The sequence below is a fragment of the Danio rerio genome, chromosome 1 (genome assembly GCF_049306965.1).
Source record: "Danio rerio strain Tuebingen ecotype United States chromosome 1, GRCz12tu, whole genome shotgun sequence".
Taxonomy (NCBI): domain Eukaryota; kingdom Metazoa; phylum Chordata; class Actinopteri; order Cypriniformes; family Danionidae; genus Danio; species Danio rerio.
The window spans coordinates 39,540,136-40,097,500 of NC_133176.1; the positions used below are offsets into that span (position 1 = coordinate 39,540,136).

A 557,365-nucleotide genomic window follows, 5' to 3' on the forward strand; every position below is an offset into this window, starting at 1 on the left:
ACTAACTTTAAAAAGAGCATGTGATATGATTGAACATCCGTAATCAGTAATAATCCAATCAGATTGATCCAAGTTTACAATAGATTGACTGATTTTACCCTATGCCTTATATTCATTTTGGAAGAATCCCCCCTTCCACCCCATCTCCTCCTTTTCCTTCCTTTCCTAAGAGGAGCTCTCAAGACCTACCTGATCTTGGACCCCCTTTATATGCCTGTTGACCAGGCAGGAGCCTTGGGCTCAATTATCTCCAAGCTCAAGGTTAATAGCCAAACCTGCTATTAACGCCAAGCATGTAAATTCTTGATATATAAATTATCAAAATATTCTTAAACTTGCAAACTAGGGTAAAAAAAAAAAATGCAGATTGAAACTTCTGCTTAGAATTAAAAGGTTCTATCCGGCAGATCATTAATTGAAGCATTACTTTTTAAGAAATACAGTCAGTAAAAAAAATTGGTCTTGTAACGTGTATGTTGATGTTTGAGGAAAAAAAATCTTGTTCAAATTATGCATAAAAGGCTGTGCTAAATATTTTCTCATGTGCAGTTGTTAATGCAGTTGTCAATTTTATGTAATTAGTATGGTAAAATGTATTGCTGTAATTAAGAAAAAAAGAAAACAAAACAAACAGGAAAAAATAAGTCACCTGGAATTTAGACTGCTTTAAAGTTTAGACTGCTGTCCTTGACAAGATTATCTATAAAATAGTCAACAAATCAGCAGTAAGCATGCATTTAAATGCACAACAATTATTTGCCTGCAGGAAAATTACCTAAGTGCCTGTGGTTTCTGTATTATCTTGCTAGTAGCTTTCAGATGGTGCATCACAAGACCTACTTTGCTACAGGAAAAAAGAAGAAGAAGAAAAAAACATTAAATGCAACTGTGCCTTTTGAGCACCACAACCTACGTGCATCCTTTTGTTTTTATTTTCTTTCCTCCCTGACAGTCAGAGCTAAGTATTTACCTCAGCAATTACCCACTGACATCCTTCATCTCTTTAGCAGTGCTGTATACAGTCACCCTGAAAAACAGCGAGATCCCATAAACATGCTTGCATTCTCGCAAAATAAAAAAGCTTACAGTGATTCAAACATGAAAAGGGAAGCATATGTTTATCACAAAAAAACGGGAAAATCAATTAAAAAAAGTGAACAAAGCAAAAAAAAAGGACACCAGCAGCATAAATAGAGAATAAAGTGTGTATATACTGTATGTAATGCTTGTGTGTTTGCTTCTGATGAGGGGGAGATGAAAAGACACGCTTTTTAAAAGGAGACAAGGGGATGTCGTCTTCTGTTTGTCTGACATATTTACACAATTACCGCACTATAAGACTGAGCATCCTGGATCTCTTAAAGGTTTCAAGTTTTAAAGATTTCTCTTTATTTATTTTTTTTTCTTTGGTGTCAGCAATATTTTTCTGTGTGGGTATGCTATGTTTTGATTATTATTATTATTATTATTATTATTATTATTAGTATTATTATTAATAATAATAATAATAATAATTATTATTATTATTATTATTATTATTACTATTATTATTATTATTAAGAATTTAGTTTGAAGTCTTAAAGCTAATTAAAGTAAAATTCTGTCATCATTTACTCACACTTTACTTTATTTCTTCTATTGAACAAAAAAAGAAGATATTTTAAAGAATGCTGGAAACCTGCAACTATTGACTTCTATATACTGAAAAAAAAAAACTCTTTAGACTTAATTGATAAAATTCACGCAACAATTAACAAGAGTAAATCGAGCAAAATTTTCTTATCAATATTATGTAAAATGTCTTTATTGCTCATTTTTGACCTAACACCCCTAAATAAATTACAGTAGGCAAAAGTTAACTGAGTATCTTTTTTTTTTTTTTTACGAAAATAATTAAATCTTATTTTTTCTTTAATATTTTCATTTTTTTGTAGAAAAAAAAATTACAACATATAAGAAAGACTCGCATTAAAAAGCCAATGGAACGCATTCATATCTTCGATACACGACAATTAAACCAAAAGACTGATGAAAACACGGGATATTTTCACATTACAGAGTGATGTGCAGGAAAAATGTGTTGTGCTTTACAATGTTAAGCAGGTGTTATAGGATTGGGTGTTAGAAAATGCTGGGTTGCACACAATCAACTTGAAAGCATGAATTAATTAAGTTTACTTATTAGTTTTTGCTAAATTAATAGGACAGAACATAATACAATTAAGTTTACCCCGCCAAAGGGAATTGCGTTGATTTATCTTATTTTATATACGTAGTTTGAACAAACACCAAACATAATTGAGTGTACACACCTGCTTCAATATGTAATTTTTGTCACTATATATATATATATATATATATATATATATATATATATATATATATATATATATAAATATATATATATATATATATATATATATATATATATATATATATATATATATATATATATATATATATATATATATATGTGTGTGTGTAAAATTATAAATTTTTAAGGATATATCAAAAAATAAATAAAAAATGAATGAATAATTAAATAAATAAATAAACAAAGAGCAGCAACCTTACACTACTAAATCAAGCCATTTTTTCCAAAAAAGTTTTTAAAAAAGGTCCTTCTATAAGGTCTTCGTGCAGTATTTCTAATGAATTGCTTTCATCTGCCAACCAAACTAAAACCTTTTTATTACCCTAAGTAAATCTTTTACTTAATGTTACTAGTTTTTTTAAGTGATCAGAAAACACTGTAACTTTTATCAATTCACTTAGGAAATTCTAGCTATCCTTAACATTTAATATTACGATTTAAAATGTATAAAAATACATTTATTAGATTTTTTTAGTGTAGTATTTGTTTATTCTACTATGGTAGTCAATGGTTGCAGGGTTTCGGCAAAACATCTTATAAGTTCAACCAGCCTGATCTCACGAGGCAACGATTTGTCAGTTTAGTGGCCAATTCGTACAAGTTCAGTCGTATGAAAATGTACGATTTTAAAAAGGAGGCGAGGCACCCAACCCCACCCCTAAACCCAACTGTCATTGGGTGATGAGCAAATCGTACTTAATTGTATGAATTAGATCGTACAAATTCATACGAATTAGCGACTAAATTAAAAAGTTACAAATTGCCGTGAGATTGCATTGGTTAAATAGAAAAAAAGAAAGTCATAATGGTGTGCAACCACTTGAGGGTGAATGCACAGTGAGTACATTTTCATTTTTGAACTATCCCTTTAAAACTCAGGACAGACACAAACCAGACACAGACTGCCAGCCATTTCAATGGCATGGGTAATTAAAACCATACCCCTCACCTTACGCCCTAATACATATTCACTTAGCCCAAATCTACAGGAATTACAGAATCTCTCAGAGGTATCGGCACACAATGGCGCTTTTATCATATGCTTATCAGCATGACCTCTTTCTCTCTTTTTAATGCTCGATCTTTTGCCCTTTCAATCAGGAAGCATATTACTCCTCTGTCAGAGCAAAGCACTTCCTAACGACAGCAGAGGCAGCTGGGAAAGAGGGCGAGGGCAGGAGGCCTTCGCATTAACATAATAATCCAGCCATGCTCCCATAGGCCCCGGGGCCAGACAGCATATTAGCTGGGTCCCCTTTGTGAGGGTCCTTGCAAAGGAGAAAGAGCCGTCTTATTACTTGTCTGTCAACCTGTGGAACCTTTATTTTCCACAGTAGTTGTTGGTTGTAAGGACACGCAGGTTTTCTTTCCGGCGTGCATGCTGTATGTACTTCTGACGTGAACAGCAAACTCTGTGTACCAACAGAAAATGCAATAAAACTCATATCTTATAACTCAAAAATCTCAAAACTCATTGTAATTAGTTAATAATGGGTTGTTTATTTCATTCTTTGCATGCTGTAAGGATCCATCTACTAGCTCAATGGCAAAACTAACAGCATAGTCCAAGATTAAATGTGTGTAAGCCTTTTCTAGTGCTTCTTAAAAGAATTCTGTTCTTGATTAGAATTTATTTATTTATTTATTTATTTATTTATTTATTTATTTATTTATTTATTTATTTATTTATTTATTTATTTATTTATTTTTATTTTATTTTATTTTATTTTATTTTATTTTATTTTATTTTATTTTATTTTATTTTATTTTATTTTATTTTTTAGCTCCGAATTGAATCTGACTCCAATTTTAAGTGATCATTAGGGCCAGATGGAATCTGCAGACATTTTTTGCTATTTCTGCGCAGAATTTTGTTGGAAATCTGTGGACTGATGCGGAATGATTTTGGGAGTATCATAACTAAAACCTTAATATATGAACTAAAAAGTAATACCTTTTTAACTTGTATTTAATGTTTACAATGCAAATTTTATTAGATCCACTTTATTTGGTAAACAAACCAAGTCTCTCATAATATATCTACTAAAAGAGACAAAAAATGACTTTACAAACTGTATTGTAAATAAATTACATTAACATTTACATATTAGTCAATAATATTACTGAAATTAATAAAAAATGTATAAATATAAATGTACACACATTTACACCAGTAAATAAACAGAATCAATAATGGGCAAAAAATCTTTGGAAATCTGCGTAATTCTCTGCACGTGTGGGCCTAGATCATTAAATTTAGACTGTATTTCTAACTAGTAATAGATCACATTCATCAAAAGTGATTACATTTGGCTATTTGATTATTTCAGATGCACATGATGGGGTACAGAGGCAATTAAAGAACTTGCTCTTTTGCAGGTCTGCTACTCGGACTACAAAGTTTATTGTTTTATTGCATAGCAATTCTTGTCTGGTCTCATGAAATTCCATAACAGTTCTCAGGGTCTGATATTATGGAAAGATTTAGTCATCCTTACAATGCAATGCCAATACATGATCACAGAACATTTTGATTCAGTTCACAAAAGCAGTTTAAACTAACTTCCAGATGAAAACACAATGATTGCTGTATGAGGTACCATCACAATGAAAAAAAAAAGAATAAAACAATTAAACAAATGAAAAGTTCAAAATGCAAAAACCTTTAAGTGTCGTCTGAATTTTCCATCAAAAAATAGCATTTTTCCCAGCCTCCTTTGTTTATATTGAGATACTTCACTTTAAAGATCGAAAAAAAAATTATTCTTTGCCATAAAATGATACTACTGAACATACACACAGGAGCCTGATAAAAACGCTCATTTCTCATTATTGCATCTGTACTCTTCAAATGTTTATTCACAAGGTTGTAGAATCACTCCATTTGAGATGTAAATTACTTTTTAAACATTGTTAATAAACCCAGTCCTCTAGGGGTCTTTGTGAGGGGCCTCTGTCAGTTTTTTTAATAAAAAAGAAAAGAAAATGTGTTCTTTTAGAGCTGGGGTGTCCAAACTCTGTCCTGGAGGGTCGGTGTCCTGCATAGTTTAGCTCCAGCTTTTTCCAACACACCGGCCTGAACGTCTAGTAACCTAGAAAGAGCTTGATTAACTGGTTCAGGTGTGTTCAATTGGGGTTGGAACTAAAATATGCAGGACACCGGCCCTCTAGGACCGAGTTTGGGCATGCACAGATGATATTTATCATTGTGGAGTGCATCTGATGGACAGTTTATATGTATATATAAACTTTTTAAACTTTGTAATTTGAAGGTTGCATACTGTATGAAGAGTTCAGATGCAAAAGCCTCTAAGTGCCATCTAAAATTTTCATTGAAAATTAGCATTTTTATCAGACTCCTATGTCTATGTTGAGTTATTTCATTTATTTTTACAAACCTTTAAAAGAGTGTTTTCTTTGCCATAAACTTAATGGTACTAAACCTACACACAGAAGCTTGATAAAAATGCAAATGTTTGAAGAAAATTTAGGCGACGGCATCTCAAGTCTTCATATTAAGGGCAATGTCTCATAATATTCTAATTATTTTAGCATAAAACCCACACAATCTATTTTTTGCCAATTTTTTTTTAAAATATACCCATGCAATTTAAAGAGTGAGAAAGTAACCGAAGTAATAATTTTCTTTTCAAAGCAGATTTCTTCCCTAATGCTTACTCCGACTGCAATATGCACAAGACATGTGATCTTATTCACACATATTGTGACCAACCACCCTCTTTCTCAAGAGGCTCTTGAATGTCAAATCAAGTGGCTCTTTACACAAGCTTCTTGAAGTGAGTGCTTGAATGAGGAACAAGCTCTACAAACCCACAAGCACCATGCACAATAATGCAATATAAAACAAAGTACATAAGAACAAACAGTCCCATTGTACTTCCCACTATAAAGACTCCATAATTCAAGATTCATCAGAAGTGCTGAATTTCGATGCGCATCGTGGGCTTTAAGTCCAGCAGTCGATGAAGAATCATCCATGTGCGGCTGCTGGAGGGAGAGCAGCGGGGAGTCTGTCAGGCCATTTAGTTTTAAAGGACCGCAGACAGTGGATGTGATGGTGTGCACTGACAGCTCAAGAGCAGAGGAGGTGGCGTAGAGGTCTCATACTGAAGTCTTCCAACTCTGAGATGTCAGAGGATGAAGATGAGGAGGCAGCAACTCCACAAACAACGGGATCAAGCCAGACCATCGGCCCCCACCAGTCAGTGCCCTCTTGGGGGCAGTGCTCTAATTGGTGGAAAGGGCAGCCCGTCCGCTCTCACACTCAGATCTCTCCGAGGACATCCGAGGCAACGTGCCAATTACTGCCAATTGTTGGCCTCGTCATTGAGATGTGGACAGTTGTCCGCATGGAATATGACTGGGGCCGGAGAATATCCATTTTTTTTTTCTGAGAGAAGGGGGGTGGTGGTTAGAGATTCACGTTCGCTGAAAAATAAACCCTAGCTTATGACCCCTGCTCAGTGTTGGGTGTAATTAGTTTCAAAGTAACTAGTTACTATAATCAGATTACTTTTCCACAAAAAAAGTAAAGGGATTGCTTTTAAGTTTTAGATAGTTGCCTTAAATACTGTAAGTAACAGTTCTGGATTAATCAAGTCAGAGAATCATTCATTCATTCATTTTCATGCAGCTTCGTCGAGGTATTTACAGCGGAATAACACGCCAACTATTGTGGCATATGTTTTATACATATGTGGATGCCCTTCCAGTCAAAACCCAGTACTGGGAAACACCAATACTCACTCATTCACACACTCATACACCAATTTAGTTTATTCAACTCACCTATACCATATGTCTTTGGCCTGAGGGGAAACCGGAGCAGCCGGAGGAAACCACAGACGCAGGGAGAACATGAAACTCCATATAGAAATGCCAGCTGATCCAGCAGGGACTCAAACCTGCAGTCTTCTTGCTGTAAGGTGACAGTGCTTACCACGGAGCCACCATGACGTCCAATTCAAAGATGGGAAGTAACAAAATATAAATACATTATGCAGATAAACTATAAACTTGCAGATATACTTTATAACTGTAATTTTACAGTTTACGGAAAAAAAAAGTAAAATAACGGCTGTTAAATTACAGAAATTTACTGTAAAATAATAACAGAGGTTCAATTAAAGACATTTACATTTAAGAAAATTTCTGTCATAATATCCATTATTTTATGTTAAATTTCTGTAATTTAACAGCCGTTATTTTACAGTACTTTGTTTTCCCCCAGCACTCCAGCTGCTGGAAATTAAAAATTAAATTTACATTTTTTTACAGAATTATGAACACTATTTACCTTGCTTACAATGAACAATGAATTGAGTCAGTAATTACTGACAGTATATGGTGTGGATGAATATGGTGTCATTACATTACATGCATTTTTTTCTTTGTTTTTACACAAACATGGGTTTTAAATAGCATTAGGTAAAGTAATAAAATTACTTATGTAACTGAGTTACTTTCAAACAAGTTTTAACAAATTTTACATTTATTCTGTTGACCAAAATCAAAGTAACAATAACTTGAGTTTTGTTATCAATATCAGTATAGTCAGTGCTATCCCATTTAAACCAGAACTGATTGATTGACTTATTGATTTATTCATTCATTCATTTTCAAAAATCCCAATTCAAATAAAACTTTAATGAAGTAATTTTGTGTAGCATAAGATTTTCATTATTTCTCCCTAATTTACTGTTGGTGGCTGTTTTTGCCCCATTGACTTCCATTATAGCCACATTGTTTGGTTACAAAAACATGACACCATATAATCATGCATTTTTGATTGTTGCTGGTTTTCCCTGTTGGAAAGAGGTAAAAATTTTCATTTTTATTGTTGATCGTTGGTTGGCACCATTAACCCTTTAGATAGGCCTGTGCAAAAAAAGCTTAGTTTCTGGAATTTATACAGAGTACAACAGACAATTACAGTGTGTGTATGTGTGTCTGTGAGTGTGTGAGGGTGACCTTTGTACACTTACCTTGATGTGTCTGAGAAAATCAAAATATGCACCTCAGAACTACATAGAATAAACAAAAACAAAGACAGTGTATTTATGCACCGGCTATAATTACCAATAACAATAACAATTAAAATTATTTGTGTATTTAATTATATAATTTGATGGATATTTTGAAAAATAAAGACAATTAAAAAAATGCATATTGTACTTTTATACACAAACAATTTTATTAGAGCACCTTTTAAAAGCCCTTTAAAGTCTCTAGTAGTACTGAAGTACCAATTCAATACCTCATTCATGTTATATTCTTTCAGCCACACGGTGATAATTTGCAGTAGGATGCAGTAGGATTCTTTCAAAATACTTTTGGCTTCTGTTCTGATGCTTTTTATGCTCCGCTAAAAGGACAGATTCATATAGATGGGATGAGTTAATGTGAAGTGATTCTAACTGACAAACCCTGTACTTTTCAAACCCTCAAGTTCAGGCTATGTTTAAAGAGGGAATAACCCATTATGGGGCTGCTTGGAGGGAGTTCAGCACACATAGTGGTTCATCCATTATCCATAAGCTGTTCATCATGGTTAGGGTCAGGGGAAGACCACAACCCTTCCCAGCAGGCAAAGAGCGCATCGAGTAAGAGGGACTCCACTCTCTGGGGTGTGTACACTGTAGAGAAAAAAGAAAAAAGCTATGAAAAAGGGATAGAAAAAATCAAAAATATATATTTTCACACAGCTGAAATCTGTATAATGCCTTTTAATTGTTGGCAAAAAAATCTTGGCGGAAAAAAGGGACCATGGTAATTTTATACTGATAAATTATTCAGCGCACATTAATAACAGTCCAAGTCCAAGCAGCATAAGAGGAAGCTGTTTTAAGAGTGATGAACGGCTGGTGTTTCCAATGTTTCCGTATGGCAGTAATTCTTTTGGTTTTAAGTGTTAAGAAAATGACATTAGAGTAAAAGCATATATTAAAAAGTTTAAATGATGTTTTCAATACACTAGAATGGTACTAAGGAGCCACAGTAAAGTATGTTAAAACATTTAGTGCGTCAACAAAGCAGTGCTGTATGTGTGTACCTTGTATTCATGACAAAGTAGGGGGAAAAAACGTCCCAAAAAGTATAACAATACCAGTAGATTTTGACCTTGTGGAGATATTTTTGGTTGCCCATAGGGAAAAAGGTTCATAAATCACACAGAATTTTGAAAATGTAAAAATGCAGATTGCAGATTGCTTCCTTTGAGGATTAGGTTAAGGAGTAGGGTTATAGTAGAGGATAGAATAAAATGTCTACAGTATAAAAATCATTACATCCATGGGAAGTTGGCATAAATATACTGTAGATGTACATGTGTGTGAGTGTGTATTAATTGCAACAACCTAAATCTTGCTTCAAAAGCATGATTTGTTGGCCAAATAGACATCACAGAACATTTGGAGAGCATGTGGACTGCAGGTAATATTGTTGTAAATAATATTAAGTTGAAAATGAATGTTTCAATTTATAATGTTCATCAGACGAATTGAGTAATTTTGTTTTGTTTGCGTATTTGTTTTGACAAGGGGATTGTTTCAATTACAGTATGAACAATGACAACTTTTGAATCACCAAGAAAATTTGAATCACCAATATTTGAATCACCAATAATAAATAATATTATTTCTTATTTAACCCTTATGTACTGTTTGGGATGTTTTCATCCACTCTGGGATGATTTGGAGTCTTAATGCGGCCATAACTTTTTCTGTTTCAGCTATCAGTATGATTTTTATTGACAAAGTTTGTTTTGACATTTTTGACACATATTTTGGGAAAAACTCAAAAATACACTCTGGGCAAATTCACTACCCTTTTGTCATGTTAGGGATGAAAACATGCACTGAATTAAACTGCTGTAAAAATGCATGAGATACATTTTTTTTTAATCATAAATCTGTTAATCAACCTCAGTCCTGATCTAAACTACTAAATTGTTTAAAATAGTTACAGGATTTTAACTTTACAATTGCTAAATTCATACATTATGTCACTAATTTGGTGGAAAAAAAAACACACAAAATGATGCATTTTCAATATAAAAAGTATTGTTGAATGATTTTTTTTAACCTTTTATCACAGTCTTAAACATTATAAATTAGTAACAACATTGCCTTTGTGCATTGTTATTTTTTGCGCAGCATAAGATTTTCATTTTTTTTCTCCCCAATTTACTGTTGATGGCTGTTTTTTTCTCCATTGACTTCCATAATAACCAAATTTTTGCAGAAGATTGCAAAACCATGACACCATGTAATCATGCATTTTTGATTGTCACTAGTTTTCCCCGTTGGAAGAGGTAAAACTTGTCATTTGTACTGTTGATCATCAGTTGGCACCATTAACCCTTTAGATAGGTCTGTGCTTAGTTTCTGGATTTTATATAGAGTATATCAGCAAATTACAGTGTGTGTGTGTGTGTGTGTGTGTGTGTGTGTGTGTGTGTGTGTGTGTGTGTGTGTGTGTGTGTGTGTGTGTGTGTGTGTGTGTGTGTGTGTGTGTGTGTGTGTGTGTGTGAGAGTGATCTTTGTACACTTAATTTACCTTGATGCTTTGATGTGTCTGAGAAAATCAAAATATGCACCTCAGTTCTTAGAACTACATGGAGTAGACGAAATCAAAGACAGTGTATTTATGCACCGGCTATAATTAACAAGCACAATAATTATCAAAATTATTTGTGTATTTAATTATATAACTAATATAATTTGATGGATAATTTGACAAATAAGGACATTTTTAAAAATGAATACTGTATTCATTCATTCTTTAATTTTCTTTTTAGCTTAGTCCCTTTATTAATCTGAATGAACTGCCAACCTATCCAGTATATGTTTTATGCAGTGGATGCCCTTCCAGCTGCAACCTATCACTTGGAAAAATGCATACATAAACTATGGGCAATTTAACATACCCAATTCACCTATACCACATGTTGGACTTGTGGAGGAAACTGGAGCACCAGGAGTAAACCCAATCTGACCCACCCAAGGCTCGAACCAGCGACCTTCTTGCTGTGAGGCGAGTGTACCAAATGCAACAACATGCAGCCCACATACTGTAAAGATATTTTTGTTAGAGCACATTTTGAACGTTCTTTAAAGTCTCCAGAAGTAGCTGAGACGTTATTTCAGTATGTTGATGCATTTCCAACTGAAGCTGAGAGGGCGTTCTTTTTGTGCATCATTCCCTAGTAGCAAACTAACGGTAAGAGGAGGATGGTTAAAAATATTGTGGATAATGCAGTCAAACTGGTGTTAACAGAATAAGACCACCAAGCAAATGGTCACACTTTGGCTGAAGATTACAAAACCAACTTCTTCCCACAGTGGATTAACTTGCACAGACTAAGTGAAGTTTATTCATAAACTAATTTCGAGAGGATCACGTGCTTATGATTTATCACGTCCAGTCTCGTATTTGCTAATCACTAATCTTCCAATCATATGAGCCCTAAGGCACCATAAATAGCCTCAGTTTTCAGTTCACTTTATCTTCGTTTGGAAGAAACCCCCCTCCTCCCCTATTCTCCTCCTTTACCTGCGATTGGGCGGCACGGCGGTCCAGTGGTTAGCACTGTGAACCACACAGCAAGAATACTGCCGGTCCTAGTTCTATAGGACCGGTGAGTGTTTCTGTGGGGAGTTTGTATGTCCTTCCCGTGTCCGCGTGGGTTTTCCCCGGGTTCTCCGGTTTCCTCCCACCATCCAAAGACATTCAACATACATAACAATCAAGCTTGTCTAATTCCTTACGTTCCCTTAGCTACAGCAGCAGGGGAGTTCTGAGATCCACCGAGCTCGGGCTCCCTTCTTGCTCTACCAACGGGAGGAAGCCCGGGCTCGAGGAGCCCTTGAGCTCGGGGCTCTCTCCCGGGACAGCATGCCAAATAAGCTTTGTAAATCATCAGCTAAGTGTGAACTCTTGAATTGTTAGCCGAAAGAACAACAACGTGCGCTAGCAAAATAAACATTTGTAGAAACACTGTAGATGTTTTATTTGAATTTTTATTACCTTCTGCACAAATTCAAAAGAGTAAAAATTCAATTTAACATTCGTAGTAAGCATGTCACATAATGTACACACAATAGGAATTGGTCCTAATAAGCAACAACAGATTCCGAGTAAATGTTCTCAGAATTCCTGCTCATGTTTGCTATCAATCACCAGGGGTTTATGTCTTCAGATGGAAGACGACTGTTGGGTTCAAGGCTTAATGCACTCCTTGATATGCATTTCATGTCCAATCAATCAATTCATCAATCTGTTTGCCATCCGAGATCTCCATCGGTTTTGATCTCACCTATAGAAATGAACGGTGTTAATATTTAAAGCCTGCTAACTAGATCTAATCACGAGAGCCAACCCTCACTACATCCTCACTGAGCAAAGACAGCATGTCAAGTGATGCCTTGCTCATCTAGATAGGAACCTGCATGATTCGCACATCAACACAGCCACTTAGTTATTCTTTTTCTTATTCATAACTAGGAGGGAGGAGGGACTCCCTCCCATCAGCCACGGACATGAAGCAATACTTTCGAGGCTTAATAATTAATAAATGACTGAGTGCATGTGGTAGCTCACCTCCAAATGCATACCATCTGTACATTAAACAATGGACTTGAAAGCAGACACAGAAACACAGAAATATGCATGAGTTTCTTGGAGATGAAATAGGCCGCGTACTTCTGTGAGAGAGAGAAAGGAAGCAACAATTGCCTTCCCAAAGCATGATGCGGAGCCGCTCTTGTTTTCTCTTCCTTTAAGGCAGCGCTCTATTCTAAATATTTACAAACCGAATAGTGCACATGAGATGGAATAAGTGGAGGAACTCAATAAAAGTAGTCCAGGGCCTGAAGGAGAAAACAACAACTTCTCAGAGCTGGTTGAAAGAAACACTGGCAATTGAAGAAAAAACACATTTTTTGACTTCAAAATAATTCCGATGCAACTGGAGAACTGAGGATTCCGCATTAGATGCACACACAGCAGCGCAAGAGAAGTGGGTTTATTTGCATAGAGCGTACAGGAGAGAGCAGGGGTCATTTTATACAAACCTTTAAAAAGTTGGATTAAAGTTTTTGGACTAAAAGTTGGATTATATGATATATTAGATTACTGTGGATTACTGATTAGAGCGTATTACTGTAAAGGCCTCCTCTCTGGTCTTCTCAAAGAGACAGTCAGACAGTTGCAGCTCATCCAGAACGCTGCGGCCAGGATTCTGACCAAAACTAGAAAATCAGAGCACATCACACCCGTCCTCGGGTCTTTTCACTGGCTCCCAGTAACATTCAGAATAGATTTTAAAGAAATATTATCTATAAATCACTAAATGGCCGAGGACCTCATTACAGGTCATGTCATACGTTACAGATATGCTCACTGAATACAAACCTAACAGATCACTTAGATCTTTAGGATCAAGTAAATGAAAGTTTAGTCAAAGCAGGGTAAATCCGCATTCAGCTACTACACCCCTCGCTGCTGGAATCAGCTTGCAGAAATGATCAGATGTGCTCCAACATTAGGCACGTTCAAATCAACGCTGAAAACACATCTGTTTAGCTGTGCCTTTACTGAATGAGCGATGTGCTACGTTTGAAAGATCACACGATTATGTCTTTCTTTTCTTTTTCATTCTTTTATAACCTGTTTTAACATATTTCAATCTGTTTTTAACCACTTTAATTATTTGATTTTATTTTCTCATGCTTCTCACTTTTATTCCTATTTATGTAACTTACTTTGAATTACCACTGTGAATGAAACGTGCTATATAAATAAACTTGCCTTACAATCAACTTTTAAACAGTTTTCAATTGCACAAATAACTTAAATTTATATTTTATCTTTTTATTATACACCATTTGAAATTTAGTTAAAATAATGTCTGGTTTGTTGAATTGGAATATAATTTGATTCATACAAAGCAAATCAACAAATATTAATAAGTACAAGTGTTTTACACTGTAAAACATTATATGATCAATTAGTCCTGACAGCATGTTTTAGGTCATTGTAACTTATTAAACTAAGTTAATCATGTTGTAACATAATTTTCTAAGTTATACAAGCTGTTTTAAGTCAGTTTAACATAAGTTCAATAGAAACATAAGGTTAAGTTGATTCAGCTAAAAAATTTAGGGCAACCAGGATTTTTTTAAGTGTACAAATTCTTTTTTATCCCTTTAACTACCCCACCAAGAAAAGAAAATGTTTGGATTGCATTTCTCAACTCCTTTTGTTGCTAGTTAACACACTTAATGCATTTTTTTCAATACATCCCTAAAATTTGATGACAATTTCTAAAATATCAACCTCTACCAAATGGTTGATATGTCAGCAAAGTACTCGAATATGAATATGAAGGTTCAAACCAATTTATTTTTAAAATAATAATAAAAAAATAATAATTTGAATACTAAATCATCTTTATTTTTTTGAAGTATGCCATAAAATATTTTAGGTTCTCATTTAGCATGTTTTCTTGTTTTTTTTTTTTTTTTTTTTTACAATAAAATCTAAATCAAATGTAGTAGTGCAACAGGATTACGCTTGTTTGATTTTTTGTAAACCAACAATGCTGTACAGTGTAAACCATTATTTAAAACAGGAAAAAAATGCTCAACCATTTGGTAGAGCGACAGTCAAAGGGTATGAATAAATAAATGAATCACAGATTTTAACATAAATTGCAGCTTGGTGTACATCAACACAAATCAATATATAAGTATCAATTTCAAACACATTTACACTTTTATAATTGACGTGCATTTTTTTATTTATGCAAAAGATGAAGAAAAAACATGGGCCCTAATAAAAGTACAAAATCTAATATACTACATTAATATAAAGGATTTGTGTGTATTATATTTTTATTTAGATGCACCCCTATGAATTATAAATTAAGTTAAAAGATGTGTCAGTAAATTTAACAGATAAATGCTTATTTGCCAGGACATTAACAGTTATGGATTTAAATTAGTTTGGAGACTATCCAGTACACTTTTCAGTCATTTTAACATTTACTTTGATCATGACAGCTGTCATAAGTTTTATTTATTTGTGTTCGGGCAATTGTTTTTGTGCCTTTATCTTGAATTGGAGCATTTTTTTTTTTTTTTTGTCTGCAGCTACTTTTATTTCCTCCCCTTGAATTTTCCCTTGTAATAACATAGAAACTACAGCCTAAATGTCCATGTAGCTAACGACATTAATATTTTAAGCTGAATACATCAGCACAGCAAATAAAATGAAAAACTGTCAATAGCAACCAAAGTTTGTTTGTTGTTTAAAATAGAGTGGGAAAAAAATACACCAACGGCTAATGTTATTGCTTCTACTGAAAGTTGATCTTGTTACTTCTGGGTCTTCCTGCTTTTTGCTCTCATTGTGGAAAAAAGGAGGCCCTGATAAACCTACAGCACTTCTGCACCCACAAGAAAGAGTTAATTAGAAATACAAATTCGCCCAGATTGTTATTAATGGGAACTGTAGAATAAGCACCACATATTTTGTGCCCATAAGTAATCTCAGGTAGCTTTGATCTCGGGCCCGTGGCGGATGCTGCCGCGTGCCGCTGCCTGGCTTCTGGGACTCTGCCAGCTCCAGACATCTGGCTACTTTGTTATCATTGGCTGATCGGATCTCGTGAGACCGCTCTTGTGACACCAGGCGAGAGAGAAGAGTGGCCTGGCAACGAGAATTATCAGCACATTTGGAGTGGATTAAAGCTCCAAAGTGGTCCTCAAAGCGCGACGGGGGTCTCACGAGCTGCCCTCCGCTGGGGCTTGGCGAAGGGGCGCGCAGAACAGACTTAAACAAGCCCGTTATAGAGACGCGCAATGCCAAATAGACTCGAGGAGCCCCGACAGGAAGAAAAAAAGTCGTGGAGAGGGAAAGCCGCTAATTATCTCATCTCGTCAATTCTGTTGCCAGATTGGGAGACGACCAGATCTGGGACTTGACAGAACCTTTTGCACAGGTTCATTATTACGCGCAGGCGCAGGTACACTTGGAAGCCTCGTTGATTTTTTTTTTTTTTTTTTTTTTTTTTGAGGTTTAAGTTGCGTGAAGTAGAACTGAAGATGATTTATAATGTTTATATGGTGAAAAAAGGTGAATTCTTAAATATTATATACAAAAGAGCAATATTTTTGAATGAGATGCACTTTAATGACAGAGTACACCCAAAAACTTAAATTTCGACATGTGTTTGCTCTCCTGTTATGCTATTTTGAATGTTTTCAAACTTTCTTTTTTTTCTGTGGAATGTAAGTTTTAATTAATTATGTTGAGTGGATGAATCCATAGTCCCTGATTTATCAGAAAAAGAATCGCCTGAATGCAAATATACACTGTCTTTAAATGTGAACGATACCGGAAAGTATAAAAAAGTAAAAGAAAAAGCACAGAAACACTAAAATAAACACAAATTTACAAAAAAATATATATTATTATAAATCTGAAAATATATTCACACTCAGTACATCTAACAAATAAATAAATAAAAAAATCAAACAAAAACAATAAACAAACAAATAAGCAAATAAATAAATAAATAAATAAATAAATAAATAAATGAATAAATACATAAATAAATAAATAAATAAATAAATAAATAAATAAATAAATAAATAAATAAATAAATCCCCCTTCTTAATACACTTCACTTAGGAAAATAGTATATAAATTATTTTTTACCAACAAATTAATTGTCAGAAATCCATTTTAAATGTGCAAGTATAACAGATTGAACCAAACAACAAACAAAATAACACTTTATAAAACATACAATAACAACTTAAAAAACAAACAAATATAACCACTTTTCAAAGTTTTTATCTCATTTTATTTGTTTGTATGCGACTTCAGTTCCTCCCTCAAACCTGATTTTGTTGTATAATCCTTAAAAAAACTATTTTAAAAATAACTATTAAAGCATTTGTTGTGATAATCCTGTGTCAATCCACCTGTGTTGTTTCTCAGTCTGTCTCTTTATCAAGACAGACACACTGTGACCCCTAAATGTTACATAAGCAGCAGCTCATGATATATTCATGTTTATTCAGTATGTGGTAGTGATGGCAGGCCTCCACGGATTGTGTAGCTGATGACAGCCTCGATATGTAAGACAAATTTCTCTCCTCACTGTACACACGCTGTCCATGTGGACCCTTGGCCAGGAAAGGTTACTCTCACTCTCTCTCTCTCTCTCTCTCTCTCTCTCTCTCTCTCTCTCTCTCTCTCTGTCTGTCTTTATTTCCATCTGAAGCGAGGGTGAGGGCACCATCTCCAGGTTTAAAGTGATGTTAGTGATCAGATGCTCGTTATCGTTAATCTCCTGTTCAGCACTACTCTGAATGCAGCCCATGAGATTCAGAGCAGCTGTGGTGAGGCTTTGAAGATGTGCAGCAGACAGTGCTGGTCTTTCCAGCACGTCAACTGTGCCTTGTTAATTTGATAGATTTAATTACTGCACACTTCTTAGAAAATTATTATTATTATTATTATTATTATTATTATTATTATTATTATTATTATTATTGGTTGTAGTAGTTTAACTATTACTATAAATTTAGATTTTTATAACAGCTTATATTTCAGCTTAATAGATATAAGATATAAGATATAAAGATATAAAGATATAAGGCCCTGTCACATATGAAAGTGAAAATGTACATTTCTGGTAGAATGTCTCTTATCAAATACTGTATGCAATAATGACAGTAATTATAAGAATAGCAATATAATAATAATAATACTAATACTAATAATAATAATAATAATAATAATATTATAAGAATAAGAATAATGATAATAACAATAATAATAAGAATAATAAAACAATTCTAAGATCTATGAATATGTAAAAACATACTGTTTATTAACAACAACAATATTAAAGAATATTTTGTTTAATATTTTTAATGACTACTTTTAGTTAATTTTAGACAATTTATTAATATAGAGTTTTAAATCGATGACATTTACTATTTCATCTATATTAAATGCATTAGGAAGCAAAGGGCTTTATGACATACTGGACAATACTGTTATTATTATTGTTATTTATTTTATTTTTTATTGTTATTATTAGTTTTAGTAGTAATGGTAGTAGTAGTATAACTATTAATACAAATTCATATGTTTATATTTTAAATTAATAATAATATCATATTTTGGTTCAACTTTTTAACTACTTTTATGTTAATTTTAGACATTTTATCAATATACATTTTGAAATCCATTACATTTATTATTTCATTTATTTTATTTGTATTTGGAAGCAAAGGCTTTATGACATACTGGAAAAAAAACTATCATTTATTAACATATATATTTTTTTGTAGTAGTAGTATAAATACTACTATAAATTAAGATTTTTAATAATAGTTTATTTTAAGCTTAACAATAATAATAATAATAATAATAATAATAATAATAATAATAATAATAATAATAATAATAATAATAATATAAAATTCGAAGAACTATGAATTAATATGTAAAAAAATACTATGTTTCATGATAATTAAATTATGCATGTTTTGTTTAATATTTTAACACTACTTTTATGTTACTTTTAGACATTTTATCAGTATACATTTTTAAATCCATGATATTTATTATTTCATTTATTTTTATGTGTATTAGGAAGCAAAGTGTTTTATGAAATACTGAACAATACTGTAGCGCGCGCACGCGCGCGCGTGTGTGTGTGTGTGTAAATAATAATAATAATTATTTTTATTATTATTAGTTAGTGCACAACTAAAAGTAAAATTAAAACATTAGAACACCAAAGCAGTATTAAAAGGAAAAAGAACAACACAAAAAAATATATTATTGTCAAGTATGTTTTATTATATATATTAGCAATATTAAATATTGCATATTAATGATAAAAGTCTAACATAACAGTATAGTACTTTTTAAATAATGCCTTTTAGGCGTAATATAGTATCCATTTATCAATTTATTAAAATAATATTGATAATAAAGTCATTTGTATAATTTACATATTTTAATTTTGTGACTTTTTTGTGTCTACACAATTTTTAGCAATTGTTTTTCTTTAATAATTTAGATTCATTTATTCTATTAAAATTTACAAAAATAAAATAACAAAAACAGTATGGAATATTGATGTATCGGTTATCCACCATAACATTAAAAAATTACCATTTTTGTTGTATAAAAAATTGACTACACTTTTTTTGAATATGAATCTGTATTAAACCAAAACAGCACATTAGCACCAGACTTGTGCAGACTGTCATCAGCATGTTCGAACAACATCATGTTGCTACATTATCATGCTAATAATGAGCTTAAGGAGGCCTGCCGTAGACTGGGCCCTCTGTTCAGTGGGATGAGCTGGATGTGGAGGGGCCTCTGACACCTGTCACCCCACAAGCCAAGCACAATTACAGCTTCTCCTGGGGGTGGAGGGGGGGGGACTTGCCTGGAAGTCATGCGGCTCCTGGTGCAATGGGGAAGCGTTTGAAGATCATTAGTGTTACAGACCCTGTCTTCATGGCCCTGACAAACCCACTGAATACTGCGCTTTGATCAGGCCCAGGCATTTTTGTCAATAGCAAGGGTACAGTGCATACATTAGAAAGTTACTCACACAAAGTCAGCAGGTAAAGTGTCACGTTTAATAATAGTCCGTGCGTTGTACTGATTGGACCTAATTAGCATCATTTCTGTTTGGACATTCGGAGCAGTGAACAAACTCACATGTCGTCAGGAATCAATGCATGAACTCATCACTGACGCAAGAAAAGAAAATTCTCAAATTAGTGACTATTATAAGATTATTTTAATAAAAGTGAAGCACTGCGTCTGAGATAAAGCATTATGGTAAATCATTTACTATTAAATGGTTTATTTTGTACTGTTCTCTGATGTTTATTTTTAATGTTAGGTTTATATATCATTCATTCATTTACTTCTCATTTTCTTAGTCCTTTATTAATGAGGTGTCACCACAGCGGAATGAACCGCTAACTTATCCAGCATATGTTCTACGGGGAGGATGCCCTTCCAGCCGCAACCCAACACTGGGAAACACCCTTACACTCTTGTATTCATACACATACATGGCCAATTTAGCATATTCAATTCACCTATAGCACGTCTTTGGTCTGTGGGGAAAACCGGAGCACCCGGAGGAAACCCACGCCAACACAGGGAGAACATGCAAACAGAAACGCCAACTGACCCAGCCGGGGCTCAAACCAGCGACTTTCTTAATGTAAGGCGTTCATGTTACCCACTGCGCCACCTTGCAGGTTTATATATCGAGATATTTATTATTCATAATAAATTTATTTATAATAAAATTTAGAAGTAATCGGCTGTTTTAAAGAAACACTCTCAGAAATAAAGATATGTGAGCTGTCACTGGGGTGGTACCTTTTTAAGATAGACATTTGTACTTAAATTGTCAATATTGGTACCTTAAAAGTATACATTAGATTATTATTAAATCTAAAAGGAACACTTTTGTACTTGTTAGGTACTAATATGTACCCTCCCTTGAGGAATTTAAAATGGACCTTTAAGGTATAAATTTGTACATCTGGAAAAGGTACCACCCCAGGGACAGCTTGCGTGTATTTATTTCTGAGAGTGTACTTTTTTGAAAATAGGCTCATTTTAAACTCCTCTTGAGTTTTGTCACAATTTTCAAACCATTCAGTAGATGTATTACTGGCAGGAACTCTTTTATCTTAGCTTAGCATAAATCATTGAATCAGATTAGACCATTAGCATCTTGCTCAAAAATGACCAAAGAGAAACTGAAAAGTTTTCTAGGCTAATATGGCTAGGATTATTACATAGAGCCTGACAATCAACTAACCCATGTTTAATTCCAGTTCAAATACATACAGTTCAGGATCTGCATCTAACTAAACATGTTCTGAATCTTCTCCCACAAATGTCTTCATGATTGCAATTATGCTTCCTGTGCAACCAGGTGGTATTAATGAAAGTTAGTCGATTTCAGGCGCTGCATAATATCATTGCACTTTCTGCAGCCTTGGCACCATAACATTCAGCCATAGAGGCCTAGAAAAGTACATAATGCTAGGCTTTAAATAGGAAAAGGATCTAAACTCTTTGGTCATTTTTGAATGAGAGCCTAATGGTCTAAATAGATTCAATAATCTATATGGTAAGCTAAGATATGAGCGCTTCTGTCAACACGGAGATCGGCTAAATGGATTCAAAAAATGTAAAACTCAGCTTAACAAACTTGCATGTCATCAGAATCAATGCATGAACTCATCATTGACGCAGGAAATTAGCTTGAAGAAAATTCTCAAATTAGTGACAATTATATGAATTTTTATTTTTTTTTTTATGAAAGTGAAGCACTGCGTCTGAGATAAAGAGTTATGGTAAATAATTTACATTTAAAGGGTTTATTTTGTACTGTTAACTGATTTCTATTTTTAATGTAAGGTTTATACATCAATCTATATATCTATAATAAAATTTAAAAGTAATAGGCTGTTTTAAAGAAACACTCCACTATTTTTTTAAAATAGGCTCATTTTACAACTTCTGTGAGTTGAGCCGAATTTTTAAACCTTTCAGTAGATTTCCGTAGATTTCAGTAGATTTCCGGGTCTGGCAGGAACACTTTTAGTTTAGCTTAGCATAAATCATTAAATCAGATTAGACCATTAGCATCTTGTTAAAAAAAAAAGTTGTTATTTTCTAGGCCGGTATGGTTGGAATTATTACATACAGCCTGAAAATCTCCAGTTCAAATAGATACATGTTCAGGATCTGCAGACTGCACCTAAGTGAATATGTTCTAAATCGTCTCTCAAAAATAACTTCATGGTTGCAATTATGCTTCCTTTGCAACAAGGTGGTATTGATAAAAGTTAGTCAATTTCAGGCACTGCATAATATCATTGCACCCTCTGCAGCCTTGGTATCATGCCATGCAGCCACAGACGCCTAAAAAAAGAGCAACTTTTTATTTTCCCTTAGTCTTCGTACACAATGTAACTACAAAAGAGTCAAGCTTTAAATAGGATAGTGATTGAAACTCTTTGGTCATTTTTCAATGAGATGCTAACAGTGCAATCAGATTCAAAGATCTATAAGCTAGAGCAAAAGTGCTTCTGCGAAACCCAGAGATCGGCTAAATGAATTAACAAATTATGAAGCTCAACTTAAACCTGCATGCTATCAGAATTAATGCATAAACCCGTTAAAGGGACAAGAAGAAAACTCAAATATTCCCAAATTAATGACTATTATATGGCTATTTTATGAATGTGAAGCACTACATTCACAATAAAGAGACGATTAAAGGAGTCATGAACTGCTATTTTGCTTATTTTTTAGTGTTCTGTGAGATAGGATTATTTTGTTCTCAAAGTTTTACATTTTAAAAGTTCATAATTTAGAATAGGATATTTTAAGTAATAGAACTACAAGTGTGGTGAATTGTTGACTCATAATTAAATGCCCACTGGTTTGATTGATTGGTAGTTTTGAATATTTTGTGCAGACAGCTGTGTCTCACAGCAACTGATAACTTTTTGATTTTGTGGCCAACTTGTTTGTATCTGTAAAATTCCAGCAGGCACACAACATCATAAGACGTTAATAATAGGTTAGATTTAGATAAGATTTAGTCTAAAGACAACATTATTTTGACGTCCAATAATGACGTTGATATTTGGTTGATTTTAGGTTGTGTTGGAAAGTGACAAAAATCCAACATCATGATAGATGTCATAGTGGTAACGTCCACACATTGTCAAGGTGTAACATGAATAGACATTGATATTTGATTCATTTTAGGTTGATTTTAGGTTGGAAATTGGACATTGACATCGGCCTGACAATGGGTTCTGACATCAACCCGATTTTCATTTCCAAACAAAATCCAACGTCCACCATGGCGTTGAGGTACTTTGGGGTACAATGCTAATATGACATCATGTTGACGTCCTGTGCCTTCAGGAAAATTATTCATACATTTTAGTAAAATTTGCTCAATAATGTTCAGGTTTAGGGATGGGGTTTGAGGTCACACCTCCTTTTAATGATCATGTAATAATCATGTAATGTAATAAATACATGTAATAAAAACATTTTTGTCAGATTTAGAATAGTCAGCACTATATTGCATTTTACTTTCAATCTTTTAGAAATTTGTCAAATTGTGTCTTGATTGTAAACAATTCCGCAGTAAAACTGATTGAAATAATGACCAAGTTCTTGCTGACAGTTTGCAAATTGTTTTAAAAACAAAGTTAATACATTCCGGATTTCTAATGTTGGGATCAGAAGGAGGGAAATAATACAACTTCCAGTTCAAATACACAAAACTTCTGGTTGTCTCTCAACTTCTTTATAGTTTATTTTGCATAAATCTGCATTTGCTTCTCTTATTCTCTTAGTTGGTCTATACTGTGCAAATTAGTGGGCTGGGCTAAACAGATAGGAATGTAGAAGTGGGCATTTATCTTATTCTGTAGTCAGAGTTTTGACACACTATTATGTAATAAAATGTCTCTCAATCCTGAAGGTGTCATTTTGTGAGAATGACTTCAATATAAGCTGTTTTTAGACTAGAAAGTTCTGAAATATACTGAATGATTTTATTGTAAAGGGAATTTTGACTTCTGATTACGTTTTGACGTGACATCATTAATATGGCCTCACATTTATTGGACTTGACCCTGCCGGCCACTTAATAAACCACACAGGTGAAGTTCTGAGGAGTTTATGTCTTATGCAAGTCTACTACAATGAACAACGTACAATGAAACAAGCTCAGAGCAATTTTGTGTAGATCTGCTCACCAAACTGACATGTTAATAAATGTTTCATTTTCTGAGAAGCAGGATGGGAGGGAAACTGTCAGAATACACACTGATCTGTGATGTTTCAATGACTAAGAAACCTTTGCAACAAAGATGAGATTCATCACAAATATTGAGTGGGAGAAAATTTTAGGGAATCGTATAACTGACTCAAAGATGCTTTAGATTATAAAAAGAGCAATGTTCTGTTTAAACTAATATAGAATTGTTATTAGCTAATTTAAGCTTTCTTGATCTTAAAAATATATTAATGTTTGTATCTTTCTAGCGAAGCTATCACAGTCAATAAAATATTTCTGAAAATCACATACATATATATATATATATATATATATATATATATATATATATATATATGTATGTATCTATTTCTAAAATGTGTAAAACAAAAACTGTGTTGCTAAGAGCTTAATTTGGAAATCTGTAAATTTTCAATATATTTTCTCAATCTAAATTTTCTCAATATTTAGATTTTTTGGAACCCTCTAATATCAGATATTCATAGTCATATTTTTCTACCAAATATTGTCCTTTTCTAACAAATAAATCAAAATCTTATTTATTCATTGATCCTTATAAGTGGTTTTGTGTTCATGGGTTATGAATGAAACATTTTCCCATAGGATTTATCCAGTACTCTTATTCTAAGGATTAACAACTGCAACTAAATGTCATAATTCAAACGTTTTATAAAGACACTGCACCACTCCACCATATAGTCAGTCGAATTTATGATGGTGGACCCTCAAAATAAAGCCTTAGCCGACAGTCTCCCAACAGTCTAATGACTGCTAGTTAAGTATGTCAGAATGGAGACCACCAAAAATAAAACATAACCTAAAAATGTCAGGAGCGTGAACAGTTATGGTTGCATGTTTTCATTTAAACATTCAATGATGTGTAAGCACTTTACCTCACACCTTGTGCTAGAAACAGCCAGCATCTCAGATACCATAATGCAAATACTTCTCCAAATCATGTCACACAAATACAGGCATGTTGCACTTGTGTGTAACTTTAAATCAGGTGTTTGGCAGGCAATGGCATGCAGGGAGAAATGATAATTATGGCTGCATGCGGTGACAGTGTGACAAGCGAGAGCTCTTTAATTTGTTGGATCAGATAGTGACACGCTGCATCAGAGGATGGGGAATACCTTTTCATTTGTGCCAAAGAGCGGCGGAAAGGGGGTCAATTAGCATCAACCATTAGACAACCCATGACATGTTATATATTATCATCTACAGTCAGAGAAATGAGAGAAGATGACGAGGATTTCAATATTGGATTGATAAATGAAGCAGTACAGTCCATAAATATTCAGCAAAGAGGATTTATCTAAACTTAATAAATTAAATAAGAGCCATTTTTGTCTATATGTAATTTTTTTATGTGTAACACTACGAGTTTAATCAGGCAACAATTGTAAAAAAAATAAATAAAAATAAACTATATAACTATATATATATATATATATATATATATATATATATATATATATATATATATATATATATATATATATATATATATATACTGTATATATATATATATATATATATATATATATATATATATATACTGTATATATATATATATATATATATATATATATATATTATAAAGCAATTTTTTGTACTGTCGATTTGTTTAATTGCATTTCTTTTTTATTTGCATTCAAAACAACAAAGACTTAACATTTTCTGTTGTGGGTAATTTCTCATCTTGATTAGATTATTTAATTACCATGTGTTATTAATTAACAGATTTTTTGTGGGCATGACAATTGAGTATTGAGTAATAACTTTAAAAAACTAAAGTAATGGTTGCTGAAAATTATCATTATCCTATATATATATATATATATATATATATATATATATATATATATATATATATATATATATATATATATATATATATATATATATAGGATAATGATAATCTCCATAAAGTATTCATACCGCTTCACTTTTTCCATTTTTTTTGTCAAAGCCTTATTAAAAAAATTATTAAATTCATTTATTTTCTCAAAATTCACACAATACCCTATAATGATAATGTGAAAAAAAGATTTTTTTAAAGTTTTTTTTTAAGTTGTTGCAAATTTCTTAAAAATAAAAAACTGAAAAATCACAAGTACATAAGTTCACAGCTCAATACTTTGTTGATGCACCTTTGACAGCAAAAAACAAAACAAAAAAAAAACAAAAAAACAAACAAATAAAAAAAAGAATACAAAAAAGCAATTAAAAAAAACACGTGATTCTTCCATTTATTTATTTACTATGGTTTATGGTGGCTCGAACTCATCTGTTTTACAATTAAATAATGAATAATGCCAAAAGGGAAGTTGATATTTTTCATATCATCCAGTGAGACCAATACAAAGGTGTGATACTTTAACAGTGCCTTATTTGATGCTATGACAGGTGCAGTGAACCCTCTACAGTATATTGATTTGGAGGACCTAGAGGTATGTGACATCATTATGAGGATTGACCTTCTCCTGCTCTGCCCTGCAGTCGTAGACTAGATGAACATTACTGAGATCGAGACTCTGGCTTTTTGCTACTTGGCTGGTAGTTACTGCTGTCGTGGAAGCATTTTTGGCATGTAATTCATTCATAATCACTCAAATCTAAGCGTCCAGTTGATTTACTAATATTTGAGTAAGTAATGTGTCTTAGAATATTATGCGGTAATAAGAACTGCTGATTCGATTGCAAACATTTAAAGGTTTAGTTTATTTCCAAAGTGAAAATTCTGTCATCATTTACTCACCCTCATCATATCATTCAAAACATGAGTTGTTCATTCATCTCTGGAACACAATCAAAGATATTTGAATCAAATCTCAGCAACTTCAGCTCATGCATACAGTGAAATTAATTATATCCCCAAAACAATGTCACCTCAAAATAATCAAAATAAATAAATACACACAATGAAACTGGGCCGTTTAGCTCAACCCTAAATTTGAATCGAATAACCTTAAGTCGTTTCAACTTACGTTACATTGAACACTGAACTTATAAACAAAGTTAAATCTCATATAACCACATAAAATGAAGTGGATTGATGATTAACATGATCATAAAATACGCTGAGCTTCTTTATAATACGCTCTGTTTTTTTTAAAGGCGCTGTGAATTTAAAGCATCATGGTTACATTTGTTTATACACATACACTCACCATCCACTTTATTAAGTACAACTGTCTAACTGCTTGTTACTACAAATTTCTAATCAGCCAATCACATGAATGAAATTTAATGCATTTGGGCATGAAGACATGGTTAAGACAATCTGCAAACTGAGCATCAGAATGAGGAAGAAAGGTGATTTAAGTGACTTTGAACGTGGCATGGTTGTTTGTGCCAGATGGGCTGGTCTGAGTATTTCAGAAACTGCTGATCTACTGGAATTTTCACACACAACCATCTATAGGATTTACAGAGAATGGTCTGAAAAAGAGAAAATATTCAATGAGTGGCAGTTCTGGCTACAGCAGCAGAAGACCACATCGGGTGCCACTCCTGCCAGCAAAGAACAAAAAACTGAGGCTAAAGTACACACTGGCTCACCAAAATTGGACAATGAAAGATTGGAAAAACGTTGCCTGGTCTGAGAAGTCTTGATTTCTGCAGCAACATTTGAATGGTAGGGTTAGAGTTTGATGTCAACAACATGAAAGAATGGATCTATCCTGACTTGTATATAGTTCAGGTTGGTGGTGTTGTAATGGTGTGCCAGGGAAATATTCTCTTTTTAACACCACAATGCTACCTGAGGATTGTTGCTGACCGTGTCCACCTCTTTATGACAGTGTACCCATCTTCTGATGGCTACTTGCAGCAGGATAACGCAATATTTCATAAAATGCAAATGATCACAGACTGATTTCTTGAACATGACAAGGAGTTCACTGTACTCAAATGGCCTCCACAGCCACCAGATATTAATTCAATAGAGCACCTTTGGAATGTGGTGGAATGGGAAATCTACAGAAACTGTGATGCTATCAGGTCAATATAGACCAAAATCTCTCAGAAATATTTTCAGAACCTTGTGTAAATTTATGGCATAAAGCATTTAGGCAGTCTGAAGGCAAAAAAAAAAGCCCAACCCGGTACTAATACCTAATAAAGTGGCCAGTGAGTGTATATACTGTGTATGCTTGTGTGTTTGTGTGTACATGACACATGAACAAATTACATATGAGCATAACTATTTTATACTTTCATTCACATATTTTAACATTTATAACATTAATCAGTTAAAAGTATTTACAGTATTCAGATTTGGTCACTGAAGCTCAAGTATTAGGCAACCAATCATATTCATTCAGAGTCTGCAAGTACCAATGTTGTTTGTCCTCGAAAGCCAAGCAGTTGAGCTTCTTATTATGTTTGCTTATACACTTCTTGCTGGAAAACTTCTCCTTGAACGATCATTCATATTGACTGATTTATCTATTGATTAATTGATTGAAACATTGTTTAGACGATAATCAAATAACTGGATTTTCATATTGGTGTGAACTAACCCTTTAAAGGTCGAAAAAAGGACTTATGTTGCTTATGTGAGACTAATAGCTAAAGCCATGTACTTTGTTCATCTGCTAGCTGACTCCTATAGTGAGTGTCAACTGCATATTGAGAGAGAGGTTGCTGTGAATTACTGCTACTGAGAAGAAAGCGATGATTTTCTTTCTCTCACACAAAAACACAATATCTGTCTTCTCTCACACACATTCCTGATTCCTCTCTCTCTCTCTCTCTCTCTCTCTCTCTCTAAATATCCTGCACACTCCCACATGCACGTCGCATTCGCAATCTTTCTTTTTACTCTTTATCTCGAGCTTTTCCTCTTTCCCCGTCACATTCTGGTGATGCATCCTTTGTCCCTGTGTTCTTAGAGCAAGCTCGCAGTGACTGTGTTGGTGGCACAAAGGAGCGCTGGGTATTAAAACAGCTGTCTCTGGTGGTCCGGATGTAATTGGGATTGTTAACGTGCTCGGCTCCTGAGGGATGCTCGTGAGAATGTCTTTGTGTAAAGCACACAAGCTCCACAGCAGCATACCTTGATTTTGATGTACGTCAAAAAAAGCAAACAAGTCACCTGAGCTACTGTACATCAAGTCTGGCTGTTATTTCCCCCCTCCTCCTTTTTTATCCTCCTGTTTTGGGTTGTTGCTTCTGGTGCACTGTTATTTATATGTAAAAGAAAATGTCTGTGAAGCTCAATTTTAGTCAGAATTCCTATGAGAGCATCCTTTCTTTCTTATTGCGGAAAATAAAAGTGTGTTTATGAGTGTGCGGACATAGCTTTTGATGGTGGAGAAAAATCTTTGCAAATCTGGCAGCAAAAAAAAAGCACCTTTCTGGTAATACAAATTGAAGCACAATATTATCAAATGAAAGCCAGGTACAGAAAGAAATGAGAAGAGGTTAAAAACAGCAAACGAATTCTTAAAAAATTAATTATTTATTGTTTTGCATGTGTTAAAAAGCTAAACGTCTAAACAAGTGACATTATATTCAAATCGATTAATTAGTTGTACATTGTGCACATAGGGCGCACCGCGCAAATGACGCGTAGTGTTTTAGCTGAGGTCAGATTTATTTTAACCTTGTGTATTACAGCTGAGCTACGATAAATACACTTCATAACGCTACAGTGAGTAGAAAAAAAGAAAGAAAAAATACTCCTCAAACTCAATCGCCTCAGAACGGAGCCCGGTTGATTTATTTGACGTTAGATATACTTTTGTGTGCTTCATTGTGAATGAAAATTTCATTTGCCGATTTAGGGGTGGTGAAATATAAATGATTTCGTTAAAGTTTCATCATAAATCAGTCTTTGGGTATATACAAGGAGACATTGATTGGGCCTTGAAGTCTCCTGAGCAAGCGCGCCAGGGGTGGCCCTCCCTTTGGAGAGGTAGCCTACTGTACCATGCGGCTCCTGGTCCATTGACATGGGACAAATGTTAGGTTGACACGGTGTAAGAGTCTGTGACTGTAAAAACCTGATTATGATAGATTAGATTTAGTTGGTTATTTTTTTTATTATTAATTTATCTATTTTACAGTGCCGGTTCATACTAAACAATTGTTTTAAATTCAGACCATTTAGAGAACGACAGACATCTGTCAGTACATTTTAATGTTATATATAGGCTAGCCGACGTATAAGGGTGATTTTTATCTAACAACTACTGTTTTTAATTTTTCATTTAGTATCAATTTGATGACAGCAATCACTTAAGACACTGATAAACATGCATAGTGACATCAATTATTTAAACGTAATGCATCAACTGATTTTTCAATGCATTCACAATTTGTAAAGTTTTGCACGTGACAGATAATTGACAGTTATCAATTAATTACTGTCATTATACAGTTGAGGACTTGGCGTGTCATTCTATAACGCATCATTGTCGTTTAATAAGAAAATGCATTAAAATATTTTAGCTCAAGTTAAAATGTGTATCTGTGGACTTTTTTTTTACATGCGAGGCTAGTCGGTCGCTATGATGCATCAATTACCCCATCCAATGGACGCGAATAGATTAAACAAATTAGACTGGCCTTGTTAATTAGAACATGATTAAAGGTTTTTAATTAAATCACTGATGAAGTAGTCTAATTAGAGCGAAGATATGATAATAGCCCGCTGCGACGAGTATATAATTGTATTGGGTTTGCAATTAAATTCTAAAGAGTTGTAAAAAAAATCCGCTTTTCTGTGTCATTAATGAAATACTTCACATAGCCTGCTCTGTTAAGACATCAAATTCATAACACACGCTCAACGGTATCTCAATGGCTTTCCTATTTATTATTTCAATAACAGAGAAAACTAATAAATTCAGCACGAGGTATTTGCTTGTAGATAAAATCAAAACAGGTTAATTACCGAGTGATGCTCGAACAAATGTAAATGAAATTTGAATTTAATATTTTTAAATTTCAGAGGACATAATTTGCTTAATGCGTGTCGGTATATCAAATTACTGCGTTATAATGGAATGATCGTCGTGCGTTTCGCTTTGATTTATTTCACCCAACAGGGACAGCGATGATGGAGCTGTCCATCGTGATTTCTTCATATTCGGTTTCTCTGTGACCAGGCTTGCGAATATAAGATTTAAATGGCGGAGTCATTATAATATATATATATTTTTTTTGCAAAGTTATAATTCAGTATTCAGTAAAAATCAAAATGCTAAAATGTACATCAAGTATTTCCAATGTACAAAAGAGCAATAAACTTATTAAATTTGTAAATAACATTTTAGAAAACATTTCTACCGTCATTGCGTAAAATGACACTGACAAGATCTTTAAATGTTAGATTTTAGAATACAATTCATTGTTGTTCTTTTTTTCCTCCTTTTAACCATTGTGGTTTCCTCAATAACTTTATTGAAGTATCATACAATACCAGCTGCAGTCATTGCAACTGCCCATGCGCAGAGTCCCCAGCGGCGCTGTGGCTAATGAAGAATAATAAATCATGAAAGGTTTTTCAGGTACAGCCGAGAGAGTGTATAAGAGGAGAGGGAGTGAGAGAATGGGTGAGCGAGAGAGAGAGAGAGAGAGAGACGCAGCCTGCCCTTCGCCTTAGAGCACAGACAGATCGAGTCCCCGCAGCATTGAATGTGGTCGACTGTCACCTTTATCTCATAATCAAATTCAACAAGAATCGGAATAAAGGTTAACGAACGGTATTGTTTTAGCGGCGTCATTTTTGTGGAGATCTGCGCGAAGAGAAGAGGGGAGAAACTTTTTTGCGAACGTTTTAAAAGCGTGCGCAAAGACAGACTCACCAAAGGCATCCGCTTCCGATGTGACAAATGTCAGATATTTTGTAAGGGCGGAGGAAAATTCTGTGGAGCGTTTTGATAAGAGTTGACGCGATCTTTGAAGGAGTTTACCGACAGGTTGCATGGCTTACTGGCGCTCGCGACACGTCTCAAGCCACGGCACGCAACGGAGCGACCAACAAGAGCGCGTTCTTTCAGACTAGGCAGCAGCATCGCTAGATGAGCTATCTAGAGACTTGGTGCATCATCCTCTTCACGTTTGTTGCAACGCCAGAGACTTGAGACTTCCGAGCAGCGACTGGCTTGAACTCCAGTCGAAGAAGAAGGCGGAGTCTTAACTTATTAAAAGGAACTCGCCGAAGCTCGGTCGCAAATATGATGATGATGTCTCTGAACAGCAAGCAGGCATTCGCCATGCCTCACACCAGTTTGGCCGAACCCAAGTACTCCAGCTTGCATTCCTCGTCCTCCTCCTCTACTCTGACTTCCAACGCGCCCTCGTCCTCCTGCTCCTCGTCCAGACACAGCAGCACGATCAGCAGCAGCGGCGGCGGCAGCTCGGAGGCGATGCGCCGAGCATGTCTCCCAACCCCACCGGTACGTATTCTGCATAATCACCGCTTAAAGGCACATTTTGACAGCCCACTTTTTCTGCTTGATGTTTTTTTCATGTCTGCACAGCAAATCACCCAACACCTCCATTTTTCCCTCCCAACTTATGTATTCAGCCGGGTTTGCCTTTCGTATTAATTTTTATGACCTGGGATGTTGCATGTGTCTTGTTTTGTGTGTTCTTTATTCGGATTTCTTTTTTTTTTACATGCTGGAAATGTTTTAAAAGCACGGAGTGGAGTGCGAATTCCCTGCTGACAGTTATGTGTGCATTCTATTTGCAATTGCAGAGCAATATATTCGGTGGATTGGATGAGAGTTTGTTGGCCCGCGCGGAAGCTCTGGCGGCGGTGGATATAGTCTCGCAGACCAAAAGCCATCATCACCCACCTCATCACAGCCCCTTCAAGCCGGACGCAACCTACCACACCATGAACACGCTTCCGTGCACCTCCTCGTCCTCCTCGTCGTCCGTGCCCATCTCGCACCCGTCAGCTCTGGCGAGCCATCACCACCACCACCACCATCACCATCACCAGCCGCACCAGGCACTGGAGGGCGACCTGCTGGACCACATCACCCCGGGACTGGCCCTCGCCGGAGCCATGGCCGGGCCAGACGGCTCGGTGGTCTCCACGCCTGCGCACCCTGCCCACATGGCAGGCATGAACCACATGCACCAAGCTGCCATCAACATGGCTCACGCCCATGGGCTGCCATCCCACATGGGCTGCATGAGCGACGTGGACGCAGATCCCAGGGACTTGGAGGCATTCGCTGAGCGCTTTAAACAGCGTCGGATCAAACTCGGCGTGACCCAAGCGGATGTAGGGTCAGCGCTGGCCAGCCTGAAGATTCCTGGCGTTGGCTCTTTAAGCCAGAGTACCATCTGCCGGTTTGAGTCGCTCACGTTGTCCCACAACAACATGATCGCCCTGAAGCCCATCCTGCAAGCCTGGCTGGAAGAGGCAGAAAAGTCGCACCGGGAGAAACTCAACAAACCCGAGCTCTTCAACGGGGCCGAGAAGAAGAGGAAGCGGACCTCCATCGCGGCCCCTGAGAAAAGGTCCCTCGAAGCGTACTTTGCTATTCAGCCGCGTCCATCCTCAGAAAAAATCGCAGCAATCGCAGAGAAGCTGGACCTCAAAAAGAACGTAGTGCGGGTCTGGTTTTGCAACCAGAGGCAGAAACAAAAACGCATGAAATACTCGGCCTGCGTCTAGCTCGAGTAGAAGACCAACACAACGTGTCGAGAGACTCCTAAAACTGTTTAAAGACGATTTGTAAAATATTTCTTATCTCACACCTTTTTCAATCATCAATAACTTGTGCATTGAAGCAACATTTCATGACATTCAAAAGAGACATTTGAAAATACCAAATCACTGTCACGTATTACGCAAAGGGGATGTGGAATCATTTACAGGATCGTTTGACTGATCAAGTAAGACCATTCGTTTTTCCTCACTTATTCTAGCACACTTTCCGTATGAGAGGAGCAAGACTTTTTAAGCCTCAACCAGACAGCCTGTCTGAAGCTAAAATAACACATTTTATTAATTTACCAGAAAGTATTGTGTATCAAGCTACACAAAACACCAGTAATTCCAAACTGATCAACCTGAGGGAGAAAAAACAAACAAAAAAAAAAATTCAGGTCAAAACAAGGACAGTTTTTTTTTTTTCATTTGAAATAATTATCTCTCAGCATATCACACTTCAATCTTGTGTTGAATCAGGGTTTACTACTGAAAACAGAGGAAATCACCTGTTAAATCCAGGAACAATTCTGCAACAATATTAGATAACTAAACAGCTCCTTGTAAATGATTGATTTAGCTGTTACATGCATAATTTTGTCTGTCGTCTTCTACACTTCTGTGATTTTATAAATGATAAACCTATAGCCTACAATTAGGCAATGGGCGATGAGAATATCCATATTTTTCTTGTGAAGGCATAGGAATTTAGGACGTAAATTTGCTATAACTGACCTCTTAGTTATTAAAATAAGACATATTGGATCAACTGAACACAAGGAGAGGCTCAATTGTTTTCTTTTTTGGTAAGGGGATTTGTTCAGCCAAATATCTGTTGCAATACGCCTGCGCTCTAACGTGGCTATGTTTCTTATGAACTATTTATCATGTGAGGTAATGTTTACTTCATTACATATTTATTGGGATTCCCTCCACGTTTTTGCTTGAGAAAATCATATTGAGACAACAAGGAAAACGTGGCCCTCTGCAAACAGGGAAACTGCTTGAAACAGGCCAATTTTATTTATTCATGTTTTTCGTTCTCCTGACGGCACAATCAAGAGATATATGAGAACATTTTCTTTTAAATTATTTTCATGTGTGTTATCTGCTTATTTATTTGTAAAAATATACGCGTATAATTATGGAGTCGTTGCTTGTTAAATTCACCATGTTTAGTAATGTTTTCTTAATGAAAAAGATGAATTCCATGGAAGCATTCACGTAAAATGTAAATATCTCATTTGGACATACACATAAAATATCCGTACAGGTATTTGCTGTATTGCTGTTTTAGCTGCGGTAACTGTAATGTCTGTTGCTTTAGGTTTAATTGTCGGGATCGGTTTATTAATTTATTACATCGATGTATATTTAAGTTATTTGATAATTGAATTGAACTATGTGTTTCATTAAAGAACAAAATTTTAACATTTTATTCAACGTTCTCAATGGGGTTATTTATACAAACAGGCCTAAATGAAGGTTTCAAACGATTTCATGCACACATTTCATGTGTAAATAATAATTAAATGTTTGTTTGCTTTTGATCTCATTTTGCTTATTGTGTGGATTACACGTGTTTTCTTTTTACATCAATTTGCAGTGTTTCTCATTTTGGTTGCAAGACACAAATAAGCATTCAGGTTAGTTTAGCATCTTGCTGTTTGCCTAAAAAAGACGTCTTGACACCTTTAGCTAAAGAGCTACGCTTGGTATTTTCACGAACGACTTACTGCTGCTAGCATTCCCGAGCCTTAGAAGCCTACCTGAGAGCAAATGCTAATATTCTATTAGAGTCTAATCATGAAGTCTATAGAGATCTGGGGAGGTCCCTCGAGCACAGCGCTGCCAGATGTCAGGCCGCCAGAAAAACACCTCGCCTGCCAACGTGCCGGGCTCCATTTAAATCCACAGTCGATGGCTCTCGTTCTTCTGCCGACATAGGCAGCCCTTTGAAGACTGACTCGGTTCACTGTTAGGCCGAAACGCAAAAAAAAAAAAAAAAAAAAAAAAAAAAAGGAAAGAGAGAGACGGGAGTCATCTCACTAGCGCCGCTCATGTCATGGCATTCTAGGCGTATTGCTTTCAGCACCACGGACAGCAGCCTCAATGGAGGAGATTTTGCCATTGATGTTTCCTGCCGATTTTCAAAGCGATTTAACAGATGATGAATGCAATTTGCATTTTGTTTTGTTCTTTTGAAAAACAAAAATGCAAAATGAATGAATATTTTCAAATAGTATTGTAATATTGCAGCTTTTAAATGCTTTGAACGCCTAAAAAAATTCACTATTCAGTTATTTAATAAGGAAAAAAACTATTGGAAATTAACTTTAAAAAATCGTGTCTTTATAATGAAATGTAGACAACTTTAGAATTATTCTGCAGCCCAAAACGTTCAATGTTTAAAAAATATTAATAATAGTTTTTGTAAGTGTCCAGTTTGCGCCTTAGATACTTTTAAGAAGCTCACTGGCTAAACTGATCCTAAAGTTCTCATCAATTATAAACTGCTAAAAAGCAGGGAATCAGATCTCCTAAACGAGCTGATCGCTTAACACGATAATATGAGCGAATTATTAAATTACACACGGAATTATGAAAATCAGATAATTACTACTAAGTAAGTAATCATTAACTGGAGCTGTTAATTACAGTCGGTCGTGGAGGAGGGTTGAATCTGGAGAGGCTTGTCGGGAATGAAAATGAATCTCGTTGCTTGACATATGAATGAAACGGCCTATCCCTCCACTTAACTTTCAGATAGGTGCGAAAAATATCGATCGCTTTTTTAACACAAACCAGTCAGAGGGAGACTAAGAAATAAAAAACATTAATTACATAGATGGGTATGATTACATATTTCTAAGCAGAGAGAATGTGTCATTTTTTAATCGCTTCTTTAATAGATTGATCAAGAGAGGGCAGTGACCTGTTAGTGGAATCGCATACATGTGATTCTCATTCTTTAAAAACGTGGTGGTCACATTCAAAAACGAAAGGGCAGCACTGTTTTCCTTTGTTATAATTAGGTCTTCTGTTTTCTTTCTCTTTCCCCCTGAACATTTCCCCCCTTTCATAGGGATAGTGATGAAATTTTAATGAAGCCAGGGACTGTCGGTGCTCCGCCTGGGGACCTACGAATAGAATATTTTAACTGTACATTTACCCCAAGTGTCTGCCATCAAAGCACGTTAAGGCAAACCACGGGCCTCTGACGTGTTAGAACCCCTTATTTAGTGCTTGAACATTTATTGTATTGTCATTGATGTCGTGCAGTTTTTAATTATTTGTGTGACTCGTTCATTATGCTGTTCAACAGAGACAAAATCAGGAATTTCATGGGAAATTAAATAGTTCAACTAAACGCCTCCACATTTTTTTTTACTTAGGTGTAATAATTGTAAAACATATTCAGCGAAACAAATCGCTAATATATGAACGAATGAAAAAAAAAATAAAAAATCTCTGCACACACGTGCAGAATAACTTTGGCCAAAGGCGATAGTTATTCGCACATCTGATTAAATGGGAAAACCAATACTTGTGATAATAATGAGAGAAATAGAAAAGATAGAATAATAAAACCACATGGTAAAGACCCTTATACTTAAAAGGGAATGCAATTTATGTAACAATAAGAATGAACAATAACATTAGTAACAATAACACATAACACCGCCACAGTTAAAGCTATAGCTAGTTCAGTGGGTTACTTAACCCTCGCATCTTTAGCCCCAGGGGATTATATTACTCAAACAGTATAACTCACCACGAATCTCATTCGATGTTTAAAGTAAACTAATGGACCACAGGTTTTGATTAGGATTACTTCAATCAAATTCAAATAAATACTTACTAATAATACTTAATATTTAAATAAATGTTTAAAAAGATTATTAATTTTCATTGTTTTCTGAAACCATTAAGTAACATGTCAGATAAAAAAAAAAAACGATATTTTGAACAACGATTCTTATTTCGAGCCAAACCAGTTTAATACCCTTATGCTATAAGTACACCATAGATGGTGGCATAGTGTTGAATTTTGTGTCTTCAAAAGAGGCCTACGGTGATTAAATATTAAAGAGTCTAGGATGAGCCTGTATATTTCTCGCCCAGTTCTGGTTTCTTCCTGCTCGCCATGAAATTCATTTAGGGTTTAACGCACAGCACGTTGCGTTCTCCTATTCTCAGACGCTGTTGCGCCGTTCCAAATGAGCAAGTCGCAGTTAGATCGCGCATTTGGCAATAATGAGAAGGTGGTAGAGCTGTCTGCTGGATGTGTGTGTTCATTGAGGTTTGACAGCCGTGCTCCGCTGCAGATCTATTCATCATACCCGCAAGGACTGCCTCTCCCCTCTCTCTCCCTCTCTCATTCACTCACTCTATCCCCTCTGTCCTCAGTTTATACAGAACAGAATCATTTACATAAAGTCCTTAAGGCAAATAACTGTTGGGGGCTCTAATTTATATCTGATCGAAAATTAGCCGTCATTATGCGCCCCATTAGCCGCGTCTTTAATGTGCTTCTAAGCACCATTTGTCAAGCAGCTTGTTAATATCCTTCAAGTCTTTAAAGTTGAGAGCTCATTAAAAGACTCAGCGCCCTGGTATTGATGCTATTTTATAAAATTCGGCAAAGCGTAGCTAAAGAACCGTTTAAAAGTTTTCTCTTCCTCCTAGAATGACTGAATGATGTATGGTTGCCTGGGCAGTAGGAAGGGTGAACCGTTGCTTTCAATGCGAAATGTATGGTTGTAAAGTTAGGACAGGTATTTAGCGGAAAAGCACATCTCATTCGCATGAAGTAAAATTAGGATATCACAAAAATCTGTAGGCTAATTGGATTTGCAAAATTTACGTTGAATCTAGCATGAACTACGTTTACAAGTAAACCACACTTTAAAACATTGTGCAACACTCTTAAAAATGAATGTTTTTAATTAGTTAGTATTCAGAGATTCAGAAGTATTCAGACGAACTTCAGAACATTATAGTAATAAGAACATTATTATAACGTCTAAATTCAGCATTAATTCAATTAAATAATTTTTAAGAGGTTCTTTAGATTGTTTACATGTTCTACACGTATAAAATATATAATTTTTAAAATTACCACATTTTTTTTTGCACAAAACCCATCATAGAACCTTTATTTTCATTTTCTTGTTTTATTATTATTATCATTATTATTATCATTATTATTATTATTATTATTATTACTATTATTAATAAACATTTAAGTTTTTCTTTTTGGCCTTTTACAATAAGAACAGCCTTGTCTAACAAATTACATTAAATAGATGTTTTATGCATAAAAAAACTGCAAAAAAAAAAAAAAAAATGTCGCTTCTCAATCGCCACCAGACAAACGCGACTTTTAAAACCAAATATCTACAAAGATAACCATAGAAACAGTACGCCAATGCCAAGCCGTATACTTTGAAAAATTAAAAGGTTCTAAAAGGTTTTTATGCAGAGATGACACAATTTTTTTCCTCCAGAATGCTTTTAAAATGCAGGTTTCCACATGTTTCCTTTATGTTATCTCAACACAAATCGATTAAGTTAACTTTTTTTTTTTTACTAATTTAAGTTGATTAAATATAAGACTAAGTTGTCCCCAAAAAACAAGTAGTTGTCATTTAAAACAAGTAGCTTAAACAAGCAGCAAATTTTTTTTTCTTCTTTTTTTGAGTGTGGTGAACAGCTCCTTATGCTATAGACCATTTCAATGTGGTCATGTATTTGGCCCATGAACATTTCCTGCTTGTTATCAAACTATTTATTAACTAAGAGGCAATTTAATCATACTTTCATGTTAAAACAGCTATCATAAGATTATTTATCAATATGCGGATATTTTGGATTCTCTGGAGATATAAAAATGTAAAACAGGAAAAACGTTGGGACCATTGTTTTTGTTTACATCCCCCAAATTGGTCTATACAGAACTTTTAGTTGAATGGAAAAGTTCTTCATAAAATTATCAATGGCAATAAAGAACCTTTATTTTTCTAACGGTGTGCTGTCTTTTATTTGTCACTAACTATTTATTTTGTCGCTACTTTTATTTGGCACAGTCTTAACTATGCGATGTTCTCACACACACACACACACACACACACACACACACACACACACACACACACACACACACACACACACACACACATACACACACACACACACACACACACACACACACACACACACACACACACACACACACACACACACACACACACACAGAGAGAGAAAGTCTCAGAAAGATTTAACAGACATAAAACCTTAGAGTCACCAAACTCTAGTGAGCATTATAGATTTAACCCAAAAATAGCTGACCCATGCATTCGGTCAATACCAATAGATAATGTTTCATATCATGATCTGTCGTCAATAATTAGGCAAGTGTCGGATGCTTTCTGCCCGTTGGTGGGATTTAACGGGTCCTTATTATTAGTTAAAAACTCAAGCGTGCCGTCGTTGCTTCTGTGGACTCCTCCAGGCAAAAGCAATAAAGCGCGTAATTGGAATGCTAAAGACAGATGTAAATAAAAGCAATGAGACAGTGGTGAGAGATGAGGCACAGGGGTCAGCTTCTCATCAAAAACCCAGTTGGTGTGATGACACGACGCCCGGCCAAGCGACAGAGGCCCGGGGCTACAGAGGCAGACCACAGGCGGAATGTACTAAATGACTTCGATAGAGTGCGCATAAAAACCTGAAATGTGTTTAAAGCATTTCTCATTATACTGCATTATGCATGCATGCAGTGTACAGCGAAAATGAAAACGTTATATAGCCTAAGTATTTATGAAATATCCCGCCTAGATTTTCCCAATACATCATACTATTTTGTCATTATCTTATTGTCATGCAAAATCGACAATTAAATCGTTCAAAATATGAAGCTGTTAACTTACATGTATTCTTAATAGCAACGATTATTAGTTATTTTTGTTATTATTATTATTATTATTATTATTATTATTGTTATTATTATTATTATTATTATTATTACTACTACTACTACTACTAATAATAATATTAATAGTAATTATAATATTATTAATAATAATACTACTAATAATAAAGCCTCAGTTTAGCTCACCTTTAATTCAGTCAGCTTTAATTCATTCACATTATCATAGAGGCTCGTTGTATGTCACATCGTCAAGTGATGTAATTGTTTAAGACACTGGGGGTGTGTTTCAGTCAAGCTCAGAGTGCAGAGATATGGGCCAATGAAAAGAGTGCGTGTGCGTGTGTGTGTGTGTGTGTGAGAGAGAGAGAGAGAGAGAGAGAGAGAGAGAGAGAGAGAGAGAGAGAGAGAGAGAGAGAGAGAGAGAAAGAAAGCGAGAGAGAGACCCTGTTTAAAGAGCTTTCTTTTTTCTGTCTGATCCTTTCTTCAGTAATGAGATGTTCAGTAGAGGTTTACCTGGCTACCCATTAGCTGGGCTTTATTGTACCCCAGCCACCTCTCCCCTTGTTTTCTTTCACTGCTCACATCACTAATCACAGATGCTGGAAATGCTGACTACAGAGTACGGAAGGAAAACATGCCACCATTCACTAACTGTAGCCTAAGGTACAATACTGCAGCTCTTTGTGGGAACTGGAAGCATCTCACTTACAATAATAATAATAATAATAATAATAATAATAATTAAAATAATAATAATAAATTAATGGTAAATAAAGAAAAAAATGTTGTAAACTAACATATTTGGGCTGTTCCGTTTTCAACAGAACCTTTTTGGGCTAAATAGAAACTATTTTATTTGAAGGTGCTTTAAAATTGTAATTTAACACATTAAATATATTATAAAAACATAAGAACAAAACTAGTTTGTTTATTTAATTCTTTATTTCTTCATATTATAATATTTATCAATGTTATGGTTTACCCATATATTTGCAAAGTTTTAATAACTTCTTTTAAAGCATGAATCAATCAATCAATCAATCAATCAAAGTTTTGTGAATTATAGGAGCTTTTATTTTTTTCAACATGGGAAATTACAAGAAAATTTTTTTATATTTAATGTCAATACACTTGTAATGTTTTTTTTTTTTTTTTTTGACATTTAACACAAAATTCATAAAATCAAGAATAAAATAATAATAAAACGTAAATGTAATAAAGTTCCAGTGAAATACCTTTAATATTCTTAAATCTAGTGAAATATCTTAACATTCTGTCAAGTTAAAATGTCTGTGTCCTCCATTCCCCTGCATTTTGGTTTAACAGATGGCACTTTAGACAGTTTAGAGTCCTCTAGTTCGGGTAAAACAATTAAAAACATGTGATCCCTCCACAATCTTAAAAACAAAGTGATAAAAGTCATGGGTTATTTTTGTGACTGTGCATGATTAAGCATAATGTTAAATGGACGGTTTCCGCAAGTTTCATAAAGTTAAATTTTAGACTTTTTTAGACGCTTTGAGGACCATTAAGAATTGAAGTCAAGATTTACAGAGGATTAAGATTTTTTGTCTAACGGCCCAGTATATCATGGGGAATCGTGTAATTGTTTTTAGTTGTTCTTCCCCCAATTAGGGAATTTAATTTGGGGAATTTGCTGTGAAAATGTCTAACAGCTGTTGTGAATCGTATCTCTATTTAAAAAAAAAACTTAAATATAAAAAATAAGGTTTTATGGAGATGCATTTTATTGGTCATTGGATGAATGCCCAAATTGAGTAGCTTTACTTAGACAAAGCAAAATAAACATGTTTAAAAGGATTTAAGACCTACAACACATGTATGCCAGTGAATATAAGACTTTTTAAGGCCTAAAATTAATGTTTCAAAATTTAAGACATTTTAAGACTTTTAAGACCCAGCGGACACCTTGTAAATAACATTTTATAATGTCAAAAAATGTGGATAAATTATATACCTTTCACATGCATGCTTAGTGGAGAAGAGAAGACATGTATCCTCAACTGAATATACTTGTTTAGTGAAAGCACTGCAAAGAGAAAAAAATATGGGCATAAAAAAAAACAGATAAAATTGTTTTTGCAAAAAATCTGTAAGAAACATATAAAGTACCTTTTAGAGTGTCAAGTGTCTGAAGTTGGATGGTTGAGTACCAGAAAATCAATTAAAAAAAAGTGTTGCTGATACAAATAAAAAAGTAGTAAAAAAAAAACAACCCAAAACATTATCGCAAAGCACCATTTCAGAATGAAAATGTGCTGAATAGTCTTTTGACGTGTAATGATAGCATCTTTTAATACAGTAAAGTGATCTAATGTTGCTTGCCCTTTGACAGGTACTGGGTGGGAAAGATCATGTATAAAAGAAATGTGATTAAAAATAAACTAATCTCTACAGACCAATTACCAACCTACGTCACACATGATGTCACACGGGTCCCCGGTTGCAAAAAATACAGGCTGCAATAGTAAACATGTCGTGTTGTGCGGTAGGATGCCAAATTAAAAAGTCCAAAATAGAAAACATAACTTTTACCATACACCACACTGCTTTAATGCCGACTGCAGACGTCTTTGGCTAAAAGGGAGCTGAAAGAAGTGACGACCTAATTAGAAATGCTGGACTCTGCAGTTCTCATGTTATATCAGGTAAGTTCACGCTATGCTGAATCATACACATTACTCTTTTTTGATTGCAGAAAGGATTTCAGCAAAAACAGTTACATGTGGTTCATTAAACCTTCGACAATGAATGCTAAGAAACGTGAAAGTGTAATTTATTAAGGTAAACTTTGAAACTTTCAAGGTTTTTTATTCAACATTCATACAGTGACAACTTGTGATGCACTCCATATTGTTTATCACGGCACTTTGAATATTCGTTCTGAAATAACCTGCAAGTGTGACTTAAAAACAACATTAACTGTTTGTTTGACTGTGAACAGTGTTGTACTTTGATAGTCATTGGCTGCTAATATAATTTCGCTATTTAGAGTTTGTAAAAAATACTTTTATGAATTTATATTATTAAGAAGTCCGAATGTGTGAATATAAAACCAAATTTACCTCAATGTGTAGGTTCACATACCCTGCCGTAAAGTTGTAGTTGCTGTCAGAATACAGTTGTTTTGCGTGTTTGTGATTAATTACCCAGGCCTTGTACAGCTCCCTCTTCTTTCCTTGTCTTTGGCTAGGCAGAATCTCGTTTTTTAGCTCTACATAGTGTTGAATCTGGTCATCATGGAGCATTATTTCTTGCACATGAACACACAGAACAACATTGTTGGCATCCAAAGACTTGTAGACCTTCTAACTTCTCTCTTGTAAAATCACTTGGAGCTTCAATGACATTGTATATTTGGGGCTGGATGCTTGGTCATTTAGTTTCATCCAATATCCATTTGGAGGGAGCTATTGCAAATGGACCTGTTAGATAAACGCTGCTCACTTTAACGTTAATTTTGCTGAATCGCTGTGCTAGTCACTGGGTGACAAGCTGTTATAATATGCTATAAGCATTATGTAAATAATATACATGTAATACGTATTCAATATAACTTATTTCTAAGACAACAACAAACTCTGTACTGCATCGGATGTCATTCCCTTGCTGTAAATGCTAGTGCTCCCGGTTTCTTTCTGCAACCTCCCTGCGCGAGCATCCTACAAACATGGTAATTGGTCTATACTTGAGGCAGCCAATTACTGCACTGGAATGCCATTTGTTTACTTATACCACAATACACTATTACAGGATGCACAACAAAGATTTGTCTGGACTTTGCATACAACAGATTAACTTGAAATTCTTTTATTTTGTCAATACTTATAACTTGTACATTTTAAGCAATGTGTGAAATTGTTTTCCCATTTTGGTAGAAGAAGACTGTGTAATAATAAGACATTTTGCAATTAACACCTTTTGGACAGAGAATAAAAAATAACAAAAAATTGCACATTATCTATACAAAGCATTGTTTTAAATGTATTAAAATAAATACTATGGTCAAATGGAACTAGATCTTGTACCAACAAAGTGCTTTGTACTGAATTACACCCATGCAGCAGTAACAGTCTCCAAAGTGTCTTTGTAAAAAGTTGATGACTGTTAGAAATACATCAACTAAAGCCTGCAGGCTACAGGTGCTAGTGCTGCTGAGTTACAGTCACCATTTTCATCTAAAAGTGGTAAACCCATTGCACATTCTGGTACAAAACAACTATTTTTTGGAGGCCTGCAAAAGCTTACTTTTAATTAAAAAATAAATAAATAAAAATAAATAAATAAAAACAGCATTGTGTATGTTTATTATGTGTCTAGTCTAAAGTCAAGCACTAGTACCTGATGGCAACTTGATCGTTTGTATTGTCCATTTTGTAAAAAAAAAAATAATTAATGCATATATATGCACAAGCATGTAAGTGTTTATTTGCAAGTTAGCATTACCATCGATTGGCCTGCAGTAAGTAAAAATGCAATCGTTTGCAATCACAGATCACAGGTAAAGCCACATTATGTAATTATCACCACTAGAGGGCGCATATTCACAAACAACAAATGCAGGACTCCTGTAGAAATCTTGTTTAAGGATGAGGTAAAGCATTTAAAACTTATTATCATGGTAGTAATAAGCAGAGTAAAGATCGCTGCAAATCTGAAAAATGTCACGTACAGAAACAGAGCACACAGTCCGATGCATATTAATTAATCAGGTGTGAATTTACAGTTATTTTAAGCAGTGATACTTTGTTCTTTTCTCTTCATAAGAAAAGAAAATATTGTGACCATCCCATCTATTGCATGGAAAGGAATGACAGTTCACCTCCTTATCAAAAACTGTGAGAGATTATCCTAATATTCAAAGTTTACTTTAGGTAATCAATGTCATTTTGACACTTTGCTTGTGATATTGCAGCCACGTGACACAAATTTTCATGAATGAATTCTAAACAGACTGGCAGTGCGTCAGTGGACACACACACACACACATAGAGGGACGGACACGCATACACGGACAAAAAAAGGTGCCAATCAGGCACTGAAACCAGCATACAGTAGTGATTCTCAACCGTCCTCCACATTCTGTCTTTATATTACACACTTTGTTTGTCAAAAAGAGTGCTGTGCTGCAATTTTCGGCATTCTGGATTCTGGAATCTTTCGTTTATACGGTGGCTCTCAACTCTCAAAACCCCTCTCAAAACGCTTTTTATAAATGTAAAACGTTGAAAAAATTCAAATCCGATCCATTTTTTTTTAAATGATGATACAAGCCTCGAAAGCAGCCTGTAAATTTGAATGACACAACGTGAAATCAAATACATTTTTTTAATGTTAAAAATTTGGTTCAACTCAATTTCAGTGTTCAATTAAAATTGCTTATTTCTCTGGACCTCAACATTCTTCAAAAAATTGTGAAAATTTAAGTATGTAAGTCAACAAAATCCAACACTGTTCTGGTGTTTTCTGAGCATGCATATTTTTAGATGTAGATTATGTGGTATCATGATATCCTTGGAAAAATTCACAGTCAACATGATTATTTGCTGTTTAGACTCACTCTAAACCATTTTCAGTCATTCTATCTACTGCAGTGCCACACTAACAATCTTCAATTGAAAGAGATCGTTTTGCCAAAGGTCCATTACAGTTTGGAGCACTTGGCCCAATTCGTAATGGGGGCCACAAATAATTTTTTCACTTGGGTGCAACATTGCCTTGTTTTCCTGCTAGTTTGAGTCACATGAAGGGACACAAACAGCTGTAAACAACAGAGCAATCAGTGTCCCATCTGCTACTATGGCCCACTTACATGAACGTATGTTGCGACTTCTTTTACCCGGTGCCAAGCAAGTGCCTGAGGACATGAGTCCCCAAGAAAAGGACCCATTTTCTGAGGAAGAAAAATGAAGAGAGAAAAAAGTTGTTGCTGCAAACAAAAAAACAAAAAAGAGGCATGGTAGGCTACTTTATAATTCAGTCTCTCTGCCTCACATTAATTTGAGAAGTTACTTAAAATGAGAACATCTGTATTTTTAATATCAATAAAGACACACAAACTTTGTTATCTTTGTCAGTGTTTGTAAAGAAACTGTTGGTAGCTTTGAAGTCCAAGACAAACATTGCAGGATTGAAATGTGTTCCCAGGATGACGTGGATGAAAAAAACACCACCATGCCTTTGAAAAAAAGGCATCAAGGTACTCCTGATGGTCATTTTAAATATAGTGCCTTCCAAAGAACACTGTATGTAACAAATGCTTGAGCAAACCATCATCCAAAAACAATAAATTATGCTTTTATGAACATAACTAAGCACCACTTTGTTATTGCGTCTCACAGTATTTAATTTCAGAGCTGAAAAACAGCTATCATTAATTATGAATTGGCAGGATGATACACTGAGCCACTGAAGGAGAGGTAAGCTCTGGTCTTTTACTTAAACACTGTGAGATATGTAGTGTAGCCCATGGGGCACAGATAATGCTGCATCAGTTCATCCCTTTTAGACACTTTAGTATTTGCATTAAATTAGCAGCATTAGGTATGTTTGTCACTGTAAAATCACTAAGATTTCGGCAAACACTTTACTAAATACTCTACCGGTCAAAAGTTTGGGGTCAATAGGATTTTTAAATGTTTTAAAAGCCTATCCTGCTCACCAAGGCTATATTTACTTAATCAAAAACACAGTACAAATTGTAAAAATGTCAAATGTTATTGCACTAAATAAATAAAATAATTGTTAAAAAGCAGTTTATAATTCAGTTAAATAATTTATTCCAGTGATTTTAAAGATGAATTTTCAGTTTCATTCCTCCAGTGTTCAGAGACACATGATCCTTCAGAAATCACTCTGTGTAGTTAGTGTTGGGTTATAAACCCTCAACTAACAATGAGCTATGCATTTGTTACAGTCCTTATTAATATATATATATATATATATATATATATATATATATATATATATATATATATATATATATATATATATATTTATTTTTTTAAACAGTTACTTAAAAATACAGCAATTAATTTTAAGTTTAAGTCATCTCAGTTTTGTTAAATAATATTAATGAGACACAACTGCAAATTTTGAAATGTTATCTGTTATTTTGAACCGTGTGGAACAAGTGGATTGATAAAGAAAAAGATGTAAAGTGGATATTTGGTAATGGTTATATCTGTCAGCTGATTAAACAATAAACCTATTCTTTGCACTAAACTGGAGGCAGGTGAGCCTGAGCTTTCTAGTGCAGAATTTAAGCAGACTAAATGATTAGAAATATAATGATAATCCTGCATATGTGGCCTGACATAATGTTTTGAATCCAAGGGGAGAAAATTGGTGAATTGTTCTCAAATAAAGTTTACAGAAAAGCATTAAGAAATTAAACATTTTTAATAAATGCAAACTTAAGGCAAGTTAAATTGGTATATGTGTGTAAGAAATGCACTTTACAATTTAAAATCAAAATCCAGCCTGTTCAGTGGGAATCTATACAACTGGTAATTGTTTTGTGAGGGGAAAGATGTACATGGATTAAACATTCATTACAAGTTTGCCAAAACACCATACAAGTGTGCCTTGAGGCCAATAAACCATTGGTGTTTCCTGAAAAACATTCAGTTTGTGCAGTAGTAATGGGCATTTCACCTTGACTGCTTCAGCTTACACATTTTATACATTTTTAAAAATGATTTATTAAAAAACTATTTTCAAAAACAGTAATTCATTCTGAAAAAGGGACTCTGAGTCACTGAATCATGCCCTCAACTGATTCTATAAAATCAAATAATTCCGTCCATTGAATTAAAAAATAAAATATTTTGACTGCTAAAATGTGTGCAGTATGAATTTAATCCAAATATACTACATTTTACATACTTACCTTAGCAGTTTTCCTCATTTTGTGATTTTTTTTTTTTCATTAGTTTATGGTTTTATTTATGGTTGAAATTTCATTATTGGACCTTAATTTGTCTTTCAATACCTTTTGATGTTTAAAGGTTTTAAAAAAGGATTTTTATGTAAGTTGTTAATAGTTTGAAGTTATATATCATCTATACAGTATATCATTTTTTTTTCCTTATACAAAATGTCATGAATAAATTGACTAAATTAAATTGACTAAGAAGTCCAGTTGAACTTTCCACAATTGCGGTGCCGTAATAAATGAAAAACATCTGTGAATCACAGAATATAGAAATATATTTCCATATAGACTGCTTTTTCTTGACATAGGCCCAATCCCAATTCTATTTTGTACCCTTACCCCTACCCCTTGGCCTTTGAAACAGAGTGTGGAGGCGAAGGACTTCACAATTTACCCCTGAGAAATTGGACACCACTACAACACCCGCACACGTCATCATATGTCATCGCAATCACATACAAACTAATGCTATGAGAGCAGATGATTGCGACTTCTGTAGTTATTCCAGTTGTTATTTTTTGGTATTTATCTTCAGGAAATCATTGAAGGCATATATTAGTTATCATAACAACATAATCTGTTAATATGATCGTAACTATACTGCGCATTTACATTGTGGCCATATTTATCTATGTAAACACAAAAAACAACATTAAAATTATAGAAGACACTGTAAAAAAAGTAATTCCTTGCAACTAGACTTTTATGACAGGGTATTTGGGTGTCATCGACTGTCAGAATGTTGTGGGACTGCTATACAGTTATTATAATGGAATATATACTAAATATATATTCATATATTTTTAAAGCATGACGGTAGAACACGAACACGGTTATGAATGTATTAAAACATTTGCTTTTTTGTTGTAAAAATTCATAAAAATGACAAAAAAAAAAAAATAATAATTTGTGGGTTTCCTAACTTCCAGGTGCAGCTTTGCTGCCTTTGGTTTCGAGTGTGGTTCTGAAAAATCTCAGTTAAGAGGTATCTACCCTTTTCCCTTAGCCTTGCACCTTCAAGCTAAAGAAAACTAGAACACCCAATAAGGGGAAGGGCTAATGGGTAGAATTGGGATTGGGCCATAATTTGCTCGGTTGGTCACATTACTGGACTACACATGAAGGGCTGCACAATAAATCTAAGGTGATTTTCATGCGCATTTTGTCAGCAAAGCTGGTTGTGTAATCAGCTGTAAATCTCCAACACCTGCTTTTAGATGGAGCAGCATTTACCACACCAAATGCCACAGCCATGTTTATGAAATGCTACGCAAAAAAATCATAGGATTTAATTGACACAATTCTGAAATCAATAGCTTCGCTTCTGAATGAACTACTGCACTTTGTTGCTGTAACATCTGAAAGCATGTAAAAATACATCAAACTCCATATAGCGTTGTTGTGTGTTTATTAGCTAATAAAATAAAACCAATAAAAGCAGTTAAATCCTCTTCTGTTTAATTTCCTGTTTCTCTTCTTCATAGCCTATTTAAAGTTTTTGAAGATCCTTCGAAGGCGAACACTAATAAATTGCAGCTTTTGCAAAAAATGTGATTTTAATTAAATTGATTAATCATACAGTCCTAATGGCATGGGATTGTACTTGTGCTGCAGAACACTCAGGTACAAGTCCAGTAAAAGATGGTCTGACAAAAAAAAAAGCTCAAAGTGGGATAAAAACAAATTAAAGTGGTGTGAATGATTTTCCATAGCCTCATGGGAAGCATCCATCATATGCACACAACATAAGCTCATTCTGAAAACGTAGCCCTATACATTTCTGGAGATCGCGAGTTATGTAGCCAGAAGTACGTATGGCTGCATTTTGTCTTTAAAAGGAACGCTATGGGGCGTAATGATGCCGTTTCTTTTTGTGCTTACCAGCTGACCGCTTATGGCCGGCTTTCCAGCTGTTACTAGTTTGTCCAGTTAGCTCGCCAAAGGACTCGAGTGTGGTGAAGATGTTTGTTTGTTTGTTTGTTTGTATGTTTTGTTTGTATACTTTATTGTCCCTCAAGGGGAAATTTTCTGTAGACTCACACAGCACTTCAGCAGGTTCTGACATAATAACAATTCAAAAATGAGCCAACATGCAAAGGAATTACATACACTATCGTTCAGTGTTCAATAGTCTAATTGACACTGGAATAAAAGAGTTCTTAACAACACAATCTCACGGCAATTTGTAACTTTTTCATTTAGTGGCTAATTCGTATGAATTCGTACGATCTAATTCGTACAATTTAGTACGATTTGCTTATCCCCCAATGACGGTTGGGGTTAGGGGTGGGGTCAGGTGCCACGCCTCCTTTTTAAAATCGTACCATTTCGTACGACTGAACTCGTACGAATTCGTAGGAATTAGCCACTAAACTGGCAAAACGTAAAATACTTACGTTTTCTCGTGAGATCAGCCTGGTTCTTAAGCATGTCACGTTTACAGCGGAAGGTTATGTATCTTATTCCAGAAGATAAAAGATCGTAAAATGGGAAGAGTACATAAGATGAAGCTAAAAGAATTTTAAGTAACATTCAAAGTGCATTGCTCGTAGAGTGTTTGTATACTAGTAAAAGTTTCTGATCCTATTAGTTTTGTAGCAGTTCTGATTATATAAAAAAATTTAGATTTCAGATTTACAGAAAGATTGCCATACCATGTATATAGACCATACTTGATAACACATTCAAATACAGCTTGATAAAATAAGTACATGATTTTCTTATCAACACCATAAAACCATAAACTTCATAGAAAATACAGTCTTTGGTGAAGCTTTTCACAGATCCAGTTTACGTGAGTGTCCCATGCTAGACAACACACTTGGGATCAAATATTATTTCCTTTTTTTTTTTTTTTTTTTGTATTAACTTTTAAAAAGTTTATTACACCACTCAACAAATGAATCAATTTCATAAAAATAGACAGAAACAGGATCTTGTTTGTTCAGCAAACTTAAAATTACCGTATCGTCTGAATATTTAAAAATAGGATTCTGTGAGTGCCTGCTTGAGCACTCATTAGTATATAGAATAAATAAAAGTGATGAACTCACACAACCCAGAGGGACACCAGAACTACTCTATTTGACTTGAGACAAATCAGTTCCAGAAAGTGGGTAAGACAAAAACAGAATCCAAAAAATAAAATAAACAAGTAAATAACAGGGTTCGGATGTGGTAAAATCTGAAAACGTGGTCTAAATCAGGTGAGGGCTTTTCTTTTTCTGGATTGTTATTGAAAACTGTGTGTTGGGTTAAGGGAAGAAGGTGGGCGGGTCAACAAGTGCTTTTGAAAACACTATTGGTTGGGTTTAGGGAAGGAGAAGGGTGGGTCAGGCGATCAGTCAGTCATTTAGTCAGTCAAACAGTCAGTCGTTTATCCAAGAAGAGCAGGTGCGAATGGCATTTGCAAGAGATTTCAAATAGCATACACAACAACCAAGAACTGCAAAAAAAAAATAAAAAAAATACACGTACATATAATATAGTACAGTATATAGCAGTGTGTTTTCAGAATGAGCCTGCGCTAGGAGCTAAATAATGTGGATAATTTTTTTTTATAGATATTTTTTATAAGTAGATTGAATCCAATATCTTTGTCACATACTGTTTTTGCCAGTGTATCATTTAGTAATGAAATGGTGAATCATTTAATAAATTACTCAACTGATTCATTGATTCATTCAGCAGCTCTGCGATTAATTCAAATATGAGCAAGGTGAATTACACACAGTAACACAGGCAATGACATCTAGTATCTCAGTTCATCATTTGATAAATCAAGGATTAAGAAAACTACGGAATCCATCAGCCTTATTAGGTCTACAATCAAATTAGCCAAGTATGCCCACCAATAGGTTCCACATTGAATCACTACTAATTACTATTAGACCATTAAATGGATCCCACTTCACAGGTGAAGGATTATGAAAGCAGCGAACTAGTTTAGTATGCCTAGGGTTTGCAATGATTTTTGGCTCGAGAGTCTGTGCCTATAATGACAGCTCAAATACGCTTAGTGCCTGAAACCCCATCTGGCTCCATTATTTGAGCAGGGGTCAAAGGGACTTGTAGTCCTCTGGGTGGAATTCTGGGAATTGCGGCATATTTGAATCAGGTAATATCCCCCCTTTCTTTCGCAAGGGTCTCAAAGATTCCTGTCTGTTATTCTCACTCTCTCATTTACTTCACTGCCGCAACAATGTAATATACATAATTCAAACAACCAGGGAATGGCTGTGGGCTCCCAACCACCTGCTGGCTTTTATTAGCTAATTAATGGTGATTTATCGTAGTTGCTAATTCGAGTGTAGCCGATTGCCTTTAGGAGTCTATGAACGCCATGTGAATTCTGATGGTAATTATGCTTATTTGATGGGCAGTCTACTAAAACAAAAAGTTCTGTCTCTCGTGCCCCACAGCAATGAAATTTTTTACTCTTGCCGAGACGACCTTGTGCATTGTGTGTGTGTAAAATTTTTTTGGTTTTATTTGCACTCGCCTTATAAGTTAATTTTAATACATATTTTATTAAAAAAATAAAATTATTAATTAAATATATTGTTACAAATATGGATGGACGGATGGATGGATGGATGAATGGATGGATGGATGGATGGATGGATGGATGGATGGATCAATGTTTATGCCGATGCAGTGTCAAGGTGTTTGACTCTCAAAAAAGGCTTGGGTGTCACTTAATTGCTAAGCTGCTGTTTCCCATTGGTACTCACTGAGTAGCATTTAAAAGTTATTCAAATCTTAATAATGTTAGAATGAAAGAAAAACCAAAGCACCTGATTATGATTTTAATCTGGTGTCTTCTGAGAGAGCTACTGTATGCTACAAGACATACAGATGAAGAAGCACTTGTGATGTGCATGTTAAAATGAGAGAGATGTCTCAAGGCTTCTCCTGTGGGTCCTTCGGTTGTCTTGATAAGCTGAGCTTGTGGAAAGAAAAAAGAAAAAAAAAGCCTATTTAAACATCCTTTCCTTAATGTTCAAGATTCAATCCACATGATTCACTTCTTTCGACTGGGACAATTGTGGGATGACATTAGGAAATCGCCTGAAGGGCCAGAACTGGATTCCTTGCAGTGAAGGTACAAGTTTTCAGACATACATAAATATCACGTTAGGTTCACTTATTACCTAATTTAAAAAAAAGGGAAACCGTAAGCCAAATGTATGAACAGTGACAACAGTTTCAACATTTAAAAATAATGTTGTAATATTTGTAACCACAAAATTACTATTCCTTTGTGTAAAATTATTGTTAGTTTTGTTGTCAGTACAACACATCTACAAATGACTATATGAAAATGAGAACTGTACAGCTTTTATTCTTTCAGCTTTTGCATAAAATAAGTCTCTTCTTTAAATCGTATTTGAATTTAGCATTTTAAGTTATAGACTATAGCTTTGGTTATAATTATTATTTTTAGGTTTAAAGGAAGACCCCAAAAACATGGGGGGTGGATTTGCTGTTTACATGGCAGTCTTTGTAAGTAAAAAAACTGAATTCTTCATTAGCGAGAAAACAGTTAAACAGACCATCTGCAGCACGAGAATAAAGAATGAGCCTCCTCCATTCAGCCTCTTCAGTTTCTCTTTACTTTTACTCTTTACTCCTTTACTTTTGTGGATAAGGCAACAATGTTTTGCACATTCCACTGAAGACATCCATTAGCCTAGATATTTTATTTTATTTGTTAAGCTTTTGTTAAGATTTGCTTAAAAATTATTTCTAAATTCAGTTCTAGTTTCCAGCAAACAAATAAATGAACAATAATATTAATAAGTGTGGTCAAAAAACTGAGTTATATCCAAACACACGTCCTAATCTTATGCCCCATATGGTGATGTAGACGTCTCCAAAAACCAAATTAAATTTAATTTACCAATTTAAATTAAAACAAATTTAAATATGCGTATAATAAATAATACTGCTAATAATAATAAAAGACAAATGCAAATTTTCATGAATAAACTGAAAAAAGGCCCTCTGAGATGAGACATGGAGGCAGTGGTTTTGATATTTATGTAGAAAATAAACCTTTTTTTGTAAAATTTTAATCCTTTAATTTTTTTTTTTCATATGTAAAGATATTTCTGTATTATTGTACATCCTGTTTATAATAAGCAATGCGTTTGGACCTGCTTAGCCGCATAACTAACGCACTCTGCACTGGACTTTAGACTAGGTTTTAGTTGGTCAATAATGCGGCCTATTTCAGTTCCTCAAAACAGCAGCGTGCCAACAATGTGCCTTAACACACCTCCTTTTCAGACCAGCACACCCATGAGTCCACAAAGTGGCGCAAATGGATTTGCTATTTAAACAAAGTGGTGCACATAGCAACAAATTTTGCCAAACATGTCTTGAACCTTATTGTGCTCAGTGTATGATAGGTCCCATTTATTATGAGAATGATCAGGGAAGCAATGGTCGATCCAGGAACAAACAGATGTTTACTGGTAATCCACAGTTGTGATCGATAAACAGGCAAAAGGTCAAAAGGCAAGCAGCATACAACGTAGATAAACAAACAAAACAAAGCAAGGGTCTATAACGGCAAAGCAAGGCAAACGCTTCATAACGTTCAAAATGACAGATAAACAAGACTCAGCAACTATGTGTCTGCACTGTCCATGTAGTCCATGTAATCAGTTCTGAACAACTTCAGCTGTGTGTGTTAGCAATCAGCAGGAAAACCGGAACAGGTGTAAGTGAGCAGTGCACGACTGGATCTGTAGTCTATATAATAGCGGATTTGTAGTTCTAAGGCGATCTGTGTGTTTACCAGCAATCTACAAGGATCAGATTGCTGGTGATTGTGACAGACACTTCTAAATATGCCTAAGCAAGTTTTATTTTTTATATTTCATGATAAGACAAAAAATGTCAAATTAAACAGAAGATTTTCTAATGTACAAGGGGAAAATGTTTTTTGAAAAAAATAAATAAATAAACTTGAAAAAAAAAAGTACTTTCACTTCATTAGGGCTGGGGTGAACATAAATGCTTTCATTATATTTCTGATAAATCTTTTGTTAAATTCATAAGAAAAATCATATTTTTCTTTTTCATGATGAAAAAGTTCTACACAATATACTTTCATTCATTTTCCTTCAGCTTAGTCCGTATTTCAGAGGTCGCCACAGCAGAATGAACTGCCAACTGTTCTGGCATTTGTTTTACGCAGTGGATGACCTTCCCGCCACAGCCCAGTGCTGGGAAATCTACACAATATATAATATTCTTTTAAAAATATCTGCCTTTCTGAGACTGCTGTCAGATGTTTTTTTTTTTTTTATTTAAATGAATATTTGTCTTTAATGTTAACTCCTTGACACAATTCTAAAGGTTCCATTGTACAGTAAAGTTCACCTACACCAGCCTAGCCTTCTGACATCAAATCCACAATGCCATTTGACATCAGATCCACAAAGGCCTGGGATCTGAATGCTCAAAGTTGGCCTCTTGATGTTTTCTACCCACTTGCATGCATATCCTTGGGGAAAACGCTTTTTTTATGCTGGCACAGGATTTCTCCCAAAAGGCTTTCGTGTAGTATAAAGCACTGTGTCAAGTCACCTGGCAGCTCTCAAAAGAGAGTGTTAGTCAAGGAAACCTGGGGTTAAACAACGACGGTACACGCAAACTTTGACTGATCCTTTTCATCATAATTCAAATTGAAATTCGAAACCATGTGGGGGAAGAAATCGCACAATATCACAATTTTCAGACAGTGCCTCCAGCGTTGCGCGCTGTTAACAGAATGTTTTTCATAAGACACCTCTGTTCTTTCAAATCATCGTGGGTGATGTTTACACATGGGGAATTGAACTCACCTTCATGTCTGCATTTAAAGGTGTATAAGATGCTTTTCTCAGATTATACTCTCTTGACTGAACATTAAGACAAACACGTACATTTACTGACACCAAGATATGCCATTATGTAAATGACATCATAGGAACACACTGCTCACGAGAGAAAAAAAAGAAAACCCAGACACACCATACTTTTCTTTAAGAGCACAGCTCTTTACAAATTAACAGCCAGTGGGTAATGGGTTAAAATCTCAGGAGTTTATACATGGGATTATAGTTGACCAGGAGCCACAGGTCATAACACACAAGAATTGTGTAGTCACTACAGAATTTAACCATAATAGAGTGAAAAATTAACATCTACACTCACCAGCCACTTTATTAGGTACACCTTAATAGTATAGGGTTGGACCACCTTTTGCCTTCAGAACAGCCTTAATCCTTTGCAGCCAGAACCATTGATACAAAGCCGGATGGATCCATGTTTTCATGTTGTTGACACCAAATTCTGACCCTATCATCAGAATGTCACAGCAGAAATGGAAACTCTTCACACCAGGCAACACTTACTTTTCCAAGCTTCTATTGTCCAATTTTGGTTAACCTGTGTGAATTGTAGCCACAGGTTCCTGTTTTTAGATGACAGGAGTTGCACCCGGTGTGGTCTTCTGCTGTAATAGCCCATCTGCTTTAAGATTTGATGTGTTGTGCATTTAGAGATGCTCTTCTGCATACCTCAGATGTAACAGGTGGTTATTTGAGTTACGGTTGCCTTTCTATCAGCTTTAACCAGTCTGGCCATTGTTCTCTGACCTCTGGAATCAACAAGGCATTTGTGATCACAGAACTGCCGCTCATTGGATACTTTCTCTTTTTCGGACCATTATCTGTAAACCTTAGAGATGGCTGTGTGTGAAAATCCCAATAGATCTGAAATTTCTAAAATACACAGACCAGCCCGTCTAGCACCAACAACCATGCCACTTTCAAAGTCACTTAAATGACCTTTCTTCTCCATTCTGATGCTCAGTTTCAACTGCAGCAGATCCTCTTGACCATGTCTACAAGCCTAAATGCATTGAATTGCTGCTATGTGATTGGCTTATTGGAAATTTGCGTTAACAAGCAGTTAGACAGGTGTACCTAATAAAGTGACCGGTGAGTGCATATGAGTTTTTAAGGCCTTTGATTATGTAAGCATTTCAAGAGAGTTTAAAGCATAAGAAATGGTACTGTTTGTAACAGTTTGTAAAAAAATAATAATTTAATTGCAGTGGACATTATTTTGCACATGATTATACTTGAATATGGTCAGACTTCAAAGAAAACCATAAAGCACTGCTGATTTCACTTTTATCTTTGGTCTGTTGAATTTATATTTGCTTATAATTTATTACATTTGGTAAAACTTCAATTTAAGGTGATTATTGTTTCATGTACCTACTATAGTTTTTAGTTAAAAGGGATTTTGCATAGTTATATGCAACTAACCCTAAACCTAACCCACATTGTAACCCTAACCATATGGTTAGCACAGGTAATTAATTAATATTACTCTGCAGTTAAAGGAATAGTTACACTGTAACTACATAATCTCAAAATAATAATGTACCCTTTGTAGTTTAATGCATGTTTAATGTAGGGGAGTCCCTCCCCTACAGAATCATCTGAATCAGTCTAAATAAATTATTTGGTCACACTTTATAATAAGGTTCATTAGGTAATACATTTACTAACATGAACAAATCATGAACAACACTTGTACAGCATTCATTTTCATACTTTTACTATTATTTACTAATGCATCATTAACAAACTCATGCTTGTTAACATTAGTTAATGCAACATGAATTAGCATGAACTAACAACAATCAACAGTATTTTTATTAACTGATGCTAACTACTAGCATGAACAAATACTGTAGTAAATGTATTGTTCATTGTTTGTTTATGTTAGTAAATGCATTAACTAACATTAACTAATAAATCCTTACTGGAAAGAGTTACTATTTTTTTTTCCAAATAGAGCTATTTAAGCCATTGTGAAATCGTATTCATATTAAAATATATTGCACAGAGGCAACATTTAGCCATGTCAAATCATGCAGCCTTATAGGTTGATTTAGATTGAAAATTGCTCTAAAATGTTGCACTAAACCTTTAAGGTTTAAGAGAAAATAGCTTTTATACATTTAAATCTGAGAGATTTTGTTGCCTGTATCATTCATTGAAACAAATGATTCTTAAAAACAAATAACGGAAACATTAAGTGGTTTAATCTTATATATTAAATATGATCTTATTACATGATAAACAAACGTAATTTAGGCTTTTATTCGCATATAAACACGATCAGCTAACAATATTTACAGTATTCTAATGTTGTTGCACATCAAGAAAGCTCTTGAATGCTTGTTTGTGGTGCAAAACTCAACGAGGTTTGACTAAACTTCTATTTTTTTTTTTTTTTATAAATATTTCATTTGTTACTAAAAGTTATGAGGTGTAAAAGTCTTTGGATAAAACTCAGTAGCACCAATCGTATAATTTCATATCTTAATGTGAAGTTTGTGAGAACTCGTGAGTTTTATCAGCTTATTATCTAAGCTATGATTCACTCAAAATTGTAAATTTTCTAAACATGTTCTAGAAGAACATGAATCTTCAAAACTAGAAGATCTTCTTCATCTTCAAAACACAGATGGGGATTCTTCAGATTTCTGTTCCTCCATTTAAAGTTCATTCATGTACAGCTGAAAAGATCCACTAATCCCATAGGCATCATAAAAACTGATCAATCGAAGGTCTAATCCAAATCCAAGATCAAGTTTATTCAAGTCCACTACATTAAGTTTATACCAAATTTATCCTTTGGATTAACAGTACATTTTCTTATTTAGTTATAATGCATACATTCAATAAATAATCTGTGTATTGAGTAAAAATATCACAAATTTACAATAATTTGATTTCAGTATTGCGATAAACCTTTATTTAAAAACATAAATCATATAGATGTATCATTTAATCTCTTTGTCAATGTTTGAAGCTTAAAGTTTTGGGTGTTTTTGAAAGAACACATTTCTTATTGGTCTGGAATGACATGAAGGTAAGTAAAAGAAGACAGGATTTCATTGTTTTGTGATGACCTAATCCTTTTAAGATGTTCATTCAAAAACAGACATGAATGAATGTCTCCACTACTGTGATTCAAGCTGAAAGAGGTCAGTATGTTTAAACATCAGAACAATGAAAGATAAGTGTCCTTTATTCCCCCAGGAGGAAACGCTGGAGCCTGTCTCTAAGCTCAATAGACCTCCCGCTCTAGAATAATATTCACCATCATCAACCCCTTTCTGGTCAAAGTGTAAGAATGAGTCTGATGAGGGAATGGATATCTGAGAGTTATTGTCCCCTGAAATGCAGTTATCATTGTGTAGTCTTTGAATGCTCCAGGGAACCCTGAAACGAATAGGCGCAATAAGTTCACTTTGCAGAATTAATGCAGTAATTCTTTATCGTGGGGAAGAGACAGAGAGAGAGTGAGGCCGGTATTACCTTGGATTTGGAGTTTAATGCAAATGGTGTGAGGCTGATTCGTTTTTTTTTTTTTCTTCTGTCTCTTTCCTCCTTTTTAATGATGGCCCTAATTTGTTAGCTCCTTCTAAATTATTAATCTCTTTTATATTCATGTAGTTATTACATGTCATAACTGTGTATCTATGGGGTGAAATTTAATAGCATCTGCTGGACCTTCGGAGAGGGCCCGGTGTTAGAAAACGGCATTAAAAAGGGATAATTAGCTAAATATTTGCCTTAGCACATTTGCTTAGCGGCTCCTCTAATTAGTGGGCTTGCAGCTGCTGTGGTCACTTAGAGCAGGCGATTTGCTATTTGCATTGAAATACAAGGACAGGGCTGTTTAATTCAATTAAGGAGGACTTGTAGGAGGTGGATACTGGTATTGTGATGAAATTGTGAGCATTGTGAAGAAAAAAGTAGACATGCGTAGATCTGCCAGGCAGAAATCTGAATGTGGTTTATGCTCCATATTAGCGATTGACAATTGGATATTTGTTTTAATTTGGCCAGAAACTGCTGCATACTACAATGATTTTATAGTACAACATGTTAAATGAAGCATAACTGAAGGAAGATGTACTAATAGACACATTGTACTAGACTGCACCACAAGGTAATGTGAAAAAACCAAAGTCCCTTTAAGGCAAGTCATTTCACTCAGCAGCCATCTTCGAAACGCCTTCGAAACATTAAATTCTTCAAAACTGTTAGCGAAGCTTCTGATTAAATTACATATTTGGAATAACCAATACAATTAAACAACAACTGTTTCATAAGTTTCATTAAATATTTGAATTAAACAAAATCGTCATTGTTTTATGTTGTCCAAGCTAATGCGCATGCGTACTCGAAAAGAACGAGATCCCGACACCAACCTCATTTATGGTCAAGTTACACATTATCATCCTCTGAATAATGCTTCATCAGATTATCCTGTTCTTCAGAAGTAATTCACAACTTGTTCTGAACGGTGAATCTCCTCCAGTAATAACAACAAATATTTGTTTACAAGTTTGTGGGCGTTTGAGCAGTTGCTGTCATGTGCTGTGCCTTTGTCAAGATGAACAGTACCTCGTGTTTGTTTCACATAGATTACAAAACCAAACGACGTTTGTGTTCAATTGTAGTCGGTTCATTTAATTTATTTCTGGTTTATGTTGTTTATAATTGTTTACATCCACCAAAATAAGAAATACCGAACAGCTATTATAGACTTCCAAAAGATTTTGCTCATAAAGGGGACTGGCTGAAAAACGAAAGGCAGCATGTCATTAACATTTTTTTCATTACATTCATGTGTACAAACTTTTTTTGAACATGATGATTTGACAGCACCACTAAAGATTATATACAGGCCTAGTTTTGTGTGTATATATATATAAAACCGACAACCACACTTATGCAGGAGAATATAAATAACGTACCCTGCTAATGTAATCGCTATAATGAAATCTCTGTCTTTTTTTGCAGTAATCCAAGTCTTTACTGGTGTTTCGGCAGAATAGTAATGTTAACGTCTATATAACGTCTATATAACAGCGGTGATTGTTTGTCGATAACAAGTAAACAATAATGTAGGCTAAACGTCCACGTTTTTGTATGTTTTCATCTATTATTTCATGATGTCTGGATATATAAAACTATAGTAATTTATAATAAACATTTTTTTGAACCACATGTAAAGTGAATAATGTGCCATTTGTAATGAACAATACAGATTACTGTAGCATTGTAAACTGACAAACTGTAATAAATACTGTAAAGTTAGTGTAAACAGTGGTGCAATGTGATGGTGAATAATTATAGCATAGAAAAATGAAGCCTATAGAATATTTTTTGTTTACAACAGTTGTGTCATACCACAGCAACAACAAAACGACAGTTTAATTCAAGTGATTATCTAGCATGCTTCTAAACACTACCATTTACTATGTTATTTTTTCATGTAACGTAAAAGCTTACACAGTATCTACCGCCTCAACAGGCAAATATATTTAGTTCAGTAGAAAACTCTGCCCACTTCATGGTATAAGGATCTTGCCCAACATATATGGTCATTTTCTATTTATATCTCCAATAAAACATGGTATAAATGGCAAAAAAGCAGACTTTCCTCTATGTCTCTTACTCATTTTATTTTATTTCCTTCCCTCCATCTAAATTTCGCTCATCACTAGAACCACATGATTGCAAACAACCTATTGACCGTTACAGATACCACATTCAAAACTATACGAGTGGCATGTCTTGTGTATTCTAAAGTCTTTGCAAATACCCACGGAAAAAAAAAACATGAGATGTTCTGCATTTAAACAAATTTAATCAACCACCATTTCTCCACATTTTATTTGCCATTAAATAAAAAAAAAATGTACAGATAATTATTTTGTGTTTGGGCAGTTTTCGTCTAAATGGATGTCATTAATTGATCGATTGAGTTTTATACGTTTCAAAAAGTAAGAATAAATTAAGCAGGATTTATAGTAGGTTCATGTCATTTGTCAAAATGTCTTAACTAAAGCTGGAGTAAATATCTGTATGCTATATGAGCTTCATTCAGTAAAATCAATTCATCTGCTGATTTCGTGTTATGTGTGGATTATGTGGTTGTATATCCTTGAAGACCAAAGAAGCACACTGTTCCTGATGCATGAAATACTGTAAGAAAATTTGAAATAGTGAATTGAGGAGGGTGATTTTATTAATATTTAAAGGAAAACCACAGTGGTCTGGAAAAATTCTAATTGTATTTTCTTTTAAGATTATCTCTGCATTGTGCATATTAAACACAGCCTAGCCCAGGCTCATAAAAAAAAAATAAAAGTACCTCTATATACATTTCTGTAAAGCACCAAATACGTACTAGGAGCTACGTTTTTTTGCAGTTCTTGCTTTTGCAAATCCACCAGATGCCAGATCTCAAATTTCTGTAACGAGTGCCATACACATCTGATGTTCTCACATAAATCCACCAGAGGCCACTGGTGACTGACTGACTGACCGATCAACTGACCCACCCTCCTCCTTCCCTAATCCTAACCAACTGTATTGATTGACCATTGACAGTGTTTGAGCTGAAGTCCATCAAATGTGAAGTGTCTTAAATCGGGTGGGGCATGTCAGATACTAGAGAGCTTTTGATTGGTCACGATTTGATGAAAAACTGAAGGTTTGAGGAGACTTGAATAAAACTGTTGGTCCATGTAGGCGGAAGTGACAAACTACAAGCTTAATGTTATATCAGTTTTATACTTTCTAAACAAAAATTTTGTCTCCGTTTAGGTGGACGCTAGCATATAGATATCCTAAAACGAGCAATAATGATAATAACATTTAAAACACTTTATTTAATTTCATGGGGCCAAGTCAAATCATTCTAATTTTAATTTATATTTTAAAATGGTAAAATCTAATGTAATTGTTTATCTTATTTTATTTTTGTGAACTGGAACTGGTCAATCTGACTGATATATAGTAATCTACCATGAAAAAAAAATCAAGATTGAAAAGAAAAAGGGAGGAAATCAAACAAGAACTGGGAGGGAAAGAGGTGGAAAGGAAAAGGAGAATGGGACGGGGCACATAAATGTCAGATGAGGTGGTGTGTTAACTCACCAGCAAAGCACTGACCCTTGAAGTGGTACTTCTGGAGGGGGCAGGGCAGCTCCACTGAGTCGGCCCCCACAGACAGGCTCATGAGTGGGCCATCTGCCAGCCAGCTCTCTCTCTCACTCTCTCTCTCTCTGGGCTTGGAGCCACCGCCGACCAACAGGCTCCTAACAGTAATTTGGAGGGCGTGTGAGGAGATTGCTCAGTAATGATGTCTAGAACTGAAACATAAAATGATGTGCCTCAAAAAGACCTCTAGACATTGTAAAAGGCTGGAAACCATGATTCAGGCATATGAAACAGAATTCAAATGGCAAGATGCATTATCTTTACATCATAAAATGTATATTGTGTAATATATAAAATATCACTGCATTTAAAAAGTGGCAAATAATTATAAAGAACAGCTGTAACATTACTGCTTAATGGGCTTTCATCATTTGTACACATAATTCAGATTTCTAGGCCTAGCTCAGATTTAGATTTGTTTACGGGTGTATACATGCATCATTCAGGAAAATACTAATTCTGTCTTAAAATTATAACTTGTATCATTCAATTTCCCAAGCATCACCATCATTCAATTCAATGTACATCCTATTTTTGAAAAGTAAAAATAGTTTGTAAATTGTACACAAAATGTAATCTTTTAGTGAATAAAGTGATGTTATACTTTCAAAAAAACGTCACTGGTCAAATTCAGGTCGGATCAGGTAACATACAAACAATATTGTTTTTAACTGCCAGTGAATGTAAAGGTGCCAAACAAAATGCAAGAGCAAACATGATTTCTGTAATGCGGAAAATCAAATCTCTACATAGGTTGATGTATCGTTAGGCGTTTGTGAGTATTAAACAACAAACAAACAATTGGATCTCTTTGTGAATGAATGTGGCAGATGTGTTTATCAAACATAACGTAAGTTACCAAAGTAAGAATCCCTTGTATTCTCAGCGTCTGCTGTCTCACTATATTAGCCAATATAAGAATTTATATGACACATAAACTCAGTTAATTCGACTCAAAAGCTGTTCTGTAAGCAATTGAAAGCGCATTTTTAAACTTTCAAACTACCGCCAGATCGCCATACATTCAATCACTCCATAAGAAAAAATAAAAGTTCGGTTAAAAAAAGTTATTTAAAAAATTTATTTTCTTGACATTTTAAAATGTAATTGAATAATTTTGATTATTAACATTTGATTTAACCATTAAAATTAGAGAAAATATTTTAAACAATGATTTAAAGAGCATAAATAAAACATTAAAATGACAAGAATATGTTGAGATGTTGACACATTTAACTAGATGTCAAAACTTACAAAGCCACTTATTTCATATTACAGGTAGGCCTACAAAACATAAAATGCACTTCTAATGTTTTTTTTTTTTATTTTTTTTTTATCAATACAATTTAACAGTTAAAGATGACATGGATGGCAATGAGTACAATGGTAAAAACAAGAAGGCACTAAAAATGATAAGAAAAAAAAACTAATATTATTATCATTAATAGTAAAAAAAAAAAAACTATTTAAATTTTCAGGAGCAAAATTTTATAATTATGTAAAACTTACAAGGTCCTTGTCTATTTTATTCTTTTGTGATGAATTCATTAAATAATTTAAAAGTATTAAGACATTAAAAGTCTATTTATGAATATGTACCCAATAAAATATATTAATTGCCTATATAATCTATGTTATGTTTATCACACGAAAAAATAACAATTAATATTATAACAATACTCATGTTGAGTACACTGAAAAAAATGTCTGCAAAATTGTTGCCAACAATTTATGTGTTGAATTTAAACAGACAAACTAAATTTAGTATGTTCTACTTAATTTATTTCTTTAAATTCAGTCCAAATTCAGTAAAAATCAATTGTTTACAACCACTTAACTTTAAAAAAAAAAAAAAAGAGTAAATCCAAGGAATCATCTTTGAATCATTCATACAACAAACTGACATCACTTCTGGAATGATGATATCATTAATGGGTTTTTCTGATTTAATTACAAATAGTTTAAATAATTATGGACAGAATTAAAAACGTATGTCATAAGATGAAACAATTATTATTAGCAACAACTAATTAGCAAGTAAAAAAATACAAAACTTGAAACAAAAAATAAATGCTGCAATTAGAGGATGAAAAATACTACTATTTGTAAATAAATTACAGTGTGCAATGCTATAAAATAGCAATATCAACATAGACCAATAAGTAAACTATTTGAGATTTACTCACTATATCAATTTTGATATTGTGAAAAAAACTGAAAACTAAAAATTCCATAAATTAATACATAATTGAATATTTTCAGTATTAAGACATAATGGTGCAGACATGAAAATGCATTCTAATACAGCAATGACCCACATGTCAATAGATTACAGACTCGATAATCTAAACCCTATTATTCACATCTATTGCTTCAAACATTCAATTAGCGCTTCCTCTGGCTGCAATCTGGTCTGCAGAGATCACAAAGAGGTACCGGCAGGAGCATATTGATTGGGAGGTGTCATGTGTGAAAGCGTAGGAGAGGGGTGGGCTCTGTCTGCTTAATGGACTGAAATAAAATTGGTGGGAATGGACTTTAATTAGGGAACAGTTGCTCTGAATCCTGCTTCCCCTTGCTGTGGCACCACACACATATTCGAACACAAACAGTTTTCCACACACTTCATCTTAGGCCACCAGCTGTTGGACTGTCTGCATTTGCAAATCATTTGCAGCAGCGTTAGAGCAGTGTGTCGAGAAAAAAAAATACAAAGGAAAAAGAGAAGAGAGAGAGTGTGTGTCTGTGTGTGAAAGAGAAGAGGGGGAAGAAAAGAGAGCAACTGGGGCTCCGGGGTCTCAGCTGCTAGGGTACTGCTTGCTCCTTGCAATGAGTTGCAACTGTCAGGTTATTTTATCTCTGGCTTTTCATCATGATGCAGAGCCCGGCTCGGAGGAAGCCACCTGAGAGTGCAAGGAATTTGTAGGCTACAAGTCATTAGCAAGGCCTGCTGAGAAATCGAGGCCAGAGATCCACTGAATATTGCTTCAGACAAAGTACATCTTAACCCTTGACGGTCTGACAGGGAAGGTGGTTTCTCAGAAGTGGCGGCTTTCATAGCTGTGCCGGTTGCTGTAATACATACTGTATGATGCTAGGAAAGACCACAACACCTATTGATAGATCTCACAAAAGGTTGCGAGGTAGTGAAGAATGCCGGGCTTTGATTTAGGGGAGCGATAGAACGGAGGAACAACAGTCTGATGAAGAATTTCTAATGGGAGAAATAAGTTTTCTTGCGCAATGAGTTATTTGATACTTAGTGGCTACCACTTTTTAAAGACAGACTGCAAAACCGTTGAACATCTATTTATGGTATGCAAAACTGAAGTATTGGAAAACATTATATAAGGGTTAAATGCTTAACATCATGAGCTCTGCAAAGAATATCACAAATGTTGTCAGTTGTTTACAACGATTTGTTTCTCTGATGAATCCTATAAGCATTATCTATAAAGCTCACATATATCAGGTAATATAGCTGTGCGTAACATATTTACTACACAAATTTAAACTGATACACAAAGTTTGTTTTGCAATTATCATTGAAATTAATAACTAGGAATGTAAACATTAACATGACAGAAGATATTACAAGCATATCTTAAAATAAGATACTATGGATGTCAGTGGTTACAGGTTTCCAACATCCTTCAAAATAGCTTCTTCTGTGAAAATCTGATCATAAGGGGGATTTTTTTCTGAGCTAATAGGCCTGTAATGACAACCTGAAATAATAATTTTTGGTGCGCAATACATTGTTCTAGACATATTAGCAATAAACTAAATTATTGTAAATTTAAGAAAAGGTCAATAAATATCAAGATAATCTAACATTAAGTATTGTATTTCAAATGGTGGAAAAGTAGCCTTATGACTATTTTCATTAGCAAATCTCTATTAACATGATTCAACAAATAGTAAAACAATAACAAATTCTAAAGAGAATACAAATGTAACACATAAAATAGCATCAGGTTTGAATGTAAGAAAACAAAACAGACGAGTGCTTTTTATTGCAGTGTGTGTGTTTGTCAGTATAGGATGTGTGTTCGTAAGAACACTGTGAACTGATGTATACCCCTGTTGTCCACATGGGACTTTCTCTGCTTGAAACAAGCACAGGTGCATTTATGTATGCGTCAACTTTGCAACTGAGAAAGAAATGGTTAAAGAGCACAGTACTCAAGAATATGCATCCTAAACTGACTCTGAGAAGAAGAAAATGTTCAATTAATTAATGTTTTCTTCAGTTTTATGTGCATACAAACATATTCTTGTACAGTAGCCTGATAATACGCTGATGGTACCAATGAACACATAGTGGTCTGTTATGAGGATAAATTTGGTATTATTCTGGTGTTCGGAACATTGGTGTCTATAGAGGATAGAGGAGCTCTTGGATTCCAAAGATGAGCAAAGGTCTCAGGAGTTTATAAGGACTTGAGGATAATTGATTATTATTATTATTTATTTATTTTTTTTGGTTGAACTAACCCTTTAACTGTAATTGTCAAGAAAAAAAGAAAGAAAACTTTTTTAAAGATATTTAGCAAAGAAATAGTCTTGTTACACTGCTTCCTTTTTCACCTTCACTTTCAGAAAAAAAGGTACACAATGGTACAAATAATGTTCCTTGAGGAACAGTTTTTTACCTTTGTAAAAAATGCACCTTATGGGACAGAAAATACCTCTTATGATACTGTTCTGTACTTTTTATGATACTACTGAAATGACGGTATACAATTGTTCTCATATGAAAAGTATACAAGTGTTGAACATCTTCTTTATTACAATACCTTTAAAAATAAATATGACTTCAAAATGATTTTATGAATAATTTCCATATTAAATCGTGAACCATCATTTAAAAGCATATGTTTAAAGAAACTTATAAACATCAGTTATTAAGTTTTATAATACAAAACAACTGGTAAAACAAAACCATACAGTAGGTATTGTAAACTAAACATTTAAGGCATTTTAAATAAATGTTTGGCAAGCATTTTTGACAATGTTAAAGTACAAAGTGTATTGTCACTGTGGTGGTATACCTACATGGATCAGATTACCTTTGATGAAGGTATAATATTGTATCTGCGGGTTTTAAAAAGTAAATGTACATTTTGGTTTCCCATGGTACAAATCATGTCCTTAAGGTACAAACTGCAATGGTACAAATTAGTTTATTTGTCTTAAGGTACAGTTCTGTCCCATAAAAAGGTACTGACCCAGTGACAAGGCTTTGTATTTTCTTTGGTACAACATTGTACCATTTTTTGAGAGTGTACCTATTTGATTTGAAACTTTTAGTCTAACATGTTTTGAGTTCCCATGTAATTCAGCGCAACCATTCATTAGATCTACGAAGAACTGTGCAGTTGTGGCAAGAAGCTAAAGGAGAAAAGAATCTGCAGCATGGGCAAATGCTGTGCACTAATGTGTGCTGTGAACGATGACTTCAGGTCTGCGCTTGGATCGGTGCACATGTCATTCCTACTCTTATTCCATGCCACTGACTGCTGCTTATTGACATGTCCAGGCTTGCCTGTATGAACACTTCTCCAAGCACAATGTCATAACTTGAGCCAGCGGTCCCTGTCTGTCTTTTCTGTCAGGGATCTCTAGTTTTTCACATTCACTAAGTGAAACCCTTCCAAAAACCCATCACTGTTTAAGCCCAGCTAGTATTTGACCACTCACTGCTATTGATCTGTTTCAGAGTCTTGTTGAGTACAGGCATTAAGAATAGATGTTGTTTAGGGTCAGGATTGTGGCAGCTCCAGTCTGCCCCTTTACACCAAGCCTGGCTGACCAATGGTGTATTTGCATTGCGCCGCAAGAGTGCGCACCTTGTAAGGGATGTTTTTTCTTTTTTCTTTTTTGTAATGGGAAAGCCCAGGAGTGGAGGCAAGGGTTAGTGAGCGAAGCTGCTGTTTGATTGCCCGAGGAGAGAAAACAGGAAAGCGACCCAGTATGCTCTGGGAATACTTATAAACAAGCGCAACTCTGGGTGTGTGTGTGGGAATCTGGTATTCCAGGTCAGATCTCAGTGTTTGCCAAAAGCCGTGTCAACACAGAGGACGTGCGTTTATAGAGATATTACACATTGTCAGTGTCTGTTCCCTGGTGCTCCTGTTTGACTGAATGGGATTTGCGGGATGCAGAAGCATAACCGGAGCTCTTGTCCACACATCTCATCAGAGAGCTGATCCAGTGTCAGGTCAGCTCTGCACACGTGTTTGTTTTTCATCATTAGAAAGCAAACCGAGGAGATTCTTGGCAGCTATATTAGCAGTGCAAAGTTTGCTTTTGCTTGATGAGAGTCTCAGGGCCCTATCATTCACCCGGTGTAATGCAGTGCCGTACATGAAGCAAATATTTTTTGCCAGTTTCAATCCAGCGCAAGTAGCATTTTTACATCATGCATCACATTTTTTAAATATCAAATGCTTCTGCATCCATTTGTGCACGAAAGAAAAGGAGCAGGACAATGTGTTAAGGCACATTGTTGGTGCATTGCTATTTTGAGGCTTTTAAAGTAAACCACGGTCTAAAGTTATTAGCACTTTTTTGTTGTTATTGTTTTTTAATGGGCATGTTGCTAATTACAAACACAGGAATGTGCAGCAGCACACAAACTTCTTTAAATATTAAAGATTCATTAAAATAGTAAAATATTATTATTGTCTACATATATATATATATATATATATATATATATATATATATATATATATATATATATATATATATATATATATATATATATATATAAGTAGGTCTGTTTCATCGTTAATAAAGCATTCAGTTTTTCCACTTATAAAGTCCGCCATGTAAATAGCTATTCTGTTTGATGTGAGCACAACTTGCTCTTAAAGGGTCACAAAACACTAAAACACATTTTTTGAGATGTTGACAGTCATATATATGTCCCACATTGCTAAAAACACTAATAGGACACATATATTTAACTAAAAAGTGAAAATAGTTTAGAGCAAATTCATTCTTTTGGTTTAAAAATAGGAAATTTTGACTCAACATCAGATTGGATGTCTGTACCCGCCAGTACAAAGGGACGTCATTGAGTTTTCAGCACATCTGTTCATTAATTCATGAGAAAGACTTGGTTTGAACCAATCAGTACGCTCTATTGTGAATGAGATGCAACTTCATTAATATGTATTATATAGCTTCAAAGACTTTCTTTACCTGTTATAGTGTTCAGAGAGACGCCACGTTGCCTTGCCAACCGTAATTAAAACAAGTAGTAGAAGAATTGTTCAAAGACATGGGTCGTCAATGTTGCGTTTATGAATGTGCCACAATTAAGGGTTTTGTTTCCATTTCCCCACAATGAGAGCACAGCGTGCATGTGGACTCACATGTGTGGATTACAGTGGTCTGCTAACACGCAACAAAAATATGTTTGTATGGAACATTTTTTACTTGAGAGCTTTTCGAATCTAGAAATGGATTTGGTAAGTGTGTGATCAATGTTCTTTGTTTAATTTTATTCAAATGGCAAAGTTAGTTAGTATTGTCAGCAGTACTCCTTCAGTTGTTAAAGACATACCTTACACTGTAAAAAAAAATCCATCATTTTTTAAGGTTTATTTCTGACAGCTGGGGTGCCGGAAAAAAAGTAAAATAACGGCCGGTTAATTACAGAAATTTACTGTAAAATAACGGATATTAAATTACAGAAATTTCCTTAAATAAAAATTTCTGGTAAATTTTTGTAATTTAATGTCCATTTTTTACGGTAAATTTCTGTAATTTAACTACCATTATTTTACTTTTTTTGGCACCCCAGCTGCCGTAAATAAATTATAAAATTATGGATTTTTTTTTATTTTACAGTGTAGACAAAAGGATTTAGTTGTTAAGTTTACAGTAATATCACAACAACATTATGGACTGAAAACTTCCACCCACTTCCTCCACTTCTACACAGCTCTCAGATCTGCTGTAAATGCTGCTGTCCAAATCACTGTCTATCTCCCGTGCATCTGTGTTTGTGTTGCCGCTGTGAAAATCAGCTGTAGTGCATGCAATGAAACTCCTCTTTTCATGCAAACCCTTCCCTCTTTCGTCACTTGAAATTCCCAACAAAACAAAGCTGGAGAGGGTTTCATGACCCTTTAAAGGCATTCAGTGAGGAAGGTTTGATTGGTTTAATGCATGCTACACCCAAAACACATGACTCATAAAACCAATAAGGGCAATCCTTTTAGACAGTGTCCTGGGCATGCCAACCATTTTCCCCATCCTTAATAAAGCAAAAGTGGAAACGTGCATGACGTAAGTTAGCTTTAAACCATGCACTTGTAAAAAAAAAAAAAAAAAAAATCTCCAAAGAAAAGCTGCAGTTGAATTGTTGCTGTGATGGCTCTGAAAGATACAAATCTAATTCTAGTCCAGTTAATTAGAGCTTTGTGATTAATAAATCTTAAAGCTCTAAACTCAAGAGGCCCAATAGTGACAGACATTGATATTTAGCATCCTTTTAATTGTGTACTCCTCCCATGACAGCTTAAATAGTACTCTGTTGAGTAGACCCAAAGTTCTATTGTGATCTGAATAGGAGTGAGGTTTAACAGGGTGAGTGTAATGGAGGTTAGCTAGCAAATAAACTTCAATTTTTCTGATCTCGAAGGGGCACAGACGTGACAGACGCTAGAGGTTACTGTCTTCAATGTCCTTGCTTGTGCACTCACCTTCCATTTTGGAATTGCTTGAATCCCAGAACTGGAGTTTTTTTTTTTTTTGTTGTTGTTGTTATTGTCTTTTTCATTGGTCTCCTTTCACATTCATTTATACATTGTGTGAGCTTATTTGACAAAATTACATCAGATGATCAGAAAAAGAACATATATACAGTACATCTGGTCAGACCCTACTAAAAAAAAGGACAAATATAGATGGCTTGGAGGTGCTCCTAAAAGAGGTAGACCAGAGAAAAACAGTGTTATTTGCAAGTTTGTAACAAAATAAAAAAAAAATTGAGTTGGAGAATTTAGCTGACGCGGTTAAAGCAGTGGGGTCTGAACATCACACTGTGAGTGAATTAAAAAAGAAACGGTCCAATGTAAAGATGCAGGTTAAGAAGTGAACAGTAGCGCACTGGCGGGGTGGGGAACAGGGGATGCTGAACTGACACCCTTTGAGGAAAGAGTTGCTTCAATTGTGGGCAACACTTTACTGTCTGTAGTAGTATCCGTGTCTGTGGGAGACACAGATGTATTAGAGGAACACTTTGTTAGGGCGGTATAGCAGCACCACTCTGCTCTTATCAAGGCAGCACCACTTGCATTTCAGCTGCCCAATCGCCAGCTCTATAACTGGCCAACACTGTCATTGTCATAGACTAAGGGTTGTATATAGTGTCAATTAAACCATTTTATCAATTATAAATTAAGAGCATTGTTTTTTTAAATGTGTTGATGCGATACCTTATAGTGTGCAATTTAACATAATTGCCTCTATAGGAGTCGCCAATGAAAAAAAAAATCAACACAAGAAATACACGAACGGCCGGACATGAAGTTGGCGCAGACCAATGCACATTCTTACAATAATTTCATCATTAGTAAATCCAAACGTGAGCATGAAACTTGACATACACAAAGTTTTTGTGTATATGCAGTGTTAACACAGTACATGAGGCCTCATGTAAAAATAGAAATGTGTCTTCCACATACTTATGATATGGGTGACTTAAATGTGTCTAAATAGCAGTGTAAGCAACTTTGCATGAATGTGCCAACTTAGGGTATGCTAAAGGGATTGTTCATTCAAAACGTTAAATTCTGTCTTCCTTTACATGCACATTGTTCCTAACCAGTTTGAGGTTGTTGTTTCTGTTGAACCCAAAACAAGATATATTGAAGAAAGCTGCAAACCAGTAAGCATTGAGTTCTATAGTATAGTATTTTTGGATCACTTTATTTTGATGGACTGTTTGTTGAATTTAAGTTACATTTCAACCAATTCTCATTAGATTACATATAGACTGTTGGGTTAGGGGTAGTGTAAGTTGACATGTACTTGCAAAGTTTCTTATAGTCAGCTAAATGTCTGTTGAAGGAGCATATAAACAGATATTAAGCAGAAAGTTCACTAATACTCAAATGAATCATCAAAATAAAGTGTTTTGCATTTTTATCCTACTATGAATGTCAATAGTTACAGGATTATAACATTTTTTAAAATATCCACTTTTGTGTTCGATGATGAAAAAAAAATCTAACTGATTTGGAACAAGTTAAAAGTGATGAAATCTTGACAGAATATTCATTTTTGGATGAATTATCCCTTTAACTTGATCTGATTAGTTTGATCTTTAAAGCTTGGTTTGCAGGTGATTTTTAAGAAATAAACAAAAACAATAAAGTAAAGAATTTTATATATTTACTATATTTTTATCAATTTTTTTTTAAACAGCAAATAAAGGCTGACGGATAAGTTCACAAGTTTATATGTTCTGGTTGGTTACCTTTTAGGCTACATTTTTGTTTACCCAACACTCCAAAATCCCTTCATTGCAAGTTCATGCAGTTTTATGTTTACCAGCTCTCATCAAGAGCTCATTAAAAGCATTAGTTTACTCCAGAATTAGAAATTTCCTTCAAATTTACTCACCCCATGTTATCCAAGGTCTTTCTTCGGTTGAAAAGCAATTAAGGGAGGAAAAAAAATTCTAGATTAAATGGACTTCAACGAGGACCACTGGTTAAATGTTTAAACTCCACTTTCAGTGCAGCTTCAACCATGATCCCAGCCCAGGAAAAAGTGTATTATCAAGTGAAACAATTTATCTATGTAAATAAAACACAAATATTCATGCACTAGCTGTGCAATGAACATCTACAACTTCATGCATTTGGAAGATCAAGCACGACATATGCAGAAATACATGTTTTAAGTGTTGAGAAGGGGGATGTTAATTATATGTTTAATGATATACTAATATGTAACATTGTTTATAGTGCAATGTGTTTAAAAGTAACTGTTCAATCTGGAGTGCTTAAAGGGTCACGAAACACCAAAACACATTTTTTGAGCTGTTGACAGTCGTATATGTGTCCCACACTGCTAAAAACACTATTAGGACACCTATATTTCACTAAAAAGTGTAAATTGGTTGTTTTTGTGTTATTTCAAGCAAATTCGTACTTCCTGTTTGAAACGAATTTTTGAAGCTGCGTCACGGTCATGACATAATAGCGTGTATTCCAGCGTGCAGACTGGACGTCTGTGCCAGAGTGAGTCTTATTACGTCTTACAGTGTGATACATTAATGCATGAGTAAGGCTTGGTTCAAACCAATCAGCGCGCTCTACTGTGCAACTTCATTAATATTTATTTGTGTCACCGTGCTTACACCACAAAGACGCCACGTTGTGTTGGCAAAACAAGTGTGAAGTGTTGCTTTTATAGTTTGCTTTTATAGTTTCCGTTAAGTTTCGTTTTCATTTTCTCTCTGTGAGAGCTTATCTGGATCACGTGTGGATTACAGTGTACACGACGCTCGACAACAATAACTTACGTGTCTAAGGGGGATTATTGTTTACCTGAGAGCTGTTCTCATCTGCAAACGCTGAAATCTGGATTCGCTTGTAGTATTCTCTCCATATAGACGCGGCTCTAGTTGCTGGTGATTGTCCTGTCTCTACAGATTTAGTAAGTGAGCGACCAGTGCTCTTTGTTTATTCAGTTTGTTCGTATTGAATTAAGTTAACTATTGCACTGAGTGCAGAAATGTTAGCACCGCATTTTGTGACCGGAATAACACACGCGGCTTTCTGACACTACCTGCGGTATGCATCTAAGTTTCCGGGAAATGTGGAGGTTTTTTTTTCTCTCATTCGCCGTGCGGTATCAAACATTGCATGAAAAATACACGCTTAGAGCAGTTCCTCGAATCAAATATCTCGTTTGTCGCGAGAGGCATGAATGAATTCCCTGAATGAAATAGCCAAACTGCAGTTAAAGTCCAACATTTAATAATTTGGCAAATAATTCGACTACAGATGTCCATGTAGGTTAAACACCATCACTTTCTCCTGTCTGTGTGGGTATGTATTTTGACTCTGAAACTCGCGCGTGCACAAATAGACACTCCCACACCATCCCACTTTAGTTCCTCCGACACTCTCCCCGAAACAGAGCTGGACACGCCCACTTTTCTGACTTTTTCCAAAGTAGAGGTGTGAAAACACCCTGCTGAAACGAGGGGGTTTCATGGCCCTTTAAATCAGGGGTGCCCAAACATTTTCGTATGAAGGGCCAAAAACCAAATATTATTGAGAGCCGTGGGCCAAAGGTAAATATACCAAACTATTTTACATTAAAGTTGTCATAGGTAATTTCCTAATTTATTTCATCCATTCATTTATTCATTTTCTTTTCGGATTAAACCCTTTATTTATCTGGGGTTGCCACAGCAGAATAAACCGCCAACTTATCCAGCATATGTTTTACACAGCAGATGCCCTTCCAGCTGCAACCTATCACTGGAAATAATTTATTTCCTAATATTTCAAAATAAATAAAAAATATTACTTTAATTTGTATTATTTAATGCAGTAAAACTTTTAAAATGATAACTTATAGTAAAAAAAAAAACATAAACAATCATATTCATAATGCTGAATACACAGGTCAAGCAGAATCAAGTCTTTGCATAGTCAGGTGATTGTATGTACATTTAAATAAAATCTGATGAATTTACACTATTTAATTTCAGTTAGCTTTAAACAATAAAACAAACAAACAAACAAAGGTTTACATTAAATTTGAATTGAAATTCTTTAAACCATCCCCATGATTCTCAGGTGGGATGGCAGGCCAAATCAAAGATTACCACGGGCCAACTTTGCCCCGCAGGTCCTAGTTTGAGCATCTCTGGTTTAAAACTTTTGGGACCTAAAAGACATGGATAACAAGGTCAGTAAATGACCGAAATACTAATTTTATAATTAATTAATCCTTTAAGTTTGAAGGGGTCAGAAATTCCTTCATTATACACAGAAATGAATATCTGCTACAAAAATCAGTTCTGAAGTTGCTCCACGTTTGCCCTCTGTTCATCTGTGCCTCACAAGAGTAATGTTTTCTCCTTGACCTGTTGTCTTTGTTGGACCATCAAAGAGTCATGTATATACGCAGGTCTGTGCAGTTGTTCATCAGGAACCTTCTCCCCTGACATCTGCCCAATTATGTATATCACACTTGGCCTACTGTTTGCGCTAGAAATAATCAATACAGGACGTGCGTGAGCGCACACAGATTTTGGTCGAAGAAATGCATGAAAACTTAATCGTGTGCTGCAGCTGAGAGCGGAGAAATCAAATGTGATGGGTGATGGAGGCTTATGTGTTTGTGTTTGAGTGCGCCTGAGTGCATGTTTACTGATGTCTTGCCTATGTGTGTGTGTTTGTGTGTGTATATGGGTCAATGTCAATGGTAAAATGAGGATGTCTGAGATGGAGAGTTCTTTTTTCTTTTGCAAAATGCAAGAGAGTATGAATGCGTTGTTTTTATTTATTTAATAAATACTATTTTCATGTATTTTTTTTATTAAATGAATACTGTTTTCTAACAAGGATGTGTTCGGTTAATTTAAAGTTGTTGTTTTTTTCTATAAAAAATTAAAGTGACATCTTTTTATACATTTTGTTTTGAACTTCTAAATAATGAAAAAATATTATCATGAAAATATTAAGACATAATAAGATAATAATAAGGCATGTTACTTAAACACCAAATCATTCATTTATTCATTTTCTTTTTGGCTTAGTCCTTGTATTAATCAGGGGTGGCCACAGCGGAATGAACCGCCAACTTATCCTTCATATTTTTTATGCAGCAGATGCCCTTCCAGCCACAACCCAAAAACACCAAATCAGCAAATTGCTATTTTTCAAGGGTTCTTAAGACACATATGTCTGAAGTAAAAATGTACTGATAAAAATTTTAATTTGCTATCACATGTATACATTACAATTTAACATATGTTTAAAAAGAAACAAGGTATTAATAATTGTACTAATAATTCATAATATTCTCATGAGATGATTAGTATTCTCATTTGTTTGTATTTTGAAACCCTGAAACCCCAAAACATACAATGCTGGCATAACTGTATCTAAAGCCAACAGTTAGGTAGAAACAACATATAAATATAAATATATTTATATATATATATATATATATATATATATATATATATATATATATATATATATATATATATATATATATATATATATATATATATATATATTTTTTTTTTTTTTTTTAATGTATGAGCAACTTTGCATGTATTTAAATGAGTTCTAAATACTAAAATCATTGTATTCTGGTTATAATTATTAGTATGTAGCTGTAGTATCAATAGCAATATGGTTTTAATAGATAGATAGCTCACCCAAAAATAATAATTCTGTCATCATTTACTCTTACTTGCCCCAAACCTTCATGAGTTTCTTTCTTCTAGCATCTTCTTTCGTGTTCAACAGAAAAAAAGAAACTCATAAGGGTTTGGAACAACTTAAGGACAAGTACTTAGTGAGTAAAGTTGTATTTTTGGGGTGAACTGTCCCTTTAAACAAAGTTCATACAATTATTATATTCAGTGATGTAAAGAGTACTGAAAAATCATACTTAAGTAAAAGTACCATTACTTGCCCAAAAATTGTAGTGCAAGAAAAAGTATATGTTGTAAATATTACCAAGAGTATGAGTAAAAAGTAGCCCCTTTAAGAGTAGTTAGTATTACGCTGTAAAAATCTCTTGCATTTACATGTAATTTGATGATGTGTGTAAACTTAACACTTAATTTTGATGGTGCATTTGAGTGTTAGTAAACTGTATGCTTAGTATCTCTTGATATGCTCCTTCAACAGACATTTAACTGACCATAAGAAACTTTGCAAGTACATGTCAACTTCCACTAACCCCAACCTAACAGCCTGCTTATAATGTAATGAGAATTAGTTGGCATTTAGATGCAATGTAACTTCAATTCAACTAACAGACCATCAAAATAAAGTGTGACCGACATTAATATTAGGTTAGATTTAGGTTTTGACATAATGTGACCAAGATTTAATGTCTAACTAACATCTCAGGACAACTTTATTTTAATGTCCAAAAATGACGTTAAAATATTGTTGATAATTGGTTGATTTTAGGTTGTGTTAGAAAGTGAGCTAAATCTAACATCGAGCCAACATCTTAAATCAACATCATATTGATGTCCAATACTGACATTTATTCATCAGGTATGGCAACCAAAATCCAAGATCCGATAGGTGTCATAGTGGCAACATCCACACAATGTTAAGCTGTATTAGATGTTGATATTTGGTTGATTTTAGGTTGTGCTGGAAAGTGGCCAAAATCCAACATCGAGCCAACATCTTAAACCAACGTCATATTGATGTCAAATACTGACATTTATTTGTCAGGTATGGCAATCAAAATCCAACATCTGATAGACCTCATAATGATAATGTCCACACAACATCAAGCTGTAACATCATTAGATGTTGATATTTGGTTGATTTTAGGTTGTACGTTGGACATTGACGTCGGCCTGACGTTGAGTTCTGATGTCAACCTAATTTTCATTTCCAAACAAAACATCCCCATGACGGTGCAACTTTAGAGTACAATGTCAATCTGACATCACATTGGCGTCTTGTGCCTGGAGGGTGTTTAAGGCCATTTCGGTCATCATTCAGTTAACATCCATCATCTTTTTATCAGTCTCTGATAAAGACTGATCAGATTCATTGTGTTCATTATGATGCGATATACATATATATACATACATATATATATATACATATATATATATATATATATATATATATATATATATATATATATATATATATATATATATATATATATATATATATATATATGTATAGACTGCAGGTGGAAGGAAGGTTGTGGAGTAAAAGTACTGAAATGTCACTAAAAATGTACTCAAGGGAAAGTAAAAGTACACATTTTTAAAACTACTTAGTAAATTACAATTTCTGAGAAATAATTACTCAATTACAATAGTTTGAGTAATTGTAATTTATTACTTTACACCACCCATAATATAAAATGACAAAATTTCAAAACAATTCACAATCTCCAGATTACACACAATACATCCTGGAAAATAGATGTATTGTTGTTAAATGCCTTGTAAATTTTAATTTGTTTGCCATAGAGCACAAAATGAGTTTATTAAATAAATATTGTAAAAACAAAATACTACCATGATATGACACATAAAAAAAACATGCCCATCTTTAAAAGTGTGCTGCTGTCTTATCAGTCAAAAGAGCGACAGGTGGAAGTCTGGCGCGTGCTCTCTTTTTCATGAATGAATATAAACACAATCCATGCAATTACAACGCTGGTCATTTTTAGGGGCCTCCTTCCCCAACCAGACTCTCGCAGGTCCAATCTAATGAAAACGCTGAACTTACTGGTGCGTTTAATTGTATATATGGGGAAGCTAAATGCTTTGGGTCGGATGTGGGGGCACGACGAGACGAAGGCCGCTGGAGTGATGCAGCGAGGGAATGAAAGCAAGCCTGGCCCTACAAGTGGAAAATTTGATTCAGTTTAAACATAGCATTTCATTTATTGATCCATTGTAGAGGAGGGGAACATGGGCTGAGAAGACAAGAAGAGCAGATGGATTCATCTGAACATGTTATGAGGGAACAGCAGTTTGGGGGAGGATATCGAATTGGAAAACCCCAAGTTGGCGTAACAGATCAAATGGAAATGGTGCTTTAAGCGTGATTACGTTTCCTGAATGCCGCAGGATCCGTCTGTCCGCACGCACGTGCCTGCTGGTTGATTTAAAGCTAAAGAGGAGATGTAATATCTGAATGAAACTGAGATGATGACTGCTCCATTTTGCTGTGTGTTTAAATACAAGCAGATATGCAAATAAATAAACTCTGCATTAAATATTTATGAAGCAAATTTTCCATAGGGCTCATAAGTGCTGAAAATCCCCAGTGAAATGGATTTGTAAAGTAAGAGTTTAGGATTTAAACACGCATAAAAACGAATACAATTTCTGATAACATACAATTCTCCATATTTTTCATTATATTTTTGTGTCATTTACATATTTATCCAATATTTACAGATGGATCCTGGCTTATAATAGGGCCATATAGGTGGAAAGATATGACATATTCTATTATCACAGCCAATCAATAATTCATATGTCTTTACACCAGACACAGAGGAGCAGGGAGGAGCCATGCAAACACACACAGGAAGCTGAAATCAAGCCCACAATTCAGCAACAGTGGCAGCGGTAAAAGTACCAGTGGCTTTGGATGAGAAAATGAAGAGAATGTGAAGACAAAAAAAAAGAGAGAGGGAGAGAGAGGGAGGGAAGTAACATGACGGGCATATTCATTATTCCTGTGACATTCTCATGTTGCTCCTCTGTGAGAGGATAACCTTTCTCTCCTGCAGTCCCAGAGTGCTATTCACACAATCACTTACAACATTAATCAAAGCGCGCAGTCTAATGGTTTTTGACGTGCGGCCCCACTTTATGGGCTGCAGTCCAACCAGCACCCACTGATGCATCTGTTAACGCTACTCTAGCAGCGCTTGGCTAATGCTAATGGCAACACACACGCTCAGCCATCAAGCACTTAAGGACATGGATGCCATTGTGTGATGCATGAAGAAAGGCATATTTGATGGCATGCAAATGTGGGATGGAAGGGCTTGATGAGGATTTCTGTAGTTATATTGCAGAGACGCCACCATTTTATTGCTTACTTTGTTTGCAAACATAAGACTGTAATATAATGTTTTGTTCTGGTGTGGATTCTGAAGAGTTTTAGGGTGTGTTCACTCTTCATTAGTTTGGTCTGGAGTCAATAATAAAATGACATTAATCCTCAGTTTGCGTAGCATTCTGTTTTGTTTTAAAAGTGAATCTAAATATACAAAACCAACAGTTTTGTGATGGAACTTTCTGAAAATCCTGTGCTTGTTGTGTGTGTGTGCATCTTAGTTGAGTGATTGGAGGAGAAGGTCCTTAGTCAGGGAGATGATCTATATTCCGATGGTCACTCTGTCTGAGCTCTAGCGTTCTTATGTGAACAGAGGAGAACTTTACAGAAGGACAACCATCTGTGCAGCAATCCACCAATCAGGCCTGTATGGTAGAGTGGCCAGATGGAAGCCACTCCATCCCACACCCAATGACCCAAAGCACACTGCCAAAATATCAATGGAGTGGCTTCACAACACCTCGGTAATTGTCCCAGCCAGAGCTCAGACCTAAATCCTATTGAACATATGTGGAGAGATCTGAAAATGGCTGTACGCTGTCGCATCCCATCCAACCTGATAGAGCTTGAGAGGTCCTGCAAAGTGGAATGGGCAAAAATTCTCAGACAGGTGAGACAAGCTTGTGGCATTATATTCAAAAAGACTTGAGGTTGTAATTGCTGCCAAAGGTGCATCAACAAAATGTTGAGCAAAGGCTGTACATGTTATTTTTCAGATTTTTTATTTTTATAAAGTTTTTAATTTTAATAATATTTGCCAAATTTTCAAAAAATATATATTTTTTCACATTTTCATTATAAAGTATTTTGTGTAGAATTTTTAGAAAATAAATGAATTTAATACATTTTGGAATAAGGTTGTAACATAAAAATGTGGAAAAGATGATATGAATATTTTCCGGATGCACTGTAAGTACGTAAAACTAAATCTATTTTATGTTTTCCGATTACTTGGATACAAATTTCTAGATAAACTATTTTGTGTGTAAAACAAATGCCTTTAATGAGCTTTCACTGGAGAGAGTAAATCTTTTATGTGCGTATTTGCTGGAAACTTCAAGGATTTTTATTTAAAGACTCTCTAATTATGATAAACAACATGAAGAGAATAACACACTTATCCACTGTTTGCAGTCCTATTAAACTGGTAGTCTATCAATTAAGCATATAGCACTGTAAGTAATTGCACAGTATTTTAATTAGCAGTACTATTTGGGGGGCGACGCAGTGGCGCAGTGGGTAGCATGTTCGCCTCACAGCAAGAAGGTCGCTGGCTCGCTGGTTCGATCCTCGGCTCAGTTGGCGTTTCTGTGTGGAGTTTGCATGTTCTCCCTGCTCCCTGCTTTAGGTTTCCTCCGGGTACTCCGGTTTCCCCCACAGTCCAAAGTCATGCGGTACAGGTGAATTGGGTAGGCTAAATTGTCCGTAGTGTATGAGTGTGTGTGTGTGTGTGTATGTTTCCCAGAGATGGGTTGCGGCTGGAAGTTGGAGGTTTATTCCGCTGTGGCAACCCCGGATTAATAAAGGGACTAAGCCGACAAGAAAATGAATGAATGAATGAGTACTATTTGGATTTTATCTGGGTCATTTATTCATTCATTCATTCATTCATACATTCGGCCTCACAAATGTGTTTAGATTTTTTCAACCTGTTGCCTGTTCATGAATCTTTATCTTCGCTATTGAACCATTACTGTCATAAGCTTTTTCTCCTTTATAAACTGCTACATGCCACAGGAAATTTGCATATACTTTTTCTTTTTATCTCTCCAACAGAAGGGTTTGATGCAAACACGTAAGCACAACCATATTAATAATGCAGTATGGTGATACTGACCTTAATCTAAGCCTTTCAACCTCAGCTGGTTCCTCGCAGAGTGACATCCAACTAAAACTCTGCCCAGCACACGTGACAACAACTGCTTTAGTCCTGGAAGTGGACAAACAGAGAATTCTGTCTAAAATCAGGTGATACGAATCAAAGCTTTTCAAAAGTAAATGAAACAGAAATTCATCACACAATGATCTATTACATTAAAAGCTTTTGATTTTTTTACAGTTTATTTTACAGTATACTTACACAAGAGCATAGTAGGTTATAAAAGGTAACTACTATGGTTTAAGATTATCAGGGGTAAGTTTAGGCACAGCAGATAAATATATGATACATATATAACTACGATATTATGTGTACTTTTATTTTATCAACAGAAAAATCTATTGTTTAGCCAAAAAGGAAAATCACATGCATGCATTTCTTCTTTCTTTCTTTTTACTGATTTAGTCTGCAATAACAGAAACAGGAGACCCATTAGAAACAAACAGAGGACCAACCAAAAAGTAACTCAGGGTTTTACAAAGAGTGTGGCCAAAACAAAATACATGCATTTCTGATATGCGAGTCTCATCTCACACTCAATACAATTACTATGGTATAAATACAGCACTACAACATACAAAGGAGAGAGACTTAGAAAGTCACTTACCCGTTTAATAATGATTTGATCAGCTGTAGATAGAAGTTACTCTGTTTTTTATCCTCTAAGGGCTTATTATGCTGTCTCTGTCGCCATCTTGTTGATGAACAACATCAACTGTCTTTGCACTGACTAATTTTTGCACTGATGTCTCTTCAAAATTATAAATATTTAAAATAGGCACTGTCCTTATAAATAAACTGCATAGTTTCCATCTAAATAACTACGTTCTTGTCTAAAAAGCCGCAAAAGTACATTATGTTGTCCAACAGCTTCAATATTTGTCAAATTGTAGAGTGTCCTCTGCTTGTTGCTGTATGTGGGCGGAGTAATACACAAAGATGAATGGCCCCCTCTGGCCCCACATCAGATAACAAATTTTTTTGCAATGCGTTTCATTTAGAACGCCTCATACATACGATGCGACCGTGAACTTTAAAAACATGTTTTGGCAAACCAGACTCATTTACAATCTTAGTTAAAGTATCTCGTAGCAATAATTTTAAATCACGCTGCATTAGATGAAACTGAACCTAATTCGGTTTAGAGCGCAGATTTCTGTACCCTTCATTTCATGCAGTCGTAATTCACACAATAGAAAGTCTTAAAGAACGAAAACAGTTCAGCACCACTGAGTAGGACATTGGGAGATGCAAAGGGGCCCGCTTAAACAACAATTATAGCATTTTTTTCACAGAAATTGACAAATCACAGGCAGTTTCAGTAAAGAAGTGCGTGCAAAAAGCAACATTCAAAATTCCTACACGTGTGCAAAGCACTTTGTTGCAGTTTTTGTTAAAATATCAATATTTCGATACATGTCCACGCATAATCTTGCTTTCGCTTTGCTCTTTCTTGCGCTCTCTTCTCTTGACACCCACTGCATATGCGTGTCCTTGAGCTGTATAAACAATATCAAGATGTTTGTAACTGAACTCATTTCAATATCACTGATTCCATTAATTAAACAAGACAGCCGTGTAAAGTGCTGTTGATTTTCGATTTTTACATTTAAATCTCTCTCTCTCTCTATATATATATATACTTTTGTGGCCCACCTGAATGTCACCTGGCCTACCCTAAAGTTCCAAGCTTGAGCCGGGCCTGGTTTAAGTTCTTGATATTTGGAATTATGTAATCCATATTAACATTAATCTGCTACCCAGGTCTGTGTATACAGCCTACTGTATGTAGTAGTTTAGTTCTCTATATTTCAGACATTAAAATAGCTGGAACTGACACGATTTAACATCTGTTAGTTTATGTCAGTCTTTTACCCATTTAATGCCCCAAGTTACTTAATTAATTAATGTAGGCCAATATTTGCAACCTAAACCACCACAGTCCCCTGTCAAAAGCAGCGAATGCCCTCAGATTTTATTTTAAGCCTGGGCAGTGGGGGCCCAGTTCTTTTTTTGTTTCCCCGCTGCTGGACCGAAGTCCTGGATTGAAGTTCCAAGTAGTTGCTCGCTGCTGGCAAAGTCATCTTCCTCCATCTGTTCCTCCTAAAAACCATCCGAAAGGGTGGCAGCGGCATCAGCCGTACCCTCCTCATGCATTTTCCAACGCAACAAAACAATAACTAACCGCCTCACGGCTGCCAAAAAGCCCTGATCACCAGCTTTATCCCAAGCAGTAATACCTGTGAATAATACATGGGCAACCAGACCTCAGCGGCACTGCTAAACAATTTAAGGTGCCTGCTGATGGGTGGTGTATTTTCTTTAAGAGGAATTCCCCCATGTCGACTTTTTTGGCCTGACGATAAACAACAGTTTAATACTTGATCTAATCCCAGCCACGAGGTGAGTCCAAACAGCGCGCGCCGCTGCTTGTGCAGATGTTCACATCCAATAATCTATCCATAATTGATGAAACAGGGAGGTCAGATGTAATGGCTTCTGCCGTTGCAGCAACAAATAAATGATTATTGACAAAATGCAGGCAGTGCGGCACTGAGCGCCTGTGAGACGACAAGCTCTGAAGAGAGAGCTGAGTGAGGGACGTCCGCCGGTCACTGAACAGGACGAGGCAGAACATTTGGGATGTGAGAACCACAAGGGCCCCTTTACGCTGCTGTGAAGAGCCTGTTCTCTTTAAAAGTGACAAAAGGAAGGAGGCAGAGGACACTCGCAGGCGAGAGGTAAGTGAGTTACTGAGAGTCTTCAAGGCCGGCTCAGTGCTTTCAGCTTTTATCTGGAGGATGGATGGTGAATGTGGAATGCGTGATGTGGATGACAGTCAGAGGGAATGTAGGATTAATGCAGAGCTGCATGTGGAGAGCTCTGCAGCTGCGGTGCCCAGATGAAGGAGTGCAGGGGACTGTACTCTAGAACATTTTAGTCATCTGTTTTAAGAGAACGTGTTTTGTTGATTTGCAGTGTTGGAATGTGGTTGATTATTAAATAGTTGGTTTTGATTTGAAAATGTCTGTCAGTAATGCACAATTTTAGAATTATAGAATTATTATAACATTGTGTGTGTGTACCTGAAATAATATACACAGAATGTAAAAAATGCAAACATTATTATCCATATATCTATGGAAGAACAGGATTTTTTAAATGGGTTTGATTTAAATGTTAACTATTTGTTTTATTCTGGTCTGATAACATTTCTTCCAAACTTTAGGTGAATAATATTGTCATTAAGAGCATTTAATAATTAGTAAAAAAATCAAACTTTTTCATTTGTTCTGATTGAATATCTGCAGCATGGTGGCTCAGTGGTTAGCACTGTCGCCTCACAGCCAGTTGGGCCAGTTGGCATTTCTGTGTGGAGTTTGCATGTTCTGTTCGTGTGGGTTTCCTCCGGATGCTCCGGTTTCCTCCACAGTCTAAACACTTGCGCTATAGGTAAACTGGATGAAAAAATTGTCTGTAGTGTATGTGTGTCAATGAGTATATATGGAGTGCTTATGTCCCAGTGTCTGGCTTGCAGCTGGAAGGGCATCCGCTGTGTAAAACATATGCCGGAATAGTTGGCGTTTCATTCCGCTGTGGCAACCCCTGATGAATAAAAGAACTAAGCCGAAGGAAAATGAGTGAATGATTGAATATCAAGGGCATTCCATCAAACACTGATTTCTTAACTCTCATTAATATTAAAAATAGGTATTATTTTTTTCTAAAAGTGTCTTTATTTATGGCTAAAATCATGCCACCTTTTTGTTATTTCATTTAATATAAATTAAATAGTCAAAGGTCTATGTCAATTAACATTAATTTTAGTTAAGTCACTTATTTACTTATTTGATCATATCATAGAGCCTTTTATTATTGTTTTGACATTTCATGAAGAAGTAAATATTGCCATATATTAGATTGTCTGCTGTTTTAACATCTCATCTGTTTTAATTAATAAAGACTGTGTAAATTAATAATCCGCATTAAATGTAATTAAACATACACATTCACACACATACACTATGGCCAGTACACCTCAGGTCCGCATGTCTTTGGACTGTGGGGAAAACGGGAGCACGAAACTTCACACAGAAATGCCAACCGACCCAGCCGTGACTCGAACCAGGTGGCCGTGACAGTTTGTATAAATTATATAAATGTATAAATTAATAAATAAATTAGTTAATAATTAATTAATAAATTAACTGCAAATCACACTCAATTTTGTATTTATTAATTTCTTTGTATTAATGAACAGTCATTCATTCATTTTCTTTTCAGCTTAGTCCCTTTTTAATAATCAAGGGTCACTACAGCGGAATGAATGGCCAACTTATCCAGCATATGTTATTAATCAGGGGTCACCAAAGCGGAATGAACCGCCTTATCGAGCATATGTTTAAGTAACGGATGCTATTCCAGCCGCAACCCAACACTGGGAAACACCCATACTCACTTATTAACACTTTTACTTATTTAATTCACTTAAAGCGCATGTCTTTGGACTGTGGGAGAAACCGCAGCACCCAGAGGAAACCTACATGAACATGGGGAGAACATGCAAACTCCACACAGAAATGCCAAATGACCCAGCCAGGACTTGAAACAGGCGACAGTTCTAACCACTGAGCCACCATGTCGCCCGATTTAAACAGTTTGTATAAAATAATTAATTAATTGTTACTTAATTAATTAACAACACATCACACATAACCTTTTATTTAATAATTTCTAACAGTATTCCACCTAATCTGAACTGAAATATTCCTTTAAATTCCCCAACAATGTGGGTGTGTCAGTGCACTTTTTTTAAAGGCACAGGCATCCATTTCAGCCGTGTTTCTACTCTCTATTCAACTCCCTCTCTCACTGAGCACCCTGATAGCTCTTAATTACTGGATGAGATCATAAATATTTTAAGCATATGTTTTCCCGCTTTGTCACTGGAGCTCACAACTAAGCAAAACAAGTTCATCTGCATATTAATTGGGGGGACCAGCCTCCGTAGTGCCTCATTCGTGAATTGAGGAGAGTTGGGGGGTTTGGTAACCAGAGCAGTGACAGCAGGAGGAAATGGCACTGTTTCATAGCAGCTGCTCTTTTTAGACACCCACCCACTTTTCCCTTTCGCCCTGAGGAGACTGGCCTGTGCCACAAAGGGATAAAGGAGCAGTTCGGAGGGGTCTCAGTCTACCCTACATCATCTGGGACCCGCAGGAGCCCCTAACGTGTGTCAGGACCTTCGCAGCTTTCTTGATGGCTGCCGCTAAACTGAAGCATTAGCGTCGAGAGGCCAAGGGAGGCCGAGAGTGTAGGTTTTTTCACGAGACGCCCCTTAATGACTAGTGGATGGGTGTCCTGTGGGAGAAGTGCACTGTGATTGCGGTCCTATAAGCATCTGTGGCCCTCACGCTTGAGAAAGGTGCCATTGAGCTGACAATATATATGGAAATCCCGAGCAATATTTCTGCCCAAAAAAGTCAAGAAACCTCAGGCTCCCTCCCGTCACAGGGATGAGTGAATAACACATTAGAGGACAGGATTAAACAGTGGCTAATTGAATTTATGGACCCTTAAACAACCACTTAGAGCTCTTAGCGCTCTGTAATGACATGCTTTGCTTAACCAATGTAAACAAAAACACTTATGCTTCACTGTCGGCATAATGATGTTTGTTGATGGTTGATTTCACTACAGCATATACAACACTTAAAGGAACAGTCCACACAAAAATGGAATTGCACTTATCATTTAGTCACCTTCAAGTAGTTTTAAAGCTTTACGTAAAAAAGATACTTTGAAGAAAGTTAGAAAGACTGGTCACAAAGAAAAAAAAATACTATGGAAGTAGGCTGCAGGAGGGACTGGTCCACTTCACAGCATAGATGGCATCATGAAAAAAAAAAAAAAAACATTATGTAGTAATACTAAAGCAACATCTCAAGACATCAGCCAGGAAATTAAAACTTGGCCACAAATGGGTCTTCCAAACAAACCATGAACCTAAGCCTACTGCCAAATTAGTTAAAATGTACTTTAAGGTCAACAGAGGGAAAGTTTTATAGTGGCCATCACAAAGCCCTGAACTCAATCCTATAGAAAATTTGTGGGCAGAGTTGAAAAAGCTTGCGCGAGCAAGACAGGCTACAAATCTGACTCAATTACACCAATTTTGTCAGGAGGGATGGGCCAAAATTCCTTAAAACTATTGTGAGAAGCTTGTGGAGGAATACCCAAACACTTGACCAAGTTATAGAGTTGAAAAGCAAAGCTAAAAAAATAACAAGCAAATGTATGGAATCATTTGACTGTCAAGAAATTAATAAAAAAAAATCTACAAAAAAAATGTTTATTCTAAAAAAAATGTTTATACATTTAGCAATTGTCAATCATTTAGGTAATCATAATGGACCTAAATTAGTTATTGTTTCATTGGATTTACCATCAGACATTTTTTTTTTTAAATGGTTATGTTTCTTTTTTTTAGAGTGTTTGTAAACTTCTGGTTTCAACTGTACCTGTTCAACTTTAGAGTAGTAAATGTTTCAAGCAAATTAAATTACAAAGGGGTGATAAAGTACAATAGGTAACACTTTACAATAAACAAGTATCATAAGTAAATGTTAAAGGGGTCGTCCAAAGTGTATTTTAAAGACTTTGTTGTGTTTATGGGTTGCAAAGCAATGTGTGCTCATGCTTCATTGTAAAAAAAAAAAAAAAAAAAAAAAGAATATTATAAAATAAAAAACGTAAGATTTTTCATATATCTTACTTTAATTATATACAGTTACTCAGCTATCATGAAAACAACTGTCATAGTTCCTAGTTTCCTCGAAGGCCTCATTATAGGCTCTGATTGGTCAGTTAATAATTGATCAGCTGTGATTCGCGGATCGGTTACAGGTCACCAGAAAGGCCATGTCTTTATTAGCAAGCACTTTGCCTTTGTTGTGTAAATACTGTCAGTCAGTGAAACAGCCATATCAGTTTGAACTTTAATCAGACAGAAAATGAAGAGGACACAGCTGAACATCAGGCCTGCTTTCTGAAATAAAATCTGACAAATGTCTTTCATACATTTTGAAATAAGCATGTGTAAGTAATATGAAACATTCACATATATTTTTCAAATTTGTTATTTGAGATGCAGAACGCATGGAGAAACACTGTAGCGCTGGTGAAGATTGTGGCTGTTTACAGCGGTTAGACTGATAAATATGAATTTGTAGCTAAATTGTTAACGGTGCCTAACAGCATTTCCAGTTTTTTACATCCTTGTTTATGTCCTTGCTACAACATACTATTAATGCTTGAAACTGTGCATGTATTAGATTAACTTTAACAAAAAATAATAACTCTTACAGGTTGTGTTTCACAATTTACAGCCTCCTCTAATATGGCTGGAACTGTTTCTTCTTTGAGGAGTTTTTAGCTGAATCCTGCACTGAACTGGGAGAGATGGAAGTTTTTCTTTGCGTTTGGACGACAATTTAGCCTTCTCTGCTATAAAATTACGGCACCTCTGGCCACACCCTTACACTACACAGGGTGTATGCACTAAAGCTGAAGGGTTTATGATCTCAATAACTCGGATGTATTTTTTTGGAGTCTCCAAACTTTGTTCGCTGGAAGCTTTGCTAAGCTAACTTTGTAAAAGCCAATGTCTCCCTTTGCATTGTTTATGTGCACACAGCTACATTACACATGAGTTTAAAATATGATAATATAGTGGACCACCCCTTTAAAAGATTAAAATCAACAGTGAAAAAGACAGATTTATTTACTAAGTTAATATTAAATAAAACATACAACTGAAAATAGTTATTATCTATTTTCTATTTATCTATTTAATTAATTAATTAATACTACTACCACTACTACTACTACTACAAATGCTACTTATAATCCGATTCAGCTACGATTTTAAGATGAAATTAAACATTACTTAGAAACAAACAATATAACTAGGATTAATAAAAACTTTTGTAGTTTTCATCATGAGTTTAGTTAAATTAACTGATTTTAACTATTGTAACTTTAAGGCACAGTGTAAACAAAGGGTCACAGATTTGTAAAATTATAAAATGTTTATATTTTAACCAGTAAGCTACATAATCTGGCACTGTTATGAACACCAATGCAAATGCAATTACAATTTTATTAAAAACACTCACAAATAAACACAATTATGTTTAAAACATTTCAATAATTCTTTATGGTATTTTGAAGTGCACGCAATATCAATATTTTCATTATCAAGATGTTAAATTATTAAATATTGGCATATGTCTATAGAAGTCAATGACTTCCGGTTTCAAATATTATTCAAAAATATTATCTTTTTTGGTATGTGGAAGAGAGAAACTAGTATATTGTGATATATATTTAACTGAATTGCCCCTCCTTGTTTACGTAGGTTTTCTCCGGTTTCCCCCACAGTCCAAAGACATGCAGTACAGGTGAATTGGATGAACTAACTTGGCCGCAGTGTGTGTGTGTGTGTGTGTGTGTGTGTGTGTGTGTGTGAATGAGAATGTGTGGGTGTTTCCCAGAACTGGTTTGCAGCTGGAAGGGCATCCGCTACGTAAAACATATGCCAGAGTAGTTAGTGGTTCATTCCACTGTGGCAACCTCTGATAACTCAGGAACTAAACCAAAATAAAACGATGAATGAATGAATGAATTGCCCCTTTAACACTTTCAGGGAGCAAGACGCTGGCACTTCTTTCATAAATTGTGCTCATTTGGTGCTATGAAATTACTCAAAGACTGATCAAAAATGGGGCATAATGAAATAAAACCCATTTAGCATTTTTTTTTTATTCTCGAATAAAGCGGCTACATTCAAGTTCAAAAGCAGAGCTAATTAGTTTGACCTCTTTTGTCATAATTAGCATGTTTTTGGCAGGGAAATGAGAGGCAGCTCAGCTTCTCCAACTATCTATTATTATGCAAAACCAGGTCATTGAAAGGTTGAGTGGCTTTGTTTGCTGTTTCTACATGTTTAATGGGTGAAATCAAGTATATCTTTCAGATCAAGTGGTTTTGTAAACAAGTTTTGTTGAAGGGAACAAATTTATTCAGAGTTAGATGAATTTCTTTCTTCAAATTGACAAGAGTCATAGTCACTTTGATCAGACTGATTTTATTAAATGAACAGTTCACTTAATAAGAAAAAAATAAATGAAAGTCATTTACTAGCACCAAAAATGTTTTAAAATATAAAATATATCTTCCTGATTATAAAATAATGGTGTGGGGCTGACTAAATTACAACATAATTTAGATGTATTGTATTTTTTGTCATTGTTTGAACTATCCTTTTTTATTTGAAATAAAATTGTATTCATACATTTCATAATACATGTAAGTGACTAAAATATTAATAAATTTTAAATGACAAACAATGACAAATATTTAAAATTCTAGCACACTTTCTCATCCATTCATAATATTATCCACTAAGATAGTTACAACTATCTAGTCTGTGGTGAAGTAAATATTAACTAGAAATTTACACTTTGAACAGATTAAAGCTATTAAAGAAAAAGTTTACTCAAAAATGAAAATTATGTCATAATTTACTCACACATATGTTGTTCCAAACAATGTGACTTTTTATTATTTGAATTCCGAATAAATTTATTCACTTACATACTTATGTGCTACATAGTCAACTCACGTGCTTACTATTCACTTAGATTATTTTAAGAAAAGTTATTGAGTCAGAATTATTAGCCCCCCTTTGAACAGTTTTTTTCATGAAAGTTTAACAGAGCAAGAAATTTTTCACAGTATGTCTGAATATATTTTTTCTTCTGGAGAAAGTCTTAATTGTTTTATTTTGGCTAAAATAAAAGCAGTTTTTATGTTTTAAAACCATTTTAAGGTCAAAATTATTAGCCCCTTTATGCTATATATTTTTTCTATAGTCTACAAAACAAACATCGGTACAATAACTTGCCTAATTACTCTAACCTGCCTAGTTAACATAGTTAACCTATTTAAGCCTTCAAATGTCACTTTAAGCTGTATAAAAGTGTCTTAAAAAATATGTAGTCAAATATATATATATATTAACATTAATACACACACACATATATATATATATACATATATATATATATATATATATATATATATATATATATATATATATATATATATATATATATATATATATATATATATATATATATATAATTTATATTATTTATTATTTATAATTATTTATAATTAATATATTATTTATATATTTAATTTTTGCATTATAATTAAGTTGTTTTTGTTTTTTCAAAGAGTGACAAAATAATACGAGGCTAATTCACAACAGAATTTGTATAATGTTATATTTAAAACTAGATTAAATTATAATTAAAAAAATTACTTAATATAAAAAGTATTAGTATGATGTAATTTAATACATTACTTTAATAATAATAATAATTTAATAATAAGCACAAATATGGGCATTTTTTAGCTTGCATCACTCTGTTTGGTTATATAGCAGAGCTCATTACATTGTGAAATAATATTTATATTAAATATTAGTATTTTCAGTAAATCTATATAAACTGTAAGATAATCAAAAAAAATTTAATAATTTATTATTATTATAATGCGATTTTCTCATCCACAAACCAAAAATAGGCGCATTCTTCCAAAATCAATGTTATATTTACTTTTATATTTATAAGCTACAGCTGCTTGACAGAATTGTATTTAATGATATCTGTGACATAAATTCTCCCAGCGGGCGACCGGAGGGAAAGTGCGCACGTTTCACTCTCCGCATGGCCTCATTGTGATCTCCAACTCATTTGAAGAACCAAGCCCTATTGATGTATGTTTCCAAACCCGATTCGCTCGCAGAAAATCCTATGCTTAAAAGACAAAAGGGGCAATTAGAGAAGGCGCTGTTGTTGTGCATTAAAGGCTCTGTCCTCTCTTTGCTGTCTGCTTCTGCTTGGATTATTACACTTTCAGTGGAGGATTTAACCAGAGGCCAGTTGGGCCATCGCCTGAGGGAGGCTCCCCCTGTTCAATGCACTCGAGATGCACTGCCCCCCCTCTGCTTTTATTGCCTGCCTTTCATTCTGCCAGGCAATCCCTCCGCAGTCAGTAGGCTCACAGGATAACCTGCCTCAGGCGGTCCCCAAAAACCCTAAATCAGCTCGTCTTATATGTATGCAAGCCCAAAATGTGCCTCGCTGCCACCTGATATAACTCAAGCTACAAAGAAACAGGAGCTCGTGTCAGCAAGCCATGTCTGCTGTTCTACTGGCCTGGAAGGAAGTTCAGCGCTTTGGAGAAGGATTTACAAATGTTAGCTTGGGACATGATGTGCAGTCAAAGAGGTTTCGGGGCTAGGTATGAGGACTTGTGAATAAAATATTTGGTGAAATCTTCCTTTTCTGTTTAAAGATACAACGCAAAAGCAATATGTTTTAATTTGACATTTGATGTGCGTGGGCTGATGCAAAAAACATGAAGGTCTTGAACTCAGCACTGCGATGATGTCAAGCCATTTGAAACATTTCTATTTGTCCAGACATGTGCGCTATTAGTAAATGAATACATTGCGGTTATTGAATTTCAAGGTGAGGTAGTAAACGTGATGCAGAATTGAATTTTGAAGTAGAATTTAACCCATTTAAAGTTTTTCCTTTCCTCTGTGGAAGATTTTATTCTATTTTTTTAATATTACACTCTAAAATTGCTGCATTGTTTCAACTGATATATGAGTCAGTTATAGACAAACTCAACTAGTGGATTCAAAACTGAATTTACAATGATAAAACATATAATGCCGAGTTCAGACTGCATGATTTTAACACCAATTTTGACTCACTGAGGTTTTGAGAAATCGCAGAAAAATCGGTGCTTGTTGACGTGAGCAACAATCACACAGTGTGAACTATCAAAGACGCGATCTGAAAGAATCGGTGATGAGTCGCTGACACCTGTGAGAAATTTGTCTGTCGCCGATTCAAACCATGCCATGGTAAATGTGTTCTGATTGAAAATAACATTGGCGATTACCTACAGCCAATAAGAGAGCAGCATCTACTAGTATAAGTATCATAAGTATTTTACGTTTTGTCAGTTTAGTGGCTAATTCGTATGAATGCGTACGAGTTCAGTCGTGCAAAAATGTACGATTTTAAAAAGGAGGCGTGGCACCTAACCCCACCCCTAACCCTAACCGTCATTGGGTGATGATCAATTCATACTAAATTGTATGAATTAGATTGTATGAATTCATACAAATTAGCCACTAAAGCAAAAAGTTCCGAGTTGCCGTGAGATTGCGTTGAAGTATCTGCAGAACAATGGGAGCTTGGGGGAGAAGTTAAAAGGGCTTCTTTACAGTCTATTTGGACTGAAGAAATGGAGACAAAACTATTGTAAATTTGGCAGCAGCACCCGTGTCTGTTTGACGTTTCATCTGAGCAAAATCACAATCGGGTCAAAAAAGAAAAAAGTTTAAGAGAAACTGCTAATTCCCCTCAATACCCAGGTGAGCAAAGTAAGTAATTTTCTACACCACTAAAGGGTTCCTTTCTTTTTATATAGTTAATAAGAAAAGATATTTGATCTCACATTGTTTCCATATCACTTTTCACGTGTGTTTGGTTGTGAGACGTGGTTTGCGGATCGAGACAAAGTTGTCACAATTCTTACAATTGTAAAGTGATGCAGTGTGAAACCCCATCGGCGATCTATCTTGCAGTGTAAACACAGCATCAACAGAACACTAGCCCAAATAGTCATGCAGTGTGAAGACATCTGTGACACGACTACTTAGAAAATTGTGCAGTCTGAACTCAGCAATTTGGTTGGTCCAAATTTCCACAAACCCAGCATTTTTTAGAGTGTATACCTTTCATGCAGTGCAGAAGAACTGATTCTGAACGGTCAAAATCTGTCGTAACTATTATAAGTTATGGAAATTGATAGTAATTGACCCTCAAACTCTGTAGATGGTTTGTGCGTTCAACATTAAGAAGCATTTAGTGTCAAAATAATTTAAATATCAGCATCTCAAATTATACCACAAACTTAATAAAAACTACTAACATTATGGTGGCTGAGGGAGCTTAATGTGCTGCAAATTAAGGAAACACATGCAATTACAAGAAACACCAACAACTTAAGAAAAGATCTTCATCGGTCTGACAGCAAACATCCTCACAATTCACAATTCTGTTGTTTTTTGTAATTACATGTGTTTTTTAAGCCTCATTCACACTATGAGCAACTCAGAGCGGCTAAAAGACAAGCGACCGTTCATTTCAACGTAGAGTGAGCGACTTTCGGTGACCTCCATCTATTGGAGCAACAGTGACCGTTGGTGACCAGGTGGACATGTCAAGTGACGTGACAAAGTTGAGAATTATTTAACTTTATGCAAATGAAGAGCGACTTTCTTGAGCAACAGCCAATAGGAGCACCATTAGAGTTTACGTGATCCTCTCACAGCTCCTGCAGAGGCCGGTTGCAATCTCCGTGCTGTAGACCTACACAAACCTGCCTTTGCAGCAGAGCCTCACCCAGAGTAGCGGGCAGCTACAAAGTCACTGCCAATGTGAATGAGGCATTACATTGCATCTTTCACTCCTTTACTAAAAGTCAAATCTCTCTTTTCTAAAGCATACATATTGACCATTGAGTTTTTCCTATTTAAAACTATCTGAGTGACACGTCTTGTGTATTCTATATTATTTGGTTCAGATCAACTCTGTGTTAGCTATGTCTCTTATTATTTATATTGTTTAGACAAGCACTGTATGAGCGCATGGTCACATGTAAATAAATTACCGATTTTATCCATGTCTTGTAGAGGGCGGGATGCTTCCGACTGGTCAAAAGAAAGGGCATTTGATTGGTCAGAAAATAGGATGAGAAGCAGAAGTGCATGGCGATGTCATGAAAGTCTGTGATCTTCATTTCTGGAAATTAGACACTTTAAGATTTGAATTCTTATATCTGTATGTGAATTGTATTTGGATCAAGCTCATTTATATCAAAGACTTTATAATACACAAGACATTAGCCCTTTTCACACATGCAGACGTTTGAAAATTGCCGGAAAGAGCACGTTCATGATTAGAAAGTGCTGACATAAGACGTCTACTCCAGCTAATCACAACATTCAGACGCACTCACATCAGCAATGTTCATGAAAAAAAAAAAAAAAAAAAAAACCTTTGTATATTTTTTCTAGACACATTTAGCTGCTAGTATTAATAGTATAGTATTGTAATATATAATAGCTAGTATTAACTTTTTTTGTGTTCCTTCTTAATGTCAACTGTGGAATTTTTTTTTTATAAAATGCTTATGATAAACCACTCTTTGTTTACCTTGAAGGTTCATGTGAAGCAGCTGGTGAGCGCCAGCATACACATACATTACTGTATGTAACGTTACCATCAACCATTAACAAAAACCTGACCCCTTCTATGTTTAAAAATACAAGCACAGCCATTTAGAGCTCACTTCTGGTTAATGATGTCAAAATTTAACAGTATTTTCGAATGGAGTATTTTTTGAATGGTCTTCTTCGGAAAAATTCTGGAACGTCCTAGCCTGTGTGAACAGCGCTTTTTTTAATTTATCAGTAAAGTCGTTCTGGTAATTTTCTGGATATTTACTGGTATCACTGTATGAAACGGGCTATAGTCACTCATAGAGTTTTGAATGGGGAGATGTGTAACGTCAACATGGTGAATGAAGCCTGACCTTCTAGTACAGAAGCCAATCATCAATTGCTATAAACTGACCATTCTCCAGGGGAGGGCCTCGAGCAAGATGTGAGTTTCTGCAGATTTTGTGTAATTTGAAACATTTAGAATTTAAACTAAAAAGACAGTTGTACTGTGCAGAGGACATCCTGGACTTTCTAGTAACATGTCATTTGATTGGCATGCTGGCATGCTAGGAACCACTTCTTACATTGCATCCAAAATGGCTGGCATACAAACAAGCAAATTTTATGGGAAGGAGAGAGGCATGTAAAATTTAGCTTTTTAAATGTTTTTTTTACTATTATTATAACACACACACAGACACACACACACACACACACACACACACATATATATATACATATGTTTATGAAAGTGTCAGGAACATACATTTAGCTTTCAAAGCTGTTAACTTTTTTGTGTTTCAAAATATAATTCTTTTTTAAAAGTCCACAATAGTGGACACCAGGACCATCTTAATGTAATAAATGACTCCATGTTGTAAGAGGCAGAACTGAAGCAGAGAGGATTGTTTTTAAGATAGTTGAGGGAGACTCTGATTTAGAGTCTGTCAATCAGACAATTAGAGAATTAGAGACAATTAGAAAATGACACTCAGTTTTAAATTGCTTTTATGTTAAATTTTGTTTTGGATTAACATCACTTCTTTTTCAGACTAAACTTGTTCCAGGAATTGCAATACAAAAGGAAAAAATGGCTTTTGTTTTGTTTTTGTTACATTAATATTGGATTAATATCTCTTTACAGCCATATCTTGAACAGTTTTGTTGTCTGTATTTGGTGGTCATTTTGAACTAAAGTGGTCCAGCGGTCCACTACAGTGGACATGCTGTAAAATTTAAAATAAAACAAAACAAAACGTTAAAACTTTATATTGTAGATTTTTTTTTAACCCAAAGGATGTGGGAAATCACATAAAAAAATAAAAATAAAAAAAAAAACATTCTTTGGTTCTCAGGAACAGTCATATTGACATAAAAGTTACATATGGATTAAAGGCAGATTTTAATTACCACATATTGTTATTGTACTTATCTAGAACAGAAATGGAGCATTTCAACTGTTAAGAATAGTCTAAACAACAGAAGTTTTCCCAAAGTTTTGTCAAGTAAAAAGTTGCATTTCAGACTTCATCCTTTCCCTTGAACTTACAGCGCAGAAGTTCCTCAAAACCCCAAACTGCACCCCTTTTCTCATGAATATCAAATGACCCCATCATATTCATGTTCAACTTTTCAGAATCCAGCGACTGTTTCCCCTTTCTCCGGCTCGCAAAAACATCCCTTGTCTGTAATCGTGTAGTAGAACAAGCCGGCTTGTCAAATCCCCATGTGTTGGAATGGCTGATTTGGGTTGATGGTTCTATTAAAAGCAGTTTTCCAGAGCCGCTGAGTGACAGCTTTCTGCCAGGCTGGCTCGTGTAGAGGGTAAATATTGCAGGAGGCCGGAGTCTCAGGAGCATGTGTGGTCGAGAGCTGTGATCTCTGATCTCGGGGAAAGCACACAGCAGGACGTGATCGCTCAGTCCGACACTCGACACTCGCTCTGCAACCTCCAGACTCTCCGGCTCAGCTTTGAATGTCAGGAACATACTCCAGGCTCCCGTTCAGAGCCGCACATCACAGCTTTTAGCTCAAACAACTGCTTGTTGCTGATCACTCAAGTCTCACTGGGCTGCAGGTGAAAGTTTCCACCGGCATGTAGTGATGGTGCGGTGTTACGAGCGCATATTCTGGGGCTTCGCAAAGCAGATTGTGGCTGAATACTGATTAATAAACGTTGGGCAGTTCCTAAGCATGATATGCATCAGTTGTTTCTGAGGGATGAGTAGCCTATATGCTGATATTCATTCAATCATTTATTTTCCTTCAGCTTAGTTCCTTTATTAATCAGGGGTCACCACAGCAGAATGACCCGTCAACTTATTTATCACATGTTCTATGCAGCAGAAGCCCTGCCAGCCATAACCCAGTAATGGGAAAAATTTACGCACTCTGACATTCACACACATACACTACGGCCAGTTTAGTTTATTAAATTCACCTATAGCGAATGTCTTTGGACTGTGGGGGAAATCGGAGCACACGGACGAAAACCGACTCGAACACAGGGAGAACATGCAAACTCCACACCGAAATGCCAACTGACCCAGATGGTGCTTGAACCAAAAAACTAACCACACTGACCCACCTAGCCGGCTTATGCTGACATTGTCAGATTGTTTTGCGTCATACATGTTTTTTTTCAGCAGGGCAAAGATTGAAAAAAATAATAATTGTAATGAGCTGTAAAGACTCACTTTGGTTTTAGGATTAGATTTGAGAGTTTTATCCAAAGTCTATTTATAATTTTGGCCTTGATTGTACCATAAATAAGCAAGTATAGTTACACTTACAATACAGAACACATAGATATTGTTGGGAAGTGTATTTACAAGCATAATCAAACTATGAAGAATATATTTATAAAAGTATTTCTTCATGTTTGTTAATGTTAGTTATTCGTTGTTGGTTCATGTTAACTCATGGTGCATTAACTCATGTAAACAATCACAGTGTTTGCTTTTATTAATAGATTGAAAATGTTGATTAACACTGAAAAAAATATTTAAACAAGATTTCTTGGATTTACAAAAAAAATAATAAAGGGTAAGTGGTTATAAGCAATTTATTTGGGCTGAATTTAAACAAATAAAGTTTTGTTTTTAAGAATTGAATTTGTTTAAATTCAACCCATGTGAATTTTTTTATTGTTTGTTCATGCTAGATATTAAAATTAGTTTTATTGTTTTAATTGTAATTTGTTTGTTATTATTTGGCAAAATTATTATGAAGTAAAAAAAAGTATTGAAGAATGTTCATAAGAAATTAATATTTTTTATTTATTTGTGAAATGTACCAATTCAAGCAAAAACTATTTCAAATGCTATCCTGAATTATATGATAATACTACAACTAATAATAAACAACTTACAAATGTCTTATAATGTAGAGGTAATGCTTTATAAATAATTAATTAACTTTTTGCTAATGCTTAATTATTCATAGTTTGCTGCTATAGTGTTACCCATATATTACATTTTGTAATGATTTATAATGTGCAGTTATTATAGTGTTACCAATATAATATATTTTGTATTGATTTCTAGTGTGCAGTTATTATAAGGCTACCGATGTATTACATTTTGTAACAATTCATGTTAAAAAAATACCAACCCAAGCTCATTCTGAAAACGTAGCCCCGAGATTTACGTGGCCGGAGGTACATGGCTGCATTTAGTTTTTTCAAGCAAACTCTACGGGGCGGTGTTGACGCTTCTCCTCTTCGCACTCGCCGGCTGACGGCTCACCTCTGTGTGTAGGGCTTTCCTGCTGCAACCAGTTTGTCCGGTTAGCTCGTCGTGTTTTGTAGGCGGAGCGGAGGCCCGAAGGTGAGCCGGCCGCGACGACCTAGTTCGAGTCCGGGGAAGAGCGGTTCCAGAAATCAGGTGAGACGAAAAACAGAATCCAATAAATAAAGCGAACGAGTTCATAACGGGGCAAGAATACGGTGAAATTGAAAACGCGGTCAAAATCGGACAACAGCTTTTCTTTTTTTTGGACAACTTTTGTAAACCGTTGCTTGGGTTTAGGGAAGGAGGAGGGTGGGTCGGCTGATTGGCCAGCCGCCCAGTCAACAATCGTTCAGTTATTCAGTCAGACAGACGGTTGTTCGACAGCGGGCTCTGGCGGCTTTACGCGAGAACAGCGCCAGCGCAAACGGCGCTCACGAGAGCCGTTCGAGATGCCAAAAAGTGCACACAGCGGCCTTTCGCGGATTCGCGAAAACAAAAACTGCACAAATATGTACCTCCCGGGACGTATTTCGCTGTCTCCAGAAACGTCCGCAGGGCTATGTTTCCAGAATGAGCCTGAGTTGAAAAATACTATGCTTTGGATCCAAAAAAGCTGCCTTGTTATAGAGACATCTTTATAAAAAACATTTTTTTAAATCTTGCAAACCCTTTTGAACTTGTATGTGTAACTAACAAAAAGCAATTGTACAAAATAAATAAATAAAAATGGATATATGCTAAAGGCACTTTTAAGAATATACACATACACACACTTACAAACAAGCACGTCACCAAAAAGCCTTAAATAGACCAGCTAAAAAATTAATATCACTTGGGGTGCTGCAGTTAAACTGCTCTAGTGAAAAATGAGGAGTGCGATTTAGGCCCAGCAAAAGACAGAGAACATTATATTTACCAGATTAAAAAGACACTAACAGCAGCTGAACTGATACTAAGACTGACATAAAAATAGGCTGGGAATTACTGCCGAATTTCAGCATTTTTGCATCATTTGCTGCTGCTGGCCTTCTCATAAGACAAAGAGCTTTCATAGCATGACGATGGTGGCATTGACAAGCTGCCTGTGCTGCTGTGAAGAACGTCTCACTTTAAGCCTTTTTAAAGGATAAATAAAAGTGGAGAGGAGCGTCAGAATTACACAACGAGTTCAAATGTAAACAAGGCGCACGAGGTGAGAGAGAAAGACAAAGAGCCCGAGTGAAGCATTGCAAATGTATTTCTCCTCCACCCCTATTTTGATGCCCGTTTTTTGAGCATATAAATATTTGATGAAATGGGCCGAAACCGAAGCCATATAACATTCCTGCATTCCTGATGCTCGCTACCCCCGTAAGCCATAAACATTAAAGGCATGATTGAGTGCATTAAAATGAACTCATTGGAACAGCGCATTGATTACTTGATGGAGTGTCCCACTACTCGAATACAATAAATAGGGCCAGCAGAATATTGCCTATTGCGTTTGCATATGGGAAAGGACGGGCTGTGGTATTTTGGCGGACGTTTAGGTATAAGCCGTATGCTTTTTCTCCCCCCAGCGTAGGCCCAGGCATCATGCTTTGTCCCCTCAAATCTATCTTTTTAAATGATGTGTACATTCGGTCTCAGTGGGAAGTTAATTAGGTCCAGAGATTGCTTCAGGTATTGTTCAGGTAATTTAAAATGTCAGAAAACGCAGGATGCCTGCTCTGACCCAAGCGCTCTCGCTACCTCTGCGATATCTGGAGCTAGCTAATTATTTTTCCTTCTTTTGGTCGGCGGATTTGCTGGTAGAAAGAGAACAAGAAAAGGAATAATAATTGGAAATATTAATGAGGTGGGTTTGTTGGACCCAAAAGACTTTTGTAATATTTCAACTGCCAGTGGAATGTTTGCACTCGTGGTGAACCTCCAGATATTTCGGCTAGAATTAACTGCGGTCGGTGTAAAAGTGTCACCGCTACAATAGTCATCAATTCAAGTGTCACTTGTGGAGAGTACAGATGTTGTTGCAATGCTTCATCTAAAAATGAACATTCTGACTCTCTGTGGGCTGGTATTTCGTTAGTGGAACAAAATGAAGGATCATCAGTGATACAGAGCAGTTCCCGACAGTTTATATTGACCAGGCTCTAATATATTCCTTATATTCAACTTATGTTTACTAGATCAAAAATCAACTGACTTCAGAAAACTTGAATTACTCTAAAAAAAATTTGTTATTTACTGTAACATTAGCCATAGTTTGTGATACACAGATGACGAGATTGACGGTGAAAGGTTTAATAAAAGTACATTTGTTGCCATTTACAGTGGTTTTCTATATTCATAGCTATAGTTTTTTTATTAATAAAACAATTTGACACCACAAAGTTTAAAAATAAAAAAAAATTGGTAACACTTTATTTTGATGGCCCATTTGTGTATTAGTGGACTGTCTTCTTGATATCTGTTGGTACTGCTCCTTCAACAGATATTTAACTGACTAAAAGAAACTTTGCAAGTACATGTCAACTTACACTAACCCTAACTCTAACCTAACAGTCTACTTATAATCTAATGAGAATTAGCTGGCATGGATGCAATGTCACTTAAATTCAACAAACAGACCATCAAAATAAAGTGTGACCATTAATATGTGTATTAATAACACTTTAGTTTAAGCTAAATGTAACCAACAAGAACTTATGAGTTGCTAATAACCCAGGCTCATTCTGAAAACGTATCGCTATATACATTTCTGGAGAGTGCCAAATTTGTCCCAGGAGGTGTGTTTTTTTTTTTTTTTTTTTGGTCAGTTTTTGCAGCTTTTGTCCGCTAGAGGCCGCTGTGTACATTTTTTGAGATATCAAATTTCTTTTGCAAGTGCCATTCACGCCTGCTCTATTCGTGTAAATCAACCAGAGGCTGCTGTTGACTGACTGACTGACCAATCAACTGACCCATCCTCCTCCTTCTCTAAACCCAACCAAAAGTGTTTTCAAAAACACAGACTGACCCACCCACCCTGTGATGGGATATTGCACCTCTGACAACTGAGTTATTCACAGTTCTACTGGCGGACAAATGTAGACATTGATCTTCAAACTTCTCTAATGTCATTTGTTAAGCAGTCAGTGCCATCAAACTTTCCTTCAGTTATGTTGTAGTCAGTAGAACTGATCAGGAACACAGTATAAATTTAAGATATCTTTGCACATTCACATCAATAAGAATCACACCATATAAACAATGATCAAACAGTGATTACAAAGGAACAAATATACACATTATGTTAAACAAACTAAATAGTTAAACTAGACATACACAAGACTTGTCTCGCGTATACTTTTAAATGGGGAAAAGTATGATTGTCAATATGGCCAATGAAGCCCCGCCTTCTAGTACAGGACACAATCAGCGATCACTATATGGCGAATAAAGCCCGCCTTCTAGTACAGAAGCCAATCAGATATCAATATAGATTGACACTTTTCGAGTTTTTTTGCAACAGTTACATCCCCCTTTTCCCTAACACACACACACACACACACACACACACACACACACACATGACTGTCACAAGATGACAAATGACTGGGCAAGTGTTGTTTTTGCATTTCAGCGGGTTTTGGATAGTTTTTAGAATCAGTCAGCTACATCTGGCAACACTGGGCTCGGACCAGACTTGAGTTTCTGCAGATTTTGTGTGATACAAACATTTAGAAATAAAACTTAATAGACAGTTGCTCTTTCATTTTTTTTGGGAGGGTATTCATAATACGAAATGTAGGGGGCAAAGCAGTGGTGCAGTAGGTAGTGCTGTCGCCTCACAGCAAGAAGGTCGTTAGGTTGCTGGTTCGATCCTCGGCTCAGTTGCCGTTTCTGTGTGGAATTTGCATTTTCTCCCTGCTTTCGCGTGGGTTTCCTCCGGGTGCTCCGGTTTCCCCCACAGTCCAAAGACATGCGGTGCAGGTGAATTGGGTAGGCTAAATTGTCCGTAGTGTGTGTGGGAATTTGTGTGTGTGGATGTTTCCCAGAGATGGATTGTGGCTGGAAGGGCATCTGCTGCGTAAAGACTTGCTGGATAAGTTGGGGGTTCATTCCGCTGTGGAGACCCTGGATTAATGAAAGGACTAAGCCAACAAGAAAATGAATGCATGAATATGAAATGTATTCATTCACTTGGCAAGTAGTTTTGGAGCATTTGATGTTTCCCCATTCAAACAGAATGCCCAAGCATACTGCCTAAGAGGCATTTTAAAGATGGCCGCCGAGTGAAATTACTTGCCATAAAGGGGCTTTATACTCTCGGCTCGCAAGATTAATATTACTCCGCGATCGCGGCATGACCTTATATGAAAGGTGTAAATGTTCACTCAGTGATTGTCATGTTATTACTCACATTTGGTGCACGAACGCACACCATGTAGCAAGAAAGAAAGCGCATTGTGATCTGGCACCTGCATCCGTTATGGGAAGTTGCACCACCTATAACAGTCTGTGTAAAACCCACGGATTATTTTCAGTTCCTAGTGAGCTTTCTGACACACCCACTTCCCTAAACCCAAGCGACAGTGTTTCAAAAAGCAATCCAGAAAAAGAAAAGTCTTCGTGGCAACCTGATTTTTACTGCGTTTTCAGATTTTACCACATTTTAACCGTGTTATTTACTTGTTCATTTTAGTTTTTGGCTTTTCTCACTTTACCCACTTTCTGGAACCATTCTTTTTTTCCAGACTCAAACCCTATTGTCACGGTCAACTCCTCTCTGCATCTCAAGTCCACCGAGGTGCAGGGTGAGCCACTTGACTAATTGGTAACAGCCAGAAAGCCGTCCACCAGGAGGTAATAAGTGTGAAAAAGTGTCATCGCCCCTAGCATTTGTTTTAAAGACTTGATGTAGCAAAACATACTTCTGGCTACAGAATTCACAATCTCCAAAAATATATATGGGGGACGTTTTCAGAATGAGCCTATGTTGGTTGTTATTGTATGTTTATGTCATGACTTTACTTGGAGGGGCACGTTATCATTAACATTAATGTTTACTTTACATATTACAACATCATTATTCATCTACTGTTATTTTAAAGTGTAACAGAAAAAAGTCTAAATGGTCCACATTTACCCTGAAGTTAAATGTCCAACACAATCTCATGGCAATTCCTAACTTTTTTGTTTATGTATCTCATTCATACATTTTAGTATGATTTCGTCACCTTAAAGTTATAAGGCTCTATCTGCGTTCTGATTGATTTTGAGATATTGAACTTTAAAGTTTTTGCACTCCATAGCAGACAGTACGTGTGTAACTTTTTTTTTTTTTTTATAAAAATTCTTAAAATGTAAACAACTTATAAAAAATATCCCATAATGTAACTAATATGTCATTTAATAAGAATATGTCAATAACTCAATAATTTTGCAAAAAATGTCAAATAGAACCTTACAATTCTAAGGTGACAATTTGCTCACCACTCAATGAGGGGTAGGTTTCGGGGTGGGGTTTTGGAGATTGTGCTGATATATTAGCATACTGTATATACCCACCCCTCATATAAAACTGTTGCATACATGTATTCATGATTGCTGTAGTTATTATACTTTGTGTAGGAGTAGATGCGCAGTATGAACTGTGCTGAAAGAGCTGCTGGGTCTTTGAAAGAGTCCAGTGCCTCAGGCTCATCCTCCAGCCACAGTTTCATGTCTGCTTCTGCTGAAGACACACTGAACAGGCACCTTCCCATGGACACAGGCCAGAGCCTTGATAATTACCTGAGAGACACAATGTAAATCAGCACCACCAAAGAAAACTTAACTGTGTTCTTGTTGAGTAAAGAACACAAGTCCATGTAGTGCGAATAGTATGTAGCTACTGATAAAGAGACATAAAAAAGAAAAGAAAATGTCCCTTTAAAGCTAAAGCTGACCAAAAAATTGATAACAGACCTTTATGAAGCAGGTCTTTCAGTATTTTCAAAATGACCTTACCACGGACAGTTCTTTTGGAATCTACTGGTAACTGACATGAGTATTTGTAGTGGATGTTGGGATAAGGTCTGCATGAAATAAAAATGTACAACGTTTATTTTATTTGGACACATTGTTACAGAAGTATTAAGGTAAACCAATCCATGTAAGTTATTGCATACAAAAAAATGTGTTTATTTGGTAGTCTTTAATCAAAAATCCAAAAATTTACTTCAGCTCTGGAATGACTGTGCTTCTCTGAAGATGTCAGTTTAAGGACTTACATGAAATATGCCACACCTTTCTAGAAGAAAGGCTGTGCTGTTTTCAAGCTAGGCTAAATATTATGGATCATTCATTCATACGTTTTACTTTGGCTTAGTCACTGTTTTAGAAGTTGCCACAGCGAAATGAACCACCAGCTATTCCAACATATGTTTTACACAGCTTATGCCCTTAAAATTGCTACGGCCAATTTAGTTTATTCAAGTTACCTAGAGCGCATGCCTTTGGATTATGGGGGAAACTGCACGCAAACACAGGGAGAACATGCAAACTCCACATAGAAACACTTCCTGGTCCAGCCTGGACTTAAACCAGTGACCTTCTTGCTGTGAGGTGACAGTGCTAACCACCGAGCAACCGTGCCACCCCATTATGGATTAATAGATTATATTTGATATAAAATAACCATGGTGTTTTAAAAACGTTACTTTATATTGCAAAATGATGTGTTTGGTAATTGACAATACAAGTTAAATTGTTCTGCCATCAGATAGTACCAAGAGACTGCTTAAAGGTTATACTGTAAATCACTTTCCTCAGCAGACATTCAAACTAATTTCTTTCTATTGTAAGATTTATCGGTAACATTTTAGATGGTCACACTTTATTTTGATGGTCCGTTTGTTGAATTTAAGTTACATTGCAACTAATTCTCATTGAATTATAAGTAGACTGTAAGGTTGGGGTTAGGGTTGGAATTAGGATTAGTGTAAATTGAAAAGTACTTGCAAAGTTTCTTATGGCCCGTTTCCACTGAGTGGTACAGTACAGTGTGGTATAGGTCACCTTTATCAGACCTGTGTTTCCACTGCCAATAGGGTTACCAATGGTACCCTATTGGTGGGCGTGGTGTACGACAGAAAGTTTCAGTCGACGTCATTCTCACTCAAGAATATGTCAAAGTAAAGTTATACGGGTCGTTTACATATCATATGAGAAGCATTTCTCACAAAACAGATGCTTATAAACACTTGTGTATAAATGTTCATTACTAATCTTTCTTTGAACATGATTTGATGATAACTGCAGATCAATGTCTGCAATTATATAAAATAAAATAACAAATGCTACATATAAGACATATGTTACCATTTACACTAAAACTACACACAACATACATTTAGTCCTTATAAGGGTTCAAAAACAACAAGCAACATACAGCCCACAGTCAGTGCAAACTTCTCATCTGTGTCTTTAATCTTCACCAGCACATGTAACCTAGAAAATAATAGAAAATACTTCCATCATTCTGAGTTCATAATAGTCCAAAAGGTGACGATAATAATCAAACATGACAGCTCGTTCTCAGTTTAGGTTGCTGAGGCAATCATTTGCTCCTTTGTTTTGTTCGGCTTCTTTTTTGTTTTTTCACACATCACTCTTGCGTTTATCCATTTCTGAAAGGATCAGATGTCAGATGCACTTTAATAATTAAAGTGTAATAAAGTGTAATAAATTATGCGCACGTTATTATCGTCATCTCAAGAATTTTATTCTTTTAAATATACGTAGATGCACAACGAGCGCACAAGAGAAAGCGAAACTGCTCGCACTTTAGACGCTGTTGTAAACAACTATAGGGCACAGGGTAGTTATGCTCTTTTTGGCTTTGTGGCTGCTCATCAAAGTGACGGCAAGGTTTGTTTAAGCTCGGGTTGACCATGGCTCGTTATTATATGTACATATTATTATGGTGTAATGTCTTGGCAGTGTTTTAAAAATGACGCTTCCTTTGTTTTCATTCTCTTGACTCTTGGCTCCACCTTTTGGTAGCATTTTGTTGCGCTAGGTGCCCTTCCGAAAAGGTAGGCCTACCCAAAAAATGGGATGGTAAAGTTCACTTTTAGGTACTTTTTGACAGGCGAAATGGCTGGTTCCACTCAGTGGAAATGGGCCATTATAGTTAGTTAAATTTCTGTTGAAGGAGCAGTATCAATAGATATTAAGCAGGCAGTCTATTAATATTCAAATGGACCATCAAAATAAAGTGTAATCACATTAATGAACAAACATGTACTAAGTAATTAAGGTAGTCATTACCTCATGTTGCAGTTCAAGTTAGTTAATGATTAGCACATGCGTTAATAAATCATGAGTTCATCATTATTAATGTTTTGTTTACATATTAGTTTATCATTATTCATGTCCTGTTATTGTAGTGTTACTGACATTTATTTTGTTGTACTAGTTAACCTATGATTATTTATTTAATAATTACAGTATTTTGCCACTCTAATGTATTTTGAAATAGGCAAACCAAACCTGTTTTTTTTTCATGTGTCACAACAACAACAACAACAACAACAACAACAACAACAACAACAACAACTACTACTACTACTACTACTACTACTACAACTACTACCAATAATGCTTTCATCTGGAGTAATTTCATGTGCAAGTATGTGATTACCTAACTTGCATATTTGCTCAATTATTGAATATGAATCCAGCTATCAAAGCTGGAAATATTGACATTGTCTTAATAACTGTTACGCATAAATGTTTCACCATGTTGGTACTTTGTTCTGAATTATATACCCACTGTGTGGAGTAATGCACATTAAGATATTAACCAAATGATCACAAACAAAACTACTTATCTGTCCATCATCATGACCACAACTATCCACAAGTGCAGCATTTTAAGACTCTACACTGTGGCTTCACAAAGGCTGCCCATTTACTGTAACAAAACCCACTTGATCTTACAGTGCATAATAAGTGGATGCCATTACTACAGGCTCCTCATTTAACCCTGTTTTAGAGAGATTCAATCGCCATAACAAACAAAAGAGAAGCAGGTGTTTAACTCGCTCATTGTCTTCAGTGTTTAGTGAAGGGAATACCTATTCAACAGACACATTTTTTGATCTGCAGGAGAAAACGGCGACAATTCTTTTATATTCAAATGAGAACATTATCATAAGACGCCCGGCAATAGCGAAGTCCCCTTCTGTTAGTGTCTCATTTGAATAGCTTATATCTTCAAGACAACTCTTCAGGAGTTCATTTGGGCTTTCGTCCCCGGCACGGGACACCTCTGTAGTTGGGAAGTGTCACACATCCAGTGCTGTAATTCATCATGAAAGGGGCCTGTTCAAAAGATGAGCGAAATAGCTGTCAATGAGAGATGTAAACACGCAAGATTAATTAGGTTAAGTAGACGCTTACTTGAGAGGCGAATCACGTCACTGGTCAAATTCAATGGAGATTAAAATTAGAAAACTAGCTACAACTTCATAAATGTTTAGCTCACTACTTAGTCTTATTGAAGTGTTTTGATTTCTTTGTTTTACATATACTCTGAAAACCTAAATGAGATTTTATATTAATAACACTTTAAGATTTCTCCCAATTATTGGTATTCTGGGACTAGGGGGTAAATTCCTTGGTAATTATCAGACAACCTCTGTTTAAGTGGCCAATCTTTTCAGTTTTCATTGACTTTGGAAGATGGTGAGAACCCTCCTAGAGTAGATTGATGAGGATTCCTCATTTATGTATTATTTTATTTATTTATTTAGAGGTTGTGACATGCATACTGTCACAATCACCAGCGATCTCTAACCACCAGAGGTCACTGGAAAACATTCTCACTCGCAGAACTACAAATCTGTTTGTTAATGGACTTCAACTTCATACATGCTCTTCGCCCACACACACCTGCTCCCTCATTTAGACTGATTACACTCGCACCACCTGAAGATTGTCAAAGACTGATTACACACATGATTTAAGCAGCATACACACTCATTCACATTGCCGAGTCTTGTTATCTGCCACAATGACATTACAATGCGGTTTCCTAGCCTTGTTTTCCCGTGTACTTACCTAGCCTTGTTTATTAAGTTATCCCTGTCGGCCGCCTGCCTTTCGACCTCTCGCTTGTTACTTCGACCCTGATTCTGGACTGCCTTTATATATCTGTTTAGCTGTTGCTGTCTCTACGTAAGCGTTTCTATTTGTTTCCTGTTTTCTCTGTTTTTGACCTTGGACTGTTTATCGTGATTTTGACCCTTTGCTGCCTGCCCTGAACCGTTTGCCTGTTTTTCGATTACGCTTGTGGATTGTCTACTACACTGTTTATTCTGGTTTTTGATCCCTGCCTGTCTGACCATTCTGATAATAAATCTGCATTTGGAACTACCCCGGTTTGCATAGCATCCTTACGCAACTGAATACTCAGCCACACAAGTTCCAGTGGCTTTATTGGTCATGGATCCAGCTATTCAGTTAGTACGTCTGCAGCAAGGTAAGCGTTCCCTCGAGGACCATATTAAAGACTAGCTGGACATTGCAAATCTCTGTAACTACCCAGACTTTGCATTGTTGTGGTTTAAATGAACCACTTAAAACCAGCTTCATCCATGGTGGTCCTTGAGGTTCGCTATGTCAGTTTTTGGACTTTGCTCTGCTAACTGCTGGCTCCCCCTTCACTGTTGGGGAGATGGAGGATTTGCATAGCATCCTTACGCAACACATACAAAGATTTGAAAGAATTCATACAACATTCTGCAACTGAATCCTGTTGAAACTGAGATGTTTCCCTCAATAGTGTAAGCTTGAATAGGCAAGTGTTTGAGGGTCTGTCATCATATATGTGCTTATAATGTGATGAAGCCTTAGCTGTGTTAGTTGGCATTTCTGTGAGTAGTTTGCATGTTGTCCCCATTTTTGTGTGGGGTGGTCAGGTTTTCCCCATAAATCTAAAGACTTTCGATACATTTGAATAGGGTAGGCTAAACTGTCTGTAGTGTATGTGTGTGAATGAGAGTGTATAGGTGTTTCAAAGCGATGGGTTGAAAAGGCATACGCTGCGTAAAACATATCCTGGATAAGTTGGCAGTTCATTCAAAATTAATTAGTTAATATTAATATATGCGTAATCTATTCAGATATCCGTCAATTATGTCAACACTGCAGCTAGAATTGTTTGCCAGACACACAAGCCACTTTTCAACAGTCTTACTGTTCTAAGAACAATCAGGTGCCGTTCCAGTTATATTTCTATATGAGCATGGAATGGAGCAGCACAATTACAAACCATTCTTGGCCCAGATTTCTAAGCATAGTTAAACAACCATGCTGAACAGTGCTGTGGTGCTTTTCCAAATACCATAGTTGGCCAATTAAGATTGTTAACTTACAATTTATATTGTAAATTCCTTCATTACAAGTACAGTTCATGGATATGGTGTATTATTTTTTTAAAAATTAAAAATTAATGCCTGTTTTTACCTAAACTAATATTGGTTTAAAAATAAAAGTGTATGCGTGTGCATGTAAAATGCTATTATTTGTACAAAACAAAAAAAAAAACTAAAATATATATATATATAACAATCTTATGCAAATTTTCTCTGAATAAGTTGTTACTCCAACCCGCTTTAGAGTGTCATCATGGACATTTTACTTTATAACTAACGTAGTTCAATTGACGGATATGCAACAGAGAAAATATGGCTTTGGGAAACATTTGTCACTACATCGTTCATTTCCCAAATGATGTATCGTACTTTGATAGTTCAACTTTGAATCATGTCCTTGTTTGGGAAACGCATCCCTGGACTGGTATGGCATATGTGTGCATGTTATTGCCGCTCTTTTTGCTGGCTGCCAGGTTCTCCATAGCTGGCTAGGCATAAATGCGCTATGTATGTATGTATGTATGTATGTATGTATGTATGAATTTATTTAGATTTTTTAATTTGTTATTGAACAAACATCCGAGTAAGCATCAGAAAAAGGAGTCCCCAAAACAGAAACATTCAATCCAACAGACACATTTGTATGACATTCCAGATATTCTTCAGACAGCCTCATTATCAGCGAAACAAGGGAAAATTAAGTGAAGTTTATTCATAAACTAATTTCGAGAGGAGCACGTGATTATGATTGAACACGGCTGGTTCTGCATTAGCATGCATGATCCACCAATCAGGCCATTCCTAGCCCACTATAAAGAGCCAGGGTTTTTTCACTACAGTCATCTTCGATTTGAAGAATCCCCCCTTCCACCCCTACCTTTTTACCTTTCCCTCCATAGGGCAGCACGGTGGCCCATTGACTAGCACTGTCGCCTCACAGCAAGAACGTCACCGGTTCTAGTCCTTTAACAGGCTTGTGGTCCTTTCTGTGTGTAGTTTGCATGTTCTTCCCGTGCTTGCGTGGGTTTTCCCCGGGTCCTCCGGTTTCCTCCCACATTCCAAAAACATGCACAACAAGTAAATTGATAAATCTAAATTTGCAATACAGGTAATCTCATAATGCAGCATATCTTTTAAAAGCATTCAATTTTTAGTCATCAGCTCTTATCAAAGGGGGAGTTGTCGAGATCTACCTGAGCTCAAGGCTCCCCTCTCTTCCTCCAAACGGGAGGGAGCCCAGGGCTCAAGAACCTTCGAGCTCAGGGCTCTCTCCCGGGAAAGCATGCCAAACTTGCTTATAATCAATCATCAGCTAAGTTTGAACTCTTGAAACCATATCCAGGCTGACTAGTTCGGATTGGCTTAGAATGAGATGGTTAAGCAGAGAAAACCATCCGGCTTGATTGTGAAAAAGTGGCTATACAATGTCTTGTTATTTAAGAGAATTGAATGTCCACTCTGCAGTGGTCAAAACTTCTATAGCAGAAAGAATCAAAAGGCAACATTGACACTTGCTAAGGAGCATGTTGTGTGGAAAAAGAACTGGTCCAAAATGAACTTTAGTGATCAAAACCAGGTTTAATTATTTTGGTTCTGATGGAAAACGTGTTCACCGTCAAACTGAGGAAAGACAGAACTCAAATGTGTGCAGAGGAGAAAAGTGGAGGAGAAAGTATTAAAGTTTAGAGTGACTAAAATTTCAGAAGCAATCTTTCTTGGTGCTACAATAATTAATATCCTCTAAAAAATACATTTTGATAAAGTCCTTTGGTTATTTTATGGTATAGACATAACTAGAATTACAAGGTAAAAAACAAGCCGGCCATTGAGCCCACTTTCTCCAGACATGAAGTAAAAAAAAAAAAAAGCTTCATCCTGTGTCAGACATTTCAGAATGGGGCAGATCTGTGAGCAGTCTTCTTGTGGCACCTGTGGCAGTCTCTATGAGCGTGTGCGTTGCAGACAGACAGAGAAGCCGCCCCCGATTAGAGATGGAGACCAAAAGAGGATCAGACGCAAACATGTCAGCATCTTTTAATGTGTGTATCAAGTCTTTCAGGCATCTCAAGAAAGCCAAACAAAGCAGAAATGACAAGCTGGTGTTTGGCAACTCAGAGAGAGAGAGAGAGAGTGGAGGCAGGGATGGGGGCTTTAGAGAAAACTTTTATTTCTCCAATCATTCTCCGCAGGGAATACATTTACTCCAGTGTCGTCTTCCCAGTGAATTACAATTAACCTGTCTTTCTTTCACTTCTTTTGCTCGTACATTCCCTCCTCCTTGCTGTACGACAGGGGACTCGTTGAAGTGTTTCCGTACAATCATTTGGTAATTTCATTTAAAGGCTATAATTAATGCACATGATTTAAAATCACTAATTATAGTTAAACGACTGCTGCATCTTCACAGGGTGTCTGACATGAGTAGTTGACCTGCAGATTGATCATCCAATCAGCGCAATGAGAAGCTGAGAGAAAAACTAGTGTGAACAAAATGAGCTGCTGCATTAAATGTCTGTGCATAGATACACTTTACTGATTTAATACATACTTTGTCTATAAAATTTACAGTATATTTGCAAAAGAATTATTAATGTGAATGCTTATGTGCACATTTAGGTTTGTTAAAAATGTTTGCAAATAGCACCATATGAATTTAAAAAGAGGTATAACTCAAATATAAGGTGCATCCAAAAAGTGTTCATAGCGCTTCACCTTTTCTACTTTGTTTATGTAACAGCCTTATTTTAAAATGGATTAAATTCTTTATTTCTTCAAAATTCTACACACAATACCCTATAATGACAATGTGAAAAAAAGATTTTTTGAAACTGTTGCAAATTTATTAAAAATAAAAAACCTGAAAAATCACATGTACATAAGTATTCACAACCTTTGCTCAACACTATGTTGATGCACCTTTGGCAATCACAGCCTCAAGTCTTTTTGAATATGATGCCACAAGCTTGGCACACCTGTCTATGGGAATTTTTGCCCATTCCTCTTTGCAGTACCTCTCAAGCTCCATCAGGTTGGATGGGAAGCATCGGTGTACAGCCATTTTCAGATCTCTCCAGAGAGGTTCAATAGGATTTAGTCTGGGCTCTGGCTGGGCCACTCAAGGACACTCACTGAGTTGTTGTGAAGCCACTCTATTGATATTTTGGTGGTGTGCTTTTGGTCATTGTCCTGCTGTAAGATGAACCATCGCCTCAGTCTGAGGTCAAGAGCACTCTGAAGCAGGTTTTTATTCAGGATGTCTCTGTACATTGCTGCATTCATCTTTCCCTCTATCCTGACTAGTCTTCCAGTTCCTGCTGCTGTAAAACATCCCCACAGCATGATGCTGCCTGGTGATGAGCGGTGCCTGTTTTTCTAATAGAGTAATAATAATTGTTTTTTTTTTACATATTTTTTTCTGAAATCAGATGATTTTTTTAATAATAATTCATTCATTTTCTTGTCGGCTTAGTCCCTTTATTAATCTGGGGTCGCCACAGCAGAATGAATCGCCAACTTATCCAGCAAGTTTTTACGCAGCGGATGCCCTTCCAGCCGCAACCCATCTCTGGGAAACATCCACACACTCATTTACACACACACTCATACACTATGGACAATTTAGCCTACCGAATTCACCTGTATCACATGTCTTTGGACTGTGGGGGAAACCGGAGCACCCAGAGGAAATCCACTCAAAGGCAGGGAGAACATGCAAACTCCACATAGAAACGCGAGGTGAACCGAGGTTCGAACCAGCGACCCAGCGACCTTCTTGCTGTGAGGGGACAGCACTACCTAATGCGCCACTGCCTCGCCAATAATAATAATAATAATAATAATAATAATAATAATAATAATAAAAAAAAATCATCTGATTTCAGAAAAAAATATGTAAAAAAAACGAATATATATGTATACTAATATACAAATAATTGTTACTTCATTAAATCAAATAAACAAATAATTAAAAAAATGCAATCAGATTAAAACATATTTAAAAATTAGCTGAAAATGTGCCTGTATTGTTGCTGTTTCCTATATTTTCTTCCTTGACACCAACTTATTAAACCTGTTCCCTTTTTCTCCTCAAATTCCTCAAATGGAGCTCACCTTATCAGCCTTGTCTGTGTGGTTGTGTCTCTGTGTGGCCTGTGTTGTGTCTGGTCTTCCTCTCCATCAGGAGGCGGTGGGTGTGATCCAGCCTCCTCCAGGGCAATGATGGAGGGGCGGGCAGGAGACTCACACCATATGGCTGACCGAAGCCCTGCAGCCTCCCCAGGGGCCACAAGCAGAGAGAGAGAGAGAGAGAGAGAGAGAGAGGAAACAAGACAGAAAAAAAAACATACACACTCAATGACAACAGCAGTAAGGGTATTCCACATTTTCATTATGATGTGTTTTATGATTCTATGTGCATTTATTTACAGTGTCCTCTGCTGACATTTACACAAATGGTAAACATGAGTGAACGGCAATAATGTCTTTATTCTTGTACCTTTTGATTGTTTGATTAAAATAAAAAAAAATAAAAAAAACTGAAGACACTTGTGATTATGTTTGGATGAAATTAAATTTTTTATTCTTCTTTTCTCCCCCGACTTTTCTAGTGATCTTAACTTACATCAATCATACTGACTGAAGTTAAACTCTGTATAAGTTATAAATTGATTAACTTATTCAAATGAGTTAAAGTAACAAAAACATTTGTTGTCATGACTTTGTGTCATATCATTTCTCACAGTGTTTAAACCCTTTTAAACATTGTAGATTTGTAGACTTTATAAGGCCAAGACCCTAATTCTCCAATTCTGCCATTCTCCACCTGTGATTGGTAGATTTTGGCCACCGGAATGTTTCTTTTAACGGTTTATTGGACACATGTACTCTTTCAGACTGATTTTTAATACATCAAGCTGACTGGAAGTTCTTCATTATTCCCCTAATGGAGGAACTGTGCATATTCAGTTATAACTGAAGGTATATCCACTTCCCACTTTTTTTAAGCTCAACAGCTCAAGAAGCTCCGTTTTTTGGTTTGTTTTGACTCAGTGAGTTTGGTGTGAAATAACAGTTCAAAAGTACTTCAACAATAAAATTTCAAAAAGATTTGTATTTTGATAAATAGCTGCCAGTGTTTAAAACTTGTCTTAAGATGTTTTTGATATACTTAAATATTTGATATTGATGGGGCTGCACGGTGGCTCTGTGGTTAGCACGGTCGCCTCACAGCAAAAAGGGAGCTGGTTTGAGTCCTGCCTGGGCCAGTTGGATTTTCTGTGTGGAGTTTGCATGTTACCGCGTGGGTTTCCTACGAGTGCTCCAGTTTCCCCTAGTCCATAGACATGTGCTATAGATTAATTGGGTAAAACAAAATTGGCGATAATTATTATTCAAAGATGATTCCTTGGATTTACTAATTTTCGTTTTTAAGTTGGTTATTTAACAATTGGTTGCAAACAATTTATTTGGGCTAAATTTAAACAAACTAAACAATTGAACATTACTAATTTAATTTGTTTAAATTGTTTGCAACAATTTTGCTTATTGCAAGACCATCTGGCTCCCATTTTCTCACAGATCACTGGAACAGCACAAGATTCCATCCTGCTTTAAGCGCTCCACTATCATCCCAATCCCGAAGAAGCCAAAGATCACAGGACTCAATGACTTTAGACCTGTTGCCTTAACATCTGTGGCCATGAAGTCATTCGAAAGACTGGTGCTAGCATATCTGAAGTACATCACTGGACCCCTGCTGGACCCCTGCAGTTTGCCTATAGAGAAAACCAGTCTGTGTATGATGCAGTCAACCTGGGACTGCATTATACCCTACAACATCTGGACAAACCAGGGAACTACGCAATGATTCTGTTTGTGGACTTCAGTTCTGCTTTTAACACCATCGTCCCATCACTGCTCGAGTACAAACTGACTCAGCTCTCTGTTCCTAGCTCTGTCTGTCAATGGACCACCAGCTTTCTGACAGATAGACAACAGCTAGTCAAAATGAGCAAAATCACATCCAACAGTCGTACCATCAACAATGGTGCCCGTCAGGGATGTGTTCTCTCTCCACTGCTCTTTTCCCTGTACACCAACGACTGCACCGCAAAAGACCCCTCTATCAAGCTCCTTAAGTTTGCAGATGACACTGTTATCGGCCTCATCTGGAATGATAACGAGTCTGCAAACAAACTGGAGGTGGAGCGGCTGGCTTTATGGTGCAGAAACAACAACCTGGAGTTGAAGACTCTCAAAACATTGGAGATGATAGTGGACTTCAGAAAAAAACCCTGCACTCCCCCACTCTCCATCATAAACAGCACTGTGGCTGCAGTAGAGTCATTCAGGTTCCTGGGCACCACCATCTCTCATGATCTGAAGTGGGACATTCACATAGACTCCATCGTAAGGAAAGCCCAGCAGAGACTGTACTTCCTACATCAGCTGAGGAAGTTCAACCTGCCACAGGAGCTGCTCGTACAGTTCTACTCAGCTTTTATCCAATCCATCCTCTGCACTTTAATCACCGTCTGGTTCGGCTCAGCTGCCATAACCAACCTTCGTAGACTACATCGAATAGTCCGGACTGCTGAACAAATCACTGGCACTACCCTTCCTTCACTTTAAGAACCACATTCTTCCAGAGTGAGTTAAAGAGCTTGCAAAATCACTCTGGACACCTCGCACTCAGCACACTACCTGTTTGAACTAGTACCGTCTGGTCGGCGCTTCAGAGCACCAAGCACAAAAACAGCCAGACACAGGATAAGTTCAGGTGTCCATTTTGATGAATATAGTAAGCAAAAAAAAAAATACGAATGTACGATTACATAGCACCTATTGTGAAAGGGCGGGGCTATTGTGACGCAGACATGAAACCGCAAGATGAATGATCATGCATAGGTTGTAAATAACAATTTGTAACTTTTTTTCTCGCTCTCTCTCTTTTTCTCTCTCTCTCAATAAAATTATTTTCTCTCAAAAATATAAAATGTGAAGTTTAACCAGGATAAATGCATAAAATATAATAAAAGAAAAATTTTCTGCCATAAAAAAACATTCTCTTGCGCATCCCTGGTGGTCAGACTGAGCACTCCAGTTAGGGAACCACTGGGTTAGGAGAATTGTGTGAAGAGTTTTGCAAAATTGACCAAGTATTGAGAAATTAGTCCTAGCATCCATAAAAAAAACTGTGCGTTTTTTTTTTTTTTTTTTTTAGGGGGTCCTGAGCTATTTGTTTTCTTCACATGATGTTGCCATTTTCCCCAGTGTTTCTGTTTGGGGTTAATTTGTGTTTAGCTGTGTCTTGTTAGACTAGCCTATTTATTTTAACCTCTTGTTTTCACTTGTCACTTGGTTTTTGAGTTTGATGAGCTCTCGCTGTTGCTGTAAGTCCTCCAGTCATTATCTTTCATCAATTATGTTTTTGGCTAAAGTACGCTTTGCTCTTCTGAGAACTTTATGTTTGTTAACTGCTTAGCTTGTAGACTTCCCATGGTTTTGCCTGGCTGCTTTTTTGATGATTTTGGATTTTCTGAATAAACACCTTTTTTGATCTAGACCTTGTGCCTTGGCAATTGGGTTCATCAGCTCTCCCTGTGGCTAAACGGTTAAACACTGCACTCTCAGAAAAAAAGGTACAATGAGGGTACAATTTTGTTCCTAGAGGGAACAAAATATAAAATTGTACCTTTAAAGGTCCCATATTGGTCCTTAGGATACAATTTTGTACCCAAAAGGGCTATAAAGGTACAAATGTCCAGATTTAGGTTTGAAAGGTACATTTTTGTACCTTTTATAGCACATTTGGATACAAAATTGTACTGTAAAGGACCAATTTGGCACCTTTAAAGGTACAATTAAATATTTTGTTTCCCTATAGGAACAAAATTGTACCCTCAGCTCATGATAAGATCAAGACACTATATAACACTAATTTAAATGTATTAATACTAAACATTAATACTAAAATACATAATTAAAAAATATAATAAATAAATAAATTGATTGAATTAAATATTTTAATAATTAAATCTTTTTCATGTATTTAAATTACATTTTTTCTCAAAAATGTTAATAATTTAATTTATAATTGAATGTAATTTTAATCATTAAAAACGTAAATACTGGTCTTTGCTTACTGTTTAAGACCCTCTATAGCAGGGGTGGCCAACCCTGTTCCTGGAGAGCCATCTTCCTGCAGATTTCAGTTGCTACCCATATCAAACACACCTGAACCAATTAATTAGGACCTGAACACCACGTGATAATTACTGGCAGGTGTGTTTGATATGGGTTGCAACTGAAATGTGCAGGAACATGGCTCTCCAGGAACAGGGTTGGCCACTCCTGCTCTATGGTATATGGGATGTAGAATAAGAACCATGCAGAGTGACAGCATCTTCATACAGGTGGTGATGTTGCTGTCTCTTTAAGAATTTGGCTTGTTGAGACGTTATAGTAGTGTTTGTTACTGAGGCGGTCCGTCGAGTATGCTGGCTGTTTACACAGAACTTAGCACGCTCTTCAAAGAAAAGTCTATTTTGGAGTCCACATTTTTCAGGTAAGAATGTATTAAAGATATATTTTCAGTCTCATTTTTACATGTGAAGCCGTGTTCTGTTGATTTTGTCTGACTCTCGGGTCTCGGCTTTCCCCCGCTTTAAGTGCTCCGGGCTGGCTGGTGTACGTTGGCCTGCAGGATGGAGTTTGCTAAGATGTCTGCAGCTTATTAAAGAAGTTAATACAATGTGATATCGAAGTCACCGAGGGACATAACGTTATAGAAGGTGAGTACTATATGCTGTTAGTTTTCTCGGTGTAAAAGTTCCCTTTGTCGCCTACGTTACGTATTCGCGCCTTATATCTTACGTTACGTTACTGCTTTATTAATAAGTGTTGCCACGGCGGAATATAATCGCAACCCAATTAGCAAAATACACTCGGGCCAGCTGCGGCGGCAGAAGCGCGACGCTGCCGTATCCGTGCACCGGATTCGGGCCGTGAGTAATGTGCGGTGTGGCCCGGAGCTCGCGCGACTAAAGTCTTCATATACCTTGATATAAAACCTTTTGTTATTAATACTGGAAATTTGTAATTATCGATAATATTTTATATTTTGAGGCCATTTTTCTAGCCACGGTTGACCGCTGAAATGTAATTTTAGACGGTTATATAAGTTACACAGCCATTTTGAGAAGAAAAATCACAATTTTGTCACCGACAAAGTGACTGATTATGTAAACGTGACTAGTTACAAACGTGGCGTGTGTATGCTTGTACATATCTTCGTTTCAGTGTATAAGTTACATTTAATGTTGAGGAGTGTCCACAAACTCATGTCCAGAATTGTTGGTGCTTTACTATCGTTTAACGTTATACTTATGTTAATGTAGAATTATTAACATACCATGTTGTATAAATCGACGTTTTAAGTTATACTTTGTTCTTTAATGTAATAATTTGTCTCATCTGTTCTGAAACTGGTACCTTGAGCTATTTTACCTATTTTATTAATATCTCAAAATAAGTAAATAGTTATTGCTTTATCTTATTGCTTTCCAGAAGTTTTTGAAGTTTCCAATTGTCTTTCAGGACAAGATTGAACAACAGAATGCAGCCTAACAGCATCAGACCAATGAAGGCATGTCATATGAAAGCATGGCTCAGTTACAAGATGTAAGTATGTCTCATTATCTATACCATGGTTTTAATGGCTTACATACTATTTTTAATTTGTAGGTTTTTACTTGCAAACAACAATAAATGTACACCCACATGTTTAAAATTATTTTCTAGGTTTTCATCGAAAGATGAGAGATCAACTGAAGAATGCTATGGACCTGACTCTAAGGTACTCTTTCTAAACTTTCTCCACTTGATTAATATTATTAAATTCTAGCTTTGTATGGATTACTTCATATTTGTTTGTATGCCACATCTTATGTTCCAGGAATTGATTTTACAGCAGCACTTCTCATGTTGCCAGCCTTGTTAAGCGAGACACTTCAACATTTCGTTGTGCTCCGGTGCGTATGTTGTTTTCTGTTTAGTATATGCTGTGATAAATGCATTTTATAATGCTTGATATTCTTTATATTAGGATGACGCAGTGGGTAGTGCTGTCACCTTACAGCAAGAAGGTCGCTGGTTCGAGCCTCGGCTGGGTCAGTTGGCATTTGTGTGAGGAGTTTGCATGTTCTTCCAGTGTTCGTGAAGGTTTCCTCCAAGTGCTCCGGTTTCCCCACAAGTATAAAGACATGCGCTATAGCTGAATTTGGTAAGCTTATTTGTCTGTAGTGTATAAATGTGTGTGTGAATAAGTGTGTCTGGATGTTTCGTAATACTGGGTTGCAGCTAGAAGGGCATCTGCTGCATAAAACATATGCTGGATAAGTTGGTGGTTCATTCCACTGTGGCAACCCCAGATTAATAAAGGGACTAAGCCGAAAAGAAATTGAATGAATGAATGAAATTTATATTAGTCTTTTAATCTGTGATACTTTTTTTTTTTTAATCAGTGAATATTAATTATTTTACTTTCTATGCATGTTGATTTTCTCTTCATCAGTGATAGAGTGACTGATATTAATGTAATTATTGCTTTGTCATTTACAGTGAACCATCTTCACCACATTCAACAGTTCAAGTACAGGAGGAGGCCACCGACTGGACAACTGTTAACAAGACGAGTCACGGCAGTCTTCAGAGTTGATGGGATTGCGATTGGCCGGGCTAATGATGTGGATGAATATACATTTTTGACATTCATCTTATTAGAAGAACACCTTGATGTTTCTGCAGTGGAATGTTTTGAATGAACGGTGGACGGTGACAAGCCTCGACCTACTCCAGTTACCAGAGTGATCAACCTTGTTTTTTGTTTCTCTACATGCTCTTGGGATAATCACAATCATCAAGTTAATCCAGCACACTGCTATTATTCATGCATAAAGCAAATTTTTAAATAACTTGTGGTCCTAATGACTATCAAAGAACATTTTCGAGATATGAGTGCCTTACATGTCATGTTTATCAAAAGCATAAACACATATTGTGTTACAACAAATTACAACTCCACTTGAGGATGATGAGGAGTAATCTACTGGTGTTGAGGAAGAGGCAACTGATGTATGGTTTTCTGCACTGTTTAAGCAATTTATAGAGAAAGTTTGCCTTTATTCTGAAATTCAGAGAAAATTTTGATGACAAATTATTTATTATGACCGAGTATTCTGACTAAAGACAAATACTTTAGACTTTATAAAGTGCAGTACTTGATGTAGCCTGTGTAATGTGTTTATAAATCTTAAACAGTATTCTTGTGGTCTTTGTATTAAGTGTAGATTATTTAGTTTTTATTCTTATCTAAATTGTTCTTTTTACTGTTTTACATGTCTGCTTTTTACTTGCTGTGTAATTTTATTTCTTAACACATTCAGTTGTGAGTTGTAATGAAATATTTCTACATTAATAAATAAAAATGGACATCTGTGAACCAAAATATTTTATTTATTTATTTGTGCATGCAGTCACCAAAGGATCAAAATGCCTGGGTCAGTACCCTGAAAATACTATATAATATAAAAAGGTACATTTTTGTACCTTCAGTGTCTAGGGTACAAAATTGTCCCTTAAAGGGTACAAATGTAGAAGGTACAATTTTGTACCTTATAATAGAGGTACAAATTTGTACCCTTAAGGGTACCACCCCAGTGACGGGCCATTTGTACCCTAAAAGGTACAATTTTGTACCTTTTTTTCTGAGAGTGTGGTCTACTACACCAGAGACCTCGGGCTCATCACAGCTTCATTCGCATGTGATCCAAATGGCCATTACAGGTACATTTAGGGCCCCTTAAGCATTTGGGAGGTGCTCAACAGGCGTCAGGCCATCCCACTGAATCCAGCTGTTCAGAGATGAGCCTCCTCGCCCCAAAATAAGCACCCTGACATTTTGAATATGCTTTCTGTGAGGCTTAGCAGCACACCAAATATTTGCATGCCTTTTGTCTCCAAAGGCAGAGGAGATAGAGGAGAGTCAACAGCGTCCTCCTCCTGAGATAGACACGTCTAAATGGAGCTCACAGCCCCACACCCCCGACGGGCCTCTCATCGCCACGTGAAGCTCACCTCCTGGAGGGACTAGTGATTGAGAGGAGCCCTCAGCCTAGCTCTTTTATCCTGGGAACCACAGTCTGACCCCCCTTCACTACTGCTGCCACTGCACTGGGAAAGAGAGAGAGATTGGGTGCAAAGAGGTGGGAAGAGAAACACATTGAATTATTTGATATAGATTTAAGGATTTCAGATTTAGTGAATTTTTATTATTATTATTATTATTAATATTATTATTATTATTATTATTATTATTATTATTATTATTATTATTTTTTTTATTATTATTAATATTATTAATATTATTCATTCATTCATTTTTTCATTCATTTTAATTTCGGGTTAGTCCTTTCATTAATCTAGGGTCGCCACAGCGGAATGAACCGCCAACTTATCCAGCACGTTTTTACGCAGCAGATGCCCTTCTTGTTGCAACCCACTTCTGGGAAACATCCACACACACTCATTCACACACATACAATTTAGCCTACCCAATTCACCTGTACCGCATGTCTTTAGACTGTGGGGGAAACCGGAGCACCTGGAGGAAACCCACGCAAACGCTGGGAGAACATTCAAACTCCACACAGAAACGCCAACTGACCCAGGCGAGGCTCGAACCAGTGACCTTCTTGCTGTGAGGCGATTTTACATTGAATACATTAATATAAATTAAACTTTATTTAATACAAATTGTTGTTTAACTGAAATAGTTGTTGGTGACAACAACAACAACAACAACAATAATAATAATAATAATAATAATAATAATAATAATAATAATAATAACAATAATAATAATAATAATAACAACAACAATAATAATAATAATAATAATAATAATAATAATAATAATAATAATAATAATAATAATAATAATAATAATAATTAATAGTTAATTAGCAATAGATTCAATAAGTTAATTCAAACATCATGGCCAATAAGGCATTATTGTTAAATAATAATAATACATTACTATTGCTACATTTAATACTAAATATTTATACAAAAATAATATTATTTATTTCAATTAGATATTAGTAAAGTAACTAATTATAGAAATTATAATTACTTATAATAATATTCCAGTTACGGATAATACAAACTGAATCAGAATACATGTTGACCAATGGCAGCTGTCCTCTGGGACGCGGCAGAGATGCTGAGCTTCATCAGTGTGAATGGAGTCAGTGAATGTTAGCAGGACTGAGATTAGCTGATAGTGTTTGTATGGTTTACAGAGACACCTATTGGCCGTCTGTAGAAAAATATCAGCCTATGTGTGTTCAGCAGGAGAGACGGAGACTGTACTGAGTTGGCTCTGCTTAATTTATCCTCATGCCAGATCACTTTATACAAATCAACCGATTTTTGAGTGCTTCAACATATAAATGTCTTGACAGGGTTCTTTCAGATATTTCTGTAAGACTTACATAGAGCATATTTTGTATTTATGAGGTTCTAAAACATACGTTTATACTGTAGGAACTCAGATATACTGTCAGGATTTACTGGTATTGCTATACTTGATTTGGTTTCCACGACGTGAGGAATAGGATACAACACACACAAAGACCCCCCCCCCCCCACACACACACACACACACACACATATATTACACTTTTTAAGCATAATTTATATATCATTGCTCAAATATTACTGTTTAGCCAAAGCTAAATGTTTAGCCAAAGTTTGATTTGACATAATACTAAATCAAAAAGCAAAACTTTTTATTTAAAGCGTGTTTTGTTTCATTTACCCCCTCATATTCTCTTCAACATGCAACAGAATGTCTTTGGGTTTAGGATTACAACAGAAGCGGGTCCTTTCAATGAAAAGCTCTTTTTGACTGGAATAATCTTTCTTCTTTTTTAGATCATTTAAGATCAATTCTTTTTAATTTACTTAATTTACTTTTCATTTTTTTGGGAAAAACTTGTAAATAATATTAATTTTGGTTCCAATTTAAATGTTTATAAATGATTTGTATATAAAATTATTTGTACTTTTTGGATTATATGTTTTTGTTTGCTTGAGCTGTGGGAAGTGTTTCAGGTGAAGTGGGCTTCTTGTATGTTTGTACTCTTTTTTTAATTTATGTACCTTTAATGTACCTCCCTGGAAAACGAGAGGGATTTATCTCGAGGGGCTATCCCATTCAACAAATTTGAATCCAAATTAAAAAAAAAAAAATTAATTAAAAAAATTATGTAAAAAATCTAAATACATGACCAATACAAACAATGAAGTAAAAAATCTCACAGATGTGTATTTATTTGAAGTGTATTTAATTTAAAGTGTATTTAATTTAAAGTGTAATTACTTTAAAGTGTATTTAATTTAAAGTGCATTTTGAAGTGTATATAATTTAATTTAACAGCAGTGGGTAGCATGTTCACCTCACAGCAAGAAGGCCCAAGCCTCGGCTGGGTCAGTTGGCATTTCTATATGGAGTTTGCATGTTCTCCCCGTGTTCGTGTGTGTTTCCTCTGGGTGCTCCAGTTACCTCCACAAGTCTAAAGACATGTTGTACAGGTGAATTGGGTTTGCTAAAAATTGACCATAGTGTATGAGTGTGTGTGTGAATCAGTGAGTATATGGATGTTTCCCAGTGATGAGTTGCGGCCGGAAGGGCATCCGCTGTGTAAAACATATGCTGCATAAGTTGGTGGTTTCTTTCTGCTGTGGCAAAAAAAGAAACTAAGCCAAAAAGAAAATTAATAATTTAATTTAATTTATATTTTATTTTACTTTTTAATCAACTTTAATTCTTAATAATGTTCTTTTGTTTTTAGGAAATTTAACAGCTATTTCAAGTTTTGATTACATTTGAAACACCCTTATTTCTGAATCTGGGTCTTTGTATTCCTGAATCTCATTGAGTACGTGTGCCCATTGTTTACGGGGAATATTGGGACTAGCTTTAGATCGGCTTCCTGACCTGATGCTGTATTTGTGTGTGTGTGTGTGTGTGTTCCTCTCTCACCCCATAGAGATTAAAACTGGAGCAAAATAAGCTTTAAGAGAGAAGAAACAGCAGCTCCAAACGGGCCACTTTTTTGGAGGCCCTGTGTTTTTGGGAACATTCCTATTTTTTAGGATTTTGTCCTCAACAGGTGCCATTTGCCCTCCTCTCATCAGCTAAACGTCAGACACTCTCCACGTCTTTCATCTTCACCTTTTTTTGCTGCTCCCTCAGAAAAACACAGTGTGTACAGTAAATGGAATAATTCATGAGTTGTCATTAAAAATGAAACTTTCTCTCTTTTTCTGTCCTTAGACTGGAGATGAGGATTGGAATTCAACATAATGGACTCAAGATGCTCTGAAGTTTCCTTTACCTTCTCTTCCCCCTATAGCCATGATGGAAACCTCCAATTCACGTCTGCCTCCCAGGAAAAAAAAACTACTGTACCTTCACATTAATTGCAGCAAGACATTCTCTCAACGTCTGTTAAGTTTCTTGTGTTTTTAGTTTCACACTCTCCCTTGCTCTTTTTTTTCTTTTTCTATATCAACCGACCCAGTTTTGAAGCCGCACGTTAATAATGGTTGTCTTACTTTTATGAATCTCTTCAAATTATTTAAAAAAAATGTTTTGGTTGTAATATTGTTACTGTATTATTACTCGTTACAATTTAAATAGATCATTTCAAATGTGTTTTATCTTTCATATTAAGTTTTAGTCATGAAAGTTTTTTTTCTTTCTTTTTTTTTTTTACTAGCCAATTATAAATATATAATCAGTTAAAGTTTTTAATATACTTTATAGTATTTAAACACTTTACGGTCACTGTCCCAAATAGGTGGGAAGTTTTCCAATACATTAATTCACCCATTTCTTTCTTTCTTTCTTTCTTTCTTTCTTTCTTTCTTTCTTTCTTTCTTTCTTTCTTTCTTTCTTTCTTTCTTTCTTTCTTTCTTTCTTTCTTTATTTCTTTCTTTCTTTCTTTCTTTCTTTCACTTTATTTTGATGGTCCATTTGAGTATTAGTAGACTGTCTGCTTAAAATAAACCTGAAATTGTCTTCACAAATAACATGTATCACTTTTGATTTTCAAGTGTGAACTTGTAATGTAGTGATTAAATAGGTTTTGTAGTGATTAAATAGTTAAAACCTATTGAAAATATAATTTCTGTGCTATTGATGTTAGTAAACTACAATTACCCTTCCCTTTAGTCAAAGGGATATTTATCTAAAAAGTGACAAATTGTGGTTAGTTGGGTCACTCTCAGGAAATTGAAAATATAAATATACATTTAAGTAGAACACCAAAGCAGATTTTGTGCTGTAACTGGTCTTTGATGATTTAGAAAATAAATTCATGTCAAAAGCTACTTGCACTCTTAGATACGCAAAACATATACAGACTAAAACTAATATATTATGATAATAATAATATATTATGATTGATGATTGAATGAACTGGCTTTAATCCACAACCTCTGCAAACGGTCCTGAACATGTTAACGATATGTTAACCATTCACTAATTTGTTGTAATGTGTTAACACTAGTTAAAACTACCACCAGAGGCTATTTTGTGCTATTCCGGTGCATCTGCACTTTACTCAAGTGCAATTTAAACTGATTACTTGTACCTATACGTGATTTAAATTTTGACTAGAAAATGGGATACAAAGAGATAGTTTAGCTTATACTTTACTCTGGAATTATTAGCCCTCCTGTTTATTTTTTCCCCCAATTTCCGTTTAATGGAGGTAAGATTTTTTTCAACACATTTCTAAACATACTAGCTTTAATAACTCATCTCTAATAACGGATCTATTTTATCTTTGCCATGATGACAGTAAATAATATTTTACTAGATTTTTTTTAAGATAATTCAATACAGCCTAAAGTGACATTTTGACAAGACTTAAAGGTTAATTAACTAGGCAGGTTAGGGTAATTAGGCAAGTTATTTTAAAATGATGGCTTGTTCTGTTGACTATCGAAAAAAAAATAGCATCAAATAAAAAGTGACAATAAACATCAATCAATCAATCAATCAATCAATCAATCAATCAATCAATCAATCAATCAATCAATCAATCAATCAATCAATCAATCAATCAATCAATCAATCAATCAATCAATCAATCAATCAATCAATCAATTCCAAGTTAGTGAATTATCTTCCCAATCCTCTGTGATGATTTTATAGTGATGATTTTGTTTAAGTATGTTGCAAAAAATAGCAGATTGTGAAGATATGACAGCATATAAAATTAACAAATGAGTTTTGAGTTATGATCCATATCATACAATACGTATGGTGAATTCCACGGTGGAGAACAGGAGAGAGGAGAAGAGAGGAGAGAGGTTTTCTTTAGAGGATTTTGAAAATGTTTTATTGAACTGAAAGGAGACAAAGACAGGACTGCTAGAAAGGCAGTTACAGTTTGGAAGTTAAACTATTTAGGCATTTTAAGAAATAATAATTTACACTTTTAGTAAGGGCTATGATTATTTGGGTCTGGTGCTTTTAATTGTGTAAAATATTATGCAGTATTTTTACTTAAGATAAAATTTTAACAAATACAATGTTTGATTTTAGTAAAGTATTACTAAATGTTAAAATTGTTTTAAGAAATGTTTCCTTTTCTATGTTGATTCATGCTAACTACTTAAAGTTTTACATGAATGCAAGACCCTGCATGTGAATCGCCATGCTCCACAAGTTGATTAATCACATTAGGAATTGCAAACTTTTTTTGTATTACAAGTAGGGTTTTGTAAAATGTTATGTTCAAATATGTAAATGCAGCAGTCTTTTATCAAATAAAAGCTAATTTGAATACATCTCACATAATTTATTCATTCATTTTCTTGTCGGCTTAGTCCCTTTATTAATCCAGGGTCGCCACAGCGGAATGAACTGCCAACTTATCCAGCGCATTTTTACACTGCGGATGCCCACATATTCACAATTCACCTGTACCACATGTCTTTGGACTGTGGGGGAAACCAGAGCACCTGGAGGAAACCCATGCGAACCCAAGAGGAACATGCAAACTCCACACAGAAACACCTACTGAGGCGAGGTTCGAATCAGCGATCTTCTTGCTATGAGGTGACAAGACTACCTACTGCACCACTGCTTCACCCTCACATAATTCAGTTCTTGTTTATTTGTATAGAGCTTTTCACAATAATTATTGTTTCAAAGCAGCTTTACAAATGGTGGCCATTATTGCATTGCAATTAAAAAGGTTATTAATTATTTAACTTTATTTGTTAATTTTAACTCATTAACTAATAACTAGTCACTAATCACATTAACAATTAAAGTTATCATAGCTAAATATCTATCAATTAGATTTAAAGGTTTTTACAGAAGAATTTGCGTTATCAATTTTTTACTCTATAATTCAGAAAATACTACAAATAGCTAGAAAAATACATTCTCATATTTTTTTGTAGATTAAAATATTGCATATAATCAGGATAAGTCATGTACTAACAGTTTTATCTGCTAAAATCTTTAAGATAGAGTCAAATGAATAAAACTGTAAAGTTTGGACCTGTTGAAGTTAAGAATTATGGCTCAGTGCAGGAGAAAAAAAAAACTCATTTAGAAAGAAATGGTCTTTAAAAACATGTATTGTAATTGAAATCTACAAAAACTAATTTATTTAAAGAAACTGCTTTTGGATGTTCTCTTTCCATTAGACTGAAAAAGTCTCAAAATCTGACAGGTGCAAGAAAAGAACTGTTTGTCTGCAGTGAAGTTTTCCAGCATCTCTCCAGCCGTTTTGAAGGACAAAGTGCACTTCTTGACAATCAAGGCTTTGTAACACAACAGTGATTCAACATGAGCTATTTATTTTAAGAATAATTTACCGCTGGATGCTCAATTTCAATACACCCTGAAAGTGAAGGCCGACAATCGAAGGCGCCTCTATCAGCATAATTAGAAAAGGCAAACACAGGACAGAAGCTCCCAGGCCTGTCGGATATTTCGGCGTCTCAATTATTCATTTATATGAAATTGTGCTTGTCTCAAGAACAGCTTTGTCATTTCCTCCAGTGACACAGATCCTGGTGCATGTGTGCAATTTCCTCAGCAGACAAAAAAGTTGTTTAGGAATCTATTTCTGCCTTGGCATAGCATGGAAATTCTTGATTTGTCTTTGTCCTAAGATCATTTGCTTTACAGAAGACTGCAATGAATAATAAATTGTGTATGACAGCATGAGGAAGAAACTAAACACATGCCTTAAGAACAAAATATGTTGTTCATTTATTCTGACTTTCATAAAATAATAATAATAATAATAATAATAATAATAATAATAATAATAATAATAATAATAATAAGACTTTAATGTTGCACTCTTAAATAGATTTGAATCAAAACAAATATGTATATGCTTATTTATTATTATTATTATTAATTATTATTATTGTTATTATTATTATTATTATTATTTTTTTTTTTATTTTTTTTTTTTTCTAAAAATAATAATAATTTAGTAATTATACAAAACTCATTATGATAAATCCAAAAGAACAGAAAATTATTAAATATATTATTATTTATAAAAAGAAATTGTTAAACATTATTATTCTCATTGCTAATATTATAAATTATTATTATTATTTGATTACTATAAATTATAATCATAATTATTATCATGATTTTTTATAAAAATATCACACTGTTTTTTCAACAACTGTGTGACAAAGTGTTAAATTCAATTATGAAACAATATAAAATTTTTAATAGAAATTACTTTTACGTTATTATTATTCTCATTAAAAAATATTCTCTTTATTATTAAATTACTAAAAATATTAATATATCATTATCAAGATTTTTAATAAAAACTGTTACATTATTTTTAACAATAGTTTGACAAAAAGTGTTAAATTCAATTATGAAGCAATATCAAATTATTTATAGCAATTAGCTTTATGTTATTGTCATTCTCATTATTATTATTATTATTATTATTATTATTATTATTAATATTATTATTATTGATATTAATATTGTTATTCTTGTAGTTATTATAGAATATTTCAACAAAATAATAATATTTTTTATATTATTATTATTATTAATAATAACTTTCTCCTTATTAACTACTTTAAAACATTTTATGATAAATATCATCATTATTATCACTGTTATTATTAAAACAACATCATGCTATTTTTAACAATAGCATGACAACATAATGTAGACTATATCTTAAATCTATTATCCATCTTTCTTTAAGACTAATGCGATAAAGCCTAATTATAATCTGGTCCACAGACATTATTAACATGGAGAATCTGCCTTTTTAGTGTCTTCTTGGATGGCCACTAGGAGAGGCAAATGTGATGTAAAAGATATTTCATGGAAGAGTCAATGAATAAAATAATAGGGGAATGAAAGGCTCTGCAAATGACCCTCAGTGGAAGAAATTTTCTACATGCTTTACCCTCTTATTTTAGCTGGCATACTTTAATAAGCTCTTATTTAAATCTATTCATTAAACATGGTCTGAGGACTTTAATGTATTTTAAATCTGGCCTTCGGTTGCTCAGATAAATGACTATTTAGACAAGAGAGCGACATGTAATATTGTTTCACAGAGATTAGTTAATAAATTGTCCTATAAAATTATCTTTATCTGTCCAAACTGCACTCAAAAAAATATGTTTGCTATTTGTTCAAACTACTTATATAAAATAAACTGAAATAACTTAATTATTGAGTTATTTTAGGAAACAACTAATTGTTTTAAGTTCAATCCACTTCATTTTGTAAAAATAATATGTTTACATAACTTAATTCTTTCATGCTGTCCCAACACAAAATGACTAAGGGGAACCCAAATTATTTAAAGATATCTTTTTTAAGGTTGTGAGTGACTGCTGTCGCTTTATAGTAAGTTAATAATTAACATTCCATACTAACCAACAACAATTTTTATCCATACAACCTAAATGGTGTTCTTTGTGTTTCAAATTAAATACCGTTGGTTGTGAAAATGCTGCAGTTTTTTTTTTTTTTTTTTTTTTTTGTGCTGCAAATGTTATATGTGCAGGTGAAGGGCTTTTAATGAGAATTCAACAACACTAACATATAACAGCTCTCACACATTTTTTTTTTTTTGGAAAGCTTATGCCATGCCAGATATCTTTAATTATCAGCTAACAAACCTTTTAGAGTTCAGCTAGATATAGATATAGATCAATATATGGCAGATATTTAACTGTATATAGTATGGGAAAAACAGTTGAAAATCCCTGTCTTTCACTGGCATTGGAAGCAGCCAAATAAAAGAAAACTTGTGAAGATGGTTTAAGATTCATTGGTGAAGAGGGATAAAAGACGGGCATAATTGTATTCCAGTATATTTAAGAGAGTATCTTGGGGTTTTTATGCAGCTGGCAACTCTCGTCCCCAACGTTTATCAATTATTACTTATCTTAGAGGTTTCTATGGCCAGGGATCTAAAACAGTTCTAAAGGTTTTTTTTTTTTTTTTTTTTTTTTTTACGAGCCGCTTCCCCCTTTTTTCTTTGCACTAAGCACAGCCCATTAGAGGTGCATAGAGCATCTCTGAGGAGTTTTATTTAATTTTTTTCTGTGACACTTCCAGCTGCTCTGTCTTCACTGGAAAGTGACCCGAGTATGTTAAAAAAATAAGCTTGTTGGCTAAAAGAATTGTCATGCAGAATACATGGTTTTGTTTATAGGGCGTTACTGGCTCACTCCAAAGGACCCAAAGATTGAAATAAGGTTATTAACTCACCTTGTTATTCCAATCCTATGAAATCCTATCCTCTTTTATATATATATATATATATATATATATATATATATATATATATATATATATATATATATATATATATATATATATATATATATAAAATACTGTAGAATAAATTCAAGAGCTCCATTGCCCTCATCAAAAGTCCAGAAAATGAAGCAAAATGTTGTTAAAACATTCAATAGGAATTCAGTGGTTCCAAGAAGTTACAAGAACATTTTTGAGCAAAAAAAAAAAAAAAAAAAAACTCTGTCTTCCACGTCCAATCAGGGTGTGTATTTACTACGAGCAACATGGCACTTGACTGTTGCACTGTAGACTCTAATCCACTTGTTAAGTGTGACATCAAGCAAATCAGCTTCCGGGTCCAAGCACTATTTCAAACTGTTTGGGGAGACTCAACAAATGGTAATAATAAACATTTACAATATTTAAGCGCTGTAATACTTTCGAAAATCACGATCATAATGTATATATCCACGCCTAATATAAAATGGACAGAAAGTGATTAATTTATTTATAAATTGTTAAAATCTTGGTATTTGTGATGCAGCAAGCCCAGAGATTGAGGTGTACACTATGATTTTAAAAATTCACTTTAATGTGTGATAAGACTAAAAAGTGGCCATAATTTTTTTTTTCTCAATTCTAATGAGTAGCGGCTTGAACCCAGAAACAGTTTTCTATACGTCACGACTTAACAAGTGAATGGCAATGCGTCATAACCAGTGCTTAATTTAAGATGGACCTTGTTGAATCCTGTTCTGAATAATGTCAAATATTCATGTTTTACATTCCGGTATGTATTTAAATATGTCCGACATTAACTTGTGCATAGTGAATAGGTTTGCTAGTGTGCGTGTGTTTGTGAGAAAGAGAGAATGAGAACAAACGAAAGCTGTGTAGATTGTGTGTGTGCGCCCACACACATGACGGTCCTCAGCAATATTTTCAGCCAATCGGCTTTCTTATGTTTGCAATCACTCTGATTGGTTAACGATTACTGTTCGCGCGCAGTGAGCAGCGAAAAGGAATAATGGCATAGTGGCCAATCTAAATAATGTTTGTATTTTCAAAATGGCAGAGGCATTCATATTTTCATTTTTAAAACCATGAGTAAATCTGATAATGACTTTGATCAAAAGAGATTTCTAAAAGATGAAACTGTGCGAATGGATCAGGATAACATTGGATCCAGAAGCAAAGGGATCTCAAGTCAGCCAGAAAACATGATAGAAGAGGTAACTGTGGGCTCTTCTTGAAGATTATACTGAGTGAGTCATTTAAAGTAATTTTTTTTCACTTAGGACATAATAGTGAAATGAACTGAAAAGAGATTGTTCATACGTTTTATATTTGTAGCTACATATTTTTATTGATAACCATATGACTGACCTATAACGTTATGGGGCACAAAATATTAAAAGACCATTCAGAAATGAGCTGCTCTTTTTTGCACTGTTTAATGATATCACGTTCCACGAAAAATGAAATTGTGTGGTGGACGTCGGTCATGGTAACTTTTATTTCCTGGTTTTGTTCAGGCAATAATTAACTTTCAAATTAAGCACTGGTCAAACTCTTCAAGGTGTAAACACACCACGACAACCTGATGCTAAAGAAGAAATGTACACCAACCTGAAGTCACATGGAGTGTTTTAATAATGTTTTTGAGTGTAATAAAAACATACTTAGGTAAAACAAAATTGAAGGAGCAGTAGGTGATTTGTCAAAATCCTACTAGATCATGTCAATTGCCAGTTAGAAAACAGTCCTGTATAATACAACACTTGTAATCTAAAAAACGTTATCACATCTAGCACGTTTTCAGTTGTGTAGCAAGCAAAACTTGTCATAATGAGCAATATTTCATACATCACTGGTCTCACTCTTTCACAAGCTTTGTCCTTAAATGACTACTGTATGCTTGCAATGTGAATATAAAACCAACTTCAGCTCAGTAAATCAGGCTAGGTAGAAAAACGCTATTTACTGATGTTTTGTTGTTAAACAACATAAAAATCGACATTATCAATGCTATAAAAACTGAAAATAGTTACATCAATCTTTTTACATCTGCATTAACGGGTGCACAGTTCAAATCTACATTTGCTGACAGACAGTTTGGGCTACTTATCAGAATTATGGGAATTGTCACCCTGAAAATTTTTACTTGGATGATTTTATTTTTTTTTTTTGTCGTATGCTATACCCAGAATATAAAAATACATATAAATACATTTAGATCATTTACTTTAATCATTACTATTGGAATGGAAAGAGACTTTCAACCAGCACAACAAAAATGTTTCTGATGACAATCACCAAGTGCACCTTTAATATCAGTGGTTCTTGATTACACATACTATTCCTTTGTCTTTATCAGGGCCGGAGTGGGACTCTTTTTCAGCCCTGGAGTTTCAAGCCTCAGACCGGCACACCTCAGTCATGACTGACTATATTAAAATAAGGTATTTTCCAATTTAGTTTCTAATTACACTTTCACGTCTTTTTTTTAAATAGAACTGCTGCTTTAGAACTTCAAATGTTAAACAACCCTAACAGTATTTTATGTCGTAACAATAAAAATGAAAAAAATTACATACTCAGACGAGTATCAAACCCAGGCCGACAGCGTTGTAATCTTACGTGCTTACCACTGGACCACAACAGTTGTACATTGAGGAGTGACTCATCTGAGTTATATCATCATTAACCTGAAGGTTGATTATATATAAAAAAGAGCAGTGCTGCGGTAAAATAATGAATAAGAAGACTGTGGTTAAGTAAATAAATAAATTAATTTAAAAAGTGTGACTGCTGAGAGCAACAAATTCTGGAGCTAGGGACACCGGCCCTCGCGGCCAAAAAACGGACCGGCCCACTGGGAATTCTCCCGGTCCTCCCGATTAGCCAATCCGGGCCTGGTCTTTATGAAGCAAAACTGAACAAAAATAACATTATATACATTACCTTTAATCCACAGATTTGGCAAGCTCAGCTTCACTCCGACTGAGTTCATTTTGAGTGCCAGGAGTAGCCTACAACACTAAAGAAATGAGTCGTTCTGTATTTTACACAAAAATTCCTAAATACACATTCAAGCACATCAAAATGGATTGAGAAATGTAAAAAAATAAGCATTTATCTCTGATTAAGACTTTATTTTTAAGTTAACCTACAGTAGCTGTCATTTAATTACACATGCACACATTAATTTTGCATTCTTTTTCGCGATATGGATCCACTTTCTTTTCCAATTAGGCACTGAACAGCATGTTTACATAAGTACAAGGGTCATCCATAATTCATCATAATTAATCCATTTCCCTGTGTTGCACTCTTGACCACCTGTTGGCTTTCATACTAAATATTTAACAGCATTTTTTCTTCCTTTTTTCATAGTTCCATCTCTTTGATGTTTTGTTCCACATTCATTACTTTTTTTCAGCAGCCGAGTCGAGTCGTCTCTTTAAGACTCGAAACTTTGCATTTTAACTTTTGTCTGGAGATCCTTTTTTTCCCCCTCAATATGAAATATCATCTTTAATAAAAGTGGAAGCGGGGAGAGAAACACGATAAATCGGCTCTAACCACACAGAGGCGCAGGTCTCTGAGAGACTGATTATCATCGTACCTCAATGCTAGACTCCTCAATAATTAGAGGATGTGCTGCTTTGCTGCTTTGGCCTTGATTGTTCTCTCAGGCTTGGCGTCAATTACCACGGCCCTTGTCTCTCCCTGAGCTCTTTGCCTCGCGGCTGCCGGAGAGCTTTGCACATGAAAGGTCCATTAACGTCCTGCAATTGCATCATGGGAATGGAAAGCAGATTTGGTGAATGGGACACTTGCTGGAGCTTGTGTCATCTGCCTGGTAGGGGCTGATGGGGACTGTGCAATGAAATGAAAAGGGGAGTAAGATGTGTTTGGATCATACTTGTCAACACTGGCATGTGAAAATAAGGAAATGTCCCCATTCACTGTATAACTTAAACATTCTGATTAAAGAGCAACGAATAAATCTTTAATTTAGATTTTTCATTTGATTAAATGACAGAGGTGTCACTTTAAAAATGCACACATCTAACATAAAAATGAAAGCATTTGATTGCTTTCCTAAGATTTTGTTTATTTAAGACAAAATTAGTTGTGTTTAAAAGAAAACCCCACAAAGATCGACATCTTTAGATGTTATTATTAATAATTTTGTGTATATGTCTGTTCAAACATGCAACCAAAACCCAGACTTTTACTCTGCTTCAAATTACGTGTACTGAATTGCTTTGAGAAATAGCGTATTTATCACTATGAAATATGACTGTTTTACGGATTGCATAGGAGCCTGTAATTGAAAGAAAAGGTAATCCCTCCATTTTTATATTTATTTCAAAGCGTATTCATGCCTAAATAGAATGAAAGCACAGAACAGATTCACATTTAAGAGCAAGAGGCGTCCTCTGGTGGTTCGGTGGTATGGGTTGTGTATAGGGAGGATCAGCTGTTTATAATGTTAATTGCCATTCTTCATAGAAAGATTAAAAATACTAAAAAAGTGTTCATATATACGTATTTTAGTTGAAATATATAGACTTCAGTTTAAAATTACTATGCTAATATTTGGTTCATTTGCCACTGTTTTTGACACTGCTGCACATTTCCATCGCATCCAGAAAATGCTAGTGTATCTCAACCTATGAAGAACTACAAAATACATCATGAATATGAATTTTTGGTTTTGCTTCACAAACTACATTTTAATCTCACCCCACATTTTTTTTTTTTTTTTCCATGGATTGATATCAGGGGACTAAGCAGGTCACTCCATTACACAACACAGGCTCACCGGAAATACATGCTTTAGCCTAGCTACTACAACATGCATGTGACTGCAGTTTAAAATAATAATTCAAAAATTAATTAACTAATTTGCAAGTAAGATGGCAACAATGTTTGTTGGTTTAGGTCAATGGCTTGCTGGGTGATCTGTACAAAACTTCCCAGGTTGTTTGTGGATTTGTACAAGAAAGATGTGCATCGTAAATGTACAAATAATATGTACTCATATAGTGATAACAAATATACTCTGAGCAACACATTACATTTTGCAAAAATGTAGGGCGAGGTATGTATTTCCAGTGAGCTTGTGCTGCCATTACATCAGGCCATTTTGTCTGAATCTAATGCTTTAAGTTTTGAATTTAGTACCAGGGGGTTGTTTGACCAGTTATCACTAAATTTGCTAATAATAATAATAATAACAATAACAATAATAATAATAATAATAATAATAATAATAATAATAATAATAGTTATTATTATTACCATTATTATTATTATTATTAGTAGTAGTAGTAGTAGTAGTAGTAGTATTTTTAGTATTATTATTATTATTATTATTATTTATTTTACTTTCAACATTTCTCAACCAGTCAACATTTCTCATTAGGCCAGTCAATCTGTTCCTTGGCATTTTTTACAGATGCTGCACAAGCTATTTTTTACTTTTACTTTATATGCTTGCTGACAGCTGAGCTTCAATTAAATGTCTTCTGACTACAGTACTTACAACTTATTTTAGATCATCTTTGATCTGTCTGTAGGTGATGATTGGCTCAATCTTTGGCATTTAGACTATTCTTTGATCCATTAAAACTGTTGTTGCTTGTTTTCTTCCATGTGTTTGGGGTTTTTGTTGCCAATTTAAGACATTTGATATTGTTTTAGATGAGAATCCTATAATTTGCTGAACTTATTTATTAGTTTTCCATACCAATCATTCATGCATTCATTCATTCATTTTCTTTTTGGCTTAGTCCCTTTATTAACCAGGGTGTTGCCACAGTGGAATAAACCAGCAACTTATCCAGCATATGTTTTACACAGTGGATGCCCAGTTGCAACCCAGCACTGGGAAACACCCATACACCCTCATTCATACACATACACTATGGACAATTTAGCTTACTCAATTAACCTATAGTGTATGTCTTCTGCATTGCTAATATATAAACACACATTTTGGAGCATTATTCTGAGCAAACGACACATAAGCTAAAAGTTGGTCGGGTGGTTTTCTATTGCACTGCTAAAATCACAAGTAGATCATTTGCAATGTAAATGAACAGCAATTGCATTTGCTTACAACAACATTAAATCTTAATAGATTATGTAGTGCAAGGATTAGCATATTCATGAAGTCATCATGTTGTATCTATCCTTTACATTTGTTTTCTTTTAATAGAGCCAAACTTTCCAACCCAGGCTCATTATGAAAACGTACCTCTATATACATTTTTGGAGGCCATAAAATACGTCCTAGTAGGTACGTATTTTTGCAGTTTTTGTTTTCGCGAATCTACGAGAGGCCATTATGTACGTTTTTTGAGATGTCATATTTCTCTCGCAAGTGCCATTGGCGCCTGCTGTTCTCAAGTAAATACACCCGAGGCCGCTGTTGCCTGACTATTTGACTGACTGACTAAATGAATGACGGACTGACCGACCGATCGACTGACCCACCCTCCTCCTTCCCTAAACCCAACCAATTTTATCAACTGACCCTCCCACCCACTCACCTCCCTAGCTACATCCTTAAGTAGATCCAAAAGTAATCCAAAAGCAATCCAGAAAAAAATAAAAGCCCTCATCTGATTTTTTGCCATATTTTCAGATTTTACCATATTCTCACACTGGTATTTACTTGTCTATTTTAGATTTTGGATTCTGTTTTTATTTGACCTGCTTTTTGGAACCGTTCTTCACCAGACTCGAACCCCATAGTCGTGGTCAACTCCTTCCTGCGTCTCAAGTCCGCCAACGTACATGGCGAGCTAATGGGACAAACAGGTTACAGCAGGAAACTAGTCCACACGGAAGAAAGCGGTCAGCTGGTATAAGAGCAAAAAGGAATGGCATCCTACCGCCCCATATCGTTCATTTAAAAATTGAAATGCAGCCATACGTACCTCTGGCTACATAATTTGAGTTCCCCAGAAGCGTATATAGGACTACGTTTTCAGAATGAGCCTATGTTGCAACTTTCACTGTTCTGATTTACATATTTTTCATATTTTGTTGGCAGACTGAATTATTTATCTGTATTTTGCACTTGAAATCTGCTCCCCTGCATTACTAAACTCTAGTTTAACAAGCAGAACATCACTGGAAAATTTGGCAAATACCTTTTCGTATTGCCAAAACTGTTTCTTTTTGCAAAGATACAATTTATAGTAAAGTTAAAATGTAATATAACATTTTCATTCATTTTCTTGTAGGCTTAGTCCCTTTATTAATCCGGGGTCACCAAAGCGGAATGAACCACAAACTTATCCAGCACATTTATTACACAGGAAGATCATGCAAACTCCACACAGAAACACTAACTGAGCCGAGGATCGAACCAGTGACCCAGCAACCTTTTTGCTGTGAGGCGACAGCACTACCTACTGCGCCACTATCCTAAATTTAAAGTTTTCCTAATTGTTTGAAGATGGTAAAAGCAATAAAATAAATCACTCCCAACTCTCCCAAAAGTTCAGTAAAATTTTAATAAAATAATAAAAGAATCGTCAAAATTTCCACCAAACATTATCCACATCCTAAAAACCTTTCAAAACCAGTCTTGAAACAATGATTATCCTCATCCACTCAGTCACAGTCAAATACGGCCAAATTTCCAACTAATTCCAGATAATAACATTGTGTTTAATTAACATTAGACAATTAAAGCAGTAATTATTAATCATAGCTAGCTCCCCAAAGGCACAAGACACAAAGACGTTTTTACTCATTACTGGAGTTCCTCCAGCGCTCATTTTGAAGACAATTGTCCTCATAGGCATAGACTTCAATTACATAATAACACTTTTGTTTATATCTCCATTGTTGAATGTCTAGCGGTCAGAGTTCAAACAAGATTCTGCACAATAGTGAAAAATCTGTCATTTCTGTTGCTCCCAGAAGGAACCCAGAATGTCTCCATTACTGCCTTTTCAATTTCCAGACGGTTTCAAACTGCAGGTTGTGTACATATCATACTTGAAATATGATTGCCGTCTTATATGTGGCTGTCTCTGGATTGCTCTGTATATAAATAGAAATCATTGATTGGTCCGATGATAGCTTTGATTCTTATTAGAGGCTATTCTTTCTTTGTTGTCATGGGAATAAGATGTGAAATGCCACAATGACAGCTCTTATTTGCCTCAGAGGCTCAATGGGTTTGGTTGGCCCAAGGTTATGTGACCTTCTTTCACAAAGCAGACAGAAAGAAAAGCGAGAGTGAAAGAGAGTGAAAGAGAGAGAAAGAGAGAGAAAGAGAGAGAGAGAAAAAGAGGGTCTGTGAAATCCAGTGTGAGTTCACAACTCGACCACCCCACATGCTGTAGATCAGGATTGCTGAATGGATATGTCAATCATTTGTCTAAAAACAACATGACCTATGAGTTGATGATAATAATATAGTAAAGAATGAAATCACCGCACTGCAGCAGTCACAGATGATGTAAATGTGCATGGACAGATCTGTAGTGTGGGCTTTTGTATCAATATTCATGATCAAATTTGTAATTGGGCTTTAGAGATGGGTGGACTTTCTACATGTTGAATATGTCATTCAAATACATTTAAACTGATTTTTTCAAAGACGCTGATTCATTCAGAAACATGAAGTGCCTTTTTTCTAAATATACCCTTGTTTCTACTACACTAAAGACTACTGTTTGTTTTGACTACCTGTTTAAAATGAGTAGAATCAACACAATTCTTGTAATTTCTTTGGCCAGTTTATTTGTTTTATGTTTAGTCCGCTTAAATTTGTAAACCATTAAGTTAACTTAAGCCTTTTGTGTTGGGACAACATGAAGCAATTGTGTTGCTCCAACTACCTGGTTTCCAATGTTTCCAATAAAAGTAATCTTAGGTGTTTACAGTTAATAGAAAGACATGTTAGAGTTTAATATTCACTTTAGTTTAGAGGTTTAGGAGAGTTTCATGTAATGCTTTGAGTTTTGAGACTGCCACTTTGTAGAAGCATCCATGCTTTGGGTGTTGGCAGCTTAAATAGCAAAAATGCAATAATTAGTGGAGAGGTAAGCATGGTCGATGCCCAATAAGGCGGAAGAGCATCCTTGGACCCGGCGGCTAGTCAGCAGGCCAATCTGAAACAATGAATGACACCTGTTTGTTCTAATGGCTGGGCCAGAGAGACACCCTTCTTAAGGAGAGGAGGAGCAGCTGGAAGAAAAGAGACCACTCACACACACACATACACAGCAACACGTGTGGTGCAAGTGCTGATAAAAATAAAGAAATTGACGTACCTGAATCTCCGACACTGCCTTCTTCTTCCCACCTCACAAACAAACTTTATTACAACTGTTCTCAATCAACTGTATAAGTAGCTCATAAAATATGTTAAAAATCGCTCTTTTAGTTGATTTAGGATAGTTTAAATAAAACTAAGAAACTTGGAAATGTATGACACATAATAGTCATATTTATTATCAGACTTTCGAGTTTAAGTTAAATAAAAATACAAATGCATTTAAACTTTTATTTGATAAAATCATGTTGGATCAACTCAATTAAATTATGTAAATGTTTTTTTTTAGTTCCTACTTAACAAATTTATTGGATGGAAAGACTGCCCTCAATTAAACTGAGCTCATTCAAACAGTCTTTTTTTTTTTTTTTTTTTTGAGAGTATAGCAGGATCATTTCATTTATAACTCAAGTCATTTGACAGAATGAGCTGAAAAAAGATTTTGCTGCTTCCAGATTTTGATTACCAAAATCACATTTGATCTAAAACTCAAGCAAAAGAACACCAGTGAAAAACAGTATTGTTCCCCTTCGGTTAAGGAACTCCAGTGCTATAAGTGGATTTGATGTTGAAATCCACGTATGGGAGATTCGGTTCAGAAGCTGCTTGTCTGAAAGAGTATTGAACGGGCCAATGAAAGCAATGAATTGGCAGCGTAAGCTTGCGCAGGTGTGCTGCATTGCCAATTAACTGAGCATATAAGCACACCTGGCGCCAGCAAACGCCATCCATTTCGCTTCAGAGACTTTTCTGATCAAGCTTCATGAGGGTTCCTCTTGCTGACTACAGCCACATCGAGCGAACGAGTGTCTCCCGGTCCAGAGCGAGTCCACGCAGCGGCAGACGGTCGAGCTGGGTTTCTCCCTTGCCTGGCGTCCCTTTGGGTCTGGTCATCCAGAGCGGTGCGTATTGTTGCAAAAACTTCCTAAAAGAGCAACACAGTCGTGCGGCACGTCCTTTTCAGGATGGCACTCCGACTGTGCGTTTCTGGTTGCGGGGGTTTCCTGGCTCCGGATGATGGGCACGATCACTGCATTACATGTTTGGGGGTCCAGCATGTCAATGTGGTGCTCGCGGGCGGTTCATGTCAACACTGCGATGCCATGACCGTTGCGCAGTTGAGATCGCGGCTAACTTTCGTAAGAGAGCGAGCCACCCCAGTCGCCTCCTGCTCTGCCTAAGGGCTCGTGGACCTCTCACTCCTCCAAGCGATCCATCCAAGCTTCAGGTACTGGGAGTTATCCGTCTAACCAGATGGTAGCTCTCACACTCGCTGACACCGGAGATCAGATGTCCTCCGCGGTATCGGAGGGTGGGCTTTCATTGTCCGACGATAATCCGGACCCGCTCACCCCTTCGGGCAGGTGAGCGCTGTCAAAATGGATCCTGAAACGGACGTGTTAGCCATGCTTTCCCGGGCTGCTTCGGCCGTGGGTTGGAGATGGTTTATCCCCTAGCTCTGCGGCCGGACCGACTAGAGGGGCGTTCCCTTCTTCCCGGAGGTGCACAGTAGGCTCACACGGTCTTAAAGGGCACTTTTTTTTGCTTGTGCTGCGTGTCCCTCCACCCTCACCACTCTTGGTGGTGGAGCGGCCAGGGGGTATGTGGCGATTCCTCAGGTTGGGTGCGCGATGGCGGTTAATCCGCGCGCCGCCTCTTCTTGGCAGGGTCCGCCTCGTCTCCCATCCAAAGCCTGTAAGTTTTCTGCTCCTCGGAGCCAGAGCTTACAAAGCTACGGACCAGGCTGCTTCCACCTTGCAAGCGATAGCCACCTATCAGCGCTACCAAGCGCAGGTGCTGGCCGAGCTGCACGAGGATGAGTCCAACCCTGGCTTATGAGCTTCGCACCGCAGCCGACTAAGCTCTTCGGACTACTAAGTCCGCTGCGTGTGCTTTGGGGAGGACGATGTCAACACTAGTGGTCCAGAAGCGCCACCCCTGACTAAAACTTGGCTGATATGCGCGAATTTGACTCGCCTATATCCCAAGCTGGTCGGCGACACAGTCTACGAATTCACCCAGGAATTCGAGGCAGTGAGAGAGCAGTCCGATGGGTGATGTCTTATCGGCGGCCCCGTAAGCCCGCTCCGCCAGCCGTGCCATCCATACCTGCTCCTCGCCGAAGGCGCCCGCCTACGAGAGCTGCACCGCCCCCTCACACGCCTCTGGCGAAGCGAGCGCTTCGAGCACCTCGGAAGCAGGCAACTCCCCCTGCCCAGAACGCCGCTAAGTCCGGCAACGGACCGCGAAGCGTCCGTGGGACAGGTCATCTGGAGAGGAGGGAACTTGCTCTTTCCCCGTTGGAGGGCGGGGCGCCATTTCCAACGGCACCTTTTACTGCCATGAAATGAAAGGGCACTTTTCCACTTCCCCGGAGGTGACAGCTCGAAATCTGCCAGTCTGAGCTCAGCTCTTTAGCTCACAGGTTCGGTGTGCTCCGCCAGTGGCTCACGAGCACTGCAGGCCCTGCCAGTCCGGGACGCACCACCTCTCAGCTCGCAGGGTCTGCATGCTCCGCCAGCGGCTCACGGGTGCTGGGGGGATGGTCTCCCTTCTCCCAGCCCCCAAGCCCCCTCTCCGGAGTCAGGGTGCGGAGCCAGAGCGAATCGCACCATCTGGCACCCTCGCCCCGATCTCTGGAACCTCTATGTGTGGTCCCTAGACGCGAGGAAGACTTAGGTAACCTGCCGTCCGCAGTGGTTGATACCATCACTCAGGCTAGAGCCCCCTCCACGAGGCGCGCCTACGCCCTGAAGTGGAGTCTATTCACTGAATGGTGTGTCTCTCGCAGAGAAGACCCCGATCTTGCCAGATCAGTGTTGTGCTCTCTTTCCTTCAAGAGAAGCTGGATAGCAGGCTGTCGCCCTCCACTCTCAAGGTTTACGTTGCCGCCATCTCCGCTCACCATGACGCGGTGGCTGGCGGCACCGTGGGAAAGCATAACCTCATCATCCGGTTCCTTAGAGGTGCTAGGCGAATTAATCCAACTCGCCCCCCTCTCATGCCCTCTTGGAATCTCGCCCTCGTCCTCACGAGCCTGCGATCAGATGCCTTCGAGCCACTCGATTCAGTATCCTTAAGATTTCTGTCCCTGAAGACAGCTCTTCTGGTCGCGTTGGCCTCCATTTAGAGGGTCGGGGACCAGGAGGCATTTTTGGTCAGTGACTCGTGCCTGGAATTCGGGCCGGATTTTCTCAGTTATCCTGAGATCCCGCCCGGGTTATGTGCCCAAAACATTATAGCACTGGAGTTCCCTAACCGAAGGGGAACGTTCGAGGTTACAGAAGTAACCCTTCGTTCCCCGAGGAGGGGAACGAAAGTGCTATACTCCGTCGCCATAATGACTGTCCCTTAGCTGTTTAAAAGTCTCTTCAGCTTAAAAAGGATGGCGTTTGCTGGCGCCAGGTGTGCTTATATGCTCAGTTAATTGGCAATGCAGCACACCTGCGCAAGCTTACGCTGCCAATTCATTGCTTTCGTTGGCCCGTTCAGTACTCTTTCAGACAAGAAGCTTCTGAACCGAATCTACCATACGTGGATTTTAACATCAAATCCACTTATAGCACTTCCGTTCCCCTCCTCGGGGAACGAAGGGTTACTTCTGTAACCTCGAACGTTCTTGCACATACTATTAAAACTGCTGGGTTGCACACAATTGATTTGTTTTGGGACATTATAAAAGAGTTTAACTAGTTTTTATAAATTTACGTGTATTTAACATAAAATATGAAAAAAAAAGTCTTCCCCCAGAAAAAAGTTAAGAATTGTGTTGTTTCAACTCATTTTGAATAAGTATTTTGAACAATCAGGTATTTGCATGCTTGTCACAGAGTTATCATTTTGAAGTTACACCTTTTTGAAAAAAAAAATTGTAATTGTGTAATTCATCACATTATCAGGCCTAAAAACATACAAAGAACACGAAACCATAAAAACAGGACATCACAACAAACAAAAAAACCTTCATCTTATATAATTCTGCTTGACATTAAGCAGGAAGCAGTCTGGTTCATACTTTTTTGCCGTCTCTTTTGTGGTCAGCACTATAAATTTACATTTACATTTACATTTAGTTATTTAGCAGACGCTTTTATCCAAAGCGACTTACAAATGAGGACAAGGAAGCGATTTACACAACTATAAGAGCAACAATGAGTAAGTGCTGTAGTCAAGTTTTTAGGTGTGTAAAGGCTAAGAAACAAAGCATTAGTAATAAGTAGTTTTTTTTTTTTTTTTTTTTTTTTTAGTACAGTTAGTGGTATAGCCAGAGAGGCAATAGCAGATTAGGAAGGAAAGTGGAGACTAAATAGTTGAGTTTTTTGTCGTTTCTTGGAGACAGCAAGTGACTCTGCCGTTCTGATGCAATTAGGGAGTTCATTCCACCAACTGGGCAGATTGAATGCGAGAGTTCGGGAGAGTTATTTCTTCCATTTTAGGGATGGAACCACTAGGCGACGTTCATTCACTGAATGCAAGTTTCTGGAGGGCAAATACATCTGCAGAAGTGAAAGCAGATAAGAAGGAGAAAAGCCAGAGGTCGGATTGTAGGCAAACATCAGGGCTTTGAATTTGATGGGAGCAGCAATAGGCAGCCAGTGCAAACGGGTGAGTAGCGGAGTGTCATGTTCTCTTTTAGGTTTATTAAAGATAGACATATTCACTCTCTATATATTTTTTTGTGCATTATTCTATTTGCATGTTGTTTTGTGCTTTTTGTCAGCACGTTTGAGCATTCAAAAATAATCAGACTGGAAAGCTTTCACATAACACCTTAATCAGTATGACTGAGCTTCAAAGTTTTGAAAGAGGTGGTGTAGACGTTTAGTAATTTGATCGAGAGGACATTGATCAAACTGAAAGCTAAAATAAAAATAATAATAATAATCATTGGAAATTGAGTATGTACCTGCTTCAAATTGATCAAATAGATTTCTGCTTGTTCAAACTATTTATTTAAACTACTTGTTTAAACTACTCATTTAGAGTTTATTAACCCCCCTGAATTATTAGCCCCCGTTTATTTTTTTTTTTTTCTGCCAATTTCTGTTTAACAGACATAAGTTTTTCAACACATTTCTAAATATAATAGTTTTATTTTAACTTATTGCTAATAACTTCATCTTTGCCATGATGACAGTAAATAATATTTTGTTAGATATTTTTCAGGACACTTCTATACAGCTTAAAGTGAAATTTAAAGGCTTTAATAGGTTAATTAGGTTAGCTAGGCAGATTAGGGTAATTAGGCAAGCTATTGTATAACGATGGTTTGTTCTGTAGAATATCGAAAAAAAATAGCTTTAGACATGGTGAAAATTTCCTTGCTCCATTAAACATAATATAGAAACAATTTAAAAAAGAAGAATAAATTCAAAGGGGGGGGGCTAATAATTCTGACTTTAACTGAATGTTGATTTATTTTTTTAAAAAATAGTTTATTAAACAGATATATTTATTAAAATAATATTCAAACATAGAAATAGAAAGATAATACAGTTATATTTAAGTAAATTATTGCAAAAAAAAAATTCAATCTACAAAATTAAAAAAAATAATTTAATTGTTTTGCTTCTTTTGGTTTTTCCTCTTTTTTTAAATTTGTATTTAACATTTTTCTATAACATATATATTCGGGTGTACTACTTTTTGGACTGTTATTGTAAGTTATTTTGTTAGATGAGCTCCAGATTTGGCTTCAGTACATACTAATCTAATGTATATGCACAAATATAATATAGTTTAGCTTCCTATAAAAATATGAATATAAAATATAAGTTTGTAAGGGGTGTACTTATATATACTGAGCACTGTATTTATCCCAAGATGAGATTTTCAGTCAGGTTAATCCATGTAATGGAACATCAGCCGTGTCTACAGAATCCTAGAATTCCCCATATCCTACATCAAAATTAATAATAGTCGGCATCAATAATTTAGATTTCATTCTTTAAGTACATGCCAAGTTGAAGCTCCATTAATATGGAAAGCCAATAACCATGCACAGTGTTTAATACACTGCCCAATTAAAGCACAGTCCTATCAGCTACATGACAGCCCATCAATGCCGAAGCCCAAGAGGACAAATCTTTCCAGTGTATAAGAACACTATCCCTCCCCCACCATTTTTTAAGGTGATCAATTTCGTGGCTTTTGAGCTGTTGAGGGCACCCCGTCTGAATATTTTGCCCGTACTAATAGATGATGATGATGCTGTCCGTCAGGGTGCTAATGAGGATCGGGTAATCTTAATGCGTGTTTGGGTCTTGGCCTAGCGTTGAGTCTCTACATGCTCTACGGTAAAGCTCACAGATGAACACAAAATCAAGGCCCTTTTCAGTCAGAATCGGTGTTTGGAATATCAAATGATGTTGCAGGTAATGGGCATATCCTAATTAAATGCCTTTCTATATCTGAATGCAAAGCAGACAAATTACTTCCCCACCTTTTTTTAAAAAAACAGCGCGTGCTTGTTTAAATATTTTATTAGTAACAGATAATAATATGGTGCTTTTATTTATGGTGAGCTAATGAAGTATTATTACCTAACAGCGAACAATGCGTTTGCTACAGCATGATAATAATCTACAGCATGATAATATCATTAATAATCTAATGATAACAGTAATCTTTGTTAAATTAATAAAAACAAAACTTTTAATAATGTTAGATTTTGTTAGATCAGGGTCAATAAATAATATTAACATATTGTAATACATTGTATTTGTGCAACGGTGGAAAATATTGACAATTTGAAACATCTTTTAAAAATAAAGCAGATTTCAAAATTAAAACCATAATAAAAAAGGCCATAAATCTATAAGACCAACATTGGCTCATTCTAAAAAAACTAGGCCTATATATGTTTCAGGAGATCATAAATTATGTAGCCAGAGCTACGTATGGCTGCCTTTGTCTTTTAAACGAACGCTATGGGGCATTATGATGCCGTTCCTTTTCTCGCTCACCAGCTGACCGATTACCTTCGTGTGGACGGCTTTTGTTGTTACCAGTTTGTCCAGTAGATTGCCAGGTCAGGGAACTTAAGACGCCAGGAGAGGTTGACCATGATGACAGGGTTTGAGTTGATTGATTGATTGATTGATTGATTGATTGATTGATTGATTGATTGATTGATTGATTGATTGATTGATTGATTGATTGATTGATTGATTGATGGATTGATGGATGGATTGATTGTTATATTAAGATACTCAGAATATCAATTAAAACACTATTACAATATTTTATTGACATTATATAAATGTTCTAATAATGTATAGAATGTTCCATTCCTATAACAATATTCTTTGAATGTTCACTTCATGAACACCCATTCAGGTAAAGTGTTATGAAACATTCTTAGAACATTAATCTAATGTGGAAGGAATGCTTTAATAACTTTTTAAATAACATCCTGAGAATATATTTAAAAAAAAAACATGAGTCTGAAAAATTATGAAAACATTGTTGCTGAAGTTCTACTTAGCATGTTGTTACCTATTTGTTCTAGCAAATCTGCATGTGCAAAGATTATTTATTAGACAAATTAAAAATAGATTCAAATTTAATATTTAATAATAATACTGTTTGCAATGCATAGATATATAGAGATATCAAGAAATTGCAAACACACAGAAACAGTTCAAGCACCTTTTCATCCAAAATCGATATGACTCATATAGGACTTATAAAAGTAATATTGTTTTAACAGCATTTGTCAAATCAATGTTTAGTCACAAGCATGTATACTGTATACTTAGTGTTTAATACTTATATGCAGTAACATTCAAGGTTTCTGCCTGGCAGTGAGAAAATACATCTTTCACTTTTGTAAAGCAATAAGCGCAAGAAAGCCATGGTTTATAGTGAATTTAGAATAGAAGGGGTCTTAAATTAAATGCTTTAAAATATATAATAATATAATGGCAAAATACATGTGTTAATGTCCCTGTAGTGACAAAAATCGCTATATATCTATAGAATAAACCATCATTATACTTATTAACCTAATTATCCTAGTTAAGCCTTTAAAATGCACTTTAAGCTGAATATTAGTGTCTTGAAAAATTTCTAAAATATTATTTAAGGTCATAATGTCAAAGATAAAAGAAACGCATTCATTCATTTTCCTTTGGCTTAGTCTTTATTTCAGAGGTCACCACAGCGGAATGAACCACCATCTAATCCAGCACTTTTTATGCAGTGGATGCCCTTCCAGCTGCAACCCAGTACTGGGAAGCACTCATACACTCTCATTCATACTCACACTCATACACTAAGGTGAATTAGTTTATTCAATTCATCTAACGCGCATGTCTTTGGTCTGTGTGGGAAACCAGAGCACCCAGGAAACCCACATGAGGAGAACATGCAAACTCCACACAGTAATGCCAGCTGGCCCAGCCGGGGCTCAAACTTTTGGCCTAAAAAAATTCAGTTATTAGAAATTAGCTATTAAATCTATTATGTTTAGAATTGTGTTAAAAACATGTCTCTCTGTAAAACAGAACTGTGGGACACTATATAAAAATATAAAGGAGGCTGATTATACAGGAGGGCTAATAATTCTGACTTCTACTGTATGTGCAGCAAAACAGAGGTCACAAAGAGGTGTTTGTAGAGTAATTTCCAATCCTATCTATGAAGCTAAAAAAATCAAAACCAAGCACTGTAACTTTCTGTTTTAAATTTTAAAATAAACATTAAGTAAGATTGTAAGTAATGTTAATAATGTAGTCAACTAATATTATCAAACTGATTTATTTACACGTTTTTAGAACGTAGAGACGCATTTATTATTTAAATACACATTTTCACCCCCTCTTGGCTTGTCTATATAAGACCATGATTTAATGATCAACTGTAAAATTAGGTAGAAAGTCTTCATTTACTCCAGTGTCCTCTTGTCACGAAGTACGCCTGATGCCCACAGACTGACAAAAAAAAAGCACAGCCGTCCGTCTGAAACACCAGTGCACAGTCTGAGCCATACAAGACGAACTACTCTCAGTTTCCATAACACTTCTTGTTTCATTATCCTCTCCGGAGCTTGTCAGTGGGAAAAAAAGAGAAAAGATCTGAACCTTTTCCTTTCCGCATTCGAATTTACATCTTTTGCTCATTTCTCGGCGTCTGCCCCTCACCAGGAGGATTCTAATGAAGGGGAGAGCGAAGGCTCTGCTGGGATCCCGGAGAACCTGGAGACAGGAGAGAATGCAGGCCGGTGACGGCACAATTTCCATATGAGTACAATCAGTTTGCCGACTTTTAAAGTGAATGTTTAAGTAGCCTAAGAGATAGGGCTTTGATTTGCCCTCTGATCAAGCCCGAGACGTCTCATTCAGAGAATAATGATTTTCCCCCCTAATTTCACTGTGTTTCCTTCTTATCTCTGAGCTTACAGGTAGTTTAAAACCCAGTGGTATTGTCTTCCCAGAGTTCTGCGGGTGAGAAGGGTCTTTCTTCTACCAGATTAGAGAAGGATGTGCGTGGAGACGAAGGAGATGAGAGAAAGAATTGCAAATGGAGATCGGGGTAGTCATTAGATGCCGGACAGGTTGTCAGGGAGGAGGGCCGGAGTACCTTTGCTTGCACGCATTTCACCACCATATAGATGAATAGCTGTTTTTATGCCTTCCTGACAGTTGATGCTTAAAATAAAACCAAACCAATTCAACAAATGAATGTTATTGATTTTAGGTACATAATCAGGATTTGATGAGATTCTCGTAAATGTTGGTATGCTGGTGTGAAGAACAATAGTGACAGATAAACATTATCTGTAGATGTTTTTAAAGAGGCAGAAGGGTTATAAACATTTTACAAGTATTTGAATATTTACACTGTTTGATTATTTTTTCCCAACAAAACATGATGACAATTTTTGATGTTAGAAGGTGTATTGTTAATTTAAAGAAAAAAAATGTAAAAAAAATATATATAAAACTGATATAAACATGTAAAGCTTGCAGTTTGTCACTTCCACCTACATGGATCACCATTTTTTTCATGTCACCTCATACTTAAGTTTCCCATCTAATCTTTTGACCAATCAAATGCGCTCGGGTATCTGACTTGTCCCACCCCTTCAAGATGCTTTTCATTTAATGTGCTTGAACAAAGCGGCAACTTCCCGCTCTCCCTTGTGAAGCCAAAACGGAATTAACTGAAACTGCAATTCATCGACTTGCCTTTAGGGGCTCCAGGAAGTCCAGATGATCACTGACTGCAATGATAAACTGGCCAATTTTACAGCTGATAAAAAGATGTTTACAGCCTGGTTCAGTTGTTTTTACTAAGTTTTTTTTTTAAGTCTGCATAATTAAGGACATTGTTACTAGAGTGACAACTAGGTCTCCTTGGTCGCTGTCTCGTCCCCTTAGCTGATTCCGATTGATCAGCTGCTGAACTACATGTATATATAGTATCATATTTTACACTGTCAATTGCCATTTGGAATTATTTCCTACAATTATCAGACAATATGGCATGCTGTGTGCACTTAGTTGCTTACAAGCCATTCAAGTTGCCTCCATTTATCAGGTGAGTGAAATCATATACCTATACCATATCTATAAATGTATTTGTTTTACTTAAGATCATTTATCGTTTATACTTTTCTTTAGAACTGTTATGCACTCTAGAATTTGAAAGATTGATTATCTGTAGGCTTTAGAACAGTCATCTGAAACATTGTCATACAGTTTTATGCAGAGGATTTCATTTGCATTTACCAACACAGACTATATTTGAAGTATTTGGAAGAAGTTTTTCTCCTGTAGAAAAATGTTGTAAGAACATTGTTTAGTCGCTTAATGTATTACAGCAGTGTTTTAAAAAGACTAAACATTTTATTGGTCGCAGGTAATCAAGCAAAATGCTAGCAAGTGTTTGTAGCTCCACTGCTGCTCCGCCTATTTGCCCTTATTTGGTCACCGCCGGTGGGTGCGATGACACGCGAACAAAATGACGACGGTTGACCACACCTACTTGTAGCTTCATTTGCATTCTTTAGAAACCTATAGGTGACGTCACGGATACTAGGTCCATATCTTTTAGTCTATGGCTTGATCTCAATCACTCTCACTGGCAGAGCTGTGATAAAACAAAATTTTTAGTTTAGTTTATTTATTTATAAAGTGCAAATAAATCTACAGGTGTTGGTCATTGTGTTGTACAAACCAAAAAGCAAATTCAAAAATAGACAGCAATAGATAAAACATCATAGAATACACCCAGCATACCATACGGCATCAATGATAAATAAAAGACACCAGATAGGATAAATTTTCTCCCAATTTAAAAGCTCGTTTTAGGAAGTTTAGTTGAAATGCTATTGGCTAGTTAGTTTGTTAGCAACTCTATGTCCCACCCTTTTCTCATACTTCATTTGAGATTATGTCAAATATAGAAAAACAAAAAAATTACATTCCAAAGCACTTTTCTGGACTTTTAATAGATAAGACGTTATAGTGTCACAATTTTTTAACATACCTGCACGTGTAATAAAGATCGCATTGAATGCATTTATACATTATGTTTAAATTATTCTCTGATACCTACATAGAAGGTACATGGCTTAGGAAAATGCAGAAATTCTGCAGAAATCGTTTTACAAGCCAATTTAGGATAAAACGCTTTGTTTTTACCTTATTTGGAAGGGTCATAAACATTAATGGGCTCTGCACTTATGCTCCCCCTGCAGATAATGTCTCACACAGCGAGATGTAGTCTGAAATACACAAGTGCAAAATAATCATACTTCAGTAATCAAAACAGTTACATTACAAACATGCACATGTGCCTGTTGCTTTATTACAAATGAACAGGGCAAATTTCACAATCTACACAATAAACCAACAAAAGATACAGTTCAACAGACAATGGGGATGGTGTTGAATTATCTCACACAAAATGTGTGTTTTCATGATCTGTAAACAGATAAGATGCTCCATGCCTGCAGCTTACCCAGAGCCTGTTCTTGTCCTTGTTTTCAAAATAAGAGTCCCACTTTCACATAAAACATAACAGTTTTAAATATATAAAGGGGGGGGGGGGGGGACTGGGGGGGACGTTTGGTTAAATTGAACTAGGGCAATACGGTGGTGCAGTAGGTAGTGCTGTCGCCCCCGTGTGGGTATCCTCCGGGTGCTCCGGTTTCCACCACAAGTCCAAAGACATGCGTCATAGGTGAAATGGGTAGGCTAAATTGTCCGTAGTGTATGTATTTATGAATGAGTGTGTATGGTTGTTTCCCAGTGATGGGTTGCGGCTGGAAGGGCATCCGCTGTGTAAAAAACATATGCTGGATAAATTGGTGATTCATTCCGCTGTGGCGACCCCAGATTAATAAAGGGACTAAGCCGAAAAGAAAATGAATGAATGAATGATGAAAAAATCACACTAGAGTTCATTTTTGCTCTTGGTGCGGTTTGTTTGGGGAGGTGTGAATGTAGCATTCGCGCTCGAGTGCGCACCAAAAATGGACCAAAAAAACATACAGATGTTCAATAACATCTGGCCAACAAGTGATGTGGATTTTGTCACATGACTGCATTTTGGTTCATTTCAACTGGTTCGGACCAAACCAATCAGTGGGTGTGAAAAAGAGTCAAAAATATGAGAAAAATGCACCATAGACATGCTCCTAGTATTTCCCTTAAGAGCAATCACTATCTGTACATTACCTACTAGCAGGGGAGTTCTCGAGACCTACCTGAGCTCAAACATCCCTCTCGCCTTGCAAACGGGAGGGAGCCCTGGGCTTGAGGATCCTATGAGCTTTAAAATCAATCATGAGCTAAGTGTGAACTCTTGAAATAGTATTTGTTTATGGATGAGAATGGTTTCTGGTGTCCAACATTTTTAAAAATATCTTATTTCCTGTTCAGCAGAAAAAGAAAAAAAAGTTTTGGAATCACTTTGGAATCACCATTTTCATTTTTGGGTGAAATATCCCCTTAACTGCTGCTTTCTCGTTGCTATTAAGCGAAAAATGTGCAGCATATATTTACACATTCAACTGAACACTCTCAGTGTGAAGGCGCCTGGATATTTACTATGATTTTATCACTACAAAGGTACTTGGCATTTCTTTTCGCTCAAAAATGAAGAACAAAAAGAATTTCATTGCAATTATATTAGGCTCTGCTGCTTTAAATATCATAATAAGAACAAAATACTGCATCCAAAAAGACAGATGAAGAAAAATTAAAATAATAGCCCTTAGTTGACTCTCTCCAGACCTTACATTTCTGAGATCGCAGTTAATCATTTAAGTCACATGGAACTTTTTCCCAACTTTCCGCTGGAGAAACAGCCTTCACCGACTCAGTCTATCAGAGCTGAACCAACAGACCTGTGCAGTTTTGCTGCAAGCTATTACTCTTTCATACCCCCTCTCCTTTTTTCTGTGGAAAGGTGCCTCACCAATTATTTTGAGATGGATGCAGGGATGCAGAATGACTAGAAGCATCAGGTTCTCTTATTTTTTTATCCAGCGGTCCATGCCTTAGGTAAGGGCAGAATGGCCAGAGGCTACGGCAGCTCTCAGGGGACATAGGGGGCTCATAAACTGTGAAACTGACAACTCTCATCTATTACCTCTGCTAACTAGACCTTTAAGAACCTTGACAGCCTGTGCTACGTGCCTCTTCCACCCTACCTGATATTTTTCCGCAAACATGGTTCTTAGGAAGTTTTTCAGTTTGTAGCACTGGCTCATAAAAATCCACATCATGTTAAAACCTTCAAGGACAGGCCTACTTAAATGCAAGATTTGAACTTGAAACTTTTAAAATATACAACATATACAATGTCATTTCATAGATAGCCCAATACACTCCAGATAAATGATGTTAGCATTGCTCTAACGCTACAGATGCAGTTTGTAATTGAACTTCTGTCTCTGTCAGGTGACTTCCAGCGTGCCGGTGGCTGTTGGCGAGAGGCTAACACCTTAAAGCCTGGTGTAGCCGCGGCTGCTGTTCCCCAGGTGCTGGTGCTCTGAATCCTACAAGCCTTGCAGGACGCCTGCAGGAATGTTCCTTCAATCACAGGGAGTCTCATCACTCTCCTGTGCGAGAGGAAGCTGCTCAGAAACACTGTCACCTTCACTTAGCCCCGCGCACAGACAAGTCCCACTGCGCTCGCTGCTTGTAGATGCTCAGACAGCAGACACAAACACACATACTGGCTCTTCACTGGAATTGTAGCAGTGGGATATAACGAAATAACCTGACATACACATACTCACACAAACACAAAGTCATGTTAAAGGACTTTCTGTTCAAAACTGTTCGTCTTTATCAAATTTACTGGGGATTATTATATAAATGCACTCAGTATATGCACTAAAAACATGTAAAGTCCATGTGAACTGCTGTTTGCAACACTTTGCTTCTAACAAATGTGACAAATCAAACTGAATTAATGTGAACAGGCTGATAGTTCTTATGCGTCACAAACTGATAGAAATCTAAATAGTGGATACAAAAATAAGTTAAAATTTGTACTGTTGTCATATCTGGCTTATTAATAGTTTTGACTATTAGTTTGTTTCTTAATATGTATCTGCTATTCCTCTTGGTTTTTACTTCTATGTTTTATATTAGTAGTTATCTATAGGTAGTTTGTTGTATGTACAGTAAAGCACTTGGTTCAGACTTTTGGCTCTTTGTGGCTTTAAGAATAATAGTACTTGAACTTGCTATATTTTTACTCACACTTTTTTTCTATTTTACAAATGGCAAATAACACCTTGAATCAAATACAATACAAAGATTAAGCATATAACAGTATTTTTTTTATTATAAAATGTATTTCTTATGTATAAATGGATGACTTGAAAAATAGGATAATAGTCGTTTCTGTAATGAGCCATTTACTGATGTTTGCTTCAGATGATGTATTACCTTCCGATCTGCTCACAAACACATCAGGCTGCTTCAATCATGTCAAACTAATTTGATTTGAACATGTTTAAACTGTGATGATAATGATGACATCAGTATTTAATAATAGCCAATGTGTGAGTTAACAAGCTGTTGTACTAGTCTACTGGACAGCTGATATGTAGAAAAAAAGGAAAAAATTGTACTTGATGTATGGACAAATAGAAACTCCTCAGGTCACCATTTCCTATTTTCATTCATTCATTCATTCATTCATTCATTCATTCATTCATTCATTCATTCACTCATTCATTCATTCATTCATTCTCCTTTGGCTTAGTCACCTTTATTTATTTTACTGTAACAAACTATAAGGAAGAAAAATTGTAAAGTCATGTAACATGTCCATGTTTTAAAGATCTCATTAAGTACTGTGGAACATACATCATGGTTCAGTGTAACATAAAGACAGTGAAGAACATATTGAAAAGCCCTTCACATTCTATAAAATAGTCTATAGCATTCAATTTATACTTTGCTGTCTGAGCCATTGAGCTTGTTAAGGCAGCATTTGATAGGCTATGACAGTCATACATACAAGCACTTTTCTCTTTTTTCATGTTTCCAAACAAGAGCAGACTATGGAAACAGTGGAAACATATTTACGCTGTCTGAATTGTTCATCTGCTATTTATCACATGACTGTCTGGAATATTCAATTCTGATAGATCAATCCCAAATTTCCAAGGTATGTTAGGCTGTGATAACAGCTGCTAAATAACACAGGATTTGCGTTGTGCTGCTGATAACCCCTTGGATGTATTTTATCCCTAACATAATACAATAGGTGCTATACTCTAACAGTTGTAACTTGTAAGCGAACAAGTGACAGATTTGAGACATAGCTTTTGTGTCTGTTGATGGTTCCTCAGATTCTAGAGCGCATTTGATTGGTCAAAAGATCTCAAGAGAAGCCTAAAGTCTCAGTTTGTAATTTACGCCACTAGAGGGTGTATATTCAAAGTATACTGGTGATGCTGTGTCTTTATTACATTCTATAGGAATCCTGTAGAATCCTGCAAAAACACATAGTAGTATGAAGCAAAGAAAGGCTAAAAGCCAGAGTATTAAAACAAGAGCACTGGTACTACTCATGTAAAGCAGCGGAGCTTTTATTTTGCCCCAGACAAAAAAATAAATAAATAAATAATAGCCTGAGTGGGATATAATACAAACTAGAGACTGAAGGCGGATGATGTAATTAGCATGGCGACCAGGGCACGGTCTATGCCTCTAAATTGATTATTTCTCCAGGTTTGCGCATATGAACATTTAGGATAATGCACAGTAAGTACTACTTTAACAAATATTTAAAACTGTGGTTCTGGGATATTTTAATAATAAAAAGTCTTGCTTTTTGTGGCAAAAAAAGACATTGCATTGACGACCCATATAAGCGAATGTGACTATATACAGTTGAAGTCAGAATTATTTGCCCACCGTGGAATTTTTTTTATTTAAAATATTTCCCAAATGATGTTTAACAAAGAAATTTTCACAGTATGTCTGATAATATTTTTTCTTCTGTAAAAAGTCTTATTTGTTTTATTTCGGCTAGAAAGAAAGCAGTTTTTAATAATAATAATAAAAAAAAAACATTTTAGGGACTAAATTATTAGCCCTTTCAAGCTATTTTTTTTTTCAAATTTCTACAGAACAAACCATTGTTACAATAACTATATAACTAGACTATTACTATTACCCTAACCTGCTCAGTTAACCTAATTAACCTAGTTAAACATGTAAATGTCACTTTAAGCTGTATAGAAGTGTCTTGAAAAATATCTAGTAAAATATTATTTACTGTCATCATGGCAAAGATAAAATAAATCAGTTATTAGAAATGAGTTATTAAAACTATTATGTTTTGAAATGTGTTGAAAAAATCATTAAACAGAAATTGGGGGAAAAAATAAAGAGGGGGTGAATAATTCAGAGGGGCTAATAATTCTGACTTCAACGGTATATCATGTAACTCAAATTATATTATGTTAGATTATAGATTTTAAATTAGATTATTTTAGCCTATAGACAACTTTGCAGCTAAAATTTCATAATAAAAGCCACAAAATGTTTCATTTTGATTGAACATCGGCTTTAAAGTATCTACCTCAAATCATTAACATAGAACACACATCATACCAAACAAATTACAAGGAAGAACATGCAATGCAAGATTATGCTGCATGTGGTCAGCAGTAATTCTGCAACTCAAACAACAGCGTGAAATCAATGAGGCCGAGTGGAATGAAAAGCCGGGGAATAATTGGCTGGCAATCAATGGCGTTTTGAATACAAGTCTGGTTTTTGCCATATCAAGAGCATCCGAATTAGATTTTATTGGTGTATCTCAAGAGATCAATGCTTACAAGGTCATGGTTTTATCTGGCACTACTCATGTCATTAGAGGCGTTTTAATAATTCATGCTGCCCAGAGGTACTGAAAAGAGAAAACAAATGAAGATTCACCAAACCAGGACAATGTTAATCCCTGAAATACTGCCACTGTGGACAAATCTGTTTGTCATGTCATCTCGAATGTTGCTAAATCGATATCAGGAGTGTATATCACTGCCTACGTCTATCTGTTCTGTTATGTTAAGGTATTCTAGAATGTTTAGACTCACACACCAGTGAGAAAAAGCCTTAGGAAAGTGATGAAGCCGAGAAGAGATTATCATGATTGCAGAGGATTAAATGTGGATGGGCTCTCTGCACTTCATTAGAAAACATATTGACCAGAGTAAGTATCTAATTAAGAGACCTAATCCACAAAATCAATACAAATTCAGATCAAAAAGTTTAGCATTTCTTTTCCGGTGGCTTAAAATGAGACGGACAGCCCGGGATATTTCAGGAACGCTGATCATGCTCTCTACCAAGTGCACGGGGAGGGAGCGAAAATAAAAATGCGAGATGAAAAGATGGAGAACTAGGAAAAATACAGATTGCCGTTTCAGAGAGCCTGCACATTAGAAAGTGACAAAATGACACAGATAATGAATAAAGAAATAGTCTTACAATTGAATGTGAAGACTAAGAGATAGAGTAACATTGAGCTTTATTGATAAAAGGCTGAATTATTTAACAGAGCAAGAATTTATTAAAGATGGGAGCTGTGACAAGTGCTCTGAAAACGGGGACAAGTAGGAACTGGATACAAGCCTCATGTTTCCATTCATTCTAATTACAAACGCTGCATGAGAACTCCTTGCACATAAGAATTTGGGTATACAAATAGTTATCATTTGAATTACACAGCGCTTCTCCTTAAATATAATGTAATTTTTATATGCTTGCAAATGTTGAATCTGCCTTTACAAGAGCTGTGGAAAGAACAATGCATTTTGTATAAAGCACAACTCTGAGTGTAACTTCTGTTTAAATACAAGTAACACTTTGGTGAGACATGTTTGAAGCTGAACTGTACAGTTTAAGGAACCAGGATGGCACATGGTCAAAATCTGGGCTACGTGTTAAATATTCATTGTAAAGCAGATGTACGAAGCACTTTTCTGTGTCGCCTTTTAATACATTCTCTACGATTATTAACAATCAAGGCAGAAGCCTCATTAAAAAAACGTCATTTCAAATAAAATATTTGCCTGAGTAATGTGCTGTTTAATTGGCCTGAACCATATTAAAAGAAATGAAGGTTTTGTGTAATTAACACTCTTTTGAGGAACGAGATAAAGGAATCATGGGAAATACGCCAGAGACCTGCAAAGTAAAGTCCCATGGCAGGATGTTACATTTTATATGAAGACAAACACACAGCTCTGAACAGGAAGCTTTGTCATGTTCCGCCGTGTGTTGCTACTGTAAGAAGCGTGTGTTGCATTAATGTGTCTTTTTGTTGAAAAATGGACATTTGCGCTTTCAGTCTTACTTCCCTCGCTTTCATCAGTTTTTGTGAGATTTAAAAGTCAAAAGTAAAGAAAGTAGTGAAGAATAGTACATGAGAAAATATGACTAATGTTTCTTTAATGGACTGCTTCTTGGTTTCACCTTATTGCAAATTCCGCTCATAATTTTATAAGGATTTTATGATGTAATTCAACATTTTTTCATTTGAATTTATTTGACACCTTAAAAAATACTGTTATGCAGTTAATTTTCAATTAAATCTCCACTAGAAGTTATCAAAGAAGTTCCAACTCCTTTTTCAGCTTAAAATACTGAAGGAAATCCTATTGCTTCTGCTCTGGATAAAATAGATTAAATTGCTATAGGTACATGTTTTGAGTAAAACAGTTTTGTATACTTGTTTTATTTTGTCATATATGTCTTTAAAATTTCTATGATGAACATAATGATTTAGATCATATAGTAATATAGTATAGTAGTAATAAAGTATAGTCATATTAGATGATAGTATGATAGTAATTATGAAACAAACATCACTACTTGCGATACACTTTTTATACACATATACACTTATTTAACAACATACTTTACATGCCAATTTGCACATAAAAGCTGTACATAGAACGTTGTATACAGTAATATACCTGTACATACACTTATCAATTTATATATTTGCATTCATTACTTGTTTCTATTTTTAAAATATTTTTATAATCTGTTTTTTTTTTTTTTTTTTGTCCTGTCTCTGTAATTATGTTGCACTGTAGAATTTCTGTCCCAAAACAAATTTGTTGTATGTTTAAACATACCTGGCAATAAAGCTCTTTCTGATTCGGATATATTTGCGGAAAATTAGTCAATATAAAACATTAAATATCTGGTTCTAAAAAGTAGATTAGTTATCAAAATTAAGAGATCAACCTACCATTTTCTATATTTTAAAGTCACTCCCGTTTAAAAGTATCCTAAAAAGAGTAAAGAGGTTGTTTGTAAAACAAATTTCATTAGTAGTATGCAATAAAAAACTTATTCAATAACTAAAGTTGACAAAAAACACTGATTGAAATTAAAATATACTTGCAAAAACCTCACAGTTATTGGTGTTAGGCATGGCAATTTGCTGTCAATTCTTTAATTTAATCTCTATTTAAAAGACAGACATGTTTTCACTGACTTTGTAAAATGGTGCTGTTCTAAACCAAACTGAAAACCACTGACAGCAGTGTTTGGATAAGTCGTTCCAAATCTATGATTTGTAGAATATTGCATCTTTACTTAGCTACTCATTAAATCCTCACAAAAAGACTGGTCATCCACAAAAGATGAATGCATTAGTGGGCAGGATAATGTGGAGAATATCTCAGGGATCTGTAAAAACTGCTACTTCAGTTGTTCACAGTTCAGCTCTGAACACTGTATAAGGATTTTGACATACTTTGTCTTAACCTTTTGTACTGAAATTTCAAGAAAGGATCAAAAGACTATTGAAATTTTCTGAGGAGTATGTTGTGTGAACAGGCAACTAATTAATTTCATTTTGTTTGAGTCTACTTGAAAATATTATGCAGAAAGTAAAATTGGGCAAAGACTGAACCCAAAGGGTTTAAAGAAGTATGTGGAAGGTGGATGAGGAAGTGTTGTGGTTTAGGGGATGTTGGGCCACTTTTAAAAACATTTATCCCTGTGTTTAAAGTCTGAAACATTTTATTTTAACCTACACAACCTGAAAAAAGTCTATAATAATAAAAAAGTCTAATAATAATAAGAATAATAATAATAATCAATTGACTTAGTACAAACCACAGAAGAGGGAAAATTCTTCAGCAGGATAGCGCTCCTTCTCATGCTTCAGCCTCCACATCAAAGTTTATGAAAGCAAAAAAGGTCAAGGTGCTCCAGGATTGGCCGGCCCTGTCACCAGAAATGAACATTATTGAGCATGTCTGGGGTAAGATGAAGGAAGAGGCATTGAAGATGAATCCAAATAATCTTGAGGAACTCTGGGAGTCCTACTCTGGTAATCTGGGAGTCCTACAAGAATGCTTTCTTTGCCATTAAGGTATAATGTCATTTTTTATTTATTTTAATCTATTTTATAATTTGTCATTATCATTAGTTATCAGTAGTTTATGGCAAATCAACAGAACTAAAACAATCAACCAAAGACTCAAAACAATCTAAAAATCGATCCCAAATCACAAAAGAATGAAATACTGTAACTGAAGAAAGGTCCATACACTTTTTTTTTTTTAATTGCACCTTTTTGCTTCTGTCTTTATCATTTTTTTATAGTGTACAGCCTTTTTTTAATTCCATTTTTTGATATCCACAGAACTGACAATAACTTAGAATTGGTCACTTATTATTTTTTTCTAGAGCTGACAATTTTAAGTAAAAAAGTTATTCATGCTTTGACCAGCTTGACAACAATTTGAGTTTCAGCAGTTCAGATTTGTACAGGATAGTTGGCACGCCATCTTTACGCTAGCCCCGTTGTTCTTGCCAGTCCAGTACAACAGTGTTTGTAGTTTTCACCATGTGCTTTGGCAACTCCATCAATATTTAGGCCCACACCTCTCTGCACACACACATAAAAGTCAGTGGATGGAGTGGAGTTGTTGCCACCACTCCCACTGTTGCTAATTACCACAGTTTGCTTTGTACGAAGCCCGGCTGCTATTCTGATTGGATTTGCTTGACAAATAAATAAATGATCATCATGAAAATATAATGGCCACCTCTATAACCTTTTCCTGAAGTTTGGTCTGCAAGCAATGGAAGACCCCACGGACATTCCCAGAATCCTTTTGTTCTTCCTTTTTACGTTTAACCTGGCTTGGCTCTCACGCCAGATCCCATCGTGACATCACCTATGCTCTCTCTTGCCAACTCTTATCTGCCTTCCTATATTCTTACAATTTATTTATTGAACTTTAAAGCATTTTTTCTTTACTTTCTCGCTCCGACTGTGTTGTGTCCATTCATCTGGTTATGGTTAATCTATGCGATTAGTCCTTTGTTTGACTGCACTGAAAACAACGAATTGAACCATTCTGAAGTGTGTACAACATAAATCCAAGAGCTGGCTCGTACATCAATAAACACTGCAAAAACAGCACTAGACTCTGGAACAGACACATATTCTCTAATTATTTAGACAACTTTTGTTTTAGGTTTATCAAAATAAACTTTTTATTACTGTTTTGCTTTTTGTTTTTTATTACAAATAAATGTTTTTTATTTACTATTAAACAGGAAACATGCAAGTAATAGTACAGTATATGCTTGCTAAAATGCAACTAGTTAGTTACTTACTTATTTACTTACTCCCAGGGCCATTTTACATCGAAGTTGATATTTTGTTGGTGTTTCGTAACATCTAATTTTTACGAGGTTTTTAACCAAACGTTCAACCCCAACCTAGAGGACCAGGACATACACACATACAGGACTCAGCATGTATGAGTAAAAACCTCGTAAATCTATTAAATGTATAGTTTTAATAAGAAGATAAACAGTATTATATTTGTGTATATACATTAGATTAGTGAGTACTGAAGCCAAATCTGAAGCTTATCTAACAAAATAACTTACGATAACAGTGCAAAAACAAGTAAACTCCAAATGTATATGTAATAGAAAAATTTTTAACTTTAAAAAAGGAAAAATCAAGAGAAGCAAAACAATTAAAAAATTTTGGTGATATTTTGTAGGTTGTAATTGTTTTTGCAATATTTTATATTGATAATATGTTGTGTTATCTTTCAATTTCTAAATGTGTTTGGTGATTAAAATATTATCTTAATAAATTTAGGTTCACATTGCCTATAGAAAGGCAATGTGAACCTCTCTTCACAGAGAAATGGATAAAAATATTCATTTTCAAAATAGGGTGTACACAATTATGCAGATCACTGTACACTACGGACAATATAGCTTACGTAATTCACCTGTAGCGCATGTCTTTGGACTTGTAGAGTATTTGGAGCACCCGGAGAAAACCAGGTAAACACAGGGAGAACGTGCAAACTCCCACTAGTCAAACCAGTGTCCTTCTTGCTGTCAGGCGACATCGCTTCCCACTGCATAACCCATAATCCAACTTTTTAAAGTTTTACATTTTTTCAAATTGCTTGAACTTACCATTGGAAATCAATAAAATAAATGTGCTGTAAAAATAGATATAAAGAGAGATTCAGAAGTATATACAAAATTATAATTCTGTTATTATCTCACTCCCAATAAATTCACAATTATTTAAAATGTATCAACCAACACAGTCAACATATAATTTGAAAATACTAAAAATTTTCAGAAAAACTTACATTACATTTTCAACATTAAAGAAACGTTTTTAAAGCAGAGAGCAAGGTCATATAATATTGCAATGGCTCACTTTTTTTTTTTTTTTTTTTAAATTTTTGGTCAACCAGTTAAGTAAAGTGTGTCTAAAAAAATCTATTATGTCACCATTTATTATAAATTCATTACTTACCTTAATTATTTTATGGAAAAATTGGCAACACTTTATTTTGATGGTTTATTTGAGTATTAGTAGACTGTCTGCTTAATTTCTGTTGATACTGCTTCTTTAACAGACATTTAACTGACATTAGCCCCTTTCACATATACAGACCTTTCCGGAAAATTGCCGGCAATTTTCCGGAAAGGTTGTATGTGTGAACAGGTCCTTTTTGAAAATACCGGTAAATTCGTTCTGGCTATTTTCCGGAAAGAGAAGTTGTAACATTACCGGCAATTTGCCGGAATGCTGCGCTGTGTGAACGCAGAAGGAAGATTCCCGTAATAAGCGCGTGCACGTCTAGAACGTGCTGACGTAAGACGTCTGCTTTAGCCAATCACAACAGTCATACGCATTTACGTCCGCGCGGTTTGTGAGGATAAAAGCCTTTGAATATTTTTCCAGACACATTTAGCTGCTAGAAGTTAGTCAGATCACGTTTATATGTTCTTCTTAATGCCAACTGTGTAAATAATCATCGATGAGATGCTTATGATAAGCCGTTGTTTGTTTATGTTCGTGTGCCTGTGAAACAGCCTGTGAGCGCCAGCACACGTACATATTATGAACATCTCGACATGCGAAAGGGATCCTGAGAAAGTTGTTCACAACATTGATCATCCACAGAGTTTGTAATTTAGTCAAATGTTTACAAATACAAACGCAGCCGTTTAAAGCTCATTTGTGGTGAATGATGTCAGAATATACCGGTATTTTGGAATGGATGTGTGAATGCTTTTTTCCGGAAAATTTCCGTAACGTCCTCGCCTGTGTGAACAGCGCTTTTTTCAATATACCGGTAAAGTCTTTTCGGAAATTTTCCGGATATTTACCGGTATCACTGTGTGAAAGGGGCTTATGAGAAACTTTGCAAGAACATGAAACTTACACTAACCCTAACCCCAACCTAATAATTTACCTTTTCAATGAGAATTAGTTGGCATGTAGATGCAATGTATTCAACAAATGGACCATAAAAATGAGGTGTGACCAAAAATATTAACAAAATGGTCCAAATCAACACAGAAGTCAAATGTGACTTTAAATGTATGATGATTTTATAATTGTTGTTGTGTACACATTTATTTTTCAATTCAATTGTTTCAACTGTCAAGGAATGATTTTTAATCATGTTGAGTAAAACTAAACCTTTGGTTGATAACATTTTATAAAAAGATGACATTTTTATCTTATAAATTTTTTTTCATAAGCATGTCAAGTCATCTTCCACCCTTGTTGAGTGTGAGCGATATAAATTTGTTAGAATGTCGTTAGCATCATCGCTTTTGTACTTTCAGTTACTTCAATGCTGTCCCTCTCTAGGCCATTAGAACTGTTGAAAGAAAGCTCCTGTCAGTGGCTCATCACTCTCTGAATCTCCCTCAATTGTCTGTGTCGGTCTTCCTGCCACTAGTTAAAGCTGGTTACTCTGGTGACCTCTTTGCAGGACCCTGACCGTTAGCGGGCAAGCATGTGGGGCGAGCGAGCAAGCGAGGCACGAGTCTCTTCCTTCAGCTCCACCATGACTTTCTGGACTCGCTCGCTCCACTAATTAGCTCTTTGGAGATTTCTCCTCATGGAAGCGGGAAGGAAAGAGCGAGCGAGGGAGGGCAGGGGGGAAAGAAGGAACTGTGGCAGCCGTGATGGAGGTACTCCATGTCAGAGAAGAAGGGAAGAGATGAAAAACTTTCAGCCTGATAGATGTAACTCAGTCAATTTTTTTTATTATTTTTTTTCAGTTTTCCCCTCTCGCTCTCGCAAAGAACGGTTCAATTATAAACAGACAAGTTTAGGCAAATCAAGACAGGAACAAAGTCTTCCGACGCAGCAGCGGCCCCAGGATGGAAGCAGCCTGCGACTGTGCGGCACGGCCGGAGGTTACCTGTCCCTGGTATCCGATAAGCCCGGCCAGGTAATGAAGCTGGAAATGTGGTCCGATGATTGGTTGTTTCTGAAGGGCCCCGGCCAGCATGAAAGATTCACCTCGGCTTTGTCTTCTGGAGTGTAAATATTGTGCTAGCGGAATATGAAAGTAGCGCAACACTAAGGTACAAAAAACATAGGGAAAAAAGATCAAGAGCGGGTCTTACATCAAGGAGGACCCCGAGGATGTCTTTGTTGTCAACTTCAGAAGGGAAGAGAGGAGCAGAGGAGGAAGCTGGCAGAAGGGGAAAAGATGCCAGAGAAAGGCTCAAAGGAGCATCTCTGGCCAAGGTGATCGGTATTCCTCGGCAGTCTGCCTCCTGGCTCTGAAGTGGGGGAAAGAAGCTGGCAGCCAAGCCAGAGGGCATAACAGCACAAACACCTTCAGCTCTGCGAACTGGCGTACATACACACAAACGCATTATCTGCCGGCGCTGCTCACACGTTAGCCCTAGATGTACCTCTGTACTGACTGTGCATATTCATAATCGGGGCTCCTGACTGCTGGTAAATGGGCACATTTTGTGACAGTTTGTTTTTCCAGGCAGGGGTGCTTTTCCCAAACAACGCTGCTAATATACTGTAGTGCAATGCATACTAGCTTGGTTACAGAACTTTGTCACATAACTAATTTTGCATCATTTAAACCATGTTTAGAATTATTATTAGGGATGTCACTCAGGTTGTAGAATGATAAAATCTGACAATTAAAAAAAAATAAAAAATAATAAAAAATAAACAATAAAATTATATATATATATATATATATATATATATATATATATATATATATATATATATATATATATATATATATATATATATATGTATATATATATATATGCATGTGTGTGTGTGTGTGTGTGTGTGTGTGTGTGTGTGTGTGTGTGTGGTTTAAGATGTTGGCTCGAAGTTGGATTTTGGTCACTTTCCAGCAAAACCTAAAATTAATCAAATATCAATGCCATTTGACATCATTATTGGACATCAATATAATGTTGTCCTTAGACACTGGCTAGGCATTGAATTTGTGTGACTTCACAACCTAATTCTAACCGAATATTAATGTCATATGATGTTTTGTGCCTGCTGGGCAATAACTAAACATTCAACAGAATGTTACGTTTACACACATCCACAAATTACATGTAAATGCATCAGCTTTTTACAACGTAATACTCACTACTCTTGAGTACTTTTAAAAGGGCTACTTTTTACTCATACTTTGAGTAATATTTACAACAGACACTTTAACTCTATTTGCACTACATTTTTAGGCAAGTAATGTAATTTTACTTAATTATGATTTTTCAGTACTCTTTCCACCACTGTATATTTGGCACTCTCCAGAAATGCATACAGGGGTACGTATCAATAATGAGCCTGGGTTGAGCATTCCACAACATAGGAACACAGTCTACTTTAAACTTTAATCTAGTACGCTGAACAATTAAACAGAACAGACTTGAGGATCTCAGATTCCTACTAAACTTAAAAGGTTGCAACCTCTTTTTTTATATACTCGATGGTTTGCTCAGGCAATGCCCTAAAAACCATCACAAGAATTTTAAAATGAATTCTAAATTTGACAGGGAGCTAATGTAAAGAATTTAAAATAAGGCAAATATGAGATCTCTTAGATAACTTGGATAAAAGCTTGGCAGAAGCATTTTGAACCACTTGTAGATGCTTGAGAGATAAGTTGCTAAGACAGCTTAAAAAGAGAGTTGTAATTACCAGGAGCCAGGAGGATGTACATGCATGCATGCATAATCATAACACACTTTAGATTAAATCAGAGAGCTCCGTTATCCTTCATATACTCAGCAACAGTTCAGAGACTTCAGAAGTTCAGAAAAGAAACCAACAATTTTGTAAAAATCATCCTATGTAACTTAGTGATTCAATTGTAATCCTACAAAACTCCAAAAACACTTTTGTGTTGAAAAAAAAAAAAAAAAAATTTGTGTAAAATCAAAACTGCAAATATGAATTTGTTCAACAAGCAGGTCATTTTTGTAACCTTATAGAGTGACTTTTCAGACCCCACTGAAGACATATTTTCAAAAAAGTGACTAGCGACAAATCTAGCAACTTTTTTGGTGTTACTGGAAATTTTTATAGACTCTCATGTGTCAGTATTGTACCATTCCTACTCTTCTCAACAAGCTTCAGGTGATGTCGTTGGCCCCTCCCCTGCCTTCAGCACTCACAGGTGGCCCAGTGCTCACAAAGCAGTCTCTTTAACCTGCAGCCAAAAGAGCAGATCACCCCTCTGTGTACTGCCAGCAAATAATTTAACACCGTGAGTGTGAGGTATTTCCTTTGTACAGTCAAATCGATCTCCTTTGTTTTAAATTTAACAATTTAATTTGACTATTTATTATTTTCTTATTCACAATCACAGATAATAAAGTGACAGTTTTGGAACTGGTCTGAGGCCCCGTTTACACTAATGCGTTTTAGTTTGAAAACGCATAAGTTTTGCTACGGTTACGCCATCCGTCCACACTACGCCGGAGTTCTCGAGCGCCGAAAACGGAGTGTTTCGAAAACGCTGGAGAGGCCGTTTTCATTCTGAAACGCAGCTGCTCCGTCTCAGTGTGGATGATGGAAAACGGAGACATTTGAAATCGGAGGCGGGGCTGCAGACATTCACCTCTCTGATTGGGGCTTTTCCTGAATATTAAGTAGCCTAACACGCACAGTTCAGTCCTGCATCTTCTCCGTGTAAGTTAAAACTTCGCAAGTTTGATCATGGCTGCAGTCTCTTCTTCTCAGTTTGATATGGAAAGCAGACTATACCGAGGACACGGGTAAATCTTCAAAGGGAACAGTGTACTTTATAACTTCATTCACATCACCCTGGCTACGTTGTTTTACTTTCTCAACTATAAAATGTAAACATGATATAAGGAACTGCCTATTTTCATTTTAATATTAACAACTAAACAGACAGCAAAAATGTTGAGGCGTCGTGCTGCATAAGATGAGCGTCATCTTCACTGTGTGCATATTTATAACAAAACGGAGCCTACAAAAACTGCCTCCTTTCAATTTCAGTGAAAATACGAAACACACCCTCTCTTTGCTGAATATCAGTTTTAATCGATAATGGCCATTATAAAAGTATAACATACAATAAGTTTATACATTATAGGAAATAAAGGCAAGCGATCAGTCAATATACAGAATGTACGTGCTTACATTAATCATTAACTTATCTTTGCGCTTAGCCAAAACACGTTACCTGAGAACAAGTAATAGATTCCAATGTCCAATGAATATGTCGTTAAATAAAGACAACAAGATGAAAGAAATATTCCGTTTAATAAATATAGTGAGGTTAGATCCAGCGGGAGATGCTTGATGAGAAGTCCGACTAGCACAGCTCTCATCTGGGTAGATTGGCTACAGCGCTTGCCTGAGAGTGTGTGTGTGGTCACGTGATGTGCGTTTTCAGCGTTTTGGTGTGGACGGAGAGCAGTTCAGAAACGCTGGGTAAAACGCGAGTGTGGACGCGGATCGTTTTCATTCTAAAACGCCGTTTTAAAACTAAAACGCACTAGTGTAAACGGGGCCTGAGTTTATTACGTCTTAAAGATTCCTACCAATTTACTACACATCTATACTGATATACCGTATTCAGACAGCAATAAATTTAGTTAAATTGGCATGCATACATAAAGCGTATACATATATAAACACCCCTCTATTAACCATAGGCTGTTAAACAAACAGAAACGCTTGGACGTGATGACGTCGGTAATAGGCAAATTGTTGTCGGCAGACTTGAAACAGAGAGAGGAGTTGACCACGACGACGGGGTTTAATCCAGTGAAGAAAGTAGGTAATACAAAAACAGAATCCAAAAAATATAAATGACAGGGTGAGAATGTAGTAAAATCTTAAAATGTGGTAAAAATCAGGCAAGGGTTTTTCTCTTTCTTATTTGCTTTTAGAGAGAATGGTTAAGGCAAGAAGGAGGGTAAGTCAGTTGATTGGTCAGTCATTCAGTCAGTCAAACAGTCAGTCAACAGCGGCCTCTGGTTGGTTTATGCGAGAACATCAGGCGTGAATGGCACTCACAAGAGAAATTTGAGATCTAAAAAACATACACGGTGCCCTCTGGTGGATTAAAGGAAACAAAAATAGCAACAACAAAAAAAACATAGCTCCTGGGACGTATTTGGCAACCTAGAGAAATGTAAAGCAGTACATTTTCAGAAAAAGCCTCAGTTGCTTTTATTTTTTTTACAACTTTTGTTTGGTGCACTAAAGTGTTCTTTGTGATTACAATTGAACCACTGAAGTTCCACAGAATGTTTCGATAATGTTTTTGGTTCTTTTCTGGATATCTCAAGACTGTAGATATCTATGGAGGACGAGAGAGCTCTCGGATTGAGTACTAAAACAACCCTTATTAACTGTTAGTAACACAATGTTAAGGAATTAATTTATATACTCAATAAATGAATGAACGGATAAAATCAATCAATTAAAATATATTTTAAAAAATGGTTGTTATTTAGTTAGTTGCTTTAGACATTCTAGACTATACGGTCTGACACTTAATGTAAAATAAAATAAAATAAAATAAAAGGCTGCACGTAGGCGCAGTGGGTAGCATGATTACCTCTCAGCAGAAAGGTCGCTGATTCGAGCCTCTGCCTGGTCAGTTGGCGTTTCTGTGTGGAGTTTGCATGTTCTCCCTGAGATTACGTGGGTTTCCTCCGGGTGCTCCGGTGTTCACCACAGTCCAAAGACATGCGGTACAGGTGAATTAGGTAAGCTAAATTCTCAGTAATGTATGTGTGTGAATGAGTGTGTGTGGATGTTTTCCAGTGATGGGTTGCAGCTGAAAGGGCATCTGCTACATATAACGTATGCTGGATAAGTTGGTGGTTCATTCCACTGTGGAGTCATCAAATTAATATAGGGACTAAACTGAAAAGAAAATTAATAAATTAAATGAAATAAAATATAATAAGATAACATAAAATAAAATAAATTAATGTATTTTGATTACAATTGAACCACTGTAGACCTATGGAATGTTTTTGTAATGTTTTTGTTTAATTTTTAATTTTTTTTTTTCAGGACTTTGAACATCTCAAGACCATAGATGTCTATGGAGGATGAGGGAGATCTCGGTCTTCTTCCAAAATGTGCATTTCTAAAGATGAAGAAAGGTCTTGAGTTCTTAGAGCAACATGGGGTGTGTTATTATTAACAAAATTATTTTTTGCATGAACTAACCCTTTAATATTAAATATTCAGTGCTACCAAGTCAGGTGTTAATGCCACCAGGGGAGACACACGGGGCAAAATGTAAAACAGAGATTTTTTTATAAAATAAAAAATCAGTGAAAGTATAAACGTAAAATCTTTTACTGTTGTGATTAAGGTCTTCTAGGCTAAAAGATGGAACCATTTTAAAAGATGTAAAAAACACACAGTTACAGCTAGCCAGTTTTAAGGAAACACACAACACAGCATGGTTAGTTGTAAAGGGTGTTACAAATAAGCCACACACTGTTGGACATCAATTAAACTAACAAAATTATTTTTGAATTGTAAGTATAATGTTAAAAACTTTTCAAATAAAATGTTTTTTAATAAAAAAATATATATTTTTAATAAACAAAAACATATATTCTACTGCCAAAATAAATGCATTGTATAATAATGGATAATATTCCAAATAAATCCAAATGTGTTTATGCAATAAATAAATAAACATACTATGCTATGCAGAATAAAAACTAGGTTGAGCTATAGTACTGAGGAAATATAGCTGCTATTTAAAGTAAACTGGATTAAAATTAATTGTGTGAAATCTGCTTTTTCAAGCATGTGTTACAACTAACCCCGAAGGTGGGGTAAATAGTTACATTTATACTCCTGCCATTTTTGGCAATACTGCACAGAAACCATAGGTCCGGCGATCATACAACCAGTGCTCATTTGTAGGTGAGGCTTAATTGTTTGTTGTTGGTAAAAAACAAATGGTTTGTCTAACACCATTACTTTGTTCATTATTTGGCCAAAACCAAAAACTGTTACTTTGTGCCCCGCTCTCCCCATCTGTAGAACTTACTGGCACCAATGTTAGTGCTCTTAAAAATAGTCCATTCCACAACTGACAGACACATAATTACCATCAGTTGATCACTTTTGTCTTCAACTCTGAATCAAGTTTCTTTGTACTTTCGGTTCAGATCATTTTCCTGATTTATGTGCCTGTGGTTGATCAAATCACACTTGTGTGCATATCAAGCTCCATATCAAAGCCGATTTCATCTCTTTGAATGCTAAAAACTTTGTTCAGTCGATATTTACTGAACTTTACGATGAAAAATGCAAACATATTTTTGAAACGGAGCAAAAGGTAGCGAATGAATATTCACCAATGCAATAGTAGCCTTGGGTTTTGTGAGTAGGTGTACGAATCGATACTTCTAATTAAAGTCAGAATGAATGCATTTCTGTTGTTTTTAATTCAAATCTTACTTCAATATTTTTCCATTTAATGTAGGTTTGAGTTTGTTCAATAGAAGCGCATCCTGTGCCGTCTTCAACAAGCACCTGTGAGACCACTCGGAAAACTTGGAAACATTCAAGGCTGGGACGAAATTCAATATCTCAACAACGTCAAGAAAGAATCGTTACGGCAATTCAAATTTGCCTCAAATTGACATTCTGTTTAAGCAGCCGGGCCTCCAAGTAGCGAACGGCACAAAATATCTGCCATTTTAAAGCAGAATCCTAACGTCGGCATCCCCGCATTTGCATCCCAAACTCTGCTGAAGTCCTCGGCTCAAGGTTAACACATACGCATTAGTACGGAGACGAATTAAATAAATAAAAAGAGCCGCAAACAATTAGCAATGCATCAATAGGCGGATCAATAGTGATGTGGGTAATTATCACTTCAGGGAGAAGGGATATGGCCTTTCCTTATTGATGTGGAGGGTAGATTAGAAATACATGACAGTGTTTTCAATACATCGCACCTGAAAAATAACAGCTTCTGTAGTGGAGCTGAACTTTGGGTACTCTTAACTTCACTGAAATCATTTACAGAACTAAAGACAAGCCTCACATTGATATTGTACTCCACTATTGTAGGAGAATGTCAGGCATGGCAGCTGGCTTTGTGTTTTCATTATGGCATTCATCATAGAAACACCCAGTTTGTGTTAATATTAATAGTAACTATTGGGTAATTAAAATATCTGTCGGCTCAGAATAGCCGCAATGCAATTTACTTTTAGAACTATTGACTTTTAGTTCTTCAAGAAGGGTTACCTTGCATCTTACACCCTTAAAATCATCACATAATACAATAGAAACAGTCATAATGCCTTTGCTCTGGCAATCTGAGATGAATTTTACATCCATTTTATGCTTATTACAAGTTGTTGCACAAGCCTCTTTTTGGCTAATTGAAAAATAACAGGCATGGAAAATGTAAAAGGCCATGTAGCCAAATCCCAAAGCACTTAACCATTCACTGGACCGCTGTCTGCATAGCCTTTAATTGGCAGGCTGTGTTATTGAGCATCAATTAAACATTATGAGAGGATTGTCTAGAAGAACTGAGGATGTATAATTCATCGTTATTGTTGTACAATGTATCAGATTTTTATTATTTTATTTATATTATTACCTAAATGTCCGTTTTCTGAAACTGACAAGATAACACAACGCTATTTCTCACAACGCTTCACACTCATATTTACATTATATATATATATATATATATATATATATATATATATATATATATATATATATATATATATATGGGAACTATGGGACATTGAGTAGTGACCTTGGGGTGAAACGTGAGATCAGTTGAGAAATGGGCCATGAGAGGAAATCATCATTTAAGACTACTACTATTTTACTTGAATGAAAAAGCTGCAGGCGGCACGGTTGCTCACAGCAAGAAGGGCACTTGTTCGAGTCCCGACTGGACCAGTTGGCATTTCTGCGTGGATTTTGCATGTTCTCCCCGTGTTTGTGTGAGTTTCCTCCGGGTGCTCTGGTTTTCCCCACAGTCAAAGACATGTGCTATAGTTGAATTGGGTAAACAATATTGACCATAGTGTTTCTGTGTGTGTGAATGAGAGAGTGTATGGGTGTTTCCACTGGGTTGCGGCTGGAAGGACATCCGCTGCGTAAATCATATGATGGAATAGTTGGTATTTAATTTTGCTGTGGTGGCCCCAATCAGGGAGTAAGCTGAAAAAATTTATGATTAAATGAATAAGCTACATGCCTGTGTGTGAAATTGTAAAAACATCCTGTATACTTAATATGGGCTTTAACTGCAGTGTTATTGTAGCATTGTATTATTTAGTATGTATTTTCAGACAATGTTCAGTGTAACAGTTTACTGAATGTTTCAAATCAGCTTTTATTTTTATTTTTTGAGGTATTAATTTAAATTTTAGTTTTAATGTTTTAATTTTTTTTTTATTTTTTTTTTTCATTTCAGGTTTAGCATTGTTTTATTACAGTAAATTAATTCAAATTCACTTTGCAACTAGTGCAAATTGATCAATGAATAAATAAAAATGTCTTATTTTTTTATTTATTTTTAATAACCTGAATTAAAAATTTTTGTTTGTTTTAAGTAGTGAATACATGTACCCAAATGTGTGTATATGTGTGTATACTCAATAACTGAATGAACAGATGAAATAATCAATAGATTAAAATATTTTATTATGAAAAAAAGTCAAATAAAATAAAACAAAGAACAACAAAACCGCCTTTATGTAACACTTTATTATAAGTCATAATTTATGCTATTAACAAACCATGAACTATTGTAACTGTATTAAGTTTCAAACCAAGTTTTGCACATGACTCAATTTAAGTTGGGTAAATTCAAACATATTTTTATCTATATATATATTTTTTTTACAGTGTAGTGTGAACAAAGAACAAAACTATTTTTTTGAGTGTAATAATAAACAGTTATTGACTTAATAATATGCTGGTAATTTGCATGTAGTTAATGGTGGAAATTGTGACAAAATAAAATGTTGCCCAGCCTGTTTGTTATGTCTAAATCAAAAGTGCCCAAACTAGGGACCTCGAGCCAAAGTTGGCCTTTGTTAACATTTAATTTGGCCCACCATACAATCTTAGAAGTGTTTTTTTGTTTTGGTAGTTTGTTTTATTGTTAAGCTAAAAAAAAAAAAAAGAAAACTGAAATTACGTTTTTCAATTAAATGTTATAAATAAATCTGATTTAAAAAAAAATACACTGTCACTGATGGACAGAAGACAATACAGAAGTCATCAGCAGAGGCAGGTGAAGCGTATTCTGCGTTGATCTCCATTGTGTTAAAAAAGCAATTCTATTTTTATTGTACAATTGCATTATTTTAGTATGATTAAATCTATTCATTTATGAATAATATGCAGTATTTAGTAATAAATTAAGCCCATGAAAAATAAATTGGCCCAGGGTAACTTTAATGCAATAAACACACTAATATAATAAACAAATATTGTTCTGCTTGTTCAACCTAATTGTTTTGAGTTTAATTCACCTTAATTGATTTGTGTTAGAACAACATAAATGAATTGTGTGGAACTTTGCATTTTTTGCAGTGCAGTTTAGTGTATTTACCTTTGACCCACAGCCCTCAATCAAGTTTGGGTTTTGGCCCTTTATAAAAAAAGTTTTACACTTTGTTCAATGCTGTGTTTCAGTGCACATAGTCACATTCACAGCTCCATCTCTCCTTCATGATGCTCTATAGATTTAAATCAACAAATATACAAAAACAGTTATAGTATGTGTTGTGGTTGTTACAAATCAAAATGTATCCCTATAAATAACGTATGACAGAAAGCCAGTCTCACATAGCATAAACATCTTTCCATCAATATTGTATAATCTTCATAAAAGTCTCACAAAAGAGCTAAAATCCTAAAAATCTCATCTAAATTAAATACTCTGTTGTGAAGTCAGACACTCAACATTGATCATTCTTTCCCTGACAAAGCTAATTAAAAATGACACGAAGCAGACAGGCGTCTCACACAGGACAGGATATCATCAATTGAGCTCATAATTTACACACTATTTGATCGGGAAGCACAGATTACCTTAAAGCACCAATATGATGAAATCAAAGTGCAACAGGACGGACAGGAGTCTGAAATGAAGCGCCGCTCTGAATTTTAATATGCACACGGTCTTATCAGGGCAGATTAAATCCATTCTACCACAAAGCTTCACTAGATGGAGCAAAGACACCTCTTTAAAAAAAAAAGCCCAGCCGCCTCTTTCACTGGATGAGCACCAACAGCGAACGCTTTTGCTTTCAAGGTATCTTTCAGCGCGCTGTGATTTTGAAATGTTTATTCTTCAGCATGTTGTCTTGTAAGACTTCAAAGAGACACAGTGGGAGAAATACACATGTCCTCAAATGCTCAACAGACCTATTTTGAAGATGTTCAAAAAGCCACATCACTTGAATTGGAAAAGCTGTCAAATGAAGTAAAGGGAAACACAGACCACTTTAAACTGAACATCAGCTCCTAGAGATAAAAATTACTGGACATCACTGGACAAAGTAAGATGACTGGGTGTCATATTTTACACAGGACAGTCATGTTTTATTTCTGTTCTGAACTATCATGAAAAAAAAAATCCTTTTCTATTTTTTATAAAAATAAAACTAATCCATGTCAATCATGTCACATATTGTGGGATTTTCTACCAGAAAGTAAAATATGATTGATAAAATATTTTACTTTAATTTTATTTAAATATTTATGTGATTTCCCACATGGCAAAATATCTCTGACCCTGCTCTGGCCCACACAACCAGCTTTTGCTTGGCCCACATGCTGCTGTGAATTACGGTTCAAGACTGGATCAAGTCTGGTTTCCAGACAAGAGCCAAAAATGGATCATATCTGGGCCAAGTTTCAGCAAAGTTGATAACCTAGAACTGGCCCAGACATGTTGGTATGTCACGACTACAATGAAATTAATAAACCCACAAAGTATTGCGCTTTATGGAAGTGCTTTTTCTCAAAGTGACCTGATTGGTAGATTTAGTTTTTTTTTTGTTTCAAAAATAATAAAAATTTATTTTAAATGGGGGTCAAGATAGGCCAAACTTACATGGCCCAAATATTCATTATTAGCATCTGGGCCAAATACTACATTGATATCTGGCCCAAGTATTATGAGCTGCCTTAAAGTCCCACCTCTGCCAAACCCAGGCCACGTTTGGCCCACAATGCTGTAGGCCAGTGCTGGGTGAATGCCTGCTGTGCCAGCTTTATGCAAAATTTCTTCGCATGTCAAATGTTATTGCTACCTGGTTTCATATATATTGTGTAGAGTATATCTTAGCAATATCAGATAAAATCACTTTTAATACAATAATTTCTACATAAACATGCACACACATACAAGCACACAGACAAGCAAATGTAGAGCATATGGGATTTTTTTTTTATTATTTCTTCTGATGTTTAATTCAATGTTTTAAATGCTTTTTGTTTTTATTTGGGAAATGTCACATTTTTATTGGAAAGAAAGGGAATATCTAAATCCTTTGTAGTGTAAAATTAAATGTTGTTGTGCAGAACATAATCACCATCCAATCACATTTCCTTGATCAAGCAATAAATAAACAATCCAGTGTCAATAACGAAGAGCATTAAACACTTAAAAAATGATGTTTTCATTAACACACTTTTACAATATTTACAATAAGCTGAAACAACACAATTTTTAAGTTTTTTAGGGGACAACTTAAGTGTTTTAAGTTCAATCCACTTAAATTTGTAACAATGATGCACTTAATCTATTTGTGTTGGGACAACTGAAAGGAATTGTGTGAAACCCAGCATTTTTACAGTGTATAGTATGCTTCAGAAAGATAAAAACATGAATAAACAATATAGAAAGTTTGCTGAAACAAAAAACATCTTTCTGAAATGCATAGTGTTTCAAATAATCACTGAATAAGCGTTTTAACAGTGGAACAACATCATTAAAGCATTTAAACACTCTATGTATAGTTATCTCAGGAGAGCCGCACACAAAAAAAAAAAAATACTTTTGCAGCTTCTTCTAACTACTTATTTAAAATGAGTAGAAACAGCACAAATCTTTTTTTTTTTTTTTTTGCCACAACATAATCTATTTGTGTTGGGACAACATGTAATTGTGTGGTACCCAGTATTTTTACAGTGCACTCAGTATTCAAAAAAGATGGGCATTTTTCAAAGTACAGTTGAAATAAGAATTATAAAATTATTTTTGAAATACCTTTGAAATTATTTTTTTTCTTTTTTTAATATTTCCCAAATGATGTTCAACAGAGCAAGGAAATTTTTACAGTATGTCTGAAAATATTTTTTCTTCTGGAGAAAGTCTTATTTGTAAGTCTTATTTTAAACAACATTTAAAGGTCAAAACTTTTAGCCCCTTAAAGCTATACATGTTTTTCTCGATACAGAAACAATCGTTGTACAATAACTTGCGTAATTTTTATTTACTGTCATCATGGCAAAAATCAAATAAATCAGTTATTAGAAATGAGTTATTAAAACTACTATTTAGAAATGTGTTGAAAAAAATTCTCTCCGTTAAACAGAAATTGGGGTAAAAATAAACAAAGGGGCTAATAATGCGGAGGGTTTAATAATTCTGACTTCAACTGTATACTGTATAAATGACATATTTACAGTCGAAGTCAGAATTATTAGCCCCCTGAATTATTTGCCCCCCTGTTTATTTTTTCCCCAATTTCTGTTTAATAGAGAGAAGATTTTTTTCAACACATTTCTAAACATAATAAGATTAGCGTTAAATTGTAACATTGGTTTTATTCCGAAAATGTCTGATACTGTAATGTTTCAACTTTCAAATAAAAATGTTGTAATTTACGCCCAATAATTATTATATATTGTTCTAATGATTGTCTCTTTTTGTTTCTGAATGTGCTATGATTTAAAATCAGAGTTGTTCCACCAGAAAAAAATTTCTTAACTGTTCTTAAAGGGATAGTTCACCCAAAAACCAAAATTCTGTCATCAATTGCTCACCGTGCACTTGCAAAACTGATTTAAGTTTTTTTTTTTTTTTTTTTTTTTTTTATTAAACACACAAAAAAATTTTTTTGAAGAATGTTGGAAATCTGAAACCATTGCTTTTGTTGTAGAAAAAACAAACATTATGGGAGTTAACAGTTACAGAAGTCCAGCAGAAGTAAAATAATAAAATAAAAAAAGCTCAAACTGGTTTGCAACAAGTCAAAGGTGAATAAATGATGACAGAATTTTTTTTTCTTTTAGGTACAACATTGCTGTTGTTTCTAAAAATTTTAATAAATATGTTTGAAAACACAACACCTTTGTTTTTTATATTTTACCAGAAATAAAGAAAATGTAAAGAACATTTTGAATAGTTTAAATAAATAAATAAATAAATAAATAAATAAATAAATAAATAAATAAATAATAAAATTCCTAAACACAAAACTATAAATCATAAATACAGAACAACTGTTCCAGCTCTTTTTCCTGTATTTCACTCTGAGAAATCTGCACTCTGATTATTGGTAAAAAAATATATATAAATAAAAAAAAAATAAATAAATAAATAATTAGATCTTCATGAAGGGACACAATTCGATCTCTGTGCAATTAGATGGGCAAACAAGTTCAAATCTTCTTTTAATGTTTGCCCAGCTCATGTTGACTCATATCTGATTTGTCGTCTATTGGCCCAAACTTCAAACACAAAGATCAGTCTCAGCGATTACAATTTTTATTTACCTTCTTCTGTGATTTGTTTTAAACTTATTTTTTTAATTGTTTTCTTCAGCTGTCACATTCAGAATCTTATATAAAACGATGCTAAATCTGGTCAGACTTGCAGAACTTAAATATACCTGTCAAGCGGTTGAAAGTTTGGAGGTTGCGGGTTACTGCAAACACACTAGTCTCTGAGGATTTAATTAAAGCAAATGTGTGTGTGTGCGTGTGTATGTGTGGGTGTGGTGAGTCAAGGGTCTTGCTCTGGGACCTGTAAGTGACTTTCATCATGTCTTCTCTTAGAGCTATTGATGATGCCGGAGAGTGAGGGAAAGAAAGATGTCATTCACTATTGTTGATTTTCTACACCATAATAATTAAAATATACAGGAAGATCTTTATCACTGGTCATAGACGGTTACCTGGTAAAGGGAAAAAGTACTAATTATTATTAGAATTATATACAGTTGAACTCAGAATTATTAGCCCCCCTTTGAATTTCCCAAATTATGTTTAACAGAGCAAGGAAATTTTCACAGTATGTCTGATAACTTTTTTTCTACTGGAGAAAGTCTTATTTGTTTTATTTTGGCTAAAAAAAATCTGTTATTATTTTTTAAGGACAATATGATTAGCCCCTTTAAGCTATATTTTTTTCGATAGTCTACAGAACAAACCATCCTCATACAATAACTTGCCTAATTACCCTAACCTGCCTAGTTAACCTAATTAACCTAGTTAAGCCTTTAAATGTCACTTTAAGCTGTAAAGAAGTGTCTTGCAAAATATCTAGTCAAATATTATTTACTGTCATCATGGCAAAGATAAAATAAATCAGTTATTAAACAGGGAAGCTAATAATTTAGGGGGCTAATAATTCTGTCTTCAACTGTGTATATATATATATATATATATATATATATATATATATATATATATATATATATATATATATATATATATATATATATATATATATAGTGTTGAAGTCAGAATATAGTTATAATAATAATAATAAGGGTGATGTGAGAAAAAAAATATATGCCATTAGCTGTTGTTGATTTGCATCATCACATTGTTAAAAAGATAAATATCTTTAGTCATTTTGCATAATTCTTATTTATTCATTCCTATGATTTAAAGTCTGTCAGCTTTATTGTCAATTCAACTGCATGTAAAGGACATACAGATGATCAAAATTGTGTTACTCTCAGACCCTAGATGCATAACAGAAAATATTAATTCAAAAAGTAGAATTAAAAAAGTAATTACATTAAATACAATTACAAATATAATACAATCTAAGAATATAAGTAAAAATAAAATAATACAAATGAAAACAATACAATTGCACTTAAGTGCACATGGCAGGGAGTGCAAACCAGAGTTGTGCAGATTCATACAGTATATCGTGCAAAAAGCTTGTAAATATAATACAGTGACAATGTCATTCAATCATTCATTTTCTTTTCGGCTTAGTCCCTTTATTAATCTAGGCTCGCCACAGCAGAATGAACCGCTAACTTATCCAGCATTTGTTTTACGCAGTGAATTCCCTCCCAGCCACAACCCATCACTGGAAAACACATACACACTCATTCACACACACACACTCATACACTACAGTCAATTATAGCACACCCAATTCACCTGTACCACATGTCTTTAGACTTGTGGGGGAAACCAGAGTACACAGAGGAAGCCCACGCGAACATGCAAACTCCACACAGAAATGCCAACTGACCCAGCCGAGGCTCGAACCTGTGACCTTCTTGCTGTAAGGTGAACGTGCTACCCACTATATGAAATAATTCAGATGCAAAAAACCTCTAAGTGCTGCTGAAATTTCAGCCGAAAAAAAGAAAAGACAACAACAATTGAACAGCCTCCTTGTTTATGTTCAGTTATTTCACTTTAAAGACTTTGAAAATAGCTTATTTTTGCCATAAAAGTGCAATTACTGAACTCAGATGGCATTTAGAGGTTTTTGCATCTGAACTCTTCAAATATACTGCTTTAGTGTATTGTACTATAAAATATTTAATTTGACATGTTATAGAGAGAAAGAAAGAAAGAAAGAAAGAAAGAAAGAAAGAAAGAAAGAAAGAAAGAAAGAAAGAAAGAAAGAAAGAAAGAAAGAAAGAAAGAAAGAAAGAAAGAAAGAGAGGTTCTCTAAGGCTGTAACACACAATGACATAAATTATAAAAACAAGAGTAAGATCTGTATTGGCCCTACAGATTGTTTCCAATAAGAAAGTAAATTATCATTGCTAGTAATTTAACTTTTTGTATAGTATATCTTAGCTATAGCAGATAAAATCACTTTTAAAATAATAATTTTTATATAAATACACAGAAGCTTGCATAAAACATAGAACATAATCTATATATATATATATATATATATATATATATATATATATATATATATATATATATATATATATATATATATATATATCTTCATATTTAATTAAGTGTTTTAATTGTTTGTTGTATTTATTTATGAAATGTCTTTTTTTTTTTTTTTTTTTTGGAAGAAATGCTGCATATTTTTTTAGTGTAAAGTTAAATATATACATAAATACATTTAACTATAAAAATAGAGAAAGTTAGGAAGAGAGATATTGTTCATAATTGCTGATTTTCCATCAGAAAATGTTTCATAGAAATGATCTTATATACTTATATATTTGCTACTCTATTGCTTTAGTTGTGCATATCCCATAATGTGCATTGTAGCTCAAAAGGATAGTTCACCCAAGACTGAAAGTTATGTAATTTACTCACCCTTTACTTGTAACAAACCAACTTTTTTTTTTTTTTCATATGTTGACCATAGATGAAGATATTTTAAGAAGAGACGTAATCAACTAATTTCTGATTTCTTTAAAATACATTTTGTGTTCAACGGAGTAAGGAAACTTAAAGGCTTGGGACAACGAGACAATATCAAATGATTGGGAAATAAATATTTATTAATTTACATGTTGTTGTTCAGTAAATAAGCTAAATAAACATTGCTATAAATATTTTACACCAGAAGACCTGCTTTTAAATAGATATTTTATACTTTCACAGATGGAACCTTATTAAAGATACAATCATAACTAAACTGTAATCAAAAGTTGAAACTTAAATATTATAAAATATATTGATAATGAATTATTTAAAGGTGTCACAATGTCGCAGTGGGAAGCACAATCACCTGACAGCAAGATGGTTGCTGGTTCGGCTAGGTCAGTTGGCATTTCTATGTGGAGTTCGCATGCTATCACCTTGTTTGCGTGGGTTCCATCTGGGTGCTCCGGTTTCCCCCAGAGTCCAAAGACATGTGTTATAGGTGAATTAAATAAACCTAACTACCGTAGTGTATGTGAGTGTATGCAAGAGTTTATGGGTGATTCCCAGTGTTGGGTTGTGACTGAAGGCATCTGATACGTAAAATAGGTGCTGGATAAGTTGGCAGTTTATTCTGCTGTGGCGACCCCAGATTAATAAAGTGACTGAGCCAAAAAGAAAATTAAAAAATGGATTACTTAAATCAAATTATCACTTGACATTTGTAATATTTTGTGAAATTTCGGTATGAAATTTATAATAATGATTAAATGGTTTTAAAAATTTATAATAACATTAATAAAATGTATATAAATAATAATAATAATAATAATAATAATAATAATAATAACAATAATAATAATAATAATAATAAGAAGAAGAAGAAGAAGAAGAAGAAGAAGAATGAGGATAATAATAAATAGGTATAGGTTTATTTGTATTAGTATATTTTACATTGACATTTTTAGATTTAATGTAATTGGCAAACTGTGTTGTTTTTAATTATTTCTAAATATTCCCAGCGAAAATAGAAATAGAAACCTTCTTTAATCCATTTTCTGTGTTAAAATATTAATAATACATCATTCTATTTTATCATAAAATGTACCGTACACTTGAAAACTATAATGTAACCTTCAATATGCGCTGCACCATTAAAAATCTGTTGCTAAAATTCTTACCATAAAAACGCATCAGAAATGTATGGTGAATTAGCAACTTATCGCATACCTGTGTCTTGTTAAAAGAGAAAGCATAAAACAAATGTGCTACTCTTTTATTAGAAATGACCTTAGAGGAGGCAATCCTGACACCAAGTGGTGAAGATATCAAATTACATATTTTTTTTTTTTTTTTAGAGAAAGAATCTGCGCTATTTATTCATTCGTTTCCTGTCCTCTTACAGCTGTGGGCTATATCATACTTTTAAACAAATAGTTCATACATAAATACAAAAAAAAAAAAAAAAAGATTATCATTGTTATTGTCATTATTATTATTATTTATTATTATTACTATTCTTCTTCTTATTATTATTATTGTTGTTATTATTATTATTATTATTATTATTATTATTATTATTATTATTATTATTATTAACATTATTATTTCATGCAACATAATTTGTTAATTTCGAGACTTCCATTATATATTAGAAATCCAAGGAATAGTTTTTTTTTTTATTTATTTATTTTTTTTCTGCTCAGATGAAAGTATGCAGAGCTTGCAAGATCCAGGCAAGCCGCCAAATACAAAGACAGACTTGAACTTTTTCAAAAAGGTTAAGATGTTCACATGCTTTTCTCTTTTAGAATTTAGCTTCAGGAAAATTAAAACGAAGAAGGTTATCAGTATCTCTTTATCAAAAGCTCTTTTTTGTTTATATAGATTACAGTAATATTGAACACAAGCTGTCTGTTGTACATTATAAAATAAATTGTCAAAACTTCATGATTCATTATTCTTAACAATGTTTGTTTTGTTGATTGATGTAAAAATTAGTAAACGGTTACTCTTATAAAAACAACTTCATTGTCATTATCATCTTATAAAAATGTTGCATGTTTACCTGTTTATTTTTATTTTCTTCATGCTGGAGATTTTCTTAGTACAGATGTGGTTAAAAATTGTTGCCTTATTTACTTTACAACAAGCAAACCTTTTTTATCTATTAATTTTTTTTTTTTTTTCGGCTTAGTCCCTTTAATAATCTGGGGTCGCCACAGCGGAATGAACAGCCAACTTATCCAGCATATGTTTTACGCATCGGATGCCCTTCCAGCTGCAACCCATCACTGGGAAACACCCATACACTCTCAATTATTCACACACATACACTACGGACAATTCAGCCTACCCAATTCACCTACATGTCTTTGGATTGTGGGGAAATCGAAGCATGCAGAGAAAACCCACACCAACACGGGGATATCATGCAAACTCCACACAGAAATGACAACTGACCCAGCCGAGGCTCGAACCAGCAACTTTCTTGCTGTGAGGTGATTGTGCTAACCCCTGCACCACTGTGATGCCCCAACCCTTTTTATTTGATTTACAAATTAAATATACTTAATAATTAATTTGAATGCAGCTGAATGCACCGGAACACAAAGACACATCAGTGAGCTTTTAGGATCTTATAAAATGTGATTCAGAAACTGATATAATCTGTAGTATTTTACAAATATATTTATATTTCTCTAATAAACTTTTGTTTTAATAAAAAAAAAATAGTAGAATTCCTATTTTGTAGTTCTTAATTTGTTTGTTTAAAATAAGTATGGATTTTGAGATTAACCTTTTGTTTTAATCTGTGTAATGCATTTGTAATTATTAAGTTAATAATAAGGTGTTTTTAAACTCTCATTCTATGAATACAACATACAATCCGAATTTAAACCTGATTTATAACTATTATTTTAATGTATTGATGCATTTAAACTATACAAAGTTTACATTAATCAAACTTTTTTTAACTATATTAGGTAAACTATGATTTTTAAGTATTTAAATGAGAGATTTGATCAATGCTATACACATAATAATTTAATCATACACACTTAAAAATACAGAGGTTTTTCAACCCAAATTTAGGTAAAATATAAACAGACCCAACTATTGTGTTAAAAATGGTCTATACATTAAATGAAAGTAAAAACTGTGGTTTGTCCATATTTAGGCCAGGCTGAAATGACCCACACTGTAAAAATAAAAGGTTAAGCCATCCGCAAAGAAATTTTGAGTTTATTAAGCTTCAGTGGTTAAAGTTGTGCCAAATTATCTTTAAGTTGACTGAAAAGGCTGTTTTAAATCAAGCATACTTAATATATAAGTATATTTCTAATAATTTGGCATCGCTTCAACCACTGAAGCTTAAGAAACTAAACATTGATTTGCAGCCGCTTGTTAAGTTAACTCAGCTTTTTTTATTTTATACAGTGCAAGTGAAATGAAGAAATCAAAATTTTAAGTCTCCTCAACTGATTTTTTTTTCTTTCATTGAACAAACAGTTCCAAACATGCAGTTCAATTGTTTTTTATGCAAAAATTCAACTCTGAGCTCAAAAATATGTCCACCTAACTTACAACTTTAATCTGAGTAAACAATTTTGTAAGCTGGATTTTTTATAGTGCAGCATTTTTAGAGTGTAGATTCATTAAAACAGGATATAAAATATATTGTTTACACACAAATATATATTCTATATATGTGCAATTCCATTCATATAGTTATTATTATTCATAACATTATTATAAAAACATATTATATGTTTACGACAATAAATAAGAAAAGGGAGCAGAGATTTTATTGCCAGTGCATGCATCAGTGCCAGTTACACAATGATTCATTTAGTTCTCAAGCTCTATAAAAAGCTTTGCCAGGGAATGTAAGTAGTAAAGTTTTACAGTATCTTTTACATTAGCGGCGCTGCCAGATACTCAAACAAACAGATCTGTGCTGTTTAATGCCAGTTGTTATGTCCAATTAGAACCCTCTCCAGTCCACCACTTAAAACTAATACAGACATTATAAAGCACAAATGCAATTCTGAACATCAATAATGGATAGCATGCAGATCATATAAAGCACCTTTATGCTGCATGCTTGGTTCTTTAGAAAGTAATAATGCACATTATATTGTTCAAATAATTTGTTCTTCTGTTTGTTGCAAGAAAAAATAAAAATTGTTCCTGTCTTAATTTTTTTTTGGGTTGAATCAAATTGACTTTATAGGTCCTTTCAACTTACATTACAGTAAATTAAAACTGATATAAGCCATTTTAAATTTAAACCGGATTTATCTTGATGTATTAAAGTTATCTTGCTGTTTTATGTCACATTGGTTGAGTTAATTTGATTCAACTTAAATAATAATTTTGGAAACAGACAATATGAGTCTTTTTGAAATGCAACTGTAAGTGATTAAGCTATGTTTGTCTGTTGAACTGATATTCAGGTGGAGCTTAGTCTTGGACACTTGAATGTGTAGGGAGTATATTTGTAAACAGAACTCGCTGGACATTTATGGTAATGTTAGTAGTGATTTTGTGGCATATTAACACATACATGATTGCTTTGGGCCTGCAATAGCCTCATGAGGCTGTATTTGTAATGACAGACTGTACTTGAAAATATCTAAACATCACCAATATTTACATATCCTCCAAAATTTATTACTATAATAAGTCTTGCCACATAAATGGGTCACGTGTGAATGTTTCATCAGGAGGAGCAAGCAATTTACAGGGATGTAAGCAATTCGCTTTTGTCTTGTATAGACATTGTTACTATTGTTTGATGTTTTAAAATCTCTTCCAACTATCATGAATAATTCAGACATATTTCATTAGAGTATAAAGAATCCAAAAATTACAAAAATTTGTCAATTTTAGTCTGGAGTAACAATGAACCATAGTAACAGCCCAAAAATAAACTACACAAAATGTTAGGTTGTTAAACAACGCTGGATCAAATATGGACAAACCCAAGTGTTGGTTTAAACATATAATTTTAGTTAAAATAAAAAAATAAAAAAAATAAAATAAAAACTTTACATTTAGTTTTAGACTTTAGTCCATATTTGACCCAGTGTTGCAAAACAACCCAGGGTTTTTAAAATGTAGAACTGCAACAACTACTGCTACTTTTAATAATGGTAATAATATAGATAATATATACATTAGTATATAATAATAGTAATAATAATAATAACAAATTACTTTGGATCAAAATTGGATTTTATGATTTACACAAGACAACCACTGAAATGTAATCAAATGTGACAATAGTTTACACTCAATAAATAAACAAATCAATCAATCAATCAATCTTGGGTTATACTATTCAAGAAGGTTCCATTAGTTAGTTATTTCGTTTACTAACATGAACTAATGAACAATGCTAATAGCATTTATTAGTCATAGTTTAGCATTTACTAATGCATTGTTAAAATGCAATTTGTGCAAAGGTAAAATTATCCATTAATCTGCAAAAATGACCAGTTGAGTGTACATTATCTCACATGATACAAGGCTGCATGTCACTAAAATGTCAAACAGTCCTCAAAACACCACAACACAAAACACTAAACTGAGCTGTAATGATTTACTCTATTAATTAAATTTAAACCTTGCAGAAAGACAATGCCTTCACAAACAATTATATGCAGCCTACACTATCCTATTTTGTATTCTCATTCAGTCGCAAGATGGCAGCAAACAGTCAAAAATAGCAGAGTGACCGTTTGAGAGTAGAAATCAAGTCTGCAAACCTAACACAATATGAAAGCGTAAATAATTGGAAAGTACCTGTGAATCACAATTCAATTCTTCTTCTTCTTCTTCTTCTTCTGCATTCCTGTAATGGAAATGCTCAACTTGTCACATTTTAACACAATTATTCTAATGTCCAGAGTCACATTTGGTGCATAAACAAGCAGTTCACCCAGAATAGCTTCACTCTTTTTATTTATTATTTTGCCGCAGCGCCGCTCTTCTTATTTATTTTCTCGCAGCCCCGTGAGCAAAATGCAGCCTGCAGGTTAACTAACGTTAATGATGATGTAACGTTAACTATCATCATTCGACTCCCAAACAGTGAATTCGAATAATTAATATTAACGAATAATACACCTGCTCAATGAAAATCAGATGATTCACTACATTAATAAATCTGACATAACTTGATCAGAAATCTAAAAAGGGGAGCAAAAGATTAAGCCATCAATAGAAAGTAATACCGTGTCTTGCAGGTCACAGTCCAAAACGTATTTTTTTATTCTCGCTGCATTAGCGCTATAGTGGACCAGTGGTAGAATTAGAACTAGAAACTGAATTGGAAAGGACCTTATTTTAATATAGACAGCCGTGAACTGAGATGGGCCGGTCTGGCTTGAAACTCCAGGGCTGAAAATGAGTCCCACTTCGGCCCTGATTAGGCTACTCGCAGTTTCAATGCCCTGAGAAATTCATCACTGAAACACAAATTAAGCATCTTACACAGCAAGTCATGACAGAAAGTCTAATGTACAGAAAAGAAAGGAATAGTTTTTTTGTCAAAATATTCCCAATAGTGACTTGAGTAGATAAACTATTTATGCGCAAAAATAAATAAAAAATAAATAAAAAATAAATAAATAATAATAATTTTCAAAAATAATGAGAGCAAATATGCTGTGATGTTGTGGCGCAGTAAGTAGTGCTGTTGCCTCACAACAAGAAGGTCGCTGGTTCGAGCCTTGGCTGGGTCAGTTGGCGCTTTTGTGTGTAGTTTGCATGTTCTCTCCTTGTTTGTGTGGGTTTCCTCTGGGTGCTTCGGTTTCCCCCACAGTCCAAAGAAAATGCTGTACAGGTTTTTTGGGTAGGCTAAATTGCCCGTAGTGAATAAGAGTGTATGGATGTTTCCCAGAGATGAGTTGAAAATGGAAGGAATGCTGGATAAGTTGGCGATTCATTCCGTTGTGGCGACCCCAGATTAATAGATAGATAGATAGATAGATAGATAGATAGATAGAAAGATAGATAGACAGATAGATAGATAGATAGTAAAAACCAGGCGCAGTAGCGTCCACAATGCTACATTTACTGATCGCAGATCAATAAGTGACGGCACCGACATTCAAAGAGCTGTTAGGCTGCTCTCTAGCCGATGAAAGTAAATAAGATGGCGAGAATGACAATTTCTTCTTCTTCCTGTTTTACGGTGGTTGACAACAAACTTTTTGGTGCATTACTGCCACCTCTGGTCAATGACGTTGCTAACCAAATTAGGCTAACATGAGAAATTTGCTTGATGGAAAGATGACTGAGGGAGAGGAATTATTTCTGAAGCAGGATTTTTTGTCACCATACCTGTTACGATGCAAAAATTTATTTTCTGATGCTGTGCTCAAACATACTTCAGTAATTTATAGTAAGTATTACTATAAATTACTGCATTATGTAGTGTAATTTATTAATAAAGAGTTGTAAATATATATACAATATGCAAAATGCTTATGTTAAAATGTTTCTCTTTACTATAAATTACTATAGTATTTTAAATGTATAACACCTGCTTTTATTGGATTTTTTGTTTTATATAAAACAATATACTGTTATATACTATAATGTTTCTGTTTAGTACGGCATATTGTTTACAGCAAATAATTGAACTGAATTATACCTCATATGTTTCATTGACAGTTTTATTGATTTCTAAGATGTGATTGACTTGGATTTAAGCTGCTTCGATTTATAAATAAAATTGCAAAAGTAGCTTAGATGTAGTTAAGCTACTTTTGGCAAATAGCTTTATGCTTAGCTTGCTACATTTCCCGGAGGGTAGCTTTTAAATTGTCTGTAGTGTACGTGTGTGAATGAGAGTGTATGGGTGTTTTACCAGTGATTGGTTATGCTGGATAAGTTGGCGATTCATTCCGCTGTGGCGATATCTTTTTTTTAATAAAGAGACTAAGCTGAAAAGAAAATGAATGAATGAATAATAAAACTAACGGTAAACATCTTTACCTTCAGTATTAGGAATTTATTTCCTGAATAGAGGAAACAGCCTACAAGTAAATGTCTGAAAATATCCCTGACCCCAATCTTATAATAATAGTGTAAATCGAGCAAAAAAATAAATAAAAAAATAAGATAAGAAAAGAAAAGAGTATCGTGTTTCTCTGCTGTATCTATATTTTGGAATAGGAAGCACAAAACTCTCCTCAGGTTAATAAAAACCACACATGTGGCTTTTCATCATCAATTTCTGAGAAGCACAGACAGAAGTGCTGGGTTCAGACTGTTTTCTTTTGTAAGTCAGTCACCCTGTAGAGCTCTCTCGGGACCCATGCTCGGCTCCAGAGCATCGCCCCTCGGCTTCGCTCGGGTCACAGAGGCCACTGTTTTCCTTGGAAGTCTTTTTGTGGGATTCTGCATCCACACTGGGATTTCAGCCTTGTGAAAAACAGATTCAACCCCGTACACCTCATATAGATACTGTATGTATCCAATTACTGAGCCGATTTGCCCAAAGTCATCCAACACACACATACACGCACACACATATACAAATCCGTATGCATAAGCAGCAAAGGCTAGACAGATATTTCAACAAGAACCTTTAGGCCACCACGGTGGGAGCTAACTACTGAAAAGACCCTCGACTAGTGTTTATTATTAAAGGCCTCGCACCAACCTCTCCCAGTTCTTGAGACTAGACAAGAACTCAGTTTTGAAGGAAGACTATAGATTTTTTCTTTCACTTCTTTGTTATAATAATGTGAGGGCTAGAATTAGATGTTGACTATAAGGATATCTAAGGAGGGACTTGGTAATTGTTTGAACAGACGGGGTTTTGAAATAGACCGAATTGAAAACCCAAAAATATATATTTTTCTCCATAAATGTATTTGCAAAAAAAAAAAAAAAAAAAAAACCTTTTTGAAAAACCTACATATTAACACTATTGCAGCTTTAGGCTAAAATGAACATTGGTGTCAATAAACCATTAAAAACATTTATTCACATAACTACAGAGCAGGATATTATTTAACAAAAAAGTAAATAAAATAAATAGTTTTTATGCAACAATCAAACAATTCTACAAATGAAAATTATGATGTCAATTCAAAACTCAAACTGAATATTGAAAAATGTTCCATTGGTGGCACTAAAAATAACTGTATTTGATTTTTTTTTTTTTTTATGTTGTTTTGGCCATGACACCTAAAAGTTTAATGAATAAAAAAATTTTATCAATTACACAATTTAGGTAATTTTTAAAAATTATCACTGAATAATTAGTTCAAGAGATTTGTTTAAAAAAACTCTGATTCATCCAAAAAAATTAAACAATATGAAATAAAAAAAATACAAATAAAAATAAAACAAATTGCAGCAAAGAAAATAAAATTGATTAAATCCATCTGATGCATCCCAGACTATCCCAACATGTATTGTGCCACAGGGACATACACTTTTAAACATAAGTACTGCATTTCAGTTTACTCAATATGGTAAAGTAATGGTTTAAAAAGTATGGATAATGGATAAAGTACATAAAAATATGCACACAATATGCTGGGGCCCATGGATATTTGCGTGTGTGTGTGTGTGTCTGTGTGTGTGTGTGTGTGTGTGTGTGTGTGTGTGTGCGCGTGTGTGTGTGTGTGTGTGAGTGTGTGTGTGTGTAAATGATCAATAATGCTAGTGATAAACAACACTTACTTAATAACTTACTAACTTAATAAAAACATTTTTTTTAAGTTAAATACTGTTGTTTTTAGTGCCATCAATGGAACATTGATGCATATTCTGTCAAGTGCCAGTCACTAGACAAGGTGGCCAAGAGAATCTAATGTGCTGCAATTTAAGAAAACACATCCGAAAACAAAAAATGTCAGCAAATTAAGACAAGATCTGTACGTGCTGTAAATCCTTACAAAGCATACGCATAAAAAATTGTGCTGCATTTTCACACAATGCAAACAAATTTTGAAAACTCACCACATTTTTTATACAACGCAAACCAATTTAAAAAAACTTGCTGCATTTTTTACAAAACGCAAACAAATTAATAAAACTTCCTGCATTTTTACATAACACAAATTAATTAACAAAATGTGCTGCATTTTTTTAAACAACACAAACCAATTTTAAAAACTTGCCTCATTTTTTACACAATGCAAACAAATAAAAAAACTTGCTGCATTTTTTACAAAACACAGACAAATTAAAACAACTTCCTGCATTTTGTCACAACACAAACTAATTAATAAAATGTGCAGCATTTTTTATACAACGCAAACAAATAAAAAAAATGCTGCATTTTTACACAATGCAAACCAATTTTGAAAACTTGCCGCATTTTCACACAACACAAATTAATAAAACACGCTTCATTTTTTACACAACGCAAACAAATTAAAAAACATGCTGCATTTTTTATACAATGCAAACAAATTTAAAAAATACAGTTTTTTACACAACACAAACAAATAAAAAAAAACACAGTGCTTTTTGTACACAATACGTGCTGTTGTTTTACACAAAGCAAACAAATTAATACGACTCACTGCATTTTTACACAACGCAAACAAATTAATTTGACTAACTGCATTTTTACACAACGCAAACAAATTAATTTGACTAACTGCATTTTTACACAGCACAAAAAAGTGAATAAAACACGCTGCATTTTTTATACAATGTAAACAAATGTAAAAAATGTGCTGTTTTTTTTACACAATGCAAACAAATATATAAAATGTTCTGCTTTTTAACACAGCGCAAACAAATTAATACAACTCGCTTCATTTTTACACAGCGCAAACAAATTAATACAACTCTCTGCATTTTTACACAACGCAAACAAATTAATACAACTCGCCGCATTTTTACACGACACAAACAAAGTAAAACAAACTAATTAATAAAACGTGCTGCACTTTTTTACACAATACAAACAAATGTATAAAACGAGCTGCATTTTTTTTACACAATTGCAAATAAATTAGTAAAACGTGCTGCATTTTCTCACAGTGCAAACAATTTACAAAAAACATGCTGCATTTTGTCACAATTTCAAATAGCATGGAACACAACAGAATGTTTGAAGGGGACCCAAAAACGTGAAGGACGCCAGTGTGCTGTGACTAAAGCTGCGTCCCAAATCGCATACTTATGCCCTATTCTACGCCATTTTGTAGTATAAATAGTGTAAGTAGTGTGTTCACACTGAAAACACTTAAAAAAATAAGTGCACTTTAACTACCCGGATGATGCACTTATTCAGTCGCTAAAAAGTGTGGAATGATGGACACTTCACGCACTCAACGACCGCAGGTTTGCTTACGTAGCGGAAGGGGCGGAGCTATCGGACGCACATGTTGGATAACTTTATTTATTTTGGATGGAGAAAGCAAAATTCTCCTACGAGAGTGATTATATCGCCTCCCGATGGTGAATGCGGCAATACTTATGATAGGTATTATTTGATAATTCGGTCGTTTATTTCACTGATTTGGCAACTGTCAAACGTCATCAGGGAAACGGTTTGAATTTCCGTTTAGTAAAAAAACATTAGTGTGCCATTTGGGACAAAACTACATACATGTACTATCCTGTTGAGTGTGTAAGTGCATAAGTACATAGTGCATGAGTGCATAGTGTATAGTGTGCCATTTGGGACTCAGCTTGAGTGTATCTAAGATTGCATACTTATGCACTATTCTACACCATTTTGTAGTTTAAATAGTTTAAATAGTGCATTCACACCGAAATTCTAAAAATAATGAGTGCACTTTAAATGCCCGAATGATGCACTTATTCTACTGTTAAAAAGAAGTATTGAATGTTGGACATTTCACGCACTTAATATCCACTGCTTTGATCACATAGCGGAAGGGAGTTTTTGAGCACTGATGTAGGAATTCTTTATTTATTTTTGATTGTGAAACTAAAATTCTCCTACAAGAGTGATTATACGACCTGAAAGTGGTTATACTCTGGACAGGAATTGTTTGGTAGTTTGGTAATTTATTTTGCTAATTTGGCAACCGTCAAGCGTCATCTGGGAAAGGGTTTTCCATTTGGGACAACACAACATTCATATACTATGCTGTTGAGTGTGTAAGTGTATAAGTACATAAGTGAACAGTGTAAAGTGTGCCATTTGGGATGCAGTTTATTACTCAGTGAAGTTATAGGTGATCTTTGAAAGGTAAGTTTTTTTGTTTGTTTATTTTAGCATCCTCATTCTCATGTCTTTTGTATTTTATAAGCCTAACCTAAATAGCTGTGTCCATCATGCAATTTAAAAGGGTTGTGAAAAAATGCAGCACGTTTTTGTAAATTGTTTGCATTGTGAGAAAATGTAGCCTTTTTTATTAATTTGTTTCTCAATTTGCTTCCGTTTTTTTTATTTTTTTTATTTTATTGCGCATGTTTTTTTAAATTGAAGCACATTAAGCTCTCTCAGCCACTGTAATTTAAATGTGAAATAGGCTTCAAAATGAGGGGGAAAAAAGCCTTTTTTTTCTTTATGGGGTTATCCTATCATGTGAGCTTGGACTGGTTTTTATAAAATAAGCACCATTTTAATTGGTGTTTATTTTCCTTTTTTTCAGCATATTACAGACACTAATGTAATGTAATATCATCAGTATCAAAACATTTCTAAATGATGTTAAACTCATGTGTTTCAGTCAGAATACTGGGTCATGAGGAAAAAAAAAAACTCTTAAAAAACCTCCACCCTACTGTGCAGAAATCCCTGAACTCATTTTATGTGACAGGTTCCCATGCTCAGTGCAGCCCTGCGTAGCGAGCGATGACGATGGTGCCTCATGCAACAATACACACAGGAAGAGAAGCTTTGCTCTTTCGTCACACAGACAGAGATGAAGAGAGAAACTTATTGTTTCAATTTAACATAAATCGAATACAGACGAAAAACTCTGGACAGGCAGACGCACAAATTCTCTATTCAATTTCCTTTTCTGCCCATTATAAATAAACTACAGACACTCAAACTTCATCTGTATGCTGGCCAGAGAAGAACTGTTTGCCTAAGTGAACCTGGTTTCTCCCAGAGTTTGTTCTGGTGGAGATTGTGTTCCTTGTCATCGCGTTCAGTTGCGATTCGTTCAACACAGACATTTGCATTGAATTTAACTGAATCATTGAACTAACAAGAACATAACATTCTGTGGAACTGAATGAACTGAATTTGGTCTACACACTGTAAAAAATATCCTTAAAATAGCAGTTTTCCATATTCTGTGATTCTTGTTTTATTTTTTATTTCCCCCCATGTATTTATGCTTTTGAATTGCATTATGCAACCTCTTTTTTCCTACAACTTTCAACCTTTAAAGGTTTTTAAAAAAGTGAGTTTTATTGACATTTTTAATAGTTTAAAGTGATGTATTGCCTGTATTGGTGTTGTATATTGCGGTACAAAACCTTATTATTTCTAGGGCTGGGCAATATTGCAAAAAAAATTATCACAATATCATGTTTTATATCGTTCTATACTGATAATTATTTAATATTTTTAACAATACATTTGATTTCTTTATTTAAGCACTTTATTTTAATTTAGCCACATTACTAAAGTAAACAGTTTCAATAGTCAAAAACTAAAATATTTAAACTAAATATCCCATCTTTTCATAATAAAGTTAACATAAGTGTTAAAGAGACTTATAAACGTTACACAAAATGATAAAGGTAGATCAACATCTGTACGGAGTTAATAATAATGATACAGTAAACCTCAAACTCCATTAAAAAATAAATATATATATATATATATATATATATATATATATATATATATATATATATATATATATATATATATAAAAACCTGCCAACATTATTCAAATACATACTGCAACATTACAAATTTTGAAGTTGAATGACTACATTACCCACTATGCTAAAAATATTTCAGATGGGGAGCTAGTGGCTGGGATACACAAGAAAAGAAATTAAAAAGCCCCTCTAGACGCATCCTTACGTCCTTTTATGGAGTTCATGGAGAAAAGTAAAAGCACTGCAGTGTTTGGATGCACTCTGTTTGTCTGAGGAAATTAGTCTGGTGTTATTACTTAAATGTGTAAATTCCTTACAAAGTGTGAAGCAGATTGGTTAATTACATGAATCACAGTGCACTCGCAGCTTTTCGGAAAAGTTGTTTTTTTTTAAACTAGGTGTACCTGGAAATAAGCATGCGTCACATGTGCGCCGCTTGCACACCATGTGCATTTCGTGAAAGTCGCACGCATCTATTGTAAATGTATCTATTGTATTGTAAATGACAAACTTACACTCTAAGCTTATTGGCATTGCTTCCAAAGCACATGCTCAGCAGCCACATTTTAATAAAACTGTAGCCTTCATACTAAAACTTTATACCATTTTTTTAATCGTTATTGACAATGGTGTTCGGTCAATAAGTATCAAAACCAATTTTATCGCCCAGCCCTTCTTATATTTCTCTATATATTTGTCAGGATCACCAGTGATCTAGCCTATGCAGATTGCTGGAGAACTACAGCTACCGTGATGGTGTGCGCCAATTAATATTTGCTCCGGCTGACAATAATCTACACACACACACACACACGCACACACACGCGCACACACACACACACACACACACACACACACACACACACACACACACACACACACACACACACACACACATACACACACACACACATACACACACACACACACACACACACACACACACACACACAGCTGAAACTCATGATAAATGATTACATGGACTATAAATATATTGTTTTATATAAAACAAAAATCCAATAAAAGCAGGTGTTACACGTTTAAAATACTATAGTAATTTATAGTAAAGAGAAATATTTTAACATAAGCATTATGCATATTGTATATACATTTACAACTCTTTATTAATACATTAAACTACATAATGCAGTAATTTAAATTGTGCACAAAAGCTTACAAACCTTACAAATATACTTTGCACAATACAAATAACACAGATTTGCAGATTAATACAAATTTCAGCAAATAAACACCCTTAATGTGTTCATGCCTTTATTGAAATTTTCATATTAATGTTTATTTTCACTGTCTCGTGTAGGGAAACTCCAGAGATAAATAAGTTATATCTCTGAAGATTAAGGATAAACAGGAATAGAATACTGTGCTTTCCACCTCCTTTATTAAGTTGCAATGACTTCTGAGACTTTCAGAGCGATTTCGGGGCTCAAGTCTGCATCGATGCATCCTCGAAACCAATGACACATCTGGGAATTTTTAACCTGCTCCGTTCTTGCAGTTTTGAGTTTTAGAACTGAACTTTGGCTGTTCATGATGACGTTACACAGAAACACGAGGACACAAGATCACTGAAGAACGCATATTGAGAAACAGCCTCTGCATGTGTGTGAGTGTGCTGTGTTTATAGTTCAGGTAATCAGTCCTTATGAGCTTCAGCTGTGTGAATGTAATCAGAGGGTGAACAGGGACTGGTGTATGAGTAAAGTGCAAAATGGGATATATAGTTCTGTTAAATGTGAGTATTCTCCAGCAACCTGCAACGGCAACACTGCTGGTAATTATAGTATGTGAATTAAATCATAAACATTTGAACAAACTAACTTTTTGAACTAATGTGTCAAATAGCTATGGTTTTTCTTGTTATCAGGCTGAAACTTCATAAATTTGCTTTGTGTAAAGCTCTATAATAATGTAAGTAAAAAAAGAAGAAAAAAAACTTAGTATGAATGTAGTATTTTCAACCAAATGTTTTAAATTGCTATTTTCATTTAAGATCAATCCAACGCAATCTCATGGCAATTCGTAACTTTTTAATTTAGTAGCCAATTCATATGATCTAATTCCTATGAATTCATGCATTCATTCGTGCATCTATTTAGTACAATTTGCTTATCACCCAATTACGGTTAGGTTAAAGGGCGGGGTTGGGTGCTAAACTTTTTTTTAAATTATACAATATTTGTAGAACTGAACTCACTGACAAAATGTAAAAATACTTACGTTTTACGATCAGGCTGGATCAATCTGAAACTTCAAAATTTGCATTGTGTAAAATGGTTTGGAAATAGAAGTAAAAATTTTACATTTTAATTTGAATTAATCCAATAAAATCATAAAAATTAGGAACTTTTCACCAATGTGTAAAACACTTTCTTATAAGATCAGGCTTAAATTTCATAAGTATGCCTTATATAAACTACTATAGAAATATAAGTGACGTAACTTGACTTTCACCAAAATCAGCTGCACATTTTACCAGCTCTTATGTCAATCTTTATTTATTCTACAAACAGACTATTGTCAGTCCATCATGTCTTGTATGTGGTCACTTATCACCACAGCTTTAAAAAAAGAAAGATCCCTTTAGCCTGACTCTGTCCAGCCCTCGCTCAACTGGCTGTTGGGACGAGAGCCAAAGCAAACAGCGAATGCTATATTGCAGCAGAGAGGCATGTAGACTGATTTGGATCTAAACGCTGAGGGAGTGTGAAGTGCGTATCGGCGCAGATGAACAGTTGGAATGGGTGCGATGAGAGACGGAGCAGCAGCCAACAGTGAAGGCCATCCAGAGGTCAGTGCTGGAGCTCTGATAGCAAAAACAGTGCCTGTTACTCATGTCTGTATACCAAAGAACAACCTCTGACAAACCTGCCACAACACAAGTGCATGTTATGCCAGCTATAGATGCAAAGTTAAAATTAAAATTGTGAAAAATACTATATAAAATAACTTAATTCTATTGCATACTTGAAATTAAACAATATAGTTCAATATATGAGTAGGCATGGGCGGGTATAAGATTCTGACAGTATGATAACCTTGGATAAAAATATCACGGTTTCACGGTATCATGGTATTCTGATTACTGCTCTAAAATATGTTGTTTTTAAATGTCTGGGTAAAAAAAAAAAAACATTTTCCTCATTGAGCACAATATATATATTTATTTTAACAACAGTAGCTTTTATTGTGGGGGGTCCTTTTCAGCTGGAGATATTGTTTCCCCAAATAACTATTTAAAATAGTTGTAAATAACACTTAAATTTAAAAAAAAAAAAAAAAAAAAAACTTCCATATACTGTAGGAATGGTATAACAGAAATTTTTGGCAGTTTTAAAACCTTGACTTTTCCAAACCGAGTTAAACCTTGAAAACAGTCATCCTCCCATGCCTATATGAGCAATATCACACGAGTAGCAGTGCAATATAGTTGTATATCAGTACTGGTGGAAGGCATGCATTGGCTCAAGGCTGAGTGCTTTAGTGTCCCACCAGTGCTGATATACAGCCATATCACACTGCTACTGGTGTAATAATGTGTTATACAACAGTTTGACGACTTAATCATGCATATTAAAAAGAAAATCAAACACTGAGGGCCCTATCATACACCCGGCGCAGTGTGGCGCAAGACGCGGCGCAATAGTCTTTTGGTAGTTTCAGCTTTGCGCAAGAGTCATTTTGAGGCGTTGCGCTACGCTGTTTAAATAGCAAATGCATTAGCGCTCATTTGTGCGCCCATAGGCGTTCTGGTCTAAAAAGGAAGGCGTTCTGAGGCGGACCGCTGGCACATCACTATTTTGAGAAACTATAATAGATTTTTTATTGGACCAAAACTAACCCGATCTAAACTCCGGCACACAGTTGCGCCTCGCTTACGCACTGCTTAATACGCACAAGAGAGCAATAGGCAAATATTTTTACATATGAAAAAATGTTAATATTAAGGATATATATATATATAGGATATAATAAGAATAGATATAGAATATAAATATAAAGGATTAAAATATTACAAAACATATTATTTTCTAGCCTACATAAATATGAAAAACCACTGCTTTTATGTCTTCTTCATCTCGGGAGGCTTTTTCAGTTCATTCATAACAATTTGCTTTTGTATAATGTTATTATTATTAGCAGTATTATTTAATATATCCATATTTATATTTGTTTTATTAAAAACAAGCTTAGATTTGTCCACCTGTCAGGTTGAAGACCATATGGGGCATGGCAGGTGTATTTGGAAATAACTCAGTATTTTGACCCCACTTGGTCATTATTGTTCATTTATTCGTTTAGTTATTCCTAAAGTATGTGTAAAAATTTTTATTAACTTTTTAAGACAATAGTATCTTCAGCAGAAAAAAATATCCAAAGATGTTATTACTGTGATACCGTGAAACCGTGATATTTTTATCCAAGGTTATCATACCGTCAGAATCTTATACCCGCCCATGCCTACAAATAAGAAAGATTAATTTAGAAAGCCACTCACCAGTTGAATAATAATTTAATCAGCTGTACCTTGAAATTAAGCTGTGTTTTTCTCCTCTAAGGACTTATTATGTTGTCTCTGTTGCCATCTTGTGGCAGAGCGTCAACCGTCTTTGCTTTGCTATTATATAAAATAGGTACTGTCTTTATAATATAACTGCATAGCTGCAATCTAATCAACGTTTCGTCCAAAAAACCTTAAAAGTACATTTTGTTGTCCTTGTTGTAACAGCTGTAATATTTGTCAAACTGTAGTGAGTTTATTGATTTGCTGTCACCAGGGGCGTCGCAAGGGGGGAAAAGTTAGGATGATTCTAAGGGCGTCACAATTTTGGGGCCCCAGAGGCAATTATTATATAATATTGTTGTATTAAATATTAAATAATATAGGGGTTACATAATGAAAGGTGGCGACGCAGTGGCACAGTAGGTAGTGCTGACGCCTCACACCAAGAAGGTCGCTGGTTCGAGCCTCAGCTGGGTCAGTTGGTGTTTCTGTGTGGAGTTCTCCCTGCATTCGCATGGGTTTCCTCCGGGTGCTCCGGTTTCCCCCACAGTCCAAAGACATGCGGGACAGGTGAATTGGGTAGGCTGAATTATCTGTAGTGTGTGAGTGTGAATGAGTGTGTGTGGATGTTTCCCAGAGATGGGTTGCAGCTGTAAGGGCATCCGCTGCGTAAAAACGTGCTGGATGGGTTGGCGATTCATTCCGCTGTGGCGACCCCGGATTATTAAAGGGATTAAGCTAAAAAGAAAATGAATGAATGTATGAATGCATAACGAAAGGTTGTCATAGGGCCCATGACGGCCAGCGGCACTCCTGGCTGTCACTCTATGTGGGCGGAGTAATACAGAAGGGTGTGGAGACTATACTAGTGCTGTTATTGAAGAATCAATCAGTCAATCAGATTCGAGAACCAGACAGAACTGTTGTATAAACATATATATTTACTTGATCCTTCAGAAATTATTAAAATATTCTAATTAAATTTATTAAATTTGAAGCATTTGTGTAAATAATTATTTGAATACAAATATAAACACCACAAACTTTTTTTTTATTAATTCAATGCACCCTTGCTGAACATCTTCTTACAAAACAAACTATTTCTTTTAAATCACAACACTGTTCTCCATATGCTGCTCTGAGGTTCAGTTCAGTTCTTGACTTGAGATATTTATGCAAGGAAAGCAACATCTGAATGCTCATATGCATGTGATAAACACAGTTTCAGCTGAAAGACTAATTCTGCATATGCACGCGAACACATGTAACAATATTCAATGACTTCCAGACCCTAAACAACAAAGAGAGAATTCATAAAATCTGTTTTCTTTGGAGGAAATAGCAGCTACTCTTTTTTATTGCTTTGTTTGACAATCATTATTATAATCTCAGAATCTAAAGAGCCAGTTCAACCAATTTTCTACACCACTGCATGTTTGGTGTATTTCTTACTGAACAGAGTGTGAAAGAAGGAATTCTCAGGAAAGATATCTTTCAGAAAGTGTTTAACAATTATAGGAAGCCTATTCATTTTATGTGACTGAGTGCCATTCCTTCAGGAACCAAATGATTAGTGGTGAAAGTAATGGCGATCTCAACATCTGGATTCAATTGAAATCTTGGACTAAAGTCCTCGTGTGGCCAAGGGCTTTTATGGATTGGAGTTTAGAGGATGCGGCTCAGTTCAGCCTAACAATTCAGGAAAATGAATCGCTTTAGACATATTTTCATCCTCCAAATTTCAAATTACTGATCAGAACGTTGCATCTCCCATTAGCAGCAGATTAAGCCAAAAATGTGCACACACTCAAAGTCAATGTTCATTTGCTCTGGGTCTCAGACTGTCTACAGATTGAGCAAACCATTCATTTTGTGTCAAAGGTTTGGCAATGTGAAACTTTCAGCTCAAGTAAGATTATTCGTCATTTAGCAGACACTTACTTACCGAAAAAAAAAAAACAGCTCACGGCACACACATACAGTCCCCCTTGGAGAATCCTAAGGTTAAGTGCCTCGCCTGACAGCACAATGACCATGAATCATGAATCACCACTTCCAGGTTTTGAACTTGCAACCTCTGAGTTACAAACAGATCTCGAACCACTAATTTACTAGCACCCCAGATATCTCCAGATGCTTTGCCTGTGAACAAATGCGCTTGGAAATAGCAGATGTAGTTTATTTGAATGCATTTCAGACTCCTTCTCAGCGCAGGGTCTTGCATTTTAACTGCGTTCATGAATAATTGCATTTAACTATACTATTTGTTTACAGAAAAAGATAACTGACATGTTATTATTGCATTTAGAAATTACATAAAGTCTTGGGAAACAAAACATTTTGTTAAATATTAAAACCCCCCAAATGTGTATGACCATAGAGGTGTTATCTGTGACTCCTAGAGTCACCGCTGTGATTATAACATTCAGTGTCAAGTCATGCTGCTAAATTCAAATCCGTTTTTGCCGTGATGCCTCTCGTTGAGCCAGACAAAATAATTCAAAATAAATTCAAAAAAATCTAAATGCTTTCTAAATAATGGTCTTTTTTTAACATAATAGTCAATAGTCAATTTTATTACTTTTTATATAGCTTTATTCTTATTTTTTAATTTAGTGTGAGAAGTTTAAATGTGAAAGTTATATAATATAATATAATATAATATAATATAATATAATATAATATAATATAATATAATATAATATATGCAGGGTGACGCAGTGGTGTAGTGGGTAGCACGTTCGCTTCACAGCAAGAAGGTCGCTGGTTCGAGCCTCGGCTGGTTCAGTTGGTATTTCTGTGTAGAGTTCGCATGTTCTCCCTGTGTTCACATGGGTTTCCTCCGGGTGCTCCGGTTTCCCCCACACTCCAAAGACATGTGGTATGATGAGAAGATAATAGATAATTATGATAACTGAAATGGCCATTAACACCCAGCAGGCACAAGATGTCAACATGATGTCAGATTGACGTGGTATCCTAACGTCATGGGGATGTTGCATTTTGTTTGGAAAAAAAACTCGAGTTGACGTCAGAACCTAAAACCAACCAAATTTCAAAGTCTTATGATATTACAGCTTAACGTTGTGTGGTCGTTGCCACTATGATATCTATCAGATGTTGGATTTTGGTTGTCATACTTGATGAATAAATGTCAGTATTTGACATCAATATGATGTTGGTTTAAGATGTTGGCTCAACGTTGGATTTTGGTCTCTTTCTTAACAACCTAAAATCGACTAAATATCAACATAATTTGTCGTCGTTATTGGACATCAAAATAACGTTGTCCTTAAACGGTTGCTCGACGTTTATTTTGGTCACCTGACACCACAACCTAAATCTAACCTAATATTAACATCTCATGACCTTGAGTGCCTGCTGGGCAATAAGTAGATACAGAATATTACATTTACACACACATGCACAAATTATATGTAAATGCATCAGCTTTTAACAGCTAAATACTTAATACTCACTACTCTTAAGTACTTTTAAAAGTGCTACTCTTTATAATATTTTAATATAATATTAATATTTACAACAGATAATTTTACTCTACTTATGCTACATCTTTAGGCAAGTATTGTTACTTTTACTTGAGTCTGATTTTTCAGTACTCTTTCCACCACTGGCTAAAATTGACCATAGTGTATGTGTGTGAATGAGTGTGTTTGGATGTTTCAAAGCGATAGGTTGCGGCTGGAAGGGCATCCGCTGCATAAAACATATGCTTGAATAGGTTGGTGGTTTATTCTGCTGTGGCGACCCCAGATTAATAAAGGGACTAAGCCGAAAAAAAAAAAATGAATGAATGATAGCATATGCACAAATGGGTGGTATTAGGCAATGTTGTAGAGTAGGGTTTCTGCACAGGTGTTCTTTATGATTTAACATTTTTAATTATGTAGCTCTGATTATGTGACAGTTAACAAAAAGGGACTTTATTTGACTTTTTAGTGAAATATCATATGTCATTTGTCATAAAATAATATGATTCCATATTAAAATATGGGGGTGGGGGGGTGGGGGGGGGTGGCAAAGGTCTACTCAGTGACAAAGGTTCAAAATTTACCTCATAGATAAGCTCATTTGTCTTATTTGACTACTATGCCATCATAAACAGTGAAAGTAACCCATCTAAGAAGGCTTTAAAACCAAGCGCAATTCTCTGTTAGCTGTTCGATGTGAGCTAATTAGTTTTGGTCAATGCTAACAAATATTATAGCTACTGTAATGCTTTTAAACAGTGTAAACTGTATTATTTTGTATGTATTTTAGGAAGCTCGGCTTTCCTATTTTTGTCTTACTTTTTTAACCCTATTTTGGATATTGTCTTTCCTTTTGTCAAATTTTCTTTAGTAAAGACTGTATTATTTTTGAAATTTATACGTTGTGGACTAACTTTGTTCCCCCTCTTGGGTGATGGGTTGCTGACTTAGCTCATGTATTAAGAACTACTGCTTACCACATCGTAGACCTGGGTTCAATCCCCACTCAGAGCATTACAAGCGGTGAGCCCAACACACTTGGATGGGCAGGTTGGATTGCCATTGAGTGAATATAAGAATTTGAATAATGAATATTTATATAAATAATAAATAATATTTATTTATTCACTACATGATTAAATCTGACTTAACTTGATCAGATATCTGAAAAGTTTTTAAAAGTTAAAAAGTCACTGTTATAACAGCGCCATGGTGGTCCAGTGGTCAGCATGTTGTGTTGAGTTTAAAACAGACCTTAGTAGTTTTTTTCTTTTCCATTTTTACTATTAAGACATATAATACTGTTTGGGTTACTTAGGTATTTTATTTTTAGTTTTGGTGTGACCACCGTTACAAAGGACTGGATATCTTTAAAGAATTTTGCTCAGAATATATTCAGATATTGCAGGAAAAGACATTGTGATGTTTTAAAGAATGGTGTTGGAGATTTAGCTAGTCTTTAATGTTCTCATATTTATGAAAAACATTTAAAGTTCTAAAGCAGCTGTGTCCTTGAAAAAGACGTGATAGTGTCGTGAACTGAGGTGGGCCGGTCTAAGGCTTGAAACTCCAGGGCTGAAAAGGAGTCCCACTCTCGCCCTGCATCAGATATTAATCAATAATAAAATATAAATCTTGTAATAATCCAAAATCTATACAAAAACTCAAAAAATGAAGTGTGGTTAAAAGTTATAAACCATAGTTCAAATAAATGTTTCTGAAAAAATGATTTTGAAAAAAGCTTTGCTTGCATTTCAAGTGTATTTTATGAAAATGTTAAAAAACACAGAACATGTTTAGTTTGAATAAGATGAATAAAGACATTGCTGCATGCATTTTTTTCACCCAAACCCCTGAACCTTCAATTACACAATGCCTATTCTTAGGTTTAGTTCCTTAAAAGGAACTGAAAGCTAGATTGCAAATAAATTATAAGATAAATCGCAGTTAAATATATTAAATCAACTTGACAGCTTACTTTTTTCTTACATAGTGAATGCGTGTGCACACAGAGAATTTTCAGCACTTCATTTAAGCAGTTCCTTAGGGACAAACTCGTTACTCAAACTGGCCTCTTTGGAAAAGAACAAATAAACTGTGGGAGATGATGAGAAATATTGTATGTAACCAAATAACTCTCCTTCTTTTCTCAACCCACTAAAACACTGAATCTGAATCAAAATGAAGCATTCAAAGCCATACACTTCATACATTCATAATACATTTCTCATAATGTCGCTGCTGATCATCCGTCGTCGCAAGACTTCTTGAGGACTTTCTTCTGTAAACAGCGACAGGAAATGATGACTGTAGTAAAGACGCATGACATGTTTTCACTGAGGTCAGTTCCAGGACGGCGTGTTTGTGTATTTTTTTTTTTTTTGCATATGAATGTGTGTGTTTGGAAGATAAAATTTAAAAAAGAGTTACTGGAATTTGAAGTTTTTAGAAACAGTTAAGAAGAGGTTTGTGCAGTAATAGGTACTGTTTAATGTCAATTATGACCATCAACACAATGCATTAGACTCTAATCTTTACTTGTTAGATACAGTGAGTATATATATGCATGCTCTGTACCTCCTTTCGAATATATAATATGTAATACTTCAACATAAATAAATAATTAGAAATAACACGCATGCACTTTAATCTGTTGTCTCAAATCAAAGTGAAAGTTATCTTAGCAAATGTTTCAAGAGGCCACCCAAGAACAGAAAAAACATCTGTTTCTACAAACACAACAGACTACGTATGAAAGTATAACAAGTTGGCCAATGCCACTTTGACTTCTGTGATGCATTTGATGGTAAATTTAGTGAAGCATGTCTGATATGTGAACGCCTGTTTGCTTTATTTCAGTCATTACAGAGATAAAGGAAGAGATAGCGGTGCTACTGTGTATATTTCTTATACGCTGATCCAAACAAAGCTGTGTGAGAGAGCAGTGTGTTCTTTTACCAACTCAGACTCATGAAGAAACATGTGCATGTGGTGATGTTTTTGCAAAAATTACATTGTTTTTTGCAAGTTTTGATTAATTTACAAAGTACAATATCCAGCAAGTGTTAATAATTTGGGCCCTGTCATCTGGCGCAATAAGGTGCAAGCAACAATAAGGTGTTGCTATTTTCAAACCAATGCAGCGGTAATTTTCACGTTTTATGTTGAAATAGCAAATTCATTTGCACCACTTTGTGGACTCAAGGGTGTGCCAGTCTAAAGGAGGTGTGTAAAGGTGCATTATTGGTGCATTGCTATTCTAAGAAACTTAAATAAACTGCACCAATGACCAAGTAAAAGCTGGCCTTAAGTCCAGCACAGAGTGTGTTAGTTATGCACCTGTGCAGGTTCAAACGCTTACTACACACAGGATGTACAGCAATACACAAAACTAAAATAAAGGATTAAAATGTTACAAAAATTATTGTTGTCTGTACATATAAAAACACTGCCTCCATGCATTCTTCACATTTGTGACTTTTTTCAGTTTTATCGTAATAATTTGCATTTGTATTATGTTAGCATTATTAGTAGTGTTATTTAATACATACATATTTAGCAAGTTGAAAGTTTAGATATGTCCACCTGTTGGCGATGTATGCATCACCATATGGGGCATAAGAATAGGACTTTTGTTTGGAAATAATTTTGTTATCATTGCTCATTTATTAATTTGCTAGAAATTAGAACTGAATTTAGGAGCATTGCAGCATAACCACACCTCCTTTTCACACCAGCATTTGCAATTTAAACAATGTGGTGCACTGACCTAAAGCTAGCAAAAAGCACTTTGCTTTGTGCCCAGTACTGCATTGGGTACAGCTGTCAAGCGTATACAGCACATACTGTAGTTAATCTGTTACTTGAGTGTGAGTAAATAATAAGAAAATAAAATCATTCTGGGATTAAATATGCCATTACTTGAATAGAAAATGGAACAGAATTATATATGACAGCAATTTCATTCATTCATTCATTCATTTTCTTTTTGGGTTAGTCCCTTTATTAATCTGAGGTCGCCGCAGCAGAATGAACCGCTAACTTATCCAGCATGTGTTTTACGCAGTGGATGCTCTTCCAGCCGCAACCCATCTCTGGGAAACATCCATACACACTCATTCACACTCATAATGTCAGGGTTGGTGAGGGGAAATGGGGGGAAAAGGAGTGAGGACTCAAGTGCAGGGAAATGGAGAATTTATTAAATAATAAAAAATAAAATAAAATGCAAAATAAACTACCCCGAGGGGGAAAACATTAACAAAACAAATAAATGCACAAACAAACTCAACTGGGCAGGCTGGCAAGGATCGGGACTGGAAACACGACAGGACAAGACTTCAAATGACGACATGTGATGACGAACTGGCACAGGAGAGCAGACATGAGGGGTTTATAAACTGGAGGAAATAAACACAAACCGATGAACATAATTAACTAATAATGGGTTAACAAGGAGGGTGGGACTAGACAATAGACAGGAGAGCACATGACACAAAGAGACAACACAAGCCATGCACTCACATAAAACAGGACTAAAACACGCAGCCAATGAGATAACTCATTAACCGCGTGTTCATACTGCAACACCACAAGCACGCGGTGCATGTAAACACGCACCATGTGCTAAACACAACACCAACAGAAGACTGAACGAAAGACACGAGTACACGATGAATGAAAACACTCACCGTGCACACACGTAGCATGCATGTTTCATCCCAGCGCCGACCAAAACCGAAACCAACTGGACAGACACCACACTGCAGACAGACGAAAACACAAACACGAGTGCAAGAGCGCACGTGTCCGAGGCACGCAGAGCCCGCGCGGCCGCATCAAGCGGGAGCGCTCACACTCTGTGTAAACCCACAACGGTGCGCACGCACACAGAGACACACAATGACAGAAACAGGACGAGACAGAGCTAGTGTCCGAGCTCTGCCACCAAGACAAGAATTTACAAGACCAGAGTGGCAGAACCCTGACACATACACCATGGACAATTTAACATACGCAATTCACCTCTACCGCATGTCTTTGGACTGTGGGGGAAACCGAAGCACTCGGAGGAAATCCACGCAAACACAGAGAGAACATGCAAACTCCACACAGAAACACCAACTGATCCAGCCGAGACTTGAACCAGCAATCTTCTTGTTGTGAGGCAACATCACTACCTACTGTGCCACTGCGTCGCCCAAAAGCAATTTTTTTTATTTATTACATTTTATTTTTATTAGAAGTAGAGAGAATATTGGACAGATAAAACTGTTCCATTCAGGGTGAGAGCAGGGTGGGTGTTTAGTATTTATGAATAGAATAGAATAGAATAGAATAGAATAGAATAGAATAGAATAGAATAGAATAGAATAGAATAGAATAGAATAGAATTGCAGAGGTGTGTTTTTGTGTGTGGATAAATATTATATTTAAAACAAAAACAAGTAAATTGATCTGGATCTCCTGTCATATCCTGCTTTTAGACAGACATCTGCTGATTAGTAAGCTGTTTTGGAAAAGGTTATAAAGGGTCTCTGACCTTCTAGTGTTGGGATCAGAGATTATTCAAGTGCTTGAGGCTAACTGCTAATTACTGATTACATTAGCATATTTTTTTCAAAAACAGAGATAAAAATTAAAAAAATATTAAAAAACATAGTATTAGCAGCCAAACCGATACTACATTGATACACTGTAAAAAGACATTTGTTAAGTTTACTTAAAGGCTTAGTTCACTCCAAAATACTTTCATGTTGATCCAATCCCTCATGACCTTCATTCGTTTTTGGTACAAAAATGAAAATGTTGTAGATGCAATCTGAGAGCTCCCTCATGCTCCACTAACAGCAACAATCTCAAGAGTTGAAAGTGCAGAAAAAAAGCTAAAAACCCCTGTCAAAAAGTTTGTAATGATACAAAGCTCCAAGAACACTTTTGTTAAGCTAACATTTGTATAATTTGTTGGCCTATATTATCTTTGTCAGATCAGGGTGTGTGTTTACTATGTTTAATATGATGCTTACGTGTTGAGCTATACTGCCTATAGTAAAAGCAAACCCTGATTTGATGAAGAAGAGAAGACAATCTATTGTTAAATGTGATGTTACGCGAAGTGGCTTCCAAGTCCAAGTCCTCTATCAAACTGTAAGGGGAAACTCAACAAAAGGTAATAGCAAAAAAAGCAATGTAATACTTTTGAAAATCCCAATCACAATATATATATATATATATAACATAAGTGACAATTAGTTTTATAAATTGTTCTAATATTGGTGACTGAGATGCAGCAAGTCCAAAGACTGTTGTGTACATTATGATATTATATAAAATTCCCTTTAATGTGTGATTTTACTAAATTGGTCATAAATAAATATTTTTTAGTTCAAATGTGTTGCAATTTGGACCCAGAAACAGTATTTCATATGTCAATGTGAATATGTCAGTTTCTTTTCTGGGCTTTGAACTTCTTATGAGCATTGCTTATGGGTGAAGAGGGAGCTCTCAGATTTCATCTAATATATATATATATATATATGTGTGTGTGTGTGTGTGTGTGTGTGTGTGTGTGTGTGTGTGTGTGTGTGTGTGTGTGTGTGTGTGTGTGTGTGATTTGGGTTCTGAAAATGAAAAGGTGTCTCAGGGGATTTGAACAACATGATAGTGAGTAATTAATAACTAATTAATAATTAATAGTGTTTTCATTTTGGTTTTTGGCTAACCCTTTTATTGAATAGTGCAAACTTGTCTTCATTTAATTAAGTAATTTTAGTTTTATTGTATTGTCTTTTTAGTCATATATTATACACATTCGTTGCTTGTATAAAATCACATTAATGTATTAACTGAATATGTAATCTAAGTTAGAAGAGCTTTACATTCTACATCTGAAAAGAAAGTGTGTTAAGGTACATTGTTGGCATGTTGCTGTTTTGAGGAACTGAAATAGACTATTGACCATCTAAATTCTGGTCTAAAGTCCAGCGCAGAGCGTGTAAGTTGTCCAAACACTTACACATTGACACACAAATTGCAGTACACAAATATATTTACATATAAAATTAAAAGATTAAAATTTTCAAAAAAATCTATTATTTTCTACATAAATATAAAAACCACTACCTCCATGCCTTCTTCATCTCAGTAGGCTTTTATTTACGACAATTTCCAATTTCCAATTTGTGTGTTATTATTAGTAAAAGTATTATTTATTTACATATTTAGATTTGCTTTAAGATTTGTTTACCTATAGATTTGTCTGGGTTTAGATTTTATTAGCATAAAAGTAGGGGATGTGTTTGGATATACCTCTTTTTTTAACCACACTTTGTTATTATTGTTCATTTATTAATTTAAGGGAAATTAGAACTGAATTTAGAAATAGTTTTGCAACAAATGTTTGCACTTAACAAACAAAATGAAAAATATAGGCTAATAGATGTCTTCTGTGGAATGCATACGACACCGTTTCCTTGCTCCACAAAAGTAAAAAAGTAAAGGCCAATTGGAGGAGGCTCATTCTTTATCTTCACTGCAGATGGTCTGTTTAACTGTTTTCTCACTAGTGAAGCATTCAGTTTTTCCTCTTACAAAGTCCGACATGTGAATAGCAAATATGCCATGGATGCAATTGACTCTTAAAAGGAATGGGAGATGAGACTGATTGGTTTAATGCATGTTATGGTCAAAACACACCCATAAATCATTAAGAGAATAAGACCATGCTCCGGTGCACAGAGAATATTTTTTCATTAAAATAGAGCCCCTAGTCTTGATGCGATATCAGTCCATCCTCAACCAAAACACATACTCTACTCTTCACTACAATTGTAACCTGACTAACTTTCAACATAGCAGAAACCTGTTCAAATCCCAGCAGATTACAAAACCTAAAAATGTTAATCAAGTGCAAAGACACACATAATGACACTTAATACAATACTAATACAATAATTTCCAGTTCACAAAACGTGTTTTTGTTAAGTGCATTGGACTTTTATCAAAATTTGAAATTAAATTAGTTAATTGCACTGCACATTTTCACAGTGTGTGCACATAATTAACTGCAAGAAGCTTTTTCAAGAATCGAAGTCAAAAATTTGTGGAATTAATTTCAACTTAACTTATTAGTCAACATATAGATGCTAATTAAAAAGGGTATTTTTGCATTTTATGCTGTTAATAACCTCTTGTCTTGCTGTTAATGCTGTTAATAGTTATTAATTAAACTGGAAAAAGTGATTTTAACTTTATTACCATTCATATTTTAGCATTTAACAGATCTGTCATAGCAGACCTGAAGATTAATCTGGCAGAGTTCAATAGCCTATAATTCTATCAGACGTGGGGTCCCAGGGTTTATTTGAAAGAAAACGCAATCCAAATATGTACTTTCAAAACAATACGCATTCTACAACAGAACTCTTTCTCTGTTGGGTTGAGCTTACTTCTGATGCGATCATTGGCTAAGGCTTTTTGGGAAGTTGCCAATCGACGAATTGTTGCCCAGAGCTGCGGTAAATCAGGCAGATCAACAGAAGTAAAGCAGAGCCAGGGTTGATCAACTCACATAAATGTTCTGTGCTCCTTTAAAAAGGCTGAAGAGAAGATAAAGTCATTGAGAATACATTGAGAACAGCCCACTAATGGCTTTTTGGTAATCGCCCATGTGGTAAACATCAAAACTTAACGTAACACTGTTTGTAATCAAGAGAAAAGGGAAGCGAGACACACACAGAGAGACATTGGAAAGTATTTTGTTTTTGTTTTTTTTTCACATGAGAACAAGCTCGGAGGTTCATGGATAATGGGAAAGAGAGGGAATTGTGTAGTTGTTTTGAGGGTTTGGGCCCCATTGACTGATTATGCTCATTTGACACTTGTTTGGAACTTTGGGGGTTGGGGTGTTAGTGATTTATAAATGCATGCAAAAACTCACGTCCTACTTTATAAAGAGCAATTTATGAAATAAACACAAATGCTATGCAGATTATATATTTTTATCTATATGAAAACATTATTGTTTAAATGTTTTGAGTCAGTATGACTGATTGGCTCCAAAAGTAGTCAGCCAGCAGAAGTTTCTGTATGAAAGCACCACGTAAAACCAATTTCTGAGACTTCTGAGACAGCATTACAATTTAATCTTGGACAATAAAATAGAGAGAGCTTTGGTGATAACTTTAAATGAATATTTGCTTAAAACTTCTCGCATTTACCCAAATTGACACCTAAGAGGCGCTTTGAGACACTATGTTTATTATTTTTAGCTCAACTGTCAGAAATGGAATGCACAGGGTTGTGAGATATTACAGGCAGCAAATGATATGTAATGATGAGTTGGGCACATCGAAAGCTACTGTAGGATCTTTATCAGAATAGTCAGGCAGGCATTGGTTAAAGGAGCAATCTGGAGCATATGTAATCCAAAAAATGTTCAAAATAGCAGGTGAATGGTCAGGCCAGGCAGCAAAACAACATAAACAAAGAAATAAACAAAGATCAAAACACGGCTAGACAAGACAATAATAACACTGAAGAGGATTGCACAACCGATGTGTGTGTAGTCCTGGTAATCAGTCTTCATAAGCTTCAACTGTGTGTTTGCAATTAAGGGGGATCTGGGCCAGGTTTGTGAGTGCAGGGAATTATGGGATTTGTAGTTCATTTCAGTGGCAGAATTGTAGTCTGGGTGATAATGACTGTTTTCCAGCGATATGCAAGACCTAGATTGCTAGTAATAGCGACAGGGTACTGTACATCTATGCTGCCTTCAAAATGCACAAAAATGATCAAAAGAAAGTACCTGTTGAGACAGGAAGTTAAGCAGAATTTGGATTGAATGTGCCTTGAAAAGTTTTCCGAAAAAGCCATTGATTGACTGACTGTTTGAATTTTGTTTGTTTTTAAAGTATTTAATGTAATTTCGTGAAATCAATTCTGCTAACAATTATATAGTTTGTTTGTAAAACTGCAATGTATTTTAGAGTTCTTAAATGCATAGAAAGAGCTAAATTTATTTGAACTACAAATAATTTGTAAAAGATGCACAAATACATGTTTTACTGTAATTTATTATTATTATTTTTTGTATGGAAAACAAACATTGCTTTAAATAAATTATTTAAAGGCATTAAAAAATAAAATAAATACCTAGAGTAAATGCATCTCTACTAATGTAATCTTATAGCAATTCGTACCTTTTTAATTTTGTATCATTCGTATATTTTAGTATAATTTGCTCATTCCCTAATAAAGGGTATGTGGGCATGATTTGGGGGCACACTACATTTTAAAAATCATATGTTTTTATACTAATTAAATAATATGGATTTGTATGAATTGCCACTTTTACTATGTTATAAAATAGTTATGTTTTCTCATGAGATTGACTGGTCTTTACTGTCGACTTTGGTCAGTTTGATGCATCTTCGCTAAATAAAAGTAATAGAGTATAAAGTATAAAAGTATTGACAAAGTATTAAAAAATGAACATTTACTTGCAATAGAAATACATATAGAGAAAGAAAGAGAGAGGTGTAGTGTAATTCCTCAATAACACAATAAAAACTTCTACCTTCTACAATACTTTCATCAATTCCAACAAATATCTGACACCCAGTACAAAAGGCTGTCTTTATAGATCACATGGATGCAATTAGTGACTTAAAACTAAAACTTCCCTTTGACTGATTGTGCTGATCCACACAGGGTTGGCCAGCTGTGTTGATATTGCACCTCACATGCTGTTTCTGTAATTGTTTGCAGATTCTCTGTGTCGACCTGTTCTTGGTGAGGTGATGTTAAATGAGCTCATAAGAAAACTCTGTAGTTTGCAGTGTGGTCAATCTTCATTTGTTTAAAGTTTTTGATTGAGACAGGAATTTTAAAGTCTTTCTTCAAGCTTTCAGTAAATAAGAAAATGTTTTGGTTCCTATACATGACAGGAGATTTTCAAAACTTTAAATAAGTTTCAAACACTGGTCATATTGACTGACTAATGAATTTGAATCAGTTATTTTATTTCATCACTCAAAAAGATTTACAAGAAGTTATTCATTTAAATTAATCTCTCTGATGACCACTTAATTAACCTAATCTGTCAAGATCTGCCACTGAACTGCACTACATTTCCCATCAGCCACCTCAACTGCACACCTGTTCCGGATCTCCACTAATTAATTGCACAGCTGTAGCTCATGAAGACTGATACGTTGGACTTTATATACACCTCACATTCTCACACACATTGCTGAGTCTTGTTCACCTGTAACTTTACCAAGAGTTATTCCTGCCTAGCCTTGCCTTGCCTTATTGTGCAATTTGATCCTTGCCTTGTTTAATTGTGTTTATGCTGCCTGCACAAACCTGTTAGCCTGTGACCCTGACTAAGCTTTGGATTACCCCTATGATACCATTTGCTTCTGTTTTGACCATTGCCTACCTGACTAAAATGTAATCAAACTGCATTTGGACCCACAACTCTGTTGTCACCCTGACTCAATTTTTACACTAACTAGCTGCTAAACTACCAAAGCACAGTGCTTTATAGAGGAAAGTATCCAGTTGCTACATTACTAGTAATCTAGTTATTACTGTGTCATAATTTGTATTGTACAAGGAATTGTATTGTATTGTTTGAACCACATTAGAAATAACTGTTTTAGTAACATCACACAGATAGTGAACAATGTCAAGTCATTGTGGTGAATATTAAACATACTATTGAATTATTATAATTATTTATTGCTTTGTTATGCATGTTTACTTACATCCCTAGGTAGTTTTGTATTGAGTTTTTCAGTACTAAGTACTAAATCCCTCTGTGGTAAACAAACTGCAATCCTCTCATAGCTAACTGAAGTACACATCTATGCTGAGCAAAATGTATGCATTTTAAAATGAAAAGCAGTGTAAACACAGCCTCAGTGTGACGCACATTTCCCCATGGTGAGCCTGTCAGAGCAGATGAGAAGCAACGTTAGTGCTTGAGTATTGTTAGTCAGTAACTGAGTTATTTTTGTATTGTATTAGTCAAATGCTTTACCTGTATATTGACAAGATAAAATTCATAGAACAACCTTGGTTTAGTCTGTATTAAACAGATTTTTTTTTTCTATGTATTTTATCCTGTAATATACCATATACTGTATGTGCAGCGTATAGGACTGATTTAAACAGAACAGCTGGATGTATTTAGTTAGGAATTAAAATGCGAAAGAAAAGTACATTGTTACTGACAGAGCATCTCCTCAGCCTTAATAACTCAGTGGTGCACCTATGCCATAGTAGTGAGCGAGCAGAAAAACTCCACTCATCTCTCAGAGAGCACGCAAGGTCATCTTTGCTGCTGTCAAATTCAGTCTTTTTTTTTTTTTTTAAACATTGTATTTATTAACATTCAGGAACTTTTAAAATATACTAAAAAAACATACAAAATTATGAAAAAAATGACAATTACAATTACAAATATATCAATAAATAAATGCCTGTACACATTATAAAAAATATTGAAAACAATAGTATATTAATAGCAGGTGTTACAATATACAATTTATATCAGGTTTATTCAATCAAATCAAACGAAGAGGTTCCATATTTTGAAAAACTCTTCAGGTTTTCTCTTAACTATATAAATTAATTTTTCTAAAACCAAACAAAGAGACAATTCCTGCAACCATTGTTTAAAATGAGGGCTTTCTGTATTTTTCCAATAATGAACTATTATAATTGTTTCATGCAATAAACAAAATCATCTGAGCTAGTAAAAGGGCTTAATGCTGCTATTACTCAAACAGCACATCTATAGATGTTTATAGTGTGTATAGATAGATGTTTACACAATATAAAGAAGTAAAAAAAAAACACCTGAAATGTTAACATTGTGGTCAGTAAAAGGTTTTTAGCTGAGGAGCCAGATGACCTGGAGGTTTTTTAGGAAGTCATGTCAGTTGAGGCACCGCAACTATAATGTTATCCCAAACACTTTAAGTGATACAAAACTGCAGCAAAAAACTGAGCAATACTGAACTGAAGCGAGCAGAGCTGTGCTGTTCTAAATCATACTATACCACACAGCGGATAATCAGCTTTAGAGAAGGCAGGAAGCTTGTGATCTTGAGAGATCTTCTAAGTATATGTATCCGCTACTAGAGCTTTTTTTAAGAGCCATCAACAGTGGTGAGGGCATGAAAATAGAAACCAACTCAACCCAAGCAATTTATTAAAGATAGTTCTCTTATCAAGTATTGCTAATAGTACTAATGCTTCTGTTTTTGATAGAAAAAAACAAGTTAGATTTGGTAGTTTTTTTTTTGTTTGTTTGTTTGTTTTTTTTATTAGAAAAAAATGTATGTGCCTTTTGAACATTGCCAGACATTCAGCAGTACAAATGGGATTGGGGAAATCATTCCACTAAAAAAGAACAGTAAACAAAAAGGCAGTACCCTGAAAAAAATATGTTTTTGTTTCAACTTTAAAAAGTAAGTGTTCATGCTGCTTTAAAATTTTATGTTTGTTCAGGTGAAAGTTTAAGTGAAGTTTATTCATAAACTAATTTCGAGAGGAGCACATGATTATGATTGAACATGGCTGGTTCTGCATTAGCATGCTTGATCCACCAATCAGGCCATTCCTAACCACTATAAAGAGCCAGGGTTTTCTCACTACAGTTATCTTCGATTTGAAGAACAAAGCAAGCAACGCTTACGACAGAAAAAAACGAAAACTACAACAACAACAACAACAACAACAACTACTACTACTACGACAACAACAACTACTTCAACAACAACTACTTCAACAACAACTACTACTACAACAACTACTACTAATACAATCCATGCATAATACAGCCGTAAAGGCTTAGCGGGAACGCACACGGCTTTCTCACAATACAATCTTCTACTTCAACGCTCTTAACTCCACCAAATCATATTTCACCCATTTATCCTATTTCACCAACCTTCATTTGACACTGAATACCTACGCACCTCTGCAATTCAGAGTCGTTACCAAGCCTCATCCCTATCTGCTACACAGCAGTTAATCAGCTCTCTTCCCTTTAGATACTGACTTCCATCGCACCTCTGCAGCCGCAGAGACGCTCAGCCGAGCATCACTCCCTTCTACATCACTGCCGCAGCAGTGACGCTCAGCGAGCGCATATACACTTCCACTTAGCAATCCATTACTGATACACTCTCCAGCACTGCTAAAGCAGTTAAACGTCTCTGCGGAGGCGTATTTCCCTTTCAGATACTGACTTGCATTGCACCTCTGCAGCAGCAGTGACGCTCAGCCGAGCATCATTTACATCCCCTGCACCACTGCTGCAGCAGTGACGCTCTGCTGGAGCTCATGCACACTTCCATTACACTTATACCACTTCTGTCACTCCCAGCACTGCTAAAGCAGTTAAAACGCTGCTGCAGAAGCGTATTCTTCCCCTTAGTACTGACTACTACCGCACCTCTGCAGTCGCAGAGACGCTCAACCGAGCATCACTCCCCTCCACATCACTGCCGCAGCAGTGACGCTCAGCGAGTGCATATACACTTTCATTTAGCAACCCAATACTGTTACACTCTCCAGCACTGCTAAAGCAGTTAAACGTCCCTGCGGAGGCGTATTTCCCTTACAAATACTGACTTCCATTGCACCTCTGCAGCAGTAGAGACGCTCAGCCGAGCATCATTTACATCCCCTGCACCACTGCTGCAGCAGTGACGCTCTGCTGGAGCTCATGCACACTTCCATTACACTTATACCACTTCTGTCACTCCCAGCACTGCTAAAGCAGTTAAAACGTTGCTGCAGAAGCGTATTCTTCCCCTTAGTACTGACTACCACCGCACCTCTGCAGTCGCAGAGACGCTCAGCCGAGCTTCATCCCCTCTGCACCACTGCTGCAGCAGTGTTGCTCCACCGGAGCTCACGCACACTACCATTTATCCATACTACTACTGACACACCCCCCATTGGACTGCCAAAGCGGTTAATCAGTTAACCGCTTCTCATCTGCAGCTACAGCTCCGTAGAACCTTACAGCTTTATTTTCCATCACTACTATACTAAACCTTTACGAAACTCACCACATATGTTTTAAACCTTTACACTTACCCCACTCACTCTCCCGCTGGTCCTTACAATTAACCGGCCCCGGGAGCACACATAGTCATACATAAGCACTTTCAGTTAATTTTTACACCCACACCAGTCTCTGTTGCTCCTCCAAGCTATTTCTGTATCAGCAGCCGGATATGGCATTAATCTCCTGTGCCTTTTGGGGGGTTCTTCAAATACGCGGCTGCTGTCCCGAGCGGAGCATTTTGGGGAGTTGCTCGAGATCTACCTGAGCTTGAGGCTCCCCTCTCTTCCTCCAAACGGGAGGGAGCCCAGGGCTCAAGAACCTTCGAGCTCAGGGCTCTCTCCCGGGACAGCATGCCAAACTTGCTTATAATCAATCATCAGCTAAGTGTGAACTCTTGAAGTGAAGTTTATTCATAAACTAATTTCGAGAGGAGCACGTGATTATGATTGAACACGGCTGGTTCTGCATTAGCATGTTTAAACCACCAATCAGGCCATTCCTAACCACTATAAAGAGCCAGGGTTTTCTCACTACAGTTATCTTCGATTTGAAGAATCCCCCCTTCCACCCCTACCTTTTCACCTTTCCCTCCATAGGGCAGCATGGTGGCTCAGTGACTAGCACTGTCGCCTCACAGCAAGAACGTCACCGGTTCTAGTTCCTTAACAGGCCAGTGGTCGTTTCTGTGTGTAGTTTGCATGTTCTTCCCGTGCTTGCGTGGGTTTTCCCCGGGTTCTCCGGTTTCCTCCCACATTCCAAAAACATGTACAACAAGTTAATCGTTAAATCTAAATTTCAATACAGGTAATCTAATAATGCAGCATATCTTTTAATAGCATTCAATCTTAATCTTTAGCTATTATAAAAAGGGGAGTTGTCGGGGAGTTGTCGAGATCTACCTGAGCTCGAGGCTCCCCTCTGTCTCATCCTCACACACACTCATACACTACAGCCAAAATTGTTTAATCAGTTCACTTATTTTGTACACCCCATGTCTTTGGGCCGTGGGTGAAACCACAGCACCCCTGAACATGGGGAGAACATGCAAACTACACAAAGAAGTGCCTCCTGGCCAGAACATAAACCAGTGACCTTCTTGGTGTGAGGCAACAGTGTTTACCACTGAGCTAATGAACCACTAAGGGGTCATGATTCATTTAATACTAAAAGAGGTTTTTGAAATCTGCAAATACAAATTAAAAAGCAGGTATCTAAAAAAAAACCTCATACAAACACACACCACATTACAATGAGAAAATTGGCAAACAGTGTTGCCAGATACATTTGAATGTTTCCACCCAAAACTGTCCCACCCAAACACACACACACACACACACACACAATAAAACACCTTAAAACGAGCATATGCACTTGGTTTTTGTTAAATACTTAGCATAAAATGCACATTCAAAACATCCAAACTGATCCCAAACCTGTCCAAATTTTGTCAACCTGATTAACCCTTTTTTACCAGCACAATCAAAAGAAAGACGTTTAACATCAATAATCATCCAAAAGTAAACAAATATAAATTTTAAAAAAAAATTTCATTTGCATGTATTTAAAGAGTTCAAATGCAAAGCTGCTAAATGCCACTTTCACCAAAAATGAGCTAATGACATTTAGCGAATGCTTTAGGCACGTAGTACATGTTCAACAAATATTTTGCTTCAAATCCTCTAAATCCCATTGTCAGCTCATTTATAAATAGCAGCTTCTTTGCAAAATTATCTAAACGCCATTGACAGCAAAAGCCGCTATGTCCCGAGAGCCATCCAGAAGGTGCAAAACAAATCATACTTTTTGGTGTGATGGCGTGCTGATACGCTAGCTTTTATAAGGAGACTTTTATTCCACTTTCTGTTAAGATTTTAAAAGATTTTTGAATTGGTTGAGCCTGTCCGACTGTTAGTGAATGGCAAATGAAAACGTCCCTTACTTCAAAACTCTGTGCATTATAAGAAAAAGAAAATACTTTGTACAGTTGGAAGTGTAGCATGCATTTTTTTTTTTGCTCTTTTTTTTTTTTTGCTCTACTTACATTAAATCTAAACACCAAAATCAGAAATAACAACACATTGTTAAAATTTGAATAATGTCAGTTTTTTTTTTTGTTTTTTTTTTTATTGATGCACTTATTTGACAGATTTCATTCATTAATTTTTTTTTTCTGCTTAGTCCCCGTTTATCAAGGGTTTCCACAGCAGAATGAACCACCAATTACCTCACAGATTTATGTATTTTTAATTTTAGGTGGTTTGTGTAATGTGTTTTATGTTTGGTAAAATAATTTCTAATTACATCTTTAGTAATTTTTCAACTAATTACAATGTCTCCCTATATGTGGATTTACCTGGTTTTGACACAAAATAAAATCTACCTTGTTAAAAAAACAAATAATTGTCTAATTATTATTTATTATTTTATTTATTATTTTATTAAATAAAAAATATTTTATTTACTGGCTAATAATCTTTTCCTTATCTATAAAATGAAACTTCTGAGACTAATTATATAGGACACTGATTTAAAAAAAAAATGCTTATTTACGAAAAAAAAAAAAAGAAAAAGAAAAAGAGCTCTGATGGATTTAGAGGGTTTTTCATATGAACTCCTCATTTGTACTATTTAAAGCCCAGATGTTGGAAGCAGTCAGGGGTGTCCAAACTCGGTTCTGGAGGGCTGGTGCCCTGCAGATTGTAGGTTTAACTTGTCTCAACACACCTGCATGGATGTTCCTAGAAAGCTTAGTAAGAGCTTGATTAGCAAGCCCAGGTGTGTCTGATTGGGGTTGGAATTAAACTTTGCAGGACAACGGCCCTCCAGGACCAAGTGTGGACACCCCTGAGTTAAGATAACTTATATATGCAGGGTTCAGCTGACTCTTTTATTTTAAATCCTATAAAATCAGCTAAGTAAAACTTTGAGATATAAGTTTTGGCAATACATTCAATCCAGATAAAATAACTCAAAATATTAAGTTGTTATGACAACTTGGCGCAATTTTTTTTTTTACAATATAAGTATTAGTATATATTATTAAGAACTAATACATAATTATAAAGCACTAAATAATTGACAAAAGTAAATTATAAGCCCTTGTACCTAAATACAAAGTAATAGTTGTTTGAAAATAGTGGTATGCTTTATAGATTAAATATAAAACGGCTTGCCATATGTCACATCAGGTGGTCAGTACAAGAAAGTCCCTAAGGAAAAGTCTTGTCTTCTTTCCTGTTTACACTTCACACAACTGACATTACATACAGCACTGGGTCAAGTCACATACAGAAATACTCGCACAATTCTTTGATGCTTGACCATGTGAGAGGAAGGAGAGCACAGAGGAATCACTGGTGTGAGCTGAGCCCTCTAAAGCACAATGTAGAGAAAAACAAAGCAGAAGGCTTTGGACTTTAATAGGATGAGGAAACCTTTCACCCCAGTTTTCATCCGCTGGGAGGATGTTGACATGCTGGAGTCCTCTAAGTACTTGGGAGTGCACCTGAACGCCAGGGTTGAATGGACTATTAACATCCTCCAGGATATATATAAAAAGGGGGTTTAGTCATTCATGTAGAAAGTTGGGAAAGTTACTGCTAAAATGTTATATACACAGTGGGTAAGGGAAGTGTTTAGCCCCTCTGAATTTCTTCACTGGTTATCCTCTGCCATTCCTCAGGTTGGATGATAAATGTTGGTGGACAGCCATTTTTAGGTCTCTCCAGAGATGCTCAACTGGGTTTAAGTCAGTGCTCTGGCCATTCAGTTTTGTATTTTAAATGTGTGCTTAGGGTCATTGTCCTGTTGGAAAGTAAACCTTTGGCCCAGTCTGAGGTCCTGAGCACTCTGAAGAAAGTTTTTGTCCAGGATATCCCTGTACCCAACCGCATTCATCTTTCCCTTGATTGCAACCTGTCGTTCTGTCCCTGCAGCTGAAAACACCCCCACAGCATGATGCGGCCACCACCATACTTCACTGTTGGGACTGTATTGGACAGGTGACGAGCAGTGCTTGGTTTTTTCCACATATACTGCTTAGAATTAAGGCCAAAAAGTTTTATCTTGGTTTCATCAGGCCAAAGAATTTTATTTCTTACCATCCAAGAGTCCTTCAGCTGTTTTTCCCCAAAACAACTCCAAGCAGACATTTATTTAATGGGCCACTTCACCATAAAGCCCTGACTAGTGGAAGGCCGCAATGATGGTTGACTTACAACTTCCTCGCATCTTCTGACTGCATCCCTGAAACTCTGCCGTAGTGATATTTGGGTTCTTTTTTACCCTTTCTTATTAAGACTTTCCATACCCACTGTATATACACTGAGTGTAGTTTGCATGTTATTCCTGTGTTCACGTGGGTTCCTCCGGGTGCTCCGGTTTTCCCTATAGTCCAAACTCATGTGGTATAAATGAATTGAATAAAATAAGTTCCTGCAGCTGAAAGGCCATCTGCTGTGTGAAACAAATGCTAGGGTGATCCCTGATGAATAAAGGGACTAAGACTATATTTAGATACCGGTACATTGGCCCATACATTATACATTATTTTAAGTTGCTGCTTATACCAGAGAATAGGCATGGGCTAGAAAACCAGTCTAGCTGCTTTTCCACTGGACGTTACAGAATGGTTCGGAATGGCCCAGCTCAGCTTGCTTTAGTTTGATTTTGATTAGCTTGGTTTGGATTTACACTGCAGTTCAGTACCACTTTAACTGCTCCTATTACGAATTATAAAAGTTTAAATTTTGGTTATGGGGTCCCCAACAAGGATGATTTGCATATGTGGTCAGAAAAACTATTTCTTTATCTTATAATATGCCATTATTTTTATCGTATTGTCTCTATGACTCCCATATGACTTGTCCAGTGATTGATTTTCCAATCTCCTTTGTGTGATGTTATTTTGCAGAGCTTGGTCTGATGGCCCAGTTAGTTTTTAATCTACTGTAAACAGCAAGTGTCAGAAACAAAATACCCATCATCCAATCCCAGTTCTACCCCTTAGCCCTTACCCTTGACCTATCCCAATTATCGTTATCTTGAAAGCGTAGGGCTAAGGGGCAAGGCTAGATAGCCATCGAAAGAGATTTTTCAGGACCACATTCAAAACCAAGGGGTAAGAAAATTTCCTAAAATACACCAGCCACAAATTCTGCATAGCTGCACCCGGAGATCAGGAGATGCACAAATTAGTATTTTTTTTTTTTTTGTTATTATTACGCATTTTTACGACAAACAAGCACATGTTTAAAAAAAATAAATAAATAAAAAAAATTTTGCAATGTATAATCCCTAGTAATAACTCTTATATAGCAGTCCCACAACATTCTGACACTCAATGACACTCGAATACCCTGTCAGAAAAGTCTATTGGCTAAAATGTTGCTTTTTACAGTGTCTGGAATAATGATAATGTTGTTTTCTTGTGTTTACATTGATGAATATGGTCAGGGTGTAAAGGCACATTACAGTTATGATCTTATTGCCACATTATTTGATCATGATAACATGATATATGCCTTCAGTGATTTCCTGAAGATAAATACCAAAAAATAATGCAACTAAAATAATAACAGCAGTTGCCATGGTCTAATCTCATATGAAGTAAGAGCTCATAATGACATTTGATGACGAGTGCATTAGCTGTGGTGTGGTTCCAATTCTTAGGCCGTACTCACACTAGGTACAGTTGCCTCGAACCGGGCCAAAGCACGCTTGTCCCCCCTCCCGTCTCCCCCGACAGCCCGCACTCACACTACAATTGGACCTCGGCACGCTTACGTCATCGATGCTGCGCTGTTCAGTGAGAAGCGCTCTCACTCAGCAGCACAGAGATTTCTCTAGTTATATCGTTTCAGTCGTTTGACATGCAGTGATATGCAGTCAAATATTTTGCCAAACAGTCCTTAGGGATGCGGTGACACGCAGTCAGATATTTCGCCAAACAGATCCTCCACTTTTGGCGCTCATAAATTATCATAAAGCCCTCGTGCTGCAGGAATGGCGCATTTTGCACTCACACTACAAACGTATCACGCCCAAGTGAACCGCGCTCAGTCCCACCTCTTCCAACCGGGCCGGCCAGGTGAACCGTGCCTAAGCCTGATTCAGCGCACTCACACTTTTCAAACGATCCGGGAATCGGGCCTGGGCACAGTTCGGATAGCATAGTGTGAGTAGGCCCTTAGGGGTAAATTTTGAAGCCCTTTCCCTTCACACTCTGTTTGAAGAGCCAAGGAGAAGGGGAAGGGGTAGGGGTACAAAAATAGATTTGGGATTGGGCCTTATTAGTGTTGATGCAAGCAGCCAGGGTATAGTATATGTGTGAACCCAATGCAGGATAAAAAATTGATGAAGCACAGCATTTTGTACACCAGTGTATTGCTCTATAACAAATCATAATTCCAAGTAATAACAATAACAAACATTCAGCACTAATCCACACAGTGGCAGTTTAACTTGACTGTGACGAGTGCAAGCTTTTCGAGAAGGGTCTGGCTGCAGATCGAGTGCGAATGCAAGCTGAGCTGCATGCAATGCTTTTAATGTGCACACCTAACCTTAACATTCACAGTGACATCACTAGCTTCATTGAGTTTATTGTGTCTGAGATTTCCTCATTTACACTAGCGGAGACTTTGTAGTTGCCGGTCGCTCTGGGTGGTGACCTGCTGGTCTTTGTAGGTCTACAGCACAGAGAACACATCCACCTCTAAGTGAGCAGAAAGAGGATCACATGACCTCTACTGGTGCTCCAATTGGCTGTCGCTTAAGAATGCCGCTCTTTATTTGTAGAAAGGATTCTCAACTTTGTCACATCGCTTGGCATGCCCACCTATTTGCCAACAGTCACGCGCAGACAGAGGTCGCAGATGTAGCGTTGCTTGTCGCTTTGCAGCTGCGAGTCGCTTGTAGTGTAAATGAGGTTTGAGACTGCGGGTCTCAGCTTGCATATGCAAGTCTGCAGTCAGATACTGTAGAGCTTGTCAGAGGTTTGTAAAAATATCAGCACAATCTAATAATCAGAATTCAGCTGGTTTGTTGATTGTTGTGATAAAAAGTTAATAATACAAAATAGCAGAGGAGCGGGTCTGTCAAGAACTAGAAGGACATTTTTTAAAGAAGGAGTTACAGTAGCACAGACAGTGCAACTATAGCAATAATCCCATCCACTTTAAAGGGCCCCTATTAAGCATTTTTCAACACAGGCTCATTCTGAAAACGTAGTCCTATATACGTTTTTGGAGATTGCGAATTATGTAGCCAGAGCTATGGATGGCTGCATTTTGTCTTTAAAACGAACGCTATGGAGCTTTCTTTTTTCACACTTACCACCAGCTGATCACTTACTTCCGTATGGACAGCTTTCCCGTTGTTACCAGTTTGTTCGGTAGCTCAACATGTACGTCGGCGGACTTGAGATGCAGAGCGGAGTTGACTGTGACAACAGGTTTTAAGTCCTGTAAAGAACAGTTCCAGAAAGCAGGTCAGAAAAAATAGCTAAATAGCTAGAATACCTAAAAATGATTAAAAATAAATAAATAAAACTACCAAGTAAATATCATGGTGAGAATGTGGTAAAATCTGAAAATGTGGTAAAAATCAGGGGGATTTTATTTTTCCTGATTGCTTTTTCATGCAAGCTATGGGGAGAAACTCACTCTAGGTTTTGACCAAGGATAGGCTGCTGTTTAAACTTTTTAGACATTACTCATACATCATAACAAGGGCACTTTGAGTTCTACAATAACCATGCCCCGGTGTATCACAGAATGCAAATCCTTCCTGCGCTCTGCCATTAGTCTGTACAGTTTATCCCAGAACTAATAGGGCTGATATATTAGCATTACAACAACTTTGTCAAAATATTCCTTATTCTTTTGATGGTAAAACTTAATTTTCATCATTATCCAGGTTTCCAGTGTCAAATGAATCTATTTTTTTTCATATATTCACATGTTGTTAAAGCCATATTAATGTTTATTCTGCATAATAGATGCAATCATTTGCAAAACCTACTTCCTCCCAGGTCTGTTTATATCTCGGTTGATATTTAGCCGCACTACGTTCGTGTTTTGTAACACCTAATTTTTACGAGGTGGGTTGTTAGCCCAATGCTCAACCCCCAACCTGGAGGACACACACACTACAGACAATTTAGCTTACCCAATTCACCTATAATGCATGTCTTTGGACTTGTGGGGGAAACTGGAGCACACAGAGGAAACCCACGTGTACATGGGGAAAACATGCAAACTCTACACAGAAATGCCAACTGACCTAGCCTGGGCTCGAATCAGTGGCCTTCTTGCTGTGAGGTGATAGCGCTACCCACTGCACCACCATGCTACCTGTTCGCAAAACATGCATTCATTTTTTTTTTTGGCTTAATCCCTTTATTTATCAGGGGTTGCCACAGTGGAATGAACTGCAACTTATCCAGCAAATGTTTTACGCAGTGGATGCCCTTCCAGCTGCAACCCTACACTGGGAAACACCCATACATTCTCATTCACACACATACAATTTAGCTTGCCCAATTTACCTGTACAGCATGTCTTTGGAATTGAAACTGGAGCACCCACAGGAAGCCCATGCAATATGGGCAGAACATGCAAATTCCACACAGAAATGCCAACAACCCAGCCAGGGCTCGAACCAGTGGCCTTCCAGCTGTCAGGCAAAAGCGGTACCCACTGTGCCACCTGTTCACAAAACAGTTTAAATAATTTTTACTTGCTATTTTGAAATCAATTAAATACTTCCTTGATAAACCAAGTAACTTACATAAAAAACTAAAATTCTCCAATCAACAAAAAACAACAACTGTGCGACTGTCACGTTCGTTCACTCTACAAATTTATGAAATTCAGGAATTATCAAAAGAACATGTATTTATTAACAAAACACTTACTACAGGCACTGGAACATCAACATGCAGGAATCAAGGGTTTTAGACAAATCATGACAATTCAGAAGTGTAGTCAAGTCACAGGCAAATGGTTGATACAGGCGGCAGGCAAGCTAAAATAATAAAAGAAGGTCAGGTTCAAAACACAAAGACTAAACACGGAAAATGTATTGTAATGTTACTGGTTATATACCAACAAGACTCAACAATGTCTATGTGTGTGTGCCGTATAGTCCATGTAATCACTACTTAAGTAGCTCCCAGCTGTGTGTGAGTAATCAAAGGGGGTGATAGGTGTGTGTGTGTGGTGCCTGAAAGGAGTTGTAGTCCATATAGAGATGGGATTGTAGTCCTTCTACAGTGATTGTGACAGTCATAGGCAGCTACATTTTGCAAAGAAAGTGCACATCATTTGAATTGAATTTAATATAATAAAAATTTTTATTTCATTTTTTCATGTTAATTGCCAAACTTTGTTATTGGCTTAATTTATAAAGACTGGATGGGTGCATGATGGAGTTACTGAATTGCACCTTTTCTGAAGGTTGTTCAGTAACCAAATGTGAAAATTAGGCCAGCTCTTAGTGCCCCAGGAGTGCCACTTATACCCCACAGCCTCTTTGAATGTGAGAAACCACATGTTAACAAAAACCTCAGATTTAGCTGTGATGCATTAAACTTAACCCCTCCATGTTATGGCTGCAACATAGTCTCATTCTGAAAATGTAGCTTTTTAAACATTTCTGGAGATCGCAAATTATGTGGCCAGAAGTACATGGGTGCAATTCCTCTTCAAAACTAATGCCACAGGGTGGTCGTTCCTTTTCACGCTTACCCGCTGACTGCTTACCTCTGTATGGACAGCTTTCCTGCTGTTACCAGTTTGTCCAGTTAGCTTGCCATGTACTACGGCAGACTTAAAACACAGAGAGAAGTTGACCAGAACGATTCCAGAAAGCAGGGGTCCCACTTTATATTAAGTGGCCTTAACTAATATGTACTTACACAGGAATTAATAGTTTGTTACAATGTACTTATTGTGTAAATACATGTATTTACTTTGTATGTATGCTTGATTAAATACATGTATGTATTTACATCTGTAATTAACTTTTGTAATTACATTTGTAAATACACTGTTGACCATCCCTTACACCTTAACCCACCCTTAAACCTACCCATACCACCAAACCTGTCCATAACCCAACCTCTATCCCAACTCAAAAGCACCACAAGTGTTCTCAAATACGTTATAAACACAGTAAGTACATTGTATTTATTTTTTTGAGGTAAGTACATAGTAGTTAAGGACACTTAATATAAATTGGGACCCAGAAAAACTGGTAAAAATCAGACAAGGGCTTTTCTTATTCTGGATTGCTTTTTAAAACTTTCGGCTGGGTTCAGAAAAGTCTCAGGCGTGAATGGCACTCACAAGAGAAATTTGAGATCTCAAAAAGCATACATAGCAGCCTCTGGTGGATTTGCGAAAACAAAAACTGCAAAAAGTGCACAAAAAAAAAAAGAAAAGTGCAATTTGCCACTCTCCAGAAATGTTTTCAGAATAAGCCTGGGTTGCATAATGCTATTTACCGCTGACATCTTAGAAAATTCACATCACACCATTTCTCAATATCCTGCAGGATTTTGACCCCTCATTCAAGGGTCTATGAGAAACCGTGAATGAGCTGTGTGCCTGAAATTTAGCCTCTCAAGGACCACATAATAACAGTAATAAAAATAACAACAACAATAGGTAACGCTTTAGTTTAGGTCACAATCCATGCTATTAACTACTGGTTTGTTAACTACCTAATATTAAGATATGAACTGTTCATTAGTTGTTAAAAAGGATAATATTAATCTCTAATTCCACCCAAAATCTATACCCAACTTTTAGTTTATTAACTATTGATAAACAGCTAATTAGTAGTTTATTAAGCTAATGTTGTTAGTTAAAGGTTTGTTAATACCATGAATTGTGACCTAAACTAAAGGTGAACAAGAACAACAATAATAATAATAATAATAATAATAATAATAATAATAATAATAATAATAATAATAATAATAACAATATTCCCCCATAGTCCAAAGACATGCTGTACAGGTGAATTGAATATGCTAAATTGGCCATAGTTTATGTGTGTGAATGCAAGAAGGTATAGATGTTTCCCAGTGTTAGGTTGCAGCTGGAAGGGCATCCACAGCATAAAACATATGTTGGATAATTTGCAGTTCATTCCACTGTGGCGACCTCTGATTAATAAAGGGATTAAACCAAAAAGAAAATGAATTAATTAATGAATACTACTTCTACTACTAATAATAATAACAATGTTAATAATAATTGGGTTTATGAGCATGCTGTAAAATGAGGAAACTACATATCTTTGTGCATGTTTGTTTGTGTGTGTGTGTGTGTGTGTGTGTGTGTGTGTGTGTGTGTGTGTGTGTGTGTGTGTGTGTGTGTGTGTGTGTGTGTGTGTGTGTGTGTGTCTGCGCATGCATTTATCTCAACAACTACTTGACAACATTATGTAGCCTCTAATTTATTTATCTGCAACATAAACAAAGGCTCTGTTGGCACATAGAGAGAAGCGTGTCATTGCTTTCGCTAGTTCACGATCCACCTTTTTGAATCCTAATAAGAATAATTCATTCCTCATTTTCTCCAGAACCTTTTAAATTTTAATTTCAAACAAAATGAAAAGCTTGTGTTTTCCAAACTTTGGGAAATTTGGCAAACATGTGACTGATGCCTGCTCTAAACAGAAGTTTAGAAAGAGGGGGATGAGCGGTTATTAAGTTTAAGATGTCCCCGGAGTGTTTATTTAAGAGCTTTTGCAGCAGGCCTGTCCCAGATATAGACGTGCGCTCAGACCTTATCGCTTCTCGCTATGAGCATGTCTGACAAAAGGCAGATTAGGCAAGGGGTGCTTCAGGAATGTGGCTAAAACCAGACTGACTTTTCTTAGACTCATGTTATCAGTTACCTCGACATTTTCAATGTTGTAGTGAGTTTGAGCTTGGCCATCAACACAACATGACTGCTGCGAAAAGGTAAACCACAGTGCTTTCTTTATATTTAATTGTGAATTGTGAAAACATTATAAAAATCAAAGGTCACCCATTAAATGATCATACTGATGTTCTGTCAACATGTCTGAGCAAACAAGAACAAAGTTTTGTTTTTAATGCTGCTTTCACCTTTGTAAAATGTTCTTTATTGCTTAACCTTTTGATCGTTTACTCAAAATCTGCTCAAATTGAGAACAAACAATTGCAAACACAGCAGTTTTATATATTTAGGTGCACAGATACAGGCTTTACATAACATTTTGACCCTCGACCACAAAACTATAAGCCAGAAGTGTAAATTTTTTGGAAACTGAGATTTGTATGTCTCATGATAGATAAATAAATATAATTTCCATTGATGTGTGGTTTGCTAGGATAGAACAATATTTGAGAGATACTACTGCAGTATTTAATAAAAAATCAGAAATCTAGGGGTTAAAATAATCTAAATGGAGAGTTCAGATGCAAAAACCTCTAAGTTTTTGCATCTGATCTCTGCAACATAGGCTCATTCTTAAAACGTAGCCCTACTGTATATACGTTTATGGAGATCGCAAATGCGGGATGGTATGACAGTTTCTTTTTGTGGTTACCTCCATAAGGATGGCTTCCCCGTTGTTACCAGTTTGTCCAGTTAGCTCGCCATGTACACTCTCAGAAAGAGAGGTTCGGGAACTGTCACTGGGGTGGTACCTTTTCAAAAGGTACAAATTTGTACCTTAAAGATCCATATTAAAACCTGAAAGGTACATATTAGCACTCAAAAAGTAAAAAAGTGTTCCTCTTAAAATTTTTAGGTACTACTATATCGTCACCTTGGAATTATTAGGTTCTATCTGCATTCTGAATGATTTTGAAATATTGAGCTTCAAAATTTTTACACTCCATGTAGCAAACAGTATGTGTGTAACTTTTGTTTTTTAAATAAGAAGTTTTAAAATGTAACCAACCTATAAAAAACATCCCATAATGTAAACAAGTTGTCATTTAATAAGAATATGTCAATAACTCAATTTTGACAAAAATGTCAGATAGAACTTTATGATTCTAAGGTGACGATATGTTTTTGAGGTATCAATATGAACCCTTTAAGTACAAATGTATACCTTTTAAAAAAGGTACCATCCCAGTGATTGCTCACGTACCTTTATTTTTGAGAGTGTACATTGATGGAATTAAAACGCAGAAAGTTGACCACGATGACAGGGTTTGAGTCCGATGAGGAACCGTTCTAGAAAGCGGGTAAGACAAAAACAAAAGACAAAAAATAAAGTAAATGTACTAATAATAAAAGCAAATGCATAATAATAAAAGTAAATAACAGCGTGAGAATGTGGTAAAATCTAAAAACGTTGTTAAAAATCTAAATTTTTCTTTTTCTGGATTGCTTTTTAAGATTGTCTGTTGGGTTTTGGGAAGTGGGTGGGTGGGTGGGTCAACTGGTGTTTTTTAAAATACTAATGGTTGGGTTTAGGGAAGGAGGAGGGTGGGTCAGTCAATCGGCTCATGAGTCAGTCATTTAGTCAGTCAAACTGTCAGTCGAGAGTGCCTCTGGTGGACTTATGTGAGAACAGCAGGTGCAAATGATGTTCATGAGAGAAATTTGAGATCCTAAAAAGTGGCCCCTTGTGAATTCACGAAAACAAGAACTGCAAAAAAATAAACATATTTGATGGTCTCCAGAAATATATATAGGGGTACATTTTCAGAATGAGAACTCTTCAAATACTGACAAAAATACTTTTAAATCTATCTAAATATAATTCTTAGTAATGAACAATACTAAACAAAAACTTTTAATTTTGGATTTATTTACAGTGTGAAATGTTCAAACTATATTCATGGAACAGCATATTCCTTATATTTCCTTGATTTTTGGCATAAAAGAAAGTTGTCTCATCCCATAAAATGTATTTTAGTAAGGAAGACATAGTGGCCCAGTGGTTAGCACTGTCGCCTAAGATCTAGAAGGTCGCTGGTTCGAGTTCCAGCTCGGTCAGTTTACATTTCTTAGTAGATTTTGCATGTTCTTCCTGTGTTGGCGTTGGTTTCCTCCGGGTGCTCCATTTTCCCCCACAGTCCAAAGACATGTGATTTGGCGAATTGAATGAACTAAATTGGCCGTAGTGTTTGTGTGTGAATGAGGGTGTATGGGTGTTTCCCAGTACTGGGTTGCAGCTAGAAGGATATCCACTGTGTAATACATACGCTGGATAAGTTGGAAGTTCATTCCACTGTAGTGACCCCAGATGAATAAAGGGACTAAGCTGAAGGAAAATGAATGATGAAAATGTATTTTGATCTATTGCCAAAAATATACTTGTACAACATAAGACTGATTTTGATGTCCAGGGTCACAGTTATGTATATTACAATAGTATATTTTTCTTCTCACACCTGAGTGGCTGCGAGGAGGGTATTGTGCAACCATGACCTCCTATTAAATATTAGGTAAGAAATAATGTTAGGTATAAAAGTGAGGTAATAAATAATCCAACTTCACTCAATCATTCATCACAATGGTTAAAGACCAAAGAGCTGTTATTTGCAGTATAGCGGCTATAAATTGCTATCAGAAGCAGCTTTTGATCGTAAAAACAATTCCAGTCAACTGTAAGTCTTATGAATCAGTTTGAAAGAGGACATGTGTATATTGTCTAAATAATCTTTCCCAAGTTAGGATAATGATTCAAGAGGCCCACAAAATTCCCATCTGATGAATTGCAGAAGTTCTAACATCACCTACATCATCATAACAATCCTCTACTTTTATCCAAAAAAGCAAATTTTTGCGTGTTTTTTTTCTTATATATCAAAAACTACACTCAAAAGATTTATTTTAGCTGCTTGTTTAAACTATATATTTTAATTTAACTGAAACAACACAATTCTTGTTTGGGCAACTAAATTCTATTGCATTCAATTCATTTGTTGAAACAATTAAGTTTCAATGTATTGGGACAACATGAAGAAATTTTGTGGAACCCAGCAATTTTTTACAGTGTAGTAGTTGAACAAAAAATGCATTGTTCCTTCTTTGTTCATATATATCATGTACAACTATTTATCATGTAAAACCATCATCAGTTACACAGATTGAAATGGCTAAATACTAAAGAACAATCTAAAATTAATTTCTCTGTGTTATTTGACTTCAGTCATATCTTTAGCTGTTTAAAAGTGCTTTTTAAATGGTGTCGGCTTTAGAGCTTAACTGTCTGTCTGCACAACAGATAATCAGGCCACTTCTCATGACCTTAGACCTTCTGCTGTCATAGTCAGATGACTAATGGAAACACTTTTCCAGATCCTTCATAAATCCTGGCTTTTTTTTTTTTTTTTTTTTTTTTTTACAAAAAAAGGAAGTCGAGTAGACAAAGTGATGATGGTGGAGAGTGTAAATTTAACTAATACCTTTTATAACTCATTATCACAATTTGCATATTTTTATTTTCTTTTCAAATTTTTGCTGTAAAACAGAAGAGAAAAGTAGAAAGTGTACATTTTTATTCCTTTTATTCTAAATGGGACATCTTGAAGCATATTAAGGATAATATCACCGTTCAGTGTAATAATAGGTATATTTAAGTAAATGATAAAGAGCATACTCATTCTGACCTATACTTATTGTTAAATTATATAAAAGAAAATATAAAAGAAGAGGGAAAGAAAATATGAAGAACTAGAAGGTTTTAATAATTAAATAGTGTAACACATTGCATGCATTAAAGGATCCCTTTAATGCCTATAAAAAAGAATAATTGGTCATACTGAATTTTGTTATATTCTAAATAATTAAAAACTTAGAAAGCAAAGAAAGAAAGTATAAAAAAGAAAACTAAAATACACTTTATTCCAATTAAAATATTGTGATTTTTCAGTTCAAATGTGCTTGATATATTTAGAAATTTTGCTTTGGGGAAAATACCTTGCATTTATTTGAGAAGATTAGTTAGTTACTTTGTTTGTATCCACTGCTGATATGACTGCCGTTACACTGAATGAAAGTGGGTGCAATCTGTAGATCATCATAAAAATGTTCATGTGTCATTTTATTTAATTTTATTTTTATTTGTTTGTGTCATTATCATTTATTAGAAATGAATAAATAATTATTGTTATAATGGTAATGAAAAAAACAATAACTTCAAAGTGTGCTATATCACAAAACTTGCTTCATTTATTCTTTTATTTACATACATTACATTTATTTATGTTCATATTTGTTCAATCAAAGTGATTTACAAACACAAGGATTGCAAGTGATTTTTTATTGAGAAATTTCAGGCTGTTTTAAAAAACATGAGCTAGAGTAAGAAATACAAGGAAAGCATGCGCAGAGATGTTTTTTGAAAAAAATGGCCTAAAATCTGCATTGTTTCTCTCCCAAAGCAAAAACTTAAAATTCACAGTAAAAAAAAAATAAATAAATAAATATATATATATATATATATATATATTTTTTTTTGCTGTTTTCTGTATTTTGTGAATCATGTTTTTATTTATTTTATATTGCCTCATTTATTTATCCCTACATGCTTTTGAATTGTATTACGGGACCTTGATCCTTCTTCCAACAACTTTTAACCTCTAAAAGTTGGAAAAGGTGATTTTTATTAACATTTTTATAGTTTAAAATGGTATATTTACTGGGTAGGCGTTGTATTTTACAGTACAAAAACCTTGTAATAAATTGGCAGTACATTTCCTGTTGTTTTACAGACTTAAATTGCACCTATTTTACCCTTTTTTCAAGATTTAAGATAAGTCTTTTGTGTCTCCAGAATAAGTGTAGTTTCAGCTCAAGAATATTTCAGAATATTGGAATTTTCTGCTTTGAACACAATGTAGCTGTTTTTGTTGCCTGTGCCTCAATCTCCGCCTTGGCAGTGTCAGATAAACAGCACAGTGATAGACGAGAAGGAAGCAGATCTCACATAACGTTTCTAAGAAATACTACTGTAAGAGCTTTCCTAATGATTATTTGATGTATTTGTTGTGGAGTTAATTCAAGCATTTTGATGAGCCACATACAATGTCATTACAAAGTACACACACAGATACACACACACACACACACACAGTTTGCTTGTTTAACTTCGCACTGTTTTTGCATAACAAATGTGACAGGATACACATTTAATATCCACTGCTGTATGGTTATTCGTTATGTTTATGTACAACACAAACCTTATTTAACGTCCACAAACCAAAGCATCTTCTTTTATAATTGTACTGACTTAAAGATGGTAAAGATGGATAAAGATGGTTAAACCGCTGTAATTCATTACAAACATGCACTGTTTTAAAAATGTTTTAAACTTGTAAAACTTTCTACATCATATTTGAATGATGATTGATGATCACAATGAGCTGAACAGATCGTTTAATAGCAGTTACTTTGCGCTCGTCCTGTCTTGTTGATATTGATATAATGACTGCCAATTAATTTGGTGGGCAGAGAAACTGCACTCATACGTCACGTTGCGGTGGGCCTTAAAATGGGATGGATTTGGATCCTTTTAACATCAGGAAATGTTTAAAACAAAAAGAAGAGATTTATTGTGTTTCAGTATGGCTGTGGACACATTATACCTATACACACAGTTCTGTCCAAACAGTTTACAAAGGATAATTTTCATCATAGGTGCCCTTTAATTGTCTAGATGTTATTTCTTATACATGAACACTAAAATGAAAAAAAAAAAAAAATCTAGAAAAATAATCAATAAAAGTCACTTTATTAAACTTTAGAGTTGAATTTTAAAACATCAAAAGTGGACAGAGCAGAGGTTAACATCCCAAAATGCAATTCACAACCATAAATAAATGAAAAACACAGTGAATCACAAAATATGGAAACTGTTAATTAACAGACTTTTTTTTCTTTACAATGCACAACAGAACGTCATACGGAAGACTTCAGTGAACATTTTCCATAGTTTTTAGAAGCATAGACTCGCTCTAGGATTTTATTTATACTGCTTTATATTCTTTAGGAGTACTTCTGATTACAATACTCAAATTTTCTAGAGTACAACACAAACTACTTCAGCCCAGTACAATCCTAATATCATCCTGTGTCAGCATGTCAATCACAGTCACCACATAGACAGTCAACTTGGCCTTCTTTCTCCCCATCCTTCTTCCCTTTTCTTTCCATCTCTCTCTCTCTTTTGTTTTTTGGTGCGAGTGCCCCAGTTCTGAAACCGCGTTCATCCCACTCAGTCAGAGGTTTGCGCTCTGCTCTCTCCCACAGGGTATGTACCAATATGCACAGAGCACATTTTCACAGATGCCATCAGAGAACAAGCATATGAATTACCAGGCAGCCTGCCATCTTTGAGTTCAGACAGAATGGCATTAATACCAGATGAAGAGCCCAAACAACAACAGCACAACAACATGAAAGCCCAAAACAACTGGGACCAGGTAAAGGTTTCATCATTTTATATATTAATGTCTTGATTAACAAAGACTCCAAACTCAACTCCCGCTTTCAGCCTCTCTCTCTCTCCCTCTCTATCTCTCTTTCCCCCAAAAGTTGTGACACCATTGAAACTACCGGCAGACTTGGGGGACTCTGCGGAAAAAGAATCCTGTCAGCAAATCACGTTACGATAAATAAAAGATACGCCACTGTTGACCATGACTTATTCAGGAGCCATTATGAATTCATGCCTACAATTAAAGAAAACACAATCGTTTTAAAATTGAATGGCAATAAATATTAGTATTACCCAATTATGTCACAATTAATACTAAGCAGGCTGATTAGCGGCGAACGAACAGGCCAATTAAAAGATGCACGTACAAGTGGAACGAAAGAGGGAGTTAGGGTGCCTGTAGCATCTGGACATGGAACGTGATGAGAATAGACAATAGATGGACAAAGGGAAAGGGATAATAAGAGACAATGTTTAACAAGATAATGTTTTAATGTTTAAAAGAAGCTGTTTTAAAATCTTTGTACATTCGTTGATTAGAACAGACTGCTGCTGCTGCTGCTGTTTTTACAGAGAGACTGAAGCTTGGTGTTATAAAGGTGTAAAAAGGTGTGACAAGCATAATTCCTAACTCAGGAATATCCTTTGGGCCATAAAATAAAATATGAAACTTTCCATTAATATAATATAATATAATATAATATAATATAATATAATATAATATAATGTTCAAAAATGTGGGTGCATCTTCTCCCCGTGTTCCCGTGGGATTCCTCCAGGTGCTCCTATTTCCCCTTCAGTACAAAGACATGCGGTATAGGTGAACTGAATAAACTAAATTGTTCGTAATGTATGTGTGTAAATACAAGAGTGTATAGGTGTTTCCTAGTGTTGGGTTGAGGCTGGAAGGGCATCCGCTGTGTAAAACAAATAGCGGTTCATTCCGCTTTAGCGACTCCTGATTATTAAAGGGACTAAGCCAAAAAGTATATAAATGAATAAATGAATATTAAAAGATTTGGAGACCGCAAAACCAGAATTAGGATGCTCAGGTAAATAACTGACTGTTCTATTATGGCAAATTTATTCGAAGGTCAAGTAAAATTCATGTTCTATGTTTTTATTGTATCAAAACTCAATTTTTGATTTGTAAAGTTCATTGATAAACACTTCATTTAGACAACTTTAAAGCTGATTTCCATGGGTTTTTTTAAATTGGTTTGAACTCTGAGATTCCAGATTTTCAAATAGTAGTATCTCAACTAAAATATTGCTCTGAACCATACATCAATGGAAAGATTATTTATTAAGCACTCTGTGAAGTATGAATATCAATTTATTTATTTTTAAACTGACTTCATGGTTACAATTTTAAGGGACCTTAAATTGATGCTTTTATTTATGGGATATCCTACCAGACACGAACATTATCAGTTCCTGAAATAAAAACATAAATATAGTGAATAAAAAGTATTTCATTTCAAACATTTATAAAATGGACTGATGGTTAATTTCTGCGAGTTGTTTAATGGAGTATGTAATTCATTTGATTTTGAGATTTTTGTTCTTTATTAAAAACACTTTACAAATTTACAAACCCTTTCATGGTACTTGTCCTCAGCCCAATTGAACCTAAAGCTTTAATAGTTTTGTTATGCTAAAAACTGCTATTTAGAAGAAATACTTCAGAAATAGCAAGTTTAAGTTGTTTTCATTCACATCACTTGATTAAAAAGATTAAATTATGAAAATATTATACAAAAAAATACTACAAATATATCATATCCTCTTACTTTTGTTGGTCTTGTCACATTTGCATTACATTGAAAGAAAAAAAAAAGCCTGCAATATATGTTTAAGGCTATGACTCAAAGCAAGTGACATTGTTTGATAAAGAAGCCGACAGTGATCAAGGATGTATTTTATCATTGTATTGTATGGTATGGTTTAATGCTTGTTTGTGTATGATTTTTAAGGAGGACAAGCTTAAAAGATATAAGGCCCTTTCACATTTGAAAGTGAAAATGTACGTTTCTGGTAGAATGTCTCTTATCAAATACTGTATGCAATAATGACAGTAATTATAAGAATAGCAATAATAATAATAATAATAACAATAATAATAAACAAATCATTAAAAATATATTTTAAACTTTGTATCGAGTAAAAATGCATAAGCATTTCTAGACAATTAAACAAACAAATAAGCAGCTCAATAATTGTTGTTATTATTAAGAATTGTGGTAATGAAATGTTATATGACTACTGAAAATTCTGAATTTGTATCACATAAAAAAGGGAAAAGAAAGTGAAGTGGGTTTTACCTATACTCAAAACTGTTACCCATACTCAAAAAATAATACTGGTGCTGTATGTTAGTTTTGACTCTTCTAAAGCATAGAAATACCATAATATGTTTGCAGACATTTAAAAAACATGCTGAGTGAACACTCTTGTTTATTTGAAATACAATGCTGAAGTCAGATATTCTGTTTAAAAATGTGCATTTACTGCCTTCAACTAAACTTCCTTTAAGCTGCCCAATGCCAGTTTAGCCAATTATATTTCAGCACCCCGGATTTCCTTATTGGAAATTTAATATGCGTATTTGATTCATAAAGGCTCTTAAAAAATGCGTCCGTGTCCGAAATGTGACTTCCGGTGGACAGTGGCTGACTTTGAAATGAGATGCAGATTCAGAGTTCCACATGAGGTGGTTATTAATTTGCAAATAAAATAAATACTACGAATGTAAACATTGGGTGAGCAGCTTATATTGAAACTATGTGTCCTAACAACACACTACGTGATGAGATTTGAAGTGATAAGTAATTTGGCTGTTTACATCAGACAAAACACGTCAGATACAGCCATTCAGAAGCTCAAAATTGTGCACCCAGTGCACTCCAATGAAATGGTAAGGTTTATAATCTAATTGATACATATTAAACCTCTTTAACATTATTAAATGCAGATGCTGAATCACTGATATTTGTTGGTTTACACTGAGTCACAGTTCTAAAGTAAAATTCAAAAGTTTTTTTTCAAAGATTTCCAAGATCTTAGGTGAATCAGCTGCTGCTTTCACTTGTATGGCAATAAATGTAATGTAAAATAGCATTTAAACTCACATTGTTAGCATTTAACATTGAATAAAGCACATGAGGTGTACCTGAGGTTTTTATTGTCAGTTTATTCTGTTGTTCAGCTGCAAGAAATAGAAGTCGATTCTAAAATATAAATTTCAGGTGTTGATTTGAACAAAAACTCCTTTTAATATGGAAAATATTACAATCACATGCCATTGCTTTTATATAAAACACAGTTTAAATTAGCCTTAAATCAGTCTTTAGACTCAAGAGTCAGTTCCTGTTGGTAGCATCTGGCAACCTGCATTTGTTATAATCCAGGAATGCAATACCTTGTTCAACCACTGGGTGTAAAACTTACATACTGCACCTTTAAATTATTTTACAATGAAAACGTATTTTAAATAGTAATACAAATACATTATAACAGTTTCTTAGTGTTACTGTATTTCTTATTTAAACCTTATTTTATTTAATCTTATTCAAATAAGCAATTCAAGCACAAGACACTCTTTTCAACTCACCAAGAAAAATGTAACACTTAAGCCAACTCAAAATTTTGACGTAAAAACAGTAAAAATTTTATTTTTTTTGTAAAATGTTCTGCCATAATCTTTCATTTGAAACATGTCTATTTACTTACTTAATTACTTCTTTTAATGGATTCATTAACATATAATGTACTGACCCTTTGAACCACAACTTTAGAATGACAGCATTTGTATATGTGTATTCAAACACAAGCAAACAAATAAACGAAACACTGATGAATGTCCACCATAGCAAACTACCAGAGCAGGCTTACATATTTGATTGAATTAACATACACTGTCAGATATGAAGGCCACAAACTAATTAGTGCTTTGTAAATAAATGTTTATCAGTAGAACATCCTACGTCTGGGCAGACAGAGCCAATCAATCCTAGAATACAACATGATGAGATAATCATCTACATCTTAACGCAACTTCATAAAGCAGCTGTAATGAGGAAGCATCATCATTATACAAAACATCACCATAGCCCAGCGGCTTTTAATGATATTAAGGTGAAGGTTTTATTAGAAACAAGTACAGATGCTGCATCAGCTTATTCAGGTGCCTGTTTGCAGTGCTGATAGCAGCCTTCCTGCACTTAGACCTCATATTGATAATGGCCCATTTTACTGGGCAGACACATATAGGTTGCATAATGGACAGTGATGTATTCGGCCAGAAACTTTGCTTTATATGAGCGTGTTGTTGTAATCGACCTTCTTAAAGTCAGCCCATCATGCTGCCAGGGCACATAATGAAAAAGAATCCAAAATAGCTCCAATTTATGTAAGGCAGGCTTGGGCCAAAGGCTTATGTGGGCTTTTATGTTCATTTTCCCCTGAGTCTGACCACCCACATTGGGATATTTCGGGCGGAGAAAGTTCAAGGGATACTTGGCTCTCAGCTCCAAAGTCGTCCATTACATATCTGTCAGTTTTGCATCTAATGGAAAGGGCTCTGTGGTAGTGGATCAAGTGAGGATGCAAGTATTTTGAAATGTGCATTTTTTATTGGAGGTTTGACATAATCTCAACTGAATTATGAAGAGAGGGTGGGACATAGAGAATCTCCTCCCCTTTGAAAAAAACAGCCAATAGCATTTTGTTTTATCACAGCTCTGCCATTGAGAATGGTTGAGCTTGAGCGCATCAAATGAAAAGCAAATGAGAAGCATCTTGAAGGGGGCAGGACATGTCAGATACTAGAGAGCATTTGATTGGTCAATATTTGATTAGAAACATTAAAGTATGTGATGACATGAAACAATCTGAATTGAAAGTGACAAACTGCAAGCTTTGCATGTTTATATCTATTTTATGTTTTCTAAACGCAAACTGTGTTCCTGCTTTGAAGCACACTAGCTTATAGATATCAATACTCTTACCAACATCTGTACAATTTCATTTTTATTTCATGAGACCTTTAAATACCTGAGCTGTTGATATAGATTAGAGATGCAGAAGAGGGCAGCAAATGTGTTTTGTTATATAGAGAAATTAAAGAGTTACATTTTAAACCTGTAACTCGTAAATAAGTAATTTGGAGTTATTTTTAACTCTTTGGTGCGTACGATCACACCAGTGTGATCAGTCTAGTATGGTCCCTGAAGTGTACCATTACACCATTGTGATTTAGGACGCTCAGTGCATCACATAATTAGCTGCAAAATTCAAATCTGCTTTCGTGCGATAACTTGCGCAAAGCCAGAGAAAGACATGCTTGTTATAAATAACAATTATATATACAATTTATAAAGAGACAACTATTTAGTTAAGTTCTTAAGCTTATTTTTTTGTATACAGTTTAAGTCAGAATTGGCCCTCACAGTAGCACGATAGCTTCACAGCAAGAAGGTTGCTGGTTTGAGCTTAGGCTGGGTCAGGTGGCATTTCTGTGTGGAATTTGCATGTTCTCTCTGTGTTCGCGTGGGTTTCATCTGGGTGCTCCAGTTTCCCCCACAAGTTCAAAGACATGTGGTATAGTTGGCTAAGACAAATTGTCTGTACTGTATGTGTGTGAATGGGAGTGTATGGGTGTTTCCCAGTGATGGGTTGCATTAGGAAGGGCATCCGCTGCGTAAAACATATGCTGGATAAGTTGGTGGTTCATTCCGTTGTGGTGACCTCAGATGAATAAAGACACTGAGCCGAAAAGAAATTGAATGAATGTATGAATGAGGTCAGAATTATTAGCGACCTGTTTATTATTTCCCCAATTTCTATTTAACAGAGAGGTTTTTTTTAACACATTTCTAAACATAATAATTTTAATAACTCATTTCTAATAACTGATTTATTTTATCTTTGCCATGATGACAGTAAATAATATTTGACTAGATATTTTTCAAGACACTTCTACACAGCTTAAAGTGACATTTAAAGGCTTAACTAGGTTAATTAAGTGAACTAGGCAGAATAGGGTAATTAGGCAATTTATTGTATAATGATGGTTTGTTCTGTAGACTATCGAAAAAATATAGCTTAAAGGGGCTAATGATTTTGACCTTAAAATGGTGTTTAAAAAATTAAAAACTGCTTTTATTCTCCCCAAAATAAAACAAGTAAGACTTTCTTCAGAAGAAAAAAATATCATCAGACCTACTGAGAAAATTTCCTTGCCCTGGAAAACATCATTTGACATATATTTAAAAAAGAAAGAAAAAAAATCAATGAGGGGCTAATAATTCTGACTTCAACTGTATATCAGGAGCTGGAAATTTACAACATATCTTCATACAGCATGAACTTAATATTTTAACGAGTTTTGGCAAAAAAAAAGTGATAATTTTTATCCATTTAATGAAACTTTTGCTTCTGTCAAAAAATACATCTGTGCAACACAAGACAGATTTTGTGCTTCTAGTCATGAATAAATAAATAAATAAATATATATATATATATATATATATATATATATATATATATATATATATATATATATATATATATATATATATATATATATATATATATATATATATATATATATATAGACATGTATTATGTGCTCTATTGCTCCATTGTTTTAAATGATTTCATAATAGATCATGAAATACAATATCATTTATTTATCATTTATGGCCACACTTCTAGAAATTAACTGCTGAAATGTGAAGCTGTTTTGTAGCAATGCAAAAAAAAAAAGAAAGAAAGATTAATTTTGCTGTTATTAGTACTTTCAGTGTTATTTATAATTCAATTGTTGTAGTTTGGTCAGATGGCTTCAGTTTTATTATGAATTTAGGCCACATATTATTTTAAGATGTCCTTGTTACAGTGTAACTATTCATTTAACTGAGTAATTGTAATTAAATAATCAATAAAGTTAGGGTCAGGTGTTAGGTCAAAGTTAGGTCTACGGTTACCTGCGTGCAATTAAGCATATTTAAATGTACAAAATAGAGTACATGGAACATATGTAACAAAGACACCATAAAATAAAGTCTTACCTGAAAGTCTTCACTTCGATTTTTGTATACTTAAACTTTTTTTTTATCATTTTTATCGGTTTTTAATATACAAAATAGAATAGTAAATAAACAAAACAACTGAGACACTAACAAAGGTCAAATGCAGTAATAAACATTTTAAGTCTTTAAATACTAAAAAACTGGTAAGAAATACTGTCTAGTGCACAGAGTAGAGAAAAATAAATAAATACATAAATAAATAAATATTTAAATAAAAATAGGGAAGAAAATGTACTTTAATATTACTTTACTGTTCTTGTTCTTGGTGTGGTCATACATATTTAAGTGCATCTGGAGTGGCCAAAAGCTCAGAGGTCTATAAGAGGCATTACCTTTATTTCTTAAGTAATAAATATATTGTTCTAAGTATACTTTAAGCAATTTTTTTTTTTACATATCATATAGCATCAGTTTGTAGCTACTTTTTTTAAAAGTATCCATTTAGACACCCATTCTATTTTGTAAGTGTCAGTTTGCCAGCAGTTTTGTAAAGTTTTTGTGAGTTTTGTCAGATGCAAATATCCCTGCTGATCAAGAAGGTTACGACACGGCGGCAGGGGTTCTGTCAGGGCAAGAGAAGGAAAACGGCAAAGATGGCAAACCTCAGGAGAGGACTGGTAATTCCTCCTGATGCTTCCCGAGCTCAGGCTGACTGTCGACAGTCAGGCAGGCTGTGCCTCAGCAAGCGCTGGTGTTTCCTTTGGGGCCCCCCTCCCGGCCGAGGGGGGAGGTGGAGAATTACAATCCCACCCCGTCAAAGTGCTCTCTCTTAAACACTCACGTACACACAAGTACACACACACACATACAGCAACTCTCCACAGGAAAAGCTGGAGACAGAATGCGCAGCCCCTTCACAGCAGCTTTGGTGCGTCGTGGCGTCCAAATGGGATTCTGCTAGACTTTGATAGTTGGTTAATTACTCATATGATACCACACAGATGTCTGGGGGGCTCTAGCCGAATATTCGTCTCTCACTAACTCACTGACTGACTGACTGACGGGATTCTGGGGAAGGCAGACATTTAAGGAGCGGTAGGTGAAAAACCAGGAGACATTTATAATTCATAAGTGTAGCAGTTTACGTGCCGTTAAGGATCCCTTTAGTGCCTAGCTGATGCTAAACTGAGATGCTACTTGAAGGGCTGTCTACTAAATAGTTCCTTGTGTACCAGGTGGTGGCAGGGACTTTGAACAGGAAACACATCTTGGCTCTGAAGTGTTCCTTTGCTGTCAAGATAATGAAAGGGGGGTTCAGATGATTTCAAACAAGATGAGAGTTGATTAACTTTTCTCACTTGTGATTCTTACGCGGGGCTTAAACAGGCTATATTTGTTATTTGAGGATTCAATTATTGAACTTTTGTTTCGGGGGGAAGAGTTTCAGATCATTCTTTGTGAGTAAAAAGTAGTTTTTTTAATATGGATTTGATGTTTAATTCTCTTTTTAATGTGATAAAATGTATATGGCTGCTATATTCTAAAAAACATGTGACAACATCTGTTACACTCTTAAAAATGTTCTGTACCAGGATTGTTGCAGTGATAGAATAACCATTTTTAGTAAAATTGTTATTTTTTTACTTTTTTGGATATCAATTAATATTGATTAATCTATGTAAATGTAAATTAATAAAAGTACATTTATTAAATGCAACCCTTAAATAATACTAACAGATATGGTGCTCAGCATATATAAGTACAACCTGCACAAATCTATCTTTTAAATTAATATTTCTTTAATAGGAAAATATACAATATTATATTTATGCATACACATTAGATTAGTCAGTACTGAAGCCAAATCTGGAGCTTATCTAACAAAATAACTTACGATTAAAGTCCAAAAACCAGTGCACCCAAATTTATATGTTATAGAAAACATTAAATACACATTTAAAAAAGAGGGAAAATCAAGAGACTCAAAAAATATACAAATTTTGTTGAAATTTTGTAGGGTATATTTTTATTTTATTTGTATTTTTTGCTTGCATTTAATTGCATTATCTTTAAATTTCTAAATATTTTTGGTGACTAAAATATTATTTTATTAAATATATCTGTTTAATAAATCTGTTTTGTTTAAATGCACCAAAATACATTGCCTATATTCACAGTGAAATGGATTAAAGTCTTTTTTTTTTTCAAATGGGGTGTTCTTAATTATGTTGAACACTACAACTTGATTTAATAATGTACTTTTAACTCTTTTTAACTTTAAACTCTTTAATTGTCAACTTATTTATACCTTATATTATAGACCTTAACTTATATTATAGACCTTAAATACAGGTCTGAGTATTTAAAAAGACACAGAGAAGGGAGAGAAGTTCAAAGGGATATTTCTAGTATCTAATTCTGATATCATTTACTCACCCTGTTCTTTCTTTCTTTCTTTCTTTCTTTCTTTTTTTTCTTTCTTTCTTTCTTTCTTTTTTTTCTTTCTTTCTTTCTTTCTTTCTTTCTTGTCTTTTTGTTGTTGTTCTGTTAAACACAAAAGTTATTTTGAAGTATGTTAGAAACTTGTTAGCATTGACAACCAAAGTTGGACAAACTAATTCCAACATTCTTTAAAGTATGTTTTCAACAGAGCAAAAATAAATAAATAAATAAATAAGGTCACACTTTATTTTGATGGTCCGTTTATTGAAATCTAAGTTACATTGCATTTACAGTAAAGTCAGAATTATAAGCCCCCCCTAACTTATTAGCCCCCTTGTTTATTTTTTCCCCGATTTCTGTTTAAAGGAGATATTTCAACACATTTCTAACCACAATAGTTTTTGTTTTCATTTCTAATAACTGATTCATTTTATCTTTGCCATAATGACAGTAAATAATATTTGACTAGATGTTTTTCAAGACACTTCTACAGCTTAAAGTGACATTAACAGGCTTAACTAGGATAATTAGGTTAACTAGGCAGGCCAGGGTAATTAGGCAAGTTATTGTATAATGATGGTTTGTTCTGCAGACAGTCGGAAAAAAAAAATTAAAAACTAGCTTAAAGGGGCTAATCATTTTGACCTTAAAATGGTTCATAAAAATTAAAAACTGCTTTTATTCTAGCCGAAATAAAACAAATAAGACTTTCTCCAGAAGAAAAAATATTATCAGACATGCTGTGAAAATTGTGAAAAAGATTTTTGATTTATTTACCAGTAGCCTAAAAGTTCATTGTGAAATTACAACATGCGTCTCTTTTTCACGTTAACTTCAGCAAACTGCAATATGAAATCCACATGCAAACCAGAGCAGGAATGTGTTCTGTAAAAACCAAAGTGATGAAAGTCGAACAACGGGTGCATTTAGAAAAAAAAATAGTGACAAATAAAAAAAACAAAAGCTTGGTGCTGTGCCACTAACACCATGCCAGCACTGATGGGTACTTGCCGGGAATGACAGGAAAGGCAACATCTCGTCCCCATAGCATGACAGTAACTCATACTGGCACTCTCCATCTGTGCTCCTCCACTAAATCCCTTTTGAAGTTGTGTTGAAGTTAGCGTTATACTTTTAAGCAATTCTCTTTGATTTGGTTTTAATCCGAGGCCGCATGTCTCTTTATTTTGTGCTGTGACAAACAGAACTCTGACTTGCTTTACAACACAGCATGTTTTTGATGTCTCTCCTGTTGTTTCTTATCCCGCAGCTGTGCTAAATAACCCTAATCAGGCTCTTATCACCTCATCTGGAAATCAAAGAGCGGCCAGTGTTCTGCAATGGCCATTACGACGCTACAATTGTTTCTGCTAATGGCCGTTCTGGCCACTGGTGGATTATGTCTGATAAATGGCACAGAGGAAGCCCAGGATGCTTTATATCCAAACTCTACTACCTCCAAAACCAACGTACACAAGGGTTTCCAGCCCCCCACAAAAAAAGACGCTTCGGTTTTCAATATGAAGCATCCACCCTGTAGGGATCCCACTTCCATCAAGCTTTATTTTAAGTATATCAACACAATCATTTCCTGCATCGTGTTTGTGGTGGGAATAGTGGGTAATGCCACTTTATTGAAGATTATTTACCAGAATAAGTGTATGAGGAACGGACCCAATGCCCTCATCGCCAGTCTGGCTCTTGGAGACCTCATTTACATCACTATAGACATCCCTATAAATGTCTACAAGGTAGGCACAACTTTATTTCCAATACAAATGATATAGGGATGGTGATACAGACTTCAAAATATATCACATTATTTTCTTGCGATAATGATTTTAATCATGATATAATTCCTAAGTATCCATTATATTTTCAAAACATTTGATCAATTATTAGAATTATATATTATATATATAATACATTTTTCTCAGAAAACATATTTCTAAAGATGCTGTTGACTTGAAATTGTGCATTTTTCTTCCCCTAGACTTCATCAGAGTGTAAAAATCTTGATGGTTCTATGGGTTTCATTTACAAACTGATCTTTATTTTGTATTTACTATTGGATTTAAGTCAGGTGATTGGCTGGGCCATTCTACAGCTTGATTTTCTTTTTCTTAAATCATTTGTGAGTTTCCTTGGCTGTGTTTTCGATCATTGTCTTGCTGAAATGTCCACTCTGGTTTCATCTTGATCGTAATCGACTGAAGCAGCTGATATTAATTAACAATGATGAAGGGCAAAGGGTTACTGAACAACTTCTGTGAGATTTCAGCTGCTGTCTGAGCTTTCTACACCTCGCTTTCTTTGTGTGTTTAATCCTTTTTTTCCTGTGTCATTTCATTTTATTACACATACATTATGTTGTAAGCTAATTAGATTTGTTTTATTTTCATATAAGGATTTATTTGGTTGTCACTAACATCTGGTAGAAAAGTCAACAACACCTTTAGAAATATATTATTCCTGTTTCATTCATACTGGACACTAGAAGGCGCCCTTGTGCATAAACTACACATCTAGATTACTAAATAAAGATGTGTTATTGCTGCTGCAGAACAAAAATGATTAGAAAGGTGACAAAAACATATAAATGGATCAAACATGAGCACAATAAACAAATGCTTGTGGCAATATGTGGATTATTTCTGTTCCACCACTCGTGGGATTTATTCAACTAGGTGAGTCCGGTCTGGAAGGTGCAAGCGCGTCATGTCGATTGTGCAATCAAGCCACGCACCACCAAAATGCCCCTAAAAGGCCACCGTCATTCGGGATCTCCATCAGATCTTCTTGCACAGCCATGCTGGATTCACCTGATTTGTTGACAACAGGGTTGCAGATCTATTCCTTGGCAGTCCGCAAGTCCTTGACTTGGCCTTTTTTCCTTAGCAAAGGAACTTTCCGAAGTCATCTGTTTCTCACTCATTTTGCTGCTTGTGGGTTAATTTTGGGCTTTCAACAAAGTGCAAATTACCACAATAAATAAAATTAAATAAAATAAGCATACCTTAGTGGGAAGGTTCAGAGTCCACATCCGATTCGCTGTCATTGGATACCTGCGTGTCGCCAGATGTTGAGGGATTCATTTTGCGGTACAAATTAGATGGCAACATAGTGCTGGTTTGCTTGAAAGCAGTGCTGCCACCCGAATTTTTAACACACTCCGAGGTGTGCATGAGCCCATTCACAGTCTCTGTAATGAGCCAATTTTGTGACTTTGTTTTGATGAGATTATTTAAAACACGTTCACATAATGTGGAAAAACGAGAACATCAAGGGCAAACTCCCATCTTTCTCACTTTCCTTTTCAGCACAATTTTTTTTTTTACTTTATTGCTTAAACGATCGACCTCAACCTGAAAACTATTGACCTAAGCACAGCCTCGTGCAGCAGAAACTTTAACTCGTGGGACAGAGTCATCCTCCACATTGATTGGCTGAGAAGATGTGACAAGATGACAGAGAAAACGTGCCCAACTCCATGTTCTCCTCACAGACAGTAGACAAAAGATGCAGCTAGATCAATAAGTATAGAAGCCCTATGATTACAATGAAATTCTGTTTAAATGCCATAAAACTCTAAAATTATGGTACATTATAGGGTTTTTTTCATTATTAATCGTACAGAGGTCAAAATTATTGTACAAATATGACAATTATCATACATCTGGCAATGCCAGCGAGAGAATACAGAGTTTTTTTTTTTTTTAAATAAGAGATCATTCAGACTAAGATAATAAATAAAACAGAAAAAAAAATTGTGATTTCTTATGTGGCCCAGTACCAATTGATCCACGGAATGGTACTGTCACGTTGGTTGATGACCAATTTAATTTAATTTAATTCATTTTACAATGTAGATTGTGTCAAAGAAGCTTCACATAGAAGATTATACTAAATTGAAACAGTGTCAGTCCAGTTTTCAGTGTTAAATTTCAGATTAGTTCAGTTCGGTTTAATTTTTACTGTTGAGAGTTCAAACACTGAAGAGCAAATCTATCGATGTGCTGCTCCACAAGTCCCGAACCATGCAAGCCAGTGGTGACAGCAACGAGTAAAAAAAAAACTTCACCAATTGTCCACTGCTTTCAATCGTTCTAGATATTGTATATTTATTATGAAATGCTAATTGATCTAGCTCTTATACTTGTATTGAATACTATAAAATAGTATCATAGTATGATCCTGATAAGAAATCCTGATACTTCCTGATATGAAACGCCTGGTCGCAAAACGAAGTAATTTCAAACACTCAACTGAATTTAAAGTAAAAGAATGACAGTAAATCTTTAAAGAGGATCATTAAAGCAAAACTTTAGAGATTTTTTTGGAGTTTCACGTGTGCTGCTGTAATAAATCATGGCACAGACCAACTGTATATTTTATTGATTTACTCATGACAAGTCTGTTTTTTTTTTTTCTTAATCAACAATACGATTATTAACAATAAGATATTGCCCATCCCTAGTATGACGTTATGTTGTTCCCAAACCAGGCTGGAATACAAAAGCGAATACTTAAGGGCAGGAAGGGTGAACAAGCTGGCAGAGGAAGTCGGGAGGGGGTTTAGATGCACGGGACAGGGAAGTACAATTATGTGGTCATCCAGAGTTTATCTCCAGGGCCGTCCTATTACGGTTACTGAGGCTTTTGTGATGAGAGCAGCAGGGATATGGCCTGGTAAAGTAAACACGGGATTGAAGGGCCGTCATCCAAATGAACGGCTCTGTTCTGACTGCTGCTTCATCGCTAGCCAAATATCGCTTGTCGAATTCTCTGCTTGTCAGTGAAGACAGTATCTGACGGTGAACAGAGGCCTCTATTGCTAGCAGATGGGGCAGCCATGGGACAGTGTCTTAATTTAGTCAGATAAGGCTTTAGATAAGGCTTACTTTATTCGGATGCAGTGACTTATATAAGCCACATCAATGAAGAACATATTTGAATTTCAGTTAAAAAAAGTGAGATAGTTGTCTAGTCTCTTTGTTAATTAGGTGATTAAAACATTTTGGCACAATCTTTTATTATTATTTATGGTGGAATAGAAAGAAAATATATCTTAACAAAGATGCTTTAGAATATTTTTAGAATTTGTTGCAAGATGAACATAATTCTCCTAAAATTATTTTACCTCAGGCTTTAAAATTTGTTAAAGCCTGTGTGAAATCAACATTTATATTTGTTTATTTTACTGGCACACATTGTTATTCTTTAGGTCCACATTTAAATCATGCAAGTTAATACACAGATTTTTATTTATTTTTTTGCTAACTTGTAATAAAAGACTAATCATTTGCTTCTGCATTCAGAGTGGTGGTTGACATCAGTTTGCCAGCTTCAGCAACAATATTCTTTACCATGCCACTCTTACCTTTAATTTAGTATGAGGGAATGTGAATGATGCTCAAAAGGAAAGTCCCACCCCCTACCCTATATTCCATTTTAGTTGGAAGTAGATCAACATACTAAAATAAAACTCTCAGCAATTTCTGGTTCATAGGAAATTCATGACAAAATTAAATTTTTAAACAGTAATTTACACACTTTTGTGTAGAACAGGGGTGTAAAAGTTAAACTTAGAATTTAAATTAGTGCAAAAATACATGGGCAGCATAGTTGTGCAGTTGGTAGCTCTGTCGCCTCGCAGCAAGAAGGTCAGTGGTTTAAGCCTTAAGGCTGATTTATACTTCTGCGTCAAACGTCGCCGTTTGCTACGGTGCTGACGCATAGCCCTTCGCCGTGGCCAGGTGCACTGATGTGCACCTCTCAAAAAATTTAACTACACGTCGCAACAACGTGTAGCGCAAGCTCTGTGATTGGTCGGCTTGGTAGCGCTGACGAGTCTGGGCGGGACCGAGAGCCGCGCGAATGGTGCGAGCGATTGTTTACAAGTGTGGAGTCCCGTGAAGGAGCTCCGGATGGATAGTTTTGCTTTGTGTTTACCTTATAGTTAAAGTTGTTGTACGTCCGCCGGTTCCTGCCTCAAAATGAGCGAGTTTGAGCCACTTGTACATCCCGGAAGTGTTCAGGAAAAGCAAAAAAGCAGGGAAGAAATTCGTCACAGAGGAAGATTTACACCTCACTGCCAACTAGCGTTTCGGAAGTGTTAATGCAGACCAACAGAGACAGCGCGCAGAAGTATAAATGCACAGCCACGTGCGTTGCCTGCACCGTGGGTTACGCCGGTCACTTGACGCAGAAGTATAAATCAGGCTTTAGCTGGGTCAAAGTGGGAAAGTGGTGTTAGAGAAGCCAGCAGGGGGCGCTCTTCATGTAGTCTGTGTGAGTCCTAATGCCCCATTAAATGTAAAGGGGACACTATAATGCCAGTGTGTGCCATCTTTCGGATGAGACGTTAAACCAAGGTCCTGACTCTCTGTGGTCATTGAAAATCCCATGGCACTTCTCGTAAAGAGTAGGGATGCAACCCCGGTGTCCTGGCCAAAGTCCCTCAATTGGCCTTTACCCATCATGGCCTCCTAATCATCCCTATCCACCGAATTGGCTCTATCACTGTATCTCCATTCCACCAATAGCTGGTGTGTGGTGAGCGCACTGACGCTGTTGTCCTGTGGCTGCCATTGCATCATCCAAATAAATGCTGCACACTGGTGGTGGTGTAAAGAAACCCCCCTCATGATTGTAAAGCGCTTTGGGTGTATGGCCATACACAATAAATCCGCTATATAAATGCATTACATTTCTGTGTGAAGTTTGCATGTTCTCCATGTGTTCGCGTGGGTTTTCTTCGGGTGCTCTGAATTTCCCCCACAACCCTAAAGACATGCACTATAGGTGAATTGGGTAAGCTAAATTGTCCGTAGTGTATGTGTGTGAATGAGTGTGTGAGTGTTTCCCAGTGTTGGGTTGCAGCTGGAAGGGCATCCACTGCGTAAAACATATGCTGGATATGTTGGTGGTTTATTCTGCTGTGGGGACCCCAAATTAATAAAAGGACTAAGCCGAAAATAAAATGAATGATAAATACATTATATGCAATTATTTTATTTAATTGTATATGCTAATTTTTATACATTTTAAGCTGAATCAAATCAAATAACTTTACAAGTATATCTTGTAAATCCTAAATTTTTTACATTTATTTTAATAAATTAAATGCATATAATGGTGCCTCAGTGGTTAGCTCTGTCGCCTCACAGCAAGAGGGTCCCTGGTTCAAGCCCTGTCTTGGCCAGTTGCCATTTCTGTGTCAAGTTTGCATGTTCTGTGCCATAGGTGAATTGGGTAAGCTAAATTGCTCATAGTATATGTGTGTGAATGCGAGAGAGTATGAGTGTTTCCCAGTATTGGGTTGTGGTTGGAAGAAGGGCATCCGCTGTGTAAAACATTGGCTGGAACAGTAGGTGGTTGATTCCGCTGTAGTAACCCTTGATAAATAAGGGACTAAGTTGAAGGAAAATAAATGAATGCATATTAAAAACTTTGTAATAATGATTTACTAATTATATATATAAATATATATATATATGTAAATTAAATTTTTCACTTGATTAATTTACCATTTTCTGAAATCAAATACTTGTTTGTAAGAAAACAACATTGTTTTCTTAATCATTAAACAAGCAGATATACAATTCTAAAATCAGTTTTAATCTGCTTTCCTTCTAAATTGTCAGGGACTCTAATTTGTCTTGGATTAAAATTTTTAATTTACAATGTTAAAACACTCTAAAATTATGTGTCAATCAGTAAACTACAGACCCTTCAAAATGTATAAAGTCTTATCTTATCTTATTTAAATTTCATATCAAGGGACTTTTGGACAGGATATTGGGTGGAGATGTTTTACAAACATACTCTTCAGCATTGTTAATGAAGATCAGAGATCTTAAGTGCTTCTCTGTTAAGATGAAAGGTTAAAGTTCATATGAAAAAAAAAACAACATCAATGTTTTAAAAAGGAAACGTGGCATTTATTATGGCTTGTTTTGTGACGCACAGACTTGTGTGCACTCCAGACCACTGACTTCCAATATACATCAAATCCACACAGAAACACACTCCTCCAGCTGTGCCACTGATTAAACTCTGCACTTCACACACAAACAGGGTCAGGATACACCCGTGAAGAGTTTCCTCTCCAAACCTGAGCAAAATCCACATACTTTTCCTGTTTAACAAAAGACGAGGCCCTTTGCAGAGAGAACCTTGTCAAGACCACTTGAATGATAAGACTTTGCTGAAGTTCAATCCCCTCATAATATATTCTGATGCAAAATGCCATTACAAAAAAAAAAGGTACACTTAAAAATAAATAAATAAAAGTGTAAAACGAGAGATAGAAGACTTTTTTAAACAATAGTCAGTCCTCCAAGGTGAAAATACCAAACACAAAGCACAATGACCAAAGAAAACTATACAAGCAGCCTTTGTAACTGTTTTATCAAGACAAGATGTGTGCCCCCAAGGCCAAGGACAGAGTCGAAGCAAAAGAAAAAACAAATCTGCTTCGTATTTGACTCAAACTCTTCAGACCCAAGCAAATACCAGAAATCTAGACTAGCCTCAATTATGGTAAACTTATACAGTACTACCGGTCAAATGTTTGGCATCAGTAGCTTTTCAATTGTCAACAAGGATGCATGTATCTGATAAAAAAATAAATAATAAAACACTAAAACTGTATTGGAATATTATTGCAGTTTAAAATAACTATTTGAATGTAGTTTAAACACTTATTTTATTTGACTTTTTACAGTATTTTAGATAAAGCAAGTCTATGATATAATTAATTAAAAAACAACATAAAAATCTTTCTGTTACCAAACTTTTGACTGCATGGGACGATAACTGGTTTCAAGGTTTACTGCTGTTTGAAAAAAGGTTTTAAAACCGTAAACAAATTAGTTTTACCGTTCCAATATTATATGTACATTTTTTTAGGTGTTTTATTTTGTTGGTTTTGTTTTTTAGGATAACATAATTTCCAAAAGCATTTTATTTATTTAGCTGGATATCTTTTACAGCTCCAAAATATTTTAAATGTTTCCCAAAATAAAACTGTGTTCAAAGCTTGTAAAAAAAGGGGGGGGAAAGTTTTTGTTTCTTACTCAAAAAACTTATTTTAGAGCAGTGATCACAATACTGTTATACTGTAAAATCGTGATATTATTATCCAAGGTTATCATATAATCAGAATCTTATACCGACCCATGCCTAGATTCAAATAGTGGTTTATTAATTCTTCATCCAAACCTCCATGACTTAACTGTAGCATATTATTGTGTTTTTCAAGTTTTCATTCATGTCTTTGTATTTTCTTTGCAGCTGCTGGTCACAAAGTGGCCATTTGATGACAGCTCCTTTGGACTCTTCCTGTGCAAACTTGTGCCATTCCTCCAGAAAGCGTCTGTTGGGATTACAGTGCTCAATCTATGTGCTTTGAGTGTGGACAGGTAAATGACAGCTTCAGCTTTTTCTTATTAAAGTATGCATATGTGGTTCTAAAGTGCTGGATAATTATGTGCATAAACCAAAACACTGGTTCTTGATGCACATATTTCAAATCTGAAACAGGTGTGTTTAAACAGGGACACCTGAAGTGTTGAGGGGAACACAGGAACTAACACCACAGAGTTGGTAAAAATAAAAAAATAAACAAAAATTAAAAAAAATCAATGCATGCTGTTTATTTTTTTAAACACGTCACCATTTTTCTCAAAAATCATATTCTAATGATGCTGTTGACTTGAAATTTTCCCCAGATGTAGGTAAAAACAAACAAAAAAAATCCATATATGCAAAGAAACAAATCAAATTAGTTTACGAATTAAGTTATGCATAATGAAATGAATGCAGGAAAACGTATTGAACACATGAAGAAAGGAAGGTGTAGAAAGACAGTGAAAGTCCAGATTGCAGCTGAAATTTTTAGTAGTTTTTCAGCAACTCTCTGTCCTTCGTTATTGTAAATGCATTTAAATTATTTTTGGAAGCTACTTCCTAATTATTTTAGTTCCTATATTGCTAAACCTTTATTAAACATGCTTGTTTTTGACACCGAATAAGATAAAAATTTATTTAAAAAGCATAGACTTTTTATCTCACAATTCTGCAATTTTGTTTTTGTTGCTTTTATTTATTATAAATGTGGTACTCATACAGGCTTCACAAAAACAAACACACAAACAAACAAACAAACAAACAAATAAATAAAAATAAAAAGTTATAAAGTTAATTTAAAAATAACAACAAAACTAACCAACTACATACACAAATACAAAAACAAGGATGTTTTTGGCTCTTCAAAGTCTTGCTGCTTTAAAGCTCATTTCCAAAATATTTAGCGATTTTTATTCATCATCAGAATCTCTGACCGTTTTTTCTTTTGATGAAACTTAACATCACCTAATAAAATTAAGCTTCTAACCTTTTTGCAAAAAAACACCTTTCTCTAATTTCACCTTTAAACTTGAGGTCACAGTGAGGTTTCTCAGGGTCAGGAACAGACAAAGGTCAAATGCTGTGTTTATGGTTTCAGGCCTCTGAGCGTTATAATCTTTCACTCCTTGTGCTCATATAACTTTTTTTTCTGATTTAATCATAAAACAGAATTAAAAATCACAATCTTTTACAATAATCTAATTCCACATTTTAAAATATGAATTAATCTTGATACCATAACCAACATATTTATACTTTTAATTTTTAGATTTCATGAAATAATGAAAAACAAATGTGTATTATAAACTACATGTAACTGTATTTTCTTCCTTTATCAACTAAAACAACAATATAGGCAGTTTAGATGATTATATACAAATATATAGTTCAATTCTTATTTTCCCTGGTGTATATATAGGACTTTTGTATAAAAAAAGAGACATGTGTAATCCCTGTATCATCTTGATCAGGGTGGTTCTCAGGAAACGTGAATGCATTTGCTGATGGTTTCAGGGAAAAGGCGGGACGTGGGCTTGTCAAGTTCTCAACCACTTCCTTCAAGTTTATAAGGTCACATCTAATGGGCACCTCTCTCTCATTACAAAGCATTTTCCTCATCAGGAGCCTGAAGGCACCTGCCCACCTCAGTCTAATCACTACCATAAAGAAGAACACCGAACAGCAAGTATCTTGTTGTGCAGTTGTAAAATACTTTAAATAGTTTTTGCAAATACTACTGTTTATTGTAAGCCAAAACCTCTAAACAAATACAAAACACACAACACCATAAAATGTAAATAGTTAAATTTTAAAAATACATTTTTAAAGTTGAATCAAATTTACTTTATAAGTCTTAACTTGCATAAATTAAACACTTAAAAATAAAATTTAAACTTGATTAACAGGTTAAAATATGTCGAAGTGACTTCATTTGCATGACTTTTATCCGTTTTCACAGCGTAGAACTCACTGACTTACGTACTATATTGTACTGAATGCACTGTAAAAAGCGATTACTTGAAAAAAGTGAGTAAACTCATAGTAGGCTTGAACTGTTTGATTTAACTTTGTTTTTATAATGTGCACATAATTCGTTATACTTAATAACTTTGAATCAATGAGTGTACTCACTTTTTTAAAAGAAATCAACAAATGATTCTAAAAGTTTTTTTTTTTTAAATAAACTCAACAAATCACTTTTTGCAGTGTACTTTTTTGTCTTTTTGAGGTTTGAAAACTCTGCCTTGAACGTCTGTCACAATTTAGTCAATTATCACATCGATATTTTGTCAAAACATATTGACCTTGCAACACTTTGTAGTTATCAGAAACAATTCTATGCAGCCACCACTGTAATCAGTACATTCCTTCATTTATTCATTTTCTTTTTGGCTTAGTCCCTTTATTAATCAGGGGTCGCCACAGCATGAATGAACCGCTAACTTATCCAGCATATGTTTTATGCAGCAGATACCCTTCTAGCTGCAACCCAACACTTGGAAACACCCATACACTCTTGCATACATACACTATGGCCAATTTAGCTTATTCAATTCACCTATAGCACATGTCTTTGGACTGTGGGGGAAACCGGAGCACCGGGAAGAACACGGGGAGAACATGCAAATTGCACACAGAAATGCAAACTGCTAATGTACTATCAAAAAAATGGGTTGTTGGGTCAAAAATAAACAAACCAAACTACACTTTTTAACCAACTCAAATTTGTGTATATTTAACCCAACACTGGTTCAGAAACCTATTAATTTTGTAGAGAGCAGCTAATTACAGATCCAGAAATTCAAAATACTGTAGATCAATATTCTCTTAACTTCTTGTTGAAATAAAAATAAATCTTGTAATAGCATAAAACATCCCTATTATTAATAAAAGCATCCCTATGATACATTTCAATTCAAAGTAAAATTCTTTACAGACCTGAATGACGTACAAAAGTATCTATATTGCACGTTATATTTGATTGTTACAGTCATTCGTAGCATGAAATACTCAATTTTTATGAAATACTTTTAATTTTCATGCTATAACAATGTTAAAATATACACATAAGAAAATTCAGGTTACTACAGTAATATAGTAATACAGTGCATGGAAATGTTTACAGTATGTCTGATAACATTTTTTTTTCTTTTGGAGAAAGTCTTATTTGTTTTATTTCAGCTAGAATAAATGCAGGTTTTATTTTTATTTTTTTTAACCATTTTAAAGTCTAAGTCATTAGCCCCTTTAAGCTTTTTTTCCTGATTGTCTACATAAAAAACCATCGTCATACAATAACTTGCCTAATTACCCTAACCTGCCTAGTTAATCTAATTAATCTAGTTAAGCCTTTAAATGTCACTTTAAGCTGTACAGAAGTGTCTTGAAAAATATCTAGTCAAATATTATTTACTGTCATCATGGTAAAGATAAAATAAATCAGTTATTAGAAATGAGTTATTAAAACTATTCTGTTTAAAAATGTGTTGAAAGAATTTTCTCTCCATTAAACAAAAATTGGGAAAAAAAAATATTGGAGGGCTAATAATTTAAGAGGGGCTAATAACCTTTTAGCAAAACCAAATTATTTGATTTGTTAGGATTTTTTGATTATTTACATTTATCCAATACAAGACTTTTATTTGTTCCAGCTTTTGATGTTGAAAATCCAACTTTGCAGTTCAACAAAGTGACTTAACTAACAGAGAAAGTATTGGCAGTTCATTACCAAGTTTTAGTACAGTAATTTACAACACCAATACAGAAAATATATTATTTCAAGCAATTAAAAATGTCAACAAAAGTCACTTTTTTTACACTTGTCAACATCATAAGTTGTAGGACAAACCAAAAGCATAAATAAATGACAAAAACATGACAAAACAGATATTTATTTACACTCTCTACACAATGAACTTTTCAAAGTAAAGAATGTTTCATTGACATCCAAAAAGAGTCAATCTAAACCACTATTGTCTAGCAGCCTGCCTCAATTTTAAAAGAATGAATCACTTGAATTGAGCGTCTGGCCTTAATTTCACAAGCGCACAGCCGCTTTCAATTAGTTTCTGATTCATGCCGAGGAAATGTTCAGCACATCTCGTCCGATTCGTGTTCCCTAATGTTGCGTGAGCTTACATATCATGTCTTTCTCATCCGGCAAAGTGGATACATCTCCACTTAGTGAAATATAAATGCCCCATTGTTGTTAAACAGGAATATTCAAAGAGGTCATAAAAAATATATATAGTTACGTATAAAATCTTGATGCACCATTTTACCGAAACAGCCACGAGAGGAAAGATATTAATGAAACAAACAAGCAAACATGACTATGAGCAAAGGAAAACAAGCAGCCAGGCAAACCAGTGACTTTATCCAAACAAACAGCCGAAGTATATCTGTGAGCATTTTAGTAATATGAATAATAAAACTGCATAGCAGTCTTTTCATTAATCTTAGATCAACTTTTCACAGCTATTGTAGGATTATCGTAGCTCTAAACCAATAGCTGAGTGTTGCCACAGCTGCACAGCAATATTTTTGATACAATCTTTCCCACAAAGTAGGAGTCTGATGAGTCAAGCCTTGCAGGTGTGGATGTAAACAGTGTTGTTGAAGTTTAAACATTCTTCTTGGAGGTCAGAGATGTTTAGTGCACATGAAGTGGAGTTTAAATGACCAGGAGTACCAGCAGAATTTGTTTTTCTCATTTTGGACGAGCCCCCGGCTTGGGTTACAAGTCAGCTTAAGGACCAACACATAATAAAAAGTCATATAATATACGTACTATTGAGGACCAACATAAAAATGATTAAAGACCAACAAAAAAAAGTTACATAATAATGAACAAATACAAATTAATGAGTCTGTGGGAAAACAAAAAATACTACTATTTCTAATACTGCTACTACTTATAATCGATGGCATATTAACAACAACAACACAAGTCAAGTCAAAGAGCAGGAGCTCATATTGCTGCCATGTCCTCAGAAAAGTTTATGGATAAATAATATTACTTATAGCATAGTCATGTCAATACCTATGTTTACATTCATACACATTTTTAACATACTGCATTAGTTGCATTGTTTATTTATTATTTTTTTTTGTTCTTTTTTTGTTAGTTTTTTTTTTTTACTTATAAGAGTAATTGACAAACAACGCAGAATATCATGTTTTTTGGAATTATTTACAGTATGAGTATATATTATTTCAATGTATAAAATGAGGGATAAAACGACATATTTCTCGGTAAAATCTATAACAATATAGATTTATGTGCAAAACTGTGAAGGCTGTCATATATGCTACTAAAGTGTAGGGGAAATAAGCATTTTAAAAAAATTAAGTATATATTGCAATTTTACTTAATAATATGTAATAAAATGAATGCCTAAAATTGATTTTGGAAGTTTTCTTTCTATTATACTGAAACAAATCTTAAAAAAAAAAAAAAAAAAAAAACTCAATTGATGCAGATTTGCAATTTTTTTTTTTTTTTAATCAGTCCAACAGATTTGCAATATACCTCAGTTGGATTAATTTGTTATGAATCATTTGCAATGGCATCACAACACAACTGTACAATATATTTTATTAGAGAGAAAATAAAAACGCTGTTGGATGAGGTGGCTATATTCAACAACAAATATTTTTTTTTAAATACGCAGTTTTGTGTTGAGGTCAGAATTGCTAGCCCCCCTTTGAATTTTTTTTTTTTTTTTTTTATATTTCCCAAATGATGTTTACAGAGCAAGGGAATGTTCACAGTATGTCTGACAATATTTTCTTTCTTCTGGAGAAATTCTTATACATAAAAGCAGTTTTTAAATGAATAAAAGCAGTTTTTAAATTTTTTAAAACCACTTTAAAGTCAAAATTATTAGCCCCTTTAAGCTATATATATATTGAGATGGTCTCTAGAACAAACCATCATTATACAATAACTTGCCTGAATACCCTAACCTTCCTAGTTAACCTAATTAACCTAGTTACATCTTTAAATGTCACTTTAAGGTGTATAGATTATTATTTACTGTCATCATGGCAAAGATAAAATAAACCAGTTATTAGAAATGGATTATTAAAACTATTATGTTTAGAAATGTGTAAAAAAAAATCTTCTCTCCATTAAACAGAAATTAAGGAAAAAAATAAACAGGGGGCTAATAATTCAGTGCGTTTCATAATTCTGACTTCATCTGTATGCAAATATGACAAAACAAAAAGATTTGTGTGGGTTGCCTGTAGTGTTGGGCATGTTCCTTTAGAGGAGCCCTATAAGAAAAATCTGGGTATATGAAGGCATAGTAGAATAATAAAAGACCAGTATAATGAAATGTGCATACTGTGAGTCTCTGACACCACTGTTTCCTTGTTCTCATGTAAATTCCACAAGTGTAAAACCTAGGTGCACAACGGGCCAATCAGAAGACAAAAAAAAAAAAAAAAAAAACGTGATGAGACTCACAAGCCATGCCCTCCTCATTTGCATGTATGCCTACTTTAGGTCATTTATCCGAATCAGACAAGCAGCCACATCATCAAGAGTGCACCAACTAATATGCAGTAATTTTTTCTCCCTTAGATATTTTTATGTGTATATTTCACTTACTCCGTATGTGGGACTTTTATTTTGAAATTGTGACCCCCAAATTAAGTTCTGGCTGTGTTTTCTTTGACATTATAGCTTCAAAATACAATAGTCACGACACAAACCATACATGGTCAATCATTGACCTTCTGATTCTATGGGTGTTTTATGGAGTTATAAATGAGCTTATTAAACCATTTCTGGAGATTTTTTTTTTTTGGAACTTACTGAAGCCATTAACCTATGTAGATATCAGAGAGCAATTTAAATGATTAAATCAATGCAGCATATGGCACTTTTAAAAGAGAAATTAGTTTCTTCTCACATATAGTAACTGAGTTAGTAACTGAGTTACATAATTATAAAAGTGTTAATTACCATTGAAAGTAACTATTGCTTCTGCATAAATCCGCAGACTTTTACAAAATTCTCCGTAGAAATAGAAAAAAATGTTTGAAGATTCTGTCTGGCCCTATACATAGGGCAAACAGAAGGTTGAGCAAAAGTTGAACGATACATAAACATTCTTGCCTTTCACCTCAACGAGGGAAAAGTAGTGCTTATATTTCCAGCAAAAGCTACCTTTCAACTTGTTGGATTTGTTGTTTTTCTGACTCCCGGTCGTTGGTCTGTGCGTGTGCTTGTGTGTAAATGCTCGCACTACTCTGGCTCTAATTGACAAACAATGGAAATGTACTCTATCTAAGCCAATCATCTTGTTCTCGGTTACACCATGTTCACAGACACACCAATCATCATCACTGGCCCTGAACACACACACACACCCCAGAGAAACAGAGGTCCTATTGCTGAGAGAGACACTGCTTGCATGAAAACTGCTTCAGTGATCTTAGTTATGGTAACATAATGGTATTGTCATTGTAACGGGGAAACAGCAATTAATTTGATTATTTGTTACTTTAAAAAGTATCACTATAAGCAACGCCCTTCATTTACACCGCTGTTATTCCCATCACTGGTTGTCTCCAGCACTAAAGAAAAGTTAGAAACAACACCCTGTAAACAATATGACTCTGGTCTGAACTGATCAAACAGATCAACAATGTTTGGTCATGGTTGTATGTTTTGAATGTCTCAATCAGGTACAGGGCTGTAGCCTCCTGGAGCAGAGTGCAGGGGGTCGGCGTTCCTCTTCTTACTGCCATCGAGATCTTCTCCATCTGGGTGCTGTCCATTATTTTGGCAGTACCTGAGGCAATGGTCTTCAACATGATCACCTTCACCTACAATAATCAAACCATCCGCACATGCATGCTCAAGCCTGAAACTGACTTCATGAATGTAGGTTTCAACCAGATGGTCTTTTTCTTTCCTTCCCAAAACACTCTTAAACACTTTCCAATAAACGGAGCATTTGTGCAGCATTTCTGTGATCTTCTGCAAACTTTAATCCTGAAAACAATAGTGGGATAAAAGTAAAACCTTTGAGTTTTCTTCATCATGCATCATGTGGGTGATATCTAGAGATTTCGTTTGCTTTTGTTTGGGTCCAAAGAAGTAAATTGATAGCAGACCTTGAGTGCAATTACAAGCTGATGGATCTTCCTCAAGGAGAGCCATATGTGCAGATTAGAAACATTCACTCCGCCATTAATCACAAAAACAACAGGCCAGACAATTCAATATAGTGCAAATGAAATTATAAGGATTAAATTAACAGAGTGTTGTTTTGAATTTGTAACCTAGCAATAACATAAGGTCAGCTGATCATTATCAACTTATAACCCCCAGTGATCCCGATTTTTTAAAATCTAATAGCTAAAATTATTAAATAACTGAACTCTTCATTAAAACGTCTACTTGCATGAAGAAAAATTCAGTTAAATTAAATTTTATGCCTTGATTAATAAAGGCACTAAGCCGGAGAGAAAATTAATGAATGATTTTAATTTTAGTAGTCCTATACATGTAAAGTGTCCCATACATTTTAACGGATATGTTAGCAAACACGCTCCATGGCTCACAGATTTGGTATATTTTAGTCATTTTTAAATGTTATGTTTGATATTATTATAAGCAAGGTTACCTGATTAAGACTGAAAAACAGTCAAATAAGTGATTTATTTATATGATGGCAAAGATGGCGATCAACCAAATAAGCAATAATTCATTCAATCAATATTAGAATTAATAAACAACACTTTGAATAAATGAGTGAATGAAAAAAACAAATACATACACTAACTGACAAAAGTCTTTGTTTCCAGTTGTAAGAGCAACAAATAATAACATGACTTCTAGTTGATTATTTGAAAAAGTGGCAGAAGGTAGATTTTTCTGATGAATTATCTGTTAAACTGCATCCCAATCCTTACAAATACTGCAGTAGACCTATTGGAACCCACATTGACCCAAGATTTTCACAGAAATCAGTTAAGTTTGGTGAAGGAAAAATCATGGTTTGGGGTTACATTTAGTATGGGGGCATGTGAGTGATCTGCAGAGTGGATGGCAACATCAACAGCCTGAGGTATCAAGGCATTTGTGCTGCACATACTGTAGCATTACAAACCACAGGAGAGGGCAGATTATTCACTAGAATAGCACTCCTTCATACTTCAGCCTCCACGTCCAAGTTCCTGTAATCAAAGAAAGTCAAGGTGCTCCAGGATTGGCCAGCCCAGTCACCCAGTTTCCAGATGAATCCAGAAAATGTTGATGAACTCTGTGAGTCCTGCAAGAACGCTTCCTTCGCCATTTCAGATGACTTTATTAATAAGTTATTTGAGTCATTGCAGAGATGTATGAATGCAGTCCTCCAAGCTCATGGGAGTCATAAACCATAATAATTCTTTTCCCACTGCACCATGACTTTATATTCTATACTGTGCAGCATTTCTGTTAAGTTTTGGTAAAATAAGTGTAATCTCGAGGCCTTTGCCTTTCATATAAAACATTTCTCATACCAAATGATTTACTAGAAGTCAAGTTATTATTTATTGTTTCTAAAATGTAGATAGGCGACAAGACTTTTGTCTTGAACAGAATTTTTCAGAGCTCAATTTTTGCTATTTTTACTGACAGCTAGCTACCTGTCATATTCACATTTATTAACTAATTATTGAGATAACTCATTTTTACATGATTTCTCAGTGTCTGTAAACATTGCATGATATATTTTTGTTGTTTACCATAAATATTCAGCATAATGTTTCCTAAAAAAATGTTTTTTCTGCACTCAGTTCTATGTGTATTGGAAAGATTGGTGGTTATTTGGCTTCTACTTCTGTGTGCCTCTGGCCTGCACGGCTATTTTCTACACACTCATGACCTGTGAAATGCTACACCACAGAGATGGAAGCCTTCGCATCGCCCTCAGTGAACACCTTAAGCAGGTAAAGAAAAGTCTGATTGTCATAAAAAGCAAGGTGTTACTTAGCAAATGTCTTTATTCTGTATATAAACAATTATCTCACAGTTTCTCACTTCCACCGATAAGAACCAACGTTTTTATGACATCACTCTGCACTTAAAGGGGACCTAACATACCCCCTTATTTTATATAGCTAAAGAAGCCTCAGGTGTCCCTAGAGTGTGTATATGTGTTTATTGCTTTCAGGCTTTGATCCAAAGTGTGCCATTTTGGTTACTGTCATAATAGTTTTGCATAATAGTTCATAATAAGCTTCTCGATAGTGAAGCAGTAAATGGTAGTGCTGACACTGTGCTGATCTGAATTTCTGTACGTTCATCAGTCGTACAACAAGTCAGTGTTGAGCACAGCATGTGTTGGATTCATTTAGATGACAATGAATAACGTAAAGCAGAGAGATTGTTAGACTGACTCTGCATTGCTATCATAGATAGACTGAGCTGCTCTACAGTCGTACATTTACTTTTTATAAAGGTGTTTTAGAATGAAAACACTCCTCAACTGTACTGGTGTTTTACTGCATTTAAAAAATAAGGTATCTATATATATATATATATATATATATATATATATATATATATATATATATATATATATATATATATATATATATATATATATATATATATATGTATATATATATATATATGTATATATATATATATATATATGTATATATATATATATATATATATATATATATATATATATATATATATATATAATATGAAGTGCATTATTTGTGACCATTCATGCTCATTGGGCATGCACATATTTTGCTGGGATACATGCTTGCTGTCTACTGGTTGTGTAATAGTATTATGGGTGTACAAATCAGGGCCTAATACACAATAGTCCAGAGGACCAGTCAGAGAGTAATTGTTGTTTTAAAAACACTTTTGTTTTAACAATTCTGCATTTCAGCTACAGCTGCTTGATATCTGTCAAATCTAACATTCTAATATGTAATTATTTGTGGTATATATTGCCATTTGAATACAATTTCACCAGATGACTTGAATACTTGTACATGTGTAATGACAATAAAGTTGAATCTAATCTAATCTAACATTAGGTACGTTCAAATCAAAACTTAAAACACATTGTTCAGCTGTGCTTTTACTAAATCAGCACTGTTCTATGTCCCACAGATCGCACTATTATATCTTTCTTTCTTTTTTTCATTCTTTTAAAACCTGTTTTAACACATTTTAATTGTTTTTTAATCCCTTTATTATTTTTTAATTATACTTGTCTCTTGTAAAGCACTTTGAATTGCCACTGTGTATGAAATGTGCTAGAAATAAACTTGCCATGCTTAATCTAATCTAAAAATAGCTGTAGCAGTAAAAAGTGAAAGTACTCGACCACATTAAGGTTGTAGTTAAGGTTAAGTCCGGCACATAACCATCAATTTATTACATGAAACATTACATTTAAATTATTAATAAACAACAATATCTCCCTTTTAAAGTAAAATAAAATAAATTGCAACTTTTTTATATTTTTCAATTAGAAATATGCTATTTGAAAACTTTACTAACTAATGTTTGTGGTTAGTTGGTGTGCTGTTTCTATGTTTGGATTCTTGTTACTGCAAATAATGACAAATATTTTAGCCAAAATCTGTTGTCAATTCCACCCTTTAAAATTAGGTTTATTAGTATGTTCTCCTCTCTGGCATGCTATTGGGCCTGTGATTGGGGATGTGCCCCCCTGCTGCAGTATGCATTTTTTTTTGTATTGAAAGTGGCAACTCTAAATGCACTACATGTTCTAATGGCTTGTGTCTGTCCTGCAGCGGCGTGAAGTGGCTAAAGCCGTCTTCTGTTTAGTGCTGATCTTTGCTCTCTGCTGGTTCCCTCTGCATCTCAGCAGACTGCTTAAGAAAATGGTTTATGTTCCAAACGATGAAAGACGTTGTGACCTGCTCAAGTGAGTGACTCTTAGTATTGGACAGATTTATTCTATGCCCTACATTCTTTCACTGTTTTTCCATGCTGTATTTTTTTTTTTTTTTTTTGCCCTGACATAAAATGTATACTTTACATTCTGAAGTGTTTATACAGCTGCACTCATAAGTTTACATACCCCTTGCATAAACTTAAAGATTTATTGGGTTATGATAATAATAATAATAATAATAATAATAATAATAATAATAAAAACAATAATTCTTCAAGATGAGTTTTTATCATACATTAAGTAAAATATAAATAATAAATAATACTAATAATTAAAAAAATACTGTTTAGATTTGACGCCTTAGTTTTTGTGTGCTTTTGTGTGTGTGTGTGTGTGTGTGTGTGTGTGTGTGTGTGTGTGTGTGTGTTAGTTTTTTTATAAATATGTGTATTAAATTTTCACAGAACAATACATCTTCAAAAGACACCAAAAAAAAAAAAAAAAAATCAACACAAAACAATGGAGAGAAAAAAAAAGGAAAAAGAAAATAAAAGTTTATATGAAATATAGGACTACCCCAAATAAATCAGAAAAGGGGCTAAAAACATTGCTATTTTTCAGATAATAAAATAGTTATTCCTTTTAGCATTATAGGGCAAAAACTAGGTTCCAAATAATCCAAATATAGAGTCCAAAAATGTTCTGTTTCACCAGCATGGACCGCATCACACTTTGAGCTAGACTTTATTGTCAGAATGTAGGGATGAAGGGGATGGTAAGAAAACAGTGGGATGAAGGGGAAGGGAAGTAAGAATGAGAGGATAAACAGTGAACAGGTATAAAGGTTGATCAGGCATCCTACGATTAGGTGTTTTATATTTCTAAAGTTCCTCTGCATTTCCACCTGCAACACTGAAAATGATTATGTGCTGAAGGTTCCACATCCTGTTCTTAAGGACTGAGATTTTATTCCATCTCATTTCTTAAGCAAAGATGCTGATGTCAAATTGTACTCTACATGCACTGCCATTACATACACTGTGGAGTATACTATTTTCAATGATTGTGGACTTGTTCCTAAATCTACTTATGCCATTTGTCAGTTATTTTCTTTGGGCCCTATCATACACATGCCAAGAGATTTAGAGTGTGTTGGTACCATCTCTGTACTATTTTTGTAGCATGATTGGACCCCGGATTGAACCTAGGAGTGAAGAGAGGGTTATAGGACTGTGATAGGGAAGTGAGGAAATAGAGGAAGGGAGGATTGGTTTGAAAGAACAAGAAGAACAGTGCAAGAGAGCTGGTCTGCCTTAAATAAGTGTTAGGAAGTAGGTGATTGGTTAAGGAGACAAAGTAAGGTGTGGTTCCACCACCGAACCTTTGTTAACAAGTTAACTTTATTTTTTGTGTGCGTGTGTGTGTGTGCGTGTGTGTGTGTGTGTGTGTGTGTGTGTGTGTGTGTGTAAAACATCGGTAAGGTGTCCCAGGGGAATTACCTCAAAAATTATATTGTGCCAACCTTTAAGTTATGGATCTTTATTATTAATAAAATTAAGTATATTTGTTCTGGCAGCAAAGGTTAATGTATTACACAATTTTTTTTATTGGCTGATGAAAAAAATGCGTCCATTAGGGATACCCAAAGTCAATGAAACTGGGTCAAAATCTGCATGTTAAAGATATTTTCCATTTCCCTCAGCACCAAAGACCAAAACCTTTGCAGTCTGTCACATGACCACAAACAATGTGTTAAAGTACCTACACCAGTTTTACATTTTAAACACATAGGCACATTAGAAGTGTATGTATATATTTATATTGTATTTCTCTTAAACGTGTACAAACAGATATTTTCTTACCATTAGATTAAATATCAACCCATGTTTCCTCATCAATAGCAGTATCTAACTCTTCTTCCCATTTGATTTTAATTCTCTGTATATCAGGAGATGTGATTGAACAAACAGACCCATAAAATTGACCCACAGACATCTTTCCTGATAATAAAAATAGTATCCTCTCAATAGAAGATATCTCACAATTTTTATCTCGTGTTATGCTGTGATACAATGTCTGTAAATTAGTTTTTTAGAATAGGTTATTTTGCAAAACTCTTACATAGACAAAAATTAATAAAACCCTAATGAAAAAATATGGGATACTTTAGTTTTTGCATATTTATAGATACAAATCTATAATTATTTATACACTGTAAAACCCAACAGTTGACTTTATCAAATGAAATAAGTGTAATAACTTAAAATTTACAGAAATTTAATTCTACTTATTTGAAAAGAGTTTTGAACTCCGTGTTAAAGGTAATGAGTTAATTAAACACCTCATTACTTTAATTTAAATGGAGTAAGTTCACAGTACTCAGATTGTTTTTTTTTTTAACTCATGCCTTGTTGCAATCGGTTTCCTCAAACGGTTTGAGTTGCCTTAGCTTATTGGGTTTTACAGGACTCAGTTGGTTTGAGTTCTCTTCATTTATTGGGTTTTACTGTGCTCAAATTGCTTAATTTACTCGAATGGATTAAGTTCACAGTACTCATTGGGATTAGTTTTTGAACTTAAATAGTTTTTTGCAATCAGTTTCCTCAAATGGTTTGAATTACCATAACTTTTTGGGCTTTACAGTGTACATTTTAATTAATCAAAAAAAAAAAAAAGACTTGAACCAATTCTTTAAAATTTTACAAGTACAAGACCCCGAGGTCCTAAAGATTAAGATTTTATGACTTTTCTTAAAATTCACAGCTTCCTGTTGATCATGGATTATTTTGGTATCAACTTGGCGACTGTGAACTCTTGCATCAACCCCATCATCCTCTACTTTGTCAGCAAGAAGTTCAAGAATTGCTTTAAGGTGAGTTGTTTATTCCTTCATAAAAAACAGACTCACAACAAACTGTTACCAAATGTTTTTCCTTGCGTCTTGGCAAAACCTGAAAACAGAGCATTCTATCAGCAAACTGTTTTTGATTTACTGTCCTGTGAGTCATTGACAGAGAGAGCGAAAGAAACAAAGAACGAGAGAGAGAGAGAGAGAGAGAGAGAGAGAATTTTGTTTATTACCAATTAATTCCATAATTATTCAGACATTAGGCTACAAAAAAGCATTAGAATTATAAAAAATTGAGCCTAAAGCTCCTTGAGAACACCAATTTAGATAGAGATAGAGAAAGAGAGAGAGAGAGAGGGAGAGAGAGAGAGAAGCTATGTCTGGTTCTGGTTGTCTTGCTAGTTTACTGAAAGTGATGCCAGACCCACAAAAGAGTGGCCTTTTTTGAATAATGAGGACAATCCCAAAGATACAATGCAGCTCAAGTGTTTGTGAGTTAAGCAAAACAACAACACCAAGTCAAAGTTCATGGGTATCAAGCATATTGGTGATTTGTGCAAGAGATGGGGTCAGGCCAAGAGAAATATTGAAAGTTGATTTACTGTGGCCAAACATGGTGCTGCAGATAAGAAATACAGATTTATTTAAACTCATTCCCCTCGAATACAATGCCTAAGTGCACTAATGTACGTATAATACTGTCAAGCCTTGTTGTGAAAAGAAAGTGCTTATGGAAACATTTCTGACAAAGACTTTTTAACATTGCATAGCTCTATTACTCCTAAAATAAAAATGTCCAATGAGTTCTATATTTAAAATCAATATCAACCTGATAACATTTTATAATGTTGATTGTCGTGTGTATGGTGGAAGTTTGGAAATGAAATATTTGAAAAGTATTAAAATGTTAAAGGGATTGTTCATCCAATATTGAAATTTCTGACATTTACTCACACTTCAATTGTCACAAACCTGTTTTTGAGGATCTTTCTTCTGTCAAACACAAAATAAGTTATTTTGAGAAATGTTACAAACCGGTAATCATTGACTTTCATAGTACTTTTTATGCTATGGAATTCAATGGTTATCGGTTTCTAACATTCTTTAAAAATCCTCTTTTGAGTTGCTTAAAAATATATATTTAGACGTAACATAAGAAATTTCCAGCAAATTGGATCACGTACATTTAACATAATTGAACTTTAAATTAACTTTAAACTAAATAAACTGTATGTGATTGATATTTTTAGGTTAAACATAAATAAAACAAATGAGAAGAAGACTTAATAACAGTAAATCCAATGGGGTTTATATTCTTATTAATTCAAAACACACTATTGTGTGGAGTATGGAGCTGCATCAATTTTGCCTTATTAAGTAAATTCTCACAAATCTCACAGAATTTAACTAATTGGATCTGGCTTTTTCTACAGCTTTATAAATTTATACCATATACATTTGTTCAAACTGATTAAGTCTAATAGTATTTTATTTTAACAGATTTAGTTTGATTCTAAAAAATCTGACAACATACATTTTAAAAACTGACCAATTAAATAAAATCAAAAGGTTACAAAGAGTTAATGATAAACGTCATCATCATCATCATTATTATTATTATTATTATTATTATTATTATTATTATTATTATTATTTTGAGTGAATAAGTAAATGATTTCTGAGTAAATTTTCCTTTTTGGGTGAACTGTCACATAAATGTTGTTTGAATTTAACACAACGCCTACAATAAACCAATACTGTTATCAAATGTGAGATTGTAGTTATTTTTATGAATTCACAGTATTCAATGTAAAAAAAAATCCTGGGTTCAATACAATTCCTTCATGTTTACACAACACAAATTGATCATGTTAACTTTTCAAATTGTGGAATTGTGGATAACACATAAAACATTTAAAGGTGTCCCAAAAAACCTTAAGAGTTGTGTTGTTTCAATTCATTTTAAAAAAGTAGATTGGTCAAGCAGCAAAAATGTTTGAGTGTTGCTATCAAACTACTAAAATATCAATCAAAGTTAAACTGGAGTTTAATTTTCATCATCATAAAAATGTTGACACTAAAGATCAACATCCAATAATGGAATTTAAAAAAAGAAAAGAAAAAAAGAAAACACCCATAAAATACAAACTGTTAATTAGCACAAACATTGAATTTTGTTTAGGTTATTTGCAGTGTACATATTTTTAAAAGATTCCCATGAACTGCTAAGTTACAAGTCCAACACGAATGATAAAACTAAACAGATGTTTTGCCGTGAGAGCATCCGAAACGAGGGTATAAAGGCTTCATCTTCTTCTAGAAAGATTGATGGAAGCAACAGCTCATTACATTATATACTGAATGTGTTAAAAGATGTTGGTGTTTTGCTGTACACATTTAAAAAAAAAAAAAAGAAATCATTTTGAAAAATGCACTAAATTTATGTATAAAATGTATACATTTTTTAATGTATGCATTTATGAACCAATTTATTTATAGATTTTATATACATTGCAAATGATTTTTGTAAATTACATGGTATTTAACTGAAATATGACCTGTATTTTACTGTAGGGCAGTTTTGTGGGATGTATTTTAAAGTTGCATTTTGAAAAAATAGTGTATAAAGTAAAGATATACATACAATTCTGTAAACACTTATTCAGCAAGATAAATAGTGCTGTAATTGTAAATACTATGTAAGTTTTTTTTTTTTTTTTTTTGATCGTAATTGATATACAGTAATTTACTAGGCATATTAACAGCTTAAAAAATTATTAACATATTAGCGTATTAACATATTAAAAAAAATTGGTAACAGTGTACTTTGTTTTCTATCACTCTTTCAGTCCTGCTTGTGCTGCTGGTGTTACTCTAACAACCAGGTGTCCAGTTCAGGTCCAGTGAACGGCACAAGCATTCAGTGCAAAAACCATGAGCCCGGCAACCTCTACACCGACAGAGTCCGGAAATACAGCGACTGAGAAGAACGTTCTAAACAAATATGCCTTACAAAACATTTATACAAACATTTATATAAGACTAAAAGGCCTTGTGCTTGGCGCATCAAGCTGTTTTAATATATATATACAGCTTCAGACCAGACAATGGACCTGATATATTTAAAGTCTCCCACAACAGCTGTTTCTTAGACTTCGGGAGTGTTGTTTTGCTGTGTGAGAAGTGGTGGGAGTGAAGACCAACAGCAACAGGATGCAGCTGAACCTAACAGCTACAAATGAACCCTGATCAAGGGCTCCACATGCTTTCCTTGGGTAAATACTGCACAACCAACACGGTCAGGATCGTCACTGTCCGATGAGAAAGGAAGTCAAAAAAAGGAAGAGTGAAGTTTTTTTTTGGTTCCCTCCTGTGAACTTTGCCAAAGAAACTCCCAGCGTTCTGCTGAGGAGGCAGCCAATCCTTCATATTCAGCATCCGGTTGTTATTGTTAGCATATTCAAAAATGCAGTTTTTTTTTTTTTGTTTTTTTTTTAAACAGGAACCTTTAGGTCACCTCCTGCCTATATCTTTGTTTAGTTCTTAAGTGAATTGTATTGTGCGCTGGACGTCACCTCTCTTTAGGAAGAAAATGAAGATTTGTGTTTGAGTGCTAAATGAGTTTTTATGTGTGTGTGTGTGTGTGTGTGTGTGCGTGTGTGTGTGTGTGTGTGTGTGTGTGTGTGTGTGTGTGTGTGTGTGTGTGTGTGTGTGTGTTTGTGTGTGTGTGTGTGTGTGTGTGTGTGTGCGTGTGTATGAATATGTACAAAATCAAGCATAAACACAAGACAGCAAATGTGAAGGGTAGCAGATGGATTCTGTTCCAGCATTAAGGATTCAAGTGAAACTTTGACCTTGGTGGGACTTAAGAGTAATTTCTAGGAATGCATCCAACTGCAACAAATGCTGGGTTAAAGTAAAAGAAAAGAAATAAAGAAAAAAAAGAGAGCATAAGGGCACGGGAAAAGGCTTTCTGTAATCCAAAAAAGTGATTCAAACATTGCTTTATTTTTACACTGTGAATTTTCTGTGAACAGGACCCATACATGCTATTTACCTTATACACTTTAATATTATTGATATTTAATGGCCTCAGTATTTGTATATCATCTGTATTTTAAGTTGATTTATTTTTCTGTATATTGTGGTAGAAAAAATGTACCTTCGTTCAAAAGCTCAAGGTTAGTGTGTGTTTTTTTTATTTATTTAAGTCTTCAGCAGTGACGCATGAAAGTAATCAGAAGTTACCCAACATACATTTATAATGTTAAACTATGTTTTTTGTTTGGTTGGTTGTTTCTTTTATCATGTGAGTGTATATGTACACACACACACACACACACACACACACACACACAAAATAAAATACAAAAAAGTACCACCATTTAGCACTGCAATCACACCAAGGATTTACATTTTTTATGAAAGGCAGATAGACAGATTTCTAATAACTTAAAACACCTAAGATTACTTTTATTGTCAACATTTCTCGCTTTTAATTAAATCCCATGCAAAGCATGCTGGGAACTACAAATCCCCTGACCAGGTAGTTAGACCAACACAATTCCTCCATGTTTTCCCAACACAAACGCTTAAGTTAACTTAATGGTTTACAAATTTAAGTGGACTGAACATAAAACATATAAATTGGCCAAAGAAATTGTAAAAAATGTTGGTTCAGCTCATTTTAAACAGGCATTTAGAAAGTATTCATAGGGCTTCACTTTTTTCACATTTGTTTATGTTACCGGCTGTGAATACTGATGTGCATGTGGTTTTTCAGGTTTTTTATTTTTAATAAATTTGCAACAATTTCCAAAAAAATAAATAAATAAATTTCACATTGACATTATGGGGTAATGTGTGTAGAATTTTGAGGAAATAAATTAATTTAATTCATTTTGGAATAAGACTGAAACAAAAACATGTGGAAAAAGTGAAGCACTATGAATACTTTGCGGATGCACTATTCTCATTATTTTTTTAAAACATCTATAGTTATGCTGAGTCAGACCTTTTTCTTGACCTCACACAGAAACAGTAACGTGTGCGGCATGACCTCACTTTGTTGCAGACACTATTGGTTAAATGCTGGCAAAGTAGAACACTGAAGCAGCGAGTATGTCTGCTGTTGCTTAACACAACAAACAAACAAAACAAAATTAAATAAAAAATAAGGAACATCCTGGATCTGTTTCTTCGCTCTTCTTAATTCTTTTGTATAGAAGTATCGGATCGTGTTTCGACATTGGTAGATACTCAAAATCAAATGACTTGGACTTGAGGGCAAAAAACCTGATCAGGACATCCCTATTACATATCATAATATATATTGCAAAATACTAAAAATATATACCCCGCTGAAAAATCCAGCTTAAACCAGCCTAGGCTGGTTGGCTGGTTTTAGCTGGTTGACCATCCTGGTTTTAGAGGGGTTTTGGCCATTTCCAGGCTGGTTTCCAGCCATTTCCAGCCTGGTCTTAGCTGATCAGGCTAGAAAATGACCAGCCAAATCCAACTAAAACCAGCTTGACCAGCCTGGTTTAAGCTGGATATAGCTGGTTTTGGCTGGACTCCCAGCTTGACCAGCTAATACCAGGCTGGAAATGGCTGGAAACCAGACTGGAAGTGGCCAAAACCCCTCTAAAACCAGCCTGGTCGACCAGCTAAAACCAGCCAACCAGTCTAGGCTGGTTTAAGCTGGATTTTTCAGTGATATCACAATGCTAGATTTTTCTAATATTGTGCAGCCCTAATAGATAGATTTCAAAACATGGTAAAATAATTAATATCCCTATTAAAGACAAAATCAATCAATTAAACAAAATTACACACCAACAGCTTTTGAACGGAAACGTATGTATTTTTAATAAATGTATTTCCTGATGAAACTAAAATGAATGACATCATATATACGTTCTGACAAACATCTAAATGGGTCTTGCTAATTTGATGTGCTGATGAAGTGTTAATGTTTGTGACAGAAACAAAAAAGTGTGTAGTGGAATTTGATGTCTTCCTGATGTTTTGATGTTATCCTCACTGCTACCTCTGAATGAGGAAATGTTGCACATTAATTAAAAACAAACACATGCGAATATTAGTACTATAGCTAGCGAACAATTTTTTTACTCTATATGCAATGCAGTGCAGTAAATAAATAGTTTATGTTGCATATCACAATAGAATAGCCAAAACCTTTCTTCTCCAAGACTCATTGTAGGCCTGTTTTCAAGATAAGCTGCTACTTATTTTTAAGAGTGTTGTTTCAGACTATTGATTCAACCACTTAAAGCAACGCTGTCTTATCTGTATATGTAATGAGGTTTTAGTGTTTAAAGATTGGTGTCTTCTGACGGCTGTCTGTTTTTGGCCTGGGAAGAAGCTTCAGGATGGAGTGATTTGTGATGCACTTTGACCCAGCAGGCAACAAGGCCCCTTTGGGGTCATCAGTGTCTACCCAGAGGATGTGAACGGGGCAAACTAGCGGATCAGATGGAGACTGCTGTGCTTCTCACAAATATTTTCTGCAAGTGTTTATTTGGACAAAAGAATTCTGTCAGTCTGATATTGGTTTGGACAAATAATTGTCTTTTTTATTTGCTTGTGTGGGTTTTTGTACGTAAATAAATATGTTTTAACAGATATTTAAAGGAATGATTCACCCAGAAATGAAATAACCCCATAGTTTACTCAATCCTTGACTTTTTCTGTCAGACAAACACAGTTGGAGTAACTATAATATTTATCCTGGCTCTTTCATGCTGCATGGATAGTCAAACATACAATACCAAGGAGTTAATTCAGGTCTTATTAAGAGGATTAATGTAGTTTGGTATCATGTATAAATATTTAATTAATTTCATAAAACTCCAGTAACTGATTTCAGACAACACCACAAGCCACATAGTTTTATTTTTCATCATCGTCTTCTGTGGTAAACAAACTAGTACTGTAAGTAGTTCCAGCTAGACACATATATTATTAATTTAATAAGCTACCCATTAATTTTATTTTATTAACGTCTACCCTTACCATAACCCTAAACCCAATACTTACAGTAATGTAAAAATGGCAATTATACAGAATATTATTCATATTGTTTATTAAATTACCCATTAAATTGTATTTTATTAATGCCTACCCCATCCTCACAATAATGTAAAAACAGTAAATAACGAGTATTATTCATATTATTAATTAAATTACCCATTAAATTGTATTATATAGAGGCCTACCCCAACCCAACCATCACATTAATGTAAAACAGTGGTTATTCAGAGTAATGTAAAAATTATATTTATACTGAGTATTATTTATATTATTTATTAAATTACCCATTCAATTGTATTTTATTAATGCCTACCCTAACACCCTCACAGTATTGTAAAATGATATTTATACTGGTGGTATTAATATTATTTATTAATTTACCCATTCAATTGTATTTAATTAACACCTAGCGCAACCCCAAAACCAACCCTCACAGTAATGTAAAAACAGTAGTTATACAGAGTAATATTTATTAAATTAGCCATTAAATTGTGTTTTATTTATGTCTACCCCAACACAACCCTCACAGTAATGTAAAAATTATATTTATATAATGAGTAGTATTCATATTATTTATTAAATTACCCATTCCATTGTATTTTATTTTACATCTAATGCAACCCTAAACCCAACCCTCACAATAATGTAAAAACAGTTATTATTGAATTATTGTTGTATGATAATTGTACTGCTGTTATAATATACATATTTATCATTAACTTCCGGCCACCGATGTATCCCTTCTCTCTTGTACCGCCAGAGATTTTTCAGCTATACGAATGTCTTAGATCATAAATTATACGTTGCACACATAACATACAATGAGGTATTTGCACACTGACTTTTAATTTCAGTCAGCCAGCCCTGGAGCTTCCGGTTAATTGTCATCTCATTTACAAAATTGCCAAGTTTAAGATCTAATTTCTTTAAAAAAAACAGCAATCTTCACTGGCTGACTGAGATACGATATAACGTCAGTATCAGACCAAACCAAAAGCACTACATTCAATTATATGTTCTCGCGCCATTTCTTAAAAATATGGAAATTAGTTTTACCCTAGTATTTTCAATGCAATTTCTGTGCTAGCCAACTAAATGAATGCTTAAGTCTATTTAACTGAATGTATTGTAATTACATTACATCAATGCTGTAAAAGAAACCTTAAATTAAAAATAGTCACATAAAGTTCTTACCAGAAATTCATCATTAGCTGAAAAACACTAGCTCTGCATATAGGCCATTGGTTGCTGATGGAAGTTAGTGATTGGTCATTTAAAAACAATATACATATTTTTGTTATGAAAACGCATCGCTCCACTTCATAAAGCATGCATTAATGCCCTGACAGCATGTTGGTTAGTTTGACGACAGATGAATTCCCTTTACAAATCTATAAAATGAAAGTCACTATCCAATATTTCACGAAAGGGGTTCTTAAACTTGATCCTGGAGGTCCAGTGTTCTGCATTTTAGCTCCAACTTGCCTCAACACACCTGCAGGGATGTTTATGGAAAGCCTAGCTTAATTAGCTAGACCAGGTGTGTATGATTGGGGTTGGAGCTCAAATCTGCAGGACACCGGACCTCCAGGACTTAGATGGAGGTACCCTGTTACAGTATACGGCTTGGAAGAGCTACAGCAAGATAAAACATTTTATTACTTTGTGTTCATCTGACAGAAAACAGAATGCATACTGTACATCGAGGATGACTTGAAAGGCAGTACGTTTTTACTTAAACAGCTAAAAAAAGAACATTGTTCATTTAATGCAGAATTTTATGCTCTAAAATGATAAAGTCAATGCAAAACACTGTTCTAGGCTAAATATAATATGCCATGCATTCACCAAAATAAGCATGAGATGTTTTGTTTTAAAGGGGTTCTTTATCACATATGAAAATAAAAATTGATATCAGAAAACAGAGACAAGTTGGCTTGGACAAATAAATGTGTTTTAATTTGCTTATATGTTTTTTTTTTTGTAAGTAAATGAAAAAGTACAGAGATAGAAATTCGTTATAAGCTCTTACAGCTACAAATATGTATTATTTTAAAAATAAATCATTTTTGATTGATAGTTATAGCAGCACAATGTTCCAGGATGACTATAATACTACACCATGCTCTAGCCAAAACAAGCATGGACGAGAAATGACTCGTTTGTTGTTTTAAGGCATTCTTTATCACAAATGAAATTAGAAACTGAATTTAGAGGACAGAGACAAGTTTGCTTTGAGAGTTTTGTCAAACTACTGAAAGTGAAAATGTAAGAGTTATTATCAGAGGTTGTAGATATTCTTTCTCATGCTCGTGAAACTGCCTTTAGGGAGAAGAAGGAATGGTTCGAAGAATTTGCTGGGAACCTCTGAGCTTGCCAAGGAAGAAGCAAATGAAGCTCAAAGGCAAAGCAAGACTGACTCGTTAGATTTATTTATTCATTTATTTTTAATTTGTGAAAGCTGCTCTATTAATTTTGAATAGTTAACTTTTTAAAATGCTTTTTAAGTGTCTTATCTTCACAAAATTAATGATGAGACAAGTAAAAATAAAGTTTTTTTTTGCATTTTGGATCAAACAAATGCTGCAGTGGTGAGAATGAAATACATATTTTAAAGAAATAGTACAAATGTGATTGCTGAAACCAATATCAATTGACTGTTAAAATAGCAATAATAGAGGTGATAACAAGAAAGTAACATAAATAATAGTAATATTTTCAGTTTTTTAAAAATGTAAATAATACTATAACATTTTTTTTGAAAACTATAAACATAAAAGTACTTTTTTTTGTGAACAACTGTTTTTATTATTTCAGTTTTGGTTAATTTAGAAAGGATACAGCATATGACTATATCAAAAAAACAATCCTGAATCCCCACCCCCCACCTAGGAAGACTTGTTCTATAATAATTTAAGTCAAAATATTGCTGTAAATAGAAATATTTTAAATAAAATAAATAAACAAACAAACAAACAAACAAACAAACAAAAAACACAAAAAAGAATAATGTTAAACCACATAAAGAGTAGAAATGAGGTAAGTACAAATAAATAACTATTACATCATGAGATACATAAAGTACATATAAGCAGAAAAGCTGTACATTAAAAAGTAGAAACAAAAAATTTGGCAATATTAAAAGCTATAATCCAGCACTTAAAAGTTTTTAACTTAACTCCATGCGCGTTATAAGTTCCATACAAATAATGTCCAGCCCCATTGATGTCTACTCATAATACGAGGATGGATCCAACATGAAAGTAATTTAGTAAAATATTAAATGTAAGGATATGTCAACTGAGTAATATATAATAAGGAAGTGTACATTGAAGTAGGGCTGCACGATATTGGTAAAATCTGACAGTGTGATATTTTGTTTTGCTGGGATATATATTGCGATATGAATACAATTTCACCAAATGTCCTAAATAATTCTGTGTTAAAAATCAGTCATTTAGATTGGTTGGGTTGAGTTTGTAAGGGTGTGAATCATGTATAAAAAAAATTAAATCGCTAGAATAATTACCATAGAGCAAAGAGAAAAAGTCAAATAAACAGTTTCGGTTTTCTGGAGAGCCAAACTATATTCAGATACAGAAATCTAATAATGTAATATAAAATATTATAATATAGTCTAATTGTGTCAACAAATCAGTAAAATTGTTGTTCATTAAAGTTACAAATGTTTATGTTGTTGCCCCCGAATACTTTACACTTTCTTGAAAATCCTTTAAAACACATGCAAGTGATAAAGTTTCACTCTGTTATAATTATACATTGCAGTGACTTTACAAATCTCATGCATTCTCAATTGCTGATCGACTCTAATCCCAACTTAACATTGTATTTCCTGCGATGTGACTATTGCAGACACACAGTTCGATATGCATGTTGAAACGATTTAGGCATATGGTGCTGCCCTACAAGAAAGTAATTAACAATTTTTACCATACCATATACAATGATGATACCATTTAGACATTGTACAGGCTTATCTTTGAAGTATGCTAACTTACTCTTCTATTCTTCTAAGCCAAACCTAAAAATAGAGGCCACGTCCCATAAGTGATAATGCATTTAACAACAGCTCAAAAGCACAAATTGAAAAAAAAGAAACAACAACAGCAGTGTGCAAATAAATATTATCAGTATGGTTTCTGCCATGAAATGCTTAAGAAATGAGTAATACAGTGAAGCAGTGAGAATATAGTAGTATGTTCGCCTAAGAGCAAGAAGGTCGCTCGTTCGAGCTTCGGCTGGGTCAGTTGGCGTTTCTGGGTGGAGTTTGCATGTTCTCCCCGTTCTCTGCGTGGGTTTCCTCTGGGTGCTCTGGTTTCCCCCACAGTCCAAAGACGTGGTATAGGTGTATGGATGTTTCCCAGTGGTGGGTTGCAGCTGGAAGGGCATCCGCTGCATAAAAACATATGCTGGATAAGTTGGCGATTCATTCCGCTGTGGCGACCCCAGATTAATAAGTGGACTAAGCCGAAAACAAATGAATAATATAATATAATATAATATAATATAATATAATATACGTTTTTTTCTTGCCTTGAGCTCAAATCTCTTAACAAAACCCATATATTCTGAGGAAAAACAGTGTTGTAGTGCAGATCTCCAAGGCCAGACCCCGCTATAAAGATAAGCTTGGACCGTATCCTTACGTTTGTTCATAAGACTGTGCTCTGCCATGGATTATATTAATAACACATTTCTGATATTACACTCTGCCGATTTGATACTTAAAAAGGCAAGAAACAAAAGGCTTTTGGATCATATCTGCATGTTTTAACGGTTGAGAGCGTGCGGTGCCTCTATTTTCTATTTCTGTGAATGATGTAATTTCATTTGTCATGCAAGCTATTTTAAAGCATTCAGAAATGTAATGGATACATTTATGTAAACATGTAACAACACATTTATCCTAAAAAAATGTATAAACATTTGAAGGATAGAGGCAAAGCATAAACAGTCTTTTATCATTTTATAAACTGATTTTTGCCATAAATAAACGGTATACCTGACAGAATTTATAAACTACTGATATACTGAATACCATCTTAATGAGTGTATTCTGTAAATGTGTAAAACAGATAATTCACACAGGCTCACCAAAATTGCACAATAAAAGATTGGAAAAACGTTGCCTGATCTGATGAGTCTCGATTTCTGTTGCAACATTCGCATGATAGGGTCAGAATTTGGTGTCAACAACATGAAAAAATTGATCCATCCTTCCTTGTATCAACGATTCAGGCTGCTGGTGTAATGATGTAGGGGATATTTTCTTGGCACACTTTGGGCCCATTAGTACCAATTGAGCATCGTGTCAACACCACAGCCTTCCTGAGTATTGTTTGCTGACCATGTCCATCTCTTTATGACCACAGTGTACCCATCTTCTGACTTGGTTCCTTCCAAGCAGGATAACACGCCATGTAATAAAGCACGAATCATCTCAGACGGGTTTCTTGAACATGACAATGAGTTCACTGAACTTAAATGGCCTCCACAGTCACCAGAAATCAATCCAAAAGAGCACCTTTAAGATGTGGTGAAACAGGAGATTCGCATCATGGATGTGCAGCTGACAAATCTGCAGCAACTGCGTGATGCTATCCTGTCAATATAGACCAAAATGTCAGAGGAATATTTTCAGTACTTTTTTGAATCTATGCCACAAAGGATTAAGGCAGTTCTGAAGGCAAAAGGGGGTCCAGCCCAGTACTAGTAAGGTGTACCTTTTAAAGTGGCCAGTGAGTGTATGTATAGGTAAATGTAGTATAAGCTATGTAGTATATGCTATGTATATACCATATATAGTATTTTACATCTTATCTTCTAGGGGTATTGGATTCAATTGCTAACGACAATTGGATTGAATTGTTTGTGCACTCATAAATCTTCGGCCAGATGTTTGAGATGAATAAATAATCAAAAATATACTTTCTCTTTTTCCTGTCCTGAGGGTATCCATCTGGCATGACACCAATTCCTGAAAATCAAACTCACATATTAGGAGATAAAGCAACCTCCAACTTTGCTCATTCAGCCCAACACGAGGTGACATCTAAATTAAATCCAAACTAAACAGAAGAAGCACAAACTCTCGTGCTGGGAGTCACATGAGACGTTAACCATGGACGTCACTCGCCGTTTAAACTTTAAATGTGTATCCAATTTTCTCCAACACACCGCCTGTTTGTCTTCCCTGCCCCGACATGGCAGAGTCCCGCATGCCATTTTGCAGAGCTATCCCTCCAAGTCATCCAACAAGGCGCTCGCATGAGTGTGGCAAGAGCAATTTCTAATTTATAAAAGCCAAAAGGATCGATTCAATATTCATGAACAATCTGTCCTGTCACAATGAGCCATTTCTGTAACTGGGGGGCCAGTATGATGACAGCGCAGCGACATAAAGGAAAAGTTCTGCCTCCGCGTATTCAGGACGACTTCAGCCTACATCTTCCTCGGCCTACAACTATTGCATCAACTCTTTTTCTTTTACTTCAGATATCCACCTTTTTGGCCCATGATGCTTTGCATGAACTATGGGAGTAACTTTTGTTAAACAATCCAACGCAATCTCACTGCAATTCAGAACTTTTTTTTATTAGGAGGCTGATTTGTGTTCATTTGTACACTAAAAAATTATTTGTTGGATTTACTAAATAATTTTTAATGTAATGGTTTATACAATTCACTGAATTAACTGAATTTAAATAAATTATCTTGAACATTACTAAATTTAATTTGCTGGTTTTAATTCAGTCCATATAAATTGTTTACAACCATTTACCTTAAAAAATGTAGTAAATCAATCATATTTTTTAGTGTATACAATTTCATTTATACAATTTTGTATGATTTGCCCATTCGCCAATGAGGTGTAGAGTTGGGGGAGAGCTTTTTTATTTTTATTTTTTATTAGAATATGCAAAAAGGTACGTAATTTGGGATCATACAAATACAAAAAAACATCAACAAAAAACCATAACAAAACAACAATAAAAACAAAAACAATATAGTCAGGTACTGTTAGGTGTGTGTCTGTGTTTGTAAGTGTGTGTGTGTGTGTCCATGTAAAGGTAACTTGGTGGAAAGATCAGATTACATACATTAGGAACAATATCAGCCAATAAATGAAGCAAGTATCGCAGATACAAGTAAAACAGATAAAAACAGAAACCAGTCAGAGTTATGGAGTAACAACAATGCTTAGTAATGTATGATAGTAATAATGACAGTAAAAAGAAAGAAAGGACAACAGTAATAATAAATGACAATGATAATAAATCACAAGTACTACACCAACTACTACTACAGAAAGTTACTTATATTACAACTACTATTGCTGCTACTACAGTCACAACCACAACTATTACTACTATAATGTCTACTAATACTGACACTACTACAACAATGACTACCACTACTGATACTACTACAGTGTCTGCTACAACTAATACAACAATGTCTACTACTACTACTACTACTACTACTACTACTACTACTACTACAATCACTGCTACAACAACATCTATATCAACGACAACTACTACTGGTACTACTACACCAACAACGATTACTACTGCTACAACGACACTTTTACTACTTCTGCTACCACTATACCAACGACATGAACTACTACAGGAACTAATACTTCAATAAATCACAATTACAATTGATACTACTACAATGACTACTACTACAACACCAACAACGACTACTACTACTACTGCTCTCCTTGGGGGGGAGCTCTAAATATAGAGATCTCTTTAAATATAAAGCAGGACAGACAGACAGAAAAAAAATAAATGCTTTGCCATCTTGCCAAATGACAAACGTTCCAGACATACATTATATGCACGTGCTCTTTAATAAAAACCCAATCTTAGTTCGTATGGTTTAATATGCAGTTGAGCGGCGAGGCAGTGGCGCAGAAGGTAGTGCTGTCGCCTCACAGCAAGAAGGTCGCTGGGTCGAACATCGGCTCAGTTGGCGTTTCTGTGTGGAGTTTGCAGGTTCTCCCTGCCTTCGCGTGGGTTTCCTCCGGGTGCTCCGGTTTCCCCGACAGTCCAAAGACATGTGGTACAGTTGAATTGGATAAGCTAAATTGTCCATAGTGTATGAGTGTGGGTTTGAATGTGTGTGTGGACCATAGCCGCTAGTGCCTCTGTTGCATGTACAAATTAGCCACTCTTCTGACAAGTCAAATAGTTATGTTTCTTTGTGCGTTTGAGTTGAAACAGTCAGAATTAAAAAACAAATCAAAACAATTTGGTGTCATTATTCTCCTCAAAAGTTCATCCATCTAATATTAAAAAGGAAACTTTATAATTAACAAATTAGCCAACTTTCCGCACACTAAACTAAAAACTTTCAACAGAAATTTAATGGAGATATATATAGAGTTGAAATCAGAATTATTAGCCCTCCTGAATTATTAGATGGCTTGTTTATTTTTTTCCACAATTTCTGTTTAAAAGAGAGAAGATTTTTTCAATACATTTTTAAACAAAATAGTTTTAATAACTCATCTCTAATAACTGATTTATTTTATTTTTGGTGACAGTAAATAATATTTTACTAGATATTTTTCAAGACACTTCTATACAGCTTAAAGTGACATTTCAAGGCTTAACTAGATAAATTAGGCTAACTAGGCAGGTTAGGGTAATAAGTCAAGTTATTGTATAATGATGGTTTGTTCTGTAGACTACCGAAATAAAAATAGCTTAAAGGAGCTAATATTATTGTATTTAAAATGTTTTTTTAAAAAGTAACAACTTCTTTTATTCCAGTCGAAATAAAACAAATAAGGCTTTCTCCAGAAGAAAAAAATTATCAGACATATTGTGAAAATTCCCTTGCTCTGTTAAACATAATTTGGGAAATATTTAAAAAAGAAAAAGAAAATTAAAGGGGGACTTATAGTTCTGACTTCAACTGTATATTCAAAATGACTGTATTGAAGGGAATACAAGCAAATAATCTGCAAGAAAAAAGCTTGCTACAACCGAAGTTGACTAAAGTACTTTACAATAAAACTAATTACACAGCAAAACCTAAAAACAAATAAATATTGCATAAAATTCAAATAAAAAAAATAATAAAATAAATAAATAAATAAAGAAGTGACAGTGCATTGGTATAATTTTTTTTAATAATGGGTCTTTGGCTTAGGTCAGTGATTATACAGAAGTAAAGAGTTTTAGATACAGATATGCTTGTGACAATGATGTCATATTAAAATACAAAATATAATGTTGTTTTTGAGGTGAAGCAGTGGCGCAGTAGGTAGTGCTGTTGCTCACTGCAAGAAGGTCGCTGGTTTGAACCTCGGCTCAGTTGCCGTTTCTGTGTGGAGTTTGCATGTTCTCCCTGCGTTCGCGTGGGTTTCCTCCGGGTGCTCTGGTTTCCCCCACAGTCCAAAGACATGTGGTACAGGTGAATTGGGTAGGCTAAATTGTCTCTAGTGTATGTGTGTATGTTTCCCAGAGATGGGTTGCGGCTGGAAGGGCATCCGCTGCGTAAAAACGTGTTGGATAAGTTGGCGGTTTATTACGCTGTGGTGACACCGGATTAATAAAAGAAAATGAATGAATGAATGTTGTTTTTAAAATCAATGATAAACAGTGTAAATTGATTTTTTTTTGTCGAACAGTCTTATTATTTGAAATTATTTAGCTTTAGATTCTTTTCAGTTCCATAAACTGGAATTGCAACCCATAATTTGTAATACAAAAGTCATGAGCAGCAAAAGGTGGATCTTTTTTTTTTTTTTTTTTTGTGACTTGCACAGGGTATTTTGTTGCAGTCTGTTTTTTCTCAACAGCACAAGAGAGGAGTTTTATGGGTCAAGATCCTGTCTCTACTTTCATCATGGAAAAAAGGTTAAAGCTGATTTGCCATTTTAAAGAACAGTAAACTTGCCTTTCTTAAAACAGGACAGAGAAACTGTGCTCCTATGTCTTCTACAGGACTGCTAGATCTCACAAGAAAAGCTTAAATCAGACATATGATAACAATATCTGGAAATGAGAGCAATTCCTCATAGCTCATTCACGTTTAAACACAATTGTGAAAATAACTCTTGATATTATTTGGAAAATAATTTGGGACGAGTATAAATATAAAAACACCTCTTACTGCTGATGGAATAAACTTTTTTAAGTTATTTCTAAGAAAAAGACTAATTCTGGACTTCTGTACAGCTCTGTTCTTCATTACGAGGTGCAAACACAGTAAACCATTGTGCTGATATTGCATTTGTTGTAATTAGATTACCATGTGGTGAAATAAATACTTTTCCCTCACATCTCAGGAATTTTAATTAGAAATGGTAATTTGATGACTGTTTTTTTTTGTTCAGGACCACAAACTAAAATGTGGCACAATCATTCTGTTAAAAAAAGAACAAACATAGATTCTGTTGAGGAACACTTTGTAAGAAACAGAGCTACATAAAGAGTTATAAAGTGTAAGCACACACTGCCATCTAGTGAGCCATTTTGAGTCTGAAAACAGTCATCATTGTTTTACGCAGGATTTGTTCTTGGATCATATGAGTTTTTTTCCTTTTGTTTCCAGAATGTTAGCAATATAACATAAAAGATATCAAGCTTAAAGATGAGGTTAAAAATAGGTTTGGCATCATATATATTATTTGCACAGAATGATTAGTCTCAGGATAAATGACAATCAACGAATGAAGACAAATAAACAATTGAAGAGTTCAAACACAAAAGCCTTTAAGTGCCATCTGGAATTTTCTTTTAAAATGAGGAGCCTCCTCTTTCCTACCCCAAACATGCTTAATAATGTTCCTGTCTGGTGACTGGGCTGGCCAAAATTGGAACACCTTAACCTTCTTTGCTTTCATGATGTGGAGGCTGAGAAGGAGCGCTATCCTGCTGAAGAATTTGCCCACTTCTGTGGTTTGTAATGTTATGGGCAGCACAAATGTCTTGATACCTCAGGCTGTTAATGTTGCCACTAATGTTGTACTGAATGTAACCATGATTTTTTCTTCACCAAACTTGACTGATTTCTGTGAGAATCTTGGATCCATGCGGGTTCCAATAGGTCTTCTGCAGTCTTTGTGATGATCAGAATGCAGTTCAACAGATGATTTATCTAAAAAAAAATCTACCTTCTGACACATTTCCAAATGATCAACTAGTAGTCAAATTATTATTTGTTACTCTTACAACTGGGATTGATTGCAAGACTTGTCACGTAGTTTAAATATAGAAGCCTGAGGAAAAAAATGCTAATTTTAAAAGGAAATTTTAGATGGCACATTTGGAGGCTTTTGCATTTGATCTCTTCAAATATAAACAAGTACAGACAGACATAAAAAAAAATAATGATAATTTATATATATATATATATATATATATATATATATATATATATATATATATATATATATATATATATATATATATATATATATATATACACACACACATATATAAACTGATTTGTGATCATGCCAAATGACAAACTTTCCAGACAAACATTGTATTGCCAAAGATTTTAGGGCATCTGCCTTTAAATATGCACATGATTTTTAATAAAAACCCAATCCTAATCCGTATGGTTTAATGTGCAGTTGACAACCCCTTGCAGCTACAACAACTTTTCTGGGAAGGCTTTTCTTAAGGTTTCAGGGTGTGTTTATGTTAATGTTTGACCCTTCTTCAAGAAGTGCACTTGTGGGGTCAGGCACTGATGTTGAATGAGAAGGCCTGGCTCACGGTCTTCGTCTAATTTATCCCTAAGTTTAATCAAGTTGAGATCTGGACTCAAGGTCTGGTGTAGGCGAAATAAGTTCCTCCACACCAAGTTCAATAATTCATACCTTTGTGGACCAGGTGTAGAGTCTAAATAACAAAGGCATTCTTGTCTTCTCCTCTGACATTTTTCTGTTTTTAATCATTTTCCTGACACTTAAATCTTATATGAAATTATGTCCAACCAAACACTTGTAATCTTCCCAAAAAATTCTTTCTATATGAACCTTGGATTGTCCAAAAAATTGGACAATCAGACCTAACATATGTTGAAAAAGATTAAGAACTGGTAATATTGCCAAATCTATGTTGGGACAGAAAGAGAACACATTCCCATCACCATCAACGATACACCAGTTGAGAGGGTCAGTACTTTCAAGTTTCTTGGAGTCCACATTGCTGAAGATCTGACATGGACTGCTCACACACATGCAGTGCTGACAAAGGCACAATGCCTCTTCTTTCTCAGGCATCTCAGGAAGTTTGGAATGAGCCCGCACATCCTTCTCTCGTTCTGCACCTGCACTGTGGAGAGCATCCCAAATGGCTGCATCACCACCTGGTATGGAAACAGCACCAGCAGCAATTGCAAAGGTCTACATAGGATTGTGCAAACTGCTGGCAACGCACCTCCCTCCAGGACATCTCCACCAGGCAGTGCATGAGGAAAGCCAAGAGAATCATCAGCGACTTCAGCCACCCAAGCTAAAGACTTTTGCCATCAAGTGCACTGCACTTTAACCAATCCTTACTTAAAACAATATTGCCTATTCATTTTCCACCAACAGTCAGACTATATGTACACTTATTTATTGTCTTCTACATATTACTGTCAACATTGCTAATTGTATATTGTTTTGTTTTTTGGGAGTATGTCGTTGTATTTGCACGCTCTGCAACTAAGCACCTAAGCTTCTCACTCATCACAGTACACGTGCTGCTGATGATGTGACAATAAAAGTAATTTGAAGTTAGATTTGAAGTGGTCATCACAAAAATTTTCCCACAATTAAAATTGAGCATGGAATTGTCTATAATGTCTTGGTATGCTGCTGAAGCATTAAGAGTTAATTTTATTGCAGAAGTAAAGCCGAAACTCTGAAAAACAACCACACGACAACCACACAACAACCCCCCTCCACCAAACTTAATTATTATTTATTTATTGCCACATCAGCAACTTTTGGCTATTTCACAGCAAAATGGATATACATAAAATATCACATGATAAAAACAAATTCGTATTACAATAATAAGCTACTTAATATAATTAAAATTAAATAATTAAAGTGTTCACACAAAAATATATTCAAAGTTAAATATGACTTCAGTTTAATTTTTGATAAATAATTTAAGATTCTTTCTGGTGATAGGTTTTTAAAAATGTCCATCAAAGTACTCTCCTTATAAAAAAAGTTGTCTAAGGGTTTTCAATCTTCCAAATTCCAACAAAATGTTTCGTGCTAAGAACAGCCTGCCAGTAATTATATTTAGGTGGTGCTTTCTTATTCAGTGAATACAAACGAGTCAACCTAGAATGTCCAATTCGACATCTAGTATAGATAGTTTGATCATGCCTGGTCTCTACCAAACTTTAAACTAGGCATGGTGCAACCAAGTAGCTACCGTTCTCCCGGCAACCACCAAACCCAAACTCATGTATCAGATTTTCAGACAGAAAAACGTGATTCCTTACTCCAGATAGCATGTCTCCAGGTCTTTAGAGTCAAGAGTGGTGCATGACATGCTTCACACCAATGTTCACCACCATAGAAACTGTGATAACACAGTACACACAGTTCTTAAGGCCACACAAATTTTGGAGGTCTGTAAATATTGCTCTAAATATCATAAATATGTGCACTGTGTCCCCGCTGTAAGAGTCGCAGTTGTTCTCACTTGTGTATACTTTGTTATAACACCACCACTAACAGTTGACTGTGAAATAGTGGTGACAAATTTTCACAAATGGACTTATTGCACAAGTCAACCTACAATGCTCCTAAGAGTGACCCATTCATTTTACAAATAATTGTAGAATCAGTCTGCATTCATTGGTGTTTGATTCAACCTGTGGCCAGGGAAGTGATCAGGATTTAGACACAGGAATTCAATGATTTAGAAGGGTGTCCAAAAACATTTGGCAATAAGACCTTCCAGTGTACTTCTGCAATTCAATTGAATTCAATTCATGTTTATTTCTAAAGCGCTTTTACAGTGTAGATTGTGGCAAAGCAGCTTCACATACTGTAGAAGTTCTAGTAAATTGAAAATGTGTCAGTCCAGTTTTAAGAGTTGAAGATCAGTTTAGTTCAGTTCAGTGTGGTTTAAATTTCACTACTGAAAGTCCAAACACTGAAGAGCAAATCCATTGATGTGTAGCTCCACAAGACCCAAACAAGCAAGCCAGTGACGACATCCGCAAGAAACAAACTTCACCGAGTGACAAAAGGTAAAAAACCTTGAGAAAAACCAGGCTCTGTTGGGCAAGACCATTTCTCCTCTGGCCAAACTTCCTGTGCGGAGCTGCAGTCTAGGCGCCGGAATGCAGTACATGATTGTGGTACATTTGTTTAACATAGTTATCTGCTTTTGTTTTGTTTCTGGATATCTATCCAGTTTTACTATAAATGAATGTTAATTAGCTAAACGCTATGTTTAATCTAAAAGTAAAAATGTTTGCAATGTCAGAATGAACGAGAAGTGCTTATCAGGGTTAGAATAACAATTTGATCATCAATTTCAAGCACATCAGCCTAATGAAAAAAATATATTTAACACCCTCCACAATTTGTTTTTGAACATTTAACAGAAAGATACATTTGGTACACATCATTTACAATATTAATTATTAGATTATTTACAATGGTGCCAATGAAGAATGAAAAAGAAAATAATAATAAGAAAAAACAACATAAATTAAACAAAAAACAAAGAATTATCAATAGGTTATCTGATATGAGGATAGATAATAGATAAAGAAATTGAAAGTTAAGAGGGATCAACCGCAATTTAGAGATTCAATAGATTATACAGTATAATATATTAAAAATTTATGCAAATTATATAGGTTTTAAATGCTTTCTTGTTAAGTTAAGCTTGGAATTGTAAGTGAGCAATTTCAGTGTTATGGATGTGACATTTGCAGGAAAAACTCAATACATAAATTCACAGAAAAAGTATATGTTAACATTATATTGAAACATGTTTAAGGCGAGGCAGTGGTGCAGTAGGTAGTGCTGTCGCCTCACAGCAAGAAGGTCGCTGGGTCAAACCTCGGCTCAGACCCAACACAATGCTAACCAAAAGGATAAGGGTGACTCTCTATAGAACAAACATTATTTTATTTTATTGTACATTTTTGCATTTATGAAAAAAAAGCTTTGTTATGGATGTGACATTTTTTTGTTATGGAAGAGACATGTGAAATTGCCACTTGTGTGATTTTGGTTAATCAAATATAATAGTTTGCAAACACTGACAGAGACGCTTTAAGGTACTGTAAAATACTTGCTTAGAAACGTTTTCGCTATTTTATTAAAAAAAAAATTAAATATAGCATGGAATTGCTCAAATAAGTACTGTAATGTAAATCTCTTGTTTAGACCATTTTGCGGGATGTAAACAGAAACACTGCAACGTATTTCCTGTTTTACATTTTTAATTTCTAGCTTCCGAGAATCCAAACAGCCACATAGGCTATTGATAAATAATGTTATGATAGCTGTTTTAACATTACATAGTTTGATAACAAGCAGGAATGTTCATGAGCCACCATGACCACATCGAAGTGTTCTAAATGCTATAAGTTGGCTCCACTATTAAGGAAGGAATGTGGAGACAATTGACACACACTTGTTTATACTATTTCATAATTAAAATGCTAAATATATTACTAAACTACATAAAACTAGCAAAAGATAAAAATGAAATATGAAACAAGTCGCAGAACAACTCACCAGTAACCTCTTTGCTTGTGGCCGCTTTCTGTCTCCAATCCGAGCGGTGGCGCCATACAATAACATATTTCATTAAGACAGGCGAAGTACTTTCAGTGACGACAAGATCAACAGGAAGTTCCAACCAGCTTTGTTTACCAACTTCACGGTCGCGCTCACTTCTTTTTGAAGTCCGCAAAATTCAGTTTTCTTTTTATGACATGATTTATGCAACAGCAGTCTTAAACATGACCTCGCGCTAACTTTATAACGTAACCTTACGCAATGGCGAGCGGCTCTTGAAAGCAGTGAATGGCATAAGAGAGAGAATCAGCTGCTTATTTGACGCACTGTCAACACTCATGATTCATCTAGATCTCTGCTGTTTGCACGAATCATATGCGCCTAAACCAAACCAATGCGGTAGAACTGACAAGAACTCAACTCCGTTTTTTTTTTATCTGTAGCAGCTTCTGTGTGAAACTCCACTAGAGTGTAATGTGTGTAGTGTGAGAGAGATCCGAGTGAGCGGGGAAGATGCCGTGCACATGCGGGAACTGGAGGAGGTGGATTCGGCCTCTGGTGGTGGTGCTCTACATCCTGCTTCTTTTGGTTGTTCTTCCGCTGTGTATATGGGAACTGCAAAAATCAGAGGTCAGAAGTCTTTTCAGAAATGCACTGTTTAAACATTCAGCTGCTTTCTCTAGAATCTGCTCTTAAATGATGATAAAGTTCAGACAATTAGACAAATGTTCTCACTCTTAGTTTGTACCAATGCCTTTCTTCTGTGGAACGCAAAAGAAGATATTTTGAAGAATGTCAGTTACTTGATAGTTTATGGTAACAATTGACTTTCATGGGATTTCCCCTACGTTACCTTTACTGTTAAACTAAATGGTTAAATACAGCATTCACTTCTTTTGCATTCAACAAAAAAAGACATGCATAATGGTTGTGAACAACTCAGGGGTGAGTAGATTTCTTTTCTGTGTAAATTATGCCTTTAACCACACATTGACCTTTAAAATGACACTTAAGACTTATTTGACCTACAATGAAAACCGTCTATTAATAATAGGTAACAGAGATTTGAATCTAATATGGATGAAATGTTAAATAATTTTCTGTCGAAACTTCCTGGTTTATTCTAGTAACTTTTGGTGTTGAATTTAATCTATTCTAGTGTAATGTGTTTTTATAAAACATATGAAGAGTTCAGATGCAAAAACCTTTTGAGTGCCATCTGAAATTGACAATTAACATTTTTTAAAGCCCCCTTTGTTTATGTTGACATATTTCACTTTAAAGACCAGGAAAATAACTTATTCTTTGCCATGACAGTGATATTACTGAACATACACACAGGAGCTTAATAAAAATAATAATTTTAGAGGAAAATTTTTGACAGCATTATATATATATATATATATATATATATATATATATATATATATATATATATATATATATATATATATATATATATATAAATGTTATTTTACCATTAATAAAGTATTTCAAAACATATTTTACAATTTAATAATTTGAGCTTGTTAAAGTTGTAAATGCAAAAAAATAATAATTAAAAATGAAACAAAACAAAGATTGTATACATGCATACAATTTGGAAACACAACACCAAAAAAACAGTTTTATTTATATTTATCAGACATTAAACAGTAGTTTTAATGCATTTGTTCCTCTTAATACCATCCTCAACATTTATCAATAAAAAATATTATTAATAATAAATATGAATAAATAAACATCAGGATAAATAATAAAACAGAATTACTAAAATTAAAATGAATGCTGTTTATAAAAATTATTTTTATTTCATAATAATGTGTGTATAAAAAATATTTATATATGATATACCTAAGCATGACTTTACATTATTTTTGCAATGTCTGGTTTTCATAGTGATATAATTCTCTCTTTTTAATCGTATAGGTTGGTACTCATAATAAGGCATGGTTCATCGCAGGGATATTTGTGTTTATGACTATCCCCATCTCGTTATGGGGGATCCTGCAGCATCTGGTACACTACACCCAACCTGAGCTACAAAAACCTATTATCAGGTAATATAATCAAGAATATTAGTTTTCAATGAGTTTATTTTATGTTCATTGGATCTTATTAATTATCTTGTGCTTTTTGTGCAACAATCAATAACATTCTGTATTTTAGTTTATGTTTTTTTTTTTGTAATTATTTACTATTACAGACTTGATCTGTTCTCCACTTTTTGAGAATGGATCTAAAAAATGACATTTTCATCTTAAAGTGTGGCCTATCTTGAATGCTTTGGGTCACAGATGTAATTTTCTTTTTGATGAAATTAGGACACATTTTAAAGAAGCAATTTGGCATGTAAACTAAAACAAAGTTAAAGTAGTAGGTTTGAATAACTGAGATTCCAAGTTAATGAAGTTAATGAAAAATGATAGATAGATAGATAGATAGATAGATAGATAGATAGATAGATAGATAGATAAATAGATAGATAGATTTGTTTATTTTGAACTGAACCCTATTTTTTACTTTTATTTATATATTTATTTTTTGTTAACATTGAATGTCCAATACCTAATTATTTATGCATTTGCTTTATATCGATATCGAATTATAATTCAATAACATTGAATAATGAAGTTGTTAATATTACTTAATATGTTTTCAAAAATTGTATCTAATTAAAATAGCCATAAGTTGCTGATGTGGCAAAAAGGAAACAAACATTCCAGTGAAGTAAAAAAGTCTGCAACAGATCGTTAAATACTGTCATTATTAATTGTTTTGATGATTTGTTTTATCTTACAACTGTACATGTATGTCATATAGACATCACTCAGACAAAGATAGTCAGTTAGTCATCTCTGATTTTAAATGTAATGTAAAAATGCAAAAGGTGCAATTTCTTCAAAGCTGCTTTGAAATAACCAAAATAAATGCAAAGTAGGTGCAGTATTGTACTGACATTATTATCTGTCCTACATTTTTTTCTGTTTCTCACTTGCTCCCTCTGATTTTATTTTATTGTTTTACACCCTCAGAATATTATGGATGGTTCCTATTTACAGCCTGGACAGTGTGAGTATCCAAATGTTGGTATTTGAATCACAAATGGCAACTCTGATGTTTGTTATCCAATATAAAGTCTCTTGACTTCAGCACTGACCTTTTTCTGTTTGACAATCAGTTAATATGAGGCCTGATGTTGCAGATGCTCATGACTTGATTACTTTAAGAGTTCAACCAGAAAAAGTGACTCGTTTGAGCAATCTCATGTGCCTCCAATCTTTTTTTATTTTATTTTTTTGAGGAGCATGATGCAATTTGTCATGTCTATTTTTTTCTAACATCTATTATTATTTTCACAGTGGATCGCTTTGAAGTATCCCAACATTGCCATCTACGTAGACACATGTAGAGAGTGCTACGAGGCCTATGTCATCTACAACTTTATGATCTTCCTTCTCAACTACCTGGGGAACCAGTATCCTAGTCTGGTGCTCATGCTGGAGGTCCAGGAGCAACAAAAGCATCTGCCCCCACTTTGCTGTTGCCCACCGTGGCCCATGGGAGAGTGAGTTTTTGCCGAAATGCATTAAAATATGTAAATATATTGATTCTGATTTGTTTATCTTTTAATTAGTTTTTGATTTGATTGTAGATTTAATACTATTTATATTTAAAAAAATAATCAGTCAACGCTGCAGTACACATGTAGCAATTGTTCTCACTTTAGTCATGGCTGACTGTTTACATATGCATTTCAAGATTTAAGTGTGCATTTGACTGTTCAATTTACAATAAGCAGCAAAAGTGAGGAGAATTCAGCTCTCGCACACTAATGTCTCTTTCTTTGTGGCGCTTCATGTTCGTGCCACAGAAAAGTGCCTGTTAAACATTTTTAAATGACTCATAACTCGCATATACAAACCCTATTGTTGCCTTCATCCATGTTTCTTGCTGCTGCTGTAATTTGTATAAGCAGTACTGTAATGCACATAGACAATTTTCAGTCATTGATATTATTAAACGGTTGAAGGTAAAATGAATTAGCTTCTGTACACTTGTATTCTTTTCAGAAAGAAAAAGATTTTGGTAACACTTTAGTTTAGGCCACAATTCACGGTCATTAGCAAACCTTTAACTAACGCTACAAGCTTAATAAGCTACTAATTAGCTGTTTATTAATAGTTAGTAAAGTTGGGTTTAGGTTTTGGGTACGAATAGAGATGGAGAATAAGATCATACTTTATAACTGCTAATGAAAAGTTAATATTTGAATTAAAGGCAAGTAATAAACTAGTAGTTAATCGCATGAATTTTGATCTAAAGTGTTCTCAAAAAAAAAAAACTGCACATTGTTTAACAACAGATTTATTAACTGATTTCTTTTTATATATATGTTTGCCATAAAAATAGTACATACTATTTTACTAGATAGTTTGCATGCTAGTGATTTAGTATTTAGCCTAAAGTGCATAAAAAGGGTTAACTAGGTTTATTAGGTTTACTAAGCAAGTTAGGTTAATTAGGCAAGTCATTGGACAACAGTGGTTTGTTCTGTAGCCATATCTGAAAATAACAATTTCTTAAGGGGGGTATTAATATTGACCTTAAGAGAATAAAATACTTTTATTAATATGAAATTTGAAAACCAGTATCCCAGGCTGGTGCTCCTGCTGGAGGTCCAGGAGCAATAAAAGCGCCTCGCCCCACTTTGTTTGGGTTTAGGTTTTGGGTAAGATTAGAGATGAAGAATAAGAACATGCTTTATAACTGCTAATGAGCAGTTAATATTCAATATACAAATTAAGTTATTTGGCAAGTTATTGGACAACAGTAATTTGTTCTGTAGCCATATTAACAATACTAAGTTCTTAAGGGGGGTTATCAATTTTGACCCCAAAAGTCTTTATATGAAGTAGTGTAAAAATGTCCTTGCTCTGTATTTTAAATTTTTTTAAATAAAAATACTTTTAAAAATATATGAAATTACCAGTTTTTAAAAATGAAATTTTTTTTTGCAATGGTCTAATTGGATATATGCCGAAGTATGCGGAAGGACTTTTAATTTGTCAGTAAACTTGGTCAAGCACTTCTGATGAGCTGTATGCGTTACAAAATTGGCGCGTTTAAAGTCTGTTTTCTGTAAAAAAAAAAAAAAAAACTAAAAAATAACAGCTATACCACTGGCTGAGTGGTGTCCGATATAATGTGGGTCTCAGATTGTACAAGAAGCACTGCATTAAATTACATTTTCCCCCGCCATGTCTTTAAAATATTAACATTTATTTTATTCCAGTGTATTCAATGGAGCTTCTGCGCTAGCCTGCTAATCCTGAAGAGCATGTGATTGTAAAACGGCTTTTCATCTCGTTTTACATTTGAACAACTAAATGGATGCTTAAGTCTATTTAACTGATTATATTGTAATTACATTACAACATCGATGCTGTAAAAGGAATCGTATAAAATGAGTAAAAAAGGAAGTCACTTTGACCATTTACCATTCACGGACGTTTATCAGTATGGGAGGAAACACTAGCTCTACATTACTGGGATAAAGATGCATTCCCACAAAATTGAAGTTACTGTAATTATGAGATTCCAACTAGCACAAAGCACCCTCATCCTAATTGGGTTCATAATTAAAACCTTTAAACTGAAACGTTTTAACTTGTACAACTTGATAGCTGCATCACCTAAGAGAATCGCTTTGACACTACGTTTAGATGTAAATCAAAAAAAAAAATTCGCAATTGCATAGAATATCATGTTGCCTTCTTGAAATTAGAGTGACTACATTGTGTGAAAGCAGCTTAACTTAAGACAGGATGTGGTATTTAATGCCTAGAAAGTCTAGACATAATGACTGAGGCTCTTATGTTGAGGGCCTCCATTACCTGTTTACCATCTTCTCCTTTGGAGCCTTCTTCAAATGAAAGGCTTGGTTTGCAGCTAGGGATTTCTTCTAAACTGCTTGCAGAGTGAAATCTTTCTTGAGGTTGTTGGCTGCCTTTACTTTTGATGCTGACAACAGCAACTTTTAAATTTACGTTAGGCAGTGGTGGTAATGTTTGAAGAGTTTGCTGATTTGAACCAGCAGTGTTTAAACTAAAAAATATGTTTGTGTTTAAGGGAAAAAAAAAAACTTCTTTAGAGAACAGTGGAGCTTCATTATTCTGTCAGCTTAACTTTAGTAGATTGTTTGCGATGCCAGGGAAATATTTATTTACACTGGAACAATATTTTCTCAAGGTCTATTTTTCTCCATTTTTATATTGAGAACTGTACATTTCACTTTTTTTTTCTTCTGAACAGAGTGCTTCTGTTGAGATGCAAACTAGGAGTTCTGCAGTATACGGTTGTGAGACCGGTCACCACAGTCATTGCTTTGTAAGTGTCCTTCATGTTAATAATTTTTTTGTGTGGTTTTACACTATTAAAATATTCAAAATATACACTTATAATCTGATTTGAGCAGCAAGGTTGATTTTATTTAAAGGTACACCAGACCAGGGTGTCCGCAGGATCTTAAAATAGGCCTTAAAAAGTCTTAAATTTACTGAAATTTTGTTATGTAGGCCTTAAATATTTTTTAAACAGGACTTAGTTTTTTTCTTTGTTTATGTATTCCTACCCAGTCTGGCCAAAACCTTTAATCACCAACAATTAAAAAAAAAAAAAAAAAAAAAAAAAAATCACCAACAAACTATCTCAATAAAACTTTAAACTTTTTATTTAAAAAAGTTTATTTTTTAACTCTATTTACCAATCATTTTCCTTACATTAACATTTGTTTAAAAGTGCTCCATGTATTTACTACTGAGGACACCGACCTAGACAGATTGTTGTGCATAGATTTAGTTTATTATAGTTTTTAAAACTTTTAAAACATTTGTCCATTTTTATTTTTTATTTTGAAGAAAGTTTATATTGGAAATATATTTTACACAATATTTAAAATATTTAGCTTAGAAATATCTAAAATATAACATTAGTGTTATTATTAAATTATTATTATATTATTAAATGTATTAAATTATAAAGATTTTTGGATGGGACAAAAAAAATCTTTTCCATCTGGGCCATTAGAAAAATTATTTAGCATTTAGCTCTTTATGAGCCTAAAATTTCACTCATAATGGTCTTAAAAATGTATTTCAAAGTCTTAAATTTAACTTGGCGAAACCTGCAGAAACCCTGCTAAACACGCCCTTTACTCCTGGTTGACTGTGTGTGTTTTGGGACTGTGTGTGTTTTGGTAGACTCTCGTCACAAGCAGTTTTCAAATATTGCTTGGTACAAATTTGATCAAAATTACAACAAAACCAACAATATTGTGAAATAATATTTCATTCATAAAAAAGTTTCATTTAAAATTTATTTTAATAAACTGATTACTGTTACTTGTTTAGGCTCACATGGGATCTGCACCACATCTAATTTCCACAGATTTTTTTAGCCCATCATCAAGTCTGTTTACATGTTTCTAAACATATTTATTCTATTTTTAAGTTAATTTAAAGTTGATGTATAAAATAGTTTGATCAGTAAGATTTAATTTGGGTGCTGTTCTAAATGTTTCTGTACAATGAAATCAGCTTCCCATTTGTTTCCAATTGGGTTATTTGTGACTGTGAACTAATCACCCTCATGACCCTCACCCTCATATTTAATCTTATTGAAACGTGTCCATGATATAGATAGATCGAAAGACAGATAGATAGACAGATAGATAGACAGACAGACAGACAGACAGATAGATAAGTAGATAGATTGATAGATAGATTTGTTCCTTTTAAATTAAATGCTATTTTTGTTTATTTATTAATATTAATATATTTTTGTGCAAACATTGAATGTACCGATACCTGATTATTTATTTTTATTATTAATTAATAAATTAATTTAATATCATCTCTTATTGAATTATGATATCTCATTTTTATATAAATTTCATTAATATTACTAAATGTTGTGCAAATGTTTAGATGATTTATATAAATTAAAGTAATATTTATGTCTTTTAGAAGATGTATTACTTTGTTAACAAAAAAAGGTTTTAATTGGATTTGCGTTCTAAATGTTTTAGATTTTTTTTAAATTTCATATGTTTACCTTTTAGTTACTTTCAAAATCATTAAGCACAAATCGATTTTTATTTATTTATTAATTTACAAAATTATGCACAGAAATAGCTTAAAACTGTAAAAATACTGTCTGGTACTATTAATGTTAAAAATGTTTGTGTTACTTAAATGGTTTTGTGTAAACTGATCATTTTTATTATTTTCTATATTGAATCAAAAGTTCAAAGCTTTTTACATTTTATTTATATTGTAAATATATTATATTTGTTAAACATTTAAACAGCTACATAGTTTCAGCAAATGAAATGTACATGGTTCATGTGCTCTCATGCTTCTTATTTTTTTTTTAAACAAAATTAAATTTAGTATGCTGGTGCTAAATTTACACTCTCTATTATAGGCTTTCTTTTAAAACATAACCTTAATTTAGCATGTAACAGGATTGTCTGTAAGTCATCTTTCTGTTTTACTGAAATAGGATTTGTCAGCTTTGCGGGGTCTACGATGAAGGAAACTTCAGTTCAAAAAATGCCTGGACATACCTGGTTATTTTCAACAATCTGTCTCAGCTTGTAAGTGCCTGTTTTTTTCCTACTTGAATATTATGTAAGACTGCCATGTGAGCTGAATGAGTCTGCAGTTTCACCCAGACAACAAACCAGAGTAACTAAACTAAATAACTAAATCCCTTTTTACAACCATATTTTATGTTTTTTATTTGAACAACCTATTTTTTGTAAAACCTAATCAGTCAGTCCCTCATTTGTGTTTATAGACCTTTTTCATGGCTGCTGCATGGAGGGCGCCATACCGACCAACATCTTCCGGTAGAATGCTAAAAACTTCCGTTTACAGCGTGTACAACTCGTAATTTGCGCTTCGAAAATGGGTTTCAATAACGTTTTTAATGGATAACAGAGTGTTTTTGTGACACACAACTTAAAAATATGTCTGTTAAAGCGGTTATAATCTGTCACATGTGGTTCTCCTAGTTCACGTGTCTGCTGTCAGAAATAATGTGTGTGTGTGTGCGTCCCCGGCCTGTTAGCTGTTAGCTCAGCGGCTCTTTAACACACACACACACACACACGCACACACGCACACACGCACACACACCGAGAGAGAGAGAGAGAGAGAGAGAGAGAGAGAGAGAGAGTGCAAACTACAGTACTGGCAAGAAACTTAACAGGTATGAAAGTCGTGCAATTTAAAAAAATGACCAATAAAAGTCTGTTATTGATACTCTGCTTGCTGATTTGCTGTTCATTCTAATCGAGAGCCGTTTGTATTTTATTTCGTGTGTTGTTTTTACCACGGTTTGTGTTTTTCTGTCTTTTCGAAATGACACTAGCCTATATTTTCACTTTGTCACTGTTATTAAATCAGTGTCAGTGGCACAGTACAGGCTACGTGTGTGTGTGTGTGTCAAACATTTTGGTGAATTACATTTGTTTGGGCTGGTTATATATTTGAAATAAAGAGAAAATGTTTACTTTAGCGATGACAAGGCTTCATTTAAACTGCAGAAGATGCCGTCTGGCAACGAGGGGAAAATGCCTCACAGCAGCTGTTTTTCATCCTATTAGATTGCATTTCTTTAAATGATCAGTCCAGGAGATGGTGCTGATGGACAACAGTATTAGTTCAAAGAGGATACAAGCAGGTAAAATAGATTAAAACTATTGTTTCAAAGCTGTCCAAATGTGACTGTTTACACGCTGCCGACCGGAAGTTCTTTGCATTCTCCTTGCGCATACACACAAAGCATAATGGGCAATTTTGCATTCCAGGAAAAAGGTCTATACTCTTTGTTAAAATAATAAATAGTTCATAGAATTTTATACAAGTCTGACCTGTTCACCCTAAGCACAATTACTATAAAGATAACGATAACGTCTAAAAAATCATTATAAATGTAAAACAACAGCAGAATTCAGACCACAACTAAAATGCTAAAAATGCAGAGAAATAATATCATTGGGATCACTTTCAGAAGTTTCTGAGTTAATAAATGACAAAACACTGAAAGCCAGTCAGAATATATTAAAATAGAAACGATTTCTTTAATTTAAAGCTACAGACGACAATATCAGTGCTGCTTGGTGTTAAACCCCCTTTCAAAGATTATTTAAAGATTAAGTTAACGACTCTCTAGAAAACAATTGGTTACACCATAGGAAAGAGTAATAAAAGTACATGAAAGTTATGAAAGCTAGGTTAGCAAACTGAAGTATAAAAGTACCTCAGACGTCCAGTGCTAGTTTTAGAGTCTTTTGTGTCTTTGTCTTTTAAAAATGCTGGGGGGAATAGTGTATTGTTTTAATTCCACTACACTGTCTACAATCGCTAAGTTCGTTTGATTTAAATGATACAGTTTTACTTAATCATTCACTGACAAATGTGCTAGTTGCACACTGAGGACATGTGCTGGTCATAAGGATAGAAATGCTGAATGAAAAGCATAAATTATAAATAAACATTTCTATATTTCTTCAGTGTGGACAAACATTAATCACTATATTTATAATGATCATAATTATTATAATTATTAACGAGGCTTTAAGGAGCACGAACTACCTATCTTTTTTTTTTTTTTTGCTGTTGTTTCGAGTTAGGCAGTAATCTAATAACCTAATGGTTGACTTGTTTTCTCTCCTCAGTTTGCCATGTATTGTCTTGTGCTGTTCTACAAGGCTCTGAGAGAAGAGCTCAGTCCCATCAAACCTGTGGGCAAATTCCTTTGTGTCAAGCTGGTGGTGTTTGTGTCATTCTGGTAAAGTGTTTCCCACACATATAACACTGCTTTTTAGTTCCTGTGTTGTTCAGTGTAGTTTAAATCATTCAAGCACAGCTATTATAAACTATTACAAGCACAACTATTTTCTGAAAAGTTAGTGCCAACAATGGTGCTAGATCTATTTAAAACAGTAGCAGCATGATTTGGGGTGTAAAACATTAGTTTAGCACTGAGCACTGTTTGCTTTGTATATTTTCTCACTTGCTGGTAGTTGAAAATGTTCTTTTTTGGGAAAAACAAAGCATTTTTCATTGTCATTACTCTGCTGTCCAATCACAGTGGAGCAGTTGTAGTTGTAGTAAATGTTGTTGTTGTTGTTGTGGTGGTGGTGTAGTAGTGGTGATAGTAGTAGTAGTCATTGTTATTGTATTTGTAGTAATAGTAGTAGTTGCTGTAGTAGTAGTTGTCGTAGTAGTAGTTGTTGTTGTAATAGTAGTAGTTGTTAATGTAGTAGTAGTAATAGTAGTAGTTTTTGTTGTAGTAGTTGTTGTTGTTGTGGTGGTAGTAATAGTTTTTGTTATAGTAATAGTAGTAGTTGTTGGAGTAATAGTAGTAGGTCTTGTAGTAGTTGTTGTTGTTGCTGTAGTAATAGTTGTTGATGATGATGATGTTGTTGTTGTAGTAGTAGTAGTAGTAGTAGTTGTTGTGGTAGTTGTAGTAGTTGGTATAGTAGTAGTAGTAGTAGCTGTCGTTGTAGTAGTAGTTGGTATAGTAGTAGTAGTATTAGTAGTAGTTGTTGTATTAGTCATAGTAGTTGTAGTAGTAGTAGTTTTTTTGGTGGTAGTAGTAGTAGTTAGTTGTTGTTGTAGTAATTGTAGTAGTAGTAGTTGTTGTTGTTGTAGTAGTAGTAGTTGTAGAAGTAGTAGTTGTAGTAGTAGTAGTAGTAGTAGTACTTGTTGTTGTGGTAGTAGTAGTTAGTTTATGTTTTAGTAATAGAAGTAGTTGTTGTGGTGGTGGTGGTAGTAGTAATACTAATAGTAATAGTTAGCTGTTGTAGTAGTTGTTATAGTAGTAGTAGTTTTAGTAGTTGTTGATCTAGTAGTAGTAGTAGTTGTTGTTGTTGTAGTAGTAGTAGTTGTTGTAGTAGTAGTAGTAGTAGTAGTTGTATAAGTAGTAGTAGTAAAAGTAGTTGTTGTGGTAGTAGTAGTAGTAGTACTAATACTAGTAGTAGTAGTTGTTGTTGTAGAAGTTGTAGTAGTTCTAGTGGTAGAAGTAGTAGTAGTTGTTGCAGTAGTAGTAGTAGTTGTTGTTGTTGTTGTTGTGGTGGTGGTAGTAGTAGTAATACTAATAGTAGTAGTAGTAGTTGTTGTAGTAGTATTAGTAGTTGTAGTAGTAATTGTTGTTGTTGTTGTTGTAGTTGTAGAAGTAGTTGTGGTAGTGGTAGTAGTAGTACTAATCGTAGTAGTAGTTAGTTGTTATAGTAGTTATACTGTAGTTGTAGTAGTGGTTGTTGTAGTAGTAGTAGTAGTAGTAGTTGCTGTTGTAGTTGTTGTAGTAGTTGTAGAAGTACTAGTAGTAGTAGTTAGTTGTTGTTGTTGTTGTTGAAGTAGTAGTAATTGTTGTGGTAGTTGTACTAGTAAGAGTTGTAGTAGTAGTTCTAGTAGTTGTAGTTTTATTTTAGTAGTAGTTGCTGTTTTAATAGTACCAGTTGCAGCAGCTGTAGTAGTAGTAATAGTAGTAGTAGTAGTAAATGTAACTGTAATCATTATTTTTAATTCATATTATAATTGTTTAATGTGGTTTAATTGGAATTCAATTGTAATTTTTTTTTAAATTTATGTACAAACTTCACTACAGTTTTGTTTGTTTTATAATTTTAACCATTAAAAAATATTTTCCCTATTTTTTTCTTTTATTATCTTTTGTAGGCAAGCTGTGTTCATTGCACTTTTAGTGAAGGTTGGTGTAATCTCAGACTCTCACACCTGGGACTGGGACAGTGTGGAGGCTGTAGCCACAGGTTTACAGGTATGTACAAGCTATAGATGAGATTCAGAAGTCTAAACTGTATTCCACTAGAATCAAATACATTAACATCCCAGTCTCTTTGAGAGTTGTCTTAACAAAACCCACATTTGTAAATGTGGTCAATGGCTGGATAGCAGCTAGTAAAGCACCAGTCTAGGTATTTTAGAAAATAATCATTCATTGTCTGGCCTATCATGCATTCCACGTTCGACTGATGCTGCACAGCCGTTAATAGACTAATGGTTGCACAGATGGAAGTAACCTTCAAGATTAAAACTTTGTGATTCTCTTTTCTAACAGGACTTCATCATCTGTGTGGAAATGTTTTTGGCAGCCATTGCCCATCACTTCAGCTTCACTTACAAGCCCTACATACAAGAAGCAGAGGAAGGTTCCTGCTTTGATTCCTTCCTGGCCATGTGGGATATTTCAGACATACGGGCTGACATCTCAGAACAAGTGCGCAATGTTGGTGAGTCAACAAAGTCTTTTCAACAAAAGTGTTTGCCCTAAACCTAATAACTGGTGGGGCGATTTTTAGCAGTAACAACAGCAATCAAGCATTTTCAATGACTTCAAAGTGTCCACGGGATCTTAAAAAGTATTGAAAGTTGATAAATCAATGAAGAGAAATTCTTGTATGCTATTTTGCAAGGTATTACATTTTATATCATTTAATTTTTATTTTTGATTATGCAATGTATGGTTGTATGCTAAAGTTTGCCTGAATTAAATCTGCAAATATCAGGATGCTGTTGAGTTTATGAAAGCACTTAAATCCTACTAGGTTTGACATCATGTTGCTTTGTTTACTGCAGTAACCAAGGCAACGTCATTATTTCTGCAGTTCTAAACATTCAGGATGCGCACACAGGGAGGTGGTAGAAAAAAAAGGAGCGCTAGCATTTACAGCCAGGGAATGACATCCGATGTGGTACAGAGTTTGTTGTTGTCTTAGAAATAAGAGATATTGATTACATATTATACATATTATTTACATAATGCTTTCAGCGCATTACAGCTTGTCACCCATTGATAAGCACAGTGATTTGGCAAAATTAATGTAAAGTGAGCTGCGTTTGTCTGACAGGTCCATTTTGCGATAACACCCTCCCAATAGATATTGGATAAGAAAAAATGACCAAGCATCCAGCCCCAAATATACAATCTCATTGAAGCTCCAAGTGATTTTACAAGAGAGAAGTTTAAGGCCTACTAGTCTTTGGATGCCAACAATGTTGTTCTGTGTGTTCATGTGCAAGAAATAATGTTCCATGATGACCAGATTCAACACTATGTTGTGCTAAAAACCAAGATTCTGCCTAGCCAAAGACAAGGAAAGAAGACGGAACTGTACAAGGCCTGGGTAGTTAGTCATTGACAAGCAAAACGACTGCATTCTGACAGCGAACTGTGTGATTGCGAACCATGTGAACCTACACATAGAGGTAAATTTGGTTTTATATTCACACATTCTGACTTTCTCCTTAAAATAATTTCATAAAAGTATTATTTGCGAACTCTAAATAGCGAAATCATATTAGCAGCCAATGACTATCAAAGTTGTAAGAATCAGCTCTTTGGTTTAAATCATGTTTAAACTTTGGGGATTCGAATCAAAGATTCGAACATGATTCACATAGAATTATTTAAAGCTTACACTTAACTTAAGTATTTGTCCAGCAAATAGAACGTTTAGTGTAAAGCAATCCTGTATTATACTATTACGTGGCCAACAATAACAATATAAAAACAGTATCTAATTATTTAATGAGCAAGGTAGCAGTATCTGAAGCTGAGGCATTAACTTATAAAGCACACAACACACCAACACGGATCTTAAAACGAAACAAAAGTTTATTGCTACTCTATAACACAAAGTACTAATCTACGTAAAACAAACAAACGCACATACATACACACACGCACAAGCAGTTTGAGGAGAGTTTTGACTGAGTGGATTTAACTTCTAGCCTTTGCTAAGTTCTTAGCATTGCAACCTGAGAGAAACCATAAAAGCAGAGAATTTCGCTATTCTTTACTACTTAAACATAATTCACACCAGAGTCAGCAATGGATAGAAACCTTGTTTGTGCTACTTGCGTTCTGATGTAATTTGGTTTCCTCGACTGGTCCAAAGGGAAATCCCGGCGAAGCTGATTGGTCAGCGTAGCAACTTCAGTGACGTGATGGAATTCCCTTGTCGGTGAAGAGGGGTTTCCTTAGTCGGTTGCTAGGGATACGGATGTTGGACAAGGCGGCGTTCGAAGTCCTTCCTGGGTTCCTGTAGTTATGATGAGTTTCAGAGTTTGGATGTGTTGACCCGATGGCTTGTTGTTGAAGCGGTTGCACAAGCAGATCGGGGGTCGAGCCGGCAGCAAGTGAAGGTCGCGGTCTGCTCCGTGATGTAACGAGGCTTCCGGCGAGGCGATGTAACGGCCACAGCACGAGAAGAGCGACGTCCGGGCAGCGACGGCGGTGACGACTGGCAAAGATGACCGGCAAAAGACGACGATGAAATTCCTTTGTTCAAAGTTTTATAGGCTTTGGTAGAGGCTGGGTCTACACAATACTTGTCCAATCAGATAAGGTGCGGGGTGGAGTCACACCCCAATTCTGCCCTCTAGGAGGCCGGGTTGACACCTGGTGTGGGTGCTGCTTTGATAGCATAGTGGTTAAAATAAAGTCTTATAACATCGACACTTTTCATAGTATGGTTTCTTTATATAAACCAATGCATTTGAAATGTTCCTAGCTTTCAATCGATACCAAACATGAAGTATTTCACAAACATTCTGTAGATTTCATTTGTCACTGAGGGCTATTACTCAATAACTATCCATAACAGTTTTGTTAAACACATGGAACATGTACACACAAAAACCTACAGAAACATAAAGCAAACGTACATTACTCAAATAAACTGTTTTACTTAAATGTCCATTAAACTTTGGAAGTGTTTCTGATCGCTTCTGTGTCTGCCTGAGAATTTGTATTCCTTGCAGACGCCAAAGGGCAAGCGAACCAAAAGGTACTTCTCAAAAACCGGTTTGGTGGGTTTTTGATTGTAGAGCCTCTTATTGTTTTAGGGTGTAAAGTTAATTAACACGCAACTGTGATGTTGACTGGCTAGGTATCCTGTGGATTTGCCTTTTGCTGGGTGCCTGTGGATTGCTTTGAAAATGAAATCAATCTCAGACTCGTAGGCACCAACCAATCTTTTAAGGATAACATGGTCTGTGGCTTGTTCGGTTCTGGAACGATCCGTTGACTCCCCACATCCCCCATTTGGATGGTGATGTTCCTGGCATGAACATCGGCAGACACTGGAACAAGAGGCATAGGTAGAGAGAGAACAGACACACAAGACACAAACCACATTTCCATTCCATAGACTGAGTTCTGGTGCAGGTTTTAGCTTAAATTGTTCGGGTCAAGAACACAAGGTGTAGTGTAACATTGCCTGAAATAATTCAAATTTAGTTATTTAGCTAGTTTACTTCATTGCAAGTATGGAGTGGCGCTAGCTTCAACTTAAATAAGCAATAATTCTGCAGCAATTGACACTAATTTAGGAGAAGGAGTCAATCCTACTTTTAGGCTCTATGCATGAATTTGCAGGAGTTCCCTGTAGAGGGGACTGGAACTGCAAATCAGTTAGGGAGAGAGAGAGAAAGAAGGAAATCAAGAGGCACAGGGATGCAAAAAACAAGGTAGGTTAAAAACCAGCAATAACAGTGTTGCATATGTGGAGTGGCTCCTCTCTTACTAGAGGTTGTTCTAGCAGTGCTGTAGAGGAGAAAGTATTAGTGTTATGTTTAACTAGGTGTTTCCCTAGAATGTCAAAGATTATGTTAGTGTGTAGAGGGTAGAACAGTTGATCTGTATCAAGTTGTGGTCCTCCCCCATTTGTTGTTCAATGATGATAGAGCAGTCAAATGTTCATCCAGTAACGGAGGTAGCGGAGTTTGGCATGGGTCAGGAAGGGTTTTAGGACTGAACTGAGGTTTGTCGGAGAAGTGGCAGACGACCCGAACGGCACTTTTGGGAGCCTGAGGGCTTTCACCTGCAAGTGTTTGTTGGTTCAGGCGGTTGTTGCTTCTCCGCTCGGCGACTAGTCAGGCTGAATCTGCTTTTTCCTTTTCCCGTTTCCTGTCCTCCTCTATGCATTTGAGAAACTCTTTCATCATCAATTTCACCAGTTCTTGAGGGTTAAATCCCTGTGGGGCATTTTCCTCTTGCTGGGATTGAGTCTGAGCGTTGTCAGGGTGGAAGTTTTTGGAGTACCTTCGTTGACTCCTTGGACTTGATGATCCAGGGTTTTGATGTCTTCCCTTAGATGGTGACCAGCTTTTGTTTGACCCCCATTGGTTTCTTTCCTGGTGGTGTTCAGGTGAGCGTCGTTGTCCATGCGGTCCATCCCAGTGACTGTTCCTCTGTTTGAATCTTGTGTCAGCGTAGGAGTTCCGTTGTCTATTGGACAAAGATGCATTCCACTCTGGGGATGGTGGTCTCACGCTGTTTGAGCGTTGGGCACCCTCTAGTGCCAGTTCTGGATGGGTGTTAAAGTCAAAAACGGTGGCAGTTTTAGTGTTTTTCTCTAACACCATCTTTTGTTTGTTGTGGGCTTTCTGTGTCAAATCTCGCAATTGCTGGATGCTCATTGTTCGTGGGCATGCGAGTACTCCGAGATGTTGGCTTACTGCAGGATGGAGGTTTCTCAGGAAGAGAATCTTAAAGTTCAGGTCTTCTTCCATATTCGGTTCGTTGTGAGTTCCGAAAAAGGCTTGCCTGAGTCGGTTGTAGTAAGCATGTGGGGACTCATTGCGAGCTTGTTTTGTCTCCAGAGCACCTAACAGTCCTTGATCTGATTCAGGGTTTGCAAACTCTCTGATGAGGGCTTCTTGGAGCAAATGGTAATCGTTCTTTACCCAAGCCGGCTGTCGGTCCAGGAAGCTGCACACCTCAGTGCTGGATGTGGCTCGAAGCAAATACAGTCTTTCTTTATCAGAGACGTTGGGTCTCATTTCCAGGTGGAAATCAATGTCTTGCAAATAAGCGTGGACCTCCAAACCACCTGACACATTTGGAGTAAACTTGCCAATGTTTCTGGCCAGCTTGTCAAGGTCTTTAAGGTCCAGACTGTATGACGATCTGTGACTGGCTATCACAGGCTCTCGTCGCTGTGGGGTAAGGTAAGGCTCTTCAGAAGGTGTTGGCGAAGATCTTCGGCATGGTTTCTCACCTCTTTCAATAGGTGAGAGCTCAGGTACAGGGGATCCTGTCCTGCTTGGCAGGGGCGAGGCTGGTGCACATCTTGTCTTTGGAGGTTCATAGCGCAGTGCATAGGCATGCCTGAGTTCACTGGCGGACTCCTCTTTGATGTCATCCACTTCCTGCATTAGTCTGTCGATCTCATGTCTTGCTTCGCTCAGGTGAGTTTCAAGGGCTTTGATTCTGGCCTTCTTGTCTCTTAAGTCCACCTTCGCTTCCTTCAGTAGCTGTTCAGCGTAATCTAGCTTGTTAGCGACGTCAGCGTGGTCTGCTCTGGCTTGTTCTCTTTCTTCTGTGACGGCTGTTAGGGCTTCTTGTAGTTTGTCGATCTCCTCTGTGGTACCTTCATCCACCTCATTTGGTTGTTCCAGACGTTCCTGAGCCTCTAGCTCTAGCTGCTCGATGCGGGCTTGCAGGCGTGTCAGCTTGTGTTGGAGTTGGGAGGCGTGTCTGTCACTCAATTTGAGGGTGGCTATGAGTGTGTGACTCAAAGTACCAGTGATTTTGGCCAGCTCCTTGTGGTTGAAGCTTTGACTTGGGTCTTGCTTCATGATGCTGTCTATGTTCTCATCCAATTGGTTTTGCGTCAGGGGCTGCAGTGTTTCGGCAGCTTTAGGGAGGAGACTGCCTGTTACAACGCTCAGCCATGTTTCCAGGTCCTTCCAGTGGCCAACAGGATCTTTGGAGTGAGCCATGTTTTGCGGCGGGGGGAGGACTTAGGATTTTAACTGACACAGACCTTGAAGAGAGATAGAGAGGAGAAAGAAAAAAACAAGGTAGAACAATGCAAACAGAAAAGGAGAAATGTTAATGTGCAATGTTAAGTGTGTACTAATGTTGAGTTAAGTGTGGTTCTCTGGAACTGTGGCCCTCTGGTGGGTACGCGTGTCTAACTGGTAGTCTCTGTGGAAAGAGTCAGTAGCACAGACACAGTGAGAGAACAAAGAAAACAAAAGTGATAAGGAGACTAAGGAGTAGGGTGAAAATCTGTAGTTTCCACTTTCCTAGTGAGAGGGTTCCTTTAGATTTTGTTAAATATAAAATTAAGATTTCTAAATACCAGGACTGAAGTTGCTATTAACTTTCCTCTGAAGTGACAGAAAGTAGGAAAACAATAACAGTATTGGCTTCTGAATAGGATTGACTCCGTACACCAAATAAATTGTTTCTGGATGCGTGTTTAGAATTGGATCTAACGACGCCTATCCTCTTGTTGACCTGATGAGTGAGAAAGGAGGGGTGAGATCAGACAATTTCAACAATTAAAAGTGTTCAAGTGTCCCAAACATCTATTAAATGTTTCTAAAATTCTCTGCTTTTTGACTCTCACAAGCACAATCCTTAAACCAGCATCAACAATAGTCTAGTTAAAAGAAGATAGTAAGTAAAGAGAGAGAACAAAGGAGTTAGTTTTCTCTTAGCATTAGGTGTATTTAGGATGTCAAAGCGGTGGCGCTGTTGAGTTGACACTACAAGAAGTGTTGGTTTTATTGTGTTATATAGTAACCACTTAGCCTACGTATTAGAAAAATCTGAATTTTCCTTTTGAAGTTGGCTAATTGGAGGGCTACTGCTCTAAGACTAGGCTCAATGATGACTTAGGTTGGTACCTTACAGCTCACTGGGCTGGACTGTCCAATTGCATCAATGAAGCAGCAGGGGGAGCACTGTCTGTAAGCAGGTTTAAAATAAACTAAATTTAATAGACTAAATTCAATTTTGAATTGAACTTAACTTTCAATCTGAAACGGGGTAATAACTTTTTTAAGTTATCTTTAAGATTGATAAGAACACTTATGACTAAATTTTATTAATAATTGTTATTAAAATGATAGAGCCATGCATAAATGAACCATTAATGAAATTAAAAATTCAAAACAATGAAGTTGGTTAGAGTAACATTTAATGCAGTTTATCATTAAATTAAACAATTATAATTTATTTAATCAGTGAGTCTTATCCGTATAAATCAACAATTATAGGAAATGGGTGTTCCTAGATGTTGATGAATGGAAAAAGTATTTATACTTGTACAGGTCAGAGAGCATTAATTTATAGTAATGAAAACAAAACTATAATTCATCACTAATAAAACCAACAGCTTATGTGAGTTCAAACTGATCAAATTCAACAGGCCAAGTACAGCAGTAAAAACAAAAATAAAATAAAATAGTAGTGATTAAACTCAGCAGTTAGATCGTGCACACTTTGATTAACTTTGCGTTTGTCAACTTTTCCAAGGTGAGTAAAGAGAAATAACTGAGATGCAAGAGTTATTTTAAACATCAGCCATACAATGCATTTAAGACCACTAAATGCTACGTGCTATCTATTAGCCTTCGCTGCTACTGGAAATGCATAGACTTCAATGCAAACGTGTTAGCGTTAGTTTAGCTTAGCTTCACGCTATGCTCTTTGTTTACAATTCAAGCTGGCGCTGGCGGACTGCACATGCACGCTTGAATGTAATTCCGGCAAGTCTCTCTGTACTTCCGGACCAAGGTTGCTGCTATGGCAACGACCACAAAGTGGAATAATAGTAAATTTCACAGTATCACTTGAGATGACGGCGCATCTCACACTGTTCAAGCAAAAAGCACTTGTTAGATTTTATATCTTAACAGTACTGAACCATCTCAACTCATGAAAGTGAGATAAATTAATCAACAGGATTTCTGAGATTAATACAAATCGTGACAGAGATATGCGGGATCTCAGCACTCTGTGTTAAGTCTGTTTAGACTGCAAACACAACCGTGGATTCAAACCACAATTTTAATTGATCAATTTCAAAACTTCTCCTATAAACTACGCTAGGCAGCTTTCTCTGAGCTCCGCGTTTTAAATAATTTACTAAGTATTAGCAAATTACAGGGCAACATGAATTTAGTTAGCTATGCTAAATCAGTTACTAGGAGAAAACACAGCTGAGTTTCCATCCGGGAATCGCGGCGTACGAAATCATACTGTGAAGGCCTTATATAACGTTATGAGATAAGCACAAAGGAATACGCTTTGTCTTTCTCTGCATGCGCTTTAGAGCGGCTTACAGTGTGTCTCGGCGGACAACTTAAATGAAGTTTTACTTTCTTAACAACACTAAATGTAGTCAAGCAATAAAACAAATGGTACCACAATGAAATTGTGCAGTAGCAAAACTTCTGTTCTTTCTGATCTATTCTTTCCGGACAAAAATAGAAAAGATTAACAACGTGATTTCGGGATTTTGTGCTTTAAAAGTTAGATCTGCTTGCCCGCATTCTCCACCACTATGTAAGAATCAGCTCTTTGGTTTAAATCATGTTTAAACTTTGGGGATTCGAATCAAAGATTCGAACATGATTCACATAGAATTATTTAAAGCTTACACTTAACTTAAGTATTTGTCCAGCAAATAGAACGTTTAGTGTAAAGCAATCCTGTATTATACTATTACGTGGCCAACAATAACAATATAAAAACAGTATCTAATTATTTAATGAGCAAGGTAGCAGTATCTGAAGCTGAGGCATTAACTTATAAAGCACACAACACACCAACACGGATCTTAAAACGAAACAAAAGTTTATTGCTACTCTATAACACAAAGTACTAATCTACGTAAAACAAACAAACGCACATACATACACACACGCACAAGCAGTTTGAGGAGAGTTTTGACTGAGTGGATTTAACTTCTAGCCTTTGCTAAGTTCTTAGCATTACAACCTGAGAGAAACCATAAAAGCAGAGAATTTCGCTATTCTTTACTACTTAAACATAATTCACACCAGAGTCAGCAATGGATAGAAACCTTGTTTGTGCTACTTGCGTTCTGATGTAATTTGGTTTCCTCGACTGGTCCAAAGGGAAATCCCGGCGAAGCTGATTGGTCAGCGTAGCAACTTCAGTGACGTGATGGAATTCCCTTGTCGGTGAAGAGGGGTTTCCTTAGTCGGTTGCTAGGGATACGGATGTTGGACAAGGCGGCGTTCGAAGTCCTTCCTGGGTTCCTGTAGTTATGATGAGTTTCAGAGTTTGGATGTGTTGACCCGATGGCTTGTTGTTGAAGTGGTTGCACAAGCAGATCGGGGGTCGAGCCGGCAGCAAGTGAAGGTCGCGGTCTGCTCCGTGATGTAACGAGGCTTCCGGCGAGGCGATGTAACGGCCACAGCACGAGAAGAGCGACGTCCGGGCAGCGACGGCGGTGACGACTGGCAAAGATGACCGGCAAAAGACGACGATGAAATTCCTTTGTTCAAAGTTTTATAGGCTTTGGTAGAGGCTGGGTCTACACAATACTTGTCCAATCAGATAAGGTGCGGGGTGGAGTCACACCCCAATTCTGCCCTCTAGGAGGCCGGGTTGACACCTGGTGTGGGTGCTGCTTTGATAGCATAGTGGTTAAAATAAAGTCTTATAACATCGACACTTTTCATAGTATGGTTTCTTTATATAAACCAATGCATTTGAAATGTTCCTAGCTTTCAATCGATACCAAACATGAAGTATTTCACAAACATTCTGTAGATTTCATTTGTCACTGAGGGCTATTACTCAATAACTATCCATAACAGTTTTGTTAAACACATGGAACATGTACACACAAAAACCTACAGAAACATAAAGCAAACGTACATTACTCAAATAAACTGTTTTACTTAAATGTCCATTAAACTTTGGAAGTGTTTCTGATCGCTTCTGTGTCTGCCTGAGAATGTGTATTCCTTGCAGACGCCAAAGGGCAAGCGAACCAAAAGGTACTTCTCAAAAACCGGTTTGGTGGGTTTTTGATTGTAGAGCCTCTTATTGTTTTAGGGTGTAAAGTTAATTAACACGCAACTGTGATGTTGACTGGCTAGGTATCCTGTGGATTTGCCTTTTGCTGGGTGCCTGTGGATTGCTTTGAAAATGAAATCAATCTCAGACTCGTAGGCACCAACCAATCTTTTAAGGATAACATGGTCTGTGGCTTGTTCGGTTCTGGAACGATCCGTTGACTCCCCACAAAGTACAACACTGTTCACAGTCAAATAAACAGTGTTAATGTTGTTTTCAAGTCACACTTGCAGGTTATTTCAGACCGAATATTCAAAGTTCTGTGGTAAACAATATAGGGAGTGTGTCACAAGTTGTCACCGTAAGAATGTGTGAATATAAAACCAAGTTTACCTTAATAACTTACACTTTCACGTTTCATTTTTAGCATTCAGTGTACGCAGTTTAATTAACCATATGTAACTCTTTTTGCTGAAATCATTGCTGCAATCAAAAAAGAGTAATGTGTATGATTCAGCATAGCGTGAACTTACCTGATATAACATGAGAACTGCAGAGTCCAGCATTTTTAATTAGGTCCTCACTTCAATCAGCTCCCCTTTAGCCAAAGATGTCTGCAATTGCCATTAAAGCAGTGTTGTGTATGGTTAAAGTTAAGTTTTCGATTTTTGGACTTTCAAATTTGGCATCCTACCGCACAACACAACATGTTTGCTATTTTTTTTGCAACCGGGGACTTGTGTGACGCCAAGTGACGTAGGTTGGTATTTTGTCTACGGGCGTCAACCTACTGAATTAGCTAATTCAGCAGGTTGGCGCCTATAGAACTGCAGAAATAATGATTTAATATATTTTTATTCAGTATATGAATAAAGTTTTCGTTTTGGATTAGTTTCTTACATTAATATTTAGTAAATATACTGTAAGGGTTAGGGGTAGGTTAGCCACATTGGAGGGTTTTCGAGCATGAACCGCTATTTTAATATTATGCCACAGAATCTCAATTGGATTCAGGTCAGGACTTTGACTAGACCACTCCAAAGGCTGTATAATTTTGGATTTTGTTTTTCCTTAATAACAAAAATCTTAGTTCAAAAACTGCATGATGTGTTTACTTGTGTTATCTTTGACTGATGGCTAAATTAGTTTGATAATCTGAAACATTAAAGAGTGTCCAACTTGTATAGAAATCAGAAATATAAGAAACATATAAGAAATCAGTAAGGGGCAAACACTTTTTCGCACCCCTCTCTATAAAAAAAATGTGAACTATTTTAATTCCACAATATTCAGGAAATTCCATGAGCCGTGGCAACCCTGTAAATATATTGGCTGATTAGATATTTGTGTTAGTGGCTAGTAATAGTACATCCAAATGAACTGATTAGATCAAATCAGTGTCACCATGCTTTCGTTTGATTTCTTTAGGGAGAACAGTCATGGGTCGTCCAAGGAAAAACTATTTTGGCGAAGAGGCAAACCACGATGAGAACAGAGGACTACTGTCAGCTGGTTCACAGGATGCCGCTATTGAATCGTCCTCCACTCCTCCATCACCCAAGGGCCGGTATCAGGGAATGGGCCACACAGTAACCCCTCATTCCATCTCTGCTCCTGCTAATCTTGGCTGTGTACCATGGGAAGGAGATGTTGATGATATCCCTCCTACAGTTATATCTGACGATCACACAGCCCAACAGGACTCAGACTATGCACCTATCATTTAGCATTACAGAGTTTGAGCTGCCAAAGCTATTGTAGTTAATGTGCGTTAGTATAACGTGCATTGGCTACCATATGGAATATATGCATCCACTGTTAACTCTTTGTAGCGGTGGTTAACGTGTTCAGAAAGGCTCAGTGCAGATTCGGTAGCAAGAAGAAATATGAAGAGCAGTGTTGGTTCTCATTTTATATCTCCGTTTGGTTTTATTTTGTTGGAAACCTGACCAAATTGGTTTTAAACTGACCTTAGAGTTAAGCACAGTAATTAGTGTATTCAGTTCATGGTACTTTTAAGACAGCTTTATGAATGTTTACTCTAAAGCCCAATGTATACTTCAGTTTTTTATGGGTATACAACAATATGTGCACAGCTGCTTTTTACGCAGGCTTTGGAAAGTAGCTAATCTTCATTTGACAGAACGAACACAGATGCCAGACGCGTCTGCAAGACACACTGCAAGTTTTGCTACATCAATTCAAGCAAGTGTCTAATGAGGAAAATGATGGAAGAACTAGTTGATTCAACCTGAACCTTCATTAAAAGCATGACGTGAGTAGGATGTTTATAGACCTTTTTCTTAGAACGCAAAATACCCATTACGCTTTGCTTGTATGCGCAAGGAGAATGCTAAGAACTTCCGGTCGGGAGCTGATGCGTATAAACAGTCACATTTGGACAGCTTTAAAACGATAGTTTTAATCAATTTTAATTGCTTTTAATGTCTTTGAACTAATCCTGCTGTCGATAAGCGCCACCTCCTGGACTGATCACTTTTAAAAAATGTGATCTAGGATGGAAAACAGCTGGTGTGAGGCAATTTCCCCTTGTTGTTAGACAGCATTTTGTGTCATTTAAAATGAAGCCTCGTTATCACTAAAGTCAACATTTTCTTTTTCTTTTAAACATATAACCAGCCCAAACAAATGTAAATCACCAAAATGTTTGACACACAAAGGTAGCCTTTACTGTTCCACTGACACATTGCTTAAACAAGTGTCACAAAGTGAAAATAAAGTGACGTTTTGAAATGACAGAAAAACACTAACTAACTCAACGAAACATAACGGCTCCCGATTAGAATCAACATGCAAATCAGCCAGCAGAGTATCAGTAACAAACTTTTACTGGTCATTTTTTAAATTGCATGACTTGCATACCTGTTTCATGCCAGTTATCTGGTTTGCTCTATATACGTTTTTTTCTTGCACTTGAATTACATCTGACAGATAATAACGACTTTAACACACACCTTTCAAACTTTCAAAGTTGTATGTCACAAAAACATTTCGTAATCCACTCAAAACACTGTTGAAACCCATTTTCAAATCACAAATGACCTATTGTAAACGCTGTAAACGGAAGTTCTAACCATTCTACCGGAAGACGCTGGTCGCTGTGACCCCTCCATGCAGCAGCCAAGAAAAAGGTCTATACTGTGCGCATTAAAAGTGAGGTATACTTTGGGTTTACAGGGATAGATCACCCAAAAGGAGTTTTTTTTCACACTCTGAACTTGTAACTCTTTCTTCTGTTGAACACTAAAGTAGATACTCTGAAGAATGCTGGAAACAATCAGCCATTGACATCCATAGAACACATAAGAAATTATTTGAATAGTTGAAATGACACAATTCTTTAGGTTTTATTTATTTTTTGGTTAAATTTGTAAACTCAATCGATTTGTGTTGGGACGACAAGAAGTAATTGTGTAGAACACAGCATTTTTTAGTGTACGAACAAATACAATGGGAGTTAATAGCTGATTTTTCCAACATTCTTCATTATATCTTCCTATGTGTTCAACAGAAATTCAATTGGAGGATGAGGATGAATAAATAATGACAGGAGTTACATTTTTTGGTGAACTATCCCTTTAAGAAATACAGTGTATTAATAACACTACATGTTTTTACATTTTCAGTACTGTCCTGTGTTTTGTTCCTAATGTCTTTTAATACATGACATCTGTTACTTTCAGGTTTTTCTTCTGTAAATTGGAATAATTTCTTTGTTTTATTATTTTAAAAACAGCACTTTCAACATGATGGACAGTAATTTGAAATTGCCAGAATGCCATGGAGATTTGTTCAATTTTGTCTCAGCTGAATATATGCATGATCTAGAAGATAGAGCAACTACATCAGCTCTAAAGCACAACATACTGAAGCAGTCATATCTCTGCTCGCTATGCTTTAGAGCTTAGCAACTTCCTGCAGAGAAGCTCCATCTAATAACCTCGAAACATAATTGGCTATGCCATTATTCTTTATTTCCATTTCTTTAGTTATTTGCATTCTTATAACAAAATTGGTTTTGGTTTAAAACTTAATTCATAAACGTATACAAAATATATAAAATACTGATTTCACATTCACATCGGGGATAATGCAATGTTCTAAATATTAGCCAAAGTCAATGTATGGCTCTTAAAACAGTGGTCTCAAACTCAATTCCTAGAGGGCCACAGCTCTGCAGATTTAAGCTCCAACCAACTCGGAATGACACCTGCTTAATGGTCTCTTGTATTTTTGAACACCTTGATTAGTTGGATCAGCTGTGTTTGATTAGGGGTGGAGCAAAACTGTGCAGAGCTGTGGTCCTTCAGGAATTGAGTTCGAGACCACTGTTTTAAGAGCAATAAAAGTTTAGTTCTACACAAAAAAATAACTGCCATCATTCCTCTCATGTCATTCCCAACTTATAAGAATAAGTCAAATTTTTGAGTAACAAGTGAAAGTATTTTTAATGAAACTTTAGGAAGTAACCTCTATTATTCTCCGCGTACGAGCGGGCACAGCCATTTGAATCATTTTGTCACGAGACTCCGGTCTCATTCGCTTCTATTCATTTATAGACGTTAAAAACAGCTCGTTTTGCTGCTTGATGTTGCTTACTGACATTTTCTCATTATATTATTGCTTTGTCTGTATAATCATGCAAAAACTTCTTTGTAGAGCGAGTAGTTTGACCGTTTTCTGCCGTTTAATATTCCCAGTCATTTTTCCCATAGGCGACTGAACCGGAAATTCTATAACAATCGCAAAAACAAGCGCACTTCCGCAGTTTAGAATAAGGTCAATAATGACCCTTGCTTATCAAACAAGTTTACCTTTTTTGATGTGCTCTGTATATGAGATCTAAGTTTATATGTGAACAAAAGTCTAAATCAGGGCTGTCAAACTCAGTTCCGGTCACACTGGACTTTTCTTCCCACAGACTTCCATATATACGCAAGCGAATGCGTCAGACTAGCTTGGTGAACTCTGACCTGCAAAATCGCATCACTTGACTGGGTGAGACGAATCGAGGATCAAAACATGACCTCTCTGGACAGAAATTTAAAACATGGAACAATCGCTCACTTTTTTTAATGTCTAATTACCTTGTTTAATCCCACCCCTTTTCGCAGTGCCGACAACAGAATTTCGCATTATCAAACTCTAGTGTGACCGCAGCTCTACCCAGGGGCACCAATTTAGGTATCCCAGCAGGGTTTAGCTCCAACTTTTCTTAACACACTGCCTGGGTGTTTCAAGTATACCTAGTAAGACCTTAGCTTGTTCAGGTGTGCTGGATTAGGGTTGGAGCTAAAATCTGCCGGACACCGGCCCTCCAGGAACACTAACTAACCTGCACTAACCTGTAGGTTTCAAACAAGCCTGAAGGACTCAATTAGTGTGAAGGAATTAGCTGTGTTCAATAAGGGTTGGAACTAAACAGTGCAGAGCTGCAGCTCTCCAGGAACAGAGTTTGACCCCTGTGGTCTAAATTAAATTAAATTGATACCATAGTTACAATGTCTCTTCCGAAGACTTGGATTATCCCGCTTGATTCATTTTGACTGCATCTTGCTTTCTGAAGTGTGAAAATTTCAGTGCAATATTCATAACGTTTTTTTTATTTAGTTGCACTCACATTTGTTTGTTTTAGTTTGATTTTCTCCTCCAGCAGTGATGGTTGGGTTTAGGGGTGCGGTTTGGGGCCACACCTTATAAAAATCCCATGTTTTTGTACAAATAAAATCGCCTGAATTTGGACAAATTAGCCAATATTTTGACAATAGGTAACAGTTAAGTTTCCTCTTTGAGATTGGGTTGGAACGTTTTGCTTATGAGAACCAAAAATCAAGTTTCATTACAAGTATTTTCATGATTTTATAGGCTTTGAAAGACTTGAGGTTGAATAATTGATGGCAATTAGTATTTTTGGGGCAAACTTTCTCTTTAAAAAACAGTCTTTTTTTCTTTTCTTTTTTACTTTTGTTTTCGCTATCTGTGAGTCCTCCAAAATCAGCTGCACATGAGCTAAAAATGATATATAGAATTACTGCAAGAGCAGTTTGTTCTGTCAATACAGATGTGGACCTGTGGGAAATAGTCCCATTTATTAGTTTTGATGAACTGTCATAAGTCTCTCTTTTCCATTGAGAGAGATGCACCTTTTGCGATGGTTTGTATGGCCGTTGCATTGCCTTATCTAACAGTGGTTATCACAGATATTAAACTTCACATGAAAATACATCTTTAGTGTGTCCGCTTGATTGCTCACAAATCTCAGTTCAAACTGTCAGTTCACCAAGAAAATATGAACTCGCCCTAACAGTTCCAGAACTTCCTTTCTTCCACAAACAGTTTTGGTTACTATTGATTTCCATTAAACAAATAAATATTTTTTTCAGGAATTTTTATTATTCAAAATTTTAGTTTGACTGTTATATTAGTAGCTTTAACTGTGTTGCTGGTGGCACAGTGCGCTGTTGCCCCAAAGCAAGAAGGTTGCTAGTTTGAGCCTGTGTCAGCTGGCATTTCTGTGTTTGAGGCTGACCCGATCTTCATAACAGCAACAGCCAATGAAATTAATCGGCTACTATCTGAGCTGGGGTATTTGCATGAAGCGATCTGATTGGCTGACGCTTCCATTAGCGCTTGAAAAGTTGAGAATTTCCCAACTTCTGCAGCGAGCAACGCCACTGATATGGCCAGAAGAATCCACAATGCAGTTCGGCAAACCTGACGTCACCCATTCTAAATGAATGGGAAGCCTTGACACTGACGCCCTGTGTGAAAGAGGCATGATGTAGCTAAATGTGTTCTCCAATTTTGCTCAGCGTTTTTAATACTATGTTTTAGAATATACAGTATGGAACTCATAAAAATACACACAAGCTTTAACTCCTATTAGGATAACCTGAAATAAGCAAGGAGTGAATTCTACTATTTTAATAGACATTAAGGGCTTTGTTTCAATGAGTTAAGTGCATGGTCTAAAGCACACAGTGCAGATAGACTTGAGGCCTGTCCAAATTCACTTTTGGAAATTCAAAGGAAAACAGTTTAAACACAATGCACATGCTTTAGTATTCTTTTAATGAGTTTAAAGAGTTCACATTTAGATATTGCTTGATGCTATTAGCAGCTTTGGCATGCTGTCCCAGGAGAGAACCCTGAGCTCGGGGATAATTGAGCCCAGGGCTCCCGTCAGGTCTTTTAGCATGTAAGGAAGTCCGAGATATGGGAAGTCTTGAAAGCTCCCCCTGGTAAAGAAGAAAAAGGAGGAGATGAGGTGGAAGGGGGGATTCTTCCCAAACCAGGATAAGGCAGTAGGGTGAAATCAATCTATTTATAGTACACTGTAAAAAATAATAATAATAAATAAATAAAATAATAATAAAAAAAATGTCTTTTATTTTCAGGGCTTGACAATAACTTTTTTGATCACCAGCCACTGTGACTAGTAGATTTCTAACATTACTAACCACTCGCCATTTTCACTAGCCACACTTTTCTTGTTGGGAAAATATATTTTATATGCATAAATTTTGACTTTGACATGCTAAAATGACTTGATTTAGATGTTGTGTAATGTCCACATGCCTTCTCATTTATTTAACTTATTGTGTGTATTGTGTATTAGCTTGCTCAGTGTGCATGAGCAAATGGGTTGTCGCACTGCAATCAGTTTTTATTTCAGGACTTTTAAAATTAAGGATTTACCAAATTTATCTCTGACCACACCAAATAAGTAAACAACCAAAACAAGGAAAATATAGCTTTAAAGGTGCACTTTTTAGTTCAACAAAACTTTTCTTAAAAAAACAAAAAACAAAAAACCATTACATTTAATAAATAATTATTGTCATGTGTCTAAAATATGCTCAGTAATCTGTCCTGGCTAAAAGTCCCAGATCCCCAGTTAACTACACATAAACAGGAAGTAATCTCACATTAAAGCAATGTTATTGTAAAAAAAATATATAATTAAACTATATTAACAAAAATAACTAAGCAAAAGAAAGCAGGTGAAACATACCGTGTTTAATAATGAAAGGATGATCACAGTTAATATAGGTTAATTAATATAGGCCTATTAATAATCTAATCTAATTAAAATAAATCAGTGACGGCTGCTGCTTACAAAAGAATATGTTTTTTTTATTTATCTTGAGCTCTTGAAAGCAGCAGGACTGTGGGTGCGCGATCATCGCTCTTTGTCCAGTCTATTTCAAAGGGAACCAATCGCACCAGTTGCGCTTCCTCTAGTAACGGTTGCTTCGCGCAAGTAAACGGGAGCGCGCAAGCTTTTTTTTTTACAGTCGTGCGCATCACATCACCTATGCGTGAGAGTGATCATCCTCTTGTTCTGTATTTACCTTCTTTTTTGCTGTTTTGCTCGTGCGAACAAAGTTATTTTTGTCAGTCGTGCTGCTTCTCAATTAGATCACATGTGCATGAATATTGGGCCATGCTTGATGTCAAACCCTGCTTTTAAGAAAACTACAATTTAAAAATTATTTCCAACCAGCCAAATTGGCTAGTGGAGGTATCCGTCTAACCCTCCAGAGCTGAAATCTACCCGCATTTGGCGGGTTGGTGGATGTTAATCTGAAGCCCTGGTTATTTTACTTTTTTTTCGGCAGCTGGGGTGAAATAACGGCCATTAAATTAGACATTTACAGTAAAATAACAGACAGTAAGTTACAGAAATTTACCAGGCATCTAAATTTAAGGAAATGTCTTTACTTTCTGTAAAATGTCTGTAATTTACAGCTGTTATTTTACGTTTTTTCTTGACGAAAAAAAAAGTAAAATAACAATTTATTTTACAGCGTAGGCTTGGATCAATCTGATTGGATTATAACTGACTACAGATGAGAGACCAGCTGCGATCAATCATATCACATGCTCCTTTCGAAATTGGTTTATAAACTTCACTAAGTGTGTAACATGCAAATAAACCAATCCGATCTCAATACCAAGAACGCAGAGTACAGACTTGTGTTCTCATTTACATTTTAACTTACTTATACACTGTTTTATACAAATACTCATACACTGTTGCAAATGCTACAAAAACATATTTTGCATTCTAAAAAAAGTGTTTTGTTTGGTAAGTAAATAATAGATGATATTTTTAAGTCAAGAAACCAACTTTAAAGTCTGCCCATAATTGTTAATATTATTATTTTAATATTTACACAATTGTAGCAATTATTAAAAACCTAACAATTACTTTTTACAATTTTTAAATCGTCATTAAGGATTTTAATAGTTAAAATAGAGGTCTCCAGGAACCACTATATTATATAATCTTACGTTCCACACAAGAAAGACACACATTTTGTAATGAAAAGTGTGTAAATGATCTCAAAATATCCGTTGAGCAAACCGTCCATTCCATATCTGCAAAAATCAAGCCACAAAATCCTAGTGAAATTATTTTAATGTTCTGACAAAAGTCTGTTGAAATATTTTGTGATGCGTTTCGTTTTGTAAATAACTTTATTTACTGTATAGCAATTAAACAACTGCCAAATTCATTGATCATAGAGTGTTTTAAAATACATGATGTTTAAGTCCCTCTCATCATGTGTCATTGGTCGCAGACTCCACCTCAGTGTTGACATCATTAGCGCCTGGCTCCTCCTCTTTAACGGCTGTAATGGAGATGCTGCTTTTATGCAGGCGGACGCTGAGTTGAAGCCAGTCTCCTCTGCTGACGGTTAGAGGCTGCTGGAGGACCACTGCCGCCTGCTTCCAGTGAGAATCCTTGCTGTAGGTGCTGACGCTCTGCCAACAGTCCAGATGGATCTGGTACCAGAAGGGAATGGCACTCACCTTGCCTGAGGTGCTGACCTGCACCTGCCAAATCCAAAAAAAAAAAGTCAAAGATTGTTTGAAATAAAACTCGAGATAAACTGCTTTTATTATCACTGAGTTAATAGATGACACGCTGATCTACTATTTATGCTAATGCTTTATCTGAGACTACCTTTTCATTCGAGATTAGGGCTGCACAATATATCATTTCAGCACCAATAATGCAATGTGCACATGCACAATAGTCACAACGCAAGATATGCAATTTAGAGTCTGAATTATAGTTGACCAGGAGCTACAGAATTGTATTTAAAGACCTTTAACTGCTCCACCAAGAAAAAGACATTTGGATAGCATTTTTAACTCCTAAAGTCGCTAGTAAACACACTCAAGACATTTTTTTTCAACACAATTTCTAAAATATCAACCTCTACCAAATGAATGATATGTTGGTTTATGGTAAAAGTACCAGAATTAATACATATTTTATGAAAAATCTGAAAATTTGAAGTTTAAGACCAATTTATTTTTTTTTTAAATATTCAGATTTAAAAAAAAAATAATTGAATACTAAATCATCTTTATATTTTGAAGTATGACATAAAATATTTCAGATTTTCATTTAACATGCTTTCTTGTTGTTGTTTTCTACAATAAAACCTTAATCAAGTGTAGTACTGCAACAGGATTTATTCATTCATTCATTTTCTTGTCGGCTTAGTCCCTTTATTAATCTGGGGTCGCCACAGCGGAATGTACCGCCAACTTATTCAGCAAGTTTTTACGCAGCAGATGCCAACCCATCTCTGGGAAACATCCACACATACAGACACACACTCATACACTACGGACAATTTGGCCTACCCAATTCACCTGTACCGCATGTCTTTGAACTGTGGGGGAAACCGGAGCACCCGGAGGAAACCCACGCGAACGCAGGGAGAACATGCAAACTCCACACAGAAACGCCAACTGAGCTGAGGATCGAACCAGCGACCTTCTTGCTGTGAGGTGAACGTGCTACCCACTGCGCCACTGCGTCGCCTATTGCAACATTATGTTTGTTTGATTATCTTGTAAACCAATAATGCTGTGTAGTGTAAACCATTCTTTAAATGACTTTAACAGTCAAAATACGCTTAACCCTTTGGTAGAGCAGGCAGGCGGAATTTCTACAATTTATACAAAAAAAGAGTTTTTGTCTTATTTCTAGTACAAATATGTACATTTCAAAGTGAAAACACGATTATTTTACTAGTTTGAAGCAAAAACTCCTAAATTTGACTTCTGAAGTTGAAAACAAAACAATATTTTACTTGATCCAAGAAATTTTAGATATTTGCACTGTGATTATTCAATTTCTGTACCTAAATGCTCTTAGACTCCTCAGAAAACCATAACTATTAAATAGCTCTTGTAGAACTATTCAAACCATCTAGTCAAACTGTATTCAATGTTCATAATCAATATTAAATATTGCAATATCAGATTTTTTCAATATCATGCAGACCTATTCTAAATCCTTATTCTCAGTCCTTACCCAGTAAAATAAAAAAACAACAAGATACAGTACTCAGCATATATAAGTACACCCCTCACAAATCTCTCTTACTTATTCATTACAATTATAATAGGAAGCTATACAATATTATATTTGTGCATATACATTAGATAAGTCAGTAATGAAGCAAAATCTGGAGCTTATCTAACAAAATAACTTACGATAACGGTCCAAAAACAAGTGCTCCTAAATTTATGTTATAGTAAAATTTTAAATACAAATTTAAAAAAAGAGGGAGAATCAAGAGAAGCAAAATTAATTAAAATTAATATTAATTAAACTAAAATTAAAGTATTTATTTGAAATTTTGTAGGTTGTATTTTTTTTGCTTCAATTTAATTGTATTATCTTTCAATTTCTAAATATGTTTGGTAATTAAAATATTACTTTAATAAATATATCTGTTTAATAAATCTGTTTTGTTTAAATGAACCAAATATATTGCCAATATTCACTGAGAAATGGATATAAATATTCATTTTCAAAATGGGGTGAACTCAATTAAAATCATTTCTTAAAAAAATCATTACTTAAACATGTTGGAATCATTCAATTAAATTTTAGTTTGCTCTTCATTTCTTACACATCTTTTATTTTAGGTTTCATACATCATTGTGGCGAGGCAGTGGCACAGTAGGTAGTGCTGTCGCCTTACAGCAAGAAGGTCGCTGGGTCACGGGTTCGAACCTCGGCTTAGTTGGCGTTTCTGTGTGGAGTTTGCATGTTCTCCCTGCCTTCGCGTGGGTTTCCTCCGGGTGCTCCGGTTTCCCCCACAGTCCAAAGACATGCGGTACAGGTGAATTGGGTTGCTGTATAAGTTGGCGATTCATTCCGCTGTGGCGACCCCGGATTAATAAAGGGACTAAGCCGACAAGAAAATGAATGAATGAATGAATGACACATCAGTGTCATTTAAATATTTTGTAATATATGTGACTCAAACCAGTCTTATGTTGCATGGGTATTTTTTTTACACTGGCAAAAACCAAAAATATACTGTATGGGTCAAAATTCTAGTTTTTTTAATGCCCAAAATGATTTCAATATTAAAGTGACAGTTTATTCAAAATGTTTAACTGGACTGAATATTTACGCACTGTGAAGTTGGTCCAAAGTGTTTCCATTTTCTGTTAAACACAAAACAAGTTATTTTGAAAAATGTTAGAAACCTAAAACCATTGACTTCCATAGTAGGAAAAACAAATACTATGGAAGTCAATGGTTACAGGTTAACAACATTTTTCAAAATAACTTGTTTTTTGTCCAACAGAAGAAACAAACAGGTTTGTGACAAGTGAATGAGTGAATGTTGACAGTGCTCTATCCCTTTAAGTAAAGATCATGTTCCACTCAATAAATGATGTTCGCTGTTAGTTTAAACTACTTATTTAAAATGATCTAAACCAACACAATTCTTGAGTTTTTTGGGGGGACAACTTAATTGTTTTATGTTCAATCCACATGAATTTGTAAAAACACATAAGTTAACTTAATTTTTTCATGTTTTCCCAACACAAATTGAATGTGTGGAACCCAGCAAGTTTCATAGACATTTTGTAAATATACTATCACAATTCAATTAGTGATTAATAATAACAATATATAAATATTTTAGTTAACAATATGCTTTAGAAAAACAAAAGAACAAAAACTGACTTTGACTTGTTTGTCAGTGTAGTTGGCACTGCTGTTCATGAGGTCCAGTGTGAAGAGTTCAACTGGTTCACTAAGTTGCCTGCACTCAAGGGTGGACAGGTCCAAAAACATATGAACAGGAACCTGGGAAAGGAAATAAAAAAGAGACACATTAAACACACAGTCTAATTTACAGAAAACACACTGAATGTAATCAAATTTCTTTCAACACCCACTTATCAGGCCACAGCTTGAACACAAGAGGGCATTTAAATAAAATAGGATAATCTGCAACCTGGAAAATATCTTGATAGTTGGGATCTTTCCAACTGTATGTTTTGTCTTCTCTTTCTGATAAGGATGTATGGCATTTCACAATACTCCATACAGCAATTTTAAAAATAAAGCGCTCATGCAGAATTCTTTCTGAAAACTTAAGGTGTTAAAAAAAGGAGAGGATGTAACATAAACACTGCGATTCAGTTCAGAAAACTGCAGCAACCACCCTGTTTTGGCATCTGCTCTAGAATGTACCCTTGAGTTTGCAGGTCAAAGTCCAGTCTTGTAAAAAGAAATGGTATGCAAACATTATATAATAAGTGATACAAGGCTAATAAGTCTCTGACTTTGATTGAAGCTAAATCACTCTTATGCTCACTAAGGTCGAAAATGTTTTGTATTAAAAATACAACAAAAATAAGTGTTTTGAAATTCAGCAACATTTTATTTTAGAAAACAAATTGCAGTTCAAATAGTCCGAGTAGATTATGTGTATGAAACCATACATCTGTGCAATGTTCAACACAACGTAGTGGCTTCATTAGTAATCCAATCATTTTGTCTTATTATGTCAAAATATGATAAACTTTGTGACACTGGCAGGCTCGGATTAAGAATTCAAAGGCCCTTGGGCACAATGTCTTGTAAGCCCCCTACCTGGCCGCACCGCAATAGTTAAATTAAAAAATAAGATCAATATATTATTTTTGAAATAAATTTAATATATAATTTATTGGCCACATTTTTTAAATAAATGATATACAGTACACATATTTCTAGTCTACAAAGATTTAACTTATTTTTAAAGCATTTAAGGCATAATTTGAAAACAAAAATACTAATACAACTATTGAAAATTTATGGATTTTAATATGCTTGTTTAAGTTCACCGAAGCAGTACTAAAATTTATATTTAGGGTATTTTTAATGTCTTTTACAAACTTATAATGAAAAAAAGGGCCTGTTTATCAGACGCTGGATTCGAACTGGGTACATGATCGATCGCAACTAAACATGTTGCCATTTGCTTTACGAGCTACACCACTCATATTGCTGTCTGTTGCGCTCTTTAGTTATGTTGCCTGTCTAATAAAACGGTGATGGGCGGGAATCACTCAACTAGCTTATTCCAAGTAGGTGTGCTATTTGCACTTAGCATAAATAGACACTCCAAAATCACCCCCCCCCCCCCCCCCCCCCCCCAAAGTTTGCACGGGCCCCTGGCAATAATGCCCATTGGTTAATCTGGCCCTGGGCACTGGAAATGTAGTAAATTGTGAAAAATGAGAAAATAAAGTCTTCAATTGCACTTAAAGGGATAGTTCACTCAAAATGTCATTATTTAGTAATCCTGTTTTTGCAATCCGTGATCACGTAATCCAGCTTACTTTTTGAGCCAGTTTTTCAAAGCAACATTGGATTGGATCAATCTGATCCGGATAGGAACTTTTCAAGATCACTAAATCTGGATTACCAGTGCTCAATCACAATGTAGATGGATAGATAGGCCTATGTAAAGAGCAACAAGTAGAATAGCCAGTGTGGGGTAAATATAACTTTATTTTTATTTGAAATGAAAACTAAGAAAATTTTATAAATAATAAAATAATTATAATAATAAATAATAAAAGCAAGAAAAACCCCACCCCATCCTCTTCCAGCAGTCCGCTCATCTGAGATCTACAACACTGTACATTGAGGATATTTATAATAAGTTTCAAATATAGATGTATTGAATAAAAAAAAAAGATAATGTTCAAACCTCCACAATAATGTCAGACTCATCTGATGTGGAGGGAGCAGCTTGTCTGAGCGTATTCTTTAGGAGGCAGATCTCAAGTGTGGTCTTGGTTTGCTGCAGTTTGGTCAGTCAGTTGTTCCTTTGCCAGATGAAGCTGAACTTCTGCCCAGTCTCTTTTTGCAATTGTTGAAAGTGATTTAAAAAAACAGGCATTGCCATTCTTTGCATTGTTTTTGTTATTCTGTAATCATTGCATGCATCACTAATAAATATTCTAAACACAAAAGTATTTTCCATTGTGATGAATATATATATATATCAATTAGTAACAGAATAAAATGTATTGTTTTTGGTAAATTTTGACAGCTGTTTGGGGGGTTATTTTATGAGGCCAAACTCTTTCTATTTTGCTGTAGGCCTATACTGAAAGGCTAAATACGTTAAAGCCAATAATCACTATAGCCTGACAGATGAACAAATAAAATTAAAACCTTATGAATAAATAGTATATCTCGTAAGATACTGCATGATCCAAATATAGTTTTATCTAATATATTTTTATAAGTTTTCATTATATTTGGGACATGAAATCCACGCTAAATCCACCCTTCTGATGGGATCAGTGTAATCCAGGTTTTTTGGATCAAAGTGATCCAAATCCTACAAAAAAGGTCTGAAAAACCCAAACTAAAGGTTTGATCCGGATCAAAACCAAGATTGGATTACGTGATCTAATCCGATTATGTAATCCGTTTTTTCTTTTGAAAAACCCATTTTCAAGATTTGATCCAATCCCTTATCCAATAACCTAGTGGATTACTTTTGAAAAACAGGGCCCAGGTTCTCAAAGACAAAAGATGGAGATCAGCTACAGTACATACTGTGAATTGATTGATGAATGGAGCGATGTTAAACCCGAGTGTTGGTTCGGTTCCCTGAACGGCGTTTTCAAGAAGCAGCGTGTCTGACTCTACCAGCATCCCATGGATCACAATGCGCTCTGGAAAAATCTGTCCACCGTCCTCCAACAAACACCTGAAATGTTGACCAAACAAACTACTGTTTACAAACTGAAAGAAAAGAACCACAGACAATTTGCTACATTAAGCAACCACAAATAACTCTCTGGTAGTTTTTTTGTTCATTTTAGACAGAAAAAAAGTTCGCTTTTTTGACATTTTAAAAATGAGAGAATGATTGGAATGGCCAACAAATTCACAATTCACCATGATGCTGAAAAAAAGTCTACAGGAGTGAAGGAGTGACACTCTGTAAGCCTAAAATGCACACACACACAGAGACACTCTCACACACACACTCACACTGCATCATACAAAATGTTAAGGCTTTTGTGTAGTCTCTTTATATAGCCTTATGTACAGTAGTTTTTACTAGAGCTGGGCGATATTGGAAAAAAATTATCACAATATCATGTTTCATATCATTCGATATTGATAATTATTGAATATTTTTAACAATGCATTTAGGAATATTAGAATTTCATTTAACCACTTTATTTTAACTTACCAACATTACTAAGGTGTTGTAAAGGTGTTCTGTCAATAAATATCGATACCCATTTTATCGCCCAGCCTAGTCATGTAGTCATATACAAAAATTACCACTCTAAATCACCTTGTCAAACAATAACTATCTAAACCTTGTCAAAAATAAGTATTTTAGCTTGTCTAAATGTATATCAAAACCCACAATTCCTTAGCAATGCCTAAACTAAGGAATTCACAAGCAGCATTGTAGAGATAGTAATACTAGAACATTTTGGTTACACCAGTTTTGCTCAACCCTGTTCCTGGAGATCTACCTTCCTGCAAAATTTAGCTAAAAGGGTAAAAAAAAAAAAAAAAAAAACATGTCTAAAAATTAATGTATCATGAAAGCCACAAGAATGCAGTTAGAATTAAACAATAACATTTGCAAAATATGACTGTATGTTTGGCTGTCTACACAAAAAATGGCAAGTTACGATATTCCAATTTGACTGAATATTTTAGTGAACGTTTAAACGATTAATTCATAAAAATAGCTGCTTTCTTTATTTTAAAAACGAATCAAACATTCTGAATCATCTGAATGATTCTTCAACACAAATGACTCATTAAGACAAGGTGGTTTTAGTTCATATTTTTTGTTTCATCCCTGACAGGCCTAAACCAACCCAGATACCAGCAACAAATTCACTGTAATATATATGCTTTCCAAAACAAATTCTTTCCAAGTAGTATGTCTAAATTTATTGCATTAAAAAAAAAAAAACAGTTGGCGAAAAGTACAGGAGAAATCCACAGGAGAGGATTAATGAATGGCAGTGAACTGACACTCATAAGTCATGCTATGTTAACAAAATGGTGGATGGAGTCTAACAAAGTATTCCATTCGAAAGGCCTCATGCCTATGCCTCAATCCAGGGGTCACCAACCTTTTGGAAGCTGAGAGCTACTTCTTGGGTACCGATTAGTGTGAAGGGCTACCAGTTATTAAATAACACATTTTTCTTAATTTACTTTTAATTATATGTTATTATTAATAATTAATAATATTCATCTATGGGAAGACATTGATCGTGTTAATGATTTCTCACAGTAGTTGTCAACAATGATTTAACAAGTTAGATAAATATCAATATGCAACACTTCACTTGTCTGGAAATGTTTTTAAAGTTTTTTTTAGTATATAACTTAAAGTCATTTTAAAATTTACACCAATGCAAGTGTGATTTAAAAAGAATACCTATAAAAAATATTAGATGCAGCTTACTCAAATGTGGTGCTATGGTGAGCTTTTTTTAAAACAGGCCCGCGGGCAACTCATGTGAACCTGACGGGCACCATGTTGGAGACTCCTGCCTTAATCCCTATAGGTTTTACCCTCTGAAGTTACAGTGAGGAGCACTTTAAAGGAAAAGCATTGTTTGACACAAAAAAAAAACTTTGATTAGGGGCCGGAAGTGTCCATCAGTTGTACCCTTCATAATCCTTCATTTCAAAGTGTTTTTTTGACTTGGAATATGGCAGCCATGATTGTTTTTTTCCTCTGAAGTGCCCTTCAAAAGGGCAATGTATCGTGTTTAGAACGCACTAAGCTTGGGCGATGTATATATATATATATATATATATATATATATATATATATATATATATATATATATATATATATATATATATATATATATATATATATATATATATCACACTTAAAATATATATATATATATATATATATATATATTTCACATTTAAATTGTGTGTCAAAACAAGCTTTTATTTTGCATGCAAATAATCGCGATTAATTTAGTACAACTTTTATTTTCGAAAAAATCTCTTACCTAGCCAATGATGCTTTCTCCAGCAGTTTCTGTCTAATAAGGCCGCAGGTCTCTATGCAGTCGAGTATGATGGCGCTCCAGAGCTTCTCTGTTGCCGGTCGCTGGAGAACGGCAGAATCGTCCTCCACATGAGTCAACCAAAACTCCAGTGCGCTTTCAAGCACCCCGTTCCCTTTGGCCAGCAGTTTCAGCAGATTCTGGTGATGCTCCTTTTCAACCGAGCTGTAGGCTTTAACCAGTCCAGAATTACTGCCGATTTGTTTGTTGAAACCTAATTGGGCTGATATCAAGGAAAGAACCGAAAAGCCCTCAGAGACGTCGAGCACGTAAACTGGATCCGGTTGTGCGTTAGACTCCTGTTGCCTTCTAGTTGACTGTAGAGAATCTAGAAGTTTGCTCATGGCCTTCTGGAAGCTGCTGTGATAGGCTGTGTTGTTGAGGAGGGCAATCTCTGAGGACTCCAGCATGAAAGCCAGAGATGCTTTCTCTTGGTTAGTTTGAAGGCCAGCCAGAGCACTGCACAGATCCACCTCAGGGTTCGCAGGGAGGCTTTTAGGAGCTCCTTTAGTTGCACTATCCATATGGATTGTGTTTCCGTCTCTTATGATGGCAACACAGCATAGCCTCAGGTAAGAGTCTTTACAGGATACTTCCACCAGTATTTCGTCACCACGTTTCACCGAGTCTGAGGAATGACATGGATTAAAGAGGTTATTATTGATAGCATTTTTATTGCCTCTTAAAGGGCACCTATTTTAACCCTTTTACAAGATCTAAAATAAGCCTTTGGTGTCTCCAGAATGCATCTGTAAAATTTTTAGCTTAAAATGTTTATCAGATTATTTATTATAGCCTTCAGATTTTGCCCATTTTGCTGTCTGAGTATACTGTAGCTGTTTTTGTAACGTGGCTTTAAACACAAATTAGCTGCTTCTCCTTGCCCACCGTTCCCATGTGCATGTCTGCTTCTTATAATGCAATATGTCAGATAAACAGCACAGAGACAGAAACAGACTCAGATGAAGCTGAAATAAATGTTTATAAGTTATATGTTTATATAGAAACCTGGAGTTTGTCAATGAATTTGGAAGGTGGGGAAAATGTACTCCTACGTCACAATGTGGTGGGCCTCAAAATCACTGGGATTTAAATCCTCTTTTAACGTCAGTAAACTAAAAAAAAAAAAAAAAAAGAAAAGAGACTTGTTGGGTTTATATCACTCCAATATGAATGTGGACATACTGTACAAACACACAGTTCTGCCCAAACAGCTTACAAAAGTTGATTTTCATTATAGGTGCCCTTTAAAACAAACTTTTTAAACACATTTAATAAAATTAGTGCTGGGAAATATTTAATCGGAACCAAAATAAACGTTTGTTTTAACATTATTTAAGTGTGTTTGTGTATACTTCACACACGCACGCACGCACGCACGCACGCACGCACGCACACACACACACACACACACACACACAGGCATGCATATATTTGGCATGCGTATATTTAAGGGAATGTTTATTTATTTTTAGATATGGATTTTAGAATTTTATAGATATTAGATATAAGATATTATAATATGATAAAAATATATAATTTAAAATATCTATGTAACAAAATTGTTTTGTATAGTTTTGCTTTTATGTATGTACAGTTGAAGTCAGAATTATTAGCCCCTTTTATTTTTATCATTTTTATTTTTATAACTATTTTCCAAATGATGTTCAACAAAGCAAGGACATTTTCACAGTATGTCTGATAATATTGTTTCTTCTGGAGAAAGTTTTATTTGTTTTATTTCGGCTAGAACAAATCAATTAAAAAAAAAAAAAACATTTTAAGGTTAACAAAATTATTAGCCCCTTTAAGTCATTTTTTTCTGATTGTCTACAGAACAAAGCATTGTTATACAATGACATGCCTAATTACCCTAACCGGCCTGTGTTAAATTTCGTATATCATGAAAACCAACCACTTTCTTTTTGACCACACATACAACGTACACACATCTCGTACATTTTGTTCTATTTTTGCATTACTGTCGTAAAGGAAATGGTGGAGGCAAAAAACAATAACTACTGAAGCTGACAAAAACTACTGATGCCCATGTTGATAAGCACTCATGAAAGGGGATTAAAATGTATTCTCAACTCTTATTTTAACCAAATAAACAGAGATTTTACATGCTTATAACTTATAGAGAGAAAAAAAAACACTGGACAAGAATAAATCTTTCTAGTGCACAAACAATTGTCATATAATTAGGGATTTAGGAAAACATTCCACGCAAATTAAATTAAATAAATATGTACAAGTCTACACCAAATAATGCATATTAAGCAAAACACAGTGCTGGTCAGTTCAAATTTGATTATCTGGTTTCCTGAAATAAGGGAACACTTATAAACAAATGATTTCCTCCCTCCAAGCTGTTTTTGTGGTATCATCAATTTCCAATAACCCATCTATAAACTGCACAACATACAAGTGGATAGTCGGTAAGATGATCTTTCAGTGTTTAAATAGGCAATTCTTTGATAAGCTGCAACGATCACCACAATTAATTTATCAAATCAAAAGTTTATGTTGGCTCCATATGTCTGAGCATATTGCTGTTAATGTGTAGTTTTGTTCTTGAAGAGCTTCTGTCAATAATGCATCAAGAAACTCGCTGGAGAATTCACGGCTCCTTATTGTCCACAACAAATATATTCGAAGCCCAGGAAGTGTTCACAAATTCAAATATAGTACTAATTACATTTTAGGACTCCAGACTTAAAAGCTAAAGGTTCATGTTTGGTTTACTGGATATTGTTTAGGTATATGGATCAAGGAAATAATATTAATATTTTTTCATTCAAATCTTTAGGGGTGTGTTCAAATACAGATGCTGGAAATATGTCTCTTTACAGAAGTATTTTTGTTGATATTTGTGTGTGTGTGTGTGTGATTGACAAATGTCTGGTCCTACTTTAACTCATTATATAATTAGCAGTTTTTTTTTATTCTGAGTTCGTTCTCATGTGTGTTCAGCCCAGAACAAAGCAATGTTTTTGATGTTTAGTAACTATCTTTAAGTATGGACTTAAAGGGATTGTTCACCTAGAAATGAAAAGTCATCATTTGCCATGTTTCAATCCAAAAATGCAAATTAAATCCATGCGCAAAAAAAAAAAAAAAAAAAAAAAATCGCATAAATGCTGTGCAGATAAAGCTGCGTTTCCATTCAACGAGTCAAAGCGAACAAAATCACAAACAGTCACTTCCTGACTAACATACGTCAAGTATCAACAGTAAAAATGGAACTTGCAGTGGCAGGAGAAGCTATGTGAATCTTTTCTTCATTTAATAAATGACTTGCACCTCAGAAGGCAATCCTGACACGTAGTGAACACGCGGTGGTGTTTGAAGGCATGAGATGCGGAGCACAGACTCTCTTGATTCTTTAGGTCAATAATAATATAATAACACTAATTCTGAAATGGTTAAGGCATTTTAGAAAGGCCAAAACAACATTTCAAATGTTTTACAGTGCACTCACCCCGCTGGTTTGTCCATTCAAGTGCATTTTTATAATCATACGATCTCTTATAACAAAATCACATGACTTTTAATGTGCATACTGGAATTTGTTCGGTAATAGTGTTTCCATCGCAGTTTATGTGCATCTTTTCTTATCGAATAAAAAGTTTTACCTACTCCGTTATGCACATACATTTTTATCCGCATTTTCAAAATGTATGCTTATCTTGGTGTTTCCATCAAAAATGTATTTATATGTATGTTTATATTAAATGCATATCCAAAATGCGTATAAAAGTAGGTGGATGAAAATGTAGTTATCAACTCATTCTTCACACATTCTCTTTTCTTCTGTTCCAAAAAACAAATAAAAACAACAAAAAAGAAAAAAAAAACAGACATTGACTCTGGGATAAAATTCCCACCTAAAGAATCACGGTCACAGATAGAAAAACAAAAGTAAAGATATACTGAAGAATTTTGGGAAAAAAAAAAAACAAACATTGACTATGGGATAAAATTCCCAAATAAAAACAATCGCAGTCATGGCTAGAAAAGTAAAGCACATGCATAAACAAAAATTGACAATGCGCTTAAAATATAACACCCAAAAGCAAAGCCCATATGTAGATTCAGAAACAACAAGTTGCGTATCGAAATTAAATGAGCGTGAATCAAAAATGATAAGGCGTTTAGACATAATTAAGGATAGGTGTCTGTATTATCCTGGAAACAAATGCTTTTGAGCATCCACGAGTTGCATTGGTGTGACGTCAACTCCCCCTTCGCCTGATTGGCTGGAGGAGCAACTGTCAGTCTCGACAAGTGGACCAATGATGACGCTAAAGCCCGCCTGTGATTTAAATACAACTCGAATTGCATCTTTTGGAAAGGCAAGCAAGCACAGAATGTGAGAACAAGAGTGACGAGAAAAGACTGCAAGCACATAAGACATTCAAACTTGAGTGGAGAAACTAATGTTGTCTAAATCTGTATTAATTTTTGATTCACTCTCGTTAAATTTCAATACGTGACCTCGTTTCTTATTCTGTATTTAGTTTTCGATTTGTGTGTTATAATTTCATACACAATGTCAATATTTTGATTTACGTGCATTATTTTTCTATCCGTGACCGTGAAACTATAGGTGGGAATTTGATCCCATTATTGACTTACATATTTTTTCTTCCTACTATGGATGTCAAAGGCAAACATTCCTCAATATATATTCCTTCATGTTTAACAGAAGATAGAAACTCAAACAGTTTTGAAATAAGTGGAGGATAAGGAAATTGTGAGGAAATTTGGTAACACTTTATAATAACTACACATTATGAATCATTTATTAAGCATTAGCAAATAGTTAATTCATATAAGTAATAGTTAAGCATTGACTCTACATTATTAGATGTTAGTAAGCAGTTTATAAATAGAGCTACAAATGATTTATTCTTGACTTATAAGCACGTTAAAATGTACTTCATGATTGTTTTCACACTTTGTTAATAATTTATTTTCATTACAAATTTAAATTTTAAACTATTTACAAACCTTTTCTTATTTAAAAATAGTTGTTTTTTTTAAGAACATTCTTAATGTGCAAGTAAATGGTTAATGAACTATTCAAATTAACATTTATGTATCTTATTATTCATATTCATTCCTATTTACGCATATATTGATAGTTACTTTTATCAATAAATGTTTAACTCAACTTCATGAAGTTTTTTGACCTAATCTTAAATGACTATCCCTTTAAGACAGCACGGAAACTGCAAAATGTAAACACAGCATCATTTAGAGATACAGTATGTGAGAATGAAAATAGGACCACAATTCTGTTTCAAGACAACTTTTAGCCATCTCTAGGCCTCTGCAGGTTTGACCAACATCTAGATTCATCTTTACACTTTTTGCTCTCAATATTTTCTAAATGATATGCTTACTGAAAGTGCTCTGCACTGGATAGATGGCCTGCTCCCAGCATGTTTCTTCTTGTGGGCCAGTAGACAGATGGTTGTCCTGATCCAGGTGTAGCTGAAACCAAACTGCCAGAGCGTCAAGAATGCCATCCTGAGTGACACACAAGCACAGCTGCACCACCTCCCTGGAGCAAAGACCCTCCAGCTCCTGCAACAAATATTGATGTCTATGGTCACAGGCTTTCAAAATACCTTTTTTTGTGTTCAAGAGAGAAAAAAAAAAATCATAAAGGTTTGGGACCAATTGAGGGTTAGTAAATTAGTATTTTTTTTTTAGTAAAAACTATTCCATTAAGGCCTTTTCATTCTTTCTTTGTTTCTTTCCTTCCTTCCTTCCTTCCTTTCTTCCTTCCATCCATCCATCTCTCACTCTCCCTCCCTCCCTCCCTCCCTCCCTCTCTCCCTCTCTCTCTCTCTCTCTCTCTCTATATATATATATATATATATATATATATATATATATATATATATATATATATATATATATATATATATATATATATATATATATATATATGTATTTCTCCAAAAGAAAAAAATATGATCAGACATACTGTAAAATCTTTCTTGCTCTGTTAAACATCATTTTGGATATTTAAAAAAAAAAGAAACTAAAATCAAGGGGGGGGCTAAGAATTCTGACTTTAACTGTATCTATATACAGTTGAAATCAGAATTATAAGCCCCCCACAAATTATAAGACCGCCTGTTTATTTTTTCCCCAATTTCCTTTTAATGAAGAGAAGATTTTTTTCAACAAATTTCTGCACATAATAGTTTTAATAACTCATTTCTAATAACTGATTTATTTTATCTTTGCCATGATGACAGTGAATAATATTTGACTAGATATTTTTCAAGACACTTTAATACAGCTTAAAGTGAAATTTAAAGGCTTAACTGGGATAATTAGGTTAACAAGGCAGGTTAAGGTAATTAGGCAAGTTATTGTATAATGATAGTTTGTTCTGTAGACAAAAAAAATAAAAATCGAAAAAAAAAAATGCTTTAAGGGGCTAATAATTTTGTCCCTAAAATGGTTTTTAAAAAATTTAAATCTACTTTTATTCCTATACTGATTACTTTAAATTGCTTTTATATTGTTTTTATAACAGTGTCAGTCACTTTTTTAACAATATTATGTAGCTTTAATGTCTATATTAAAATAAAATCCAAATGTTTGGAGTTGTTAAGATCTTTTAACAGTCTCCTATGCTTACCTAGGTAGCATGTGTCTGTAAAGATACAGCAAAAGTGCAGTACAAATATATAATTTAAAAAATATATTTAATAAAATAATAAATATTACATGTAAAAAAAGGACCATGACACTGCAAAAACAAACAAATTTTATTTTGTTCAAGACCTGTATCAAAAAAATTTTGAAAACACATGACTTTCCTCTGATGCGAGTTCTATACCTGCACATTATTGAAGTCTATGTCCAAAGCTGTGAATGGCTGTGTGAGCTGAATATATCCTCCTCGCAGACGGCTCAATCTTTCAGTGGTGTAGGGCTCAGTGCTGTCCTCCGTGTCAGCCAAACAGCTCACAGGACTGTAGATCTGTCCCACTGCAGACAGATCCAAGCCTCCCACCGAAGACACACACAGCCTGCACAGGGTTGATCGTATGGTGAAGAGCTGCCTTTAATAATTTAACCACTGAATGCTTACTCTAATATTTCTCAAAACATTTTCAGTTGATTAAGTGATTCATTTTTAAATTTAAATCATCTAGAAGAATTGTTATATAACATTTAGAATGTATTATCATTCATCATTTATAATATTTATATTTATAAATTATAAATTAATGTATAAGCAGATTTATTTTCTTACCTGTGGTGTCTTCGGATCTCTGGGCACTGCACAGCGACTCCAAACACAGTTGCTCCAGCAGGTATTACCCGACCTGTTTGTGATGGGCTGGATAAGAGTTCTCCAGGGTTCTGTTAAGATGAATTACATTTACTATTTATACTTTTCAGCTATTTTCAAGAAAAAAAGGTTACAAGTCTACAAAGCACCCCCGGTTATTTTTTTTTAAAATAAAACACAGATAAATAGAAACAGTTAAATGAATGAATGAATGAAAGAAAGAAAGAAAGAAAGAAAGAAAGAAAGAAAGAAAGAAAGAAAGAAAGAAAGAAAGAAAGAAAGAAAGAAAGAAAGAAAGAAAGAAAGAAAGAAAGAAAGAAAGAAAAAAATCATAAAAACCACAAATGTGTAAGGCAGCTGTTAAAGTTTCCCATGCATTATAATTAGTTTTGTTAAAATAATAATAATAATAATAATAATAATAATAATAATAATAATAATAATAATTTAATTGGTTAAAGTATTCAACTTTTGAAGTTGATCAAAACCTTTAATTTGGTTTTAATTATCAGTTGTCGTAAAACTAAAATGTGCATTGAACAATATTAACAGTTTTGAACACACAATATCAGTGTTATATAAAATAATATATCAGTTTATTATTTATCCTAAATGATTATTTAGTATTAGTACTGTTGATCCACTTCAAATTTTGAGTACAGTTTTTCCTGAGGGAGGAAAAACTTCACCATGATTTGCAGAACACACTCTTTAAAAAGTGTTAAATATACAGTAGTAATACTTAAAAAAACATACTTATGCGATATAAAGTTGAAGTCAGAATTATAAATTTTTTATTATTTTATTATTTTCCCAATTTCTGCTTAACGGTAAGAAGTTATTTTTTTCAACACATTTCTGAACACAATCATTTTAATAACTAATTTCTAATAACAGACTTGTTTTGTCTTTGCCATGATAGTGCATAATATTTTACTAGATATTTTTCAAGATACTAGCATTCAGCTTATAGTGCAATTTAAAGGCTTAACTGGGTAAATTAGGCAGGTTAGGGTAATTTAGCAAAGTCATTATAACAGTTATCATAACATATAACTGTGGTTTGTTCTGTAGACAGCCAAAAAATATTACTTAAGGGGCTACTAATACTGACCTTAAAATAGTTGTAAAATAAATTTAAAACTGCTTTTATTCCAGCTGAAATAAAACAAATAGGCCTGTTACCCGAAGACAAAAAATATTACAGAAAATACTGTGGAAATTTCCTTAATCAGTTAAATAACGCTTGAGAAATAATTCCACTGTATTTCAATCATATTAACATATGGAAAATGACTTATCAAATGACCTATGGAACAACTCTATTGTGTGCATCACAGTGCATCCCCCATTTTCATCAGTACAATTAAGAGAAAATCTTTCACTTTAATAAATTTATGTTAAACTGAATAATGGTGTATATTTCACACAATGTGTTATTTCTTTTCGCAAGTCTTGTAATTATGTATTTATAAAATTTGAAACACTGAAGCAGCCAGTTTAACTTTTTATGTATAGGGTATCGCCTTTGCAGATTAAATTTGTTCAGCACACCAAATGTGAAATTTGTCTTTGAAATATAACAAAATCAACCTACAGTTAATTAACTCATGTTAATTAATTACCATCTCTGTTGATGGTAATAATAATAATAATAATAATATTAATAATAATAATATTAAAAAATACATTATAATACAATAATAATAGTAACAGTAAAGAAATATTAATATTATAATAATATTATAATAATAGTAATAATAATAATAAAAATAAAATTATATATATATATATATATATATATATATATATATATATATATATATATATATATATATATATATATATATATATATTATCATAATAGTAACAGCAATCATAATAATAATAATAATAATAATAATAATAATAATAATAATAATAATAATAATGTTTGCATATTTAAAATTAAAGACCTCTTCAGTGCTCACAAAACTCTTTGGATAATGCAGCAGACAACTTGCTGGTATAACTTAATATACCTAATACAATTATTTTTGAACAGTGACAATTTAAAAACAGCATTATATTTTGACAAAAATTATACTTATATGATGACAAAGTGAAAAAGCTGAATGAATAAATGAACTTTGATTATAAAACATACACCATTTCAAAAATAAAACAAATGTATTTATATCAGATAGCCGCTAGGTGTCCCTATTGTCTCAACAGTAAAATAACACGAGGATTCAGAAATCTCTTAACACTAAAACAAAAAACAAGTTAAACTATATCAAAACGAATGATTTTGAATAAAGGATTCGAGTATGTAAACTTTTGCTAAGGTAGCTGTTAACATAGCCGCAAGACGTAACATTTTCAGAGACAAAAATCTCTGACCATGGTCGGATCAACTTGGGATCAGACAGGATAAAGTCATTTGTATAAAAGGATTATTCTATAATGAGAGTTTAGTTTGCGGCATCACATGACCCCGGTAGGTTTACTGATCAGAATAGTTAAAGCACAGAAACATGCTGAAATCATTGAGAAAGTGACTTACAGGAGGAGGTAGGAGCAGGTGCTTCCATGCATGAATCAACGTCTCAATGATGCCTTCACCAAACAGCCCTGCATCTACAGTCTCTGTAACAACCAGCGACACTCTGAAGAGAGAGACATTTAATACAGGTTAATTTGTATTATGTATATGTATATCATACCACTTCTCCTTAGCTACCAAAAAAAAAATGTTTAAATGATTAATGATAAAATTATTGGCCCTTCTCTTTTTCAAATATGGCCCAAATGCTTTTTAACAGAACAAGGACATTTTGCACAGTATGTACAGTTGAAGTCACAATTATTAGCCCCCCTGTTTATTTTTCACCCCCAATTTCTGTTTAACAGAGAGAAGATTTTTTTCAACACATTTCTAAACATATGTTTAATAACTAATTTCTAATAACTGGTTTATTTTATCTTTGTCATGATGACATTACATAATATTTTACTAGATATATTTCAAGACACTTCTATACAGCTTAAAGTAACATTTAAAGGTTTAACTAGGTTAATTAGGTTAGCTAGGCAGGTTAGGGTAATTAGGCAAGTTATTGTATAATGATGGTTTGTTTTGTAGACTGTCTGGAAAAGAATAGCTTAAAGGGGATATTAATTTTGACCTTAAACTGTTTTTAAAAAATTACAAACTGACTTTCTCCAGAAGGAAAATTATTTCCTTGCTCTTTTAAACAATTATTTGGGAAATATATAAAAAAAAAAAATAAAAAAATTATATTAATAACAATAATTCTGATGTCAACTGTATATTATTTCTTCTGGGAGAAAGTCTTATTTCTTTTAGCTTAGTCAATGTTATTAGCCCTTTTAAGATTTTTTTTTTTTCAATTGGCTACAAATCAAACCACTTATCCAGTGAATTACCTAATTAACTTAACTAGCCCAGTAAACGTAATTAACCTAGTTAATCCTGTAAATTGTCATTTAAGATGGAACAAAAAGCTAATAAAATATTATGCACAGTCATACATGACGTAACATAATCCAAATTAAAACTATTATGCTTTAAAATGTGCTTTACTGTTATAAAATGACTTGCCTAATTACCCTAATTAACCTAGTTAAGCCTTTAAATGTCAATTTAAGCTGAATAAACTTAAAAAGTATCTAGCAATATATTATTTACTGTCATCATGGCAAAGATAAAATAAATCAGTCATTAGAAATTGGTTATTAAAACTTATGTTTAGAAATGTGTTAAAAAACTTTTCTCCATTAAACAGAAATTGGGGAAAATATAAAAGAATTGAAATTAAACAGGAGGGCTAATAAATCTGACTTCAAATGTATGTATTAAATGTGATAAACAAATTTAATTTATAATTTACTTATATACAGTACCATCATTCAAATGTCTAGGCTCAGTGATTTTGATGAAGTTAACATGAACCTCATTGTTAAATTCTTTTATTCATAAAATATACATTCAACTGATTAAAAGAAGAACAAAAATCATGTTTAGGCTAAACAAAATTAATATGTGTGGCTCCTGACTATACATTGAGGTCTTGTGAAAATAAACAATCATTCTGGGAACAAATGATATTGACACTAATGCTTTTAATCCACAGCCATGGCTGTTCATTTCGCTTCATATAAACTTAATTTATCATCAAGTGCCACAGGCATACATTTATTTAATGTGCCTTTTATGGATTACCAAGAACCTAGCTAAAAACCTGCTTTAATGTTCTACTAAAAAAAGCTGTCTAAGGAAGTACTTAGGATGAGTAAATTAACATTAAATATTTATTTTTAGTCAAGCTATTATTTTTTTTTTTCATTTTAATTCAAAATGTATCTGTCACATACAGAGTTTGTGACCTTAAAAATAATAACAACAATAACAAAATAATAATAATATTAATAATAATAATAATAATAAAACAACAATAACAACAACAACAATCTAAATTTGGAGAAATAGAAGTTATGCAAGAGAAACTAAAAGCAAATATCATTCATTCATTTTCTTTCAGTTTAAAAACACCGAAATAATGAAATGGCAGCCCAAAGTCCTGACCTAAACCGGACTGAAAATCCTTAGCAACACAGTTTATTTATTTATTCATTTTCTTTTCCCCCTAGTCCCTTTATTTTATCTGGGGTTGCCACAGTGGAATGAACCGTCAACTTATCCAGCATATGTTTTATGCAGCGGATGCCCTTCCAGCTGCAACCCAGTACTTAGAAACACCTATACACACTCATTCACACACATACACTATGGACAATTTAGCTTAATCAATTCACCTATAGAACACGTCTTTGGACTGTGGGGGAAACCCACACGAACATGGGGAGATCATGAAAAGTCCACACAGAAAACTGTCGAACCAGTGACCTTCTTGCTGTGAGGCGGCAGTGCTAACCACTAAGCCACCATGCCACCTTAAAGGCAAATATAAACTATTTAAAGACCTTCGAAATAGAGTAAGTGGTTGTAGAAAAAAGTACAACGTATAAAAATATAAAAGAGCTGTCTGAACAAACAGAAACCTAGAAGTGTTTAACAAAATTAGATCTGCATAATTAATTGTTTAACATTTAACAGTATAATTAGTAGTACTGCTATTAGTATGTATGTTTACTGCCATTCAGCTTCACTGTCTATTACATGGCAGATACATTTTCACATTTATTCATCACAAAACAAAATGCACTAAAAGCAAACATTTTCAACAAGACTTTTATTCACCTGTTTGGGATGTCTTTTGGAATTTCCATGTCCAGAGATTTCCGGTGAAGGATTTTGATGCAATCCGCCATCCCATTGGCTGAGAGCACCTCACATGCCAGCTCATACATTGTCTTTGACAGCTCACAGGCATAGACCTCAGCAGCGCCAGCCATTTTTGCACACATCCTGCCAACAACATGTCAAGCAAACACTGTTAAAACCACACTCACCGCCATACATCATTTGAAGCAGATGTTTGTTAAATAACAATGTTACGTAATACGTTTCTGAAAAATCTCACCCGAGGATGCCAGTGCCTGTTCCAATGTCCAGAACTGAGCTGCAACCACCCTCAACAGCCTTCTTTATAGCTAACTGGTACTTGTGGTTTCGTCCATGGTCGTTGAGCATTAAGAAGTGCCAGCGCTCCACCAACCAGTTGGCAACGCGGTAAAAGTTCTCTTTCGCCTCTGGAAAGTCTGGCCGCAGTTTAAGGGCTTTGTAAAAATGGCCAGCAGCCTCATCCCGAAATCCCATTCTGAAATAAACAGAAACAAAAGTCAAACTTCGAAGTCTGGAGTCAGCTAATAAAATTAAATTAAATTAAATTAAATAAATAAAAAATATGTATTTTTTTTATTTAGTTTTCCCCCCAATTTCTAATAACTTATTTGTTGTCTTTGGCCATAATGACAGTAAATATTATAATATTTCACTAGTGATCAAGAGATTAGTATTTAGATTTCTGTGCACTTTAATGGCTTAGCTGGGTTACTTTAGCTAACTTGGCAAGTTAGGTTAATAAGATGAGTTATTGCTCAATAATGGTTTGTTCTGTGGTCAATTATATATATATATATATATATATATATATATATATATATATATATATATATATATATATATATATATATATATATATATATATATGTAATTAATTTATATATAATGATTAAAAATAGATTTTTTTTGTATTTGAGCTGAAAAGCGAAAAGAAATAAGGCTTTCCCCAAAAATAAAATAGATATATAAAAGGAAATAGTGTGAAATGTCATTACCAATACGAGGGCTAATATTTTTTGCTTTGACTGTATATGTGCAAGGATTTCTGAAGAGAGATGATACTGAATACTGTAATGAGTGATGACTACTGAAAACTAAAAATGTAGCTTTGCATTCACATGAATATTATTTAATAATATTATTATAATATTATTACATTTATATTATATTTAAAATATAGATTTTTATTATTTAAACGTATTTTAATAGAAAACAGCTATTTAAAATAGCAAAATATTATTTAATATGTCTGTATTTGTGATCAAATAAATACACTCCTGTAAGAAACAAAATGTAATATTAACCATAAATCTTTGAACCAAAGTGTTTACTTTATACACTAATTATAGATATGCAAGTACAATTTGTAAAAAAAAAAAAATAAATAAATAATATATTTTTTTATAATGTATATATATATATATATATATTTGTTATCTTAAAACCACTAAACAACAAGAGCAAGACCAGGCAATAAATAAATGAATAAAAATAAACAAAACCTGAAGAGGTGCTCTCCCATGCTGTTCACTATAATCTCATCTACAGGAAACAATTCCATAGCTTGTTCATAGCAATCAAAGAGGTCCTGGATACGTCCAAGAGAGTCCAGCTCTTCTGCCCATTTAAACAAGGTAAATCTAAATGACTCCTGTAAATACAAAAAAAAAAAAAAAAAAGCGTTAAAAAAACTTTAAAAAAATGTTTGAATCTATATCAAAAATAAATCACTAAACTCCACATTTCTGTACTCCACAGACTGATCAGAAATTAAACAGTGATTAAATAATTAAGGAGGGATGGAAGAAAAAAAAAGTTACATTAGCAAAGTCTTTCAAAGCTGGAGCAAGGTTGAGAACTAACAGATAGTGAACAAAAGCAGTGCCATAGTCCTCACTGAACAGACACTGCTGAGCACTTTCCAAGGATCTTGACACCAGCTCATTTCTTGCAGCATCTTCCCTCTGAGCTCGTCTATGACGCCTCGTTCTCTTTGGTCTTGTAGTGGCATTAGGCATCTCTTCTGTGAAGGACAAAATCAAGATCACAAACAACTGGTTAATTGAAAAAAAATGCATTGCAAATATTAATAATAACAATAATGATAAATAAATAAATAATGAAAAATAAACTTCAATTAATAAGTAAATAGTCAAATAATTTAAAATATCAAAAGTATTTTTGCCATGTCTATTATAACTTCCCAAACATTCTTAAATCAATATACATCTACCTAATCAAAAATATCTTAAGAATTGATTTCTGAAAAAAAGTTCAATAAATAAATAAACAAAGTTCATCACTGCTTATTTATTGTTTATGAACTTTCTTTTTAGTTTTTCCATTTGTGTTTGTTCCATTTGTGTCAGTTTAGGTATACTGGAGTAAGTAGTTCTGTAAAGTAACTTATATGTGACCAAACAACGATCTGAAAATGACTCGTTTTTAATTAAGAATTGCCTTTCATTAATAGTTTATATGAAAAAAAAAACGTTTCCATGCAGCAGAATAAAACCACTACATCAAATATTGTAGAAATACGAAACCAGAATTGTTGCATTTTCCATTTAACATGCATAATTTTATATTTCATCCACCATCACTCTTTCAATATTTTCTATTTTTATTAAGGAGATAACGTTGATTTACAGCTTATTTTACCTGTTTCCGCTTGCTAGTTTTCAGAATTCAAGCGACTCCAACCTGTCGCTGGATTTACACTCTAAACTGCGCTTTAAACATATTTCAAATATCTCTATATATATAATAATAAAACAGCTTTTCTCCTAAAGCTCTGCTTCTGCACTGCACTGCAGGTCCGTTCCGTTTAAACACGCCGACGGAAACAACATCCGCTATTTTAGAGTTCCACATATCATTTTCACACTCTACTGACTCCGATAAAGCCACTCGTCTTGTCTTATTAAAATATTTACGTAGAAAACAAAAATAGAATTATCCTGAGTGATTTACATGACTACATAAGCTATATGTGTAAATTCCCATAGCATCACTGCCCACACTCCGTTGTTCCCCCTCAAAAAAATCCCGATTTTCCAGAGAGCCAAGCGTGATGACGTGATGGCAGAAAAAGCCCCGGAGTCCTGCACGCGGGAGGAGACTCGCGCTCGACTGTCATTCGCGGACCAAAAACCACACTGGATATTATTACCTCTATTTCAAGCGATATCGGTGTAGCCCAGAGCTGTTTTATCTTATCATACACGAGTTTAAACCCGGGATTTACTTAATCCAGCCAGGACTAAGTTTACTCGTGCGCCTTTGGAAAGAGTTCCATTCCCAAGAGGAGTCCCGACGCGTTTAACGTTAGTCTTCCTAAAATACACGAGCACGCGTTAGAAACGACTTTTTAACAACAGCCTTTTTATTCAGCTTCTTGATTTGACCATTTTTTGTATTTATTCATTCGCTGGTCTCTTTGTAACGGGATTTAAACGCTAGCTAGTCTTTAAACTAGCTGAGTCCAGTAAAAATGGGTTTACACCCGTTGGAGTTCAGTGAATGTTACCTGGACAGTCCTGCTTTCAGGGACAAAATCAAAGCTCATGAAGCAGAGCTGGAAAAAACAGGCAGATTCATCAAAGAGTTGTACAAAGATGGAAAGAATCTCATCAATGCCACCAAACGTAAGTGTCCTGTCATTTTGGCTCTGCTTTAAAATCCATAAAGAATTGTGTATCAAATGAAGAGACAATTTTCCATTTAGTCAATGTTTTATTCATGTTATACAAGTGTAATTTAATATCAACAACTCCAATCAGGACGTTTTTGTGTGTTTGGTCAAGGTCATCACCATGTCATTACTGTTTCCACTACTCGAGAGGTTAAAAAACTGCTAGGTTAAAAAAGCACACCGTTCATTTGGTGTATATAAAATGAGCTTGCGTGGCATAACACTTGCTGACCTCACCCGTTTTTTTTTGTGTGTGTTATGATTCACACTAATTATGTGCAAATCGTCAGGTGTTTCAAGTTTGCATTTTGATCAGTTTGCATTAAGGATCTTTGCAGCACTCAAGTCAGCTGTTTTAAAAGGCAGTATAAGCTTTCTCAAGTCAAATCAGCAGTTCTGTATGTTTCTTATGAGGCTTATCACCTTTGTCATGTGACCCTCTTCTTCACCTCCACGTGTTTGGCCTATTGTAAACATTTCATGACTATTGGCCTGTGTGTGGATTTATTCATGTCGGCTTTTTTCCGAGAGTTTAGAAGCGAGCAGGAAAAAAAGGCTAAAAATAAACCTGTGTTTTATGTCTTGGATGTTCAGACCATTTTTGGACTTGTTTGAATTATTAGGGTCTGGTTTGACTTATCTTTACTATGAGTATTTGTTCTGATAGCATGACGTATTTTTGCAAATGAGAAAAAGATGACTTGCGGCATGTTTATTTTATATTGGGTGTTTCGTTTCTCTTTTTCTTTTTCGAATTGTTTCACAGTTCCCAGATTATGGTCTACTGTATGGCTAAATTAAGATGTGCAGGCCTGAAGAATCATGATGCATATGCCCACACAACCACTGCCCACATCATAATGATGGCCTGGTTAGCTTAGTTTTACTTGGCTTAAAGTGTAGGAAACATAAAACAAAAACCAGCAACCAGTAATAACACACTTCTCTGATAATTTGACCATTGCTAGAATCTTAGGTTATTTAGTTAACTCAAGATTCCTTCAAGAAATTATTAGACAAGCAAATGACAAGCGAATTTGTATGTGTTGTTTTATTATGTGTTGTGATATTATTATTATTATTATTATTATTATTAGGGCTGGGCAATTTAGCCTAAAAAATCTCGAAGTGAAAATTAATAACTAGCACTTTTGGAAACAAAATCAATTGTTGTCAATGTTCTTTATATTAAAAGTTTAAAATAAGCAGTATTACTTCTAAATAAAATAACTTGTGTATATCCTGTAAATAATATTTTCAATGGCAGATTTCTTGCATCCACTGTAAACAAATGTTTTCATTCATTCATTTATTTTATTTTCGGCTTAGTCCCTTTATTAATCTGGGGTTGCCACTGCGGAATGAACCGCCAACTTATCTAGCATATGTTTTACGCAGCGGGTGCCCTTACAATTGCAACCCATCACTGGGAAGCACCCATACACACTCTTTCACAGTCATACACTATGGACAATTTTAGCTTGCCCACTTCAACTATATCGCATGTCTTTGGACCTTTGGGGGGGGGGGGTTTGGAGAACCGGAGCACACAGAGGAATATAATCAAATAATCACCCAGCCCCAATTATTATTATTATTACTATTACTGTTATTTTTATTATTGTCATTAATGGCGATGTCAATCAGTAGGTCTCTCATTCATATTGGGGTAATGTTGGATTTATATTAGCACATTCTAACTCTCTCCTTAATAATATAATTTCAGAAAAGTATTCTTTGCAATATATAGCCTATTGACATCATATTAGCAGGCACTCGCTATCGAAGTAGGATACAACAGTTCACAGTCCATTAAAATAGTGCTGCTAATATTGTTTTGAAGTCATGTTTGCATGGGATTTCAAACTGAATATTTGAAGTAGCATGGTAAATAATATAGGAAGCAAGTTATCACTAAACGAATGTGTGAATATAAAACCAGCTTTACCTCAGTCTCATTCATTTGGTGGTTGTACATAATTAAATCATAGGTAAAAGATTTTATTTAACAGATCACTCAGTTTTGAGTGCTTTTCATTTTACCTCCATAAATGTGTCAGTGCACTTCTGAAATTATATAAAAAAAGAAAAAAGAGCTTGCAGTAATCATCATGTTTACCAAAGAAACACATTTTTGATATCTCGAAGTAGACGTCTTTGCAGATGCATATAATTGAATGCATGTTTTATACAAGTGTTTTTAATTAACTTTTATTATTATTATTATTTTTTAAAGAAGTTAAACATAATATAACATCAGAATTGTGTTGTACTTGTAGTGAGTGGAAACTTCAGGCCTTGTCCTAAATTTCACCTTAAGCCCTCAGTCTTTCTCTGAATCCACACTTTATAATTTAATGCTACTTTGACAATTCATTGGAGAGGTCTGCTTGAAACTAAAATGTTTTTGTACTTTTCAGTTTCAACTCTATATTTTATTATCTGATCAGCGTAGGTAGAAGGCAAGTAAAAAATCTACATTTCATTTGTAAATGTTTTAAACTATTTGTAAAGCTTCCTATAGAGAAAAACATAACGGTGCTTGCATGTCTAGACTTTTGTGCTCTGTAGAGCTTATAGCAGCATCAGTATGATTTTACCAATTGCTCATTGGCTCTTTTATTTAGAAAGCAGAAGTTGTTGTGACATTGACTTTTTTGTACCATTCATATGAGTGTGCTGATTTTTAAGTCCCAGTACAAGCTCTGCTGTGAAAGTGCATTTGGTTTGCACCCTATTTTCAATTGGAAATGCAAGATCTGCAACTAGCTTGCGTATTTTGACTTGTGCTTCTGGTGATTTAATTTAAGCAGGAGCCCTGTTAAAAGACAGCTGTGATATATGCACAAAAATATTGCATATTATGGTATTAGCACTTTAGTGATGGTCACCTTACTTGCCTTATGCTTTGCTGGCAAGCACATGTGAAAACAACTATGGCATATAAGTAAATATTATGCAATATGTTAGTCATCATGTTATAGGGTTTGTCTTGGCATACATGCATGCTTTGATTCATGTTTTATTGTCATTTCTGAGACTTTCTAAAGCAGGCTGGATCCAGAGCATTCCTTAGGATTGTAGGGATTGGCTTTGATCCAGTGCCCACTAAGGTGACTTTAGCAATGTGGTCTATATAGAATAGATATTCAGTGACCTAAGAGCTGTTTACAGCAATGATGACTCTAACAGATAACAAGCTGGGACCTTAATGAAACTAGTCACCTTATGCTAGTCATGCTAAATGTATATGCAAACACATCTCAGTTATCATAATGGCCCAGTGTACTTTAAACAAAATCAAACATTGAAGTTAATTTTGGCAGTTGAAAAAAAGCTCACCAATGCAACTTTTTTAAACACCTTTGAGCTGAGGGTGTGTTCTGGAACTCTGCAAAGTGGTATTGTATGAGTTGGCATGGGTCACTTTTATCAGGCTTGGGTTTTCACTGCCAAAAGAGTACCAATGAACAGAAAGTTTCAGTGAACATCATTTTTGCTTGAGGAAATGTAAAAGTAAAGCTGTACGGGTCATTCACATATCACAGAAGAAGCACTTCTAACAAAACGGATGCTTTAAACATAAATACTTGCATAAATGTTCATTACTGGCCTTTATGTGAACATAATTTATTTATAACTGCAGATAAATGGAAATAACCTACTGTAACGTCTGCAATTTTATAAAATATATAAATGCAACATATATGAACACGTACAGCCCCTTTCGCTTTCCGATATGTTACCAATTACAAAAAACTACACACAGCATACTTTAAGTCCTTATTTGGGTACAAAAACAACATGTAACATACAGCCCACAGTCAGTGCAAACCTCTCATCTGAATTTTTAATCTTCACCAGCACATATAACCTCTGTTAGAAAGTAATTCCGTCATTCTGAGTTCATAATAGTCCAAAATGCGATGATAATAGTTGAACGTGGCAGCTTGTTCATAGTTTAGGTTGCTGAAGCAATCATTTGCTCCTTTGTTTTTTTTTTCGCCTTCTCCTTTTTTTCGCGTGTTACTCTTGTGCAGGGGTCACCAACCCTGGTCCTGAAGAGCTACCTTCCTGCAGAATTCAGTCCCAAAACTGATCAAACTCACCTGAACCAATTAATAGTACCTAAAGCAGCACTTGATAATTACAAACAGGTGTGTTTGGTCAGGGTTGCAAATGAAATTTCTATAAATTTCTATAAATCTATAATCTATAAAGTATAATTATGGAAACTGTGTTCATCCTAACTGAAAGCTACGTTGTGTTTGCTGGCCCCTCGCGCATCACGCACATGTCAGTCAGTCAGCATGTCATCTGAACAGGTTAAACAAATAACACAAAGCACTACGATTACAGAAAAGTTTGTGCTCTTATAGTTCACTTACCTTTTAATGCGATTTTGTGCTATTAAAAAACAACAACAACTGAAAGTTTTGAATGAGAAGCTGGAATGTAGCTGTGGCAGGATAAACTTTGATGTGGTGCCCCTCCATGAATGAATGAATGAATGTAGCGGAAACCACGCCGCATTCCTCCTAAAATACCGGGATATGATATTTTGCCCATATCGCCCAGCCATACTGTAGGGTCGAGTAGCAGAGCTGGAACCGATATATCTGCACCTGTATGATTACCTGCGGAGAGATTTTAAAGACTCGAAGAGGGCCATAAAATGCACAAGAAGAGCCACTGTGTCGCACCATGTCTTTTAAACGCTCTTTCATTCGGTGTCGGTTCATTGGAAATGAATATATGTTGTTTTCGTAAATATACTGTGCCATGGTTGCACTTCTCATCTAATGCGTGGAAGCTTGTTCCCAGAGGTGTATATGAATCTGTTCTTCACTCACAGCTGTCATTCTTGTGTTTAGGGGTTTAGACAAACAGCATGACATATTTTTGCAGCGCATGATACTTACTGCAGCACAGGGTTGTTGTAAGTTAAAAAAAAAAAAAAAAAAAAACAGAACATTTTCAAACTACTTGCCCTCAAACAGACTTTCAAAGATTGAAAAATAACTTTTTTTTTTTTCAAATATACCGCTGCCTACAGCATATGTTTCATAAAGACATACAGCAAATACTTTTTTCTCAAATAATTTCACAAGGAGCCTAGTATTATAGAGACTTGCAAGTGCCATCTTGAGTTGAATTGGCTGTGACACTGAGGCAAATAACCACAATGGTTTCCAATCCTTCCTCTTACGCGTGTTTGTCTAGTGGTTGTGAAATCAACCAACTTGCTTGACTGTTTTTTTTTTTTATCTATATGAAGTTCATTAGTTTTTTTTTTTTTTGTCAAAAAAGAAACTCATAAATATCATTTGTAAAATTTATAAAGGAAAGATCATCAGTGGCATGTGAAAATAGTGTTTCTCACATGTGTGTGCTGCTGTTACATATAGTACAGTACATACAGTATAATGCATACAGTATAATAGCCAATGCATCATCTTTTGTTTTCAGTCTCTGATAGTCATGTGTCAAACTATTCCAATTGTGTAATGAGTAACTTAGTAAAGAATCCACTCTGAAATGAAGCAAACAACAACCTGGAACTTTCTGGAACATTTTAAGCCATGGTTGCACTACACTTTGGGCACACAGTTTATTCATTTATTTTTTTAAAAATGGAGTGATGTGTTGCCTTTTTTAAATATCCAATTTAATAAAACACATACAGCATTTTGTTCAGTTTAAGTGAAACATTAATCCAACGTTTTGTTTGCGTTTTTGTTTTTCAAAGTCTGACATATAGCTAATTGTTCTATGGGTCATTAATACAAATTTGCAGGTCTGAGTTCACTGACTATGAAATGCGAAACAACTTTGCAAAAACTTGCTATTCTGGGTCAGTGGAATAAAATGTACTGCAGCTGTCGTTTCATTCATAATAAATCATACATTCATTTGCACTACGCAAGCAGCATTACATGACAAAATGCAATAAAATCCACAATAAACAGTGATTCTGTCGACATTGCTTGTTGCAGGGTATGATTCAACACATTCTTGATAGTAAACTGCTGCTGTTCTGTTGGAACTTATTAAAATATTGGGACTTGACATATTGGAGGCATTGGAATGTGCTGTTAACCCTTAAGTTCATGTAAGATTTTTTTTTTCTTCGGTGAACAATAACTCTTTTCAACTGAATGCCTGGCCCTTGGCTGTTCATGTAAATGGAGTCAACAGTGACCATTGCTTTGAGACTCTTTTAAAAACTTTTACAAGCAAAGTAAGGTTAATTCTTACATGCATAGAGGACTAATAAAGCAAAATAATTGCCCTGTGCAAGAAAATGAACTCCATTTGTGGATACTTTATTACCTTTAGCCTACAACCTGTCCTGAGCAATTGGTCTAGAGCAGTGCCTGCCAACCTGTCCAACACAATAGATCCTAAAAAATGACAGAAGAATAAGTACAAGACATTAGGGATGTCAATTTGCACAATATCACGTTATCAAATATCATTTAAATTAAAGATTGGTTAATCGTTAATTACCCTTCCATCATGAACACAATTTTTGAAATGATTTGATATTTTCAACTAGGCTAACAATTCACCCAGGCCTTTTTCATTCAGAGAATTAGTTATTAAAAGCTCAGTCCTTATAAACAATCCTTTTGTAAAATACATACGAATCTAGGCTACTAAAAATGAGTTATAAGGAATTGAATATGCAATGCATTATGATTACAGCAAAATAAGATAAGCCTTTATTTTATATACAAATTATAAAAATAATAAATAAGGCATTTTAAGTAATGGAACATTATATGTAAAAAAAAAAAAAACGTAACTATTATATAGTCGATTGCAGGCTAAGGGCCTACTCACACTATGCTATCCACACAGTGCCGAGGCCCATTTCCTAGATCATTTGAGAAGTGTCAGTGCTCTGAATCAGGCTCAGGCATGGTTCACTTGGCCGGCCCTGGCCCGGTTGGAAGAGATTCACTTGGTCTTTGGCGCGATGCGCTTGGGGACGAGTGCAAAACGGGCCTGAGTCTGAAACTGAAAGTGAGACGTGACGTTTAAGGGATTGTTTGATACGGATTTATGAATCATTCTTACTGTTCAATGAACACAAACTGTCATAGTTTATTAAAGATGCAAACCACTCACTGCACCAAAGCTTCACATTCAGCAAACCTCCTATGAGCCTATAACCTACTGTACCTAATGAGCATCAAAAGTGGCTGATCTGTTCGGCAAAATATTTGACTGCGTGTCAACGCATATCAAACGACTTTAACGATATAACTGAAGAAATCTCCACTGTGCTGAGCGAGAGCGCTCCTCTACTTAACTGCGCATCATCGATGTCGGAAGTGTGCCCAGGCCTGAATGTAATGCTCTTCTGTTAAAGCTATGAAGAACAGACTATATATGACAGACCATTTGATTTAATGGCTAATTCGTATGAAATCTTACAATCTCAGACAACACAATATCAATAAAAAACTGATGCTTCCTGTCAACTAGCTACATTTATTTTAGGGCTTTCGTTACAACATTGATCTTTTGTTGTCAAGCTTGTTTCCTTGTTAATGTAAATATTAAATCTTTAAAAATCTGTATTAACCTATCACAATTGTCCCTTGTTTCCAGTAAAATAACCAGCCTTTGTATTTATTTATTTATTTATTTATTTTTAAATGTAGGCCTATGTATTCATTCCAGTTTGACACAGGCTAAACTAAATTGTGGCCAGTTTCACTTATTATACCCTTCCGCCTATAAACTCGCCTCAAGTGAGTTGGAGAAAAAGAAAGCACATCCGCATCAAGGAAAAATCAGATGCTCAACACATAATTTTTAAAATATTGACTTGTATTAAGAATGTAGCAAGGGTTCTGTGCTAAAACAATAGAGTGGATCATTAATTAAATCCTTATTTTACACGGAGTGAAACAAATAGTCACCGTTGTGTAGGATGGGCATGAAAAAAATATACACTTCATGTAGGCTATTTTTCTTGGACTAATTATCTTTTTGGCACAAATTTCTTTTGATATAATTTATATCTTTGTAGTGGGTTTTTTGTTCTCAATTGTCTACAAAATAAACAAAAAGAAAACTCGGAAACTCGTGGTAAGAATGGAGATGTCTAACTGTGACGAGCAATTTTTTTTAAATGAGAGCATATTTGTTCCAGTATGACAAGATTGCTTAAAACATGTTAATATTTTAGAGAAAGTAGTTAAAGTTTGCTTAACCAATGATTGATCCTATCCACCTACAACCCATCCATACTTTAATAGCATGCAGCCTATTTTTAATGATCCAAGTAGCACATTAATGGCAGCAAGCGTTGATATAACCGAGATCTGTGCATATCTCCATAACAAGGTTTTATGCGTCACAGAATATGCAATGTCTAGAGAGTGTTTTCATAACGTTGACTGCACACACATAGGGCTACTCGATTATGGGAAAAATTATAATCACGATTATTTTGGTCATAATTGTAATCATGATTATACAAAACGATTATCAGTTAAAGTCAAAATTATTTGCGCTTCTGTGAATTTATTTTTATATATAAATAATTCCAAAATATATAAATATTTCCAAAAAAACAGATTTTTTTTTTATTTTTATTTTTTTACAGTTTTTCCTATAATATTTTTTTTTATGGTGAAAGGCTTATTTGTTTTATTTTGGCTAGAATAAAATCAGGTTTAAATATTTTGAAACCTATTTCAATTGCTTGATATTATTAGCCCCCTTAAGCAAAATATATTTTTGGTTTTTCTGCAGAAAAAAAAACTACTGTTATACAATGACTTGCCTAATTACACTAATTAAGCCTTTGAATGTCACTTTAAGCTGAATACTAGCATCTTAAAAATATCTAGTAAAATATTATGTGCTGTCATCATAGCAAAGATAAAAGAAATCAGTTATTAGAAATGAGTTATTAAATCTGTTTAAACTGGGTTTTAAGCATCTTCACTGTAAGAAAAACACTTTAGCTACAAAAGTCCTTCAGTCAATGCTTTATATGCTATTATGCAACAGCATGATTGTGCTACAGACTTCAAGAATGTGCTCAGGACTGTTAGTGTGGCAGTGGATTCAAGGTAATAATGTTATAAATAATGTTCATTTCATTCAAAATGTTCATAAGACCGCAATATATGATATCATTGAGCCAGTCATTCATTTTTTTGTACCTTATGTTTTTGAATGTAGGGAGTGGTCCTAAGTCTCTTTAAGTGGGAGGGTCACTGTTGATTTGAATTTTATTATTATGTTGATTTGAATTTTTTTCATGAACACTAAAAACCACATATTCATGATTTAGTTAGAGGGTAATGGTCACGTACATTATGGAGGGTGAGTAAATGAATGCAACATATTTTTTTGAATCTGTAGTTTGGTTGGTTTTCTATCCAACTCAATCCACATTTTTTTTCCACCTTTTGGAGGTCTGCGAGGATGTATTTGGCCATGGAATCCTTGATTCAAAGGGCCGTGTGACAGTTAGGCTGTCAGCTGCTATGGAACAGGAATCCCTCCGTGGATGAGAGAGACAGACTCAGAGGATGCGCTCCTGTTTTTGTTCGTTTCCTCTACAGAGCAGCTAGTCTTTGTCACACAACCTCTTGACCTGTCCTCGTATCCTCCCCTCTCCCCAGAGGAGACGTGATCCCTGTTCGTCACTGTTTATAGGAAACAAATGGTGGGCTTTGTATTCCACAGCCAATAGATGCCATTACAATAATAGGGGGGAAACGCATACATCAGCTGCTGCAGGATTTGTTTATGCTCTGCTGAAACATTAAAAGTATTTCCACTTTTCTGAAGTAAAAAAAGTACACTCACTGATATTTTCAAAGCAAAGCAGAAGACTGTTTAGACCTCTCTTGCAAAGTGAGTATTTGTATTATATAAAGTTTACTGTATAAAGTGTCTCCCTCAAGATAATCTTAATGCATTATCTGCCAAACATCACAAGGATAATTTATTAATATGCAATTGAAGATGAAATTGGAAAAACGGGTGCTCTTTATGCAACTTCACCACATAGATTTTAAGTAAACATTTTAAGCAAATAATTCAGGGTGGGTGGGATGCAAAGCCTATTCAATAAGTTGTTCTGTCTCAAACCAGTCTTTGATTTTTTCCCCCTGACCTTCTCCTTTGGAAACTTTTTTTCCCCCTGCATTCAATGAGACACAGAACACACAGTCTTAATATTTAAATTGCATTTTTATGGTTTAATACAGGGCTGAATATTTTCAGTTCATGGGAGGGCTGCACAACACTGTTTAGTTCTAACCTTTCTTCTACACAATAACCTGTAAGTTTTAAACAAGCCTAAAGGACTCAATTAGTTAGGTGTGTTTAATTAGGCTTGGAACTGCTAATGCGTGGTTATGCTAGAGTTTGTGCATGCAAAATTGTCGTACAGCGCTGCGAACAGGGGTAGGATAAAGCAAGATGATTACAAATTAAAAAAGTGAGCGATTGGTCCAAATTAGGGCTGCACGATATTGGAAAAATTTTATATTGTGACATTTTAATTTTCCGCAATAAATATGTGATATGAATACAGAGTTTCACAAGATAGTTTGAACAGCACTGTTTGATGGTTTTCTGGGGAGTCTAACAGTATTCCGGTAAAGAATTTGGTTTTATTACTTTCCTTTGTCTTGTTTGTTGTCCAAATATCTTGTTAGATCAAATAAAAATATTTTTTTTCAACTTGAAAGGAAATAAGTCAAAATTAAGAGTTTTTTCTGAAAACAAGTGATACGATCTGCCAATGAATTAAGGAAAATAATCTTGTTTTTGCTTTGAAATGTAGATATCTGAACTAGAAACAAGAAATTCTTAGATTTTTTGTTGTTGCATAAATCGTATATATTCTGTATAAATACAGTGATGACTATTGCGGGTGCGCACATTGCGATATTGATGCTGAAACAATTTATTGTGCTGCCCTAGTCCATATTAGGCATGCATGGGCCGGTATAGGATATGATAACCTTAAATAAAAATATCACGGTTTCACAGTATTACGGTATTTCCATTACTACTCTGAAATAAGTTCTTTTTAAATGTCTGGGTAAAAAACAAAAACTTTTTTCCCCTTCGAACACAATATATTTTATTTTAGATTATTTTAGAAAGATTTATAATATTTTGGAGCAGTAAACATGTCAGGCTAAATAATTCAAATAAATCATTGACTTCTGTTGTCTTCATTAGTTTATAAAACGCAGATTTCTTTACAATTTACTGCAACTTTGAATATTTTTTCTGCTGAAGATACTGTTGTCTTAAAAAAAACATAAATAAAAAAATCTTATACATACCTTATAAATGGTATTTCCAAAAATTTTGCCGGTTTTAAAACCTCGACTTTTTCAAACCGCGATATACCGTGAAACTGTTATCGTCCCATGCCTAGTCCATGTTTTAAATTTCTGTCCAGAGGGGTCTTGTTGTGAAGTTCAATTGGTCTCACAATCATGTGATGCAATTATGCAGGTTTGAGCTCAACAAGCCTAAACATTGCAACAAAGTGAACTGCAAAACTTGTCTCGTAAGCTTACGTTTTTGGTCTGTCACATTTGTATGAGTATGAATGGAAGTCTCTTGGGCAAAAATTGCTGTGTGACTGTGGCTTAACTGTGCAGAGGTGCATCTCTTTAGGAACTGTTGTTGACACCTGTGGTTTAATTTTTACATATACTTGTCAACATTTGGTGTATAGCAAGCACTAGTTTGGATTTATTTATTCAAAATTCTGTAAAATTTAACATTATTAAGGTAATTCCATTTTATGACTTTGATTCCATCCATATTTTATGCATTACATAAATCATAAACCTAATTTTTGTCACCATAATCCTTAATATGAGCATCTTTTCCAATGTGGGCTAAGGTTGGTTGGTAATTTCAAAGAGCTATTTTGCTTTTGAGGTAGGACTGGGTGTTATGGCAAAAACGCAATCTTGATAATTATTTATAAATAGAATGATAACAGTATATATTTTGATATAAGTTGTTAATGCCTCCAAAAGAGTTTAAAAGAGTATCCCAACAATGACGAAACCCATTAAATTTTTCATTAAAGCGGTTCATTAAATGGCATAAAATATTTCTGGCAGATAATTTTTCGGGTGTCTGAAAATTGGGTACATATGTAATATCAACACACTTTTTGATCCCATTTTTTGCAGATTTCTTTTGTGTGATTGGCTCTAAGAATAATATAGAGTAAAGCTGTACTCACACTATGTACAGTTGCCTTGAACCGGGCCAAAGCACGCTTGTCCCCCCTCCCGTTTCCCCCGACGGCCTGCACTCACAGTACATTCGGGCCTGGGCACGCTTACTCTATCGATGCTGCGCTGTTCAGTTTAACAGAAGAGAAGCTATATTGATCAAGTCGTTTGGGATGCGGTGACACACAGTCAAAAATTTACTGAACAGATCCTCCACTTTTGGCGCTTATAAACAATCATAAAGTCTTCGTGCTGCAGGAATTAGGAGGTTGCTGAAGGTGCGCAGCTGTCGTGCAGTGAGGGGTTTGCGTCTTTAATAATCTACGACAGTTTTCGTTCATTGAACAGTAAGAATGATTAATTAATCCATATCTAACAGTCCCTTAAAAGTCATGTCTCGCTTTCTGTTTCGGGCTTAGGCGCGTTTTGCACTCACACTATAAGCGTACCTCCCCAAAGCCCAAGAGCCCGATTCAGCACACTCACACTTCTCAAACGATCCGTGAATCAGGCCTGGGCAAGGTTCGGATAGCATAGTGTGAGTAGGCCCTAAAAAAGTCCTTAGCTTATCATTGTTTTTGACAAATTTTATCACGAGTCAATATAATATCATTTATCTGCCCAGCTTTACTTTGAGTTACAATTCACTTGCATGGCTTTCCAGAACTGTAATGCCAATTTATTCTGATAAATATGCTCTTCCTTTTGTTTAGCAATAGCTACAAATCGATTTGTAGATTTTAGAATCGAAAACCAAAGATGTTTCCTAACTCTGTTCATGGCATTTTGCAGCTCTGGAACAACTGCAATGGTATTCCACATAAATGATCATATCTCGAATACTTTCATAGAATTAATGCTGAAACTGAGCCAGGAGGGTTGAGGATGATGTCATGCTCTTCTGAAAAAAAAAATGCTTTGTATTATAAACTTTTAGAATTTTAAGCCAAAAGAGGCCTTAGAAAAGGAAAGGAAAGAATGAAGGGGTGAGTGAGGGAGCGAGGTCTGGAAAAGATCTGTGACTGCAAAAGGAAAGATCAGACAAAGAGATGGTTGTGTAAACACCAGTCCCGCTCATAATTTAGTTTGATGGGTAACTGTGCCCTCATTGTCAGCTGCAATGTGAAGAAGGCACAAGTTTCAAACGTAAATGTCATTTTGCGTTATGGATTGTTAAAAAACAATTTGGGCAGTTATGAACCTGGGTTGCTCATGGGGAGGGTTTCCTCGTTGCATAATGCCTGATGCACATTTAGGCCTTTTGTGTTGTTTATTAAGGACTTCTCACTTTATGTATGGTCTGGATATGACTGTGATCAGTTTTGGTGATGTAATATGTCAGCCATGTCTTTTACGTTTGTTTGTTTACATGAAATATGCACCCTTTGTCTGTGACAAACAGGCAGAGTCCAGGAACACACACATGCAGTATTGAACTGAGCATGTACTCTGTCCTCCTTCAAGTGAGGTAATTTAATTGTGGAAAAAAAAATGCCATCGGGTGCAAGCAATTACTCTTTGTTGTCTTGTATTGTTTCCAAAGTCAAACGGTTAAACAGGGTTTCCTGTCACTGGTCTCATCACTGTTAGCTGCATTGTATTAACACCAATGATTTTTATAAAGGGAAACATCAGCATCACTGTTATGCTGATTGTCTATTGAGTCTTTTGAAGTTGCACTTAAGAGTTAAATTTCAACTACTAACCTATCTGCAATATACAAATGCAAGCCCCTGTGCTGAAATTGCTGAGAAATTAATATATGGAGGAAAAATGCCTCAAAATGATTTTGTTCATCAGAATTATGTATGGGGAAATGTACTGGCCAACAAAAGGGCTGCATGATTATTCAAAAAGAGATCACAATCTCGAATTGACCCTCGCGAACCTAATTCAGCTTTTCTATGATTCAGCCAATTAATTTCAAGGTCAGTAGAGAACCATAAAGGCAGTCGCACAATTTCTTTCCAGCAACATGGATAGCAACTATGTTATCAACATGGACACCTCCAAATGGCTCTAAATGCGTCACATACTGTATTTATAAGGTGTATGATTCATCCAAAAATGTCATTTCTGCCATAATGTAATGACTAATTCGTGGCCGTAAAAATCACAGTTTGTTTAAAACCGAGTGAATGTGCGCATGCTTGACAATGATGTATACTTTAGTGAACAGAACATGCATAGGCTGTGAATAACAGGTAATAAAGTTGTAAATAACGTTCAGTTTGATGATCGTATGGGAGCTGTGCAGAAAGTATGATTTCCATGTATGTTTTTTTTTCTCAAAGTGATGACAGCCATGAGCTGCAGTGAAAGTGAAACCTGCGCGCACATCATTTAAGTAATCATATTGCATTTTATAGTTGATTACGACAAGCATTTAATATGTTTTTTTTTCATAGTGAACACAAAGTGTTTTGCATGAAAATAAATGTTTAACAGTGTCAGTATAACTACTCTAGCATATATAATGTTGAATGTAATTCAAGAGGGAATCTGATCATCCATTCACTTAAGGTTGTATGATATTTGGGAAACTACTTGTTTTGGACCCACTTTAATACAAATCAGTAAACTATGCAGTTGTAACTGGTGCACCCAAATTAAAACATGAATAGTTTAAATTAGTAAGATAATGTGGACAAAGTCTGAGTTAAAGAACTATTATGCATTATAAATTATAAAAGGGTTTTGGGGGTCTCCTAACCTAATTATCCCAAGGACTCCCATACATGATTTGTTCAGCATTTCATTTGTTCCCAAATCCATCCTTTGCGTGAGGCTGATCTGCTCTCATTGTTCCGATGAGCCAGTCTATTGTGATTGGTTGATTGTGTTCAGCGCGATATTGAGAGAAATGTCCAAGTAGTCAAGAGCACAGAGTATATGTGTGAGCCCAATGCAGGATTGCATTAAAGAAATGCCATTAAATACCAGCATATTACTCTATTCTAAGCCACAACCCCAAGTAATAACAACTCAGATGTAGTATTAATCCGCACAGCGGCAAAAGTTAAATTTTTATTTAAAAATTGACCGCACCGCGCATGTGAGGATCAGCTTATGGTGATCATAGCAGCAAACATCATGAAGATCGCTAGCACAAATCGCATTTAAATCGGTAAAGGAAGATATGTTTAACATGATTTTGGATGTGAAATGTGAAGTAGCTCATAGATTTAATCTGAGAGATACAGTGCAAGCACTGATCAATAATAGATGAGCATTTTACAAGCAGCGCAGAGCAATTACAACATACAACACACAATTATACATATTTTGCAAACAACAGAAAACAAGGCAAGTGTTTTAATTACACTTCACATTGTGTCTAAAAGAGAAACACTTGGAGAAAGAAAAAAACTGGTCCATAGCTACAAACTGTGTTACTGTCACTGTGTACACACAGTACTGACAAAGTCCCATACATTAGTAGTCTTTGTTGATTCTTCCTTTAATAACAAACGGCCGACAAATGCAGCATAGGTTTTTGTATCGATCATCAAAAAAATGACAGAAACAAACACAGCACACCGTTGGCTATTGACCTTATTCTAAAATGCGGAAGTGCGCCTGTTTTCGCGATTGTCGTAGAACTTCCGATTCAGTCGTCTATGTGAGAAATGACTAGGAATTATAAACGGCAGAAAACAGTCAAACTACTTGCTCTACAAACAAATGTTTGCATGACTATACAGACCAAGTAGAATAATATAATAAGAAAATATCAAATTGCAACATCAAGCAGCGTAACGAGCAGTTTTTAACGTCAAAAAATGAATGGAAGAGAATGAGACAGGAAGTTTCAAGCCAAACAGATTCAAATGGCAGCACCCACTCAACGGCGGAGAATAAGATGAATACTGTGGTGTTGTTGTGAAAATGAACTTTAAACCTTTATTCCTCACATCAACATGTCTGGCCATCTCTCAGTGACGGTATTCTTCTTGTCATGATCAATCTCATGATCCTTTGAACTCCGCTAGTGCTTAAAGCGGAAGACGCATTCACATTTTACCAGATCCGGTAGTTCATATTTGGTATTGTTTCCTGTTGACGTTGATGCGAACAGGCAAAAGATTTGCACGAACGACTAATCATTTAAACAACATTTAAAAAATCTATATTTTTAACTTTCAGATTTAAACCTCAGCTGGATGTTTACATTCACTTTAGTGCTTTGTTGTGGGCGATATGGTGGTGCAGTAGGTTGTGCTGTCACCCCACAGCAAGAAGGTCGCTGGTTCGAGCCTTGGCTGGGTCAGTTGGCATTTCTGTGTAGAGTTTGCATGTTCTCCCCGTGTTCGCATGGGTTTTTTCCGGGTGCTCCAGTTTCCCCCACAAGTCCAAAGACGTGGTACAGGTGAATTGGGTAAGCTTAATTTTTTTGTACAGTTTGTACGTGTGTGTATGAGTGTTTCCCAGTGATGGGTTGCTGCTGGAAGGGCATCTGCTGCGTAAAACGTGCTGGATAAGTTGGCGGTTCATTCCGGTCATTTTCAAAAACTCATTAATAGGAGCTCTTTAAGTTAAACTTGTTCTCAGTCTTTAGTTATGCATAACACTTAAGTTAATATACTGTACTTTAACTTGAGCTTGAGCAAATATTGAGTATTAAAAATCATTGAATGTTTCCAAATTCTTCCCTTTGCATTTTTTCTACACCTAAAGTAAAGGTTCTTCCCATGTAAATTGGTTCATTAGTAATTGGGGTTGCATAATTCCAGGAATTTTCGAAGCTGAAAACTTTCCATGAGAATAACAGGAAAATGTTGCAATTAATAGAAATGTATGGTAATTAACAGCACTTAAAGGAATAAGCTGAAGATTTGCAAAATTGCAGATTGACATATAACAGGGAATGTTGTTATAATAAAAAAAGAAGCTTGCCGTTGACATATAATCTTGGTTAAAACAAGCAGATATAATACATTGATTTACTGCTCATTCATCCAGCACATGCATTCAGGGATAGGGGAGGGGTATTTTCCCAGTTTTCCAGCTTCTGACTACCACCACGGCAATAATAAATCCATATATCTGCAATTCTTAACGCTTCATCCAATTAAGAATTTGATATAACTTGGGAAAATAGCAATTGTGTTAAAGTTTAACTAGCAAATAACAATTTGTGTATACTATAGCTAGTCAGCCAGTACATAAGATATGCTGAAGTAATTCACCTTTATTGATGGGGCTTGAGAAGTAACTAGTTCTTGTGTAAACCACTGTATAAACTCATGAAATGTTTCTGAAAAATTAGAAGCATTGTTTGGAAGTCGAGAATTGAGGGGTTAACCCATTTTGAGTGACATTTAGAGACCATGTGAACCTGAAGAACAAGCCGTGCTTATCTTCATTAGTCCAAAATGAGCAGGCCTGAACCTTCCCTTAAACCCATCACCAGTACCATTAACCCCTCTCCATCTGTCCATTTACACTGTCATATGCCGCATCCCATTGCATACTTTGGCTACATAATTCCTTCACCCCTGAGACTTTGGTGCTCTTTCAACCTGCACTCACAGTTTAATCTAATAAAGGTCTTAGTTGCTTTCTGTCCTTTTTTGCTCTGAGAGGAAACTGAACCTCAATTATTAAAGCTTGTCTGTAAGATTGCAGAGAAGGGCCTCTTGCCTTCATAAGGCAGATCTTAACAATTTCCAGTATTTTTCCCAGCATGCCTTAAAAGGACTTGGTTGAAAGCACTAGGGAACGTCTGAACACTGAGATTGTGCTGGTATTTATTCAGAGCCTTTCTTATTAATCTTCCTGGACTTGCGTTTTCATGGCCAGCCAATGACTCTCATCTATTATGTGTTGGTGCTAATGATGGCCATTCATTTTGGTTGCTTTAGACAGTCCAGAAACCATTGTGATTGTTTAGGATATTTTATTGAAGATCATTTATTCACACGTATTCAGAAATGCCAGACACTGGCCAGCAGATACAGAAACTGGTTGCATGTGCTCTGTTATTGCTAATGTTTAGAAATGCTGCAAGGAATGTTGATTGTATCTGGCTTGACTTTTGCACCTCGAGGAAGAAGATAAAGATTGCTATTGGCTTACGCCTTGACCTATTGATCTGCATATTTGAGTTTTGGTATGCATCTATGTTGTGGTATGAAGTTGTGAAAGTGCTGTTCTTCTTCATGCACTGTAAAATATCTGTAATTTTATCATTTTCCATATTTTGTGATTCACGTTGTTTTTGCATGTTTCCCCTTTTATTGATGATTTTCAATTGCATCGATGGGACCTTGATCTGTTTTACAACTAACCTTGAAAAAAAGTTACTTTCATTAACATTTTTGATTGTTTAATATGATGTATTGTCTGGGTTGTAGATTATGCTACATAGACCTTGTAATAAACTGCAATACATTTTTCTGTTATTTACAGACTTATTTCTCTATATTATTTCTTATACATTATATTATTTTAAACTACTACAACTTCAACATCCAAAATCAAGCTCCGATAATGCAATTCACAACTGTAAATAAATTTAAAGCCTGTGAATCACAACATATTTTTTAATAAAAAAAAAAAAGTTAATTAACATATTTTTTGTTACAGTGTGTGTACCGGAAATACATTTATTTTAGGGTTGCTCATTTCGGTTAATTTTGCTAACCGACAACCGCCGCTCATTAATCGGTTATTAACGGTTAACTGGTCAGATTGCGATTAATTTTATATTAAACAAATTGACGTGTCTATTTTGTGTCTGACACATTAAATATTGCATTTTAAAATACTGATTTATTTTTTATGCTAGCATATTATTAATAGAACAATACAACAGAGCATTTTCACGCACCTGCAGTGTTTAGCACAGAAGAGCAGAATAAACTAAATAAAAATAATAAAATAAATAGGACTGCCCTAAATCTTTTTTCACTTAAATAATTAATTTATATTATAAAACGAAAATACTGACTTATTCTTTTTAATAACCGACATAGGCTGTTTTTTTCCCAATCATATTTTTGTCTTCCATCAAATAAAATAGCAGACTTCCTCAAATCGCCCGCTCTACGGAAAATATGCATTTATTTAATGCCCCACTGTTATTATTATAATCACAAAATCTTTTTACATTTTTAATAGATATCATTATTTTAAAGATTATGTCTTGCTATATGGTTTCCTCTCTCCCTCGCGGTTCAAGTGCGCGCGCTGCATGATGAAAAGACAACAACGCGCGCATATGTTGACTTTTTGTAAACAGTTTTGTTGTTTAAATATGATAATGCATTTTATAATGCATGTTATAATCCACTTACTTTTTAATACGTTTTGATGCGATTATAATCCACTATTAAAAACAACAACAACAATACCTGAATGTTTTGAATGGGTAATGTAGCTGTGGAGGGATGCATTTTGGTCCCTGTCATGAAAGAATGAATGCGGAAACCATGATCTTTAAAAGTTCTCTAGTTATCTTGACAACACAAACTGCTGCTCTGGGATGAGCCGCGTGCAAAAGATGCCCCTCTTAACGCAAAGGCGCATTCAATCGGCCCCTTATGCAGTCAAACTGAAAATATATAAAATAATAATTTTAACCATATTAAATCTTAACATTTTAATAATCGTTTAACTGATAGCATTAATCGCTTACAAACGCACCCTTTCGGTTAACGGTTAATCGATTATTTTGAGCATCCCTAGTGTGGAAATATAAATTTCTATCATCTAATTCCAAATGAACAATAATCTACTTATAACTGAAAAGTTATATTCTTTGGTTTTTAATTATATCATTTCATTAACATCCCAGCTAGGAGGGACATTTAAACTTGATCTTTCTGACTACAGGCTAAGCCAGTGATGCAAATGCTTTAAACGACTCTGTCTTTGTCTTCGGGTGTTGCTTTCATACTACAGAAACCCTATGTTGATTAACTAGTGTGGTCAGTTGCTGGGCCGTTTTTTGACACCTATGCCATGCTGACTCCAACTCTTAATTTGCATGCTTTGTTTAGCCATATCCCCTCCTCCTAAGAACACAATATAGACATGAAATCTTTGTCTTAATTCAGACTTGTGTGAGACTTGTGACAGACTCGTGAAAGAACTTGCAGACTGCAGACCTCTAGTAGGCTCTTGCAGACACATGGACATCTTAAAGACGCTGTATGACTGCAGATTAACCAACACGTCTCAATAAAGGAATTCTGCTTGTTTCGAGTCTCCTGGACTGGGTTCTCTCTTCTTTTCACTCATTTTTTTTTTTTTACAACACTAGTTTATTTTTTATTTTTTTATCAAAATATCAGTCAATGTTTTTGTTTTTATTACATATAATATAATTTCTGTATCTGGGGTAAAGAAACTCATCCTTAATCTTGCATATTAAAGGGGTGGTCCAAGGTTTAGGCTTGGTTGTGCTTATAAGATGCAAAGCAATGTGTGCTTATGCTTAGCTTGTAGAAAATCACATTTTCTCTCCATATATCTTAATTTGATTGTATACTGCTACTTGGCTAACATGAAACTGACTGTTATATTTCCTAGTTCCTCTGATAGGCCCATTCTCAAGAGATTGGTCAGCTGACAAAATGTGCAGTGATTCGTGGATCAGCTCCACATTACCACGTCACACCCCTATACAAGCAAGTGCTTAGCACTGTGTAAAGTCCAGTCAGAGCAGCTGTTAACAGCGTTAACTTCCTGAATGAGACAAAGTTGAAGAGCACACAGCAGAACCTCATGTGCTCTCTAAAATAAAATGTATATATACTGAATAAGCATGTGTAAGTAATATAAAACATTCTTATATCTTTGATTTGAATAGTTTTTATTTGAGATGTAGAATGCACAGAAAGCTTCAGCATAGAGAGACATTGCAGCACTGGTGAAGATTGTGTGTTTACAGCGGTTTGACTGATGAATATGAATTTGTAGCAAAATTATTGGCAAGCAGCATTCGTTGTTTACACCCTCGCTACAACATAATGTTAACGCTAGAAACTGTGCATGTAGTTGATCAATTTTAACAAATAAAAATGCTTACAGGTTGTTGGTTGGAGGAGTTCTAACTGAGTCCATCACTGAACCGGGAGAGATTTTGAAAGTTGCCCTCTGTCAAATGCTAGCTATATATTTCTTATAAATCTCTGGAACATGATTAAAACTGATTTGAAAAGCACTTTTTTCCTTTGTGTCGTGTCCTTTGGAAGTCCGAATACAGAAACAGAAGAAGCTCTGTGGAAATGGCAGCGTTTGGACAGCATTTTAGCTTTTCCACTATAACATTATAGCAACTCTGGCCACGTCCCTTTTCTGCGCAGGGTGTGTGCGATTGGTAAGCCCAGATGTATATTCTTTTAGATCTCAAACTTTGTTCGCTGTAGGCTTTGCTAAGCTAACTCTGTAAAAGTCTGTCTCACTTTGCATTGAACTTTTAGCGTCTCACTTTTAGAGAAGTTGTTCATGTTCACACAGCCACACTACACATCATCAACTAAAGTTTAAAATATGATATCGTAGTCGACCACCTCTTTAAATACAATCTACTAAATACAGAATATTTTATCACAAACAAAAACAATGACTGTAATAAATATTCGTGTTGTGTGACACTAATATTAGTTGGAATAAAAATGATCAGTAAAACGAGTGCTCCATAAAAGAGATTAAAAAAAAATGTTTCAGATGTGTTAAGTAAATGAAGTGATCTGATCAAATATTAGACACTGCCTTTCGCATTGTTAAACAATATATTTATAAAAATTAACATTTATACCTATGTTATGCATAAATATTTACTTCTACTTTTATGTTTTATTTACTGTTTGCAAGAAAAACAGTTCATAGGCCTCACCTTGCAGAGATCTAATGGCAGAATCTACAATAATATAATGAACAAAAGCAATGCACTCTTGCAATATAAAGTCATTTAAAGTAAAACCATATGCATTTAGCCACTAAACAAATATGATAATAGGAACACTGAATTCTCTCATAGAGAGTTTCATTGTTTTACCCACCATAACTCACCATGGCACGCAGTTTCAATGGTCAACTAATGGAGAATGATTGACAGGCGCTGTGCTGATGTGAACTTGGATTTAACTACTTGAATATTTATCTGTACCTCACATTTACTGAATGCCTTTAAAACATTTGAAATATTGTGCGCGAAAATGTCACAATGTTTTATAATGTTTTACTGGGTTTTGCACCGCTTAAAAATATATCATAACAGTGCTTGTGGATTATTAGGTATTTTATATTGCGATTCTCTCCTCTACAAACAATTTTACCAATCTATTTGAACAAATTAATTAATTATTTTCAAATATATACTTGAATACTTTGTTTACTGACAATATCTATTGTTAAAATAGGCTGGTAACTTATTTGGTCACAAATCTGTGTGATGCTATATGGAAAAGGTATTTCATAATAATGATAATAATAATAATAATAATAATAATAATAATAATGTTTGTTTCGTTTGTTTGTTGCTCTCTCTCTCTTAAACATAACCTCAGTAAATGCATTACTAATTAAAGTCCAATAAGCCAGATCTGGAGGAGGCACACAAGCTTTTACCCTTTGAGCTCAAGCACACATGTGGGTTCAATCTGGATGTCATTGTAAGTGACATCACTTTCCCAAATCAAGTTTCAGTTTTATATTCAGCGTGGTGTGAGTCAATGGGGATTTCTGAGTGAACATTTAAACTCAAACCAGACTGCTAAAATCTTACAAGACCATTTTAGGTAGGTTTTTAAAATCTGAAAAGCTATGATTTCATTTTGTTTACATTGCAACATCTTCTGACCATGAACCGAATTACTGAAATTCTTCTTTCCAAGCACTAAAGACAAAGGTATTTCAGAAAGACTGTCTGTGCCATTTTTGTAAATTGCTCAAGATAATAAGTATTTGCTAAATGACAAGTTACCGAGCGTTTCTGCTAGTGCTCTTTACTCATTGGTTCACAGGGCATATGAATGATTGCAGTGATTAGGACTCAGACTGGGTGTGTGTCTTCAGGCAGCTTAGCTCTATTTTCTAGTAAATCTTTCACTGTGTTTTGGTCATCTTTTACAAAAAATAGAGAAGTGTCACTGAAAAATTCACCCGATCACTATTGCGTCACGTTGACTTGCACATGCTAAAAGCACAGATGTTTTAAAAGCATGGCTCCCTGTGATAAGCAAAAGGAGGGGCATTTTCCTGCTTTTTCTTTGTTTCCTGGGTTCATTGACGTATACCAGATAAACCAAGATAAACCACAGATCATAATCAAAATGTTTGATAATGTGGATCTTTCAGAGTGTAGTTTGCCAGTATTCCTTTAAATCAGGAGTGCCCAAACTTTTATTCTTATAAAGGGCCAAAAACCTTTTGATTAAGGGCTGTGGGCTGAAGTTAAATTTACCAAACTGTATTACATTAAATTTGCTCTCTTGTTTGCTTATTATTTAAAAATAACTAAAAAAAAAGGTTGCTTTGAAACATATTAAATTATGATGCAGAATACTTTTTGTAATGTTTTATAGACAACCTATTGTAATAAAAACATAAACAATTCTTTTTTTTTTAATAATTATTTTTTAGGGGTTTTCACCTTTATTGATAGGACAGTGGAGATATAGAGACAGGAAAGTGTGGGGAGCAAAGATAGGGGAAGGATCAGCAAAGGACCTCGAGACGGGAATCGAACTCAAGTCGCTGCGAGCACCTCAGTGCTATGTGTCAACGCACTAACCACTAGGCTATTGGCACCGACGAAACATAAACAATTCTATTTATAATATAACGGAACTCTGTACTAATTGCACTACTCGAGCTGCTCCTGCCTTTGCCTTGATTTGATGGATTTGTCTTGTGCATTGTTCTCTATCTATCAAGTGACAGTATTTACATTTTAAATGTCTGATTCATATGAAACATTTAATTTTAGTTGGCTTTTTTTTTGTAGCACAAAACAAAGGATATACATATTTTTCGAAATGACTATCTCTGTCAAAGACATTCTCATTTTCTTTTCAGATGGGATGATGGGCCAAACCATATTTTGGCCAGCGGACCCTACTTTGGTGCACCTCTGCTTTATATAAATCTAATTTTCATGAAACACAATTGATGTTTCGTTCATAATTACTCAGGGAAGAACTGATTGATGCTTTATAAACCCAGAAATTGATATGAATACTCGGCCCATGCTTTGCTCAACCATGCAAGACAGAGCTGCATCTTGCAAAGACATTTATGTGTAATCTGACACTGTTACACAACTGAGGCTGTTGTCTGTAAACCCACTTGTGAGACTTTCCTATTTTACCTAACCTGAAGTATAGAAAGAAGCCTTTGTTTACTTCAAGTCTGAAGGAGCTAGACTAATGTTTCACCTGAACTTTCTTGAAACCATGACTAAGGTCTGTCAATTTCTTCATTTGGTGGTATTATGGTCCTATAGCTCATAGTGTAAGGTTGCTATAATTTAGCCAATTATATTTTCAAGGTTAGAAGAGAAGCATAAAGGTGGTCGCAAAAGTCTTTATATACATTGCTCAGCAACATGGACATGGTCAGACTCAAAAGAATGTTGAAAGAGTCAGAATACTGTATTGCCATTACTAAAAAATTTGCCATTACAATTCTACAATTAAATTGCCATTTTGTCTTCATTTATTGAAACAGCTGTGAAATCACACGAGCTGTATGTTTACCAGAGAAGACAAGCGTGTCCTACTTTAGTGAACAGAACTTGCTTAGGCTGTGAATAAAAGATAATAAAGTTGCTCAGAGCGATCATTTATCTCCTCAGTCAGGAGCAAGCGGCAACCTCCCACTCTCCCTCAGGAAGCCAATACGGAAGTACCTAAAACTGCAATTCATCCGAAATTCCGCTAGTCCTGGCCACTCCTGGCTCCAAAATAGAGCAAATTTCAATTGAGCCCACTGTTAGAATGGCCAACTTTACAGCAGAAAAAAATGTGTTTACAGCCTGGTACAAAAAAAAGATTTTGGTTAATACAGCTAATATTACCCTTCATGACAACTTCATGACAACTCATCCGTTTCCTTTATATTAAGTTATATTAAGTTTGCATAATTAAGGGCGTGGCCACTTGAGTGACAACTAGGTCTCGTTGGTCGCCGTCACGTCACCTCAGCTGAATCCTGCAGATTAGCCACTGATTTCGGCATATTCATCATATTTCTGTGTTGTTTTATGTGGCTTTACACAGTCAACTGCCTTTTGGACTTGTTTCCTACAATTATTAGATGGCATGGCATGCTAATTGCACTTAATTGTGCTCACAAACCATTCACGTGGCCTCCGTTTCCCATGTGAGTAAAGTTATATACTTATATACAATCTCTATACATGTATTTGTTTTATTTAAGATCATTTATAGTTTATATTTATATTTAGAGCTGTAATGCACTCCAGAATCTGACGAATTGATTAGCTGTAGGCTCTAGAACAGTCATCTGAAGCGTTGTCATACAGTGTTATGCTGGATTTCATCAATAGTCTTACATTAACTAACACAGACTATATCTGAAGTGTTTGGAAGTAATTCACGTTTTCCTCCTGTTGAAAAACGTCATAAGAACAATGTTTAGTGGCTTAATGTATTACAGCAGTGTTTTTAAAAGTCTAAACACTTTATTGATATAGTGTACAACCAAGCACAAGTGGTCAGAATACTAACGAGTCACAGGTGATAAAGTATTAAGTGTTCTCCCAAAGTAAAGTGTGCCTGAGCCAGGTCCAAGCAAAATGCCAGCACGTATCTGTAGCTCCGCTCACTCTCCGCCTCTTTGCCCTTGTTTGGTATCCCGCCGTGGGGGGGATGACGCGCGAACAAAATGGCGACGGTTGAGCTGCTTGGGTAGTTATTATGGTTTACAAGGGTTTTTTTTCTTCTTTTTTTCCTGAAAGGAATGGCACCAATGGCATGAGCTGCACTCTAGAGTGAAAGTGAAACTGAAAGCATGCACATCGTTTAAATGATCACATCATCGAGTTATGATTATTACAAGCATTTGATATTTTATTTCCTTTTAATAGTGAACAGTGTTGTGTGTGTGTGTGTGAAAGTTAACATTCAGTATAACTACTCTAGCCTATATAATGTTGAATGTAATGCAAGAGGACATCATAATGACAAATGATAGATTTATACCAGTGAGAAAAATGGACTAATAATGTTGTCTTTGGGGCGGCTTGGTGTCGCCTCACAACAAGAAGGTTGCAAATTTCAGCTGTACATTTGGCATTTCTGTGTTTTCATGTTCTCTACGTTCATGTGGGTTTCCTCCGGTTGCTCCAGTTTCCCCCACAAGACATGCAGTGTAAAATGGATCAAGTAAATTGTTATTGAATAGTATGAGTGTGTTCGTAAATGTGAAAGTGTATGAGTGTTTCCTGGAAGGGCATCCGCTGCCTAAAGCATAGGCCGGAATAGTTGGCAGTTCATTCCGCTGTGATGACCCCTTATAAATCAGGGACTATGCTGAATGAATGTTGTCAATGACAGATTGTAAGCACACAGTAGGTCTCAAACATAATAGTTCAACTTCAGAGTTATGAATAGTATATTATCACTTTTCTGTGCATTAATAACCAGGGGCCTCATGTGTCAACGCTGCGTACGCACAAAAACTTTGCGCACGCCAGGTTTCACGCTCAGAATCGCTCACGTTTGGATTTACTAACAATGAACTGAACGTGGGAATGTGCGCAACTTCACGGCAGCTTTCTGGCAGGCGTACGCACATTTTTTGTGCGTGTCTGTTTTATTTCCATTGGCGACTCCTAGAGGCAGTTGTGTTAAATTGCTCTCTACAAAGTGTCTGAGCCTTGCAATGGCAGCTGTATGAGACGGGTTCAGCAGGTATATAAGGTTTCCATACCATACAGTTGACCAGCTAAACATTAAAGCACAATTTGCAGCGGTCGCCTGTTTTCCCAATGTAATCTGAGCGATCTACCGCACGCACATTGCTATAAAGACACTATCTGAAGATGAATTTGCATGCGTGAATCAGTAACATTTCCATTCAATATTATTATATCTGTAAAATGTTACAGCACTCTGAACAGTCTCAGTGGCGCTCGTAAGACACATGTGAACATGTTTTCACACGTTCGAGCATGAACTCGGCTCGAATCCAGCGTCTGATGAACTCTTTCTTCTTTTTTCCCCCCGCTACATATCAGATTTTGCCTACTATTTATCACGAGAAAGACTAGTAGGAATCATTAATAAGTTTGTGCATCATATTTTATTTGCACATTTATTGAATGGAAATGTTTCTGATTCACGCTTGCAAATTCATCTTCAGATAGTGTCTTAATAGCAATGTGCGTGCAGTAGATCGCTCAGATTGCATTGGGAAAACAGGCGACCGCTGCAAATTGTGCTTTAATGTTTAGCTGGTCAACTGTATGGTATGGAAATCTTACATACCTATCTGAAGATGAATTTGCATGCGTGAATCAGAAACATTTCCATTCAATAAATGTGCAAATAAAATATGATGCTTATTGATATGAACTTATTAATGATTCCTACTTGTCTTTCTCGTGATAAATAGTTGACAAAATCTGATATGTAGCGGGGGAAAAAACAAGAAAGAGTTCATCAGACGCTGGATTCGAGCCGAGTTCATGCTCGAACGTATCAATTCCTGGTCACATGGGTCTTACGAGTAGCGCCACTGAGACTGTTAACCATCCTGCAACATTTTACAGATATAAACCACAATATTTCTTTTTTCAATGCACTCAGTGCGATGTTCAGACCCAACTGTGTTAACCGCATCAGCTAAACTCTCGCTCTATTTATTTCTTTTATTGTTAATTCCGGAGAACAAACTTGCAAATAACACCGCTTTTCTCCGGTCTACCTCTGAAAGCACCTCCAATTCACATTCTGTTCAAAGTTTCTCTTTTTGCTTGCTTTTGCCATTGCTTTTTCGTTGGGTTTTGCCATTAGCATAGTCATTAGCATATTCATACGGGGGAGGAGGCAGGGAGGGGTTTTGTGCTCGTGCATGTTGCGCTCAGTTTCACGTTCATTCAGATGTACAAAAGAATATGCGTGAGATTCGGCGTACGCAGTGTTTCATACATCTGAAATTTTTTCTGCGTACGCACATTTACAGCTTTGTGCGTACGCAATGTTTTAGTAAGATTTCCACGCAAGTCTTCGTACATGAGGCCCCAGGACAAATGTAATGATGGTTGATTTGCCTCTTCACGTGTATCACTCTTCTGGAAACCCTGCTCACAGAGAGTGATGATGGATGTCCAGAAAACTTTAGCTCAGCTAAATCAGCCAAAAACAGCTACATTGTGCCACATGTTTTTTTTTTTTTTTTTTTTTTTTTTTTTTTGTGTGATAGTTTACAAACAATGTAGTTGTTTAGACTACATATATGCAATGTATTTATAAAAAGGATGCCTATATGAATGAGCATTTTGTAGATTTCAGACACAGGGCTTCCAGTGCCTCAGTGGCAGTTAATTGCTCACATTCCCGTCGAGATCACCCTTCTGATGCTCAGTATTTCTGGAATCTGATGTACAGTAACTATAGAGGTTAATTTTGCTCCAGAGGAAAGCGAGTTGACTGCAGTTATTAAATAATTGGCATTTGCATCAATAACCAATACTGAAATTAGGGAAAATCGCACACAAATTATTATATGTTATGCCAAACAGTAATCAAGTATTTGCCTTGACTTGCATGGAGTTAATGTTGGTTTCTTTTTGAATGCATTTGACTCTTTGATCAAGATTTTCTGTAATCTCGAAAAGATTACAATTCTCTGTCTCTCTCTCTCTCTCTCTCTCTCTCTCTCTCTCTCTCTCTCTCTCTCTCTCTCTCTCTCAAATTCAAATTCAAAGAGCTTTATTGGCATGACTGTAAAACAAATCACAATGTTGCCAAAGCAATAACAAAATACAGAACATTCATATAGATAAAAGAAATATAAGTAATAATAAACAAACACATATACATATCGTTATATTATACATATATGTTGTCACAATAAACAAGTTAATAAAAAAAAGATTAACAAAAGTATATAATAATAAATGGTAAGGACAGAGAGCTTTAATAAGGGATGAGGGGGTTCAGCCTTTTTCTCTCATATGGTGGCATGAGGACACGTACTGTGCTGCTAGGTGGAGACACTTTTCATTTTCTCCCAAAATATAATGGAGTTTCTCCGTATTTGTGGTGTGCTGGAATTGTGGTAGAATCAGAGACATTTGTGTGAAGTAAGCTTCTCTGATGCTCTGATATTTGCTGCATTGAGTGAGGAAATGCAGCTCATCACAACTCTCTCTCTCTATATATATATTTGGGAGCATATGTGTGAGCGCCCTGTAATGCTTGCACTGCCTTTTGGAGCTTTTTTCAAGACTGGTCAACTGCTTTGGAACTGACTGGGGGTGTTGCCTTTAAAAGTTTGAAATCCTTGCAGGTAACAGCATTTGCAGCTGAATGTACACATTTTAAGTGTAGGATGTTCTATTTAATCCTTAATTTATTTGTCAGGATTCTGTTAGCCGTACAAGAGGCAGATCATCTTATTCATCCCAAGCAGTGAATGCAGGGTCGGTGGGCATCTGCATGTAGATTTTTTTTATTTTTATTTTTATTTTTTTCAAAGCAAATACGGATGCTTTCAATTACAGGAAATCTAATAATATAAGATTTGTATGTATGGTGATCTTAATGTTTGGTTGGTGCTCATAAATTTCTGAAGACTTCGTAGAACTAATGCTAGCACGCGGAAAAAATAAATAATAAATAAAAATAATAACTTGAGTACTGAGTTATGATGTGTTGATCTCGTAGTCCACACTTGGAATTGTTAAAGGCAGACATAGGAAGCGCACATGTGAGAGAGATTGTGTGTTTGCACCCGTAAGTGACACGAGCATATCTAATAGCACATAGTAATGTGTGTTTGCTACCTCTGCAAATATTTTGAGCATACTAGCTAATTTATTAATCCCCATTGGTCTGAAGCACACATTGATGATGGTGAAGCACACATCGATGTCCATAAAATTACAGAGATGATTGAAACTTTGATCTAAAATTACTGGAACTACCTGTTCATTAAACAAGTTTATTGCACACATGCTACCCAATAAGATTAAATAAATAAATACAAGTGTATTTGTAATTGCTGATTTTTATTTTTTTTTTAAGAAATTAAATGGTGAAATTAAAAATGGAACGCAAGAGAGGGGATTGTGCTTCCGCTGTGGTTGGATAGCAGGGCTCGAAATTAACTTTCTTACTTGGTAGCACCGGTGCTCCCAACCTGAAATATTTAGGAGCACCAGAAAAAAATTAGGAGCACCAGAAAAAAATTAGGAGCATCCACCAAAAATGAATGATATATTTGACAAGTTGTGTATTAAGGGATTTATTGTATTTGAAAACAACATCAATTGGGACTAACAAAACCCAGAAACAACTCTCTAACTAATGCTGTGACGACTTAATATTTGTGCAATAATTCCAAAATGAATGTTGAATAATTATAAAATATTATTGATGATGATGATGACAATACTACTAATAATGAATAATATTTCTCATCATCATGCTGCCTTGAATGTGCTTTGATGCAAGTTATCTGCTATATAAAGTCCTACTGTTAATTTATGAAAAATAAATTGATGGTTTGCATCAAACACAAATGAAGCATTGCAGTAAGAAATATTTATTTTGTACTATTGTTTTTAAATGCTTGCCAATTTAATAAATAATATTTCTGCTACAAAACAAACGAAATAATATAATAAATCGTTCAAGCCAATGCTGAAAGCTGCAAAGCAGTCATCAGTAATTAAATAGAAAAATAATACACACCTCAAGAAAGAACGGACAAAAGAAAGGAAGAAAAGTCTCACTTTTAAAAAAGTTTTGGTTTCGGTTCGTGTCGTTTTAATGCTCAGCCACGTTATGCGCTGAATTACATTTTTCTGTGTTTGCGGGAAAGCATGCGAGTCAGCCGGCCCAATATGAGGGGGGCAGAGCAGGATTCCCCCGATGCCCACCGGCGCAATACTGTTCTTTGTTATAAGCCGCATCAGATCAAACTCAGTAAAGGCGAGCTTCTTTGGCGATGGTGTTGTAGCGGACATTTGCGCTGTTGCAGCCTGATCTCACGAGGAAACGTAATAAAAAGTTATGAATTGCCGTGAGATTGTGTTGGCTGAACACGCAGTGCATGCAGCGCATCGAGATTCAGTGTACTTTTCACTCTTCAGCCGTTTGCATTCCCCGCGGTCACAAAAGCTCCCTCCCTGTCATCTGACAGCAGAAAGTCTTGAGTGATTGACGGCTAATATGAACCAATATAGCGGCAGGGAAGAGCGAATTTACCACGTTTTTAGAAAAAAAAAAACAAACAAAAACAGGTTGCACTACAACCATAATATGCAGTCGCACGAATGCTCCCAATATATATTATGAGTCGCATAGCTTAAATTTCGGGCGCATATGCGACTAAAATGGTCGCAATTTCGAGCCCTGGATAGCTTAGTCATGGCAGATTACATATTTGATTTAATAAAAAAATACAAATGGCATTGTGACTCATAACTGTATTCATACCTGAGCATTATCACGGGACCCGACCAGATTTCATCGGCGCGGGAATAAATTTTAACTCTGGTGTAATTTTTAGCGAGGAAGTGTGCGTGCATGTGTTTGTTTTTGTTTGATGCTGTTTAAGTTTGTGTATGTGTGTAAATGATAGACAGTGTGGTGCTGTGTGTGTGTGTGTGTGTTTGTGTGTGTGCGTGTGTGTGTGTGTGTGTGTGCGTGCGTGCGTGCGTGCGTGCGTGTGTGCGTGCGTGCGTGTGTGTGTGTGTTTATACAGACAGCTTGTTATAGCCACCCCCCAAAATATAACACTGTGTATGGAAAGCATCGTCAATGTACCGAGATATTGAATTGAACCGAATCGATGGCATGATAATCATAACCGAACCGTGAGACCAGTATAGGTTCATACCTCTTGTACAGGTCTTTTACATGTTCTCTAAACCTGTAGTACTACTTTCTTTTGTTAAACACAAGATGATATGTTAATGTTAAGATGTTTCTACGTGGCATATGGTGTAAGTAAATGATCGTCAGGAGCTGTCAAGCTCTAAACACACCCTTTTCAAAGTCATTTGTGTGGAAATTGAATTCACATTCAACTTTCTAGACCCAAAAGAACTAGTGAGACAACTGTGACTTTGGATAACTGGCAGCTGACCTGATGTGATGTGTGATATTAGTATCCAGTGTGTCCCTCACATTGGACGGGCCGCCCAAGTATATGTAAAATGGAGTTTTACACTTTTTGTATCCGTTCTATAACCAAACATCAGGACTGTAAAAAATACTCAAAAATGTCTGTCAATGTTCTCAAACTATTATATTTGATTTACCAAAGTCACACAAGTGGCAATTTCACATTCGTCACATCCATAAGAAAGATTTTTCCCTCATAAATACAAAAATGTAAAATAAAACAAAATCAATCATGTTTGTTCTATAGAGCCATTATCATAGAGCCATATTATCCTTTTGATTTGAATTTAATTCACAAAATTTCTACAAAGTACATTGTATGCTGTAAAACCATAGACTTTTTGGTCACATCCATAGCACATGTTTATTTCCCTGCTTTAAAGTATAAAATTTCTTTACATATTTATATTTGTCTGTTCCCATCATTCTGTTATCTAAAATGCTTTGGCATTCAAGTTTGCTTTGAACTAGAAAGAGAGAAAAGCAGATTTTACCTATCAGTGGTTTCTTTTTTTTTATTTCAGTCTTTTTTTAACAGTTTTTTTAACATTAACCCATTGAAAAGAACCCGTGTCATAATAAATAACGTAATTGAAATTATGTTTTGTTTGTCAATTAAAGTTAACTATTTATGTGATGTGGGTAAATGGTGTGTTTCAATCTGACTACCACCGCAAGTATATTTCAAACTTGTGGGAAGCACTGGTATCTCTGGTAGGTAAGGGAGTCAAGTTTAGATAGAATAAGTCTTAGTCTTTATTTTCATTTATTAGCAAGGTTTGTGCTCATTCCCATTTGAAACATGCCACTGGCCTCTGTGTTTGAAACTAAAATACAAGTCTCTGCCAATGTGTCTGTTTTGTCAATAAGGCTTCATATCCATATTTAACATCTCTATAAAACATACGTTGGCGTGAAAGATGTTTCCTGAAACGTGTGTTATTTATTTTCTCAACAATTTAGGCTGTATTTTAATATACTTATCAAAGTTTATGCTGGGTACATAAAATGGTATTGTTCAATGAGTCTTTGTCATAAATTGGACAAAATATTTAGCTTGGGTCAGCACCAGGGTTTGGCAGTCCTCAGAGTTTGACCTTAGAATCACATTTTCCAGGGTGTGTTGTTTTTGGTTTGTGTTTTCAAAATGCTCCACTGTTGAAGGAATTCCCTCACATTGACCAGAGCATTTTTAGGGAGTGTCAATAAGTCAAACCTCCATGTGTGCTTGCTATCAGCACACCTTCTAGATGCTCCCATGACACTAAGAGATAGTACATCACCCTAAGACTTTGTCAGTCTCCAAATCAATCCGTCAGGCATTCCCCACGAGTGAGCAGCAGAACTCAATATAGCATGAGTCAGGTCTCTGGCAGTCCTGTTTGTGCCTGCATATTACTGCTGGGTCAGCGTTGTTGTTAGGAGTCCAGGGTAAGTGGGGTAGACCCCTTCTCAAATTTCTGAACTTGTTTGTTTGGTTGGCGTTGCCTAGATTTGGAACGACTTGTAGTTTTGTTGATTGGAAGTAAATTGTTGTCACATACATTAGGGGATTTCTAATGGGACTGCAGGGGAGTTCTGTTGGTTGTGTGGAAATATTTGGGGAAAAAGCACTTAAAATCTAAGAATAAAAATGAAGCGTCAAAATGAAAAATACAATTAAAACATATTCAGATTGTATTATTAACACATCCAATTTAAAATAATAATTGTAACCATTTTAAAATATTGAATTTAACAGTGTTGAGCAATATTTAAATAATTTGGATTGTAATAAAATTACTGTTACTAATAGGTTCAAATGGATATTGAATATTTTATTTGTAGAAACAAACCAATTAGGGTTGGGCGATGTCGACCAATTTGGCATTTTACGATGTCTAATGTGAAACATCGCAACGGACGATGGCATCGTCATCATAGACGGCAGTGAATTGATTATTTATGAATAATTAATTAATTAATAAATAATCAATTATTTATAGAATACCGTTTTAACTACCTGACCTGCATGCTCTTTGTTTTACCCGTAAACAAATTATAAAGATAAGTTACAAAATTACCATCCGTCAATGATGTCGTTATAATGTCGGCGACAAACTTGGTTGGTAAACAAATGGTGCACAACTAGGGCTGGACGATATGGCAAACATTTATATCGCAATATATTTCTAAATTTTGGTAGATGCGATAAAATTCTGATATTGATATGGACAATATAAAAAAAAACATGAAAAAAACTGCCGAAAACGCAAGTTTCATACACGTTTTAAACATTCAATAGTATAGATTTTTATGAGAATAATTAATAGGTGTATACATGTGTTGATAAGCAAAGTTTGATTTAAATCCTACATGGCGCCTCTAGCCATCTGTTTGCACCATTGCCTTATCTTTGACAGTGCTGATTTTGGTGTCGGGAAGGGGAATGTTGGTGAGGCGACAGGTTGGCTTAAACTTTTATGATGCTTCATCTTCTGTCATTACGCTGATGAAATAGAAATAATGTGATTATTTAGATGTATTCAATCTGCTAAATAAGGAAAATGTGTTATATAGAATAATATAAAATATTACTCTATATAAATATAGACTACTAATAAATACTTCTGTATAAATAAATACTTCTATAAATACTTCTGACTCTCACTATGTTCTATTAGGTGGAAGAGATTTGATGTGTTCCCGCTGCTAGTCGGCACCACTCTTCCGCACATTTTGCAAAGCACCGAAACTACAAGTTTAACCGAACTTAAAAGCTGAACCACTACCACACCACTGCATTAGTCTTTCCTCTCTCTTAAACTAATTCATCTGCATTCTTACCTGTGTAAGCTTGTTCATTCACATCTGTATTCAGGGCACACTTCAGGGCAAACTTTCTGCAGCGTATAGCTAACCAACTGCTGTGCTAACCGCTGACGGCGTGTCTGATGTATGTCATCACGCAAGTGACATCACAATCTTTCTGACAGCTGAGCACTGAACATCATTCAGTGACAAATGATACAATGTATAAGATCTTATAAATATAATAAAATATATACATGCAAATTTATATTGAATTACAGTATAAAGTACAAGCGTGAAAGTGAAAGATTGAAGCAATGTACTGATGCTGTGACATGTTACCTGATAGATCAAAAGACTGAAGAGTCATTAGATAGAGACAAGATTAATTAAATATCAAATTTAACAACTATAGTGAGACACAATCCAGTGGTGCATCCTTGATAAACTGTCAGACGTGCACTGCTCTCTGGGGTTTTGTGCTCAAAGCCCCTTGCTCTGCTGATTGTGGAGCTCAGACGCGCACACACTGCAGCACATGACTTTGTGTGTGGTCATGTGATGTGCATTTTTAGTGGTATAGTGTGGAAGGAGAGCTTTTCAAAAATGTTAGATGAAACTCCAGTGTGGACGTGAATTATTTTCGTTCTAAAATGGCATTTTGGCAAAGACGTATTAGTGTATAAACGGGGCCTAAGAGTGTATTTTTCGCAAACAGGTTGCTGTTGTGATGAGACCGGGGTGGAGGATTGCGATGCTGGCTCAGCATCGTGATGTCTATCGGCATTGTCTATCGACCCAACCCTTAATCAATGCATCTAAACAAGGCAAATCATGCAAAACTATAAACGACTTTCACATTTTTGGATTGGTGTCTTTTGCATGAAGAGGATCTATGGCCTCTAAAAGATTTAAACTTCTGACTTGAATTATTGAAGGTCAAATTATGATTCTAATGTTAGGTCATGCTAATGCTGTTGTTTGGTTATTAGCAGGAGTCAAAGTTCCCTATTCTGCTATTTTAAAGGTTCATTTATTTTGAACATCTCAGAGTAGATTTATATGCTAGATCTAAACACATTTATTTTCCTATAATATACAGTAATGAATGGTGATGATTCACTTCAAATAATGAATAAAGTTGTCCCAAAACTATTTTAGATTCACTTTGAATGTTGACTACTGTAGATTTATGTCATGTATACTTCTCAAGTCATTCAAAGCTAAGTGCAAGGAGTTATTCATTTAATATAAAAGAAAAGTTGTAATTGCATAAAACTAAGCATAGAATAGGGTTAGAACAGTGACTGTTTGTGTCCGAAGGCATTTTCTGTTTGTGTATTCATTTACATTTTATTGTGTTCATGTATATGCAGCTCCTGTATTTCAGATGTTTTAACCAGGTTATACTGAGCCACTTTTAGATCTGCCTACATTCTTTATAGCACATGTAGTTTTGTATTTCACTTCTGATTGCATGTTTGAGCATGTGGCGTCTTCCTCAGCCACAATTTTATATGTTGGTGATGCCTACTAGACATAGGCTACATACGGAAGAAAGGAAAGAAAACTATTTCCTGTGGCTTCTATTTTGAGGCTGACTGCAAGGACAGAAGCTCAAGAAACACTGCATTTCTTTTTTTTCAATTTTTTAAAATTTGCTGCTCTTGGCTGTCATTTGCATCACTGAGCAAAAATTGTCTTAACAACAGGTTATGTAAAAGGGTTGCTGTCAAATGTAGATTTTAATATACCTGTCTGCAGTGAGATTTATTATGTCATCTTTTTGGTTTCAGAGTGATCTAATGCTTAAGGACTTTTCTTTGGACTGAAGGGGGGATTTTTAGGTATTGTCAAGGTTTCAAACCTACTTGTAGATTTTCCCCTTTTAAAAACAACACAAAATAAACAAAATCATCCAATTTAATTAGTTTAAAACTTTCAAATATTATTATTTATTATTATTTAACTATTTATTTATTTATTTATTTTTGCTGAACCTTGACATAAGATCAAGATTATTTAAAGGAGGCTATTGAATGTTAGAGCGTGGAGGCAATAATGAACAAAAAGCCACCTTTGGTACTGTGTTGAAAACTATAGGAACTGACAAAAGTATAGACCGCTAAGAGAATGAATGAGAAGTAGGGCTAAATCTAACATTGTAATATTTTGTTATTCTGCGACATGAAAAAATAACGCTATTTTTAGATGACTTAAATAGTTATATTTTATCATTTGAGTTGATTGATTGGGATGATTCTGTAGGTTCATCTGCATAAAACCTAATAAACAATCTACAAGCATACATAATTACAATAAACAAAGATTAAAGTGAAATAAACAAAATTATTTTTTTGAGCATTCTAACAGTATTTAGGCACAGTAATTAAATAGTCAAATGTAAAATAATCCTGCATATAGTCATTGTTGCATGAATAATTCAATAGATTTAATTGTTTTTAAGGTTACAAATGGTACAATTTATTACTGAATGTTGTTCAAATCCTCTTACCTCATATGTTATTTGCGTATGTTTGGTACCTCATACCAAACATATGCAAATGATCATTGAAATGATCATTAAAACTGAAAATTGCATATCCTATGATGTGACTATTGTAAAGAATCACGTTGCGATATCGATGCTGATATGATATATTGTGCAGCACTTATGCTTAAATATTAGTACCTTAAAATGAATGTATGATATAACCAGGGTATTATAGACCCTTAAAAAAGCCTTAAATATACTGAAATATTGTGTTGTAGGTCTTAAATTTTTATTTTTATTTTTTATTTTTTTAACGGGTCTCAATTTAACTTTGTTCATGTATAGCTACCCAATTTAGCCATGAACACCCATGCAATCACCAAAAATCTTAATCTCAAAAGTTTTTAAAAACTTTTTTATTAAAAATAGCATTTATTTGCTTTTCTTACAGTAACATTTACTTAAGTTCTCCATTTATTTACTGCTGAGGATACTGACCTGACCTATATATTTTTTTATTATCAAATGTATTAAATTATAATCATTTTTTGATTGGGCAGGTGAAAATCTTTTTAAACTGGGATATTTAAAAAATTCTTAGCTTTTAGCCCATTATGAGCCTAATTTTTTATTCATAATGGTCCTAAAAATAGCTTAAGTCGTAAATTTAACTTGGGAACACCTGCAGTATTCCTAATAACAGGTAATCAGTTCTCTTCACTATGCAAAGGCTTACAAAGATGGTATTATAAAATGTTTGTACTGACTTGCAAAATACTTACAGACAAGACATCACATTTTGTAGAAACACCTACATAGTCAACTGCAAAAGCTAAATCTTATGGAAGTTGTATTTACATCCTCTTCCCTACTCGAGAGTGTTAATCACTCATATTTTTCTCTTGACATTTACAGTCCGCTCTATCCAGGGGACATATACATGTAGTCAGCAAGTCTGTTTTGTCCACAATCACATGATTGAGCTTTGTTGTAGCGTAATCCACATTCACTCCAACCCTGCGCAGATGAGTTGACCTGGCGTTTTTAGTTGGGACTGGGCAAGAGGGGTGGAGTAAGCAGCTTATTGACTCTTAGTGTTGAAATATGGGTCATTCACTGCCCATTGTAGATTAAAACCACACATCTATACACCTTTTGTGTAAGCCATAACATTTTTGTTCACTCACTATCACTGTTTAATGATGGCGAGGTTAATGTTAAGTCTTTGTAGTCATTATATCCAGGTCATCTTATTGTTGTCCCGAGCCTGAATGATTGAACTGAATTTATTGGAATGATTTTACAAGTGGATTACAAGGATAAAAGACTGTAAATCTCTGACAAATATGGCAGGCAAATTAAAAAAACACCGTAGTAAGCAGGAGAAAATGTGATCTTTGCCAGCTCATTTCACACGGATGGGCCCAGCTGTCGATGTTGACGACACTGCAATGTCGGATACTGTTCATAGTGTTCGTCCTAAAATACCCCAGCGCTCTGTCCCACGGACCCCAGTGAGAGTTCACTTATATCGAGATCATCCTTTGGGAATCCACAGAATTAAGTCAAATTCAATCTGATTTACAAAACCTCTTCAAGCCAAAGTCCTACGTCTTGTTTTCAGTCGGGTTTTCCACATTTTTGTGAAGGGGAATTTTTAGTATCTGTTAGGAACACCTTCTGCTTCAGGATGCTCTTGGCAACATAAGACTCAAGCAGGATGTTTGCAGAGCGTAACTTTCATTATGACCAACTCGTATCTGTGAATGGGTGGGATTGTTAAGCTATTGTTTAGGGATACTTTTCCTGAACAGAGGGCAGAGTTATCCAAATATTCCCAGTGTGGTACAATAAAATGATTGTGTGTGCCCTAAATGTTTAAGGTCATGTCATGGTGTGATTTATATACAGTAGACTACCATTCGGAAGTTTGAAGTCAGGAAGTCTGTAATGTAAGACTGCATAATTTTGATTCAAAATACATTATTTTAATCAGATTTTGAACTGATTTTAAAATGTAAATGTGATGCTGCGTTCACACCAAACGCGGAAGAAGCATCAAGCACGAGTGATTTACATGTTAAGTCAATGCAAAGGCACGAATAGACATCCTGCTGTGCGATACGCGTGAATGAATCAGTGCCAGTTGAGCATTTTGCGTGAATTGAGACTTTAGATGACATTTACGCTGCGTTAACCAATTAGGAGCTTTCTCTTGTTGGGGCATGCTTATGACATAGCGCCTGTTGTTGGTGTCCCGGTAGGAAATCCTCCTGCCGACACCGGACAACAGTTGATCAAACTAGGCTCGACTCAGTCGGAAGCACTGCTGAAAGCTTCCATCATCCAGGTTAAGTTTCTGGAGGAGTTTATAAACTCTCAGAGCTGGGTGCACCTCTGAAGGATCTAGTGGACTCAGCATGGCTCCAAACGTATCAATCCTGTTTTTACAGTCTTCATAAAGCACATAAACACAGTTATTCTCTCATTAAAATCCATGTTAGCCATTTAGAAATGAAGCTACAGTCACCAGGCAGTCAAAAGCCTTGCCCGTGACACGATTCCGTAGCTATTGTAAAGTGGATTTGACATGCAAGTGAAGTGAGCAAACTCAAAATGTTTGCACGTCTATTACGCTATTTACTTTCCTTTTTTTTAAAAAACATATTTGTTTTACTTGTTTGTTAATTAAATCCTATTTGCTATTTAACCTATTAACTTAATTTTATGCAACAGTCAAGTTGCATGTTAATTTGTTATGCGAAGAAAAGGGAATCATTTATTTTTGGCATTCTGATTTATGTGAAATTGTGAATATAGGTCTACATAATCACCTTGCAATTTTGAAATTATTGCTTTTTTGCTTTGAGTAGAAGATTCTGTTCATAAGATCAGTTCTTTTTTTTACAATAAATTTAGTTCTTTACTTTTATAAAATATAACATTTTGAAATATTTATATTTATCGGCTATAGTATATCGATAATCAGCCTTCAAATCTTATGAGTTATTGGTTATTAATATCGTCCAAGAAATCTATATCGGTGGGTCCCTAGTAAATGTGATTAATTCAGCATATTAACATGATCGTATTATCACTCAATGAATATGACTATATCTCACTTGTGTTGAATTCTTTTTTTTCAGTGAAACAGGGCACTCAAAAATTATTATAAAAACATCTACTGGAATGTCCAAAAATGAAACACGACATCCATTCCTCTTTTCCCTTGAGATTTAAATGCTTAACTCCTCTCTCCTTCTATATTTGCAGAACTTTCATTGGCCCAGAAGAAGTTTGCTCAGTGCCTGGGTGAGTTCAAATTCGAGTACATCGGCGATGCCAAAACTGACGACGAGAAGTGCATTGGTGAGTTCTTCTTTTTGCTCTTCTGCATGTATTTATTTATATGCATGCAAACATTTACTGTAAACACTTATCTTCTAGTATCATCTTAGTAACTGCTGTGAATCTATTTGTTTCAGTTTAGCAACTAACTAAGATGTGACACATTGAGAAATCTATCAGTTCTTCCTCATTGTGTGCGTATGTGTCATTTTAGATGAATCCTTGCAAGAGTTCTCCCTCTTTCTCCGTAACTTGGAAGAACAAAGAGACCTGATGGTAAGGACAACCAGTCGAGACTTGCTCTAAAAACTCTCTCTTATACGTTTCACTCAAATCCTTGCAGGCTAAAAGATATTTTTGGAACATGTCATCATGGGCATTTGCATGCCGAGAGACGCAAACTGCAATCAGCCTTATTTGCATCAGGACTTCAACACGCGCTGCAAAACAAATGCCATAAAGCAATGCCAGTCCTCTGTTTGTTCCTGCATGCTTTGAATCACAGTTTTGCCACAGGAAGTGAGTTTCTTTGCCATCAGTTATTTGTGTCCTCTCTCAGTGACTCTGTTATGCAAGACCGCTGCTTATGTTGAGTCATGACACCTCTGAACTACATTCACAAGAAACTGTGCCTTCCAATTCTCCTATCAACAATCCAATAGTATTTGTTTTAAGTCTGTATTTTAAAGGCCAATGTATAGTTAGTTGCTTTTAAAGTAATATATATGTTTTTAATATACTTCAGACATTTAACATTTAGAGCCCTTCATCTGGCACGAATATGTGTTTTCTGCATTCTTAAGGTACAAGAGAATGTGGGGTTGGCCACCTAGGTAGAAAGGGCTCATGTTGCATTTAGGTCATGTTAGTATTTATTTAGTATGCAGTATTAGAGAGCTAAAGGCCCTGCCCATGACTCAAAGTGCAACAGCTGACAGTTGTTTTGAGCTCATCCAGGAGCCCCACCCATTCATAACAGTGATGTTACGGCCCCTCGTCACACTGGAGGCATGTGTAGAAGAGGTGGAGCGAACAGGCCCTGACAGGGTCAGAGAGAGAGAGAGAGAGAGAGAGAGAGAGAGAGAGAGAGAGAGTGGTTGTAGAGCAGAGGTGCTCCTTTTCAAGTTTAATGAGCAATAACAGTCATGTGTTGTGTTTCTTATTACATTACATTTTAAGGTAAAGATTAGCTTTTATGATCAAATAAATGCAAATAAATGCTGTGTTTTCTAAAACCTTTATAAAATTAGTGTTTTTGATATCGTTCTAGATTTCTGAAATGCTTTTGAATCCCCAAAGCAAATATCTCTACCGTGACCTTGAAATAGATTTTTAAAAGTATTGAGAGTGGCTTCCAGAGACACATGAGACTTGCACAAGGGTATGTTTTCCAAATAACAAAATAACTTGCTAGTTAACTAAACATAACACAGTGCACTCAAAACTAGATACAGTGCTATTCACAAGCTATTGTACATGCGTTGTTTTAAGGCAATATTTTCAATTTATACTTCTCTGTTGAGTGTAAACAGTAGGTATGGCGTAACCTAAACATTGTCATCCACCCTATGCCATAACCTGATGCACAGCTCTTTACATCCACACCTGGTTACACAGATTTAGCTTCATTCATTTATTTTCTTTTCAGCTTCGTTTCTAATCTGGGGTCACCACAGCAGAATGATCCGCCAACTTATCCAGCATATGTTTTACGCAACGGATCTCCCTTCGACTGCAACCCATCACTAGGACATCCATACACACTCATTCACACACATTTACATGGTCAATTTAGCTTACCCAATTCACCTATACCGCATGTCTTTGGACTTGTGGGGGAAACCGGAGCACCTGGAGGAAACCCACGCGAACACTGGGAGAACATGCAAACTCCAAACGAAAATGCCAACTGACCCAGTCAAGGTTCGAACCAGCAACCTTCTTGCTGTGAGGCGATTGTGCTACCCACTGCGCCACCGTGACACTTCAGATTTATCTACACATCTGTGATTTTGTTGGGTCAGTTGCATCGGATGCATTTCTGATGTAAACTCATTGATGTCTGACGCAAGCATTGTCGAAAATACTCAAACCCCACTACCAGCTGGTGTTTTGGAAGTGTTATTATATGTAGGCGGAATGCAGAATTTTAACTTCTATGGATGTGGTTGGCTACATGTGTAGGCTGTGGTGTTCATTCAACATGATTGTTTATTTCAGTTCATGTTGGTTGAGATCCAAATAATGTTGATGTTATATTATTCTACAAATTATTGCTGTATGAACTCTGGACCACTTCACTGTTTTTGTTTTTCGTTTAGCTAATTATGCTAGGTTTCTTGTGTCACTTTGGGTTCCTCCATGAAACTTAAGAACACAAGTCAAAAAAACAAACAAAAAAAAACCTCATGAAACTAGAGAACATTCAAATACTGCACGCTAATTCTGCTAACAAACTTAAATGTATGAAGATAAAGATTGCTAAAGTACATAGTACAAAATATAAAGACTACTTAATATAAGCTTGCTTATTTAGCTCAAGAGGATGATTTAAAAGTGCACCTAGCAATTGGTAAATGCTACCACAGTGTTTTACTGAGTCCCAAAACACTTGCATAAAGAGGCATGTCTAGTAATGATAACATAATATCAGAAACATTGTAACGTTATCAGAGATATCAAGAATGGTTTAGTTGTTGTTGGCTAATGAGTATGTTTTGGTGCTTGCAAATGTCTACTTTGTTTTGTAAAATTCACTTGGTGCACCTTGAAGTCCATATTAAGATAACCCTGTAAAAAAGAAAATATGCTTCTAATGACAGGTCTAGAGCTAAGAGTTTATAATGGCAAAAGTTCAAAGCATAATTGGCTAACAAGGCTTCTGGAAAACAGCACCTAAAGTGGGACATTTCCTATGTGGAATAAAAACATAAGCAATGAAATGACATATACAGTTTCATATTCCAGTTCATGTTGTCATGTCTTTAGAAGTAATTCATTTTTTCACTAAATGACAAAAACAAAATAAAAATCTTTTAGTGTTTTCTTTAATAATAAAATGGCACACATATTCGGTCACACTTTATTTTGATGGTCCATTTGTTGAATTTAAGTTACACTGCATCTACATGCCAACTAATTCTCATTAGATTACAAGTAGACTGTTAGGTTGGGGTTTGGGTTAGAGTAAGTTGACATGTACTTGTAAATTTTCTTTTACTCAGTTAAATGTCTGTTGAAGGAGCAGAATCAACAGATATTAAAAAGTCAGTCTACTAATGCTCAAATGGACCATCAAAATAAAGTGTTACCACATACAGTATTCAGCCAAATTGCTTAATGTTACTGTTGGCATAACTAGTATTGGTATATTTCCATTATACATCAGTTAGCTAGTAAAGTTGTAATATTAAAGCGGCTGATGTGAGAAATATTTATGCTTCTAACCAAAAAAAGATTTCAGTTTAACGTTTTATTGGACGTGTAACACATTTCCTAATTTTGATTGGATCATCAAGTGTCAAGATCATCTAAAGTAGAAGCAAATGAGACTGTAGATGCAGTATTCAATTGATCAACTGATGGTTTTTACAGTGTCATTTTTTTTTTATAAAATCCTCTAACTGCTATTATTTTTGTGCAGTGTTTATTATAAGTTATTTAATTTCCCCTTCCTCTTTTAGTGACATCTATTCTCTTCTCTGATGCATTTAGTTGTTTGAGGAAGGGACAACCTGTCACTGACATTAGATCAATGTTTAACAATAGAGTCAGGTGATAACTCAATGCAAATCATGATACCAGACTCGCATTAAGATGTTACTGCAATATTTGAAGAAAAAAAAGACACCAAATACAAAACGTAAAACATTAACAAATTTGCTGTTGATTTAAAATTGTAAATTTGGTATGGATTTATGTAATGAACTTCAAAGTGTTGAATACAAATATGAATACAAAGCTGAACTTAGATTCATATACTTCCTCTCTGTGACTGTTTACATATAAATAGGTAGTTAAATAAATAGGCAATTTTACAGGTAAAAGCGGGGTTGGCCAAACAGTCAAAATAACATTGAAAACAATTTATCAAAAGCTGTGACATCTTCATCGTAAAATCACATTTGTGTGATCAGTAATCTTCAATTTAGTGATTTTAAATGATGTTTGTGCTTTTACTTTAAGTGACATTCCTGCATGCTTGCTTATCAGATGATTGATACAATAAGCCACACATTTTAAAGGGTTAGTGCATTCATAAAATGACTTCTCTTACCATTTACTCACTCCCAAATTTTTTTTGCACATTTGAACCAACCTGTTTGCTACAGAATGCGTGTGTGGCCTTGTTTACACTTTTACATTTTAGTTTAAAAATGCATAACTTTTGCTGCAGTTATGCCTTTTTGTTCACACTAACCCAGAGTTTTTCAGCCCTGACAACTGAGCTTTTTGACAATCTTTTTGACAGACATTTGATTAAGGCTTTTTTAAGTGCACAAATTTTAGTCTGGCACACTCCTCTCAGACTTCACAAGATTGTGAAAACAAACTCCAGAGGACACGTCAGGTAAATCTTCTAAGGGAACAGTATACTTTAAAATGTCCTTTACATCACCCTGGCTACTTTGTTTCACTATCTTAACAATAAAACGAAAACATGGTACAAGGCAGGGGTTCTCAACTGGTTTGGCCATGGGACCCACAATTTTGCATGGTCATCAAGCTGCGACCCAAATCTTTAGGAACTATAATATAATTTTAGGAATTATAATTCATTTGTATTTATTTATGAACAATTTACAAGTAGTAAAATCACCAATACTTACAAATAAACTAAACTTTATCTCTGTCATTTAACAAAATGCATCAAAATATAGTAATATTATAGAGTAAAAATGTCAAATATTGTAAACAGTGGTTAGGGTAAGGAAAGGTTCAGTTACTATTAACTAAACTGAACTGTTGATAAAACGTTAACACTGATCCTGTTGATCAGAACAAACCAGCAGATTAAAGTAAAATGATTTAAATAATCATAACCATTTTTATAATAATTGTGTGGGCTTTCTTGGCCTTTGCTACACGATGAGCACAGTAAGATGCCTGTACTTGAACATGAAGATGTTAGGCACTTTTGTGAGAGATCTAGTCGTCTTTGAAAATAGTCCACAGGTTTGTCCTTGCAACTGGGATGTCATATGTAGTAAAAGCACCTCAATAATATTACACACTGAGGTTTTAAGCCTCCAAACTTTACATATTCGGGATCATACTTTTTATTTATTTTTTTGTATAATTTCTTTGCTGCTTTTTTCCCTTACTTTCTTTGTCTTTCAATTGCAAGTTTCTTTCAATTATAAGGGTAATTGTGAAAGTTTAACTAGCAAAACTTGTAAACTTTGCTACACAAATATTTTTTAGGTAGTTTTATCTGATAATTAATATGTGATGACGTATGTATTTATATTCTCTTTATGAGTTCTTAAGATGTGCATTATTTGTGTATTATTCTCTTAAAATGTGCATTATTCATGCGTTAATCTCTTAAAATGTGCATTATTTGGTTTAATTAAATGTTACAGAAACCCCCAAGTACTTTTTTTTTTTTTAGATTTTAACAAATTTGTGTGTGTTGAGCATCAGTTAATACAATGTTAGCACCTGGTAGCTTTAATTGTGTGGAAAACTGGATAATTTTGAGCTTTTGTCAGCTAATTTCATCTTCTGGGTTTAAATTGATTTTTGGGGCAGGATCAAAATCGTCGCTGTAGTGCAAAACTGCAATTGCAAAGATGACGCGTTGGTTTCTCATTATTATTCATAGCGGAGTTTTCTTATCCTATGAGAAGAGCCGGCTTCTTAATTATTTATGACTGTCAGGGCCGATACAGCAAAGCTGTTTGTGTGCAGCAAGCATTTTTGTCAGGAGAGCAGTACGAGTTTGGTGGAGAATGTGGAGAATATGGTGCAGTTCGTTCACATTTAGACACATCGCCGTGCTGCTGTGTTCGACTAAATCCTCCAGATTACCAGCAGGGCTAATGGTTAAAAAAGGCAGGGCAAGAGACCTGCTGCACTGAGTCTGCATTCAGACCCGGGGATTGAGGGAGAAGTTCTCATTTATAGTGTTTATATAAACACGATTATCTTTATAATGATATAAATTGTGGTTGTGTGTATATGAAATTACAACTGTAGCAGGGCATTAAATTTTATTTCTTTGCATTTTAACTTTGTAAACTATAAAATCATGGTTTTGTGTTTTATTTGAGAGGGTGCTCGCTGCAGAGCCGTTTGAGGAGAGCTGAGCTCCAGCGAGGGGGAGCATGAGCTGTCGCTCCTCCTCCTGTAAGCTGTTTTAATGCGTAAACCAACCCCACCCCTAACCCTACCCCCAGTGACATCACTCGTAGAAGAAGTGCAAAAAAGGTGGAGCTCAAGCTTAAGCTCCCCCTCGCTGGAGCTCACCTCTCCTCAAATGGCTCTGCAGCGAGCACCACTTGTTTTATTTTGTGAGCCAACTGACAACAGTTGTTAATTGCTCCCTGCCTTCTCCCCTGCTTTGCTGGCCACGCACACTCCTCCCTCTGATCGCGGAACTCCGCGCCCATTATAATGCATTTTTTGAAAAAAATTTTGAGGTAGACTTAAACCGAAAGTGGGGGGTGTCATGGCCCTTTAAATGATACAAAATAAACATCTATGCTCTTTGAGTTAATTGAAAGCCTTGTTGTGTTATCCAACTCATGCAGTGGGGAAGTTCTTACTGTCATATAAACAATATAAATGCAGTTTTGAAGAAATTTGTGGAGCTCTCGGCATTTACAGTTTCATTGCAGCTTTACTTATCATTGTTTTTACTCTTTTTATAGTATCAAATGACTAGAGGTAACCATATTGCTGGTGGATGACATTGTTTCAAACTGGAATCTACTATTTGTGCAAGTTATGAAAAAGAAATAATGAATTAATAATTGTGTTTCACAGATGAGAAACATCACAGAGACACTGATGAAGCCATTAGAAAACTTTCGAAAAGAGCATCTTGGCTCAGCAAAGGTAAATTCGGTTTCAGATCATCTCTCATTATTTATTAAATATAGGATGTTTGCACTAGAGGAAGTGAAAACAAATGTTTATATATGAAGAGTTCAGATGCAAAAACCTCTAAGTGTCATCTGAATTTTTTTTCTAATATTAGCATATTTCTCAGTATCCTTTGTCTTGATTTAGTAATTTTACTTTTATGGTAAAGAATAGGTTATTTTCATCACTTTTAACATGAAATAACTGAACATAAACATAAGAGGCTGAATAAAATGCTCATTGTAGAAGAGAATTCCAGATGACACTTAGAGGTTTTTGCATCTGAACTCATCATATATACATAGTATATAGTTCCTTGTAAAAAAATATATATAAATACATATACTCTTCTAGTTCCACGTATTCAAAATAGCAAGTTCCTCCATTTTATATTTTCTTTTGCTGTCTTCAGGCAGAGAGAAAGAAGTATGAGAAGGAAACAGAGAAGTACTACAGCTCCCTTGAGAAACTTTTGAACATGTCAGCGAAGAAGAAGGAGCCACAATTACAGGAGGTACTTCACATGTCATCCTTTCCACAGTGGTTTTATCTGTATTTCTGTTAAAAGATTTAAAAACTTTAGGGCCAGTGGATTCTAATATTCAGTAGTGTTAACTGAAGCTTCTAGTAGATACCTTTCTTTCTTTCTTTCTTTCTTTCTTTCTTTCTTTCTTTCTTTCTTTCTTTCTTTCTTTCTTTCTTTCTTTCTTTCTTTCTTTCTTTCTTTCTTTCTTTCTTTTCTTCTTTCTTTCTTCCTTCCTTCTTTCTTAACAAACTTTAGGACATTTTTGAGTGGACTCAACTTTCAACCCAATTACTCTTTCTTACTTTCTTTTCTTCGCCTTTTTCCTGGTTTTTTCTTTTATTCATTTTTTTCTTTTCTTGGCTTTCTTTCTTCGATTTCTTTTCTTACTTCGCCTATTTCCTTTGCTTTTCTTTCTTTCTTTCTTTCTTTCTTTCTTTCTTTCTTTCTTTCTTTCTTTCTTTCTTTCTTTCTTTCTTTCTTTCTTTCTTTCTTTCTTTCGTTCTTTCTTTCTTTCTTTCGTTCTTTCGTTCTTTCTTTCTTTCTTTCTTTCGTTCTTTCTTTCTTTCTTTCTTTTCTTATTTGCTTCTTTTTTCTTTGCTTTCCTTTAATTTTTCTCTTCCCTTCTCTAAAAAAGTTAACTCAACTTAAAATAAATTACTTTTTTCCTTCTTTTCTTTGCTTTTTTTTCTCTTCGCTTTTTTTCTTGAACTTTCTTTCTTTCTTTTCTACACTTTCTTTTCTTCACTTTATTTATTTTTAGTTTTTTTCTGTCTTTGCTTTCCTTCACTTGCATGCTTTTCTTTCTTTTCTTTGCTTTTTCTTTTCTTCGCTTTCTTTCTTTTTTCTTTGCATTTTATTTTTTTCTTCACTTTTTTTCTTTTCTTTATTTTCTTTTTTTAGCTTTTTTCGTTGCTTTCCTTCACTTGCATGCTTTTCTTTGCTTTTTCTTTCTTTTCTTTGCCTTTTCTTTCTTTTCTTGGCTTTTCTCTGTTAAAAAAAAAAAAGTTGACTCAACTTATAATTTTAGGGCAACACACTTCAGAATATTTTGAGTTGACTCAACTTTCAACCCAATTATTGCACTTGACTCAATTTGAGTTAACTGTTGCCTTGATTTTAAGTCGAGTTGACTTTTTTTACAGCGTTCTCTCTGTCTTTAATTTCTTTAATTTTTTGGTCTTTACTTTGCTTCTTTCTTTTCATTTCTTTCTTTCTTTCTTTCTTTCTTTCTTTCTTTCTTTCTTTCTTTCTTTTCATTGCTTTCTTGCTTTCTTTCTTTTCTACTATGCTTAAGAAGCAAGGCATTTTAACTAATGACTCTCAAGCATGGGAAAAGTAAAAGTGGGCATGATATTGCTCTGCTAAAGTCTTGACTGGGCAGTGTCTGAAGAACATGACCTTTTAAGGCATGCCCACCAAGCCTGTATGCTTGTATACATTGAGCATAAAAAGCATTGGAGACTGTTGATATATTTATAGTGGGCCATTATGTTCCTGTAGACCACTTGATGTATGTGTTTTGGTCTAGGGCAGTGGGATGTTTAAAGTCCTAGATGCCTAGAACAAAGGACAGCTGAGGTGACTGCTCTGTTGTTCTCTAACTCATGAGACACTTAAGTTATTATAGGCCGAGTACACAATGCCTTCAATTTAATGTGTTTAAGGAAGGATATTTTTGTCATTCTTTGTAATGAAGCACAACAAATTGTTCCATATGTGCCACCAGATCACAACTTTTGGCTAATGCATTACACTTTCTTTAACATCCTGTAGCATGCACACAAAAACATTATATCTGTTGCTTGTTCGGACTACTTATTTAAAACGAGCTAAAACAGCACAATTATTCAGTTTGGTTTAAGAAAACATAATTGTTTATGTTTAATATATTTAAACTGGTAACAAATAAGAAGTTAACGTAATTTCTTTATGTTGTCCTAACACAAATTCACAGTGTGGAACCCAGCATTTTTTATAGTGTAAATGTTTTGTATTTAACTTGATATATCAAATAAAATGTTTTATTTATTTATTTTATTATTATTATTTTTTTTTGTCACTTACATCTTGAGACCACTGCATTCAGCAACTGGCCAATTAAAGATTGTTTAATGAATGTTAAGTATACAATCATTATCATTGAAGTACTATGGTAGTTTATCAGTAGTTTTTATTTTTTCTTCTTAGATTTCAATTTTAGCTTTAGTTAAAGAGTTAGTTCACCCAAAAAATAAAGTCACCCACCCTCATACAGTATCATTCCAAACTCATCCGTGCACTGAATGAACCAGAATGTTTTCTGTTAATTTTAATATATATATTTTTCTTTTTTTTATTATTATTATTTTGAACAATCTGAAACCATAGCTCTCAGATTTTATATTAAAAAGTTTTTACATTTTTGTGTTAACTAACCCTTTAACGTTTTTATCATGTGTATTTTTTATACATAAATTAAACTTTTTATATTTTGAAGCAAGTTAAGTGACACTTTTGTATTTTTGTTGTATGACTGCTTACAAACCAACTCTTTTGAAAAGAAAGCTTATGAGTTTGCTGCTCTGATTGCGTTCTCCCTGCACAATTGCATGATACGTACATTAGCAGTTGTATCCAAATCATCATCACACTGTCGTACCCTAAATATTTTGTTGACAGAACGGTGTCTTCGTTGGCATGCAAAGGTTATTCTATAACAAATGCAAACATGGACAAGCTGCAGTACCACAAAGGTATTTTATTTTCAATAGCGTATCATTGTATAAATGCTCTATTTGTACTAATATATTATTTACTTTCTCAAGCAGATGTTCCATTAATAGAAAGTTATAGTAAAACTTATTTAACTAGACTATTACATACTCCGGATTGGGCTATCATTTTCAACCTGTCGTTTTTATACATCCTGACGTCTATTAGCTACGACATCACTTTTACAACATTTCTGTTGAACTTTTGACATAAAAAACAACTAAAACTAATATAACCAAAACTAAAAAATGCTTAATTTTTATCAACTGTGTTTTGTTAGGTTCTAGTACATTAATCAAGCTTTTCCATTTTGCTGTAAATTAAGTGACACTTAAGTGTATTAGCGTTCTGTGACTGCATGCAAACAGATTCTTTTGAGAAAAAAGCTTTTTAGTTTGCCTCTTTGATTGCATTCGCTGTGCACAATTAAACTGCATGCACATTCCCAGTTGTATCTAAACCATCATCACACATGTGCAGTCAAACACGGGCAAGCTGCTGTACCCCAAAGGTACAATATTTTCACAATACTTTTTTTAAAAGCGTACCATTGTATAAATGCTCTACTTGCACCAATATAGTATATTCTTTCTCAAGCAAAAATTTCCAGTAATAAAAAGGGATAGTGTTAAAAAAACTTATTTAACTGGACCATTACATACTCCGCATTGGGCCATCATTTTGTAACTTTTAGATTTATCCTATCTTTTATTAGCAAATACCTAACATTTACACTATTACACCAAGTAGCTAACACTATTTTAACTGGGCAAGTTGTTGTTTCTGTATTTCAAAGAAGACAGAAAAAGAGAAAGGGAATATTAAATGAGAAAACAGTGGGTGTGGCTTGTTTTTGTTGAATAGATGTTGTAGAGTAGGCATTTCATTCAGAAAGATTGGGGAAAAAAAAAAAAAAAAAAAACAGACACCTTTATCTCACCATTTCGCTTTGCTGTCATGTCTCTGTCAAAACTGACAGTTGGGGTGTATGTTAACTACGCCCAATACCCTAAACAGATGCAATCTAAGAATTTAACTGAAAATAAACAAGTTGATTTTCATATTTTAGTTTTAGATTACTACATTTTTTATCTTAATGACATCAGCAGATAATTCACCACAAAACTAGCAAAAATCATTATGGTTAGTATTGTGTGCTTTAAGAGTTTTATTTCTGCATGTAAAGACACTTTAAACCTAATGTTTTTTTTAGTTATTGTTATATATATTCTTTAAAGTCATATACTGTTGCTAACATTACTGTGATTTACTGTATCTGCACAACTAATTAACTATTTATCAATTAATTAACTATTTTACAGTAATTTCCTTTGTTGGTTACATTGTCATCACACTTTGCACAATTACTTCCATTTTCAAAAGATGGCCCTCTGTGTTTTAACCCAGGTTGACACAGAAAAAAGACAACTTTTGGAAAAACCCATTTGGCCATCAGCCTGCTTTAAGTCTTCCCCTTTTTTCCTTCAATCTTTAATCTGAACTGTAAAGCTTTTTTTGTCTTTGTCTGTCCATCATGTAGGCTGATGTGTCGGTGGAACTGATGCGACAGCACTTTCAGGAGACCTCTCTAGAGTATGTTTGCAAACTGCAGGAGATACAGGAGAGGAAGAAGTTTGAGTGTGTTGAACCTGTAAGTGCACGACCCATCATCCTCATGGTCATTGAACCTAATCGATTTCTTCATTGTTTGCTGATGGATTTAGCTGTAGGGGGAAAAACTCACACACATTTGATAAAATATACAGTTTAAGTCAGAATTATTAGTGCCCCATATATTATTATATATATATATATATATATATATATATATATATATATATATATATATATATATATATATATATATAAATATATAAATATATATATATATATATATATATATATATATATATATATAAATATATATATATATATATATATATAAATATATATATATATATATATAAATATATAAATATATATATATATATTTATATATTTATATATATATATATATATATATATATATATATATATATATATATATATATATATATATATATATATATATACACACACACACACACACACACACAATTTCTGTTTAATGGAAATGCTTTTTCAGCGGGTTTCTTAACAAAAATGGTTCTAATAACTCATTTCTAATAACTGATTTCTTTTTTCTTTGCCTTGATGATAGTACGTATTATTTTACTAGATATTTTGCAAGATAATAATATTCAGCTTATATTGCAATTAAAAGGCTTAACTAAGTTAATTAGGCGTGTTAGAGAACTTGGGTAAATCATTGTATAACATTGTTTTGTTCTGTAGACCATTGAAAAAATAAATTGCTTAAGGGGGCTAATAATACTGACCTTAAAATGGTTTAAAAAAACAAAACTTCTTTTATTATAGCCGAAATTAAACAAATTAGATTTTCTCCAAATGAAAAATTCCTTGCTCTTTTAAACATCATTTGGAAAATATTTGAAAAAGAATAAAAAAAAGCTCAGGAGGGCAAATACTTTTGACTTCATCTGTACCTGCAATAATTTGAGGTAAATATATAGTCCAAGAATAAATGTTGTGAATTTCATGTTATACATACACAATATTATTGTGCGTGCGTGCGTGCGTGCGTGCGTGCGTGCGTGCGTGCGTGCGTGCGTGCGTGTGTGTGTGCGTGTGTGTGTGCGTGTGTGTGTGCGTGTGTGTGTGCGTGTGTGTGTGCGTGTGTGTGCATGTATGTGTGCGTGCATGCAGGTGTGTGTGTGTGAGTGTGTAATTTTGACGTTACTTACGGCATCAAACAGAATGACAAAAATAAGGGCCAAGCTTGGATTGGCATACTAGTAGGGTTGTCGCAATATCATTAATTAACCTTATGATGCTATACCAGCTGAAGGTATATATTTGCACCTCACTTCACCTAAAATGTATTAATTATTTTTGTTTGTTTTGTAGATAACTGACCAACACAAAATACATTAAAGTAAAGAGACAAATTATACAGAGTGAAATTTGATACAAAGAAGCATTTTTCCAACAAAATTAGGCTATTTGAAGTGGTCAAAAAGGGTTTCAATGTTTCCTCTTGCTATTTTTTGCCTTTGATTGTCAGGTAACAGTCCAAAGTAATTCAAAGTTTCACTTTGTGATTCGTTCTTTTAAAAAAGATTGTCACGGTTGTAGTTACTAAATCATATTAAGAAGAACAGAACTGAAGTGTTAGGAAACGTGCAATAGGCTATAAAGGCGCATATTCTATACAGTTTAGCAACCTTAAAGAGCTCCACAGACTATTAAAATCAAATGGCCAATTGTTGCACAGACCTTTGCAACATTATCTATTGTAAATAAACCATTAATAACGATACTACCGTTTACAAACTACAGAGGCACCATCAGTATTTTGGAGACATAGTATCGCAAATTTACAACAGTACCGGTAAAAGGTGCAACCCCCTGCATTGTTGTATAAAATTTTTGGTATTTAGTACATATTGTACTGTATGTATGTAAAGTTTGGTTACAAAGAAATAAATTAACATTATCACAAATAAAAGTAACTTTTTAAATAAATAATTGTTTGTATTAGATGCAGATAGTTATACCAAAGTAATATAGTTAACAAGGTCTACAAACCTGCTTGTGATCAGTATTTTTTTTCAAAACTAAATGCAATGACAATGTTGATTTCTTAGCTTTACTCCTTTTTTAGGAATCATTTTATGTTGATTTGTTGTCAAATAACATTGTCTCAATATAATCAGTGTTGACACAATTTTGATGCTTAATGTCTGTGTAAAAAAAGTTCAAAAGGAAGGAATTACTCATACTAACCTTTTGCAATTATGTTAGAAATGGTTTTGTCACTTTTGATCAACTCAATGAATTTTTGCTTAAAAGATAAGAGTAATTGCATTTGGTACAATTGTACAAAACCCACTTTTAAAAAAGGGTGTGTCTAAGCTATTTGCAAGCAGGTCTGTTTGGACAAGTATTCTTTCTAATTTACCCACAACGTCACATGGTTTGATGGATTGCATAAGCAAATTGGTTTCCTTTATGTGGAATCTTACTATTTTAGCAGAGCAAATATTTACCAGATTGCAGTTTATGGACACACACATTGTTTTCTTCTTTTATTGAATCTTTGACTTGATTTAGACACTAAGATTGATTGTGTTTTCATATGCATTTCGCCTTTACCCTTTCTGTGCAGATGCTGGCATTCTTTCAGACTGTATTTACCTTCTATCATCAGGGATACGAGTTGGCCAAAGACTTTGACCATTACAAAAAGGCACTCCAAATCAATATTCAAAATGTAAGTAAAAATGACTGTTTTAAAAGGCAAAACAAACATTTAAATAGTTTTTTTTTTATTATTTGCTCAAAAAAAAAAAAAAAAAAAAAAAAAAAAATATATATATATATATATATATATATATATATATACAATATATACATACATATTTTTACAACTACTTAATCAAAACAAATGCTGATTGATTTATCACCTTCATTCGGTTAACATTATTGGCTCACAGATTGACATGGTAAGAGAGTGGCGGAGACAGGATACAGCGGCATTTTGAGGGGGCCAAGGTTTCCAAGGGAAACTTTAAGGCCTTTGTTTGTATTGACCTTCCATTGTGTTTTACTTCTAAGCCGGAAGTTTGAAAGTCGACTTCCTCCTGCTGTCCTGTGTGATTGGACCACCTCGCTGTCCACATTGGTGCTTTTTGTTTTGTTTTAGATCAGCTATAAATCAGTTGTGATGGTCAGGGTCAGAGTTCTGATGATTTATAGTTTAAAAAGATGTACCTTAGATTAGCATCTTTGATGGGATTTCCAAGAAATTTCCAAGATGGGGATTTACACTGCGCACAATATATGATCCTGGACCACAAAACCAGTCTTATTTAGCACAGGTGTTTTTGGCAAGAGTCACAAATACATTAAAGATGTGTCAAAAATATTATTATTTTTTTTTTAATTCCAAAAATCAGAAAAAAAAGGTAAAAATTATGTTCTATAAGTGTATTTTGTAATTTTCCTACTGTAAATATATGAAAACTCAGTTGTAAATCACTTAATATAGGTAAGTTAAAGGTTAATTTCTTAATATTTAGATTTTTTTAACCCTCAGAATCCAAAGTTTTCAAATGGTTTTTTCTCAGCTAATATAAACACGTACCGGCCATTTTATTAGGCACACCTTTCCAACTACTACTTAATGCAGATTTTCTAATCAGCCAGTTGGCAACTCAGTGCATTTAGTCATGTAGACATGGTCAAGATGATCTGCTGCAGCTCAAACTAAGCATCAGAATGGGGAAGAAAGGTGATTTAAGTGACTTTGAATATGACATGGTTGTTGGTGCAAGACGGGCTGATCTGAGTGTTTCAGAAACTGCTGATCTACTGGGATTTTCATGCACAACCATCTCTAGAATTAACAGAGAGCGGTCCAGAGGTCAGAGGAGAATGGCCAGACTTGTTCGAGCTTATAGAAAGGCAAAAGTAACTCAAATGACCACTCGTTACAGTCAGCTAAGAACAGAAAACTGAGGCTACAATTTGCACAGGCTCACCAAAATTGGCCAACAGAAGATTAGAAAAACATTGCCAGGTCTGAGCCTCGATTTCTGCTGCGACATTCGGAGTATTAGGTGTAATGATGTGAGGAATATTTTCTTGACACTCTTTGGACCCATTAGTACCAATTGAGCAGCATGACAACAGCCACAGCCTACCTGAGTATTGTTGCTGACCATTATCACTTAATGACCACAGTGTGCCCATCTTCTTAAGGCTACTTCTAGCAGGATAACACTCCATATCATAAAGCGCAAATCATCTCAGACTGGTTTCTTGAGCATGACAATTAGTGCACTGTACTCAAATGGCCTCCACAGTCACCAGAACTCAATTTAATAGAGAGCCTTTAGGATGTGGTGGAACAGGAAATTTCCATAATGGATGTGCAGCTGACAAATCTGCATCAACTGCGTGATGCTATCATGTCAATATGGACCAAAATCTATAAGGAATATTCCCAGTACTTTGTTGAATCTATACCATGAAGGATTAAGGCTGTTCTGAAGGCAAAAGTGGGTACTAGTAAGGTGTACCTAATAAAGTGGACGGTGAGTGTAGCTAATACATAATATAAATAATTCCATCTCAGATGAATAGTAACCCATATTAACAAATCAAACATCAATGAAAAGCATTTTTATTCAACTTTCAAGTGATGTATAAATCTGAATGTAAATAAATGGCCTGTTTTTGTGGTCCTGGTTTTATTAAATTCTCTGTTTAGCAAACCCTCACAGAATCTGTAAAGCTTTGTTCTCCTTTTATGTTATTTTATTTTGATGCATCTATTTGCAGACACGGAATCGTTTTGAGGGCACGCGCTCCGAGGTGTTCGAGTTAATGAAGAGAATCAAAGAGTCGCCACAGGATTATAGACAGACGAGCCCTATCAGCAGCGAGGGCTATCTTTATGTCCAGGAGAAACGTACGATGGTTCACTTTCATGATAGGACTCTGTAGGAGGCCTATTACCTTCTGCTGACTTCTGCTGTCATATCTTAGCTACATTGTTGGTTTAATTCTTGCCATTTCTGCAGGACCTCCACCTTTCGGATCCAGCTGGGTGAAACGCTATTCCACATTTGTCAAAGAACAGAAGATTCTACATATGAAGACGTTTGACCAGAGATCAGGAGGGAAGCTTGTAAGGGATCATCACATTGCACGTTTTATAAAAATGTCAATTTATAGCTAATTCTTCATTCATGTTATTATTCTGCTTTATCTTTTTCAGGGTGAGACCGAGTCTGTTACACTTAAATCTTGTGTTCGCAAAACCACAGATGCTCTCGACAGACGGTTCTGCCTAGACATTGAGATCACAGATCGGTATGTTGGGTAGATGGTCAAGGGGATTCTGAGTTTCTGGATGAGCCTGTGTTATTCTGCCATTATTATTTTGGGTTAGCATACCTTGGAATGTCATGACTGACCAATCAGAATTGAGTATTTCAGACAGCCATTTAATAAATCATGATCATGAACATGCACAGTATTGATATCATTGGCGCTTCAACATTTTAAAAATATTCAGATTGTTGGATTAACAGTGGTTGTTCATCACAGCACCAAATGTTTAATGACTTGATAGGTGATTTATTTTCAAGCATTAACATTTTCACTTTAATTTGGCATGCAACACTAAACATTCGATGGCTATTTACTGGCTTTTTGTTCATTAAATTTGTACAGTAAGGTTCCCTTTGTTAGCAGATCAGTTAATTTAATCGAAGTCAGTAGTAATGACTGCAATGCATAGTAAATATGCTCTTAGCAACTAAACCCTGATGAACTTTGTGCTATCCGTTGAAACTAAAGCTCTAAAAAAGAGGTCCAAAAACATAGTTGAGCATGTGCGTCTCTCTTTATCTACTTTTTTTTCTTAATTATTCTCAGTATTGCTAATTTTTCAAAATATTTAATGAACGCGATGGCAGTCCATCTATTTCATGCGATGGATGGATGGATGGATGGATGGATGGATGGATGGATAGATAGATAGATGGATGGATGGATGGATGGATGGATGGATGGATGGATAGATAGATAGATAGATAGATAGATAGATAGATAGATAGATAGATAGATAGATAGATAGATAGATAGATAGATAGATAGATAGATAGATAGATAGATAGATAGATAGATAGATAGATAGATAGATAGATAGATAGATAGATAGATAGATAGAAAACAAGAAACATCACAAGAACTTCATCATTGTTAAAAGCTATGAGCTTAACTTAATAAAAAAACAAGAAAGAAAAAATAACAGTACTGTAAATCCTTCTGTTGCTCCTGAGTTTGAGATGACTGAGATTAACTGGTCTCAGATGTCAGAGAATAAGGAAAATCAAAATATTGTGATCATCCAGGATACACAAGGAGTTCTCATTAATCAAAACCAAAGCTGACCCGGGCAGAGTGTATGGTGAACGTTTATCATGTTCGTCTTGAGGCTGGTTAGTGGAATCTTTCGAGCATCACATCAGCACATCAGAATGTTTCCAAATTAGGAGAGGATTCATTCTCAATGAAAATATGCTTTTATGATCCAGCGTATTTTCAGGTAAAAAAAGATATGCAGACGTCATGTCCTTTTTGAAATTGATTTGACAGGTTCATTTAACAGCAATCAAGTAATAAAAATAAAACAAAAACAAATAGGCATTTAAAAAAAGGAATGTAATTTACCACAAAACCAGTAATCTACAAAAAATAAATAGTACTGTACAGTTTTTGTATTTTGTATTTTTAAGTAATTTTGAGTGAGTGAGTGAGTGTTATTTTTTTCTCCCCCTAGACCGGGCACAGTGCTGACAGTCCAGGCACTCTCAGAAGATGACCACAAATTCTGGATGCATGCGATGGGAGGAAAAGAACCAGTGCGTCTATTTTTATTGCATTTTTATTTTTATTTTATTTTAAAGTCAAATTTAACATATACATTCATTTAAAGCAATTTCCCAGGGTCTGTTCTTCGTACGTCCATTACTCAATTATTTGGACTTGACTATTTGACATGATCCAGGATCGTTTTGTTCTCCAAAAGTCATCCAAGAGTTGTTTTCATAGCAACAACATGACAACAGCTCAGTCTAACCTGGTCTGGAGCAGCAGCTTATTTTATAAACAGGATTAGATCTGGTCATTTCAAGCAAAGGTAATACTGAAAGTATGTACCAAATGCTGATGGTTTCTTACAGTAGTAACCTAGAGGTTATATACACGGTTACTATGAATTGTATGTAATTTTGCTCACATGGATAATTGAATATTATTCAGATGATGTCATTACGCTGATGTGCTGTCAGCCAATCGTTGCATCTCAGATCAGTTCATCCAGACAGTTTAATCTGATGAACTTGTTTGAAGAACCAAATTAGCCGGAGACCAGTAATCATGATTAAAAGATATAGGATCTGCCAAATTATCTTAGATCATTTAATCGAGGTAAGAAGAATGGACCCCTGGCCTGAATAATAGTTTAAACAAACTATTTTTACATTGTTATTTTTATATTTGTTTATAAACAAATAAATAAGCCCAAAAGCTTCAATTTATTTAAGTTATTTATTTTTTTAATGTTCATTATTGTTTATTTATATTATGCTCATTTACAACAGTATTCTGGTCTGAATAATAGTTAACACTACCAATTTTTACATTGTTACATAATACTCTTTTCTGTTCATCAAAACATACATAAATGAATGAATGAATGAATAAATAAATAAATAAATAAATAAATAAATAAATAAATAAGATAAAAATCTGCAATTTATGTAAGTTTTTAATTTATTTATTTTTACTTTTTTTATTTAACATAAATGTTCACTTAAAACAGTTTAGTGACCGGAATAATAGTTAACACAACCAATTTTTACATTGTAACAAAATACTCTTTTCTGTTCATCAAAACATAAATAAATAACCCACTGCATTTTCTTATGCTGAATGATTCATTACTCTCCTTATCCATCAACCAAAAAAGGACTCAAAAAAGAAACTATGCTGAAACTATGGCTAAAATTATCTGCTCCAACTGATTTGTCCTGGAGGCTATATCTACTGGACATTATTAGTCTGGAATACACCACAGCCAAAATAAATGGAGCCAGTAAAAAAAAAAACTGTACAGTTTTGGTCAAATATAAGAGGGACTGTATCATTTATGTTTCAAACTTGATTTTTTTCTTATTTTTTCAATATTGCTGTTTTTATTTTTATTTTACATATTTTGTTGGGTGGATCTCGGACTTTGTTCAAAATCAAAATGTTTAATAAAAAAAATAATAAATAAATAAATAAATAGGCTCAAAAGCTGCAGTTTATTTAAATAAGTTTTAATTCATTTATTTTTCATTTATTTATTTATTATTATTTTTATTTTTTTTTACTTAACATATGCTTATTTAAAACAGTTTCCTGGCCTGACTAATAGTTAACACCACAAATCTTTACATTGTTACAAAATACTCTTCTATGCAATAATTAATTAAAAACCTCAAAAGCTGCAGTTTTTATTTATTTTTTACTTTTTACATTTTTATAAAGTATTCTTTTCTATTCATCAAATTATAAATAAATAAATACACATTAATTAATTACATTTAATTTTTTATTTTTTTTCAATATTACATTTTATTATTTTACAGTATGTTTGATGAATGCAGCCTGGTGAGCATTAAAGACTTAAAAAGACACACATAGTCCCTAGCATTTTCAACAGTAGTTAACTGTAACGTGTTTAATGTTAAATAGTAGTCTCTTGTTTGGTTTATAAATTGTGCTCCGTTTGCTGTGGTGTTTCATGTGGGTCTGGTTTGTGTTTTCTGATGTTTATCTCTCTCACGCAGATGCAGTGTCTCAACCGGACACATTCAAGAGAAAGAGGAAGTAAGAGACCAAATTAACATCAAACTTCATAGTTTATGAGTAATGCTTATACGCATTCTAATGAAATATGTGTGTATTTCCGTAGTTGACGCACAGTTGGATGACGTGGGAATAAGCTTTGTGAAAAACTCAATAAATGCCATTGAAGCCAGAGGTAAGTCTTTGCTGTGAATATTAAATGTGAAAATAATATTTCAATTAAAGATAATAAACAGAAGCAAAATGTATCAGGCAGGATGTGTATTTTCTGTCAGCAAAGGAAGTCCCATTTGCACATGGTTTATTTAATGTAGTAACACCATGTAAACACTAGAGGGCAGAATTATCTAGCAGATTTTCTCAGCTAACGCTAAAAACATGTTGGGATTTGTTCAGGAGATATGTTGGTGCACTTCTGATTAGTTTGGTGCTTCAGCTGGAATGTGTGTGTGTATGTATTGCCAATCTAACACGGCAAAATAATGTGTTTGTTGTTACAGGTATTAATGATCAAGGTCTGTACAGAGTGGTCGGAGTCAGTTCAAAAGTACAGAAGCTTCTCAGTTTAATGATTGGTAAGTCGATCCTCATGTGGTTGCTTATAATTGTTGCTCAGATTTAGGTCATTTACTTTGAAAACTTGTCGAGTCTCATTGGCGTTCAGACATTTAGCTAGTCTGGTGTCTGTCCGAGTGTCCTTTTGTCCTGTCCTTTCCGTGACACCTGACTCCATTACAGCAGGCAGGCAATCAGATTTCCGGACTCTCTCTCTCTCTCTCTCTCTCTCTCTCTCTTTCTCTCTCTCTCTCTCTCTCTCTCTCTCTCTTTCTCTCGCTCTCTCTCTCTCTCTCTCTCTCTCTCTCTATCTCTCTCTCTCTCACACACACACAATTCAATTCAAACTTGATGACAAATGTTGTGGCAAATCATTTGTAATGATTATATAAAATCGAACATATTACAATACATAACATAGTTGTAATGAAAAACTAATAATAATAATACTAATGAAATACAACAACAATACTACCAATACTACAACTACTTCTACTACTACTAATAATAATAATATTAATACAATAATAAACACAACAACAATAATAATAATAATAATAATAATACATATTTAACAATCAACATTCTAGGATTAATTTATAAAAATCTAGAAGTGTGGACATTTAAGTTTGTGTGTGTGTGTGTGTCTGTGAGCGAGTGGACATCACTGATGTTTTTATTGGCCTTTTTTCTGTTTTTGTGACACAACAATGATTTGTGGCACTAGTAGAATATCACACTGTTAACAAGGCAGTCTTCCACACAATTTTTTCATGTTGTTCCAACTCAAATTAAGTTAATTAGTTTTGAGAATATTAAGTGTATTGAACAATGAACAATTAAGAACAGCAACGGTTTACATTAGTAGTTAACTCTTTATCTACTAAGCATTAACTTGACTAGACGTTAGTAAGCAGTTTATAAACACAGCTACAAATACTGCACTGTAAAACCCAAAAAGTTAAGGTAACCCAGACCATTTTAGGTCATTTAAGTCTAAAAACGAATTCTAATGAGTAATGTGAACTTAATACATTTGAGTAAAAGAAGCAATTTGAGCACAGTAAAACCCTATAACTGAGGAGAACTCAAACCAACTGATTGCTGTAAAACTCAATAAGTTAAGGCAACTAAAAACGTTTGAGGAAACCGATTGCTACAAACCATTTGAGTTAAAAAAAAAAAAAACTAATCTGTATGAATACTGTGAATTTATTCCATTTAAGTTGAAGTAATGAGGTAATTAACTCATTATCTTCAACAATGAGTTCAAAACTCGGGTTAAAAAAGGGACTAAGCCAAGAATAAAATGAATGAATGAATGAATGAATGAATGAATGAATGAATGATAATAAAAAATGGTAAGTAAATGTTGACATAATTTTGCGGTGAACTATCCCTTTAAATTTGTACAATTAGGAATTCGCTGTTTTATTAATCACACCCTTCCTAGATAAAAAGATGAAAATTATTGTTTCCTGCATTAGAACATTTTTAAACCATTTTTGTCCACTTTGAGATTCACAAAAAAAGAAAATTCAGGGTTTATATATTTAACACAATCAAAATCTTCTAACTTAATATGTTATTGGAAGTTGCTATAATGCTTACTAAAATCATTATATTTATAAACTTGAATCTCTTCATTGCCAAGGAAATTTCATATTAAAGAGGTGGTCCAGAGTGTATTTTAAGGCTTATTTATGTTAAGAAATAAAGATACAAGATGCAAGATCCAAAAGATACAAGATGCATAAGATGCAAAGAAATGTGTGCTCATTCTTCAGTTGTAAAAAAAAAAATTAAATAAATAAAATCACATATTTTTTTCTTTAAGCTTACTTTTATTATTTACCATTCTAAAGTTAGGACTATTTATGCTTTATGAATCCCTTATAAATGACAATTAAAGGCTTTATGACTTTATTAAATGACTTTATTCATTTCTATTCATTTGAAGATACACAAATGAAACCGTATTAAATGAAAAATAAATCTTTGCAATCTTACTAAAAATACAGTTGCTGTGCCGTTTAAACATCGCTAAATAACTTTGAAATGTTGTATCAGAATATATTGGTAAATTAATATATTGTTTAAGATTGCAAACATTTATAGTTCATTTGATACTGAGCTTTTAAAGTGATTTACAAAGCATAAATATTCCACAATTTAGGTCACAAAGCTGCATGAAGTTAAGTTAATAAAGCTTTTTTTAACATACAAAGTAATCATAACTGTATGCCAGATTAATAAGATATATAAATGTTGACTTGAAAAGTTTTTTTAATCATTTACAAACTCATTCTGAATGATTCTAAAAGCCACCAACCACTTTTAAATACAAATGGTTTGTAAATAATGCAATCCTGAATTTAGTAATAAACTATTAAATAGTCAAAAACTATACAAATACAATAATTAAACATATAAATATGCTTATAAGTCAGGAATACAGCATTTGTATTTGTGTTTATAAACTGCTAACATCTTTTAATGTAGAGTTAATGCTTAACAGATAATGAATTAACTACTTGCTAATGATTAATAGACGATTCATAGTGTTACCATAATTTTATTTTTAGTACATTTAGAATGTAAATAAATGAAATAAATGAAAAATAGGTATTTTAAAACCTTTCTTTCTTCCTATCTCTCTCTTTCATACTGTCACATTTCCATAATCCTATTTCACCTCCCCCAAAAACCCAACACACTCTGATCACCATCTCTCACACTATCATCATCATCATCATCATCATCTCATCTCTCTCTTACCAAGAGTTCTGTCCCATGCTCAGCTTTTTTTCTTTTGCTCTTTCTGTCGTTCTTTCTCGCTTTCACAACTACTTTCGCTCTCTCTCTCTCTCCTGCAGTCTTAGCATGAGCTGGTGTCTCTCTGCTCTGAATGCTAAACGCTGTGTCGAGTCGGCAGGCTGCCTGAGCCCCTGCTGCTACATGAACTCAGCCACTCCAGAGTCTAATAGCCATTAACACTCTATACGGGTCCACTGTCCTCATCTGAGAACAGCCTGCCTCACCATCCTCAAACCTGCCAAACCTCCAGAGCAGAACTCCATCTCATTTTCAAATTCAGACCACTGTCGTTCACATCCAGGCATTCTGTTCATTTCAAGGGATAGTTTGCACCAATATGTAACTGCTGCAATCATTTATTCACCCTTGTTTATTCCAGAATTATTGATACATTTCTTTGTAGATAATAATAATATTAATAATAATAATAATAATCTTCAAATTTGTACCATTGAGTTTTGTATTATTGTTTTTTACTCCCTCCAAAATGAAAATAAATGTTTTCTGCAGTAGAACATTAATCTAAATTTTTAAGCCATTTTTGGACCTTAATGGCTAAAAGCACTTTGATAGTTACAAAAGAAAAAAATTAAGCGTTTATATATTTAACCCAATCAAAATCTTACAACTAAATATGTTATTTTGACTTGCTATAATGCTAATTAAAATCAATATATTTATAAACTTCTATCACATTATTGCCAAGGAAATGTCATATTAAAGGGGTGGTTCAGAATGTATTTTTAAAGCTTGGTAGGTGTTTATAAGATGCAATGTGTGGTCATGCTTAACCTGTAGAAAATCATGTTACTTTTTCACATATCTTACTTTGATTATATACAGCTACTCTAGCATATTTCCTAGTTCGTCTGAAGGCCCGCCCTAAAGAAACTCTGATTTGTCAGCTATCATAATGTGCTATGAATTGTGGACTGGCTCAGCATCACCAGAAAAAGCGTCATGCCCCTACAAGCACGCGCTTTGCCTCTGCCCTGTATATAGTCAGTGTAGATGTATCAGTTTGACCCTAAATTATACAGAAAAGGAAGAGGACACTGCTGAACCTCATGACTGCTCTCTAAAATTAAATCTGAACAGCGTGTTTCATATATATTTAAAATAAACATGTGTAAGCTTCTTCTATGGTTGCAGCTGAAACATCTTCCCTGTGGAGTTTTTAGCCGAATCCAGCACTGAACAGGGAGAGATTCTGGAAGCTGTCCTTTGTCAAATGCTGGAGTTTTATATATATACTATATGCTTACAATTTAATTTTAATTAGGTTCCAGAAAATTATAAAAAAAAAATATATATATATATATATATATATATATGTGTATATATATATGTGTATATATATATATATATATATATATATATATATATATATATATATATATATATATATATATATATATATATTTTTTTTTTTTTATAATTTTCTGGAACCTAATTAAAATTAAATTGTAAGCACTTCTCTCTTTGTGTCGCACAAACATAAAACAAGCTCTGTGAAAATAGCAGCATTTGGACGACATTTTTAATTGATTAGATTAATTTGCTTTAAAATTAAAGTGCCTCTGGTCACGCGCCATTACTGCGCGGGGTGTATGCACGTAACCTGAATCGTTTGGGATCTCACTAACCCAGATGTATTCTTTTGTTGTCTCCAAACTTTGTTCGCTATAGGCTTTGCTAAGCTAACTCTGTAAAAGCCAATGTCTCCCTTTGCATTAAACTTTGAGCGTCTTACATTCAGAGATGTTGTTTATGTCCACACAGCTACATTACACATGAACTAAAGTTTAAAATAAGATATCGTAGTGGACCACCCCTTTAATTTAATTGTAGATTGTTTTTTGAAGAACACTTAATAATGCAAAAAATATACATTTTATAAAATTACTAAAATGATTACTACATTTAAGAGGAAAATGTTAAATATAAAATACCGAAGGATCATCAATTCAAACTATGAGTAAAAAAATGTGTTTTAACAATACTAAATCACAGCTTTAAGGTCTACATAAATATGTTGTTGTAACTTGGAATAAAATACAAGCTAGCTGAAATTTGAACGTATAAAAATGTGTTATTAAACTATTTAAAAATGTTATATTTTTAATAACAATCATCTCACAAAACAATCTCTCAAAAAAAATCTTACATTTTTGTCTAGTTTTAGCTTGTTTTGAAATAAAAAAGCTTGTTTTTGTACACTCTATTAACATTTCATATAAAAATAATAAAAGTAATTAATAATTAAATTACTACAATTAAGAAACATTTTAATTCTGAATTAAAAGTATTGCACCAATACTGAAATCACAGCTTTAAGGTCTATGCAGTTATGCAGATAGAGATAATGTAATGATTGAACAAAATTATATTAGTGTTCAGATGAGTCAGTTGCAAAGCTGTTTAATCATACCACTAAATTAAAAGCTTGCTTGCTATATTTGTTTTCTTGACAGACTCTTTCTCACCAAAGTGACTCAGGAGAATGAGCATACATTATTTTGTATTGAGATGTCAGCAGAATCCAAATTGAGTGTTAAAATGAGCAGTTGCCTGTTAATAGGATATTTAGGGACTCTGTGCTCACTGGGACACTTGTTAAATACACAAGTAATTATTGTCATTTTAATAAAGCAGTTAATTTAGTCACCATCTTACTGTTATATATATATATATATATATATATATATATATATATATATATATATATATATATATATATATATATATATATATATATATATATATATATATATATATATATTTTTTTTTTTTTTTTTTTTTTTTTTTTTTTTACCAGTAGTTGTAGAACATGACCAGTCATTAACACTATTTGTTTATGTTCTCATTTAGGCATATTTGGCTAAACTTTAAGTAACTTTGAAATTACATTTTATCTAGCAGTTTGGGTTAGCAGACTGTCTGCTTAATATCTGCTAACACGTTATTTTGATTCTTCCACAACAGATATTCTGCATTTAGTTATTTTGTTAGTACTGTATATCGACCAACTAGCCAAAACCTGACATACTAAAATTTGATCAGTCTAAATAGAATGTCTAAAGGTAGCTACCAAAGTAAATATAATTGTTGTATAATATAAAAAATAATCACAATTAAATGAAAAAATGCTCTTGCAAACGTATCACAATTTATGAATCAGATTCAACTTTAATTAGAGATTGCTTACAAATAGCATGAACAGAATGTTAGGCTCAGGAACTGAAAAATGGCTTGATAAGTTCTCAATTACATATTATACAACCCATATTAATGATAGAAATAAATACTTTTATTAATTTTAAGAAAGTATATTATTCATAGAAACTTGGGGAATTGTTTAAACAAAAAATATGTTTCTTGAGCACTTTTTATTTTAGATTTCTGAAAGATGTGACTATGAAGACTTATTAACTTGCAATGCTGTTTCACAGTTACTGAATGAATGAAGACTTCAAAAACACTTTAAACATAATTTATCTATATATTTTTCTGTTTCTTACTGGCTGTCTGAGGATTGGTTTGAAGAGCAGAACTGTAACTGAGAGAATGTCAGTATCTTTTTCAGTCCCCTCTCTGCTCTTTATGCCATAAATGTGGGTCTGCTTTATAGTGTAAACACACTTTGGTTTCTCAGTGGAGTGTTGAAAAGGTGCATCCCCGCTGTTATCACAGCCATGTTGGTCAGAGAGTTTAGAAAAGGTTGCAGCACTTGACTTGGAGAGAGATGTTTTCATTTTATTAGTCTATGACATTGTCTTTACTTTAAAGTGTTGCGTTTTTGATGTTTGAAAGGGATGGCAGTGTAAGTGAGACAATGAATAATGTGTGGGACAAATGATCAATAATGAAATAAAAATAAAAAAAAGCTGAGCTTTTGCTCAAATACGGTGAAATGTATAAAACAGCAAAGTAAAACACAATTAGTTTCTAACTTTCAGCCAGCACAGAGGATTGGTGGAGCTTATGGCTTCAGAAGAATGATTGGCAGGGAAATTAACCCATAAACACAGACCTAATTGCAGGGTAAGAATGGATACAACAGTGACAGGAGAGTGGAATAAACAAAACACTGAACACAAAAGTTTTTATTCCATTACATTTCAGTTACAACAAGTCCTTCCTTATTTCTGTAATTTGGAGATGTGGTCCAGTTCAAAGCAATGACTTTATCAGAGGTAATCAGTTAACAACTTAGTGATTCAGGTGATCAATAAGGCAAGAATGATTCTTGGAGATTCTCAGAGCTTGGAGAAAAGATTTTGTAAATGGTGAGTTTTAGGATATAGTCAAGTGGATATTTTCTTCTTTAGCTAGTACTGTACAAATGGGATGGGCTTTTATTTAAAGTGCACCCATTTTACCCCTTTTACAAGATCTAAGATTAGACTTTAGTGTCTCCATTATATTTCTGCAAAGTTTCAGCTCAAAATGCCCATCAGATTATTTATTATACATTGCTGAAAATGTCCATTTTGGGTTTAGAGGAAAGTGTAGCTGTTTTTGTAGCCTATGCCTTCAAATGCAAACAAGCTGGTTCTCATTGCCCTCCATTCCCACACACAAGTCTGCTTCTCCTGCATTATGTTAGATAAACAGCAGTCAGTGACCGACAGTGACAAAGATAAAGCAGAGATCCAGTTTATTAGTCACATATGCTAGGTAAGTTTATCTGATGTATTTGTAGTGGAGTCTATTCAAGCCTTTCTGAATTGATGAGTCACACACAAATGCCATTACAAAGTTAACAGTACACAACAAACATAACACAATTCTTAATATGTGTGAAGTCCACTATATTTGTCCACTGAGATTTAAACATTTTTTGTTTATTTTTCAGACCCCATAGTTTTTCATGATTTTTTTATTTTGTTTTTGCGAATAAAATGACTGATTTTGTGGTGGTAAAATTAGAAATTTGTAGACAATTTTGCGATATATAATATAAATATAAACATAAAAAATATATTATATACCTTATTTACCATATTAGTTAGACAACTATGTTAGGTGTGCAATCTGACACAATAACATGACACAAATCATAAATACAAAGCTTCTTTATTTTTGTCTCTTGTCAAGAAGAGATCTAAAACAAATCTAAAGCGGTAGGGATTAAGCCAAGAAAGGTTGTATAACTCTTCTTTTTTTTCCACAAACTTACTTTTTCTCTCTCTCAGATTTCACTCCCCAGAGCATATGACATCATGTACCTCACACATAGGAAATGCGTTAGGACTTCCCCTACAGTTATACACCTAAAACACGGATTTTCGTAAAACTCGTCACTGGGAACCATTTTCTCTTCTTAACTGCAGGGAAAGAGTTTTGTGCCTTACTGTAAGCTGTCTAATCCCATCTTTGCGTTGACTTCATATGTAAATCACTTCATCTGCATCTGTTTACTGCACAGGCTGCATCCAAAAATTAAGAATTTTGCAGAAATTTGTGACTTTTTGTTGATTTTGCTTTGGATTCAATAATCGCAAAATCATGAAAAATTAAGGGGTCTGATTATTATAAACTAGGCTATATGATTTTACTTTATTTTTAATGATCACAAACTATGGAGCCCTGAAAAAAATCACCTCTATGGAGGAAAAAAAAAAAGTGTAAATAGATTGTAGAAGTGTTTGCATCTATTATACATTTTGTTGGCATGCATTTTTGTTCGCAAATCTGAATGCAGTTTGGAAATTTATGGGTGCAGTTTAATCTCTGGACATTGTATGTTACAACTGAAGGAACCGTCTAAGGATATATGAGTTTGGTTTATAAATTGAGGGGACAAACTGCAAAACCATCTCAACAGATTTTGTGTTGTTATTTTTATTGTTTATTTTACTTTTTGTTTTGTTATGTTTATTTTATTTTCTTTTGAGGTCGCTTCCTGGTCTCTATACCTCTCAGTGTGACAAATTTTGGTTAAAAATCAGTAAATAAAAAAAAGAAAAAACATTTTCATCAGTTAGTAATTTTCACTTTTACCTTAACAACATTGAACAAATCCTGCACGTTTGTCATTTTACTGAAGTAAAATTGAAAAGTAGTTCTTACACTGAAGCCATATTTTATAAGTGGATCTGCACTTTTACTCGAGTACTGATGTGTGTGCTACGTCAAGCACTGCCGACCGCCATTAGACTTGTGGTTTTAAGCCAAGGAAAATTTCTCCGCTTTTTCAAATAGCACAAAATGGTTCAAGCAGCCTCTCAGTTTTGATTGAGAATGAATTGACTTAAATGACTACAATGTTGTACATACGTGACCTTAGACTTTGTCTGCAGTGCTCTATAAAAGCTTTCTCGCTTATTACCATGGTAACAGCAAGCCAGACACAGAGGTGATTGTCAGTGCCTCGGCTGAATTCTTCAAAAGTGCCAAAGCCTGGAGCTCCAAACTCAAAGCAGATCATTTTACACTTTGCACATTTACATACACGTTGATCATCCTCCTAGTATGAAAGTGCTATAGTTACAACACTGTATGGAAGAGAAATACAACTGAATAAAGAAGTTCTCCAGATGTTTTTTTTTTTTTTATTCTCCTCAGCTTGACCTCAAACCTTTCTTTGCTTTTCTCTCTTTACTTTTTCACGTTGCACTTCATTTTTATGGAACGTTCTGTTAAGCTCCTAATAAAGTGACATTAAACTGTAGGTTACACTTAAGTGTTTGTTACATCAGAATTTTACATTTGTTCATCAAGATTAATATTATTCAACTACATGCACTAGTTAGGATTATGGCTTGTGTTAGACTTATTAGTTTTTATGTACACATACAAACCATTTGAGGAAACCGATTGCAACAAACAATTTAAATTCAAAACCTAATCCTAATGAGTACTGTGAACTTAATCCATTTGAGTAAATGAAGCAATCTGAGCACACTAAAATCCAATAACTGAAGTGAACTCAAAATAACTAAGTAATGTAAAACCCAATAAGTTAAGTCAACTCAAACCGTTTGAGGAAACCGATTGCAACAAACCATTTGAGTTAAAAAAAAAAAAAAACTAATCTTTATTAGTACTGTGTAATTACTCAATTTAAGTTAAATTAATGAGGGATTTAATCAACGCATTACCTTCAACACTGAGTTCAAAACTCTTTTCAAATGATTAGAATCAACTTTACATTTTTATTTTTAACTACACTTATTTCATTTGACAAAGTTGACTGTTGGGTTTATTCCTACATGGTATCGGCTACATGTAACAATGCATTCACACCATAGGTGTTCACCATAGGAGTTCACTCTGACCGCCCTGGTGACAACGATGTCTGCCTTTTACTGTTCTGCCGGCTAGAGCATCAAAATTCGATACATTGACTTGTATTTAGATTTTTTATATATATATATATATATATATATATGCACATCAACTTTTTTGTTTTAATGTATGTCCCTGTAAGAAAACAATGTAAATAATTGGAAATCAGCCGACCCCAATATTTAAACCTTTGGTAACAACTTTGGTCGGAACCAAAGTTTACAGGAGTGTGTTCTCTGGAATCCTTTCAAGTGCTGGGCTTCAACATTCCAATTGTTTTTCTACCGTAAAGTTGACTTGATTTTAACCCTCCTTGGAAATAAATGATTTCCAGCTACTTTGATCTTGTCGCCTGTGAACGCACAGTAAAGAGTACACTTAAATAAAGAGTTTAAAGTTTTATGAAATGGTCAACATTTATTTCTGCTATTTTAATTCCCTTTTATGTGCTTATTTTAATAGTACTTTTAAATGTTAGTGCATTTTGAAAAGTACTTTGTCAGTAAGATTACAATAAATGCTATCATATATAAATGTATGCAGATGTTTGATAAATAAATAATAATTAAATAAATGCTAATCAGCTCAACTGGTCTTAACATTGATGGTGTTAAATGTTTCTTGAGCATAAGATCAGCATGTTAGATTGATTTCGAAGAATGTTGTTAAATATATGGCTTTGTTATTAATAAAGGAATATATGTTTTAAATTTGCAAAATACTTTTTAAAATATTAACAATATTGCAGTTTTTACTTTCTTGTCAAATGAATAAAGGCCTAGTTAACTTTTTTTTTAACAGTGTCTTTATTCTGTTTCAAACTGTTATGTATATTTTTACAATACAATGAATCTTTAAAAAAACATGGTGAACCATTTTAATGCTTATCATGTCAAATGTATTTGAATAATTAACTGTGCAAATTGTAGCACAAATTGGTGTCATTTATACCACGACTACAGATTTCTCCCTATAATAAAGACCAAATTAACTTTTTTTGAACTTATTATTATTATTATTATTATTATTATTATTATTGTTGTTTTCCTTTTTTATAGATGAGAAGAGCAGTGACATTGATTTATCAGCCAATGAGGACTGGGATGTCAAAACTATCACCAGTGCTTTAAAACTTTACCTGAGGTGAGTTTCTACTTTAATTATATCTACATTTTCAGATAATAAACACAAAAACCTTGTGTCGCCATATTTTATTATTAAAAAATATATAGAAATAAAATAAAATAAAAATAATGATAAATGTTTACAGTTGTTTTCCAGTTCTGGATTGCGTCTGGAAGGGCATTTGCTGAGTAAAACATATGTTGGAATAATTAATGGTTCATTCCACTGTGCCGACCCCTGATTTATAAGGGACTATACTGAAAAAAAATGAATGAATAAATGTTAACTGTTAAATGTGTCATGGGGAAATATGCTTTTTAAATGATTTGTCAGATTCAGTGGGACATTCCTTCCAGTGTCATGTAATTAATTAATTCAACATTCAATTAATTTTCTGATTGATGCGGTGCAATAAAGTAGCAGACGGCAGATTTTATAGGAGGGCATTACTTTTGTCTTTGTACTCCACTACAAATATGAATGATGTTGGTTTGCTGGGCTCATTTTGGGCTAACGTTGCCGGGACGGGTGCCAGACACTGAGCAAATGTACCTTCAGATGAACTTGGTCCTGAACAGTGTGTATGTGCGTTTGTGTGCTCGTCTAATTTCTTGCCGTGATCAGCCACATTAATCATAGTGTTGTGTATATAATAATGCCCAATAAAGCCAATAAATCTCTCCCCCTCTGTTTCTCTTAAGGAGCCTTCCAGAGCCTCTAATGACATACGAGCTGTATAAGGAGTTCATCGTCCCTGCAAGTAAGGTCTTTGTCCTTGCTTTGACAATAATCAAGCAATACCCAAAACGAATCAATTATTTGACAAATGCTGTAAACCTAGAAAATGTGCATGTCTCTGGGAAAAGAGTGCATGATTTGGGGAAGTCTAAAGGGGGTTAATGCTTTCAGAAAAGTGTGGCTGAATTTAATTTAGTAAAGGAATTTAGAAAAATAACTTTTCAGCCAGAAAATATAAACTCACCGGCCACTTTATTAGGTAAACATGTCCAACTGCTTGTAACGCAAATTTCGAATCAGCCGATCACACGGCAGCAATTCAATGCATTTAGCCATGTAGACATGGTTGAGAATCTTCTGCAATTTAAACCAAACATCAGAATGGGGAAGCAAGGTGATTTAAGTGACTTTGAATGGTTGTTGGTGCCATATGGGCTGGTCTGAGTGTTTCAGAAACTGATGATCTACTACGATTTTCATGCACAACCATCTTTAAGGTTTACAGAGAATGGTCCAAACAAGAGAAAATATTCAGTGAGCGGCAGTTCTGTGGGCGCAAATGCCATGTTGATGCCAAATTACCACTCGTTACAATCAAGGTCTGCAGAAGGGCATCTCTGAACACACAACTCGTCCAACTTTGAGGCCGATGGACTACAGCAGCAGAAGACCAAACCAGGTGCCACTCTTGTCAGCTGAGAACAAGAAACTGAGGCTACAATCTGCACAGGCTCACCAAAATTAGACATTAGAAGTTTGTAAAAACGTTGCCTAGTCTGAGTCTCTATTTCTGCTGCGACATTTGGATTGATATGGTCAGAATTTGGCGTTGTCAAAATGAAAGCATGGATACATCCTGCCTTATATCAACGATTGGGAGCCCATAATGATGGTTAAGGGCCGAGAGGGAATTTACCCAGGACACTGGGGTTACAACCCTTCTCTTTACGAGAAGTGCCATGGGATTTTAATGACCACAGAGAGTCAGGACCTTGGTTTATTGTCTCTTCCGAAAGACTGTAATGGTGTGAAGGGTATTTTCTTGGCACACTTTGGGCTCATTAGTACCAAATGAGCATTGTGTCAACGCCACAGCCTACCTGAGTATTGTTGCTGATCATGTCCATCCCTTTATGACCACAGTGTACCCATCTTCTGATGGCTACTTCCAGCAGGATAACGCACCATGTCATAAAGCGCAAATCATCTCAACCTAACTTCTTGAACATGACAATATGATCACAGTACTCAAATGGCCTCCACAGTCACCAGACTCAATCCAATAGAGCATTTTTGGTATGTGGTGGAACAGAAGATTGGCATTATGAATGTGCTGCTGACAAATCTGGAGCAACTGCATGATGGAATTTTCCAGTACCTTGTTGAATATATGCCATGAGGGATTAAGGCTGTTCTGAAAACAAAATGGGACCAACACAGTAAAAGTAGGGTGTACCTTATAAAATGGCCGGTGAGTGTAGGTGTTGGTTTAAGCTGTAAGATAGTGGCTGGCCTTTTAATATTCCATGTGCAACGACAGAATAATTAAGTAATTATTTAGTGGGCATATGCAGAAGTGCTTTAGGTTTTCTTACTTAATATTTTTGTCTTTGTTTCCAGTCCAAATATATACAACTTCTTAATTCAAGAAGCATTTACTATAAAAGTCAAAAGTATTGTCTTGTATTGAGAAATAATGAGTGAAAATAAAAACAAGCAAAATGATCTGTCTGTGGGTTTGAAATTATTGAAATTGAAATTGTTTTTTTTTACTTTGAAATGAGATAATTTTGCTTACTCCATTGGCGGATTATGATAATAAGATGAAATACAGTAATTAGAGAATTTTGCTTGCCTCATTGGCAGTTTATTTTAAGGGTAAATATACTTTATTTTGACATATCTGAAAACAGACCATTTTTTTTTTGCTAGAAAATGCTTCTTGATATAAGATTATATATATATATATATATATATATATATATATATATATATATATATATATATATATATATATATATATATATATATATATATATATAATGGACTAGAAACAGGCTTTTAAATTAATAAAAGCCTTTTTTGCAGTATACACCACACCAGTCAATATAGATAGTCCTCACAAATTCAAAATTTCTCAATGATTTGCATGTCTTCGGTCTATATGAATTCAACACAATTCTAAATTATTTTATATTATTATTATTATTATAAATATATAATTCTATACAGTGGCTGTAGAAAATCATCATTCACCTTTGAAATAATTACTTTACTGGTCATACAGCCAGAAATCAAATCACATTCCAAATAACTTTTCTGACCTTTGAAATGTTTTTGTAGCCATTTTCTAACCTTTCCTACCTTTTTACTGCATTATCCCAAAGGTCTTTTGAAAACAGGGTGTAATGTGAGTAAAGGTATAGATTTTCATTGGTTATGACGATTGTTTTTAATAGGCACTGTCTATTATATCATCAATAATGACTGATAAGGAGTGCACTGTCACCAGTGAAATTACATGTCTTGCATGTGCCAGTTTTTTTGTTGTCAGTTTGAGCTAAGAAAATCTTTTTTTTTTTTTTAAGTTTAGATTATTATTATATGAGTTTACACAAGATGTCATATCGGACACACAAGACATAAACATTTATTAAAAGTAGAAGAACCCCTTAAATGTCAACATTGCAACAGAAACCAAACTGTTAAACACATACTTGTGGAATGTTTTATGTTTAATGTTATCAGACGTTTTTATGTCGAGAGACTTTAAAGGAAATATTTTTGCATCCTTCAAAAATGGTAATTTGTTTTTGTTTTGTTTTTATCAATAGTAAACCTTACAAAAAATTGTTTTAGATGTTTACATTATGAATAATTTATTGCAGCTTTTTATTATTGTATATTTTTATTGTTATAGACAAATGGTTTTTATAAAATGTTGATCTATGTTGGTTTTGCATCGAAATATAAAAAATAAAAATAAAAACTCCCTGTCAGTTTGAGCTAAACCAACAGAACTAAGGATAAATTGTAACCCTGTTTATCGCTGATTTTGAAACATATGTCGGCCTTATTGTAAAAGAAAATATATAAAGTCTTATCTCTGCAGTGTTTCATAATGTCTTCTAAAACATTTTTTTGTTATTTTTCATATCTACTTAGAGAGCGCTAGTCCAGAATCCAGAGTTCAGGCCATACACTGTCTGGTTCATAAACTGCCAGAGAAGAACAGATTAGTGCTCAGTCTGGTTACCAAGCATCTCGCCAAGTGAGTGGAAACAGTTTTTTTTTTTCCTCTCTCTCTCTCTGTACACATTTTCTTGATGTACATTCTCTCTTTTCCTTCTCCAGCCTTTTATATCTGTCGTCCGTCAGCCACATTTCTCTCATTACTTCCAGCTTTCTCTCTCTCTCTCTCTTGCGTGCTTCCCATCAGTACACAAACACACACCCCTCTTACAGGCAGCACCAGTAGAGATGTCCGTAGGCTACATCTGTTGCCGAGCAACTGAGCAAACAGGCAGACAAGAGACTGAGCAAAGAGACAACTCCACACGGACTTTCATACTCTCCAAGCTGCTATGTAGATATACAGTAGAACTTTTTTGTTTGTTTTATTGTCGTACACCAATCTTAATTTTGATCAATGATTCTGATTACTTTTTTGAACAAGCAAATTTGCAAATCTGGTAAACTAGATTTGTAATTTAGGCTATATTACATTTAAGATGTAAAGTAAAAACTAAATGATTTGACATGGACATAATGATTTGGTATGGACGTTTAGTGGTGGTTACTGTAAAAAGGGTGTGTGTGTGTGTGTGTTGGTGTACTGGTGTTAAACATGCAGGAAAGAAAGAAAGCATAAATTAGCTTTGTAAAATGCATTCATTCATTTTTCTTTTCGGATTCATCCTTTTGTTAATCTGTGGTCGCCACAGCGCAATGTACCGCCAACTTTTTCAGCATATGTTTTATGCAGCGGATGCCCTTTCAGCTGTAATCCATCCCTTGGAAACATCCCTACACACTCATTCCATACACATACACTACAGACAATTTAGCTTACCCAATTCACCTTTACCACATATCTTTGGACTGTGAGGAAAACCAGAGCACCCAGAGGAAACCAATGCAAACACGGGGGAGAACATGCAAACTCCACACAGAAATGCCAACTGACCCAGCTGGGGCTCGAACCAGCGGCATTCTTGCTGTGAGGCGATTGTGCTACCCACTGCATCACTGCGCTGCCTTCACAGAATTATCAAAGTAATAAAAGAAGAAAGGTCAACATTTATTAGATTTCCATATGGCATCTGTGCTGTTTGTGGCCTCTGTTAATGCTTTTTTTGTACCTTTTGTCCTATAAAATCATGGCAGTTCAGATTGTATGCAAATCCAGGACCGAGATCAGCTGATTTTAAGGGTGCATTTCCAACCTCTTTTGTTTGGTACAATTCAAACTTAAACTCAAGTTCGTTTCCCACTTTGGTGGAGATATTTTGTCAATAGAGCAATGGCATTCTGGCGTGTTCCAAACAAACAGACCGAGACACAGCTGAAGAGGTGGTTTGTTTAAGGTATAAATATGATCCATATCTACATATCTATTTTTAATTCCTGTTTTTGGCAAATGACAACCTGTATATTGTTCATATCTATTTGCATATTCCTGATTATTAATAGCAACCTGTACAGTATGTTAATCTATTTGTAAATCTAAATTTTATATTAAATAGTTAATGCAAATGTGCATGTTCATAGTACATTCAGTGGTCGAATTGTTAAAAAAATAAAATAAAAAAATGAATGCAAGGGGGGTGGTATGGGTGGGTGTGTGCAGTTTGTGTGGTGTCCTGTAGCTACACACACACAATGATAACAAAATAGATCTAAATGCATTGTACATTTGAGAAAATGCTTTTTAAATAACCACTGACCATTAACAATCTTAAGCATATCATTTTTAAGAAAATCATTCATTTATTCATTCATTCATTCATTCATTCATTCAATTATTCATTTTCTTTTCGGCTTAGTCCCTTTATTAATCTGGTGTCGCCATGGCGGAATGAACCACAAACTTATCCAGCACACGTTTACACACACACTCATACACCATGGTCAATTTTAGCATACCCAGTTTACCTGTATCAAATGTCTTTGGACTTGTGGGGGACACCGGAGCATCCAGAGGAAACCCACTCGAAAATCATGAAAGTAAAAGTCACAATTAATTAATTGACAATGTAAGTTTTTGACTAACAGCAACTGTTTAATTGACTAAATATAAACGTGCTTTTTTATTTACAACATTGTTTTCATTATATGGCCCAACTTCATGTGCTATCTAATATAAACTGAAACAATAACAGGAAGAATCTCTCAATCAGATTAAATCTACAAAATTCCTCTTAACACAACAAAGATGGCAAAGGAAAAAACAAAGTTAGCATTTAGATGAAAATGCTGTTTATTTATAAATTGACTGTTTAACAAGGCATAGCAGTGTTTCCAGGATTTTTTCCAGCTGTGGCGGCAGGTGATTTATGTAACGTTTATGTAACGAGCATGTCTCCAACATTTATTAGATTTGCTAGGAATATTTATGAATGTCTCTAATAGACCAACAGAGCGATATTAATGCATCCTGAAGTAAAGTGAAACGGCTATACGTCGTGTTTGCTGGCATTACGCATCTGTCAGTAAGTCAGCACATAACCTTTTAATACATTTTGATGCGATTATCACCCGCTATCAAAAAAAATAAATATTTTGAATGAGAAGCTGTAATGTAGCCTTGGTGGGATGAATTTTGGCATGGCGCCCTGCTATGGAAGAATGAATGTATACCATGCATAGGAGGTGGCATGAATGCAATGAAATTATTAATAAAAGTGTCATGAGATTTGAAGCTAAAACCGCCAGTAGGTGGAGTCAAGTCTTTGGACAACAGTTCTAAAAATGCATCACATCATTTTCGTTCTGATTTTGGGGATAATAATAACGGTTCATTTTAGAAACAGGGAACCTAAAATCTGCTGTAACTTGGATATTAACAGCAAAACTTGGGTCGCTAACATAAATGTTAGCGAACACTGTTATATGTGTTTTGCAGTGAATATAAAGCTGCTTAAGGTACACTAGCTTCATGCCGCCTAAACTGTTCTAAAATGCAAATATGCATGGCAGGTAAAGCCTAAATAAATTAAACAACTAAATATCATACCTTCTGTTCTCTTCTTTTTAAAGAATGCAAAAAGTTGCATCTGAACTGCTCTCTTAGACATTTTGAAAATCATGTGTGGTGCCTTATTACAAGGCTGAGTTCTGGTTGGGCAGTCATCATTGTTTATGCGTCAGAAATTAACATAAATGGAGAATTTTAATATTTAATTTGCATACGTTTTACAATACACACACTGTTGTTTTACAAAGCGGATTATTTTTGTCATTTTTTTTCAATAAGGGGGTTGCTATACCCCCCCCCCCCCATCACCTCTCGATTTAAACACTGTGTGTCCATCTGTAAATATTACCCATATTCTTATATTGCACTTCTATTGCATATCTACTCATATCTTGCACTTGTTGGTCTTGCACTCCTTGTTAGACCTAAACTACATTACGTTGGCTTATACTTGTACATGTGTGATGAATGACAATAGAGTTGAATCTAATCTAATTTAAAGATCTGACCTTCATCTGACATTAGCAGAAAGTCCTGCTTCTTTTGAGTTATCAATATCTTGTAGTTTGAGTTGTGCACTTGTGGCATCTGCTGTTCCCAAGCAATAATCAGCCAATAATGAACAGCCACTGATAAACAGCAGTCTGTGCCCCAGCTCTAGCCCTCATACTAGTTTTATTTATGGGTAAAATTTGGCGTTTCTGTGTTTTGGCAATTTGTCTGATGTAACAAGTCTACGGTTATAACTGAAATGTTTATAATACACAATTCAAGACCGCATTGCTCTCTATAAACAGCCGACTTAAAAATTTCTGGTTCACCAGCAAAAAGGGAAGAGCAAAAGTGAACAAAAATAAATAAATAAACAGCAACAGTTTGTTTGGTCCAGACCAGAGAAAGTGAATCAATGAACCTCTAAGTGCACCCTACGAAAATGAAGATAAATAAAAAATGGTTGATTTACCACTTAGAGCAACACAAAAAAAAAAAAAACAACAACAACGCCTGTTTCTGATTTCTGTTCTGTCAATGGGTGTGCCTCTCCCCTTTTTTCCTGTCCCTCTCCTTTCCATTTCACCACTGCCCACTTAGAGAAGAGTTATGCAACTGATTTCTGTTGGAGATTAGATGGGGTAAGAGATTTGCAAAAAAATGTTTGCTATCATTACAAGGCTTTATACCTCAGGCCTTGCATTTTTATATAATGTGAATGTAAGCAAATTGAAGATAAGCTCATAATCTCACTAACCTCTGGCAATCAGTGACTGGGCAGCCCTGTCGTCTCAAAAACATAGAGTGGGATTTGCTGGCAGCAAAGGATGTGCAATTGGAAATTAAATTCAGGTTATCCGCCACTAAATTCCTCTTCCATCCTCTCCAACCCTCACAAAATGCTTTAGGAGTTGGTGCAGTTGCACAGCTATGAGGGATGGAGAGGGAAAAGCCAAATGTTGCCATGTCAATTGAAATGGAATTAGAGAGGTGATTAATTGTCGTCTCTTTATGGCATGTTCATTTCAGAGTGCAGCTTTTAGTGCTACACTGGCATCTCTAGATCTGAAGTTTGCTCTTAAATGAATAAAAGAGTTGTTACCGCTTTTTAAAATGCTCAGATTTTGTTTTCATTTATTCATTTTCTTTTCGGCTTAGTATCTTTATCAGGGGTTGCCACAGCAGAATGAGCTGCCAACTTATGCAGCATATGCTTTACACAGTGAATGCCCTTCCAGCTGCAACTCATCACTGGAAAACATCCATACACACTCATTCAGACATACACTACGGCCAATTTAGCTTATTCAATTCATCTATAGTGCATGCCTTTGGATTTGTGGGGGGAAATCAGAGCACCCAGAGGAAACCCATGCAAACATGGGGAGAACATGCAAACTCCACACAGAAATGAAAACTGACCCAGCCGAGGTTCAAGCCAGCGACTTTCTTGCTGCAAGGCGATCGTGCTACCCACTGCGCCACCATCATGGCAGATGTAGTTTCAAACATGTATTTAAGTATGTCCTGTGATAGCAAAGTTAAATTAGTTTAGGAGCACCCATGATCCTACAATAATAGTAAAAATATTGGTGATATTTTTTGCGTAAGAATCACCAAAATTTACTATAATAAAAAAGGAAACATTATGAATATATAATATATCTACAGTAAATGTTAATCAGTTTATTGTGCCTTTGCTGAAAAATTTAGTATTTTATCGGTATTAAAAAAATTACTTATTGACTTCAATTTATTGACTTCAATCTAGATGTGCATTGCTTCAGATGTGTTGCGAGACTGCTGTCTGTGTGTGATAGTCTTACTAGCCAATTGAGTGATCACACTTGCATTCTGCCCAATCAGAATTGCACAACTGCATGCGGAACACCCACAATAAAAAACAAACAATCAGGAAAGCGCGGACAAGTGGGCCGTTTGCTGCTTCTTAAGCTTTAATAGCACTTTAAAAACAGGACATTTGTAATATGAGAATATTTTAGTTTCAAAGTCACAGACACCAAAAAAAAAAAAAAAAAAAAAACCCAGATAATTTGTAAAAGTGTCATAGACTTGTTGCCACAGTACGATAAAATACAACAACCAGCATCTAAAAAGCTAAAAAGTCAATTGAATGTATTGCCAGGGACACTTAATCTAGTAGCAGGCAAAAACAAAATACAGTTTCAAAGTACAATTGGTTGTTTCAGCCATGTTAGTTTGCTGAGTGTTCTTTATTTTTATAAAATTATTGTTTTTATTTTGTTTTTATAAAAAGCTACACTATCTCCCTCGTTTGAGTTCAACTTGTTTACAAGAAAGGTTAGGTAAGATTATTTGTTTAATATCTGAATATTTATAATTTAATTTGAATAAATGTAAAATTGAATTTTAGCAGTAAGAAGCCACGATACAGATTATTGAGCTAAAGCTTGACTCGCAAATCAACTCGAAACCACAATATCTGTCCAAAAAATTGCAAGTAGATATTTTCACTAAATCGCACAGCCCTAATCAATCAATTACATATATATATATATATATATATATATATATATATATATATATATATATATATATATATATATATATATATATATATATATATATATATATATACATATAGAAAAAATGCATTCACCATCATCTTTTTTTTTTCATTATTTTTTCCATTTGAGTCATTCATCATGCAGGTTTTCAATTTACCCTTTAAATTAGGAAACATATTAACAGGAATAAAAAAAAGATAGGAAATCTTGAGACAAATCAAGTTTTAGATTTTTCTGCCAACCTTCTCCTCCCTAATGTAAGTTATTTATGTCATAAATCAACCTCTCTCTCTCTCTCATTTTGTAATGTCTATAAATATTACAGCTAGAGTGAATTAGGCAGTGATCATTGGCAGTGAGATTGAAGATTGTGTTTATACTTTATAATTGGAGGCAAACTGCATTTACTGTCAGAATCAAAACACCCTATCAAACTCAATTGTTTATAAAATGCGAGTCAGTTCTTTTCTTATATTTATCGTGATTATTGTTTAATTTAATTTCTGCTTTTCTTTGTGTGTTTGTGTGTGTAGTGTTGCTGCCAACAGCAAACAGAACCTGATGACGGTGGCGAATCTAGGTGTAGTGTTTGGCCCCACACTCATGAGGCCACAGGAAGAAACCGTTGCAGCCATAATGGACCTCAAGTTCCAGAACATTGTGGTGGAAATTCTCATAGAACAGCATGAAAAGGTGAGCGACAAGTTACACATAATGAGTGAGTTTTATTTATTGATTTTCAAACTCTCTAACGTTATGCTATACTAAAGTTGAAGTACTTTTATCTGCAGCCAGCAGGGGGAGCTATGTGTTTTTTGACTGGCCGCTATTTAGTTGGCTTCTCTTTCTGATGGCTCAAATACAGTTGGAGCAACATTCTCATTTGACTAAAATACAGGTTAAAACACTGACTTAATCAGCTTTAGTAACAGTAATCTGGTTAATCCTTAAATGGGGTTCATTCTGAGGGACAAAGGCAAAAAGAGTGGGATTACTTCATAATCTCTGAATTATTTAGCCTACATCTGAAACGGGGTGATGAATTGCTTTCATACTATGTGCAATGTTGTGACAGATTATCATATTTCAGTTCAGCTTTCAAAATAAACACTGGCATCTATTAGTCACTTTGGCTGATTAGATCTTTGCAAATTTTTTTAGGGTTGCCTAAAGTTGTTTATTTAATAATAATAAATAAAAAATGTAACAGTAATATAATAAAACAAAATGTTCAATAATAATAATAACATTATTATTATTATTATTATTATTATTATTGTTGTTGTTGTTGTTGTTTAAAAAACGTTTTATTATTATATTTATTTATTATTATTATTATTATTATTATTATTATTATTATTACTAATAATAATATTACTATTATTAAAAGTTTTGTTATTTTATTTGTGTATTATTATTTTATTTTAAGGTTTTGCTTTATTAAAACTATTATTAATCAAAGTTTTGTTGAATATTAATTTATTTGTTTATTATTCTCATTATTATCGCTATTATTATTATTGTTGTTATTATTAACCGATTTGTTTTATTATGTTATTGTTACATTTTTTCATTTTATTTGTTCATTATTACTATTATTTTTTTTTAAAGTTTAAGCTTTGTTTTATTATTATTATTACTATTATTATTATTATTATTATTATTATTATTATTATTATTATTATTATTATTATTATTATTATTTGACGCTTTGGTTTATTTTATTAGTTTATTATTATTATTTGTTTGTTTGTTTAAGTTTTGAATTGTATTATTATTAGTAGTAGTATTATTATTACTATTATTATTATTATTATTATTATTATTATTAATATTATTAAAAGTTTTGTTTTATTTTATTTGTTTATTATAATTTGTTCATTTTAAGTTATTATTTATGCATTCATTCATTCATTCATTCATTCATTCATTCATTCATTTTCTTTTCGGCTTATTCCCTTTATTAATCTGGGGTTGCCACAGCAGAATCCAGCATTTATTTTTTACGCAGCAGATACCCTTTCAACCGCAACTCATCACTGGGAAACCCATACACACTCATTCGCAGACATACATACACTATGGACAATTTTGCTTACCATTATTATTATATATATTTTTAATATTACTATTAAAATGTTTTAGTATTATTATTATTATTATTATTATTATTATTATTATTATTAAAGTTTGAATAGCTGGGCTTCCAGCTAACTCTATCATGCCTCTTCAACTGCTCCAGAATGCAGCAGCACGAGTGGTCTTCAATGAACCTAAACGAGCACATGTCACTTCGCTGCTAGTCCGTTTGCACTGGCTGCCAGTTGCTGCTCCCATCAAATTCAAAGCTCTGATGTTTGCCTACAAAGTGACTTCTGGTCTTGCTCCTTCTTATCTGCTCTCACTTCTGCAGATCTATGTGCCCTCCAGAAACTTGCGTTCTGTGAATGAACGTCGCCTCGTGGTTCCATCCCAAAGAGGGAAGAAATCACTTTCGCAAACGCTCACGCTCACTGAGTCAATCGCTACTTTCAAGAAACGACTAAAAACTCAACTATTTAGTCTCCACTTCACTTCCTAATCTGCAATTGCCTCTCTGAATATCACACTAACTGTACCCAAAAAAAAAAAAAAAATTCCTAATACTACTAATACTTCCCTTCTTAGACTTTACAGACCTGAAACTTGCCTATAGCACTTATTCATTGTTGCTCTTAGTTGTGTAAATTGCTTCCTTGTCCTCATTTGTAAGTCGCTTTGGATAAAAGCATCTGCTAAATGACTAAATGTAAATGTAAATGAATATAAGAACAGCTCTCTACTCTAGCAATCAAACTCTAAAATGTTGTTGATATTAACTTTGCTTTAAATAAACATTGTAATGGATATATTTAAAAGACAGAAAGTGGTGATGTGTATGTTAAAATATCATCGAATCATAATCATGCAAGAGATTTGTAAAACATCTGAAAATGCTGATTCATCCAAATCAAAACATGTGCAGCCTTTTGTGAGTGAATTGTCACTAAATTATTTAGTTGTTTATTTATTATTTTTGTTATGCAGATTATAGCAATTTAGTCTTTTGGAATCATTGTAGAAATGTATTTGCTATTTATTATTACATATTTTTTATATGATATTTATTTGAATGAAACCAAGCACTTTCAACCAACTTCACTCAGCTAAGCTACAACATGCATACATATTATATATTAATGAATCATGCAAATATTTATTTCCTTTTTGTTTTAATCAAGTGTTCTGAAAAGCTCATCAAAACAGCATGCAAAATTTGAGATGAATGTTTAATTTCCAGCTTTCCTAAAACAAAATGAGACTGTGCATGACCTTGACGTTGTTTTTAAGGAACGCTGAAATAAGTGAGCAGAGTTGAGATTCAGGAGAAGGAATGACTCTGCAGAGCAGCAGACTGATTAGCTCCTCTCCAGACTGCTGATACCCCCAGATGCACTCAGCAGACAGTGTTTTGCATTCAGCTCCATCTGTAGAGAGAGATAGAGATGGAGAGAGAAGTTGGAAAAAGTTGCGAGACAAAGAAGAGACGAGGAGGGGGGAAAGTGTGGAGACCGAGGGCAACGAGAGAGATAGAGAGAGAGAAGGGTGAGAGGGTAACAAGAGCGAGGCAGAGCTGGACGGCAAAGACCAAGTAGAAAGTCTGAGCGAGAGAGAAATGGGCAAAGACCGAGATGGAAAAAAGAGAAAGAGAGAGAGAGAGCAGGCTTTGCTGTCGTCTGCAGAATTTCACAGCGGTATCAGATTTCTATCCCTTCTCGCAGCTCTCTCATTCCTTTGTTCATACCTGTCGAGACTTCCACACTTCTGTTAACCTCCGTCACTCACACCGGCCATTTGGGCTTCAGATGTAAACACTGCGTGAATCTAATCAAGACCAAATTATTATGCAAGCAAGTTTCTTGATGGCCATTCAGTCAAATCTCCCTCAGTTTTAGTCGTTAACAGTTTATTTAGGATTATCGATTGATGTCTGCTTTACCAAGATTCTGTTAATAAAACATTCTACATGCCTTATTTTTCACATAAGCTCAAACATAGTTGCTTGTAAGTTGATTGTGCTGGCTTCTGGTGTCATCTGATTTGGTTATTTTGCAATTTGGTGCCTTATGTTGCATGCATATTGGTATTTCTTTCCATGTTGTTTTATTGTATTTGCTTAATTATAAATGCAGTGGTGTGTAGTGCAGACAGCGACACGGTGGCTTTGTGGTTTGCCCTGTCGCCTCACTGCAAGAAGGTCACTGAATCGAGTCCCGGCTGAGTCGGTTGGCATTTCTGTGTAGAGTTTGCATGTTCTACCCATGTTCGCATGGGTTTCCTCCGGGTGCTCTGGTTTCCCCCACAGTCCAAAGACATGTGTTACTGGTGAATTGAATTAGCTAAATTGGCTGTTGTGTATGAGTGTGAGCATGACTGAGTGTGTATGGATGTTTCTCAGTACTCGGTTGCAGCTGGATAGGCATCCGTTGTGTATAGCATATGCAGGATAAGTTAGCAGTTCATTCCACTGTGGCGATTCCTGATGAATAAGGGACCAAGTCGAAGGAAAATGAATGAATGAATGAACGAACGAATGAATGAATGCAGTGCAGACACTAGCATCCCAACATCAAGCGAATCTTTTCAAAGTTCACAAAAAAAGAGAAAATAAAAATCTCAGATGTAAATTTGGTGCATTTCCATCAAGCTCTTCCATTTGAGTGTATGACTGTAATATTGGGAACCTTGTAATCAAAAGTAAAGAAGGCAAGCATTATGAAGAATTCACTGTAAAAAATGCTGAGTTCATTTAATTGTTTTTACAATTTCAAGCAGATTGAACAAAACAAAAAACTGAAGAGATAATTATTCACCTTAAAAAAAATAGCATTTTGAGCTAGGTAAAAAAAATAAACTGGTAATTTTGATTTAAAGCAGACTTTAACATAAACTGCTGCAGAGTAGTTTAGAAGTAAAGAAACAAAAATTATGTTTTACATTTAAAAGGTGCAGTAGGTGGTCTGCCAAAATGCTAACCAGTTGGCATGATGTCCAATGATGTCCTGTTGTCATGATGTCCTGTTGTCCAATGCCACGCCTCGTGAATCATGAACGCGCACACCTTAAAGATGACAGTAGACAACCCAGATCATGTCATTCGCTGGTTAAAAAGCGATGCTGTAAAAGGTCCCTTATGAAATTGAAAATAGTCACATCAATTTTTCGCCCGGAGATTTCAGTGGCTTAACAACACTTCTGTGCATATAGCCCATTCTTAACAACACTATCTACATCAGCATTGTATGACCAAAATAATTTTAAAACATAATGTTACCTGTCTAAAAGAAATACTTTAACCTTGCTGTCATCCTTCTTCTAGCATGCAAAAGTTACTTATTGATTGATTATATAATATAATATTACATTAAATAATATTGATTCAGGATTTTTAAAAGTTTTGATTCAGCATTTGTTTTTACCACTGTGACTCGTGTGCACATGTCAAGAATGTGGTGCATGAGCAAACGGCACATCTGTCTATGTGAAAAGGGGTGCACAGATGTACAAACCTACATTTGCTGAGAGAGTTTGAGCTACTTATCAGATCTGTGGGAATGGTCGTGTCAACAAACTTTAGTTGGATTAACATTTTTATGACTAACCTAGAATATAAAAACACATTTAAAACATTTAGATCATTTACTTTAATCATTACTATTGTAATGTGAAGAGACTTTCAACCAGCACAACAAAAAATGTTTCTGGAGACAAATCACCTACTGCACCTTTAAGGGATTTTTATTTGAAATTTGATATTCCATCACTCATTTTTCATACTATTCTTCAAATTGTTAATCTGTTTCTAATTACTCACTCTTGTGTGGTTCTAAAACCCATGAGACCTCTATTGGTTTTCAGAACACAAATGAAGATGTTTTAGGTTATATCAGTGCTCCCTCATCCTTTATACACAGCAAGGCTCCTGACCCAAGTGGTTCAATCAGAATATTATCAAGCTACGGGAATACTTTTGTGTGCTAAAACAAAAAATTACCAATTTATTAAATAACTTTTTTATTTATTTAATGATTTAATGATGTTTCTCCTTATCAGTCTCTGTGTATAGTGCACGTTCATAAGCACTGTGCTGTTACGTATACCCCTTTAAATACCTATGCCTAACGTCCTCGGTTTGAAACTAAGTGCAGGCACATCTGAGGTATGCTGTAATTCAGAGTTGCAGCCAAGTGTGACACATGAACGAATGCCATATACTGACACCGAGAAGAAGAAACTGTTGAATAAATTCAGGTTGAATAATATTCTGATTGAACCACTGAAGGCATGGGTCTGTTTTGAGGATGTTTTTTTGTACTCTTCTGGTCTTTGAAAGAGTCAGGAACTTTGCTTTCTATGAAGGATGAGGGCATTGGCTTAATACTGAAAAATAGACGCTGTTCTACAGGCAGTTTCTGTGTACACAGTCTGAGAAGGACAAAACAGACAAATTTAGGCAGGCCTTGACAATGCACTCAAAAAATTGTTTTTGCCTTTTTGATAAAATTATTTATTTAAAATGAGCTAAATCAACAGAATTATTGAGGCTTCTTGGGACAAATAGATTGTTTTGTGTTCAATCTACTTAAATCAAAACCTAATCAAGTTTTTTTGGGACAACATGAAGGATTGTGTGGAAACTAGCATTTTTACAGTATGTGCTTAAATGGACAAATATGCACACAAATGTGTTCAAATCTCTTATGTCTTCAATTAAATTTTTTGTTTTTCATCATATTATCATTGCATTCAGTCTAGAAGCAGGGTGTCTGCAGGGTTGTAAAAGGTAGTAAAGGAAATTAATTGATTTATACGTTGAAAGTACGACCTGAGCGATATTGTGTGAGGTTGTGTACAGTCGCGCATGCGCCGAAACAAACTGGGAACCCGGCTGGCTTGCTGCTAACCATATAGGCGAGCTCGCTTTCGTTCATTAATTACATTAAAGCATGGGGAAATACAAGTTTTTGGACCTCTGGCTGGAGGACTTTTTAAATATTTAAAGACTGGCTTAGACCTGTAGTTAGCAACAGCAGCAAGGCTTTTTCCCACATCTGCAAGAAGACGATTAATATAACCTCGCTTGCACACAGTGCCTGTAGTTAAACTCCCAGCAGTTTATTATGACACTTTTATCTATAATTTTTCCTCAAAATTGACAGCAAGAGCAAACATAGAAGCATTGTTGGATTGTCAAGCAGCACCTAATTATGTTCAAAAGAATTTAAAACGACAAATATGAGGAATTTATACCCCATTTTCAAAGTAAATCAAACTCTAATAAGTAGTGCACTGTGTGGGTGAGAGGGTAGTGTTTTAATGTGATCCGGTTATGTTGTGGTTCTGTTACTGCGGGTGTTGGTTGCTATGGTTAACAATTATGACAGTTAAAGTAACTATTTCGATTTCAACCAATTAAATATAAATAAAATATTAATCTAATATTTTGGGAATTTGTGTGCCTTTGGGTGGATTTTTTGACAGCTTTTGGGCTGTAAAAAGTCAGCTACATCTGGCTACACTGGTAGTAGCTTGGCAACAGAGCCTCGACGTCAACAGAATCTATCGTCACAGTTCAGCACAATTGTCTAACCGTGCCGAGAACGTTTTGTAATTGTGCCGCGCCGTTCCAGGCTCAGTGGAGAAACAACAGTAACCGTAGCCGAACTGTTCTCAGAAGAGCGGCTATAGACATTGATTACATTGATTAAAAACTATGGACAAAGGCCCATTGTGACATTGACTAATCCCTTTACTTTACTTAAATATATATGTTATCTGCAATATGTTACTCCATTTGGAAAGATATTTCATTTACGCCACTACAGTTGCAGCTCTCAGTTGTGCTGTGATTAAAATTGTTTTGAAGGTATTAAAAAAGGTAGTAAACGGTATTACATTTAGATGAAGAAGTTCTGTATATACCCTAAACAGTTTCTGTGTTTAATGTTGTTTTCTATGTTAAAAGACAAATAAAATGGGAATCATTTATTCAAATCAGTAATTTTTATAACAATGATTTAAATTCATGTTAAGAACAGGCTGATGATGCTTGATGATCAAATTTAGTTTTTGTACATTAGTCATTTGTTTGTCAACAAATAACGAGGCATCTTTAAAAAAGGGCCTTGGACCACCTCTTGGTTTGACTGTCCCATTTATTGGTAGACTATACTGAACGTATTAAAGAATATCCACTTCTCTCTTCCAAGCAAATTCGGATCAAGGATACATGAATTTCACGTTAAACAATCTTGCCATGTTGTCGCTTGTGTTTAGACGAAAGAAAGTTTCACTTAAACACCAAAAATGACTTGCACTTGCATTCTGGGCCTGCATGAGAGGAAATAACTCTCCATACCAGCAAATGGAAGTAGTTTGTCAATCAAAACAAGCGATCAAACAGTAAACAATAAATCAACTTTTATTGTTTGCTTGCTTTCATCACAGATATACTTTTTGTGTGTTTTATTATTATGTTTAAATAAGTCATTAATTGTTCGTTATTAATTGATTATTTTATTGATGGTATTGATTGAAATAGTTTGGTTCCTAATTTGACAAACTTCTTTATTCATATTTTATTATATTTGTTCTATAGTAACAATCATTTTATTTATTTATTTATTTATTTATTTATTTATTTATTTATTTATTTATTTATTTATTTATTTATTCATTCATTAAATTTAAAGCACCATAATTTAGTCACTGAAAATATTGAGCTATAAAAAATAATGTTACTTTAGAGGTCTAGACGGTGTTTTTATATTTACATTAACCTAATAATTACAGGTGGATCTTGACAGTATTGCCATTTATTTTTGACGTAAACACAGGGGCCACAATCAACCCAATACAATTAAGCTTATAATTGTTTTATATAACCATAAATGCTTTAAACCATGTGATCTGATGTTTGACAGTTTTAATCCCGATAAAAAGTTATAAAAATAACCACACTTCTTAGCAAATATTCAAAATAATAATATTTACATGTAAACAGGAGCAAATAGGTTTGCTTGTCATGTCAGCATGTTATTGCAATTAAGTCCTTTTTCAAACTTTTGTAAATAATAGTGCTATTTAATTAGCATGGTTAATTAGCATTTCCCAGATGGAAAGATTTTAAATGTGTCAGTAACGGCATCATCAACAAAATGTGAACAGAGAGGTGGACTTAATCACAAAAATAATATGAGTGTAGCCGAATGTAAAATAGTTTAATGGAGAAATCAAAGAGTTTAATGCTAAAGAACTTTATTATGACTGGTTGTACTGAGATGTTTCTGAAACATCCTGAACATCAAAGCATTGTTTTTTTTATTGTTATTCTATTGGAACTATTTGGTTTTGATTCAGATAAATGGAATAGTTTTAATTATTTAATTTTAAATGTTTAATATAAAAAAATACAATGTAAAAAAAAAGGTTTTCTTTCCTAGAATTTTTGTCTTGTTTCTAGTCCAGAAATATCTACAAATCCTTAAATCCAGAAGCCTTTTCTAGAAATAAACAAAACATATTTTAAGAAATAATATCTTGTTTTAAGAAATAATGTGCCAAAATTTAGTTTTTCCATAACACAAAGAAAAAATCTGCCTATGGAGTAAGCAAAATAATATTACATCAAAACGAAAACCCAGATTATTTTGTTTGTTTTAATAAAAAACTCTCTTTCTTTTGACTCGTTATTTTGAAAACAAGACTATATTTTTTGCTTGTCTAGAAAATGCATCTCGAGTTAAGAATCTGTAGATATTTGAACTAGAAACAAGACAAACACTCCAAGTAAGAAAAGCTATTTTAGCAGGGTACTGTTCAGTACATGATTAGAGATTGGCGCAAAGTGAAAATGATATGAGTTTTGATTGTCTTGCTTGACAGCATGATTCATACTTCTGCGTTGAGTGATCGGCGTGGCGCCTGCCGTCAGCGTAGCCGTTGTAATTCTGCATGCTGTTTGTGTTGCTCTGTAATAACACTTCCTAAATGCTAGATGGCAGTAGGCTTTTATGTTCATCTGTGTCAAATTTCTTTGCGGGTGTTTTGTTTTTTCTGAACGCTACCTTAATGTACAAGTAGCTAAAACTCGCCTATTCGGTGGCGGGAACTGGCAGACATCTAGCAACTTTAATCATAAGGTAAACACAAAGCAAAAGTTTCATCTGAAGCTCCTTAACGGGACTTGGCGGAGTCAGCGCTTGTAAACACTCACTCCATCGGGCTCGCGGCTATCTGCACTACCCAACCTGACCAATCACTGAGCTACGTGTCGTTGGGACGTGTAGTTACAATTTTCGAGAGGTGCGGGTCAGCCACGGTGAGGTCTATGCGACTGCTGCTCCGGACCATATGCGTATTTAAATAGTCTAAATGAAGTTTAAATGGAAAGAACATTATGCCCCTTATTTTTGTTTTCTGTCTTTTCTGGTTTCCAGTTAGTTGTATCAGTACAAAACACCTTGAAATTGCAAGTTGGTATTTCTTACACACTGTATTGTTGTAATCTGGTGCCTAAAACTCACTGGTTTGTAGTGCAAACAGTATTACCAATAGTTAATAAAGTGTAAGCCTAAAATTTTTATCAAAACAGTTCATTTCCTCTGTAAAAATAATTTGGGTTAAAAAGTGAAAGGATTTTACTTTGGTTTTCTGACTGACTTAGCAAATCATGCAGCTTTTGTAATACATTAGTGTATGTACAGTATTGTTATTGTTGCCATTTACCACCCCAATGTAATGCATAGGCATTGTTATTTCTCTGCAGGCTCTAAACGAAGTGTTTACTTTGATTTTGTACAAGAGCACAAAGCATTCAATCTAGCCAACAAATCCCAACTTTCTGTTCTTTCAGATATTCGGGGATGCTCCGAGCAGCTCTCCATCCTTAGCAACTACTCCCCTCTCTGCACCAACCAGACAGTCCAAGAGGCTAAGCCGACAGACTCGCCCGCTGGCTGTGTACAACCCACAGGTGCTGGATATACAAACAGGTACGAGACATTAATCGGCTTTAAGCACAGTGAGCTCTAAGAAATACCACATGGAGATGTAGTTGTTCAATATGTTTGCTGTTAAATGCATAATTGCATAATTTAAGGATTATATTTATGGAAGGCAAAAAGAAAGCTAAACCAACCCTCAATAGACTGTTATGGATGTTGCAAGAAAATCACAGAAAATACAGCATTCAGTCTGGGCCAGAAGATAAGTTTATGTATAATATATAACTTTTTATTTATTATTAAAGAGACTTTGAGGCAGTTTGTAAAGGTAAATATTTAGTTGGATCAACATGGTAGAAAAAGCACATGCTTGCATGGGTTTTTTCTAATGAAACACAGTTTTAACACAGCATTTTAAAATAAATACTGTGCACATTATTTTTTCATTATATTTCTGCATATTTTTTTAAATGTTACCTGTGTTAAGAACAGAACAAGAGAAATAGAAAATATAACAGAACAGTACAAAAATTGTATATATAGTTATTAAAACACAAATTTTAAGAGGATTAATATACATTTAGTAATAAATTATGTTGAGAGAAAAACATGTTTAATAACAAATGCTTTAAATGTTTGCTAGTTATCCTAAGAAAACAACATAAATATAAAAAATACATACATACATGAAGCCCCCTCGTTTCAGCAGGGTGTTTTCACACCTCTACTTTGGAAAAAGCCAGAAAAGTGGGCGTGTCCAGCTCTGTTTAGGGGGGAGTGTCGGAGGAGCAAAAGAGGTGTGGGAGTTTCGATTTGACCACGCTCTGAGGTTCAGAGTAAAAACACACACACACACACACGCACACACACACACACACAGGGGAGAAAGTGACTGTGTTTACATGGACATCTGTAATCAAATTATTTACCAAATTATTAAATGTTGGACTTTGTTACGTCCTTTTAGATGTTAATATTAAAATAGGAGTAGATGACATAACATACAATAGTTTAATGTGTGTGACAAGTGGATGGAGAAATAAATAAACTGAAAACCAAATATCACTGCAATTATTTATTGCCCATACATCCAATGAAACCAGTAAAAATATATTATACATTGAAAGAAAAATATTTACAATGATTAAATGATGAATTACCTGGGGGGAGAGGAAGTAGTTGAATGTGCTTAAAGAAATAAATATAACAAAACTCAGTAACTGTTTTCACCAAACTAAACTAAATATGAAAAGAAAAGCATGAAAAGAAACATCTTCAACGTACTAAACATCTTAACTAAACTGTTCTAACTAAAAACAAAACATACAGAAAACAGCACATTCTCCTGAACCTAATGAACTAATACAAAATATGCATCTGAGTGTTGTATATGTATATCGCGCGACTTACTCCTACACCTCTCCGAGGTATCACTCAAACATGTCAGTTAACTGGACAAGTTCACAAGCAAACACATTGCATTATCAAATCTCAAACTTTAGTCAAAAGCATTAAACATGCAAAACACATTCTCTCAGACTAGCCCTCGCAAGAGAGACTGTCCTCATAGAGACCCAAAGAAAGAATAAGAGCGAGAAGGAAAGAGAGAGAGAGAGAGAGATTGCCATTGCAGTTTGGGCTCGGCTTTTAAACGCTACGCCAACCAGCGATTGGTGGTGCAAACCTAGCGTCAGCAGCCAAAATGCGGATCCTCCAATGCCGTTCGTACCTGTAACACATGCATGAAACGACACACCCACATCTACATACAAACAAACGCACACACTTATCAAAAATACGTTCTGCAAGCGAACGTTACAGACTTTAACTGCAGTTTGGCACTTTCATTCAGGGAATTCATTCGTGCCCCTCGTGACAAACGAGATATTTGATTAGAGGAACTGCTCTAAGCGTGTATTTTTCATGCAATGTTTGATACCGCACGGCGAATGAGAGAAAAAATTAAACTCTGCATTTCTCTGTAACTTAGATGCACTCGGCAGGTAAGCCGCGTGTGTTATTCCGGTTACAAAATGCGGTGAAAATCCTAAAAGACTGTAATTGTTTGGTTGTGGTGCTAACATGTTTACACTCGGTGCAATAGTTAGTTCAATACGAACAAACTGAATAAACAAAGAGCACTGGTCGCTCACTTACCAAATCTGTAGAAAGGACAATCCACAGCAACTAGAACTGCGTCTTTATTAAGAGGAGACGAGCAGCAAATCCGGATCTCCATTTGCAGAAGAGAAAAGCTCTCAGGTAAACAATGTTCCTAGACACGTAAGTTATTGTTGTCGCTCGTTGTGTCTCGTACACTGTAATCCACACGAGAGTCCAGCTGCGCTCTCACAGAGAGAAAATGAAAACAAAACTTGACTTCGGCAAATTATGAAAGCAACACTTCACGCTTGTTTTGCCAACACAATGTGGTGTCTCTGCCGTCTACACTGTAACATTTATGAATATTAATGAAATTGCACAATAGAACTTGCGGATTGCTTTGAACCAAGCCTTACTAATGCATTAATGCAGCACACTCTGAGACGTAATATGGTACATCCAGTACAGACGTCCAGTCAACAAGCTGGAACACACGCTAAGATCTCATGGCCGTGACGCAGATTCAAAAATTTGTTTCTAACCGGAAGTGCAAATTTGCTCGAAATAATGCAAAAACTACCAAGTTTCACTTTTTAGAGAGATATATGTGTCCTAATAGTGTTTTTAGCAGTGTGGGACATATATACGACTGTCAACAGCTCAAAAAATGTGTTCTGGTGTTTCGTGACCCTTTAACATTAGCCTGATAACACTGAAAGCTTACATTTATATCTAAAGACATCCAAAGCCACTTGAACACATGATTGTGCATTAGACAATAACACTACAATACATTACTCGGCATTCACCAGAGATAAAGCTTTATAGTACTTATATTTTTTAGCTTTATAGTTAATTAATTACAATAACAAACTTTAAAAAGGCAACACAGTGGTAGCTCTGTCACCTCACAGCAAGAAGGTCACTGGTTCAAGCCCTAGCTGGATCAGTTGGCATTTCTGTGTGGAGTTTGCATGTTCTTCCCTTGTTCGAGTGGGTTTCCCCAGCAGTCCAAAGACATGAGGTGCAGGTGAATTGAATAAGCTAAATTGGCTGTAGTGTATGTGTGGGTGTGAATGCAAGAGTGTATGTGTGTTTCCCAGTACTAGGTTGCAGCTGGAAGGGCGTCTGCTGCGTTAAACACATTGGATAAGTTAGCGGTTCATTCCTCTGTGGCGACCCCTGATTAATAACGCGACTAAGCCCAAAAGAGAATGAATGAATGAATGAATGAATGAATGAACTTTAAAAAAAGAAGGTAGGTTGATGTTTTGCTGCAATTCTCTGTCTGAACTGCATACAAAGATGTAATCCAATCGTAATGTTCAGACTGATGGTTTTGATTGGACTGACATTTTCACAGAATATTCAAATATATGTAAAAAGATTGTAAAAAGACTTTCAACCAGCATAATAAAAGTTGCATCACTAATTTCTCCTGAATTTCTCTAATTGATTCTGAGCCTTGTTTTTAACAGCCGTTAAAAACTCAAATACTCATGAGGAAGGTTGTTTGTATGTTTAGCGTGTAAGTTGGCTTTTTACCTCACAAAATTAACGTAAACAGCTCACTATGCAAACTGCTTGATTTTGCTGTATTTGGCCTAACCGTTCTTGGGTGGCTTTTCAATGTGTTAAATGACTCTTATTCATCAAAAAGTAAGCTGAGCAAAGTTCTTACGGTAAAAAGATTTTATTGAAGACAATGAATAGTACAGATCCTTAACATCAATGTTAACACGTCGTTTTCAAGTAACTTAACCCAAAGTATTGTCTGTGAGACTATTTATAACAAAGGATATGACTATCCCAGAGATCACCAAACTGGTTTGGTTGGGTCACAATTCTTGACTTCCTGTAGGGCATTTGGTTCACACCTTTTCAGATGCAGATGTATACAATCTATCAAAACACTCTTGTAATTTGCAATTATACCACTTTAAAATTGTGTCAATTTTACAAATATTGTTAAAAGTATGAAAAAATACAGTTCTTATTTCTCTAAACATAGAAGGCGGTCTTGTATTGTCACCAATGAAAACAGGTGGTCATATTTGATACTGCGGCCAAAAGAAAATCTTACTTAAAGCAATTTTTTGGAGATAAAAGCTTCAAATTTGGAATACAATTTATTCAATCTTGCACACTGTGACAAGCAGAGTGCACACACATCTAAAGTCATTAACGAGAGAGTTAAAATACGGTGTTTAGTGATTATTTATATTAACCCTCATTTGTGTAATAAACGAGTTGAGGATCAAAAGAAGCGTGAAAGCGAGACCAATAAAGTGACCACGGGAAATATTCCTGCTGACGCCTGTTTCGATCGGTTTTAATCAGATAACAAAAAGAGAAAACTCCTGGCTGGTCTAGACTGAAGGACTTTTGTAGCTTAAGTGTTTTTCGTACAGTGAAGATGTTTAAAGCACAGTTTGTTTCATATTTTTTATTCTATTGTATTTTTTTCTCTTTCCTTTGCAGGGAGGAAAATAACTGTATACGGTTGAAGTCAGAATTGTTAGCTCTCCTGAATATTAGGAACACTTTCCCCCCCAATTTCTGTTTAATGGAAAGAAGATTTTTTTTCAATACATTTCTAAACATAATAGTTTTAATAACTCATTTTTAATAACTAATTTCTTTTATCTTTGCTATTATGAGAGCACATAATATTTGACTAGATATTTTTCAAAATACAAGCATTCAGATTCAAAGTGCGATTCAAAGGCTTAAATAATGTAATTAGGCAAGTCATTGTATAACCGTAGTGTCTTCTGCAGACCCTAATATATATATATATATATATATATATATATATATATATATATATATATATATATATATATATATATATATATATATATATATATATATATATATATATATTGCCTAAGGGGCTAATAATATTGACCTTAAAGTTGGTTTCAAAATATTAACCGGTTATAAACCTGCTTTTTTTTCTAGCCGAAATAAAACAAATAAGACTTTTTCAAGAAGAAAAATTTTATAGGAAATACTGTTAAAATTCCTTGCTCTGTTAAGCATCATTTGGGAAATATTTATTTTTTTAACAATTCTCAGTACTGCTAATGATTTTGACTTCAACAGTAATAGTTTTGAATAATCGCGATTACAGTTGACCAAAATAATCGTGATTATGATTTTTCCCAAAATCAAGCAGCCCTAGGTGACCATTCCCAACTTTATTAAAGATACTTTTAGGTTCAAGTGGTAGATGTAAGGAATTAGATACAAGCACAGTATGGTTGTTTGTAAAGCATCTGCTGCCAACTGCTGTTAAAAACAAAACTCCAAATTGATTTAAGAGGGAATAGAGATGAGGTTTTTCACAACATCTCTAGTTTTCGTAATAGATTTGCAACCAAATTGCAAATAATTTTATGGAAACAAGGCTTTGTACTTCAGTGTCTGTGTAATACATGATCACTTGCTGGAGTGGGGGATCAGTGCAAACGGCTCTACATCAATCTATTTAAAAAACCAATACTGTCAGTATGCATGCATGTTTGTTTAAGTGTATTTTGAAATATCAAGCAATGCAGTGATATATTGTGGCAAGATGCTCAGATGCAATTACAGATTCACAGAATTTCCAAAAGTCTTCATTCTTGAGGATTGAAAACTAAATTGTAGTGAAATTTGTGTTTTTAAAACGAAAACCCACCAGCGCAATCATAACCTCAGCATGGGTTCATGACTATAAAAGAGTACTGCCCATTGAGCAATGACACGTGACGCTCTTCTGAAACATGCTGATTACCCATTGTCACTCTGGCCTACAGGATGTGGTTTGCTGGTCCATATTTAGGTGGATAACTGATGCCTTATTTGCCCTGGACTGCTTAAAAAGTATCTTTTTGGGTTTGATATACCACCCAACAGGAATTATTTCAGACTGGGATCAATGCAGGATTAGGCTTGGGTTTAAGCAAAGGATTGTTTTATTTTTAGTACAGAGCAAGGCAGATCTATCTCCAGTTTCGGTTAAAGAATTATGGGGGTTTTAACTTCTTCATTTGTACAGCTGTGCAGGTGTACTTGAACTGCTACTGGCTCTTTTCACAAAGTGAATTAGCACATTGCCTCAAGGCTTTCCAAAAACGTGTTCAGTTTCAAACACACTGCAGTTTTTCAGGGGCGAATTGACCACACTTTTTAACACAGGATAGTAAACACTGGTTATTTGTTTAGTAGAAGTCTCTATGTGTTTTGGGGTGTTTCTGTAGAAAAGGGATGTGGCCACTGGCAAAATAAACACATTAGGGTGAAAAACTGTGCATCTGTGTATAATGCTGAATTCATGGAAAAGCCAAACAGCATCTTCATTATGAAGCTCAGCTTCAGCATTTTAGGATGGTTCTGTCATAATTTGCACTTGTTTGAAGCTTCTACGAGTTTCTTAGTTTGAGCACAAATAAGATATTTAGAAAAATGAAAATGAAAAGTACTAAAATTTCTACTTGTATTCGTTTACTATACTGTGCTTCTGTGCTTACATTATAAGAAAAAAATATAGTTTAAAGACTTTTTTATTGAAAAAAAGAACAGTAAATTATTGGGATACAAGTGAAATCAATTATTGGAATACCAAAAAGAACTGGGACATTTGAAATTCTCTGAGTTTTTTGTTTATTTTATTTATGTATTTATTATTTTTTTGATGATGATGGATTTATACTTTCGGCTGGCTCCGCATCGCGCACCTCTGCTGAGTGTGCGTGCACTTTGTGAAATGGACAAGGCTTTTATACTTGCCGCGTTCACTGCTGTGATATTCTTTAAAACGACAGGGGGCAATCAAAATAAACTGACTGTAAAGTCAGATGGATAAACAGAGAAGTAGGAAGTTTCCGGAACTACGTCATATCATTAATATCATTCAATATTATTAAACTAATTATTTTTATTATTCTATAAATTATTTTAATGATTATTAGGTTTTTATAACCATTCAAGATTTTTTTTAATTAAACCAAAAATAGTACACTTACTTAAATACAGATGCTTTTTTGTTTGTTTGTTTTAGCCCGCTCCATAGTTTACACATTACTGTACTATACTTATGCTAAAAAGGCAATAATGGTACAACATTCCTGACCATTATCACCAATAAAGCCTAGGAAAAAAGACATCAGTGTATTGTAAACCGATGGGTTCAAATATTCCTTTCCAGTTATTAAAGAAGAATAAGTTAATTTATAGTTTTGTAACTATAAAATTGTTTTAAATTCAAAATTAAACATGAACATCAGTGTAAAACCTATGAATAGTGGAAAAACATGTTTCTGTAATTGTGTACCTGGATCACTTTTGCCATGGCCTCTTTAGGCTTTAAAAAAACTTATCCCTTGGGTTTTTACCTTTTAACAAAAACTTTCCTCCTTTCCCACGGCTGTTGCAATTTCTAGCCAAGAATTGTTGGTTGTTTGGTTATCTCTATGATCACGGTTCATATGTCTGTACAGGCATACTGTTTCAGACAAAATCTCTTCAAAGTGTTTCATACTCAACTCAAATCAAAAACGGCACTGCACATACTGTTTTCTCGAGTCTCGCAAAAAAAAATAATGCGCTCCGCCAGCAGAAATCATGTTGGGTGCACCCAAAGCAAACCTCCCCAAACTCTGCAATGACGTCACATTTGCCGCGCGCACTTAAGCGAAATAGGGGACGTGTCGAGTATAAACCAGGCTTACCATTTAAGTTATTGCTAGTATGAATAACGCAGCAGCCACATCGGTTGGCCTAAATCTTTTTTTTTTAAACATAATTATTACTTAAAGCCCATAAAGGCATAAAAAATAAGGAAGCATAAGAGAATCTTTTTTTTTTTTCCTATTTGAGGAAAAAATGAGAAAATCTTTTTTGAATGTGTTTGATATTTAAAACCAACTTGAGGACAGTTAATTTACTATTTACCTTAAATTAGAAGTCTAGTGGAAAATTCCTATAATGTGTCATTCGTCATGTGAATTCATTTGAACTACATTCCCATTTTTATTTTACGTTTCCATTTTCTCTTTTTTTCTTTCCATGCCATTCTTGCTGCTTGCTGTGACAGTGTCTCCATCCTCTGAGAGTGCAGGCCTGTGTAATGATGAGACATCAGTGGGCAGTAATGAGTCAGTCTCCTCCCAGTCATCCAATGCCTCTGGAACGCCTCCTGAGAAATCCAAGAATCACCACACTACCATTAGCACATCCCTGCAAGAAGGCACTGGGTATGTAGCAAATGCTCTCTTCTCTCTCACAAAAAAAAAAGAAATGTAGTTAATTTACTTTATATTTAAAACTAAAAGTTTTTTATATATAAAAAAAAATAATAATTTTGATGTACTTTCCTTTTTAGCTTAAATGTATGTAAAGCTATAATATAATACAGCTATAAAGTTTTAATATAAATATACATAAAAAGCAAAAGCCGCTAAACGCCATTTCCACCAAAAAAGAGATAATGACACTGAGTGAATGCTTTAGGCATATAGTACACCATCAACAAATAGATTTGCTTCAAAACTGAATCACAGCATTAGCGTATTGAGAAATGACAGTTTGTTGGCAAAAGCCGCTACACGCCACTTCCCTTTGACAGCAAAAGCCCGAGAACCGCGTGAATCGAATCATATGTTTTCAATATGTTAATTTCAATATGTTATTTTATATGGATACTTTCTGAAGAAAACGGAATAAACGGAATCAACTTTTTTTAAAGACGGAGTTTGGTGAACTAGATGAGCCTGTCCGACTGTCAGTGAATGGCAAATTAAAATGTCCCTTACCTCACAACACACTGTACAGTCGGAAGTGCAGCATACATTCATATATATATATTTTTTTTTTTTTGCGCAGTGGCACTACTTTGATTGAGTCAGATTTACTTTAAATTAAACAATAACTGCGCTTTGCGAAAGACAGAGCTAAGATGCCCTTCTTTTACCAAGACCTTAAGTAGTGTGAGAATGAATGAATGACAGCCTCTACAATTGTCCTAGAAGCATCCCCTTTTTGCCCAGTAGGCCAAAATTGTGTTTTATTTGCTAATGTAAGCAATTTAAAATATATATATATAATGTATTAAACTATACATTATTTGTATCACTTCATAATACCCATACATCTGATAAGCTTTTATATTAATGGACAGATATTGAGGTTTCATAATGTTTTACACTACATTATTTCAATATAACAAGCAATAACAAAAAAATATCAGAAATGACAACAGATTGTTGTGAATCCACTCCATTGATAATTTGGTGGTGTGCTTTGGGTCATTGTCCTGCTGGAAGATGAACCGTCGCCCTAGTCTGAGGTCAAGAGCACTCTCAAGCAGGTTTTCATTCAGGATTTCTCTGTACATTGCTGCATTCATCTTTCCCTCTATCCTGACTAGTCTTCCAGTTCCTGCTGCTGAAAAACATCCCCATAGCATGATGCTGCCACCTCCATGCTTCACTGTAGGGATGGTATTAGCCTGGGGATTAGCCAATGCCCTTTCCCCCCCAATCATTTAGCTTAGATGGTCAGCCAACTCTAGGAAGAGTCCTGATTATTAAGGTTTTTTTATAATCAATACTTGCAACAATTAAAAAAAAATATGTTTTCACATTGTCATTTTGGGGTATTGTGTGTAAAATTTTGAGGAAATTTGAATTTTGGAATAAGGCTATAACATAAAAAAAATCTATAACAAAAAATATCGCCATCAATCTATTCTCAAATTTGGGTTGGAAGCTGGGTCTATTCTATGCAAGCTATGATGACTTTCACCTTGATATTTTAGCATGGATGTACTGTTTACCTGACCAGTGTCAAAAAAAGTGCCCTTCTAAATCAAATCAGCAGGATGCTCTTTTGGATCTTTCACTTACTTTGAAGACTCTACTGACTATGTTTATATGGACATCTGCAATTTAGTTATTTGCCTTAATAGACAATACTATAATTAAGGTGTTTACATGAAGTGCTTTCATGTAAGAGTTTCTTGTAATTTTAGGTGACTTAAACTGCAGTTCAGCAGGTTCTATTTTTAGTTTCACTTTAACTCATTTGATTCATGCCCCCATGACAAGCTGGGCTATTAGACTCAAATAATACCCCTTTACTGACAGCCGCGTGTGTGTATCTAGTTTGATGTATTGTGGTGTTTATTTTAATAATGCCACTAATATATGCATAATCTACGTCTTAATTCCATTTCTGTTTAGTTATGACTTTAGTCGGATTAAAGTAATCAAAAATCGCTGTTTCTGTAGGCCTACAGTTCAAAAATCATGTTTAACTGAATGAACAGTTAACAGAAGTAAACCTTTTGAACATAATTTGTTTTCATCACCAATTATCATAGTAGAACAGTTTCTTAAGCAGTTTGTGATGCATTTTGGAAACAGGAGATAACCCCCTGAACCCTTGTTAACTGGATTTAAGCTGGCGTTAAATATTATATTAGATGAGACGCTGCATTGGCAACTTGAAATATGGATAAATTGGTTAAGGAAGAAAGAAAGAAGTAAATAAAGGAAGAGAAATGCATATCAAATGCACATCCATCCATCAGAATATATTGTATGTAGATCTAAATATCACTAAAATTAACTTGTAAGGAAAAAAGATAAATAATCAAAAATAATTTATTGTACTTTATTAACTTTTTAAAATAATTTTTATTTCAGCAGAAACTCTACCTCTTGTATAGCCTGGCCAACCCTTCAGCTCTACCTTATTCACTTCCAGAGTTTGTTTGTTTGTGTGTGTGTGTGTGTTTTCTCTTGTATTTTGTTTTGAGCTCAAGCCTGTGCTTGTCAGCTTGAGTTAGTTCTTGGACTGAGAGTTTCATCCAGTGCCAGTGTTGTTTGCCAGAGGTTTTGCCTCTGGTTTTTCAGCTCTTTCGCAGCCCTTCAGATGCTTTGTGTTTGTTTGGGGCTTCTTGCATTGAATCCTAATAGAGGCCTGCCACATTGTGCAGACTCACCTGTAAATAAACGTCATTCATCGCTATATCTGTTCGCCATTTTTTCCGGTTTGCATCCAATTTTGTTCTCACTTATTTAACCAAACCACAACCTCCATTTGTCCTGCAACTTCTTGATCTCTCAATTAACCGCTGATGTGGCCACATTCCCTAGTTTCCCCATACATTCGTTTTTGAGCGCATGCTGCTCTCTCTTCTTGGCCTGCGGTCTTGTGCGCAGACGGAGCTGGTCTTATGTAACCCTCTGCTTCTCTCCCTGCCGTTTCCCACTCTCTGCCATCAGAGGAAGCGGCTCCCTGTGCGCCTGTAAATCCTGCCTGCTGTTTGTCCGAGGGACAGGTGGCCGCGGTCCTATCCCGTAAACACTATTGACACAGAGAGATGTTTGCCTTGTTTACCCTTCTAGTGGGCGCTGTCGCTCGCAGAGCTCCTCTTGTCCATATGTCAAGAGGTTGTCACCTGTTATCCTGTAAATCTTTCAGCCACTGGCCTTGTAGAAGTGCACAACTTATAGTGATGCTGTATTAGTGATCTACACTGTAAAAAAAAAAAAAGTCCATGATATTCAATGGTAAAAAAAAAAAAGTTGCTTCATTTTATGACTTTATATCACCACATTACATTATGGTTCAGTTTTTACATGTGAAACAAAGCTGTGTTGTGTAGATGTTAGTACTTCAAAACATTTGTGTTTATCTTTAAATTAATGAAATATGGTAATTTACTGTGATATTTAAATAATTATTTCCTATACCTACCATATTTTTACCCTCAAATTCCAGCAACCACTGCTGCCTTTATGCTGTACATTTTACAAATGAATTTTTTAGAGAGTTAGCAAGTTAAACTTTCAGTGTATTTATAAAGCACGTTAATAGAACAAAGGTTGTACACAGTTTTGTACATATGCAATACAAAAGAAAAATAACAATAAACTAAATTTAAGTAAACATTTTCATAAAACAAATATATATTAATAAAATTCCATTTTTACTCAATAACCTAATAGCACACAGACCACAAATCGAACCTCAGCCTTAACAATTAATACTAGTCTATTAGATCATTAAAAACGCACTCATACAAGGTTAAATACTACCGTAAAATAGTATGTTTTATCTGTATTTAAACTCTCTGAGAATGGAGTATTGGCTAATATAAAGAGGCAGGTCATTCCACAACCAATGAAATTTGCTGCAATGGAATTATGTCTTTTTTTTTCATTTCTCACAAAACAGAGGCTTCATACAAATATTGCAAATACTTGCGTATAAATGTTAATTACTAGCCTTTCTATGAAAATAATTTGATAATAACTGTAAATCAATGATAAAAATTGTTCAAAATAGCCTACTGTAACATCTGCAATTATATAAAATAAATAAATGCAATATGTATATACAAATACAGACCCTTACATTCTCCGAAATGTTACCAATTACAGAAACACTACACACAGCATACGTTTAGTCCTTATTTGTGTTTAAAAACAACAGACACATAGTCAGTGCAAACCTCTCATCTGTATCTTATTCTTTGCCAGCAAATTTAGCCTCTTGTTATAAAGTATTTCCGTCATTCCAAGTTCATAATAGTCCAAAAGGCGATTGATAATAGAGTTACATGGCAGAAACAATCATTTGTTGTTGTTTTTTTCAGGCTTCTCCTTTGTTTTTTCACGCTTCACTCTGGCGTTTGTCCATTTCTCAAAGGATGTCAGAAGCACTTCAATAATCATGTGCACGTAATATAATCAGCTCAAGAAGTTTGTTATTTCAAATATAGACACGCGACGAGCAATCACAGCTCTATAGAGAAAGTGAAACCACTTGCACTTTTAGATGGCCTCTTAAATAATAACAAGACACATGGTAGATTCTGCTCTTCTTCTTAACTTTGCAGCTGTTCATCAAGACGATGACAAGGTTTGTTTGAGCTCAGGTTGACCATGGATTGTTATTATATGTATATATTATTATGATTTTGTATGGTTTAAAATGGTTAATGGTTTTGGCCATTAAGGCACATTGTTGACGTGTTGCTATTTTTAGGCAACTAAAATGTATATGTGTTATTTAAAGTGTGAGCGGTGCATTTGGTATGCTATAAATGTCACATACAATGGCATTTGAACTCACACTGGTAACAATTAAAACAGAATAAAGCATGTAATCAGCACCTGAGGTGATTATTGTCATTGTAGTTTATGCTGTTTTTCAGCCATGATGTTGCAGAAATAGAAACAATTAATAAAATAGAAACGTTACGTGACACTGTCACAGATGTTTAGGACAAAAACTCCTTTTACCGTCAAAAAGATTAGGTTTTCATTTCACAACACTATGTTGCATGTAGTCGGAACATGGTGTAATAATGTAAAGCTACTTTCTTTTAAAGCATTCAACTGCACAAAGTAGCATAAATCTAAACCTGACTTTGCTTGAGTGTTGTGCAAAACTACTGATATTTTCTAAATATCTATAATGCAGCTGGTCAAATGCTTTCTTAACTGTTGTTTTCCCAACTGATGTAAGCTTAGTCATGTCTCTGGTATTGAGAGGAAAATGCACATTTACATCTAAATGCTGATAAAAGTAAACTGTTGCTCATATATTTCAAACTGCTTTTTACCTAAATATGAATAACAGAATAATTGGACTTTGCTGTGAATTCATTTTTGACAAAGTTGTGTGTACAGTAACATTTAAGAAACTAGAGAGCACAATTCTGTATGGGTTCAGCAAGCAACCAGTGCTCAAACAGATCCATTCTGACTGACTGCATTGTGATCTGCTTTGCTGGATTTTTATGATGATGTTATTACTTTCAAGCGTGTCATACTTCTTATGTTGTCATTTATCTATATTTCATGTTATCAGTTTTTTTTATTTTTTTTCAATTAAAGTTGTTAGATATACAGTAGACTAATAAGCCGGATTTAAAGTCAAATCTGAATTGAATCTGAATTGAACTAAAATCGAATCAACGTGACTCAACTGTTTACCTGAATCTCATTAGTAATACATTAAAAGTTTGCTTCGCCAGGCTGTGCAGCTACGTGAGACACAGATTGCTATGTTTAATACAGACAGCTCATTGAAATTGCATGCATGCCATCTGTATCATCCTAGAAATGATGGATTAAAACTTTAATCAAATTGAGTATAATTCAGTGATAATTATAATTGCAGTTTTGGGGGGATTTTCATTTTATTATTTTGTGGTGAAATTATGAATTATCCAAGATCAGTAAGCAAAACTTAAATGAGGTTCACTGAGTTGTTAAACAGCCAGTCAGTGTTTTCTTTTAAATCCTAAGTCCTTTATTGCCTCTTCCAAATAGCATACTTATTTAAGAATCATAAAATTAGACGTAGAATGCAATATAATTCTAAGTGCTATTTTTAATAGCTCTAAATGAGCATGATTTCCTCGGTTCGGCTTAGTTGTAATTGTGGAAGCATTATTTTGGGGCAAAACCATTTTCCTGCAGTTCTGGTTGTTACCCAGGCAACCATATTGGATTTTATTTATCTTTTTCCCCCTCTTCATTTAGTTTTTCTTCAGATTTTGATGATTACAGTGTGTAAACATATTTTTTTCTCTTTTTTCCCCCCTCTTAAGTGACTCTAGTTACCCTGGTGACATCTGATGTTTAATGTTACACATTAGTATGACCTTGATTTGAAATAATGTGTGTTGTGTGTGTGTGTGTGTGTGTGTGTGTGTGTGTGTGTGTGTGTGTGTGTGTGTGTGTGTGTGTGTGTGTGTGTGTGTGTATAGAGTATTAGGCTGGACTCAAGCGGCTGCTGTGATGTGTGTGTGTGTGTGTGAGAGGGAGAGGTTAATGAGTGGATTTGCTGCACTGCAGCGCTGCTGTAGTCTCATGCTGATGTGCAGCAGCTGAGGACTCAAAGACCCACTGCAGAGTCATAAATCACTGTATCTCTCTCCCTCTATACATACTGTACATGTATATATATTTCTTTCTTTTCCTCTGTCTCTCCTGCTGGACTTCACTTCTCCTCATTTGCCCCTGTGCTGCCAATATTCCTGCTCCTGTGAGTCCTTGACACTCCTCACCTTCAAGCACACACATTTCTCTTCCGCATTCTCTTGAGTTTTCCAAACCACTCTTACTCAAAAGTAATTAAGAGCATGGCTTTGTTTTAACAGCTAGCTGTGCTGGTGTATTCTGGATTCAAGTAAAGCTCTATTGGGTATTTAAGGCCATAATGTATAATAGAAGTAATTAAGTTTTTTAACACTTATGTGTGTATGTGGTGACAAAACAGGTAATTTTGCTCACATTTTAAGATTATAAGTTAGGGCTGTAACGATACACGATATGAAATCGAAATCACGACACTCAGATCTTGAGTTTGCTTCCTGCTTTGCTACTGTTCGGACGTCTTTGCCTACTGCTCCGCTCCTTGCACTCCTGCTTTTTTATTTTATAATCTATTTTTAACTTGAGCCTATCAGCACAGTGCTCAAACGAAACAGCTTGAAGATCAACATCGAATCTACAAACTTTCTGGAGTACAACTTTACTTTTATTTAGAGGAATTATCGTCTAAACAATCCTCCCGCTACCAGCTGCTTTCATTCCTGAGACGGGAAAACACGGCTGTGAAAATGGCTCTGGATCATATTGATTTGGAATCTCACTGCTGCACCAACTGCCACAAACTTTTACAAAAGATTGCAGTTCTTGAAACAAAGTTACTTGCGATCCAACCAGAACTGCCGAATTACACAGGACCGGTTCATCGTGGAGCCTCACAGCATTCAGCCGGTAAGCCCTATAAATCTACTCCAGCTACTGTTTTGAGAACAGAAAAACAGATTGAAACTGTTGAAAATCAGCGTGAACTATGGCATAAACAAGGTGCGAGACCAAAGGGTACTCGTGGGGTCAGATCACGAAGGTCATACGCTGCTGCATTAGCGTTCTCTACCCCAAATACAGCTCGGACTCAAATACAGCTTCAGAACAGATATGAAGTTTTGAGTAATATGGGTGAAGATTCCCCAAATGCAGTCAGACAGAGATCGCATGACTCAGCAATTAACTTTGCTCTGAACAGAGGCTCAAGGCCGACTAGACAGCGGCATTCTGCTCCGATCGCAACAGAGATAAGAACATTGATTGTTGGAGATTCAATAATCAAAAATTTTAGGAGCAGAGATACCATGACATACTGCTTTCCTCATGCTACAGTTTCTGATATAAATAAAGAACTTGAGAACATATTAAGGAAACATGAGACTGCAAAACGGATTATCATCCATGTGGGGAAGAATGATATTCGGAAGGAGCAGTCAGAACTGCTCAAGAGAGATTTCTGTGAGCTCTTGGAAACAGTTGAAAGATTGAAAATTCAGCCGTTCATCAGTGGACCACTCCCTGCAAGAGGGACAAATATGTTTTCAAGGCTCCTTGGTCTAAATGCATGGCTGCAGAAAACATGTAACATGAAAAGACTGAATTTCATTGACAACTTCAATCTCTTCTGGAACCAAAGACAGCTGTTTATATCAGACGGCCTTCATCCAAACAAGCTAGGTGCAAAAGTGCTGAAAGACAACATCCTCTTCTCCCTCCATCATCCATCAGCTGTGTATGCCACTGAACTGAATGACACACACACACCTAGCAAATGTCCGGATGATCACAGGAATTCAAATCAGCTCCTGAGTGGACTTGTGGCTGACGCATCCTACAAGGACAGAGATAACACCACGCAGCCACAACAACCGCCGATAACGGACAAACTGCTGTCTGCACCCTGCACACTGAGCTCAACACAGGCAGACTGTGATGCATCAGAACAGCATCAAGTCTCAGCACTCATTGATGATCCCCAGGAAAACAGCCAGGTAAACATATCTCAGCAGCCAGAAACCCCAGACCCACAGCCTCTGTCACCGGACACGTTCTCATTGTCATCTTGCTCGCCTCTCTTGGATTTTTCAAAAAAGATGGAGGAACTGGTGTGTGCTGGAACTAAACTCTCACACTCCATTGCTGCTAGCCCCCAGTTAGCAACCAAAAGTCAGCAAGCCACACGCCCATCTCTAAGCCCACCTCGCCCTACACCTAGGAAAGGCCTCAGGTCTTTGCGACAGCGCCAGGTCCCAAAAAACACCTCATCTTTAGCTGGTGAACTTAAAAACTGCCATTGATGTGTCTCGGGGGCCTGCTTAGGTAACAGTGTCTTTATCAGATGTTTACAGAACAAGCAGGAACCCAGTGTGTCTGTAGCTTTCTCTACGCAGATATGTGTCTTATTACGTGACAGAAAACCAAAGACTCTTTCAGACCGTATAGCAAATCATTCAAATCTGGTGTCTATTAAATGTATATCTGAGACTTCTGTAGTGAAAACGACTAAAACTGTTAAGTTAGCACTTCTAAACATCAGATCACTCAACAATAAGTCACTTTTAGTCAATGATTTTATCAACACAAATTGCCTTGATTTTATGCTTTTAAATGAAACTTGGCTAGATGACAGTTGTAGCGCAGCAGTTCTGAATGAAGCAGCTCCTTTAAACTTTGACTTTTTGAGTGTTTGCAGAGTTAATAGGAGAGGTGGAGGTATCGCTGCCCTGTTTAAAGATGTGTATGAATGTAAACAAGTGTCATTTGGTGACTATCTGTCTTTTGAATATCTGAGTATAGCACTAAAAGGGTCTCCACGCATCTTACTAATCATTATCTACAGACCTCCAAAATATTCTCCAGCTTTTATTGATGATTTTACAGAGCTTTTATCAATAGTAACATCTGAATATGATTATTTTAGTATTGCTGGGGATTTTAATATTCACATTGATAATCCAGAAATCAATGCTGTAAAAGAACTGATGACTGTTTTTAACACTTTTAATCTGACTCAGCATGTTCAAGGACCCACACACAATCGTGGACACACTCTTGATCTACTTATAACTAAAGGTTTACACATTTCATCGACTGTTGTTAAGGATGTGGCACTATCTGATCATTTCTGTATTCTCTTTGATATATTGATCACTCCAGCTATTAAAGACAGATCTGTCTCTGTCAGAAAGAGATGCATAAATGAGAACACTAGTGAGCAGTTTATGAAGGCCATATCGCTGGCACCAAGTATATCTGCAGACTCTGTTGATTCTCTCCTTGATTTGTTTAATTCTAAAATTGAAAATGTAATAAATGACATCGCTCCTGTTAAAGTTAGGAAGAAAACTGGCAAAGAGAGAGTCCCTTGGAGAAACTCAAGAGCAGTCCAAATGAAGAAAAGACAATGCAGGAAAGCTGAGCGTATGTGGAGAAAGACGAAACTAGTAGTCCATTATAATATCTATAAAGACCGTCTTCAGGCTTTTAATGTGGAACTAAAAACTGCTAGACAGACTTTCTTTTCAAACCTTATAAACAACAATGTAAATAATGCTCGCACACTCTTTGCAACAGTAGAGAGGCTCACAAACCCCCCCAGTCGGATTCCCAGTGAGCTACTCTCTGTAAGCAAATGTAATGAATTTGCTAATTTCTTTACTGATAAAATCAATAATATCAGAAAGGCAATCAGCTCATCCAATCAGCCAAGTTGTGTCGATATCAAACAAACTCAACCACAACTTGAGAAGTCAGACATTATGTCTGATTTCATGGCAATTAACGGTAAAATCTTAGAAGAGATGGTGCAAATTATAAAAACATCAACCTGCAGTCTTGACACGCTCCCCACATCATTCTTCAAAACGGTGTTTACCTGTTTAGAAATGGATCTCCTAAAAGTGGTAAATGCTTCACTTCTATCAGGGATTTTTCCAAACTCACTTAAAACTGCAGTTGTTAAACCCCTCTTGAAGAAGAGCAATCTGGATAACACCCTATTGAACAATTACAGGCCAATCTCAAATCTCCCTTTCATTGGCAAAATCATTGAAAAAGTTGTTTTTAACCAGGTTAACAAGTTCTTAAACTTCAGGGGGTGTTTAGACAATTTTCAATCTGGTTTCAGAGCACATCACAGTACAGAGAGCGCTCTTATAAAGATAATCAATGATATACGTCTAAACACAGATTCAGGTAAAATAACAGTGCTGGTATTGTTGGATCTCAGTGCTGCATTTGACACTGTCGATCACAGCATACTTCTGGATAGGCTGGAAAACTGGGTTGGGCTGTCTGGGACAGTCCTCAAATGGTTCAGATCTTACCTTGAAGGGAGAGGTTACTATGTCAGTATAGGTGATCATAGGTCGAGGTGGACACCCATGACATGTGGAGTCCCACAAGGCTCGATTCTGGCACCTCTCCTGTTCAACCTTTACATGCTCCCTCTGAGCCAAATAATGAGAAAGAATCAAATCTCCTACCACAGCTATGCTGATGACACTCAGATCTACCTAGCCTTAGTGCCTAATGACTACAGCCCCATTGACACCCTCTGCCAATGTATTGATGAAATTAAAAATTGGATGTGCCAAAACTTTCTTCAGTTAAACAAAGAGAAAACTGAAGTCATTGCGTTTGGGAACAGAGATGAGGTTCTCAAGGTGAATGCGTACCTTGGCTCTAAAGGTCAAACGACAAAAAATAAGGTCAAGAATCTTGGTGTGACGCTGGAGTCAGATCTGAGTTTCAACAGTCATGTCAAAGCAGTCAGTAAATCAGCATACTATCATCTCAAAAACATAGCAAGAATCAGATGCTTTGTTTCTAGTGAAGACTTAGAGAAACTTGTTCATGCTTTTATCAGCAGCAGGGTGGATTACTGTAATGGACTCCTCACTGGTCTTCCCAAAAAGACAGTCAGACAGTTGCAGCTCATCCAGAATGCTGCAGCCAGAATTCTGACCAGAAGCAGAAAATCAGAGCACATCACACCTGTCCTCAGGTCTCTACACTGGCTGCCAGTTACATTCAGAATAGATTTTAAAGTATTATTACTGGTCTATAAATCACTAAATGGCCAAGGACCTCAATACATTACAGATATGCTCACTGAATACAAACCTAACAGATCACTCAGATCTTTAGGATCATATAAACTAGAAGTTCCAAGAGTTCAGTCTAAGCAGGGTGAATCTGCCTTCAGCCACTATGCCCCTCACTGCTGGAATCAGCTTCCAGAAATGATCAGATGTGCTCCAACATTAGGCACATTCAAATCAAGACTGAAAACACATCTGTTTAGCTGTGCCTTTACTGAATGAGCACTGTGCTGCGTCCGACAGATCGCACTATTATGTTTTTCGTTTTCTTTTTCATTCTTTTATAACCTATTTTAACTCATTTTAATTTGTTTTTATCTGTTTTTAATATTTTTTATTGTCTGCATTTTATTTTCCTAAACTTGTCTTTTTTATTCCTGTTTATGTAAAGCACTTTGAATTGCCACTGTGTATGAAATGTGCTATATAAATAAACTTGCCTTGCCTTGCCTTGCCTTGCCTTGCCTATGATCCTGTGTCGCGGTTTGATAAGGGAGAATCGCGACACACCCCGTGACTACCTTTTCAATAACGTCACGCGTGCCTGCAAAAGTTGAGCTAGTTGAAGAAGAACGTGAGGAAACACTTTTTTTCGCTCGACATTACGTGCACTGCTCCGTTTAAGCCCTCGCAATATGCGTTTAACCGGGAGAGCTCGCACGGAGCTCTTAGTAAGGGACCGTCTGAATGTGTCAGGAATATCAAAAACAAAACCAACGTAACCCCGCTTGACAACAGACAATGGCAGAAATAGTGCCAATGTTGTCAAAGCATTGTTGTTAATGTGGCTGCGCAGAGAGGGATGGGCGTTCACCAGATGCCCCGACTCCTCTGCAGAGGAAACTTTTCTGTTACCGTGCTGTGCGCTTTCTGTTTAACCATTTGGGAGTTAACGTTACGTGCTGACTGACAGGTGCGCGATGCGTGAGGCCAGGAAACAGGATGAAGCTTTCAGTTAAGATGAACACCGTTTCTATAGTCATATACTTTATTTATAGATAAAGGTATATGGCTCTGTATATAATCACTCTTGCTGGAGTTTATAGCCATTTCGCTTCAGGATGCATTAATGCATTAATAAATATGAATTAATTATTTAAATGAAAATAATTTAGGGCAGTCCTATTTATTTTATTCATTTTATTTAGATTATTCTGCTCTTCCGTGCTAAACACTGCAGGTGCGTAAAGATGCTCTGTTGTTCTGTTCTGTTATTAATATGCTAGCATTTAAAAATAAATCAGTAGTTTAAAATGCAATATTTAATGTATCAGACACAAAATAGACACGTCAATTTGTTTAATATAAAATTAATAGCCTAGTAATCTGACCAGCTAACCGTTAATAACCGATTAATGAGCGGTGGTTGTCGGTTAGCAAAATTAACCGAAATGAGCATCCCTAGTAAGAGAACTTGATTGAAAAAGAATTTTCAACATGCTTGAACCATCTACACAATGGAGTTCAGTTCTGTTTGGTTTTTCAACAGTATTTTGTTACAAAGAAAACAAAAGTGATATAAACTTTGGTTATTTATTTATTTTATATATGGCTATTTATATTGTTAATAATTTGCATAGTTAATATTGTTATTTGAAGTTCAGTTTATAAAGATTTTTCAAATGTTATTTAATAAAAAATAGTTTTAAAAATCTTTTTTTTTTCCCACCCCACACGAAAAAAAAAAATCGTGATACGAACCGAATCGTGGGTTTGGTGTATCGTTACAGTCCTATTATAAGGCTGTACTGCATGAAATGCCATCAGTCTACAGAGATTTTCAAGTGTTTCTTTCAAGTGTTTCTCTTCCAGAGTACTGTTGTGTTTGCGATAAGGAAAAACGGCAAACACATACGGGCATTTCTTTCTTTCTTTCTTTCTTTCTTTCTTTCTTTCTTTCTTTCTTTCTTTCTTTCTTTCTTTCTTTCTTTCTTTCCTTCTTTCTTTCCTTCCTTCCTTCCTTCTTTCCTTCTTGCTTTATTTATTCTCTTTCTTTCTTTCTTTCTTTCTTTCTTTCTTTCCTTCTTTCTTTCCTTCCTTCCCTCCTTCTTTCCTTCTTGCTTTATTTATTCTCTTTCTTTCTTTCTTTCTTTCTTTCTTTCTTTCTTTCTTTCTTTCTTTCTTTCTTTCTTTATTTTTACCAAACTAGTAGTAACGAAAACAGGAGAAACAGATGTTCACAGATGGCCAAACAAAAAGTAACTCAGGGTTATACAGAGAGTGGCCTATACAAAATGCATACATTCCTGATTTGTGAGTCCCATCTTACACTAATTACACTACAGCTAAATGGTATAAATACAGCACTACAGCATACAAAAGAGAGAGATCGACTTAGAATATCACTCACCACCTGTCTAATGTTTTGATCAGCTGTTTTACGCAGATCCTTTCTCTTCTAAGGGTTTATTATGCAGTCTCTGTCGCAATCGTTTGGATGAACAACATCAACCGTCTTTGCTCTGCTCAATAACAAACCGATGGATCCTAACGCGATTACAATAGCTTTCCTTCACAATGATATTCTAACACCAAGACTGCAGTAATGGATACTGAAAGTGTTACTTTGCTATTACAAGAATAATTTAAATTAAATCTATTTAAACAGAAAGCAGATGTTTTTAATGGTAATTATATACCAAATTATGGTTGTTTCTAATGCATTTAACACCTTCAAATACATTAAAATGGTGCAAATATAGTTTAGACTTGGCACAGCTTATTACCACAAAACCTAAATATTGTATTTTGCATAGTTTCGTCCGGCATTTAAAGAAAGTTACAGAACTGCATGGAAATTCATGGAAAAACTTCTACCTTAAAGCTGTGTTGGCCTATACCTACTAAAGAAGAACATGCACGGTATACACACACAACAAACAAAAATATTATCTTTAATGTGCATGAAAACAGCACTGTGATTGTACTGAATTGCGTTTATGCATAATACAATACCTACTGATCAGTGTGTCTGAAGCACACATACATGGTTTATTTGTGCTTCAGTAATCACAAACTGTATTCCACACAGCCCAGTGCTCCTGCTCTTCAGAAACAGCAACTCTTCAGCTCGTTTTAGAGTGAAACAGACACTGGAATTACAGTAAAACCAGAATCTGGCTGCAAGTCACCGTTGTCTCTGCCATCTCTGATGTAACCAGCCTGACTTTCTTTACATTAGCACAGTTTTGGACTGGTTGTTTGAATGCATATTTGATGGAAAACTTTCTTATAGTTTAGAGGCTTAAAAGTATCTGATTCCAAATAAAGAAGTGAAATGGCTGTAAGGGGTAACTGGAAATTTCTGCCTATCAAGATTGCAGGTGTTTGTTTCATTATAGAGGCTCGCAGTGATAAACCTTGACTACTTGGATCCATAAAATTACATTCAAGATGTTGTACGGAATTGGTATTGGTGATTGATCTATTTTTTTCCAAATTCACTGACACAGTTTTGCAGTTTTCAGCAATGCTAGTTGTTCAATTTTGTGTATTGATTAAAAATGTGTCGATGTTAATCATAATCATGGTCTCAAATTATCTATATTAATTGCTAATTTAAAATACACCATTTAAAAGGTTAATATCCAGTGTTGAAATAAAGAAATGACAATCTAGTTTAAGAAAACAGAGCCTCTTGTTTAACCTTAATATTTTTCATAGTAGAGTATTTTTAACTTACCATCTATTAGCTTCATTTTACTCCAAGGTAGTTTTGGTTACTTACTGATGCTCAGTGGTCTCCAGTAAATGCAATAAATGTCTTTTGCAAATGGACCCACTTTATTTATTTATTTATTTATTTATTTATTTATTTATTTATTTATTTATTTGTTTGTTTGTTTGTTTGTTTGTGTATTTTTAGTTTTTCTATCAATAGTTTCTAAATAGTGACTGCATGGCTGTGTTCATGGGTCTGTTTATATCCATATAGTGATGGAATGAGTTCATTTGTGGTGAGTTCATTTTGTGGTTGATTAAAAAAAAAAAAAAAATTGGAAAGATTTGGTGCACTCATCCAGTCCTTTGACAAGCCTACATCATGTCTTGATACATCATATATTATCATGTTATTAGGGGTGTGATAATTGGGTTCACGAGAAAGAGATGGGATTTTTACAGTATTTTTAAGAAATTATGAAATCTATAAATGGAAATAGTCTTTGTGACAGTGACATGTGCAACACTGAGGCAGCCTGGATTGCCAGGTGTGTGCAAAGCACTTGATTTTTGATACAAATCCAGTTCTGCCTCTTCTCTGCTAATTTCACTTTACCTCAACAAAAAATTTCATCATGATTTAATCTCACAAGATCTCGTCACACCCCTACATATTATCCATCACACAATGATATGACTGCAATAACGACTGGGCTCAAACCGTATTATTATTACTAATTATTATGTTAACTTGTTTAATTTGTGTTCAGCATGATTAATCAATTGCATTAATGCGTTCACTAGAGATTCATGATCTATATCAGCAACTATATTGATATCACCCAATACATTTTTAACATCATTAATTGTTAATATTATTACTATTCATCTCATAACCAGTTACGTTGATTTTTTTTTTTTTATTATTTTTTAATTAATGTATTATTTATGCTCGTTGAAAGTCTTTTTTGTGCTTGCTGCTGGCCAGTAAGTTTTTTATCGTCACCTCTGTGACATCACATAAAACTGCTGAGCGCCTTACAACAGCTAATGGTGCTATACTAGAGAGAAGATAAGATGTCAGTGGTGTGGGAGTTTTTTGGTCGTGAAAAAAAAAGAGGACACCAGACTTGCAAGAGAAACAGGCTTATGTGTGAGAAAGCTGAAATCATTCTCTTCATTAAAAAAACAAAACATCCTACTCTTACATCCTCTTCGGAAGTAGCCAGACACTCCTGTGACATTTCTAGTTGGCCTTTCTGTTAAGATTCAAATGTATTGTTCATTAATGAAGTTCAGAGATCAGCTCAAACTTTCAATATGTTTTTATAATAATAATAATATATTAATAATATATATATATATATATATATATATATATATATATATATATATATATATATATATATATATATATATATATATATATATATATATTATATTAAGGAAAATATTGTTCACTGAATGTTTTTTGTGTAACCATAAAGAAAAAATTGAAAAAAAAAAAAAATTATATTTATTAGCATGTATATATTGGCTATAAACCTTCAAATCTAAAGAGTTATATAAGAAATATCATATTTATATTTGTCAGCCTAAATATTGGCTGCCAACCTTTAAATCTAAAGAGTTATATTAAAAATATCATATTTATGTTTATTGGCCATCAACCTCCAAATCTAAAAAAGTTATAAAAAATAAATGACTGTCCTATTAAAAACCCATCTCATACATTTTGACAACTAGCTTAGACCTTGTTTAGCAAATTGAATGTGGTTCCACAAATAACTATTAATGAATTTAATACTTTTTACCTAATATGCTTCAATGGTTTTCCTGTTTAGACATTGGTTTAACTGATTAATACATAATATTATTGTTTTTAGTAATTTGAATATGTATGTTTATTTAAACCCTATTTAGTTAAAGGTATATGTAAACAGTATGACTTTTTTGACAGCATCGTTATTTCGTGCTAGCTTGGTTCTGGTTTTGACTGTTCCTGATCTAAAGTGCTCATTTGCATTATTTGCAGTTTATAAATCCTTTAGATTCTCGATTTGTCCTTCAGACAATGAATGGGTTTCCTCATAACCTTCACATCTGTCTGAGTATGCCTTAGAGGAATAATGATGTGGATGTCTGTTTTTTGTCATCGATATGTCTCTCATGTCTCTTTATTTGTATAAAAAAGTTTTACCTTTTCTAATATCCTAAAATTAATTGTAAAATGTAGCAAAATTGTAAAAAGTCCAAGCATGGGTCACTATCTGAGTTGCATTTTTTCTTTCTTACTGACAGTCTTTCTAGACTAGCCATTTTTTACACTTCATGAATTTATGTATCTCTTTTTTTTTGTTGTTGAACAGGATATGCACTGCAACAGCGTCATGGATGAATTCTGCCTCCCCTGCTTCTCTAACACCGGTGAAACATGGATCAGTCAGAACAGAGAAGAATAAACCCGAGGAAAGGTGCGGTGTAAAGTCTTTCCCCTGCATTATATTCTCATCTACACCTCCTTTCTCATAGAATGTAATTAATTTGTTCCAATCTGCTGCTTTAAGTGTCAGGTTGGCCGGTTTTGGCTCAACCTTTCCTCACGCGCACTCTCTCTCACTGTCTCATTGATTCTTTCACTCGCACTCCAAGTCTCACTTAAGCTCTCAGCCTCAGGCTATTAACTCAATCACACATGCATTCACTCACTCGCAAAGTCTTCATCTGTCATTGTTTAGCCTCCGACTCGCACACTTACCAACTTTTCCTTACCTCCTACATGCCGCCACAACTCTGCACGCCTCTCTCTCTCTCCCTCTCCCTCTCTCTGTCATCTCTGCTTTCTCAGCTCTATTTCCGATTCTACACCTGTACACGCACAAACACACAGATTTTTTTTTCCTCCTCACTTTCCAGGCAAGGGCCATTGCAATGATCTATGGTTCCGATCCAGACACAAAGATGCATTAACTTTCCATCCTATAAAATGAGTGATGCCCAGTGGCAGGTGATCAGACTCATTCTATTTAAAGTCTTTTAATCTGTTAAAAAGCTGTTGGCAGAAAACGACTGACCTTCAGAAGTCAAGTCTTTCTTATGTTGCAGTTTTAAAGAGCACGTTGTCTTTAGAGCTGCTGCAGTAACTTTCTGGATTCCGAGTGCTGGTCTGAATTCTGTATTAACTTCGGGACACATTGTTTTGAGGGAGTTAAAACATTCAGCAGATTTCAACAAAACATTCAAGTGTCAAAAGGTGTTAAGTACAAGTGAAGAGAGTCTGGAGCGCAGTGTTGCTGTATCCAGTAACTGCACATCAGTTTTATATATACACTATTTCACCTAAACCTTTGGCACACCTTCCAATTTATTGGATTTTAGGGGTTCCACTCACTTCCATGGCCACGGTTGTTAAATAAAACACATGAGCATGCAGACTGCTTCTAAAATCATTTGTGATAGAATGGGTCACTCTCAGGAGCTTGAATTCAAGCATGGTACTGTGATTGGCTAAGTCCATTCGTGAAATTACTCCACTATTAAATATTCCATGGTCAACTTTTAGATTTCTATTGGAACTAAGGGGAAGCATTTGGCAATTCAGCCATTCAGTGGTAAGCCATGTAAAATCACAGCCCGTTTAAACGAATACGCTTTAGTTTTAAAACAGCATTTTAGAATGAAAACGATCCACATCCACACTGGCGTTTTACCTAGCGTTTCTGAACAAATCTCCGTCCACACTACACCGCTGAAAATGCACATCACATGACCACTCACACTCTGGCATGCACTACAGCGTATGAGCATGTCTGAGCTCCAGGCAGTCAGCGGGTACTTTGAGCACAGAACCCCAGGTGAGAGCTGTGCATGCCGAACAGTTCATCAAGGATCTTCTGCTGGATCGCATCTCACTATAGTTGTTAAACGTGATATTTAAGTCATCTTGTATTCTATATCTAACGACTTTGGTCTTTTGAATCTATTGTTCTCAGGTAATGTGTTTAGGGTGAGCGCAAAGATAAGGTAATATATTAATTTATGTCACCACGTACACTGATTCTTATTTGACTGATTGCTTGGCATTATTTCCTATAATGCATTACCTAATTGTACTTTATACTTTTATAATGGCCATTATTGATTATTTTAACTGATATTCAGCTAAAGAAAGAGTGTATTCCATATTTTTCACTGAAAATGAAAAGGCAGTTATGTTATAGGCCCCGTTTTGTTTAAAAATGGGCATACTGTAAAGATAACGGTCAGATAAATATGTAGTTACACAATGTCTTAACATTTTTGGTGTCTATTAAGTTGTTAATATCAAAATAAAATAGGCAGTTCCTGATATCATGTTTTCATTTTATTGTTAAGATAGTGAAACAGCGTAGCCAGGGTGATGTGAATGATGTTATAAAGTACGCTGTTCCTTTGATTTGCCTGACGTGTCTTTGGGAGTTTGTTTTTCATATCAAACTTGTGAAATCTAAACTTTTTTTAAAATGAAAATGGCCTCTTTAGCCTTTCCAAAATGCTCAGTTTTCCGATCTCGAAAACTACGGGGTTGTGTGGATGGAAGATGTAACTGTAGCTAAACTTATGCGTTTTAAAACTAAAACGTATTAGTGTAAACAAGGCCAGTGAGATCACATAAAACAGTGTGTATAGAGCTTCAAGGAATGCATTTTCCTGGCCGAGCAGCTACATCCAACCTTACATCACCAAGTGTGATGCAAACAGTACTTGACTGATTGCATTTTGCCAAGTGTAAGGTGTGGTGGAGGGGGAATGTGGTGTTTTTCATGAGTTGGGATGGCCTCTTAGTTGCAGTGAAATTAATTCTTAATGCTTCATACTCCCAACTTTGTGGGGAAAGTTTGGGGATGACCACTTCCTGTTTCAACATGACTGTGTACCAATGCAAAAGACAAACAAGTCCATAAAGTCATAGGTGAGTGAGTTTGGTGTGGAGAAACTCAGAGGGCTCTATTTTGACGGTCCATGCGCGAAACGGAAAGTGCAGGGCGCAAACGCTTTCAGGGCATGTCAGAATCCATATTTGCCAATTTAAGGACGGGAAAACCCACTTTGCACCGTTGCGCATGGTCCAAAAGGGTTGAGTTTATTTTCTTTATGAGTTATAGGTGTGTTTTGAGAATAAACCAATCAGAGTCTGATCCCCCATTCCCTTTAAGAGCCAGCTGCGTCGCGCCATAAGCGCATTTGCTATTTACATGACATAAAGTAAGTGGAAGTGGAAAAACTGAGCATTTCACAAGCAAACAGTTAACAATTAAAAGTTTTTATTTATTTATTTTTTTTTTTAAACAGATCATCTACCGCACAAGAAAGAGATAAATAATCTACTTTCACTTTCGCTCTCGTGGATAGGGAAACCTTTACGCACAGACATCAATTAGCCTATAAATAATCAATTTTGTTTGTTAAGCGCAAATATTTATTTCAAAACTATTTCTAAATTCAGTTCTAATTTCCAGCAAACGAATTAATGAGTTTAGACTGGGTTTGTTTTGGTCTAATGAAAAATCTATTATAGTTTCTCAAAATGGCAACGCACCAGCAGTGTGCTTCAGAACGCCTTCGTTTTTAGACCAGAACGCCTATGGGCGCACAAATGAGCGCAAATGCATTTGCTATTTAAAGAGCGTAGCGCAACGCCTCAAAACGACTCTTACGCCAAGCTGAAACTAGCAAACAAGTATTGCGCCGCGCCTTGCACCACATTGTGCCGGTTGTATGATAGGGCCCAGAGTCATGCTTAGAGTCCTGACCTTAACCCAATAAAACACCTTTGGGCAACTTAGAGCAGAGACTGTAAGGCCTTCTCGTCTAACATCAGTGCCTTAAAGTATCTGGGGGGCTTAAAATGTCTTAAACGTCAAAAACAAATTATAAGGCCTTAAAGTCCTAAATTCACAGAAATATTGTCTTGTTGGTCATTTTAAACAGGTCTTAATTTTCTTTTTTTTTTGTGAAGTCAATCAGTCCAAACATACATCCAATTACCAACAACACATCTCAATAAAACTTTTAGCAAAACTATTATTCATACCTAATATTAGATCAGTCTGTTGTGTATACATTTAGTTTTAAAGAGTTTTTTTTTTTTTTTTAGGTTATGTTAAAGAAAAGTATGTAAACAACTAAGATTGACTTGTTTTGAAACATCATTTAAAATATATGGTAAACAAATGATTAACTAGATTTTTTTCTGCTGGGTCATTACAAAATCCTTAGCGTTTAGTCCCATAGAACTCTGAAATTTCATTCTTCATGGTCTTAAAAAGGTCTTATAAAGTCTTAAATTTGATTTGGTGAAACCTGCAGAAACCCTGTGCCTGTTTACAGATACACTTCTAGAAAAGTGGTCAAAACTTACTAAAAACACACTCTATTTCTTGTAAAATGCTTTCCCAGAACTTTTGAATCTATTGTAGATGCTAAGCGGTGGACAGATCTGTTAATCCCCAGAAATTAAGAAATTAATTTAAAATTACGTGCATGGTAAGGCAGATGACCCAAAATATACATTACAATGTGTATGTGCAGTCCGTGTATGATTGTTTTATTGGTAAAAAAAAAAAAAAAAAACACAATCAGGTGAAAGTTAGCTATAATGCTGACTCTAGAGGAAATGTACACACAAACACACACACATACATAATTGTGTGTCATTTGATGCCCACACATTTTACTAGCCTGTCCAAAGTAGTTTTGAGTTTGCCCAGCTGCCCCTTCAAATCCTGGCTTTAAAATATGTCATATCTTGTAAGGTTGAATCAAAATATTGTCAAAATCCCTTTTGTACCCAAAAATTGTCCTTTTGTTCATTTGTCCATACTTCCAATTCACTCCTAAGCAAACTTTGGGTAATAAATGGCACAAAATAGCTGGATGTTGCCAAAGCTTGCTTGATAATTTCTCTGTTTTTCTGAATCATATCTCCTATTTGACGGCTATCTTCTTTCTCTACTTTAAAACTCGGCAGGTTTTACGGGCAGGTGTTAATCACAAAGACTGCTTTCATTGATAACTTTGGCTGAGTCCACTTTACAGCTAGATGGAAAGTCGTGTTTTAATCCGCACACTCCTGAGTAGCGAGAGGCCCACTAACTGATTGCCTCCATTTTTCAGTGTCACCCTCATGAAAGCAAAGGCTGTGTACCCCTGTGAGGCTGAACACGATTCCGAACTCTCTTTCCAGGTTGGCGCAATCTTCCATGACGGTAAGTGTTAACGTTATCACTGCCACAGGCACTCACCCGAATCCGCAGACATATTGGATTTGGCGGGCCGTAGTAGCACAAAAAAATCTGATCTTATATCAGCATAGAAGGGAGGGAAGTGGGGCGGGGGATGTAACAACCCCTAAAATCAATTCGTAAGGAACAAGGCAGTGCTAGAATGACACAAGGAAATGAGGGCCTTAACCACTATCAGTGCTTTTGTTTTCGGAAGACATTATCTCAAAAACTACAACCAGAGCCTTATAGATGTGCTATCAGGATGACTTTGAGCAAAAGCATTGGAATGCTGTAGTGAATATTATTATATTTAGTTTTGTTATTGTCATCACCTCAAATACTAATGGTAAAGTTGCTCGTTATGGGTTAAATATAATAACAACAACAAAGAAATATTTTCCGGCTTTGTAACCATTCAAGTTTGTTTTCGTTATTTACGTTAGAAAATTATACTAGCATCATACACTTGAACAGGCAATTGACGATTTACATTAGGCGTAAATTCAAATTGTTATTTATTTAAAAGAACATATCACTAATCTAATATAGTATCCAATCAACCATATCAACCATAAATGCCACTAAATAAATAATTTGTAAAAACTTAACCAGGAAAAAATGCCTGAATTGTTCAACTGAAAAAATTGTATATTTGAAAATGATTGCAATTTGCTGAGATCCAAAGTATGGGCACAAATTTATTTTATTTCCTCAAAGTTTTACACACAATACCCCATAATGACAATGTGAATTTTTTTAATTGTTGCAAATTTATTAAAAACAAAAAACCTGAAAAATCACATGTACATACGTATTCCCAGCCTTTGCTCACTCAAGGACATTTACCGAGTTGTTGTGAAACCACTTAATTGAAATTTTGGCAGTGTGCTTTGGGTCATTGTCCTGATGAAAGATGAACCATCACCCCAGTCTGAGGTCAAGAGCAGGTTTTGATTCAGGATGTCTCTGTACATTGCTGCATTCATCTTTTCCTCAATCCTAACTAGTCTTCCAGTTCCTGCTGCCAAAAAAACATCCCACAGCATGATGCCACCACCACTATGCTTCACTCTAGGGATGGTATTAGCCTGGTGGTGAGCGGTGCCTGGTTTTCTCCAAATGTAACGCCTGGCATTCACTCCAAAAAGTTCAACTTTAGTCTTATCAGACCAGAGAATTTAGTTTCTTATGGTCTGAGAGTCCTTCAGAAGGCTTTTGGCAAATTGCAGGTGTAGAGTGGCTTTCGTCTGGCCCCTCTACCATACAGGTCTGATTGGTGGATTGCTGCACAGATGGTTGTCCTTCTGTAAGGTTCTGTAAGGTTCCTTTCCACAGAAGAACTCTGGAGCTCAGTCAGGGAGGTGATCAATACCCGATGGTCACTCAGTCTAAGGCTCTTCTCACCCGATCACTCAGCTTACAGTGGTAGAAGAGTCCTTAAGGTTTCAAACATCTGTGCTCATTGGAACTTTCAAAGGAGCAGAAATCTTTCTGTAACCTTCCCCAGCCTTGTGTCTCGGGACAATCCTGGCTCGGAGGTCTACTGACAATTCCTTTGTCTTCATGCTTCTTTTATGCTTTGACATGCACTCTCAACCCTGGGTGATAGGTGTATGCCTTTTCAAATCATGTCCAATCAACTGAATTTACCACAGGTATACTCCAATTAAGCTGCTGAAACATCTCAAGAAAGATCAGTGGAAACTGAATGTACCTAAACTCAATTTAGAGCTTCACAGCAAAGTCTGTGAATACTTATGTACATGTGGTTTTTATTTATTTTTTATTTTTTTACTTTCAATAAATTTGCAACCATTGCAAAAAAATATTTTTCAAATTGTCATTATGGGGTATTGTGTGTGGAATTTTAAGGAAATAAATAAATTGAATCCATTTTGTAACGTGACAAAAAATGTGGGAACAGTGAAGTGCTATGAATACTTTATGAATGCACTATATGCAAGTACATGCATGTTATTATATATAATATGACAATGTGTTGTAGTTTTTTTTTTTTCTTTCATTTTACAAAATGTATTAATTTTATGTTTAATATTAAATATTATTATTAAACTTCACCAATTTCATGAAATATTATTATTAAATATTATTTTATTTATGAAATTATGTGGTTATGTATATCTGCAGGTTCCTTTTGTAAGTTTTCCACTTTTTTTCTCTCATCTGGAAGTTGTTCACCCACCATCATTCTTCAGGGTGTTCTTTACAGTTACTGGAATGCTATGTTGACCTCTATCATTTCACAAATCATAGTAACTACGTGATCGGGTACCCTGCTGTTCGTTCATGCAGGCCTCTACATGATGGTTTAGCATTTCTTTGCCATTCTTGGCGTATATTGAATACAGTATACAGTACTGTCCTCAGTATGCAGTGATGATTAACAATCACAATTAATCATTTCTCAATTAAGACCTAAACCATAACATGATACCCTTGTGCTTCAGTAATTTAACAACTTCAATAGTAGATACTGTGGCTCTTGACATTGCATTGAGGTCTTATGAAGTAAACTGATCAGTCTAATTATTTACAATGTTATAACAGTAGCTATTAAGGTTGCACAATATATCGTTTTAGCATCATTATCACAATGTGTGAATATGAATATGTCACATCGCAGGATGTTCAATGGGAAAATAATTCGAAAGTGCCTGAAATGTAATTCTAGAGTTATGTATAATAGGGAGTATGTCAAGCTTTTTTTAAACAAGAAATAAAATATCAGATGGAAGCAGTGTCTTTAAAAAAAATCAGATTTCTCTATTTGTCTCATTGTATTGAAAATTAAGTAAATATTATTCATATTATTCACACAGAATGATCATTTAACTTTTATGAGACCTCATGCATCAACAGGAGCCACATCTATTATGTTTTGCATTCCCTTTTAATATCCTTTTTTAAAATTATATTAAATAAATAGTTTTAAATGGTGTTATCACTGACTTAAGCTAAAAAAAAGCTTTAATATCCTACTGACAAAACGATAATTAAATGCATCATTTAGACTACACACTGGATGTCCTGAGGATGAGTAAATTAGCAGTGCATGTTCATTTTCAGCTGAACAATCTCTTCAAGTCCTCATAGCTTTTTTTTTTTTTTTTTTTTTTTAATGTATAACATTTCGGAACTCCTGCCACATCATGGTGTAACTGGCATTCATCAACCATGCTAACCATCCACATGAGAAATGTCTTTCCATACGCTGAGGATTTTTTATTTTGTTTGCTTGTCTGACATTGTGACAGAAGAGCTGCAGTAAGACTTTTACCTGTGTGTCCATGGTTTTTGCTCTGCAGTGACACTCTCCAGGGAGCCCGGATGGCTTGAGGGTGTGCTGGAGGGAAAGCGAGGACTCATCCCTGAAAACTATGTGGAGATACTGTAACTCCGAAAAGAAAGCAAAGGAAAAAAATCCTCACACTTCTCTTTATATACATGGTATCCATGGTCTCGGCGGCTCTTTCACAACTGCACTGCTTGTCGCTCCTCCATCTTTGTCCACATCGAAGGGGTTTTTATGCTGTATCCAAACAACGCAGATATGTTGCTAGCACAGAAAATGAGTTCAAGTATAAGCTAAGCTGTGCAGTGTGTGTATTAAAGAGGCTACATTTTTTAGAGATTGGAAATGTAAATATGGTTTTGCATGAGGAAGTATTCATCCTTCGTTGTGACCGTCCGCTTTTAAAGTTGCATGTCTGATGATTTTAGTTTGTAGTTTGGAGTTGTTCAGCGTTCAGTTAAGATACATTGAGTGTCTTTTTATTTAATATTATCAAGTCGCGTTCAATTAGGCATGTATTGCAGTAAATTTAAGTGTAACGTTATGACAGTGCAGTGACCATTATCGCTTTGGTAAAATAAGTAAACTATTTTGCTTCTTGGAACACTTTTGAGATATACATAGCAGCTGATATTGATATTGAAATGCGATTTAGTAAATCATTCGCATTTATAAAACTGATGCTGTGCCTTATGTTTAAATAGCGCATGGCATACAAGACGCTGTTCGAGAACTCAGATATTTTTTGATATTCTGTCTATAGGTTTAATACAAAAGAGGAAGAAAGAAACCTGGAAAACAAAACAAACCAATGCAGTCCCTTCTAATATAATATTGCCAAGTCTTACATTTGTGTTGTGTACAGTACATAGAATAATTTGTGTCACTTAAAAGCCAAGCACTTTTCCTCTTTAAGTGGATAAAAGGTTTAAAGTTACCACACACTCTTTGCAGAGACCTTCACTGATTTCACTGATGTTTAATGAGTCCGTTTTCATTTTTCTGAGAGCCCTGGTTCACGTTTGTGACTGAGCACATCTGCGGTGATTTAAGACAGTGATTAATGACCTCTGCAAAGGTCTTGGCATTGATATCATTTTTTTGTGATGTTGAATCTCTTGTTGATCAATGTTAAATAAATAAAATGTTTTATTCTTATTCTTATATCTTGCTTTTATTTCCATGCCAAACTAAGTGTTTCTACATGATGACAACCATATTCTGCAGTGCTCTCTGGACCCCCAATGTGCTTGCTGTGAAATGAACTAAAACATTTGTGATACAACTGATGATAAAAAAAAAAAACAAATGTACAAAAATAAAATAAAAAATGTGTGTGTGAGTGCGTGTGTGCGTGCGTGCGTGCGTGCCCAGCATAATTAAGTACAGCTCTAACAGATCTCTCTTTTAAATTAATACTTGCTAAAGGACGTTATACTGTACAATTTCTATCTATACATTGGATTGTATTAGTACTGTATGTAGTATGTACAGTATGTTTGATTGTATGTAGTTAGTACCAAAACTACAACTATCTAATTTAACAAAATAAGATCACAGGTAAAAAAATACAGTAGTACACTGAATAAATATGTTAGGTAAAATATAATGTGACATCTCAATGAAGAAAAATAATTAAATTTTAAAATTATTTTATATTTTTTATATATATATATATATATATATATATATATATATATATATATATATATATATATATATATATATATATATATATATATATATATATATATATGCATGCTATTTACACATTTTGTGGCATTTCATCTCCATCATGTATGCAAATTGCTAGAATTCACATATTAGCCCCGAAATGCTGTTAATTGAGTGATCCTGTAATGTGAACATAAACAACATCTCTGAAAGTAATATGCTCCCAAGTTCAATGCAAAGGGAGACATTGGCTTTTACAGAGTTTGCCAAGCAAAACCCATAGCAAATGATGTTTGAGGATTACAAAAAATACATCCAGGTTAATGATGTCAGAAACCTCTTCTATGTAGCTAAGGGGTGTGCCCAATGGCGTTGTAATGTTATAGCAGAGAAGGCTAAAATGCTGTCCGAACTATTGCTATTTTCACTGAGCTTTTTCAGTTTCAGCATTTGGACTTCTAAAGGAGATGACACAAAGAGAGAAGTGCTTACAGTTTAATATTAATTATGTTTCAAAGAATCTAAAGAAAAATATAGCTCAAGAATTTGACAGGAGAGCTTCCAGAATCTCTCCCAGTTCAGTGTTGAATTCGGCTAAAAACTCCTCAAAGAAGGAGCAGCTCCAACCATAATAAAAGAAGCTGTGGATTGTGAGTTACAAACTGTATTTAAATTTTTTAAAATTAAATGCATAGCTTTCAGTGTTAACGGTTTGTTGTAGCAAAGACGTAAAACGCTGTTTGGCACCGCTAACAATTTAGCTACAAATTCATATTTATCAGTCAAACCCCTGTAAACACCCACAATCTTCACCAGCGCTCCATTCTCTCTCAATGTGGCCACTTTACCTGCATTCTACATCTCAAATAACAAACTCTCAAAAGATATGTAAACGTTTCATATTACTTACACATACTTATTTCAAATATATGTAAAGGACGCTTGTCAGATTTAATTTTAGAGAGCAGGCATGAAGTTCAGCTGTGTCTTCTGTGTCATTTCTGTCTGATTCAGGCTCAAACTGATACGGCTGCTACACCGACTGACAGTATTTAAACAACAGAGGCAAAGCGAGTGCTAATAGTGATGTGACGTAGAGCCAATCTGTAATTCACAGCATATTATGTTAGCTGACCAATCAGAGCCTCTTGAGGGCCGGCCTTTCGGGGGAACTAGGAAATTTGACAGTCGTTTTGATGTTAGCTGTGTAGCTGTATATAACTAAAGTACGATATGAATAAAAACACATTATTTTGCACCTCATTAACACAACCAAGCTTTAAAAAAATAAGGGCCATCCCTCAAAACTCACAGATTCCACTTGCTGGAAATCTAATTAGGTTAGTTAAAAAATACTGTATTTACAGTGTTGTAATTTACTGGAGAAAATACAGTAATTTTTTCAATGCAGCTGTAAAATACAGTAACATACAGCATAACAGTGGTACTGTAAAATTCAGTTCATTTTACAGTTAAATACTGTGTAGTTAAAAAAAAAAAAATTAACAGTGAGTGTGCTTTAGTGCTTTGTGCTTGAGTCAAACTGCCTGTCAGCATTTTTAAGGGTTTATTGTCTTTATAAATGGGTTAATGTTTAGTATTCTGGCTGTTTCACCTCAATGCTAAGTTTCAAATAAAAACTAAAAATAATAATAAATTGCCAACGAGATATCAAAAATATTGTTGTAATGTATTGTCACTGCATTGCCTCTCATCAAATGTGAGATTTACAGTCTTCTCATCTGCATTCTGTCATGTATAAATGAACTGTTGTCTGCTGCATGCATTGCATTTAAAGTATACTGGGCTCATTCTCTCTCCCACACACTTCTAGTCCTGGAGCAGCTCTGCAGCTTTTACATTGAACCTCTTCCCGTTTAAGTGGATTAAATCCTCATTTCCTAGCAGATTTGGACTGCCTCCTCACATATTGGGCTTGAACTGGAGCACACTGCAGTCTAGGTCCTTAGCATACTCTGGATGTAGCGCTTGAAAACAAATTATTTAAAATTAAAGTGGACTATTTTGTTGGTGCAATGGTTAGCGCACACTGTGAATGAAGCAGCTGGGTCTAGTTTAGGTCATTTCCTGTTTTTGTGCCCTTTCATGACCATGTCATACACACACACATGAAATGTTTATATTTCCTGCAGCATATAACTACGTTTTTCAAGTGCTCTTACAGGGATTTTTTGTATGTGTGTGGTTTCTGATCTTGTCAACACAAAACTGCCTTCGTAACCCATTTTACTTCAGTAAAATATTTACTGTTTACTCATGTTATTTAATATTCATCGTTTACTCGTGTTACCTCGAACTGGGTTTCGCATAGGATTAAAAAAGAATTAGTTAACTATGCTGTAAGAAAATTACAGATTTTCACAAAATGTTATTGTAATTTAAACAATAAATTACATTAGTATTGCTTTACAGGTTTTAACTGTAAGTATTCACAGTAATGTTTTGTGTACAGAATTCAATTGTGAAATGAATTAAATTAGCATGATTACTGTATAAAGGGCTTTATCTTTTGCATGTTCGTTAGAGGAATTCAAACTCTTTTTATTTCATTCAACATAAGACATTAATACAAATGAACTTGTATGCTAGTATTGGCACATTTTTGAGATTTAGAATTAACAGACTGTTATTGCAGCCCCAAAAACTATATGATTACATCTTCAAAAATATCTCATCCTGTTTTGAAACGGCATGAATGTCATAGTAAGTTTTCATTTTTGAGTGCACTGCATCTTTATTTATTTTTTTAAGGTTAACATGAAAACATAAAATAATTTTTAATGAACATAATTTAGAGCTTAACCAAAACACAGTAAACTGAAACAAAAGTAATTCATAAAACCAAACACTGTTAAAATGAAGTCCAAAATGAAGTCAGGGTAAATGTCAGAATGACTATCTGAGGAAAGCCTGCTTCACATTAAAACATAGTTAATTCTACAAGATAATACTATGAAATCACAGTAATGGACTTTACTACTGTGAAGTTACAATATATGGCTGTCATTTCATTGTAATTTAATGTAACAAATTCACAGTAAATTACTGTGAACTACCTCACAATAATTTGTTGTGAATTTGCATGCAGTATTTAATTGTGAAAGTAATGCAATTATTAGCCAGTAATTTGTTGTAAATTTCAGGTCAAATATTATTATTATATTATATTATTATTATTAGTAGTAGTAGTAGTAGTAGTAGTAGTAGTAGTAGTAGTATTTTTATTATTGTTTGTTATTATTGTTATTACTATTATTATTTTTAAAAGAATAAGTTAAAATATCATGTTTTTATTATTATTTTTATTATTGTTATAATTAATATTGTTAATATGTTTCAATTAAAAATGTGTTGCAGAAGAACAGTACTGTTACATTCAGATATGATGCTTGCTATTGGTTTAACCTATGTTTTTAAAATAAGATGAAACCACAGAATTCGTGAGGTTTTTTTTAGAAGTTTAATTGTTTGATGATCAATCACTTAAATTTTAAAGTTAAATTAATTCCTTTATATTGTCCCAACACAAATCGATTTTGTAGAGCCCAGCATTTTTATAGTGTACAAAGTTATGAGAAAATGAGGATAAGTTATGTAATTTCTTTAGAGGAAAGTCCATCGCTCCGTATAACATTTCATGTAGCTATATGATCAAATCAGATCTGTTTGAAAACAGGCTAAACACAAATTAATTGTTAAATAGATGAAATAACATTTCAGATTGACAGTAATGCTTAGTTACAATCAAATAGAGCTGTAATTCTTTCTGTCTTTGAGTTTCTTCTATTAACAGGAATACAGATTTACTGTCTTAGTGTACATATGTTTAGTTAACTATCTATTTTTTTAGTAGATAGCTTTATATTGACCATGTTGTGTCAAACTGAATTTCATATTGTGAAAGTTATTTTTATTTGATGCCAGTTCAATTCTCCTATTCACATATTTTTTTTTTATATGAGTCATTGCAAGGTAATTTGTTAGAGAAAATATTAAAATTTAAAGGGATAGTTCAACAAAAAAGTAATATTATCTTATCTTTTTTTTTCTCTCTCATGTGGTTTTTCTTCAGTTGACCACTAAAGAAGATAATTCAATGAATGCTTGTTGCTGGATACAATGTTACAATGTTACCCATTCACTCAAATTCTCTTACTTTGTTTTTAACAAAAGAAACTCAAATAGGGTTGGAACAAGTCAAGGGTGAGTAGATTATGGTAGAATTTTAAGTTTGGGCTAACTATCCATTTAAGTTATTTTTGATTTTTGTTTTATTTATTTTTAAAAATTTTTTGCCCTCTCTAGGTAAGTGTACTTCATAGCTTTGTGCATGGGTCAAAGTGCCTGACTGCATTTTAAAGGTTTAATGTTTTTTATATTTCTAAATTCCAAATATAAATGAAAAATAATGATAATAAATTGGCATTGATATTAATAATATAATTTTCAGTGTGGGCTAACTGAGCATTTAAGTTAAAAATTTAACAATTAATTTTTTTTTTCCTCCTGTAAAGTATACTAAAAACTGCATACCAAATAGCATAAAAATAATTTATTAAAGTAACACCGTGTGTCTCTTTGACATATTAACGTTCCATGCACATGACTGTAGGATGTCATGCCCTTTATTTGAAACTGCAGGGCATTTTAATTTGGAAAAACTAGCACACACTTAAAATTAAGAAGACTGAGTTTACCAAAAAATAAAAAACAAAAATAATAACAATTACCCCTTATGTCATTTCAAACTCCTGAGACATTCATTTGCTTTCATAACAAATTAAGATATTTCAAGGTGAAATCTGAGAGCTTCCTCTTTTTTCATAGACAGCAAGATTTCTGAATCATTCAAAGTCCCGAAAAATTACTAAACCTGTACATTATGGAGCTGCCAACAATTTTGCCAAGAGCGGACTGGGACAAAAATTCACTATTTATATCGGTGTACAGATGGATAGATAGATATTTAAACATTTAATGTATGTGACTGGAACAAAAACGACCGGTTTTCATTGTCTGCGCCTCTTCCTGAGGATTAAATACATACTGTAACCTATGCATGTATTTGATGGCTTACTTTAAAGACTAGCTATGAATTCAGAGTTCACTACAAATGCTTACTGTACTATAGCTAGGTTCTTTTGCAAGTTAGACTATATTGCTAGTACAGTAGCATACAGCAGTCTGTATAGCTTAAATCCCAGGTTATCTGCTGATAATGACATTTTAAATTGTACAGGAGTTCTACGCTAATATTATTACAGTTAAGCACAGTGTATGTTACTGTCAAAAACTGTCAGAAGTAGTGCACATGGTGTCAAAATTACTTAATATATTGTAGTATAATGATTTAGAAGTATATTTCCTCTATGCACTACTGTCCTCCGATGCCCTTTTTTGAATTCTTGGAGGTTTTCGGCACTGCCTTTCCTTTTTTACGGTCCATCTCTGACAAGTAGCTAATGTTGCACTTGTTGTTTGTTTAATATTTTTGATTTTGATTACGTTCGCGTAACCTCTGATTGGGTCGGCCCCTCTCAAAACCAGCCGGCCGTCACAAATCAGGCCAAATGCTTAATATTTAATTATTATTATTTTTATTATTACTATTATCATCATTATCATCATAATATTCACATATTGTAAAAGATAAAAGATGCCTGCATCAAAAAATAATACAAATTAAGAAATAAATAAATAAAAAACTATTAAAAACTGACTGGCCCACATTTTAAAAAATGGTCCGGCCCTTCTGGCATTTGCTAGATTTGCCAGATGGCCAACCCGCCCGTGAATTTTGCTGCTTAAGAACATGTCACAAATACAGATTGTTCTTTGGAACTTTCTTAAGAACAAATTAATAAAAATTGTTAAGAAATATATTGATAAATGGCACATATTTTAGGGTGAATTCTGAATCCTATTAAACACTTTCTTTGTGCCAGGTGTTCACAGAAGATTAAAAAAAAAAAAAAAAAAAACTGAAAAATAAAAGTTTGTCTACAAGACAGAATGAGTTATTACATTTAGCTATTACATTACCATAGCATATGCAACTAAAAAAATAAATAAAATAATAAGATCAGAAATGCATAAATAGTAAACCGGATAATTTCCAGAATTTTGATTTCTTGTCAACTGAAGTACAGTCACAGCCTCTAATTAACTTACAAAGTACCTCCGGACGTTACCACGAGTGTATATGTGTATGTGTGTGTATCACACTTCAGTGCACTGTACACATCATTAGCGCACAAATGTCTTCCAGACTGCTGTGAGATGTGTGTCCCTGAATGCTTGTGTTTGAGTGCCACGTATTACATAATTATCCTGACACGCTGGAGTCACAGACATCCAATAACTAATAGAGCAGATGATAGGACGAGACATGGGAGTGGGCTAAAAATAGGCGACGTGTCGAAGAGCCGGGTGCTTACATAATCAAATGAGCCCGATCTAATGAGATGGGCAAACTCTCCCTCCTGCCATCTCTGTCCGCTTCATCTCTCTTTCTCACCCTCCGGCTTTCTTTTTCTTTCCTTCTGTGTCTCCCCTTCACTCTTCATCCACAAGCCTCCCCATTTGTCTGTTTTTGATTTATTAGTGTTTATTTGCATGGTCACGAGTTAAAACCAAATCAGTATTTGCTTCTTGTCGCCTGTGTTTTCAGAGTGAGGCGGCGCAATGCAGCACTGCATCCCATCTCAGATGTTGATTCTGCTGTGTGCTTTGGTGTTATCCGCCAAACTCTGAATGTTTTCATTTCATTTCCTCTGGTGCACTCTGGTTTTGTTGGCCAGCAACTCCTCAGTTCCTTCTGTGCGGTAAAAATGCTACTCTTTCTTTATGCTCTTTAAGAATACACAGTCTTTTAACCTTAGGTGCAGCTATGTATGAAATAGAAGCAAACTGTTGTGTATTTTTGATCTCGGATGATTGAGACTTAGAAGGTGGGACAGTGGAAAACAAAACCGAGAGTGTCTGCGAGCGGAGAATCTGGGGCACAGAAGCTGCCATGTGTGAAGCCACAGCCCTGAAATCTGCCTGATCCAATAGATTCTGTTTATCTGGCAGGACTACACAGCTTGCGCTATTGGCAATCTGGGAGAGATTTGGAGTGGGCTGTGGATTTGCGCAAAAGAGCAAAAGTAATACTGTCTACTCTCACAGTCTGGCAAACAAGCACTTATTTTTTTTAGATCGGGCTTCTAACGAGGTTAATGGTGAATTTTCCTCTCCGGGGATGTGGAGGTGTTACATTGTTAATGCTTATGCTCTTTGTCAGAAGATCTGATTCCATGTTGCACGATTTTCTGAGGATGTTTATATACAGTTGAAGTCAGAATTATTAGCCCCCCTGTATATTGTTTTCCCAAAGTTCTGTTTAATTTTTTAAAATGTAACACATTTTTAAACATAATACTTTTAATAACTCATTTCTACTCATTTCTTTTAGCTTTGCTATGATGACAGTACATAATATTTTACTAGTTATTTTTTAAGATAATATTCAACTTACAGTGTGATTTAAAGGCTTTACTATGTTAATTAGGCAAGTTAGGGTAATTAGGCAAGTCATTGTATAATAGTTGTTTGTTCTGTAGTGTTACAACCAACCGCCAACCTCTCCCACTCTCCCTATAGGGACCCCAGTACGGAAGTAACTAAAACTACAATTCATTGACTCGCCTTTAGGGGCTGGCTCCAGGAAATCCAGTTGATTTCTGAATGCAATGGTAAATTGGTCACTTTTATAGCTGATAAAAACATGTTTAGAGCTTGGTACAAATGATAGCTTTAGTGCATATAGCTAATATTACCCTTCATGACTACTGTGAGAGAGGTGAATTTTTTATAACTCATGCGTTTAATTTTTAATTTTTATTAAGTCTGCATAATTAATAGTGTGGCCTCTTGAGTGACAGCTAAGTCTCGTCACCTCGGCTGATTCCGGCTGATTAGCCACTGAGCTAGGTATATATAGTTGAACTCAGAATTATTAGCCCCTTGAATTATTAGCCCCATTTATTTTTTCCCCCAATTTCTGTTTAACGGAGAAAAGATTTCTTAACAAATTTCTAAACATAAAAGTTTTAATAACTCATTTCCTATAACTGATTTATTTTATCTTTGCCATGATGACAGTAGATAATATTTGACTAGATATTTTTCAAGGCACTTCTGTACAGCTTAAAGTGACATTTAAAGGCTTAATTAGGCTAACTAGGCAGGTTAGGGTAATTAGGCAAGTCATTGTATAATGATTGTTCTGTAGACTATTGAAAAAATATAGCTTAATAAGGCTAATAATTTTGACCTTAATGTTTTTTATTATTATTTATTTATTTATTTATTTTTTAATCTAAAACTGCTATAATTCTAATTCTTACACAGTCAGTGCCTTTTGGAATGATTTGCTGCGTTACCCAGGTGAGTGAAATTATATACTTATACCATATATATATATGAACATTATATATATATATATATATATATATATATATATATATATATATATATATATATATATATATATATATATATATATATATATATATATATATGTATATATGTATATGTATATATATATATACATGAACAATGTTTAGTGGCTCAATCAATGGTTTACAACAGTGTTTTTAAAAGTCTAAACATTAATATAGTATACTACCAAGCACTGTGGTCAGAACACAAACAAGTCACAGGTAATTTCCCCTAAAGAAAAGTCTGTCCAAGCAAAAGGGCAGCAGGCGTCTGTAGCTCCGCTCACGCTCTGCCTTTTTGCCCTTGTTTGGTATCCCCGGGTCGGTACGATGCCGCGCGAACAAAATGGCGACAATTGGCCGTGCCTACTTGTAGCTGCTTTTGTGTTGTTCAGAAACCTATGGGTGACGTCAAAGATACTACGTCCATATCTTTGACAGTCTATGGTTAAAACCAGCTCAAAACTGTAACTTAAGAGAGACAATGCAGACCAGGTAAATCATAAAGAGAAATGAATAATTAACAAAAGGCATAAGTAACAAAGGATATTTAAGTCACTATAAATTGAAGTCAGTGGTGAAAAGCGTTTGCATATATATATATACACATTGAAATTGTTGACACGCATAAATATCTAGGGGTTATTATTGATAATATTTTGACATTTCAACCTAACACCCAGGCTGTCTATAAAAAAGTTCAACAAAGACTGTTTTTTTTTTCTGAGGAGCTTAGATCATTTCAGGTTTGTACCTCTATAATGATGCTGTTTTATAAACTATTTATCGAATCTGTTTTATCTTTTTGCATTGTAGCTTGGTACAGCAACCTGAGTGTGTCAAGCAAGAACAGGCTGAGCAGCCTGGTGAAGGTGGCAGGCAAGATCATTGGTTTTAACCAGACTTGTCTAATGGTAATTTACCATAATTATGTTCTAAGGAGAGCTCAGGGAATCCTATGTACCCCCGATCACCCATTGTACTCTGTATTTCAGCTGTTGCCATCAGGACGTCGTTTTAGGGTTCCTATTTGCAGGACAAATAGAACCAGAAATTCTTTTATAATGGTGGCCATTAGGTCATTAAATGAGTCCAGGGGCGAGGGGGATGTTTCTACATACTGATGTATGGATGTTGTGTGGTAATATTTTATATGTTCCATGTACACATATCTTATATGTGTACATGGAACTTCGCCTGTGTTATGGTACCTTGTTGCAATTTTAGTTTTCCTAACGGGATAATAAAGCTGAGTCTGATATATATATATATATATATATATATATATATATATATATATATATATATATATATATATATATATATATATTGATTAAGGGGGCTAATAATATTGACCTTAAAATAGTTTTAAAAATGAAAACTGCTTTTATTCAAGCTGAAATTAAACAAATAAGACTTTTTCCTAGACTGTAAAACCGAAACAGTTAAGGTAACTTTAACCGTTTGAGGTAACCGATTGCTACAAATTATTTAAGTCTAAAAACGAATCCCAATAAGTACTGTGAACTTAATCCATTGGGGTAAATGAACCAATTTGAGCACAGTAAAATCTAATAAATACAGAGTACTCAAACTAACTGAGTGCTGTAAAACCCAGTAAGTTAAGGCAACTCAAACCGTTTGAGTTAACTCATTTTTACTTGATAAAGTTGACTGTTGGATTTTAAAGTGTAAAGAAAAAAATATAAGAAACACTGAATAATTCTTTACTCTGTTAAACATGATTTGGGAAATATTTGAAAAATATAAAAAATAAATATTAAATTGAAGGCAAATAAATTTGACTTCAACTGTGTTTATATTAGATATAATAAAACAGATCTGAATAATGACACAAAAATAATGTTTGAAGGTATTTATGCCTTGAAAATATCAACTTGACGACTTTTTGATCATCGGCACCACCTAAATCTTACATTCAGCTTCAATTATCATGAACTAATTGAGTCTAATTTTCACCTTTTGTGTGTGCTTACTCTACTAAATTAAAGAAATGTTTGCACAAAAACACATGAAAAAGCTTTGTTTCTAATTTGTCGTCAACTCTGTTATACCGCATAATCTGTAAAGCATTAAGAGAGAAAAAAATGGGACTTGCTCTATAAGTCAGTGTTTCCCAACCACATTCCTTGAGGACCTCCAGCTCTGCACATTTTCCATGGCTCCTTGACCAAACACACCTTATTCAGATCTTCAGCTCATTAGACTGAAAGACTTGGGCTGTATCCGAAATTGCATACTTCTATACTATATAGTACAAAACAGCATGGAAGCCGAGTGGTATGTGCAAGTTTATCGATTTCGACAACAGTATGCGAAAAGTACCCATACGACGTACTACTTCTAGTGAGATTCTGAAGTGCACATCTAGGCTATCCAATGATGCCCCGTGATTGAATTCATGAATGGGAGTGAAGCGATGCAATTGATGCAGGTAGATCACATAATCATGACAAAATGATGGATGTACTGTAGTACGTCCGAGTTCCATTTAAACAACACGTTCATACTCTATAGAACTTTTCTAATGGTCGAGTAGTAAATTTAAGTTTAAGTAAGTCATAGGCTGTGTCAGAAACCGCCTACTACTTAGTAGGTAATGCATTTGAATTTAAACGTACTACTCGGCCGTTAGAAAAGTACGTTCTATACAGTCTAAATGTGAAAAGTATTAATGGAAAACAGACACACTACATCGGCCATTTTGACATAGTCACGTGACGTACCTGCGTAATTTGCGTCGATTTACTCCCATTTATGAATTCGCTCGCAGGGCATCATGGGATAGCACAGCATGCATGGGATGAGCACTCCAGAATCTCGCCGGAAGTAGTAAGTCATCCGAGTACGTCTCGCATACTGTTTTTCGAATTCTATGAATTCGGACATACTACTCGGTTCACATACTGATTTTAGCATACTAAATAGTATGGAAGTATTCGGATTCGGACGCAGCCATAGTTCCATTCATACTACTGACTCTCATGCTATATAGAACATACTTTTCCAAAGGTCGATGAGTAAAATCCTCTTCAAATGCAGTGCCTACTGAGTAGTAGGCTATTTCGGATGCAGCCAGTGTTTCTCAACCATGTTCCAGGAGATCCACCAGCTCTCCTCATATTTCATGTCTCCTTAACCAAACACACCTGACTCAGATCATCAGCTCATTACTAGAGATTAAAAGACCTGTAATGGGAGTGACAGACAAAGGAGACATTCAAAACATGCAGTGTCGGTGATCCTCCATGAACGTGGTTGAGAAACACAGCTCTATGTAATGTCACTTTCTCTGGCGGGAAACTCTGGAAGGCATTGAGTCATGCCTTTATTTTTCGTTCATTTATTTGTATATTTAGGACACAGCACTAGTAGATTGATTATTTGTTAACTCTCTTATTGTGATATTTCATGGAATTTCTCATTCACTTTTGAAATTAATAATAAAAATAATGTGACTAAAATGTGTAAATCCTGTTTTAGACTAGCCATGACATGTCTGGTTTGAGGTTAGCATCTTGAGCTAAATCACAAAATGGTTAAAGTCATCTATGTTATTATTATTGCTATTATACTATGTAATTATAGTCAACTATGTTACTCTATGCATGCATAATGTATTTATTTGTTTCTGTCACCACCGTCCCAGTAAATGCAGACAAAATTTACAGTCAATTACTCCCTCATTCATGCTCACCTCCCCCTGGGGAAATACAGAATAATTTGCTAAATCTGAAATCTGAGGTTTGGATTTCAAACTTACTCACCTCTTTTCTCTTTGTGTGTTCTTCTCTCTCTTACTCTTTCTTTTTCCATTGGGCTTTACCACACACTGTATCCAGGTTTTTTTTTTTTTTCTTCATCCTTTCCGTTTTCTTCTTACTGCTGCTGTTTCCTTCCTCTCACTCAACACCCACTCTGCCTGCAGCCTCCCATGATCCAATCCAGTGTCTTCCTCCTGTTACTCACTACAATTGACCCTTAAAATCTGAAAACCGCTACATGAAGATACAGTTCAGTTCATTAGCATGCGTTAATGTCAGCCATGACCATGAACCATACTTTGTCAGCATTTATTAATATACAAAGCTGGCATAACTTTCAAGCTATGTTTTAGAATATAGTTTTTTTTTTTTTTTTGTGAACTATTAATCCTGTATGCATTATTATCTTAATGTATATTTTTGTATCTTTTTATCATTAAGATGGCTTAGTTTGCCCTTAAGTGAGACTCATTTTGAATAATTTCACCCTCATGGCATTTCAAACCACGAGAGCTTTGTTCATTATCGAAATACAAATTAAGATATTTTAGATGAAATCTGAGAGTTCCCTCAAACATCAGTGCACATAACTCATATACTCAGCCGTTGACCTTATTCTTCATGTACGATGGCTGGAGACTTACGGTCTCATTGACTTCCATTCAATTTTAGACATTAAAAACAGCTCTTTCTGCTGCTTGATGTTGCAAACAAATATTTCCTCATTATATTAATCTGCTTTGTCTTAATAGTCATAAACATACTTGCTTTATTTCATACTTTGTTTTATTATTCCTAGTCATTTCTCCCATATATCTGTTCTAAAACTTGTGAAAATGTTTGCTTTTATTACAGTTCTTCAACTGAGTAACTTGGGCTACATTTATATATATCCAAGCTAACTGCGCACTTAATGCAAAACCTTTTATACCATAAAAAAATAATAATTTACTTAAAGTGTTGGACGACCTGTGCACAAAATATATGCATTGTTTTCCTTCAAAGCTTCAAAGGAAACTTCGAGGACTTTACATCAGGTGGTGCTTTTGGAAATATTGTGCATGTAAATACCCCCAGCTTGGACAAACTTGGCTCAAAATCTTGCATCTTTGGATGTGGAGCCAAACAAAGTTTCGAAAAAAAAAAGTTGTCTAAAAAGCTGGCCCGTGTAGACTGTGTTAGTTTTGCACTTATGTGGGTTCAAATGCTTACACGTTGCTTAATACACACAGGATTTACAGCAACACACTAATATCTTTACATATGAAAATAAATAAAAGGATTGAAATGTTTATTATTATTATTTTCTACATAAATATAAAAATCACTGCCTACATGCCTTCTTCATGCCTCTATACCTTTTTTTCTGTTTATTCATGACAAATTGCATTTGTATAATGTTATTATTATTAGCAGTATCATTTATTGTATGCATATTTATATTTGTTTTAATAAAAACAAGTTTAGATTTGTCCACCTGTAAGTTTTTGGAGACGTATACGTCACTATATGAAGCATAAGAATAGGACGTTTGTTTGGACATAACTCAGTTTTTTTATCACATTTCATTATTATTGTTCATTTATTTGTTTGCTGGAAGTTAAAACTGAATTAAGAAATAATTTTGAAGCAATTATTTGCATTTAACAAACAAAATTATATATGCTGGCTAATGGATGTCTTCAGTGAAGTGTGCACAACACAGTTTCCTTATCCACGAAAGTGAAGGAGTAGACAGTAAAAGTAAAGAGAGAAAGAGAGAGGAAAAGAGAAGAGGCCCAATGGAGAAGGCTCATTTTTTATTCTTACACAGATTGTTTAACTGTTTTCTCGCTAGTAAAGCATTACATTTTTCCACTTACAAAGTCTGCCATGTATATAGCAAGTGCACCATGGTGCGACGCAACTGACTCTTAAAGGCAATGGGAGACTAGTCTCTGATTGGTTTATTGCAGTTTTAATCAAAAACACCCATAAATCATTAAGAGAACAAGCACAACCCTGTTAGACCATGCACATAATGTATTTTTCCATCCTTAAAATAGCAAAAGTGGATTCAGACACGCCCTTAATGCTTTTTTTTTGCATGTGCTTTACACTTTGCGCCTAGATCGTTAAAATAGAGCCCAATGTGTGTGGGGAAAAAAAGCTTGTATTATCATTCTGTCTTCATTAATTACAAATGTGGACTTTTCAACCAAAACTTTTCTCTAATCATCTCAGCCCCTGGTTCATTCAAGTGCAGTTACACATATTTAAAGATATAAGCCGGTCATCCAAAAGAAAGGAGGTAATATTAACAGATTGAAATTGGGCATCAATATCTACAATGTAAACAAAGTGGTCTAAGTTAAACCCAAAAATACACTTGCTAAGGCAGCTGACATCTTTAACTTCATTACTAAAGATTGGCAGATGTTCCCTGGCTTAAAGTACACCAATTAATGGTTTTAAAAAAAGAGGACAAAAAAAGAGGAAACCAACGTGTTGTTAACAGATTTATTGGAATCCCTTGATGTTTCTGCAAACACAGTTATGGCAAAAAATCTGCATCAAGGTATACAGTTTAGAGGAACTAGTTGCATCTGTCTTTTGCTCATGTTGAATATTTCCATACTGAGGAGATTTGCTAACAAGTATTGTACAAAGCAATGTTTTTAAAAAAAGGGAAATCAAAATATGAACAGGAAATGCTCTTTTGTCACAAAAGAGATATGGCTTTGTCTCTTGAAACAATGTATAGCACACACAGATTCAGATTTGTCCCCAAATAAAGAAAAGAAATCAGTATCTATTAACAAACAGGTGTTAATGTTCTAACATAACAAATGATCTGTGGGTATTTACTAGTAAGCTGCATTTTATTCGGTTTCAACATTGTTTACCTTGACCATGCTTTGCCCTTATTTTGCACAAAGGTGCTGCTTGGTGGTAATGTGATTTGTACAAATGCATAGTTTTACATTTTATAAGACTCCCTCAAAAAACACATCTAAAAAGACAGCCAAATCTAAAGGAAGGAGCATCTCAAAAGTGTGGATTCACACCAACTCTCAGTATTTCAAGTTTCATCATTTGGTGATGGAGTGAAGTAAATTGCAAACATGCTGCAGCAAGCTCGGCAATCTATATTCCTTTATGTTGTTGAATGACATCTGAATTCACGTCAGGCTGCTTAATTTCAGTTGGACTCCCAGTTCTACTCCTGTCTTCAGGTTAAATTTTTTATACTGTTTTACAAATGCCATATATTTTTCATATACTGTATAAATAATAATAATATACAGCGTGGCTCGTTCACAAGACGTCAATAACTTGTGAAAGACTTACAAAACATAAAAAAAAAGTTTTTCTAACAGTGCAAAACTATAAGGAGTTCAGTGTCGATGTTTTTGCTTGGTTTGTTTTTTTTATATATTAAACAACAAGAAGATGAACATATAATCTGGGATAAAAAGTTTTGGCAACCAAAAGTCATTTTTCTTTCTATGTTATGTAGCTAACCTCTGATGTGAGCTCTAAGTTGTGTTGTTTGTTAGATTTGTAGGTAAAGCGAAGAGGGAAAAAAACACAAAAATGTACAATTAGTTCACATTACTACAGACCAAAATGAGTTTAGTTAGTGAAATTCATGGAGTAAAGAAGTATTTCTTGTGGTGAAAAGTAAATGTATATCCGTCATGCTCTCTGGGTCTTACTGTGGATTCTGTTCAACTACAGGCAGTCGTTAAACTGTTTGGAGGAAAATGTGTGAACTTCGTCCCAACATCCGGAAAATATTTAATATAGAAATGTTCCATACAACGCAACATAATAATTCACTGATTTATTTACAATAGATACTGTAAAATGGTAACTTTTGTGAGAAAAAAAGGCACAAGTTTCCCTTCTTAAATACACTGTAAACATCTTTTCAAAAAAAGCATGCATAAACGTTTTACTTTACAAAAGATCTCATATATTCTTTTTTTCTTAGTGTTTTGTTGACAAATTACTAATATATTGTGTCCAGCAAAATAGAATCTCTCAAAAATACTTCACATACATCCTTTGAACCTTTTAACATCTCATTTATATATCTTGTGTATTTAAAAAAAGGGAAAAGTTGGAAAAAAGAGACACTGTAAATACCTTCGCAACATCTACTTTTAGGTCCATCAAAAGAATAAAAACTAAATGTTCAATGTACAGTGTATTGACAAGTTGGTGAAATGCAATTTGGGTACCACAGTTTGATTGTTCTTTTGTTTTTATCTAAACTACAAGCATTGTGATTGTTTTTTGTCCTCAAACAGTCATTTACCACCAACCAGCTACATCACAAAGGCAAACATCAAAAGTTCTTGGACGTTTCCAGTTCACTTACGCCCCAACCTGAACCCAACCGCGCCTCCCCCCCCCCCTTCCGCCCAAGAACTTTACATAACCGACACAATAGCAGAACATCACACATCCCAATTATCACTTTGTGTCTGTGCAAATCAAAATCAGGATCATACTAATCCTATCAAAAAAGAAAGCCAACAATATCCTCTCAAAAGTGAATCAGCCTTCCTGTGCCTTTAAGTCATTTAGAAAGAAACAGACAAACACACACACACACTCACAAAACACACACACACAAACCTTCATTGTCCTCAGAATCACAGCATTTCAGAACTTGTGGTACCTCTTTTGATTTCATCAGTAGCACAGTGGGGTTATGAAACAGTGGTCCAAATTCCATTCTTAGATACATTTCACTCAAGTACTCTCAAGTCGACTGGGTATTTCCCTAAATAGCCAGGTTTTAATTGTAAGGTTCTTGAAATCAAAAAGTTCCTATGTACAACGTCTGAAAAAATTACCTACAAGCAACAATTATAATCATAAGATACACATATATTGTGTGTTTATGAGCAGGTTACTGTTATTGTTGTTCACTAATATGAAAGCTGTTTGTTTCAGAAAAGCTGTTCCCATACTGTATCTAACTGTACATGTGCTGCTACTGAAAATCGTCTACTTTTTACGTTAAGAAAACAGAAGCACCTTGTTAGAAAATGGCTTCTAGCTGGATTGATTCTTTGAGACGAAGCAAAAAAACATAATCATATAAAAAAGCTTTTTTCCTCTGAAACTGTAAATTAGTAGTGTATTTTCTTTAACGTCAAAAAGGAGCTGGTTTAGTAACAGCTTAGGTACATTTTGCTAAATCTGCTACAGTCCTAGCTCACACATAAAATGTGTCTGTGCGAGCTTATTTCTTTGTACACGATGAGCCATAATTTGCCTCATTGCAAATAAAAAAAGATCCCTTTCAGCGGAACTTTGACCCTGTGTCATGCTGTTGACACTATGGGAACACCTTTAGTGTGAAAGGAGCCTGAGGCACATTTCACACACAAATCCTGATTGGCTAGAGCAGTCAGATGACATCACTTGTATATTAGCTTGCTATAAAAGTACGTCAAAGCAAAAAGTCATCAGCTTCACTGTTTACTGGAATCTACTCCCCCATAATATCCCCACTTCATAATGGTGGATGATACACACATTTTGTGTTTGTTTTGAAACGAAGCATGCTCTATCTGCTCTCAAGGGAGCGGGCTACTTAAACTGTGATTGCGCTGGGGTGATGAAACTGTGCTCGCCTGGCTGAATGAAGGGATGTTGAGACAGCATGACAACTTTGATCTTGGGGATCACAGTTTAAGCTGGCAGAATAGTTTGAGGTGAGTATGTCCCTTTCTTAAACTTCACCCTCTAGATCTGAAGCTCTCAGGTTGAATCCAAAAGCTTGTTCTGCAGCCTCTTCCAATCCAGTTCAGAGCATGTTATTAGTCCTGTCCAACTCTTAAGAACTCTATGTGATTGAAGTTCCTCCAGGTTGAGGTTATGACCCATGCCACAGCTAGACGCAAGTCTAAACTGTAAGGCAGAAAGAAAGAAGATCAGTCCAGTGAGACTTGATAGCCAGTTTCTGACTGGCCGTAAGGCCCCACAGTCCCCTACTATAAAAATAAATAAATCTGTTTGAGGCTAATATGCTAACAGAGCATAGTAGCAACAACCATATCTAATTATTTGAAAGGAAGGGAACTGTGTGGGAATGGGAATATACCCCTGGTTAAAGTTATCTCTTCCATTAGCAAGGCATCTCTTTTGAGGGTTCTTGCTGCTCCTAGTGGGCAAGGCTTATGCATTGGCATGTCAAAGTAGTGAGGTTCTAACACAATAGCAATGTTACAGACTCCCCAGGCTGATCTCCTGAGGTATCTTAATGTCTTGTTCACACTACAGGTTTTTAGTCCAATTTAGGGCTGATTTGCAATTTAACAAGCTCAACAACAGAGTGGTATGTGATCGTGGGTTGATCAGCGGGTGATCAGCACTCTGCAGTATTTATGTGTGAACTTCTGTATAATGCATCAAAGAGCCTTGCTTACATGTCGCAGACACCTCACAGACGACAGATACCAAGTGGGGTTCGATTGTAGTGATGAGCTACAGCCAATGAATGAGCAAGACATAGATTCACTGGTCATTGTGTTCATGTGCTCAACAGAAATATCTGTTTTTGGCCAGAATCACTTTACTCCGTGTTTACACAGACTCAAGAGCGAATAAAAAGCCATATCTATAAATCTGCTGAAGGATCAGCTGATAGATGCGGCTTTCGAACGCTCCCTTGAAAACTTTTAGAGCTATTATCAGCTACAACTAGCTGTCTGGCTGTGTGTCAGTGATGTAGGCCATCGTCACACAAGCAGCTAATAGTGTTCATTTTCTGACAGCTATGCCCAAAAAACTTAATTCGCTGAGCTTTCAGGACTGAACAGAGTTATTGGGTGACAGAGTTGTTGTCAGATCTTGTAGTGTGTCAGCCTTTCTTATCAATCATTTATGTAGTCTAGTTCACAGTTAGTGTGACCTAGGCTTAACCAAGCCAAGCAACTGTCTCCAGAGGTAGTACTAAGGATGCTGCTATGGCACCAAGTTGGACCATGGAGCAGCATCTGTCATTGAACCTCAATCAAGGAGGAGAAATTAGTCCAGAGTCTCAGCGAGGCAACTGGTCCTAGTTTTTTAGCCACCCATGCTTCTCCTCCTCAAAGTTTTGGGGAGGGACATGGCGTGCACACAGAAAATCCAGGGAGGATCACAGGAAGGTTATTTTCCATCTGTAGATTCAAGCCTTGAGATCCTTTTACTGTTCGTGTACGTAGATGACAGACTGAGAAATGGGCACACTGCAGGACAAGAATAGACTGAATTTCACCCTCACTTTTGTTGCCAGCCTCAAGCATTTTAAGCCTACAGGTTGCACTGTATACGTTGGCTGCATTAACAAACATCCCTAGAAGTTTGAAGAGGGGATGAAAGAGCACTAGGTAGAGACTTTAACATAAAACCCTCTCACTTGTTGTGTAATCTTCACTGATGTAGGGAAGAGTAAAGTTGCTGACAGAGTAGCTGAGAGGACTGACTTTCCAGAAGGATCACATTGTCACTGTTTACGGTATATGTTAAATATGGGAAGTATTATCATAGTGCTTCTTCTATAAATCACAGGATGTGTGTGTGTTTTCCGCCAGTAGGAATTAGGAATGTTGATTGAGAAGGAAGTGAATACTGTACATCAGGACAACGGAATGGACAACGTTGGTCCTGGAGAGCCATTGTTCTGCAGATTTTAGCTCCAACTCTAATCAAACACACTTGCCTTCTAATCATCTTGAAGACACTGATTAGGTTTGTTTGATTAGTGTTTGAGCCAAACATAGTTCTGGAGGCTGGGTGTCCAACATAGTTTAGCACCAACTTCCTTCAACACTCCTCGCTGAAGTTTCTAGTATACCTAGAAAGAGCTAGGTTAGCTGGTTTAAGTGTGTTTAATTGGGGTTGGAACTAAAATATGCAGGACACCGGCCCTCCAGGACAGTTGTTGCTAGAGCGGATACGTTTGCGGCCGGAAGTTAACGAGAATTATTTCTATTATTTATTAAATTTCTCATTTGTTTTATTTTATTAACGTCTACCCCCACCCCAACCCTAAACCCAACCATCACAGTAATGTAAAAACAGTTGTTGTACCGAGTATTAGTTATGTTATCTATTAAATAACCCAATAAAATTTATTTTTGAATGCCTACCCCCACCCCAACTCTAAACCCAACCCTCACAGTACTGTAAAAACATAAATTATTGTTATACAGTGTTATAAAAAAATGCTGCTTTAATAATGTGCAGAGCGCACTTCCGGCCGGCCGCATATCCGATCTAGACTTTACCCTCCAGGACCGAATTTGGACACCCCTGCTGTAGAACATAAGTCCTCCATGACTCAAGTTGCCCATCCTTGCTGTACATCCTACTTCCTTAACTTCTTGTCCCCTTTAACACTATATGCTGGAAGCCATTTTGTGAATGTACAGCACATAAGTCCAGGTTAGCATGCTTTCTGAGGGTTTGACAGATTTAAAAGAGCAGAAAAATACATTTTGTTGGCATCAGGGGTCCCGCTTGTTCTTCCATGTCCCCCTTCAGCATGAGCTGTACATGCTAAATCAAGTCACCCTTTTATTGACCACCCTAGCTAATCAATATTGGCGTTTTAGACACACATGCCTTAGACACCATCACACAGAAAGTGTTCCCATAGCACCAACACCATTACACAGCATCTCCTTCCCATCTCAGGGAGCCAGGTTAAAAACATAACCCTAAGACATTTTCTCAGTCTTTTCCAAAAGCATTTTTGTTGAGCTGCCGTTCCTCAGCTTATCAATCATCAGCGTGACCAGTACTCACTGTAAACACTTCAAGTCATCAAAATATGCATTGATGCCATTTTTGCAGATGAAATAAATAGCCACAATTGAGCTTAATTTAACATATTGTAGCCCTTTGAGTCTCTCTCGTTACTTACCAAACAAGCCAGACGAATCAACTTTTCATAGAAGCGATGCAGTTATGGACATCTTTGTCTCAATCAACAATAAGAGCAGTTTTTATTACTGAATCTCGCCTTGAATTTTACAAGCGCAGATTTGTTTTACTGTTACATAAGAATGCAATGGTATTTACTGGCAGATTGGCAGGTCAAGGATATGTCTAAAACGTGGGCCCATATTTCTCTGTGTGTGATGTATTCACATGTGACTGTGCACTATAGCTTTACCAAAGAATATGGCTTCATATCCATATAGAACATTGTCAGCATTGTCTTTGGGGGTAAGGGACGCACTGTCACATGAAATTCGAGTTCTTCTCCGTTGGCCGGGTACAGAGATCTCTCTTTGCCTTCCCTCACTACACAAGCCTTATATGGCTTTAAACCAAGCCTCATATTACGCCTTGCTTTGTGCATAGCGGGCTTGCTCTTGTTCGCTCTCCGAGGGCTGTGTGTCCTCTGCTTTTCCTCTCATTTGATCCTTCGTTTTCCCCTACTTTCGTGAGTTTTCAGTCATTTCTTATGAAAGTAGAGAGTGTGTGTTTGACCCGACTCCACCTTTGGTATCTGGTCGCTGATAATTTCCACCAGCATCTCGGGAAACTCAACCTTCAGAGCCTGGGACTCGCGGAAAGTGTAGAAACAAAAGTCCAACAGGCTCCGAACAAGCTGGAAAGAGATGTCAGGAGTCAGATTTAGTTCAAAACAACATTAAAAATAACCTATTATAAAAAAAATAATCTATCTATCTATCTATCTATCTATCTATCTATCTATCTATCTATCTATCTATCTATCTATCTATCTATCTATCTATCTATCTATCTATCTATCTATCTATCTATCTATCTATCTATCTATCTATCTATCTATATAAATTATCTATCTATCTATCTATCTATCTATCTATCTATCTATCTATCTATCTATCTATCTATCTATCTATCTATCTATCTATCTATCTATCTATCTATCTATGTATCCATCTATCCATCTATCCATCCATCCATCCATCCATCCATCCATCCATCCATCCATCCATCCATCCATCCATCCATCCATCCATCCATCCATCCATCCATCCATCCATCCAACAGAACAAGCTGTAAAGATGTCAGGTGTCAGATTTCATTTAGAATGACAGCGATTACCATTTAAGAGATGCTCTAATAAAGTGCGAGTGTGGATAAACATGTTTTGATGCATTAGGGAGGAAAAAACTTTAGAGAGCCAAGCGCATTTATGGGTGTGCTGTGTCTAACTGACCAAACCGCTTTTAGGCAGATCTTGAACTTGTTTCTATTCATCTTACAAATTAATAAATCAACACTACTGTCAAGTGTTCTTCACCCCCAAGTGCAGTTCAGAGTGTCTTTTCCAGTACTTTTGTGAGCCATTACAAATTGTTGAGCTCGCAGCAATGCAATAAGTGATGAACCGCTGTTTTCATCTTTCAGGGTTAACATGATGGATGGCAGTTTTTAATTATTATTATTATTTGAATGACATTATAACTCTTTAATAATGAACTGCTCTGATTACTTAAACATCTGATTTTATAATAGTTTTCCAGCTTCCAACATTTTGTTCACACATTCAAGCAAAAAAAAAAATCAATAGTTTTAAATATCTTTTTATTTTATTTAGTTTAATTTTGTTTAATTTACATGTTTATTTTTTTATTTTAGACAGATATATCAATTATTTTTCTTTTAATAATTTTTGTTCTAAATGTGCCTGACAAAATTTTCATTTATTTTGTTTTAGTTTATTTTATGCGTTAATCATTTTACAGTGTTTTACAGAAGAGACCTTTACAAGAGCTTTAGATTTTTATATAAAAATCTATTCATCATACTATTAGAAATGATGTTATTCACCTTCATCACCTATATCTCATCGTAAAATAGTTAGTACAAAAGATGTAGTTAACTTAATACAAAATATTCTAGAAGTAAAGATTTTGTATGTATATACACTCATTAGCCACTTTATTAGGTACACCTTGCTAGTACTTTTGCTTTCAGAACTTAATCCTTCGTGACATAGATTCAACAAGGTACTGGAAAATTCCTCTAGGATTCGTCAGAGATGACATGATAGCATCACGCAGTTGCTGCAGATTTGTCGGCTGCACATTTATGATGCAAATCTCACATTCCACCACATCCCAAAGGTGCTCTATTGGATTGAGATCTGGTGACTGTGGAGGCCATTTGAGTACAGTGCACTTATTGTCATGTTTAAGAAACCAGTCTGAGGTGATTCACCATTTATGACATGGCGTGTTATTCTGCTTGAAGTAGCCATCAGAAGATGGGTACACTGTGTCATAAAGGGATAGACATGGTCAGCAGTAATATTCAGGTAGGCTGTGGTGTTGACACGGTGCTCAGTTGGTACTAATGGGTCCAAAGTGTGCTGAGAAAATATCCCCCACACCATTACACCACCACCAGCCTGAACCGCTGATAAAAGGCAGGATGGATCCATGCTTTCATGTTGTTGATCCTAAATTCTGACCCTACCATCGGAATGTCATAGCAGATATTGAAATTCATCAGACCAGGCAATGTTTATCCAATCTTCTAGTGTCCAATTTGGTGAGCTTGTGTGAATTGTAGCCCAAGTTTTCTGTTCTATGCTGACAGGAGTGGCACCCGGTTTAAGGTTGGATGTGTTGTGCATTCAGAAATGCCCTTCTGCACACCTCGATTGTAATGAGGGGTAAGTTGAGTTACTGTTGCCTTTCTATCAACTTGAACCAGTCTGGCCATTCTCCTCTGAGCTCTGGCATCATCAAGGCACTTGCGCCCAAAGATCTCCCACTCATTGGATATTTCTCCCTTCTCCATTTTCTGCAATCCTTAGAGACGGTTGTGCATGAAAATCCCAGTGGATCAGCAGTTTCTGAAATACTCAGACCAGCCCGTCTGACACCAACAACAATGACATGTTCAAGGTCACTTAAATCACCTTTCTTCCCCATTCTGATGCTCAGTTTAAACTGCAGCAGATTGTCTTAATCGTGTCTACATGCCTAAATGCATTTGCAGTTGCTGCCATGTGATTGGCTGATTAGAAATTTGTGTTAACGAGCAGTTGGACAGGTGTACCTAATAAAGTGGCCAGCAAGTGTATGTTATAATATATTGTTGTATTAAAAAAAATGCAACATTATGTTGTCTTGCTTAATATTTTATTACATTTTATTTTAAATAAAAAAAAATACAGCTTTCTTATTTGGGGGTCTTCCACTTTGAAAATGTTAAAGTATATATTCTAATAAAGATGCTTAAGATACTTTATTGAACTTAAATTTGCCAATTTATGGAAATCAGAAAAGACATCTGTATTAGCTTTGAAAGGTATAGCTGTAACAGAGCAAAATTACTTCCAACCTGCTTTGATCTATTAGCTTAGCCCAATAACAGAGGATCGTTTCGACTTACATCATGCGTGGCGTCCAGAAGTTTGGTCAGCTGGAAGAAGCGCTGCCATGTTTGGCCAGAATTGTTAGTGGCTTTCCCAACAGAGCGGCGGAGCTCCTTAATATAATTCACCCGCATCTCCTCAAATGCCCCTTGGTTCTTCAGACCATCTTTGGGCACTGTTAGCAAAAGAAAAGCATGTTATTAGTAACAATGTCCAATACACATTTATATAGCATGTAAAACTACATTAGTTCTATGTCTGTCTCTGTGTATTCATCCTTCTTCTAATTCGTCTGTCTTGCAGGCTACTTCTCTGCTGATTAATGTTCCCTTGTGTGAAGTTATTCAGGATTAACTCAATCAGAGTACCGAAAAGAACTTTGACTTTTGGCAGATGAGAGATAGAATCTCCTTCAGGTTGAAGGGAGTAATTCTCTCCTATCCTGTAGAGGACAAGTGCACTTATGGCCTGCAGCCAACCACGTGAAATGACATTCCGTTTCTGGACAGCTGAATAAGAAACAGCTCATCCACACACTCCAGCTCAACCACACACTCCTTCTATCTACTTTCCAGCAACATGCAAATTAACATTAGTCATTTCTTTGCATCCCTTTGACTGGCTAATTGAATTGTTTCCATTTATGATTTTGATAATAGTATGTGCAAACAAGGCAGTGTGAGCTGAAAAGCAATTACAACAGCGGCAGACCTTAAGGTTGTAATTAGAGGAAATTATAATTGAAACAATTTTATTAATTTGTATTAAAATTCAAGATCAAACATCAAACCTATGTGTCTGTGTAGCCTTATGTGCATTTATCACTACAAAATTTTAATTTGTTACTGATTCTTAGGTCATCGAAAGTCTAGGTAAAAAGGTTTCCCCTTTATATACTAAATATATCTGAAAATGTGATGCTTGCTGATATTTATGTGTGGTAATTCAAGCCAATACTCACTATTTGAGAGTCAAAAATATTCACAGGCAAAAGAAAATGAATAGTCAAAGCCACTTCAGTACATCAGTACATTCACAACTACATTTACTTATTAAAATAAGCCGTTATCCCAATTTCCCAGTAATTGTAATGGAAAGAAGTGTTTAAAAGATTTAAAAGTGGCTTTCATATTAATATTTGTACATTTACGTATTTTATTTGGTATTCATATTGGTATTGTTATTTTGTCATGTTTTTAGATTAGATTAGATTAGATTCAACTTTATTGTCATTACACATGTACAAGTACAATGCAACGAAATGCAGTTTAGGTCTAACCAGCAGTGCAATAGCAGCAAGTGCAGGATACAGGAATAAGTTATAAAGTGCAGTTATAGAAAACTATGGTGATATTTACAGATGGATGTACTATCAAAATTATATACAGGTTGGATAAGCTATGAGCAGATTTACAATATATGAATATATGTGCAGGTTGCTATTAATAATCAGTAGTGTGCAGATAAATAAACATGATTACAATTGTATATGTTACAATATATGAATATGTACAGGGATAGATGAACATGATTACAAGTGTATATGTTACAATATATGAATATATGTACAGGGATAGATGAACATGAACATGTTAATTCATAATTCAAAACAGAAGACTAGCATTGCAATAAATGATTGGGAAATGGCTGGGTCGCCATCACTTCACCTTAGCTGATTTCGCCTGATTAGCTGCTGAACTCATCATATACATCATATTTGTGTTTATGTTTTATGTGGCTTTACTCTGTGGATTACATTTTAAAAATTATTTCTTACAATTATCAGATGATGTGGCATGCTATGTGCACTTAATTGAGCTGACAACCATTCACGTGGCCTCCAGTTCCCAAGTGAGTGAAATTATTTGCTTATACCATCTCTATAAATGTATTTGTTTTATTTAAGGTCATTTATCATTTGTATTTTTCTTTAGAACTGTATGCACTCCAGAATCTGACAAATTGATTAGCTGTAGGCAATAGAATAGTCATCTGAAATGTCATACCGTGTTATGCCTGGATTTCAACAGCCTTGCATTTACTAACACAGACTATATTTTATGTATTTGGAAGTAATTTGCCTTTTCCTCCTGTTGAAAAACGTCATAAGAATTTTTTTTTTGTGTGTGATTCAATGTATTTCCACAGTGTTTTTAAAAGTCTAAACACTTCATTGATATACTACACAACCAAGCACATGTGGTCAGAACACAAACGAGTCGCAAGTATTGCAGTATTAAGTGTTTTCCCCAAAGAAAAGCCCATCTAAGCAAAATGCTAGCAGGCGTCTGTAGCTCCGCTCACGCTCCGTCTCTTTGCCGTTGTTTGGTATCTCCCAGTCGGTACGATGACAAACAAACAAAATGCCGTCTGTTGGCCATGCCCACTTGTAGCTTCTTTCACATTCTTTAGAAACCTATGAGTGACAAAACGGATACTACGTCCTCATCTTTTACAGTCTATGGTCAAAACAAGCAAAATATAGCTGTATACATGCACTTTTTAATTCAACAAAACTTAGCAGGTAAAGCAGGTAAAAAAAAAACATACCATGTGATAATGAAAGGACGATCACATGCACATGGTTAACGTTAGGCCAATTAATAATCTGTTCAAACAATAGTTAAAGCGAAAGCGGCAGGATTGCGGCTGCACGATCATCGCTTTTTTGTTCAGTCCTTTTCAAAGAGAACCGATCGCACCAGTTGTGTTTTTTCTTGGCACGGTTATTTTACGCAAGGAAACGAGAGCGAGCACAGGTGATGTGATAGGATGAGTGATCACCCTCTCATTCGGTGTTCATCTGCTTTCTTTTGCTAGGTGAACACAATTATTTCTGTCTGTCGTGCTGCTTCTCGATTCAAGATCACATTTGCACAAATATTGGGCCGCCCTGATCTTTACACAACAAGAAGACGAGGCTGTGGATTAAAATTATTAATGTTGTAAATCATGTTCAGTTTTTTGCACAGACCAGTCGTTCTCTTTATTAGACCTCAATGTATCACCAAGAGGCTTTTGCCTCTATGTTTTTATTTTCTCCTTTCCCTCTGAAAATGCTGCAAGCTATTGACTTGCTTGTTATGAATCACAGACAACCATGGAGGTTTCTGCTAAAAATAATCTTTAATGCTCTACTGAAGAAAAAAAAGTCACCTACATCAGATGCCAGAGGGGGCGATTAAATTAACGTGTCAATTTCTGGTTGAAGCATCCCTTAAAGACATGATTTTCAACAAACTCCAGTTTTTAACAAAGAATCAACCAAGCACTTTTCATTTTTTGTTATCTTCACATTACAACAACAGGTCATTCAGGATATCTAAAGCTCTTTCTCTCTCTCTGTGTTGCATGCTGGGAAGTCAGAGCATGGTGTGAGAGCGGTTCACTTGAATTAATGAAAGTTTCTTATTTCCTTTATCTCTTTAACATGTTCTTTTTTCATCAATATTTATTTAATCATTAATTCTTGTGCACTGTTCAAATCGACTACCTATTTGTTATGTTGGTTGCTGTTTATTCCCTATTGACTTCCATTATTAATTAAATGTTTTGATTACAAAGCCATGACACCATATAATAATGCATTCTTGATTGTTAGTGGTTTTCCCTGTTGGAAAGAGGTCAAATTTGTCATTTTTACTGTTGATCTTCAGTTGGCACCATTAACTTTTTAGACTGGCCTGTGCAAAAAAAAAGTTTCTGACTTTTATGGAGTTCTGTAAAATATCACAGCAGAATGTGTGCGCACACTGTAAATACACTTACTATGTTTACTATGTTCTGATTGCTAAGCTGGTTGTTTTGATATCCATTTCATGTTCATATTTATCTCTCGTACATAGACTATACTCCCCATATAACTTTAAGCTTATAACTAAGCTTATTTTTGCAGTGCAATTGATGATCAATAGTAAAACTGTATCTTTTCTCCACAGTAAAACCACCAACAATAAAGAATGCATGATTATATGGTGTTGGCAATAAAAAAAATGTTGTTGTAAAGTTGTTATTTAGCTTTTATAATGTCAATGGGGCTAAAAACTGCCATGAACGTAATGAAGGGGGTATTGAATCTGCCCAAAGTGTAGAGTTTAGTTTTTGTAACATTTCAAAACATTATCCCAAAGTATGTGTCAAAATATGATGTCAAAATAATACATTTGCTGAAACACAGAGGATATTGTGGGCAAATTAAGACACAAAATCATCCAATAGTGGCTAAAAATGCCCCGAACAAACATAAGGGTTAATATTTATTTAAAAAAATGTAAATATGTTTGTAGAATGGCACTGTGGCGCAGTGGGTAGCGCTGTCACCTCAGCTAAAATAAAAATAGCTAGTTCGAGCCTTGGCTGAGTTAGTTGGCATTTCTGTGTGGAACGGGCAGATGGTCAGTACAGGCAGGCAGCAGGCAACATAAACAAGCAAACAAGGTAAGGGTCAAATCAAGGCAAAGAAAACGAGTCGTAATGTTCACTAACAGTTCAACAAGGCACAGCAAAGTCCGTACGTTTGTGTGCTGTATAAATAGTCCATCTAATCAGTCTTTGAGCAGCTTCAGCTGTGTAAGTGTAATCAACAGAGACTTGGAGCAGGTGTGTGTGTGTGTTGCATGACAGGACTTGTAGTTCATATACTGGCGGATTTGTAGTTCTTTAGTGAACTGTGTGTTTACCAGTGATCTGCAGCCTCTAGATCGCTGGTGATCATAACTATAGATCAGTTGGCTAAGCTAAATTGTCTGTAATGTGTGTGTATGTCCTGGTCCTCCAGGGTGGGGGTTAAGCATTGGGCTAACGACCCACCTCATGAAAATTAGATTAGACGAAACACCAAAACAGTAAGGCTGTAAATCAACTTCGATATAAACAGCCCTGGGAGCAAGTAAATAAATACGTTTGTAGTTCAGAAAACCATAGCATTTCCCTCAGAAAAGCAAAGTCTGCTTTTTTTCTATCAAAAATTATAGTATAATTTTGTTTGATCAGCTGTTTGCGGTAGAAGACATGCTATTCTGGCTTTGGGTGAGATCTTTAGTCGTGGAATGAACAAGGTAGTTGTAGTTTTTCTGCTAAAGAAGAAAATCCAATAAACAGACTTGTTGATAATGAAATTGTGCTGGCAGATACATTGTCAGTTGTGCCACTCAGTTCACCTGCTACTAAAGTAGTCATTTCAAATGCTCCTCCTTTCATCTCCAATGAGGACATTACAAGATAATTAAGTTGATTTGGTAGGTAGGCAATTTTTACTAAAATACTCCCACTTGGAGCCAAAACTCTGCATTGAAGTATGTCTTGTCTTTTTGAGGACATGTCTTCAGCTTTTTAAATGCGCCCTCTGAATCTCTCTTCCCATAAGATGCAGTGATAATTCATTTATGCAGCAATGAATAGTAGAGTTGTTTTGAATGTGTTGATTTTTGACAAAAAAAATGTCACCTGTCCACACAACAACAAAAAAAAAAAAAGTGATATTGAAATGGATAGTGAGGAGCTTGTAGATTGTAGCAAAAAATTGTTAAGGAAAAGGTAAAAATGCAAAAGATATGGATATTTCACTCCCTCTTTCTTTTTTTCTTTGTGTTTGAGTGTGTGTTGAATGAAGAGCAGCTATTCACCTCTGTTCATTGGCAGGTGTGTGTGTTAAAACCTCCCCCTTTTTTCTGCTCTCCCACTGACCCACATTCAGCCTCGTTAACCACAGGCTGCCATTTACAGCCTCAGCGAATAAAAAGTAGGCCGATTATGCCACGCTAATTGCTGTCTTGTCATAAGAAATAACTTCTTCTGCAAGTAGAGTCTGTCATTTTGGGAAGATATCTGACCGGGGGAGTTAGTTGTAGAGCACTACAGCACTGCATGTGTTTAATGCGTAATACAAATGGATGCATTTAATAGTAACTGGTTTGGATGTGGAAATACAGCGTGTTCAATAAAATTAAGTGCAGTTGATAGTCACAATAATAGCTTAATCAGCTGATCATGGCTTTTTGATATAATAACATTTATTTAAGATTAAAAAAAACATTGTTCAATCTGCTTATTTACAATGTGCAGAAACTTTTTTTTTATGTCCAATCCAATTTAAATTTGTAAAACTTAATTCTTTCATGTTGTCCCAACACAAATCGATTGCGTTGAGGCAAATATTTTTTTTTTACATTTTGCTGTAGCATTAGCAGTGATAAATACATATATATATATATATATATATATATGATTTATTATTTATTATTTTTTTTATAAAAAATTGAAAGTATAAAAACAAATTGAAATAAATATTAAATTGATAAATAATAAAAACTACAATTTCACACATCAAAGATGCTAAAATAATGTTTGAAAATGCTATTTTAACTAAGCATTTTTACAATTACTGATTGGATATATTAATTTAATGTTTAAGGTTTTAACCAAAGAAGGGAACATTCATCATTCGTTTTTTTGTGTTAATCAACATTTAAGCCACAAGTGCTGAAGATTTGAGCTTAACTTGTGGACTGGATCTGGAGTGTTTTCTATTATTTGATGTCTTTCAAAAGCTCGAATAATGCGCCTGTCCTATCTAATGTCATTTACTTTGATATTTTGTTATATAACGCATTGTATAACAAAAACATTGTCAAAAAAGCTTTGACAAACCTAATGTTTGTTTGATGAAAATTATGACACGACAAAAGACTTCTGTCCTTAATTAACAATACCACTGCAATGCCACCTTGAGCTGTTTAGGCATACTGCTCTTTTGTGGTGTCTGGGAGAATATTTGTGTATTGTCTAACACAGCAAAGAAACAAAAAGTAAAATAATGGACTTTAAAAAAAAAAAAACACGGGGAGATTTAGTGACTCACTGTTTTTCAGGTCAACAGTACCATCACAAATAAGGCCATGCGAGAGCCTGCAGGCCTTCTGAAACCTTAGCCAAGGTCAAAGACTAATCTCTCTCTCTCTCTCTCTCTCTCTCTCTCTCTCTCTCTTTCCCTCTCTCTCTCTTTCTCTCTCTCTCTCTCTCTCTGTGGAGATTTGCAGTGAAAGATATTGCGTGGCACTATTGCAGTTAATGCTTTTATTTCTATTTTAAATCTTTGAGTAAAAGACAGTTGTGTTTTTTTGCGTGGACAGAGAGAGAGAAACTTATTTTAGATTTATATATATATATATATATATATATATATATATATATATATATATATATATATATATATATATATATATATATATATTTACACAGCTCATCAGGATCCATCAGCCTGTCATACTGAGCAGAGCAAAGATGGTTGACGTTCCGCCACAAGATGGCAACAGAGACTGCATAATAAGTCATTAGGGAAGGAAAAACTCAGCTTAATTTACAGCTTATCAAATCATTATAAATCAGGTAAGTGACATTCTAAAGCCTCCTTTCAACTGCACACGACAAAGACAGGAAGTGCCAGACAGGAAGTCATTCATTTCCGATAGAGTTAGTTCGGGAGCTGCGTGGAGTTCCAATTATCTCCATATGCAGAACATTCAGATCTGAATTGAACTGCGCATACGTTGAAGTATTTTAACTCCTGGAACTAGAACGTTTGTGACCGGTCAAAAGGATGTGATGTATTTCAGTGTTGTCCAAGCAGGTCCGTGTGCGCGGGATGAGAAATAGTTATTTTTTTGTTGTTATTTGATAAAAAAAAAGAAAAATCTATATTAAATAAAACATTTCTATTTATTAATAAAAAATATAATTTTTTATGTTGTGTCCATTTCCCAGAGATGGGTTGCGGCTGAAAGGGCATCTGCTACGTAAAAACGTGCTGGATAAGTTGGCTGTTCATTCCATTGTGGCGACCCCGGATAAATAAAGGGACTAAGCCGAAAAGAAAATGAATGAATGAATGAATGTTGTGTCCACATTCCCTCCAAAAATGTTTGCGGTCTATGAGTTTCTAGTATTCATTCATTCAACCATGGTAAACGCACAGAGAATAAAGGCTCTTGCTTTTGCACTCCTCTATTTCGGACACTGCAAGAACAGCTTCTCTCCCATGGGGCACGAAAAAACAAAAAATTCTGAGCGACTGCCAAATGTAGTGTGCACTAGAAAGGCAAAGTCGATCTATCTCTTTTGTATGTTGAAGTGCTGTAATGATACCATAGTAATATGGTAGTGTTTGCTATGCTTTGGCTTTTTCAGGGTTAATAATTGTTATATCCTGTTTGTCAACTGGGAAATGTCTGTAGAATGCTGGCATTTAATGCTGTTCTGCCTTATAATCTTAAAATGTGAGCAAAATCACCTGCTTTGTCATCATTTTAGACATTACGCTAGAGAATCATTTAAATACTAGCTCTAAAGTGATATTTGTGTAGTAGCAATGGTTTCTGCTGTTTTGACGTCAGCTGCAGATGTGAATGAATGGCAGAAGAAAGTAGTTCCTCGTACAAAATAATTTTGAGACTCTCCGTGTTTGATTTTCTTTTTTATATACACAATTGTGCCGTCAAACTGTTGAATAAATGCAATATTACTCGTAGTAGTGAGATATGGCTGTATACCATCACTGGTGGGACACTAAGGCACTCGGCCTCAAGCCAACACATGCCTCCAATCAGTGCTTATATACAGCCACTGTTACTCATGTGATATTGCTGATATATATTATGAAAGGTTGGAACCATTGTTTGGAGTGTTGAAAATTATTTTTGCGGATTTAATGAGAGTTTCAGCATGCTTACATGTCCAAAACTATGAAAAAAAAATGTGCATGTTTGTTGAATTTCATTCTTGGGCATGCAAAAACGTCTATTTATTTCAGAACAAAACAAACAAAAGTATCTGATAAAAAGTGTAATACAGTAAATGTTTTAAAACGGTTAGTAAAAACAAGAATTAGATGCGCTTTTTTTGTATTTTTGAATAAAAAAATCAGCTGGATATTTTTAAAGCTTGGTAGTTTAGGCGATTAAACAAGTAGAGTATTTTAAATGAATGTTAATTTAGGGATAAATTACCTCCAAGGTCTTATTATTACAGAATAAAGCCAAAGAGACTTATCTGTTGAATAAGACTGAAGTGTGAAAGAAACTGTCCAATACTTATTACATGGCTACTTTCCACAAAACATTGTTCTGAGCTGTAATAGTTTAATAATTATTTAATAAACACCAAGCTGATAGAAAGGAAAACAGCTGATGGAGTATACACTAACTTGCACATTATTCAGTCACAATATGGTGCCTAAACTTTAAAAAATGCAAAGCTGACAGAAAAGAACCTGGCTAAAGCACTAAACCTACATATCATTCATTAACAAAATAGTGCCAAGAAGTCAATAGACAGACAAGCAGATACATGTGGATGTGGAAGGATTTAATAATATTTACTGATAAACATGGTGATTCGAAGTTCCTGATGTTATTTAGCTGAGTTATCTCAGAATAACATATCTTAGAATGTTGCAACTAGTGATGTGCACATCGATGCTAGAGTAGATATATATCGATTCTTAGAAGCTTCTATTTTAGTATTGGGATTTTTTTTAAAGTATTGATAGTTCAACTATATTTGAATAATTTCTCCATAACTAAATGTTTTAGCGCTGTGACCCTAATCAATCTGTGGCGGAACGTCACCTGAGCGATCATGTGCCTTTCAGATAACTTACGTTCTCAACACACGCAAGTCACACACTTCTGCATTATGAAATGGCACGATGGCAGAGAGGTAACGCAGCATGTTGTCGTGCTCATTAGCTGAAAAAGTGTTGCATAAGCAATATTTGTGATAAGAAAGTGGGTACACAGCAACAATACAAGCAGCCTTTATAAATGCTTACAGACAACACACCCTGAAACTTATAAAGAAGCGGAACTAAAACAAGATGCCCAGTGTTCCTCTGCTCAGTCTCCCTCTGGCCAACAAAAGACATTATATTAGCCAAATCTCTCTCTCTCTCTCCCTCTCTCTCTCTCTCTCTCTCTCTCTCTCTCTCTCTCTCTCTCTCTCTTAATTCAATTCAGTAATTGTTTTATTGGCATGACAAATGTTACAAATGTTTTGCAAAAGCATTAATAAAGTTTAAAAAGAACACACACACACACACACACACACACACACACACACACACACACACATATATATATATATATATATATATATATATATATAATAGTATAGTAGTATAATATATAGTATAATAATAATTCAATACAAATAAAAATAAATAAATAAAATAATAACTCAGCTCTCTCTTTTCTCTCAATCCAATTTGGTTAATAAATTAAAGTGTGTGTGTGTGTGTGTGCGTGTGTGTATCTGTGCAGTGTGCATATACAGTGTGTATATGCAATATGGTCGTGTGTGTGCGTGTATGTATATTTACATATAATGATTTTTTTTAACATTATTTAGAAAAATTACATAAACATTTTCAATAAAAAGTGGTATCGATATCGGTTTCGGTATCGTAAAAACATTAACAAAAAGTATGGGTATCGTATCAAATAAAAAAACTGCAGTACCGCCCATTCCTAGTTACAACAGACCAATCAAAATCGAGTATTCCGGAGAGTCATGTAGTAATGTAAAATAAAATAAAAGTTTTTCTAAAAATGTGCCATATGCATCAGACGTTTAGCCATGTTAAATGCACTAGTGTAAAAGGCACCCACAACTTAAATCAGAAGCCATCATCATCATTTTTTTAGCAAAAGGTTAAACAATTTAAATTTTTTTGTTTGTTTGTTTGTTTGTTTTCAACAGCCTTTGCTCACATTCACCAAGGGTAAAATGGAGGATGTGGTAAACATATAAAACTTAAAAAATCATAAATCAGTAACTATAACATAACATGCCAACAGAACAGCATTCATAATTTAGAAGCACAGCATTATATAATGATATAATATAAAGTAGATGATAAGAAACTTCTAGCATTTCTCATATAATGCAATCGTTTTATTCTCATGGAAAACAGAAACCGGTTTATTTATATAACAAAACAGCTCTTCCCAGCGTATCTGATATCTCAAACAGCACAGCTAAAGTTGAATTAATTGCCCCTGAAAACTGAGATGACACTCATAATCCCATATCACAAATACTGTCAGCGAGAGACATCTACATTTTTATTCAAGTTGATTTTTGGATCAGGAAAGCTATTTTTAAAGAATCGCTCCATCAAAACGTTCAACTCCTCAATAATGTACCACCGTAGACTGCTTCTCTCTTCTTCAACCATGCTCTCTTTTTTGGGAGAGAAACAGCAGCTCTTGGAGCGATGCCCGTCTCCTGACTGGATTTTATTAAGTACAGCAGGGCTCTCTGGAAAGGCTCCAGAGGATCAGCAAGTGCTTGTGGATCCCAAAAGTCTATCCTGTGTGGAAGTCAGACTCAGAACTTTACTTCAGTCTCATATTCTGTAGGGCCAAGGGTGCATTAGCTCTTCTGTATGTATACCTGTGATATAAACAGAATATTCTGTATATGCACGTGTTTATTAATATTAGTAGTAGTAGTAGTAGTAGTAATAGTAGTAGTAGTATAGTAGCAGTTTTTATTTTTTATATATATAAGAGCCAAACGGATATACCCCATTTATTTATTTATTTAATAATAATAATAATAATTATTATTATTACTATGTTGTTGCTGTTGTTGTTGTTAAAAGTATTTATATTTTTATGTGAAAACTAAAATGATATACCTTCCATATTTATTTATTTATTTATTTATTTATTTATTTATTTATTTGTTTTATTTAGAATGTATTGCATATTTATTTAATTATTCAATTATTTTATGTGCATTTATTATTATTATTATTATTATTATTATTATTATTTAGCATTATAAACTAGTAATCGTAATGGTAATAATGATAATTGAGTTTTAATAATTTTGTGTTTAATTTAGTTATTTGATTAATTTATTTATTAATTTCTCTTATTTTTATGAATTGATACTTTATTTTTATTTTAGCTCTTTTTAAACTACTTTAATCTTAATCTAAACTAAATGAAGATTCTTTGCACTGCTTCTTTGCATACACTGAAACGTGTTTTCTTTTAAGTTTCTTTTCTTAGTTAATCCGATTCATTTTTGCAAGCAAAGCAATATCTTCTAAAAAGCAATTACTTAGCATCACACCTTAAGATTGTAGTGGTAATTATGGAAAACGTTTAATTCGAATGACGTTTTAATTTAAAACCCATTAACACACAATGATGGACATCATTCAGTACTGATGAATGTAGCCTTCAGACCTAGACTGAAATTGCCTTTCTTGCGATATTATTAGCACTGAACTAAGCACATAAAGTTTAAGCACAAATGAAATTTTTATCTCCATTTAAATCCTTCAATCAAATGATTTTATGACAAGTCTTGTATTGAAATAAACAAAACACTGAGACCAGTAAAATAAAATACATTGAAATAAATATATAAATAAATATCTCATGTTTGAGATATTTTTCCCCATATTTTTAAGGTGAGACACTGCAGATTAAAGCATGGTACAGTGATTTTGCCACTTTTTCAGTCAATAAAACTTCCAAAATGCACATTTAAGTGTTTCTTTTGTAGTACTTCGTCAATTTGTGTCTGTACATTTTGATAACAATACATATTCATGCGTTTTTTTTAAAGAAATCTCCACTTCAGCAGCGCTTACACCAAATTGTAAAGTTTTATTCATATCTGTATTCTAAAGATTTCTACAGAGGGATTTGTTCACAGTTCATTCCCCTCATTGTATATAACATATTATTCAACAGTATAGATTTCTGGTCGTTTGCAGAATGTTTGGAATTCTGGAGGGATGAAAAGAGATTCTCGAAATCCCTTCTGTAAAAGCCTTTGACTTTATGTTAAAAAGATATCAAATAATTTTCAACCTATCTTAAAGGAACACTACACTGTTTTTTGAAAAATGCTCATTTTACAAGTCTTCCAGAGTTAAACAGTTGTGTTCTATCATTTTTGAACAAATTCAGCCAATCTTAAGGTTTGGAGTGAGCATTTTTAGCTTAGCTTAGCTTAACATAAACATTGAATCGGATTACACCATTGCACCTGTTGCAGCCATAGTATTGCAGCAAAGTTCCTTGATTGTTAAGCAGAAATAGTTCTTTGTCATTCTAGCAAAGAAAATAGTGTTGGTCTTAGTACATGAGGTAACTACAGAAAGTCAAAAATTAGATATGGAAATAATCATTTTATATATATATATATATATATATATATATATATATATATATATATATATATATATATATATATATATATATATATATATATATATATATATATATATATTTATAAAATGATTATATATATATATTTTTTATTAATTAAATTATTTATTTTTTGAGCAAGATGCTAATGGTCTGACCTGATTCAATGATTTATGCTAAGCTAAGCTAAAAGTGCTCCCGCCAGACCCAGAGATTGATTAAATGGACTGTTTAGAGGAATAAGCCTATTTCCTAAAAACGTGTGGAGTGTTGCTTTAAGTCCATTGTTAAATTTTTGTGCTAGAAATCTATGTAAATTAGCACAGAAATATTATGTCTAATTTAATATTTTATAAATCTTATAATACAAAAATGTTTCAACTGCAGAAGTACAATGATAACTATTACTTAATTTGTTATACTCTTTACACCTGCAGTGTATTGCCTGTAACAGGTGTGTGATGACGGAATTTAAAAAGTCTGTAACTTGAGTCCCAGAATACCAGCAGCACATATATACAGTACTCTATCCTGATTATGTGCATAACTGCCAACAGTACATTGTTGAAAAGCTAAAAACTCACTGACCTCAGCTGCATAAGCCTCTAGGCACAGGGACCTGATTTACCAGTTTATGGACATAGCTCGCACTACGTGAACTTCTATTATGCGAGAGTAACCTTTTATAAGGCATTCAAACCTCTTCTTGCTAAGCCAATAGGTCAAACCACAGGTGTCACTTACTATTAAAATACTATCAAACTTAATGGAAATTCCTCTGAACTCAGATGCCTACATGCCCAGATCGACCGCTGAAGGCCAAAGTGACACGAAAACAGCCATTCATTAATGCATTTGCTTATTTTTCATTGTTGTTTGTAGATTGTCGAGCTTTGGCATATAACGATCTACTTGTTGAGTCTGATGTCACGTGGTAAGGTTTCTGCGTCCAAACGATTAATCGCATGTCAAAAAAGTGAACAACAAATGGTACTTGTAACGAAAGCCAGCTAGTAAGTGCTGTGCAGGTAAACTTCACTCCTCTGACCTCTAAAGTTGCTCTAGTGACAGATGCTAGAGGCCATGGTCTTTAGCCTCCTTGGTAGAGCAACCGACTCCCATGCAGAAGGTCGCCAATTCAATACCGGCTCGGAGCAGGTTGGGTGGCATGTGACCGGCGAGGTTACATTGGTGCCGTAACACAGGTGGGAGTGAGGTTTAGGGGGGTGAGTGTAATGAAGGCCAGCTAGTAAGTGCTAGTTTTCAGTTCAAATGAGTACAGGATTGGACCTGGTAACAGTTTTACATACAGTTGAAGTCAGAATTTTTAAACCCCCTTTATTTTTTTATTTTTTAAAATATTTTCCAAATAATGTATAACAGAGGAAGGAAATTTTCAAAGTATGTCTGATAATTTTGTCTTCTAAAGAAATTCTTATTTGTTTTATTTCGACTACAATAAAAGCAGCTTTTTATTTTTTAAAAGCCATTTTAAGGTCAATATTATTAGCCCCTTTAAGCTATATATTATTTCCGATAGTCTACAGAACAAACTATCATTATACAATAACTGCTAAATTACCCTAACCTGTCTAGTTAACCTAATTAACCTAGTTAAGCCTTTAAATGTCACTTTAGGCTGTATAGAAGTGTCTTGAAAAATATCTAGTCAAATATTATTTACTGTCATCATGGCAAAGAACTATACAATAAATCAGTTTTTAGAAATTAGTTATTAAAACTATTATGTTTAGAAATGTGTTGAAGAATTCTTCAACACATTTTCTAATAATTAATAATAAAAAAGTAATAATTTTGACTTCAACTGTATGTCACAGCCTAACAACCAGATAGGACACAGTGCACACAGTCTTACCTGTGCTGAGCAGCAGCAGAACCTTCATGGCCAGATATTCCTCATATGTGAGCTGAAGACGAACAAACTCCTGGCTCACCTGCCGCATCCCCACACACAGATCATACATGGCAGACTGCTGCATTCGCTCCCTATATAGGAGAGAAAGAAAGAGTCTGTAGTAAACCACCCCATTGTCTTCATCTGTAGAGTCAAATATCTAAAATAAATTGAAACAATACTTGAGGAACCTTTTGGGGTTTATTTGGGATTACATCATTGGTATATTACTAAAGTCAGAAAATGATCTATATTTATCACCAAATTCTAGGTTTAAACAAATAAATAAAACTCAACGATTTGTTTAATCTTTTATAAGGCACTCATTGTAAAAACCCTAGAGTGTTACTGTGGGTTATTATAATTGAACTTTAATTATTAAATCATTAGAATATCATAATCAACATCAACATGGTCTTTTGCCCAATAAAGGGTTCAGCAACCATAATATTATGTAACTATTACGTAAACTGTAATATTGAAACTAATAAACACTAGCAATTATATATTTAGACTTTTTAAGATTCTTTACAATTTTTCACTGCCTCTTAACCAAAGCAAGGCTGGATTCATTTCAATGTCAAGGTCAAGGTAAAAATTATTGTCTCCCGTAGGAGAAATTTGTTTTAGTAAAAAAGGTTCTGCTGTACATAGACCTAACAAGACAATGTATAACATACATAAACATAAAAAATCTCATCCTAAAATACCTCCTAACATGATTACGGTTCCATAAAAACAATAATTAAGAAAATAAAAAACAATGTGCTCCTGCTGCCCTCTCATATGCCAACCAATGCAGTTACCCTACTTGCTCATTGATCAATTTAATTGAAAAAGGAACAAAAGAATGTTTCTATATGTCATACTTGCATAACGAAACCCTGTGAAACAGTCATGTTGGATGTATATCGCACTGAACATGCTTGTAGTCATTCTTTACATGTTTTTATTTCAAATTTATTCCATGACATAAATATTTTGGCAAAAATGTAATGCTAAATTACAAAAGTTACAAACAGCAACATTTTACCTAAAAAGTACAGTATTTACTGTAGTATCACAGGATGATCCTGCCGGTCATTCTTTTAGCATTTAAACACAAGTTTCATCATAAGTTGTATTACTAAACATTTAATAGCCGTCAATGGTCAAGCTCAAACATTTGAACACTGAAAAGCATTGCTATTAGTGCAGTGATGCAGACAAAAAAATAATTATATATATATATATATATATATATATATATATATATATATATATATATATATATATATATATATATATATATATATATATATATATATATATATATATATATATATACTGTATATATATATATATACTGTATATATATAGATAGATAGATAGATAGATAGATAGATAGATAGATAGATAGATAGATAGATAGATAGATAGATAGATAGATAGATAGATAGATAGATAGATAGATAGATAGATAGATAGATAGATAGATAGATAGATAGAAATCAAATGCTGAGGATGCATCATTCACCAATTATATTTATTGAGTGCAGGATAAAGTTGGTATGTTACAGTAAATACTGTATAAAAAAGTGTTTGGCAAATCCAATTAATGTAAGATTGACAGTCTTCTCTTATTTACCACTTTTGGTTTGGTCTTGACACTTTCCTGGCAGGTTATTAATCGAGTAGATAGTTTGGCTGATCTGCCAGTTTGTTTGGCTCCAGGTATGTGTGTCTGTCTTTCTGCATACCTGACTAGCTAAATAGAATACACATACAGTTACAGTATATCTGTCTGCCAAAGCCGTCTGACCAGCTGTCATTCTGAGCCCGAACTTCCCCATTCCTGCTTCATTTAATATCCCAACCTTCAATCTGGTTAAGAATGCAACGAGAACATGAGTTTAATTCCTGATCTCACAGTGAGATTCACACTCTGTGTGGGGTCATTAGTACCTCAATCACACTTCTTTCATTATTATTATTTATATACATAAACAGCAGATTTAGGTGGGAATTACAGAAGGAAATGGAGAAAGTAAGTATAAAAGCGACTCATAAAATAGTCTGTCAAAGAACCATACACTTGTAAACTTAAAGTATGCTCCTGATTCTTATGACATACTTTTAAAGGACACCGAAAAGTGTCAAACTGGCAACCTAGAAACTTTTGTTTTGCTCCTCTTCAAGCTATAAGTACAGTGTTTTCAATCGTCATCTTTTAAAGGCACTGCTGTGCTAGTCCTTTAAAGCTTTTCATCTTGTTTTGCTTCAGGACTCTAAATGGAATCAAATATTTATACTTAAAATATCATTATTAAACTGTACAGATCCCAGAACATGCTGCATTTATTAATAACATAGACGGATTATGGGTTAAATAATGTTCTATAATTCTCTCAAATAAGCTGTCATTAACAAAGATAGTGATGTAAAAATAAAACATGATAAATAAGATGTATTTCTATTTTAAATTATTAAAAATATATATCTTGTGGCCGAATTTGGTTTGAAGGACAACAGTATATATATATATATATATATATATATATATATATATATATATATATATATATATATATATATATATATATATATATATATATATATATATATATATATATATATATATAGTTATAAAAAGTTAATTATGATGTTTGGTATCACTTTATTTTGATGGTCTCTTTAATGCAGTGGTGTCCAAACTCAGTGCTGGAGGGCTGGTGACCTGCACAGTTTAGCTCCAACTACCTTTAACCACCTTCCTGGAAGTTTCTTGTACAGTACATCCTGACAGAGCTTGATTAGCTGGTCCAGGTGTGTTTAATTGGGGTTGGAACTAAAACATGCAGGACACCGGCCCTCTAGGACCGAGTTTGGACACCCCTGCATTAATGCATTTTGTTGAATTTAAGTTAAACTGCATCTAAATGGCAACAAATTCTCATTTTGGGGGCCCCAATAAATAAATAGAAGTATAAATTATACACATAGCATTGTTTTCTATAATATTTTGTAAAGGTAAGGGGCTAATTAATTAAATTTTAATGTAATTATAACATCCACACAAATTTGTCTTACACCCCCAATCATGGAGCAGTCCAGCAGTCAAGTCGGATAAAGATTCAGTTTAAAAAACTATTCATTTTTTTATTTTTGATGTATTCATTCTTTTTAGTTGTGAATTCATTTTAAGAAAACAAAGCCTTTGAAATTTAGAGATTTCATTAAGATAAACCATGGAAAAGGAGATTCAGTGAGAAAAAACAGCAAATTAATTAAATAAAAATTGTCCTGATGGTTTCATCGGGCCCCATGGCTGGAACTTCTTAGAGCCCGCAAATCACTAAATCCGCCCCTGAGTATCAGCAGATAATGAGCAAACAGTCTACTAATAATCAAATGAGAATTAATTGGCATGTTCCAATGTAACTTTTAGGCAACAAAATGCACAATAGGGACCATCAAAATAAAGTGTTACCATATTATTGTTCTGCACTGTGATCCTAATAGTCAGGCTTTTAATATGTCATGGCATTATTATAATTACTATTATTATCTGATTAAATGTGAGTTAAGTAAGTTAAGTAGGCGTGTTGTCAAAATCCTGATAAAAAATGTATTTTCTATATAAAAAAACACTGTGGATGACAGCCATGCTGCCTGCTAGATCAAATTACCTAGAGACAAACCCATGAATTATTGCCACAGTCTCATATAAACAAGATTCATGGTTTGTCAGGAGACTTATTATATATATATATATAGAAAAAACTGCTAATTGCTCACAAAATAAAAACTAAGCCCATTAAAAACTGTGAGCCAGCATGAAACGTGTGACTGTTTGCCATTGGGATGCGAAAGAATCATGCATAAGGTGCTGAGCATAAATTTATATGTAAGTAAGCATTTGATTCTGTACATACAATTTCCCCCCTGAAGTTCTTTCCAAGTCATTTGGCAAGTCTAGTGAAGTGCCCCAGCTCTCCTGCAGGGGTCACTGTGCTCTGTTTTTACGCTTCTCCCACTATGCCCAATAAATAGACATTTAGCTTTAAAAAGCACACGATCACACTCCCTGTGCTCAACATTTCTCGTGGTTTGTGCTGATTATGAGCCCCATTGACCTACCTCTCTGCCCAGATCAAAGTTATCAAGAAGCGTTTATAAGGAAAGTATATTTCCTAGCAGAGCAATTGAAAGGACAGTTTTGAGGTCACAGTCGTACGCCTGCTGGGAACATGCTTATTGAGCTTATCATTTTGTATTATTATCGGAACTTCTTTAACTCGAAGGACCAGATTCTTTAGACAGGGTTAACCTCGGGCCAAGGATTAGCAGTATGTTGTAGCATATCAAAAAAAAGATAGTGTGCTGTTTGTTGATTTTGGATGTTGTTTTGAATATTCTGGCTGAGGAACATTTCTGTATGAAGTAAACCTTGAGCATTTTGTGAATTATCTTACTCGTTGAAGACTAGATCCGGGGCGAAGTAGAGCATTTGGGCGTTGGTGTGTTTGTAGGATCTCCAGCTGAGGGAGAAGGAGGAGAGACACATCCAGGAATACTGGATCAGCGTGATTTGGTCCTCAATGGGTAGACTGCGGAAACCTGGGGAAAAATATAAAGGGCAAGTTAGCAGAGAGAAAAGAGATGTATTATGGGGCACTCAAGGGCATGACTTGCCCTGAAGCAGAGCTGATATTAAGCCATAACTGTAAGAAATGGGATCCACTATGCTGTCCTTTTATTCAACAAAAACTATATATATATATATATATATATATATATATATATATATATATATATATATATATATATATATATATATATATATATATATATATATATATATATATTTGTCCATGCTTTGGTGTTTAGATTTTGTATTTGTTAGGCCCTTGTCATTATGAACATGCATTAGTTGATAAGGGCTGCATTATAATTTTTAAACAACAACATGACTTACCAAAAAATACCAATTTTCCATTGTCACTATGAAATGTTAAAAAAAAGGTCACAAGTGCTTTTCAAACCAAGCAGCTTTCTGTTAATTATTGTCTGCATTTCCATCCTAACGTGAAGTGAATCTTTTTTAAGTTCTCAAAAAAAAAAAAACAAATAAAATAAAAACAAGAATAAGGTGAATTAGGAGTGTTTCCATTAACTTGTTAAAGCGGCTGATTGTAGTATACAGTTTTAGTAGATTCAATTGTAGTGTAAAGTTATCAAGGAAAGCATCATGGCGTCATGTACAGGTGTAATGTTCGCTACATCAGAGTTTATTCGCTAAATGTGTTTCCATCTTCTGCCCTTTTTTGCACACAAATCCAACAAGTTCAACTTATCCCTAATGGCAAATCTTTTACCAAAATGAATCTGACCTCTTTGTTTACAAGTTTGTGTTACGTAATAATATTACTTTTATAAGTAACGAGTAAAGAAATACATTACTTTAAAAAAAAAATTGTAATACAGTCATGTTAAATGAATTAGCTTTTTAAAATAAATAACTGATTTAAAGTTAACACCACAATGATTCACGCTAATGCAGTTCCTGCCAGAGCCTTACATTTCTGCAGTGGAAGTTTTCGTAATATTTTGAACACACTGAAGAAAAGGAAAAGGGTTTTTGTCTCAAGACAAAAATACAAAAGTAGCAAACACATAGCTTTAATCGTTCATTAATCTGTATTTATGCCTCCTGTACAGTATAGCTCTGGGGTCAGGAAGTTCTGACAAGATAACATTATCCTATTTCTTTAACAGTAAATGAAAGTTATATAGTGCTTATACGCTGTTCATTGCAGAGCTCCTATATTTAAAAAATCTGAAAAAAAAAAACAGGTAAGAAAAATTAAAGTAACTCAAAAGTAATGTACCACCGTTGTTACTATTTTGGGAAGTAACTTAATCTTGTAAAGCATCACTTTAGCGTAACTTTCCCCAACACTGGATGTTGTCATGTCTGATAGCACAGACTACCATGTGTTCATACAGATTACAAAACTAGAGAACATTTGTTTTTCAGTGTAGCTGGTTTGTTTAAAAATTGAGATTTTAAGCTTAAGGTGTATACATTTCTCATGTCTGTGAGACAAGAATTCGCTGAGATTCCAGTGCATTTGCCAACCCCAGAGGATTCATAACAAAGAAACTGCAGAGATAGTTATAAAGAACACAAGTCTGGACTGAGCCCTCCCCTCAGAATATCATCAGTCTATAAAAATCAATGATTGGCTCACTTAGCTGAAGGCGAAGCTTCCTTTGCTAGAGCATCCATATTTACCTTTGCGTTTTACCCATTCAAAACTATACAAGTGACTTGTGTTGTGTATTCTATAGTCATGGCTGTACACAAATATTAAGAACATTGATATGTGAGTCAGGAAAAATTCAATAAATAAATAATTGGCCAGGGTGGCACAGTCGTTAGCACTAAGATCGTTTCAGGTTTGTACCGCTATGATGACATTGTTTTATAAACAATTTATTGAATATGTTTTATCTTTCTGCATTGTAGCTTGGTATGGTAATCTGAGGTTGTCAAACAAGAACAGGTTGAGTAGCCTGGTGAAGGTGGCAGGCAAGATCATTGGCTTTAACCAAACTGGTCCAATGGTAATTTACCATACTGGTGTGTTAAAGAGAGCTCAGGGTATCCTATGCACCCCGGATCACCCGTTGTACTCTGTGTTTCAGCTGTTGCCATTAGGATGTCGTTTTAGAGTTTCTATTTGCAGGACAAATTGAGTTAGAAATTCTTCTACAGTATAAAGGTGGTCATTAAGTCAATAAATAAGTCCAGGGGAAGGGAGATGCACCTACAATGTGATGTACTGTATGTTGTGGGGTAATATTTTATTAATGAGTACATGGAACTTCGCCTGTGTTACGGCACCTTGCTGCAAATTTATTTTCCCTAAACAGGATAATAAAGTTGAGTTTGAATCTGAGTCTGTTGCCTCACAGCAAGAAGGTCGCTGGTTAGAGTTCCAGCTAGGTCAGTTGGCATTTCTGTGTGGGGTGTGCATGTTCTCCCTGTTTTGGCGTAGGTTTCATCCGAATCCGGTTTTCCCTAGTCCAAAGACACATGCAGTGTAGGTGAATTGAATTAACTAAATTGGTCATAGTGTATAAGTGCGTGTGTGAATGTGAGAGGGTATGCGTGCTTCCCAGTACTGGGTTATAGTTGGAAAGGCATCTGCTGTGTAAAACATATCCTCGAATAGTTGGTGGTTCATTCCACTGTGGAATAAATTATTTATCAACCCCTGATAAATAAAGGGCCAAGGCGAAAAAAAATGAATGAATGAATGTAAAAATTGGCCACTGCTCTATTGGTTTTTTTCTCTATTATTCTTTTTTGTTTTTATTTTATAATTACTTGATTATAATATTGCCGATTTTATGGATAAAATGTAAATACTGAAATATCTGTCTTTTGCCCACAAACTGTGGCATAAAAATGGTAAATCTCCCTAGCATTCATTGAAAAGTTTTGAAGATACTTCAACTGTAATTCACGTGGATAACAACGTATAGTTTGGAAAGGGCAAGTAAGGTCGGATCTACTTCTTTCATTTCTGTATTGTATGAGGCTGTTGCCACTAACAATGTAAGCTTGATTCCTAGAACTGCTGAAATTTGTTCACAATTGAAGAAAAAAAGTCAGCGTAGTGGGCAGAATCAGGTTTACATGAATCACTGAAGGTTTCCACTCATTGTCCTGTTGTCAAAGAGAGTTAGCAATACGGCAGACTGGATTCCTGCCAAAACTCACATCGAGAGCTGTAAAGTCACCCACACGCTATAATAGAAGTCGCACGAGGACACATTACAGTATAAACTTATCAGTGAAGCAGAGACTATTTTGGGCTTGTCTGCAATACGCAAACTCACTACTTACTATAATTTGTCACACTGTCACCTTATTATTTCTTCCGTACAGTTACTTTCCAGACAATCGTTGAGCATCCTTTTTTCATTTTACCCATGTTATCCATTTTTAAACAGGCCCACATGTGCTGGTGAAATATTACAAAACAAAGTGCTGAAATGAATCCCATCAAATGCTCATCTGAATGTTCAATATAACCGTTTTGGACTCCTTAAATGGTTCCAAATCACAGTAACAAAGCAAACATAAGCAGATAAGTGATAATGCACATCTGCAAGTCATCACTTGTAGATCGGCTGAGCGTGTGATGCTCCAGGAGCTCAAAAGAGCTGCCTGGAAAGTCTTTGAAAGTCGGTGAGGCAGTTTGCCCTGGTGTGTTTTCAGCCAGCTATTTATATATCCGGATATAGCAAGCAAGCAGACACCCTGGTATCAAATAATTGCAATACAGCAAATGACCGTCTCATGGCAAGTACCTTCAAAACTTAATTTGAAATGGCCAAACCAGATTTTTTTTTCTTCAAAACCATTCTTAATTGTTAATTAAAATGATATTACTACAGGCTAAACGGTACATGCTTCTTGAATCTAACATTAACCCATTTAGTTTACCTTTTAAAACCCAAGTACTTTTTTGGATGTAAGAACATGCAAGAACACTTTAAGAATATTCAACATAAAATGCAACAATGTATATAATTAATTATCGTAATCTCATATTTATTATAGATCAGTGCTTGTACTGCATTTATCAGGTTAAATCTTCATGGGGCTATTCACATATTGTGCCTAAAACCACGTTGAAAACGCGTCGCGTGTTCCTTCCTTTACCGATTTAAATGCGTTTCTGAATTCACAATCCTCTGCCGTTTCTTGTTGCTGTGGCCAACATCAGCTGTTCATACACACTCGGCATGGTCAATTTTAAAATAGTTCAACTTTTGCACTGTGTGAATTAACACTGAATGTGTGTCGTTGTTATTATTTGCGGTTAAGTTTAAGAGTAGAGTAATATGCTGCTGTTTAACTGCATTCCTGCATTGGGCTCTAACATACTCTTTGGCAGCTGTTTCATAGCCGTGATGGGCACTTCTCTCCATCTCGCACTGAACAGTCGACCAATCACAACAGACTGTATCATTGGTCCAATCAGCACAGATTAGCTTCACGCTAAGGAGAGGTTTGAGAACAAATTAATCCCTAAACCAGTGGTCACCAAACTTGTTCCTGGAGGGCCGGTGTCCTGGAGATTTCAGCTCCAACCCTAATCAAACACACCTGAACAAGTTAATCAAGGTCTTATTAGATATAGTTGAAACACCCAGGCAGGTGTGTTGAGTCAAGTTGGAGTTAAATCCTGCAGGGACACCGGCCCTCCTGAACCGAGATTGGTGACCCCTGCCCTAAACGAATCATACAGGAATCGTTGGGATAATTAAGTGAAAATAAATGTGCATTATAAGACAATGAAAGTTATTGACCTTGCATGCATATTAGACTGTTGTTGGAAACCCCATAACCAAATTATGACCTTTTAATGCATAATAGGGGCTCTTTAAGGTACATAAAAAGTACAAGTTAAGGTACATTACAGTACAAATGTACCTAAACCGATACTTTACTTTGATGTACCTTAACTTGTACTTTTGTGTAACACTTTAGCATCCGTTAAAACTAGTTAATAGTTCATTAATAAACTGTTAGTTAATGAGTTATAAATGTCTTGTTAAATAAAAGTAATAGTTTGGTTATTAATTGTAACTATCTGTTATAACTAGTTAATAGTCCATTAATAAACTGTTAGTTAATGAGTTATGAATGTCTCGTTAAATAAATAATAGTTTGGTTATTATTTATAACTATCTGTTATAACTAGTTAATCGTCCATTAATAAACTGTTAGTTAATGAGTTATGAATGTCTTGTTAAATAAATAATAGTTTGGTTATTATTTATAACTATCTGTTATAACTAGTTAATAGTCCATTAATAAACTGTTAGTTAATGAGTTATGAATGTCTTGTTAAATAAACAATAGTTTGGTTATTATTTATAACTATCTGTTATAACTAGTTAATAGTCCATTAATAAACTGTTAGTTAATGAGTTATGAATGTCTTGTTAAATAAATAATAGTTTGGTTATTATTTATAACTATCTGTTATAACTAGTTAATCGTCCATTAATAAACTGTTAGTTAATGAGTTATGAATGTCTTGTTAAATAAACAATAGTTTGGTTATTATTTATAACTATCTGTTATAACTAGTTAATAGTCCATTAATAAACTGTTAGTTAATGAGTTATGAATGTCTTGTTAAATAAACAATAGTTTGGTTATTATTTATAACTATCTGTTATAACTAGTTAATAGTCCATTAATAAACTGTTAGTTAATGAGTTATGAATGTCTTGTTAAATAAACAATAGTTTGGTTATTATTTATAACTATCTGTTATAACTAGTTAATAGTCCATTAATAAACTGTTAGTTAATGAGTTATGAATGTCTTGTTAAATAAATAATAGTTTGGTTATTATTTATAACTATCTGTTATAACTAGTTAATAGTCCATTAATAAACTGTTAGTTAATGAGTTATGAAAGTCTTGTTAAATAAAAGTGTATAGTTTGGTTATTATTTGTAACTATCTGTTATAACTGGTTAATAGTCCACTACTAAACTGTTAGTTAATGAGGTATAAATGTTTTGTTAAATGAAAGTTAAAAGTTTAATTATTTATAACTGTGCCTTATAAATAGCCAATAGATAACTTACAAGCTGTTAGTTAACAAGTTATAAATGATAAATGTTAATGATTTTTAACTATACCTAATAAATTAGTAATAGATCATGAACAAGCTGTTAGTAATTTACTTACTAAAGGCTTGTTAAGTACCAGTTAATAGTTTATATATGTTATAGGGACATTATTCTAAAGTTGCAATTATTCCTCATTTAATAAACTGTTAGTAAATGAGGAATAGTTGCAACTTTAAAATAACATCCCAATAACACACATAAGCTTATAACTAACACTTAACTAATATATTAACTTACACTTTACAGGGTATGTTCGTTGAAGTGACTAATTTGGGAAATCAACAAATTATGTTTGTAACGACAGAACTTCAGATCAGTTGTTCATAGTTTGTTAACCATCTACTTTGTTAACTGTACCACTATTTTGAAAATGAGCCATATAGTACCCACATTGAACTACAAATAAAAGTAGTTTTCATAAGAAAGTTTGAGTATACCTGGAAGTACTTTGGCCCACTTGACCACTCGGATCATCTGTTTTCCGGCGAGCTGGTTGAGGCTGGTAAGCAGGTGGTCTGTTGTGTCAGGTTGTGTGTTATCATAGCCAGCGAACACCACTTCTGGCTCTATGAGCTCCAGAACGCTGCAGACGGACGGCGTCAGATATGGGGCGACCGTCGGGGTGTGTGGTACGAGAGCGGTGGAGGAACTCAACTCCTTTTCGGATGTCAAAAACGGGCCATCCTTTGAGCTCTGCAGGGAAGAATCTTCACTAATGCTCTTTATTTTCCCCAACTTCTTCGACTTCCGTGCTGAGTAAAAAAAAGCAAATGTACATTATTGAAGTCGTTCCTGATTCATTTCACAGACAGCCTTAAAATGATTTTTAAGAGAGATAAATAATTTGGAATGAACATGATATTAATGAAAAGACCTCCAGTGTAGACTGGAAGCAGTGTTCTTATAGTGTTTCATATCTGAAATGAGCTGAAGCTGATAGAAGTAATTATTGAAGTAGAGATGGGTCTTATAGCAGGGATCACAGTTTAAATCCCTGCTGTATAGATGTGACCTCTTATGTAGTTCAGGAGGATGCTGTTAATTGGCTGTGTGTGTGCGTGTGTGTTCCTATTTGATATTAATTGCAAGATTCCTGCGCGAACAGATTTCATATCACGTCAGTAAGTGAGATTGAAGGTAACATATGTTCTAGTCACAATGAGTGATGCATAGATTTTGACTCTCAACAAAATATGTACATTTATTTAAATGAGTTCTATCTAATATACTATAATTAAGTGTCTATCATCAGAATGTAAAATATACACATTCCCTTAAGCATTAAAATTAGAGCTGAACAAAAATGAATCCTGATTAATCGCATCTAAAATAAAAGTTTGTTTTGACATAATACACATGTGTGTACAGTTTATGTTTATTATGTATATATAAATACAAGGTGAGGCAGTGGCGCAGTAGGTAGTGCTGTCGCCTCACAGCAAGAAGGTCGCTGGGTCGCTGGATCAAACCTCGGCTCAGTTGGCGTTTCTGTGTGGAGTTTGCATGTTCTCTCTGCCTTCGGGTGGGTTTCTTCCGGGTGCTCCGGTTTCCCCCACAGTTCAAACACATGCGGTACAGGTGAATTGGGTATAGGCTAAATTGTCCGTAGTGTATGAGTGTGTGTGTGTGTGTGAATGGTGTGTGGATGTTTCCCAGAGATGGGGTGCGGCTGGAAGGGCATCCGCTGCGTAAAAACTTGCTGGATAAGTTGGCGGTTCATTCTGCTGTGGTGACCCTGGATTAATAAAGGGACTAAGCCGTCAAGAAATGCATTTATTAAAACATACACAGTTGAAGTTGAAATTATTAGCTTCCCTAAATGATTAGCACACCCTGTTTATTTTTTCCTCAATTTGTGTTTAACGAAGAGAAGATATTTTTCAACACATTTCTAAACCTAAATAATATTAGTAAACAGTAAAAGAGTAAAACAGTTTTAAACTTGACAAAAACTCTCGAAAACCTTTACTGTCTGCTGTGTTTTTAATATGGTGTAAAGATTATTATGTGTTATTGAAACATAAAGGAGGACGCAGCAAAAAACGTCACTATAAATTAAAATTACTTTATTATTTTATGCAGCAGCCTTACATTTAAAAAGGAAACATAAGGGTGATCATACGCAAAAAGACCCCAGACTATAAGGCTAGATGTTTTCTTTCCATTATTTATTTATTTGTTTGGCGCATGTACTCATGTGCGATCAGAAAACTGCCCGCCTCTCCTTTCACTCCACCCCGAAGCCCCATTTGGCACTCCTTGGCCCAAGGTATTCGGCAGGCAGAAAAAGGCCGGCCGCTGGCCCCAAAAAAGCCCTGCTTTGGCCCGATTAGGCCCCGGAAGTGACAGTGGAAATGCCACTGGCCTTGGCTCGCCCTGGCTCGCTCACTTTAGGCGCGATAGTGGAAACGGCTATTGCGGCTTTTGTGTGTGACTCATTGTTGCAACTCAAATCAAAACATATAATCAAAACAAAAAATGCATCAAATTCTCATTGGTAAAGTTCTTACTGTAGTATTTCTCTCAAATGTTACGTGAGATCTGCTTCCTGAGGCAGCTGAGGGCGGCAATTGAGGCATGCTGCTGACAGGCACGTGGGAACAGTGGGCAGGGAGGACTAGCTTTAAAGGCCCAGCACAAAAAACAGCAACCAGGTTTTAGCAGCTATACCAACACTTCAGACAGCTATAATAAATACTCTAATGGGTGTTTTGAGCTGAAACTTTACAGACAGAATCTGGGGACGCAAAAGACTTTTAATAAATCTGAAAAAAGGGGTAACCTAGATGCCCTTTAAAAATCATTTGAGAAATATTTAAAAAAGAAAAAAAAAAGGGGGCTAATAATTCTGACTTCAACTGTATGTATATATAAAATATGTAATATAATATATAAAATCTTCTTGTATATGATACAAATTATGTATAAAATTGAAATTGATCTATGGATCAAAATTGTTTTGTATAGTTTTGTTTCTATGAATGTGTGTGGATCACATATACGTTGTATAAAATATCTAAACAAACTTTTATTTTGGATGCAATTAATCTTTGCCCAGCACTAATAAAAATGCTGTAGAACTGAGAATTTGAATCAAGGGACCCACATTGAAAGTAGTAACTTCGACAAAAACAAAATGTATTAATCTTCAATTAAAAGCATTTATTTATTTTTTATATTTTTTTTTACTTGGTGAAAAAAACCAAGAGATATTTGAAAATTCTCAATTTCTTTGGATCTACAATTTATATTTATTTGTTTGAATAAAACATAATTGATGATTTGTTCTCCAGTTAACTGATAAGATTTCTTTAAAATGGAAGAAAAAAAATCATATATATATATATATTCATATAAAATAACAAAAATTTACGTTTTCTTTAGTTACATTATTTTTACACTACAAAAAGTAAATAATATATGGATATCTTATAAAACAATGTCTCATTAAAAATAAAAATGCAACAAAGCAAGAAAATAAAACAAGATAAATTTGAGAATTTTCCAGTGGTCTCTTCATATTTCCATAGCTGTAAATGTATTTTCCCCAGCTTACGTCATACAGTACCTTCATAAACCCCTGGCTGAAAATCCTGGGTTTAAATAAAGGTCACTCCCATGTTATTTGTTGACTATCCAAATATAAAAATGGACAGAATAATATACTTCTCTTAAGAAACTCTGATTTACAAAAGCACCACAGATTTCATTCTACTTTGAAACTTAATTAAAATGGAATCTATGAAGAATATGTTATTATTACTCCCAAGATGATTTTAGTTGGGACATTGAAGAAAACAAAATCACTATCTGAAAGATTAAACATTACTGCTGTAAATCTTGTCTAGTAAAACCTAAAGTTGTTTATAGTATTAGTCAGTGATAACTGATGATTTAAGAAACTTTACCACATATAATTTCAATACAATACAATTTGTTCATGTATTCCACATTCCCCATTTTAACTTAACCATTTTGATTGAAAATTAAGACTTTAAACCAAAATTTTAACCAAAAAATGAAAATTCTGTCATCATCTACTCACCTTTGACTTGTTCCAAACAAAACTGCAGATATTATGAAAATTGTTGAATGCATTTATTATTTCTTTTAGGGCTGCACAATTGTTTTAGCATAGATATCGCAATTTAATCATTCGCAACAGTCAAATTACAGGATATATGCAATGTTGAGTTTGTATTATAATTTATCATTTGCATGTATTTTTGATGCCTGGAATTGTTTTATGATTTTAAAAGCATTCAGGTATAAGAAATTGTACCATTTGTGATCTTAACTAAGATTAATTTTCTTAAATTATTTTTATCATTCAGTTACTGTACTTGAATACTTTTAGACTTGGGAAACGCTAAAACACTTTATTATTAGATACACCCTATTGTATTTTTTTTATTGATAGTATTTATATGTTGTTATGCATTATAATACTCATAACACATGTGCACTGCAAATATAGAAATACAGAAATGCACTGCAAATAGCACAGGCTCCAAACATTTTAAAGATTGTTTATTAGATTTTATGGAGATGCATTCCTTCTGCAAAATCATCCTATTTGATCTATTGTCATAAATTCTTTCCAAATAAAGATAAGTTATCTGGTGAAATATTGCAATATATATCGCAAAATAAAATAATATATATATATATATATATATATATATATATATATATATAGTTAATGTTTAAACTTTCCAATATCGTACAGCCCTAATTCCTCTTATAGAGGCCAATGGCTACCAGTTTTTAACATTCTGTAAACTATAATTTCTTATATTGAACACACACACACACACACACACAAACTCAAACCAGTTCAGAACAAGTCAAGAGTGAGTTAATGACCAGAATTTTCATTTTTGTGTCACTTATCCCTTTAAGGGAACATAAAGAAAAGACTGAGCCTGCTTTACCACAGGTGGAGATGTGACTTTAATCAGAGCTGGACAATAAATCAAATCATGTGTTTCCAACCACATTACAGATGAGCATGATGAAACTCCGCTGTGTTTGTTTCTCCTGCTATTAGTGTGCATGTTTTCATCTCTTTCTAAATTTGGACATGCGAGTCAATCTCTGCCTAATGTGTTGTTTTCAGGAGTTTACATGGTTGAAGTGATGCACATAGTGTTATCTGAGGCTATACTGATTTCTCAAATAACACTGTTTTTATGATTATTTCTTAATATGGGAACATTCTTTAAGGATAGTTTTAAAATTTATGAAAATTTCTCACAATTTACTCTCCCTCAAGTGGCTTTCAAACCTTTATGAGTTTCTTTATTCAGTTCAACACTAAATAATAAATATTAAAGAAAGCTGAAAACCAGTAACCATTGACTTCAATAGTAGGAAAAACAAATATGGAAGCCAATATTTACAGATTTCCAGCTTTCCTTAAAATACCTTCTTTAGTTTTCAACAAAATAAAGAAACTCTAACAGTTTTGGAGCAAGTCAAAAAAACGTAAATGATGACAGAATTTTTATTTTTTGATGATTGATGTCTTTTATATTATCTTTAATATGGCAACCAATTAATTCAGCCATTGGCTAGCCCCAATCTAAAAACATCTTTTTAATATATAAAGTATTTTACTACAAATTTCATGGTCCTAAATAAAATAAGAGAGAAAATATCTGTATTTCAAACTATTTAAAAAGATTAACAGGGTTAAACTGACTTGCAACATAATAAATGTATGATTTTACTTGTCCTTTCATTTACGCGTGAACTATCCCTTTATAGATTTTTTTCATTATGTGGCTGATTTTTCTTTCAAACCAGCCACATTGGTGCTTTTATTCCAGCTTATAAAGTACTGATCATTTTGTGTTAAAATTGAATTGAAACCGAGTTGAACGTGGTGCATTTTCAGTATGTTCTTTTTTCATTGTTACCTTTGATTAAAAAAGAAGAAAAAATGCTGTGGCACATTGTAAAACTTAAGCTTTAAATGCCACTTCTTCGTATTTTAAGTTTTAAAATACCCCCCCACCCCCACACACAAAAAAACTTTGTCTCATGGATATTTTTTGGGGTAATTTTAGGATGAATGATCTCAGCTGTGCGAGTATTATCATTTCATATCATTTCACAACAGATTTTCGTCTCATAGTAATGAGATTCACTTACCCCCAAGATTCATCCCAGCTTGTAGACACTTGCGTACTCTGCAGGCCGGACAGTTTTTCCGCCGAATCTTGTCAATGATGCAGTCATTCCTCCCAGCACAAAGGTAGTTGTGCTGACCTGCAAAAGAGAAAGTGTAAAAACAAATTATTATTATTATTATTATTATTATTATTATTATTATTATAATTATTATTATTATTATTATTATTGTTATTATTATTATTATTACAATTAAATGTATTATTTTCATGAACAATAATAATAATAATAATAATAATAATAATAATAATAATAATAATATTATTAATAATAATAATAATAATGATGATAATAATTATTATTATTACTACTATTATTATTAAAAGTTTTATTATTATTATTGGGTGACACAGGGTAAACATGCAAACTCTACACAGAAACACCAACTGAGCTGAGGTTCGAACCAGCGACCCTGCAACCTTCTTGCTGTGAGGCGACAGCACTACCTACCGCGCCACTGCTATTATTATTATTATTATTGTTATTATTATTATTATCATTATTATTATTATTTTATTATATTATATGTTTTATTATTAGTATCATTATTATTAAATGTTTTATTATTATTATTATTATTATTATTATTATTATTATTATTATTATAACGATAAATTATTATTATTATTATTATTATTATTATTATTATTATTATTATTATCATTATTATTATTATTTTATTTTATTATATGTTTTATTATTAGTATCATTATTATTAAATGTTTTATTATTATTATTATTATTATAATAACGATAAATTATTATTATTATTATTATTATTATTATTATAAATAGTAATTAAAAAGGAATAAATTGTTAGTTTTACATATGTATGTATGTATGTACAGTTGAAGTCAGTATTATTTATTATAAAAAAAATAAACAGGGGGCTAATAATTCTGACTTCAACTGTTTGTATGTATTTATGTATGTATGTACGTACGTACGTACGTACGTACGTATGTATGTATGTATGTATGTATGTATGTATGTATGTATGTATGTACTTTTTGGATTCATTTATTACAATTGTTTACTGTTGCAAATTTAGCTTTTTAATTTTATAATATGATAATATAAATAAACAAAAACAAAATGATATTGACCCTAAAAATGTTTTTGAAAACTTAAAAACTGCTTTTTTTCCAGCCAAACTGGAAAAAATAAGACAATTCTCCAAAAAAATAAAAAATAAAAGGAACTGTTGTTTAATAATTTTGCCTTTAACTGTATCAGGGCTGCGAATCAAAATAATTTGATGTCATGATTTTTAATTTGATGAATTAGGACATTATTTTCTGATTAAGCTAAATATAATAACATTTCTAAAAATAGCCACCACTGCACTGAATATGAATAAATAGCACTTAAGAAAACAAATTTCACAGTATCATTAAAACTTCCACTGTATATTACATAATCCAACAAGTCAGATCAGTCTATTTTGTGCAAGATGCAAAACTTGACCTTTGCAAGGATATTGCTCTGCGTTCTGGTCCTAGTTGCACTGTCATCCCTTTGTGAGTACACAATGCAAAACAGACAGCTGTCTTCCACTTTTCCGGCCCTGCGTTATTATCACAGAGGACAAATGAGCCATCCCAAATAGAGCCTGTGAGTGTGTCATGGGTTGGCTGCTGTCTTTGCGCGGGACGTAACAGCCTGAGAATCCCTCATGCGCTGCCTTCCCCGGCCAAGGCCACAGCTCGCGAAACTCGCTCCCGTTTCAGAGCGCCATTCCGCTCCAGCGAATCGCCACACACCCACGCTCTCCACGGGCCAGAGCCCAGCGCCACAGGGCCAAAACCAGGCACATCTTACCCACAATCCACCCCCTCCTCCACTCAAGCATCATAGGAAGGACTTCTCCGCTAAACTGTACACCATTGGACGCACTACCTACACAAGGACCGCTTTTTCTTTCACCCTTATTGGACGTGTGGCTCATCGAGTGCTTTCGGTGGAGGGGAAAATGCGCAGCGAGTCTGTCTCGAAGCTGCCAAAAAAGCCCAGGATCTGCAAACGGAGCAACAGCAGCTGTAGCCTCGCCACTATTTCTGGCTAAATCACATGACCCCCTTACATAAGCCCATTTTTCTTGCTCTAAAAAACAGTAAACTGCGACACAGGAAACACAAACGAAGCCCTCCTCCGCTTCCACACACCCAAACACAGACCCAAATCAGACCTGAAATCTGTTTGGACCCTTTCTGTACAAATCTGGTTAATAATTGACCCCGCAGAAGTACATAATAGACTATGTGTGTGAGAGTAAAGGTGTTTATGGATTAAAGTAACAAAGAGATGTTTCTATGTGTATATGGATAGATGAGGAACGTTATGTGTTGTAGTGTTTTGGCACATTGTTGATAAATATACTGTATAACTGTAAAAAAATCCAGGTTGCCTTAAATTTTTAAGCTAATTCAAATGAATATTTTGAGTCCATTGCACTTATATTCTGTTGAACTTGACTTAAAACAGCTTGCGTAACTTATAAAATTTAGTTAAAACAATGACCTAAAAACATATGATGTTGGGACTAGTTGATCATATGTTTTTTACAGTGCAGTTGAAGGGAAAATTATTAACCCTCTTGTACATTTTCTTGTACACCCCTCTTGTACAGGTGCTGATTAACAGAGCAAGGACATTTTCAAAGTATTGTCTATTTTTTTTTCTTGTTAATAAGAATAAAAGCAGTTTTTCCTCATTTTTAAACATTTTTTAAGGTTATTAGAAATATATATTTATTTTGATCGTTGTGCAATGACTAGACTGCTATTTAACCTAATATGCAGTAGTGTAAAGTAAAATATTACAAATACTCAAATTACTGTATTTGAGTAGTTTTTTTTCTCAAGAATTGTAATTTACTAAGTAAAAATAATTTTAAAAATGTGTACTTTTACTTTTCTTTTAGTATATTTTAGAGCTAAATCTGTAGTTTTATTTTCTTTCAACCTGCAGTCACAATTTTTTCTTGTATACGGGGAATAGAAAAATCAGTCCTGTGATATCGTGTCCAATAACATTGCACATAGAATGTAAACAGCATCATTCTGAACTCTTGACTACTGATTTTTAAATGCAGCAAACTGTTTGGAAGCATTAAAAGTGTCCAAGAAGATGTTCAAAATCTTTACACGCGATGATGCAGACCGAGAGGCTGCTTAGATGCATGTCACTGATGAGAAGATGACGGATGTTTACTGTATGATGACCGAAATGACCTTAAACAATTACTAAATGCACTACAGAATGTTACGTTTACACACAAATCCACAAACTGCATGTGAACACATCAGCATTTGACAGCATTATACTCACTAATCCTGCGTACTTTTAAAAGGGATACTTTCTACTCATTCCTTGAGTAATGTGTTCTGTACAACAGATGCTTTCACTCTACTTGCACTACATTCTTGGGCAAGTTATGGTACTTTTACTTGAGTATGATTTTTCAGTACTCTATCCACCACTGCTCACCCCCAAAATTAACATTTACCAAGTATGTACTTAACATAAGTTGTTTTTTTTTTTTTGGTAATTATTCTGTGTCAGGAAAGTTCAGTGTGTGAACTGTTTGAATAATTCTATTTTTCATAAATTTAGTTTAATCAATTCAAACTCACACAGGCTTGGCACAATTTACGGTGAGTAAATGTGTATTGTTTAATGAACTTTCAATTTGAAGATTCAATATTTGTTTTCCAATAGGCTTTGGTGAAATATTTAAAGGGGTTACTTTTTTCACCCCTTTGCTTTTTTTTTCAAGATGTAATACAAGTATCCCATATCTCAGTTGTTCCCAGTATGTGAACTGTCAGCTCCAAACTCAAAATACATCACGGATCGTTTAACATACAGTAGCATGATGTAATTGCCCTTTACATTTGGTTGTAAGCAAAATGTATAATATAATATAATATAATATAATATAATATAATATAATATAATATAATATAATATAATATAATATAATATAATATAATAATATAATATAATATAATATAGTGATGGTTTGTTCTGTAGACTATCAAAAAAAATAGCATAAAGGCTAATAATTTTGACTTTAAATGTTTTTTTAAAATTTAAAAACTGCTTTTATTCTAGCCGAAATAAAACAAATAAGGCTTATCAATATTATCAAACATACTGTAAAAATTTCCTTCCTCTGTTAAACATCATTTGAGAAATGTTTAAAAGAGAAAAAAAATCAAAGGGAGGCTAATAATTCTGACTTTAACTGTAAGCCATTGATAGCTGACAGTTATTAATACAGTTCTTAATACAGTTTTAATATACTGTAATTATGTGTGTGTGTTTATATGTGTGTGAGAAAGTGTCTTTGAATCTGCTTGCAGTGTAGAGTGTGGCTATCACAGATAGGTATAGGCCGATAGGAGATTCAGACTTTTCCCCCATTGAACACAATATATTTTAGTTTAGGAGACATTTAAAATATTTTGGAACAGTAGCTTTTGATGTGAAGGGTCCTTTTCAGCCAGAGATACAGTTGCCTTAAAAACTAAATAAAATAGTTGTAAAAACACTTTTAAAAATCTTACATATACCGTACGAACGGTATAACTGAAAACTTTTGCAAACCTTGATATTTCCAAACCACAGTAAACCTTTGAAAACAGTTATCATTCAATGCGTAATCACAAAGACTTGAGCCACTGACAGTAGAATAATGCAGTTATAGGAGAGAATGTACAGTAGAGAAAGCCTTTATATATGTTTTTAAAAAATTATATTCATTTTCCTATTATTATTGTGTATTATTATTATTATTATATTATTTGCCTTTTGTGAGCTGTAAAGTAATGGGAAATAACTAAAATCATTTGGCGCAGTGATATGGAATTGTGATGCGCTGAAAACCTGCCTGAATCTACTTTAGAAAATAACTGAGAGTGTTCATAAACTCATAACTCCTAAGCTGTCTGCATTGCATACAGGTATTGAAAGTCTGGGCTCTTGTTGGAGACAATGTGGAACCTCAATGGCTAACCATTTTCACGTTTTTTGGGCTTGCCCAAAAATACAGACCTTATGGTATGAAGTAGCGACTGACATAAAAAAGATAACTGAGGGAGAATTAGACTACTCATTGTTTACATTATACCTTGGGAAAACACCAGAAACTATTCCAACTATTGACAAATATTTCAAATCCTTTTGGTAAGTAGCAGAAAAGCCATAACTTGGTTCCAGGCTGATTCTCCAACAAGGGCTCAATAGATAGGAATTGTAAAGGAAATATACTGTATGGAAAGACTGACTTTTAGCCTTAGATTTGATTCAAAAAAGTGCAATAAGTACTGATAAAAATGCACAGAGTATGTCATTGTAAACAATTTGTGATTATGTGCTTCAAATGTATTATGCCTTGATTTTGTAACCCATATGATAACCTCTTTTTTATTTTTTCCCCTTCATTTTTTTCACTTCCTAATGAAATAAAAAAAGCCAAAAAAAAAAAAAATGTTCATCAACCAATCAAAATCAAGAATTCCACAGCCCCGTATTACAAACAATTATCCATGTTAAGGTGTTATTTAGGCTACAATAAAACCATGTTTTTAAGATTCACATTCTGGACATTTTAGTGCCTTTCAGCCTGCAAGTTGCAGACCCTACAACATCATTTCCTCATACAAATTTGTTCCCCCAACCCCTCCTTATGCCTTAATACTAAGGCTGAATTTGGAATATTCAAACTATTTCTGTCACATCATATCAGCCTTAGCATGTGCATGCGCCAACATGGGGGTTCCTGCAGAAGCTTGCATCTACTTTTAGAAGGTGACGTCATTCATGATAGTGCGATGCTCTGAAAAAGTGTAGCCTGTCAGTTTAGAAATGAAGCAGACGCTTAAAAAGAAATATCCCTGTGAGACACAAGAAGTACAGTATTTACAGGTTTTCCTCTCTTTTCCCAACTACTTTGTCATTTCTGGCTTAGGATTGGACACGTGAGCTTCTCCTTAAGAGCGATTCTCCATTCGCAAAGCTTTAGATTTGTTTTCATGGTAATACAGTGTCATTTATCTAGCCTACAGTTTTAGACTGAGAGGAATAAGCTGCTCCCCTTTTCACATCAGCCACGACATGTAACATAAACAGCACAGAATAACACAGGCCAAAAGCGTATTAATCAGCATCCATCTCTCACATCTTACCGCTGTTGCAGAAAGCTGTTTCTCAAACATTTTTGAAATTGTAAATAATGTAGATTATTAAATTGTTTTGAATAAATTGAATACTACTGTATTTCAGTGTTACTACTTCAGAATCTAATGCTTAAAGGGATAGTTCACCCGAAAATGAAAATTTAAGAATTTTTTACTCACCCACATTCACTATTTACTCACCTTCCAAATCTGTTTGAGTTTTTTTTTTTTTTTTTTTTTCTGTTGAACACTAAATAATATATTTTAAAGAAGCTGAAATTGGTTATTATTGACCTCCATATTAGATGATCAAACACTTTAGAGTTTCTAACATTTTTAAAAATATTTTCTTTTGTGTTAAATAGACGAAAGAAAGACAAACAGGTTTGAAACAAGTAAAGAATGAGTAAATGATTATCAAATGTTCAGTTTTGGGTGAACTGTACCTTATCTTAAGAATTGCTTCCTACATTAATGTATTTCACAAATAATGACAAAGCAAATCGTTCGTTCATTCATTCATTTTATATTTATGTATTTGTTCATGACCATTTTGTTAACGATTCACTCCTTTATACATACCAGTAACCAAGACTGATTAATAAAAATTTGCATGTAGTCTGGATTACATAATCTGATTCCAAATACTGTAATAATAGGAGCAAATTATTAGCAATTTATTAACCTTTTCTCTAAATATTTTCCCTCCCCTCATTTGAATGTTCCTTTCTAAACTAATCATATCGTGCTTTGTATTAGTTACTGTAGCTTTGAATATGCTTAAAATAGAATAAACATGCACAGTAATGCAAATAATAGTCATGCAAAATAATTTGTGATCCATATTAAATTCTGAACAAAAAAGGCATGTTTGGTCAAATATACAATGTTACAATTTCCTGTAGAATCTACAGTTTGCCAGTAACATCCTGTAAATAAGTTACATGAAAAAAATACTGTATTTACATTTACAGCACCATTTATCTAGCTGTATATGTATTTTTTTCCTTTATGTGCTTTTACTTTAAATAGTAATTTTCACAATGCACCTTTAAAATACAGAAACATACATAGTGCAATCTAAAATTAACCCTAAAGTAGTCGAAATTCATGACCTAAACCTTTAATACAGATACAGTTTTCCTGATATACATTTAAAATGTCATTTGTATAAGTTACAGAACTGCTCCAAGACCTTCAACAACTAAACAGGTTTGAATGCCTCTTTAGCCAATGACACGATATTCAATCTTTCTTTCAATCATTCTGCAGATGGAAGGGCATCCGCTGTGTAAAACAAATGCAGGATAATTTGGCGGTTCATTTTGCTGTGGCGACCCCTGATTAATAAAAGGACTAAGCCAAAGGAAAATGAATGAATGAATGAATAGTCATTTGCATAAGTTATTTTACAATGTAACATGACCAGCTAATAACCTGTCATAACACAGCATGTTATACCTGGTCATGGAGCTGTGTGATTCCTGGTTTAAACAGGAGATTCTGCAGTAGGACTTTGATTTCACATTGGCTTGGTATGCATTTATGAATGAATAAAATTGTTATTCATTTTCTAATATTTCGCTAGTGATGTTTAACAGTGCAAGGACGTTTTTCAGAGTGTTTTATTGTTTTTCTTCTGCAGAAAGTCTTATTGTTGGATGAATTAAAATCAAATTTTAATAAAAAAAATAAATTAATAATAACAATTATAATAATAATTGTATGGTCAATATTATTTGCCTTTAAAATACACTTTAAGGCAGGGGTATCCAGACTCGGTCCTGGAGGGCCAGTGTCCTGCAGAGTTTAGCTTCAACTTGCTTCAACACACCTACTGGGAAGTTTCTAGTATATCTAGAAAGAGCTTTATTAGCTGGTTCAGGTGTGTTTGATTAGGTTTGGAGCTAAACTCTCCAGGACACACTGGCCCTCCAGGACCGAGTGTGGACACCCCTGCTTTTAGGTAAATAGAATCTTGTAAAATAACTAAAATATTCTGGACTTCCATCATGGCAAAGACAAAAGAAACGAGTTATTAGAAAAAGAGTTATCAAAACATTTCTTTAAAATGTGTTGGAAAAAAAACTCTTGTCTCCTTTATACCACAAACTATTTTAAAAGTTACAAATCTCACACAGGGGCTAATAATTTTGCCTTCAACTATAAATATCTCATAACTCTCATTTTCTGTTCGTCCAACACGGCCAGACTCAGAGGGATTATTGTGTGAACAGACACACGAGAGTTAAAATTACAAACCAAAACGCAGCTGTAATCATTTATGAAAATACTTTTCTTTCCAGTTTCCTCTCACCATTTGTTATTTCCACACATGCACTTCCTGCACTTTGCCGTCCTCTGCTTTCCTGTCAGAAACTGTATCTGGTCCAAGGTTGAAAAGCTACTGCTTCATCGAGCAATGCTGTAATTTCCAGTGTGGAAAAACATGTTACTGTACGTGAAAATGAATCTCACTTTTCTTTTTCCTCTAAAGCTTTGCTGTACTTTTGCCTTAGAGCTGCCTTGAGGGCAACATGCAGATTATTAAAGCCAGAGAATTTAGAACTACAGTGTGGTTACAGTGATAAACCAATACAGAAAGGAGCATTAAGTGACCAGAAATAACAAACCTTTCATAACCACAATCGTATAAATAATAGACAGTCACGTCCCTTGTCCCAAAATATATTGATGTTGGAAACATAGATGCCACAAAGTGATAGCCGTCATCCCATTTGCTTAAACACAAAGGGTGTCTCATTTTGCATTGATGTCAAAGAACAAAGGTATCACCCTGAAGGCGGAAGAGATGGCAGATATACTGAAGGCAAGGCAGCAAAAGCCGTGGGCAAACGCTAAGGGTTATTTGAGGTGAGGAAAAAGGGACTTGTTCGACCTGTTTAGTTGGATTACATTGTTATATTGTTTGGTTCTTTAACACTGCTTAGATTCCCTGACCAATTAAAGATTGAATGAATACTGAGATTTATATCAGTACCCAGTTATGTGTATTACGTCTACACTATAAAACCAACAACTGTCAACAAACGAAGTGAGTATCGTTAACTCAAAATTTACTGAGAGTTAATTTTACTCATTTGAAAAGTTTTGAACTCAGTTTTAAAGGTAATGAGTTTATTAAATACCTTTTTTACTTCGGCTTAAACAGAGTAAGTTTTTCAGAGATTCGTTTTTTTTTTTATTACTCAAATGGTTTGTAGCAATTGGTTTCCTAAAACTGTTTGAGTTGAGTTAACTTACTGGGTTTTACAGTACTCAATCAGTTTCCTCAAAGGGTTTAAGTAACCTTAACTAACTAACTAACTAACTAACTAACTAACTAACTAACTAACTAACTAACTAACTAACTAACTAATTTACTAACTAACTAACTAACTAACAAATAAATAAATAAATAAATTACTATTTCCTGGAATTAGGACTTTATATGTGACTACATTTATATAAACTGTTACTTATTTTTATATAAAAAAAAAAAAAACACCAAAAAAAAAAACTTTTTTTGTTTATTAACAATGACAAAGCAGTTCTACTGTACCATGTACAAGTACCATTCCATTTCTTTGAAGGACTTTTTATTTATTATGAACACATTCAATTTGGTTTAAAGTGACAGATGGTAAGAAAAATATGAAGCATGACATAAACATTAAATATAATGACATTAATTAATAGGCTTTGAAACAAACTAAATAAATAACTTTATAATGTCATTTATTAGCCCTCCTGTGAAATTTTAATTCTGTTTCAAGTATTTCCCTAGTGTGTTTAAGAGACCAAGAAAATGTTCACATTATTTCTATTTATCTATTTCTTTTCTTGGATAAATATGGAGTCAATCTAGGGCCAAATATACTTGCAAAATAAAAGAAAGTTTGGCAAACAAAAAAATAGAGTATTGAGCAAAAAAAAAAAAAAAAAAAAAAAAAAACAGTAAATAAATAAAATGAATGCAAATCTCCAAACATTGCAAATTGCAAATTGGAAAAAAAAAAAAGACCTGCAAAGGCAAAATTATGTTTTGATACACACACACACACACACACACACACACACACACACACACACACACACACACACACACACACAGACACACACACTAAACAGGTGCGTGTGAGCGGTGCATGACTGGAACTTGTAGTCCATGTAATGGCGAATTTGTAATCTGTTGCGACCGGCGTGTTTACAGCTGCTCGATCGCTGGTAATCATAAAAACTTTATTTTTTATTTGCAAAACTTTTCTTTATTTTGGAAGTACATACAGTATGGCCCTAGATTGACTCCATAGAGAAAGTCTTATTTTTGTTTTACGTTTGCTGGAATAATGGCAGTTTTTCAATGTTTTAATATTATGTTTACGGTCAATAATATTATTCCCCCTTAAGATTTCTTTTACTCAATTGATTACAAAACACATCCCTGTTATCCATTGACTTGCCTAGTTAACCAAATTCATTAAGTTAAAAATTTACGTTACACTTTAAGCTGAACTGTCATCATGGAAAGACAATTTTTTAACTATTATGTGTTATTACATGTGCTAAATATGATTTTAAAAACCTCTCCATTAAACAACACTTGGGAAATATTTGGAAAATAATTAAAATTTAACAGAAGGACTAATAATTTAACCTTCAACTGTGTGTATAGATAGATAGATAGATAGATAGATAGATAGATAGATAGATAGATAGATAGATAGATAGATAGATAGATAGATAGATAGATAGATAGATAGATAGATAGATAGATAGATAGATAGATAGATAAATAGATGGATGGATGGTAGAAAACTTATAAATAAATTCATAATACTGACACGTTTCTTGGTTACAAGTTTCAGTTATACCTCTAGTTTACCAGTGCGAGTTCCATATGACGATTTATAAAACCCAGAAAAGTTTGACCAACTCTTCTAAAACTAGGTACAGTTTTTTCATTATGGTGTAGCAAGTTCAATTTAGGCCTGTAAATGATGAGCTGCGCAGGACTGACATTGAGTGTCATTAAACATGATGACATGCCAAGACACTGATGGCTTTTGAATAATAAGCATCTGCTGAGCTGTCTGAAAAATAATCTCAGCACAACCCATATGGAAAACCACAATCGAGCTTTGCAGACTGCGGTTTGGGACGTAAAAATGGACAACTGATGGGGAAATGTGTTGATGATGGAAAAAGTGTACACAGACAAACTGCTTCAAACATCTCGCATACTTCACTGAGCTCTTGTAGCTCTGCCAAGAAATTAAAATAGCTTGACGGTATAGCAGTTGCTGTTTACATGTGCGCCAATAAGCAGAATAAAATAAAGTAAATAACAACGATTTTAGGCCTTTAAGCTGATATGTCAAAGGGGTAGTCCACCAACAAATTAAAACTCACTCACCCTTCAATGGTTTAAAAACATTATAAGTTTCTTTATTATTTCTTTAGTTGAACAAATGCCATAGAAGTCAACTGTTACAGGTTTCCACCATTCTTCAAATATCTTCTTTTGTGTTCAACAGAATAAATAACCTTATATAGGTTTGAAATTGGAACCACTTGAGGGTGAGTTAATATTAAGTCAATGTTTGGGTGTACTATCCCTTTAAATGTCGTAATTTACTACCAGTTAAGAGTAAGGAGGGAAAAACCTATTAAGCCATGTCTGGTCATTACATAAAAAATATGGAGTTTTCTTAAACGCTCTAAACTACTGTAGCACCACCAGGCCCGGCCCTAACCAATTTGGCACTCTAGGCAAGATTTCAGGTGGCGCCCCGTCATATCGCAGTGAATTCCACTGCTAGTGTACATATAGTCATAAGAAACTAAATAGCTTTTTGATCGACTACTTCAAGCTGGGAAAACGGCAGATAAATATGCCAATGCAATTAAATTACTATTAGTTATATTACTATTACAATTTTCCATAACATCTATGCCCTTCCATAACATTAGCTGGCGTTATAACTAACAGATAGCACTATAGCTATTTATTGATTAGCAATTTGTCAACGTTGGGATGTAAAAAATATGGGACAACAAATAGCTTCAAATGATAAAATACATAGCAAACATTAGAAAATATTGACATTAAAATAAATGGTTTAGCCTATTAAAATCAATAGCCTTTACAGAAATTAAATGAAGGTACAAAATCTATTTCACTTTTTTTTTTTTTTTTTTTTTTTTTTTTTTTTTTTTTTTTTATTAGAATATGCAAAAATCATACAAATACAAGAAAACGTCAACAAATAACAAATACAAAGCAACGAAACAAAAACAAAACAAAAACAACAACAATATAGTCATGTACTGGTATGTGCGTGAGTGTGTGTGTGTGAGTGTGTGTATGCATGTAAAGGTAACTTGGTGGACAGGTCAGAGTACATACATAAGGAACAATAACAGTCAATAAATGAAGCAAGTGTCACAGATATAGATAAAACATATAGAAAGAAACCAGTCAGAGGTAGGGAGTAACAACAATGCTTATTAATGTATGATAGTAAAAATTAGAGTAAAAAGAAAGAAAGGACAACAGTAATAACTGACAACAATAATAATAAATCACAAGTGCTACACAAACTACTACTACAAAAAGTTACTTATATTACAACTACTACTGCTTCTACTACAGCCACAACCACGACTACTACTACTACAATGTCTACTAATACTGATACTACTACAACGACTACCACTACTGATACTACTATAGCGTTTGCTACAACTAATACAACGTCTACTACTACTACTACTACTACTACTACTACTACTACTATTACCACTACTACTACTACTACTACAATCACTTCTACTACATCTACATCAACAACATCTACTACTGATATTACTACACCAACAACGACTACTACTACTACTGTAACTACCACACCATTACTACTTCTGCTACTACTTACATGAACTACTACTTCAAAAATCTCCGTAACAATTACTCAATAACAATCGATACTATTACACTGTCTACTACTTCAACTACAACTACTACTACTACTACTACTACAACAACTGCAACCTTAATAATGATAATGGTATAAATACTTGTAATAATGATAATGGAAAGATAACAGGACAAGTCAGAACAGTAATAATAATAATAATAATGATTTCAAAAAATAAAAGTAATACCATTTATGACAAAGGTGTCGAGGAGAGGGGAGGATGGGAAAATCAGGGAGAGGACAAGTAATAATAATAATAAATAATAATAATAATAACAAATAATAATAGTAGTAAGTAGTGAGTTTGAAGGGGAGATAGAGGAAAAGAGAAAATAAACTAATGATAATAAACAAAAATTAATAAAATACTTATAATAAAAATAAATAAATAAAATAGAATAAAAAATAAAAACAGAAAAGGAAGGGGAGGAGTAGAAGAAAAAAGAAACAATAAGAGAGAAGAAAAATAAAGTTCAGCAAACATCTATTTCAGCAAACATCTATTTCACTTTTAATTGTATTTGCACACTGATTAAAGTTACGATAGTTATTTAGTGAAGAGCAGCTGATGAATCTCTCATTGCGTTTTGTTTGATAACAGAGGTGTTAATTTAAGAATGCACAGATCTATAATGAACCATTCAACTACTTTAGTAACTAATTACTTTAGTTTGTGCTCATTTAAGAGAAAATTAGTTGTGTTTAAAATAAAGCAAGCAGAAAAAAATGTCCCTTAAGGCTGATTTATACTTCTGCGTCAAACGCCGGCGTATGCTACGGCGCTGACGCATAGCCCTTCGCCGTGGACATCGCCGTCACTGACGTGCATCTCTCAAAAAATGTAACTACACGTCGCAACGACGCG

The 557,365-nt window shown here is 34.8% G+C and overlaps 7 protein-coding genes and 2 long non-coding RNA genes across 18 annotated transcripts in view; 5 read left to right on the forward strand and 4 right to left on the reverse strand.

Annotated features, from left to right (window-relative positions):
* Positions 1-32,220: 32,220 nt before the first annotated feature.
* Positions 32,221-34,018, forward strand: pou4f2 (POU class 4 homeobox 2). Its single transcript, NM_212807.1, is given in 2 exon segments — positions 32,221-32,713; positions 33,019-34,018. Coding segments are annotated over 2 exon segments (1,155 nt in total). The 5' UTR covers positions 32,221-32,491; the 3' UTR covers positions 33,952-34,018.
* An 87,614-nt stretch (positions 34,019-121,632) lies between these two features.
* LOC141383310 (uncharacterized) lies at positions 121,633-124,698 on the forward strand. Of its 2 annotated transcripts, XR_012404326.1 has the most exons (7): positions 121,633-121,762; positions 121,867-121,988; positions 122,794-122,877; positions 122,998-123,052; positions 123,152-123,227; positions 123,302-123,478; positions 123,817-124,698. It is a non-coding gene; the product is annotated as an uncharacterized lncRNA (long non-coding RNA). The 2 variants fall into 2 exon arrangements; XR_012404328.1 differs by lacking the exons at positions 121,633-121,762; positions 121,867-121,988 and adding an exon at positions 122,115-122,684.
* A 110,371-nt stretch (positions 124,699-235,069) lies between these two features.
* On the forward strand, positions 235,070-280,494 carry ednraa (endothelin receptor type Aa). 6 transcript variants are annotated; one of them, XM_073951050.1, is made up of 9 exons: positions 235,070-235,210; positions 241,488-241,660; positions 252,421-252,901; positions 260,448-260,575; positions 268,263-268,461; positions 270,363-270,515; positions 272,355-272,488; positions 275,222-275,330; positions 278,156-280,494. In XM_073951050.1, exons 3-9 carry the CDS (start codon positions 252,491-252,493, stop codon positions 278,288-278,290), a joined length of 1,269 nt encoding a protein of 422 aa, XP_073807151.1. In that variant the 5' UTR covers positions 235,070-235,210; positions 241,488-241,660; positions 252,421-252,490; the 3' UTR covers positions 278,291-280,494.
* Positions 280,495-284,903: 4,409 nt separating this feature from the next.
* LOC141386124 (uncharacterized) lies at positions 284,904-298,157 on the reverse strand. Its single transcript, XR_012407220.1, has 3 exons — positions 298,123-298,157; positions 288,309-288,357; positions 284,904-286,772 (listed from the first exon to the last, which is right to left on the reverse strand). It is a non-coding gene; the product is annotated as an uncharacterized lncRNA (long non-coding RNA).
* Positions 298,158-298,285: 128 nt separating this feature from the next.
* tmem184c (transmembrane protein 184C) lies at positions 298,286-327,253 on the forward strand. The gene is given in 10 exon segments (NM_001145596.1): positions 298,286-298,755; positions 300,055-300,185; positions 301,161-301,197; positions 301,488-301,693; positions 304,441-304,515; positions 306,691-306,784; positions 308,873-308,985; positions 310,878-310,977; positions 311,278-311,449; positions 322,438-327,253. Coding segments are annotated over 10 exon segments (1,344 nt in total). The 5' UTR covers positions 298,286-298,638; the 3' UTR covers positions 322,737-327,253.
* Positions 312,817-320,472, reverse strand: LOC141386120 (uncharacterized). Of its 3 annotated transcripts, none has more exons than XM_073952630.1 (3): positions 320,045-320,472; positions 317,312-317,469; positions 312,817-316,990 (listed from the first exon to the last, which is right to left on the reverse strand). In XM_073952630.1, the coding sequence occupies exon 3, from the start codon at positions 316,944-316,946 to the stop codon at positions 315,096-315,098; it is 1,851 nt and encodes a 616-aa protein (XP_073808731.1). In that variant the 5' UTR covers positions 316,947-316,990; positions 317,312-317,469; positions 320,045-320,472; the 3' UTR covers positions 312,817-315,095. The 3 variants fall into 3 exon arrangements, with proteins under 3 accessions (XP_073808731.1, XP_073808727.1, XP_073808720.1); XM_073952626.1 differs by having other exon boundaries at positions 312,817-317,154; XM_073952619.1 differs by having other exon boundaries at positions 312,817-317,154; positions 317,312-320,472.
* A 3,183-nt stretch (positions 327,254-330,436) lies between the features above and the next one.
* On the reverse strand, positions 330,437-355,369 carry prmt9 (protein arginine methyltransferase 9). 2 transcript variants are annotated; one of them, XM_005159969.6, is made up of 13 exons: positions 354,744-354,917; positions 353,903-354,105; positions 353,585-353,733; positions 352,321-352,557; positions 352,038-352,205; positions 349,320-349,422; positions 346,736-346,845; positions 346,316-346,508; positions 344,859-345,042; positions 339,391-340,075; positions 336,929-337,082; positions 334,049-334,171; positions 330,437-330,873 (listed from the first exon to the last, which is right to left on the reverse strand). In XM_005159969.6, exons 2-13 carry the CDS (start codon positions 354,098-354,100, stop codon positions 330,598-330,600), a joined length of 2,580 nt encoding a protein of 859 aa, XP_005160026.2. In that variant the 5' UTR covers positions 354,101-354,105; positions 354,744-354,917; the 3' UTR covers positions 330,437-330,597.
* arhgap10 (Rho GTPase activating protein 10) lies at positions 355,298-486,117 on the forward strand. The gene is given in 23 exon segments (NM_001045250.1): positions 355,298-355,729; positions 396,915-397,010; positions 397,204-397,265; positions 403,980-404,051; positions 404,491-404,592; positions 408,896-409,006; positions 411,584-411,688; positions 413,761-413,890; positions 414,003-414,109; positions 414,200-414,294; positions 415,769-415,850; positions 417,825-417,864; positions 417,950-418,018; positions 418,344-418,418; positions 429,567-429,651; positions 430,335-430,393; positions 433,537-433,642; positions 440,142-440,301; positions 450,542-450,680; positions 458,818-458,977; positions 476,751-476,855; positions 481,537-481,628; positions 484,973-486,117. Coding segments are annotated over 23 exon segments (2,295 nt in total). The 5' UTR covers positions 355,298-355,575; the 3' UTR covers positions 485,062-486,117.
* A 21,959-nt stretch (positions 486,118-508,076) lies between these two features.
* The window catches only part of nr3c2 (nuclear receptor subfamily 3, group C, member 2), a 157,288-nt gene continuing 107,999 nt past the window's right edge, over positions 508,077-557,365 (reverse strand). Inside the window, 6 exon segments of the mRNA NM_001100403.1 lie at positions 508,077-508,526; positions 511,310-511,467; positions 526,395-526,525; positions 530,888-531,032; positions 537,581-537,895; positions 543,300-543,416. Of these exon segments, the coding sequence (NP_001093873.1) occupies positions 508,371-508,526; positions 511,310-511,467; positions 526,395-526,525; positions 530,888-531,032; positions 537,581-537,895; positions 543,300-543,416 (1,022 nt within the window). The 3' untranslated portion in view covers positions 508,077-508,370.

What these genes read in the sequence shown, in the direction of transcription:
- prmt9 (XM_005159969.6), bottom strand. Translation starts at nt 354,100, where the DNA reads ATGCCTAATGCCACTACAAGACCAAAGAGAACGAGGCGTCATAGACGA. An exon ending in CCAAAAGACATCCCAAACAG is followed by an intron (nt 349,423 to 352,037) that starts GTGAATAAAAGT and finishes CTCTCTCTTCAG; the next exon opens with AGTGTCGCTGGTTGTTACAG. An exon ending in GAGAAAGCATCATTGGCTAG is followed by an intron (nt 337,083 to 339,390) that starts GTAAGAGATTTT and finishes TCAACATTTCAG; the next exon opens with GTGTTTGTTGGAGGACGGTG.
- ednraa (XM_073951050.1), top strand. Translation starts at nt 252,491, where the DNA reads ATGGCCATTACGACGCTACAATTGTTTCTGCTAATGGCCGTTCTGGCC. An exon ending in TCCCTATAAATGTCTACAAG is followed by an intron (nt 252,902 to 260,447) that starts GTAGGCACAACT and finishes TTTTCTTTGCAG; the next exon opens with CTGCTGGTCACAAAGTGGCC. An exon ending in TGTGCTTTGAGTGTGGACAG is followed by an intron (nt 260,576 to 268,262) that starts GTAAATGACAGC and finishes TGTCTCAATCAG; the next exon opens with GTACAGGGCTGTAGCCTCCT.
- LOC141386120 (XM_073952630.1), bottom strand. Translation starts at nt 316,946, where the DNA reads ATGGCTCACTCCAAAGATCCTGTTGGCCACTGGAAGGACCTGGAAACA.